The sequence below is a fragment of the Furipterus horrens genome, unplaced genomic scaffold (assembly GCF_987537825.1).
Source record: "Furipterus horrens unplaced genomic scaffold, mFurHor1.1.pri manual_scaffold_13, whole genome shotgun sequence".
Taxonomy (NCBI): domain Eukaryota; kingdom Metazoa; phylum Chordata; class Mammalia; order Chiroptera; family Furipteridae; genus Furipterus; species Furipterus horrens.
The window spans coordinates 33,403,000-33,913,160 of NW_028327183.1; the positions used below are offsets into that span (position 1 = coordinate 33,403,000).

General features: G+C 44.4%; 9 protein-coding genes, 1 long non-coding RNA gene, 2 other non-coding genes and 3 pseudogenes across 17 annotated transcripts; 11 read left to right on the forward strand and 4 right to left on the reverse strand.

Annotated features, from left to right (window-relative positions):
- Positions 1-12,064: 12,064 nt before the first annotated feature.
- On the reverse strand, positions 12,065-121,398 carry CEP89 (centrosomal protein 89). 2 transcript variants are annotated; one of them, XM_090260339.1, is made up of 19 exons: positions 121,278-121,398; positions 117,354-117,460; positions 107,012-107,170; positions 103,742-103,928; positions 96,400-96,502; positions 86,721-86,749; positions 85,933-85,975; positions 83,350-83,568; positions 81,760-81,902; positions 75,481-75,531; positions 75,232-75,315; positions 72,721-72,824; positions 67,157-67,272; positions 65,091-65,271; positions 51,757-51,924; positions 49,246-49,387; positions 44,188-44,277; positions 27,813-27,982; positions 12,065-13,260 (listed from the first exon to the last, which is right to left on the reverse strand). In XM_090260339.1, exons 1-19 carry the CDS (start codon positions 121,314-121,316, stop codon positions 13,020-13,022), a joined length of 2,376 nt encoding a protein of 791 aa, XP_090116465.1. In that variant the 5' UTR covers positions 121,317-121,398; the 3' UTR covers positions 12,065-13,019. The 2 variants fall into 2 exon arrangements, with proteins under 2 accessions (XP_090116465.1, XP_090116466.1); XM_090260340.1 differs by lacking the exon at positions 51,757-51,924.
- LOC149994437 (cytochrome c pseudogene) lies at positions 62,975-63,268 on the forward strand (annotated as a pseudogene).
- Positions 121,399-121,600: 202 nt separating the features above from the next.
- Positions 121,601-125,330, forward strand: FAAP24 (FA core complex associated protein 24). Its single transcript, XM_090258992.1, has 5 exons — positions 121,601-121,672; positions 121,887-122,004; positions 122,122-122,261; positions 122,447-122,599; positions 123,892-125,330. The coding sequence occupies exons 2-5, from the start codon at positions 121,899-121,901 to the stop codon at positions 124,138-124,140; spliced, it is 648 nt and encodes a 215-aa protein (XP_090115118.1). The 5' UTR covers positions 121,601-121,672; positions 121,887-121,898; the 3' UTR covers positions 124,141-125,330.
- Positions 125,088-179,626, reverse strand: RHPN2 (rhophilin Rho GTPase binding protein 2). 2 transcript variants are annotated; one of them, XM_090258991.1, is made up of 15 exons: positions 179,461-179,626; positions 166,905-167,020; positions 152,967-153,095; positions 150,520-150,595; positions 143,385-143,462; positions 142,892-143,016; positions 140,785-140,951; positions 138,720-138,907; positions 138,161-138,317; positions 136,538-136,657; positions 134,997-135,191; positions 132,396-132,472; positions 131,716-131,862; positions 131,027-131,182; positions 125,088-126,434 (listed from the first exon to the last, which is right to left on the reverse strand). In XM_090258991.1, exons 1-15 carry the CDS (start codon positions 179,527-179,529, stop codon positions 126,171-126,173), a joined length of 2,064 nt encoding a protein of 687 aa, XP_090115117.1. In that variant the 5' UTR covers positions 179,530-179,626; the 3' UTR covers positions 125,088-126,170. The 2 variants fall into 2 exon arrangements, with proteins under 2 accessions (XP_090115117.1, XP_090115116.1); XM_090258990.1 differs by lacking the exon at positions 131,027-131,182 and having other exon boundaries at positions 179,461-179,610.
- Positions 143,569-143,706, forward strand: LOC149994440 (small nucleolar RNA SNORA76). Its single transcript, XR_016507950.1, has one exon. It is a non-coding gene; the product is annotated as a small nucleolar RNA SNORA76 (small nucleolar RNA).
- A 5,341-nt stretch (positions 179,627-184,967) lies between the features above and the next one.
- LOC149994441 (large ribosomal subunit protein eL34 pseudogene) lies at positions 184,968-185,509 on the forward strand (annotated as a pseudogene).
- A 7,094-nt stretch (positions 185,510-192,603) lies between these two features.
- On the forward strand, positions 192,604-232,866 carry GPATCH1 (G-patch domain containing 1). Of its 3 annotated transcripts, none has more exons than XM_090260396.1 (20): positions 192,604-192,694; positions 198,784-198,918; positions 202,456-202,541; positions 205,561-205,721; positions 206,277-206,374; positions 206,870-206,928; positions 207,309-207,551; positions 209,431-209,578; positions 212,488-212,567; positions 214,689-214,893; positions 216,606-216,902; positions 217,843-218,021; positions 218,295-218,422; positions 219,672-219,808; positions 220,154-220,320; positions 226,234-226,510; positions 227,838-227,945; positions 229,829-229,926; positions 231,326-231,471; positions 232,587-232,866. In XM_090260396.1, exons 1-20 carry the CDS (start codon positions 192,622-192,624, stop codon positions 232,615-232,617), a joined length of 2,856 nt encoding a protein of 951 aa, XP_090116522.1. In that variant the 5' UTR covers positions 192,604-192,621; the 3' UTR covers positions 232,618-232,866. The 3 variants fall into 3 exon arrangements, with proteins under 3 accessions (XP_090116522.1, XP_090116524.1, XP_090116525.1); XM_090260398.1 differs by having other exon boundaries at positions 226,234-226,450; XM_090260399.1 differs by lacking the exon at positions 216,606-216,902.
- A 937-nt stretch (positions 232,867-233,803) lies between these two features.
- Positions 233,804-273,261, forward strand: WDR88 (WD repeat domain 88). Its single transcript, XM_090259065.1, has 12 exons — positions 233,804-234,183; positions 248,547-248,657; positions 249,779-249,867; positions 250,438-250,501; positions 252,765-252,903; positions 253,234-253,363; positions 257,061-257,248; positions 259,008-259,090; positions 260,581-260,649; positions 269,415-269,507; positions 271,385-271,526; positions 272,996-273,261. Exons 1-12 carry the CDS (start codon positions 233,878-233,880, stop codon positions 273,259-273,261), a joined length of 1,680 nt encoding a protein of 559 aa, XP_090115191.1. The 5' UTR covers positions 233,804-233,877.
- Positions 273,262-273,541: 280 nt separating this feature from the next.
- TRNAT-AGU (transfer RNA threonine (anticodon AGU)) lies at positions 273,542-273,615 on the forward strand. The gene has a single exon. It is a non-coding gene; the product is annotated as a tRNA-Thr (tRNA).
- A 31,555-nt stretch (positions 273,616-305,170) lies between these two features.
- Positions 305,171-320,129, forward strand: LRP3 (LDL receptor related protein 3). 2 transcript variants are annotated; one of them, XM_090259323.1, is made up of 7 exons: positions 305,171-305,707; positions 307,556-307,603; positions 315,403-315,541; positions 316,963-317,177; positions 317,666-318,782; positions 319,082-319,214; positions 319,459-319,730. In XM_090259323.1, exons 1-7 carry the CDS (start codon positions 305,635-305,637, stop codon positions 319,660-319,662), a joined length of 1,929 nt encoding a protein of 642 aa, XP_090115449.1. In that variant the 5' UTR covers positions 305,171-305,634; the 3' UTR covers positions 319,663-319,730. The 2 variants fall into 2 exon arrangements, with proteins under 2 accessions (XP_090115449.1, XP_090115448.1); XM_090259322.1 differs by having other exon boundaries at positions 305,173-305,707; positions 319,478-320,129.
- Positions 320,130-321,082: 953 nt separating this feature from the next.
- SLC7A10 (solute carrier family 7 member 10) lies at positions 321,083-337,118 on the reverse strand. Its single transcript, XM_090259324.1, has 11 exons — positions 336,840-337,118; positions 327,084-327,288; positions 324,800-324,951; positions 324,496-324,621; positions 324,274-324,427; positions 323,395-323,518; positions 323,209-323,312; positions 322,771-322,867; positions 322,405-322,554; positions 321,646-321,823; positions 321,083-321,441 (listed from the first exon to the last, which is right to left on the reverse strand). The coding sequence occupies exons 1-11, from the start codon at positions 336,988-336,990 to the stop codon at positions 321,311-321,313; spliced, it is 1,572 nt and encodes a 523-aa protein (XP_090115450.1). The 5' UTR covers positions 336,991-337,118; the 3' UTR covers positions 321,083-321,310.
- A 33,558-nt stretch (positions 337,119-370,676) lies between these two features.
- Positions 370,677-380,229, forward strand: LOC149994447 (uncharacterized). The gene is made up of 3 exons (XR_016507756.1): positions 370,677-370,741; positions 374,203-374,368; positions 380,097-380,229. It is a non-coding gene; the product is annotated as an uncharacterized LOC149994447 (long non-coding RNA).
- A 13,351-nt stretch (positions 380,230-393,580) lies between these two features.
- Positions 393,581-396,218, reverse strand: CEBPA (CCAAT enhancer binding protein alpha). Its single transcript, XM_090260469.1, has one exon. The coding sequence runs from the start codon at positions 396,073-396,075 to the stop codon at positions 394,999-395,001; it is 1,077 nt and encodes a 358-aa protein (XP_090116595.1). The 5' UTR covers positions 396,076-396,218; the 3' UTR covers positions 393,581-394,998.
- A 46,963-nt stretch (positions 396,219-443,181) lies between these two features.
- On the forward strand, positions 443,182-443,690 carry LOC149994449 (large ribosomal subunit protein eL32 pseudogene; annotated as a pseudogene).
- Positions 443,691-491,649: 47,959 nt separating this feature from the next.
- On the forward strand, positions 491,650-508,346 carry CEBPG (CCAAT enhancer binding protein gamma). The gene is made up of 2 exons (XM_090260508.1): positions 491,650-491,845; positions 504,801-508,346. Exon 2 carries the CDS (start codon positions 504,897-504,899, stop codon positions 505,335-505,337), a length of 441 nt encoding a protein of 146 aa, XP_090116634.1. The 5' UTR covers positions 491,650-491,845; positions 504,801-504,896; the 3' UTR covers positions 505,338-508,346.
- Positions 508,347-510,161: the final 1,815 nt, after the last annotated feature.

The window sequence follows — 510,161 nt, forward strand, 5'->3', positions numbered from 1 at the left end:
CTTGAGACAGACGGCTGCCGCCGCCGCCGCCGCCGCCGCCACCGCCGACGACTTACTTTTTAAAAAGATTTTATTTATTTATTTTTAGAGAGGGGGGAGGGAGGAAGAAAGAGAGGGAGAGAAACATCGATGTGAGGCTGCTCTCTTGCGTGCCTCCTACTGGGGACCTGGCTCACAACCCAGGCATGTGCCCTGACTGGGAATCGAACCAGTGACCCTTTTGTTCACAGGACAGTGCTCAATCCACTGAGCCACACCAGCAGAACTAAAGGCACTTATTTAAGAAAAAGAAAAAGATCAAGTTATTAACATTAAAATGACAACAAACTCACAACTACCAACAACTAAATCTAAAAAACAAAAATAAAAACAAACTAAGCAAACAACCAGAACAGGAACAGAATCATAGGTATGGGGATCATTTGGAAGGTTATCAGCTGGGAGGGTGAAGGAGAAGAAAGGGGAAAGTGGTGCAGGGATTAAGAAGCATAATTGGTAGGAATAAAACAGACAGGGAGGATGTTAATAGTAGAGGAAAGGGAGAAGCCAAAGAATTTATATGCACAATGCATGGACATGAGCTAATGGAGGGATTGCTGGAGGGAAGGAGGAATAGGGCAGAGTGAGAAACACAGGAAAAAAATTGGAACAACTGTAACAAATAATCAATAAAATATACTTAGGGGACTTCCAGCCAAGATGGAGGCATACACAGACACACTGTGTCTCCCTCCATAACTAAGAAGGAATACACTATCTCAAAACTAGAAACAACCAGAAATATCAGAAAGTCAAACTGCATGGAAGTCCAACAAAAATATAAAGAAGAAATACCCAGAAAGCTAGGAGGGGTGGAGCTGCGGCGGAGAGGATACAGTGTGGAGATGGCAGCAGCGGAGGCAGTGGCAGGCCAGTGAAAAGGACAGTTATACATTTAAAAAACTCAGGAAGGATGCCTGGGGAGCGTTCCCAACTCACCAGACCGCACAGCTCATGGTCCCAGCACCAGGGAAAATTAAGCCTCATTGCTTCTTACTGTGAAAAACAGTGGGGGTTGGGGCGGAGGCAGAAACTGCCATTCTCTCACCAGAGTCTGCTTATTTAAAGGGCCCCCATGGTCCTACGGTGTCTCCAGACCCATTCACTCCGGGAACGACAGCCAGGGCAACAGGTAGAGAGGCTTGACAGATATGCTTGAGTATGGCAAACGCATAAGGGAAGGAGTGAAGGCTATGCTAAGTGAAATGAAGGAAAATCTACACAAAACAAATGGTGAAGGAAAGGAAACCGGGGTCCAAATCAATGAATTGGATCATAAGGAAGAAAAAAAAAAACAGTCAACTAGTACAGAACGAGGAAACAAGAATTGAAAAAAATGAGGAGAGGCTTGGGAACCTTTGGGACAACTTTAAACATGCCAACATCCAAATCATGGGAGTTCCAGAAGGAGAAGAGGAAGAGCAAGAAATTGAAAACTTATTTGAAAAAATAATGAAGGAAAACTTCCCAAATTTTGCAAAGCAAATAGATATACAAGTCCAGGAAGCACAGAGAGTCCTGGGAGAGCTGGACCCAGAGGGGACCACACAAAGACACATCATAATTAAAATGCCAAAAGTAAAAGATAAAGAGAGAATCCTAAAAGCAGCAAGAGAAAAGCAGAGACTCATCTAAAAGGGGGTGCCTATAAGACTGTCAGCTGATTTCTCAAAAGAACCTTTGCAGGCAAGAAGGGGCTGGCAAGAAATATTAAAAATGATGTAAAGCAGGACTTTCAACCGAGATTACTCTATCCGGCAAAGCTATCACTTAGAATGGAAGGGCAGATAAAGTGCTTCCTAGACAAGGTAAAGCTAAAGGAGTTCATCATCAGCAAGCCATTATTATATGAAATGTTAAAGGGACTTATTTAAGAAAAAGATCAAAACTATGAATATTAAATTGACAACAAACGCACAACTATCAACAATTGAATCTAAAAAATAAAAACAAAATCCAACTAAGCAAACCAGAATAGGAACATAATCATAGTAGGTACGGGGGGTCATTTGGAGGGTTATCAACTGGGAGGGGGGAGGGGGATAAATGGGGAAATGGCGCAGGGATTAAGAAGCATAATCGGTTGGTACAAAATAGACAGGGGGAAGTTAAGAATAATATAGGAAAGGGTGAAGCCAAAAAGCTTATATGTACAACCCATGGACATGAACTAAAGCGGGGGTGGGATTGTTGGAGGGAAGCAGGGGTACTGGGTTGAGGGGAGCAAAGGGAAAAAAATTGAGACAACTGTAACAACATAATCAAGAAAATATATTTAAAAATAATAAAATATACTTAAAAAAAAATAGCAGAAGTAAATCGAGAAGAAATAACCAGAAGAGGGGGAAAAGTGACTGCCTCTGAGCAGAGGGATTCCAGGGGCAGGGGTTTCCTGCCTGTTCCCACTTCTGCCTGTGGCATTTGTTAGTCACACCCTGCCCAATGCCCTCCTCTCCTGCACTGTACCTGTCTGTGAAGCCCACCCTGGGCAGTTGTTCACCTTCTGGGAACTTTGTTTTTCACCTTATCTGAGGGCAATTTTTCCATTACTGTTAGAGAGAGAGGCAGAAGGGAGGGGGAGGGAGAGAAGGAGAGAAGTAGGGGGAGGAGGTGGGGGAGAGAGAGAGAGAGATAAGCATTGATTGGTTGCTTCTCATACGTACCCCAATTGCGGCCCGAATCTGCAATCTGGGTACGTGCCTTGACCAGGGATTGAACCTGCAACATTTTGGTTCATGGGATGATGCACCAACCAACTGAGCCACACCTGCCAGGGCACCTTCCAGGCACTTTTACGGGAGAGAAGCATGCAGCTGTGATGAGGCAGGTAGGCAGTCCTATGTGTCCCCAATGAAGCACTCCTGTGGTTCTTGCACCTTTCTCCCCTGCACCCGCCCAGCTGATTAGCATCTCAGTGTGGGTGGAGAACACAGAAGAACATGGACTTCACCTTCTGCATCTATGATCTGCAAGTATCCACCCTCCCTCCTGGGAACACAGCCCAGGGGCCCCTGTCCCAGTCACAGGCCTGCCCCAGGGTTCACTCCTCTTCTGGCTTAGCAGAAGTCATGTTCCTGCCCTCCCCCACTATGCTCTTTCATTTTTGTTCATAAACTCGAACCTCCCAGTCTCTCTCACCCTCACCCCAAATCCTCAGTACTGACCCACTTCTCCCCAACACCCAACAGCAGCACTTCAAAATTTGCCTTTGATTTTTAGTCTCATGTCCCACTTACTTTTTCCAGAATTTTTTGGAATTTTTATTATGCAAATTTTGACTAATTCCTTTAATTGTGCAAGATCATCCAATGTCTACATATGTTTAAAAAAAAATAAATGTGAAAGATGGCGGAGGAGTAAGTGGAAGCTACACTAACTTCCTCCCAGAACTAGTCTGGATTTACAACGTAATTTTGGAGAAATCATCTGGAATAACCAACCGAACACCAGCTGGAGAGAAGTCTTATAACCACGGAGAGACAGAAAAGGTCGCTACATCACAACGTGACCGGTAGGGAGTGCAGAGATGCGGAAGGGGCTGGCTGGCGTCACACGGGTAGCAGCTGAAGGGACTGAGAAACAACTCAGCAGCTGGGGATTCCCTCTGAAAAGGGCAGGGTCTAAACCCCCAGCTGAACTTCCCAGCCTACAGCAACAGAGTGGAGAGTAAAATAGTATCAGCTGTGAAAAGCGAAAAGCCACAGGGTTTCCTGCTAGCCGGAGAGAAACAGCTGGAGAAAAAGAGCTCTTAAGTGGATCACATATGAAAATATTCTGCCCCCACTTACCCTGGGCACAAGCAGAGGGAAGACAGAGAGGACAGGAAATGCTTGGGGAGAGTTTGGTGTGGTGGCTTTGAGGGGAGAGCTGGGGAAGCGGCCAGCCAGGCCCCAGTGCTGACTCATCCCCAGTGCTGCAGGCAGACCATTCCCGGCCAAATGGCGTCAGCCTGAGGGGAAGCAAAAGCCCTGCCTACAGGAATTAAGCTGCCACACCCACGGTCCTTAAGCCTGACGGCTAATCACAGATTGAATAGATTAATAACTAAAGGAGTCAGACAAAGGCAGTAGATCCCTGAAAGTCTCCAACAGGCTGCCTAGGCCCAGACTGGTACAGGATCTGACGCCACCAGGGGCAGATCCAGGAAGTGCAGATCATTCTAAGAAGCACCAACAAACAATAGGAGTCACAAAAATGGGGAGACAGAGAAACAACCCCCCATCGAAAGGAAAGGTAGAGTCCCCAGAAAGAGTGCTAAATGAAATAGAGGGGAGCAAACTATCAGATATGGAATTGAAAGCATGGATTATGGAGAAGCTCAATGAGCTCAGTGGAAACTACAAAGAACTCCAGAAAAACTACAGTGAACTCCAGAAGAACTATAAGGAACTTACTGAGAATTATACCAGCATCAAAAAGGACATGGAAGCTATCAATAAGAGCCAGGAGGAAATGAAGAATACGATCTCTGAATTGAAGAACACAGTAGAAGGAATTAAAAACAGTCTAGAGGAAGCAGAAGATAGGATCAGCGAGCTGGAGGACAATGTAGACAAAAACTCACAGACAGTGCAACGAAACGAAAAAAGACTGAACAAGACTGAAGAGGCTCTAAGACAGCTGCAGGACAACATGAAACGTAATAATATCCGTATCATAGGAATTCCAGAAGGAGAAGAAAAAGAGCAAGGAATAGAAAACCTCTTTGAAAAACTAATGACAGAAAACTTCCCTAACATGAAGAGAGAAAGAATCATGCAAGTCCAGGAAGCACAGAGGGTCCCAATGAAGATGAACCCCAACAGGCCCACTTCAAGACACATCATAATTAAAATGCCAACATTCAAAGACAAAGAGAGAATCCTAAAAGCAGCAAGAGAGAAACAACTAATAACATACAAGGGAGCTCCAATAAGGCTATCATCAGATTTCTCAGCAGAAACACTACAAGCCAGAAGGGAATAGCAAAATATATTCCAAGTAATGAAAAACAAAGGCCTACAACCAAGAATACTCTACCCAGCAAGGCTCTCATTCAAAATGGAAGGTGAAATAAGGAGTTTCCAAGACAAAAGAAGGCTAAAAGAATACATCTCCACCAAACCAGCATTGCAAGAGATGCTAAAGGGTCTGCTTTAAGAAGATGAAGAAACAGAGAGAGACAGAGAGGAACACGAGTACAAAGGGGGAAAATGACAATGAATAAGTACTGAAAGAAAGAAGGAACTTCTACCATTTGCAACAACATGATTGGAACTAGAGAGAATTATGCTTAGCGAAATAAGACAGGCAACAAAAGAAAATTACCTTATGCTATCACCTGTTACAGAAAACTAATGAACAACACAAACAAATGAGCAAAATTGGACCAGAGGTATGTAAACAAGGAATAAACTAACAGTAACAAAGGGGGAGATGGGAGGGAGAGAAGTGGTAAGAAGGGGAAGGGTCTAGTCAAAGAACATGTATAAATGACCCATGGACATGGACAACTGGGTGGAGACTGAATGTGGAAGAAGAGGGGGCAGGGTGCAGGGAAGCAAGAGGGGGAAAAAAAGTGAGACAACTGTAATGGAAAAACAAAAAAACAGAAAAATTTTTAGTGGGGGGAAAAATAAAAATATAAAGAATAGAAATGCAAGTTCAGTGAGTATTAGACGGACTAGGATTTCCCTTCACACTGTATATATTTTCTCCCTAGCTGATCCCTCCAGAATTTGGCATTCTAAAGAAGTAAGTAATGACCTAAGTTTCTTTGCATAAAACTAATAAGACCAGTTGTTAATAGAGGTTTTTTTTCTTTTTGTTTGGTTTTTTTTAACTAAGACTTTGAATGGAATGTCATGCCTAAAGGAGACATGCTTGGGCTTTGGTTGTTACGAAAAAGCCCTGAGCAACTGGGACTGACTTTCAAAGGTAATAAAAGTCCACGCGATAAAAGGCCTGGTACCTTGGATGGATGAGCGGTCCATAGCTATCTTTCCAGGGAAGGAATGGAGGTTGTTTTCCTGAAAGATGGCTAGAAGGGACCTTAAGGCACAATGGAAAACTAGGAGGACCTGGAAAAGACAGGTGTTTATAGGCAAGGCTGAATGGCAGGTATGTGGCTCAGCTTCTGTGCCCTGAAGGGCAGACTGAAGGTCACCCTAAATGTTCCTTGCGTAAGTTCCAGCAAAGCAGAACTAAAGATCATAAGTGATCATTTGCTGCTCTTGTGTTTATGCAAATGAACAGGATAAATTAAAAATGAACTTAATGCAGTCCCTTTAATGACAGGGAGGGTAATCTTAGGGAGAAAAATCACGATTCAAGGAAGATCACAATGCCCAGTGGTAGACTATAAAGTAGTGCAGCTAACCATCTTTAAAGTTTCTTTTCATTTAAAATTTGTTTTCATTTGAAAGTTAAACTATGTCTGTGGCATTATCAAAGATGTTTAATTTACAGGCAAGAAGAATGTCAAATGCCTTGCAACTGGATGTCTTTCCGATAAGACAGTCCTACAGATTTAGAGACTTGTATGTGGGTTATGTTACATAAATTAACATGTGTTTTCTGTTTTCAAAGGGCATAAGCCTACGATCTCATTACCAGAGTGATTGTCTGTACGTATAGGCCTCACTTAATCCTGTCTGCATTGCTGCCTCCTAAGACTCAATGGTTTGGCTGAACTAAGTGGCTGGGTATGTGAAGAACAGGGTGGTCTGTGGGCTTCACTTTAAAACTGGTTTCTCTTTTCTATCCTAATGGCTTGGACAGAAAGGGCCCAGAGGCCTGAGAGGGGGGAAACCTAAAATATTTCCCTCAGTCCAAACTAAGTATAATGGGCAAAAGGGTTTTGGACAGGTGAGATGTACCTGGCATACCTTCCTCCAAAGAAGCCCTTCTTTTCCCTAATGTGGGACATTGAAAAATTAATACCTGTCTCTTGTCATCTAGTGGTTACGGATTGAATGATGTCCTTTAACCCTGTTGCCCCCAGAATACAACAAGGATGCCAGCCTGTTAAACCAAGCATGCCGTTGTCCAGAGACAGCCAACCAACCTGGAGTCTGCATGATCCTTCCCCTTGTGGGAAGGCCACCCTCCCCTCCACACCCCCAATCTTATTAGGGATTTCTTGACCCAAGGGTAGGTAGGATGACGACCATGTCCAGCTTGAAGCAGCTAGAGGAGCTCGAGACCTTCGTCCATTGTCCTTTATAAGATTGTAAAGGGTCTTAAGTCTGAGAGGGAGGGATTGTTATTTTTTATTGTTAAAATATTTAACTAATTAATTAATTATTTAAAAAAAAGAAGAAGAATATATGAAAGGGTGAGGCAGGAGAGCTTGTATGTACGACCCATGGGCATGGACTTGGGGAGGGGATTGTTGGGGAAGGGGGGTGCTGGGCGGAGGGGAGCAAATGGGAAAAAATTGGAACTATTGTAACAATATAATCAATAAAATATACTTAAAAAAAATAAATGTGACGTAGTGACCACTGAGCTTGAGGCGGGCCACTCCCATGCCTCCTGAGTAACCAGAAGCTGCATTTCAGTTTGTAATCTATCACCTTAGTTTTCTGTGTAGTTTACCACACACAATCATATTGCTTATTTTTGCATAGTTTGGAACATTACATGATTGGGATCATACTGTATTCTGTTGAGACTTGCTGTGTTGGTACCATTTGAGAATGATTCTGTTGATATGTGCGCTTCATTCTGCATATGCTATCCATCCTCCTGCCTCAATGACCTTTTAGGGGTTTCCATTTTTTGGCTATTATGAACATGCTATTCTGACCATGCTTGTGTACACACACAGGAGCATAAATATAAACATACATACAAACATACAGGAGTGGAACTGCTGGGGCAGTGGCTACTGAGAACTCTCAATCTTGCCAATAATGACATTATTTCCCAAACTTTTTAAGGTGGCCTTGTTGGGTTTCATGTTTCTAACAGGTTTAATGGTGTGGCATTGTGGGGTCCTGTTTTTTCCATGACATGTCTGTCCTTGCCTCTCAATTCGTCAGTGGTGCTTTTCCTTCCTGGAGTTCTTTACATTTCCTGGACTAACAGCTTTCGTCAGCTACTGGTATTGCTCCCTTCTCCATGGCTTGCCCTTCCACTTGGGTGAAGAGCTCTTTATATCAGTGTAGTTAAATGTATTACTCTTTCCCTCCGTGGTTACAGCTTTTTGTGTCTTCTTTAAGAAATCCTTTCCTGACCTAAAGTAATGAATTATCTTCTAGAAGCTTAGTTTTCTGCCCTGGCCAGTGTGTCGGAGTTGGTTGGGCATTGTCCCATGAACTGAAAGATCACTGGTTTGATTCCGGGTCGGGGCACATGCCTGGGGTGCATATGGAAGGCAACCAATCAATGTTTCTCTTTCACATTGATGTTTCTTGCCCTCTCTTTCCCCCACCCTTCCTTCTCTCTAAAAACAAAAACTAAAATAAAATGAAGTATTAGAAGCTTAGTTTTCTTTTTCACATTTAGTTACATAAGCACTGTCCAGGAGAAATATAATTGGGTATGTGCTGCTGAAGCGAGCACTAGAGTAATATCACATGAGCCCCATTGTGCTTACCTTGAAATGGAGACTGCAGCGAAGAAATCCAGAAAAGGCTGTGACTCGGAAGGGCAGCAGTGGAAGGATTAGAAAGGCCATCAAGAGCCAAGATGTGTCACAGAGACCAAGGCTAAGTTCGTCCACACCCTTGTATTCCTAATTATTATGTTTGAAAGTGCAAGTTGGACAGTGAAGGAGGCTGGTAGGAAGTCGGTTCATTTGAGATGTGCTGTTGATGGAGAGCTGTAACGGTGCTCAGGACACCCAGAAAGACAAACATGTAGGTCCCAGAGCAAGTGAGGCCTAAAACATTGCTAGAGGCAAAAATGACAAAACTGAAGCTGTCCTACTTTGGGCACATCCTGAGAAGGCAGGGATCTTGGAAAAGATAAAAATTCTGAAAAAAATAGAGGCAGCAGGGAAAGAGGGAGACCAAGTATGAGCAGGACTGACTCCATAAAAGTCTCCACAGGCGTGAGTCTACAGGGGCTGCAGGCTGCTGGGGACAGTGCCCTAGGGTCACCACTCATCCACAGGGTCGCCAGAATCAGGGCTGACCCTGGCACATCACACACACACACACACACACACACATACACACACACACACAATTTAAACTTTCCTTGTGGCCACATTTTTTAAAAAGTAAAAAAAAAAAGTTGACATTGATTTTAATAATTTATTTAAGCCAATAGATACAAAATGATATCTCAACATATAGTCAACATAAAAATTACTAGTGAGGTATTTTACATTATTTTTTTCAAAGTCTTCAAAATCTGGTGTATATTTTATGCTTATAGCACACTTCTATTTGGTGCTATTTTCATCAGAGGTACATCAACATATAGATTTTATAAAATTTGTAGTAGCAAGTTGGGCACATGAACCCATGGGCTCTAATACACATAACAGTTTTTCTGTAACTACAGAGACCCACTTGCTGTGGAGACTCATGGCCCTGGGTCCCATCCTAGCTGTTTTCTTGAGCACGTGTGGGCTGTAACTGTCTGCCTTTGTCACTGCCACTGTTCTCAACAAACAGTGCAGAGAGAAGCACCTAATGTATGTTTGCTGAATAAATACATCAAAGTCAATAGAATTCAGAATTTTCTCCTCTCTCCGTAGTTAGATGAACTTATGGCTCTAAATAGAATGAAGCTTTTGGGAAAGGGTTGTGTCTCCCATTCTTCCCACAGGCTGAGGGGGCAAAGGAGTCATTTCTTTCCCAATTTTGTTTTCTTTTTTCCCTTTGCCCCCCTCCACCCTGTACCGCCCTTCCCTCCAGCAATCCCACCCCCGTTAGTTCATGTCCATGGGTTGTGATATATGTCCTTTGGCTTCACCCTTTCCTATATTATTCTTAACTTCCCCCTGTCTATTTTGTACCAACCAGTTATGCTTCTTAGTCCCTGTACCATTTCCCCATTTCTCCCCCTTCCCCTCCCAGCTGATAACCCTCCAAATGACCCCCGTACCTATGATTCTGTTCCTATTCTGGTTTGCTTAGTTGGATTGTTTTTATTTTTTAGATTCAGTTGTTGATAGTTGTTAGTTTGTCATTTTAATGTTCATAATTTGATCTTTTTCTTAGGCAAGTCCCTTTGACATTTCATATAATAATGGCTTGGTGATGATGAATTCCTTCACTTTACCTTGTCTGGGAAGCACTTCATCTGCCCTTCCATTCTAAATGATAGCTTTGCTAGATAGAGTGATCCTGGTTGTAGGTCCTTGCTTTTCATAACTTTAAATACTTATGGCCTGCAAAGTTTCTTTTGAGCAATCAGCTGACAGTTTTGTAGGCACCCCTTTGTATGTAACTCTCTTCTTTTCTCTTGTTGCTTTTAAGATTCTTTATCTTGAACTTTTGGCATTTTAATTATGATGTGTCTTGGTGTGGTCATTCTTGGGTCTAGCTTGTTTGGGACTCTGTGCTTCCTGGAATTGTATGTCTATTTCCTTCACCAAATTGGGGAAGTTATTCTTCATTATTTTCTCATATAAGCTTTCAATTTCTTGCTCTTCCTCTTCTCCTGGGACCCCTGTGGTTTGAATGTTGGCATGTTTAAAGTTGTCTCAGAGGTTCCTATGCCTCTCCTGATGGTTTTCAATTCTTGTTTCCTCATTCTGTACTGGTTGGCTGTTTTTTTATGTTCCAAATCATTGATTTGAACCCCAATTTCCTTCCCTTCACCATTGGTTTTGTGTGGATTTTTCTTTGTTTCATTTAGCATAGCATTCACTCTTCCCTTATGTGTTTGCCGTACTTAAGTATATGTCAAGCTTGTGAGCATCTTTATCACCAGTGTTTTGAACTGTGTCTGTTAGGTTGGCTATCTCCTCGTTGCTTAGTTCTCCCACTGGAATCTTGTTCTGTTCCCTGTTTTTGGGCCATACTTCTGTCTCCTCACCTTTTTGCAGGCTCCTGTGTTTTTTAGCCTCTGTCCAAAGGAGTCATTTCTGACCCTTCTGACCCTCTGCTCCGGTGAAATGAAAAACTGAGGACAGACAGCATCTTGCCTGCTCTGCTGCCAAACTCACAGCCATGTTTGTGCCCCAACCCACTCTCTCCATTCAGTCCAGATTTCACCAGGACTGTTTTTTAGTAATGCCAGGGGCAGGATGGCTTGTGTGAGTTCCTGGGTCATGTTTTATAACCGTTTGCCTTGGGTTACCTTGAACCTGATCAGGACCTTTCCACAGCCATGTAAAGCCTCACCGGGACCAAGAAAGAATGGAACTGGGCTGGCTCTGACTGGAAGCCTGCATGATAAACTAGAGCAGGCACCCTTCCCAGCAGCTCAAGGGCTCCCTGGCCAGTCTGGCCTCATGGCCCATCTTTGCTCCTGAGTTCTTGCCTCTGCTTACCTCCCTCTGTCCTCCTCCAGCTGCTGAGCCCCAGTCCATCCTGCAGGGCCCAGGGCGTTCCAGTTCCTCCACCAAACATCCCAACAGTCTGTTCTCTGCCTTGGCTGCCTCATTTGCAGCCTTGCCTGCCTTGCCGTCCTTTGCATCCTGGACTCTGAACTCATCTGTCATCAGTAGGAGGTGGGCAGTGCCCCAGTGCTGCACCCCTGCCTGGCCACGTGGGCCAGGGTTCACTGAACTTGCCAAGGACATTTACAATGTGTAATAAACCTAAAGCAGAAATGCCAAAACGTTCACTTCTCAAGGAATAAAATGTTCTCATAGAAGGCAGGAAAAAGGAACAAAAGTGGTTCTCTAGGTGATGTGATCATTGCCATGTTCCCACAGACCAGCCACCCTCTGAGTACAGGTCTGGAAGGCGAGAGGCTGTGGGGCTGCTGCCACCTCTCAACATGTCTGCAGGTTATTGGGCACTAGGCACACATTCCTGCGAAATAAAGTTATTTGTGAAGTAATCGCCTAGGTAGATGATTGATACATAGTTTTAAATCCTGTTGAGTTTTCTACCCCTGGAAAATGATAACGAAGTACAACTGTTTAACAAGTTTAATAAAATGTAAAAGATCTATGATACTTTATCTCAACTTTATATCCAGCAATCAAAGAGCTCATACATAAATTTTATACATGACCAAGGACCAATGCTAGGGCTCATCTGCTCCCCTGAGACAATGCAGGCCTTAGCTTGGAGGGGTTTTGTAAAATGATGTTTCCAGGATTCTACCCTTCCGTACCACTGTTGAGGGTCCTCTGTAGCCTGATGTCCCCGGGTTCTTCCAGTATGTTGGGACATGTAGCCCCAGTTAGCTGGCATATTCGTCAGGAAGTCCCAGTGAACGGTCCTGAGAAGCTGGGACGGTCCACCTGAGGGAGTGGCAAAGGGTGGAGCAGAACCTGGCATCTTTCTCAGTGGGCAGTGGGCAGGAATCCCCACCTCGGAGCTCAGAGTCAGAGCTCTCAAAGGGGGAGGGGAGCTATGTGACCATAAAAAAATGACCTTCCCAAGAAGATAGAAAAGGTTTAGGGAGAGGGCAGAACAGGTTTTGTACAACTTACTGGTACATGAACACCAGCACCTCATCTTATACTAAACAATAAAATGCCACCCAGAACTAGTATATGGATATCAGCCCTGCTGCTTCCACTGATGGGCTCCTCAGAACAAACTTAACTAATGCACAGGATGAGAGCTTGGTCCCGTCCGGCCATTCCCTCTGGTGCTATACAGAAGCCCAGAGATGGGCCAGTTCATCAGGTCACCTGCTACCTGAGCAATGGGTCTCAATGGCAATGTAGCCAGAAGACATGCACTGGCTGAAATACAGCTCAGTAGCACATTATTAAAATAAAGCAAAATGTGAAAAGGATGGATTAAATTTCTGAGAGTTCATTTCTTGCTTTCCCTGAGGAGAAAGAACACAGCAGTGTCTGGTGCGAGTCCACCCTTCCCTGTCCTGGGAAGGTAGACCTTTCGAGCGGAGCAGCCCTAGCCCAGTGGATCCTGCAGACTCTGGTGAGGGGTGGGAGGAGGCTTCGTGTTGCAGTGGCTGAAGCTGCAGTCATCCAGCACGTCTCCATGACAGATGCCGCCAAGGCAGGGATCCTCAGAAGTCCTGGGGTTGTCCCACATGCCTCTCCTCTCCAGGGTGGCTTGTAGAAGTTCTCGGATTCTTTGGTTTTCCTTGGAGGTAGACTCCCACACAACTTCAAGCTCACCTTCCATTGCTCTAAGAGAAATAAACAAAAGAAAGGAAAAAAAATTAAATAGCACAATTGAAAATACTTATAAAGCCTTATGAATCCTAAAGTAGCAAGAACTCAAATGGAAATGTGCTTAACATCAGAGAACAGACTCCCAGTGCTGAATGAGACACCAAGGTCCCTGGAGATAGACAGGCACAGGCTGCAAGCAACCTCTTGCCTTTCCTCTCTAAGTTTTACCTTTTCCTTTATTTTGGCATCAACGCACATATCCTTTGTTTCTCTATAGAATTTACATGCATAAAAATAAAATAGAATACAATAACTGAAGTGTTGACCTATATAGCACAATGGCCTGGCCAAGGACACACACATGAAAGGGGCCTTCTAGGCTGCTCCTCAGTCCCCTCTACTTGTCCCCACTGTGACCTGGTCAACACTCAGGCACATTTCATAGGCACCCATCCATAGAGCCACCTATGGGCCCAGACATAAAGGATTAGTGAGAGGTAAGGAGGGAGCCGTAGGGGACTGGGGCTCACAGCCAAGCACACAAAGAAGACTGGCTTAGACTGTGCGCCAGGAGGGTGAGAAAAGGACAGAGCAGCAAAGCAGATTTTCCTGAGCAAGGACTGTGTGACAGGCACCATGTGGGGTGCTGAAGAAACAGGGCAGACAAAGGTATCCATGGCCTCACAGGGCTGTGATCCACTGGGGTGACAGACCAGGACACCAGCCCCCCACTTCACAGGATGGTGAGCCCATGGGGGACCGCAGGGGACAGAACAGCAAGCTTCATCCTGGGTGGAGGAGCAGGCCTTGTGAAGGACGGCAAGGCTGGGGAGGCCAGCTCCTTCATTAACACTGCCAGATGGTTATGGGAAATGACAGAAACTGGATTACCAGGTGGACTTAGCCCTATTGTTCAAAGATTTAGGGAGGCCAGGGACATGCCCACTGTTCAGTACTCATTTTTTAAAACGTTTGTTTCTTTTTTATTGATTCTGAAGAGAGGAGAAGGAAGAGAGAAAGAGTGGTAGAGAAACATTGATGCAAAAGAGAAACATCAATCGATTGCCTTGTGTATGTATGAGCCCTGACTGGGCACTGAACCTACAACCCAAGCATGTGCCCTGACTGGGAACTGAACTGGTGACTTTTTGGTTTGCAGGATGATGCCTGACCAACTGAATCACACCTGCCAGGGCCGGTATTCACTTTTCTTGTGAAGTGTTGCCTCCTTCCAAGTCTCATGATATGCCCACTGAGTGTTGGATATCATTTAAGTATACCATGTCCAAAAAAAGAAAAAGGTCCCCAGACTTGTTTTCTAGCACAAAAACACCTAGATGTTCGACAAGTTACAACAATCATGATAAATGTATGGCTAATCTCAAAACAAAGAATAGGAAATTGCTGAGAAAAAAATGAAGACTAAACAGAAACCACAGAGGTAGGTAAACAAAGGGTTAGTGTTGCTTTGAGGACAAGAACCCATGCCAGGAACCCAGCTTTCTGAAGAATGAAGACTAGGTCTTGGGCCCATGAAAACAGGGTGTGACAAAAAAAACCCAAACTCTCTCATATTGATGTTTCACCTCTTCTTCCTAGATATACTCTGAACTATGTGATTCAGAATTAGGGAGAAAAGTGAAGGCACATAGAGTACTCTCACAGAAAGGAAGACTTAGTGGACAATCTGCCATTCTTCAAAAGAAACCTACTCTGTGAGACTAAGAGTCTCCTGTTCTCAAATGCATCCGAAGTTTGAATCTACACTGTATGTTGAGCTCTACGTCTGTTAGGTTGGTTATCTCCTCGTCACTTAGTTCTCCCACTGGAACCTTGATCCATTCCCTCTTTTGGGCCACACTTCTCTGTCTTTTCATCTTGACAGGCTCCTGTGTTTGTTTACCTCTGTGTCTTATGTAGAGCTGTCACACCTGTTACATTGTAAGCGGCGGAGCCTTAGGTATTTGTCAGTAACAGGTGACCCGTTTCACCACCTTGTGGTGCTGTATGTGGGGGAGGGGTCTGAGAGGGAACAATGCCCTGCTTGCCCAGCACTCGCCCCTTTTCCAGGCACCTCTCCCACTTCCGTATGGGACTGGTGCCCCTCTAGCTGTTGCCCCGGCTGTCATTCCCAGAGTGGATGGGTCTGGGGACGTTCTAGGACCATGGGGGCCCTTTAAACAAGCGGACTCTGCTGAGAGACCAGCAGTTTCTTCCTCTGCCTCAACCCCCACTGTTTTTCAATCAGAAGGAATGAGGTCTTATTTCCCCCGGCACTGGAACCATGAGCTGTGCAGTCTGGTCTGGTGCTGGGAGTGCTCCCCAGGTGTCCCTCCCTTGTTTTTAAAACGTGCGACCATGTTTTCCCCCAGCCTGCAGCTGCTGCCTCTGCTGCTGCCACCACACCGTCCTCTCCACCCTGGCTCTGCCCCTCCTACCTGTCTGGATGAGTATTTCTTCTTTATTTCTTTCTTCGTTGGACTTCAATGCAGCTCGATTTTCTGGAACTTCTGGTTGTCTCTATTTTTGAGGTGTGTTCCTTCTTAGTTGTGGAGGGAGACACAGCATGTCTGTCTAGGCCTCCACCTTGGCCGGAAGTCGAGGATTTTGTTTTTTAAATCAACCTGTTACTCTGTGCTTTTTAATCATTGAGTTTAGTCCATTTACATTAAAGTGATTACTGATATATGAGGATTTCCTACAGCCACTTTATCTTGTTTTCTGGTAGTTCAGTGTCTCCACTGTTTCCATCCCTCGTGTTTCCATCTGTTGTTTTAGTTTGAAGAAATTCTTTAATTTTTCCCATTTCCTCCTTTTATGTTATGTTTTCAGTTCTAAGTTTTCCTGTGGTTACCACTGGGCTTATGCAAAAGAAAGTTTCATATATACAGTAGACCTTTTTCCTCTGATTGCATCTTATCTCCATTCATCTGTGCAAGTTCAGTCCTTTCCCCTCTTCCCTTTTATTGTTTTTGTTGTCACAAATTATCCCTTTTAATGCCATGAATTCATTTCAAAATTGCAGTACTATTGTCTTAAAAAATTTTTTTTTACTCCTTCAACTTTTATGTTACATTTAAGTGTTTGATGCCCTATCAATTGTAACAGGGGCTACAATTTCCTGCTTCTGTCTTTCTGTTTGTCATCTTACTCATAGTTTTGTATCTTTTTGTCTTTCAGGTAGAACACCTGTAATGAAGCTCTTGTAGTAAATTCCTTCAGTTTCTGTATGCCTGGAGAAGTTTTTATTTCTCCTTCAAAGCTAAAGGATAACTTTGCTGGATATATTATTTTGGCTAGTGATTTATTTCTTTCAATAATTTGAGCATTTGATTCCACTTTATCTTAGCTTGTATGGTTTCTGCTGAAAACTTCCATGATAATCTAATGAGATGTCTTTAATAGGTTACCATCTTCTTTTTCCTGGCTACATTGAGAATTCTTTCTTTGTTGTCAATTTTTGACAGTTTTAATATAATGTGCTTTGGAGAAGGCCTTTTTGGATTGAGATAATTAGGTGTTCTCTTATCTTCTTGTATTTGAGGATCCAGTTCTTTAATTGACTTAGGAAGATTTTTGTCAATTGTTTGAAGAGGCTCTCTGTTCTGTTCCCCTGCTCTTCTCCTTCTGGTATACCCATTATGCTTATATTGCTCTTTCTAATGGAGTCAGATAGTTCTTGTAGGGTTCTTTTCTTTTCTTTTTTCTCTCCTTCCTTCCTTCCACCCCCCCCCATTCTCTCTTCTTCCACACGATTTATTTCTAGATTTCTATCTTCTCTGTCACTAATTCTTTCTTCCATCTGGTCTGTTCTAATATTTCCTAAGCTTGCTAGTGCATTCTTCATCTCTTTTATTGAGTTTTTCAGTTCTAGAATTTTTTAATAGTCTCAATCATTTTGGTGAAGTCCTCCTTTTGTTGATTTTATTTCTGAGTTCATGAAATTGTCTGAGTTTTCTTGTATCTGAGTTTTTCAGAACTACAACCTTGAATTCTCTGTCACTTAAATCACATATTTCCATGTCTTCAAGTTTATTTTCTAAAGATTATTCATCTTCTTTCTGAATTCTCTTGTTACCTTGGTTATTCATTGTGCTTGATGGATTACTCTTCTGCCTGGGCATTTGTGGAAATAAAAGTTGCTTTTTAAAGAATTTTACACTATTTAGCAGGTTGATGAGTAGAAGTCTTTCTTTTGTTTTCCAGTAGGTAATGCTGAAGCGCAACTTTTTATTTTCTCTTACCTGCACTACTGGGACATCTGGGATCTCTGTGGGGCACTGATCTCTTCGCTGTGGAAAAAAACTGTATTCCCCAGGATGTGGGTGTTCCCTTTATGACCTAGTTGCCTCAATCTTGGGCCACTGTACCCATGGATTGGAAGGGGCAGACAATGGGTTTCCTGCGTGATCCTGGCGTTGTCTTCCTGTTGCCAGAACCTGCTGCCAGGCTGCTTTAAGTTGACCCAAATGCTACTACCAGGCTGTGCCACAATGGGTGGGGAAAAGTTAAGCGAGTTAGCTTGTCTGTGGTTTTGCTCTTCCTCGTGGCTTTAGCTGCAATGAATACAGACCATTTAGGCTGGAAAGTTTTTTTTCAGCCCTTTTGCGATGTGTTGAGTGAAGATTTTGTTACCTGAGGGGCACAGAGGTGTGAGTTGGGTGGATTATCTGTGTTTGAAATCCTTTGTTCAATACTGGTGGGCTTTGGAGTGCTATAATTTCTTTGCACCATTTCTCTGCCCTTGACACCAGGCCCAACCTCAATGTGCACCAGCCCACCCAGGCCCAACTGCTGTTTCTGCCCCTCCGGTTTGGTCTGCCCAGTGCAGGATGCACCCTAGCTGTTCACTGCTTTCATGCTCACTGGGACTGCAGCAAGCCTATGTGTGGCTTCTGTCTCTGTCCTCCTTCCCTTATTGTCTTTGCTGCTTGCTCAGATACTCCCACTTTCAGGTGTCTCTGTGTGATATCTCAGATACATTTGTGTCTTGAACAGGGAATGCTGTGTTGAATTATAGCTGTTCAACTTCAAGGGGAGAGACCTGGACATGCCCTCATCCTGCCATGCTGCTGACATCACCACATGAAAGACCCTTTTGTATTTCTTACAAAAGCATTACTATAATCTATTTTAAAAATTATTAATAAAATTAAAGTGGCTCCAGGTTGGAATTATATTTTTCGCACCAGAGAGAAGCAAATACAAATCTCTAGAGAAAAACATCCTCAGTCCAGACAATCAGGATTTCACAAATTAAATTCAACCATATATGATTTCAGAATTAAAAAAAAAAATTATTGTATATAGAAGAAAATAAGCCACATAGGGCAAGAGTCAACAAAATCAGATTAAAGCTCTCCCAAATTTCACATATTGGAATTGTCATATACAGAACATAAAATAACTATGAACAAAATGATTTTTTTTAAAAAGGGATTAAAAATAAGCAAAGAACAAGAATTTATTTTAAAAAATGACTAGATAGATTTTCAAAAGAATAAAATAGAAGTTCTCAAAGTGAAACATATAGTTGTTGATATAAAAAACCCTGTGGCTGGATTATACTGTAGATTAACATTCCTGAAGAGAGAATTAGTAAACAGAAATACTAAACATAAGTAATTAGTAAGAATGTAGACCAGAAAAACAAGATGAAAAACTTAAAAGGTAAGGCACATGGAGGATGCAATCAGAAGCGTTAATATCCATTTAATCTGAGTTCAAGAAGAAAATTTAGAAAGTAATAGGAAATGACTTATTTTAAGAAATAGTAACTGATAATTTTCTATAGTAATGAAAGACACAAAATCACAGATATATTAACTTATATGAAGTAGATAGTATACAGAAATTCATAGTTAAACACATAATAATGAAATTGCAGAATACAAGAGACAGCGGGGATCTTAAAAAGACAAGAGAAAAGGTGGACCAGCTTTTTTATAAATGGCAAAATATATCATAACCACAAAAATGAAACAGAGAAGACAATGGAATATGCTGAGAAAAAAACCTGTCAAGGTAGAATTCTATACCCAGCAAAAATTATCCTACAAGAATGAGGTCAAAACCCAGTATTTTCAAATAAATAAAAACTAAGAAAGCTTACTCCCAACTGAATCTCAATGGAGAAACTTTATTTTATTTTATTTTTTTAATGTGTTTTATTGATTATAATATTACATTTGTGCCAATTTCCCTTCCCTCTGCTCCCCTCCACCCGGTGGCCCCCCTCCCTCCAGTTGTCCCCCCCTTTTAGATCATGTCCATTAGTTGTGCATACAGTTCTTCTCAACCTCTCTCTGTCTATTCCATTCCCTCCTACCATGATCCTTAATTCCTATATCATCTCCCTCCCTCTCCCCATTCCCCCTCCCTGTTGACCTCCCCCCAATATGTTCCCCGTACCTAAAGTTCTTTTTCCACTCTCGTTGCCTGTTTAGTTTGCCTTTGTTTCAATTCCCTAGCTTCTGTTGTTTCTTGTGATGCAGTTTTCATTTTAGATTTCATTGTCTTGATCCTCCTTTTTCTAAACCAGTCCCTTTAACATCTCATATAACAGTGGTTTGGATCTAATGAACTCTTTCAGTTTTATTTTGTCCTGGAAACACTTTCTCTGTCCTTCTATTCTGAATGACAATTTCGCTGGATAGAGTATTCGTGGTTGTAGGTTTTGGATTTTCATTACTTTGAATATTTCTTGCCAGTCCCTTCTTGCCTGCAGGGTCTCCCTTGAGAAGTCAGCTGATAGTCTAATTGGGACCCCTTTGTACATAATTCTTTTCTTCTCTCTTGCTGCTTTTAAGATTCTCTCTTTATCTTTAATTTTTGACATTTTGATTATAATGTGTCTTGGAGTGGTTCTCCCTGGGTCCAGTTTTTTTGGAACTCTCTGTGCTTCCTGGACCTGTAAGTCTATTTCCTTCCCCAAGTCTGGGAAGTTCTCCTTTATTATATTTTCACTCAATTTTTCAAGTTCTAGTTCATCTTCCTCGCTCTCTGGCAAACCAATGATTCTTATGTTGGGCCTTTTATAGCTGTCCCAGAGGTTTCTGATCCTCTCATCGTTGCTTCCCATTTCCTCTCTCTGCATTGGTTGACTGCTTGTTCCTTCTCCATATTCCAGTTTGTTGAAATGAACTCTGGATTTTTTTTTCCTCACCATCTGTCTCGTATGTGGTTTTGTTCCTTTCGTTATGAGTGTTTTTCGCTTCTTTCTCATCTTTTTCCAGATCTTTTGTGAATTCTGTAAGCCACCTGATAACAATGGCCCAGAACTGAGCCTCTGACAGGTTTCTTATCTGTTCATCTGTCAGGTTTTCCATCTGTTGCCTGGTGAGCTGTGCCACCGGGATTTCTATAGCTGTCTGCCTCATTTTGACAGATGCGTTTTGTTTTCTTGGGCCGGCTGTAGGGGGCAGTGCCTGTGTACTCGTAATGACCCAGCGACCGGCGCCGTTCGGCAACCTTTCTTGCTGTGCCGTGGTGCTTTGTCGTCATAATCCAGCAATCGGTGCCTGTCCGCGACCTATTTCGCAGCCCTGTGGCGCTTTCTTTGGGGGCGGGGGTCCAAGATGGATTCACACAGTTATTCCGCTAGGAGACCGGGATCCGTCCTCCCGCCCCCCTGGGCCTCACTGTTCAAGGTGATGTGGTGGCTGCTTTCCCCAGCGTTGGGGTCGCGAGCTGCCGGGGGTTCGACTGCAGCCGGGATTGTTCTCCCCGTCGCTGTCCCAGGTGTGACCGCAAACAGCGCCGCCCCCTTTCACTCTTACCTGCCCAAAGGGCGCCGCTGGTTTATAACTTCATATGTTGGGCTTCCGTGTAGTTTTATTTTCTGGAATTTCTAGTTATCCTTTGTTTTGAAGTAGTTGTATTCCTCTCTAGTTGTAGAGGGAGACCTAGCGCGTCCGTCTAAGCCTCCATCTTGGCCGGAAGTCTCTCAATGGAGAAACTTTAAAAGAATGTAGTTAAGAAACAAGGAAACTGATCTGAGAAGGTCTGAGATGAAAGAAACAATATGTTAAAAAATAAACTGAAGCATATGAAAATTGAGTTTGTTTCTTTTTAGCAAAAATCAGTTAGAATTTGGGCAGCATCCAATCTAGCAACTAGAAAGGAACTCCAAGGGGCTGTATAAATGGCTTTCATAGATAGAAGAGAGCAGAAACAGGGAAATTAAATGAGGCCAAAATGTGGGTTGGTTATTGCAAGGTTATTTTCCTGATGACAGGGACCTAACAGGTTGATTATGTAACTAGTGCTGATCAGGTGATTCCTGTCTGACTGATTTAAGACTTCATTTCTGGGAGAGCTGAAATTGTAAATTTAGTCTTGGTTTCGTGACAATGGGGTTTAGCATAAGCATCTCCATTTTGGGTCTATCGTCTTGTTTTTAACAATTACCAAGCAAAGAAATTGATAAACTGTAGGTTTACCGACAACAAACAACTACATAAAAACTAATAACATTTAATTTGGGGTGCCTAAAAATAATGACAAAATAGATCTTTCTAGTTCTTGTCACATAGTTCTATCTAGTGACAATACTATAAACTGAGGGGAAATAATTAAAGCATTAGATCTTGCATTTGGGGAGAAGAATGTAGAGATGCTGATTAAATTTTTATTTTTTAATGTTAAATATCCATGGTGAAAATTTAAGGATAACCACTCAAAGTACAGAAATAGACTATATAACTTTTAAACAATTAATGGGCAAAAAATGGAATGCGGAGAAAGGAAAAAATAAAGTTCCATTTTATTAATGCAATTCTAAGCCTCCTGTCTGGCAAGAAACTTGGTACTGGCTGAACTTTTTACAGAGTGACTATTCACGGTGATAAGAACTTTGGTGACTACAGAAACTATGTTGGGGACTTCCGGCCAAGATGGAGGAGTAGACAGACACACTCTATTTCCCTCCACTACTAAGAAGGAATACAACTACCTCAAAACTAGAAACAACCAGAAGACCCAGAAATCAAACTGTATGGAAGTCCAGCAAACAAAGATATAAAAGGAAATCCCCATCCAGACAGATAGGAGGGGCAGAACCAGGGCAGAGAGGACGCAGCACGGTGGCGGCAGCAGCAGCGGCGGCAGCAGTGGCGGGCCAGCAGAAAGGGCAGTCACACGTTTCAAAAAGTCAGGAGGGACACCTGGGGAGCGTTCCCAGCTCCTCACCAGACCTCACAGTCCACCGTCCAAGCACCAGAAAAAATCAAGCCTCATTGCTTCTGACTGTGCAGAGCAGTGGGAGTTGGGGTGGAGGCAAAAACTGCCAGTCTCTCAGCAGAGTCCGCTTGTTTAAAGGGCCCCCACGGTCCTAGAAAGTCTGCAGACCCACCCACTCTGGGAATGATGGCCAGGACAGCAGCTAGAGGGGTTCCAGTCCGGTGGGAAAGTAGGAGAGGTGCCTGGAAAAGGGGCGAGTGCTGGGCAGGTGGCATTGTTCCCTCTCCAACCCCTCCCCCACATACAGCACCACAACGTGGTGAAACAGGTCGCCCTGTACTCATGAATCCCTAAGGCTCCACCCCTTACAATGTAACAGGAGCAACAACTCTACCTGGGACACAGAGGGAAACAAACACAGGAGCCTGTCAGAATGAGGAGTGAGAGAAGTAGGGCCCAAAAGGGGAAACGGATGAAGGTTCCAGTGGGAGAACTAAGCAATGAGGAAATAGCCAACCTAACAGATGAGGAGATAGACAACCTAACAGATGCAGAATTCAAAAAACTGGTGATAAAGATGCTCACAGGCTTGACAGATATGCTTGAGTCCGGCAAACGCATAAGAGAAGAAGTGAAGGCTATGCTAAGTGAAACAAAGGAAAATCCACACAAAACCAATGGTGAAGGGAAGGAAGCCGGGGTTCAAATCAATGATTTGGAACATAAGGAAGAAAAAAATAATAGTCAACCAGTGCAGAATAAGGAAGCGAGAATTGAAAAAAATGAGGAAAACTTCCCAAATTTTTCAAAGGAGATGGACATACAGGTCCAGGAAGCATGAGGGTCCTGGGCGAGCTGGACCCAGAGGGGACCACACCAGTAAATATCATGACTGAGATGCCAAAGGTGAAAGATAAAGAGAGTCCTGGGGGCAGCAAGAGAGAGGCAGAGAGTTGCCTACGGGGGGGTGCTTATAGGGCTATCAGCTGATTTCTCAGAGGGCACTTTGCAGGCAGGAAGGGACTGGCAAATATGATGAAAAGCAACCCGCAACCAAGAATACTCTATCCAGCAAAGCTCTCATTTGGAATGGAAGGGCAGATGAAGTGCTTCCCAGAGAAGGTGAAGCTAAAGGAGTTCATCATCACCAAGCCATTATTATATGAAATGTCGAAGGGACTTACTCAAGAAAAAGAAGATCAAAACTATTAACATTAAAATGACAACAAACTCACAACTATCAACAACTGAATCTAAAAAGTAAAAACAAAATCCAACTAAGCAAACCAGAACAGGAACAGAATCATAGGTATGGGGGTCATTTGGAGGGTTATCAGCTGGGAGTGGGAAGGGGGAGGAATGGGGAAATGGGGCAGGGACTAAGAAGCATAACTGGTTGGTACAAAACAGACAGGGGGATGTTAGTAATAATATAGGAAAGGGTGAAGCCAAAGAACTTACATGCAAGACCCATGGACATGAACTAAGGGGGTGGGATTGCTGGAGGAAAGGTGGGTACTGGGAAGAGGGGAGCAAAGGGGAAAAAAATTACAACTACTGTAACAACATAATCAATAAAATATACTTAAAAAAAAAAAAGAAACCTTGTTGGTAAGAATTCATTTTGCTTGACATTAAGAAACATTTGGCTGATGGAAAACAGAGATAACTGCATTCTGCATGACATCAAATACATGGATCCTACTAAAATTTGAAGAGAATCACACCTGAGCATCATTAGTCTTTTCAGGCATCAGTTTATATTCTAGTTTGTCAAAGACAACACAGCCATTATGAAAAGGTGAACTTAAGTATGAGGGACCACCAAGTTCATCTTCACAAAGCATGTGATATTTGCCAACATTTTTAACTACACTGGCAATAACTCCTATATCACAAGTTTAAAGAATAAAGGTATAACTGATATGGTACCTTATATCCACAGAGAACATAAGCACCTCTAGTCTTATGATTATGATCTTCTGAAAAGGGAGATTATAATGTTCTTGGGAATAAAAACAAATAAGAAATAAAACATTTAATAAAAAATTAATATTGGGTTGGCCTAAAAGTTTCTTTCATTTTTTTTCCCATAAAATAAGGCACATTTTTCATTTTCACCAATAATTTTATTGATCTGTATATTTTGAGTATGTCAGTTATCTCCCGTTATTGGCTTCTTGTGGGTAGAGGCCAGGGGTTCTGCTAAACATCTTCCAATGTATACAACAGCCCCACAGCAAAGAATTATTTGGCCAAAATATCAATAGTATCAACAAACTTTGCAAACCACTTTTGACATACTCAGTCAGTGACAGCACCTTCTCCATACACTGCACAAATTATTTTTTTGCATTTCAGTTGCATATCTTCTTCCATCTTCAAAATTAAAATGGCTAAATAAAAATTCATCAATTTTGACGGTTTTTAAAAGCATGCTGATATGACAGTTGTCACAATACAAACTATCAAAATTGTTTTTGAATGAAGTTAAAGACCACTAAGCACTGGTAGGGCCATTGTATGGAAAAAACTAAACAAACTTTTTGGCCATCCCAATAATATCTTCCAAGAAAACGGAATGAAACAAAAATATCAAACAGATGGAAAAGAAGAAAAAAAAGAGGACTAAACTGATTTAGGAAGTCAATATTCAAGCAATAGAAAATTTTCAAGAAGGGATTAAAGAAAATGAGGAGCTGGGCTGTGGCTGGTGCGACTCAGTACATTGAACGCTGGCCTGTGAACCAAAGGATCACCAGCTTGATTCCCAATCAGGGCACATGCCTGGGTTGTGGGCCAGGTCCGTTGAGGGTGTGTGAGAGGCAACCACACACTGACGTTTCTCTCCCTCACTTTCTCCTTCCCTCCACCTCTCTCTAAAAAATAAAAAATAAATATAATTTTTAAAAGAAAAGAAAAGAAAATGAGGAGCTTGGCTGTAACGTACAGCATGGTGACTATAGTTAACAATACTGTATTTATACAAGAAAGTGGATAAGAGAGTAGATCTTAAATGTTTGCAATACACCGCTAACAGCATGGTAATTATGTGAGGTGAAGGATGTGTTAACTTTATTGTGGTAACCATTTTGGATATATATACATTTATCAAGTCATCACATTGTACACCTTAAACTTATACAATGTTACATGTCTATTGCTGGGGAAAATTTTAAAAAGAAAACAGAAAAGGGAGCAAATAAAAATCAAGACCAATTTTAGATTTCCGTTCAAGATGGGGGCATAGGTACTTCGCCACCTTGTGAAACCATAGAAAGAATTGCAACGAGATCTCAAAAACAAGTAACAACTAGAACCGTCAGAAAATCAGCTATATGGAAGTCCAACAACCAAGGATTTAAAAAAGACACATTCATCCAGATGGGTAGAAGGGACAGAGTTGCAAAGACGGGGTAAAGAGGCAGTGTGGCTTGGACAAGCAGCGGCAGCAGCAGTGGACGGAAGGTCCCACATTCACATGCGGTGGATAAAAATCGGGAGAGATGCCCTGGGAGCCGGTGATCCCAGCCCCAGGACAGACCACATGGCCCAGGGTTCAAACACCAGGAAGATAAACCCCCATTACCTTTGGCTGAAAAAACCAGTGGGGTTGGGGCAGTGGAAGAAACTGCTGGATTTTCACTGCTTAAAGTGCCTGCATGGTCTTAGAACTACACACACCCCAGGGCACCGATCACATATGGAAAGTGGGTGAAGTGACTGGAAATAGGGCAAGTGCTGAGCAAATTGCTAGAAGAAAGGCAGCGGCATTACCCTCTGAGTTCCCCACCACAAACAGAGCCACAAAGTGGTGAAGTGGGTGGCGCCACCCTGGCAATTACCTAAAGCTCTGCTCCGCACAATTTACAGGTGCCTTAGCTCCACAGGCCACACTACTAAGACAGGGAGTAAAAGCAGCTCTACTTAATATACAGAAACAAACACAGGAAGCCTGCGAAATTGAGAAGGCAAAGAAATATGTACCAAATGAAAGAACAGAACAAAACCCCAGAAAAAAAAGCTAAATGAAATGGCGTAGCCAACCTATCAGATGTAGAGTTCAAAACACTAGTAATAAGGATGTTCAGAGAACTCATAGAGTATGGCAAAAAAATAAAGGAAGAAATGAAGGTTACACAAAGTGAAAGAAAGAAAAATATACAGGGAACCAAGAGTAAAGGAAAGGGAGCTGGGATTCAAATCAATGATTTGGAACAAAAGGAAAAAATAAACATTCAACCAGAACAGAAAGAAACAAGAATATAAATACACACACAAACAAACAAAAAAGGAGAGGTGTAGGAACCTCTGGAACAACTTTAAACGTACCAACATCCAAATCATAGAGATGCCAGAAGAAGAAGAGGAAGAGCAAGAAATTGAAAGCTTATATGATAAAAAAATAATGAAAGAAAACTTCCCTAGTTTCGTGAAGGAAATAGACATACAAGTCCAGAAAGCACAGAATCTCAAACAAGTTGGACCCAAAGAGGACCATACCAAGACACATAATTAAAATGCCAAAAGTTAAAGAGGGAATCTTAAAAGCAGCAAGAGAAAAGCAGAGAGTTACCTACAAAAGGGTGCCTATAAGACTTATCAGCTGATTTCTCAAGAGAAACTTTGCAGGCAAGAAGGGGCTGGCAAGAACTATTCGGAGAGATTTAAAGCAAGGTCCTACAACCTAGATTACTCTATCAAGCAAAGCTATCATTTAGAATGGAAGAGCAGGTAAAGGGCTTCCCAGACAAGGTAAAGCTAAAGGAGTTCATCATCACCAAGCCATTATTACATGAAATGTTAAAGAAAGTTATTTAAGAAAAAGATCAAAACCATGAACATTAAAGACAACAAATTCACAACTATCAACTACTGAATCTAAAATCAAAAACTAAAACAAACTAAGCAAACAAGCAGAATAGGAACAGAATCATAGGTATGGAGAGCATTTGGAGGGTTATCAGCTGGGAGGGGGAATGGAGAGAATGGGGGAAATGGTGCAGGGATCAAGAAACATAATTGGTAGGAACAAAATAGACAGGGGGATGTTAAGAAAAGTATAGGATAGGGAGAGGCCAAATAACATATATATGACCCATGGTCACGAACGAAAGTGGGGGCGATTGCTGGAGGCAAGAGGGGTAGTGGGTGGAAGGGGGCCAAGGTTGAAACATTGGGACAACTGTAACAGCATAATTGATAAAATATACTCAAAAAGAAAAAAAGCAAAAAAATCAAGACCAACATTAAATTCAAATAAAACTAAAATGCAAAAACAAAAGTAAGCAATCAAATAAACAAAACAGACCTAGAATGTTTTATTGGAAAATTCTACCAAACATTCAAAAAATAAACACATGATATGGGGCTGGAGCAGCCCTACCTTTTCTGCTGCAGAGCCTCATCCAGGACATCCTGCTTGTTCTGCAGCATTTGGTGGAGGTGCCTCATCTTCTGCTGGTACTGAGCTGTCTTGTTAGCAAAGTCCTCCTGCTGCTCTGCCAGACAGTGACTAATGTCATCCAGCTTCAGTGCAGCCAGCTTCTTGTACCCCTGGTGAGGAGGAGGGACTCTGTGAGTGAGGGGAGGCTGCCTGCAGCCCAGGTTGATGGCTTCCTGGATGCATTCCCTACCCACCTCCTCAGGCTGTCAGGGACCAATAAGTTGAGTAAGTCTGGAAAGGTCTGATCTGGTAGGGCATATCTGGATCATAGAAGTCATATACAGTAGTAAAAAAATTTCAAGTAAAATAAAATCAAATTTCTAATTCATATTGTGCTATAAATTATTGTTATATGCTATAAATAAAATTTAAAGAACTTAGCAAGATTTGTCATACTCTACTGGCAAAGAGATGCCTGAGATAAAAGGCTAATTCATTTATTTTCTTACACTTTTATTGTATAGTATTTAAGGTTATGAATTTCCCTCTGACCAGTTCTAAAACATTTGTTACATAAATTATGACATAGTTTACATAGATTCAATTCTCTTTGGAAATTATAACATTCTGGAGGCCAGTCCAAGATTGCGGAGTAGGAGGACCCTGAGCTCACTCCCTCTGGAGGACACATTAAATTTACACCTACATATAGAGCAATTCCTCCTGTAAGACACTTAAAAGCCAACTGAACAGCTTCTGCACAAAAACAAACAAACAAAAACAAAAAAACAGAGAGAAAGACTTCATACAGAAGGTTGGGGTACTCTGGGAGCTCTCTAGGAGCTGAGGGAATTACCCAGGAATGGAGGGGCATTGCATTTGGATAGTGAGTGGGAGCTGTATCCAGGATATCTGGTTGATCTGCAGCAGCACATATCCAGCCACCCTTCCCAGAACTAGATCCAGCAGAAACAGGTCACGACCACGGCCCACATAGATGGGGCTCCTTCACCTGGAGATGAATCCAGTGGGTGTGGTAGGGTGCTGTAGCATGCACCTACTGGGGCTTCACATGCGTGTGGGACAGCCCCTGCTCAGAGTGTGAAACCAGCAAAATGCTATAGTACCTTTATGCAAGGCTGTTCTGTTCAGAGAAAATGCAAAAATAGTGGGGAGCTCCTACACATACATGTGGGCCTGCCTTTCCCGGAGAAAGTATGGAGACAGTGGAACTCTGCAACACATGAACTCAGGGTAGCCCTGCCCAGATCAGGTTCAGGCAACAAATGACTACAACAACAGGGCACACTGCACACATAGTGGACAGCACAACCCACACCGGACAGCTCTGTCCACAGCAGAAGGGCAAGGAAGCACTCATACACCAGGCTGCCCTGCCAGAACCCACTCCTTCTGGCTACCAGGCACTGCACATGCCTGCCTTGACTACAACTGCCCTCCCAAACACATCTGGCACACAGCTTAGGAGAAAAAGCTATTTCACCTAACTCAAAGGAAAAAAACACAGAAAGTCAAATAAAATGGGGAGATAAAAGAATCTGTCCCAAATGAAAAAAAAAAAAAAGAATTAGAGAAAAACTCTAATGAAATGGAGATAATTCATTTGCCTGACAAAAAATTCAAAGACGTGGTCATAAGGATGCTCAACAAACTTGAAAGGAGAACAGAGAAACTCAGAGAGCATTTCAACAGAGTCAGAAAATGTAATAAAGAATCAATCAGAGATGAAGAATACATTAGAAGAAACTGAAATCAGATTAGTTAGTATGAAAGAATGGATTAGCAACCTGGAAGACAGAATACTGGAAATCACCCAATCAGAAAAGCAAAATGAAAAAAGGATTTAAAAAAATGAGGATAGTATTGGGTATAAGAGACTTCTGGGACAACATTAAATGTTCTAACATCCACATTACAGGGATTCCAGAGGAAGAGGAACTAGAGAAAGGGGCATAAAATATATCTGAATAAGTAATGGCTGAAAACTTTCCTAATCTGGGAAAGGAAACGACATTTAGGTCAAGGAAGCACAGAGTTTGAAACAAGATGAACCCAAAGAGGACCACAGCAAGACATACTTGATTAAAATGGCAAAAGTTAAGGATAAAGAGAAAGTATCAAAAAGAAAACATGTCACATACAAGGGAAACTCCTTAAAGTTAGCTTATTTCTCAGAGGCAACTTTGTAGGCCAGAAGGAAATGGCAGGAAATATTTACAGTGCTAAAACAAAGGAACCAATAGCCTAGAGTACTGTATCTAGCAAGGTTATCATTCACAATTGAAGGAGAGAGAGTTTCCCAGGCAAGCAAAAAAGAAAACTAAAGGATTTACCACCACTAAACAAACTTTACAAGTAATGTTCAAGAGTCGTCTTTTGCAGGAAAGAAAAGACTATAACCGGAAATAAGAAAAGGCCATAACACAGGAAAGAAAAAATCACACTGGTAAAGGCAAATATATAATAAATGCAGTCAATCAACTGCTGAAAAAGCCAATATCAATGTTAAAAGACAATTTTGCAAAATTAACTATAATTACAATAAATAGGGGATACAGAAAAAGAGAAAATATGAAAACATGACATCCAAAGCATAAAGAGGGGAGAGTAAAAATGTAGTGCTTTTTGAATACATTTCGACTTAAACACCTATCAGCTTAAAACAGACTGTTATATATGCAAAATCTTTTAAAAAGACAAAAACAAATGAACAAACAAAACAAAACAGAAACAGACTCAGAAACAGACCAAAGGGATGTTTACCAGGGCAGGCAGGTGTGAGGGAGGGTGTGGAATAGGGTTGAAAAAAGTGAAGGGGAAATTACAGTCGATAACATTGTAATAAGTTTCAACAGTACTAGGCTTAGTGTGGTGATCATATTGCAAGATATATAAATGTTGAATCACTGTATTATACACCTGAAACTAATATAATGTTCTACACTCAAAAATTGAAAATTTAAAATCAAAGTAAAACAATTATGACATTTAATTTATACATCTCTTCTGACCCAAGAATTGGTTTACTGTACAGTTTTTGCATTTCCAGGTGAAAGAATGTATTTTGCTTTCTAATTTTATTTATTAATTTCTGGTTCTCATATTTTTGATCAATAAATGTCTGCCTTATTTCTACTTTATGGTTTTACTGAGCATTTTTTGTACCCAATTTATAATTAATTTTTGTAACAGTTCTGTGTATATATATACATAAATGAACTTTATAGATAGGCTGTTAAATCTTTTATATTCTTGGAAGGAAGATGGTGGAGGAGTAAGTGGAGGCTGTGCTTGCTTGCTCCCCAAACAGTCTGGAGTTTCGGCTAATTGTGGACAAAGCATCTCAGTTACCATCTGGATACTGGTGGGAGTTGAGCCTTGGGGCAGCTGTCGGCAGAGGAGACCTCGGAGCGACCTGTCTGGTGAGGATTGCAGAGGACACCCAGAAGAGAGGGGAGCTTTGGCTGGCTTGGCTTCCGGGTCAGTGGCTGGATGTGCACAGAGATTTTTCAATGCACCTAGGCTTGCTTCCCTTCAGAGGAATCAGGGGTGGAGATTGAGGCTATGCCTGCTGGCAGAGATGAGGCAAGGAGCAACTGTATATTTTGTGTGTGTTTTTAATTTTTTTTTTTTTTTTTTTGCCTTTTGGTGTGATTGGTTTTGTTTTTTTGCTGACCAGGGAGGAAAGGTTAGGGGCGGGGCGAGATTCTTGAGGAGCATAGGTGCAGAAGTGCATCCTGGCCACCCAGCCCTGGCTGCGTATGAGCGGGGGTGCATTTGGCCCGTCCTGAGCTGAGTGCTTGTGGGGACACAGTTGGCCCATCTGCCTGCCAGTCTGCATGCCTGCAGGGGAGCGTGCGGCCCTTCCTCCATGGGCTGCAGCTGAAGGAGGGTGAAGTGAACTAGAGGCGCTTTAGAAAAGTTTCAGGTGCTGGTTTTGGAGAAAGAGCTGGGGGAGCAGTGGACCAGATCACAATGCAAACTCATCCCCAGTGCTATGGGAGAAATCTCTTAAGCAGACTACTCCCCTCCAAGTGGCATCAGCTGGAGGGTGAGCAGTAGCCCCTGCCAGAGAAATTAGTCGGCCCCACCCCCATGGTGCTTAAGCCTGACTGCAGATTACAGAGTGACTAGAGCAAAAAACAACCAAAAGAGATAGACACAGGCAGTAGAACACTTGTAGGCTCGAACAGACTGCCAGATCCAGAGTGGGACCTCAGGGATAGATCCAGAAAGAGAAGAAAGTGGGAAAAAAACCCAGATACTACGGAGACAAGTTCCACTGATACCTTCTATAGGAGTTTTCTGTCTCCTGCCCTCTATACATCCTTATTAACTGATACAGCAACTGAGGGTGGAGGTATCTTTGGGAGTGTGGGATTCTTGCCTGGACTTGTGACTCTGTTTTAGCAGCAGCTGAACAACTATTTACAAGACGAGGTGGATGGAGTGACTCTTAGTCAGCTAACAGGAGGGAAGGACCCACCAAAGAGCAACACAACAACCAAAACCAAAATACCACCAGAGTCCAAATAAAAGGCATAAAGGGCATCTCAAAAGCATGACGTTCAGGAGATTAAGGAGCCTGTACCATTGAATCCCACAGGATTCCTACTACAGAAGGTCACAGCACAAAGGCAGGAAATAAAAGCAGATCAACTTAAGAAGCAGAACAAACAAGAAGAGCCACCTAAAATGGGCAGATGATGAAACAACACCCCATTGAAAGGAAAGAAGGAATTCCCAGAAGGAGGGATAGATGAAATAGAGGCAAGCAAACTATCAGACATGGAATTCAAAATAATGGTAATGAGGAAGCTCAATGAACTCGACAAACTCAGAGAAAACTACAACGAATTCCAGGAGAACTACAAAGAACTCCAGGGAAACTACAAGGAACTTACTGAGAACTACACCAGTATTAAAAAGTACATAGAAACTATTACTAAGAGCCAAGAGGAAATGAAGAATATAATTTCTGAACTGAAGAACACAGTAGAAGGAATAAAAAGCAGGCTAGAGGAACCAGAGGATCAGATCAGTGAGCTAGAGGACAACATAGAAAAAAATTCTCAGACAGTGAAACAAAATGAAAAAAGACTGAAAAAGAATGAAGAGGGTTTAAGAGAGCTGCAGGACAACATTAAATGTAATAATATCCACATCATAGGGATACCAGAGGGAGAAGAAGAGGAGCACGAGATAGAAAACCTGGTTGAAAAAGTACTGACAGAAAACTTCCCAAACATAAGGAGAGAAAAAGTCTCACAACTACAGGAAGCACAGAGAGTCCCAATGAAGATGAACCCAAGGAGGCCCATTCCAAGGCACATCATAATTAAAATGGCAACATTGAAAGACAAAAAAAGAATCATAAAAGAAGCAAAAGAAAAACAGCAAATAACATACAAGGGAGCTCCGATAAGGCTATCAGCTGATTTCTCACAGAAACATTATAAGACAGAAGGGAATGGCAAAAAATATTTCAAGCAATGAAAAACAAAGGCCTGCAACCAAGACTACTTTACCCAGCAAGGCTCTCTTTCAAAATGGAAGGTGAAATAAGGAGTTTCCCAGACAAAGGAAGACTAAAAGAATACATCTCCACCAAACCAGCACTGCAAGATATGCTAAAGGGCCTGCTTTAAGAAGAAGAAAAAAAAGAGAGGGACAGAAACACAGGTACAAAGGGAAAGTCACAATGAATAAATACATATCTATAATAACCCTAAATGTAAATGGATTAAATGCTCCAATCAAAAGACATAGGGTAGAGGAATGGATATGAAAACATGACCCACGTATATGCTGTCTACAAGTGACCCATCCCAAAACAAAAGATCTACAAAGACTGAAAGTGAAGGGATGAAAAAAAGTATTTCAAACCAATGGACAAGAAAAAAAAGCTGGGGTAGCAATACTTTTATCAGACAAAATAGATTTCACAACAACAGCCATAAAAAGGGGCAAAGAAGGACATTTCACAATACTTAAGGGAAAAATCCATCAAGAAGATATAACCCTTGTAAACATATATGCACCCAACACAGGAGCACCCAAATATATAAGGAAAATCTTGGAAGACTACAAGAAGGATATCTACAGCAGCACACTCAAGTAAGGGACTTTAACACCCCATTGTCAACAATGGATAGATCTTCGAAGCAAAGAGACAACAAGGATATTGAGGCATTGAACAACACTCTAGATCAAATAGATGTAGTTGATATATATAAAACTTTTCACCCCAAAGAAACAAAACACACATTCTTTTCAAGTGCACATGGAATATTCTCAAAGACAGACCACATGGTAGGACACAAAACAAGCCTCAAAAAATTCAAGAACATTGAAATTATATCAACCATCTTCTCGTATCACAGTGGTTTAAACCTGGAAATCAACCTCAAAGAAAAAACTCATAGACATTCAAACTCATGGAGAATGAATAACATGCTATTAATAATGAATGGGTTAACAATGACATCAAGGAAGAAATCAAAAAGTTTCTGCTGGTTCGATTCCAAGTCAGGGCACAAGACTAGGTTGCATGTCAGGTCCCCATTTGGGGGTGCAAGTGAGAGGCAACCACACAGTGATGTTTCTCCTCTTCTCTTTCTCCTTTCCCCTCTCTCTAAAAATGAATAAATAAGTAAAAATAAACAAACAAATAAATAATTTTAAAAAGTTTCTGGAAACAAATGATAATGAATATATGACAGCCCCAAACCTATGGGACACAGCGAAAGCAGTCCTGAGAGGAAAGTTCATAGCAATATAAGCCTACCTAAAAGGGATATAAGAATCTCAAGTAAAAAATCTAACCCTACAGCTACAAGAACTAGAGGAACAACAAGAAACAAAGCCCAGAGTGAGTGGAAGGAAGAAAATCATCAAGATCAGAGCAGAATTAAATGACATAGAGACTAAACAAACAATTCCAAAAATCAACAAAACCAGGAGTTGGTTCATGGAAAAGATGAACAACAGGGACAAACCTTTAACCAGGCTCATCAAGAAAGAAAGAGAGAGGACCCAAATAAACAAAATCAGAAACAAAAGAGGAGGAATCACAACTAATACCACAGAAAAACAAAGGTTTGCAGTAAATTACTATGAACAACTGTATAACAAGAAGTTTGACAACCTAGATGAAATGGACAAATTTCTTGAAACATATAATCTTCCAAAACTGAATCAAGAAGAAGCAGAAAGCCTGAATAGACCAATAACAACTAGTGAAATTGAAGCAGTAATCAAAAAACTCCATGCACATAGAAGCCCTGGACCAGATGGCTTCACAGGTAAATTTTACAAAACATTTAGGAAAGAACTAACTCTTATCCTTCTCAAACTGTTCCAAAAAATCCAAGAAGATGGAAGACTCCCAAACTCTTCCTATGAAGCCAGTATTACTCTAATTCCAAAACCCATGTCAAGACACAAAAAGAAAAAACCACAGGCCAATATTGCTGGTGAACATAGATGCTAAAATCCTCAACAAAATATTGGCAAACCAGATCCAGCAACACAGTAAAAAGATCATACACCACAATCAAGTGGGTTTCATCCCAGGGATGCAAGAATGGTTTAATATTTGCAAATCAATAAATGTAATATACCACATAAACAAAATGAAAGACAAAAGTCATTTTGATAAAGTACAACACCCATTTATGATTAAAACACTCAACAAAATTTGCATGAAGGGAGCATATCTCAACATAATAAAGGCCATATACGAGAAACCTAAAGCCAACATCATACTCAATGGGCAAAAACTGAAAGCATTTTCCCTAAGATCAGGAACAAGACAAGGATACCCACTCTCTCCACTCCTCATCAACATAGTCTTGGAAGTTCTAGTCACTGCAGTCAAACAAGAAAGAGAAATAAAAGGTATCCAAATTGGAAAAGAGGAAGTAAAACTGTCATCATTTGCAGATGACATGATAGTGTACACAGACAACTCTATAGATTCCACAAAAAAACTACTCAACCTAATAAGTGAATTTGGCAAAACAGCAGGGTACAAAGTCAATATTCATATTTCGAAAGCATTTCTGTACACCAATAAAATATCAGAGATAGAAACTGGAAAAAATCCCATTTACTATAGCAACAAGAAAAATAAAGTACCTAGGAATAAACTTAACCAAGGAGGTAAAAGACCTGTACTTGGAAAACTACATAGCACTGAAGAAAGAAATTAAGGAAGATACAAATAAATGGAAGCATATATCATGTTCATGGATGGGAAGAATCAAAATCATTAAATGTCCATAATACCCAAAGCAATTTATAGATTCAACGCAATTTCTATTAAAACACCAAAGACGTATTTCACAGACCTAGAACAAATACTTTAAAATTTTATATGGAACCAAAAAAAATACCCTGAATAGCCACAGCAATCCTGAGGAATAAGAACAGAGCAGGAGGAATCACAACACCTGACATCAAACTATACTACAAAGCCACTGTAATCAAAACAATCTGGTACTGGCATAAGAACAGACATATAGATCAATGGAACAGAATAGAGAGCCCAGAAATAAACCCAGGACTAGATGGTCAACTAATATTTGACAAAGGGGGAAGGAGCATAAAATGGAGTGAGAAGACCCTCTTCAACAATAGTGCTGGGAGAACTGGAAAAGGACATGCAAAAAATGAAACTAGACCACCAACTTACACCACACACCAGAATAAACTCAAGATGGATCAGAGACTTAAATGTAAGCCATGACACCATGAAAGTCCTAGAGGAAAACACAGGCAAGAAAATATCAGATATCCTACATAGCAGTATTTTCACCAATATATTTCCTAAGGCAGGGGAAATAAAGGAAAGAATAAACAAATGGGACTACATCAAATGAAAGAGTTTCTGCTCAGCAAAAGAAAACATCAGCAAGATGAAAAGGAAACCAACCACATGGGAAAACATATTTGTCAGTGATACCTCAGACAAGGGATTGATCTCCAAAATATATAAAGAACTTATACATCTCAACACCAAGAAGACAGACAGCCCAATTAAAAAATTGACAAAGGACCTGAACAAATACTTCTCCAAGGAGGATACACAGAGGGTCCATAGACACATGAAAGAATGCTCAATATCACTAGCCATCAGAGAGATGCAAATAAAAACCACAACGAGATACCACTTTACAACTGTCAGAATGGCCATCATCAACAAATCAACAAACAAGTGCTGGCGAGGATGTAGAGAAATGGAAATCCTAGTGCACTGTTGGTGGGAATGCAGACTGGTGCAGCCACTATGGAAAACAGTATGAAATTACCTCAAAAAACTAAAAGTAGAATTGCCTTTTGAACCAGCAATTCCACTGCTAGGATTATACCCGAAAAATCCTGAAACCCAAATTCAAAAGAACTTATGCACTCCTATGTTCATAGCAGTGCTGTTTACAATAGCTAAGTGCTGGAAACAGCTTAAGTGCCCATCTGTAGATGAGTGGATCAAAACACTGTGGTACATTTACACAATGGAATACTATGCAGCAGAGAAGGAACTCCTGCCATTTGTGACAATGTGGATGGAACTAGAGAGAATTATGCTTAGTGAAATAAGCCAAGCAATGAAAGAAAAATACCATATGATATCACGTGATAGAGGAGACTAATGAACAACACAAACAAATAAACAAAATTGAACAAGGAACAGAATAACAGTTATGAGGGGGGCGGGGGGAGGGAGAGAAGGGGGTAAGTAGGAAAAGGGTCTAGTCAAGGAACGTGTATAAATGACTCATGGACATGGACAACGGGGTAGGGAATGACTGTGGGAGAAAGGGTGGGCTGGGTAGGGGGAGAAATGGGGGAAAAATGGGACAAATGTAATTGAAAAACAATATAAATAAAAATAAATAAAAATCTTTTATATTCTTAAATTAGTTTTGTTTAATCTCTTGATCTGTCTTGGACCAAGAGAAGAGGATTAGTATTCCTAACATTATGAAGTTTCTATTTCTCTTTGTATCTCCTGTAGTTTATATTTTATAAATCTGCTGCTGTGTTAATACATAAATGTTCAGAACTACTATATATTATTAACTGCAGCCTTTAGCATTATGAAGTTTCTTCCTTTTTTTCCTTTTTCTTTTTTGTCTCATTTAGTGCTTTTGGCCTGAATTCTATCTTGGCAGTTGTAAAGATTACAACCTTGTTTTCTTTTTATCTGCATAAATCTGGATTATCTCCATTCATCCTTTTATTTTTAAGCTTTGTGAAACACTTTGTCTCTTGGCTCTAGCATGAAATAGTTTTTTTTGCTTTACAACAAAATCTAAAAAAATAAATTCTTTTTATGGGTGGATTAAGCTCATTTATATTTATTTATAGCATATTTGTTTGGTTTCAATTTTATTTTGTTTTATTATTTTATCCATAAACTTTTAAAAGACTTTCCTGTAGCCTTTTCTTGGCTCTTTTTTGCCGTTGTACTTATATTTAGGAATGAATCTCTTGATTTCTGTGGTTGCTTTTATTCCTATGTTCTTATGCCTTTACATTATAAGTCCTTACTCCCCTCACTTTTGATACTATCCACTGATTCCTTATCAAAAGTAACATATTAGCTCATAATCTTTTCTTCACTCTTTTCCTAAATATTTTAAGCCCTTATGACTTGATTTTTCATCATTAAATGATATCCTATGTCTCAGGTTATTACATATGAAGCAATCAGCAAGTTTATTCTATTTTCTGCCTTCCTTCCCCCTTCACTTATCATTTTTTCTTTGGTTGTATTATTTCTACATTGTCAGGGAACATTTACGTTCTATTCCACCAGCCTTATCCCTGTTTTAAGTCTTACTTCACAGTTAAATAAATATATTCTCACTATTAATGCTTTTCCAAAATCTGTCTAATCATTTCTTGATTGGCTAAACTCAGGTTGATTGATCCTTAGGACGAAGTTCTTACATGGTCAAAACTGTATGAAGGGCTACTTGGTTGGATGGAAATATCCTTGGCTCATACTCTTTCCTTGAATATTTACAGATGGCCGTCCACTGTTCTCTGGCATTCAGTGTTGCTATAGAACAGTGTGATGTCAACATGGTTTTTTTTCCCTAAGCCCTTGGTCTTTGTCCAAGTGTCCAAGGTATTCTTTCATTATCTTAAAAGTCATAGATCTTGATTCTAGTCTTCTGGGTCCATCTGGGTTAGTTTGTCCTAAGCACATAATGTGCCCTTTTCATATGTAGAGCAGAATAAGTTCCATCGTTTGGATTCTTCTTTCTGAAAACAGGGATATTGGATCTCTAATATTTTCTACTGAATTCTTTTTATATTCTTATTTTTAAGTTCTTGCCTTTACCTTTTCCTTTCAGTTTTTATTGTTTTTTACATCATATGTTATTATTTACGGTATTACAGTTGTCTCAGTTGTGACCCACTGCCTAGTACTCCCACTCCCTCAGGCAATCTCCACACAGTTGTCCATGTCCATGGGTCATACATATATGTTCTTTGGCTACTCTATTCTCCATGCTGTATTTTATATCCCCATGACTATTCTGTTACTACAGATTAGTACTTCTTAATCCCTTCACCTTTTCACCTCCTTCATTCCTCCCATCTGGCAAACATCATAATGTTCTCTGTAACTATAATTCTGTTCTGCTGGTTTATTTATTTTGATTTTTAGAATCAACTGTTGATAGATATGTATTTACTGTCATTTTAGTTTTCATATTTTTTTATCTTTTTCTTTCTTAAAGAGCCTTTAACATTTTATATAATATTGGTTTTATAGTGATAAACTCCTTTAGCTTTTTCTTGTCTGGGAAGCTCTTTATCTGTCCTTCAGTTCTAAATGATAGCTCTGCTGGATAGAATAATCTTGGTTGTAGGTCCTTGCTTTTCATCATTTTGAATATTTCTTGCCAATCCGTTCTAGTCTAAAAAGTTTCTTTTGGCAGTCTTACGGGAGCTCCCTTATAGGTAACTAACTGCTTTTCTCTTGCTGCTTTTAATATTCTTTCTTTGTCTTCAACCTTTGGCATTTTAATTATGATGGGTCTTAGTTTTGGCCTCTGTGAGTTCATCTTGTTTGGGAGTCTCTGTGCTTCCTGGACTTGTATGTCTATTTCCTTCACCAAGTTAGGGAAGTTTTCTATCAGTATTTTTTCAAATAGGTTTCCGATTTCTTGCTCTTCTTCCAGGACTACCACGATGAGAATGCTGGTAGGCTTGAAGTTGTCTCCGAGGCTCCTTACACTATCCTCATTTTTCTGGATTCTTTTTTCTTTTTGCTGTTCTGATTGCTTGTTTTTGCTTCCTCATATTCCACATCACTGATTTGATTATTGGCTTCACCCACTTTACTCTTGAGTCTCTGTATATTGTTTATTTCAATTAGTGTATCCTTCTTTTCTGGCGGGCTAGATATTTTTTTTGCTGTTGAGACCCTCACTAAATTCCTTTAGCACCCTTATAACCAGTGTTTTGAACTCTGCATCTAGTAGATTGCTTGTCTCCATTTTGTTTAGTTCTTTTTCTGCAGTTTTGTTCTGTTCTTTCATTTGGGCCATGTTTTGTTGTCTCTTTTGGCAGCCTCCCTGTGTTTGTTTCTATGTATTAGGTAGAGCTGCTGTCTCCCAGGCTTTGTATAGTGGCCTAATATAGTAGGTGTCCTGTAGGGTCCAGTGACACTGCCTCCCCTATTACCCAAGCTGGGTATTCAGGGTGCACCCACCATGTGGGCTGTGTACACCCTCCTATTGTAGTTTAGTCTTAATTGCTGTTGGCATGTCCAAGGTCTGCCACCAACTGTGTTCTGTTGGGGTCAAACAGCATAAGCTACAAAGTGATCTGCCAATAGCTACTACTTGTGCTGAACTTGGAGGTGCCTAGGTGTGGTCCCCAAAATTGGCTGCTGCTAGTGCTGGGCCTGGAGCAAGTTACTGATAAGTACAGAGCTTGCTGAAGCCAGATGCTGCTTGCTTGAGAGAATTTAAGAAAATCTGACATGCCATTCATATGGAAAAGCCACTGGAAACAGCTTGAGTTGCCCCAAAGTTGGTTGGGGTAGGGCCTCAGGGAATCACCAGGTCAGAGAAAACAGAGTGAGCCAGGTTGATGGAGTCTCAGATATGGTTTCCACCTGCTGGCTCTCTGGCTCTGTGGGGGAAGGGCTCAGAAAAGAAACAATGGCCTCTATCAGTACTTCTGTCTGGGAGAAAGCTGGCCCCCAGTTCTTGCCCTGATGCTGGACAATTAATTTCCTCCCGTAGGACTCTGATGCCTTTAATTTGCTATCTGCTGCCCCCATGCTGGAACTCAGAGGGAGTGAGTCCAAGTAAGTCTGTGCATGGCCCTTCAAGAGGAACTGCCTGAAACTCCAGCAGTTTCTGTCTTTTACAGCCTCAATCCTCACTGGTTTTTACAGCCAGAGTTATAGAGACTTATCTTCCTGGTACTGGAACTCTGGGCTGGGGGCCTGTTGTGGGTATTACTGAGATATCCCTCCAGATTTTTATCTGCCACACATGGGTGTGGGACCAGCCCATTCCATATCCCCACCTCTCTTACCAGTCTCAATGTGGTTTCTTCTTCAATTCCATAGTTGTAGGACTTCCATTCTGTTCAATATCTGATGGTTCTGAATGATGGTTGTTCCACTTTAGTTGTATTTTTGATGTGGTTGTGTAAGGAGGCGAGCTGTGTTAACTACACCATCATCTTGACTGGAAGTCCACACAATATCGTCTGCCTTTTTCATCACTATCGTTTGTCTCTTTTTGTGCTTTTATGAACATATTCTCCTGGCAATTGAGTCCACATTTCTGAAAAGCTTCCTCTTTTCATTCTATTTCTTTCTCATGTTGTGTCAGTTCCATTTCACATCCTCCTTTGTTTGGTCATATCTTCTTAGGGTACTGTGTTTCTGCTTTGTGGTATTTCTTCCTAGCTTTGACTGCTTTTTTAAGTTTTAGCTACCTACCACCTATCTACCTATCTACCTACTTGCTTGCCTATCAATCCACTTTGGAGTATAAGTTACAGTTTTGATCTCCTTTGTGGCAACATTTTTTGATGCATTTTCATCACATTTAGGAAAGTTATTCTATTTTTCTTTTTCTTAAGGAATTTTTGTATGGAGGGCACTGGATTATTTGGGATGAGATGAGGTTCCATGGAGGGTGGGCGCACTGGTTGGTTGGATCAGGGAAGCCTTCCAAGCTTCACATACCACTTCTCTTGTAGCCTCTTCTATGGCTCTCTGAATCCAGCCTAGGTCAGAAAGGCTTCTACCTGCAGTTCAGAGTTTCGTAGATATCATCATAGTCCTGACTTTCAAGGTGATGTCCTCACTTTTACAAGTCATATGTTGTAGGGGTTTTATGAGATATCACCTCTGTATTTTCTTAAGCCCTTTCCAGGTCTCTTCAATTTCCCAGAGATTCTGCCCTATTTAATCTGGATTCAACTCACAGGTTTCCGCTCTGAGTTGGCATGTGGGCACTTTTTACTATTCCTAGTCAGATGAATTCCCAAGACAAGGCCAACTACTCTGAAGATCAGACCTTCTCTTTTGGAAATAAAAGCCAACCAGAAAAAAAAAAAAGAGACCCATAATTGATCATTATTACTCAAAATACTTCTATGCAGAGTCCTATCAATAATAGTATGATGTATTTCTTCTAGCTGTTCTAATGCAGAGTTAGAATATTGTTTTGCATACTGCTTTTGATACTGTTAAATATTTAAAATTGTAAAATGCATTATTTAATTAATTTCCCAAATAGTTATTAAATTTATTGAATACTATGAGCCTAATGCTCTTCTAGGTGCTTGGAATATCTCAGTGAACAAAAACAGGAAAAAATATCCCCATTCTTTTGGAGCTTATAATCTTGTCAGGGGTGACAGACAATAACCAAAAAACATAATAAATTACATAGTCTGTTAGGTGATATTGTCTTTGGAATAAACAATAAAGCTAGATAATGAGAATCAGGAGTGTCAAAGAATGGATAACCAACAATTTTAAATAGTCAAAGTATGTCTCATTGATAAGGTGACATGTTGATATTATAAAAAATTATAAAATATGAGCAATTTAATTAATAATAAAGCAAACACCATGTAACTATCATCCAAGTTAATACATAGAACATTAACAGAATATTATTAGTATCAGACTTGGAAGTCTCCAAGCATCCCAATCCGTTAGATATAATCATTAAATCTCATTTTTGTTATAATCCTTTTCTCACTTTTCACTTCTAATTTTATAGTCTATGTACACACTAAACAGCTTAATTTTGCCTGTTTTAAACTTCATATAAATGCAATCATATCACAGACACTCATTTGTGTTGAGCTTCTTTCACTCAATATTCATGAAGCATAGGAAAAATAAAATCTATTTGTTGCATTAGGACATGTTAAGTTAAATTTTAATTTTTTAAAAGTGAATAATTCAGGACTAAACCTTATGTTCCCTAAAGTAACACAAGCTCACAACATATATTTACATATATATATAGTTCACCCAATACTATGAGTATTTATATACAGCAGCCAACGTTTCAATTTGCTCTTTTTGGTTTATTAATTTTCCAACATATCAAACAAATGTCATCAATCTATTTAATCACTTATTAGACCTCCTTTTTAATCATTGTCCTGTATACATGCTCTTGAGCCCAGAGGTCCTAGATCTTATTCCCCATGCTTGGAGCTTCATGCCCTCAGAGTCCCTTCCTCTTCAAAACCCACAAGGCTCCTTGCTCTCCACCCAGGCCTCTAGCCTGCTGGTCCTCTCCCTGCCCCTGCCCAAGAGAAATCAGTGTAGCTGAGGATGCATACTGAGAGACCGGAAGTCAGAATGCAGATGATGGGGAGAATGGTCAAGTGTAGGAGTGGCCAGGAGGAGGAGAGTCGGGACAATGAGAATAGCTTTCTTGGGCAGGCGCAGTCAGGATTAAATAAGAGAGGGAGGTCAACGCTGCTTTCTAATTGAACCAACAAATGAACTACACTTAATCGTAAAGCCTAGACATTAACTTAAGGATATAGCCTGGAGGTTTTTCTTCATTCTTTTCTTTACTTTCTTTCTTTCTTTCTTTTGAACATCTTCATTGTATCTTATTGTGCAGATCAAGTGAAGTTTATTTAATGAGTGGAAGGATGCTACTTCTGGAGAGGTAGGTTCTATTTCTGCCAGCAAAACTTGTACTGCTTTTACTCTCTGAATGATTAGCGTTATATACAGGAAAAATGTATCACTTTCTTAAACATGGGAATCTGTATCCAGCAAGCCTCTATTCCCATTTGAAAAAGAAATCTTTAAGATTAAATGACCACTTACCTTGACTTTTTCCTCTAACCTTCCCATGCGAATATTGCCTTTTATAATTTTGTCAAGGACTCCATGTTTTTCACTTTCTAAACATTTGGCCTAAGGAGAAAGGTGAAAAGAAAAATAATGGGCTCTCAGTTTTTACAGAAAATTTGAAAAAATAAAAAGTTCTTCTGCAAAGAATGTTACTACTACTCACAAATGATCACCATTCTGCCACTTGTCTTGGCCCAACCCCTCTTGCCCCCAAACTGGATTTCTGCTCCCTGTGTGAGGGCAGAACTTGGGCCAACAGCTGAGGAGGGGCAAGACCTGGTACAGCATGCTGGGCATCCTTCATGCGCACAAACGGGATTCCCAGAACAAGGGGAGTGGGAGAGGTTGTAAGGGCTTCTAGCACATTTCTCTATTTTTAAGGAATATAGCATTCCTTCAATCATATCCAAGGAATCAGTGCCAACATGCAAATAAACTTTAATTTGATTGATTTGAATAATTACAAAATTAAGGATAACTTAATATGAATGCACAATGCTATTCTCCAAACAAATGTGAGAGGCAGTATTTCCAAGATGGATGTCATTTGAAGCTCAGTTATTTAGATTAATATCTACATGGGGCATAAACTACTATGGAGTATAAGCTGACAATTTCAAATGGTAAAAGAAAATTGTAAAAGTGAGCATCCCTTCAAAAGTAAGCTAGTAGTGGCAATTTGATTATCATAAAGAAAAATAAGACAAAAACAGTTAAATAACTGGCCACAAGTCACATAAAAACCTATCCAAAAGGCAGGATCAGAAATTAAGATGTCAATATCAATAAATTAATATACAAGGGGCAGGGGTGCAAGTCCCATAGCCCAGGGCAATGAGGAGGTAGCCAGTACCACCCCTGAACCCCTACTAGAGGGGCTGGCCTTGGGCCTCCCAAGGAGAAGGACCCTATAGGGCCAAGGGGACAGCAGTGTCTCTGTGTACACAGATCCCTCATGGTGGGTGGGCCAGAGTGGGATGAGAGCAGCTTCCCCTATTTCTGAGGGGTCTGGGCACTCTAAACTCAGGCCTGGCTTTCAAGCCATAATAACACATGTCAGGGCAGAAGGAGAAAACACATTTCAGTAACAGTCATAATTTGTAACTTTTAAGTATTTGAACACAGAGTATGTGTCCTCCATTTATATTTCTTTTATTTATTTATTTACTTTTACTTTTTAATTGTATTTTTTCCCATTACCATTTATCCCCCTTATGCCCCCTATCCCCCACAATCCATTTATATTTCTATCCTGGGCTCACAAAGATGAGGGGTAGACCTAAGAGGGACTGCTTGAGAGTCAGGGAAGATCTTGACTTCATCACAGAAGCCTAGGATGCTCCCTGGCCCACATGGGCCTGCATCCTGTGTGTCCTGTCCTGCAAACAAGTTGGCTTTGTCTTTATAGTGGCAATGACACTTGGCAGCTGGGTCTCCATGACTGTGTGCTAGATGACTGGGTTCATTTGCAGTTTATGTTTTTCAACAAGCTCTCTGTTTGTCTCTTGATCTACCAGTGGGTTAGCCCAGGAGGAAGAGCAGAAGGTGCTCAGTGCTGCTGCAGAGAATGTCAGAGTTGAGCACTTGGATTTTGACAGTGAGTTCTCAGGAGAGGAATTACTGGATCAGGAGGTCTGACTGCTTTTAAGGCTCCTACTATGCTGTCAAATGGCTTCTGAAAGACTTGGGGAAAACTTAGAAATCATCAGTAATGTATAACCAGGCTTACTCTACTCTACCAGTAACTATTATAATTAAAATTTTCTTTCTAACATAATAAAAGCTTAAAGTGGTATCTCAAGACTGGCTAAATTAGAATGTCTTCTGTCACAAGTAAAGATCAACATTTCCCCCCAAGAGGTAGATATTATTTATATTTATTCTTATATAAACAATGGCTATAACCTACGTGCATTTTCCTGGGGAGGAGCTTAATATCCTTCTAGCAAATGGGAATAAGCCAGAGGCAACTCCTGACACTCTCTACACCTCCTTCACCTGGAGAAGGGCGAAGTTACTTCTAAATTTGTCCATTTCTTTCTCTCTAAGAAAGTCCTCAGGTGTTTTTTGTAATGACATCCATTAAACTTCTGAGCCTACACTATCAACATTGCTTAAAAAAACATGTTTAATGCACAGAAGCAATATGAGCTCAATTTAGAGAAATCAAAAAACGCAGATAAATAAAACGATTTAAAATTTATTTTTGCCCTGACCAGCATGGTTGGGTGTTTCCCCGCAAAGAAAAAAAGGTCACCAGTTCAATTCCTGGCCAGGGCACATGTCTCGATTGTAGGTTCAGGCCCCGATCAGGGTGTGTACAAGAGGCAACTTGTTTTCTTTCACATTGATGTTTCTCTCCCTCTCTTTCTCCCTTCCTTTCCCTCTCTCTGAAAATAAATAAAATATTTAATAGTTTTTCTTGTAATTCTACCATGATTAAAAAAAAAAATCTTGTAATTCTACCACTTGAATATCTCACTATAACGTTTTTACAGTAAATCCCATCAGACTTTTCTCAAAGCATATGGCTTGGCATTGCATCTATCTTCTCTCACTGCATATATCAGTTGTAGACATCTTTTAAAATTAATGTGGAGAGACTTTCAGCCAAGATGGAGGCCTAGACTGACACGCTCCATCTTCTTCGACAACTAAGAAGGAATACAACTACCGCAAAACCAGAAATAACCAGAAGTTCCAGAAAATAAATGGAAGTCCAGTGTATGAAGTTATAAAGAAGTGGTGCTCATCCGGATGGGTAGGAGGGGTGAAGCGGGGGCAGAGAGGTCAAGCTGTGCTGGCGGCGGCAGCAGTGGTAACGGCAGCGGGACAGGGGTTAGCACAGACACCCATATTTAGGGGGAAGCGAGATGCATCTGGGGAGCACCCCTGGCTGCAGACCAGACCCGTCACCTTGCGATTCCAAAGCCAGGGAAGGCAGACCTCCATTGCCTTGGACTGTGAGGCCCGGAGAGGTTGGGATGGAGGAGGAGGCTCCCGGTCTCTCAGTAGAGAGTGAATGGCAGGAATCCATGCTGGACACCCACCCCCGTAGAAAACGCCACAGTGTGGTGAGAAGGGTTGCCCAGTTGTGACTAGTGCACGGGGCTCCGCCCCCTACAGCACAGGAGGTGTGACAGCCCTGCCAGGAAGCAAAGGTAAACACAAAACTGTCAGAATCGCACAGATCATGATAGAGAACCCAATGATGCAGCTGACCAGACAGCAAATATCTACTCTAACGAAGCAGCAGATAGGAACTCTTTCTGAAGCACAGTTCAGAGCTTTGGTTATAACAATGCTAACAGACCTAACAGCAGATCTTAAACAAGACAGGGAAGGAATGAAGGCTAGTCCTGCTGAAATGAACAAAAACACATACAAAACTAGTGGTGAGGGAAAGAAACCAGGGATCAAATCAAATCAGAACATAGGGAAAGAACAAACAGTCAACCAGTGCAGAAAGAGGAAACGAAAAGTGAGGAAAATGAGGAGAGCCTCAGAATCCTATCGAATAGCTATAAGCAGGCCAAAATCCGAATCATAGGGTTTCCAGAAGGGGAAGAAGAAGAACTAGATATTGAAAAAAATATGTGAAAAAAATAATGAAGCAGAACTTCCCTAACTTGGGGAAGGAAATAGACTTACAAGTCCAGGAAGCACAGAGAGTTCCAAAAAAAATGGACCCAGGGAGAACCACACCAAGACATGTTCTAATCAAATGTCAAAAATTAAAGATAAAGAGAGAATCTTAAAAGCAGCGAGAAGAAGAGAATTATGTACAAAGGGGTCCCAATAAGACTTTCAGCTGATTTCTCAAAAGAAACTCTGCAGGCAAGAAGGGACTGGCAAGAAATATTCAAAGTAAAGAAAAGGAAAAACCTACAACCACGATTACTCTATCCAGCAAAGCTGTCATTCACAATAGAAGGGCAGAGAAAGTGCTTCCAAGACAAAGTAAAACTGAAGGAGTTCATCAGATCCAAACCACTGTTATATGAAATGTTAAAGGGACTTGTTTAGGAGAAAGAGGATCAAAACTATGAATATTAAAATGAAAACTGTATCACAACAATGAACAACAGAAGCGAGGGAACTGAAACGAAGGCAAACTAAGTAGGCAACGAGAGTGGGAAAAGAATTATAGGTATGGGGAACATATTGGGGGGAGGTCAGTGGGGATGGGGAAGGGGAGAAAGGGAGGGAGATGGTAAAAAAAATAAAAAATAAAATTAATGTGGAGATCATGTCTATGGCATCACTCTTGCTGGCTGGATAGAGCTCCATCATGTAGGACCATCAATAATTTACTCACTGCCCTTCCTTGGGACTAGTGCTGTCTGAAACAACGTGGGATGAATATCATTGCCCTTCAGACTATGTCCTTAGGATGAACTCTACTTCACCTATGATTCTTATGTTTCATCCTCAAATAGGGAATATATTAACTGAGCTTTGCAGAGAGAATATAAAGGTGTGTCTATACAGTCAAACCTCAGTTCTCTAACATCTTGGTTCTCAAGCAATTTTGTTCTTGACCAAGTTGTTCACAGAAAAAACTGTCTTGGTTGTCCAACAAAATTTAGGTTCTCGATTCTCAACCCAACAACTCTTTCATGCTGATGCCTGTAGGAACAATCATGCATCTCTAGGTGACAAATAAAGATTTGGTTTTCAAACAAGTCACTTGAATAGTTTTCTGGAACAAATGAAGTTTGAGAACCAAGGTTCCACTATATGTGTAACAGACAACTGATCACTACTGTTCCTACTTAGTTAAATGGACTAATTCCACTAGCTTTTCTCCTAAAATATCACTTGCCATTATTTAAAAGTTTGGCTTATTCACTTCTTAAAGATATCTCCACCCCCATGGTTGAAAGATAAAATTTTGGAAAATTTGAAAATTTGCTGTCAAAATTTACAAAGATGAGTAAGTTTGTAAAAAAACAAACAACAAAAAAAAACTCTTCTAAATTAGGTTTCATGTTAACTTGCAGTGTAGTCAAAGTAACTGAGGAAACTTACCAAATACATAAGATTGTCACGTTCTTGAGTTACATTCTCTGCCAGGTCAAGAAGATTTGCCAGGTACTGGTGAGCAGACATTTCATTCTCCATAGCTTTCTCCACCTGCTTTGTGAGGACGTCAATTTTTTTCTGAGATCTCCTAGAGTTCCATCAAATGGTGAAATAAAAAACATTAGCCCAAATGGCTAGGGCACAGTGAATATCTGTATTATAAAAACAGCAAGCATGTTAGCATTTAAATGTTATTCTTCAGCAATCTAAATCTTAAGTTTCAACGTGAGAACTGGTAAATGAATTTAATTTTAAGCCAAGCATAATTATTAACTCAAAGTCAAGCCAGTAGAAATCTTAAAGTGCTTTAACACAATTAATAGGCTAAATATATATTATTCTATTACATCATGTTCTAAAAGATACTTTTGAAAAGTAATTCAGTAATCCAAAACTAGACTTTTAGGAAATGGTTAGGAAAGAACATCTAAAAGTTTCAGAGTCTTAGAGTCATCATCATAGGTATCAACAATATGTGAACTATAGACTAGAAAAATGTTAATGGTCTACAGAAAAGCTTTTACTGTATTTATATTTTGATATGCAATAAAGTCAAATATTTTTTCTATTTTATAGCCAATATTAGAAAAAGAAAAGATAACGAGTGTTTCTCAATCTTTTTTTTAACTATTAAAAAAAGTTGAAGGACTTCCAGCCAAGATGGAGGCATAGACCAACACGCTCTGTCTCCCTCCACAACCAAGAAGGACTACAACTACTGCAAAACCGAAAATAATAAGAAGTTCCAGAAAATAAATCTACATGGAAGTCCAACGTATGAAGTCATAAACAAGTGGTGCTCGTCCGGATGGGTAGGAAGGGCAAAACAGTGGCTGAAAAATCAAACTGTGCTGGAGGCAGCAGCTGAAGCAGCAAACAGCGGGACCTGGTAAGCAGACACTCGTATTTGGGGGGAGGAGAGAAGAACCTGGGAGTCGGCCCCGGCTGCGCGCCAGACCTATTGGCTTATGATTCCAACGTCGGGGAGGGCAGACCCCATTGTCTCCGATTGTGGGGACAGAGGATGCTCCCGGTTCCTCAGCGGAGAGTAACAGCAGGAATCCAACTTGGACCCCCACCCCCATGCAAAGCACCACAGTGTGGTGAGAAAGGTCCCCAGGTTGTGATGAGCACATGGGGCTCCGCCCAATATAGCATAGAAGGTGTGATAGTGCCCCGTCCAAGAAGGAAAGATAAACAAAATGGTCAGAATGGCAGAATTAATGATTAAAATACCAATCACACAGCTAACGAAAAAACAAATAAAGGCCTTGACTGATGAACAAATAACGAATCTTTCTGAGGCTCAGTTCAGAGCCATAGTCATAAGGCAGCTTACAGACCTAACAGCGGGGCTGAATCAAGACAGGGAAGGAATGAGGGCTAGTCCCACTGAAATAAACAAAAATACATACAAGACAAGTGGTGAGGAAGGGAAAGCCATGGATCAAATCAACAAATCGGAACATAGGGAGGGAACAAACAGTCAACCAGTACAGAAAGAGGAAACAAAAACTGAGAAATATGAGGAAAGGCTCAGAAACCTCTGGGACAGCTATAAGCAAATGAGCATTCGAATTATAGGATTGCCAGAGGGTGAAGAAGAAGAACTAGAAATTGAAAAATTATGTGAAAAAATAATGAAACAGAACTTCCCTAACTTGGGGAAGGAAATGGACTTACAGGTCCAGGAAGCACAGAGAGTTCCGGATAAGCTGGAGCCAGGGAGGACCACACCAAGACATTATCATCAAAATGTCAAAAATTAAAGATAAAGAGAGAATCTTAAAAGCAGCAAGAGAGAAGAGAAGAATTATGTACAAAGGGGTCCCAATTAGACTATCAGCGGATTTTTCAAAGGAGACTTTACAGGCAAGAAGGGACTGGCAAGAACTATTCAAAGTAATGAAAAGCAAAAACCTACAACCACAATTACTCTATCCAGTGAAGCTGTCATTCAGGATAGAAGGGCAGAGAAAGTGCTTTCAGGACAAAATAAAACTGAAGGAGTTCATCAGATCCAAACCACTGTTATATGAGATGTTAAAGGGACTTGTTTAGAAGGAGGATCAAAGCTATGAACATTAAAATGAAAACTGTATCACAACAACCAACAGCAGAAGCTAGGGAATCAAAACAAAGGCAAACTAAGTAGGCAATGAGAGTGGAAAAAGAACTGTAGGTATGGGGAACATTATGGGGGGAGGTCAGCAGGGAGGGGTAAGAGGGGAAAGGGAGGGAGATGGTACAGGAATTAAGAAGCATAGCAGGAGGGAATGGAGTAGACAGGAAGAGGTTGAGAAGAACTATATGCACAACCAATGGGCATGGACTAAGGGGGGGGGGACAACTGGAGGAAGTGGGTGGTTACAGCGTGGAGGGGAGCAGGGGTAAAAGAAATTGGGACAACTGTAACAGCATAATAAAAAAAAAAAGTTGAAGAAAAAATATAAAAACCTATTTATTTTCTGTGCCTTTTTGAGTTCAGCTTCCAGAACTTTGTTTTTGGTTGTCAGATTGTCCTTCTCTAATAGCAGGCTCTTTTTCTGTACTTGCAGGACTGCCAATCTTTCCAACAACTCTTCCATTTCAGCACTTTCTTTGTCGCCTTCCTTCTGCAACCGGCTGATGGGCAAGAACATCACAGACTTGTATCCAGTACATGGAGGCTACAATGAGGCAACCACGTGCCGGGCAGGTGATAAACAGCCCAGCCCTCCAGCCCTAGTGGGTTTTTTGGAAGGCCTCTGCACAATGTCTCCCCTTCCCAGCCCTTGGAAGACCTGGGATGGAGCTCCTAGAGGACAGGAGAGAGGGCATGGCTGGGCACACACCTCTTTGATAGTAATGATTTAACCTCTCTTTCTGCCCACAATTTTTGCTTATGTCTGTGTATATACACCTATTTATGTCCTATTCCTTCCAGAAAGAATTTAAGACAGCTCAACTTTTTATGTAATTATTTAATTGCTCCACCTCAAATTCTAATGCTATAACAAATTTTATATACTAAAGTAACTGCATGTTTTTATGATAAAAAAACAAAAGAATAAGGAGAGTATACAATTTCAATCTATAATTCTGGCAAATGATACTAAAAAAAGAGTTATTTCTTCATTTGCTGTCGTGGTCAATTTTCTTATAACAACTAGGAAAGAACAGGTGGGGGGCCACGTGCACAGTGGCTGCCAACATTCTGAGAGATGGGGGCTCGCTGCGTACAAGGTGGGTTTACTTCCTGGTTTCCTGGCTGTCTGGAGAACAAACCTCTGGTTGCATATGTTTGGGGGCTGCCTCACTTGTCATACAAGTTCAGTGGCTTCAGCCTTGCTTGGCTCCCCGAACAACCAGTCAGGAATTTTCCAGGTAGTTTCCATTGCTTTCTAGTTTACATGTTTTAGTCAAAGAGTAGAGGACATACCTGGACAAAAAAACACAAAATTGAAGTTTGAGTTAAACTCATCTTTTAATTTATTGTTTTTCTTCTGTCTTCTGTTTTGATTTTAAGATTTTATTTTAAAAGTATTTTTTGCCAAAGTAATACACTTAACAGGAACCAAATGAACCAGTAAAAAAAGTTCACAATGAAAAGCAACAGAGACAATAGGAAATGTTGGGAAAGTATGGGTGGGTGTGCACATCCACCTCAGAAAGCAAGATCTACAAAACGCACTTACTCTATGGCCCAACAATGCCACCTCTAGGTATATATTAAGGGAAACTTGGATGACACATATAAGAAAGTTTACTGTGATACTGCTTAATGAAGCAAACATAATAACATTGATAGGCTAAGTAAAATACAGTATTTCATATTGTCAAATACCACCATGCAACAGTTAAAAAGGATAAATTCAACATCAAAAGTTTGTTTTAAATTTGAGTGCAAAAGTCAAGATACTAAAAGCATGAATTCATTTATATAAACTTAAAACATACCGAAAATACCATGTTATTCATGAAAACATGTAAAAATTAAAAAACAGATTGGAAATATAGTTCCAAATTTATCATAGTTGTTGCTTTCGGAAAGTGGGGGCGGGGAATAAGAACAGTGGTTAAAAGGTGCTTCAGCTATATTTCTAACAATATTTCTTAAACAAAACAAACCAAAAGAGGTAAAAATAATTTATGTGAAAGAAAACAGTTAACAGATACAATTTGGTGGAGAAAATAATTGCTTTGAAAGAAATTTTAATAAAATGGTTCCTAATGTCATACACCTCTAGGGTCTCACTCCCAAGAGGACAGAGGACACTTCTACTGACATTCTTTTCTTTCTTCTTCTTTTTTTAATCCTCATCCATGTTTTTTATTGCTTTTAGAGAGAGAGGAAGGAAGAGAAACATCAATGAGAGACAGAAGCATTGATTGGTTGCCTCCCATATACGTCCGTTCTGGGGATGGTGCCCCAACTAGGGATCTTATGCATCTGGACAGGGAGTGGGGTCACACATGCCTGTGCCTGGACAGGGAACTGAACGTGCAATCTATCTAATATGTCCTAACTAGGAATTGAACAATGATGCTCCAACCAACTGAGCCACACCAGCCATTTCTACTTATCATTTCTGATTTCAGTTCTTCTGATGAGAAACCATGACTTAAAACTTTTAAAAATGGTGAAATATAAAATGCATATCTGAAAGTATATTAAAGATACCCCAGATACTCCCATGTGTCCTGCTCCCATCATAGAGCTCTTCCCTAATCTTCTTTATAGTTTCAGCACCTAACTGTGCATCATTACGGTTTAGTTTAGTTTGGCAGTATTGGGACCAAATACATACATACATACACATACACACACACACATATATATATATATGGAACCAAGACATATAAACAGTGTACTGTAGTCCCTCTCTATATCGCGGTTCACTTATTGCAGCCTCACTGTATCGCGGGATTAAAAAAATATATTTAATTATTTATCGTGGATTTTTTGCTATATCATGGGATTTTGCAGTACTGTATATGTATGTTGTTAAAGTTACATAGGTTTAAGAGTGTAGAATATGTTTAAGAAATAAATAGTGTTTATAAAAGTGTGGAAAAGGTTAATAAAGGAGTGGGAAAGGTTAATAAGGGACTGGGAATGGTTTATAAGTGTGTGGGAATGGTTTATAAAGCCTTAAAATATATATAAGCTAAAATAAATGTAAGGTTCCTACTTCACAGACTTTCACCTATTGTGGCGGGGTCTAGAATGTAATGCCTGTGATAAGTGGGGGAATACTGTATTACAACAAATATTAAAGGGCTTGTTTTAAGAAGAAGAGAAAACAGAGGAAAATAGTTTAATAATAAGATGGCAATAAATACATATCTATCAATAATCACTTTAAAGGTAAATGGCTTAAATGTTCCAATCAAAAGACCTATGGTATCTGAATGAATGGGCAAACAGGACTTGACTTTCAGTCAACATAGCAGGATAGGGAAACAGAGCCTGCCCCCTCACATACCACATCAAAATTACAACTAAAATATAGAACAACCATCACAAAGAACCATCAGAAATCGACTTGAATGGAAGTTGGATGAAAACAGAATTAAAGAAATCACATCCATCCAGACAGGTAGGGGGTGCACAGATACAGAATAGGCTAATCTCACATCCACGTGTGGTGGATAAAAACTTGGGAGGGATATTTGGGAACGAGGAGTCCCAGGCCCACACCAGACCCCCCAGCTCAGAGTTTCAGGGCCAGAAAGAAAAGTCCCTGTAACTTCTGGCTGCAAAAACTGGCAGCAATTGAGTCAATGGAAGAAACTTCCGGAGTCCCAAGCAGTTAGTTCCTCTTAAAGAACCCACACACAAACTTTCTCAGATTCACTCCTTCTGAGCTGCAGCACACAGGTAGCAGCTTAAAAGGCACCAGTGGCATACAGGGAGGAACTGAAGATTCTGGCAGTAAAGCGAGAGCTGGGGGACAGCTTTCTCCCAGACAGAAAGGTGGGCAGAGGCTACTGTCCCTTTCCTGAACCCTCCCCCACAACAGAGCCCCAGATATGGCAGGTGGATGCCATATCTGAGAATTTATCCACATGGATAACACTGCTTGCTCTGCCCTAAAGATTCCCCGAGACTATGTCCCACCCAACTTAGAGACCCATCCAAGTTCTTAACTGACTTTTCCTAAGCCTCTCCTTATTTTTTTCACTGGTGATAAAGATGCTCACAGGTTTGACAGATATGCTTGAGTACAGCAAATGCAAAAGAGAAGAAGTGTAGGCTATGCTAAGTGAAACAAAGGAAAATCCACACAAAACCAATAGTGAAGGGAAGGAAGCCGGGGTTCAAATCAATGATTTGGGACATAAGAAAGAAAAAAACAGTCAACCAGTACAGAATGAGGAAGCAAGAATTGAAAAAAACGAGGAAAACTTCCTAAATTTTGTGAAGGAGATGGACATACAGGTCCAGGAAGCACAGAAGATCCTGGGCGAGCTGGACCCAGGGGGGACCACACCAGGACGCATCATGACTGAGATGTCAAAGGTGAAAGATAAAGGGAGAGTCCTGGGGGCAGCAACAGAGAGGCGGAGAGTTGCCTACAGTAGGGTGCCTATAGGACTATCGGTTGATTTCTCAGAGGACACTTTGCAGGTAGGAAGGGACTGGCAAGAAGTATTCAAGGTGATGAAAGGCAACCTGCAACCAGGATTACTCTATCCAGCAAGGCTATCATTTAGAATGGAAGGGCAGATGAAGTGCTTCCCAGACAAGGTGAAGCTAAAGGAGTTCATCATCACCAAGCCATTATTATATGAAATGTCAAAGGGACTTACTTAAGAAAAAGAAGATCAAAACTATGAACACTAAAATGACAACAAACTCACAACTATCAACAACTGAATCTAAAAAGTAAAAACAAAATCCAACTAAGCAAACCAGAAAAGGAACAGAATCAGGTATGGGGATCATTTGGAGAGTTATCAGCTGGGAGGGAGAAGGGGGAGGAATGGGGGAAAAGGTGCAGGGATTAAGAAGCATAATCAGTTGGTACAAAATAGACAGAGGGATGTTAATAATAATATAGGAAAGGGTGAAGCCAAAGAACTTATATGCACGACCCATGAACATGAACTAAGGGGGGGTGGGAATTGCTGGAGGGAAGAGGGGTCCTGGGCAGAGGGGAGCAAAGGGGGAAAAATTGGGACTACAGTAACAACATAATCAATAAAAATACTAAAAAAAAAAAAAAAAGAGAGAGAGAGAGAGAGAATGGACCAAAAAAATAAACAGAAATGAAAGAGGAAAAATAACAACTGATACCAAAGAAATACAAAGGACTGTAAGAAAATATTACCAAAAACTATATGCCAAGAAATTGGACAACCTGGATGAAATGAATAAATTCCTAGAAACATACACTCTTCCAAAACTAAATCAACAAGAATTAGAGAATTCGAAAAGACAGATTACACCTAATAAAATAGAAACAGTAACCCAAAAACACCCAACAAAGAAATCCCTGGACCAGATGGCTCCACAGATGAATTTTACCAAACATTCCAAGAACTAACACCTTTCCTCAATCTATTGTAAAAAATTCAAGAGGAAGGAAGGCTCCTAAGCTCATCTTACAAGGTCAGCATTATCCTGATTCTAAAACCAGATGAAGACACTACAAAAAAAAAACATAGATGCTAAAATACTCAACAAAATATTAGTAAACCTCATGCAGCAATGTACCAAAGAGTAAATTCACTATGATCAAGAGGGATTTATTCCTGGGGTGCAAGGTGCGTATAACATTCGTAAATCAATAAATGTGATTCACCACGTAAAAAAAATGAAGGATAAAAACCACACAATCATATCAATAGATGCAGAAATAGCATTTGACAAAATCTAGCACCCCATTATGATAGAAACTCTCAGCAAAGTGGGAAGAGAAGGAACATACCCAAACATAATAAAGCCCATATATGACAAATACACTGCTAACATCATACTCAACAGGCAAAAACTACAAGCATTCCCCTTAAGATCAGGAACAAGACAGAGATATCCACTGTCACCTCTTATTCAACATAGTCCTGAAAGTCCTACCCACAGCAATCAGACAAGAAGAAATAAAAGGCATCCAAATTGGAAAGAAAGAAGTGAAACTGTCTTTATTTGCAGATGATATGATACTGTACACAGAGAACCCAAAGATTCCACCAAGAAACCACTAAAGCTGATAAATTCAGCAAAGTAGCAGGATACGAAATTAATATCCAGAAATCAGTTGCATTTTTATATATCAATAACAAACAAAAAGAAAGGGAAATTAAGAAAATGATCCCATTCTCACTTGCTACAAAGTAAATAAAATACCTAGGAATAAACCTAACTAAGGATGTAAAAGACCTGGACTCAGAAAAGTGTAAGACACTGAAGAAATACACTGAAGGAGATACAAATAATTAGATGCATATCTTGTGTTCATGGATAGGAAGAATTAACATGATTAAAATGTCCATATTATCCAAAGCAATCTAGATTCAACACAATTCCTATCAAGATTTCAATGATTTATTTCATAGACTAGAACAAATATTTCAAGAATGTATGTAGAACCACAAAAGGCCCCACATAGCAACAGTGATCCTTAGAAAGAAGAACAAAGTTGGATGAATTATGCTATCTAATATCAAACTGTACTATAAGGCTATAGTAATCAAAACAGTATGGTACTGGCACAGACACATAGATTAATGGAACAGAATAGAGAACCCAGAAATAAATCCACACCTTTAGAGTCAATTAATATTGATAGAGGAAGCAAGCACATACAATGGGTTAAAGACCGTTCATTAAATAAATGGTGCTGGGAAAACTGGACAGATACATGCATAAAAATGAAATTAGACCACCTTCTTATGCCACACACAAAAATAACTTCCAAAATAGATTAAAGACTTAAATGTTAGACCCAAAACCATAAAAATCCTAGAAGAAAACATAGGCAGTAAAATCTCTGACATTGCTCTTAGCAATATTTTTTGTGATATATCTTCTCAAGCAAGGGAAACAAAAGGTAAAATAAACATACAGAACTACAGCAAACTAGAAAGGTTTTGCACAGAGAAGGAAACAATCAACAAAATAAAAAGACAACCCACAGAATGAAAGAACATATTCCCCAATACATCTGATAAGGGGTTAATATCCAAAATTTATAAAGAACTTATAAAATTCAACACCAAAAAACCCCCAAATGTTCCAGTTAAAAAATGGGTAATGGACCTGAATAGACACTTCTCCAAAGAGGATACAGATGGACCAACAGACATATGAAAAGATGCTCGATGTCACTAATCATCAGAGAAATGCAAATTAAAGCCACAATGAGATACCACCTCACACCTGTCAGAATGGCTGTCATCAATAAATCAACAAACAAGTGCTGGTGAGGATGTGGACAAAGGGAAACCCTTTTGCATTGTTGGTGGGAATGCAGACTGGTGTAGTCACCATGGAAAGCAGTATGGAGATACCTCAAAATATTAAAACTGCCTTATGACCCAGTGATTTCACTTCTGGAAATTTATCCAAAGAAACTCGTATCACTAATTTGAAAGCATATAAGCACCCTATGTTCATTGCGGTGTTATTTACAATAGCCAAGATTTGGAAGCAGCACAAGTGTCCATCAGTAGATGAGTGGATAAAACAACTATGGGGCATTTACACAATGGAATACTACTCTGCCTTAAGAAAGAAGAAAATTTTACCCTTTGCGACACTATGAATGGACCTGAAGAACATTATACTAAGTGAAATAAGCCAGTCAGAGAAAGGCAATTACCATATTATTTCACTCATATGTGGAATGTAATGAACAAACTGAACAAGCAAGCAAAACAGAGACAGACTCATAGATGGAGAGCATATGACAGCCAGTGGGGGCAGGGAGGTGAGGGGGTGGAGGGATTGAGCAAAAAGGAAAAAGGACTCATGGAAAACAGTGTAGTGATTGCTGGAGGGAGAGGGGCATAAGGGGACTATATGCTAATGAAAAAAAAATACAATATAGATGAAATTAAAAAGAAAAAACTCAAACCAAAAACCTGTCAACCTGGAATTCTTTATTATTCCTAATGATTTATTTGAAGATTCACTTTCTACATATGGAATTATATCATTTTTGAATATGACACTATCATTTCTTTCTTCCCAAAGCTGGTTAACTTTTCTTTTTCTTGCCATGTGTACTAGTTACCACTTAGTAACCTACATTTTTAATGTTCATAAACATGTCAGAAGTCATCCTTGTACCTTTTCCAGTCTCAACAGAAAAGCCTGTAACATTTTAGCATTAAGTGTAATATTTACTGTAGATTTAAAAAAAGAGAACAATTAAGGAAGTTCACATGACTAATATTTTCTTTAGAATTTTTTATATCTAAATTCATGAATGAAAATGAAAAGTAATTTTTCTTCCTCATACTATACTGGGCTTTTGTATCCAGGTCATACTGACCTCATAAAATGAGTCAGAGAGCATTAACTCTTTTTCTGTTCTTTAGAAGGGTTTATGTAAGCCTACAATTATTTCTTCCTTGAATATTTTTAGAGCTCTGGTAAAAGTAAATAACCCTATAATTTTCCAGAGAAGATTTTTGGATTCAATTTCTTTAACGATTAAAGGAATTATCAGGTTTTTTTTTTTTGTCCTTGGGTCAATTTTGGCAAGTTATATTTTTGACCATTTGATCTCTATTTTCTTTTTTAAAAAAATATTTATTGATTTTAGAGAGAGAGAAGGAAAGGAGAGAAAGAGAAAAAAAAACATGGATTTTTGTTGTTGCATTTATTTATGCATTCAGTGGTTGATTCTTGCATGTGCCCTGACTGGGGATCAAATCCAGGACCTTGGCGAATCAGGACAGTACTCTAACCAACTGAGGAACCCAGTCAGGGCAAAACGCTTTGTCTTCATTTGCATATTTTTTCTATGATTCCCAGTCACTGTTTGGCTGGCTCCCTTTGTGTGGAGTAATACTATCCTTGAAAATTTTAAGGAGGAACGGGGCTTGCTTCAGAGAAGATTGAGGGCTGGTTTATTTCTGGTCACCTTTTCCTGAAGATGCCTGTTGTGGAGTCCCGGCTTACTCTTCATTTGTGGATGATGGGATGGTCTTGTCATTCTTGGTGGACAAGTATTTCATTAGGATGCATCTATGTGTGGGTCTTTTTCATTGACCACAATGGACACCAAGTGGATCCCTTCATAGTTGAGGCCTTTGGAGATCTGGAAATGCCCTTCCATTACATTAACTTCCTTCTTTCCATTTTCTTTAGTCTCTCTTTCTGAGATTCCTGATGATCTGATTGGATCCCCTGTATTGGTCTTCCATCTATTACCTTTTCTCTCTTACTACCAATTATTTATTTCCTTATGTTCTAAGAGAATCCTTAATTTTATCTTTCAGCCCTTCTACTGATTCTTTTTTAAAATTCTGATAAACACTTTAAGTCTTGAACTTTTTAAATAATTGGACTTTTTATTTTTAAAAGTTTTTATTTACTTATTTTTAGAGAGAAGGGAAGGGAGAGAGAAAGAGAGGGAGAGAGACATCAATGTATGGTTGCCTCTCACATGCCCCCAACTGGGGACCTGGCCTGCAACCCAGGCATGTACCCTGACTGGGAATCAAACCAGCAACCTTTTGGTTCGCAGGGCGGCACTCAGTCCACTGAGCCACACCAGCCAGGGATAAATAATTGCACTTTTTAAAAATGGCATTTTATTCTTTTAAATTAGCCTCCGTTCCCTGTATTACCTCAGTTTCCTTTGAGGAGAGTTTCTGTACTTATCTAGGTCTCTCCGCCTCTCTGCCTCTCTCATTGTGATTTTTTTTCATTATACCCAATGATCCTTGTTGTTTGTTCACATTTAGCAATCTGTTCTTATTTTAGGAAAAGGAACTGGCTATTTGGTGTATATTGTGTAAGTAGATTGATTTTCTGCTCACGCTGACCAGGACTCTGTCTGAGATATGTGAATAGTTGGCTTCACATTAGGGTACAGGCCCCTCAAAGCCAGAATAAGGAAGGCTTTCCTTTGTCTCCAAAAGAGTCTGCTAAATTTCTTTAGAGAGGTGGGTCAACACCCTGTTCTCTTCCCATTGACCATCCTGAGTAGGCTCAACTTTCTAGGCAATGATAAAAGCCAAGAGCAATCTGACCTTCAAAGCCAACTGGACAGTTCAGCAGAAAAATGAGCTTCTGCCATTTCCTGTCTCTCAGTTCCTTTCAGCCAGGGTTGGCAACAAGTAAAACAATGAAAACAAAATGGATACACCACTCTATTATTTATTATCTGTTCTGTCTTCAACCAGGATAGGAGAAGCAACGCATATGCCCCATACCTGACAGCTCACCAAGCACAGGTTCAATTTGACACTTTTCTACATAAATACTTATTTTTTCTTCATGGCCTCATCTTTGCCTAAGACACACCCTTTCCCAAACTCTTCCTTAAGACTTCCTCCCAGTGTAGGAGCCAGCCGGACAGCTGTTTTGCTGCTAATGACTCTTTTGCACACAGCAGATCTCTATCATGATATAAGCCTAGGAAGGGATCCCCCTAATTGAGGCAACCAGAGGACCAGTGCACTGAAACCCAAATGGAGCTTCAATTCTGTTTAGCCTCACTCCAAGATGTCCTTGGCTTACCTCATATCTGCACAAGCCCAAACAAAAACCTATGTTTTTGTCTATTTTGCCTACTTTTCTACCAGGCCTTGGTACACTCTACACACACTCCCCTGAATTCACATATTCCATCCCTGATGAATTTATTCTCCTTTCTTAAAATGTTACAAATTCTCTCTCCAATCAGACACTGCTCCTTCCAATATGAGCAAAAACTAAGGTTTCCCAAAGAAGAAGGAATCCTGCCTCAAGACTATAGAAATCCTGAGTTTCCAGCCAGTTGGCTGGCTGCACGGATTTTGGTTTTGCTAGCTTCTACAATCACATGAATCAATCCCTTAAAATTTACCTTCCTCTTTTTCTCTCCAAATATATATCCTTTACATATATATATCCCATTTGTTGTCTCTCTGGAGAACCCTGACTACTGATACACACATAATTTCACCTTGCAAAGATAATTTCTACTAACGTTTTTCCATTCTGCCAAACATTTCTCTATGCAATAATGGTATATATGTAATATATACACAGGCATAGCTCATTTTATTGTGCTTTGCTTTACAGATGCTGCATTTTTTACAAACTGAAGGTAACACTCTCCTCCAGCAAAGATTACTACTTGCTTTTCTGTGACACTCCCTTTACTATGAGACTCACTTTATTGAGGTGATCTGAAACTGAACCTGTAATATCTACAAGGTACGCCTGTCTATATAAAAATTATACATATACAGACACAAATACTTACATATGCACACATAGCATGATCAACTCATCCCAAGTGGCCTAGGACTTTCCCAGTTTTAGCTCTAAAATTGTCACGTCCTGGGAAACGACTCAGTACCAGGCAAACTGGGATGGTTGGTCACCTTAATACATAAGAATTTTTTCTTTTTAAATACAATTGTGATCATTCTTTACCTACTGTTTTGTAACCTAATTTCTTCACTTAACAGGATGTCTGGCTTGCAAACAGGAACCCCTGTTTCACATGTGATGAAATCATGATTAATAATGGGTGATATTGAGAAGGGCAAGACAATTTTTGTTCAGAAGTGTGCCCAGAGCCAAACTGTGCAAAAAGGAGGCAAGCACAAAACTGGGCCAAATCTCCATGGTCTGTTTGGGTGAAAGACAGGTCAGGCATAACAAGAACAAAGGCATCACCTGGGGAGAGGAGACACTGATGGATTACTTGGAGAGCCCCAAGAAGTACATCCCTAGGATAAAAATGATTTTTGCTGGCATTAAGAAGAAGGTGCAAAGGAAGACTTGATAACTTATCTCAAAAAAGCAACTAATGAATAATAGTTGACTTACTTAATACAAACAAAAATATCTTATGACTTTTTTTATGTGTACCATATTGAAATGGTCTCATACACCAGAATTCACATCATGAATGGCTGAATATTTCCTTGGACAGTCCTGATTATATAAGATTGGCTTGTGGTTAAATGGATATGGTCAGCTTTTTGAAGTATGAAAGTAATTTGATTCAGCAAGTGATAGTACTGTTTTCCCCTTCTAAGGATATGATTGTACTTGATATATAATATTCAACTTTTCACAGAGATGGTGAGTCCCATCTAAAACTTGTAGGATACTGGTTTTATATTTAGATGTATATAACGGGTTATGTGAATTTGTTTAAATACTGAGAGCTGAAGATAAGCTGGCAGTGTTCACTTTAGCTTTTTGGTCTTAAGTAGGACAATTTAATTTAAATCTATATCTAATATGTACCTTTTACTTAATGAAAGGCATTTTTGTGTAGTTCACATATAATAGCAAATAAAAATTATTTAGCACTATAGGCTATTTTCCCATGTGAAAAATGATCTTTCGTGACATTACTTATTTAATGACTGTTGTATTCCATTTTATGGTTGTATCCTTTCATTTAACCAGTTCCTTATTACTGGATATCTAGGCTTCCAATTCTATTGCTTTAAATTACCTTTGGTTCTAAAATCAATAAAGGCTAGAAGAGCAGAGAAAAAAATCATACATACATACATACATACATACAAAGTGCAGAGTGTGGCCCTCAGGGACAGCCATATTCTATTTTAACCCTTTGAGTGCCAAAGTCGCTGTGAGTGACGCTGACAAATTTTCCCAAACGTGCCAATGTCATTCCCAGCGACTCTTTTTTCGATGGCTATAAATGTAAATAACAATGGAATAATTCGTATTTTATGTTTTGTTCTCTTTTTATTGCACCTTAGGTTATATATTGATATAACTTTTTCTCATGTTGATCCAAATTTCGAATTTTTACATTTGTATGTAAAAATACTGTATGTAATACTGGCATATTAATTCTGTTATAATTTTAACTTACATTTTAAACAGTCCTTTTAATTTCATTTATCTTTGCAATAATCGTTGAAACTCTATGAAGTGTGCATGATAAGAAAGCTTTTGCTAATGGACATTCATCGCTTCATGGTATAGCGTTAGCATTTTGTTTATAAACTGTTCTGCACTGTTGATATCTCTTAATATATGTCTCTAGCGTGAATGCTGTTTGTGTTCATTTTTTTGGTATGTTATGAAGTTTTCTTTTTTTTCAAAAATTTATGCAATATTTGGCATACTTATTGCTTGTTATCCATGTTGCTATGTGTTTTTTCAAATTATGATCATAGGTTTTATATTACACCATATATTATACATCAAAAGCCATATTGAAGGAAATAATCTATTTTTTCTAAAATAATTGATAAAATAATTTTAATGCAATAATTTTATTGCTAAATTGCGTCAAAGAACACTGCTTACAAAAGAAGAGTGTATTTACTATATGTCGTGAAATTTTCAGCAAATTATTATGAATAACAATGTTTTTATAGACATTTTTCATAAACTCTGCATTTCTCAGCAAAATAGCTTGGCATTTCTCACACGAATTTTAGCAATTACCCATGGCACTCAAAGGGTTAATAAAGTATTTACTATTCTCAGATTCAAACTCCTGTACTCATGCAGCCAAATGATTCAGAAAGAGACTAGAAAAAGACAGAACAAAAAAATTAAAAGAAAAAGCAGAGCAACCTCTCTCCACTCTGCCTATACCAACATGAATTGTGATGCATTAACACTTGAAAAGACAATAAATCCTTACCTCTGTAATTCATTTACAATCGAAGCATGAACTTCCATTGCTATTTTGCCATCCAACTGTGTTTTTAGTTTTTGGCATTTGGTACATAAAACTTCTAATTGCTCTTTACTTTTTGTTAGCTCCTTTTCTTGACTCTGTGTCTTAGTCTCCAGAAGCATTAGTTGTTTAGTTAGTTTAGCAACTGAAAAACAAAAGAAATGAATAAAGACTTGGTACAGGAAACTTAATAATACATGATTATTATTTTTTCAATTTATTTATTTTTAGAGATAGGGGAAGGGGAGGAAGAGAGGGAGAGAAATATCAATGTGAGGGAGAAACATTGGTCAGTTGCCTCTCAAATGTGCCCTGATCAGGGACCAAAGCCCACATGCAACCCAAGCATGTGCCCTGACTAGGAATTGAATCTGTGACCTTTTGCTTCATGGGACAACATCCAACCAGATGAGCCACAGCAGTCAGGGCACTACATGATTACTGATTACTAGGTTAATACTAATGAAAGTAAACTTACAAAAAATGATCTTTTAAAAATCTTTTGGAAATTTAAAAATTAATACAAAGGCCTTGTACTTGGAAATTACTGTCCCTATATTAAGCATTCACTAAATACAACATTTCTTATTGAGGTTCAATATCTTGATATAATTGTTAAATATATAATATTTAATAAGACATGATTACAGTCTTCAAGAAACTTTCTAAAGACTCATGCCTGGGTTGTGGGTTCATTTCCAAGTCAGGCATGTAGGAGAGGCAACTGATCAATGTTTCTTGCATACATGCTTCTCTTCCTCTCTCTTCCTCCTTTCCCCTCTCTCTAAAATCAATAAGCATGTCTTTGGGTGAGGATTAAAAAAAAGAACAAACAAATAAAACATTTAGTTGATCAAAATGAACAGTGGTTTCTGGGAAGTGCAAAAATAACATAGGTGGCTAACTGAATCATACAGGCCAAAAGCTTGGCTCTGTTCCACATGGCCAGAAGAATCATCATCACACCTGTTGAGATCTGCTGTTTGAGAAGAGTAAGCTTAGTAAATATAAAATTAATTTCCCCTGTTATTTCTAATCTTGAAAGCAAAGATAAGAGGCTCAACAAACTCTCCCCTCCCCCACAAATAACACCAGAGAAAGAGCACATACTTGGGAGCAAAGACTAGGGCGTTGAGAAGTCCTGTGGAGGAACTCCTGCCGGACTCTGAGAGATGCTCTCACTTTTATACCTGACCTGGCTACCAGAAACAAGTGCTAGCCTAGTAGCTTCAGCAATACCAGAGGCTGGTAGTTAACTCTTCCTCAGTGTACAAGGGGGAGTGGTTCAATAATCAGATGCAGAAAGGAAAACAAAGGAGGGATTACATCAGCTTATGCAAGATAGCTTGTATTTTGGCCTCTGTCTTACATTATTCTTCACTGGAAAAGAAAAATCAGTAAAGCAAAAGGAAAAAATGCCACTATCTTTTTGTTCATAAATTTTCATTTTAATGAAAGTGGAAGAAATGGCTCTTAATCTGACTCACTTCAAAGTCCTCTGTTATATACTGTGAGGCTCCCAGGGACAGGGAACAACACAAAAGGAGAGGGGGTAATCATGAAAGTATCTGACAGATACAACTTCTGACAGCACCCACAGAGAACAGAGAAACTATGAAGAAACCAACTGGTTCCACTTATCTACTCATTCAACAAATATTCAGGTACAGATCTTTGTGTTGTTTGTAATATTCTCTTCACATAATTCTTCCCCTTTATGTGGTGCTGTTTCCCTTAAAACCAGTTCTGCTGAGTTTGAAGCTATCACCTACAAGTGATGTACAAAATATATAGAATAATTAAAGCAACACTGTGGAGTCTAAGAGAAAGCAATCAATTCTTTATGGATAATAGCTGGATATATTGTAATGTAAACAGCTGCATTTTGGTAAAGAAAAATATAGTCTAAAAATCGTGACTTCCTCTATTTTCAATTTGAAGGGGGGATCCTACTAGAATGGGGTATGAGTGTAAAATGGCACAACAATGACACCACAGCATTTCCATTACTTTCTGGAAAGACAGCTCACCTTCCTGGAGATGCTCCTGGTGGGTGTCCTTGGCTTTTCTTTGCTGAATCTCCAGCTGCTCTATCAACAATCTGTTTTCGTCTAAAACCAATTCCGCCTGAGTCTGAAGCTGATGCCTACAATTGATTTACAAAATTAAACACTGCCATTCAGGTGCTGAATGATTAGAGACACTCTGAGTCTAAAAGAAAGTAATTAATGTTGTAGGGAATGAGTATCTGGACATGTTTTAATGCTAAACATGTTAACACATGAATCCTACCATATGCATTAAATTGGGAGAAAGGACAGTAATGAAGTTTGAATTATGAACTTCTTAGTAACTTTTGAAATGTAATATTTCAAACATATACAAAAGTAGAAAGAACAGAATGATAAACTCCCTTGTATACAACACCCAGCTTGAACAATGATCAAATGGCCAGTCTTGTTTCATTCACATAACGCTCCAATCCTCCAAACCACTGGATTACTTTGAAGCCAATAGAAAATATTTTTAAAGAATTTAGAAAAGTTCCCATTTTAATTTAAAAAAAAAAAGGAAAAAATACCTCACTTATAATCAGTAGCATATTTGCCAAGAAACAAAAGCTTTGTTAAAAGCCTTTGGACAGTTCCTTAAACTGTACTGAGACTCTGCAGCCTAATTTCATTACAAGCAAACCTCTCTTTCAGATGGTGGACAGTAAGTCCCAGGCCAGCCCAACCTTCATGTCTCAAATTCCAATCAGAATGAACTGAAAGGACAGAAAAGATCTAGATAAATTTTACCACCTGATGTACACTGTAAACCAGTAAATTATGTTAATTTTTCCACTTTAAAGTAAAAAATGAGGTGGAGGAAGGAGAAAAAAGATGGAAGGAATCAAGCTAAGAAGGCCTACCAGCTGCCAGGAAGGGAGCTCTCCCTGCCTGGTCAGCTCCAGCCTCCTCATTCCTGCCATACACAGGGCAGCTCCACTTGCCTTTTTTATGTTTTGGACTTCCTTATAAGACTTACTTTCTTCCTCCTTCCCTTCTCCTTTTCTTCCCTTCCTCCCTTTTTTCTTTCTTAAATAAAAGGGATCCTATATTTCTAAAAAAGAGATGAAAACCTCAAATCTAGTATAGCACTCCTTCCCATTTTAAAGGTAAATAAACCAAGACTGAGGTTATCCAGTTGGCCAGGGGAAGTTAGGAAAAAAAGCTGCAGCCCAGAAGTTCACTGAACTTCATTTGAAACTAAAGAGAAAGCTTCTCCTGAAGTGCGAAGTCGGTGTGCCCTAGGATCTGGCGGGATGTAACTGTATCTCACCCCTGTGCAGAAATGGGGAGCAGCAGCTATGAGGTGCAGGGGAAGGCACAACTGCCGAGAGGCTTCAGGAGTGTGATGCTCCAGAGCCCAGGGCCCCCTCCCCCAATTGGAGAACAATCAGTTCCAAGGAAGTGTGAAGCTGATGGGGGCGGGGAGCTCAACAGGCATTGCACAGACCTAAAGCTCCCCCCAACACACCAGACCAGAGCAGGGTACAAATTTCAAGTGCCAGTGAACACAGAAATGGGGTGCGTGGCTCATGGATTTGAGAGCAAGATCTTTCTTTTTATATTTATCTATGTATTTTTATTTTGAGGAAAAGAGAAATGCAAATTTAAATCACAATGAAATACCATCTCAGATGGGTCAGAATGGTTATCATCAATAAATCAACAAACTTCTGGCCAAGATGGAGGCCTAGACAGACACGCTGTGTCTCCCTCCACAACTAAGAAGGAATACAACTACCTCAAAACTAGAGACAACCGGAAGTTCCAGAAAATCGAGCTGCATGAAAGTCCAACAAAGACATAAAAAAGAAATACTCATCCAGACAGGTAGGAGGGGCAGAGCTGGGGCAGAGAGAACGCAGTGTGGTGGCAGCAGTGGCAGCAGTGGTGGCAGGCAGGCAAAAAGCGCAGTCACACATTTTAAAAAGTCACGAGGGACACCTTGGGAGTGTTCCCAGCACCAGACCAGACAGCACAGCTCACCATCTCAGCACCAGGGACAATAAAGCCTCATTGCTTCTGACTGTGAAAACCAGTGGGGGTTGGGGCGGAGGAAAAAACTGCTGGTCTCTCAGCAGAGTCCACTTGTTTAAAGGGCCCCCATGGTCCTAGAATATCCACAGACCCCATCCACTCTGGGAACGACTGCCAGGACAACAGCTAGAGAGGCGCCAGTCCCATATGGAAGTGGGAGAAATGCCTGGAAAAGGGGTGAGTGCTGAGTGAGCAGTATTGTTCCCTCTCAGACCCCTCCCCCACATACAGCGCCACAATGTGGTGAAATAGGTCACCATGTACCGATGAATCCCTAAGGCTCTGCCCCTTATAATGTAACAGGTGCAACAGCTCTACCTAAGACACAGGCAAGCAAACACAGGAGCCTGTCAAGATGAGGAGACAGAGAAGTATGGCCCAAAAGAGGGAACAAATCAAGGTTACAGTAGGAGAATTAAATGAAAAGGAGATAGCCAACCTAACAGACATAGAGTTCAAAACACTGGTGATAAAGATGCTCAAAGGCTTGACAGATATGCTTAAGTATGGCAAACGCATAAGGGAAGAAGTGAAGGCTATGCTAAATGAAACAAAGGAAAATTCACACAAACCCAATGGGGAAGGGAAGGAAACCAGAGTTCAAATCAATGACTTGGAACTTAAAGAAGAAAAAAACAGTCCACCAGTACAGAATGAAGAAATAAGAATTGAAAAAAATGAGGAGAGGCTTAGGAACCTCTGGGACAACTTTAAACATACCAATATTCAAATCATAGGAGTGCCAGAAGGAGAAGAAGAAGAGCAAGAAACTGAAAGCTTATATGAAAAAATAATGAAGGAAAACTCTCCAAATTTGCTGAAGGACATAGACATAGAAGTCCAGGAAGCACAGAAAATCCCAAAGAAGCTAGACTCAAAGAGGACAACACCAAGACACATCATCATTAAAATGCCAAAGGTTCAAGATAGAGAATCTTAAAAGCAGCAAGAGAAAAGCAGTTACCTACAAAGGGGTGCCTATAAGACTATCAGCTGATTTCTCAAAAGAAACTTTGCAGGCAAGAAGAGACTGGCAAGAAGTATTCAAAGTGATGAAAAGCAAGGACCTACAACCAAGACTACTCTATCCAGCAAAGCTATCATTTAGAATGGAAGGGCAGATCAAGTGCTTCCCAGACAGGTAAAGCTAAAGGAGTTCATCATCACTAAGCCATTATCATATGAAATGTTAAAGAGACTTATTTCAGAAAAAGGCTAACACCATGAATATTAAAATGACAACAAACTCACAACTATCAACTGAATCTAAAAAATAAAAACAAAAACAAACTAAGCAAACAACCAGAACAGGAACAGAATCATAGGTGTGGGGATCATTTGTAGGGTTATCAGCTGGGAGGGCAATGGGGAAGAAATGGGGAAATGGTGCAGGGACTAAGAAGCATAATTGGTTAGTACAAAATAGACAGGGGGAAGTTAAGAATAATATAGAAAAGGGTGAAGCCAAAGAACTTATATGCATGATCCATGGACATGAACTAAGTGGGGGTGGGATTGCTGGAGGGAAGTGGGGTACTGGTTAGAGGGGAGCAAAGAGGAAAATATTGGGACTACTGTAACAACATAATCAATAAAATATACTTTAAAAAAATCAACGAACAAGTGCTGGCGAGGATGTGGAGAAAGGGGAACACTTTTGCACAGTTGGTGGGAATGCAAATTGGTGCGGCCACTGTGGAAAGCAGTATGGAGATACCTCAAAACTTTAAAAATGGAATTGCTTTATGACCTAGCGATTCCACTTCTGGGAATTTATCTGAAGAAACCTGAAAATACTAATTCAAAAGAACATAAGCACCCCTATGTTCATTGCAGCATCATTTAAAGTTGCCAAGATATGGAAGCAGCCCAAGTGTCCATCACTATAGGATATTTACACAATGGAATAGTACTTGGCTGTGAAAAAGAAGAAAATTTTACCCTTTGCGACAGCATGGATGGACCTGGAGAACATTATGCTAAGTTAAATAAACCAGAGAAAGACAAATACCATATGATTTCAGTCATATCTGGAGTCTAATGAAGAAACTGAACTAACAAGCAAAATAGAGACAGACTCAGAGCAGGCTGACAGCTCTGGGAGGCAGTAGTTAGGCGGATGGAAGGATTGAGTAAAAAGGAAAAAGGACTCATGAACACAGACATCTAACAGTGTGGTGATTGCAGGGGGGCTGGGGGACATAAGGGGGTAAACAGTAATCGAAAAATAAATGAAAATAAATAGTCGTAAATATTTTTTAAAAAAGAAAGTAAACAGGTTTGATTTACAACTATACACAGGGTTAGAGAAGGTATCTGAGGTTCCAGGTTCTCACAAGGACTCATGGAAGCATGTAAGGCCCAGTCTAACTGACCTGCTTTCCAGGGAGCTACTCGAGGAGAGGTTGAAAGAAGACACAATAGGAAACCTGACAGAAGAAAATCCAAGTTCAACAGAAGCCACAGTGCACCAAGATCCAGTAGCTGCCCAGGCCAGTCCCAACTGACACATATCAGTCATCATAAAATCAGGGAGAACTGACATACCAGTAAGAATGCTTTTGACTCAATGCCAAATTTCTGAATCTCACATATGGAAGTATTTAATTTTTTGCCATAATGTCGACATACTTAAAATATACAAAACGTAACACTACCTACACAAAGTAGAAAAGATATATCTGAGTAGTTTTTGCTTTCTTGGTCTTTCCTGGATACTCCCTTTAGACTTCTGAAGACATTTACTTTCTCAAATTCACTGAACAGGCATTTGCTGCTGCTGTGTGGATGAACACATAGCCCTGCCCTTAAGGAGCGCCCAAATGAGGAGGAGACAAATGTGGGACACAAAGGGTGCCAGTGTGTGGCAGGAATGAGAACACAGTGTGTGTTTAGGGCTAGGTCTGAAACTGAGATGAAAGCAATTACTCTGCCTATAGGAAGAACTGCTGACCAGCGCCATTGGGTGGGTGGGTGGGTGGGGCTGATGTATGAGTAGTAGTGTGGAGGGAGCATTTGGGGGAAGGGAGCAGCATCAGCCACAGGATGGAGGGAGGCAACACTTAGTCAGGGAATGGAAGGCCTGCACAGAACAGACAGGACAGGACAGCGAGGACAGCGCTGAGGGTAGCTGGTTTTGCAGGGCCTAGCCCTGGGCTGCCTGTTCTAAAAGCCCTGGGAGCAATCACAGGGCTCCAAGAAAGAGTGTGGCCCAACAGGTTTGGGGTAGGAAAAGCACCCTAGAAAAATACAACCTCAGGAAATAAAAATGGGGACAGCAAATATAATTTCAGATTTAAAAACCTACTTAGAATTTTTAGATTAATCTTTAAAAAACAAGTTTAGAATAAACTACTAGGGTTTCCTTGTACCTTATAATTTCTTAGAAACTCTCCCTTAAAATATTTTAGTTTAAAAAAGAAAATGTATTTGAAGGTTAAATAAAAGTTTGTTCCTATTATCTTTTTTTTAAATCAATAAAATACCAGAAATACAACACCACTTGCCATTCCTCACTGGTAACAGGACTACTCTTATTTAACTGTTGGTGCAATTCTTTATTTTCTTTCACCACTTCTTGGACTCGCATCCTGAACATTCTCATTTCCTCCTGAAATAAAATTTATATAAGTTGTAACACATATACACACACATACACACACACACACACACATCTATATCTCTTAGTTCTAGTGCTGTTGCTGTGGCTAAAAGCAAATGCTGATAGCTTTTCAGAAAAGTCTCACAGAAACAGCAGACTGAAACTTGGTACCAGCACCAAGTTCCTGCTCTCAAGAGGCTCATAGTCTAGTGAGTCCAGAGAGACAAAGATGATGAGGAGTACAAGGGACAACAAACCTCAGGTTTTCAACATTCAATTCCTAATTTCATAACATTTTTGTACAACTGCCAAATACCTGAAAAGATAAAAATGGCATAAGGAAAGCAGAGATACCTGTAAACACTAATTTTTCCTTTGTTTAAAGACTTTGAAGCAGCCCCTGGCTGGGAAGCTCAGCTGGTTAGAGCATCATCCCCATTCGCCAAGGGTGTGGGCTCGATCCTTAGTTAGAGAACATAAAAATCACCCACTGAATGCGTAAATAAGTAGACAACAAATCAATGTTTCTCCTTCTTGCTCCCTTTCTCTCTCTCTCTCTAAAATCAATAAAAAAGAATTTGGAGGATAAAATGGAGCTATTTAGATTAAAAAAAAAAAAAAAACATCCTGCCCTGGCCGGTGTGGTTCAGTGGATTCAGCGCCAGCCTGTGAACCAAGGGGTCACAGGTTCGGTTCCCAGTCAGGGCACACACCTGGGTTGTGGGCCAGGTCCCCGGTTGGGGGCGTGTGAGACGCAACCACACATCGATGTTTCTCTCCCTCCCTTTCCCTCTCTAAAAATAAATAAATAAATAAAATCTTAATAAATAAATAAATAAAAATAAAGAGCAAAATATCTATTTTAAAAAATCTTTAGAAAAGATTAGTTAGTGTGGGGGCTGGAGTCTCTTAATTTGGCTTCATTGCAATCACAAGAAAGCCTCTCTTAAAGCCATCAGTTGGTACAATTCCATCAGTCATTAGCCCCAACTCAAGGACTGTCAAGGACTGTTGCTTGGTCTATTTTCAACTCCTAAGTCTGTGTTCGTGGCACTTTAAGAAATATAATTACAGTTAACATTCAATGTTATTTAATATAAGACATTGAAGCTGGCCAGCTTCAATGTCTTGTGCTGTACTTCAGTGGGAATCTTAGGTACCAATATTTATCAATATACTTCTAAATTTTCTTTTCCCAGCTAACAGTTATGCTTATACCTGTTTAACTTGAAATAATGCAAAGTAACTTATCTTCCCCACCTTTCTGCTCAGACACACTCCCACTTGCTGGCAGTCCGCTGGCTCTTTTTAAGAACAGCGGTCAGGCAAACTAAAGCCCGCAGGCCAGCTGCCTGTTTTGTAAATAAAGTTTTAATGGAACACGGACATGTCCATTTGTTTACACGGTGTCTGTGGCTGCTTCCATGCCACCACAGCAGAGCTGAGTAGTTGTAAAACAGAGACTGCGTAGTCTGTGAAGCCTCAATTATTTACTAAATGATCCTTTACAGAAAATGTTTCCTGACCCCTATTTTAGAAAAAGCACCAAATTTGTAATTTTCATAATTATGAGGATTGATATTTCATCAGTTAGTATAAGATTTATTCACCCTCTGGAGGAAAATGTTCAAAACTGCATTACATGGGCCATATACATGAGACAGTGTAGTAAGAACAGGCTGGTCTTAAGAGATCCTTCCAGCAGGGGATCCAGAAAAACCAACACTTCTCTCCCTGGATCATTCCAGTTCTAGAGAGCTCTTTGGCCACTTAAGTGGGGAACATAGAGGTATACGGCCTGGAAAGGCATGAACAATCTACAACGTCCACATAGCCTCGGTCTCCTGTGTAATTAAAACGAGCTCCACTGCCAGAAGCCATTCCCGTTAGAGGTAAACAAGGCAAAAATGAATAAAAACCTCACTTCCTCACTGTTTCCAACAGCTCGATAATTGGACTTCCATGGAGTCAGCTCTTCAGTGAATTAAGAAGTCTATGTAAAACACCCCTGGACTACCACCTACCCTGGTTTGCCCAAATGAACCTTCTAACAGCGGTGCTTGCGGCTGCAGAATACCAGGAAGGGAGTGCTTCCCCACTGCTGCCTTCTCTGCACCTAGACCCCAGCCCACGTGGGGCTGCCTGTCTGTGAAACTTCCAGTGCAGCATCACCCTGTCTTTCCATACCTCCCTGCCTACTCCTCCTGCTCCACCAGTCACACCCATCCTGCCTCCCCTCTTCTTTCATTCCCTCCTTCCTACCCTGCTACACTCCTGTCTTCCTTTCTCCTTTCCTTTAACAAACATTAGAGAACCTATCAGATGTTGGGTATACTTACTTCACAATGTTTCTTCAAAGTTTGAAATGGTCTTATTTTTATAGACCTTGTCTCTTCTGAGACATCTGCCAACCTACCTGAAGGGTGGCAATGAGCTCATCCTTCTCTTTCATTCTGTCTTCATAGGCCAGCAACAAGGGTGACAGATACTTTATATCCAACTGAAGATAATGGGGCAAAGAAGGTTAATATATTTCTTACATCTAAACACAAGCAGCAAAACTTTTAAAAGGTGAGAAAATACACTTAATCTGGAATAGATTTGAATAGCTATCCAACTATAGCCCAGAAAATATTAGGCCTGAAATTAAATAACTCTCACTTACCAACCAGGGTGGTATAGGGCCCTTTGATGGGAGGCCTTCAATATTTATGATCTAAGAACAAAACACATTTTGAAGACAAATTAAACTACACTTCTGAAACTTCAAGCCTTAGATGTTCTTAATCTACTGTGTATCAGCAATTTATGCATCTATATATGTAGGTACATATTGAGATAAATTTCTTTTGAATTAAGAATAATTTGCAGATATAATACCTCCTTTCCTTTAATACTTCCTTGTATAATTCCTAAAAAGAAAAACCTTCACTTATTCAACCATGGCACCATCATAAAAATCAAGCAATGTACTATATTCTAATCTACACAATATATTCAGGTTTCACCTATTTTCTTTTAAATGGAGGGAGAAAGAGAGGGAGAGAAACATCAATGTGTGGCTGCCTCTCACACGCCCCCAACTGGGGACCTGGCCCACAACCCAGGCATGTGCCCTGACTGGGAATCAAACCAGCGACCCCTTGGTTCACTGGCTGGCACTCAATCCACTGAGCCACACCAGCCAGGGCTGATTTTAATTTTATTCCTTCCATTAACTTTAGGCTTAGTTCCAAAGGTCTTCTTTTTCTACTTCTTTGAGGTGTAAACTTGGGTTGTTCATTTATTCTTTATTCTTTTTTTAAAAAAGATTTTATTTATTTTTGTTTTTAGAGAGAGGGGAAGGAAGGGAGAAAGAGAAGGAGAGAAACCTCAATATGTGGCTGCCTCTTGTGCGCCCCCAACTGGGGACCTGGCCTGCAACCCAGGCATGTGTCCTAACTGGGAATCAAAGGAGCGACACTTTGATTCACAGGCCAGTGCTCAATCCACTGAGCTGCACCAGCCAGGGCTATTCTTTATTCTTAACATTTTTAGTTATTGCCATAAATTTCCCTTTGGAACTGCTTTTGCTGCATCCCATAAATTTTGGTATGTTGTACTTCCATTTTCATTTGTCTCAAGGTATTTTTTATTTCTCCTTTGATTTCTTCTTTGACCCCTCTAACCATGAACAACATGTTCAGTAGCATGTTGTTCAATCTCCACATATTTGTAAATTCCCTTGTTTTCTTCTTGCAATTGGTTTCTAATTTCAAACATTTTGGTCAAAAAAGATGCTTGATATGATTTCAATCTTCTCAAATTTATTAAGACTTGTTTTGTGACCTAACATGTGGTCTATTCTGGAGAATGCTCCATGTGCACTTGAGAAGACTGCGTATTCTTCTGCTATTGAATAAAAAATTCTGTATTAGGTCCATCTGGTCTAACATTTAGCTTAAGTCCAATATTTCCTTATTGATTTTCTGTCTTGATGATATATCTATTGTTGGAGTATTAAAGGCCCCTACTATTATTGCTGTTTCTCCCTTTAGTTATTAATATTTACTTTATTTAGGTGCCCTGGTGTTGAGTGCATAAATACTTACAACTACTATATTCTCTTGACGAATTGACTCCTTTATCATTATACGATAAACTTCTTTGTCTCTTTTACAGTTTTGACTAAAAGTCTATTTTGTCTGATATAAGCACCGTTACCCCTGCTTTCTTTGGCTTCCATTTGCATTAAATATATTTTTCCATCCCTTCACCTTCCATCCAAGTGTGTCCTTACAGCTGTAGCGAATCTTTTGTAGGCAGCATATAGTTGGGTCTTGTTTTTCTTCCATCCATTTTGCCACTCTGTCTTTTGATTGTGGAATTCAGTCCTTTCATTTAAAGTGATCATTATGTGTGGACTTTTAATTGCCATTTTGTTCATTGTTTTCTAGTTGTTCTGTAGTTCCTTTCTCCCTTTCTTCTTGCTCTCTTCCTTTGTGATTTGATGATTCTCTGTAGTGGTATGCTTTGATTTTTGATTCCTTTCTCTTTGTTTTCTGTGTACATCTACTATAGATTTTTGCTTTGTGACTACCATGAGGCTTGCACAAAACATCTTTTTAACAGTCATTTAAGTTAATAACAACAACGTAACGTTGAGCTTCTAATCAGCTTGCATCTACATGCTCACTATAATTCCCCTTGTTGGGACACTGGTGGGTCTTGGTTAACACTAAACATACAAAGCTCTATATTTTCACCACCACCCAACCTTTTGTTTTTGATATCATAATTTATATCTTTTTATATTGTGCATCCATTAACAAATTATTATAGTTATTTTAAATACTTTTATCTTTATCCTTTTTACTAGAGTTATAAGCGATATACCCACAATCATTACAATATAGATTATTCTGAATTTAACTATATATTTACATTTACCAGTTTTATACTTTCAACAATTTTTGTACTAATTAGTACCTACTCTTTTCAGCCTGAAGAACTCCTTTTAACATTTTTTGTAAGGCTTGTCTGCTGGTGATGAACTCATTCAAGTTTTGATTGTCTGGAAAACACTTTCTCTCTCCTTCGATTCTGAAGGACTTTACCAGGTAGAGTATACTTAGTTGGTATCCTACTCCCTTATGGCCTGAAGTATCTGCTGAAAATCCCTCGTATGTGAAGAGTTTTTTTCTCTTGCTGGTTTTAAGATTCTCTCTTGTTTTGAACTTTTGACAATTTAATGATAACGTGTTTTGATATGGGTCTCTTTAGATGAATCTCATTAGGTGCTATGCACTTCCTGAATCTGGATGTCTCTTTCCCCAGGTTAGGGATGTTTTCAGTCATTGTTTCTTTGATAACCTTTTTGTTCCTCTCTCTCCTCTTCTTCTGAGATATCTATGACAGGTATATTCCTTTGCTTGATGGTATTCGATGAGTCCCTTAAGCTATCTTCACTTTTTTCATTCTTCCTTTTTTGATCTTATGATTGGAGGAATACCAACTGACCTATCAACAAGTCTGCTGGTCCTTTTCCCACTTACTCTAGTGAGCTGAAGAACCCCTATATTGAATTTTTCAGTTTATTGCATTCCTCAGCTTGATGATTTGTTGGGTACTTTTTTTTTTCCTGCTACCTTTCCACCCCTTAGTCACGTAGTAGTGACCTTGTTTTGTTGTTGTTTTTAACTATATTTTATTGACTGTTGTTACAGTAGTTCCAATTTCTTTTCCCTTTGCGCCCCTCTTCCCAGTATCCCACTTCCCTCCAGCAATCCTAAACCCCTTAGTTCATGTCCATGGGTCGTGCATATAAGTTCTTTGGCTTCACCCTTTCCTATATTATTCTTAACTTCCCCCTGTGTATTTTGTACCAACCAATTACGCTTCTTAATCCCTGCACCATTTCCCCATTTCTCCCCCTTCCCTGATAACCCTGCAAATAATCCCCACACCTATGATTCTGTTCCTGTTCTGGTTCTTTTCTTAGTTTGTTTTTATTTTTTTAGATTCAGTTGTTGATAGTTGTGAGTTTGTTGTCATTTTAATGTTCATAGTGTTGATCTTTTTTTTCTTTAATAAGACCCTTTAACATTTTATGTAATAATGGCTTGGTAATGATGAACTCCTTTAGCTTTACCTTGTCTGGGAAGCACTTGATCTGCCCTTCCATTCTAAATGCTGGCTTTGCTGGATAGAGTAATCTTGGTTGTAGGTCCTTGCTTTTCATCACATTGAATACTTCTTGCCAGTCCCTTCTTGCCAGCAAAGTTTCTTTTGAGAAATCAGCTGACAGTCCTATAGGTACCCCTTTGTAGGTAACTCCCTGCTTTTCTCTTGCTGCTTTTAAGATTCTTTCTTTATCTTTAAACTTTGGCAGTTTAATTATGATGTGCCTTGGTGTGGTTCTCTTTGGGTCTAGCTTGTTTGGGACTCTCTGTGCTTCCTGGACCTGTATGTCTATTTCCTTCACCAAATTTGGGGAGTTTTCCTTCATTATTTTTTCACATAAGCTTTTGATTTCTTGCTCTTCCTCTTCTCCTTCTGACATCCCTACGATTCGTATGTCAGCATATTTAAAGTTGTCCCAGAGGTTCCTAAGCCTCTCATTTTTTTCAATTCTTGTTTCATTGTATTGTACTGGTTGACTGTTTTTTTCTTCCTTATATTTCAAATAATTGATTTGAAGCCCAGTGTCCTTCCCTCTACCATTGGTTTTGTGTGGATTTTCCTTCGTTTCATTTAGCATAGCCTTCACTTCTTTCCTTATGCGTTTGCCATACTTAAGCATATCTGTCAAGTCTGTGAGCATCTTTATTACCAGTGTTTTGAACTCTACATCTCTTAGTTTGGTTATCTCCTCATTTGTTAGGTTGGCTATCTCCTCATCGCTTAGTTCTCCCACTGTAACCTTGATCCGTTCCCTCTTTTGGGCCATGCTTCTCTGTCTTCTCATCTTGACAGGTCCCTGTGTTTGTTTGTCTCTGTGTCTTAGGTAGAGCTGTCGCACCTGTTATGTTGTAAGGGGTGGAGCCTTAGGTATTTGTCAGTACAGGGCGACCTGTTTCACCACATTGTGGCGCTGTGTGGGGGGAGAGGTCCGAGAGGGAACAATGCTGCTTGCTCAGCACTTGCCCCTTTTCTAGGCACTTCTCCCACTTCCATATGGGACTGGCGCCTCTCTAGCTATTGCCCCAGCCATGGTTCCCAGAGTGGGTGGGTCTGCGGATGTTCTAGGACCGTGGGGGCCCTTTAAACAAGCGGACTCTGCTGAGAGACTGGTGGTTTCTTCTTCTGCCCCAACCCCCACTGGTTTGCACAGTCAGAGGCAATGAGGCTTTATTGTTCTCAGTGCTGGAACCATGAGCTGTGCGTCTGGTTTGGTGCTAGAAGCGCTCCCCAGGTGTCCCTCCCTACTTTTGAAAACGTGTGACTGCATTTTCTGCCCACTTGCCACTGCCTCCATTGCTGCCGCCACCAAACCGCATTCTTTTTGCCCCAGCTCCGCCCCTCCTACTTGTCTGGATGAGTATTTCTTCTTTACATCTTTGTTTGTTGGACTTCTATACAGCTCAGTTTTCTGGAACTTCTGGCTGTCTCTAGTTTTGACGTAGTTGTATTCCTTCTTAGTTGTGGAGGGAGATGCAGCATGTTTGTCTAGGCCTCCATCTTGTCTGGAAATGTTTGGTATCTCTTTATGTGTTCTGTCTCTGATGAAATTCTCACTTGTTCATGCATTGCTTTCCTTACTTTAATGAGCATATTTATTGATGGTTATTTTGAACTCGCTACAATAAATCACTTTTCTCCTTTTCATTAAGACTGGTTTCTGAAGATTTATTTTGTTCTTTTGTTTGGAACATATTTCTTCATTTTCCTTGATCCTTTGTGTTGGTTTTGCAGCCTCCTCTCCCCGTCTTGACAGAATGGTCTCTTGTAAAAGAGAAATCTCATCAATCAGCCCAGTTGAAGGTCCTGGTCGCCTTTCAAACCTTTGTGATTGTCTTTGTTCTTAGTGGCTCCCATTAGTTGAGGATGTACTAAGACTCACCAGTGTCCTAATGAGGGGGACTGCAGTCAGCACCTAGATGCAGGATGATTGGAAGCCAGGCAGCAGCTAGGAAAGTATGCAATCATACCTCTTTCAGAAAAAAAGTGGGAGGTAGTCATTTTTACCTGCTCCTTTTGTGCTGAGCCTGGGTATACAGTTGCACCCATTTAAAAACTGTTTCTTTGTTTGCTATAAATCTGTGTGAGACTCATAAATGCAAGCCCTATTGACTAGAGTTAGGTGATTTGGGGTCTGTATAAACTAGTCTGCCTTCTCTTGAAAGTTAGTTCACTGATAAATAAAAGTTGTAAACTTGAGGAACAGGACTGAGAATGGAGCAGCTGTATGGACTTCCACTCTTTTAGTTTTACATAAACTTCTGTATTGTCCCAATTATTTTTGTTACCCTCACCCAAGAACACGCTTATTGATTTTAGAAAGAAGGAAAAGGAGGGAAATAGAGGGAGAAAAGCATCGATGTGGGAAGGAAACATCGACTGCTTGCCTCTTGCAGGTACCCCTGACCGGGGACCGAATCCGAAACCCAGGCATGTGCCCTGGCTGGGAACTGAACCTGTGACCTTTTGGTTTACAAGACAATGCTCCAACCAACTTAGCCATACTGTCTAAGACTATCCCAAGTTTTTACAAACAGCCTTTATTGCCTTTGTTATGAGAAAGGAGGGAAGAAAGGAAGGAAGTAAGAGAGGGAGAGAAGAAGGGAGAAAAGAAGGGGAGGAGGTGGAGGGAAGAAGGAAACAGAAAGGTCCCTAGAAATACTGTGCTTTGTCTTTTTATACAAAATTTTGTAATAAATATGAACCCCTCATGTTTGGAAATCAATGAAACAGAAAAGGCTTAAAAAAAATATGAAGATGGATTTTTCTTAATTGGAAACCTTACCTCTTCCTTGGATAAATGCCTGAATTTTGTTTGATATCTGCTCAGTTCTACATTCAAACGATGGACAATCATTTTCAACCCATCATTTTCATCCACTAGTTCTTGAGTTTGTTTTCTTAGAGAAAGTAATTCAGGCGCAGCAACTATTAAAAAAAAAATTATAAGAACTTGTATCAAATTAATTAAGGTTTTATATAAATTGCTAACCATCTGCCCATTTTTTTCCTTTTAAATTCACAGAGGCAGTGAATGACAAATCGTCGGCAGCCGTCCGTCTCGAGAGACGATGGTGTAGCTTCTTAAGAGTCTATCTGCACCGCCGAGAATGGCTGTGCAGTCCGACTCGGGAGTGACATGGTATCTGTCTCCTCCCGTGTTGAATCGACATCTTGTGATGACGCTGAAGCTACAGAGCCTGGGCAGGGTAATATGGAGGGTCTGCTGTTGCCCATGCAGCAGACCCCCCCTCTCTTCGCAGCTGAAGGGTCCAAGGGAAAGACGGAGTCGATACAGCTTGGGTTCAGGTGCGCCGCAGGAGTTGCCGGTGTTGACTACAACGTCAAACCGCCTTAGGGACTCCGGCTCCGGATTTTCTGTCGGGGTTTACTCCCTTAGCCTTTCCCCTGAAGAGGTATGCCGCAAGGCAGCGGAGGTTTTTTGGAGTCAGAGTTTTCCTTCTCTGATGTACCCTGACTGGAAGATCGAACCAGCGACACTTAGCTCGCAGGCCGACGCTCAATCCACTGAGCTAAACCAGCCAGGGCAAAGTGAATGACAAATATATAGGTATAAATCAATAAAAAGTTTCTAAGTTTTTTTTAGCACTAAATAGTCAATACTTTGGAAGTTTGGGGAAGTTTTTACATGTACAATTAATTAAGGTAAAATAACAACTTCAGATTGAATGGGAAATGTCACTGTTTCCAATGATATATAAATATTTGCCTTGTAAATCATACAGAATAAGTGGAAAATGTATGAGAATAACCTTTCCAAATAATAGCAATGTCTATTAGAAGTCTTAATAGAAAACATATCCCACAAATTAATAAAGAATATAAAGTATCTAGAAATAAATGTGCACAAGAAAAGAAATATGAAGGTTCTATAGGAAGAAAATGACATCATCTCCCTTCAGGAAATAATATTAGTCCTATATAAATAGATAAATGTTGAGAGATAACATTAGTAAATATTTACATAATCTTACAGTTAAAAAGGGTATAAGTAATAAAAAATATTTCATATATTTAAATTATCAACAGAAAATATTACATATGTGACAAAGGCTAACATCCTTAATACATTAAAAGTTCCTACAAGCCAAATGAGAAAAAGCCAAGTATCTCAATTTAAAGTGGGAAAATTTAAAAATAAAAATTAAAGCGACCTGCAAAGATATGAAAAAATACTTAAGCTCATCAATAATAAAAGAAATACAGGTTAAAATGTGATTCCTTTTTTTTTTTCCTGCCTATCAAATTAGAAAGAAAAATATAATCCTCGTCATTGGTAAATATGTGGTAAAAGGCATTTTTATATGAAGTTCTGTTTGTTTCTTTAATAAAAGAACTGTGTAGTTGTTCCCACCTTCCTGAGGGGATGCTTTCTCAGCCTCTTTCAGCTGTCCATTTTCTTTTTGTCTTCTCTTAAGTTTTAATTGTAGTTTTTTCATTTCTTGTTTTATTATGTTAAGTTCAAGAGTAAGGGTTTGGTTTCTATTGTTCAGATGTAAATTTTCTTCTTTTAATTCCTCAAACTTTTCTTTGGTTATTTCTATACATTGTTGACGTGTTTTACCAGTTTTATCTGAAAAGGTATAGGGGAAATGTTTTAAAATATTAACTGACATTTACAATTTTACATCAAAACTACACGAGTCCTCATTTGAAAAACCATGTGAGCAACTACTTCCTGTCAGGCCTCATGTGGTCTGATGAGACCACAGTGGATGACAGGAAGAGAGGTAACAGACGGGGAGGCCACCAGGAACCAAAAAGCCTTTTAGGCAGCGATGCGAAAAGGAAGAGGCTCTACTCTCAGATGAGTCTGCCAGGTTAGCAGTAAAGAACGTGACTGAATGAGGCCTAGCCCAGAGGGGCTCTGAGGCAGGCAGCACTACAGTGGGGACAGGTTATATGAGAGAAGGATCAAGGGATAAAACCCCAAGGGGCTCAATAGCTGACTGGGTATGAACAGTGAGGCAAAGGAAAATCCAGGATGAGGACCAAGATCCGTGGTTTGGAAGATATTTAGCCAGACAAGGAACACAAGTGGAGCAAGGGAAGATAGCTCAGATTGGGACACACGCCCAGAGCTCTGAAGGCAGCCTCAGCTGAAGAGACGGGCGCCACCAGCATGTGGGCACTACCTGATGGCACCAGGGAAACAAGAAAACCAGAGATCACAGAGGATTTTAAGAAGAAACAGCAAGAAAGACAGGAAGAAAACAGTGAGTGGTGTCCCATTGTGAGATATGCCCTGAGAGGTCAAAATAGGTGGACAGTACAATGGGCTTCCTGGCCAGGGCATACTTCCGAAGGTGGGAACAGAAGCAGAGCTTCTGTGGACAGAGGGACAGGTGGCTCCAGACAGTAGATTCAATGCACACCCGAGGGGTGACAAGGCCTAGGGAGAGGACTGGTGGATCCAGATAACCTCCCCTGACCCCTGAGACACATATACCTGGTCCTTAGAACATGAAAGGAAAGGCTAAAAAATGAGTAAATCCAGTTACATCGAGAACAAGAGGGGAACCATGAGGGATCCCAGAAAGAAAACAGTTGAGATTAGGTTGAAGATGGAAGCTGCAGCCAGAAATATGTCAGGAAACGTCAGTTACAAAAGGTGGGGATGCCTCGCCATGGCAGGTAGTGGGAACCGAAGTGGCCTAGAAAGCACTGATGAGGTGTCTGGTTAGAGCACCAGATGGGGCTCAAACCTGTGGGCCAGGCAGCTGACAGCAGAGGTGCATGCCCCTTGGCAGGCAGTACATATAGGCACTGAGATCTGAGAGGCAGGGCAGGCCCAAAGGCCCATCACTCATTGGAGACAGGCTGTACAGCTGCAGCCTGGCTGGTTTCCCCATCTGAGTAGCCTGCAGCAAGCAGATACTGCATCCCCAGGCAAACCAACAAGGACTCTCAGGAACCAAGGTGGGCACACCACCAGGAACGTCAAGTGTCTGAGCCAAGAGAAGCGCCAAAGTCAAAAAACAGAGGAGAGAGTGGCTGGCACAAAACCCACAAGACTTTGGAATGAGTATATTTAATATTCTCAGAGAGGATGCCAGTCGATACTTCACAGAATCATGTAAACATTTAAAATAATACATAAATTCAAAGGATGGCTGAGTGACAGAATATATACAATGACAAATGAGCCTGCGGGCTAGAAGTCTGAGCCCTTGCAAACTCCCAGAACATAGCACCAAAAATACTAAGAATGGGTGAAAATCAAGTCAATCTGACATGAAGGATAGACTTAAGTCTTGCTACCCAATATGGTTTTCAGATAGTGATGCGAAGCATTACAGGCAAAAATTACAAAATACACTTTGAAAGCTACTGAAGCCCCACAAATGTTATAGGGGAAACTATCCCAGAAAACATCTCTAGACCTCAAACTCTGCCTCCAGCCCCAGAGTGGAGCCCTTATTTGCATATATGCACCCTACCAGCGTCAAAGCATACCCCACAGGTCCCTCTGCCCACCCCCCCAGGATCTGAGCACATACCACAGGGATATACTTCCACCATCCAATGTTTGAATGTTTGGTTTCTCTCTCTCAAGATTTTATTTATTTATTTTTAGAGAGAGAGGAAGGGAGGAAAAAAGAGAGAGAAACATTCATCAGTTGTCTCTTACACACACCCCAACGGGGGACCAGTTGAAATCTAGCATGTGCCCTGACTGGGAATTGAACCAGAAACCTTTTGCTCTGTGAGACAACACTCAACCAACTGAGCCACGCTGGTCAGGGCTGGACCCTCTCTTTTGAGGCAAAGGCAGAAATTCAACAACTGCTACCTTTTCTCAATTCCAGTAATGGGACAGAAGCAGCAGTTTTTACAGGGGAAAAAAAAGAGAGACCTTTATTTTAGATGAGATTGCTTTGGGTATTCTATAAAACTATAAGCTTTTCAATCATAATGAAAATCAAAAGACAAATACCTGGGGAGGGTGGAGGTTTTCCACATAATGGTGGTTTTTCATCCTGGGTGGGGGGAAAAAATCATGAGCCTAATAAATTGAGAGTCTTGGCATCTTCTGTTCAAACTTTCTGCCTTTTTGCCCATGAGTTCAGACAGTCACTGTGCCCTTCTATGTAGGTCCCATGAGTAACAGGCTATCTGTTCACATTCTGTAGCATGTGATACGGCTGCAAGTGCTGAGCAGAGACGCGCAAAGCCAACTCCAACAGGGTCTTTTCTCCTTGGGATATGCAAGAAGACCCCATAAACTGCAGAGAAGCATGTTTTCAGGGTGCTCATAAAAGAATATAAGATCTTGTTTTTCAACACAAAACTCTGAGGAAAGGGAAACCTTTGAACTTTTGTTAATTTTTCCATTACACATCAATCTGATATTAAGTTTCTAATTTCTGCTGAAAAAAGTAGATGAGGTTACAAATTAATTCTACAGAGAAATTTTTAATTTTTAAACCCCTATAACATCACACAATTCAAAACTTAAGTTAGAACTATTCGATGTTTGCAAATTATTGTCTATTCATCCAACAAATTATGAAAGTGATTTCTAACTTCTCAAATACATTACTTTCAGTTTTAAACTACAGAAAATATGAGTTTCTTCAAGTTTTATAAATATATAAAAAGAAACATTCAATCAGAAAGAATTCTTAAGGGAAGTCTTTTCTCCACAATTCACAAAATTTTTTAAAAATTATGATGGAAATTCAATCTATTGAGTAAAAGCAGTTTTTAAAAAAGTAATCTTACCTTTAAATTCAGAACAGAATGTTCATCATCTGATTTAAAAAAGAAGAGAAAAAAATTTAAAAGCAGATAAAGACATTTGACAACTAAGTACAATCACAGAAACTCACCTTCTACAGATGAGCTATGCAAGGCAGGGAACGGCAACAGGCTTTGCATGGTCACAGGGCAAGCTGGTCCTGGAGGGAGGCAGGGAGCCCAACTCTGAACTGCTCACCTCCGTCTATCCTGCTCATTCTTGAGCACCTTCAGCGGCTCACGGGAGTGCAGAACCAAGGCCAGATTCCTCAGTGACTCTGAGCTCTTTCCAGGCAGGGCTCCTCTCCAACTTTCCAACATATTCCCCACACCTGTGCTCTCTCCACATGGTCCGCCCCGCCATTCCCCAAATGGGCTGGGCTTACCCTGCCTGGAGGTAGCATCGGACTCTCAGAAAAGTAGTTGTTTCTGGAAGCAAACTGCCTCAGTGACACAGATGAAAACAAATCTTGCCCAGCAACTCACTTTCAATTTACAAATACACATTCGTGATTAAGATCCTCCTTGAAATGGGAGACCTTACAACCCAGTTTGCTGGTACTCTTTGTTGCAGTGAAAAGTTGGACTTTCAACTTTTTAGAAATTGGTTGCTTTTAACTTTCCACGATTAATTTGCAGAACAGAAATAACTGGCTGAAAAATACATTAGAAACAAATATACAGAAAAGTAGAAAAAACTTACGAATTCAGAAAAACAGACAAAAATGCTTAAAGATGCATAAGGATTATAAATTACTTCCTGGTTCATTACAATTACCAACACTTGAACAACTAATCAATGAAGAGTTTATTTTTGACCAAAAGGCATCTTAATCCACTATTTTTGACCAACTTGCTTTTTTTCCTTTTCTTTTTAAAATTTATTTTTATTTTACTTTTCCAAATTAAAGTTGACATTCAATATTAACAAAACTGTTTTTGATCAAGTGTCTTGTGGCAGCCTGGACTGGAGCACTGGATGAAATCGTACCCGGTCCCTCCAGCCTAATGACCTCTTTTCCCTGCCACACTCTACAGCTGTCGGTGTCAACTGCTCTCCGGTCCTTGTGCCTCCTCTACTGCCAGCCTTAGCGCCCAGGCAGTTCGCCATCTGCACATTCTCCCCTGCAACTAGAATGTGAGCAAAAAGGCCTGTGGCTCTATCATTTCAGGCACACAGTAGGTGCTGAATGAATTTCTAATGAGCAAATGTTTAATACAAAAATAATTTACATTTTTAATAACTCTTTTAGAGTAGTCTTGATTTAGTATTTTACAATGCTGTTTCAGATCTATTGCTTTCATGTTTAATGGAATCTTCTATGTCCCCCTTAAATTCTTCACAAAATAAAGTTGGGGGAGGAGAGAGGATTAAATGAAGATAAATAGGCTTCTAGTCAAAATGGCAGAGTAGGTAAATGCAGTACTGACATCCTCCCATGACCACTTCAAACTTACAACTAATCTACTGAACAACCACCACTGAAGTCTAGCTCAACAAAAGTTCTGTAACTAAGGATACACAGAAGAAGCCACATGGAGCCTGAAAGGAGGCACAGAGATAAAGAGCTGTCAAATCCCACGCCCATATGAGGAAGTTAAGAATCAGGAGGAATAGCTCAGCTGCAGAGGTCCTCACTAAGGAGCCCTAAACCAGAACCCACAGCCCAGAGTTTTAGTGACAGAAAGAGAGGTCCTCATCACTTCCGGCTGTGAAAATCAGTGGAGATTGTAGCTGAGTGAGATAGAGGGCTTCCAGGGTCCCAAGCATTCCTCCTTTTTTTTAAAATTTTTTAAGTATATTTTATTGATTATGTGGTTACAGTAGTCCCGATTTTTTCCCCTTTGCTCCCCTCTGCCCAATATGACTCTTCCTTCCAGCAATCCCACCCCCCGTAGTTCATGTCCATGGGTTGTGAATATAGGTTCTATATATTGGAATGGCTTCACCCTTTCCAATATTATTCTTAACTTCCCGCTGTCTATTTTGTACCAACAAATTATGCTTCTTAATCCCTGCACCATTTCCCCATTTCTCCCCTGTCCCCTTCCCAGCTGATAACCCTCCAAATGATCCCCACAGCTATGATTCTGTTCCTATTCTGGTCTGCTTAATTGGATTGTTTTTATTTTTTAGATTCAGTTGTTGATAGTTGTGAGATTGGTGTCATTTTTTTTTAATATGATTTATTGATTATGTTGTTACAGTTGTCCCAATCTCCCTTCCCTTTATTCCCCTCCACCCAGTGACACCCCTCCCTCCAGTTGTCCCCCCCAACTTAGTCCATGCCCATTTGTTGTGCACATAGTTCTTCTCAACCTCTTCCTGTCTACTCCATTCCCTCCTACTATGCTTCTTAATTCCTGTACCATCTCCCTCCCTTTCTCCCCTTCCCCCTCCCTACTGACCTCACCCCAATAATGTTCCCCATACCTATAATTCTTTTCCCACTCTTGTTGCCTACTTAGCTTGCCTTTGTTTCGGTTCCCTAGCTTTCTACTAAACAAGTCCCTTTAACATCTCATATAACAGTGGCTTGGATCTAATGAACTCCTTCAGTTTTACTTTGTCCTGGAAGCACTTTCTCTGCCCTTCTATTCTGAATGACAGCTTCACTGGATTGAGTAATCATGGTTGTAGGTTTTTGCTTTTCATTACTTTGAATATTTCTTGCCAGTCCCTTCTTGCCTGCAGAGTTTCTTTTGAGAAATCAGCTGAGAGTCTTATTGGAACCCCTTTGTACGTAATTCTCTTCTCTCTTGCTGCTTTTAAGATTCCTGGACCTGTAAGTCTATTTTCTTCCCCAAGTTAAAGAAGTTCTGCTTCATTATTTTTTCACATAATTTTTCAATTTCTAGTTGTTCTTCTTCACCTTTTGTCAACCCCATGATTCGAATGTTGGCCCGTTTATAGCTATCTGATAAGTTTCTGAGCCTCTCCTCATTTCCCTCACTTTTCATTTCCTCTTTCTGCACTGGTTGACCGTTTGTTCCTTCCCTATGTTCCGATTTGTTGATTTTATCCCTGGTTTTCTTTCCCTCACCACTAGTTTTGTATGTGTTTTTGTTCATTTCAGCAGGACTAGCCTTCATTCCTTCCCCATCTTGTTTAAGATCTGCTGTTAGGTCAGAAAGCATCCTTATAACCAAAGCTCTGAACTAAGCCTCAGAAAGATTATCTCTCTGCTAGTCCATTAGATTAGATATTTGCTGTCTGGTCAGCTGTGTCACCAGGATCTCTATCATGATCTGTGCCATCCTGACAGTTTTGTTTACCTTTGCTTCCTGGGCGGGGCTGTTACATCTCCTATGCTATAGGAGAGTGGACCCTGTGCACCCATCACAACTGGGTGACCCTTCTCACCATGCTGTGGCATTTTCGCTGTCCCGCTGCCATCGCTGCTGCTGCTGCCGACAGCACAGCTTGACCTCTCCACCCCAGCTTCACCCGGACGAGCACCACTTCCCTATAACTTCATACGTTGGACTTCCATTTATTTTCTGGAACTTCTGGTTATTTCTGGTTTTGCGGTAGTTGTACTCCTTCCCAGCTGTGCAGGGAGATGGATCATGCCAGTCTAGGCCTCCATCTTGGCCGGAAGTCTTCTGTGGTGTCATTTTAATGTTCATTATTTTGATCTTCTTTTTCTTAAGTAAGCCCCTTTGACATTTCATATAATAATGGCTTGGGGATGATGAACTCCTTTAGCTTCACCTTGTCTAGGAAGCACTTTATCTGCACTTCCATTCTAAATGGAAAAATGGATAGAGTAATCTTGGCTGTAGGTCCTTGCTTTTCATCACATTGGATACTTCTTGCCAGTCCTTTCTTGCCTGCAAAGTTTCTTTTGAGAAAACAGCTGATAGTCTTATAGGCACCCCTTTGTAGGTAACTCTGCTTTTCTCCTGCTGCTTTTAAGATTCTCTCTTTATCTGGAACCTTTGGCATTTTAATGATGATTTGTCTTGGTGTGGTCCTCCTTGGGTCTAGCTTGTTTGGGACTCTCTGTGCTTCCTGGACTTGTACGTCTATTTCCTTCACCAAATTTGGGAAGTTTTCCTTCATTATTTTTTTCACATAAGCTTTGAATTTCTTGCTCTTCCTCTTCTCCTTCTGGCACCCCTATGATTTGGATGTTGGTATGTTTAAAGTTGTCCCAGAGGTTCCTAAGCCTCTCCTCATTTTTTTCAATTCTTGTTTGCTCATTCTGTACTGGTTGGCTGTCTTTTCTTCCTTATGTTCCAAATCATTGATTTGAACCCCAGTGTCCTTCCCTTCACTATTGGTTTTGTATGGATTTTCCTTCGTTTCATTTAGCATAGCCTTCACTTCTTTCCTTATGCGTTTGCCATACTTAAGCATATCTGTCAAGCCTTTGAGCATCTTTATCACCAGTGTTTTGAACTCTATGTCTGTTAGGTTGGCTATCTCCTCATCATTTAGTTCTCCCACTGGAACCTCGATCCGTTCCCTCTTTTGGGCCATATCTTTCTGTCTCCTCATCTTGACAGGCTCCTGTGTTTGTTTGTCTCTGTGTCTTAGGTAGAGGTGTTGCATCTGTTACATTGTAAGGGGTGGAGCGTTAGGTATTCACCAGTATCGGGTGACTCATTTCACCACATCGTGGTGCTGTATGTGAGGGAGGTGTCTGAGACGCAACAATGCCGCTTGCTCAGCACTCACCTCTTTTCCAGGCACTTCTCCCACATCCATATCAGACTGGTGCCTCTCTAGCTATTGCCCTGGCCATCATTCCCAGAGTGGGTGGGCCTGCTGATGTTCCAGGTCCGTAGTGACCCTTCAAACAAGTGGACTCCACTGAGAGACCAGCAGTCTCCTCCTCCACCTCTTCTGCCCCAACCCCCACTGGTTTGCACAGTCAGAAGCAACGAGGCTTGATTTTCCCTGGCGCTGAGACTGTGAGCTATGCAGTTCGGCATGGTGCTGGGAGCACTCCCCAGGTATCCCTCCTGACTTTTTAAAATGTGTGACTGCACTTTCCGCCAGCCTGCCACTGCCGCTGTGGCCGCCACTGCTGCTGTCGCCACACTGCGTCATCTCCATTTTGGATCCACCCCTCGTACCTGTCTGGATGAATATTCTTCTTTATATCTTTGTTTGTTGGACTTCCATGCAGCTCGATTTTCTGGAACTTCTGGTTGTCTCTAGTTTTGAGGTACTGTAGTTGTATTCCTTCTTAGTTGTGGAGGGAGATGAAGTGTGTCTGTCCAGGCCTCCATTTTGGCCGGAAGTCCCGAGGTGTTACTCTTAAAGGGCCCGCACATGGACTTACTCCTGATAGACTCACTTGCTCTGAGCTTCAGTACTGGGGCAGCAGCTCAAAAGGTGTCAGAGATATAGGGGTATGAACTGAATTGTCTGGCTTTGGGGTGAGGGTCGGAGAGGAAGCTTTCTCCCAGAGAGAAGTAGTGGCAGAAAACACTGTTCCTTTGTTGAGCCCTCTCCCCACAGAGGCAGCAGGTGGGCACCATGTTTGAGTCTCCATCCACCTGACTCACTGTTCACCCTGCTCTGGTGATTCCTTGAGATGCCATCCAACCCACCCAACTTTCAGACCACTGAAGCCACTTCCAGTGGCGTTTCCATATAAAAAGCCTACCTTGGCTCACATTTTGGACTTTGCTGAAATCTCTCAACAGTTCACAAACCCCCCAAAAGCAGCATCTGACCTTGGGGTGGCCTGTTCCTGTTGCTAAGAGCCCCAAGCCTGGCTCTAGTGGCAGCCAGTTTTGGTTCACAGCTTGGCCTCTCCTGGCTACCTCCTAGTCCAGCACAAGTGGCAACCATCTGCAGATTGCTTTGTAATTCATGCCAGGTTTCCCCAGTCATGGCACAAGGAGTGGCCAACCTTGGCCTGCCCCTCCTAGGAGGCCGCAGAGTCAGTGCACCCACTGGAGAGCTTCAGACCACACCGAAGCACCACCCAACCAACTGCACCAGTGACACATTCAAGTGGCAGACTCATCTGGCACCGGAGTCCTGCTGAAGCAAGTCTTGCTCCATGGGATCAGCCCCTGCACAGAAGTTTCTCTGCTGTAGTCTTGGCCAATCCTTGCCGCTGACTGGCCTGGGAGTCAATCCCACCCACTGATGGGCCAACCACAATCAAGGCTCAACTACAACATGAAGGTGCACACAGCCCACACTGCAGGGGGTTGAACACACCTGAAGCACCCAGCTTGAGTAACTAGGAAAGCTGTGCCAGTGGGACCTACAGGAGACCTACTGCAGAAGGCCATTCTACAAAGCCTGGGAGACATTGCAGCTCTACACAGAAACAAACACAGGGAGTCAGCCAAAAGGAGGAGACAAAGAAACATGTTCCAAATGACAGAACAGGACAAAACTCCAGAAAAAGAATTAAACAAAGTGGAGACCCCCCCCCCAAAAAAATCTACCAGATACAGAGTTCAAAACACTAGTTATAAAGATGCTCAAAGAACTTAGGAAAAGAATAAATCTACTCAACAGAGATAAAAACATAAATATGGAGGTAGAAAATATAAAAAAGTACCAGTCAGAAATGAAGAGTACAATAAATGAAATGAAGAATACAGTAAAAGGAATCAATAGGAGATTAGATAAAGCAGAGGATCAAATTAGCAATTTGGAAGGTAAGGTAGCAAAAAACACCCAATCAGAACAACAAAGAGAGAAAAAGAATCCAAAAAATGAGGCTAGTTTAAAGGGCCTCCAGGATAACATCAAGCGTACCAACATTTGCATCATGGGGGTACCAGGAGGAATGGAAAACCTATTTGAATCAACTTGGTGAAGAAAATAGAGACACAAGCCCAGGAAGCACAGAGTCCAGGCCCACTCAAAGACATGTCATAATTAAAATGCCAAAGGTTAAAGACAAGACAGAACCTTAAAACCAGCAAGAGAAAAGCAGTTAAGTTACCTATAATGGGAGTTCCCATAAATCTGTCAGTTGATTTCTCAACAGAAACTTTGCAGATCAGAAGGGACTGGCACAAAATATTCAAACTGATGCAAAGCAAGGACCTACGATCGAGACTACTTTACCCAGTAAAGCTATCATTTATAATCAAGGGACATATAAACATCTTCCCAGACAAGAAAATGTTAAAGGAGTTGATCACCACCAAATCAGTGTTACACGAAATGTTAAAAGGTCTTCTTTAAGAAGAAAAAGGCAAAAAAAAAAAAAAAGAAAAAAAAAGATTAAAAAGATGAACACTAAAATGGCAATAAATGCATATCTATCAATAATTACTTTATTTTTTAAGATCTTATTTATTTACTTTTAGAGAGAGGGGAAAGGAAGGAAAAAGAGAGGGAAAGAAATGTCAGTGTGTGAGAGATACACTGATTGGTTGCTTCACACATGCCCCCCATCTGGGGACCTGGCCTGCAACCCAGGCATGTGCCCCAACCAGGAATCAAAGTGGAGACCTTTTTGATTCACAGGCCTGTGCTCAATCCACTGACCCACACCTGCCAGGTCTCAATAATTACTTTAAATGCAAATGGATTAAATGCTCTAATCAAAAGACAAAGGGTGACTGAGTGGAGAAGAAAAAAAGACCTATACATATACTGTGGACAAGACACTCGCTTCAGATAAAAGACATACACAGACTGAAAGTAAAGGGATGGGAAAAGATATTTATGAAAATGGAAACAAAAGAAGCTGTGGTAACAACACTTATGCCAGACAAAATAAGACTTTAAAACAAAGGCTGTAACAAGAGACAAAGAAGAACCCAGCAATTCCACTTTGGGGTATTTATCCAAGGAAACCTAAAACACTAAATTGAAAAGACAAATTTTTTTAAATGAATAAATAAATAAATAAATATAAAGGCATATACACGCATATGTTCACTGCACCATTATTTACAATAGCCAAGATATGGAGGCAAACTAAGTGTCCATCAATAGATGAATAAATAAAGAAGTGACTTATGTAGACAATGGGAAATAAATTGGCCACAAAAAAGAATGAAAGCTTGCCGTTTGAGACAACATGGATAAACTTAGAGGGTATTGAGCTGAGTAAAATAAGTCAAAGACAAACACCATATGATTTCACTTATATGTGGCATCTAAAGGACAAAATAAACAAATAAAACAGAAACAGACATAGATATAGAGAACATTTTGATGGTTGCCAGAAGGGGGATCACAGGCTGGGTAAAAAAGGAAAAGGGATTCAGAAGCACAAATTGTAGTTACAGAATAGTCATGGGGATGTAAAGGATAGTAAAGGGAATATAGTTAATAATCCTGTAATAACTAAATATGGTGCCATATAAGTATTAGACTTATCAGGGTGATCATTCAGTAAGTTATATAAATGTTTAATCACTGGGTTGTAAACCTGAAATTATTGTACCTCAACTGTAATTGAAAATAAAAATGTACTAAAAAATAAGGAAAATAGAAAAATGCTGACAGCTGAAGAAGGTGGGTGATGGGCATGGCTGTTCCTATTGCTATTCTCTACTATTGTACATGTTTGAAAATTATGATGATAAAAAGTTTTTAAGGGGCAATCCACCTATTTTGCTAAAGAAAATAAATGATCTTTATTTTATCTTTGTCATCAACTTTTCAGAAAAAGAACCTAATGAAAAGTAAACTAAGAATCTGTATCAACTTCTGGCCAAGATGGAGGCATAGGCAGACACGCTCCATCTCCCTACACAACTAAGATAGGAATACAACTACCTCAAAACTGGAGACAACCAGATGTCCCAGAAAATCGAGCTGCATGGAATTCCAACAAAGATATAAAGAAGAAATACTCATCCAGACAGGTGCGACAGCTCTACCTAAGACAGAGAGGCAAACACAGGAGCCGTCAGGCTGAGGATACAGAAAGGTATGGCCCAAAAGAGGGAAGAGATCAATGTTCCAGTTGGAGAACTAAGTGACAAGGAAATAGCCAACCTAACAGATGAGATAATCAACCTGACAGATGTAGAGTTCAAAACACTGGTGTTAAAGATGCTCACAGGCTTGACAGATATGCTTAAGTATGGCAAATGCATAAGGGAAGAAGTGAAGGCTATGCTAAGTGAAAAGAAGGAAAATTCACATGAAACCAATGGTGAAGGGAAGGAAATTGGGGTTCAAATAAATGATTTGGAACATAAGGAAGAAATAAACAGTCAACCAGTACAGAATGAAGAAACAAGAATTGAAAAAAATAAGGAGAGATTTAGAAACCTCTAGGACAACTTTAAATGTGCCAATACTCAAATCATAGTGGTGTCAGAAGGAGAAGAGGAAGAGAAAGAAATTGAAAGCTTATATGAAAAAATAATAAAGGAAAACATCCCAAATTTGGTGAAGAAAATGGACATACAAGTCCAGGAAGCACAGAGTCCCAAACAAGCTCGACCCAAATAGGACCATACCAAGCCACGTCATAATTAAAATGCCAAAGGTTCAAGATCAAGAGAGAATCCTAAAAGCAGCAAGAGAAAAGCAGAGAGTTACCTAGAAAGGGATGCTCAACTTTAGGGTAACTTATCATCAGTGAAAACAAAATTCAGAATATTCCTACTTGTAATAACAGAATCACAGCATGGAGGTACAATGGCTATATATTCCCCTAAGTTAACCAATATTTATTGCCACAAAATGTTTTTAATATTTAAAAAATATTACCTTTTTCTTGTGTGTACTGTGGTATAAGAGGTGAGTCTGGAAACCCATCTTGCTCAGAAATATTTTCCTCATCTTCACTGTCCACTCCGTGAGACAATGGAACCTTTTGTTACAAGAGACAAAGGAAAAAACATATGAACAAATTTCCTCCCAGTAAACTCAAATGGCTTATTCTATACTTTCTCCAGTACCATCTCCTTCTCTGAGACACAAAAGGACTACACCTGGCAGGGCTGGATGAAACTTTGGGCTCCTTCATATTCCACCCACACTGCCCAGGCAGCCTCTACCTCCTTCATGCCAGGGACTAACCCAGAAAAAGGGGCTGCATCTGACCTGCTGTGCAGAGCACCCAATACCACCCACCCTACCCTGGTACCGATACTGTGTTATCATCTCTATGTGGGACAAGAGCTGTCGACTGTGAGAACCTGCAATCACACAACTGTGTGGGGTTGAGATCCATCTTGTTTGTTGGCTTTCTGAGTCCACTGGAAATGCTGTTTCCTCGTGAAGTGGAACTCTCTCCTCCACTGCCTGTGAGCACATACTATGTAGATGTCATGAATGGTGGCAGGACTGCAGAGCTGTCCCTTACAGACCCATCAGCCAGGAATGGGACCCTGTGGTGAGCAGGAGACAGTCTCACTGGCAGGGCTCTGACAAGTGGAGACAGAAGCAACCCATGCTTACAGTAAGCTAACCATGGTGCTCTCTGGTACGCTTCTTTTCTGCTATCCTGATTCTTCACTAAAATCTTACATAATCATCTTGTCTTAGCTGTGCTGTGCTGTGCTGTAGGCAAAGAAAGACCATCCCCAAGGCTGGCAGGGAGGTACTGGCACTGACCATCAAGATGCATTGGAGCATTTCAGAGCCAAGAGCTACGGCTGATGGGCCCATTAGGCTCCTGTACAAGGCTCCAAGGTAACCCAGCTCGGGAGTGGCAGATAGGTCTCCCACTCATCATTTGAAAGAAAAGAAATGACCTCTCAGTTTTCAACTCCTAGGAACCAACTGCCCTGTTCACCCTGTCAAAGATATATTAAGCAACTCATTATTATCAAGGAAATGTGACAAGTGCTAAGGGTTTCAAATGTCATCATAAACATACCCCACTACGGAAAACTGTTGGGCAATGTCTACTAGTACTAAGACTGATAATACAACTACCACTCCTTCGTATATACCCCATTGAAAATATATACACATATCTATGAATGTTCATAGCAGCGCTATTCCTAAGAGCTCCATACTGAAAAGAATCAAATATCCATCATCAGTAAAAGGAATAATTACATGGTATAGTTGTACAATGGGATATTATACAGCAATAGGAAAGAACCAACTACTGCATGAATAACTGAAGACTTTCAAAAATCCCACAGAACACATACTCTGTGATTAAATTCACAGAATTTTCACAACAGACAAAACTAATCTAAGGTTATTTTCTACGATCTAGTCTACTCTTGGAGTTAGAGCAGTGGTTAACTCGGGGGAAGAAGTGACCTCTTCTCAGTCACACAGAGGAACTTCTGGGGTATTAATAATGTCCTTTTTTAAAAAAAAATGGATGGTGACTACCTTGTAAAAATTCACTGAGCTGTACACTTATGGTTTATGTATCTTTCATGTATATTTAACATAGAAAAATAAAACAAAGAACTGTGACAATATTCAAAACAACATTCTAATGTAAAAGTTTTAATTTAAAACATTTTTTAAACTACCAAATACTTCTAACTGTAAAAATAATCGTGGCAACTAAAACAAAACTTGCGGGACTTCTGGCGAAGATGGAGGCCTAGACAGACACGCTGCATCTCCCTCCACAACTAAGAAGGAATACAACTACCTCAAAACTAGACACACCAAGTTACAGAAAACCGAGCTGCATGGAAGTCCAGCAAACAAAGATATAAAGAAGAAATACTCATCCAGATAGGTAGGAGGGGTAGAGCCAGGGCAGAGAGGACACAGTATGGTGGCAGCAGCAGCGGCAGCACTGGCAGGCCAGCAGAAAACGCAGTCACATGTTTTAAAAAGTAGGGAGGGACACCTGGGGAGCACTCCCAGCAAGAAATCAGACCGCACAGCTCATGGTTCCAGCACCGGGGAAAATAAAGCCTCATTGCTTCTGACTGTGCAAACCAGTGGTGGTTGGGGCAGAGGAAGAAACTGCTGGTCTCTCAGTGGAGTCTGCTTGTTTAAAGAGCCCCACAGTCTTAGAACATCCGCACACCCACCGACGCTGGGAACAACGGCCAGGGCAACAGCTAGAGAGGCACCAGTCCCATATGGAAGTGGGAGAAGTGCCTGGAAAAGGGTCAAGTGCTGAGCGAGTGGCATTGTTCCCTCTTAGACCCCTCCCCCACACACAGCTCCACAATGTGGTGAAACAGGCTGCCCTATACTGACGATTACCTAAGGTTCCTCCCCTTACAATGTAACAGGTGCAACGGCTCTACCTAAGACATAGAGGCAAAGAAACACAGGAGCCTGTCAAGATGAGGAGACAGAGAAGTATGGCCCAAAAGAAAGAATGGATCAAGGTTCCAGTGGGAGAACTAAGCGATGAGGAGATAGCCAACCTAACAGACACAGAGTTCAAAATACTGCTGATAAAGATGCTCACAGGCTTGACAGATATGCTTAAGTATGGCAAACACATAAGGGAAGAAGTGAAGGCTATGCTAAATGAAACAAAAGAAAATTCACACAAAACCAAAGGTGAAGGGAAGGACACCTGGGTTCAAATCAATGACCTGGAACACAAGGAAGAAAAAAAAAAAATCAACCAATACAAAATGAGAAAACAAGAATTGAAAAAAATGAGGAGAAGCTTAGGAATCTCTGGGACAACTTTATAAACGTGCCAACATCCGAATCATAGGGGTGCCAGAAGGAAAGAGGAAGAGCAAGAAATTGAAAGCTATGTGAAAAAATAATGAAGAAAAAGTCCCAAAATTTGGTGAAGGAAATAGACATAAAAATCCAGGAAGCACAGAGTCCCAAACAAGGTAGACCCAAAGAGGACCAGATCTAGACACATCATAGTTGCCTATAAGACTATCCAACTCACAACTATCAACAACTGATCTAAAAAATAAAAACAAAATCCAACTAAGCAAACCAGAATAGGAACAGAATCATAGGTAAGGGGATCATTTGGAGGGTTATCAGCTGGGAGGGGGAAAGGGGAGATATGGGGAAATGGTGCAGGGACTAAGAAGCATAATTGGCTGGTACAAAATAGACAGGGGTAAGTTAAGAATAATATAGGAAACGGTGAAGCCAAAGAACTTATATGCACAACCCATGGACATGAACTAAAGGGGGTGGGATAGCTGGAGGGAAGGAGGGTACTGGGTGGAGGGAAGCAAAGGGGAAAAAAATTGGAACTACTGTAACAACATAATCAATACAATAAACTTAGAAAATGTAAAAAAAGAAAAAGAAAAAGATTATCAGCTGATTTCTCGAAAGAAACTTTGCAGGCAAGAAGGGACTGGCAAGAAGTATTCAAGGTGATGAAAAGCAAGGACCTACAACCAAGACTACTCTATCTAGCAAAGCTATCACTTAGAATAAAAAGGGCAGATCAAGTGTTTCCCAGACAAGGTCAAGCTAAAGGAGTTCATCATCACCCAGCCCTTGTTATATGAAATGTTAAAGGGATTTACTTAAGAAAAAGAAGGTCAACACTATGAACATTAAAATGACAACAAACTCACAACTATCAACAACTGAATCTAAAAAATAAAAACAAAAACAAACTAAGCAAACAACCAGAACAGGAACAGAATCATAGCTATGGGGATCATTTGCAGGGTTATCAGCTGGGAAGGGGAAGCAGGAACAATGGGGAAATGGTGCAGGGATTAAGAAGCATAATTTGTTGGTACAAAATAGACAGGGGGAAGTTAAGCTTTTGAGTGCCACGCGTAATTGCTAAAATTCGTGTTAGAAATGCCAGGCTATTTTGCTGAGACATGCAGAGTTTATGAAAAATGTCTACAAAAACATTGTTATTCATAATAATTTGCTGAAAATGTCATGACATATAGTAAATACACTCCTCTTTTGTAAGCAGTGTTCTTTGACGCAATTTAGCAAAAAATTTATTGCATTAAAATTATTTTATTATAACAATTACTTTAGAAAAAATAAATTCTTTCCTTCAATATGGCTTTTGAAGTATAATATATGGCATAATATAAGACCTATGATTATAATTTGAAAAAACACATAGCAGCATGGATAACAAGCAAGAACTATGGCAAATATTACATAAATTTTTGAGAAAAAAAAAAGAAAACTTCATAACATACAAAAAAAATGAACACAAATGGCATTCACACTAGAGACATATATCAATAGATATCAACAATGAAAAACAGTTTATAAACAAAATGCTAACACTGCACCATGAAGCAATAAAAATGTCCATTAGCAAAAGCTTCCTTATCATGCACACTGCATAGAGTTTCAACGATTATTGCAAAGATAAATGAATTGAAAAGGACCGTTTAAAGTGTAAGTAACTCCAGGCATGATGGGCCCTCCTCCTGGTATGAGGCCTCCCATGGGTCCCCCAATGGGGATTCCCCCTGGAAGAGGAACTCCAATGGGCATGCCCCCTCCAGGAATGCGGCCCCCTCCCCCAGGAATGCGAGGGTCCCGTCCCCCGGGATGCACCCACCAAGGCCCTAGACTCATCTTGGCCCTCCTCAGCTCCCTGCTTGTTTCCCGAAAGACTGTACATAGTCCTTTTATTTCCTTGTGGCCCGTGAAACAAATTTATAATAAACTCTTAATAGACTCTTAAAAATAAATTATAACAATTAATATGTCAGTATTTGAAGAAGCGTAAAAATTTGAAATTTGGATCAACATGAGAGAAAGTTATGTCAATATATAACCTGAGGTACAAAAAAAGAGAACAAAACATAAAATACGAATTATTCCATTGTTATTTTCATTTATAGCCATCGAAAAAAGAGTTGCTGGGAGCAGCGCTAGCACTTTTGGGAAAATTTGTCAGCATCACTCATAGCGATGTTGGCACTCAAAGGGTTAAGAATAGTATAGGAAAGGGTGAAGCCAAAGAACTTACATGCAAGGCCCATGGACATGAACGAAGGGGGGTGGGATTGCTGGAGGGAAAGGGGTTACTGGGAAGAGGGGAATAAAGGGAAAAGAAATTGGGGACAATTGTAACAACATAATCAATAAAATATACTTAAAAATAATAAAAATAAGCACAAATTTTAATTCTTAATATGGAAAATTGGTTGTCCTAATCTATCCTGTCTCTGCCACTGGATGGTTGGTTGGTGGACCTTGGGAAAGTTATTTATCCAGTTCTTCACACACTTATCCCCAAGGGTGTGAAGTGAAACGGCACATATAAGCTGCTTAACATATATTAATGCTAAGAAAAGGTCGATGTGTCTCCCCCCACCGCCTCCTGTCTACCAGGCTCTCAGGGGGTAAAAAGAAAGAAAAATCTAATCGTAAGGCTGTGGGAAATTGAAATCCCTTCACAGCTTAGGGGCCCTTTCATTGATACCATCTGCCAGGATGTAAAGTTTATGATGAAACCTTTCAATTGCAATCAGTTGCTAAAACGCCTCTGGTTCCTGGGTTGTATAAGAAAAGACTTGCCTGTTGTACAGAAATTTGGAGACTGGCATGCATATACTGCTGGTGGGAAGGAAAAAGAGAGCAATCGCTCTGGAGATTAATCTGGCAAATATCTAATCGTGTGAACCAGCACATGTACCAAATGTTCAAGGATATAACCTAAATGTTCATCAGTAGTTGAGTAAAGTAATATGGATCCATCTCAAAACTGCAATGTCAAGTACAAAAGCAAAGAGGTGAAATGACTGGTTCAGTATGGTGGCCTTTGTACAATTTTTTAAAAACAGTACTATATTTGTTTACTGACACTTATTTGTAGTAAAAGAATAAAAACACAGACTTCTAGAACGCATCCCAAATCTAAGAGCAGGCAGCCTTCTAAGGTTGGAAAGGGGATGGGAGACAAAGAGAAATTCAACCCTAAGTGTAATTTTATTTCTTTTATTTAAAAAAAAATCTGAAGCAAAAATAGGTAAGATGTCAATACTTGCTCATTCTGGAGAATAAGAACACTAATATGTTATTTTCTGCTTTTCAACTTTCTTTTTTTGGCTGGTTATACGAAATACACACATTCAGCATTAATACAGTGCCAAACAGTTTTCCAAAGTGGTGGTATGAACTTACACTCCCACCAGCATTAAGAGTTCCTTCATGCCTCGCTATAGGTCACTTTCTTCCAAGGGAAATGACAGCAAGTTTCACTTCAAAACATTTGAGTGATAATGACTCTGTTAACCTCAGTCCAAAATACTACCAGGAAGTGTGCAGTCTGAGGGGCAGTGGGACTTCAGAGCCCTGTAGAAGACCCTCCTCTGGGCTCCTGACAGCCATCTGCCTGTTCCAGTGCTCCTTGCTATAAATAAACTTAATTCTGCATATTGAAGTCTGTTAATGTTAGAAAGTGATGGTTAGTTCATGAAATACTCACATATGGATTCCTCAAAATAAACTCCCTAAGACCATTTAAAATGTGACTCAATAGTGGAGAGTTATCAATATGAATATACTTTGATGTTGCCAGTCTATCTATATAGGCACTATGCTTAACATATGCTATAGCGATGGTGCAAAAAGAGAAAGAAAAAACAAATTATGGTGCTGTCCTTTGCCATTAAAGAAATGGCACTATCCAGTTTTCAGAATCCTAGGAAGAGTTTAAACCAGAGCAGCTGGACAGTGGTGGAGAAATGGGCTCCTTCAGCCTCTCTCTACCTCGGTTTCCCATGTGTGACAGAATCATAAATAGAACCTACCTCACCGAGACAGTGGGAGATAAATACATGTACGAGCTTAAAATAGATACTCACTTACGGTAATCACTCAAACAATGTCAGCTAGTATAGAGACAAAGAGAGTGTTCCTTTTGTCAGGCATGAATCTGAAGAAGGGTTGCAACTATGTATACTGATACTGGAAAAGTAACAGAAAAATTAGCTTTTGGGGTCAAGGAAAAGAGCAGGATTACTTAGCATCGGATGAACATCTACACTGAAAATGGAAAAGATGTTTGTCTTTGAAAGGTAAAGGAAAAGTTTTAAATTTTAGCTTAACCAGATAGAAAACAAGAATGGATATGTTAAAAAAAAAAAGCCATCAAAAGTAGAAAAGAGAAAAGTAAGTCCTTACTTGTACACAATTTACTATAAGTTACTGTCAAGGTACAGGCAGAATTCAGGAATGTGACAAACACCTGATTTCTGTGTGGCATGGCATACGCAGCATCACCAAGACCGCCCTCTTCTTTATGAGCACTGACATCCCCCGACCCCTTGTAGCTGGACGACAGGAGCAAGTCAGTGTCCTCTTCCTCCTCATAGTCCAGCATTTCAAAGGATGGCAAAGAAGTTCTTCTTCCTGTCTCACTCTGCCAATTTGGTCTGTATTAGAACATTAAAGAGAAAAATGAGTAACGAAACCAGCCACTTACTTCACATTGGTATATATACATGTATTAAATGCACTGCCTCTGAGCCCCCACCATAAAAGTACTATAACTACATTACAAAATATATAGAAACTAAAGGACTAAGCTATCCACTATCCCATCTCTCTGCACATTCTTAAAATTTCTTTCTAGTTTTTCACCTAGGTTCTTGTAGTTATTATCACTGCATACAAATACAATCTGCCTCTTTGTTAACAAGTTTTTAAAGTCATAATGTTATAAAGATTCAAGTAGTTACACCAGTTAAGTCAGCCATTTCCCTTACTATGCGTTTCCCCTCTCAATTTTCCGTTATAAATAACCCTGTACTGGGCATCTATGTGCGAATAATCTTTTTTGCTTTTAGGATTAGTCCTATAAAGCAAACAGCCAGATGGCAAACTGCTGAGTCAAATGGTATGAACACTTTATTGGTCTACATGCACATCACACAAAAATATTTCACAAATCATTTCTCCAACATGTGACTACACTGGTAATAATTTTCTATAACTTGCCAAAAGAATTTAAACATTACTGTGTAACTTTTCATATCTTACCAAGATTGAATATTTTTCCATATATTTGTGTACAAGCCTTAACTCCTCTAGGGTGAACTGTCTGTTCTGTTCATGTCCTTTATCCATTTATCTACTTTGCTTCTCTTATGTTCATTCCAATCTGAAATTAACTTTCTTATTTAATATTAAAATCCTTCCTTTGTATTTACTACAAATATTTTTCCTATTCTATTAATATTTTTAACATACAGACAGATGATTTTTTAACTTTCTCACTTGTTAACTTAGGAATAAAGAGCAGTTTTGATAAGACAATATAGGATTTCATGGTCTTATTTACATATATTTATACACAAATCAATCCTTTCATTCAATATAAATTTATTTTGGTATATGATTTAGGCAAGGCTCAGAGCTGATTTCCCCCCCCAAAACTGCTAATCAATACACATTGAATCCTTTTGTTCCCCTTTGATGTGTGGGGCTGCCTTTATTAGAGATTTAACATGCCTGCCAACACTAGGTTCACCTCAGGTGTTCATGCATACCTCTCTATCACTGAAGCAGTCCTCCTCTATTTTAACTACTTCAACTATAGGTTTTAAAATATAATGGGGCTCGAGCAAAACAGAAGAAAAAAAACAGAAAGAACTCATGGACAACAGTGTGGTGACTGCGAGAGCAAGGGTGGAGGTGGAAGAGGGTATGGGGGGATAATGGCAAGGAAAAAATTTACAATAAAAAAATATAAATATATATATGGCCTAATACAGCCTACCCCAGGATCAATATTCTTCCTTTTTGAATTTCATCTGATGGTCTTATCTGCTTATTCTTTCCAATTAATTTTAGAGTCATGTCCTCACCTTTAGTTCTTATTCAGCCAAAATATAATTCTTACTAGGAGAAAAAACAAGCTATATTCAAACACCTCAAAATGGAGTCAAGATTAAAACATAAAAACCAAAAATATAAACATATCCTAGAAGAAAATACACGAGCATTTATATAATGCTGTAGCAGGGAAGGTCTTTCCAGATTTGACAATCATGATGGAAACTACAAAGAAAAGAATGATAGATCTTACTAAATAAAAAATACAGAGTAACTGGTAAATAAAAACATAAGCAAAAACAAAATTGAACAAACATGATAGCTAAAGGCAAATCCAGTCATATCCCCTACCGCTACCCCACAAGCCCTTAAAGCCCTTGGTGTCTTCCTGCTTCTAAGGGAGATACCAAATCTCAGAACGGACCACCAAAGGTGTCCCCAAGCCTAGCCCCTGCCCACTCCTCCAACCCCATCTCAAATGGCTCCCCACTGAAGTTTTCTCAGCCACAAGCATCTGCTTGGGTCGCTCACATGTGTCACGCTCCCTTTTCTCTGTCTAGAAAGCCCATCCTAGCCCAGCAATGACCATCTCCCCAGCCCTCCAGCTATTCTCACTTGATCCCTAACAGTACCTGAGTGCGGCCCTCAACGCTCTCTCCCTCAGGAGGAACCTTCCAGACCCCCTAGCCCTGTGTTAGCATTAACCCAGCTAAGCAATAAAGAAAATGACATTATAGAAGAAGAAAAGTTAGAGTACAGATGCCAATAAAGGTCAAATCAATATGAATGTTCATAGGGGAGATAAGAGAAGTGGTGAGTGACAACTCTCACGGTGTAGGTTGTGGCACAGAGACTCCTACTAAGGCCTAAAAGCAGCACTAAATTTACTGGCTCTGTGCTGCCATGAAAACAACCAGTGGGTTCACAAGCCAAAATTTAACAAGATCCACTCTATGGGAAGCCAGGGTGCTTGGTGGTGGCAAATGTAGCTCAGCCCCAGAGTGGAAAAACACTGGGAGCGTGGTGGCACACAGGACCCACTCTACACACTGGTTTTCCCACGGGGAGCTAGGCCTGCATTTCTATAATAGCTAAAAAGCTTGTTTTCTGCTAAAGGACCCCCTCGTCCTGGGCTGAGAACAACAGATGTTCAGCATGTAACCTTGAACCAGTTTCTTAGGGCCTATTCTGGGCCAATTTCTAAGAACAGGATGTGGCTAGACGAGTTATCCTTATCACCCATGCATGTGTAACATTCTTTTCTGTTATATGAAAGTAAAAATCATTTAAGACAATGATTGGCACAATGATTCACAACTTCCTTGGAGGTAATCCACCTAAAGAACCAATAAAAGCCTGTGAAGGTAGGGGCAAACTGTGCTTTCTCCTCTAGAAAGTGGCCAGTTCTGTCCCCTCTTCTCCACAGGATTCTTGCAGTCGCTGTGCATTTATTCCCTCATCCACAATGCCGTGGACTCTGCCAGTCAGAGGTCCGCGACCCACTCTACAGAAAATTCTGATACAATTCAAGAACAATGTCCCGGAGCAGTGTTCCTCTGACATTGGTGATGAAAACCTGACTACTAAGCTCCAGTCCTAATCACATGCATACACATGCACACACACACGAGCTGCTCCTCCTCTGCCCTGAGAGGAAGTAGAGCCAGAGACAAGTCCTTACTGATGCCTCAGCTCTGAGGTGGTGGCATAGGGCTTGATGAAACTATCATTTTCAGCGTAGGTTGTGTCACTCTCAGACTGGGATCTCCGACGTGGCTGAGGAAGAACGATGGTCCGGCCAGTCAACGTTGTTGCTAGAATGACTGCAGCCAGAGCAGATCTGTGGACAAAATCATCTGGGTGAAATGGTGAACTAATGGTTAAATAACACGATACGTGAATTAATCAAGGTCTATCTTCTGCTGTTCTACAATGTTTAGTGCATATCTACCGACTACAGGCCTGCAGTCTGTTTTGTGCCATCAAACAATCTCATTTCATTTTCACATCAACTGTACGAGCAGATGTTATCATTACCTCCATCTTTTATATAAATTAAATGACTTGCCCAAAATGTTTTAGCTAATGGGAGATGGAACCAGGTCTCTAATCCAGGGAGTCCATATTTAAATGGTTTTTCTAATAAAAGATCAGAATGAAAGAAAAGGATATATAAAAATATATCTTTTTGAATAATCTTGCAAATTATTCAAAACCATAATATAAGACAGAATAACAGATTTACCCTCCCACCTGAAAAAGTAAAACAAAACAACAGACTTAACAAATGGCCCAGATTACTGCCAGAGAGAATTTCCAGATCTCAGCAAAGGAAGGAGAAACTGAACAAGGACCAGACAGAGGAGCTGAGTTGTGTACATGGAGCTGAGAGTCCGGGGACACCAAGGCCAACAGATTTTGAAGGACAGAGTACCAGAAAGGAGAAAGCTGAACAGAGAACACTCTGGAACTGCAGAAGGGCCCCCTGAGTGTTCAGCAAAATGCTGCTCAGTGCATGCGTGTGAGGAAGCTACCCGAGACTGGGGAAAGAACCAATCGTAAGGATTAGAGGAGCAGTGCCAGATGCTCACATGTGGCTGAGATCAGTGTCTGTTCCCAACAGTCAGACAGGAAAAATAATTCATGGCACGTTGGGTACAGTACTCCAAAGGTCTTGCCTCAGTAGTGGGGAATAATTAGCCCTAGATTAGCCCTAGGTTGAACATTGGACCAGACCCTGTCTAACAAATCACAAAAGCAAAACACAAAAGATCAAACTGGGTCCAAATAACTTAATTGCATCCCAGCCCAAAATACAAGAAGACTTATAGGAATACAAAAATATCCAGTACTCAACATCAAACTTACAACAATGTCTAGTATGCAAATATGTAGTCAAAGATAACCAGGCATGCAAAGAGACAGAAAAACATGACCCATAATGAAAAGAATCAATGAAAATCCCATCAGAACTGAACACTTATGTTAGAATTAGCAGAGATGGACATAAGACAGTTACTATAACTGTATTCTATATGTTCAAAAGCTAAATAGAGACAAGGAAGATTATAAAAAGGACTTGAACTTCAGGAGATGAAAATTATACTATATAGGACATACTGTAGAAAATATTCATGAAATTAAAGGCAAGTCAATAAAATATAACCAAAATGAAATGCAGAGAAGAAAAAATAATTTTTAAATAGAACACAATGAGATATGAAATTAAAGAACTGCTGTTGCTTTAAGCCACTAAGTTTTGGTGTAATTTGTTACATGGCAATAGAAAACTAATACAAGAGCCTTCAACGGGTGCTGGAACAACTGGATACCCATATGCAAACAAAGGAACTTGAATCCATACCTCCCACACCTCTCACCACACAAGAACTAACTCAAAATGGATATAAATCCTAAAACTATATAACTTCTGGAAGAAAATATTAGGCTAAGATTTCTGAGATATTATATTAAAATCATAATCTGTAAAAGAAAAGCTGACAAGTTGAACTTCATAAAAATCAAGATCTTCTGCTCCTTGAAAGTTACTGTTAAGAGAATAAAAAGATAAGTCACAGATGGGGAGAAAATATTTGCAAAGCACATATTTGATAAAGAACTTGTATGCAGAATTCTCAAAATATAATAACAGGAACACAAGCAACTAGGTTTTAAAAAGTGGGCAAAAGGTTTGAAAAGACACTTTACCAAAGAAGATACAAAAATGGCAAATAAGCATCTGCTCAATATCACTAGTTATTAGAGAAATGCAAGATAAAACCACATTGCGATACCACTACACACCTATTAGAATGTCCAAAATTAGAAACACTGGTTAAGACAGGGAGCATTTGAGAACATGCTCCCCAGCATATGTCATCAGTTTACTCATTTTTGAAAAGTTAAAGAAGAAAAAAAAAAAGACTGGGCCTGACAGAACGGCTTCCACAAAGGGTGGTGAGAAGAAGGGCCATTCTGCCATCAATGAGGAGGTAACAAGAGAGTACATCACCAACATTCACAAGCGCACCCATGGAGTGAGCTTCAAGAAATGTTCCCCTGAGGCATTCAAAGAGATCCAAAAATGTGTCAGGAAGGAGACAGGAACTCCAGATGTGCACATGGATTCCAGGCTCAATAAAGCTGACTGGATCAAAAGAATAAGGACTGTTCCCTACCTTGTCAGTATATGGCTGCCCAGAAAGTGTAATGAAGATAAGGATTCACCAAACAAGCTCTATACATTGTTACCCATGCACCTGTCACCGTGTTCAAAAATTATACGGACAGTTAATGTGAATGAGAACTAATGGCTAACTGTCAAAGTTATAAAACCACACATACACACAAAACTGACTAAACCCAGTGTTGATGAGGTGAGGAAATGGGAACTCATACACTGCATATAAGTTAAATATACATATAGTATATGATGCAGGTATTTCACTCCTAGATATTTACCGAAGGGAAATGAATGCATATGTCCAAACAAAAATATGTACACAAATGTTCAAGCAGCTTTATTTCTAGTAGCTCAAAACTGGGAACAACCCAAATAACCATCAACAAGTGAGTGGATAAAACAAATTGTGGCATATTCATATAATGGAGTATTACTCAGCAATAAAAAGAACAAATGACTGACTTTCACAACAATATGGATTAGTGTCAAAATAATTATACTGGGTAAAAGAGACCAGTTTAATTATTTTGTGTAATTCTGTTTATATAAAATTCTAGAAAATGAAGACTAATCTATATTGACAGAAAGAAGACCATGGTTGCCTGGGAATGGGGGTGAGGGTGGGCTGGGCAGGGGAATGGGAGGTGGAAGAGAGGGGCATGAGGGAACTTGGGAGATGATGGGTATATTTATTATCTTGATTACGGTGATGGTTTCACAGGTGTGAACATATGCCAAAATCGCGACTTTGAATTTAAAATATGTACAGTTTATTGTACAGAAAATCCGGAGCCGGAGTCCCTAAGGCGGTTTGACATTGTAGTCAACACCGGCAACTCCTGCGGCGCACCTGAAGCCAAGCTGTATTGACTTTGTCTTTCCCTTGGACCCTTCAGCTGCGAAGAGAGGGGGGGTCTGCTGCATGGGCAACAGCAGACCCTCCATATCACCCTGCCCAGGCTCTGTAGCTTCAGTTTCACTTGAGAGGACACTCCAGCGTCATCGCAAGATGTCGACTCAACACGGGAGGAGACAGATACCGGTTATAAGCTCATCCGATTGGCGAAGGAAACGAGCGCCAGGGGTCTCCTCTGACGGTGGGAGAGGTCATCGCACCTCACTGGACAGCTACCGTCTCGCCATGGCTCGCCTGCCCCACTGGGTGCGTGGGGATCAGAGAGGCGCCTCTCGAAAAGTGGGCCACAAAACACCCGCACCAGTTAATTCCAAGCAAACAACAAGAAAGAAGCCTCCGGCTCTTCGCCTCGCTAGCTGGAACATCAGGACCATGTGCTCCGGACTTACTGCAGACCTTCCGTGGATCAAGGGTGCCAGGAAAACCGCTGTCATCGATAGGGAACTGGCACGACTAAACATCGACATTGCGGCTCTACAGGAGAGCCGGTTGGCCGACAACGGAACTATCAGAGAAACCAACTACACCTTCTACTGGCAAGGGAAGTCTCCGGACCAACCAAGACAGCACGGTGTTGGGTTCGCTGTGAAGAACACGCTTGTTAACTCCATAGAGCCACCTACAGGAGGCACAGAGAGACTACTTACCCTCCGATTGTCAACAACTTTCGGCCCAGTCAGCATTCTTAGCGCGTATGCCCCAACCCTCTGCGCCACCACCGAAGAGAAAGAACAGTTCTACCATGCACTGGACGAAGCGTTATCCAAGATTCCCAGAAGTAACGCTCTCTATCTCCTTGGAGACTTCAACGCAAGAGTAGGAGCCGACCACATGGCCTGGCCCACCTGCCTTGGAAACTTTGGGAGAGGAAAGATCAATGAGAATGGTTGAGCTCTTGTGTCACCACGGCCTGTGCGTGACAAACACATTCTTCAAGTGCAAAGAGATCCACCAGGTGTCATGGAGGCACCCCCGCTCCCGCCATTGGCACCAGCTTGACCTCGTCATCACCAGAAGAACGGATATTGGCAGCACCCTCCTCACCCGCAGCTACCACAGTGCAGACTGCGACACGGACCATGCCCTCGTGGTAAGCAAGGTGCGCATAATGCCGAAGAGGTTGCACCACTCCAAGATGAAGGGTCGCCCACGCATCAACACCAGTTGTGCCAGCAACCCAGTTAAGACCCAGCAATTCATCAACAAGACGGAAGATGCACTCGGCGAGGGAGTGGCGGCAGATGACATTATCGAATCCAATTGGCCATGTCTCCGCGACGCCATATACAACTCCGCCATTATTGCTTACGGGAAGAAAGAGCGGAAGAACGCTGACTGGTACGAGGCTCACTGGGAAGAAATGGAACCCGTGATCGAGGCTAAGAGGAAGGCCCTACTGGCTTACAAGGTCACGCCCACTCCCAGTACACTTCAAGCTCTACGGGCTGCCAGGAACAAAGTCCAGAAGACCGCCCGCCACTGTGCCAACACCTATTGGCTAAACCTGTGCAGAAGCATTCAGGAAGCCGCCGATATAGGCAACGCACGAGGAATGTATGAGGGTATCAAGAAGGCAACAGGCCCAATCCCCTCCAAGATCGCCCCCCTTAAGTCCAAGACAGGTGAGGTCATCACTGACCAGGAACAGCAAATGCGGCGGTGGACCGAGCACTACCTCGAGCTGTACGCAACAAAGAACACCGTAACAGACACTGCTCTTAAAGCCATCCCAGACCTACCAGTCATGGAGGAGCTAGACACCCCACCTACTGCGGCAGAGCTCGGCAAAGCCATCGACCGCCTTGCTTGCGGGAAAGCACCAGGAAGCGACGGAATCCCTCCAGAAATCCTAAAGAGCGGGAAACCAGTCCTGCTACAGCCGCTCCACCATCTACTCTGTCGCTGCTGGAAGGAGGGTTACATCCCCCAGGATATGAGAGACGCCAACATTATCACCATGTACAAGAACAAAGGAGACCGCAGTGACTGCAACAACTACCGGGGCATCTCTCTCCTCAGCGTCGTCGGCAAAGTATTCGCCCGGGTCGCTCTTGCCCGCCTGCAGACCCTTGCTTCCCGCGTCTACCCAGAGTCCCAGTGTGGCTTCAGAGCTGGCCGATCAACAGTGGACATGATCTTCTCCCTACGCCAGCTGCAGGAGAAGTGTCACGAGCAGCATAAACCACTCTACCTCGCCTTTATTGACCTCACGAAGGCGTTTGATCTGGTCAGTCGAAGCGGACTCTTCAGCTTGCTACGGAAGATTGGCTGTCCACCACATCTGCTTGCTGTGGTCATGTCCTTTCACGACAACATGCACAGCACGGTGTCCTACAACGGCGCAACCTCTGAGGCCTTCCCAGTCAGCAGCGGAGTAAAGCAGGGCTGCGTCCTCGGCCCTACGCTGTTCGGAATCTTCTTCTCCATGCTCCTCCAATACGCCTTTAAGGACTGCAGCGAGGGTGTCTTCATTCACACCAGATCCGATGGCAAGCTCTACAACCTGGCCCGTCTACGAGCCAAGACCAAAGTCAAAGAGGTGCTCATCCGTGAGATGCTCTTCGCCGACGACGCAGCTTTGACATCACACTCCGAAGAGGGACTCCAGCAGCTAGTCACTTGCCTTTCCCACGCATGCAAGGAGTTTGGACTAGCCATCAGCCTGACGAAGACGAATGTTATGGCTCAAGGCACGGGGACTCCCCCATGCATCACCATCGACGGATACACCCTGGAGGTTGTCAACGACTTCACTTACCTCGGGTCCACCATCTCGAGCTCTCTGTCAGTCGACTTGGAGGTCAACCGGAGAATCGCCAGGGCAGCCACAGTTATGGCCAGACTGAACCGGCGAGCGTGGAACAATTCCAGCCTCACTGAGAAAACCAGACTGCGCATCTACCAAGCCTGCGTACTCAGCACTCTCCTCTATGGCAGCGAGACGTGGACCACCTACGCAAGGCACGAAAGGAAACTCAACAGCTTCCACATGAGGTGCCTGCGACGCGTCCTGCATGTCGCCTGGCAGGATAAGGTCCCCAACACCGAGGTGCTGAAGCGAGCCAATATGAGCAGTTTGCATGCAGTTCTTAGCGAGAGACGCCTCAGGTGGCTTGGCCATGTCAAAAGAATGGATGCAGGCCGTATCCCCAAAGACCTCCTCTACGGCGAGCTAGCAGAAGGCCAGAGGATGACAGGGCGCCCAAAACTGCGGTTCAAAGACATCTGCAAAAAGGACATGACACAATGCTCCATCAATCTCAACACATGGGAAGTTCAAGCAGACGACCGCCTAGCCTGGAGGCTCGCGGTCAGGCAAGGTACGTCACGTGCAGAGGCTGCGCGCAACGAGGAGGCGGTCCAGAAAAGATCGAGGCAGAAGCAGTGTCAACAGCAGCAACAACGGCCATCTGCCTTCACCTGTACCAAGTGCGGCAGGGATTGTCACTCCCGAATCGGACTGCACAGCCATTCTCGGCGGTGCAGATAGACTCTCAGGAAGCTACGCCATCGTCTCTCGAGACGGATGGCTGCCGACGACGACAGTTTATTGTCATCCATTATACCTCAAAACTGTTTTTAAAAAGATAAACAACTGTTTAAAGCAAAATAGTAATAATATTTTATGTAGCTTATAACATAGAGAATTAAAATGTATGGCAACAGTAACACAAAGGATAAGAAGAAGGCAATAGAAGTAAATAGCTGTATGATTCTTATACTATTATACTACACATGAAATGGAATAACATCAAAGATTAATTTCAACATTTAAAAAAAATAAAGATCTAGAAGTATGCCAAATTTGCTAAAGCCATGTTGGATATTTTGGGTTTATAAAGATTAGAACCCAGGAAGATATTTTTGTAAAGCATGGAGATGATAGCCATTTTCTAAAGAGTCTATAGCATGCTTGCGTGACATGACATGGGTTTTGTTTTTCTGCTTTATAATGGAGCGTAAAGCTAACTCTCTCACTATTGCTGCTGCTAAATAAACATTTAAGTGCTAATGACACTACTTAATGGTTGTTCACACAAACACTGAAGAGCTAGACAGACCTTCAAGTGCATTGCAGCAATGCCACTGCTTGCCAGCTGTGAAACTTAAGGCAAATGCTGAACACTTGAGCTCAAAGGACCTCATGGGGTCACTGAGAAAATGAAAGGAAAAAATATTTCTAGAGAACTTACTAGAGTCCTTGACACAGAGTAAATACTAATAAATGGCTATTCTTGTTAACAAGATCTTACTAAAGAAAAAAACAAAACATATTTAAGGGTTTTATCTTGTTTTTTAAATCAGGAGACATACAAAATTCTAGCTGCAAAGAACACTAAAAAAGAAGGTACCACCCTTGAATGAAATTTGTTCTCATTAAAAAAAAAAATTTATTGATTATGCTATTAGTGGTCCCAATTTTTTCTGCTTTGTCCTTTCCAGCTGGTACCCTCATTCCCTCCAGCAACCCCCCTCCCCTTAGTTCATGTCCACAGGTCGTGCATATAGTTTTCCAGCTTCTCCATCTCCTATACTGTTTTTAAGATTCTCCTGTCTATTCTGTACCTACCAATTTTTACTTCTTAATCCCCGCACCTTTTCCCCATTCTCTCCCTTCCCCCTCCCAACTGATAACCCTCCATACCTCTGCTTCTGTTCTGCTTGTTTACTTGGTTTTTTGGATTCAATTGTTGATAGGTGTGAATTTATTGCCATTTTAATGTTCATAGTTTTGATCTTCTTTTTCGTAAATGAGTCCCATTAACATTTCAAATAATAATGGCCTAGTTATAATGAGCTCCTCTAGTTTTATCCTGTCTGGGAAGCACTTTATCTGCCCTTCATTCTAAATGATAGCTTTGCTGGATAGAGTAATCTTGGTTGTAGGTCCTTGCTTTTCATCACTTTGAATACTTCTTGCCAGTCCCTTCTTGCCTGCAAAGTATCTTTTAAGAAATCAGCTGACAGTTTCATAGGAATTCCTTTGTAGGTAACTCTGCTTTTCTCTTGCTGCTTTTAAGATTCTCTCTTTATCTTGAACCTTTGGCATTTTAATTATGATGTGTCTTGGTGTGGTCCTCTTTGGGTCCATCTTGTTTGGAATTCTGTGTGCCTCCTGGACCTGTATGCTTATTTCCTTCACTAACTTAGGGAAGCTTTCATTCATTATTTTTTCAAATAAGTTTTCCGTTTCTTGCTCTTCCTCTTCTCCTTCTGGCACCACTATGATTCTGATGTTCGTACGTTTGAAGATGTCCCAGAGGCTCCTTAGCCTATCCTTGTTTTAATTCTTTTTTCTTCTTGCTGTTTTGATTGAATGCTTTTTTCTTATGTTTCAAATCATTGATTTGATTTTTGGCTTCATGCCTTCCATTGTTGGCTCCCTATAGATTTTTCTTTATTTCACTTAATGTAACCTTCATTTCTGCCTAAGTCTTTTTTTATGCTATTGAAGTACCCAGTGAGTTCCTGGAGCATCCTGATAACCAGTGTTTTGAACTCTACATCTGATAGGTTGCTTATCTCCATTTTGTTTAATTCTTTTTCTGAAGTTCTGTTCTTTCATTTGAGCCATATTTCTTTGTCTCCTCATTTTGGCAGCCTCCTTGTGTTTGTATCTGTGTATCAGGTAGAGCTGCTTTGACTCCTTATCTTAGTAGCATATCATATTGTAGAAAAGCACATCTGTAAGTTGTATGGGGCAGAGCCTTAGGTAGTCGCCAGGGTGGGGCAACCCATTTCACCACTCTGTGGCTCTGTGTGGGGGAGAGCTCAGAGAGGGACAATGCTGCTGCCTGGCCTCTGAAGTTTTGTCCAGGAGGAAGCAGTTTCATAGCACTCGCCTTGATGCCACTCACTTCACTTTCTCTTCATATGCCACTGGTGCCCTTCCATCTATTGCCCTAGTGCTGAATCACAGAGGGAGTGGGTCTGCATAAATCTTAAGTTCATCGTGGGCCCTTTAAGAGGAGTCTCCTGTGAGTCCCGCAGTTTTTCCCACTGCCCCAACCCCCACTGGTTTTCACAGCCAGAAGTTATGGGGACTTAACTTCTTGGTGCTGGAACCCTGGGCTGGGTGGTCTGGTCTGGGGCTGGAATTCCTCGCTCCTGATGTATCCCTACCGATTTTTATCCACCTCATATGGATGTGGGACTGCCCCTTCTGCCTCTCCACATCTCTGATCCTCTCCTTTTCTCTGTCCCTCCTACCCATCTGGATGAATGTGGCTTTTTTAAATCCTTGGTTATCGGACTTCCATACAGCTCAATTTTCTGACATTTCTGGGTGATATTTGTTTTGTAGTCTAGTTGTAATTTTTTCTGTAGTTGTGCGAGGAGGCAAGGCATGTTTACCTATGCCTCCATCTTGACCAGAAGTCTTTTCTCATTGTTAATAGTCAAGTCATATATCCAGGCATCTTATGGATAAAAATAGTCTAAAATTTTCCTGTGTCTAAAATCTTGGAGGGTACAGGCAAGGGTCTTAGGTGTAAAAAAAAGTCATCTATCTGATGTGTTAGAAGCACTGGAGGATGGGGGAAATCCCAGGTCCTGGGAAGTGAACCCACTTCTTCCTCCCAACAAAACAGTTCTTTTGAAAGGCAGACTTACATTTAAAGAGAAAATTATGTGTGCAATTCAAATCCCTTTTAACATACTATCAACTGAAATACTTAGGCTTTAGTATTTTGATAAATACAAATTGCATTTCATTACAAAATGTGAGAAGTCCATATCTGAAAGGGACAGACCATTATCTCACAGAGAAATCATATTAAATTATGAAACCATGATAACTATTTTGAAGGACATGGTTCTAACCACCCTACTTGTAATCTTCTTACCAGTTTGAATAGTCCTAGGATCCACCTCTTGGCAGCTGAGTACAAAGGTGACCTCAGTGCCTGCTCATCTGAAACTCACCTTGGTCTCTCTGGAGAGGGGTTGGGGCTGCGGGGAGGAGGTGTTCGGGGCACAGCTGGCTTTGGTGCGATGCTGGCTGCAGGCAGAAGGCCATGGATGATGTGTTTCTGCACAAATAAAACCCAAAAGAGGTCACTGGTATAAGGAATCACCTGGGTCATGCCATCACCCCTCCCTGGGCCAGAGAAGGACACATTTACTGGCCATGCAGGGATCTAGCCCCATCAGAAGGCCCACTCCTCCCCTTGCTATCCCTAATCCCCATCTGGCCAGCCAAGCACACCCACCCAGGGAGCACCATTACAGCTACCCTTACTGGGATCCTCTTACACTTCCCTCCTCAGAGCAGCTTCCCTGACCCCCAGAGACACCTTGTAGCACCTTCAATTGTCTTATAGCACTGCCTCCAATGACCCTACTTACTCACTTGCCAACCCTGTGCAGAACAGAAGCTTCCTGAGAGCAGGCAACCGTCTTGTCTTTATCAACCCTGAGCTCTAGCACTTACACATTGCCCAACATAAGGTTATGGCTTAATAAAAATTTTAGGTAGTTTTGATGATGTAGAATAACAAAAACTAGTTCCTACACACATTGAAAATAGGGGAATCCTTCTTTAGGCAACTGAGAGCCTCTTAGAAGTTTATGAGTTTAGACCAGTCATTTTCTGTGTACCAGCCATTCATTCATTCACATCTACTAGCAGCAAAACACAATGACAGCAATGAAGAAACCTTGTTCTCATCCTCAAAGAGGAAGAGTACAGAGGAAAAATACCCAAATACGTATTATATAACATGAAATGTGCCAAGGGAAAGGTAAAGACAAAGTGCTGAGGTGGCCCAGGAAGGGAAGGGGACCTCTTATGCCCCTTGGAAAAAACCACAGAGGCATTTAGACCAGGTCTTTAAAGATGGCCACTGCTCTCATATTTGGGAAATAAGAAGAAAAGCATTCTAGGAAGAAGGACCAGCATGGACAAAGGAATTAAGTGAGACATTAGTGGGAGTGCTCTGGAAATAACAAGTATCCAGTTTGCTGTAATACAGGAGCATTTGAGAAGGAGAGGCTAGAACAATGGGTTGGGGATAAGAATAGGCATTGTTTCCATTTAAGAGTTTTAATACCAGACTAAAGTGGTCCTGTGGCCTAGTGAGGGGTACCCACTGAAACTGGCCCCTGAAAAGACTAATGAGGCATTGGTAGGCATATGGTATGTAGAGAAGGGCGATACAATCAAGGGGAATTGCCAGAATTTGGGGGATTCTTCAGTAGTAAGAGATATAGACCTTCCAAATGTCTCCTGCAGTCCCCCCACTGCCCCCCAGTTTCAATGCGTGCCCAATCCCAAGAGCAGGCATTTTGAGCACTGTCTGCTGTATCCCTCTCTGTGTAGCACTTACCATCCTGCACTTGTCAAATAATTTGACAATTTAATGTCTGCCTCCTCTCCCATTTCCCACTCCCCTCCCCCACACTGGGGAGATGCTCAAGGGGTGGGGGTGGGGGGGGTTTCCTTCACCTTTGAATCCCTAGGGGCTGGCATCTAGTAGCTCCTCCAAAAAGGTCTCATGAGTTTTGCTTTGTTTTTGTTTTTTTGATAGAGTGTATCTTCCGTAGTATGGTGAACATTCCTCACTGTACCACTATAATCATTTCCTAACTGTGGTCCTCCCGCCTCAGCCTCTAAAACACAGGATGGACCTATCTCAACCCAGCAGGGAAATCCCTCATGAGCAGCCCCACTCTCTTGATCATAGATAAACGGTCTACTGTGTCTGCTAAGATGCTATCTGTTGGTTCCCACCAATGAACCCAGGTTCATTTTGCGCTACTCTTCCCCATCCCTTGTTGTAGTACTTTGTGGTCGAGGACGCGGAAGTAATTCCAGCAGACAGAATGGGATGGATGGAGGGCTGCTGCATGCTCAGGCAAGTCAGCACTGAGCAGAGCAAGCACCTTCCTTTTATTGAAATCTGAGGGTGGCAATTACAGGATACACATCCTATTGCTTAAGGAAAAAACAGAATCCCGGGTTCAAACATTAACTACTTAGGTACAAAACAGAACTGTAACTCCTTAAGGCTAAGTTCCAAACAAGATGATAGGACAAGGGAGTAATGGAGTATTCAGCAAAGTCTCTTTGTCCTCAGGACACCATAGCTCAGTGGCCTGAAACAGCTTGCAGCTAGCATGCAGCTGCCGGCATTAGCAAGTCCAGCTTGCTTAACTGAGTCACAGGACACCTGGACGGGAGGGCGTGAAATGCCCCTACCCAGACTTGATTTCCACCAACAATCCCTATACATATACTCAATGCCGAGAACTCCGAATTGCCTTCCATTGCCCACACAGCAAATAATACATTCTTTTTCAAGCCTTTGTATATGATGCCCCTCCCCCGTGTTCTCTTTCCTTATCCCTCCCACCCCCAAGACCCAGGTCAACTCTCCAGACTGACTTTGCTGCGTCTTCCTTAGCATACGCCTTACCAGTAGTTTTTTGTCTTACCATTTTGTGCCGAATTACTTATAGGTTTGCCTATCCTTTAGACAGTGTGGCCATAGGCTGTCAGTCAATTGTGGGTATCTGACAGAGTAGGAACTCAATAATGCCATGCTGAGTTAGCAAAACTGCAACGCAAAAATATGCTTCAAGTATGTTTTTGCTGCTTCTCAACACCCATCTGTCTAAAATGACTGCTGCAGGTGGGAAGGCTGAGAACAGAAATCCAAGTCAGACATGCTTCCTAAACTCGATTTAAAACAGAGTTCAAGAACGCCCTTATCAAAATACTTTATCTGCCTGTAAAGTATTACATTTATGGAAAACTGGATATCAGTAGGTCTGGAGTTTTGCCAGGCAAATATGGACAACAGAGTCAGCAGCATAGGAGCTGAGGGTGTGTATGGTGAGTGATTATGATAAGACTGTGAAATTAGAAATAAATTCTTACCTTTTGCAACAACATGGATGGAACTGGAGACTATTACGTTACATGAAATAAGCCAGTCGGTGAACGGCAAATACCATATGATCTCACTTATAAGAGAAATCTAATGAACAAAATAAACTAACTAGCAAAATAGAACCAGAGGCACAGAATCGTGGAGCAGACTAAGAGCTGCAAGAGGGGAGGAGGGAGGTGGGGTTGAAAGAAGGTGAAAGGATTAGTCAAAAAACATATACGCATGACCCATGGACATGGACAACCCCGTGGGGATTGACTGTAGGAGTGGGGGCGGGCTGAGTGGAGGGGGACAAAAGGGGGGAAATTTGACATCTGTAAGAGCATAAACAATAAAATATTTAAATTAAAAATTGTAGCATAAAATGTAGCATATATATAAATAACGGAGAGTTTGCTTTAAAAAAAAAAACAGAAATTAGGGCTGGAAACGAGGGCAGTGAGAACACTGGCAAGATCTGTAGATTGGCTGTGGGGGGTGGGGGGGTGTTAACGGACTGTTGGAGTCAGGATACTAAAGGAAGTTAAGTAACAAAAGGAAAAAAAGGGGGGGGGGACAAATAGTGAGGAGCTGCTGCTTCAGTCCAGGTAGCTTCTGGAGGACGGTGAGGGGGCGGCGGCGAGAACAGCTGTCAGATGTATTTGGTGAGTAGAATCTATGAAACTTTCTGACAGAGTATCCGTGGAGGGTGGCTGGGAAGAAGTAAGAAAATGGGCACAAGTGAACTCCCAGACGACGGGAGCGAATGTTGTGGGGAGAAAGGGCGATTCCTGTCTGAGACTGACCCTGGGATAAAGGATTCTTTAGAACACGAAATCTCCGGGCTTTTCGAATGGAAAACCGCTTCCTCCTGTGCCGCCGCTATCTTGCTTCAATCTCAGGCCAAATCCCAAGCCCTCCCCCCTTAACTCCTGGCCCCCATGCCAGGGCGCAGGCCGGGCGAGGATCTACTTACAAACTGGCTCTTGCGGCCTCTCGGAAACCCCAGGAGCATCTTTGTTGTGGGGAGTGGTGACACCGGTTCCGGATCGACGAACAAGTCTCCTCAGAGCCGAAGACAGGTTGCCTAGCCCCAAGCAACGTTTCTATTCAGGGGACTCCTCAACAACCACGTCTGCTACTGGCTCTGCTTTTTCGCCTGCCAATTAGAGCCGAGGATACTGCATACCCGTCGCTCTTGGCAACCAGCAGATTCCCATTCAAATTCCCCCCGGGGCGGAAACTGTACACACCGTCCGTTCTCTTACTGGCCAGAAGAGATGTCGATCTCTAACGCCATAGCCTATCTGACGCCCCTCGCGGCGAAGGGCGGGTAAGACGAAGGACTGGATTGAGGAGCCACGGACTCGGGTAGAGCTGGGGTAACGGGGGCCAGGCAGGTGACGAAAATGAGAGACAGGGCAATTAGGACAGAAGCCTTTTGGTTCTTAGACTTTGGCAAGTAATTCAGTCTTTTGGAGAGCACTGCAGACCGGCCCCTGCCAAGAGGCTCCAACTTCGAGTGGAATGTGGGGCCGTGGGCAGGACATCCTGCTCAAATGCCGTCTTGCATTTCCCTCTCTAGATCCAGGCCACCATGGAAAGGAACCCCGTGGATGACACAGGCCCTGTGCACGTGCCTTTTGGGCACATTGTTGCCAATGAGAAATGGCGTGGATCGCAGCTGGCACAAGGCATGCAAGGTCGGTGGGCTGCCCTCTGCATAAACCCTCTCTCTCCTCACACGGTTTTAGAAAACGTCTACCAGTTGCTGCCTTTTCATCCAAAGTTCACGGAACTTTTCTTGTCTGCATTTTAAGGGAAAATACAACTTCTTTTTGAGGATGGCCTGGCATCGGTAGATTTTTACTTGTCTATCAGATCCTGCATTCTTTATATCAAGGAAGCCGATTTGGTGGCAGGAAATAGCTACCGAAAGAGGCTTGTTCGCATTAGAAATGTAAGTACTGAACTGAAGAAGCCTGTATTGAAAATTGACTTCTAGACCCCCCTCCCTCTTCTGTTTGGAATAATTCTTATAAAACCATTGGCCATTCCAAGTACTCTTGGAGAGATAGCTTTCTTAAACTTGAAAGGAATTTTGTTACAAAATGGTTTACTGTTGTTTTTTATTTTTCTTTGAAGTCTAGTAATCTTCAAGGAATAGTAGTAGTTGAAAAAACGCAGATGAGTGAACAGTACTTCCCAGCCATACAGAAGTTTACTGTGCTGGACCTTGGGATGGTGTTGCTTCCAGTGGCCAACCAGATGGAAGCGTCCTCCCTCATTATCCAGTTAGTAAGTACTGATTTGTCTGCCTCCACAGTGGCCCTGTCTTGAAGACTCTCAACTGACCTTCAAGAATCTTTTAGCTGCTGCCCTTGCTTGCTATGGTTTATTCCTGAGTCCCTCAATCCAATCTAATCATTCTTTGTTAGTTTATAAAACCTTTTTGAGGAATTTAAGTTCAGAAGCTGCCTCTGCGACCAGCTGAGCTTGACATCCATTCTAGGCAACTATATAAGAAAGTGAACAAGTTGGAGACTTGATTTTAGACTGCCAGTCTGTGATGACCTCATCACTCATTATTCTGTATTGACGCCAGTGAAAATGTCAGTAGCAGCTGCTTTGCCTCATCACAGCATTTAAGCATCAGCACTCTGTATGCAAGTTTATGCTGTTGTTTTTAAACCTAGTATAAGATTATTCAACTTGATTGTTCATCAGAATTTTGTAGGGAAACTTTTCAAAATAGTAATGCATGAGTATTACTTAAGACCAATTAAAAATCAGAATGTGGGAGTAGGGCCTAAGCACCAATTTTTGTTATTGTGTTGTTGATTTCATCATTTTATTTTTTAAATTATTTATTTATTTTTAGAGAGAGGGGAAAGGAGAGAGGGAGAGAAATATCACTGTGTGGTTGCCTCTCACTCACGCCCCCAACTGGGGACCTGACATGCAACCTAGTCATGTGCCCTGACTGGGAATTGAACCAGCAACACTTGGTTCACAGGCCGACGCTCAATCCACTGAGGCACAGCAGTCAGGGCTGTATTGTTGATTTTAAATTAGAAATGCAGTCCTGTGTTGTTCACAGTTCCCTCCATGGCTCTCCACATTCTTTTGCCTTATTATTCCTAACTTCCCTTGATGTAAGGCTATTACCTGCCTTTTCTGTTTCTACAACTGAAGAGGGGTTTCTCCTTTGATAGGCAAGCTCTCTCCAGGTCCTGTATCAAGCAGGTCCAATTAAGGTATTAGGTATCATTTACGCTTATACAACTGAAACATTTCTTAGTGGATCATAGGAACATGTTTGAATCCCTCAGTATGTTTTCATTGCTTTTGTCCTAAGCATTCTGGAAACCCAAGTTTTTATGTTAAAATTTTCATCTCTTATTCCTTTGTGTAATCATATGGCTCATCTTTCAATAATTTTGCTGATGAAAAATTATATTCATAGTATATGAAAACATTTGTAGTGGTAAGTCAAGCTGAACCAAATAGAAAAACAAATTTCCACCAAATTTTGAAGAAAACTGCTAGTCCACTAGAGGGTGCTCACATGCTCTTTAATTTCGGTTCAGGTTCAAGAGCAAACCAAAGAGCCCAGAAAGAACCCTTTCCTCAGGAAGAAACAGGTTCTAACATCTGAGCCATCCCTACTTCGAACTGTGCAACAGATCCCAGGAGTTGGAAAGGTTAAAGCTTCCCTTCTGCTTCAGAAGTTCCCAAGTATCCACCAACTAAGTAATGCTTCCATCCAAGAACTGGAGCAGGTCATTGGACAAGCAGTCGCACAGCAAATTCATGAGTTCTTCACACAGTCCAGGTGACAGCTCCTCTAATAGCATCTACTACGTTTTCTCCTTTAGACTACAAACACAGGATCTTGGTTTCTTTTTATATTTAAAAATCAAGAAAAATGATTTTCCATCACACCAGCTTGTGAAAGAGGAGGAGAGGCCTGAGTGAAATCTGCCAGTTGTCCTGCCCTGCTCTCTGGGTGCAGGCATTTAAGTTAGTGGGCCCTGATTCTGCTACCATGAAGAGGGCTAGTGGGGATCTTCCTAAGAGAGTCGCTTGAATTGGGGACTCTCAGATTTGGGAAAAAGCCAGCTTGGGCAGATTTGAACAGGTGACCTTGACCTGCATCTATCATGGAAAGGTCTTATCAAGTTTCAGGTGGTGGATATGATCTTCTAAAGGAAACAAACCTACAATGAAGCACTGTGTACCATAAGCCCCTTGTTCCTGGTGGCAGAGCCACTGTTCTTCAGGTCTGGTCTTAATATACCTGTGCTTTGAGGACTGCTGCCAGTGTAAATAAGTGGTTGTACAGCCCTTGTTCTTCCTCCCCCGCTCACTTCCTTCATGGTAGCTGCACAGTTTGTGTATAATCACTGGGCACATCTGGACACAGAAAGCTGGGAGTGTAGAGTACCCACTTAAAGATAAAAAGCCAATGTGTGTTTTGGGTGGTGGTGGAAAATGTGTTTGTGAATGTAAAGACCAACAATGGGAAGATACACAGGAAAATGGCAGGGGCAGCTAGGTCCAGAAAGAAGAGCTAGAGGCTAGGGATCAAAAGGTATATTTGCCCACACAAAAAACAAATACAATTAAAGATGCCATATGTTCTCAAAGATACTAAGATAACTTGAAAGTCCTGTTTTGTGAAATGTTAGTAATTTTAAAAAATCAAACAATAAAATCATTTTGCATTAAGGTGGAAACAATTTGAAAGGGAAGAATTAAAGTGAAAAAGGAAAAAAGCATTAACTCAAGCAAATGAATGTGTTTATTTAAATATTTATACAAAAATGGCCCTAAGAGGAGTGGACAGAAACCCTTTCCCAAAGGTATTGCTTCCCTTTTGCTATTGCTCACTAGAGAATATTTTAAATTCTTGTTAACTGTCAAAATTAGATCTCAATGCTGGTTTTAAGTTATATAACTTGTACTATGTCAACAGTGACTTATTAGAATCACAGTATCATCCAACTTGTAGCATGAGAAATCAATAAGAATGTCATTTTAAAAACTCAGAGCTTTAAACTTGACTTATTTACATCTTTACCTTATAAAATTCAACCCATTTTAAAGACTCTTAAAATATACAATTATGTACTTTCTACTTTAAACAAAATGAAATATGTTTTGAGTATCAAACAGTATATTATCTACCTTGTAGATAGCATCTTCATTTAATATTTGCCACTGTGTTAGCAACTTTTAAATGACACGTAACTAGAAGAAAAGCTACTCCGAAATTGTTTTGCCTCATAAGTCATGACAAATTTGACACTAGACTGTATCTGGAAATAGCATTCCTATTTTGTAGAAATAATAGTAAAATCTTGTCATTTTAGGTTAATGAATGACCCTTAGAAAGCAGCTCTTTGGAACTTTTTAGCAATGCTAATTCAAGTCCATCATTATAATCCCCTGACCTGCCTTAATTTTGGCTCATCTGGATTCTGGGTTAAGGAATGATCTATTGTATTACCCAAGCCTGGAAACTTACAAATAGGACCAATATAGGTAGCCCCAATTTAACTCTGATAGTAAGCGAAAGTCATAACTGTAGCCGTTAAAAATAGCCATATTTCCATCCCTATTCTATTTACAATACTTTATATAATAAATAACTTGCAGCAATATGCTGTCATTCCTTGAATAAGTTTGTTTCCCACAAATTTCTAGAGGTTTCTTATTACTTTCATTCATAAAGACATCCATTGTAAGGTTATACTGTGAGAAAACAGGACTTGAGAGTAGTTAGAAATTTTCCATTATGGCACAAATATGAAGGCCTAGTGAGGACTGGAAATGTTTTGGGCTTGAATGCTTTTGTTTCCTTGCACTAGTACAAAGAACTGTCATTGTTGAGGAGGCTGAAAGGAGAGGGGAGCTTCTTCTTGACCTGAGGCCTGGCAACCCCAACCGACGGGAGGCACAAGGTGCTGGCAGACTTCTGTCTGTTCTTGTTGGTGCCCCAACTCAAGAAAGAAAGCTTTTTTGAGATTTTCTTGGTTTTATCAGTTCTATCATCATCGTCATCTATGGCTAAGCAGATCATGGAGTAAGTTTTCTGCATTCCCACAGAGTATGTGGCACATTTATTATGCTGCACACAGAAAAAGAAGAGGGGTGTTAGAATCTTTAAGATATCTGATAAATGATTGCAAAGTCTGAGACTTATATTCTGCACTTACAGCATCCTCTTTAAAATTAAGTTGATATAATTCTGAAACTCAGATGACTTAACAGTTACAAAGAATTAAACAAGGACAATTTTTAAGGAATGTACTCAATAGCAGTAATTTAAGCTAAGGAACACTACTCACTTTTTAAGGTTATTATATTAAAATAAGTAATATATACTCATGGTCAACAATGTGAAAATACTTACAGTGAACAGTAGATGTTGCTCCTACCTTGGCTCAAGGCCCTTCTGAGGTGAACATGATTTCTGTTACACTTTTGGAGATAATGTTCATATACAGGTAATGATATGTGCATAAATATATGTCACCATTTGTCTTTCCTTAAAAGGAATACACTGCCCACACTGACTAGTCTGCACCCTGCTTTCTTCACTTAGTGTATCTTGGATTTCAGTCTATGCCATTAGTTATAGCTCAACTTCATTCTCTTTAAAGATAATAGAGAATCCACAATGAGGATACCATTAATTTTCCCCCCTGTTTAAGTGGTACAGTCCTGTGGTGTAAAATACATTCACATGGGGTTCAACCATCACCATCATTCATCTCCAGAACTGTCATCCTCCCCAAATAAAACTGTACCTATTACACCTAACTATTAGCTATTAAAGGATTGTGTAGGACTCAAATAGGAAATCTGAAGAAACTTGGTTTCTAAACACTTCCACATGGGTTCTCACCTGCTTGTAAGATCTGCCTAATGTTGAGGCTGCTTCAGTCACCAAATGTTTATTGAACATCTATGTTCCAGGCAGTGAAAACAGGCCATTTATATAAGCATACAATAGACCTAAGTGGTTGGGTACATTGTTCACAATATAAATCAAGGAAAATGAGTGATGCAGCAATAAAGGAGGATATTCACTATAAAATGTCCCCCTTGAGTGTGGCTCCTTTTGATAAAATTCATCTCCCTTTTCTATAAAACTGCCATTAATCCCATATGCTCTACAGGACACATGTGCTCTCATTAAAAACAATACAATGAACTCCTGGAGAGAGATTTAATACCTACAAACATTTTTCAACCTTCACCTTCCTAAGACTCCGTTATGCAGAATAACCCCTCCCTTACAAACACCCTCAATTCTCTTAACACACTTTGATCAGTGAATGTCAACTCTAGTTCAACATCTGCTGCCTCCCCCAGGCCTGGATCTAAACAGCTGCCCATTACTGGAGGGAGGATATTTACCAAGCTGTCTGGCTTCACTTGACATTCTAACCCTAACTTCAAACCTCTACTGGGCACCGCATTACCTGGCACGCCTACATTTCCCTAGTAACTTTATTCCTTTTCTCCTAGATACTTTCTATCAAGGCCCCCACATGCCCTCCTGATATCCTTGCCTTATACTTAACTGCATCTGTCCCCAAAGACAAGCCCTCTGGTGTACCTGGATCTCACACCCTCTCCTCCAGGTATTCCTTCCTTGCCCTCCTGTCTTCCAGACCTTTCCCATCAGCATACAAGCTTGCTGTGTTACCTACACACACACCACCACCTTTGCAAAGCTTTCCTTTTCCCTATGTCTGTCCCACCCCCAGCTACCACCCTAATGTCTCTGCTCCCTTTCACAGGTCTTCCCTTCCTCCCATTCACTTTTTTCCCTGTCCTCACCCAGCATGCTCCCCACTCACATCTTCCTGGGGCACCTCTCTGGAACTCTCAGGGCTTTATGGAGCAGTGTGAAACCACAACTCTAGTCAACTCTTACACAGGTGAGGAAACTGAGGCCAAGGGAGGGGTATTAACCTGCTGAATGAAGGTCGCACAGCTTGTTAATGGCAGACAAGGCTTGATTCTAGGTCTTTTGATTCTAAGCCTAGGACCCCACTACATCAGCAGATTTCACAATGTGCTCCACAGTCATCCCTAGAGATCCCCACTGTGATCCACAGAGTGAGGGATCAGGGAATCAATTCAGGAAGAGCACTCAGCTTTATTCTCAATATTTGGTTTTGTCTGAAGAAAAGGATCAGTAGTTAAAAATAGTGCTCAAATGTTATGATCTAAAGTCCTCGCTTGGGGAAAAGAATAACCACATTATGGTTATAATAACATCTATTCTGAATGGAAACATATTCCATATCAGGCACTGTTTTCCTCATTTTCCTGAGGCTGAGCTATTCCCTGACTTGCCCAAGATCACAAAATTGATCTGAGTAGAGAATCCTTGCTTTTAACCATCACATCCATTGGCCTCCTCCAAAGAAATGGGCAAGACTGAAAGATAAGCCTTTCAATCTCTGTTCAGGAGCGGGGCCTCCCTCCCTGGCAATGCCATCTACTCCAGCCCTTCAGCCCAGAGCCCAGCCTTTTATTCAACCTCCTTTTGGACAAAGGTCTTTTCTGTTTCTGGTTGGGACCTTGATTACTTGTCCAGCAAGTCTATGGATTCTGCCCCTAAAAGTACCATTTCTTCCGATCCCTTCTCCCAAGGTGCTCCATGAGTCCCTCAACTTCTTTGTCTTCTTTATTTTTTAAATTAATATTAATCACATACCATAAAATTCACCATTTTAATGCAGTTCAGTCATTTTTAGTATATTCACAATTGTGGAACCACCACCACTACCTAATTTCAGAACACTCCCATCCCCCCGAAGAAACTCCATACCCATGAGCAGTCACTCCCAATTCCCCAGTGCTCCAGCCCCAGCCCCTGGCAACCATGAATCTACATTCTGTTTCTATGGACTTGCCTATTCTGGACATTTCTTACCAGTGAAATCACACAACCCATTCACTCTCCAACTCCCTCTGAGTTCTGTTGCAATCTCTCCTTTTGTCCTTTTGCCCAGCAGCCAAATATAATAGACATGGCTCCTCCTCCCTCACCCTTCACCTCAACTTATGCAAAACAGTCGACCACTCTCTCTGGGCAAGATTTTCTTCTTTTGATTAAGAAGCTCCTTTTTACCCAATCTCTCTGGACTTGCCTTCGCAACTTCCTTTGCACCCACTTCTCTTCTAACAGACCTGCAGGTGCTTACAGTGTCTCTGAGTTTAGTCCTCAGCCCTCAGCCCTCAGCCCCTCACAGGTAATTTCATTTAGTCTTTTACAGCCTCAAGTATCATCTCTATGCTGAAGAGTCTCTAAGATAGCTGTGATTTCTTCCTTGAATTGAAGATCTGAACATTCAACTGCCTACTTTACATTTATATTTGGATGTCTAATGGCATATGAAACAGTGAAAGCATCAGCCTTGTTTTCTCTCCTCTACCTCCCTCACCACCACCCCTGTTCACCATTGTTATGAAAAATGATGCAGCTAGTTGTTCAAGCCAAAAAAGTGAGGAATCATCTCTCTTTCTACCATCTTTTTTCTTTTTTTTAACACAAATCACCTACAAATCTCTGTCAACCCTACGTTCAAAATATGTCTCAGGTGCATCCACCTCCAATGACAGCCATCCTAGTGTGTAATTATCACTGGCCTGGATGGCTGCCACAGCCAGCTCACTGCTGCCACTCAGCCAGCCTCCTGGCAGAGACATCCTTCTAAAATAAACATCCTATCATTTCATCCCCCTTCTTAAAAGGTTCACTGACTTCCAAAGTCCCACCATTGCCAATGAGGCCCTGTCTCCCTGCCACCTCATCTCCTGTCGTCATAATTCTCCAGCCAAAAGGCCCTCTTTTTGTTCCTCTATTAGGAGAAGCTATTCCTGCCAAAGGGTCTCTGCATCTCTCAGCCACCCTGCCCAGAATGCTCCTCTTGTACCTCTTCAAATACAGGAGGTTCCTCCTCGTCACTCAAGTCTCTGTGCAAGTCCTGTCTAGAGGAGCCTCTCCCTACCCCTAGTCATTCTATTATGCTACATGTTTTCTTTACAGCATTTATCAAAATGACAACCACTTACTTGCTTATTTGGTGCTAACTTTGTAGGGGCAGGGACCTAATCTGTCTATTTGTAGCTGTAACTCCAATACCAAAGAAGGGCCTGTCACATAGCTTATGCTCAATCGATATTTGTTGAATGAATAAATGAATGTTGTTATAGAGGGAAGCGTCTAAGGTATATTATTAAATGCAGCAAGTGTGGAAGAGTATGGTTGGGGGGGAACAAAGGATATAACTGTGCATATGAACTTGCATAGGTATCACACACTTCCCATGATCTCAGGGTACAGCAAATGCTGTCTCTGACGTGTGGAGAGTGTCTTTCACATGACAATCCCTTCTTTATCATTTGAATTTTTTTTTTTTTTTTACCATGAGTATGTATTACTTTCATCATTTAAAAAGATATAATCAAAAAACAAAGCAACTGGTTATTTTATCTACAGGTTCAAAAATAAAAGTTTTCCAGTCCTCTCTGACCCAAGGCAAGCCCCTTGCGACAATGACAGGCTTAGAAGTTCAGTCATTTGTGACATGTTACAATGCAGGCAGGAAGAAGAAGGCCCAGGAAAGACCTCTGGGGCTAGACTCACACGAACCTCACTTCACTTTCCTATTTACTGCCAAGGGTGTCAGGACTCACCAAGGATGAGGTGGAGTCCAGGAGGCTCACAACCTTCATCTCAATGTCATCTTCACCAAAGCTCTTCAGCAGTTTCATAACCTCGCTCACTGTCAGCCACTTACAATCCACATTTTGAATGGAAACAATATAATCCCCTTCCTTGGCTCCTGCCAGCTACAAAAGTATGATTTAAATAAAGGTCAACATTCTGTTCATTCAATTCCCGGAAACGGTTTTAAAGTTCATTAACGAAATAAATATTTGCATAAATTTGCTTCAAGAAAGCAAGCCTTGGCTGGTGTGACTCAGTGGATTGAGTGCCAGTGTGTGAACCCAAAGGTTGCCAGTTCGATTCCCAATCAGGGCACATGCCTGGGTTGTAGGCCAGGTCCTCCGTTTGGGACTGTGAAAGGCAACTGATCGATGTATATCTCACATGCTGATGTTTCTCTCCCCCTCTTTCTCCCTTCCCTCCTTTCTCTTTAAAAATAAATAAAATCATTTTGAAAAAAGAAAAAAAAGAAAGCAAAAACTAATCTTTTTCTCTTTGGGCATGTAGCATCCATGAGAGGCCTTTTACATGAAGGAACCTGAAATTCATTCCTCCAGATATTTTGTTTGGGCAGCTTTCTTTGTATTTTACCAGTCTGACTACCTGCAAAGATGCCAGTGAGTTTTGCTCCCAGCCTGGAATGGCACACACTTACCGCAGCAGAGGAGTAAGGATCCAGGAAGTGGACTTGAACTGGAGAATTTCCTCTCAGGGTAAACCCCAAGTCACCTTCTTCTACAGTGAAGTGAATGCTTCGAGGAGGTGTCCATCTCTTGTTAGCTGAAAACACAGACAAAGGGCCCTTTGGAATAGGGCATCATTAGTTGTAGGATCTGAAGGTTGAATCAGGCATTTGAAGAAAGCTAAAGGAAATGGAGCCCTGTTGTCCTTACAGATTTCATTCAGCCTTGCTCAGAGACTAATGTAATGACACCATCTGAGATAATACATGCTACAGCAATCATATGAGATCATTAATTGCCATTTTCTCTAAAATAGCCAATATATTTTAAATAAAATTATCTTTTAGCCCTGATCGGTGTAGCTCAAATGGTTGGGCATTGATGTGGTTCAATGGGTTGCATGTTCAGTCCCCTGCTGGGGCACATACAAGAGGCAACCAATCGATGTTTGTCTCTCACATCAGTTTCTCTCCCTCTTTCTCCCTTCCTTTCCCTCTCTCTAAAAATAAGTAAATAAAATCTTTAAATTTTTTTCTTTTAAAAATTATCTTAAAATCTCTAAAAACCTAAAATACCTAAAAATAGCCTTTTACATACTTGTAACATGTAAAATCTGTCCTGTAGGTCATTATGAAAACAGCATTCAACATACCAGTTTCTGGAAGAAGTCTGTTGCTGTCACTTTGGAGAACTCTGGTGGTATAATTTCAGCCTCTTGTTCAGTTTTAGCTAGAAAATAAGATGAAAAGGGAAAGCAAAGACGTTTCTTTAGTTCAAAGTTATCCTTGAAAACTCAGGTCTAAGTCTTCTCTCTGAAGGGAAGAGGAAGCAAATCTTGCCCCCACTTGGTTTAGACAAGTAGTACAGGAGATGGACTACTGGTCAACCCCCTGGCCCAGTGTGACCTGTATCTTCAATTTGTGTCTCTACTATGAGCCATACCCTACTCGGGGGCTGGGATAGAGTAGTGATACATTCCCTGCCTTCAAGTAGCTTATTTATAGTCTAGTGGGTTTCCTTTGGCACTCATAAAACCCTATTAAGGTAATCCATGTTTTAGGAGTGGCTGTTATGGAAGGAAGTACCGTGTCTGTCAGCACAAAGTCCTGGAGGCCATGTGCTTCTTTCATCATTAGTGTGTAATGTGATGATATCACTGAGAGCAGTGGGTTTGCCAAATTGTGTTCACCAATAGCTCAAATCTCCACATATTTGTGGCAGGCCCAACCTACCCTTGCCATGAGGCTAGTTGGCTTCTCACAAAGGATCCCAGAGCAGGCTAAATATACATGAACAATGGTATAAAAAGAAAACTTGAGCCCTGGCTAATATGGCTCAGTTCGAGTCCCAGTCATGGCACATGCCTCGATTGCAGGCCTGGTCCCCAGTTGGGGGTGTGCAGGAGGCAATCCATGGATGTTTCTCCCCTTCTTTTTCCCTCCCCCTCTCTAAAAAGTAAATAAATAAAATCTTTAGAAAATTTGAGGAAGCAAACTGGTACTGCCAAGGTAGAACACACACCCCCTAGTAACAGGATGACCCTATGGCTTCTAACAAACTGCCTGAGACAGCATTGGGCTTGGACAGGCTGTTCATCCACTAAAAGAAGGGTGCCACCACCCCTGGACCTCACCAGCAGCCATACCATCTCACTCCCTCCATGGAGGTTATATCTCTACCTCCTGGCAACAGAGCACATGGTGTGGACAAGTAGGCCAAGGATGTGGCCACAGTGTCCATGAAAGAGACTCCCTGAGCACCATTCCTGATTCCACCAATCAGTCTGGTCAACTGGGGCAAGGACTCTGACCTTCCTAAGCCTTTATTGTCTCATCTCTAAGATAAGGACAATTCCAGTACTTCCCTCAAACAATTGAAAGGAGAGTTGAATGAGATTCTATATACAAATGGTGCTTACTGTTGTGCCTGGCAGACCTCAAATGCTCAACAGCTATCAGCCAATATTACTGCAGACAAGCCCAGGATTCTAGCTTAAGCTAGAATCTAATTCTAAGGAACTGGTCACTGAAAATTGGGGGTGGAACTCCAGAGACTGGAGACAGAGATTTAGGAAGTAGCATGTGAGGGGTATAGTCAAAGGGGGTTCCCTCAATTGGGTAATCCTCTACTCCCTTCCCCTAATTCCTGGAAAGATCCTAGTCATTCCTCACTATAAAGACACTTCTCAGGGAAGTCCCTCCACTCCTGACCTCCAGGGCAGAACTGACTGCCACCTCTCTAAGGGCAGCTAGAGCTGCCCCGTTCACCTCCGTATTCCCAAACCAAGGACAGTATTCAACACCTTGGAGAGCCTTAGAAAAGCCTCGGGTGTACAATCTCACTTACATGTGGAATCTAAACTAGTCCATCTTATAGAAGCAGAGAGCAGAATGCTGGATGCCAGGGGTAGGAGGAGGTGAAAGTGAGAAGGTATTGGTCAAAGGGTACAAAGTTTCAGTTATACAAGATGAGTAAGTTCTAGATATCTAACAATGCCATGTTGTATGCTTAAACTTTGCTATGAGGGGAGAGCTTAACTGTTCTCGCTCATACACACACACACGATGAACTAGGTTTTGAAGAATTTTCCCTGCATCTTCTGGTTTCCACCATGTCAATAAAAGTTTTACTTCTCATTTCATAATAAAAATAATTTTTGTCTTAAAAGAAAAAATATGTTGGTACTAATGAAAGATGAATTAAACAGGAGGGAAAGCAAGCTAGGGGAGGGAATAAGAATGCGCTAGTTTTCAAACCATGGAGCCTGAGTTGTAAAAGAAAGATAGCAAACTGCAGGTTCCCAGAAGGCAGATGGAGTGTGGGTGGGTGTGAAGTGTAGCAAAAATGTCAAGGTAAAAGGCAGTTTCAGAGGTCTCCTGATTAGAGGTGATGGCTGGCACCCCAAAGGAGGCTGAGAGACTTTAGGAAGAGTGGATGTGACTGGGCAAGAAGAAAAGGTAACAAAGAGGGTTGGGAGGGAGGTGGGAATGGACAAGGTGGTAGGACACCCTGACAGCAAGGGAGGAGTATCAAGGGGCAGCAGAGGAGTCCGAAGTCACTAAAGGGTTGATGGGGACAAGACCATAAAGAAGTCCCTGCATTCAGACACAAAGAGATGGGCAAGAGCAGCATTTTGCCCCCCCCGCCCCCCAGTGCCCAGCACATCCAGCTCCTACAGAATGAGCAAATAAAGACTGTGCGCCCCGAACGCCCCAGCCTCCCACACAGAGCCCACTTGGCACCTGGCACTTACGAATAATGTCAGGAGCATCGGTCAAGTTCAGCAGGTCATCGTCCTCCTGGTGCTGAGTGTACTTAAGCCGGGATCGCTGCTGTGCTGCACCTAGCACCTCGTGCAACAGCTTGATGTTGTGGAGATTCTTGCATAAGCTCACCTCCCTTGTGGACTCCTCATGATGCACCATGGCTTTGCGCAGATGGGACTTGCCTGCCAACGGAAAAGCAAGACCATGTGACATGTGTCCTAAACTGCAACACGAGTACCTCAAGGAGAGCCCAAGTGCCCAGGGATCAGGCCAGAAGAGTGGACGTTCTCGTTTCTGAAGAATCCCGCCAGATGGCTTAAGTCCCTCTGAAATGCATATGCAACATACTCACTTACATCCATAAAACATCCATTCAGTGAATATATACTGAATGTTCTAGACAGCAGAGATAAGGCAATGAACAAAAACTAGCTTCTGCATTCATGGAGTTTACATGCCTAGTGTTTGAAGACAGATCATTAACAAGCAAAGCCGTAATGATGGAATGCGTGGCAATCAGCTTAGAGAGAATGTGAACCACAGCAAGTGGATGTGGCAAGAGAAGACTGGGGATGGAAACCTGTTCTTCTACGATGGGTGACCAGGGAAGGCCTTTCTGAAGGTAACTCTTGAACATAGCCCTGCAGGAAGTAAGGGAGTAGCCCTGAGGATATCTGACAGAAGACCATTGCTGAAATAAGAGCCGGCAAGGTGCTGGGGATTAGGCAGAGAAGGGAAGGGAATGGGGGGGGGGGGGGGGCATGTCCAACTTCTCTTGTAGGTGATTTGGGAGCCCATCGGGTATGAGCAGAGGACTGAGGGGATCTAAACCATGTATGTGAATGGACAATGAAGGAACAAAGAGGAAAGCAGGAAGATTAGCTATGAGGCCACTGCAAAAAGCTGAGCAAGTTGTTTAACCTCTCTGGGGAACATGCCATACCTATCTCATAGGATTATGTGAGGTTTCAGCAAGTCAACACTGTATGAGTGTGGCTTGGACCAGGGTGGTAGCGTAAGCAGTGACCCGTCTTCTAGGTAGAATCAATGGGATTTGCTCAAAAATTGTAGGGAGACAGGGCACAGAGTGAGTCCAAGGTTTCTGGCCTGCATACCTGGAAGAATGCAGTTACCATCACTGAGATGGGGAAAGGTGAGTGGGGGGGTCAGGGGAAGGAGGAGTGTAGGTTTGCTCTTCACTCTCAGACTTGGCAGAGACCAAACCAGAACAATTCATTATTGGTTCTCAGGTGTGGCCTGAGAAAATGAAGCCCTGAGTCCTTCCACACTAGATATCCTGAAAGACTGTCAAAGCTCTAGCTCCACTGGGGAGGCCTGGGCCCTCGCAGAACCCGTGAGAACACAACTCTGGAAGCCCAAAGAGATTACAGGACACTGGCCACAATGACTCTGTACCCCAACTCTCCAAGCCCTGCCCTGGGGACATGTCTGAGGTCGTTAGTAAGCAGGACCAGCTGGGCATCAAATTGGGCACAAGGAAGAAGGGAGCAGAAGAGTCGATACACACCCAGCTGTCGGCGCTGGTGATTGTTTTTCAGCGTGGCCAAGGGTGTCAGTCCCTCTGGCATGTGGTCATAAAGCTGGGACAGGCACTTCTCCTGGTGGTCTTCATCCGTACCAGGCTTCACTGCAACAAGAGCCACAGGGTAAGTCCCTTCTCATGGACGTGGCCGAGGACTTTGGAGACAATGCCACAGACCCACTTAGATTTTCTCCTTCAACTACATCTTCAGATTTCTTTATTCTCCAGTTTTACAGGCTCTTGGAATAACAGGTCTCCTTTCAGCCCTTGGACACACTCCAGGCAATCCAGCCCACAATACTTTGCACACTTGGGGCTCATAATTTGGCTTTGAGGCCCCACTCTCAATCCCCTCCAAGTCATCTATTTCCCAGAACCTCCAAGCACAGTCCCATCTCAAACCTGTGGTGGCCTGTGCACCTGCACCCTGCCTGGAGCATGTGCCCTGTAACCTCTCCGACCACTCACTACTACGCTCAACGCTTTCAGCCCCCGCCCCAGAGTTCAGGTAGAGTTCTTGTTCCAGCTGTCCTTTCCCTCCTTGATCCGCTAGAAAAGTTCTCCTCAGAGCTCAGAGGCCAACTCAAATGAAAAACCGTCCATGGCTACACCATGGAGTCCAACTGCAGCCCCACTGGTGTCTCCACAGCAATTTTTGCAGCACTATATTTCCACTGGTTTACCTGACTTGTCCTGCCTAGCAGACTGCATAATAATGCTAGCAGTAGCAGCTAACACTTTCAGAGTCTACCCATATACAAGGCACTATTTAGCTTTGCACATACGTACTCCATTTTCACAACGGCCCTTCATATCCCGTTTTAGAGATGAGAAAACTAAGGCACAGAGCAGCTAAGTAACTTCCCTAAGATTACACAGCTGGTAAATGGCAGACCTGAGATATGAAGCCAGGAAACCTGGCTCCAGAGGTTATACTTTCCATTATGCTGGGGGCTGCCTTGATTAGTATAATTACAACAAAAGTCCCACCTAACCTGAGATCAGAGCCGAGACTGGGATGAGGAGAGTGATATAGTCACCTCCAGCTGAAAACTGAAGGAGGTGCCCGAAACTCAACAATCAAGACATATAATAGTTTAATGCAAGTTCCTAAATATCAAAACCAATGCAAAACATCCATGTCAAAAAAAATATATATATATATATATATATTGCTTTGGGCTCTGAGGTGGCTGAGCACAGCATTGTTACCAATTCCTCTCTTTATGCATTAATTTTGATTCACTTAAAATGTCACATTAAAATTTTATCGTGATTACTGTGTTTTGGGTCATTCCCTTAGATTTTGTGCCTGAGGCAAATGCCTCCTGGTCCTTGCCCTGTTCTAGATCATGAGGCTGTCTGCTCCATCACAGGCAGAATTAACGCTGCCCTTCTTCCTCCCCCAGGGGAAACACAGAACACCTAATCCCACCCTGGCCTATGTGACAGCTGCCTGGCCAACATATACTGCCCCCTCTCTCTGTCCCCAGGCTGTTAGCACGTCCAGGGCAGGCAGACAGCTCCGACTCAGTTCAGCATCTCCTGGAGGCAGGACAACCACAGCCCTGACCAAAGCCCAGAGCCTCCATGCACCCCGAGCCTTACGCTGGTGGTCGATGAGGAGGGTGGCTACAAAGTAGTGGGCCAGAGCTCCGTAGTGGTGGGCCTTCACGCAGACCAAGCTGGCCCAGGAGTAGGGGATGTTCTCCTTCACTGGTGCCTGGCTCATGGCTGCGTGCAGCTGCTGATAGACCTCTCCCACCTGCAACAGAAGGGATGTTGTGAAGGAGGAGCTTGGCTTAGGGGCTCTCACGTACCTGGGCTACAGAAAAAGGGCCCTTTCTCCCATGCAGCAGTCTCTGCCAGAGGCTGCTCCAAAATCTGGGAGCAACTCCAAGAATTCTTCATGCTGTCAGTGTCAGAGTTAACAGGGAGATCAGGCAACTGTCATTATGCTGGTTTTTGGGCTAAGCTGCAGATGGAATCAGTGATCCATATCTGAAACACGAGTACTTGCCAAGAAAAAGCAAGCCAGCACTCTGGCCAGGGGGGGAATGCTGCCCAGGCCATGGGCAAGCTGTGGTGGGCCATCCCCGCTACTTCCAGTGGGCCCGCACCAATGCATCCTGCCACCCTGAAAGTCATGAGAACCAGGAAGGCTTACCTTGGCAGCCTCCTGAGCCACCTTCACCAGCATGAAGAACTCATTCTGGATCCCAGGAAGGCAGATTTTCTCAAACACACTTTCTTGGGCCTGTGCAAGCATCATTTTGACCAGCACGTTGAGCATGGCGGGGCTCATGTCATAACTCGGTGTGTGAGTAAATGTCTCTTTCAGGTAGTTTAAAACCCCTACAATTGGAATTTTTTTGCGTGTTATTTGGGGGCCATATTTATTTCACCATGCTGCTCAGAAATATAGATAATTGACAGAATCAAAAATCCTGGAGCACCTTCAAAAATATGATTCACAATTACCATAAGATCCAGCAATTCCACTCCTAGGTACACACACCAAAAAAACTGAAAGCAGGGACTTAAACTGGTAGTTGTGGACCAACGTCCATGACAGCATTATTCTCAAATAGCCAAAAGGCAGAACAACTTAAATATCCATTGATGGATTAATGGATACACGAAATGTGGTATAAACATGCAATGGAATAGTTTTCAGCCTTAACAAGGAAGAACACTGACACACACTACAATATGGAAGAAGACATTATGCTGAGTGAAATAATCCAATCACAAGGACAAATACTGTATGATTCCACTGAGATGAGATATCTGGAATAGTCTCGAATTCATAGAGACAAAAAGTAGAATGGTGTTTGCCAGCAGTTGGGGAAGGGGAGAGGAAATGGAGAGTTACTGTTTACTAAGAACAGAGTTTCAGTATGGGATGATGGAGAGAGAGTTGCACAACAATGTGAATGTACTTAATGCCAATGATGAGCTCTTAAAAATGGTAAAAATGGCAATTTCGTTATGTATCTTTTACCACAGTATAAAAAAAGATCTGACTCTATTCCAAACATTTACCTCTGTATCAGGAAAAGAAACCAGCCTGTTCCCATCTATTCCTGTCTCTCCTGGGACAAGTGAGAAATTCCAAACATAACCAGGCATTTGAGGAAGGCAAAGAGGAAAGCAGGCAGGTGAACAAGTGAGGGGCTCTCAGCAGGGGAGGCTCACACTTAACACCTAGGTTACTCAGAAAAGTAGGGCTTTCCCCTAGGACCCCAGGAAAGATCAGCTCAGCCCATCCCAATAGAAATTTTCATGCTGTAGCCCTCAGCTGTCTTTTTTTACGCTTTAGAAAATTAACTGTCACAACATAAACAGACATCAACCTGCAGCTAAAATAAAGTCTCCCCCATGAATCCCATCTGACTGGTTCCTCTGGTTTTGCCTCAAAGCGCAGATCACTTTGCAGAAGGGTGGCAACTACCACAAGCTCTTTGCTCCTCTCTGTGTTCCTCCGCTCTCTCCTCAAGCTGCATTCTGTCCATGTCTGTAATCTCAGAGACAGGTCACAAAGTACACCTGCTCACGATTCCTCAGAATGATGAGTCCAGAAAAGGATTTACAGCAAAAGTAATCAATTCCTACATGGAATCTTAGAATACTGGTTCATCCCAAGTATGTGAGACACAGACCCTGCTAGAGGTGAGCAAGGCAGGACCCTTGGGTTCCCATGAGCCCCGTGGGCCCACTCACTGCACCAGGCCTCCGACCCCTGGTGCTAAGTGTCATTTGACAAAGGGCCAAGAAGAGCGACCTTAGGTGGGCGGGCTTTATAGAATCAGCAAAATATAAAGGCATAAATAGTAATAGGCACTAATAAGACACACATAATTATTTTTTAAAGCCTACATTTTTACTACTTGGAAAAATTTATTCTGTTCTTCAATAGTGTTCAAAGGAACACTTCATTTACTGCCATCCTTGGGGCCACTCATTTGCAAAAAATTAATCATTAACCACAGGATTCACTGTGTACATGAGCCATAACCCAGACCCAGACTGTGCCAACAGGGTTTAAACCATTAAGTAATTCTCTTGGTGGGAAATTACACCAGCACTGGGAACTGGCCTGGCCCTTTCAGGCCCGTGAGACCAAGCATGGGGCCTGGGAAGGACCCACCAGACCCACTTCAAACCCACTGGCACCCAGTGCCAAATAACAGGGCTGGGACACTATCCCAGCAGTCCTCTCGGAGACACACCTGCAGCTCTCTGAAATGCATCCACCGCACTCTCCAGCTCAGCTTGCATCTTTCGGTTGCATCGGGTTCCAATCTGTGTGTAGAGGGCTCCAATGTTAAACAGAATGCTGGCCTTTTCCAGTAACAAGTTTTGTTGGCTGACTGGGACCCCAGTGAGGGAGTCATACCTATTGAAAAGAAATGTAATGTGTTGTGAGAATACAGATTACTTGGCTAGTTAATGCCATTTGGGGGTAAAAAATGGACAAAATTTATTTCTTGAATAAAATTCAAAGATGCACATGCAATAAAGCTTTCATTTCCAAAAAGCTGATGGGCCTGATCATACTGAAGATACCCACAACAGCACACAAAAATAAGGATTCACAACCAAGATGTCCTTCAGCAGGTGAATGGATAAGAAAGCTGCGGTATATCCATACAGTGAATATTATTCCGTATTAAAAAGAAAAAAGTTATCGAGCCATGAAAAGACATGCAGGAACCTTAAAAAAATGCATATTACTAAATGAAAGAAGCCAATCTGAAAAGGGTACATACTGTATGATTCCAACTATATGACATTCTAGAAAAGGCAAAATAATGAAGACAGGAAAAGAATCAGTGGTTGCCAGGGTTTCAGAGGAAAGAAAGGGGAAGGACAAATAGGGGGAACACAAAAAAATTTAGGGCAGTGAAACTGCTCTGCATACTGTAATGGTAGATGCTTGTTATACACTTATCCAAATCCATACAGAATGTACAACAGTAACAGTGAACATTAAGGTAGACTACGGACTCTGGGTGATAATGTGCCAATTGTAGTAAATGCATCACGCTGGTAGGGAATGTTGATATTGGGGAGGTTTGGTGTGGGGGAGCAGGGGTTTATGGGAAATCTCTCTACCTTCCCTTTAATTTTGCTGTGAACCTAAAACTGCTCTAAGAAATAATTTTAAAAATATAAGGCTTCTCCTAAATAAAATACAGCAATTACGAACCCCTCATAATTCTTGCTAAAGTCTTAAAGATCCAGGATTTGTTTTAAAGTTCACACATCAACCAACAGGTAGACATGGAGCTACTCCTTAATTCAAGACTGAGGTAAAATCACCTTTAGAACCTTCACCAGAGCAGGCAGCTCACAGCATCTTTACAAAAAGTCATCCGCCTTTCCTTTCAAAAGGCAGGCAGCACATGGGCCTTCTATGGTATAATTTAACTCTGAATATGATCCTTACGATTGGGATTTAGTCTCCTCTCACCCATATTCAGAGAACAGGTACAGCATCTCTATAAAGTATTTAAACAACACTAATCTTTGAAAATACCAATTCTGGCCCTGACTGGGTAGCTCAGTGGATTGGGTGTTGTCCCACAAACCAAAAGGTAGCCAGTTCAATTCCTGATTGGGGCACATGCCTGGGTTGCAGGTTTGATCCCTGGTTGGGGCACATGAGAGGCAACTGATTGCAGTTTATCTCATACATCCATATTTCCCTCCCTCTCTTTCTCCCTTCCTTCCTCTCTATCTAAAAAATAAATAAATAAAATCTTTAAAGAAAGAAAATACCAACTCTGGCTCTGGCCAGGTAGCTCAGTTGGTTAGAGCATTGTCCCAAAATGCCAAGGTTGCATGTTTAATCCTGGGTCAGGACACATACAAAAATCAACCAGTGAATGCATAAATAAGTGGAACAACAATGTCTCCCCCCATCCCCTCTAAAATCAGTAAAGAAAATACCAGCTCTGGAAAGAGCCAAATATTCTGCTTCGTTTTAATTCCATCTCCTTCTGTTTGCAGCCCTTGTCACAGGGACAAAACCTGATTCCTAGCCCCCACCCCATCTGGGACAAGAATCTTGCTTCTTGTTAGTTCTACCTCAGAGCCCCGATGATAAAATGAGCATGAAAAAAATGCCTCTTCTCCTCGGCTGACTTGTTCTGAGAAGCAAAAAGACAAGTAAGGTCTGTTGGAGCCTTCTGCCCTTGGGTCCCCTTCACAAATAAACACTAGTTTATCTACACTTCCTGAACAAAGGGGACAATTAGAAAAGAGGGGCCCCACAGTGCAGAGGAGTCCATGTGACTGAAGTGGGGCAGCACAGCACAGAACCTAGGCACCTACCAGGTAAACAAGATCCCCATCTGCTGGGTGGGCGGGAAGAACCGGCTCTCAACAAAGCCCAACTGGAGGAAATAACTCATCAGCAGTTTAACACCAGCTTCATCCCTGCTGGGTGTTCGACAAGCCTGAAAGGAAAGGAACCACCAAAGGGGTGAGTTGGTGAGGACAGAGCAGATGCGCTGGGAGGTAGAAGGTGCTTGCCCACACTATTTTTGTGGAGCTGGGGTCCTGCTACTGGCATCATGAGCTCTAGGAGGGGTGTAAAGGGATGGGATGAACACAGGAGTCCCAAATTCAGTCCCAGATGTGCCAAGGGCAGGTCTCTTCCCTTCTGTGGTCTTATGTGACAAGTGGAACAGATGATTCTGACAGCCCCTCCAGATCACCTCCAACCATCTGCAGTTCTCTAAGATTTCAAGTGCAATAGTGAGATATTCTGAAGACTAAAGCCCCAGCTGCCATCCTCCCCTCCCTGCTGCTGGCAGAAACGTACTTGTCTCAGATCCGTAAGATCTGCTATTGCCTCTTCATATAGGTAGCTATCTTCACTGTAATGTTCCAGAATAAAATCCTGTAAGAAAAATGGGATAAGATAAAATTGAATAGAGTATCATGCAATACCAAAAGAGGTAAAAGAGTAATGTCTAATGTGCTCCCTTTAAACATACATGTAGAACGTGCTGTCTTTGAGCCCCCATTGCACCTGCGCATGGCCATGGGGATCAGGTTGCAGGGTCAGAGCATGTGCTGCGCATAACTGGGGCCACCTGGCTGAATGCTTCACAACCTACCCCTTTTAACCCTTAGCGACACGGCAGAGAAACAAAACAAAACAAATCCAAAAAGCAAAATAAAAGCAAAAACAGAAAAAATAAATAAGAAAAATATACATGTAGAATACATAGAAACCTATGGAAGATTCCATACTATGGTGATTTTCTGAGTGGTAGGGTTTATTTTCTTAACTGTGTTTATGTATATTTCACACGAGGATAAGTTTACTGATTTGAGAGTGAAAGGAAGGGAGAGAGACAGAAGTATCCTGTACCTGCCCTGGCCAGGGATCAAACCCACAACCTACATACGTGCCCTGACCAGGAACTGAACTCACAACTTTCTGGTGTACAGAGGACGCTCCAACTAACTGAACCACCCGGCCAGCACTATATGTTTTCAAATTTCTCTTTTGTTGCTTTAGTAAAAAGGGAAGCTGAAGGTTTTTTTTAAAAATGTCTTTACAACAGTTAAGTCATCTATACATTAAACAAGTCTATTCGTAGGTACAAAATAGACAGGGGGTATTAAGAATAATACAGGAAAGGGAGAAGCCAAAGAACTTATATGCACGACCCATGGACATGAACTAAGCGGGGTGGGGGGAATTGCTGGAAGGAGGGAGGCAAAAGGGGAAAAAATTGGGACAACTGTTAATAGCATAATCAATAAAATATACTTTAAAAAATAAAAAGGAGAAAGAAAAGAAAAAAGAAGGGCGAAGAGAGAGGTTGTGCAATTATCTTTCCCAAGTGTCTGTGAGGATTCTCTTTAGGTATATACTTTCTATATTAAAGCTCCTCCTACTTTTTGTCCATTCAATGCATATCTACACACACACCCATATACTACTGAAAGAATATATAGCTTTGCTTTGCTTTTTTTTTTTTTAATTGGCAATGCATCAAACATTTTCATGTAGCATAAAATATGAGTATTCTCTAACATGACCTTTAATGGATATATAATCCTCCAATGTAAAATTAACTTCTTTAACAAGTAAATTGAACACCTACTATAGGCCAGCCAGTATGTACCATGATAATCTTCACTCACTCTTATTAGACCTTAATGTCCGTTGTAAATTTTACAATTAAAGATAACACCGTGACACTCATCCCTGCGCGTACCTCTGATTAGATCCTCAGAATAAATCCCAAGGAGATGTCTTGCTGGGCCCAAGGCTATGCAGAAGCTCCTATTTTTTAATTTGGTCCTTTTACCCAACTTTTATTTTTGCTTTATAATGCTGTCACAGATTTTCCTTACAACTTAAAGTGCTGATGTTTGGAATCAGCTCCTCTACTAATAAACCAATGACTTATAAAATGTTACTACTGACATTAATTACAGTGAGGATGGTCTGAAGAACCAAGTTCACTAAGGTTTATCCAATGACATCCCTGAGAGCAGGGCCAAGGGCCACTACCCAGGTTACACTCTACAAAGCAGGATGTTGTTCTGTCAGCCTCTAGTGGACATTAGCAAAAATTTTCCTAAAAGGAGAGAAATTAGTCTTAACTATGGAGTTAAAAGACATACTTTAGGTTAACCCCATAGAAGTCAAAGATGATCTTGATAAAAATTCTAAATGTATTCCTGACTTTGAAACTTAGTAAACTAGGACAGAGTAAATGTATTCATTAGATAAAAATTACCTAGCTGAAACACTTAACCATCAGGGACAAGACAAGAATTTGTATCATCACTGTTATTACTTAGCATAATTCTGAAAGTTCTCTAGCCAACAAATTAAGAAAAATAAGAGATATAAATATTAGAAAGAAACAAAGTAATTTTTTTGCAAAATAAAAGTATACTAACAAAACTTCAGAGCACCAACTAATAATTCAGTAAACTAGCTAAAAAGTTAACATATAAAAATCAATAGTCTTCCTTTCTTATACAGCCAGTAATCAGTTAGAAAATATAATAGGGAAACAATAAATTCCATCATAACAAATATTTCTAGGAATAAAAATAATGTAATTAAGCCAATAACTATTAAACTTTACTGAAGGACATTCATTAACTCATGCTTTCATTTAATTCATAAAATCATTTTAATAAGACAAATGTGGTTCCTGCCACTATAAATGTGTTATTTGTTGACATCACCAATTAAAAGTATATTCATGAATGAAAATGTGTGATATTGTGAAGGTGAAAGTTTGTCTAAATTAGGCTAAGATTCTAATGAAATGTCAATTAAAATCCAAAAGAACTATTTTTGGAAAACTTCACAAAGTATAAAAGTAAAAACGTGGAAGAAAAGCTAAGAACGTTTTGAAAAGCATAATAATAAAGGAGGCTGGCTCTATTTAGTGCTGAAACACGCAGGGATTAAACAGTGAGAAATGGACAATGAAACCAGATATGGGTCTGAAACAGACTGAAGCAGATTCGAGAATCAGGTATGTAACTAAAGCCAGAACCCATGGAAGTGGGAAAGGCTGAAGCATCCAACGGGTCCAGGCAGGGAAGAAGAGGCACACGCAGACGGTGTGACTGATGCGCGTTTAAGGAAAGGACTACGACATGGTGTGGATGGTGTGGGACCTCCAGAGCTGAGGCGTCAAGGGGCACAAGGAGTTTTGGAAACCTGGAGAGGGGACTACCTGAGGTGGGTACTGAACGGCCACCGTCGCCTTCCTTAGGGGAGTGCAAAAGGAAGCCAGCGGAAGGAGCCAGGAATAAATGCCCAACTTCAGGCTCCTCCTCCTCTCTCTTCTCCAGCTGGTGCCCCTCCCGCTTGACCACACCCATTAGGAAACCACAGAGCAGGAGCCTGCAGCTGCCTCCTAGGCACAGAGCAGGACGGAGAATGATGGGATGGTGGGTGTGGGGGGAGGGGAGGGGAACAGACCACAGATGGATTCTAGATACATGGCTCAGGGGAAACTGGCTGCCCGTTTGGTGAAAATAAAAAGTTAAAGCCTTATGCCTCACATTTTACCCCAAAACAAATTCCAGATAGATTAAAGATTTGGCGTTATAATGTTTTAAACAAAGCACTAGGAGAAACAATAGCAAAATACGATATCTTGGTGTAGAGAATGCTTTTCTGAAGATGTCAGCAAGACAACTGTAAAAGGAAGAACTGGTAAGTTTAACAACACAAAACCTATATGGAGGAAATATTTTTTTTTAAAAAAACTGGTTATTGCTTATACAACAAAAGCTAAAGGAAAGGATGTACTAAGAGAAATATTTGCACTATATATAACCAAGGGTTACTGTCCTTCACATGTTAAAAAAAAAACTTTTAAGTAATAAGAGCAACACTATGGTAAGCAGACAAAGGACAGAAACAGTCATTTAGAAAAGGAGAAATGTAAGGGGCATGTACACATACACACGAATGTATTCAGCTCTATTTCTGATCAAAGAAATGCAAACTATAATAAAGTATCACTTTTGCCTGATTTCACAAAAATCAAAAAGATAGTTCTTTAAAAATGAACATGATGAATGATACTGAGTGTAACCAAAGGTTCAGGACGATAAACAGTCACACACTGGAAGGCAGGACTATTTCTGGTGGAAAGTTAGATAATATAATAAGTATCTTTGGCCTACCAAATTCACATCCAGAAACTTATCCAAAGGGAATATTCAGCAAAGTGTGCAAAAATGCTCAATAGAGAGCTGCTGACAATAGCACGTACTTTTGGAAGCTGCCTGTAGAAGGAAATTAATAGCCACCTTGTTTAAGCACAAAGAGACACACAGTGCGCCCCCCTTGAAGGGTCGAGTCTCACAGGCTTGTGAGGCAGGAGGCCCTGATCAGAAGAAGAGCCTGGGGTCCAGAGGTGAAATGCTGACAAGTAACAGAGCTCAGTGGGAGAGGTGGTAGGTTGTGAGGGATCTACACACATCTTAGTATTTTCTGAGCATTTTGGAATACTGTTTTTGATCAGAAAAATAAATAAAGCTCTATTTAAATTTAAAAAAAAAAAGAACCTGAATTCTCTGGAAAGGGAATTTGGATGATGCTTTTTAATGAGGCCATTTTAAAGCTCATTTATTTAAAATAAAACCAAATCACATTGTGAGGCTTCACTGAATATTAAATGTAACACACACATCAGATTTGAAAGACAATTTGAATTGCCTTAATTAAGCCAGGCAAACTACTTCTGCAGCACCTGTCTGTTCCTCTGAAGCACAAAAGTGGAAGGGAGAAAACAGAATGTCCCCAAATGTTCTCATTTTTGTATGACTGACATTTGTAGAGTCCCTTTTAAGCTAAAATGACATGGTTGGAAGCCTCAGCTGAACAGCAGTTGGTCATGCCCACAACACGTGACTTTTTCCACTGGCTTTAATGCAGAATTCAGTGCATGACACATTTGGAGCATTACAGAGGCCCATAAAATTCCCAGTTTCTCCATGAGTTTCCCTTTAAATGCTTACACTAAAATAAAATAAATTTTAAAAAGGCCTACACTCTTGAAGCTCTGGCACCAAGCAACAAATTAAATCTTAAGGAAACTATTCTATGAAAACAACAAGACATTTCCACAGACAGAATGTCTGAGTCTCACAGACCTACAACAAGTATCACATCTAAAAGTTCAAGTAGCCTGTGAAAAGTTGGCATAAAGGTGTGGTTCCTGGATTGTTTTCTACCCACATAATCCAATCTCTGGTGATTTTTGGTCCTTTAAGACCACCAATGTCCTTCTCAAACTCCAGAATAAACCCCAAACTCACAGGGACTGGCACCAAGATTTAAACAAGGCAGCAGGCAAAAAGGCTCTGGGTGAAAGCACTTAGTCAAGCAATTCAGTCTCCACTTCAAAATGGAAGTCAAATGCAGAAGCTTTCGAAGCATTAACTAATTACCTATTTTTTTTTTTTTTGTAAATCCTACCCTAGGATATGTTTATTGCTTTTAGAGAAAGAGGAGGGTGGGAGAGAGAGAAAAAGAACATCAATTTGTTGCCTCCCATACTCACCCTGACTAGGGAGGGAACCTGCTACTTAGGTATGTGCCCTGACCAGGAACTGAACCTGCCACCTTTTGGTGCACAGGACAACACTCTAACCAACTGAGCCACCAGACCAGGGCTAAAAGATTGCTTTTAAAGGGACAAATTCCATAGTGTCTAAAATGCCATAAGATAGTCTTTTCTTTTCTAAACTAAAAATAGTCCAAAATGAGTGAACTAACAGGATTGCTACAAAAAGAAACATAACTCTTTGAAGCATTTTTCACGATGCTGGACTTAATTCCTATATATCATGCCTATGCTTGAAAGCACAGAGATAGGCACTACCTTCCACCCCATCTCCACTTTCTCCTCCTAAATGCAAGTTTGAAGTGACTCATTAAAACTCAGACTGATGGCTTTCGTGTAGTTCAGTTGGCTGGGCATTGTCCTGTTAAGCAAACAGTCACTGGTTTGATTCCCAGTTAGGGCACATGCCTGGGTTGTGGGTTTGGCCCTTAGCGCTATTACTAGAGGCAACTGAGCGATGTTTCTCTGTTGTATCGATGTTTCTCTTTCCCTCTTTCTCCCTCCCTTGCCCTCTCTAAAAAGAAATAAATAAAGTCTTAAAAATACTTAGGACTGATGGAGCTGCTGAGAGGAGGAACAGGAGGGCTTCCCAGACTTGAGGAGGCCTCTCCTGTCCCCAGCCTGCTGGCAAGGCTTTCCTGCTGCCTCCAAGCAGAGCACCTCTCCCATCTCCCACCTGAACCACAGGTTCCCCAGGCAGGGCCTGTGACATCACCAGCATACAGCTCGGTGACAGGCAGAGGTGGGCCTACAAGTATCAGCTGCTTGCCAGAGACACACACACAGTTAAGGGGAAGCCAGATATCATTCACTCTGAAGAGGTGAGCTGTGTGGTATATAATTTATATCTCAGTAAAGCAATTATTAAAAAAAAAAAAAAGAAAGAAAGAAAGAAGGAAAGACAGGAGAAAGGAAGAAAGGTAGAAAGGGAAGGAGGAAGGGAGAGAGGGGAAGCCAGATCCTCAGGAATTAGGTGGGGGAAAATCAACAACCATAAATTCTAGTTATTCAAGTATTTAAGGATAGTGAACTAGCATCTTTGACTTACTCTGAAATACATCAAAAAATAAGATGGATTGGCCCTGGCCAAGTAGCTTGGTTGGTTAGAGCATCAACTTGATACACCAAGGTTGCAGGCTTGATCCCCCATCTCCAACCCCCGCCACGGTCAAGGCACATATAAAAGACAATCGATGAACACAGAGAAAGTGGAACAACAAATCAATGCTTCTGTTTCACTTTCTCTCCGTCTCCTCTCTCCCTAAAATCAATTTTTCTTAAAAAAGATGGATTAATATACAAACACAGGGATGCAGAGATACTAAATACGTGATAAAGTGACTACAGTAAAATGTTCATGGTAGAATCTAGGTAGTGAATATATAGATGTTTGCTGTAAAATTCATTCAATTTCCTTTTCTGTAAGTTGAAAATTTTCATAAAATGTTTAGGAAAGTAAATTTAGCTATTCTTCCAAAAATACAGCCTACATAAATTTAAAATTTTAAGAAAAAAATATATTAAAATAGGATATAATTTTTAAATTCCAAAGCATGTCCACCACAGCCCCTCTTTGACCTGGCCTCCTGGGGTGGGCTGGTGGGGGCTTCCAACTCCTTCCCCAGGCACACGAGGAGCCTTGCAGTGACCAAAGAACACAAGAGGGGTGCACCAGGCTCTCCATGCGGCCTGCTCAGAGGGCTCAGGGACACCCTGCAGAAATCAGTTGATACTTGGCCCATGAAGCCTAAGGCCATTTGTTAAGAGAGACTATATTTCTACATATTTTCCCTCATATGGTGAGTCCAGCTAGCGCTGCTTTGAATTTACCTTGAGAATGACTGAAAAGTCAACATCCTTGGTTTCCTTGAGGCCAAGAGGAATCAGCGGGATTGTAAATGTCTCCCTACAAGAAACACAGCAAGGTTTATGAACATCCCTATAATGACCACTCTGCACCCACAGTACCCCCGTCCCCCACAGGCACCCCAGCTCACACCGCCACCCCTCCTCACACCATCCCCACAAACCAGTTAGTTTTCCATAAACACAACTGGTCACATCCCTATCTCTGTTCTAAAATTGGTCCTAGTCCAGGCCTAACACACAAACCTACTACCATCTCAATCAGCTTATCCCTCCAATCTCAACCCTTCCTTCAGAGACTGTGTTGAAACCCTACAGTGCACCAGGGCCTGCGCCTGGGTCCCATCCCTCCTGCAGCCCTCCAACCCTGGGCTTTCAGTTGCCTCCTCTCTGGGGCGTATCTCTCTAGGTGTCTCATCACCTGCATGAAGAAGGACTTGAGGGCAGAAGCCCCATCTGACAACTAAGTGCTCCCAGCCCCCAAGCCAGGGTCAGGCCCTGGCCTGCTGCTTCCCTTCCATCCCCTCTCACCCCCCCACCCCCGCCACCCCATGACCACTTGGTTATCCCACAGGTTGCCCTGGGAATGTACCCTGAGCTTAATTCTTAGGGGCAGGGCCAAAAGGAAGTGAACCTCCTCAGGCTGCGTTCTGCAAACAGGGATGTACTCCCTGGCCTGTAACAGGAGACCTCAGCCCAGCCGGGGAGAAGGCCAGGAACGCTGAGCAGGTGAGTGGACAATGCATCTGTAAGCTGAAACTGCCGCCTTGGTGAAGAGAAAACAAGAGGGCTGTGCTCAAAGCAGGATCCCAAAGGGGTGCGTGGCTTCCCCAAAGTCAGCAGGGAAGGCTGGACCCCACTGGAAGAACATGAGGATGGGCCCTGCCCCTCTCCTCTGTCCCCAGTGCCCTCCTATCCTCACCTCACACAGGGCTAGAGGCAAGGTCTGCTCTCCCTGTGACTGTCCAGGAGCAGCCAGTATCCTAATCAAGGCTCCCCGGCCAGGGCACCACAGCCCCACTGTGGGGCTAACCTCCAACCTCCCTGTGCTTCCTCATCTATATATGAGGTCACTTCTTTCTTGCCTACCTCACAAAGTGTTTAAAGATCAACTGTGCTAAGGAAGAAGCAATATGCTTTGTAAACAGGAAGGGGGCAGATTCTAATGCAAGGTGGCATTATGGACATGGGCATCTCCCTCCCCTCTTCCCAATGGCAAGGAGATGGACTGGCCACTTTACAGCCACACTGATCACAATGGGGCCTTAATTGCATGTCTCTGTGGGAGGCCTTTACAATGCATAACCCTGAGCTTCAGTACAGTAAGTGGGAACAGGAAACATCCCCCATTTATCACCGTTTGTCCCTAACTGGCCTCCTCGAGGAACTTGGACCTTTTGGGCAAAACACTGGAATTGAATACCAGAGTGTAGGCTCAGAGAAACCTTTCCCTTGTTCTGATTAGGTGTTCACAGATGTCACAGAAGGCAGAACAGAGGTTGCACAGGTTTCACGTGCTCATGCTTTCCTTCTGGCTCTGAGAAACACATCCCTGCCATCCACAGGATTGGGGACAGTCAGGAAAAGCACACGCCAAAGATGACATCAGGTTCTCAAATGTCACCCTTGCATAAATTCAGGGAACCATTTTCTGACTGAGTTTTCCCTGGGGCTCCCCTAGCTTTTGAGAAGTCACTTCCGCACACAGAAAATTAGGCAAACTCTTCTTTAGAGCTTCTTGAATTTATTTCTCCTTAAAGATGGACATTTCCCACCTTGGGGTGGGAGACTCTCTGGGCTTTTCTGAAGGCCACACCTCAATACTTCGCCTCCCACAAACACTTTCTAAGGGACGCTTCTCAATTAGAACATCCATTCCTTAGGTATTTAGTGGGGTGTATTTCTAAAGTGTCTCAGCTGCAGCTTCTCCTTAGGTAGGGAACTTGCATGAGTCTCCTAATCTCTGATATAAAAAGCAGTTTAGACATTTTTGCATTCCATCAACAAAGTAGTCTAGAATCAGGCTCTGTGCATGGTGGTGAGGCTGAGAGGGAAGAAGGCAGGGCAACTTGGGCCCCACCTGGCAGGTCGGATCCCAGAGCTAAGTACAGAAATGCTCCCAGGGCATCTGTATGGCTGAGCCACCCAGCCCATGAGAAAGATGCCGCCTCCTTGCCCGGAGACAGCCACATGGTTCTCCCATAAAATTATGTTCCTTTTAAGTCCAACTCTCCAGGTGTTCCCAACAAATTCGAGGTTCATCCCTGGCACCTTGCTCAACCCCAAACCTAATCATTTCCTCACTTCCCAAAGTTGGGACCACCACACCTTTGTGGCTACCTGTGCACCATCCCTGGCGTGGCATGTTCTGGGCTCAGACAGTACCTGGAAGAAGTGTTACCCCCACTTACTCTGTGCTCTGATAGACTCCCACTGAGATGTTGAGCCTCTCCAGCTCTTCTCTGTGCAGCTGCAGTCTTGAGTTCAGAAAGCTCAGTTCCAGGCGTACCTGTTCACATACCTTGTGGTTTGTGGCTACTCTGTTAAAAGGGAGGGGAGAGAGAAGCACTCTCAGCCAGATATCCCAGCTGCTTGGTGAGCAGAACCCCCCAACCCTCACAGGGAAGCTGAGGGTCCACCTGCAGATGTGACTGCCAGATGTGATCAGATAAGGTGTTTCAGGGATGCCAGGCACCTGCCCCATTCTGAGCCACCCCTACTAGTAAATGGACCTGGAACGGAGCCAATGACACTAAGCTGGCAAGCATAAATCCTGAGACATCTCTGCAAAGAATGAGCCTTGAGAAGAAACTAGAGAACTGTTCCCAATCACACATAAATGACCATGAATTATCCCCTTAAAAGGAAATGGATGAAAAAACAGAGGAAAAGGTAACAATCTCCAGCTCATTCTATGAGGTTAATACCACCCTGACCCAGAACCAGAGCATTAGTCTTTCACCATGAAGTATGATGCTAGCTGTGTTTTCATAAATGCCCTTTATAAAGTTTTGCAAATTCTCTATTATTCCTAACTTTTTTAAATTTAATTTTTATCATAAATCTGAGTTGGACTTTATCAACCATAGGCATACCTTACTTTATTGCTCTTCACTTTACTGCCTTGAGAAGAGAATACAGAACTATTCCAAGCCATCCATAAAGGACCATAAATTAGCCCCTTTAAAGGAAATGCATGAGGGTGCTGGTTGGAGAGGGGCAAAGGGGAAAATTGGGACAACTGTAATAACATAATCAGTAAAATGTATTTAAATGAAAGGTAAACTTTTAAAAAAAGAAAAGGAAATGGATTAGAAATTAGAGGAGGAAGTAAGACTCTTCAACTCATTCTATGAGGCTAATATTACCCTGACAGACCAAAACCCTTCATAAGTAAATATGCAAAAATCCTCAATAAAATAGTAGCAACTTGAAACTAGCAACATATAAAAATGATTATACACTATGACCAAGAGGGATTTATCCAAGAATGCAAGGTTGGCTAACATCTGTAAATCAATTTATGTAGCATACTAGAGACAAAAAAACACATGGTGACCTTAATAGATGCAAAAAAATGTACAGGCATACCTTGAAGATACTGCTGGTTCAGTTCCAGACCACAACAATAAAGAAAGCATCCCAATAAAGTGAGTTGTGATCTTTTTGCTGGTGGAGGGTCTTGCTTTTAATATAGAAAAATGCAACATCTGTGAAGTGCATAAAGTGAAGACCAATAAAGCAAGGTATACCTGTGGTTGATAAAATCCAACTCAGATTTGTGATAAAAATTTTATTTTTTTAAGTATATTTGATTATGTTATTACAGGAGTCCCAATTTTTTTCCTTTTGCTCCACTCTACCTAGTACCCCCCTTCCCTCCAGCAATTCCCCCGCTTAGTTCATGTCCATGGGTCCTGCGTGTTTTTTGGCTTCTCCATTTCCTACACTATTCTTAATATTCCCCCTGTCTATTTTATACCTAACAATTATGCTTTTTAATCCCTGCACCTTTTCCCCCATTCTTCCCCGTGCCCCTCCCAGATGATAACCCTCCAAATGATCCCCATACCTATGATTCTGTTCTTGTTCTGGTTGTTTGCTTAGTTTATTCACTAATTTTTTATAGATTCAGTTGTTGATAGTAGTGAATTTGTTGTTTTGATATTCTTTTTCTTAAATAAGTCCCATTAACACTTCATGTAATAATGGCTTGGTGATGACGAACTCCTTTAGTTTCACCTTGTCTGGGAAGCACTTCATCTGCCCTTCATTCTAAATGACACCTTTGCTGGATAGAGTAATCTTGATGGTAAGTCCTTCCTTTTCATCACTTTGAATACTTCTTGCCAGGCCCTTCTTGCCTACAAAGTTTCTTTAGAGAAATCAGCTGACAGTCTTATGGGAACTCCTTTGTAGGTAACTCTGCTTTTCTCTTGCTGCTTTTAAGATTTTCTCTTTATCTTTCACCTTTGGCATTTTAATGATGATGTGTCTTGGTGCGGTCCTCTTTGGGTCCAACTTGTTTGGGACTCTCTGTGCTTCCTGGACTTGTATGCCTATTTCCTTCACCAACTTAGGGAATTTCCCTTTCATTATTTTTTCAAATAAATTTTTAATTTCGTGCTCTTCCTCTTCTCCTTCTAGAATCCCTAAGATTCGGATGTTGGTATGTTTAAAGTTGGTACGTTTAAAGTTGTCCCAGAGTCTTCTTATACTATCCTCATTTTTTGAATTCTTATTTCTTCTTTCTGTTCTGGTTGAATGTTTATTTCTTCCTTATGTTCCAAATCATTGATTTGAATCTCAGCTTCCTTCCCTTCACTGTTGGTTCCATATAGATGTTCCTATATTTCACTTAGTGTAAACTTCATTTCTTCCTTTATTTTTTTGCCATACTCAATGAGTTCTTTGAGCATCCTACCACCAATATTTTGAACTCTCTATCTGATTGGTTGGCTATCTCTGTTTTGTTTAATACTTTTTCTGGGGTTTTGTTCTGTTCTTTCTTTTGGTCCACATTTCTTTGACTCCTCAATTTGGAAGCCTCCCTGTGTTTGTTTCTGTGTATTAGGTAGAGCTGCTTTGACTCCCTATAAAACACACCTGTAAATTGTGTGGGGCAGAGCCTCAGGTAGAGCTGCTTTGACTCCCTGTCTTAGTAATGTGGCCTATTGTTGAAAAGCGCACCTGTTTGTTGTGTGGGGAGGAGCCTTACGTAATCACCAGGGTGGGGCAACCTGTGTCACTGCTCTGTGGCTCTGTGTGGGGGAGGGTTCAGAAAGGGAGTAGTGCTGCTGCCTGGCTTCTGGGGATTTGCCCCACAGTCACCCCATTTCCAGTCACTTTACCTACTCCCCATATGCAACTGGCACCCTTCCAGCTGTTGCCCTGGTGTTAAATCCCAGAGTGGGTGGGTTTCCATATGTTTTAAGACCGTGCCAGTCCTTTAAGTGGAGTTTCCTAAAAATCTGACAGTCTCTTCTGCCACCCCAACCCCCACTGCTTTTTACAACCAGAAGTTACAGGTTTTTGTCTTCCCAGTGCTGGAACGCTGGGCTGTGCAGTCTGGCCTGGGGCTGGGATCACTCGCTCCCAAGGTATCCATCCTGATTTTTATCCACCATGTGTGGATGTGGGACCGCCCACGATCATTCTGCCACCACTGCTCCCTCTCCACGCCCCACCGCATCTCCTCGCCTCTCTGCCCCATCTGAATGAATTTATCTTTTTTAAATCCTTGGTTGTCAGACTTCCATACAGTTCGATTTTCTGACAGTTCTGGGTGTTACTTGTTTTTAGATTTAGTTGTAATTCTTTTTGCGGTTGGGTGAAGAAGGGAAGTGTGTCTACCTACACCTCCATCTTGACCAGAAGTCTATGATAAAAATTTTTAATAAACTAGGAATAAAAGAGAATTTACAAAACTTTATGAAGGGCATCTATAAAAACCCACAGTTAGCATCATATTTCATGGTGAAAGACTGATACTTTCTCCCTTATGAATAGGAATGAGGCAAAGATGTAGCCTTTTGCCACTGCTAACGAAAACTGTATTGAAATTCAAGCCAGTGCCAATACGAAAAAAATTAGGTGGGCTCTCCCTCTCAGGAGCATGCTCATGTCTTTCTTCTTTCTTCCCTCTAAGGTATGCATCTCCCTAAACTCTAAGGGTCCTGAGAAGACTTGCAACCAGGGGAACAATGGGCAGTGGCAGCTTGTCCCAGGCTAACCCCCTGAACCTGTCTCCAAGGCCCCCTTTTCTCTGACTTCCCAGTGAGCTAGAGAAGCCTGGCCTAGGCTCTCTCCTGTTGTTTCTTCTATCCTAAGCCCTTCGTTGTTTCACTGTCCCCAGCTTTAATAAACTCACTCTGAAAATAAAAATTAAAAAAGAAAAAAGAAATTAAAGTCACCTGGGTTGAAAAGAGTAAAACTACCTTTATTCACAGATGACATAATCTTGTATGTAGAAAAATCTACAGGCATCCAAGAACTAATAAATTTAGCAAGGTCACAGGACACAATATACAAAAATCATTTTATTTCTATATACTAGCAATGAACAATCTTCAAGTGAAATTAAGAAAACAATTTCATTCACAATAGCATCAAAAAGAATAAAATACTTAGGAATAAATTTAAGAAAAGAAGCACAATACTTACATACTGAAAACTTCAAAACATTGCTGAGACATTAAATGTCATGTTTATAAATTGGAAGACTCACTATTGTCAAGATATCAATTCTCTATTGACATTTTTGTATTGAGATGATAAAATTGCAATCAAAACCCAGTAAACTTTTTGGTAAAAATTGACATGCTGATCCGAAAAATTATATCAAAATGCAGAAGACCTAGAATAATGAAATAATTTTGAAAAACAACAAAGTTGGAAGACTTATGCTATCTGATTTTAAAACTTACTATAAAGCCACAGTAATCAATACAATGTGGTACTGGCATAATGAACTGAATAGAATCCAGAAATCGTCGTCGGCAGCCGTCCGTCTCGAGAGACGATGGTGTAGCTTCTTAAGAGTCTATCTGCACCGCCGAGAATGGCTGTGCAGTCCGACTCGGGAGTGACACGGTATCTGTCTCCTCCCGTGTTGAATCGACATCTTGCGATGACGCTGGAGTGTCCTCTCCAGTGAAGCTGAAGCTACAGAGCCTGGGCAGGGTGATATGGAGGGTCTGCTGTTGCCCATGCAGCAGACCCCCCCTCTCTTCGCAGCTGAAGGGTCCAAGGGAAAGACGGAGTCAATACAGCTTGGCTTCAGGCTCTGACTCCAAAAAACCTCCGCTGCCTTGCGGCATACCTCTTCAGGGGAAAAGGCTAAGGGAGTAAACCCCGACAGAAAATCCGGAGCCGGAGTACCTAAGGCGGTTTGACGTTGTAGTCAACACCGGCAATCCAGAAATAAATCCTTACATTTGTGGTCAATTGATTTTGACAAAGGTGGAAAGACAATTCCAGGAGTAAAAGATAGTCTTTCTGACAAATGGAGCTGAAGCGATTGAACATCCCTGGGTATGTCAATGTCCCTAAGACCAACCCCAGGATCAGTGATGCACCACGAGGACTCAGAACATAGTTGTACTCATGACTCTGATTTATTACAGCAAAAGGACACATAGCAAAATCAGCAGAGGGAAAGCTGTGTGGGGAAGGGTGTGCAGGAAACCAGGCACAAGCGGCTAAAAGACTCCGCTCCCAGGGGAGTCACACAGAATGTCTTAATTCCTCCAGCAGGGAGTTATAACAATACATGTAATATACTACCTACTAGGGAAACTCATTAGAAACCTAGCATCCAGGGTTTTTACTAGGGCCTAGTCAGGTAAGCACCTCTGCTTAGCATGTTCTAAAATTCTAGACTTCCTGAAGGAAAGCAGGTGTTCAGCATAAGTCACATTATTTGTATGAAGAGTTTAAGCACAATGAGCCCCTCTTATCAGTTCTGGGGACAGTGAGAACTCTCCTGAAATCTATGTTTCCTGACACCAACCAAAGGTTAATGTTGCAAGCAGGGCTTTCTAAGAATAGGCATTTCAGGCCTGCTATGATAACTTTTCTCCGTAACAGGCAAAATATATACCTCAATCTAAGTCTCTTATCAGACACCAATATTACGTCAAAAACTTCTAGAAGGAAACAGGAGAAAATCTTCATGACCTTGGGTTGGGCAAAGCACTCTTAACTACACACCAAAAGGACAATCCATAGAAAAGAAATTGATAAGTTGGACTCTGTTGAATTTTAAAACTTCTGTGCATCAGAAGACACCATAAAAAAAGAAAGAAAAGCCACAGACTATGAGAAAATATTTGCAAATTATTTATCTGATAAAGAATTTGTATCCAGAATACATAGAGTTCTGTTCATTAAATAATAAACAACTCAATATTTAATGGGCAAAAGGTATGAATAGACAATTTACTAAAGAAGATATATGAAAGGCTAATAAGCATATGAAATGATGCTTGATACCATTAATCAATGAAATGAAAACTGAAAGCATAATGAGACATAAATACACACCCTCTTGATTGAATATAATAAAAAAGACGAATAGCCCTGGCTGGGTAGCTCAGTGGATTGAGGGCTTGCCTGAGAACTGAAAGATCACCAGTTCAATTTCCAGTCAGGGCACATGTCTGGGTTACAGACCAGATCCCCAGGCAGGGGCGTGCAAGAGGCAACCAATCAATATATCTCTTGTACACTGCCCTTTCTTCCTCCCTTGCCCTCTTTCTAAAAGTAAATGAATTTAAAAAAATAATTTTTAAAAGACAAACAATAACAAGTGTCAGTGAGGATGTAGAGAAACTAGAACCCTCATACACTGATGAATTTAAATGGCACAGCCACTTTGAAAACGGTTGGTTAGTTTCTAAAAATGTTAAACATAAACTTACCATCTAACAGTGATTCTGCTCCTATGATCCATATGAGAGAAATGAAAACATATGTCCAAAGAAAGACATGTATGTCAATGTTTATAGCAGCATTATTCATAATGGCCTCAAGCGGTAACAATTCAGATATCCATTACCTGGCAAATAGAGACACAAAATGTGGTCCACCCATATGGATGTGTGAGAGAAACACTGACCAGCTGCCTCTCGCACGCCCCCAACTGGGGACCTGGCCTGCAACCCAGGCATGTGCCCTGACCCAGAATCAAACTGGCAACCCTTCGGTCCAAGGCCAGTGCTCAATCCACTGAGCCACACCAGCCAGGGTTCCATTATGTATTGATATGTCTTCTCTCCCCCTCCTTTCACCAACCAACCAACAAATGTTGCCTCACCTCCTCAGAAAGAGTCATCTGGCCCTGGCTGGAGATATGATGGCATCTGCCCTCTTATTGCCCCCCAAATTTTTCACACATACATGTATGTCTGGGCAAGCCCCCAGCCCCAGCCAGGCAATGAGATGTTGGAAGTTCAGCTTGGTGACTATCATTGGTCTGGGAATTATTTTGGCCATGATCACCAGTAACAAATACATTTTATATCTCAATACAGTACATGTACACACCCCTAAAACAAAATTCTCACAAAACCATCCTTTGCCATACATGTGATGCATGCCAATACAGCCTATGCTACTCTAATAGCTTGTTTTATTAAACACAATGGTGTTTGAAACTCTCCAATTCTGATTCTCTGACACCAAGTGGGTGCCCAACAATTCAACTCATTTTTGATACCAACTCCTGGAGTTAGCACAAGCCCCACAATTATTGGCGTGGTGCCAAAAGACCACCCCACTTAAGGCACCAGTTCCAAGGGCACCTATACTTCTGACCAGCCAGCTATAAACCAAGGGTTCTTAGAGCCTCCTCCTCAGGTTAGATAATTCATTAGAACAGCTCATAGAATACAGGAACACACTTAAATTAAATTTACTGTGATTTGTTTTAACTATACAACTCAGGAACAGTCAGATGGAAGAGATCTGGAGGCCAAGGAGGAGTATGGAGGTCCCATATCCTCTCTGGGCATACCATCCTCCCAGCACCTCCACATGTTCACTGACCTGGAATTCCCCCAACCCCATTGTTTAGTTTTATGGAGGCTTCGTAGGTGGTTAAATCACTGACCATTGGTGACTGAACTCGATCTCCAGCTCCTCTCCCCCTCCTGTAAGGTCCAGGACTAAAAGTTCCAACCCCCTAATTAGGCCTGGACTTTCTGGCAACCAGTTCCCCCTCCTGAAGGCCCCTCCCATTCGGAGTCATCCCATTGGCATATAGAAGGCACTGAGCAGAATCCAGGGCCTTTAGGAGCTCTGTGCTAGGAACCAGGCACAAAGACTGAATATTCATTTTCTTTTTTACCATGACAGCAACCCATTTAATTAATTTCATTACATATCATGGGTCACAACCTGCCACTTGTAAAGCCTGTACTATAGAGATATTACTGAGAATATGACTGATTCACTGGCTGATAATGTCCAGAAGGATGCTTGGAAGAAAATTTTCCCAGCCCTCAGTACCGGGAATGGCTTCTTCTTAGCAACTGGTTTGCTTTTGGCTAATGGGCATAGAATGTGTTCCAGATCACATGCCCTCCTTCACACTGCTTTCCAGGAAGCTCAGCGACAAACTTCGGGTCACATCTAATAAAGTAAATAGGTTTTTGTAGCATGTACTAGCCTTACTTCTGGCTAAATATCTTCTTTATTCTTCTTCCTCTGCCCCCACATTCTCATTCACTCCTGTTTTAATCTTACATGTACAAGTGCGTTAAGGTGCCTCAAATCCACTTTGGAATGAGGCAAGATAAATAATTATAACTCCTGAATGACAAGACCTCTGCCTTGAATTTCTTTGTATTTCTCCTGGAACCTGGCATAGTTTTTCCCACATGGTAGGGACTCAACAAATTTCAGTTGATGGCAGGATAAAGACCACTCTCTAGAAGCTACAGCGGGGATAGGGGAGGGACGCAATGGGTGAGTCCAACTAAAATATAACGAATTTAGACCCTATGACCCCTGTCAAAATACCTAGAGAGCCTCCAAACTGCCATCAATTTTTCCGCCTCTACATATTTATTAGCCACATCTCCTCCCACTCAACTTGGCAACAATTAAGACTTCTTTGTGTGGGTCACTCCGGAAAGGATTGGTGGCCTGGCAGTATTTGGTTTCCACAATGCTGACCTTTGGGCACACCAGCGATTGTCAACTTTTTTCATCTCATGGCACACATAAACTAGTTACTAAAATTCTCCAGCAACCAAAAAATTAAATTTTTTGCCAATCTGACAAAAAGAGGTATAATCTTAATTTACAAAAATAATAATAGTAGTAGTAATTACTACCCTTTTTGCTCCAAATTGGCTTTTTTAAAAAAGCAGGTGTCTATTCTTGTACATAAGGATTTCAGGTACCAAGAATTGACTAATCAGACACAACCTTATAATGCAACGTGACCAATAAGATACAACTCTATTATATGCCCTATATATTTATGGTTCAAGGCAGGGCATTCAAACCAGACAGCTATTATTCTGTTGGCTGTTGCCATTTTTTATTTGACAATTTAAGGGAAAAGAGGTCAGTGCCCCTGACTAAACAGTCAGGTATTGCATATTTTAAAAATTCTTGCGGCACACTGGTTGACAGTCATTGAGGTACACTGATGACTCAGAAATCAACTATAGAGTTAGAGCTGTTTCTACAATAGGTTATGATTTTTCACTGATTCACTGGTGGAAAGGGGCTTTTCAAATAAGGTACACCAACTCAGTACGTAACAGTGCATGTGCTCAGCTCCCCTGTGCACAGGCTGGGGGAAATAGTTTGGGGCAATAGAAAAGAATAAAATCAGCTCAGGTTAGGAATTAAGCCCAGAGCCTTGGTGTCCTCAATACTGATGCCTGCACCTGAGCTGCCCTTCCAGATAAAAATGAATGGCTTCTGTGGGCCTATTAGAAGAACGGGGCTTTTCTCAGCTTTGCCTTGTGTGTACACATACTCTGAGGCCCTGTGGTCTGGGAACTGATGTTACAACCAAGAGGCCTCGAGGCCGACCAGGATGGGACAGCAGGTGTTTCAGCCCTTTCCTGCCCTTGGTCTCCACAGCCTCTCTAAACAGCCAAGAGAAAGCCTGCTCCCTTGGATTTTTCATAAAGAGCATGAGCATACTGCAGAAGTCCAGAATTAGAAGGCACCCCACTTAACTTTGTTTGCGTGATCAACCCACCAAGTGTGAACAGGGGAAGGAAAGACACATTCAATTGTTTCCTGAGGCTACTGACCACATCTACACACGGTTTCCCTCCATTTGAAGCTTCTGAAGTCTTTTCCACCATAAGACGCCCCTATGTGATGAAGGCTTCTCTGTCCCAAGTCCAGAATTTCTTAAATACTCTCATGTTTTATCTTTAAAAATGCGTGTGAATTTTGCATCCTGACCCATATATCTCTGTTTGTTTCAGTGTTATTTTTTCCCAAGTCTTTTAGTAAAATTGTCCCTCCAAGAATAGGCACCAAAGGCTTGCATCAGCTTCAGAGGCCTTATTGGAGCAGCCTGGCTTTAATCCATCTGCCCCCAAACCCTGCTCTGCCCGGGATTCAGGGAGGCTGGAGCAAGTGCTGCCCAGTGCCTTCCTGTGGGCACCAGGCTAAGGCAGCAGATCAGCCAGGCTGATAGGACATCAGCCCTCAGCTCATCTCTTAGTGGAGGAAGGCGGTTCTCAGAGTTGGAACAGGCCTCAAAGGCCGTGGAGAGACCCCGCACCCCCCTGCACAGACACACACCAGCTCTTCTCAGAAATGTCAGTGTGAGCAGTCATTAACCTCAAGTCACTCTCATTACAGCCAAGAGCCACCCCAGGTTACCCTAGGCCCAGAACCTCACGACCCTTTGGTCTAGAGGTCACAAACCAGAGATTTGTGGGACTTGTTCACTTGGCTCTCACAGTGTTATTCCCCCACCCTCATCTCCTTGCCAATATTTTAAAATTCAACTATTAGAGGATTAAAAACAAAAAAGCTCAGATCTCCAACTTCTAAAAAAAAAAAAAAAAAAAAAAATTTTTTTTGAAGGCCTGGCAACCGTGGCTCTGCCCTCCATATAGGGCAAATTGCAGCTGTCCCCTCCAAAGAGCATATGTCCTGCATTTTGACATAGTCACTACCATTCTCTACTGCATCACAGCACCAGTCCCAGCCCTTCAGTCTTTCCATGCCGACCAGGGCCCTATAGGCCTCTGAGTGGCCCACTTCTGCTCCAGTCCAACAGCTACCAGTATGAGAGGGGACCATGAAGCCCAAAGAGGTTAACGATGTACCCTTGTTCAAAAGAAACAGTTAATTAAAACTGAACTATATGGCAACTTGCTTTAAACTTCATAAAGACCATCTCTGTTTCAAAGAAACATCACCACATTCCTACCTCAGCTTTTCTCAAAGAAGGAAAGGGAGCTGGGAAAAGAGAGAGAACATTGTCTTTGCTTAGCCTGAAAAAGTATATTTAAAACTTCTGATATCTTCCTAATCAATCTCTAGGAAGAGCATGAACCCTTGGCTGATACGAATCAAAGAAGACCTTGAAGGGCACAAAACCTGGCTCCTCACAGTGCCTGCCCAGTCTCAAACCCCCCTTACCAGTGCAGGTAAGGACTGGGACCCTTGCATTTCTGGATTCTAGGGGACATTCTCCCAAATGTCTTCCCCGCAACCATATTCCTACTGCTCTACCTTTATCTGGGGGCTGTGACAGGTCATGTGTGAACCTGAAAACAGACAAAAGGACAGATAAGACAGCAGGGCCCAATGTGTAACTGAAATTACCCCTTCCCAACACGAACAGCCACCTAATCGGCACCTAGTATACTCACAGGGCTAGTGTTGGGCTTGGCTATGCCCTATTTGTTTTTGGGAAACCATTGGTGCTGGTTGAGTCAGATTAATAAATACCTTCCAGGTTTCCTTTGACAACATTCTCCAGAGAGGGGCACTTTGAACCTTTAGGTCACTGTGAGAATCATTAACAACACCCCTCTACCCCCACCCCTGCCAGCCAGCCAACTTGACAATGAGCTTGAGCCAAGGGGCCTCAGAAAGGCTGTTTGCTTGTTACTAACAGAGCAAGACAGACAAAACCGCCCTAGTTCTCACCTTAGAAACACCAAACCCGCTGGTCAGAGAGGGCCTCCCTGCCACCCTCTGTCTCTAAGGCCATTGCCACCCTGTGTCAACCTCTATCACATTTCACTTTCATCAACATCCTAGAAACATCTCCTCCTGACATGACTGGATTTGTTGACTTGGGTCCTACCACAAGAAACCAAGCATCATGAAAGCAATCTCATTTGAATTGCTTATGGACTTATCTGTGCATTTCAAACACTGCTTGCCACTTAGTAGGTGCTCAACAAATCCATCTGAGGGGTGAATGAACAGGCAAATCAACTGTAGCCCCTTCTGGGAAGCTAGCAAGTCAGGACTGCCCACTTGTCCCGTTGGCCACAGAGCTTGCTTGTCAAAGTGTCAACCAAAACCTGCAGCCAGAGCATACCAAGGGACCGTGCCTGTGGCCCCCCCAGCACAGCAAGCCACGCCCATGCAGGCACTCCTGAAAACGAGGGCCTCTCCTGACTTGCACTGGCCGTATGTGGTCCACAGTGCTGTGGACCTGACAGTTCCCAGACTTCTCTGGGGACGGGAACACTGAAAGACATTTTAAAAGGTGAAATGGATATGATTGTGGGAGAGGGGGTGGGTTGGGTGGGGGAGAGAAATTGGGGGAAAAGGGGACAACTGTAATTGAAAAACCAAAATAAAAAAATTAAAAAAAAAAAAAAAAAAAAAGGTGAAATGTTACAATATTTTCCCAGTCTCCTCCAGTAATAATCCCCCCTCCACCCTGTTCCAGAAGAAGCTGGAGAAGAAGCTCCCAGATGCTTGGCCACCCCCGGACTAGTGTCCTCTGCTAGTTCACGAGTAACAAAACCAGCACGGGCACAGCACCGTCGCTCCTGACCCATCAATAGGTGTGGGCATTGCTTGTATTCTTCTTCTGGGCCTCTGCAGTATTCCACAATAAAAATGAGTGAAAGTAATGAATGAAAGAACATTCAAACACTGAAAGGAGCAAAGTGAAAAGGAGTGCCACCTTCACCCCCAACCTTGGTCTTGCTCCCAAGAGCCAGCTCTAGCCAGCTTCTTCTTTTATCCCTTTTGGAAACAGTCTGTGCATAAACAAAAGCATACTTATAGATCCTTTAAAATAAACACAAGGCATGCTGTCCTGCACCTTTTGTTTCCCCGTTTAATATCTCAGAGGTCTTTCCTAAGGAGCAAATATAAAATGATTTGGAAATGAGTTTAGCCCATGTTCCTGGTCAGAAACCCCCCTTCTATTTATTGAGTGCTCAGCTGAGTGGCCCCTTTGTGGAGGAGTTGATCCTGCCAATCACATGTATCTGTGACTACCAGAGTATTGCGGTTCCTTTATGAACACCCGGTTTGGTGTATTGCTTTTCCCAACAACCTCTGAGCCATCTGGGTTCCCCAAGGCTGAAGCACTGGGAAGACCCATAGCCGTATCCTGCCAGGTTTCTGGGTTCCAGGTTCCTGCAAGCACTTGACATCTCTTTCCGAGGCTCCTGGAGGCGTCTGTCTCACTTCCCTGGGCAGCAGGCACAGGGCCTGCCTCAACTACCCGGTACAGGAGGCAACATGGGGCTTACAAGAGTTGCCCTAGAGCTCTGAAGGAAGTTCAGAAGAGGAAGCTGGCACATGGTCTTGCATTGCACTGAAGGGTGTGGAAAGGGCTTATAGCTGCCTGTACACAGGTAAGGCTTCACTGAGTTCTATGCTTGATAAGTAACTATTTTACCACCAGAGCATAAAAATGAGTGCTCCGGGAGTGTGGGATTGTATTGGGCCCCTCTCATTAGAGAGATGGACACTGGCAATAGCAATGTCCCCATTCCCTCCTTTCTGACTTCCCTTCCTTTACACATTCAACACACATTTACCACAAGCAGGGATTCCAGACCAGGCACAGTGCTATGCAGTAGAGAAAGTAAGTGAGTCCCACAGAAAGCAGGAAAAAGAAACATGAATACAATAACTGAACATCTCCCAGTGTCCCGTATCCCCAAACACATGGACAGAATAGGTGAAATAGTTGTCTCTAACGTAACCAAGTTCTAGGCAAGAAAGGGCCTGCTCCAGGAGCCAGAAATGAGAAGGAAACCCAAAGCTAAAACTGCGAGTTAGAGGGAAACCTGGGCAGGCCTAGGACTCCTGGAAACTGATGGCAGGCCTCAGGGACAGCTGGGCTCCCAGCTGAGGCCGTGGAGCCAGCAGACACCTACTTCAGAAGGTTTTCTGCTCCAGTTCTCATCCGCACGGTTTTCAGGATCTGCTGGTTCAAGGCAGCCCTCTGATTCTGTAGTTTGCTCCGACCAGTTTGTGCAAGGGGATTGCAACCCTAAGGGACAAGGAGAGATGCCCCATCAGAGGTCAGCCACTCTAAAATTGATGACAATGTTTACTATAACAGAAAATGACTTTAAAACTATATTTTTCTAAAAATAAAAGTAACAACATGGAAAATATGTGAAGTATTGGAAAGTATTTTTTTAAGCCACTTAAAACACAAGTTCAGAACAGCCACTGCAAATTGGTTTCCTTCCTCCCCATGTATTTTATATACACGTTATTTTTCCACATCAGTGGCTGTGTCAGGAGTCCCCAAGGTGAGCTGTAGGTTTAGAGATTCACTAGGACTGACAGGACTCAGCATGTAGTTGCACTCATGCCTAAGATTTGCAACAGGGCCTTAGTAAGGATGCATAGATGGATCACAGAGAAAGAGACAGAGGTGGAGTCTGGAGGAATCACTGTACAGGCTTCCTTGTGCTCTCTCTTTCCCATGAGTGTTCACACAGCACACACTCTTCTCCCAGCAACAGGTATGCAATGTCTCTGCCCAGGTTGGCCCATTTGAGAATCAAAGCCCAGGGGTTTTATTGGGGGCTGATCACAAAGGTACCCGCCTGCCTTGCATGTACCAAAACTCCAAAATTCTAGGTTCCCAAAAGGAAAGCAGGTGTTCATCATAAACCATGTGGTTTTTACCATCAGTCTAGGCACAGTTAGGGGATGGCGGCAACACTGCAAGAGCCATGTTCCCAGCCTGAGGGGTTGGCGGGGGTTTTGGGGCTGCAAGCAGGCCTTCCTAAGGTTAGCAGCCTCAGGCCTGCTATGTTAACCCTTTCCTCCCAGGGCACATAAAAGTTATCATGTTTTTTCACTTCATATTCTATCACAAAAATTTCCTTTATTATGCAATGTTCCTCAAAACAATTTCAATGACTATATAATATTGCCCTGCCTCTTTTATTTGTTTATTTTAGAGAGGGAGAAGGGGGAAATGAATATCATCGATTAGTTGTTCCACTTGTTTATGGATTCACTGGTTGATTCTTGTATCTGCCCTGACAGGGGATCAAACCCGTAACCTTGGTGTATTGGGATGACGCTCTAACCAACTGAATTACCTGCCCAGGGCTGCTCCTTTTTTAGGATTTACTATTTCCTTAGGGTTGGACAGTTAAGATAGTTTCCAAGCATCTGCTATTATATTAAATATTTGATGCATAATTGTAAACATGAAGTTTTATAAACCTCGAGTTTTTTCTCTAAGTTTATTTCTAGGGCAGTGTGATGGGATCTAACATTTTTAAGGGCCCCATGCACCAGAACCCAATTATCCTCCAGGAAAGAAAAGCATTCTCTAGTTCCTGTCCCCTCTACCCCAGCTGTAGGCTACCACTAATCTACTTTGTGTCTGCACATGAGAGGTTGGTCCGGAAAAGTCCAGCCACTGTTAATATAACAAAAACGGTGACTCAGCCCTGCTACAGCCCAGTTTTGGCACCCTGCAACTTCTGGCTTTTCCCAAAACTAAAATCTCGTTTGAAAGGGAAGAGATTTCAGACCGTCGTTGATCAGATTCAAGAAAATATGACAGGGCAGCTGATGGCGATTGGGAGAACTCTGTGAGGTCCCAAGCTGCCTACATTGAAAGGAACTGAGGCGTCATTGTCCTATGTACAATGATTCTTGTATCTTGTATCTTCTTCAATAAATGTTTGTATTTTTTGTTTGTTTGCTTGTTTTTTAAAGGAGCGAGAGCGAGAGGGGTAGTCATTGGAGTAGGGGCTCTCTATTTTTTTTATATTTTATTTATTCATTTTTAGAGAGGGGGGAAGGGAGAGAGGATGAGAGGGAGAGAAACACCAATGTGAGAGAGAAACATCCATTGGTTGCCTCTCGTATGAGCCCTGACCAGGGACCGAACCCGCAATGCAGGTACGTGCCCTGACTGGGGATGAAACCTTTCTACTTAAGGGACGATGCCCAACCAGCTGAGTCACACTGGTCAGGGCAATGTCTGTATTTTTAATATTACGTGGCTGGATACCTTCTGGACAGACCTTGTATTTGCTTATTCTGGACATTTCATATAAATGCAGCCATAAAAAATGCAGTCTTTGTAATGGTCTTCTGTCACTTAGCATACTGCTTTCTAGGTTCATCCATGTAGCTAGTATGTCAATCCTTCATTCCATTTTGTGCCCTAATAGTCCACTGTATGGATACACCACATTTATTTACCCATTCATCAGTCAATGGACATTTGGGAGTGCTTTTACTTTTTGGCTATTGTGAATAGGGTTGCTTATTTGTGTGTAACTTTTCATGTGGATGTATGCTTTCTTTTCTCTTGGCTGTATATCTAGAAGTGGAACTGCTGTGTCATATGGTTAATTCTTTGTTCAACCATTTCAGGAACAGTCACACTATTCTCCAAAGTGGCTGTACTATTTTACATTCCCACCAACAGTACATAAGGGTTATAATTTTTCCATATCCTCACCAATACTTGTTATTGTCCGTCATTTTTATTATAGCCAACATATGGTGTATGGTTATCTCACTGTGGCTTTTATTTGCATTTCCTTGAGAGTTAATGATGTTGAACATCTTTTTGTGTGCTTATTGGCCATTTGTATATATTCTTTGGAGAAATATCAATTCAGATTTTTTGCTCATTTTTAAATTGGATTATCTGTCTCAACTTATTTGTAGAGTTGAGAAGTATTATTTTAAATCTGTGCCAAGTTTTTGTTTTTGTTTTTAAAGATTTTACTTATTTTTAGAGAGAGGAGAAGGGAAGGATAGAGGGAGAGAAACATCGATTCAAGAGAGAAACACTGATGGGTTGCCTCTTGTACATGCCCCAACCAGGGACCAAATCCACAACCCAGGCATGTGCCCTGACTAGGAATCGAACTGGTGACCTTTCAATTTACGAGATGACCAACTGAGCCACACCAGTCAGGGCGTGTGCCACGTTGATATGCTCAAAGAGGTATCCTAGTCTTCCAATCTGCATTTATTATTAGTGAAGGTAAACATTTTTTTCATGTATTATTGATCACTTGAATTTCTTAAAAAATTATCTGTGTTCTTTGTCCATTATTTTCTGGGATATTTGGATTACAGTGTTTTATTCTGAAAAGTTTAAGATCCAAATAAAAGTTTGACTTTAACCTAATGGTATTCTTCCCACCCAGCAGGTGGAACCCCTGTGATCTGAGTGAAGGCTCCATTCCTTTTTGAAGCTTATCTTGAGGTTCTGCCCACTGGCGGGACTGTGGTGACGCACTGGGAGTGGCTGCTGGGCAGTATTAATGAGAAGACTGCCCTCTCTCTCCAGCTGCGTCATTGCCATGGCAGCTCTTCACACACCTAGCCTCCCCCACCTCTGCCCACACCACACCCACAGCCTCCATCTGAAGTGGGGAGAAGTGATTTATCTACAGTCCCAACCTTCTTAGGGATCCCCATAGCAGTAAGTCAGCAATTAATTATGCTTCTCCTTCCACAAAGATTTCTCATTCTCACTTCCCAGCAGGTAGCCACCAACCTGTCCCTTACACAGTCCTCCAATTTCAAAGTACACAGAGATTCAGAATCTGAGTTGGAATGATCTTAAAGTTAACATCTTTCAAATTATTAAAGACCCCTGATTTAAAACTCAGAAAATTGTCTTTTTTCAGATATGATTAAAATATCCTTAATATTAAGCTAATTTAATATTAAAGGGTGAAAATAATTGCCATCCTCTTTCCTTCTCTACTTCCTAAAATTACCGTGAAGGGGTACTGCAACGTGACTCAAAATTACCTGGTTCATTCAAGTAGTGTTCCATGTGACAGAGAAGCTTTAATAACTAATTCCTTTATGTACATTCCCAGAGCTAAGATAAGCAGCCATTCCAGTTCATGGATAAGAACTTTTCTTGCTCCTATACTTTACCCAGCTTCTGGCTGGCCTGGAATTGCTACACCATAACCAGCCCACAGATGTGGGGTCAAGTTTCTAGATGAGACATAGGAATGTTTAGGATTAGATTTGACTGAGTAATTGGACTCAAATGAAATTACTTCTTACTGACAAGTAGGAATGCTGGGCCTGCTGGAGACACCAGAAACGCCCATGGGGTTATTGGGAAACTTCGTGGAGCCCTGAGAAGTGAATCTGAGCAAGACAGTGAGACAGACCCCCCTACCCCCGCTGACATCACCAGAGGCTGGTAGCCATCCACGTCCACTGGCCCCTTCCAGAGGTTCTCTGCTGGTGGGAACCCACAGTCCTTGCCCACTTCTTAGTTCTTAATTGGTTCACAACAGGATGAAGAGCTGCTCCCAAACTGGAGTATGTGCCAGGAACTAGAGCAGCACCTGCTTGGCCTGGGAACCTGGAGTGAGGAGGTGGCAACTGAATTGTCCTGGCCTGCCTCCAGGATCACTGTCTGCAAGCCTTACAGTGAAGTGAGCCTTTCCCTATATGGGGTCTGTTGATTCCCTTAACAGACTAAAGTTTGGGTATTTGCATCAGTTTCAGAACATGGAAGGATGGTCCAACAGCCAACACTCAAGGGCAAGTGAAACTTCAGCTCCATCACTATCTCTGTGGGCATTTCCTATGTGTCAGGCAGCCGACATGGACCGCACATCTTGGATCCCACATTCTGAGGCTTAGGGGTTAAGTGAGCTACTGAGAGGTTAAGTAGAGGCAGTAAGGGTGGGCATGGGACTTTGCCAGGGTCCTTCCTGGCACTCTAAGATGGGCTGGTAGGCAGTATGAGCAGTGGGAATGTGTGGTAATGCTGGGGCAGCTTGCCTGCCGATACCCAGATACCCATCACATGCTCCCTGGCTGAGGGCTGACCAGCACCATTGTACATCCTTTGGGCACAGTGACATGTGTCCTACTCTCCCTCCTCACAGCCCAGAATGGTCAGACATGTAAGTCCATACTCCCACACCTCCTTCCCAAGGGGAAGAATATCTGACTCATGCCGGGCCATTTAGAAGATCAAAGGCCCCTGGCCCTGAGATTGGTTCAGGGTGAGCATCTGACATAGGACAATCAGAACCCTTCAGGCTTCATTTTCCCTTCAGCTGTGAACCCAGCAGGGGGTGAGACTGGGCAGAGGTAGCCACCCTACCATAGCAGGAGAATGTCTCCCCAGAAGTGAAGTCAACCCGGGGGAACAGAGCTAAGAAACTAAATCTTGATGGCAACATTTGAGCTCTAGATCAAGCTAGGGCTGAAGCCATTCCTCTGGACTTCTGAGTTACAGGAGCCAATCCATTCACTTTTTAAATTGAGGTATAATTTACATGTAATAAAGTACATAGATTTTAAGTACATAGTTCATTGAGTTTGGACAAATGTATAAACCTGTGCAACCACTACCCCAATTTAAAAAAAAAGACCATTTCCATCACTGCCAAGTAACCAATAACTCTGGTTTCTATCACCATAAACTTTTGCCTGTTCTAGAACTTCATATAAATGGAATCATACACTATGTATTTTTTTCGCGTCTGGCTTATGTTGCCCAATATTTGAGATTCATCAACATTGTTGCACTTTATCAGTGGTTTGTTCCTTTTTAGTGTGACTAGAATTCTATTCTAGGGATGCTTCACAGTTGTTTATCTGCCTAAGCCATTTTGGATTAGATTTCTCTGACACCTGCAACTTAAAAAGTCCTAACTTAGAATAAGCTCACCTAGAGTGAAAACTCTGTATTTGTCAATATACACCTGCATGCCCTTAGTGTACAGTCAGATTGTTCAGCTGGGAAACAAGTACCGAAGAACAGCACCTAGGAAAAACTGGAGGCACTTGATTTGAAAGAAAGAGGATACTTAACTTACACCTGCAGATTGGCACTGAAAAGGTAAATAGGCCAGGCCACCAGGAAGGCAGACACAGAAGGAATGGATCAGTCTTTCCTTCCAGACTGGGGGGCCTGCTCTGGGCAGTACTTGGCACCTGGGACCCCCACCTCCCATCTGGAAAACCAGTGGGACCCTTCTTACACACAGCCACAGATAAAGCCCATACATGTAGATGTGTTTCCAGCAAATTGAGGACACAGTGTGAACTTGGGTTCTGCAGGTCAGAAGTAAGACTGAGTGAGGGATGGCAGTGCAGGGTCTCCTGGCTAGAGACCCTCACATAGGGCATAGGAGAACAGGTGCTTTTTGCTGATTCTCTAGCGCAGATATTCTGTCTACTTTTCTCACTCCTTCCTTGTTACATAATTCCTCACTCAAACACCAGACTGATAAACAGAACTGTTTGTTTATGAGTTAGCCAGAAGCTGTCAACTAGAAAACACAGAGAGAGTATGCAATACCTTGGAATACACACATGCATCTCATTTAACTCGTCTCTTCACACTAGAGATTCAGGGCAGGTTAGGTAAACAGAACCCAGCTTTTGCACATCCATAAAAACTAAAACATGAATCTGGCACTTGTAAAGAGCCCTCCTGCCCTTCCCAGATCTCCATGAGGGCTGCAAGCTGAGGTTCAGCTGCCTGCTTCCAGCATCTCAACCTATTCACCCACAATATGAATCAACTCTCAGCCATAAACTTTGACTAGAGGCTCCCTTCATTCAGTTCTACAATCTTTATAAACACCTACTATGTGTTGCTCAGTTATTTTTCAACATGCTGAATGAATAACAAAGATTTACAATCACCAACATTTCCATGAATCAAATGTGACCTGCATACTTCATCCAGTAGTCACCAATGGTTAACAGTCCTTATCTAGAAGGTGACTGTGGGGTGGGGTGGGGTGGGGTAGAGGCTGGTATGTGTGTTTCTGTACACTTCTGTAATTATCTTTTGTCCAACAATTCATGTTACTTTTATAATACAAATAATATTGAAGAAAAAGAAACCACTGCTTAAGTGGCTTTCGATCACCTGCCTTTTCTTACAATCCAGTTTGAACCCTGGGACTTTCTGAGGGCACAGTGAGCTCCATGGGTCTGACCAGAAAGGCCAGAAGGACTTCCATCTCTCCCTGTCTCTGGGGCTATGAGCTGGAGACCTCGCTCCCGCTGGCGCTCCTTGCTGCCTGCTGTGGCAGACACTCAGTCCTCTGGCTACACTACACCTGCAGTTTCCCTGCCCTCTGTGACCACCTCCAATGTAGCTTTTGGGTCACGAGACTCTGGTACCTGAGCCAAACGAGGAAGTGGTGATCAGCCTAAAACCAGTGCTTGGTCTCATCAGGTGGTGTCTTGGAATCCATCCAAAGGGCCCCAGGAAGCAAGGAACATTTACAGTGTTACAGCTCATCAGGTTGACTCTCCTCTGAGTCACCATGAACATTCTGTTTCGGACAGGGAACCCCTCCTGGCCAGGATCCCAGGACTTGAGCGGATATTTGTGACACACACCTCCGGGCTGCTGGTGTGCACCAGTGCAGCTAGGCAGACCCTCACCAAGGCCATGGTCAGACTGGGTACCTGCAGTCTGAGCTTTAGGACTTGTCTCTGACCATGGTGGGGTCTGGAGTAGGGAGGAGGGAGCATCACAAACCTTCACATTCCTCTTTCTCCCTCCCCTCTCTACCTGGGAAAGGATTCAAGGCTCTACGGGGATGAGTCCAAATATCTGGAGGGACATCATCACTACCCAGTAAAGCTGGAGCCGATGGGCCCCCATGATCACCCCAGAAGAAGGCTTCCCCACACAAGCGTATAACATGAAATTACACCGCACTAATATGAATGGTGCAGGGAAAGAACTAGGAGAAGCTTCTGAGTTTGAAAAAAAAAAAAAAAAAATCTCCTGCCTTCTGTGCTGGAACCTCCAGGAGGCCCTGAGTAAACAGCGACCATAAACCAGGACACCGTGAACCTTGGGGCCCTGTCCAGCCTGGAGGTTCTGTGAACAAGAAGCAACTTCTCCAGCTCTCGAGTAAAAACAATGGAGCTAAATTCATTTCGGGTCATTAGCGTTCCCAGAGGACACAGAGGCAGAGATAAGGACTGACAATGCTGCACTTTGTGCTGATTCTTTTCTTCCACACAGTGCTAAACCCTTTCATTCAGGCCCTTTCAACAGGCCTGGGGAATGGCTTTCTCCAGTTTTTCTTGGCCAAGAACAGGTTTTCCTTTGGGTTTTGGGACTACAACACCCGGAGAGTCCTGGCAATGGGCCCAGCTCTCAGGATGTAATGTGTTAGAAACTTGCATTACTCTGCATTAACTATAGGCCAGAACACACATTCTTCCAAGACTTTCATTCGGATGAGCATAAACATCTGTTCTGGGAAAAAGAAGCTCCATTCCCACTGATCATTCTTATAAGAAAGTAATTTGTAGTACTAATCTTACCGAGCTGTACATTTATGTAAACATATTAATGTAGAAAAAGAGAAAAAAACAGTGAGAAGCCAGAGAAAAGAGAAACATGGTGATAGACCAAAAAGTGTTCTGTTTTTTGTTTTTAATCCAGAGACCCCCATGCTGTCAGCCCAGGACACCAGGGTGTGTACTAGGGGTTGCCCATGCCACAACTGGGGCCAAGTTGTGTTCGTGTCCTTGGTTTCTGTACAGCCAAGTCATGCACAACCCTACCTGCACAATCCAAGAAGACCCTGATTTATAAGTGGGTCTCCCTCTGCCAACGATTGTCTAATGTATTCAGGGACAGGGCCCAGCCAGCACAGTGGACTTTTATACAATTAGTTTTCATTATATGTACAAGTCACATGAAACAGACCTGAAGCTGTGGGTATGGACTGTGGGCATTCCCCCGCCCCCATTTTTTGCTTTCTGGATTAAAGCAAATAAGCAGATTCTTGTCCAAGCATGGACCCAGCTATTGAACAGAGTACGAAATCCCATGACTGCTTGGCACCCCAGGAAATGAGGCCCACTGGGAACGGGAGCCATACTGAATCAGACTTGAGTATGTCCCAGAACCTATCAACGATCGGGCTAAGAGCTATCCCTCAATAAATGCTTTTGGAATGAATGGAGCAGAAAAGGGAGGGAAGACAGGATAAAGAGTACAGGATGAAAGAGAAGCTTGACTTTAGTAGAAACTAATTTGGTCCTGTAAAGATGTGCAAAATCCCAAAAGTCCAAAGACAGATGGGGGGAGCCTGCTCGGGGGCCAGCTGTATGGTGCTCTGACTGTATCTTCAGCCTGGAGGGTCCTCACTACTCCTGGATGGCTCACCCACCCAACAGTTCAGCAGCTATTTCCAATCCTCGCCTCCACACTCACCTCCTGGGACCCCTCCACAGCTTCTCTTCTACACCTTGATCTTCAACAAACCTACCTCACCCAACTTCATCTGTGGCTTTAAAAAGGCTCTAGATTTCCTCATTCTAAAACAGACCTGACTTTTTCTCTCTTCTCTAACCCCATTGCCCTCCAACAGCTATCATCTCTGCCCTTTTCCGCTTGCAACTGCTGCACAAACTTTTGGCCCCAACTCTCCACTCATTCATTTACTAACAACCCCCAAAGGACTAAACCCTAAATCCTAAAAGACTGTCTTCTGACTTGTCAGCCTCACCTCTCCACTAAAAACTCTCTTCTGCCCTGACCAACGTGGCTCAGTTGGTTGGAGCATTGTCCCATAAACCAAAAGGTTGTTGTTCAATCCCTGGTCAGGGCCCATACCTAGGTTGTGGGTTTGATCACTGGTCAGGACGCATACTGGATTTTTCTTTCTCTTTCTCTCCCCCACCCCACTTCCTCTCTCTCTAAAAGCAATAAATAAAATAAAATAAAATAAAATAAAATAAAATAAAAAGTCCTTGGAAGAGAATAAAATAAATAAATAAAAATAAAAAGAGTCTCTTCTTTCAGCTTCCTTGACACTGCTACCACCCTCCTAGCTTGCCTCCCATCTCTCTGACTGTCCCTTAATTGGAGGTACTATTCCCTCTCTCAGGCCCTTTTTCACAATATTCCACACTGGTGACCCCCCCAAAGCCACATCTCCAACCAGGATGCTCTAGGGCTACCATGTTCCTGGAATGAACTCCCCACTGGGACCACATGGGGGCCTCCATTCCACCTGCCCCCACACCCTCCTCCTGGGTCCTCCACGTCAGTGAGGCACATGACCATCCACTCAGATATCGAAGGAGACATTCTCAATTCCTCTCAGCAGCACCTTGAGACCATATCCTGTCCATTAGTTCTTCCCTTCCTTGCTGGCATTGCTGTTGCTCAGGCCCTCATTTCAACCTCTTCACTGGGATCACTGCCTCCCATCTGAGCTAAGGGTGAAAGCTGGTAGGAAGGATGGTGGTGAGTCTGTGTTTACACAGCACTTTATATAACTGACTAAAAAGTCATCAATAGTCTGTGTATCAGAAGGAAGGGTAGAGACAATGGGGATCACAGGGGACTAAGCCCTATGTTCCTGACTAACTCCTCCCTGTCTGGCTCCACCATTGCCTCTCCCCAAACCCCAACCAATCAACAACTCGGCTGTCAAAGAGATCGTCTGTGACATGAATGTCACATGTCTGGTCCTGCATTAAACACTTTGATGGGTCCCCGGCTCTCTTCCCGTGCATCCAGGAAGCACTTACACCTCCACTCCCCAGAGGAAGCTTCCCTCACAAGCCTTCAGAATTCCACGCCTTTACCCATGCTGTTCCCTCTTCCTGAGGTGCTCTCCCTCCCCTTCTTCACCCTTTTCTACCTTTTGTTCAAAGAACATTTGTTTTAGGTCAAACTAGCTTCTACCACAGCTCAGTAAGGATTCAGCGCCAGCAGCTCTTACTATCCTCATACAAAGAACATTCTTTGGACTGGTATGATGTAGCACAATGGTCGTTACAAGGTCTCTTTTTCAAGAGATGTTTCTCTTTGTAAACCAGTGATTCATCTTATTTTGCACCCATTATTCTCTTATCCACCACCATAGAAACTGCATCTAAAAACATCCAGCTCTTCATCCGTTCATGGCTCCCGTGTACATTTCCCCCTGGAAAACCTATTCTGGAAGGCTTGGGACCATAACCCTCACAGGCATTCTCCATCTCTTCTGCCCTTCCCTGGGTCATTTCCCCCAGATGGTGCCGTAGGTCCAGATCTCCACCTGTTCAGAGAAACAATTCGGGGAGGATTTGGAGTCCCAGAAAGAGGAAGCAACTTGCTGAAGGCGACAGAGCAATTTTGTGGGGGTGGCAGTCAGGCTCTGAGGCCCTAGGACCAAGATCTAGTGATTCCCAGGCCCTGCCTCCTTCTGCAATTCCATGGCCTGTGATCCTCTGTCCCAAATGCCACACATAATTAGAAGTTATAATCCTATAATTCCATAATGACATCTTTGAACTTAAATATACCTTAAAACTACTCTCTTTTTTTAATGCTAAAAGCAATTCACTTAAAAAAAATGTTTTCCACTCTGTCCTCACCTGTTTCCAGATTCCCCTCCAGTTCTGACCACCCTCTGGGGCCACTGCTCCCTCAGGAGAGAGCAAAAGCCTCAGGAGGAAAAAGAAGGAAGATGCCAAGTCCATTTATCACTGGTTCATTAGGCTTTTAACAATTAAGAATTGATTGTTCTGTGGAAACAGTTTCACTTCCCTATTTATAATTACAAACTCTACCTTCGGTCATATATCTTATTTAAAAACAAAAAACAATTACAATCTCTCAACCCACTCAGTCAAACCTGGCCAAGCCACAAAGGCTATTTTTAGATTGGCGGGGACCCGCAGGGAGGAAGGGTGGAAGGTGTCACTGCGATTCCAGGCTCAAAAAGCATCTTTGTAGCCCAGGCCTGGCCACCTGTGGGCCTCCGAGTGGCCCCCCCGCCCCAGCTTCCCGCCCGCTCCGCGGGCTGGGGTTGTTTCTTGAGGGATTGGGCTGCAGACTGTTATCTCCAAGGGCGGGAGGCCAGTGTGAGTACCGAGGGCCCCCTGGACATGCCAAGTTCCCGCGAAGCCCGCACTCGCCCCGGGTTTTTCCACCAATCAAAAAAAAAAAAATCATACGTTTGCCGCGCTCACGCCTTCTGGGGCGACTTGGGGTAGAGGAGGGGGCGACGCTCGAGGTCACCGCCCACCAGCAGCTCTCTCCTGCCCTCTACAAAAATCAAAGAAACGGATACTGGAAGCATTCGAGAGGCAAAAGAAGACCGACAACCCGCCTGGGGTGGTCCTTCTAGCTCCAGCCGTGGCCCCGCCAAACGCTCGGATCCAAATGCGCCTCGAAGACTAGGAACGAGTCACTTCCCCAGGTGCACTTTCCGGGCCCCCTCCTCCGCCCGCACCTGCGTGGGGCCGCCCCAAGCGACCCTCCCTCCCCGCTCTTCCCAGCCCCGGAAGCCACCTGCTCTCCGAAGCGAGGTATGCGGCCGCCCACCCCACGCCCCGTCCCGCTCCGGCCTGGTCGACCCTGGCCGCATGCCCCCGCAACCCCCCCCCCCAACAGCCGCGGGGAAAAGGTCTGCAGCCTGAAGTTTGCAGCCAGCAGCTCGCCGCCTGTCCGAAACCACCAACCTTTCTAAAGTAGTCGTCGTTCTTCTCCTCCAGCGGCTGGGGGGCCGCGGGCAGCAGAGCGTCAGTCATGCTGGCGGTTCGGACACTGAGAGCCAAGTGAGGTTCGGCAGCAGTTGCGGCCGCAGAGGGCGCCGCGCCGCCGCTCCTCCAGCCCCGCCCCGACTCAGGCCACTAGCCCTGGAGACCCGCCCGGCCCGCTGAGACCACGCCCCCTATTCCGCCCCGGCTCCTGATTGGCAGGACGGAACCACCTCCTCAGGCCCGCGGCTGGCAGCGCTGAGAGCTGGGACTCTTAGGCACGTCGCTCTGTCTCTCCAAGCTTAGGAGACCTAACCTGGGCATCGCGGCTCTCTCAGCCTTGTGGTTCAGGGGCGGGTCAGGGTGTCTGCGGCTGCGGCTAGGCCCAGGCTGGGAACCGGCCCCTAATCTGGAGATCTGGGCACAAATGCAGGGAGTACGGTAAAGTGGCGTCTCCTCCCCGGAGGAGCGCAGGCTCCAAAGGACAGTGGTCAGACCCAACGCCACGTCGAGGGTACAGCTGGAGTGCTGGGCACTGGCATGAGCGGTCTGGAGCAGCTTGCAGACGGAAGAGACCCCAGGGCCCAGTCCGGGACGTTGACGGAGAGTTGGCTGCACCACCGAGGGTCTTGGCCGGGTGACTCAGACCGGTTGGCGCAGCGGTCAACTCCCTTGCCCCCCATCCTCGTTGCAGAGACTGGCAGATCCGCCAGGAGATGCAGCCGGCTCTGGGAGACGGGGTCTGCCCACGAAGGGGTCCCCAGAAAGGGTTTTGTGCTCGAGAGACTTGGCAGATGTCCTTGAGTACATTTCTTAACCATCACTTCAAACCTCAGTTTTCTCAACTACAAAATAGGGCCGGGGTCGCCCTCTCTGGCTGATCGCAAGTGTGACAACTAAAACGCGTGTTAAAGCTCTTGGGTGAAGGGATGACCCTGGCTTAGCCAAAGGGTGACCCGGGGATCGGGTCTCACCCCACCCCCACCCCGTCCCCGCTAACCGATAGACTCGGAACAGATACCTGACCCAACAGGTCCCACAACCTTCGGCCTGAGCCGGAAGCTCCCTGCCACGGAGGGGCCATGCCACTCCTGGATGCCGTCCTGCAGTCACAAAACCCTTGCCCCAACCAAGGGACACCTTACTGCGGTTGCCGCTGCGTTTGGCGGTTGCGGTAAATACCACAGGTAGAACAAAACAATCTACTTTCTAAACAAGCCAAACGTTTACATATCTTAAAAAAAAAATAAAATAAAGTGGGGAGGGGAGAAAGGATGGGGGTAATGGGGTTATCTGTAGTAGTGTAAACAATAAAAGTAAAGAAACAAATAAAATTTAAAAAGGAGGTGCATTAGGAGTTGTTTCAAAGTTTTAAAATAAATAATAACAACAGCCAAGAACTAACAAGTAAATGTTAAAAAAAAAAAAATCCATCTGTCACTGCCAACTCCAAGAGGTTGCACAAGAAAAGGCATTTCTGGAAAGGACTGTCTTTATTCTAAGAAACAACCTGGAGAATTTTAATCAGCTCGGCGATGGGACAGGTGTATGGGGAAACTAGCAGATACAAAAACTTTCCTTCTCTCTTAGGGTCAGAAGTGATGAGTATCAAGTTATTTCATCAAGTCAGTCATCCTATGATTGACCCATTGCCCTGTAAATGTACTACCCCCAGGCTGGGAGTTAAAGTCAGTTGTTTCCATTTTGGGGATCCCAGGGTGGTGGGTCAATCTATTATATTTGTAATACTACTCCTGTTCCCCTGGCTGGTTTGGCTCAGTGGATTGAGCGTCGGCCTGCGAGCTAAGTGTCGCTGGTTCGATCTTCCAGTCAGGGCACATCAGAGAAGGAAAACTCTGACTCCAAAAAACCTCTGCTGCCTTGCGGCATACCTCTTCAGGGGAAAGGCTAAGGGAGTAAACCCCGACAGAAAATCCGGAGCCGGAGTCCCTAAGGCGGTTTGACGTTGTAGTCAACACCGGCAACTCCTGCGGTGCACCTGAAGCCAAGCTGTATTGACTCCGTCTTTCCCTTGGACCCTTTAGCTGTGAAGAGAGGGGGTGTCTGCTGCATGGGCAACAGCAGACCCTCCATATCACCCTGCCCAGGCTCTGTAGCTTCAGCTTCACTGGAGAGGAAACTCCAGCGTCATCATCAACATGGGAGGAGACAGATACCGTGTCACTCCCGAGTTGGACTGCACAGCCATTCTCGGCGGTGCAGATAGACTCTTAAGCTACACCATCGTCTCTCGAGACGGACGGCTGCCGATGACGACGACGACTACTCCTGTTACTACTGCTGCTACTAATAATCAACTTGTCAGTAGGAATTCTACTATGGCCAGAATGCTTACAGATGTAATGTTTCATTCTCACGACCCTTCTGCAAGTTAAGTGGAAAAGTAATCTGAATTTGAGAAGACTAAGACTCAGAGAGTGAAGTGGCCAATGGCGCACTCCTCTGTGACTGAGATCAATTTTAAATCAGGACTATTGATTCCAGTAATTTCCTATCACCTTCAGATTTTTGTCATCTACCACCTTGAAGCTCCAATCACCTTTACAAGTTGTCTCATATATGTATGTGTAACATGTACTATTATTGATTTAATAGTCTTTAAGTTTGTTCCCTTTATTTCAACAAACTTTATGTTTTTATTTTATTGATTCTAGAGATAGAGGAAAGGGAGGGAGGGACGAAGAGACAGACAGAGAGAGAAAGAAACATTGATTTGTTTTCCACCTATTTGTGCCCTGACTGGGATCAAACCTGCGATCTTGGCGTATCAGGAAAACACTCTAAACAACTGAGCTATCCAGTTAGAGCACAGACTATTTTAAAAGACAACTATGACATAACCATAAGCAGAAAACAAGCAGCACTCTGCAATATAGGAGGTATACATAAAAGTTAATACAGGCCCTGACTGGTGTGGCTCAGTGGATTGCGTGCCGGTCTGCAAACCAAAGGTTGCTAGTTCGAATCCCAGTTAGGGCACATGCCTGGGTTGAGGGCCAGGTCTCCAGTTGGGAGCGTGTGAGAGGTAATGGGTCAATGTTTCTCTCCCTGTCTTTCTTCCTCCCTTCCCCTCTCTCTAAAAATAAATAAGATGTTTTAAAAATAAAAAGGGTAGGGTAGTGTAGGGTAGGGTGGGGTGGGGTAGAGGAAGGTCATTTGGACTAATCCCACTTCTTTTATGGAAGCCATGAGGTCTCTGTTTGTATCTGTTTGTATGTTCATTGTGACTACATACATGTACGTATGTGTGTGTTGTATATGTGTGGTATTTCCTACCTCTATGTGTTATTGCTAATTTGTAAAAGAACTCTATTTATTTGGCTTAAAAACAAACAAGTGCTTATTTAAATTAAGGACTGCTTATTCTAAAATTCTCAGAAATAGAGAAACTAAGCCAAATGTTTCTCATATTCATATGACTTAGAAAAAATACTCAAAATTAAAGCTAATTTCAACTTCCAGCAAAGATGGAGGTGTAGGTAGACATGCTTCGCCATCCTCCACAACAATAAGAAAAAATACAACTACCTCAAAACTAAAAACAACCAGAACTACCAGAGAATTTAACTGCATGGAAGTCCAACAAACAAAGATATAAAGAAGCAATATCATCCAGACAGGTGCAACAGCCCTACCTAAGACACAGGCAAACACAGGAGGCGTTCAAATTGAGGAGGCAGAGGATTATGGCCCAAAAGAGGGAGCAGATCAAGGGTCTAGTGGGAGAACTAAACAACAAGGAGAGAGCTAATCTAACAGATGTAGAGTTCAAAACACTGGTGATAACGATGCTCACAGACTTGGCAGACAAGATTAAGCACAACAAACACATAAGGGGAGAAATGAAGTCTGTGCTAAATGAAATGAAGGAAAATCCACACAAAACCAATGATGAAGGGGAGGAAGCTGGGGTTCAAATAAACTATTTGGAACATAAGGAAGAAATAAACAGCCAGTAGAGAATGAAGAAACAATTTTAAAAAGTGAGGAGAGGCTTAGGAACCTCTGGGACAACTTTAAATGTGCCAACATCTGAATCATAGGGGTGCCAGATGGAGAAGAGGAAGAGCAAGAAATTGAAAACTTATGTTAAGAAAATAATGGAGAAAAACTTACCTAATTTGGTGAAGAAAATAGACACAGAGTCCCAAACAAGCTAGACCCAAAGAGGACCACACCAAGATACATCATCATTAAAATGCCAAAAGTTCAAGATAAAGAGGGAATCTTAAAAGCAGCGAGAGAAAAGCAGAGAGTTACCTACAAAGGGGTACCTATAAGACTTATCAGCTGATTTCTCAAAAGAAACTTTGCAGGCAAGAAGGAACTGGCAAGAAGTATTCAAAGTGATGAATAGTAAGGACCTACAATCAAGATTACTCTATCCAGCAAAACTATCATTTAGAATGGAAGGAGGGATAAAGTACTTCCCAGACAAAGTAAAGCTAAAGGAATTCATCATCACCAAGCCATTATTATATGAAATGTTAAGGGGGCTTATTTAAGAAAAAAAGAAGAAGATCTAAACTATGAACATTAAAATGACAACAAATTCAGAACTATCAACAACAGAATCTAAAAAAATAAAATAAATAAAAAACTAAGCAAAGAACCAGAATAGGAACAGAATCATAGGTATGAGGATCATTTGGAGGGTTATCAGCTGGGAGGGGGAAGGGGGAGAAATGGGAGGGTGGTATGTGAAGGGATTAAGAAGCATAATTGGTTGGTACAAAATAGGCAGGGGGCTGTTAAGAACAGTATAGGAAAGGGTGAAGCCAAAGAACTCACATGCACAAGCCATGGGCATGAACTAAGGGGGTGGGATTTGGGGAGGGGTTGTGGGTACTGCATGGAGAAGGGCAAAGGCAAAAAAATTGGAACAACTGTAACAGCATAATAATGTATACTTAAAAAAAAAAAAAAACTCAGAAAGTAGGATTATGGTCTGCTTCAATTATTAACCTTTGTTTTTTTTTTTTGTTTCCATACAAATGCCTATTATTAAATACCTGATTGCTTGTTTACACAATATAGGCCTAACTGGGAGCCTAATCTGCATCACTGCCTCCTGAAATGAGACACAGCTGGTTAACTAAACTAACCTATTCTCTCTTTTTTAATTTTTTTTTTATTTTATTTTGAGAGTACCTTTATTAAATCTAGGGACAGTGAAACAAGGAAAGGCTTAGGAAAAAAGAAGCAAGAGGAGAGAACCATGGCCAGGCTGCTGTTGGCTCACTGAAAAGTCAGAGAAAGAGGGCCTTGGAGACAGGTTCAGGGGCTTTGCTGCATGCAATTCCCCTGGTTGCAAGTCTCATGGGGGCCTCCATATATTTTTTTTAATGTCTCAGAGAAGAGCACAGGCACACTCCAAGGAGTATGCCCAAACTGACCTGCTCTTGAAACTGAGATTGTTTACGTTTTTCCTTGTTTTTCTCCAGGGACAGTGTCTACGGACACTCAGAATGGTTCAGTGTTTGACACCAATGGAGGCTGTTCTACAATATAGCCTCTAACAAAAGAAGGCTGTCCCAAACCTCTGGTAATAGCATAGTTTACCGTTATACCAAGAAGGTTGGGAAAGCACTGAAATCTGCTAGTGATGTGTGCCTAAACCGACACTGTGGAGTTCCTACCATGAGACCTAAAGTTCAAATGAGGTTGTCTAAAATGAAAGAACAACTCTGGCTGAGTAGCTCAGTTGGTTAGAGCAACCTCCTGATATGCCAAGGCTGTGGGTTCAATCCCTGGTCAGGGCACGTACAAAGAGCAACCAATGAATGCATAATAAGTATGTGAAACAAAAAAACTGATGTTTCTTTCTCTTCCCTTCCTCTCTAAATCAGTGAATACAGATAAATAAAATGAAAATACATTTCAGCTGATCCTATGGTGGATCCATGTACGTGCTAACTGTGTCTGTGGTAGGACCAAGCATGCTTTCCTTATTGAAGAGCAGAAAATCATTGTGAAAGTGTTGAAGGCACAAGCATAATCAGAAAGCTAAATTAAAAAGAAAAGCTGTTTTGAATAATATAAACAAAACAAAAATGCACAAACAAAAAGACAAACTGATTTAACGAGATATAGAACAATGCATCAACCTGGTCTCTGACATGTGAAAATTCTCATATGTAGTTTTGAAGGTGGGACTGGGGGAAGCAGTCTGCCACCCCAAAATATGCCTCTTTGTTACAGAACCCCTGGGCAGCTCCAATTGAAAACAAACCTACAGGCTCTTTAGTTAGGGGCCCGATTGCCCACCGCCAAAATTATAACTCTCCATACCAGAGTTTAGTGAAAAGAAAAAGAATTGTTTATTTAACAGTTATATAGATTTAGTTATTTGTGGGTTTCTGTTGTTAAGTCTTATGTTCTTTAAAACACCCATAAACACGTAACCTTGCCTCCCCCCTACCAAACCAGGCTAGCTTTAGAAAAGTTAGAGAAACCGTTTCCCTGCTTTCCAAACACAGTTCAGCTTTACCAGCAGCTGCCAGTCACTATTCTGATTGGGGAGGTCCTTTCTGTGCTGTGGTGCCCTCCAGCTCTCAATGCAGAACCGCCTGGAATCTCAGCCTCCTTGCAAACTGCCTTCTTCCTGCAAATCGCATGGATCTCCTCTCCTCAAAACCGCATGGCGAGAGCCTCTTAAAGCAGCCTGGAGACCCCTTCTCCAAGCCACATGGAGAAGGCCCCTTCACCAAGCCACGTGGAGGGAGCACACAAGAGAGCGAGAGAGCGAGTGAGAGAGAGAGAGAGCTAAAATGTCCGCAGCTGCTTATAGATCCCTGACTGCGTCCTCTGACTCAGTAGGCGTTGCAAACAGTTCTGACCATTCACAGAAACCCACGCAGGTTCTGTGTGCTTTATCCATACCATCCCCTGGTTCAAAACTCCTCCCATCTACCTGAGGCTTTGGATTCATTAAAGCCATTTTGCATAAGAAAGATACTAGCCACCAGCTTCAGGCATGTGGAGGCATTCTAAAAGCTGCTTACTTCTCCCCATCCCCCAGCGGCAAACTCTGGGGATTTTTGGACTCCCCCGTTTCTGTAACATCTTTGGGATATTGGTTATTTTAGGCTGGCTAATTTTAAGAAAGAGCAGACATGGGAGAAGCTCAGAAATACGAGTAGGAGTCACCCTTTGTAAAAAGACATTTACATTTGTAGGGATTTTCCTCAGTGTACTACTGAAAGAAACAAGGACGTAGTGACTCCCAAACCAGTAGAAAGTCATTAGTAACAAAGGGCAAATGTAATTAAAGGGTCTTAAGGGCAAATGTAATTAGAGGATCTCTGAGAAGGGAGTTGACAGTATTAGCATATTTACAAATCACAATAGGGGCATTTAGATGATCAGTTAGATTGTAACTCCAGAGTAACCAGTAATGGAGAAACAGGGAAGAAGGAAAGCGGTGGAGGGGCTAATCGACTTAGGGTGGGGAAACTAATCAATTTCACTTTAGGGTGCCAATTTCACTCTAGGGTGGGGCACTTTACTATAAAACCAGATTTCTTTGTCTACTTTGCTTGCACATTCTTCTGGCTGAGGGTGCTCCTGACTCTGCAGACTCGCGAATAAATGCCTCGCTTTGCTGCTCAAGTCCTGTGTCCCGATTTTTATTGTGAGCATTTCTCACACTACTATTCTGCCTTCACTATCAATAGAGAAGCCATGAGCTTAAATCTGCTAATAATCTTACCCTTGCTTCCTGTTCTCTTTCTGGTAAGTTCCCATAACCAACTCCACCCCAAACTCCTTTTGTCTTTAGCTGAAGGTGGTATTTAAGGTGAATGGCTTCTGCCATTTTGGTGAGTTACTCCATTACTCTGGGTCTCTCCCATGTATCCAGGAAGTATAGATTTTATTAAATCTTAATTTGTTTTCCTCCTGCTAATCTGTCTCATGTTAATTTTATTAGATCAGCCAGAAGAACTTCAAAGGGTAGAGGAAAAATTTTCCTCCCTGACACCATTGACTGTAGAATGGATAAATTGTGGCATACTAACATAATAGAGTTTACAAAATGAAAGTAAATTCTATTACAAGCAACAAGTATGTTGTGAGCAAAATATTTTGTGCACAAAAATATTGTTGAGCAAAAGAAACCAGATAAAATGATAAAATACTGTGTGGTTCTATAAAAACAAAAAAGATTTTATTTATTTTTGGAGAGATGGGAAATGAGGAAGAGCGGGAGAGAAACAGTGATGTGTGAAAGCTATATCAACCAGTTGCCTCTCACATGCCCCCAACTGGGGACCTGGCCCACAACCCAGGCATGTGCCCTGACAGGGAATTGAACCTCCAAACTTTTGGTTCCCAGGTTGGCACTTAAGCCACTTAGCCACACCAGCCAAAGGTAGAAGGGGTTTCTAAATATGTCATGAGTCACCATCTCACAGCCAGTACTCATGTGTGGACCATAAGGAAGAAATTCATGTTCTTATCTGCAGTTTCCTGATAAGATTCTGAGATTTGTGCCTTCTTGCATATCTGAATAAGAAAGGAAGGGTACGTGGTGTTCCAGTTGTGAAAATGTCAGAATGTCCATACCTATAAATAATTTTTTTGTAAGATTTTGTTTGAGCCAAACTGATGACAATTGCTGAGAAGCAAGCTCTCAAATGCTCCAGAGAATGAGTTTTGCAGGTCCTTTTATCTTTTTGGAACTAAGGAGGTTGGGTTCCAAGAGCCAGGATCCCAAGAAACAGAAAATGGAATCTGCCAATCTCTTAAGAGTTGGATGTAGGAATTGTTTTATTGTTGCTTTCACTACGTTCTTTTTAAATGTTTTATTAAATTTACCAGGGTAACATTGGTTTATAAAGTTATATAGGTTTCAGGTGTACAATTCTATAATACATCATCTGTATATTGTATTGTGTGTTCACCATCCCAAGTCACATCTCCTTCTGATGGGGGACTCAAATGTTGGAAAATTTTAGTTTCAAGTAAAAGCTAATAAGCTTAATAACCAATGAATGTAAAAAGCTATTATTTTAGGAACTGGAGGTATGACCCACCTTGATTCCAGGAAACCTAAGCAGTTCTACCTTTGTGCCTCAGGAGGACTGCAAGCAATCAAGATGGTATCTGAGCCATTGTACTCCAGGGTGAGGTGACCACCACCTACAGCACAAGGGCCCCCACCCAGGACACAGATGAATGAATGCTGAAGCTTTTATCCTATTAACCTTTTCCCTGAATTCCAAACCCCTTACCTACACTTTTCTTCTTATAAAAGGGGGCCATTTATAATGGAATTTAAGACAGTCTGTTAGGATACAAAGCGCCCATAAAGATTCAATCCTTTCTCTGCTTATTGGGTCTGGTAGATGACAGGCAGCATGGACACAGCTTTTCTGGTTTCACTTCTGCCACCATTTAGCTCCCTTCACCCTCTTCTACCTCCCCCTCATCTCCTGTGCGTTCACTATATTCTTCTGGTCAAGCTGTCATGGAGGCTAGATTCAAGAGGAGGACATAGATGCCACTTTTTTTTTTTGGAGTTTCAGTGGGCTTTTATTGAGATATATTAACAAAAAACAAGATTTTATCATAGTCATCTTTCCTGAACTTTATAAACTCAGCAGAGACCCTGGTCCATATGTGCACATATAACATAACACATTCTGATAAAAACAAAAAGCCCCACTGGAACACTTACCAATGAACAGAAAGCCAATTTTCCCTTTCCCAGAAAGTTTTCAGAATTTTGAGTTCCCAGTGTTCACTTCTCAGTGGAACTGGTCCCTTGTAGCTAGGGACAATGAAATTCTACCTCATTTTTATTGAACAAAATTTTTTTTCAGGTTTTAGTTTTCTTTCAGAAAAGAGAATAGTGACTTAGTTTTCTCCAGGCAACCCTCCCCACAACATTGATTAAAATATGGTAGTCTGTATCTTAATAACACAGCCCTGTTCAGTATTATCTACTGATAGACTCCACTTCTTACTATTAGAGAGAGGGGAAGGGAGGGAGAGAAACACCATTGTGTGGTTGCCTCTCACACACCCTTAACTGGGGACTTGGCCTCACAACCCAGGCATGCGCTCTTGTAACAACCCATGGGCTGCCTCGATTGAAACAAAACCCACGAGCTCTTCAGTTATGAGGGGCCTAATTGCTTGCTGCCAGAAGCATAAGTCAAAGCCAGAGTTTGGTGAAAAGAAAAAGAATTGTTTATTTAAAGGTTATAAAGATTTAGATTATTGGTGGATTTCTGCCATCAAGACTTATTTTCTTTAAAACACCACAAACACATAGTTCTGTGCCCCCTGCCAAACCAGGCTAGTTTTAGAAAAGTCAGAGATACAGTTTTCCCATTTCCCAGACACAGTGCAGTTTTACTGGCAGCTCCCAATCATTTGAGCCTGACTGGGGAGGTTTTGCCTGTGTTGCGGTGCCCTCCAGCCCTTAATGCAGAACGGCATGGAGTTCCCAGCGTCCTTGTAAACTGCATGGATCTCTCCTCTCTATAAATTGTGTGGTTCTCCTCTCCAAAATGGCTGCCACCTTATTTTTAAATCCCTGGCTGCGGCCTGAGACATATGGGTGTGGTAACCAGTTCTGACCATTCACAGAACCTTGCACAGGCCCTGTATGATCTTTCCTCACCATTCCATGGTCAACCCCCCCCCCACCCTGTGCCCCCAATCTCCTTGGTGCCTTGGAAGAACAAAACCATTTGCATAACTAAGACACTAGCTACCAGCAATAGATATGCAAAGGCATCTTGAAAGCTGTCCCCGTCCTCCATCCCCCAACAGCAGGCTCTGGGGATTTGTGGGGGACCTACTCTGAATCGATGACCCTTTGGTTTGCAGGCCAGCACTCAATCCACTGAGCTACACCAGCAAGGGCAAGACTATTTCTTGATGGTGTAAGGGACAAAGAAGCCAGTGACTCCCAAACAAGTAGGAGATAATTAACAGATGAATCATGGAAAAGGGGCGAGGAAATGACATTCCACAACTCTTCACACATATCTATGAGATGAAAAGGAGGAAGATTGTCATCACTAAACACAGAGAAATGGGAAGATGTAGCTAGATAACTTTGCAAATAAGTTGGAGATAGACCTATAACTAGATTACCTTTAGTTAATCATATCTTTAGTTAAGTAGTTATGCCCTGGCTGGTTTGGCTCAGTGGATTGAGCGTCGGCCTGCGAGCTAAGTGTCGCTGGTTCGATCTTCCAGTCAGGGCACATCAGAGAAGGAAAACTCTGACTCCAAAAAACCTCCGCTGCCTTGCGGCATACCTCTTCAGGGGAAAGGCTAAGGGAGTAAACCCCGACAGAAAACCCGGAGCCGGAGTCCCTAAGGCGGTTTGACGTTGTAGTCAACACCGGCAACTCCTGCGGCGCACCTGAAGCCAAGCTGTATTGACTCGTCTTTCCCTTGGACCCTTCAGCTGCGAAGAGAGGGGGGGTCTGCTGCATGGGCAACAGCAGACCCTCCATATCACCCTGCCCAGGCTCTGTAGCTTCAGCTTCACTGGAGAGGACACTCCAGCGTCATCGCAAGATGTCGATTCAACACGGGAGGAGACAGATACCGTGTCACTCCCGAGTCGGACTGCACAACCATTCTCGGCGGTGCAGATAGACTCTTAAGAAGCTACACCATCGTCTCTCAAGACGGACGGCTGCCGACGACGAGTTAAGTAGTTCATCACGTTAGGGAGGGGGAGCTAACCACATTAGTATAAAACCAGTTTACTTTGTCTACTTCAGGTGCACATGCCCCTGGCTGGCTGTGCATCCAACTCTGCAGACTCGTGAATAAACATCTTGCTTTGCTGCTGAAGTCCTGTGTCCCGGTGTTTTATTGTGAGCATTTCTCACAATGGGAGACTTGTCAAACAATTTTGAGGCTGTGTCTTAAAACCTGTATTGTTTTTAACTTTTGTTTTTTAAAGTCATGTAACCATGACTTATTTTATTTGTTCATTCTTGTTTTCAAAATTATTTGAGTGCTTACTAACTGCTAATCACTATCCTAAGCTCTGAGGATACTGCAAAGAAAACAAACACACAAAACTTGATCCAAATCTATGTTCTTGTGGAGCTTACATTACAGCAGAGAAAGACAATAGATATAATAAAGTAAATCCAATTATATAGTGTGTTAAAGAGAATAAGTGTCGTGGGAAAAATATGAAGTAGGGTAAGGGGGATGGGAAATGTAGCAGAGATTGTTTTTAAAATAGGGTTAGAGAAGGCTTCACTGAGAAAGTAACCTGGGGGACGCATATTCAAGCAGAATATGCTGCCTGTGGGAACAGTGACTACAAAGGCCTTGAGGTCAGATGTGCCTGGAGTGCTCAAGAACAGCGCCACTTCCAGTAATGCCGATTCAGAAAGTCGGGGGTAGGAGAGGTGGGATAGACATTTTAACAACGTTCTAGTGATTGACTCACATAGCTTTCTGACCCTCGTTTTGAAAATTTAGGCTTCCAGACCTGGTTTTCAGTTCAGCCTCACCCCTTACTAGCTGGGCTTCATTTTTCTCTTCTGTAAAAAGTTTTGAGGTGGGATAACAGCACCCCATTTGACGTTTGTTTCCTTGGGTTCAGTAAGGGAGCTCTCAGCACCCCCCGCCCACCTCCCAACAACCTTTTGTTTGTCTGCTTGCTTTTTCTTTCCTTTTTCTCGTTTTTCTTTCTCTTTTCAGGTGTTTCCTTTTTCTTCCCCAACCTCTCTCCTTACCCCTTTCTCTTTCTCCTATTCTTTTATTCTCTTGTTTATTTTTCTGTTTGATCAATTGTTGTCCGGAGCTACCTTAACCATGATCATGGAGATTTCCGCGTCTGTGAATCTCTCCAGAGGTCTGGAATGGGACCCACTTAAGCGACCCTAAGAGTGAGTGAGTGAGTAAGTGTGTGCGTGCGCGTGCTGGAAGCACAGGTGATTTCCCGGCAGGTGGCGGGTGGGACGGCGTGGGATCTGTGTTTGCTGGCGAGCCCGCCCGGTGGCCGGACCGTTGCGTGATTTCCAACTCCTCTCAGCAGCCTCGCAGGCTTAGGTTTGAAGAGCATGAAGAGCGGAAGGCTTTTGGTCTGTCGAGGCCGCCGTAGCGAGGGGGCGGAGCCCGGAAGGCAGCAGAATGGCGGCGTTGGATAGTGACAGCGACGAGGACTTGGTCAGCTATGGGACAGGCTTGGAGCCGCTGGAAGAAGGTGTGGACCTTTAGAAAACAGATTGGGGGCCCAGGATTCGAGGCGAAACGCATAACCCTGTGCCGGGCCTTGGCTGGCCCCGGGGCCAAGACTCCTCACTCCGGGCGCTGGGAACAGAGATGATAGACGCGTGCGCGGAGCTTTCGGGATGCTCACGTTCTGAAGGGACAGATGAGAGACCAGGGGGGAATGGGAAATAGGAAAATGACGAAACAAGCTCGTGTGAGAGCGTTCTTTGGGGCTATCAGGCAATGTCTTCACTAGGAGAGGACGTTTGAGCTCAGACTTAAAACGAAGGAACCAACTGTACGGAGATCTGGAGAGAAGAGCTTTTCAGGCAGAGAACAAGTGCCAAGGTTCCGAAGTCGGAGCCAGTTTGGCACATTGAGGGACAGGCAGGAGTGGTGTCGGTAGAGCAGAGAGTTTGGGTTTCTATACGAAGTGTGGGAGAGTCATTGGGGGATTTACACAAGTGAGAGATGTATATTTTAAAGATTAATCTATAGGTTTTTCAGAATAGGCGTCGGGCAAGAGTGAAGAAGGGAGATCAGCAAAAAGAGGTCGGGAGATGCTAATGGCTTGGACTGGAGTGTTAGCAGTGGCGGTGGTGAGCAGTGGCCTGGGTCGAGCCCTGCTTTGAAAGCAGAGCTGACTAGATTGACTGGTGGAATGTAGTGGAGGGCAACATGAAGCAAGGTTCTCTACCATGTTTCGGGTCTGATCTATTTAATGATTTGATTTGTTCAGCAAAATATGTACTGAATACTCAGTAAGGACTGATGGCAGTGCTGCCTGTGGGAATGACAAAGGAAGCATGGTGGGCTAAGAGTTACTTGCAGACCCCCTTTGGAGAGATCTTTTCCTACCCCGACCACATCCTGCCAGGTGGTTGTATTTTTGACATTTCCACTGATGACCCTTTTATTCCCTAAGAAGAGTTCTAAACATTAGAAACTTCAGCTGGATACTGGCCCTGCTTATATCCTCTGCTTACAAAAGACAGGATAACACTAGTCTCCTGAAAACCTTTTATGCGTTTGAAGACAACCTTTGAATTTCTTTTAACACATCTCTGTATCACTCTTAACATCTTCAGTTCTCTGATACATTCATTTTAAAGTCCTCCACCCTGATCTGTTAAATCCTTTCTCCAAGTATGGGACCAGAATGTGGGTAGAGCAGGGCTCGCACTAGTGTGTCCTTCATTCTACACTGTATTTCTTTAATGCAGCCTAAGATTACATTAGCTTTACTGACACATACATCACTCCATGATCTCCAATGATTTGTTGACAAAGATCCTTTGTCGACCTGTTTAGAAACGTCCAAGCCTGTAGAGCATTTTTAAGAGTTTGAGTTTGTTTGAGCCAAACAGAAGATTTGCCTGGAAGCAACATCTCAACAGACTAAGAAAAATGCTCCCCAAAATGACAGTTTAAAGTGTTTTTAAAAACATGCATCTTGAATTGAGCAGGGGACCTAAGGAAGATTAAATGAAAGTGGGAGAAAGCAAGGGGGGATTGGATTACAGGGTAGCTAACAAATTTTGTGCTCCCTTGAGGATGGTTACACCTCTGACGGGTCTGTAAAAGAGGATTACTTTGGCTTTGCAAAGGTGTATTAACCTAGATGCATCAGAACAATGGATAGGGCTTGTTTAAGGCAAAGATAAATCTTTTTAAAAGATTTTATTTACTCATTACTTTTAGAGAGAGGAAAAGGGAGGGAGGAAGAGAAACATCGATCGGTTGTTTGGTTGTCTTCTCGCATGACCCCAACTGGGGACCTGGCTGGCTCTGCAGGCATGTGCCCTGATGGGGAATCAAAACCCTAACCTTTCTGTCTGTGGGATAACGCCCAACCCACTGAACTACACCAGTCAGGGTGGCAAAGATAAATCTTTTTCTAAAAATGTTATGTGCCTGTGGTGTGACTGCCTACCATGATCTGTCTGTTAGGAATTTTATGATCAGCTCTCTCTGTGAGGTCACTGGGTTTGTCAGATTTATTGCAGAACTTCTTTTTCACCTGCCAGACAAAAACACGAGGTTCACAAGAGCAAAGCTATGTGATGGTAGGAAATGACCTATACAAGCTAACAGGGAAACTCGAGAAGGCAGCCTGGGATCCTTTGACAACTGGTTAGATTGGGCTATGCTGAAAAAGGACAAGGGTTAAACATACATGGGTGGTGCTTATTACAACCATGTTAGGCAGCTCTTCACATCCATTCTATATTTCTGGTCTCACAGTTGTTTCCTTGTGAGTGACATATTGTATTGTATGTAAGGCATCAACTACTTAACCTATATTTTTCTAATTCTTCCTGTTTTGATGTTGCACAAAATCTGAAATGAAGCCTAATGGTCTAACCTTTCTTTGAAAGTGGAAGGGACATTTAATTTGTAGATATTTTTTTCCTCACCTAAAATCATCCTTTAACTTCTCACTTAGAAATTTTTGAGGATTGATTCATTGTTTCCTAAGCACTTTGAAGTTTAAATGCACTCGAGTACATTTTACATTATAACATACTAGACCAATAATAATTTTTACTTCCTACTTTGAAGTTTTAGTGACAGGTTAGACAAATGTTGTTAGAGGAAGGACTCCGATCCTTAAAATTGCCGGCCCTGATAGAAAGGCGTGTTGGCTGCACTGTCACACATAGACCCATAGACACATGTGCCCTCTGGCCTGGAAGGAGGGGGCCACCAGTACTTACCTACTCTTTCCTTAGACACTTTCACTTGGCTCTAGATTCTCATAGAGAATGCATGCATATTAATATTAGGACATTTTTTCTCCTCTTTGAAGCTGTGACTCTCCCACGTAGAACTACCTGTGGCTCCCATCACCCACAAGACCATGTTCAAGGCCCTCTGTGCGATCTTCCCTTCTGATTTCATCTGTCATTCCTTCCCTGCCCTGTAGTCAGATTAGACTGCTTTCTCCAAATATCTGACATTACCCTTTTAGGCCTCTTGTGTTCCTATCTGCAGCTATCAAATTCTGCTCCTGACTAGGAGACTGATATTGTGGTCCTTACACATTGTCAGAGGAGTTCCTATACGTGCAGGTCTCCTCTGCGGGACTCTGGGCACCTTGGGAGCAGGGACGGAGTTGTGTTTAGTTTTCCCTTCCCAGGGTCTAGAACAGGGCTGCTTCTATGGGAAGGTGCTCAGTAAACTTGGTTAAGGATGAGTGAAGCATATAGTATGGGTGGCATCCCTGGCTTGGAGGCAGAGTTGAGATCTGGTTTCAGCTTTGTGCTTATTAGTTGTGGCCCTCCAGGCAGTTACTTAAAGCATCCTTATCAGAGAATGATAAATGAGATAATGTGTGTGACAAGAAGGAATTAGTTGTTATTAGTAGAAATAATTATAATAGGCCCTGGCTAAAATGCCCCCTTCCCCCTGGAGTTTTCCATGCTGTGGTTAGAGGTGGCGCCTCCTCAGGAACCCTGTGGTTGGCCCTTATCATCTGCTGCCACAGTAGTTGTCTGCAGAACTTATCTCCCTTTCCAGATCAGAAGCACCTGGAGAACAGAGCAAGAACAGCACCTAGCACTGGCAGGACCTGCCCTCTCTGACCTTAACCCGGTGGCTCTCAGTTGGGGGTGATTTTGCCCCCTAGGGGGCATTTGGCAATATCTGGAGACATTTTTGGTTGTCATGCTGGGGGAGGGGGAGTTGCCACTGTCATCTAGTGTTACAGGCCAGGGATGCTGCTAAACATCCTACAGTGCACAAGACTGTTCCTCACAACAAAGAAATATCTAGTACAATTGTCAATGGGTGCTAAGGTTGAGAAACTGCCTTAGCCAAGAATCATACCAGGTGCACATACCGCAATGAAGTGTGTGTACTGCATTTCTAAGAAATGGTGAAAATCTTGGATTGTGGGTCCTAAATTGTAATTCAGTTCTTTAGCGTGAACTGAAATTGTAGCTGATATTACCTCAGCTTTGCTAAGACCAGGCCCTGTTCTTAGCTCTCTGCATATGGTATTTAATCCTCAGTACTGCTCTACAAGGTGGGCTCTGTTCTAATTTTGTAGTTTTGGTGCTTAAGCCTTATGGAGATCAAGTAACTTGCCCAACTTCACAGAACTAGCAAGTAATAGGGTAAGGGTATTTGATTTCAGATCTCCTGGTCTTCAGAACCTGAGCTCTTGACTACTATACTGTGAATAATACTCCAAAAATGACCTTAGAGACCTCATAAGCTACAAGATTTTTTTTTTAATGTAATAATTTAAGACAATGAGACTGGAATGTCTTTACTTTTTGTTCCATCTTCCAGAAGTAGTAACTGGTTTAATTATTGAAGTAACAGGTACACATGCACTTTAGGACACATCTTGCCTATTGTACTGAATAATAATAATAACAGCTAGCACTTTAAAAGTATTTATTGTATGTCCCTCTTCTTGCTAAGCACTTCACAAACATTCCTACTTAATTTGCATAACAGTTCTATAAAACAGTTATTACCATTAGTATCATCCCCATTTTACAGATTAGGAAATTGGGGCACAGAGACATTAAGATGACTAAAGTCCCAGTGGAGTTGGCTTTAAAATCGAGAATGCTGTGACTCTACCCTGTGCCTTTAACTATGGTACAACTTGCTTTCCATATTGAATGTTTGAAAGTAACTTGATGGTTACTTTTTATTTTAAATGGATTCAGAATTTTGAATTGGAGTTAATAAAATACATAGCACCTGAAACTTTAAACCTAAGGAATTTTTAAGACTAGGCTAAAATGTATTAAGTTCCTTTCTGCTTGTATAATGTAGCAACCGAGCCCCTATCAGCAAAATAGGAAAAGAAGTTTAAAGAAGAGTAACTATAGAATCAGAAGATTCCCAGAAATAAGGAAACTCTTAAGATTTGGGGAAAGTGAGCAGTACCAAAGGGAAAATTCTGGAGTCGGGGCTGCTATGAAGTTTTAAAAGAGATACAGAAGTGTTTCTTCTGTTGTGAACTTCTGCATGCCATGGACCAGCCCAGCAATTTCACTCCTTCACTGTCAACAGATTCCACTTCCATTTTATTGATTTGAATCCTCTTTGACCAATATAATTCAGTTTTCATAATGGAATTTAGTGGGAAAAGCAGGCCGTTTAAAAATCATTTTGTTTTTTAATTTTTTGAAATTGTTGCTCTATTACAGTCATTCCAATCCTCCCCACCCCTTGCTCTCCCCTGCCCCGCCCACTCCCTGCTCCCACAGTCAGTCACCACCCTATTGTCCATGGGCCATTTATACATGTTCCTTGACTAGACCCTTCCTCTTCTTTCTCCCCTTCACCCACTTCCCCTCTGGTCGCTGTCAGTCTGTCCCTTGTTTCCATGCCTCTGGTTCTATTTTGCTTGTTTGTTCATTAGGTTCCTCTTATAGGTGAGATCATATGGTATTTGTCTTTTGCCACCTGGCTTATTTCACTTAACATAATAGTCTCCAGATTCATCCATGCTGTTGTTAAAGGTAGGCTTGCTTGCTTTCTGCTGCGCAGTACTCCGTTGTGTAAACGTACCAGTTTTTTAATCCACTCATCTGCTGATGGGCACTGAGGCTGTTTCCAGCACTTAGCTGTTGTGAACAGCGCTGCTATGAACCTAGGGGCTCATAGGTTCTTTTGAATTGATGTTTTAGGGTTCTTTGGATATAATCCCTGCAGTGGGATCACTGGTTCAAAAGGCAGTTCCTTTTTTAGTTTTTTGAGGAAATTCCATACTATTTTCCACAGTGGCTGCACCAGTCTGCATTCCCAATAACAGTGCACTAGGGTTCCCTTTTCTCCACATCCTTGCCAGCGCAGACCATTTTTTACTAAAGCATTTCTCATATAAATAAGGGATATCTATAATTGTTTTAGAACTTTAAAGAAGCTTGGTAAAATTTATTGCTTCCTAAGCTATATAAGCTAGTAAAGCCTAGGAATAGCAACTTAATTAAAAATTATTGTATTTGAAGTTACAGGAAGTGAACAATTTATTACATTTAAGAAATGACATTTTCCTTAATTTTTTTCTGATCCACCATCCCCTTCTCTCTTTCTCATTCAAAATATATTTTTTAGGTGAAAGACCAAAGAAACCAATTCCTCTTCAGGATCAGACTGTCAGAGATGAAAAAGGAAGGTATAAACGGTTTCATGGAGCCTTTAGTGGAGGGTTCTCTGCTGGGTACTTCAACACTGTTGGCTCAAAAGAAGGTATGATTTTCCTATTTATAACTATTATGTTGCTAAAGCAAGTGATTGAAATATCACAACATTCTCACCTTCCCACCTTTATTTTTAAAAAAATCTTCTTGTAACATTTTAGTACTGTACATACATTGTATACTTTTGTGTTCTCTGAACATTTAGATTGTTTCCAGAGTCAGTGTATGTGTTGTTCATTGATTGCTATCTGAAGGTGAAAGATGTTTTTTTTCACTTAAAAAACAACAACCTATAACTGAATGATTAAATGATGATAATGACTTCTGTTTTATATTGCATCTTGCCATGCACAGAATACTCTCACACACATTCACTCAGGTAATTATTGTCTCACATGAGTCAGTAACTAAGGAGGACAGGTGTTACAGCTGCTTTGTAGTTGAAGCCACTGAGGATCAGAGCTGCTTTCCCCTGATATGGGACCAAGCTTTCACTTGTCAATACATGCTCTTGACCTGGAGAAAAATCCGTTAACTTTTTCACGTGGTGCAATATAATATGTTCTGCATTGATTAAAGTAATATATGTTTTTTAATGTTTTAACATAGAAACTGAAAGAAAATGGCTTAAATATCTCAGATATGAATAGAAGATGAACTGATTAACTCATGTAGGAATTATTCAGAATAAGATAGGACAGATTTTTGATATATATTTAAAAATAACTTGTAATATAGTCAATAATACTGTAATAACTATGTATGGTATCAGATGGGTACCAGACTTATGGGGGTATTACTTCATAAATTATATAAATGTCTATCCACTGTGCTGCACACCTGAAACTAATATAATGTTGTATGTCAACTGTAACTGGAAAATAAATTAATTTAAAAATAACTTGTACACAACAGTGGTATAAAAAGAAAAAAAGAAAAGTAGTACAAGAAAGAGAGAAAATAGTTGGGGTAAATAAGATGGTTAAAGTTCAATATCCAGAATGTGTAAAGATCAATTCAGGCCCTGAGCAGTGTGGCTCAGTTGGTTGGGTGTCATCCTGCACGGAGAGGGGTCCCAGGTTCGATTTGTGGTCAGGGCACATGCCTGGGTGGCGGGTTCAGTCCCTCATTGGGATGCGTACAGGAAGCAACCTATCAATGTTTCTCTCTTGCATTGATATTTCTCTCCCTCTTTTTCCCTCCCTTCCTCTCTCTCTAAAAATAAATAAAATCTTTAAAAAATAAAATAAAAGATCAGTTCAGTGGCCTGGCTGGGTTAAAACTTTGTCCCAATACACCAAAGTTGCTGATTAAAGCTTTGTCCCCGTACACCAAGGTTGCTGGTTCAATCCCCAGGCAGGGCACATACAAGAATCAACCAATGAATACATAAATAAGCAGAACAATAAATCAATGTTTCTCTCTCTCCCTTTATAAAGAAAAGAAAAAAAGGAACCAATGAATGCATAAATAAGTGGAATAACAAATCAATGTTTCTGTTTCTCTGCCTCTCCCCATTTCTCTTTTTCTCTAAAAATTCAATTAAAAAAAAAAAAAAAAGAAGAAGAAGAAGATCATGCCCTGGCTGGTGCGGCTCAGTGGATTGAGTGCTGGCCTGTGCATCAAAGGGTCACCGGTTCGATTCCCAGTCAGGACACCTGCCTGGGTTGTAGGCCAGGTTCCCAGCTGGTGGTGCTCAAGAGGCAACCACACATTGATGTTTCTCTCCCTCTCTTCCTCCCTCCCTTTCCCTCTCTTTAAAAATAAGTAAATAAAATCTTAAAAGAAAAGAAAAGATCAGTTCAGTGAGCAAACTATTTGAACAATTTACTCCAAATGAGATAGAAATACTGTATGGAATATTTAGCCTTATTAATAATATAGCAAATTAAGATAACTCGTCGTCGGCAGCCGTCCGTCTCGAGAGACGATGGTGTAGCTTCTTAAGTGTCTATCTGCACCGCCGAGAATGGTTGTGCAGTCCGACTCGGGAGTGACACGGTATCTGTCTCCTCCCGTGTTGAATCAACATCTTGCACTGTTAAAATAGTACACTTATTAAAATGTTTAAAATGACAGTAGGATCTGTGAAGAAAGAAGTTTATTACTATATTGCTGATTATTATAATTATGGCTGTGCTGTATGTTATAATTAAAAAGTAAGACCAGCTCATATGAGTAATCATGAAGATTGTGCCATGTTAATATACTGTAATATCTCTTTACCATTAGGAGTGACAGATTCAAGGACTATGCAGAAATAGGGCAAAGGCTATAGAAATCCAAAGTAGAGGAAGGTGCTGGGCCCAAGGTATTGCCCAAGCAGATCCTCACTCTCCTAGGGCATCAATCTCCCAGGTTGGCCCAGAAACCTGCTTTACCCATCTGCCAAGAATAAATCAGCCCCATACTCCTCAGCAAGACTTGTAGGATATCAGAAATGGGGAACAAGGGTGTTAGTTGTAGTACTCAGGTGTTTGATGGATTTGAGGGTCTGGTATGGCCATTGCCTGCCCTTAGACCAGCCAGGTTGAGTCCTTGGGCCAGGGCATTCTGAATGCTGTTTGCGTTGCTTCTGTAAATCTCTTTAGCCATCTTTTCTTGATTGACTAATGCACCTTGACATCTTTAATTCTTTCTTTCTTTCTTTCTTTCTTTCTTTCTTTCTTTCTTTCTTTCTTTCTTTCTTTCTTTCTTTCTTTCTCTCTCTCTCTCTCTCTCTCTCTCTCTCTCTCTCTCTCTCTCTCTCTCTCTCTCTCTCTCTTTCCTTCCTTCCTTCCTTCCTTCCTTCCTTCCTTCCTTCCTTCCTTCCTTCCTTCCTTCTCACCACTTGAGGATTTGATTTTATTGATTTTAGAAAGGGTAGGAGGGAGAGAGAGAGAGAGAAACAGTGATGTGAGAAAGAAACACTTATTGGTTGTCTCCCATATGTGCCTGACTGGAGGTCAAACCCACAGCCCATGTGTGTGCCCTGACCGAGGATCAAACTTGCAATCTTTTGGTGGACGAGACGATGCTCCAACAAACTGAGCCAACCAACCAGGGCTGTTGTTTCTCTTTTATTTGTTTTAATTTAAAATTAAAAATTTTTTATTGAACTTACTGAGGTGACATTGGTTAATAAAATTATACAGGTTTCAGGTGTACAGTTCTATAATTCGTCATCTGTATATTGTATTGTGTGTTCACCAGACACATTGTTTCTTTGATATGTCAATTTGTTAGTGTATGTTGCTGTTCTGCTGGTCTCAGAGTGGTCCTGCCTTTTAAGATGACCTTGCATCTTTCTGCTCAGATCTACCTGTGTTCCTTTCACAGGTTAACTTTCGATGTATAATTGATTTCACTTGGTTCCAGATTTTTATGGGGAAACCTCACTGTATCCACTAAGTTTTGACAATAGGGGATGGATATGGAGATTAATAAGTTTATGTGGAATAATTACAGCTATATGAGCAGTGGGATGGAAAGGAGCTAGGAGTTTGTGGTTATTGGGGCTTTCAAGTCCATACATGTTACTTAATTATTTAGTTATAAACCAAAATGCTACTTAGGATTGTAATGTTCTAAACTCTTTTCTTTCAAGGATGGACACCCGCTTCCTTTGTGTCTTCACGACAGAACAGAGCTGACAAATCTGTTCTTGGCCCTGAAGATTTTATGGATGAAGAGGTGGGTGTGCAGAACTTTACTTGCCAGTTAGCTTGTAGTTGGTTGTTGTAGCACCTTGTCCTTCCCCAGAAACTTCAACATATGATTTCCTCTTTGTATGTAAGGCTTTATCTTTTAAGTATTTGGACTATAGTACCCTGTACATCAATGGATTCTCATTCATCCACGTAGCATCTTATACTGGGCATAGTTTCTAAAGTCAAAAGTGTAGGCTAGAGTCATGTACTGGCATTTTTTGGAGATGTTACTTGTGGGTTTTGTTCCAGACCACTGCAATAAAATAATATGGGAATAAAGCATGTCATGTGAATATTTTGTTTTCCCAGTACTTATAAAAGTTAGGTTTACCAGTCAGGGCATATGACTGGGTTGCGGGCCAAGTCCCCAGTTGGGGGCGTGCGAGAGGCAACCATGTAGTGATGTTTCTCACCCTCTCTTCCTTCCTCCCTTCCCCTCTCTCTAAAAATGAATAAATAAATTTTATTTTATTTTATTTTTTTAAGGTTTTGTCCTGCGAGCCAAGTGTCGCTGGTTCAATTCCCTGTCAGGGCACATGACTAGGTTGCACGTCAGATCCCCAGTTGGGGGCGCAAGTGAGAGGCAACCGCACAGTGATGTTTCTCTCCCTCTCTTTCTCCTTTCCCCTCTCTCTAAAAATAAATAAATAAACAAACAAATAAATGAATAAATTATTTAAAAAGTTATGGTCATTACTATAGTCTATTAAGTATGCAATAACATTATTTCTTTTAAAAAAGTACATACTGTAATTTAAAAAATACTTTGTTTCTAAAAAATGTTAACCATTATCCGAGGCTGTTGGAAAAATGGCACCGGTAGACTTGCTCAATGTAGGGTAGCCACAAACCTTCAATTTTTAGAAAAATGAAATATTTGCAAGGGACAGTAAGGCAATGTGCAATAAAGTAAGGTATGCCTGTACAGGCACATTTACTTGAAAAAGCCCCAGCTGCCTCAAAAGTGAGGTATTCACTGAGCCAAGTCTGCAGCTTTCACAGTAGTTCATACACACTGCACTTTAAGGAACAGTGTGTGACTCGAGAAAGGAGTGAAAGGAAGCCTTGTGCAGGGATCTGGGCACATTGTTAAAGCAGCAATGACAGAAAACTTCCTAGGGGTGAATGGAGGCCAATGAGGGGGGTTCTAAAGTGGTCCTGCCGGCCTGCAGGGTGTGCTCCATTTTGTTTAAAATTAAACTCTTCTTAACTTAAAACCATGGATCCATTTGTAGTAAAGATGAAATAAAATAGTTATATCAGAACGCTTTAGGCTGCAGGTAAGAGGCAAGGGGTAATCCCCTTCCTATGTGACTAGCATAATCCATAAGGAAACATCTCCTGTAACAAGCGGCCCCAGATTTCCTTCTCAGTTATCTTCTGCATGTCAGCTTGTCCTTACACTAGGTCTCCTGGTTGCAGGGCGCTGCACGAGTCCCCAGGGACCCTCGATGACCTCATCATTCAGTGGAAGGAAGATTTTCTTCTTGGTATCTTTTCTTTAGATCAAGGAAACTGAATTTTCCCTCCCTACCATCTGCCTGGACATGCTCCTTCTTTTTATAATTTTTAAAATTATTTATTTTTAGAGGAGAAGGGAGGGAGGAAGGGTGAAACATCGATGTATGAGAGAGACATCGATCAGTTGCCTCTCACATGCCCACAGCCCAGGCAGGTGTCCTGACTGGGGAATTGAACCAGCGACATTTCAGTTTACAGGCTGGCACTCAGTCCACTGAGCCACACCAGCCAGGGCTACATACTCATTCTTAAAGCAAAGGAAATGGGATCAAAATGACTGGCATAGATAAGACATGAACTCCCGTTCCCTGCCCCTGCCCCACCCCAGCCCACACACACCAGGCACACCACTCTTGTGGTGCACGGTGGTGCAGAGGAAGGTGGGAGCCTGGACAATCTCAGGACTCTGTGAGGAAAGAGGAAGGGGCAATGGCTGTTGGACAGAGAGCCAACAGTAAATGCAAAGGCACTTAACTCAGGGCCTGGCACATAGGCACTCACGAAGGCTTGTTGGCTATGACTCAGATTTGCCCACTTCACACTGACGTATGAAATATTGCCTGAGAAGAATGAGGTCCTTCCTGTTTTCCTAGCTTGATAGTGCCCCTTGTGGCTCCACTGAGTAGCCACTACAGTATTCCCTCACTTATCGCGGGTATTACGTTCTAGAACCCACCCACCCCACCCCACCCGCGATAGGTGAAAATCCGCGAAGTAGGAAAGTTACATTTATTTTAGTATTTTTACATATTTTAAGGCTTTATAAACCCTTCCCACACACTTATAAACCGTTCCCAGTCCCTTATTAACCTTTCCCACTTCCTTATTAACCTTTTCCACACTTTTATAAACACTACTTATGTTCTTAAACATATTCTACACTCTTAAACTTACGTATACAGGACTGCAAAATCCGGTGATATAGTGAAAAATCCGCGATAAATAGTTAAATATAATATTTTTAAAAATCCCGTGATACAGTGAGGCCGCGATAAGTGAACTGTGATATAGAGAGGGACTACTGTATAATGCTCCTGTCCTTGGCCACGGGCCTTAACTCACGTGAGGGTTCTTTAGTAAGTGTGTAAAGTCAGCCGCTCCTCTGATCCCAAACTCAGTTTTGTAGTTTTAACTTTTTTTTTTTTTTTTTTTTTTAAAGAATGAAAGCTGCAGTTCTGTCTGGTGTGGCTCAGTAGATTGAGTGCTAGCCTGTGAACCAAAAGGTCACTGGTTCGATTCCTAGTCAGGGCACATACCTGGGTTGCAGGCCAGGTCCCCAGTTGGGGGTGTGCGAGAGACAACTGATCAATGTATCTCTCGCACAATGATGTTTCTTGCCCTCTTTTTCTCCATCCCTTCCCCTCTTTTTAAAAGTAAATAAATAAAATCTTTAAAAAAAAGAATTAAAGCTGCATGATGTATCATGTTTAATGACTTTACAGATAATGTAAGTAATTCTGTTTGAATTTTTTCTTTTTAAGGATCTTAGTGAATTTGGGATAGCACCTAAAGCGATTGTTACCACAGATGATTTTGCTTCCAAAACCAAAGATAGAATAAGAGAAAAGGCCAGGCAGTTAGCAGCTGCTACTGCCCCTATTCCTGGAGCCGCTCTGCTTGATGACCTCATAACACCAGCAAAGTGAGAAGAATTTAATTTTGAGTTTTCTGATCTTGAAATCACTGCTTTGCATACGTATGATGATCTTACTAAGGGAAAGATCCGTTGCAAGTGGGTCAAGCCGTCTTAGCCTCACTTGAGTGCAAAGGGGGGTTTTGCCCAAAGGGTCTTGCACTGTTGTTGCATGGAGTGCTCTAGATCTCCAGCCTCATTCTACTCTCTTGATCTGCATACCTCCTTGTTCTGCTCCTGGACATGTGGCCTGATGTGGCAGCCTCAGACCATCGTGGTTTCCCAGGCCATGTCTTGACAAGGACCATCTTGAGTCCCTATGTGCCCATTCTAAAGGCCCAGGAGAAGAGGCATCTGATCGACTTCCCCACGCCAGACATGCATCCCAAGTCCAGTCATCCAGTGCGTGTCCAGAGGGCCGGGCCATGCAGTTCTCACATGGATGGGGGAAAGGGCTCAGGCATGACAAGTATATGAGCTGGGCAGGAACTCAAAGGCTGCTTACTTCTTACTGTTCTCTAGTGTTATAAAAATAAATTCATTTTCAATGCCATGATATCCTAGGTTATCTGTTGGTTTTGAATTGCTAAGAAAAATGGGATGGAAGGAAGGACAAGGAATTGGTCCTCGAGTAAAGAGAAGACCACGCCGACAAAAACCAGGTATGTATATTGTCATTAACCCTAACCCTAATACTTTTTAATGGCTACATGTTTCTAGAAATAAAATTGCTAGGTAGTGTGCATGTATTTTAAGTCTTTTGTGTGTAACATGAAATAGCTTTCTGGAAGAATTCTATCTACATTTCCATAAGGAGTCTATGAAACTGTTTCCTACTTATGCCAAAACTGTCACAATTTACATGATTATTTTATATTTATTTCTTGCCCTTCTCCCAAGCCAGACTGAACTCTTGGAGGCAGCAATAATTTGTGGAGGTTCTTCCTGGAGCAGGAACAGTAGTGGTTACTCAGCACATTGTTACCAGAGTGAGGGTGTGGCAGACACTGGAGGGAAACAATTCCTCAGTGATCAGTCTCCCACCCTAAAGCTGTAGCAACTTTTACAAGCACAGGGTATACCTCTGAAGAGTGTCAGCAAGTCGGGTCTCTGTATTTTCAGTTGCTCATGACAGATGCATTTCAAATCTCTTACAGATCCTGGAGTAAAAATCTATGGCTGTGCGTTACCTCCTGGAGGCTCTGAAGGATCTGAGGTACTGTATGGGATGACTGACCTTCAGTGTGTACAGTAGCATTTGTTACTTGATGAATGTGAAATTTTATGATTTGAAACAATTTTTAAAATTAACCATACCCCATTATAGTGAAATACCCATACCCTAAAATTATCCTCATAATGTCAAATACTGTATTCAGCAATATTGTAGCACCATAGATGTCTCAGCTGTTTAGATTCTTAAAATAGAATTGTTTCTATTAGTATCATTTGTTCAGGGACTTGATTTAGTGATTTGTAATCATGGAAAGTTTGGTGATTGTTCTGTTTGGAATTAACCACTGCATTTGAAAATAGTATTTTATAGGCTTGCTTTGCGTCAGGCAGTGACTCACCTTTATTCCCCTTTCTAAATAGGGTGAAGATGATGACTACCTGCCAGAAAATGTGACCTTTGCACCCAAAGATGTCATGCCTGTGGACTTCACACCTAAAGATAATGTGCATGGACTGGCTTACAAGGGCCTGGATCCCCACCAAGCGTTGTTTGGAACTTCGGGAGAACCTTTTAATCTTTTCAGTGGAAGACTGGAGGGGACCAGCAATCTTCTGGGAGATATTGAAGTGAACAAAGGAAGAAAACTGGGAATTTCAGGCCAGGTACAACTGTTTCTGTTTTATAAACATAGAACCATTGATAAATGAGAATACTTTCCTTATATTGGCCCCGTAGTAGGCACTTATTATTGATCGACTACACGAAGACTTTGAAGCAGCTATATTTTCCTTAGGATCTTTTCTGAGGACATGGAATAATGTCCTCACTTTCTTGATTTTAAAATATTTACTCCTGAATATTTACTCCTGGCCCTGGCTGGTTTGGCTCAGTGGATTGAGCATCGGCCTGCGAGCTAAGTGTCGCTGGTTCGATCTTCCAGTCAGGGCACATCAGAGAAGGAAAACTCTGACTCCAAAAAACCTCCGCTGCCTTGCGGCATACCTCTTCAGGGGAAAGGCTAAGGGAGTAAACCCCGACAGAAAATCCGGAGCCGGAGTCCCTAAGGCGGTTTGACGTTGTAGTCAACACCGGCAACTCCTGCGGCGCACCTGAAGCCAAGCTGTATCGCCTCCGTCTTTCCCTTGGACCCTTCAGCTGCGAAGAGAGGGGGGGTCTGCTGCATGGGCAACAGCAGACCCTCCATATCACCCTGCCCAGGCTCTGTAGCTTCAGCTTCACTGGAGAGGACACTCCAGCGCCATCGCAAGATGTCGATTCAACACGGGAGGAGACAGATACCGTGTCACTCCCGAGTCGGACTGCACAGCCATTCTCGGCGGTGCAGACAGACTCTTAAGAAGCTACACCATCGTCTCTCGAGACGGACGGCTGCCGACGACGACTCCTGAATCCAATCCTGTGACCTACGTTCTTGGTGGAGTTTGTGTGTTCCCAGGAGTGAGGACTGCTTTTTCACACTCTTGTGGGGCTGAGTGGAAAACCACACTTACCACTTTGGTTTAGTTAATAGTTGAATTTCGGCACTCTCCCTCCCTTGAGCACGCCCGTGCCTTTCTTCCCTCTCAGGCTCGCATCTCCTAAACTCTTAGGGTCTGGTCCCCTCAAGACTTGCAGCCAGGTAGCAATGGGCAGCGGCCACACTCTTCCCGGGGTAACCCCCTGAATCTGTCTGCAAGGCCCCTTTTCCCTGACTTCCCAGTGAGCCAAAGCAGCCCCACCTAGGCTCTCCTGTTGCTTCTTCTATCCTGAGTCCTTCTTTATTTCACTCCCCCCAGCTTTAATAAAACATGCGCTCAAAAAAAAGAAAGTTGAATTTCAATCTGCCTCTCCAAGCTGAGATCCAAGTGTGACTGCCTCTTGGACTTATTTCTTGTACTGCTAGCCCTAAGTTGTTGGAAGTGTAGGTGTAAGTTTTCCTTGGGAGACTTGCTTTGTATCTTTGAGGAGGTGCAGAGCTTTTCCTGATTGCCTGTCCTCTCAAATTGATTCAGGGATTCTTTCCCAAATTGTACTTAGAAAACGTCATTATTACGTTTTCATTCTAAATTATATTTAGAAAATGCCATTATTGTTTTCATAAATTCTTTTAACAAAAAGGGATGTTTTTTGAAGATTATTTCCCATGAAGATTAGGAGTTCTTACAGCAGCTAGAAGAGTAGTGGTGCATACAAGAGCCTGGTCACCAGCTCTGACCCCAGGCCATATTGAACAGTAGATGAATATTCTTCCTTCCTCCTTTCGGAGGCCCCGTTTCTTCTCCTGCACTGCTGCTTGCATGTGTTCTTTATTCTTCTGCCCATACTAGAACCAGACCCATAGCTGCTCCTGGGCATGGCCTTCACTTCTGGTGACCAAAGGACCTGGGTTGGTGTGGTAATCTGGGTCTCTCATTTGTTTCTCCCTTGTTGATCTTACAGTGCTAATGTGGCCTATTCAATTACATCCTTAAAGTAGCTTTATCCTTCAATGCAGACATACCCTAAAACCTGTAATTGCTGTTTGAAACCTTGTTTTTGAAGGCTTTTGGTGTTGGTGCCCTGGAAGAGGAAGATGACGATATCTATGCCACAGAAACTCTATCCAAGTATGACACCATTTTGAAGGATGAGGAGCCTGGAGATGGACTGTATGGATGGACAGCACCCAAGCAATATCAAAGTCAGAAAGGTGATTCCATAGACCAGTAACTGATGGTAGAACCAGTGTCAGGTTGTCAGGAAGAAGGGACTGCAGGATTGATACTGCAGTGTCCGCCTCCATGGAGTAGGGGCTGGTCAAACATGCAGAGAGGGAAACAAAGTAGGAAGAAGAGACGCCCAATGTGAGAAGTAAGGTAGATGAGGGATTTGGAATGGGTCAAAGCCAAACCCAGTTATTAAGACAGGGCCAAGGAGGGGAGGAAGAAGAGGTCTGGAATCAGGGAAGGAGCAAGTGTGTGGATGGGGGCTCATGTTGCAGGTCAGAGCTGGCCTTGGGTCAGAGGGAAGCACTCCCAGCTTGAGGAGCTAGGCAGGTGGTTAGAGTAGGCCGACTCAGGTGGTAGGTCCGAAGGCCAGGCATGGTGACGAGGTGGCAGGAATACTGAGAGCCCATAGCAAGATGGAGCTTGGAAGCCAGTCTGTCTTCTACTTGTATCCCTGGCTCTTAGGGGGACCTTATTGGGCAAGATGAATTTCAAGTCAGAATCTATAGTGAGGAGACTGTGTGGCATAGGTATTAGTAGCATGTGATTTGGAGTCAGTCAGATTTGGATCTGGATCGCTGCTTTCTCCTGCCCAGCTGTGTGGTCTTGGGAAAGATTTGTAACCTCTCTGGGCATCATTTGTAAAGAGTGGTCTGGGAGTTATTGTGAGGATTAAATGGCATAACTTTGTGTTTGGTACCTGCCTCAAAGACTGAATAAATGGCACCTACTGTTCTTTGGTTACAATAATAACAACCACGTAAATAAAGTAAGGAGGCGAGAGCTGACTTAAAACAATCTTTTCAGACATTTTTAGCTGTAGTCAGATAAAATTTGGTCTAACTCTTAAAGAATACATCTAAAACCTACATGTTGAAATAATCTATAAGCATCACTCCCCAAAGTGATGCCTATTTTACATTTCTAGAAGAGAAAAGGCAGGTGCAAAACAGTTTTTAAGAGGTAGCGTGCTTAACAGTTGTGAACACAAACTCTGAAGACAGACTGCCTGGGTTTCAGTCCTAGCTCTCCCTATTTATCAGCTAGGACCTGGATGAGCCACTTAATCTCTCTGGGCCTCGGCATCCTGGTCTGGACAATGGGCATGACAATGGCATGACTATCCCATGGAGGGCTGAATGTACATAAAGGGCTCAGAACTTCCCTGGCACACGGCAAGCACTCTGTAAGTGTGAGCCGCCTGTTGTCATTGCCACAAAAAGGACTGAGGGCTTTACAAAAGACGCTGGAAGGGTGTGCACCCAAATGTTAGTTGGTGTTACCTCTGGGTGATAAGACAGACTACTTTTATTATCTCCCTTTCCCTTAACTTTATGTTTTTTGCTTTACCTTTATATTTTCAAAAATTTCTACTAAGACTATCATTTTATAACTTAAAAGAAGTTATATAATATACTTGTATATTAATGTTATGACATTAATATATAGATGATATAAAATGTGCTAATTATTAATTAATCATATCAATACAACACAATGCTATATTACTAATATTAACATCAATTATATAATAATTGCTAATCTTTAATAAGTATACATACTTAAATCTGCCCTCTAAGCCAGATCTTTGGCTTTCCCTTTATCTAACATTTCTGCTCAGCTGATTGATCCCCACCCCTTCCCGCATCAAGCCTGGGCAGGCGTCTGTTCCTGAGCTCCCCAGCTTCCCCTTATGCCCTCTCTGCTGTTGCCCCCTCTCCAACAGCTGCCTCTTCTCTCGCACCCCTAGGACCATAACATCTATAGTTTTGACCTTATGGTTTTTCACTTAGTGAATCTATAGTTAGCCGGTTATAATGGTTGATTTTTGAATTGTTCTTTTTTTCCCCCTTGATCCACAGGGCTATAATTAATATCCTTATGGCTCTTCATGTACTTTTGCTGTGTATTTCTTCAGAATAAACTCATGGAAGTAAAATGTCAGGGTTTTAAAAGAATACAAAATAGCAAGAATGTGAAATTTAATCCCAAATTATCATACAGAATCTTAGGAACTTCCAGAAGCTGGTATAAAAGTTCAAAAGGAGTTGAAGGGCCAGTGAGTTTGTGGGGAAGGATAGCCCCCCGGCTGTGCAGCTCTCTACATGGCACAAAGCCTGGGCCCCACCTGCACTGTGGGCAGCTGGGGCCGCTTGAGGACTAAACGTCAGCTTGCGTCAGTGTTCGTTGGTGGTTATGGGGAGGCGGCTTTTGGCTACAGAAAATGCAGCTCGTGCATATGGAGTTTTGACGGAATCTATGCACAGAAAATACTTGATAATCAAAGAGCCTTTGTCAATGAGGTTGTCTCTGCGACCAGTGGACCCTGGCTTCAAGTCAGAGGGCTTTGGCCATTTTGTTTCCTGAATTAGTGATCTTTATCTCTTGTAGAATTTCATTTGAGAAAAAGACAAAAGTACCTTTTAATTTGTACTAAGATTAGATTACCGGCTGACCTGGTTGTATTGCCTTTTGTACCTTATTTGGATGGTTGCTAAGGAAATTGGGAGATAGTCTCCCCAAGGTTCTTCACATCGTTTTAGAAATGACCCTCTTGCAATATGATTTTTACTTTTATTCATACTTGTTCTCTTGATAGTTTTTCTTGAGATCTTTTACTCCACAGATAGTATTTTTGGAGCCTCTTAGCTGAGGACCTCACGTACCTTTTCTGTCTTGGTGGGCCATGGCCGTGGTCCTGGGCAGCCTAATCAGGTGTGGGTGGTGTGGGCCCGGCTGCCAGAGTCAACCGAGCTCTTTCCTGCTTAGTGCTATCTCTGTGTGATACCACGTGTGACATGTAGTATTTGTGTTCTTAGAGATTAAAAAACTGACGTCTTTTGTATTGTTTTTATCTACACCTCAGAAACTAACCAATGACATCATTTTGTAGAATCAGAGAAAGATCTTCGATACATTGGCAAAATATTGGATGGATTTTCCTTGGCTTCTAAACCTTTATCTTCTAAGAAAGTAAGAATTTTTTTTTTTTTTTTTACTGATTTAGTACATGTACTTGAAATATTTGCTATGTAGATCTGAGTTATCATATTAGCAACTGGAGGAAGTAAATTCTGTTTCCAAAAAGCACCAGCCTGGTTAGTAGTGACTGTTGAGGAAAACACTGTTATTAGAAATGTCAGTCAGTAGCCACATTGTATTCAAACAGCTGATTGCTGATCTTTTAAATTGCAACTCCAAGTGAGTGATTATTTCCATTAAAAAAGAATTACATTAGAAACTGGTGGGAGAATGAAGATGATAAAATTCTAGGGACAATGTAACTTAAGGAAAAGTAGAAAACTTTCAAAAAGCCGTAATGACCCACAGCCTTAACTCTTCAGTGCTATGATGCGTATTAACTAATGTGGGCTCCTTGCCTGGGCAAGCAGAAGGGAGAGAAGCCACATACATGCAGGTCAAGTCTCGGGAGAACTCCGTGCACTTTTCAGATAGTCCTTTTATGAGATTTTGTTACAGCTTGGGCCAGGTGGTGCTCTTTAACACCCCTCAGAGTCACCTGTTCCTAGGTAGCCATCACATGTTAGTTGTGAGTGCTGATAGCTCTGGAGGGGCACCTGGTCAATTGCCTTGTTAGCATCCTGTTTTTAGGTTGCCCTGCACTGTGTAATGGGCTTTTTGTTTTTTATTCAGCAAGCACTTGTTGAGCACCTCTGGCTTGGCCTGTGGTTTTCCAGCCAGGAGCAGCCCAGCCTGAGGAACTACATTCAGTATTACAGTGGCTCTGACTGGTCCATTGGTCAAAATTAATGTGTTGTAGCAGTGAGTCGAATATATCTAAAGCAGTGTTGGGTGCATAGTAAGCTGCTGTTATCAGAAATGTCAACTGTGTCAAAGGAGAATGTGAGTTTTTACGTTTATGAAAGGGGAGCATAAAAATGATTGAGAAGTACTCATTTGACTCAGGATAAATAAGACGAAGTCCTGACCCCAAGTGGCTCCTATTACACCCCCACCTCTAAAATGCTTTGAATCTGATAGATGATATGAAAAGGCTTTGTGGGTACACACCCCTTTTCTGCCATGCTCCTCTGGATTTTTGTGTCTTGGTATCATGAGAGTGTTTGCTGGCTGCCTGGGGCGTCTGTTTTTCAGAGAAGGTGATCAGGCTAAGATGATAAAAAAATGTGATTTCCTACAGTGGTGATACCATTCTTTTATGGATTGTCATCTTGCCAGGTGCCACCTCTACCCCAACCCTGGGAACCACCTGGGAACCTTACAACCTCTTGGGAAGCTTGGGAAACTCTAACTGTTGCCAAGTTTGTGGGGTGGGACGCAGGCATCATTACTCTTAAAAGCCTCAGGTGAGCCCAGTGTGCAGCTGGGGCTGAGAACTACTGCCGGAGAGCGTTTGGTGCTTCACCGGGTACAGAGCTCAGAGTTTCAGGCAGCTGAAGAATCTAGAAAACAGCTTAAATAGGACTGTCCATAAATACACATTTGTTAAACAAAGTGCAAGAGAGACCACTTAGTAATTTAAAAATACCTAATACTCTCTTTTAACGTACTTGTTCTGCCATCATTAATACCCAAGTTTCCCAAGTAGTATATTTCAATTTCAGTTCAGTCAGCTTTTAAAAATACCTCAGATAAAGAAAAAAAAAAACAAGGCCTGAACTTCCAATTTGGGACTGAAACATAACCAGAAAAAAAAAAAATTGAATTTAAAACTAACTTATTTAAAATTATTCTTTTTTTCTACACCTTGAATCATACTTTTCTAAAATTTCTGATTTACAGTGGGCTAGTCCTGTGCATGGGCCTGTACATTGTGCTGTTGTCATCGTTCTTACTGTATAAAACATGCACATGAGCATCTCTGTGTAGAAGTGGGCAGGGGGGATAGTAAAAATGTCTGCTTATTAGAATAGTGTGGTTCTAGTGACCCTCCAGATCCAGAATGGATGTTGGTGGGGCACCTGGACAGTCTGTTCCCAGTGTAGCCTAATATCAGCCTGGGAAAGGCTGGTGTTAATGATACTCAGAGGTAACGGGTTTTCTTTGTTAAGTCAAATATGATCATCTTGCAGCATGTATTTTCGGAGTTTTATGTGTTTTTTTTTCTTTAAGATTTATCCACCACCTGAATTGCCAAGAGACTACCGACCAGTGCATTATTTCAGACCTGTGGTAGCTGCAACCTCAGACAACTCCCACTTACTTCAAGTATTATCAGAGTCAGCTGGGAAGCCAATGCATGACCCAGGAACACACAGTAGGCACCACCTGAATGCCTCCAAGGGGGGAGAGTTGCTAGGAGAAACACCTATTCAAGGTAGGTATCATGGAGAAGATTAAACTCACTAAATTTATAATAATCTGAGTGATCAAAATCAAACTGGAAAGATGTTTTTGCATTGAAATTTTTTCCATGATTTTGTATTCCCAAACAGTGGGGATAAAATTGTTTATTGTGAATGGCACACGTAAGTAAACATCCTTTACTTCTTAAGACTTGTTGTTTCCCACTGTCAGTTGAGTTGTGTTGTTGAAATTACAACCCTTGTCTTAAGCTCAGCAGTTTTCAGATTTTAATAATTGTTTAGGAATTTGGTGAAGACCGGGGACATGTGTACCTTCACTTTCTCTGCACACCCTGGGAACGTAGGATATTTTTCTCAGGGGAACTGAGAAAAATACTTTTCCTGAAAGCCTGAAAGGAATGAGTGCTTGTGAAAGTACGGACAGATGTGGAGAATCCCCCATAGGCTGGAGCAGACACATGATGAGAGATGAACTTGTACTTGCTGTCTGGGACCCTAACAGGGATCTCAGATATAATAGACCCAAACAGAACTCTTAGTTCCCACTTCCTTCCCCAAACTTGCTTTTCCTCAGTCTTCCCCTTCTCAGTGAATGGCACCACAAATGACCCACTGCTCAGAAAACAATGAGGGAATCCTAAGTTTTAGCTCCTCTCTTCCCTCCCTCCCCTGATCCTACCCAGTTATCAGTAAGTCCTCTTATTTATACCTCTAGTAGGCTCAGGGATTCCATCTACCTCTCTGCATTTCCGAGGCTTCCCCTGTGGTCTGGATGCCCGTCTGCTCTCACCTGGACTATTGCAGTAGCCTCCTGATTGTTCTCCTGTTTGCCCTCTGCGGTCCATTCCCCTCAGCAGCAGCTAGGTGAACCAAATTATGTCACTATCCCCCTTAAATGCTCCAGTACTTCTTATGAGAAATCCAGACGCCCCACAAGTCTATAGATCCAACCCTGCCTGCCTTCAAGGCACATCTTCTACCACTTTCCCTTAACCCGCTGTTGTCTGACCCTCAGGATCCTTCTTTATGTTTGCTGTTTCCTCTGCCACTGTTCTTCCCTTATATTTTGGCTCCTTCTTTTTTTCTTATAAGTTATTACTTCAAATATTATCTCTTTAGAGGAACCTTCCAGGCCTCCCCTGCCCACCATATAAGCTAGTTACCTCTCCCTGCTCCCCCTTGTCACCCTCAGTCACAGCACTATTTTTCCCACAGCGCTCCTCTTATAATAATCCTTTGGTGTTGATTTTTTGCTTCTTTAATGTCCTTCGCCCTTATTAGTGAGAGCAGCACTTGTCTGCATCGTCCCCTCTGGCCCCAGGCCTGTGTCTGGGATGGAGAGGGTGCTGAGTGAGTGTTTGAGACGTGAGTGCATGCGTGTGATGGGTAGCTGTGCTCTGGACCAGACCTTGTGCTGGGCAGGACTGTGCACGTGGTGGCCACTGGAGACTGGGCGTCGAGATGTCAGGTTCCTCATTCTGCAGCCACTCGCTGGCCTGATAAATTCCCAAGTACTAACCTCCATTTTTACCAGCTGTAAAATAGGAGTCTCATTATTTTATTACCGCCTAGTTTACAGGGATAATATGAATACAGATGAAACACTAAATGTAAAATACTGCAATTACATACATGTGTGGTATTGAAAATGTATGTAGAGAGAAATGTAAATATATTTTTCTCGTAATACTTTTCATCTCTTCCTGTTATGGTTTTTATTTAGGTTCAGCTGCTTCAGTGTTAGAATTTCTGTCCCAAAAAGATAAAGAGAGAATCAAAGAAATGAAGCAGGCAACTGACCTTAAAGCAGCCCAACTCAGGGCCCGGAGCCTGGCACTGAGTGCCCCAGGCAGCAGGTCCCGGCCGCCCTCTCCTGACGTCGGACACTGTTCTGGGCATGTGGCATCGAGCAGTGGGACAGCCACCACAAAAGCCAGCAGCTTCAAACCTTTTGCCAAAGAGCCAGAAAAACAAAAACGATACGAAAAGTTTTTAGTAAATATGAAACGGGGTCAGAAAGGTGAGTGCTAGGCCTGGGTCCCCCACGTCTCAGCCATGGGCAGGGTTCTTGCTATTCTGACTCTGGTCCCAGATTTAAAGTTGAAGTATCCTGCTCTGCCAGTGTCTGCTTTGTCCTGCTGTAAACAGGGCAAAGATTTCAGGCCCTGGTTCTTGACCTTAGAAAGCAAGAACGACTAGCTTGTGTTTCTGTATATCTCAGGTCGCAAAGATAGCTGTTTAGTTAGGGAACATGTCGGGTGGTGGCTGGTGCTGAATTACAGGCCATTTACTGTTTGCTAATGCTTGACCTCTGCAAGTGATGCATTTCCCGCTGAGAGAACAAGGTTATCTCCCACTTCATCTTACAGTCCTAACCATCCAGCCCTAAATCGTAGTTTAAAATATGACTTACAGAGTGAGTTGGCTATTGAACCACTGCATGGGGGAAAAATTGCTCTGTGATCTATGAAGTAAATAAATATGGCAAGACTGGGGAGAGGGCTGGCTGTTGTATGCAGTAGTGCTTGTGAGAGGTAGCAAATTAGAGGGGTTGGTTTCCCAGAGCAGATCTTTGTGTACTTCAACTCTCAGCTAAGAATCCAGACCCCTACGGTTTATTTATTAAATTAAAAAAAAAAAAAAAAGGTAGAGAAAGGAGTGTTTTTCTGCCAGAACTTAGGAATGTACTTGGGATGAACTTATCATTGTGTGGGAGTGGTAACAATTTCCTTGTTTCGAAGATTTAATCTGGCATTTGTTCCCATATGTTTTTCTCTGATATATGCAGTGGAATTCAAAAGAAGCATCATTGTGAGGGAGTGAGCAGTACCTCCCCACCAGGATGAGGATTTGTCTCCTCTAGTGAAATCTATAGGAATACAATGGTGCCACCAGATGTTCTTCTTTAAGCCTTGTGTTTTTTCTAAGAGTGAAGTGGTTTCTTGTTCTGTGTACCGTAGATGCTCTGGAACATTGTCTGGATCCCAGTATGACAGAGTGGGAGCGAGGCCGCGAACGGGAGGAGTTCTCTCGGGCAGCCCTGCTGTATGCGTCTTCCCATTCGACCTTGTCCTCCAGGTTCACTCATGCAAAAGACGAAGATGACTCAGATCAAGTGGAAGTTCCTCGGGACCAAGAGGTCTGTCGCCATCACGCCCCTACCTGGTGCATTTTAAAATTAAAACACTGCATAGCCAAATATTTTAAACCCCTCTGTGAAAAGATCATAATATGCATGGCATTGTAGAATTAGAAGTTGTTTTTAAGCTTTTAGCTTCCAATGAACTTTAGCAAAAATGTAGCATAAGCGGGTTTTATAATTTTGAAAGATTGTTTGAAAACTCTTAAATGGAAGAGCAATCAGGCCAATTGTGTGACCATGTGATGAAACAGAGTGGATGTCTTTTCCCAGAATGATGTCAGTGACAAGCAGTCGGCTGTGAAGATGAAGATGTTTGGGAAGCTCACCCGAGACACATTTGAATGGCACCCCGACAAGCTTCTGTGTAAGAGGTTTAATGTCCCTGACCCTTATCCAGAGTAAGTTGGATAAATCTGCCCTTCCATCAGTACTGATTATATTAAAGCTATATTAAAGCTAATTTTCTTCTTATGTACTCATATAAATTCCCTTTTTCTAGATGAACTTACTTGTGAATACTTAAGTTGCAAATTGTGCAGATATAACTTTTATTAATTTGTTACTAAAAACTGAACAAACATCCAGATAGCAAACTTATTCCATATTGAAGATATGAAACTTAAATATGTATGTCAAGCTATAGAAACTTAATGCTTCTCTATTTGCCACCTTTTCAATGATCCACACACAGTTTACATTTAAAATGTTACTTATTCTTTATAAAAGTTTAGTACCTTCTTATTTGATTATAAACGTTACAAGAAAGCATATACAGTTTAATCAGAGACTTTGTCAGGAGATTTAGGTATGCAGTGGATCCTTGAAGAATGCGGTTGTTAGGGGTTCTGACCCCCTGTGTAGTCAGAAGTCCATGTATAACATTTTTCTTTTATCCTTACCTGAGGACATTTTTTTTTTTTTTCCTTTAGAGAGAAAGGAAGGGAGGGAAAGAAAGAGAGAGCGGGAGGGAGAGAAACATTGATGTGAGAAACATCGATTGGTTGCCTTCTTGTGTGTGCCCCAACCAGGGATTGAACTTATGGCTGGGATATGTGCCCTGACCGGGAATTGAACTTATCACCACTCGGTTTATGGGATGATGCTCCAACCAACTGTGCCACATTGACCAGCACCACGTATAACTTTTGACTCCCCCAAAACTTAACTACTGTTAACCAGAAGCCTAATGGATCACATAAACAGTCAACAGATTATTTTGTATGGTATATGAATTACATACTGTATTCTTATAATAAAGTAGGGTAGAGAAAATAAAATGTTAAGGAAATCATAAGGAAAATACATTTCTGTATTTATTGACAAAAATCTGCATATAAGTGGACCTGCACAGTTCAAACCCATGGGGGTCAGGGTCAACTATTTGCAGTGGAACTTTTCCTTAATGTAAATCCATCTTCAAAGTTAAATTCTAGCTTACTATAATCAAGAAAGAACTAATGGGTTCTAAAGTCACCTATTATAAATTCTTAAACTGCTTTGACAAGTGAAAACATCTCAGGGGATCTTTTTAGCCATGTAGAAGTGCTACTGGTGAAAAACATGAGATGGAAAGCTTTATAGGAATTAGATTTTCTTCTCACAGTTGTTATTAAAATTATATTCATATTTTTTCTTTTCAACCCCCAGTTCAACTTTAGTTGGCTTACCAAGAGTGAAACGTGACAAATACTCAGTCTTCAACTTTCTGACACTCCCAGAGACAGCTTCCTTACCTACAACTCAAGCACCAAGTGAAAAAGTCCCACAGCATCAAGGTCCCAGCAGTGAGTAGGGCTTCTTCAGGTCCATACGCTGAGCATGGTCCCAACCCATAGTCTGTTGGGAGACAGAAATAAAGGGTCCTTTAATCCCAAGGGTACACATAGTGCAAACTCTCCTTTCACTCAGAGAATTGCTCATGTGGATACCTTGGCTCATGTTGTAATGGTTCAGAGGTATCCTGTTTGGGGTTGGTACTCTGCCTCAGCACCCGCCACATCCCCAGCTCTTTGCACAGTGCCTGGCCTATAGTAGGTTCACTGATGTTCTTGAATGAATTAAAGAGCTGTAATGTGGAGCTTGTTTTTCACTTGCTAATTCTGATGTCATGTCTATGTCCTACTTTTCAGAATCAAGAAAACCATCCAGATGGGATACGGCTAAACAAGAAAAGAAGGACGATTCCATTAGTGAATTCTTAAGTTTGACTAGATCAAAAGTTGGTCCACTTAAACAAGAGCCTAGTCCGTTAGTAAATAAAGAGGAAGAGCATGTGAAGGAATCACTCTCAGATAAGGTATTTGGGCTTCCTGGTTCTCTTTGCCAGGCTCGCTGTGGCCTTTACCTTTCTCTATGGTGAGAAGGGGTCAGCACACTTTTTCTGTGAAGGGCCAGATATTAAATATTAAAGGCTTTGTTGGCCATAGTCTCTGTGGCAGCTATTCAGCCCTGCTGTTGAGTGTGAAAGGACCCACAGACAATATGAAAACAATTGAGTACATCTATGTTTCAATAAAACATTTACAAAAACAGGCAGTGAGTTGCATTTGGCCCCTGGGCTGTAGTTTGCCAACACTTGCTCTACAGTCCAAAAATTTGAGTCTTAGCTTAAATCATTTGAGGAGAGGTTATAAACTTCTCTGTTTTTGTATTGGAAAATATAATTTTCCAAATAACAAGTATTCTCCTTTGTGGAGAATATAGAGAAAACATTCATTGGGTTTTCTTTTAAATCACTACTTTAATAGTTAAAGGTTGGAAATAAAAAGTTTTTTTTCTAATAACTTCATTAAAAATTTAAAATTTTACTTTTGAAATTAACCTTCATTAAAATGGACTTTTTGGGTGGGCTGGGTTGGGGGGAGCAATGGGGGAAAAAATGGGACAACTGTAACTGAAAAACAACTTTTAAAAAATGGACTTTTTAAATGTGCAGTTCAATGAGTTTTTTACACATATATAGGTTTGTGTAATCACTGCCGCAATCAGGATACATAATGGTACCATCATCACAGAAAACTTCCTCATCCTGTTTCTTTGTAGTCATATCCTCCTTCACCTCAGATCCGTCAACCACTGATCTCTTCTCTGTCTCTGTAGTTTTGCTCTTTCCAGAATGTTGCATAAATGGAATTAGACAATATACATATGGAGCCTTTTGAGACTGGCTTCTTTAATTCGGCGTCATACCTTTGAGATTTGTCAGTGTTTTGCATGTAGCAATAATAGTTCTTTCCTTTTCATTGCTGAATACAATTTTGTTGTATGGGTGTACCACAGTTTGTGGGTTTGTTCACGCTTTAATGACACAAAGTTGTTTCCAGCTTTTGGCTATCATAAATAACGCTGCTGTGAAGATTTTTATGTGGACAAAAGATTTTATTTCTCTGGGGCAAATATCTAGTAAAGGGAATGCTGGGTAATATATACTTAGAGATTTAACTTTATAGGAAACTGCCAGACTGTATTCCGAAGTGGTTTTTGCTTCAGGTATTTTGAAACTCTCTTGTTAATTACATACTCATTTAGGTTTATTATATCTTTTTGGTGAATTGACTCTTTAATCATTATGTAATATCACTCTTTATCCCTGATATTTTGCATATTATTATTTTTTCATCATTTTAACCTCATTCATTACCTTTAAGGTGGGTTTTTTAAAAATAGATTTTCTTTATTTTTAGAGAGAGGGGAAGGGAAGGAGAAAGAGAGGGAGAGAAACATCAATGTGAGAGAAAAACATCAATTGGTTGCCTCACACACAGACCCCAATTGAGATCTGAACCCACAACCCAGGCATGTGCCCTGACTGGGAATTGAACTGGTAAACTTTCACTTTGTGGAATGATGCCCAACCAGTTGAGTGACACTGGTCAAGGCACTTTATTATTTTATTTTTATTTTTAAAGTGTATTTTATTGATTATGTTGTTATAGTAGTCCCAAGCCGAAGGCACCTCTTAGGCTTAAGACCTGGGTTTTGGGAATTCAGGTATAATTTTAGCAAGCCCCCAATAAATCTGCTGCCCCGAGTAACTTTTGATGCCAGTAACTGCCTGTGCCTTGCAGTTATCCTGTTTAACAAAGATATCTTTTTTTCTACTGACAAGATTTTAGCAACTTCCCTGTTTCCAAATCCTTATTCCCTATCTGGTTTGGCTCAGTGGATTGAGCGTCGGCCTGCGAGCTAAGTGTCGCTGGTTCGATCTTCCAGTCAGGGCACATCAGAGAAGGAAAACTCTGACTCCAAAAAACCTCCGCTGCCTTGCGGCATACCTCTTCAGGGGAAAGGCTAAGGGAGTAAACCCCGACAGAAAATCCGGAGCCGGAGTCCCTAAGGCGGTTTGACGTTGTAGTCAACACCGGCAACTCCTGCGGCGCACCTGAAGCCAAGCTGTATTGACTCCGTCTTTCCCTTGGACCCTTCAGCTGCGAAGAGAGGGGGGGTCTGCTGCATGGGCAACAGCAGACCCTCCATATCACCCTGCCCAGGCTCTGTAGCTTCAGCTTCACTGGAGAGGACACTCCAGCGTCATCGCAAGATGTCGATTCAACACGGGAGGAGACAGATACCGTGTCACTCCCGAGTCGGACTGCACAACCATTCTCGGCGGTGCAGATAGACTCTTAAGAAGCTACACCATCGTCTCTCGAGACGGACGGCTGCCGACGACGAGTAGTCCCAATTTCTTTTCCCTTAGCTCCCCTCTTCCCAGTATCCCCCTCCCTACAGCAATCCCACCCCACTTAGTTCATGTCCATGGGTTGTGCATGTAAGTTTTTGGCTTCACCCTTTCCTATATTATTCTTAACTTATCCCTGTCTATTTTGTACCAACCAATTATGCTTCTTAGTCCCTGCACTATTTCCCCATTTCTCCCTCTTCCCCCTCCCAGCTGATAACCCTACAAATGATCCCCATACCTATGATTCTGTTCCTATTCTGGTTGTTTGCTTAGTTGGGTTTTGTTTTTATTTTTTAGATTCAGTTGGTGGTAGTTGTGAGTGTGTTGTCATTTTAATGTTCATAGTGTTGATCTTCTTAAATGAGTCCCTTTAACATTTCATATAATAATGGCTTGGTAATGATGAGCCCTGGCTGGTTTAGCTCAGTGGATTGAGCGTCGGCCTGCGAGCTAAGTGTCGCTGGTTCGATCTTCCAGTCAGGGTACATCAGAGAAGGAAAACTCTGACTCCCAAAAACCTCCGCTGCCTTGCGGCATACCTCTTCAGGGGAAAGGCTAAGGGAGTAAACCCCGACAGAAAATCCGGAGCCGGAGTCCCTAAGGCGGTTTGACGTTGTAGTCAACACCGGCAACTCCTGCGGCGCACCTGAACCCAAGCTGTATCGACTCCGTCTTTCCCTTGGACCCTTCAGCTGCGAAGAGAGGGGGGGTCTGCTGCATGGGCAACAGCAGACCCTCCATATTACCCTGCCCAGGCTCTGTAGCTTCAGCGTCATCGCAGGATGTCGATTCAACACGGGAGGAGACAGATACCATGTCACTCCCGAGTCGGACTGCACAGCCATTCTCGGCGATGCAGATAGACTCTTAAGAAGCTACACCATCGTCTCTCGAGACGGACGGCTGCCGACGACGGTAATGATGAACTCCTTTAGCTTTACTTTGTCTGGGAAGCACTTTATTTGCCCTTCCATTCTAAATGATGGCTTCGCTGGATAGAGTAATCTAGATTGGGTCTAGCTTGTTTGGGACTCTCTGTACTTCCTGGACTTGTATGCCTATTTCCTTCGCCAGATTTGGGACGTTTTCCTTCATTATTTTTTCACATAAGCTTTTTACTTCTTGTTCTTCTTCTTCTCCTTCTGGTACCCTTATGATTTGGATGTTGACATGTTTAAAGTTGTCCCAGAGGTTCCTAAGCCTCTTCTCATTTTTTTCAGTTCTTGTTTCCTCATTTTGTACTGGTTGACTTTTTTTCTTCCTTATGTTCCAAATCCTTGATTTGAACCCCGGTTTCCTTCTTTTCACCATTGGTTTTTTTGTGGATTTTCCTTTGTTTCATTTAGCATACATAGCCTTCACTTCTTCCTTTATGTGTTTGCCACACTTAAGCATATCTGTCAAGTCTGAGCATCTTTATCACCAGTGTTTTGAACTCTTCATCTCTTAGGTTGCCTATCTCTCGTTTGTTAGTTTGGCTATCTCCTCATCACTTAGTTCCCCCACTGGAACCCCCTTTTAGGCCATACTTCTCTGTCTCCTCATTTTGACAGGCTTCTGTGTTTGTTTGCCTCTGTGTCTTAGGTAGAGCTGTCACACCTGTTATGTTGTAAGGGGTGGAGCCTCGGGTATTTGTCAGTACTGGTGACCTGTTTCACCATGTTACGACGCTGTGTGGTGGGGAGGGGTCTGAGAAGGAACAATGCCACTTGCTCAGCACTCGCCACTTTTCCAGGCACTTCTCCCACTTTCATATGGGCTTGGCGGCTCTCTAGCTGTTGCCCTGGCCATGGTTCCCAGAGTGGGTAGGTCTGCGGATGTTTTAGGACCGTGGGGTCCCTCTAAACAAGTGGACTCTGCTGAGAGACCAGCAGCTTCCACCTCCGCCCCAACCCCCACAGCCTGCATAGTTAGAAGCAATGAGGCTTTATTGTGTCCAGTGCTGGAACCGTGAGCCGCACAGTTCGGTCTGGTGGTGGGAGTGTTCCCCAGGTGTCCCTCTTGACTTTTTAAAATGTTTGACTCTGCTTTCTGCCGGTCCGCTGCTGCTGCTGCTGTTGCTTCCACCGCTGTTGCCACCACCACACCGCATCCTTTTCGCCCTGGCTCCGCCCCTCCTCCCTGTCTGCATGAGTATTTCTTCTTTATGTCTTTGTTTGTTGGACTTCCATACAGCTCGGTTTTCTGGAACTTCTGGTTGTCTCTAGTTTTGAGGTAGTTGTATTCTCTCTTAGTTGTGGAGGGAGACGAAACTTGTCTGTCTAGGCCTCCATCTTGGCCGGAAGTCCACTTTATTATTTTTAGTAAGTATTTAGGAGCTTTGAAATATAAATACCCTGTTTCTCATCAAACTATTTTTTTTTCTCTATTTTATCCAAAGGGATAAATGTGGTACTAAGAATGTCGTATAATTTTAATGCTCAAATAATACTAATTTGGCTAGTTGGAACCTCTTCAGGTTGACTTTTGTATCCTTTTGAAATATCCTTCTTACTCTCTGAGCATGGCCTTGCTTTCTGGCTCAGTAAGATTTTCTGGGCTTCTCTTCTCATTTCTTAGTTCCAGCTCTAGAATCAGTCCTTTCTCCAACCTGCCCTGGTTATTTTTAGTGGAGAATGGTATACTTTTCCTCTTTTAATTTTTTCTATGAAAAGAGTTTACTTTAAAACCACAAATGCTACTGTCTTGTACCAGTTTTCTTCATGTGGGTATTTGTAATTTTGCTCCTTGTAGGTGGTGTGGTGTGGGGGAGGGACCACTGACTGAGAGTGAGGAGAGCTGGGTAGTAGAGTCCAGATCCCCTCCTTGGGCCTCTCCTCTCTGACTTGGGTTGTCCAGTGGTAAAATGAAAGGACTGAAGTGGATTGTGATTTGGGCCCATCCTGGGGCTCTCGTATTATTAGATTGCCCAGTGTCCGTCTGGTGATAAGCTGTTGGAGGGTGGGAGCTGAATCTTCTTCATACCTTGATTTTTTCTTGTTGGGTTGAGTGTGTACAAAGTTACTGGCTCTTTATTTGGTTAACATGAATGTCCATATCAGGCTTCTTTTAGGAAGAGTGATGTGTAGTTGCAAGGAGAAGTTCTGTGGCTATTTTATCAATGTGTCCTGGCTACCTTCCCATTGTATGGAGGGCCCCGTTTTCTGTTCAGCATTTTTGTGAGTAGACTGTCTTCAGCACCTTTAATATTGGATCTTTGAAGGCTCAGATAGACTCTTGAAAATAGGATAGAGACACTGTGCTATTTCCTACTGCATTTTTTCTCTGCAGTTCTGATCAATGCCCTGTCTCCACGGGAGATTTTAGCTGCTTCTACCATTCAACACATTCTGCAGTTGCTGAATCAGAAATACTACAAAAATAAAGCTGTGTGTGTGATAATTGTTTAGTTGGGCAGTATGTGGATACGGAGACCCATGTACATGAATATAAACATCAATATATATGAGTGTGTGTGTTCTAGAACATTTGGCTACTTTCATCCTTGCTTCTTCATTCTTGACTCTTATTTCGCTGTTAACACAGCTGGTAAACAAAGGTGTGGATTCACAAACTGAAGGAGAAGATAGCCGCCCATCCATGGACTTATTCAAGGCCATTTTTGCCAGCTCCTCTGAAGAAAAGTCCTCATCCTCTGAGGATGAGCAGGGCGACAGTGAGGATGATCAGGAGGATACTGGGGAGGCCGACTTCCAAAGTTTCCGGGAGGCTGGCATGGCAGAAGCATCGTCTGCGGCACACGGTACATCAGTATTTCAGACTTGGGGATCTCAAGAAAAAAATGATGATGTCTCTAGAGCAGGTACTGCTTTATTTAGTATGTAATTTTAAACCAGGATAATTAGTATTCAAGTAGTATTTTAATCTTTTACATTTTTTGTTGGGGTAGACCAGAGTTTTGTTTTATCTATCTAGTATAAATCTCTGGTATAGTTTTAGGATAGCTGTGTTTGATAATGTTGGTTTTCCTACTTATCCTAGTTGAGAGGAATTTAAAAATATTAAAATTTTTATATAAAAATAGCTTTTTTTCCCTAAACCTGGTTGATAATGAAATGCTAGGATTACTGGATATTTAGTAAGAATACAGGGGCTTTTCCAGCTTCCTCTCTGCAGGGCACATTGTATGCTCTGGATCAATTATCATTTGGTAGATGGGGTCTGTCCTCATTACTGAGTCTAACACTTGGGTAGTAGTTTGCCCTGCTTCTTCCATTTACCCCAGCTGGAATTTTGCCACAGGACAGAAGGCCGTCTTGCACTTGCAAGGGTAGAAGACTTTTCAGATGCTTGGGTGGGTGGACAAAATTTCCCATCTCAGTCTTAGAGTGCTCTGCCTGTCCCATCAGTCTGTGGTGGACTTGGGTATTATTTTTGAGGGCCTTTAACCAAAAAGTTACATAGTGGTATAAAATACTATTTGTTCTTAAAGTGATTGCAAATGTCAGCCTCTTTTTTATTTCTGTGGGAAAAAACCCAACATTTTATTACAAAGTCATATATACTTAAAGTTTAAAAGTATAAAATTATAGAACGTTTAAGTCCCTTGGAATCCTACTTCCCAGAGGTAACCATCATGAACACTTTTGCTGCTTATTTTTCTAGACTTTTTCTATTTTTAGCTCTTCTATCTGAAAATACAGCCATCTGTTCTTAAAGAATGAGATTATTAATGTGAACATGATAATTTATTTATGTTCAGGTTTTTCTTCTCTTTGATAATTCATTTTGAGTGAAATTAAGCTTTCTGAGCTGGGACATAGTCTTACGTCCTTGTTTGTAAATTTTATTTTTCTCAGATGGCTCTTCTTTGAGAACATTTTCCAACCCCTCAGGTTGTAGCAGGTGATCGGGAGTGTGTGCTGTACATCCACCCTGTGTTATAGACCTGGTGCATTTGATTGCAGGTGCCCTTGTGTGACCGACTTCCCAGCTCTAATGCCCATGAGGTCGGAGGCCAGGTCCATGTGTTCGCAGCACCTGTGTCCTCAGCACCTGGTGTGAGCTGAGCTGGTGAAGCAAAGTGGTGAAGGAAAGCACTCATTATCTGGTGGCAACAGACATTCGTTAAAGACTCAAATACATTAATCTTTGGCACATATGAAAATAATACCCTGGTTTTTTTCCAGCTAGTGAGCCAGCCCCCCAGAAGCCTGCACCTTCCTTCATGATACAGAAGATGCAGATTGATGAAAGAGGAGAGTTCGGCCCGCGGCTGCCTCCCGTCTTCTGTCCCAGTGAGTTGAGAGCTCCTTGGTTCACCTGTTTGCACTGGCACCAGAGTGTCCCCTGGGAAATGATAAGTCTGTGCTATATCCACCCATCTAATCCAACGTGAGGCCAACCAAGCATATACATTTATTTCGGATTTATCTGTTTCAGCCACATTTTGAAACCTATTAATTGCTCTACCTAGTGCCTTAATGATAATTGTTGCTTTACAGCCTCAGAGACCTTTAAGCTTTTTATTTTCGCTTTCTTTTTAAACTTTATTTATTTATTTTTAGAGGGAGGGGAAGAAAGGGAGAAAGAGAGGGAGAGAAATATCCATGTGCCAGAGACACATTGATGGGTTGTCTCCTACACACCCCCAACTGGGGACCTGGCCCTCAACGCAGGCATGTGCTGGGGATTGAACTGGTGATCTTTCAGTTTGCAGGCCAGTGCTCAGTCCACTGAGCCACAGCAGTCAGGGCAGTGCCATGTTTTTAAAGAGTTATTATTTTTTAAAGTTATTTATTTTAATTTATTTTTTATTGTATTTTTTCCCATTACCATTTATCCCTCTTATACCCTCTCCCACCTCCACCCACCCCCCGACCGCCACAGTCGCCAAACTGTTGTCCATGTCCGTGAGTCAGTGCCGTCTTACATTGATGTCTCGTGTTAAAATGTTTAGACTGGTTTATCATTTCTTTAAAAGTTGGGTGAACAAACCTCTGATAATGTGGCTCAGGTATATGAATAATAAATAATTGTTATCTACTTAATAGTTTCCTATAGTGCTCACATATATAAATATTGTTTTAGTTAATTAACCTAACCTTCAAAGAGATGATAAGAAACAGAGAGGAGTAAAGTGTGAAGTTTTGAAAAATTGCAGTGAATGTATTTTTTATTTGCTTTAGATGTTCAAATCTTTAGCTTAAAATTAGTGTGTTAGCACTTGAAAGCTAAGGTATGCCCATTTCCCAGACCATCCTTGATATACTTGGAATAGTAAATAACTTAATTTGGTCTGTTGGTTATTGAGAAAAAAACTAGCATTTAAAGAAAGGCTTCGGGAGGTCAGTTTTTGAAATATCTGACCAAACAATAGGAATAGAAAAATGCAGACACCTGTTAACTGGGTTTAGAGAATATCCACACTTCTGAAACACCTTGGAACTTTTCTTCAGGTGGAAAAGGTGATTTAATGATATAGAACTTTGCTTCTACTATTGTGATTTTTTTGCTGGTTTGGGTACCAGGAAATTAATGACCTATGAAAACATTTTGTTCAGAATTTAGAGGTGGAGAATTTAGGTGCCTACTACTTATCATCTTAATGATTACATATATCATGTTGCTCTGATGTTATTTATTTATATATTTTTTAGTGTTTCCACTTACAAGCAAATTCATATTGTAAAGAGAGAATGAGGTGAGAGGAGCTGACATTTATGTGCCAGATTCCAGGCTATGGGATTCGTGTTCATGGTTCCATCTAATCCTCTCCATGTCCCTAAGAGATAGGGATTCTTCTTATCCCTGTTTTATGAAAGGGGAAACTGAGGCTTGAAGAGGTTAAGCAAGTTGCCAAAGACCACAGAACTGGCAAGAGAGCTGAGGTTCAGACTCTGAGCTTACTTGAGTATGTTAAATTACAAGAGGCTTGTGGGCACTCTAGTCTGACTTTATCTGGCAAGGTACTGGTTGAATCACAGGTCTTATGTTGACATTTCTGGCAGTTTCTAAATCCAGAGCTAACAAGTGATATGCTAATCTGTTTGTGTATCAGTGAGGCAGGGCAGGAGTTCAGCCTTAATGTTAAACATGCCGTCTAAGGCAAATTCCTAAGTCAATGACTTAACCTTTATTTCCCCTTGTAGTTCACGGGTTTATTGCATTTGTGTTTCAGATGCTCGTCAGAAACTTGAGGCTCCTCTAAGAGAGAAACATAAAAAAAACAAAGAAAAACACAAGACCAAGAAAGAGCACAGACGGAAGAAGGAGAAGGTAAGTAATTTCTGGTGTCCTGGGATTAGTGTGTGGGGTCTCTCACTCCTGCTTCTGTCATCCTGACGAGCTGCCAGGTGTCACATGTGAAGCCTGTTGAATAGAGTACCTCGTGGCCAAGAAGAGGGCACATGGGTTTTTGACACCTTGGCAGAAGTATGGACTAGACATTGAAATGTAAACCCTCGATTTTCAGAAACTTTGTTTTTCTTTCGGAGAGAATATTGTAAGTTTAGTTGTACTTAATTTTGAAGCATTAAAAAGTAGGGGAAAGGACATTTAAGTATCTTATAGTAATGGTTGAGTATTAAGTAATGTAACAGTGTTAGTTGATTACTTATTCAATATTAAATAAAGGTATTATTTTGAACATTTCTCAACTATTTTGTCATTGTTACATAGAGATGTTGGTCCATAGCTTAACATCTGAAGTAAAGAAAACTTGAGTGAGTGGTGTGTGTGTTTGCTGTTGACATCCCTTATCTCATCATTCATGTCTTCTTTTCAGTTAGGCATAGGCTTTAAAAAAAAAAAGATTTTATTTATTTATTTTTAGAAAGAAGGGAAGGGAGGGAGAAAGAAAGGGAGAGAAACATCAGTGTGTGGTTGCCTCTTGCACACCCCCAACTGGAGACCTGGCCTGAAACCCACGCATGTGCCCTGACTGGGAATTAAACCGGTGATCTTTTAGTTTTCAGGCTGGCACTTAATCCACTGAGCCACACCAGCCAGGGCAGGCATAGGCTTTTAATTTGGTCAATATTAGTGTTGGGTACCCAAAGTGGTCTGGGCAGTAGTAGAATTGATTAGAATAGCTCCTTTATTTGCTATCAGAAGGAAGGATTCCTGAGCATAGAAGACCAGGGAAGTTCTCTTGTAGTGAATGGAAAAAAATTGGTGCTAACACATTCAAAAACCAGATTCATTTGTTTTTTACTAGTGTATCTGCTGTTCTCTGATTTTCTACCAGTTTCTTCTTTGTGCATTTCCAGGGTGTTTTCCATCCTGATGTGTAGTTTATCACATATGCCTAACAAAATGGACCAGTCAGGTTTACAGGAAGTGGCAGTGGTCACCTTGGATAAGATGGGAGCTAAGTATCAAGACAGTATTCTGCCTACATCTGCTTGGTTCTGCTGTGCCTGTTTGCAGAGGATCAATTCTACGAGCGGGTGCATGGTGAAGAGAGGGCACAGCTGTGTGTTCCTGGTCTGTCCCACTACACTAAAGCTCACTCCAGATGAGGTTCTGTTCTTGTTTTTGAATGACTCCAGCGATCAGATGCCTCCTCAGGCTGTCCTTGTACTGAATTAGGCGGGAAAACACCTGTGTGAGTATGTGCTTGTGCAGGTGCCAGCAACTTTCTTTCTTTCTTTTCTTGTCTTTTTTTTTTTTAAAGAAAAAGAAACACCGGAAGCACAAACAGAAAGGCAAACAAAAGAATAAAAAATCAGAGAAAAGTAGTAGTTCTGAGACTACTGACAGCAGTGACAGCCAGAGTGAAGAAGGTACCGGAGATATGTCACCCCAGGAACTGCTGAGACGGTAGGCAGTGGGGGGCAGTGGTTTTCAGAAATCTTTCAAAGGCTCAGTAACATCTTGATGTGTTTGCTTAAAGGCAAATATTATAAATGATAAACTTGCATATTAAATAGACTTTTTTCAAAGTTAATTTTTAATTATATAAGTAATAGGTCAATATATTATCATTGTGAAAATTCATACCTTATGGATAAAACTTAAAGTGACCCTTGACCAGTTCCCCAAACGTCTCCTCTTTCCACAGTAACCTCTGCTGTCAGTTTCATATTTAACTTTCAAGAATTTTGCACAACCACATAGAGGTAACATATATACACACACATTTTGTTACACATTTTTAATATAAATCGTACAATTTTATGTAGCACAAATAGGGTATGAACATTTACAATGAATAAATACTGCCAACTATTTCCCAAAGTGGCTATATCAGTTTAAATTTTGAGAGCACTTTATTATTATATCAAATGTAAATGGTACCAAAATGTTTTCCAGTATGATGGGTGAAGAATGTCACCTCATTTTAATTTGCATTTCCTGGATTAATGAGATTGAGTGTCCTTTCCTATGTGTCTCAGCCTCTGCCATGTGAATAGCTTGCTCATATCCCTTGTACAGTGTTCTGTTTTCTGTTAGATTGTCTTATCAGTTTTTAGGTACCATTTGACTGATTTTTAGGAATTAAGAAATAATAATTCTGGGTATTAATCCTCTGTGCTTTAGCATATTACCTATCATGTGATTTTAACTATCTTTGTTGTACAGAAGCTTTAATTTTTGGTACACTCAGTTTTACTAATTTTCTCTGTTGATGTGTTTTACATTTTTGTTATTTAAAGGCCTTGCCTCACCCAAGATTTTATATATGTATATAAACTATTCTCATGCTTTTTCATTTTTGGTTTTGTTTGTTTGCAAACAGAATAGGATAAGCTTCTAACTTCTCTTTCTCCAAATGGAGAACCAGTTATGTTAGGCAGGGTGAGCCAGGAAGCTGGCAGCAACTACAAAGAACCCTGCATCCCAGTGCCGTAGCACAGTGAAGCTTCATAAAACTGAGCTGTCTGGTTTTTCAGTTCATGTCTAACTTTTCTTCTTTCTTTTATTTCCTTTCCCAGGCTAAAACGTCTTCCACTAAGGAGGCAGTAATAGAATTCTGCCCTGGCCTGTCCCCAAACCAGATCTCCTCCATGATGGAAGCCCGTTGATTGCTCATTTAATATATTGTACAGATTGTATTTATATGTAAATTCGTGCTGTTAAATAACTTTTTAAACCTTGACATTTCAAAGGCTGCCTTGGAAGGTAGCAGAACTCGTTTCAATTTTTAACTTAAGTTAGTGTAAAGGAAAAAAATTCAGACTGTACAATTTAATTAAAACGGAATTTTTAAATTTCCTTCTTGATTTTTTATTTCCTGAAACTTAAAAAGGAAATGGAAAGTGAAGACTTCTCTCTGGTTTTGTTATGAAGAAAGCCAAATCCAGTTAAGGACAGGTGACTTACCTAACTAAGGATTGTACAAAAGGGAGGCTGTCCTTGCTGATCCACTCCTGCAGTTTATCCTCCCGGCTGGGTTCCTCCCTATGGCGGTTGACTTGGCAGCCAGGAGTCCAGGGGACTGCACACTGCCTCCTGACAGGTGGCCTCAGCCTCTCAGAGTGCATGTCATCAGTGCATCTGAGGCGCCAAGACTAAAGCGGGAGAGGATGCGCCACCCCCGGCTCTCTGCTCGGAGGCTGCCTCATCTGCACTGATGAGACCTTTGACAAAAGTAAATTACAGGTTTTTACACTATCAAAGTACCATCACAGAAAGATTAGAGCAATTTTAAGAAGAGAAAGAAAGAAGAAAAGCACTTCTACCCCCATCCCCAGTCTTTTTCTAGTGAGGGGACTGCTACCCGAGCAGCCCTGACGTTTTGTTCTGCTGTTGTTTTCATTGGCATTATGACAGATGTTTTCCTCCTGCTCTTGCATATTGTGTGTGCCCGCCTCTTACAGCTGCATCCTAATTCACCCGGGGCCTGTTCCCTAACTTACGGACTATCCCTCCGTTGCTGACATCAGGTACGTTGGCCCAGAGCCCCTACAGAGGGAGAGGACACAGGGAGATTGTCCTGGGAGAGGGAGTCGGGAAGACGCAAAGCAAGGTCGCGAAGATGGCGGCCGCTGGTTTCACACGCGTGGTGTAGTTCCTTCTGTGCTCATAACTGGAAGCGCATTTTTCTGGGGGTAACTAGGTTATGCGATGAAAGGAGGCAGCAAGATTGCTGGGCCTCTGGGGGTAGGGCGGGGGGCGTGTCAGACCCTAGGGCGGGGCGCGGGGCGTGGGCTGTGGGCCGTGGGCACGCGGCGCCACCGTTTGCAGCCAGGCCCGGGTCATGGCCACTGGCAGGTGGGGCTAGAGATGGCCTCCCAGCCTCCGTGTCCCCCCGGCTCCCCAAAATGCCCGGACAAGGGTGGGAAGACAGCGCCCCAGGAATGTAGCATGCTGCCACCATTGGTCCCAGATGCTGAGGGCCCACTCCCGCCCAGTAGGCTGCCTTTGGCGGCCCTGCTCAGGCCCTTTGGCCACTTCAAGCTGTCAATGTTGGAGGCTCAGCGGGACCAGATGCTGGCCGCCCTCAACCCCCTGGCCCTGGACCAGGAACTGCCCAAGAAGCACCGGATACCTGAAAAGAAAGTCTGGGGCGACCAGGAGCCCCTCTCCAAGGTCAGAACTGCCCTGGGAGAGGGGGCAGTGGCTTGTTCCCCACACATGGGGAGGGCAAGAGCCAGCGAGAGGACCGTGACAGACCTGCCTGGCTGCTCTAGGACCTACCTCAGACCCTGCAGTCTGGCTGAGCCTCTTAAATGTTGGTATGGTGAGACTCTCAAGTGCATACCGGAGGGTCAGGACTGAGCTGCTTCCTCTTTTATTTTTTAAAAAGACTTTATTTACTTATTTTTAGAGAGAGAGGAAGGGAGGGAGAAAGAGAGGGAGAGAAACATCAATGGGTTGCCTCTTATATGCATCCGGACCAGGGATGAACCCCAGAACCTTGGCATGTGCCCTGACCAGACATCCGACCAGAGACCTTTCTCTGGGGGATGGCACCCAACCAACTGAGCCACACCTGTCAGGAAAGAGCTGAGGTTCTTTTTTTTTTTTTTTTTTTTTTTTTTGAGTTCTATGAAGTTTGTTTGTTTGTTTTTTTGTATATTTAATTGATTATGTCGTTACAATAGTTGCAGTTTTTTTTCCCCTTTGCTCCCCTCTGCCCAGTACCCCCCTTCCCCCAGCTGTCCCACCTCCCTTAGTTCATGTCAGTGGGTCATACATACAAGTTCTTTGGCTTCACCCTTGTCTATATTCTTTTTTTAAATTAATTTTTTTATAACAATAAAAAATAACAATTCCCCCCTCTCAGACTTAAGACTCTTTATACTCTTATAAAGGACGATGGGCAAAAGTCTCATGCTCCTCTAGCTGCTTGAAGCTGGACATGGTCGTCATCCTACCTACACTTGGGTCCAGAAATCCCTAATAAGAGTGGGGGTGTGAAGGGGAGGGTGGCCTTCCCACATGGGGAAGGATATTGCAGACTCCAGGTCAGTTGGCTGTCCCCGGTCCACGGCATGCTTGGTTTAACAGGCTGGCATCCTTATTGTATTCTGGGGGCAACAGATTTGGCAACAGGGTTAAAAGGTATCATTCAATCCATAACCACTCAATGACAAAAGGCAGGGATTAGTTCTTCAATGTCCCATATTATGGGGAAAGAAAAAAAAAAAAAAGGCTCTTTGGAGGAAGGTGTGTGCAAGGCATGTCACACCTGTCCAAAACCCTTTCGCCCACTATAGTTAGCTTGGGCTGAGGGAAATAGTTTAGGTTTCCCCCCTCTCAGACCACTGGGCCCTTTCTGTCCAAGCCTTTAGGATAGAAAAGAGAAACCAGTTTTAAAGTGAAGTCCACAGACCACCATGCTTCACCAACCCAAGGGCTGAGATTCTTAAATGTCCTCATGGTGAGTCTCCCAAGTATTGTACATACCCTCAGGGTCGGTGAAGAAGCCATCCCCATCCATTAAACAGAGGAGCAGAGCAAAAGAAAACTTAGAATAACAATAATAAAAATATAGAAACCTAACAACACTACTTTGTATTCTCAGTGATATTTGAGAGACATTACATTGATAAAGATTGGCAGCTGGAGAGAGGAAATAATCTGAGCAAATTCTTGAGGATGAAAAGGGATGTCCAAACCAAAATCCGCCGTGAATGCTTTAACATCGGAGGGGAGAACTGAAACAGAAAGTAAGAAAACAAGCTCATGAGCACCGGCCTGTGAACCAAAGGGTCACTGGTTCGATTCCCGGTCAGGGCACATGCCTGGGTTGCAGGCCAGGCCCCCTTTTGGGGACTTGCAAGAGGCAACCAATCGATGTTTCTCTCCCTCTCTTTCTCACTTTACCCCATCTCTAAAAATAAATAAGTGAAATATTTTTAAAATATGTAAAGGAACAATAATTATGAGAGAAAAGATAAGAGGCATACAGGAAAGATCAAGAGAGCCAATACTGTCTATAGATGAGAGAGGTGTGGGTGAGGGAGAGGAAGGAGGAAAGAAACAGAAGGAAATAGTGAAGAAAATCTTCCTGGGCTGAAGACAGACTGGAGTGCTTTCATGGAAAGATGGTCAAGTTCAGTGAAAGAGTGGAAAGAAATACAAGCTACCACTGGTGAATGCCTGCACTCATTTCAAGGATGGGAGCAAGGCTGTCCTGCACACACAGGGAAAAGCCTAGGATCACACTGAGATCTACCTAGGCTTCTCTAGCTGTCCTCAGAGCAGAGTCCATAACCGGGATTGTCCACTGGCTGACTGTCCCCTTCCCCCACCCCTGCACTGCGGTCTCCACGGGAAGTCTGTTTGAAGAGAGCACAAACGGGTACCAGTGCTTTGCTGTGCTTTGAGTTGTGCTATTTATTTTGATTTTTAAAGTAAAATTAAAGGGGAACACAAGGTTTGTATTTTATTTGTATTTTCAACAGAACATCCCCAAAATTCAAATTCAATAGATACGTTTTTTTTAAAACAATTAAAAATCTCCTTAGTATGCTTGCCCTCCAACTATCCCATTTCCCTCTACAAATGTTTCTAGTTTCTTTTGTATCCTTACAGATATTTTTTAAAATTAAAAACAGTTAAAAATTATTTATTTTTAATTTTATTATATTTCTGCATCCATTTATCCCCCCTTAGATGTTTTAGGCATTTACCAGCACATACATGTATACTCCCCCCTTTTTGCATAAATTGAGGCATTCATTAGACCCCTTTGCACCTTAACACATTTTTTTAATTAGTATATTTTAGAGATCTGTCCACACCAATGAAGAAATAGCTTTCTTGTTCTTTTTCACGGATAGTATCCCATTGGCTAGCTGTCCCCCAATCTAGTTAACCTGTGGATGCACATTCAGGTGGCTTATGATTATTTTTGGCCTAAGTGTTTTTATAATCCATTTGATCGACAGAAGTTGAAACTTTCTATAAAATTCTGAGAGGGAAGTTTGTGATCTAAGAATTGTCTACCTGGTCAAACTGCTGATTTCTGATAAAGGCAACAGAAAGACATTTTCTTCAAAGCTGCCAAGACTCAGAAAGGATGCCACTCTCTAAGGAAAAAGTTACTCCAGTGAGCACTAAGACACACAGCAAAAATCAGAATTTAAAAACTCAAGTAAGAGAAAGTGACTTAAACAGGGAGCAGTGACTGAAAACAATACTTTGTAGTTCAATGTGATTGTGTAGCTCAATAAAAATGTCACATGTCACAACTAAAAAAATAATAATTGGCTCACCTCCTTCCCCCACCCCTCCTCCGCTTCCAGGCAATTTCGAATCTGGCTAATCTCCCTGTTGTCTTTTGCTCTGACTCCAACTCTAAGCAACTGCTAATTTACTTTCTGTAGAATTGCCTCTTTTGGACTTTTCATAGAAATAGGATCTAACAATATGTAGTCTTTTGTGACTAGCTTGTATTTAGTTTAATGTTTTTAAGGTTCATCATGTACATGTTATTAGTACTTCATTCCTTTAAAAAGTATACATATATACATATATATTTAGTTTATTTATTTATTTTTAGAGAGAGGGAAGGGAGGGAGAAAGAAAGGGAGAGAAACATCAGCCATCAGTTGCCTCTTGCTGGCACCCCAACTGGCCTGCAACCCATGCAGGTACCATGACTGGGAATCAAACTGGTGACCTTTTGCTTTGTGGGATGTAGCTCAACCAACTGAGCCAGGCCAGTCAGGGCTGCATATATATATATATATATGCTTTAAGTGAACTTTATTTTTTAGAGTACTTTAAGGTCTACAGCAAGATTGAGCAGAAGATACAGAGGTTTTCCATAAACCCCTCTCACATGCATGGCTTTCCCATTATCAACATGCCCCACTGAATGAAATATTTGGAACAATTGATGTGCCTACAATGACACCCAAAGTCCATAGCTTACACTATAGTTCACTCTTGGTGGTGTACGTTCTGTGGGTTCATACAAAGGATAAAGACATGTATTGGGTTGGCCAAAAAGTCCGTGTAGTATTTTCTGTAAAATAAAAGACATTTTTCATTTTCACCAATAACTATTGATCTGGATATTTTGAGTATGTCAGCTATCTCCCATATGGTATACAGCACTGATTGTTCTCAATTAATGTCTCGATTTAATCACTATCAACTTCAACTGGTCTACCTTACCGTAGAGCATTGTCCAGCAAGAAGTCTCCAGCACAAAATTTCGCAAACCACTTGTGATATGTTGTTTCAGTCACAGTACCTCCTCCATACACTGCAAAAATCTTTTTTTTTTTTTGCGTTTCACTTGTGTTTTTACCTTTCTTGAAATAATAAAGCATAATATGCCCAAAATGTTGCATATTTTCTTCCATCTTCAATATTAAAATGGCTACACAAAAATTCACCACTTTTGATAAATTAAAAAAAGCACACTGGTAAGACAGCTGTCACAATACAATCTAACAAAATTGTTTTGAATGATGTTAAAGACGACTAAGTGCTACTAGAGCCGTCTTACAGAAAAAAACCAACGAAGTTTTTGACCAATCATTAAGATATCATAGAGAATAGCTGCCCTGCCCTAAAATTTCACTGGGTTCACCTGTTCATCCCTCCAACCTTCCCAACTTCTGGCAACCACTGAGCATTTTACTGTCTCCATAGTTTTGCCTTTTCAGAGATTTTAAGATTTTATTTATTTATTTTTAGAGAGAGGGGAAGGGAGGGAGAGAGGGAAAGAAACATTGATGTGTGAGAGAAACATCAATTGGTTGCCTCTCATGCGCCCCCAAATAAGGACCTGGCCCTCAACCCAGGCATGTGCCCTGACTGGGAATTGAACTGATGACCTTTTGGTTTGCAGGCCTTGATCCACTGAGCCACACCAGCCAGGGCCAGAATGTCATATATTTGGACACATACAGCATGTGGTCTTTTTAGACTGGCTTCTTTTGCTTAGTATGCATTTAAATTTCCTGTATGTCTTTTCATGGCTTGATAGTTCATTTCTTTTTAGTACTAAATAATATTCTATTATCTGGATGTGCCATAGTTTATCCATTCACCTACTGAAGGACATCTTCAGGTTGTTCAAGGTTGTTTTCAAGTTTTGGCAATTATGGATAAAGCTGTTATAAACACTCACGTGCAGTTTTTGTGTGGACATAAAATTTTAAACTTCTTTGGATAAATACCAAGGAATGTGATTGTTGAACTGTATGTTAAGAATATGTTTAGTTTTGCAAGAAACTGTGAAACTGCCTTCCAATGTAGCTGTACTATTTTGCATTCCCACAGGCAATGAATGAGAATTTCTATTGTTCCACCTCCTTGTCAGTATTTGGTGTTGTCAGTGTTCTGGATTTTGGCCATTTCAGAGATTATTATTGTTTTAATTAGCAAATTGCTGATGAAATATCATGTGAAATATCTTTTCACATGCTTATTTGCTATCTATATATTTTTTGTAAAGTATCTATTAAAGTCATTGGCCCATTTTTAAATTATATTGTTTATTTTCTTATTTTTAAGCTTTGGAAATTCTTTGTATACAGTTGTCTCTTGGTAGCCTTGGGAGATTGGTTCCAGGACCCAACCCATCCCCAAATTTTTGAATGCTAAAGTCCTTATGTATTGGGTTTGCCAAAAAGTGCATTTGCTTTTTTCCATAAGATGGCTCTAGTAGCACTTAGTTCTCTTTAACTTCATTCAAAACAATTTTTTTAGATTGTATTATGGCAGTTGTCATATCAGCGTGCATTTAAAAAAACATCAAAATCGGTGAATTTTGTGTAGTCATTTTAATATTGAATATGGAAGAAAATATGTGACATTTTCAGCATATTATGCTCTATTATTTCAAGAAGGGTAAAAATGCAACTGAGACACACACAAAAAATTTTTGTAGTGTATGGAGTAGGTGCTGTGACTGATTGAATGTGTCAAAAGTGGGTTGCAAAGTTTCGTGCTGGAGATTTCTTGCTGGACAATGCTCCATGGTTGGGTAGACTAGTTGAAGTTGATAGTTATCAAATTGAGACATCAACTGAGAACAATCAATGTTATACTACACAGGAGAAAGCTGACATACTCAAAATATCCAAATCAATAAAGTTATTGGTGAAAATGAAAAATGTGTCTTATTTTAGGGAAAAAACTGAACAGAATTTTTGGCCAACCCAATAAAATGGTGTAGTATTTGCGTATAACCTAAGCAATCCTCTTATATACTTTAAATCATCTCTATACTACAATAATACCTAATACAATGTAAATGCTATGCCAATAGTTTTACAGTATTGTTTAGGTAATAATGACAAGAACACAAGTCTGTACATGTTTTTTGTACAGACTCAAACATCACGTCAGCAACGATGTAACTTCTTTCCCTCTTTTTCTTTTCTTCTTCTTCTCCTCCTCCTCTTCCTTCTTCTTCTTGATATTTTTGATCCCTGTTTGTTGAATCAGTAGATGGGAAACCCAAGGATATAAAGGGCCAACTCTATTTTGGATAACACTCATTGAACAGAGGTGTCTTTTGAAAATACTTTCAGTCTGTGGCTTGGCTTCCCATTCTCTTGACATGGCCTTTTATTTATTTACTTTTATTTTCAAAGTATGTTTATTAAAGCTGGGGACGGTGAAAAAAGGAAGGGCTTAGAATAAAAGAAGCAACAGAAGGCTCTGGCTGAGTAGCTCAGTTGGTTAGAGCATTGTTATCATATGCCAGGGTCTTAGGTTTGATCCCAGTCAGCGCACATGCAGGAATCAACCAATGAGTGCATAAGTAGGTGGAACAACATATCAGTATTTCTTTCACTCTAAAATTAATTTTAAAAATATGTTTAAAAAAAGAAAAGAAAAAGAGGAAGAAGAAACAGGACTGAGCCCTTAGATTTAGGAAGTGGTGGGGTCCTTTGGAGTTTAGGAGAGGCATGCCTGTGAGGGGCAAAAGACGGGGAACACAAAGGTGTGGGCATGCTCCTGGGAGGTGCAGCACACTGACATGATCTTTCACAGAGCAGAAGTTTTAAATTTTCATTAAGTTTGGCTTATCAATTATATTTTTAAGAATTTTGTCTTTGGTGTTATATCTAAAAAGCCATTGCAGACTTCCAGCCAAGATGGAGGTCTTGACAGACATTCTGCATCTCCCTCCACAACTAAGAAGGAATACAACTACCTCAAAACTAGAGACAACCAGAAGTTCCAGAAAACTGAGCTGCACGGAAGTCCAGCAAACAAAGATATAAGGAAGAAATGCTGATCCAGACAGGTAGGAGTGACGGAGCCGGGACAGAGAGGATGCAGTGCAGTGGTGGCAGCAGAGGTGGCAGCAGCAGGCTGGCAGAAAAAGCAGTCACACATTTTAAAAAGTAGGAGGGACACTTGGGGAGCGCTAGCAGCACCAGACCAGACCGTATAGCTCGCAGTTGCAGCACTAGGGGAAATTAAGACTCATTACTTCTGACTGTGCAAACCAGTGGGGGTTGGGGCAGGGAAGAAACTGCTGGTCTCTCGGTAGAGTCTGCTTGTTTAAAGGGCCCACACAGTCCTAGAACATCTGCAGACCCACCCGCTCTGGGAATGACAGCTGAGACAACAGCTAGAGAGGCTCCAGTCCCATACGGAAGTGGGAGAAGTGCCTGGAAAAGGGGCGAGTGCTGAACAAGTGGCATTGTTCCCTCTCAGACCCCGCCACTACATACAGTGCCACAACGTGGTGAAACGGGTTGCCCATACTGACAAATACCTAAGGCTTTGCACCTTACAATGTAATAGATGCAACAGCTCTACCTAAGGCACAGAGGCAAACAAACAGGAGCCTGTCAAGGTGAGGAGACAAAGAAGTATGGCTCAAAAGAAGGAATGGATCAAGGTTTCAGTGGGGGAACTAAGTGACGAGGAGATAGGCAACCTAACAAATGAGGAGATAGCCAACCTAACCGACGTAGAGTTCAAAACATTGGTGATAAAGATGCTCACAGACTTGACAGATATGCTTAAGTACGGCAAACATATAAGAGAAGAAGTGAAGTCTATGCTAAATGAAATGAAGGAAAGCCCACACAAAACCAGTGGTGAAGAGAAGAAAACCGGGGTTCAAATCACTGATTTGAAACATAAGGAAGAAAAAAAGTCAACCAGTACAGAATGAGGAAACAAGAATTTAAAAAATGGGGAGAGGCTTACAAACCTCTGGGATAACTTTAAACAGGCCAACATCTGAATCATAGGGGTGCCAGAAGGAGAAGAGGAAGGCAAGAAATCGAAAGCCTATGTGACAAAATAATGAGGGAAAACTTCCCAAATTTGGCAAAGGAAATAAGACATACAAGTCCAGGAAGCACAGAGTCCCAAAGAAGCTTGACCTAAAAAGTACCACACCAAGACACATCATCATTAAAATGCCAAAGGTTCAAGATAAAGAGAGAATCTTAAAAGCAACAAGAGAAAAGCAGAGAGTTTCCTACAAAGACTCTCAGCTGATTTCTCAAAAGAAACTTTGCAGGCAAGAAGGAACTGGTGAGAAGTATTCAATGTGATGAAAAGCAAGGGCCTACAACCAAGATTATTCTATCCAGCAAAGTTATCTGTTGGAATGGAAGGGCAGATAAAGTGCTTTTCAGACAAGGTAAAGCTAAAGGAGTTCATCATCACCAAGCCATTTTTATATGAAATGTTAAAGGAACTCACTTAAGAAAAAGAAGATTAAAACTATGAACTTTAAAATGACAACAAACTCACAGCTATCAACAACTAAATCTAAAAAATAAAAACAAAATCCAACTAAGCACACCAGAATAGCAGGAGAACCATAGGTGTGGGGATCATTTGGAATGTTATCAGGGGGGAGGGAGAGAAATGGGGAAATGTTCAGGGATTAAGAAGCATAACTGGTTGGTACAAAATAGGGGGAAGTTAAGAATAATATAGGAAAGAGTGAAACCAAAGAATTTATATGCACGATTCATGGACATGAACTAAGGAGGGGGGGTAGGATTGCTGGAGGGAAGGTGGGTACTGGGTGGAGGGGAGCAAAGTCAAAAAAAACTGGAACTACGGTAACAACATAATCAATAACATATACTTAAAAAATAAATAAAAATAAAAAGCCATTGCACCCTGAGCAGTGTGGCCACTGGGTGGACAGGTTCTATTCCCAATCAGGCCACATTGCCTGCTTTGCAGGTCCTGTCCCCCTTCAGGGAGTGTATTAGAGGCGATTGGTCAATGTTTCTCTCTAACATTGATTTTTTTTCTCCATTTATTTCTCCTTCCCTTCACTTCTCTCTAAAATTAAATGCAATCTTTAAAAAAATCATTGCTATACCCAGCCAAGATTGTCCAGATTTTCTCCTATATTAGTCTCTAGAAATTTTATAAATTTACATATAAGTGTATGATCCATCTTGAGTTAATTTTTGTGAAGGGTTTAAGGTCTGTGTCTAGATTTATTTATTTTTGCACATGGATGCCCAAATTATTTCATCCAGCACCATTTGTTGAAAGACTGTCATTTCTCCATTGCATTGACTTTTCTCCTTGGTAAATAACAGTTGATTTTACTTATGTGTGTCTATTTCTGGTCTCTTTATTTCATCTATTGATCTATTTGTCTATTCTTCCACCCATACCACACTGTCTTTATTTCTGTTGCTTTACAGTATGTCCTGAAGTAGGGTAGTGTCAGTACTTTAACTTTGTTCTCCTTCAATAGCTGTTTTGGATACTTTGCCTCTCCAAATTTTAGAATCAGTTGTCGATATCCACAAAATCACTTGATGAAATTTTGTTTGGGATTGCATAGAATCCATAGATCAAGTTGGGAAGAACTGGTATCTTGACAATATTGAGCTTTTCTATCCATGAACATGGAATATCTCTCCATTTATTGTATTTAGCTCTTTTTTTTTTCAGCCGAGTTTTGTAGTTTTCTTTATGTAGATCTTATACATATTTTGTTAGATATTTAATTTTTTGGTGCTAATGTAAATGATACTGTGTTTTAAACTTAAAATTTCACCTGTTCATTGTTAGTATACAGGAAAGCGATTAACCTTCCTATTTTTAAAAAATATTTTATTTATTTATTTTTAGAGAGAGGGGTAGAGAGAGAGAAACATCGATATGCGCCCCCAACTGGGGACCTGGTTCGCAACCCAGGCATGTGCCCTGACTGGGAATCAAACTTGCGACCTTTTGGTTCATAGGCCAGCACTCAATCCACTGAGCCACACCACCAGTCAGGGCTGAAGGTTTTTTAAATTGTATTTTTTTTTCATTACCATTTATCTCCCTTATTCCCCACCCCTAATCACTACACTGTTGTCCATGTTTATGAGTCCTTTCTCCTTTTTGCTTAATGAAGTTTTTCTTGTAGCTATTTATTTGTCAAGTTGAGAAGTTTCCCTCTATTCCTAGTTTGCTGAGCTTTTTTTTTTTTTTTAAATAATAAATGGGTGCTGGATTTTGTCCAATGCTTTTTTTGCACCTATTGCTGTGATCACATGATTTTCTTTTTTAGCCTATTGATGTGCTGGATTACATTAATTTATTTTTAAATATTGAACCAATCTTGCATACCTGAGATAAATCCCACTTGGACATGATGTATAATTCTTTCTATACATTGTTGAATACTATTTGCTAATATTTGATGAGAAATTTTGCATTTATTCATGAGAGATACTGGTCTGTAGTTTTCTTATTTTTGTAATGTCATTGTCTGGTTTTGGTATTTGGGTAATGCTAGATAGCCTCACATAATGAATTAGGAGTACTCCTTTTGCTTCGGTCCTCTGAAAGAGAGTATAGAAAACTGGTGTAATTTCTTTCTTAAATATTTGATAGAATTTACTAATGAACCTATCTGGGCCTGGTGCTTTCTCTTGTGAAAGATTATTAATTAGTGATTCAGTTTCTTTAATAGATAAGAGCCTATTCAAATGATTCATTTCTTCTCCTGTGAGTTTTGGCAAATTGTATCTTTCAAAAAATTATTCTATTTCATTTTCAAATTTGAATTTAGTAAATTGCATTTCAGGCTCTCAGATTTGTGGGAATAGATTTGTTTATAGTATTCCTTGATTATCTTTTTAATGTCCATCAGATCTGTAATGATGTCTCCTTTTTTCTATTAGTAATTTCTGTCCTCTCTCATTTTTTCTTATTTATCCTGGCTAGAGGCTCATCAGTTTTATTGATCTTTTAAAAGATCAGCTTTTGGGTTAATTGATTTTCTCTACCGATTTCCTGTTTTCAATTTTATTGATTTGTGTTCTAATCCTTATTTCTTTTCTTATTCTTACTTTGAATTTAATTTTTCTTTTTTCTATTCTAAGGTGGAAATTTAGTTATTAATTTTAGATCTTCTTAATATATGTACTCAATGATATAAATTCCCCTCTAAACACTCTTTACTACATTTCACAAATTTTGATAAGTTGTGTTTATATTTTTGTTTATTTTAAAATATTAAAAAATTTTTCCTGAGATTTATTTTTTGAACCATCTGTAATTTATAAATGTGTTTAGTCTCTATGTATTTTGGCATTCCAGACATCTTTCTGTGTAATTACATTGTGTTCTGAGAACAGACAGTATATGATTTATCTTCTTTTATATTTGTTAAGGTGTGTTTTATGGCCTAGAATATAGTCTATCTTGAGAAGAATGTGTATTTGCTGTTGGTGGATGAAGTAGTATGCAGATGTCCATTATATCCAGTTGATTAATGATGTTGTTGAGTTCCACTATGTCCTTACTACATGCTGCTGGATCTGTTCATTTCTCATGGAGGGATACTGAAGTCTCTAACTATGATTGTGTCATCATCTATTTTTCTTTGCTACTTTATTAGTTTTTGCCTCATACAGGTGCTCTTGGAGAATTGGATTGACCCTCTTGTCTTTATGTAATACCCCTTTTCATTCCTGGTAAATTTTCTTGCTGTGAAGTTTGCTTTGTCTGAAACTAATATAACTCCTCTTTCTTTTTTTCCTTTCCTTCCTCCCTCCCTTCTTTCCTTTTATCCTCACCTGAGCACATGCTTACTGATTTTACAGCGAGGGGAATGGAGGGAGCGGGAGGAGAAACATCCATCGCCTCTCATATGCACCCCAACTGGGGACTGAACAGGTAATCTAGGCATGTGCCCTGAGTGGGAGTTAAACCCATGACCTTTCAGTTTATGGGACAGCACTCCAACAGAGCCACACTGGCCAGGGCTACTCTTGAGTTCTTTTGATTAGAGTTAGTCTGATATATTTCTCTCCATCCTTTTGCTTTTAATTTATATGTTTTTATATCTTAAGTGGGTTTCTTGTAGACAACATGCTGTTAGCTCTTGTTTTTTTTATCCATTCTGACAATCTGAATCTTTTGATTTGTGGCTTGAGACTGTTCAAAGTGATTTTTGATAGTTGGATTAATATCTACCATATTTGTTACTGTTTCCTATTTGTTGCCCTTGTTTTTTTCTCTTCTTATTTTTGCTTCCATTTTTATTCTGTCTTTTGTGGTCTTAATAGAGCTTTCTTTGTGATTCCATTTTCTCTCCATTCTTAGCATATCAAATGTAGTGTTTGTTTTTTTTTTCTTTTAATTCTTATAGTGGTTGACCATGAGTTTGCAATATATTTATGGTTAATCCAAACCCACTTTCAAATAACACTATACCACTTCCTGGATAGTGTGAGTACCTTACTGTTAAGTTTTAAGAGTTTTTATATATTCTGCACACAAGTTTCCTTATCTGATGTATGATTTGCAAAAATTTCTTTATATTCTGTGAATTTTTTCACTTTTTAAAAATTTTATTTTTCACTTTTTTAAAGAAAGATTTTATTTATTTATTTTTAAAGAGAGGAGAAGGAAGAGAGAAAGAGAGGGAGACATCAATGTGTGGTTGCCTCTTGTGCACCCCCAGCTGGGGACCTGGCCTGCAACCCAGGCATGTGCCCTGCCTTGGAATTGAACCAGTGACCTTTTGGTTTGCAGGCTGGCGCTCAATCTACTAAGTCACACCAGCCAGGGCCTATTTTTCACTTTCTTGATGTTGTGTTTGGGAACACAAAAATTTTTAATTTTGGTAACATCCAGTTTATCGTTGTTGCTACTGCTGTTTGTGCTTTTGGTATCATAGCTAAGAAACCATTGCCTAATCCAAGTTCATGAAGATTTATATCTATGTTTTCTTCTAAGAGTCTTGTAGTTTTAGCTCTCATATTTAGGTCTTTGATACATTTTGAATTAATTTTGTATATAGTGTGAGGTAAGAGTCCAACGTTATTCTTTTGTATGTAGCTATCCATTTGTCCCAGCACCATTTGTTGAAAAGATTATTCTTTTTCCATCTTTAATTATCTAGTCACCCTTGTCAAAAATCAATTGACCAGAAATACGAGAGCTTATTTTTGGAAACTCAATTCTATTTCATCAATCTTTATGTCTATCCTATGCCAGTCCTACACTGTCTTGATTATTGTAACTTTGATTGTAGTAAGTTTTGAAATTGGGACTTGTGAGTCCTCCACCATTGCTTTTTTTTCAAGATTGTTTAGGCTATTCTACTTCTTTAGAATCTGCATGTAAATTTTAGGATTGCCTTGTCAATTTCAACTGGAATTTTGAGGAGATAGTGTTGAATCTGTAGATCACTTTGGAAATTATTTTCTTCTTTTCTTTCTTCAAAGAATTAAAAAAAAAAAAAACCCTCACCAGGAGATATGTTTATTTTTTTATTTTATTTTTAAAGTTTTATTTATTTATTTTTAGAGCGAGGAGGAGGAAGGGAGAAAGAGAAGGAGAGAAACATTGACATATGAGAGAAACATCGATCAGTTGCCTCTCACACACACCCCAATTAGGGACCAGGCCCGAAATTCAGTCATGTGCCCTGCCCAGAATTGAACTGGTGACCTTTTGCTTTGCAGTATTATGCTCAACCAACTGAGCCACATCGGCCAGGGCTTGTAGATTATTTTCATCTTAATGCTAGTAAGTCTGCTAATCCATGAACATACGATGGTTTCCCATTTATTTAGGTTTTTAAATATTTCTTTGAACAATGTTTTGCAATTTTCAGAGTATAAGTTTTACATTTTTTTGTTAAAGTTATTCCTATTTTGATGCTTTTATACATGATTTTTTCTTAAAATTTCCTGGATTGTTCATTGCAAAAGTATAGCAACACAATTGATATTTTAAAATACTGATCTTGCGCCCTGGCTGGTGTGGCTCAGTGGATTGAATGCCGGCCTGTGAACTGAAAGGTTCGATTCCCAGTCAGGGCACATGCCTGAATTGTGGGCCAGGTCCCCAGCTGGGGGTATGCGAGAGGCAACCTATTGATGTATCTGTCACACATTGATGTTCCTTTCTTTCTCTTTCTCCCTCCCTCCCCCCTCTCTAAAAATAAATAGATAAAATCTTTTAAAAAATAAAATATTTATCCTGTATTCTGCATCCTGCTGAACTTGTTCAGTCTGTCTTTTTTTCAGATCCCATTTAAAGTTCTGACTGGACACCAGCACATTGTGAGTTCTTGTCACTTCTGTGTGGATGACACAAAGCTCCTCAGTGGCTCCTATGACTACACTGTGAAGCTGTGGGTAGGTGGCCCCATGTTAGGTGGAACCAAAACATCCTGTAATCTTATGTCACCTCTTGCGGAGAGTCCCCAGTACTGAGTTTCCAGGCTTTCAAGGATCACAGAGGGTTGGACAGGCCTTTCTGAGCAAAGTATAAGAAGAGGAAGCAAAGTGAGGGCTCCCACTGGTGTCAGGCCACTGGAGAGAGATGAGGTTAGTGTAGCTGCTGTTAGACTGCTGACTTGGAAACAGTGGGAGCAGGGGGTGAAGACCACTGGATTGGGAGCTCCTTGCCTTTCGTTGGAGGGTCCCGGTTGTGTCTAGGGCTTACCTGAAGTGTCTGGGTTGTATCATCCCTTTGGGTCTCCTTCTCACTTGGAAAATTGAGTTCTATCCACAGACATGATATGACCATGCCTGGCTGGTCACAGAAGAGAGACAGAAAAGTGGCCAGACCTGGGACCTACTTATGAGGGGCAGTTGGGAGAGGCAGGCCTGAGGTCAGCATCCCAAGGTGCAGGAAGCAGGAGCACAAGGAAAAAGGATGTGATGGTCAGACAAGGTTGCAGAGAGTTGGTCACCAAGGACTACTCCGAAGCCTTCTGGGCACAGCCAGCAGATCCTGGCATGCTTGTCAGTCAGGAGCAAGGCTGGTGGACAGCAGTGTTCCTCAGGGGCTGGGCCACAACTGACCGTGTGGCTGGAGCTGTGCTCAGGACAGTCAGTTCTGAGTTTTGTCTTTTCCTCTGGCTTCAGGGGTAGGAGAGGGACAGGGTGGAATGAGTCAAGGCTGGTTCCCAGGTTCCGGTTCAGGGAACCAGGTGGCAGATAGCTTCTCACCTTCCAGATGACCCTGGAGGAGCATTTCCTATGTCATTGGTGGGTGTCAAGGCCAGGCAGACTAGGCAGGAGGATTTGGGAACTGTCCAAGTGGGTCAGGCCCCACATTTGGGTCCCACTAGCTGTGGGACCCTGGGTGTTATCCCTTCACCCTTTTGAGCTGGACGAGAGTCACAGGGCTGTGTGGTTCTCATACTTTGCAGTAGCAGACAAGCTCAGGGCTGCGGTGGAGTTCAGCTCCCAACTTCAGTCAATGCCTCAGTGACCTCTCGCTCTCTGTCCCTCTCTCCTGTTGATTTGAGGATGCTGTGGATGGATCTATTGTTCGGGATTTTGAGCACGGGCCCAAAGCTCCTGTTTTAGAGTGCAGTGTCACGGCTGACAGCAGAAGGTGACCTTTCCTTCCTTTACACTGGCCAGGAAAAGTGAGAGTGAAGAGGCAGCACACTGGGGACAGCTGAGTAAAAACAATATGGGAATTTAACTTACGTAGGGGACAAAGATTGCCATGGAAACATGCAATATAACAAGACAAAGGTACATGCTTATTAGTTTACTAAATGTACAATAAAACATTTCAGAATGATATGAGCTGTCTATTAAAGTATTTTTCTGTTAAGTGATTGATTCTTGTGAGATGTAGATATTGCATTAGAAGAAGATGGTCAGTTATAGAGCAGAAGAGGTGAGACCTTTAATGCCCCAACCATAAAAGAACAGATTGGACGGCTGAGGGAGGAGGAAGAGGACGGTGCTGGAGTGATTCTGCATTAAGTTCTCTCTGTTTTCAGTGAGAACCCACCACTCTCAGGGCGGGGGCGGATGGAGTCATGGAGCATCTTTAGAGAGATTCTGCTATTATTTGCAATCTTGGCCCTAAATTATCAAAATTTTCTATGGGGAAACCATATACATAACTGTCTCTGTTATAAAGACCCTATGCTTGTCATTTCATTTCCAGAGTTATTGCAGCAGCCTATGATAAGACACTGAGGACTTGGGACCTTGAGACAGGCCAGCTGCTGGTGAGTTAGCTCTGTCCCAGTGGAGATATCATGGCACAGGGTCTTGACTGGGCCTTAAGGAGCCTTGGGCTGGGCTGGGGTGGAGTGAGAAGCCAGTGTTCTAGGAAAAGAGAATTTTCTCAGGGACCCAAGATGCTGGAGGGCAGGCATCGGGGAAGGAAAGCTTACTGGAGCAGGCAAAAGGAGAGCTCTGCTTGAGGGATGGATACACGGAAGGATGGGGGTGGAGGTGGGGTAAGGGGTCATAGCACTTCAGGGTGAGCGAAAGAGACCCTCCCCTGTGAGGTGTCTCGATTTGATGAGGCCACGGGAAAAGACCACCTGGCCAAAGCATAAGGGTTCTGGGCTCTTCCCAGTCTGCTCTCTACCTTGGAGGGAGCACCACACATCCACCCAAACTGCTCTGAGAGCCGCCCCCCACCTCCACCCCCACCCCCACCCCAGTCTGCTGCCAGGCGCCAAGGCAGTCCCCACCCTGCTCAGGAATCTCTGCAGGATCTCCTGTCCCATCCCTTCCCCCAGCAGCTCCTTATTGCCTCTCCTCTCCCTTCCTCCTCTTTTCTCTCCTTAAAAACAATCTTTCTCTTAGCACAAAGATTTATAGCCATTGTAAAATTTTTTTAGAAAGAAAAGTCAACATTATAAATACAAAAACCTTAAAACCCCCAGAGATTATAGTTAACCTTTTGCTCTCTCTTTTCCTATGTTTACATGTTTACATATGAACACAGAAGTATGTTCTGTTAATAGCACAGTATCATTTACATACACATCAGCATCATCTTTTTTAATGTGTGTGTGGATTCTGTGGGACAAATAAGTCATTTCACCATTCCCTGTGATAGGACATTAAGGCTGTTTTCACTTTATCATAAACAATGATGCAATGAGGAAAGTTTGCATATAATTTTTATACATATGCACCAATGCTTTTTGGATATATAGCTGGATTTTATTGCTAATTTCATATAGAAACATGATACTTTTTAAAATCGCCCTTCAGAAATCTGTGTCAACTCAGACCCTAGGCACTGGAGGAGAACCCACTCACACATGCCAGATATCATAATTTAAAAAATTAACCAATTTTGTAGGTTAAAAATAAGACTAGTATTGATCTTTAAGTGTTTCCCCAACTGTTTATTTCTTCTCCTGTAAATTTCCTGTTCTTGTTGCCAGTTTTTCTACTTGGGATGCTTTCTTTCTTTCCTTTGAACTTCTTTTCAGCACTTTGATTTATTTTTGTTGCACAAGCCATCCCTGCCACTTGCCAACTATCGGGCTGAATTAATTATCTACTGCTGCTTGATAAGTTACTTCAAAACTTAGCAGCTTCAGACAGCATGCATTTATTATCTCACACAGTTTCTGACAGTCAGAAATCTAGGAGCAGCTTAGCTGGGGGGCTGTGAGGTCACAGTTGAGATGTCACCCAGGGCTACAGTCATCTGAAGCCTCAACTGGGGCTGAGGATCCCCTTCCAGATGGTGTCCTCACCTGGCTTTTAGCAGGAGGCCTTAGGTCCTCTCCACGTGGGTCTGTCCATAGAGTACTTGAGTGTCTTCAGGACATGGCAGTTGACTCCCACAGAGCAAGTGATCCAAGAGAGAGCAAGGAGGAAGCTGTGGTTTGTTTTATGACTTTCACATCTACCATATTATGTTTATTAGAAGCAAGTCGTGAAGTCCAGCTCACATTCAAGAAATTAGGTTCCACCCATGAGTGGGAGGACTGGCAAATAATTTGTGGGCATATTTTAAAACTGTCAGAGTGGTGGTACTATAATTTATAACAGACAGATACTCCTTTTTGTAGAATGTTGAGCAGTTCATTGTCCCCTTATTGTGGTTTGGTGCCAGCCTTCCCCAGGGGACTATGAGCTGCTTGAGGGATGGGGGCTGCACTCTCTTGTCTATGGGGCCAGGCAATACCACTTGTTTACCAAAATGAACAGGAATAAAGTTGGCCATTACTGGAACCTTGCTGCCAGTTCTGCTGGGTGCTCTCCTTATCCTTGTTCATTTATCCTGGACACACATTGATTACTTACATTTATTAATTGAATAGATTAATTAAAACCAAACCAACTTAAAAGTTCAGTTGCTTATTTGCACGAGCCCACTGCAAGTCCTCCAAGGCCACATGTGGTCAGTGGCTAGGATATTGGACAGCGCATAGATGGAACATTTTCATCATTACAGAAAGCTCTACTGAGCAGCTGGGCTAGAGAGAAAACAACCTTTTGATTGTTGTCCTATTTCAGTGGAAGATCAGTCATGAAAGTATCATAACCTCCTGTAAGTTTTCTCCTGATGGTAAATATGTGGTCTCAGGCTTGGATGTGGATCACGGAATCTGTATAACAGACGCAAAAAATGCCACGACTGTGTCATACATCAGGGGTGAGTTTGCATGGCTAGGAGCCGTGAGGTATCCTGCCCTCCTGTCATGGCCCCTGGAATGCTGTAGGGCATTGCCAATTCAAGGGTGAATCCCCATCGGACTGGGAGCTCTGTTGGGACAGGGAGCAGATCAACCATGTCCCTTGTTCAAAGCCTAATACACGTGGTAGGCGCTCAGGAACATGTGAGTGAATAGACCCTAGTGAAAACCAGAATTGTGCTTCTGGAATATTGTCACTGTCTGGGGAGTAGTGTGAGCCCCTGGGCTGCATGCAGCATGTAGCTTTGCATGTGAAATGTGTATAACAAGACCCTTTCCCTGTGCCTCAGATCATCACAAAAGACTGGTCACAGCCTGCTGCTTTGACCTTGATAGCCAGAAGGTGGCTTCCGTCTCACTGGACAGGAACATCAAGATCTGGGATGTTACATCCCAGGCTACACTGCTCACCATCACCAAGTGAGGAGGGGTACCAGGAGGCTGGGTAGTGTCCTGCAGCAGAGAGATTGGTTGGGGTCCCCATCCATGTCCCCCTGGATTTGGCTTGCACACCTTCAGCCTGTGAGCCACCATCCATGCTGAGCATCTCCAACTTGGACGTGGGTGTTATGAGGAGGCCGGATAGGGAGAAAGGGAAGAAGGAGGGCAGACTGGGGCAACTACCAATTGTGGCCTGTCAACTGGGACAAGCCTCAGGTGCGCGTGTTTCAATGTGAGCCAACATAATCTCAACTGATTTTGAAGCTTGCAAGGAGAAAACATAAATATTTTATCATATTTATATGTTTGTAAACATAATTTAGAAAACTCAGGATGAAATGGAAAGTCTACTTTTACTTACTATGTTCTGTCTTCCTTTCTGACGGTCCAAGTTTTCTTCTTTTACTGCTTATTTTTTCTGTTCAGAAAAACTTCCCTTAGCCATTCTTTTAGGGTAGGCCTGAGGGCCATAAATTCTCTTAGTTTTCCTTTTCTGAAAATGTCTTGATTTCCCCTTCATTCCTAAGGATATTTTTACTGGATCTAGAAATCTGTGTTGACAGGTTGTTTTTCTTCTAGCATTTGAAAACCATCAGGCCACTCGCTCTGGCCTCCTTGGTTTCTGATGAGAAATCCACTGTCATTCAAATTGTTTTTCACTTACAGGTGAGGTTTCATTTCTCTCTTGCTGCTTTCAAGATTTCTTTCTTTGTCTTCAGTTTTTAGAAGTTTAATTATGATGTGTCTGGGTATATATTTCTTTGAATTTTCCTCTTTGGAATTATATAGATTTTGAATTTATAGGTTTATGTCTTTTGCAAAATTTCAGATGTAATTTGATTACTTTTCGGGCCCGCTCTCTTTCGCCTGTCCTTCTGGAACTCTGAGGAAACAAATCTTAGATATTTTGTTATAATTCCACAGGTTTTTTCCGTCAGTTGATTTTTTGGATAAATTAATTTATGTTGTCTGACTTCATAGTCACTAACACTTTCTTCTATCCTCCCCACTGAGCTTATAAATTTTTGGTTACTGTATTTTTCAGTTCTGAAATTTCCACTTGATCATTCTTTATCTCTGTTTTTTTCTTTTTTGCTGAGGATTTCTACCTTTTTGTTTGTTTCAAGCATGATTATGATTGTTCATCAAAGCATTAAAAATATTTTTAAACAAAGACAATTTATTAAAATCATAGTTGTTATATAACACATCTCAGCAAATTTAATATTTTACTTAGTTATTTTTAGAAAGAGGGGAAGAGAGGGACAGAAGCATTGATGTATGGTTGCCTCTTGCACACCCCCCAACTGGGGACCTGGGACCTGGCCCACAACCCAGGCATGTGCCCTGACTGGGAATCAAACCAGCAACCTTTTGGTTTGCAGGCTGGTGCTCAATCCACTGAGCCACACAAGCCAGGGCCATCAAAGCATTCTTATGATGGCTACTTAAAAATCCTTGTCAGATTATTCTAATAACCTGTGTCATCTCAGTGTTGGCTCCTGTTGATTATCTTTCTCATTTATATTGAGATTTTCCTGGCTCTCAGTATGATGAGTGATTTTTAGTTGTATCCCAGTCATTTTGGGTATTACTACATTATGAGAGTCTGTCTTACTTAAATCTTCTCTTTTAGCAGGCCACCTCATTACAGCCTGGCAAGGGTGGCAGTCTAGGCTCCCCCTTGGCTTTTGCTGACAGGGGTGGGGATGGGACTGCAGTTTCCCCCAAGATATCTGGCTAGAGTAGGGTGGGTGCTGTATAAAGGTGCTTTGTTTTGTTAGGCTCTCCCTTTGGCTAGGGAGATCGACTTTATATATATATTTCATTCCCCATAGTGGGTTTTTTTAAAAAAAATTGTTTACAAGCTTTTCCAGTACCCAGTCCAGGACATATGAAGCAAAAAGAAAACCCTAGGGACCCACAGCATGCCATCCTTGCGTCCCAAGAGCCCTACCTAGTCTGCCTTCTTCTCTCCATCTTTCATAGTCTCCTGTTTGCATTACAAATGCCCAAGGTTGTTAACTGCACTTAACAGGAGGAACAGAGGAAGCACATCTACTCCGTCTTATCCAGATGTTGCACGTGCAACACAGTGCTTTCCCCAAAATTTGTATTTTAAAAATGGTCTTTTATAAGAGGTGGAATTTATTTGAAATTAGAACCCCATCCTGGAAAATAGACATAGCCTTGGTTTCAACCCCAATGACAGTGTCTGGATGCTGGAATGGTTCTTAGCCATTTCAAAAGGCACAGGGATTTAGGAAGTTTAACCCTGACATCCTTGGAAGTTGGCTTTTCCCCTTTGATCTTGCTCAGTTTGTGCATTTCAAAGAGCTGAAACAGAGTCCAAAACTTTGACCCATGCTCTAGAAGACAGTTTTGTCCAACCTTTTCCTCAGGTAAAATGATTCATCTTATGAATCAGACTACTCAGAGATGCTCATTTATGTTTATAGGTTTGCTTGAAAACTCTTTATAACAGGAGATGAGAATCGTGAAAAAATACTTTGAAGATCAGAGGCAAACAAAAAAGCAGCAAAACGCTGACAGATTTTTTCTTTTCCAAAACAAGAAGACATTTAAAAATTGAGAATGGATAATCCAGAACTTTATGAACTAAACGCACAACATTAAAATATACTTTAATGACACTGAAGACAGATGAAGAGAGAGGGAGAGAAAGAGAGAGAGAAAGATTGGGGTGAAGAGAAGTAGGTGAGAGAGGGATGGGGGAGGAGGGCAGGGAGAAGTAGCCAAGCCCCATGTCTAAGAGAGAAAAGAGGTGGAGGGTGAGCAGGAGAGGCCCATTCTGTGTCATTCTGCCCAAACCTAAAAGGTGTCACCACCCCTGACAGTTTTCCCAGCTGTTCTTTATCCTCAAGCAGCTCTGAATAGTCAGTGGTTCTCAATCAGGGGAACTTCTGTACCTCAGTGGACATTCGTCCATGTCGACAGACGTTTCTGGTTGTCACAACTAGGTGTTAGGGCTACTGGCATCTCGTAGGTAGAGCCCAAGGTTGCTGCCAAACATATTACAGTATTCCCTCACTTATCGTGGGTATTAAGTTCCAGACCACCCCCCACCCCCGCGATAGATGAAAATCTGCAAAGTAGGAACCTTACATTTATTTTAGTATTTATATACATTTTAAAGCTTTATAAGCCCTTCCCACACACTTATAAACAGTTCCCAGTCCCTTATTAACCTTTCCCACTCACTGATTAACCTTTTCCACACTTTTATAAACACTACTTATGTTCTTAAACATATTCTACACTCTTAAACCTACATAACTTTAACAACATACATATACAGTACTGCAAAATCCTGCGATATAGCAAAAAGTCTGCGATAAATAATTAAATATAATATTTTTAAAAATCCTGCGATACAGTGAGGCCGTGATGAGTGAACCGCAATATAGAGAGGGACTACTGTACAATGTACAAAAGAGCCCTCTACCACAAAGCGTCACTCACTACAAAATGTCAATATTGCCATGATTGCGAAATCCTGGAATAGTGTGACATAGTTCAAGCAATTACTATCTGAACCATGGTAAGCAGCGACTGAGGAGCTCTAGTGCCCTCCCCTTCACCCGCCCTTTAGGGGTGTCCTCAGACTTTCCAGGAGCGCAGAGCTAGCGTGTGCCCCCTTCCGTCTGTGTTTCAGGGCACACACCAACGCAATCTCAAACTGCTGTTTTACCTTCAGTGGCCATTTTCTGTGTACAAGCTCCTGGGATAAAACCTTAAAAATATGGAATGTCCATACAGGGGAGTTTCGAAACCGTGGAGCCTGTGTGACTCTGATGCAGGGCCATGAAGGTTCTGTGAGTTCCTGCCACTTTGCCAGAGACAGTGAGTAATAAACACAGAGAAAGGTTCTGCCCCTACAGGAGTGCTGGGGCAGAGCTCCTCATGTTTCATTCACAGGGACTTCCCTTAGCACAGAGAGAGGATTTGCAGTATTACTCACAACGAGGGTGGGTTTATTTTCCACAAGAACAAAAAAGTCAAGAGGGAGATTCATAAGCACAAGTTTGTAAGTGAAAGAAACCCAGATCAATGTGGTTTAGGCAACAGAAGAAATTCATTAACTCCCATAATGGGCAAGCCCAGAAGCAGGTCTTGCTTCAGGAGTGGCTGGGCCCTGACACTGAGACGACACTCTTGGGGAGCCAACTCCTCTGCTCTGGCCCTCAGATCAGCTTCTTTCTTGTACTGGTATTTCTCCCCAAGGAGGCAAATGGCCTCGGGTGGTTCAGGTCAACAGCAGTTCTGGCTGCTGGCAGTCCTGGAGAAAGAAGCTCCTTCTGATGGTGCCAGCACAAGTCCCATGGAAGACTCCCATTGACTCAGCCTGGGTCACATGCCTGTCTCTGAACCATTCACTGGCAAGTCATGAAGTGTACTGATTGGCCAGGTCTGAGTGACTTGCCCACCTCAGAATTATAAGTTAGGGTCAGTACTGTGAACCAGAGGGACTGATAATTGGTGAAGGAAATTGGGAGGCTATTTCCAGATGAAGGGGCATGGATGTGAGCAGAGGCAACGACAGAAAGTGGCCGTGGCAGCTGACCCCAGTGGGGGAAGTGACTGCTTCTGATACTCAGGAGCCAAAGGTCACACTTATCCATCCTCATGGAGTGTGTGTGTGTGGGAGGTGGGGGCACCCAGCCAGTACACACACAATCAGGGTCTGACCTGAGAAATGCAAGGGTTTTTCTGAATAACTTTCCCTCTTCAGAAGCAGCCTCTGTGTAAGTTACACCCTGCTATGAGGCACCCCACCAGTTTCTGTCCTTGGCTTTATTGGGTTCAAAAGTGCACACTCTCAGTGGTTGCTATGTGTGAATTCTGTATTTATTAATTTGTCTACTAGCTGAAATTTATTTGCAACCCTAAAGTCAATACTCGTGGACATAGGAGGAGCAGCAAAAAGTTTGTGTTAGCCTGTGCACACATTTTCAACTCAAGTTGAACAAGGTGACTTGCCGCCTTCTTGTTTCATCTCTCTTGTCATTAAGTGTACCTTTTGTGGTCTATTTAGTGCCACATTTTGCAGTTTGAGCTTTTAGTTGGTGATTTTGCAGTCCAAAATGGCATCCTAGCGTAGCGTTGAAGTGCTATCCAGTGTTCCTAAGTGCAAGAAGGCTGTGATGTGCATTACGGGGGAAACACATGTTAAAGAAGCTTTATTCAGTCATGAGTTATAAGACTGATGGCCATGAATTCAATGTTAATGAATAAATAATATATATAAAATAAGGTATCTTTTAAAAGAAATGGACATAAAGCAAAGTTATGTATTGATTGGTTAAGGAAATGTTGTGACCAGAGGCTCACAGAGACCTAACCCTGTATTTTCCTTAGGAGAAAGGGTTCAGTATTTGCTAATTCAGCATTTGCAATGACTTGACAGAATATTACTACTGTTAATAATGAGAATTGACTGTCCCTGGGGGTGGTTGAACCACCAGGAAGGCGTTAGAGTGTTCTCCGAGTGAGCTGCGAAGCAGCTCACTAATGCAGCCTCAGCCTACTTTGACATCTCCACAGGAGGAAGCAGGTGGCTGAGGAGGACGACCCCTCGAGACTCTTTCATTTTGTGTTACAGCATCTCTTCTCGTCTCTGGAGGGTTCGACAAGACTGTGGCTATTTGGGATGTAGGAGAAGGCTACCAGAAGCTCTCCTTGAAGGTACTGATGCCAGCGTCAGATAGATTATCTGAGTTTCATTCTTTAGTCATTGTACACTGGGTGCTGAATGCTGGGGAGACAGCAGAACTAGATGTCCCCTATGGAGCTGACCCCTCTGTGGGGAAGGACAAACAAATCATCAATAGTGATGAGTGAAATGGAAAAACCACAACAGGGACTGTGGGGTCTAATCCACAGTGGATGGGAAAGGAGGGCCTCATGGAGAAGGTGACCTCTGAGCTGAGAAACAGATGGCAGAAAAGGACTGGATGAATGAGCAGCTTGGGGGAGGGGGATATTCCAGGGAGATGGAACAGCAACTGCAAACACTCAGAGGTGGGAAAGTGTCTAGGACCAGCAGAAACCACTGCACAGAAGGCTGAATGCCACAATGAGGCACGCACAGAAAGCTGTGGGGCTCCAAAATGGACAGTGTCAACTGAGTGCTTTTGGCTGCAAGTTAGAGGAGACTCCACTCAGCGTAGCTCTATAGTGAGGAGGTGGACTAGCCAAAAGAGCCAGAATCCAGAGGTCAGGCAGTCCCAGGACTGGCTCTTCCAGTGCCTCTGTTCCAGGTGCCCCCACCTCAGGATTTCTGCATGCTCCCTGATCCTGTGATTTCATGGCCACCTTTGGCTGGGAACGCTTGCATCCATGAGTCCTGGTCTCTCTGTTCCCTGTGACCCAAATGTGGATGACTCTCATTGCTCACCACAACATTCAGGCTCCCAGGGCTGGTCTATCTGAGCTCTCTTCTCTGAGCGTTTGAAGAGGCAAAGAGCAAATAAACATCTTAAAACTGAATGTTCAACCTCCCTGTGTTTTACATTGAGTCCCTTTGTTCCCCTATTAGTTTGTTCTCCTTACTTTTCTCTTCCTCTCTCCCCTCTCTCTACTCTTCCACTCTCAAATTCCCATCTTTTTGTTATGCATAGCGGTTAATCTTCTCCCTGGTTTCCTGTCCTCCTACCAAACCCTGTTGCCTCACTGTCCACCTCTTTCCATAACGGAAGGGCCAAAGAACTACAAGGATTCTGGAATAAGTATCTGACCCAGCAGTGTTATCTATTTTCTCTGAGCTCCTTTTTATCTGAGGAAAACAATCCCCCATTTGCTTAAGGAGCAGTGAATATAGGTTTGCAGTCACTTGAAACCAAAAGCCCCCTCACCAACTGGACCTCTAAGTAGTTAGTGTTTCTCAGAACAAAGAAAGCAAGCAAAAACCTGCAAGAGGTGCTCTGGTACCAGCTGGGAACACAATAATTCTTTTCCCATCCTGCTGTTTAAAACCACACACAATGCCATGACATGTGCATGTATCACAAGCCTTTACACTCTGTAGTCCACCTAAATGTCCTTGGTGAAACAAGAGAAGCACAATTAGTTAGTCTTAAATGTAAGCAACATTGGGCTCGTCACTTTTCTGTCGTTTTGTTTTTCTTACAAAAGTTTTTCCTCTGGGTCCTTGTTAAAATTCTATTTTTCTTCAGGGCCATAATGATTGGGTGATGGACGTTGCCATTAGCAACAACAAGAAATGGATCCTGTCTGCTTCAAAGGTAAATGTGGCCAATGTTTGAGTGACTTAAAATCTCGTATTGCCTTTGTGAGAATTGGTGATAACAGAAGTGCTATTGTCAAATAAAATTCTTGGGCAGGCTCAGTCTGAGGGCCACATCTGGCCAGGCCATCCTCATTCAGGGAGCTGTCTGTCCATGGAAGGCAGGTCCCTCTGTCTGCTCATGTGGAGAGTTGCCAGGTATTTCTGTGTCTGAACCATGAACATTTGAGTTTTACTGGAGCAAGGGTCTGGCCAGTGATAAAGCCAACAAGGGGCCTTAGAGAGAAAGGCATCAGTCCCAGATGGGTCTTCCCTCCTTACCTCACTACAGCCTGGGATTCCCATTCCAAAGGCACATAATGGCTAGCCCAGGACATCCTGAGAGCTGTCCTCCAGGTGTGAGCACCAGAGAAATGAGGAATCACCTTGTTCCCCACCTTTATTAGAGCCATGTCATTCTCTAGGCCGGGAGTTTCTAGGTCTATGAGACTGTGGGCAAGACTCTGCCTTCCATGACCAACTTGTTAGGGAGCCAACCTGGGATACCGCCACGTCTGACGAGAAAACCATAGTAAATAATACATAATAAAAATTCTATGCTTATATGTTTTTATTTTAATATAAAAAGTGAAAAATGATTATGTCAATTATATCTCAGTGAAGCTGGAAAAGAAGTAAAAATATGAAACAAATATGAAAAATGACAGTTCATTTGTTTTATTCTGCATTTTTTAACTTTTTTGTTACATAAATGCTATTATTTAAACAAAACAGCAATAGGACTAGTTAACAGCAGCAATTTGTAGTAATTTAATAGTAGGGCTAATTAAACAAATATGTTTAAGAACAATATAAAATATTTTATAATGCTTCTTTCTGTTCTTTGATACAGCAATTTATTTAGACTTGAAAAAGGTCTTTCTTGTATATTTAAATTTTGTAGGCTGTATCATTGTATATTCTTTTTTTATTTCTATTTTTAAAGATTTTATTTATTTATTTTTAGAGATAGGGGAAGGGAGGGAGAAAGAGAGGGAGAGGAACATCTGATGTGCTAGAGATACATCGATTGGTTGCTTCTCACATGCCCCCAACTGGGGACCTGGCCTGCAACCCAGGCATGTGCCCTGACTGGGAATCAAACCAGCGACCTTTTGCTTCACAGGCTGGTGCTCAATCCACTGAGCCACACCAGCCAGGGCTCTTTTCATTTTCTTGTGCCTTCTTGAACTTCTTTTATCAAAGTCTTATATTTTTCAGTATGTAAAGTTTTCACTTCCCTAAAGTTATTCCTAAGTATTTTATTGTTTTGATGCTATTGTGAATGGGATTGTTTTCTGTATCCCTTTTTCATTATTAGAGTATAAAAACAACTGTTAAAAGAAATCCAAAATGTGTTTATTGGGATGGTTTGCACTCATCTTGATTTGAGGTGCTTTTAGTGCTGCTTCCTTCTGAGGGAGCATCCTCTGTAACCTTTGCTTTTCCTTCTGTAGGCTGACAGAGGACAGTGGAGCAGCCAGCACACAAAACTGCCATCTGTGCATGGCTAAAGACGCTGGTGATCTTATAACATTTCACACCCATGAAGTAGAAATTGCAGCTTTGTACCAGGCACCTCTTCTTGTGTTTCCTCTTCTCTTCTGGAGAGGTTATGAAGGAGATCCTTAGTGAGAGGCATGTTGTCCTGGGCAACTTGTCACTGCTGGAAAAGCCACAAATGATTTCTGTCTGTTGTTTTTGTATCCTGCGACTTTACTGATTTTGTTGATTACTTTTAACAGTTTTCTTTCTTTCTTTCTTTCTTTCTTTCTTTCTTTCTTTCTTTCTTTCTTTCTTTCTTTCTTTCTTCCTTCCTTCCTCCTTCCTTCCTTCCTTCCTCCTTCCTTCCTTCCTTCCTTCCTTCCTTCCTTCCTTCCTTCCTTCCTTCTTCCTTCCTTCCTTCCTTCCTTTCTTCTTTCTTTCTTTCTTTCTTTCTTTCTTTCTTTCTTTCTTTCTTTCTTTCTTTCTTTCTGTGTGGCATCTTTAGAATTTCCTAAATGTAAGATTATATCATCTGTAAACAATGACAACTTTATTTCTTTCCTTCCAATTCAGATGCCTTTTATCTCTTTTTCTTGTCTGATTGCTCTGACTAGAACTTCCAGTACTATGTTAAATAGGAGGGCTTGCTTAAGGCAAAGATAAACCTTTAAGTAAGAAAGTTATAGGCCCGGAGAATGACTATCCACCATGACCTACCCAGTTAGGAATTTGTGAGCAGATCACCCTGTGAAGTTACTTTCAGTCACTTGAGCTTGTCAGATTTATTACAGAGCCCCTTTTTGTTCACAGACTAAAAACTTCTCTTATCAAAGACCCAACATCACAGTTAAGCAAATCACACTCCTTTTTAGGAGTGTTGTGTACATGTTATGCAGGGCACTTAACAGGTAAGATCTTTTCGTTTACTTTGATAAGAAAGTAATAGACTGAGTGGAATTTGCCAGAGTTTACATTTGCATTGTCTGCTGAATATGTAAATGTCTAGTTTGTATTTGGATAAGATGTCAACATGCTTTTGTTTTATGTTCTCTGCAGTTTCATTAAAATCTTCACAGAAATCAAGAAGATGATTTGAAACTTCAACTTTTAAATCAAAGTACCTAAGAGCTAGGAGGAACATTTTTTTGTGGTTGTTGTTGCCATCACTGGACAAATCACTTGATATATTATAGAAAGTATCATTATTAGTAAAATCTGACAGCTCTACACTGCAAGGGACCAACACATACTCTTATGTAACCAAACTTTCTCCTTTTGTTCTCCCACAGGACATTTAGCTGGAACTGCTGAATCAGAAAATGTAACATTACTTAGCGTACTGGTTTTTTATTGCTGCTATAATAAATCATCACAAACTTTACCACTCAAGCAATGTAAATTTAATATCTTACAGTTCTGTAAAATAAAAGTATGGCAAGGTCTCATGGGATTGAAATCAAAGTATCAATAAGACTGTCTTCCCTTCTGAAGGGGACAGTCCGTTTTCTTGCCCTTTCCAGCCTCTCGAAACCACCCATATGTCTTGGCACGTGGCCCCGTCTTCTGTTTTCAAAGCCAGCAACCTTGGAGCTCTCTGTGCCCTTCTTCCATGGTCACATATTCTTCTGACTGAATGTTCTACTTTGCAGGATCATTGTGATTATGTTGGACTCACCTGGATAATTCAGAATAATCTCCCCACTCTAAATTAGCCAACTTCCTTATTTTGCAGCCTTAATTCCCCTTTGTCATGTAACCTAACACATTCACAGGTTCTGTGGTCTAGGATGTGTACTTCTCTGGGGAAAGGCATTGCTCTGCTGAACAGTCAATTTCAGAAGACTGATTCGATAACAGATGTTCATTTCACAGTATTCCCTCATCAGTTCAGGGGGATCATTATTTTCTAGGGAGCACTGGTGTCTTTCTTTTCAAAAGAATAGATTTTATTTTTTTAAAGCTTTAGATTTACAGAAAAGTTGAGCAAAGAGTAAAGAGAATTCTCATGTACACTGTCCTCTTGACAGTTTTCACTCTTAATAATATCTTGCATTAAGTGTGGTATATTTGTTACAATTGATGAACCAATATGGATACATTATTAAGTGAAGCCCATAATTTGTTTTACTCTTTATGATATAGGGGTTTTGCCAAATGCATGTCATGTATCCACCATTACATATAACATATAATATAGGATAGTTTCACTGCCCTAAAATCTCCCTGTGCTCCCTGGCAATTATGAATAAAGCTTTTACTAACATTTATGTACAGATTTTTGTGTGGACATAAGTTTTCAACTCCTTTGGGTAAATACCAAGGAGTGTGTTTAATGAATTATATGGTAGAAGTACATTTGGCTTTGTAAAAAGCTGCCAAACTGCCTTCTAAATTGGCTGTTACCATTTTGCATTCCCACCAGCAATGAATGAGAGTTCCTGTGATTCCACACCCTCACCAGCACTAGGTGTTGTTGGTGTTCTAGATTTTGACATTCTAATAGGTGCATAGTGCTGTCTTGTCTTAATTGGAACATCACTGATGACATATGATGTGGAACCTGGCTGGTTTGGCTCAGTGGATTGAGCGTCGGCCTGTGAGCTAAGTGTCGCTGGTTCGATCTTCCAGTCAGGGCACATCAGAGAAGGAAAACTCTGACTCCAAAAAACCTCTGCTGCCTTGCGGCATACCTCTTCAGGGGAAAGGCTAAGGGAGTAAACCCCGACAGAAAATCCGGAGCCGGAGTCCCTAAGGCGGTTTGACGTTGTAGTCAATACCGGCAACTCCTGCGGCGCACCTGAAGCCAAGCTGTATTGACTCGTCTTTCCCTTGGATCCTTCAGCTGCGAAGAGAGGGGGGGGTCTGCTGCATGGGCAACAGCAGACCCTCCATATCACCCTGCCCAGGCTCTGTAGCTTCAGCTTCACTGGAGAGGACACTCCAGCGTCATCGCAAGATGTCAATTCAACACAGGAGGAGACAGATACCGTGTCACTCCCGAGCTGGACTGCACAGCCATTCTCGGCGGTGCAGATAGACTCTTAAGAAGCTACACCATCGTCTTTCGAGACGGACGGCTGCCGACGATGTTTTCTTTGTTGAGGCATCTGTTAAGATCTTTGGCCCATTTTTAAAAACTGGGTTGTTTGTTTTCTTATTGTTGAATTTTAAGAGCTCTTTGTATATTTTGGATAAGAGTCCTTGATCAGATGTCTCCTTTGCAAATATTATCTCCAACCCATGACTTCTCTTTTTATTCTCTTGTGTCTTTCACAGAGCAGAACAATTTAGTTTTAATGAAGTTTAGCTTTCATGTATCATGTCTTTGGCGTTATATCTAAAAAGTCATCATGAAACCCCAGGTCATCTAGAATTTTAACTTTTCTAGTTTTGCATGTTACATTTAGGTTTGTGATAGATTTTGAGTTAATTTTTGTGGTGGGTATAAGGTCTGCATCTAGATTCAGTTTCTTTTTTATTTTTGCATGTGGATGTCTAAATGCTGCACCATCATTTCTTGAAAAGACTATCATTTTCTGTTGTATATTCTTTGTTCCTTTGTCAAAGACCAGTTGGCTATATTGAAGTGAACCTATTTCTGGACTCTCTCCTCTGTTGCATTGATCTGTCTATTCTCTTGCCAATATCACACTGTCTTGATTACTGTAGCTTTATAGTAAACCTTGACGTTAGGTAATATCAGTCCTCTATCTTTGTTCCTCTCCTTTATTATTGTGTTGGCTATTCTGGATAATTGCCTCTCTGTATAAACTTTAGAATCAGTTTGTCAATATCCACAAAATAACTTGTTGGAATTTTGATTGGTATTGCAATAAATCTATAGGTCAAATTGGAAAGAATTGGTATCTTCATAATATTTAGTTTTTCTATCCATAAATCTTTCCATTTATGTAATTCTTTGATTTTGTTCATCAGAGTTTCCCTTATATAGATCTTGTACATATTTTGTTAGATTATACCTAAGTATTTCATTTTTGGGGGTGCTAATGTAAATTTTATTGTGTTTTCAACTTAAAATTCTATTTGTTTATTGCTGGTATACAGGAAAATGATTAATTTTGTATATTAACCTTGTATCCTGCAACCAACCCTACTATGATCACTTATCAAACCCAAGAGTTTTTTTCACCACTTATGAAATTTTTATTGGCATATAAGAATTACAAGGGTCCCTGTTGCATTATATACATCCCACTGGGTAAGAATCATTGAGCAATCTACATTCATTCTAATTGGGTAATTTTTTTCTCAAATTATGATTTAATTCCCAACACTTGATATTAACTCTGACAAAAGGAAACAATAGCAATTCCTTAAAGTAGGCTGTAACTGGAAAACGTGTTTTGTTTTTTATATTAAAATTCTAAGATATTGAAAAGTACACACTCCTAAAGACTGAGTGACAGCCTTCTTAAACAGCTATCTGTTCTGGAAATACTCTTTGGTTCATTTTTGTTTTCTGTCTCTAGGCAAAAGGAAATCTGTTAATGCAGGCTTCAAAGGTTATTATTTTCTGGAACTTGTAAACAAATATCCTTACCAAGAGAAACCATTTGACTTTTAAACTCAAGAGTTTTTTTAACTGATTCTTTCAGATTTTCTGCATAGGCCTTTATGCCATCTTTGAACAAAGACAGCTTTATGTCTTCTTTTCCAATCTTACATGCTTTCTTTTCTTGTCTTATTGCATCACCTAGGACCACTGATCTACTTTTTTTTTTTTAAATTAAAGATTTTATTTATTTATTTTTAGAGGGAGGAGAAGGGAGAGAAACAGAAAGGAGAGAAACCTCGATATGCGAGAGAAACATCAATAGGTTGCCTCTTGCATGCCCCCAACTGGAGACCTGGCCTGCAACCCAGGCATATACCCTGACTGGGAATCGAACCAGAAACCTTTCAGTTTGCAGGCAGGTGCTCAGTCCACTTAGTCACACCAGCTACGGCTAATCTACTTTTGTTTCTATAAATTTGCTTATTCTAGACATTTCATATAACTGTAATCATACCATATGTGGTTTTATGGCTAGCTTATTTCACTTAGTATATATTTTTTTGAAGTTCATTCCTATTGTAACATGTATCTGTACTTCATTTCTTTTTGCTGCTGAATAATATTTCATTGTATGTATATACCAGATTTTAGTTATCTATTCATCAGTTGATGGAAATGAGATTATTTCCACTCTTTTGGCTATTGTGACTACTACTGCTATGAAGATTCATGAACAAGTACAAACTCTTTGTTTGAATACCTGTTTTTTATTCTTTTGGGTATATACCCAGGAGTGAAAATGCTGGGTCATATGGTGACTATATTTATTTACTCTATTTGAGGAACTGCCAGAATATTTTTCAAAATGTTGAACACTTACTTTCTCACCAGCAGCATAGGAAGGTTACAATTTCTCCACATGCTCACCAATTTTATTATGTTTTTGATTGTAGTAATACTAATAATTATGAAGTGGTATTTTGTAGTTTTGATTTGCATTTTCCTGATGAACAATAATGCTTACTAGCCACTTACATATCTTCAGTTTCCTGATGCATATTCTTTGAGGTATAAACGTTTTAAATTTTAATGAAGTCCGGTTTATCTATTTTATGTTCTATTGCTTGTATTTTGGTGTCAGATCTAAGAAATCACTACCTAGTCCAGTGTTACACAGATTTATCCCTATGTTTACTTCTAGTTTTTCTAGTTTTATAGTTTTAGGTCTTGGTACCCTGGTCAAAAATAATTGATCAGAAATGTGAGTTTATTTCTGGACTCCCAATTCTAGTCCATGGACCTATGCTTCTATCCTTGTGCCTGAATCACCCTGTCTTGATAACTATAGCTTTGTAGTAAGTTTTGAAATAGGGAAGTTTGAGTCCTCCAAAGTGTTCTTCTTGTTCAACATTGTTTTGGGTATTCTAGGTCTCTTGAATTTTCATATGGATTTTTAAAGTGAACTTCTGCAAAGGAGTCAGCTGGGATTTTTATAGAGATGGTGTTGAATGTATAGGTCATTTTGGGGGGGGGGTATTGTCATTTTACCAATATTAAATTTTCTGATTCAATGAACATGAGATGTCTTTCAATTCATTGATATCTTCTTTAGTTTCAACAATATTATTTAGATTTTGGTCTGTGAGTTTTACACTTCTTTTGTTACATTTATTCCTAAGCACTTTATTCCTTTTGATGCTAAATGGAATTGTTTATTTAATCAGTTTTCAAGATTGTTCATTACAAGTATATAAAAATAGAATTGACTTTTGTGTATTGATTTTATATCCAACAATTCTACTGAGCTTGTTTATTAGTTCAAATAGCTTTTAGTGGATTCCTTAGGGTTTTCTATATATAAGATCATGTAATCTTCAAATAGAGATTGTTTTACAATCCGAGTGCCTTATATCTCTTTTTTCCACATTAGTATCTTTGTGGAAAAAAACCTGAATAATTTAGAACTTGCATGTCTCATCCCAGACTCACTTATCATATGTGCTTTTCACATCCCCTTTTCCACCAAACCTAATCCCTAATTATTTTCTGCATATTGTACAGGATGCTTTGTTCTGGTTATTTATCCCCCAATCTAGTTTTTTGTGTGTATTGTATAGCCTCCTTTTCTGGTAACATTTGGGTCATGCTGGTATTGGTCTTGTAATGATTCTCATTTTTATTATCCTAACTCTTACAAAATATGATCTCGATATTCACAATGTTAAAAATTCTATCAGCATTATCTTGAAACAAAGCACAACATTTAATCCAGAGATAGAATCAGAAGCAAACTCTTAAAACTTAGAAGTACAATGCAGTTAAGTTGAATAGTTAAGTTGCATCACTGGGAGTGAATCACAATAATGTAATGGATAATCTATTATTGTGAACTACAAATTGTGGAAAATAGTGATTGACCTATAGAAGGTGGATCATCAGTGCATATCCATTTGGCATTAAAAATATTTCACTTTCAGCTATTTTTGGGCCCATCGCTGAAAAATGGGACTTTATGCACCTTGAAAGTGATTTGCTGGGACATGGGACTTGCCTAGCAAAAGCTGGAAATGTGCTGGAGAAACTGAGACAGTTGGTTGCCCTAACTCTGCTCCTCTGCAGGTCAACGTTCTCCACATGTAGCCTGATGTGATGCAGCTCCCTGGGTCTGCCCAGCCTAACGAGCTCACTTTGTGACTACTGGTTTGCTGTTTAACTTGTTCTAGGATAAGACCATGAGACTATGGAATATTGAAGAAATTGACAAAATTCCTTTGGTAATCGAGTGCAAAAAGGCCCTGGGCTTAAAGGTGAAACAGGTTGGTACTGGGTACAATTAAGCCCAACGAAGGCTTTCATTAGTTACCACTACAGATTATTCTTTGAACAAACATTTATTGAGCAACTGGGGGTAAAAACGTGAACAAACAGATTGAAATCCTTGCCCCGAGGGAACTTAAATTTTAAAAGGGGGCGGGGGACAAAGAAATAAGAAAAATGTTTAGTGAGTCACATGGTGATAAGTAATTTGGAGAAAAGTAATATAGGGAAGGGAAATGAGAGTGCTGGAGATTGCTCTATTTCAAAGGGTAGACAGGACAGGTTACATTGAGAAGGTGACATTTGTTCAAAGACTTGAAGGTGGTGAGGGAGTGAGATGTGCAGATGTTTAGGGGAAGAACTTCCCAGCAGGAGGAACAGCCAGTGTGGAGACCCGGAGGCGGGAGTGAGCCTGATGTATCTGAGAAGTGGAGTGAGTGAGGGGGACTGAAAAATGAGTCCTGAGGGAGCACTGGGCACAGTCCTGGACACTGCATGAACCTCCTACACTCTAGCAGCAGACCCTCTGGCCAGGCCCCCAGTGCCTCATTTCCCGTGGAAGGGGCTCAGCTCCCTGTTTCTCTAGTGAAAGATCATGGTGGTAGAGGGGACACATCTTCTGCTTCCCCAGGTGCAGCCAGGGCTGGCCACAGAGGTTCTCCCTGGGCAGTGGAAACCTGTCCCTTCTAGGACCACAGAGAAGACACCTGACTGCCACCTTAAGAGGCTGAGGAGTCTATGCTGGGCCCTCTTGAGTCTTCCTCCCCTTAGAATCCCATTTAGGCTTGTCTCCTCTCAGGAGGTCTGACTGGAACCCACTGCTTATGGGAACGACTAACTTGGGAACAGCATTGTGGGGCAGGAAAGTGAGGGCTGGGACTACATGGACCTCGTCTTTGTGGCCAGCTGGTTCTCATGGCCTTTATGGCCATGTTGACCCTCAGGCTTGGAAGCTGACTAACTATAGAGCAATGCTTGTCTATGTCCTCCACTTGCCAGCGGGACCTGCCTCCTCTGAGCCCTGTCATTCTGGAGTTAGGACATGAGAAATTATACTGTAGAATAAAGATGGTTTAAATTTTTTTTTTTTAAAGGGCTGTATTTTCTCAGAAGCTGGATTTCTCAGAGGGCCTGCTGCATGCAGGGTTTGCCCCACCCCTCCTGCAGGCCTTAGTGTCCTGAAATAGGAAATGGTGGCAAAGTACAGGGGGTTGGGATGCCAGAGAAGGGGCATGCCACCTTGCAGGCTTGTCTCAGGGGACTGTGTTGTGGTGAGAACACCTGAGAGACCTCTGCCCATGGCCTGAGAACCCACCCTATGGTGTTTCTCACTTGTTTGTGGGAAGCTGACGCAGTGAATGAGCTGTGCTGCGGCATCCACTGTTGTCTGTGTGCTTTGGCCAGAAACAGGCTCCAAGATAGAGGAGGATGCTCAGCACCTTCATCATCTAGTAAAAATTCCTGCTTTTTCAGAAATCTTGCTTATTTGCTTCTCATGGTTCTATAAAAATCAGGTGTCCCCAGGATGTTCTGTTCTGCACAGAACAGAGAATGGGGTTAGACTCCTCTACCCAGTCCTCTCCACTGCCAAATGGTCTGCCACTCCTGCCCCCAGGATCCTCATGGCAGGGGACATGCGCTGGCAGTATCTGCATAACTTTGGGGTGGGGGGGAAGAGAGGGAGAAGCCTGTGCTCATTCTCTCTGAGTGGCCTACAATTTCCACCCTTGTATGGAGAGAGACCTCAGAGAGGAGAGGAAGCTCTCACCTTGACCTAACCCAAGATGGTCGGATCAGGCGGGAGAATTCTAACTGCATGCCTTGATCCCCTCTGACTAGCATTTCCTTTCTGCTCTTTTTAAATATTTCATGTCAGTGCAAAGAATGTGACAGGCCTTTCTCCATCTATGAAAGTGACGTCTTTTCTGAAACAGTCACCAAATGTGTGTTCTGCCGGATGGATGCAAAAGGCTTGTCAGCAGAGACTTCATCATCACCAGAAAAAGACTCACCAGCAAGTGGGTGCAGCCTGGGCAAAGATGACTGATGGCCTTTGAGTGACTTGAGCACAGGCCACCTGTCATGTAGTTTTCAGGGCTCTGCAGGGACCTTTCTCTGGGGCCCTTCCCTGGCTGGGTGGGCCTGCCAAAGTGAGGCAGGGGCCAAACCCTTGCTGGGCTCCCACCACCATGCTACCTCCTCAGCTCCACAGCACCCTTATTTTTTTTTCTTTTTCTACAGCACTCTTATTGAACAGGAATGGATGCTTTGTTTTTAGTTTTTAGACAGAATAAACTTAGATCCTTTTGAAAATGAGTGTGTATGTGAATTACAGAAGCATTTTTGTTGTTTATAAGCTTTATGTCTTGTTCATCCAAACACATCTGGATTCCCATTCTAGTCTCTGGAGTTGCCCTGTAAGGCAGTCCTCTGGGGAAGGGCTTGTGGAGGAGACTGTGGGTGCCTCCCTGTCTAATGCTCCCAGATGTCCACTGCCCAGAGCAGAGGAAGGTCTGGTTAGGCGGGCAGGTGGTGGGCATTTTCATCACAGAATGTTTCATTCTCTTCACCCCAGACATTTCAATTTCCAGCATGCCTCTTCCATAGCATATGTACAACATAATTACTTCAGAAGTGAAGGTTTCAGTTGACAAACATGGAAGGCTCCCTTTTCCATTTGGTATTGCTCACATGATTTCCACCAAATACCATTGGTCTGTTTTAAAAACTTAAATGCAGGACTGCTTTATTTAGTGTCAATTGACTGGCATCCAATAATTCTGCCCAGGAGCACCATAACCTAGTAGTCATTCTTTGGGCGAGTCCTGTGCTTTGTGATGACCTCCTCAGTCACAACCCTGGTGACTGCTCAGACTCGAGCTGGCTGGTCAATTGTCCATTTATCGAATGATGTAGGAACCTGTCAAAACTCTAACTCGCACTCTCTCAGCCATTCAGCTCTCCTTCGAAGAAAAGTCCTGTTGCTAGTGGCCTCCGTTTTCCGACAGAGATGTATTATTCCCTTTGCCGTAGAGCATGAGTAGACTATGTACACCAACACTGCCCTCATTGTTGGGCACATAGGCTGATTCCCGTTTGTTTGCTATGACAAATAATACCGGAGTGAATCTTCTTGTGTATGTATTTTTGCAGACATTTACATTCCTAGGGTGGTGACTCTCCCACCCGAGTAATTGCTGGATGAATGGATTAGCAGGGTATCGTTTTGTTGTCACTCAACGACCCTCTAAAGGGTTGGGACAAAGTGGCTAGTATGTCTGAGTGAGGAGACCCGGACCGGGCAAGTGAGAAGCCTGAGCGGGTAGGGCCTTGCCGGGCAGCAGAATCCTCTCCAAGAATGGTGTTGGTGCTCCAAGGCCAGTAGCCCGGGTTCCTTGAAGCTCTCGATTCCTGTGTCCCGGACTCTTTCCCTCTCACTATCCTCGGAGAAGGGGCCCAATTGAAGCTATGGGTCTGCTTTCGACAGGCTGGCAGATGAGCCTCCAGGATGACCGGGCCGGCGATACCAATTATCAGAGTGTGGCCGAAGTGGGCCGCCGAGGAGGGCGCCAGTGCAATGGATCCGATGCGTGGTCACCATGGGACCACCTCAGGGTGTGCGCCCTGACCCATCCCCTGGGTAGCCAGCAGCCCGGCCGCGCTAGCCCGGGGGGTGGAATCTCCGGAGCGGGAGGGGACTGGGCCTCGCCAGACAACCTGGTGGACTTCCCTGCGCCAGCTCTGGAGGACTGAAGGCCCGGACTTTGGGCTAACATCCTCCAAAGAAGGACGGTACCCTGGCTCCACGGTCCAACGTGGACACTAAAGAGACCGGGAGGAAAAAACTGCCCGGGTTCTGCGCACCGCGCGCCGCGGGAGCTTCGGACTTCGGAGTTTCACTGCTCCACAGCTGCCTGTATGAGCAAGGGTCCAGATTACGCATGCGCTTGTCCCCGGCAAAACTTGTGCGCATGCGTGAGACTCATGGAGTAAATAGTGATGAGACACTGATTCCCGCGGTACTAGCGCGGGCGGCGCCGTGGCTTAGTTGGTTAAAGCGCCTGTCTAGTAAACAGGAGATCCTGGGTTCGAATCCCAGCGGTGCCTCAACCGAGCGTCTCGGTTCACTTTTTGCTGATTTCTAGTTTTGCTCAGCGCCTCTATGTTCCTCCTCCACATTTTGGGGGTGTGAAGGTGACACTGAAGAGTCATTTTACTGAGCCCGTCCCTGCGATAGGATGCGCTCTAAGCCCTCCCTAGAGTTCGCCCCTGCGGTCTCCGAGAGCTGTGGCACACCCTCCACGCGGAAAACTGAGCAGAGCGGACACACCCCTGGGGCGTCGTGAGACTCCCCGGTTGCCGCGGCGTGAGGGACCATGGAAACACACCCGCCGCGGCGTCTATGGCCAGGGATGCGGGAGGGCGAGAGCAGAGCCTATGATCCCCGCGGCTCCGTTGGGGAGGGTGAGCTCCGTTTTCCTCAGCCGATTTCTCCCGGCATCCGCCGAGTGCACACCGCCCCTTGAGCCTCTCACAGCTCTGCTGACGTTCTCCTGTCTCAGCCCCGCAGTCGCTGCCACCATTTAACAGCTTAAAGACTGGGGCTTAGTGAGGTTAAGTGGGGCCCAAAGTCAGGATCGCCAGGGGGAGCTGAGGATTGAATCCGGCCAGCGTGCCCCCTAAACTGATCAAAGTGAAAACTGCAGGGAGGGAACGGATCAAGCAGTACTCTGAGGCTGGAGCCCGCTTCTCCAGGTGGCCGGTATGAACGAGCCCTAAGGCCTGGGCTGGGTAAAAATACACGGAGGAGGTGCCTGACCCAGAGCAATTGCATCCAAGTCTCTGGGGGAGAGCGGTGAGGCATTGGAATTTTTAAAAAATGTTACCCAGGAATTCTCATGTGAAACTCAACAAAATTCATGTCAGTCGCAACAGGACAGTTTCAGTGGGCTGCAGAAATTGCAGTTATGGCATCAGCCTGTGTTCCCAATAGTCAAATTCACCTGCCCCAGAAGCAGCTCTTCTCTTTGTTTCACCCATGAGTCTGGGTTTATCTATTTTTAAAATTTTGTTTCGGGGTCAATTTTTTTCCCTTTATAGCTTGTTTTTAATTGACATTGCAAAGAAACACTTGTTGCAGTTCTGATAGGATTAGCAGACATGAGTTAATTGGGAACAGAGCTTGAGCCAGGGGAGTTATATTTCTGGCATCTCTTTACATCTAGCCTGAGGTATGCGGTTGGCCCAAAAGTTTGGTTTCTCCCTAGCGCTTAGTTGTCTTTACCTTCATTTGAAACAACTTTGTTAGCTCGTATTGTGACAGCTGCCATATGAGAATGCATTAAAAAATCTTATCAAAGTTGGTGACTTTTTGTGTAGCCATTTTAATGTTGAAGATGGAAGAAAGTGTGCAACATTTTCAGCATATGCTCGATTATTTCAAGGAAGGTAAAAACACAACTGAAACGCAAAAAAAAAAAAAAAAAAAAAAGAAAGAAAAGAAAAAAAAAGGGATTGTGCAGTGTATGGAGATGGTGCTGTGACTAATCAAATGTGTCAAAAGTTTCCTGCTTGAGATTTCTCTATGAGCGATGCTCTAAGGTCCGGTAGACCAGTGGAAGTTGAGAGTGATCAAATTGAGACATTAATTGAGAACAATCAATGTTCTACCATGGGGAGATAACCGACATGCTTAAAATATCCAAATCAATAGTTATTGGTGAAAATGAAAAATGTATCTTTTATTTTAGAGAAAAAACTAAATGGACTTCTTGAGCATTTGCCTCAGAAAGTCAAGGGAAGAGGTTTAATTTTGTTCAAAAAAAAATTTTTTTTAGTTTTCAGAGTATAAGTTTTGCACATGTTTTGTTAAATTTATCCCTAAGCATTTTCTTCTGTTTGATGTTATTGTAAATGGAATTGTTTTCTTAATCGAATTTTAAGATTGTTCATTGCAAATATATAGAAATACAACTGATTTTTGTATTTTAATTTTAAATCCTGCAACCTTGCTGAACTCATTTATTAGTTCTAATAGGTTTTTAGTGAATTCCTTAGATCTTCTATTTTCCATATATAAATTTTGTGTTCTGTGAATAATTTTACTTTTTTTTTTTTCATTCTGAATGTCTCATTTCACTTTTGTGCCTAATTGCTTTGGCTAGAATTTCCAGTACAATGTTAAATGTAAGTGGTGAGAACACACAATTTTCTCTTTTTCCTGATCTTAGGGGCATCCAGTCTTTCATACTTTATACTTGATGAAATATGTTAGCTGTGGATTTTTCATACACCCGTTTTATCAGGTTGAAGAGGTTCCCTTTGATTCCTAATTTGCTGAGTGTGTCGAAATTTGTCAAATGCTTTTTTTTGCTTAAGATAATTATGTGGTTTCTGGAGTACACACTCCTTCATACCCTGCCAGTACTGGAACCTGCCTAAGTCAGGGACAGTTTTGTAAAATGCCATCTTTTTGTTATTTTAATCCATATTTTTCTTGCTTACAAAGTGGAGATGGGGATCCTTCTAAATGCTTCTTGGCTATTTATATTGCTTCTGTGAGTTGCCTGTTCATATCCTTTGCTCAGTGTTTCAGTTGTATGGTTTGTTTTTCTTACTGATTTGTAGGTGGAATTTATATTAGATAAGAATCCTTTGCCTTTTACAGATATAATCAATATTATCTCTCAGTCTGTCATTTGCCTTTTGACTTTGTTACAGAGTCTTTTATCTTTTCATTTACTTATATCATTTTTTAAGTCCTCTGGTCAATTTACAGTGTTCTTAATCTAGGTCTTGCATGTTTCTTGCTGAGTTTATTTCTAGATATGGGTGAATGGGACAATATTCCTATTAATTTTTAATTCCTATGCTCCTGGTATGTAGGAATGCCCTCAATGTCTGGACATGGCTCTTTAAAGCACCCTTTTGCCTGACTATTTCATTGCTGCCAGTAGTTTGTTAGATTTGGGGTGAGGGGAAGATTCAGGGGTGTGCAAATTGGGTTATTGAATGATAAATTTAATCATCAAGAATTTTTAAATTGTAATTTTTCCATTACCATTTAGTCCCCTTATACTTCCCCTCCCCTCTGCAATCACTGCACTGTTGTCCATGTCCATGAGTCCTTTATCCTTTTTGCTCCATCCCTCCAGCCCCTAACTTCCCCGCACCCTTAGCCGTCATCCTGCTCTCTATCTATAAGTCTATAAGTCTGTCTTTATTTGCTTGTTAGTTCAGTTTGTTCATTACATTCCACATATGAGTGAAATCATATGGTATTTGTCTTTCTCTGACTGGCTTATTTCACTTAGCATAATGTTCTCCAGGTCCATTCATACTGTCACAAAGGGTAAAATTTTCTTTCTTTCTTCCTTCCTTTTTCTTTCTTTCTTTCTCTCTCTCTCTCTCTCTCTCTCTCTCTCTCTCTCTCTCTCTCTCTCTCTCTCTCTCTCTCTTCCTTCCTTCCTGCCTTCCTTCCTTCCTTCCTTCCTCCTTCCTGCCTTCCTGCCTTCCTGCCTTCCTTCTTTCCTTCCTGCCTGCTTTCTTTCTTTCTTTCTTTCTTTCTTTCTTTCTTTCTTTCTTTCTTTCTTTCTTTCTTTCTTTCTTTCTTTCTTTCTTTCTGGCTGAGTAGTATTCCATTGTGTAAATGTCCCATAGTTGTATTATCCACTCCTCTATTGATGGACATTTCGGCTATTTCCATACCTTGGCAATTGTAAATAACACTGCAATGAACATAGAGTGCTTATATTCTTTTGAATTAGTGTTTTGGGTTTCTTTGGATATATTCCCAGAAGTGGAATCACTGGTTCAAAAGGCAGATCTATTTTTAATTTTTTGAGGTATCTCCATCTGCTTTCCACAGTGACTGCACCAATCTGCATTCCCACCAACAATGAAAAAGGGTTCTCCGTTCTCCACATCCTCACCAGCACTAGTTTTATTGATGATACCCATTCTGACAGGTGTGAGATGGTATCTCATTGTGGTTTTAATTTGCATTTCTCTGATGATTAGTGACATTGAGAATCTTTTTATATGTCTCTTGGGCCTCTGCATGTCCTCTTTGGAGAAGTGTCTATTCAGGTCCTTTGCCCATTTTTTAATTAGGTGTTTTTTTGGTGTTGAGTTTTGTAAGTTTTTCATAAATTTTGCATATTAGCCCCTTATCAGATGTATCAGTGAATATGTTCTCCCATTCTGTGGGTTGTCTTTTTATTTTGTTGATGTTTTCCTTTGCTGTGCAAAACCGTTTTAGTTTGATGTAGTCCCTTTATTTATTTTTCCCTTTGTTTCCCTTGCTTGGGGAGATATATCTGATAAAATATTGCTATGAGCAATGTCCGATATTTTGCTGCCTATGTTTTCTTCTAGGATTTTTATGCTTTTGGGTCTAACATTTAAATCTTTTATTTATTTTGAATTTATTCTTGTGTGTGGTGTAAGAAGATGTTCTAATCTCATTTTTTCTGCATGTATCTGTCCAATTTTCCCAACACTATTTATTGAATAAACTTTAGCCCATTGTATGTGTTTGCTTCCTCTGTCAAATATTGACTATAAAGGTGTGGGTTTGTTTCTGGTCTCTCTATTCTGTTCCATTGAGTAATGTGTCTGTTTTTATGCCAGTAACATACTGTTTTGATTATTGCGGTCTTATGGTATAGTTTCATATTAGGTAGCGTGATTGTTCCAACTTTATTCTTTTTTCTCAGGATTGCTATTGCTATATGGGGTCTTTTGTGGATACATATAAATTTTTGAAATATTTGTTCTAGTTCTGTGAAACATGTCATTGGAATCTTGATAGGAATTGTGTTGAATCTATAGATTGTTTTGGGTAGTATGGACATTTTAGTCATGTTAATTCTTCCTATCCATGAACACAGTACATGCTTCCACTTATTTGTATCTTCTTTAATTTATTTTTTCAGTGTTTCACAGTTTTCTGAGTACAGGTCTTTTACATCCTTGGTTAGGCTTATTCCTAGGAATTTTATTTTTTAAAGAATATTTTATTGATTATGATGTTACAGTAGTCCCAATCTTTTCCCCTTTGCTCCCCTCTGCCCAGTATACCCTCTTCCCTCCAGCAATCCTAGTTCATGTCCATGGATCATGCACATAAGTTCTTTGGCTTCACCCTTTCTTATATTATTCTTAACATTCCCCTGTCTATTTTGTACCACCAATTATGCTTCTTAATCCCTGCACCATTTCCCCATTTCTCCCCCGTCCCCATCCCAGCTAAGAACCCTCCAAATGATCCCCATACCTATGCTTCTGTTTCTATTCTGGGTTGCTTAGTGGGATTTTGTTTTAATTTTTTAGATTCAGTTGTTGATAGTTGTGAGTTTGTTGTCATTTTAGTGTTCAAAGTTTTGATCTTCTTTTTGTTAAATAAGTCTCTTTAACATTTCATATATTAAGGGCTTGGTGATGATGAACTCCTTCAGCTTTACCTTGTCTGGGAAGCACTTGATCTGCCCTTCCATCCTAAATGATAGCTTTGCTGAATAGAGTAATCTTGGTTGTAGGTTGTTGCTTTTCATCACTTTGAATACTTCTTGCCAGTTCCTTCTTGCCTACAAAGTTTCTTTTGAGAAATCAGCTGATAGTCTTATAGGAACCCCTTTATAGGTAACTCTCTTCTTTTCTCTTGCTGCTTTTAAGATTCTCTCTTTATCTTGAACCTTTGGCATTTTAATGATGATGTGTCTTGGTGTGGTCCTCTTTGGATCTAGCTTGTTTGGGACTCTCTGTGCTTCCTGGACTTGTATGTCTATTTTCTTCATCAAATTTGGGACGTTTTCCTTCATTATTTTTTCACATAAATTTTCAATTTCTTGCTCTTCCTCTTCTCCTTCTGGCACTCCTATGATTCAGATATTGGCATGTTTAAAGTTGTCTCAGAGGTTCCTAAACCTCTCCTCATTTTTTTCAATTCTTGTTTCTTCATTCTGTACTGGTTGTCTGTTTATTACTTCCTTATGTTCCAAATCAGTGATTTGAACCATGGTTTCCTTCCCTTCACCATTGGTTTTGTGTGGATTTTCCTTCACTTCACTTAGCATAGCCTTCACTTCTTCCCTTCTGCGTTTGCCATACTCAAGCCTATCAGCCAAGTCTGTGAGCATCTTTATCACCAGTGTTTTGAACTCTGCATCTGTTAGATTGGCTCTCTCCTCATCGCTTAGTTCTCCCACTGGAACCTTGATTCAGTCCCTCTCTGTCTTCTCAACTTTACAGTCTCCTATGTTTGCCTCTGTGTCTTAGGTAGAGCTGTAGCACCTGTTACATTATAAGGGGTGGAGCCTAAGGTATTTGTCAATATGGAGTGACCTATTTCCCCATGTTGTGGCATTGTATGTGGGGGAGGGGTCTGAGAGGGAACAATGCCTCTTGCTCAGCATTTGCCCTTTTTCCAGGCACTTCTCCCACTTCTGTATGGGACTGATGCCTCTCTAGCTGTTGCCCTGGCTGTGGCTCCCAGAAAGGGTGGGTCTGCAGATGTTCTAGGACTGTGGGGGCCCTCTAAACAAATGGACTCTGCTAAAGACTGGCAGTTTCTTCCTCTGCCCCAACTCCCACTGGTTTGCACACTCAGAAGCAATGAGGCTTTATTTTTTCTGGCACTGGAACTCTGAGCTGTGCAGTATGGTCTGGGTCTGGCAGCAGTCCCCAGGTGTCCCTCCCTCCTTTTTTAAAAATGTGTGACTGTGCTCTACACCAACTAGCCGTAGCCACTGTTGCCACCGCCACTGCTGCCACACTGTGTTTTCTCTGCCCTGGCTTTGCCCTTTCTACCTATCTGGATAAGTATTTCTTCTCTATATCTTTGTTTGTTGGACTTCCATGCAGCTCAATTTTCTGGAACTGGTTGTCTCCAGTTTTGAGGTAGTTGTATTCCTTCTTAGTTGTGGAGGGAGACACAGTGTATCTACCTACACCTCCATTTTGGCTGGAAGTTCCTGGAAATGACCTCATTTTATCAGAATTGGAATTCAGGTCATCAGTGATCCCACTCTTCTGTATTTCTCCAAGAGAAATGAAGACAATATGCACAAGAACACTTGTATGTAAAATGTTCACAGATGCTCTAAATATAATAGCCAAAACTGGGGCTGAGCCAGCTGTCTGTACTGGACATAGATAAACTGTGGCATGTCCAAGCAATGGACTTCTACACAGCAACAGAAATGAATGGACTTCTGATGTTTATGCCAACATAGATAAAATTGTACATTGTACAGTATAGAGGTTATGATTCCATTTATATGAAACTTGAGAAATTGCTGTTTAATCTATAGAGAGCAGGTTAGTAGTTGTCTGTGGTGGAGGAACTGACTGAGAAGGGTCACAAAAGAACTTTTTGGGGTGATGGAAATGCTCTTTATATTGGTAAGGGTGTGGGTATGTATTTTTTCAAAAAATCATTTAATTGTACACTTAAGATCTAGACACTCCACTGCATGAAAGTTAATCTCATTTTAAATATTAAAACAATCCAAGTTATGTGACTGCAATCTAGATCTTCACACCAGTCTGCCCACCCTCTCAGTTCCACACAGATTTAACTTTCTTTCCCATTGTCTGTGCCTTCACAGCAGGGCCAGGCCTCGATTTGGGGGCTGTGTCATCACCCCCTATTTCTACCTCCTGTTCAATTCCAGCCAAAGGGTTTCCAGATAAAGTTTCATCTGGGCTAGGTGAGCAGAGATGTATATACTCTATTAGCTGATCCCTGGTAAGGATTTCACATCTGATGATCCTCTGGAGAGGTGGCCTCAGCCTCAGAGAAGAACTCTCTGACAGCCTCCCAAGAAGAGCTCTGCTGTGCTGCCACGAAAGGGCAGGAGTGAGGTCTCCACTGTGCGGGGTTCTCAGCTGGAGGAGAAAATAATCAGTCATTGATTTCCCACACCCCTGCTCAATTTTTTGGTTTATTTTATAACTTAAACTGTAGTGCTAAACAAGTGATATTTATAAGATTAACATGTTGTGTATGGATGGCGAGAATTTTCATCATTTGATCACGTAATTTTAAACAAATAAGGTTATTTAGACATTCAGTAGTAATTTTTCATTTGCTTTTTTTTATTAATTAAGGATAGTAGTAGCTTAATTGTTAATTTTATGAAGTCATTTCATTAATGTTAGCCATATAACCATATTTAAATCTTAAACTTTTCATCTGTGATGACTCATAACTTCAATTTCAACAGTTCAATATTTATGCGTTGTCCCATTCATTGTGGATGTAATATTTTATCCCTGACTTCCTCAGGTTACCCCGCATCCTTGCCTAATTATATGAGAGTGTTTATCCACGTGGTCTTAGCTCAGCCATCTGCAAGGAACTATATCTGTATCGCCTTGTCTTCAAAGTCAACTCTCAGCTACTTTCCATCAACATAAGCAAAGATAATGAAAAGGCCGAGGGGGACTCACTCTCTGCCTGAGTCTATACTATGCACTCACAATTCTGTTACGGGCTGTGGTTAGTTTCTTCTCTTGATGTGCCTTGAGAAGCTCGTTTCCTTGAGTCCTAGTGAATTGTGAACTTGGCGTCTTGCGAGTGGAATCACTCAAATCCTTATTTTAGGAAATATTCAGCTGAATACCCCATATAATGGCATCGCATAGGAAAGACAGTGCTTTGTGTGAAGAAGAAATTTTATTAGGTCTGTGTGCTGATGATCTGTCGGATGTGCCATTTGAGTACAATGAGGAGAGCGACGAGAGTGAATGTGATTCCGATTTTGTAGTGAAGGTAAAAAAGAGAAAATCCACTCCTCTTGTGATAAGTGACAGTGATTTGAATAATAGTGCAAATGAGGACAACACTGCATCTGCTACATGGAAAGAAGAAGAAAAAAAAAGGATTTGGAGAGAGATTTAGAGCAATTTTTAGGCCAGCCTGGAGTAAAACGAGTACCAGAAAATTCTACCAGTATCCTTGACATAGTCTCGCTCTTTGTTGGGGAGGATTTTTTCAAAATGATATGCGTTCAATCCAATCTTTACTACAATCAAAACAAACATAAATACAAAGAATCCCTAGAAACAGGGAAGTGGTCAGACATAACTCTTGCTGAAATGAAAAAATTCTTTGCCATTTTGATTCTAATGGGTCAAGTGAGGAAAGATACACTGAAGGAGTATTGGAGCACTGATCCTTTTATTGCAACCAACATATTTAGGGAATTGCTGACCAGAAACCGATTTGAGCAGATATGGAAAGTGTGACACTTCAGTGATAATGAGGAAATTTTGGAGACGACGGACAGGCTATATAAAATAAGACCCGTTCTAGAATACTTCGTAGGAAAATTTCAAAATGTATATAAACCCAAGCAGGAGTTATCACTTGATGAAGCAATGATCCCATGGAGAGGAAGATTGAAAATCAAGACCTATAGTCCAGTGGAAATTGTAAAATATGGGTTACTAGTTTGTATGGTTTGTGAGAGTGATTCTGGCTACATAAGTAATTTAGAAATATATTCAGCCGAAGGTAAAAAATCAGAACAAACCATCCTTTCTCTTCTGAAGCCTCATCTCAATGTTTGGCATCATGTATATCAGGATAACTATTACAACAGCATGAAAATAGCAGAATTACTCTTGGGTAATAAAGTAAGAGTTTGTGGGACCATATGGCCAAATAGAGGGCTCCCTGCCACATTGAAGGGTGAAGTGAAAACTTTGAAAAGGGGACAGTGCACATTCTCTTGTAAAGGTGAAGTGTTACCAGTGGTGTGGAAAGACAAAAGGAAGCTGAGGATAATTAGTACTATTCATAGTGCTAGAATGGAAAACTCAAAGCTAAGAGATAGGGTCGCAGGACTGGTCATCAAAAAACCTATCTGCATCTTGAAATACAATGAGTGCATGGAAGGCATAGACAGGGCAGATATGTATTTATCGTGTTACACCATACTGAGAAAGACAATGAAATTGTCGAAGAAAGTAGTGCTGTGGCTTATCAACTGTGCTCTATTTAATGCTTTTAGAGTATATAAAATACTAAATGAATCAAGTAGCATTCGATTCAAAGGCTTTCTGCTCCAGATGGCCAAAGAGTGGGCAGCGAGTAGAAAGGAGCCAGATGCGTCATCCTCGGACGTCATCATCGGCAGCCGTCCGTCTCGAGAGACGATGGCGTAGCTTCTTGAGAGTCTATCTGCACCGCCGAGAATGGCTGTGCAGTCCGACTCGGGAGTGACAATCCCTGCCGCACTTGTTGCAGGTGAAGGCAGATGGCTGTTGTTGCTGCTGTTGACGCTGCTTCCGCCTCGATCTTTTCTGGACCGCTTCCTCGTTGCGCGCAGCCTCCGCGCCTGACGTACCTTGCCTGACCGCGAGCCTCCAGGCTAGGCGGTCGTCTGCTTGAACTTCCCATGTGTTGAGATTGATGGAGCATTGTGTCATGTCCTTTTTGCAGATGTCTTTGAACCGCAGTTTTGGGCGCCCTGTCATCCTCTGGCCTTCTGCTAGCTCACCGTAGAGGAGGTCTTTGGGAATACGGCCTGCATCCATTCTTTTGACATGGCCGAGCCACCTGAGGCGTCTCTCACTAAGAGCTGCATGCAAACTGCTCATGTTGGCTCGCTTCAGCACCTCGGTGTTGGGGACCTTATCCTGCCAGGCGACATGCAGGACGCGTCGCAGGCACCTCATGTGGAAGCTGTTGAGTTTCCTTTCGTGCCTTGCGTAGGTGGTCCACGTCTCGCTGCCATAGAGGAGAGTGCTGAGTACGCAGGCTTGGTAGATGCGCAGTCTGGTTTTCTCAGTGAGGCTGGAATTGTTCCACGCTCGCCAGTTCAGTTTGGCCATAACTGTGGCTGCCCTGGCGATTCTCCGGTTGACCTCCAAGTCGACTGACAGAGAGCTCGAGATGGTGGACCCGAGGTAAGTGAAGTCGTTGACAACCTCCAGGGTGTATCCGTCGATGGTGATGCATGGGGGAGTCCCCGTGCCTTGAGCCATAACGTTCGTCTTCGTCAGGCTGATGGCTAGTCCGAACTCCTTGCATGCGTGGGAAAGGCAAGTGACTAGCTGCTGGAGTCCCTCTTTGGAGTGTGATGTCAAGGCTGCGTCGTCGGCGAAGAGCATCTCATGGATGAGCACCTCTTTGACTTTGGTCTTGGCTCGTAGACGGGCCAGGTTGTAGAGCTTGCCATCGGATCTGGTGTGAATGAAGACACCCTCGCTGCAGTCCTTAAAGGCGTGTTGGAGGAGCATGGAGAAGAAGATTCCGAACAGCGTAGGTGCGAGGACGCAGCCCTGCTTTACTCCGCTGCTGACTGGGAAGGCCTCAGAGGTTGCGCCGTTGTAGGACACCGTGCTGTGCATGTTGTCGTGAAAGGACATGACCACAGCAAGCAGATGTGGTGGACAGCCAATCTTCCGTAGCAAGCTGAAGAAGATAAGCTGACTGAGAGGGCTCCTTCAAAAGATCACTCACATCGTCTCTCAAGAGAGCTTAGTAAGCACCATCTCGTTCCTATCACGGGGGTGGGAAAGAAGAAATACCACACCAGAAGATGCAGAATGTGTGCTTCCAGAAAAATTAGGAAAGAGACAAGATACGTGTGCTCTACTTGCGGTGTTCCATTCCACAAAGGAAAATGTTTCATGGACTATCACACGAAGAAGAGGTACTAACGTTATTTGTGAGTATTACTTTTAAAGTTTCATTTAAAAAATTTCATTTTTGAGTAAGTTATAGCATTTTAACTAAACCTATGCATGTTTGAAGAGTGAGGTTTAAAAACCTGCTGGAACAGAGGATTAAAAGGCATTTAAATACCCCGATACGCAACGTGTTAACTATTTATTTAATAGGCTAACTAATGTAGAAACAGAAAACATTTCACACCACATTTTAATTCTTAAAATTAGATTATACTTTAACACAAAAACTCATTCAAATTTAACTTAAATTCATCGAACATAGAGTGTCTACTTGGTGTAGGATGACTTACTATGTGCTCTGGGGGCTGTAAACATGAGATTAGAAGGTCTGGGGGTGCAAATTCAGGCTGATGGGGCGATAAGATGTGGAGCAAAGGTCAGGTATATGAATTAGTTCAGACTGGTTTCCAGCCTTCATGTTTGGATCTATGCCCCTGAGATACGCTATCATTTCCCTCTGAACCAAGATTGGCTCCTTAGAAGGCTGTTGTGATCAGTTATTTAAAAAATAACTGCTACTAGCTGTGCTGACTCTGCTACATATGGCAGGCTACCTGGCATACTTGTATGTACTTGACTGAGTTGCAAAGGAGCCTCGAAAGCCTGCTTTAAGGAGGGTTCTGGAGGCATGTCTGCTGGTGAATGCCTCAGCAGGACTTTGGTGGGCCAGCCCTAAGGGCACACAGCCAAGGGTGGCCTCAGGGGTGGGGTCAGATTGCCATGCAAATGACTTTTGGTAAATCCATACCTCTGAGGATAAAGCTCTGGAGATGGGCTGATAAGATTCATCAGGTGGGACTCATATCCCTGATTTCACTCTTCCAGTGTATCCCAGAGCTCTTTTTCATGCATGGTAATAAAGTAATTTTGTTTGAGTCACCATAACTTACAGTACAGAAATATAATTATAAATCCATTTCATCAAACAAATATTTCTAGACCACATTTCTAAATTTATAAAATATCAGTGTTGAGTTGAGAATTATTCTAGATCACAGCATTTGAAAATGAGTTTGGAGGTAGACAAATGAAGAGACCTGCAATTATGATTATTATAGTGTTCATTCCTTACCTTCTAAAATGAAAAAATTTATAATTAACAGGTTGCAATCTTAGCTACATAAACATGTACAATTTATCCCAATAATTTTGAGATAATGCTGGATTTTGTGCCCAGCCACAACCATATGGCACATACACGTTTATTGTTGCATCTTTTAATCTATACTTTGTGTAACAATTTTCACATAATAATATAATTCTTTAAAACTACTTCCACAACCAACACATGCCACATGATGGAACACAACATGCAAGTGCAGGGACCAGTCCTTGACAAAGAGGCCAATGGATTCTGGCAGATAAGGTGGATGTAAACAAAGCGTGTATACTGACTGAGCTGCGTTTCCTGGGATTGTCATCAGGGCCTTTGGCAGACAGCCCAATCAAAGGAGAGGGTATCAGGGTACATGAAGGGTAGGAGGGCAGGCTCTGTGCTGAATTATCAAACAATTCAGCAATTCCACTGGAAGTACTGAAGCCCTGATAGGACAGGAGGTGACTTCTCGGGTGGGAACAGGTGACCTGCAGCTCTGTGGCTGGCGCATGGGCCTGCATGCTCCTTAGAACTCCTTACGACTGAAGGAAAAGAGACCTTCACTGGCTCCTGCCACTGGGAAGTCCAGAGGGGGCCCTGGCTTCTGAGTGGGGTGGCTGCAGGGTCTCTGGCAATGCTTTAAGGACCCACTTGTTCTCCATGTCTTGGTTCTGCTTCTTTCGGGGTTGTTTCCATTTCAGGCAGGAGAGGAGTTGACTGCCAGTGGCCCCAGACTGATATCCCACTGCCTCACATGCTTAGGGTAGAGTTTCTTGTTGCTCTGAAGTCTTGGGCAACAGGAAATCGGTTGGTTTGTGAGCCAGAGCTGGGTCTCAGGCCTTTCCTGGATGTGATCTCTGAGACCAGGGGAAGGATATAAAATGCACAATAATTGGCTCAGGTCTGGGTCACAGGCAGGTCCCTGGGCCTGGGGTGGTGGGGGTGTGGTGGCTGATCAGCTCCACTCAACATCTGGGCTGAGCAGAAGGCAGTGAGGGCCCAAAGACAACTAGAAATGCTGTTACCAGGAGCAAGGGAGGGAGGGATGGGTGGGCAAAGCCCACAGTGTCCTCTTGTGGTCCTGGTGACACATCAACGTGTGCTCCTGAATGACTTGGGAGACCTTCTGAGGGGACCCTTGAAAAATTCCTTCATTGCTGAGCAGAAAAACAAAACAAAACAAAAGAAAAAACACAGAAAGAAAGATACATGCAATGGGATAGTGTTATGCTTAAAAACAAAAACAAAAACAAACCAAGACTTCCCTGACTGGTGTGGCTCAGTTGGTTGGGCATTGTCCCATAAAATATCCCTTGTAATTAACCTCTTAGTAGTTAACCCCTGCACAGATTCCAGCCTCTGGAAAGCACTGATCTACTGGCCCTTCCTAAAGTTTTGCCTGTTAGAGTGTGTCATATAAATGGAGTCATACAGTATGGAGCCTTGTGAGTCTGGTTTCTTTCATCCATCTTGAGATTCATCCACATGTAGTTTATTCCTTGTTTTCTGCTGAGCAGTATTCCATTGTTTGGATGTACCAGAGTTTATCTTGTTGAAGGAGAGTTGGGTTATTTCTAGTGTGAACCCTGAAAAAAAGACACCTACTAAGAACGACCCCTTGTGGCTAACTGGGTTCAAATAAAAAAAGCAGCGCCTGGCAGCCATTTCTGCACAGGGTCCTGTCACACAGGCTGCACTTCCTGGAGAGGCCTCTGCCCTAAACTGCCTGCCTGCACTGTGTTGCTGCCATCTGAGCCAGCCCTTATACAAGTTTCCCAGAATCCTATTTCAACCAATAGGATTGAGGCTTTCGCCATCCAATAAGAGCTGCACAGCTCCAATCAACCAGAGTGGCTCTATTCTGACCTATCAAGGCAGTACCTTTTGGACCAATCAAACTGTGAGGATTTGGTGATCGCATTTGGATGAGGATGGACCAATCAAGAACCAGGGGTGGAGACTTCTGTCCATATAAGCCAGCTCCCCAGTGGCTTTAGGCGCCTACTTTTCCTTTCCATGGAAGACTGAAGACTGGTCTCCCTAGCTGAGCACAAAGCAGACTGGCACGGAGCAGGACAGACAGTCGAGGAGCAGAGCTGTCTAGCTGCCTAACGGGAGAGGGGCCTGGCCCCAGGGTGGTTCTACAGCCGTGCTGTATCACAATTGAGCTATTTTGCACTGAATAAAGTTTCATTCTTCACCACACCCCAAACTGGGGATTCTTGTTGGTGTTGAATTGGTGCCAATGACCATTGATTAACACTAGCTTTTTTGCCATTGTGAATAAAGTTGCTATAAATATTCAAATACAGATTTGTGTGGACATAGTTTTCATTTCTCTAAAGCAATGATATTCAATTCACGTGCCACAAGAAATTTAAAAATATGTAATACCTGACTTATTTAGTCAAAGGCACTGACTTCTTTTCTCTTTGATTGTCAAATGAAAAAATGACAATAGCCAATACAACAATAGCCATCTGGTGTAAATGAATCAAAAGTATACCTATTTTTTTGTCATATTGGTAAAAAATATATTTTGTTTGTGTCATAGAATTTTAGTAATTAGATTATGTGTGCCATGAGGTTGCAAATCGCTGCTCTAGGGCAAATACCGATGAGTTGGATTTTTGGGTTCCAGGAGAAATGTATGTTGACCTTTATAAGAAACTGCACACTTGTTTCCACAATGCCTATGCCATTTAAAAAAATGTATTTCTATTTTTTTTAAAGATTTTATTTTTAGAAATAAGGGAAGGGAGAATAAAAGTGGGGGAGAGAAGCACTGATGTGCGAGAGAAACATCCGTTGGCTGCCTCTCGCATGCCCCCAGCTGGGGACCTGGCCCACAACCCAGGTATGTGCTCTGACCAAGAATCCCACTAGGCCACGCTGGTCAGGGCACCTATAACATTTTGCATTCCCACCAGCAATGTATGAGAATTCAGGCTGCTCTGCTTCTTCACCAGCCCTTGATACCTTCAGTGTTGTTACTTCAACCATCCTATTAAGTGTGTAGTGGTTTCTATTTGTGGTTTAAAATTTTTTAAAATTTTGAACTAATTTCAGGTTTATTGCATAAATAGCTCTGAGTGTTCCCGTGTACTACTCTTTACTCAGCACCCCTAATATGTGATCATGGTACGTTTATCAAGAGAAATGAACATTGGTGCCATACTATTAACTAAACTACAGACTTTATTCAGATTTTCCTAATTTTTCACTAGTGTCCATTTTTGATTCCAGGATCCAGTCTGGGATCCCACATTGCATGTAGTCTTTATGTCTCCTTGGTCTCCTCAGTAGGTGGCACTTCCTTGGTCTTTGTGACTTTGTCTTTTATGACTTTGATGCTTTTGAAGAGTGGTCAGGCATTTTGTGGTATGTCCTTCAATTTAGATTTTTTCTGATGTTTTCTCATAATTAACCAGATTGTGATTATAAATGTTTTTGGGAGAATATCATGCAGGATTTTGAAAAGAACTGTATTATTTCCTGACTCTGCAAGATCATCTGTGTATTCTCTGTCACAGCCCTAGAATCACTCTTCCCCAGGGGTCCTGGTTCCTTATATTAGAGAACAGTATTTAGAAATGAAGTTCTGGATACTGGGTATGCTCATGGCTACTGGGATATCACTGCTTCTAGGCCCTCTCAGCAGACAGAGTTGGGAAATTTTAGGTATGTAGTCTAAACATGTTCATACACATATCTATATTTCTGTCCATGTACATGCTTTAAAAAATGAGATCATACTGATATTTCTGACTCCAGTCCAGCACCATAGTATTCATTCTAGCATTCCTCCTTGTCTTTTCTTTCTCAGCCAGTGAAAACCCCATCTCTCTCATTATTTCCAATACATTTACTTATTTGTTCAACTCTATATCTGGGCATGGGTGCTGCCACACTGCCTGCTGGAACATCAGTTTTGACCCATGCAGTTGGCTCTTATCCACAGTGGGCATCACCACCTTTTCTAACCACCAGGGGACTTTGTGCGACAGGGAGAGACCTTCCGGGGGTGGTCCACAGAACCCACAGCAGCAAAGCTGGGCATCAGCTCTGTCCGCACTGGCAGTCCCAAGGACCAGCCACCAAACTCCTCACCCCCATTCCCTGCCCCCATTTCCCACCCCTGCCCTCCCTGCTCTGGAACCAGGGCTTCAGAGAGGTGGTGACTGGCTGATCTTGGCCATGTGCCTGTCCATGCTTGCAGGGAGCAGAATAGAGTGTTGATTAATAGACCTCTGCATGTCTCACAATGGTAAGGGGCAAAGCATCCCCAAAAGGAAACTGAGGCATAGGACCTTTATACAAGTTGTTTCCTCTGCTCCAAACCTTTGCCCGAACAGCTCCTTGTTATTTACTTCTCAGCTTGAAGGCCATCTGTGCAGGCTTTGGCTATCCTGGTGCATCCCTCTGCCAGGCCACCTGAGATCCCTCCATCCTGATCCCAAGTTTTATTTTCTCTACTGCACTTACTTCACTTTGGGGTGTTGTGCTCCCTTACTTACCTGCATGTTTAGAGTTGTCTCTCCCTTAGTCTTTGTATTAGTCGGATACAGCTGCCATAACAGAATGCCACACATGAGGCCTAAACAACGGAAATGCATTCTCTCACAGCTCTGGAGGCTGGAAGTCCTAGATCAAAGGGTAGCAGGTTTGATTTCTTGAGACTTCTCCCCTTGGTTTGCAGATGGCTGCCTTCTCGTTATGTTCTCAGGTGGCATTTTCTCTGTGTGCTCACACATCTCTGTTTAAATTTCCTCTTCCTATAAAGGTACCAGTCAGATTGGATTAGGGCCCATCCTAGTGGCTTCAGTCTAACCTAATTACCTCTTTAGAGACTCTGTCTCCAAATAGGTGTTGGAGGTTAGGATACAATTTATCCCACAATAGTCCCCAAGAAGGGTTCTGGTCCTCTCCTCCACTACTGTATTACTAAACCTCAAATGTTGCCAGGTGGGTAATCAAGGTTCAAATATATTTGGAGAATAAAAGAAAGAAGACAGGAGAGAGAAAGGAGTGAGGAAGGAAGGAAGGGAGGAAGGGTTAATGAATGTGGGAGCACTGTGGAGTCAAGATCTGACACGCGTGCCCAGCTTGGTGATGGTGCTGTTCCCAGCAGGCTGAGTGAGGATGAAAATGAGCCTGTAATTACAAGGGGATGATCGCAAGACTAGGGTCCACTGGTGGCTCCAGGGGAGAGGAATTAGACAAAAGTTTATGAACACATTTTGGACATGGTATTAGTTATCTACTCCTGCAACACCAAATTACCAAAAAGCTTAGTGGCTTATAAACCACTATTATTATCTCATGTTTTCTGTGGGTCAGGACTTTGCTTAACTGGATGTCTCCGGTGCAAAGTGACTCATGAGGTTGCAATCAAGGGGCTGCAGTCTCACCAGAAGGTCCACTGTGGGACAGTCCTTTTCCAAGTCCGTGCAGTGACTATAGGTAGGATTAGGTTCACCATAGGGGTGGCTGGCGGCCTCTCTCAGTCCTTGCCATATGGGCCTGTTCACAGGACAACTCACAGCATGTCTTCCTGAGGGAATAAGTGCATGAGTGAGGGAAGCCCAAGGTGGAAGTCATGATTTTTTGTAAAATTATCTTGGAAGTGACATCCATTGCTTTTGCTATTCACAGAAGAATGCCATGAGGTCCAGCCACATTCAAGGGGAGGAGAGTACACAAGAGCATGACTGGGATCACTGGGGACTCTGGAGGACCACAAACAGCCTGTTGCCATGCTAAGGGGAAAAGCCCAGCTGTTTACTCAGAACCCATCACATGTGTCAGCATTACCTGCAATAACAGAACTCTCAGATAGTCTGAATGTTCCTCAGTATGGAATGCATATGTAAGTGGTAGCATTCTGTATACACTGGAATAGTAGAAAAAGTTAATAGAAATTGTGTTAGTTTGTGTCCTTTGAAAGGCAGACACTAAAGATGGGGTTAGATCTGTAAGATATTTACTGGGGGAAATGTCTGAACGAGAGAGGGAGGGGCTAGCCTGCAGGCCTGTTGCAGACATGAGCTCATAAAGGAGGAGTGGGTAGGAAGAGGTTCACAGGGCAGTGCAATTTCAAGAAATAATTGGGCAGGTTGCCTGGGCATCCTTGAGTCAATGTTGCTCATTAGAGGAGGCCTATATCTCGCAGTGGCAGACTGGCCTTCGTCCCTGGGCCACACTCAGTCACGGGCCGGGAGCAGCACATGGGGAGCATGGCCTGCGAGCCATGCATTTCCAGGCTGCCAGGTGACTAAACTAGATCTCCACTTACCCATGTGAGTAACTCTTGAAGACACAATGTTGGGTGAAAAAAGCAGCTGTCAAAGGATAGAAGCAATATGATACCACTTAAGTAAAAGTTTAAAACATACAAAACAATATGTTACATTGATCATAGGCACACAGTATGCAGTGAAAGAAGTATAAAAACGAAGGAGGAAGCATGCACACTGGACCCAGGCTAGGACAGACAGCGAAGGAGTCCCTGGTGGTGATGCCAGGTGGCATTCCTGTCCTACAGGCTGTGACTGATGGAAGGAGAAGTTAGAGACACAGGGAAACACCGGTGTGTCCGTAGGCAGCCTGAGCCATGCTGCCGTCTGCTTCAATTCCAGCCAGTAAATGCCTGCTGACCACCTGCTACTACTACGTAGGTGTGAGCAGAGCTGCCCTGGGTGCTGGGGATGGAAAGGGCATGTTAGTGCCTTGGGGAAGGAGCTCATGGCCTCAGGCCATGGACAGCCATGAAAATGAGCCTGTAGCTTACAGATGGGAGGATGATGTGCACAGCCCCAGAAGCCTGTTCAAGGAACAGAAGGAGCAGTGAGGAGAGAGGAAGTTTCATCTCCTTCTGGGAGGGCAGACAGAGAGGGTAGCTGACCTGGGATCTGAAAACTCGACAGGAGTTTTCTTGGAGGGGGCAGTTGGATAATGGCTGGTATTAACTGAGTGCTTACTCTGTGCCAAGGACTGCTGTAAGTGCCTTACAGGTATTAATGCTTTTTGTTCTTATCATGACCTAGTGAAGTAGGTACTGTTGTATCCCTGTTTACAAATGAGAATGCCAAGGCTCAAAGAAGTGAAGTGAGTTGGGGAGCTGGGTTTAATCCTCGGTAAGTCAACTCTAGAGTCCGTGCTTTATCACGCTGGCCTTCCGGCCTGTGGGATGCTTGGGGTGACTTCCAGCATGACCCAGATGGTCTGGATCAAGGCTGACACATCCTGCAGGAAATCCCACTGAATTCTTCTCTCTTCAGTTCTCCTCTAGTGTTTCTCATACAATTGCGGAGAAATTCTGTTTTGATGCCAGTGTGCCTTGGATCCTCTAGACTATTTCTTAAATCTTTCTGGTGGCAATTAACAAAGATAGAGGAGGGAGGAGGGAGAAGAGAGGAGAGAGAGAGAGAGAGAGAGAGAGAGAGAGAGAGAGAGAGAGAGAGAGAGAGAGAGAAGGAATGCAGGCAACAAAATGTACAGTGTTTTGTTTTGTTTATGTTTATATATGTAGGATTACTTAATGATGGCTAGAGATCTCGATTTACATCCAAGGTAATGATATAAAATTTCCTTTTGATGTAGGACTACTTAAATAAAACAAAAATGAGTTGATTTAAGTACAATCATTAAGTCTATATTATAAAGGTTCACTGTCCATGATGGTGGGGGAGGGGCCCTGGTGAATGGGTAGCTCTGAGTTACCCCCCCCCCCCCTTATACCCTAGGCAGCATCACTAGCAGCCACCTCAGCAGCAGCTTTTATCTGCCACACATGCTCCTTGGGATGTGAGGGCTTGTCTCAATGGCTTTCCCAGATCTGCATGTGTTTGTCTGGACTCGGGCTAATCTCAGCCTTTAACTTTTATTCCTCTGGAAGGAACAAGGTTAAGGAATAAACCTTACTGTTAAGCCACCTCAGGCTTCTGACGAGCTTTGCTGCATTAATAATTTAGTGAGGTGGACTGATTTGGATGGATTTTTAGCCCCAGATCAATACACAAATGATTGTTGTTTCAGGGCACTTCTGAGTGCCTGGAAGGCTGAGGGGAGTTTTGTTTTTGTATTTTTTAGATTTTATTTATTTATTTTTAGAGAGAGGGGAAGGAAGGGAGAAAGAGAGGGAGAGAAACATTGATCGGTTGCCTCTTGCACGCCCCCAACCAGGGTCCTGTGCCCTGACTCGGAATCCAACCTGAGACCTTTTGGTTTGCAGAACGACGTGCAACCCACCTGAGCCACACTAGTCAGGGCTCAAGGGGAGCTTTTTGACTGAACTGCACTTATCATCCAAAACTACTGTGGAGAGGGTTATGTAAACCAAGGGGGTGACCTAGTGGTAACATTTTTATTGCAATAAAAGCCTTTTTTTTTTTGAATGGTGCTTTTATGACATACTTACTATCACTGTTCTAGGCCTATAATTTTAAAATTACTGCTGGATACTGAAGGTGAAATGATTTTACTGCCACTGTAAGAAACAGCAACAGCTTGGAGAGAACCTATGGCTAGATGTCCATCATCACCATGGATGTGCCTGCAGATGTGGCAGGGTTGGATCAGAGAGTGGTGGTGGGAGGCGGGGTGGAAGGTGGGGGATGGTGCCTGGGCCTCTCACAGGGTGGAGCAGGTGCTGAGCATCAAGCCTTGACTCCCCTCCCCCAATGGACAGGGCTCTAGAAAGGCAGAGACACTAGGAAGCTACTTAAACCCAAAGCAGCAACCCAGACTGACTGCCTCATCCCTCAGAGTTCAGGTAATATTGTGACAAACCTGAATTTTACCAGTTTGTTTATAGTGTATTTTTATTGTGGTAAGATGTACATAACACAAAATTTACCATTTTTATCACTTTTTTTTTGAGATTTTATTTATTTTTAGAGAGAGGGTGAGGGAGGGAGAAAGGGAGAGAAACATCAATGTATGATGTTTCTCGCACACCCCCAACCAGGGACTGGCCCACATCCCAGGCATATGTTCTGATCAGGAACTGAACTGCTGACCTTTTGGTTCACAGGCCAGCGATCAGCCCACTGAGCCACACCAGCCAGGGCCCATTTTAACCATTTTTAAGTGTGTGGTTCAGTGTCATTAAGTACATTCACATTGTTGTGCAACCATCACCACCATCTGCAGAACTCTTTGTTCCCCAGCTGAAACTCTGTACCATTAAACACTAACTCCCCAATTGCCCCTCCTTTCAGCACCTGGCAACCACCCTTTTAATTTCCATCTCTTTGAATTTGAGTACCCTAGGTACTGCATATAAATGGGATCATACAGTATTTGTCCTTTTGTGACTGGTTTATTTCACTTAGAATGATGTTCTCAAAGTTCATCCACGTTATAGCATGTGTCAGAATGTCCTTCCTTTTTAAGACTGAATAATATTCCATCATATGGATATACCACATTTGTTTATTGATTTATCTGTCAATGCACTTGGACTGCTTCCACCTTTTGGTTATTGTGAATAATGCTGCTGTGAGAATGAGCGTACAAGTATTTCCTAAAGTTCCTGCTTTCAATTCTTTTGGGTGTATACCCAAAAGTGGAATTGTTGAGTCATATGGCATGTTTAGCTTTTTGAGAAGCTGCCAAACTATTTTCCATAGCAGCTGCACCATTTTACATTCCTACCAGCAATGTGCAAGGGTTCTAACTTTTCCACATTCTTTCTAACACATTCCTTTCCTTTTCTCTTTTTCTTTCTCTTTCTTTCTTTCTTTCTTTCTTTCTTTCTTTCTTTCTTTCTTTCTTTCTTTCTTTCTTTCTTTCTTTCTTTCATAGCCATCCTAATGGATATAAAGTGGTATCTCATTGTGGTTTTGATATCTTTAGTATTTTAATGCAAATAAATCTTAATTCCCTTTCTCTAAAGCTATTTTTCTCTTCTTACCTCTTCTCCTGTCCTTCCACCATCTTATTTCAAAGTTGTACAATATTAGGTGCCATTCAGAAATGCCATAGTCACAGGTTTTCATGTTTGTTTCTACCTAAATGGCCGATGTTTTAAAACATCATTGAGAACATGACCTTTAATGTATATGAGAGAACAGCCTTTTAGAAGACATTGTCTTCTGAGGCTCATCTGTTAGGGCCCAGAAGAAATCTTATAAAGCATCCAAAGGACAGGCTCTGCACAGGGAGAAACTGGCTCCCAGATGCAGACAGAGCCAGCCCCTCATTGCTAGCTCAAATGAGTAGCTGGCCTCGGGTGCTTGGGCCCTGGGGGTCAGTCAGTAACCCATATGCTGGAGGGGCTGCTCATAGCTCCCCAAATGTACTCTGGCTCTGCCTCTTGACTGTTGTCCTGGAAGAACAGAGGAAGAGTAGAAATTAGCTACAGAAAGAGTGGAAACATCCTGAGGAAAGAAGGAGGTGGGTGGAGATGGGGGCTTGGTAAGCAGGGCTAGTCCCACAGGATCAGGAGCTCAGGTAAAAATCTCTGAAGTCTGTTCTGGAGCATTTGCTGATTCACTTTGCATATTAAAAGTATGGGAGGCAGGTGACCATGTAGGAAGTTTCTGCAGAGGTCCAAGAGAGAGGAGATGGTGCTGGGACCAGGGAGGTGGCCATGGTGATGGAAAGGAGTGTGCAGATTTGAGATGCATGTAGGGACTAACTAATCAGGATTTAGTGATGGACAGTGTGGGCAGATTGGAGTAGAGGCTATTGACTCAATAAGTGATTTGGCTACAAACTGACCTGGGTACAGCAGGGAAGGTGCAGACAGTGAGAGGTGTCTGGTCTACAGTTCAGTGGGACAATGAAGGATTTGCCTTCCAGGGAGGCACCTGCTCTAAACCTGAACCAGGTGGTTGTAGGACCTTGTTTCAGTTTTACTTAAAGGCACTTGTGGCCTTTGACCCTCAAATAAATTCTAACAATCTGAAATCAAGTAAGACAATTACCATCTGACTCAGCATCCTTATGTAGTGTTCAGCAACCAGCTGGATAAGAAAGGGCATAAGTGTGCATCTATGAGTAGGCCAGTGATGGAGGAGGTAGGGGAAACTCTAGTGGCAGTGGCTTCCTCTGTGTCCTACGGCAGCCTCAGGGGATGCGGCCGGTGAGTGGGCAATGGCAGCAACCCCACTGTTCTGGACAAGGATTTATGTGGTACACCTCTTTGCCCCTTGCATCTTCCTTCTGCTTGTCCTCTTCTCATTCCTGAAAGAGATTGCAGAAGGAAGGCCTCAATGACCCACAGTCTCTCTCTCATGGGACACACATGAGTGACAGCATCTTTGCTTCTTAACTAGGAAGGCCAGCTGCCCACCAGGAAGACCCTGATCCCCACCTGGGCCCCTCTGCCCTGTTTATCCCTCATCTGTCCCAACCAGTCCATACATTCTCACGGTCTATTACTTGCATCACCCTCTTTCACTATAAATTATCCTCTAATTGGAAGATTATGGGTTGGGCGGGACAGAAACCGCTTTGATATAGCTCATGCCGATTCAGGATGTTTGTTTAAAAATTGCAGAGAGATAGAGGTGACTGAAGCCAGGGTCTCAAATTCTGTAACAGAGGCGGGGCTGCCAGGAACCATTAAGTGGTGAAATGGGCCAGGGCTACCTAGGGAACTCCTAGCAAAACCCCTGCTTGCCGAAGCAGCCTCTAGAGGGCACTAGACCACCATGGGACTAAACCAGAAATGGGGTATCAGTTCAAGCCTCAAATTTGTGCCAAGCCAACCAGGCAGGAGGACCAACAGACCCACAGAAGCACTACCAGCAGCAAAATTAATTACGTTAAAAAAATCAAAATAAATGCAAAAAATTCATGATCAACAAATGATGAGACATTTAAATAAAGATAAGTAGTTGTTTTATGACCCCACACTGTTGTACAATGGGGACAGCTGTTTCTAATGAGCCCAAGGTTCCCAGGTAGGTTGGTGGACCCCTGCAGTGTGGCTTTATGAGGGTTGTCAATGAGGTGTGAACAGACTGGTCAACTTAGAGCTTTAATATAATCATGTTTTATGATTGTAGAGCTTTTTTTTTTTTTTTTCAGATTTAATGTGTTTTATTGATTAAAATATTACATTTGTGCCAATTTCCCTTCCCTCTGCTCCCCTCCACCCGGTGGCCCCCCTCCCTCCAGTTGTCCCCTCCTTTTAGATTATGTCCATTAGTTGTGCATACAGTTCCTCCCAACTTCTCTCCGTCTATTCCATTCCCTCCTACCTTGATCCCCAATTCCTATATCATCTCCCTCCCTTTCCCCATTCCCCCTCCCTGTTGACCTCCCCCCAATATGCTTCCCGTACCCACAGTTCCTTTTCCACTCTCGTTGTCTGTTTAGTTTGCCTTTGTTTCATCTCCTTAGCTTCTGTTTTTTAAGCCAGTCCCTTTAACATCTCATATAACAGTGGTTTGGATCTAATGAACTCTTTCAGTTTTATTTTGTCCTGGAAACACTTTCTCTGTCCTTCTATTCTGAATGACAATTTCACTGGATAGAGTATTCGCGGTTGTAGGTTTTGGATTTTCATTACTTTGAATATTTCTTGCCAGTCCCTTCTTGCCTGTAGGGTTTCCCTTGAGAAGTCTGCTGATAGTCTAATTGGGACCCCTTTGTACATAATTCTTTTCTTCTCTCTTGCTGCTTTTAAGATTCTCTCTTTATCTTTAATTTTTGACATTTTGATTATAATGTGTCTTGGAGTGGTTCTCCCTGGGTCCAGTCTCTTGGGAACTCTCCTTGCTTCCTGGACCTGCAAGTCTATTCCCTTCCCCAATTCTGGGAAGTTCTCCTTTATTATATTTTCACTCAATTTTTCAAGTTCTAGTTCATCTTCCTCATTCTCTGGCAAACCAATGATTCTTATGTTGGGCCTTTTATAGCTGTCCCAGAGGTTTCTGATCCTCTCATTGCTGCTTCCCATTTCCTCTCGCTGCATTGGTTGACTGCTTGTTCCTTCTCCATATTCCAGTTTGTTGAAATGAACTCTGGATTTCTTTTCCTCACTGTCTGTCTCGTATGCGGTTTTGTTCCTTTCGTTATGAAAGTTTTTCGCTTCTTTCTTATCTTTTTCCTGCTCTTTTGTGAATTCTGTAAGCCACCTGATAACAATGGCCCAGAACTGAGCCTCTGACAGGTTTCTTATCTGTTCATCTGTCAGGTTCTCTATCTGCTGCCTGGTGAGCTGTGTCACCGGTATTTCTATAGTTGTCTGCCACATTTTGACAGATGCGTTTTGTTTTCTTGGGCCGGCTGTCGGGGGCAGTGCCTGTGTACTCGTAATGACCCAGCGACCGGCGCCGTTTGGCGTCACAAGTCAGCGCCCGGCGCCTGTCTGCGACCTATTTCGCAGCCCTGTGGTGCTTTCTTTCTTTGGGGGCGGGGGTCCAAAATGGATTCACACAGTTATTCAGCTAGGAGACCGGGATCCGTCCTCCCGCCCCCCTGGGCCTCACTGTTTAAGGTGATGCGGTGGCCGCTCTCCCCAGCGCTGGGGTCGCGCACTGCCATGGGCTTGACTGCCTCCGGGATTTTTCGCCGCCCCTCCGCTCCGCAAACAGCTTTGCCCTCTTTAACTCTTACCTGCCCGAATGGCACCGCTGGTTTATAACTTCATATGTTGGGCTTCCATGTAGTTTTATTTTCTGGAATTTCTAGTTATCCTTTGTTTTGAAGTAGTTGTATTCCTCTCTAGTTGTAGAGGGAGACTTAGCGTGTCCGTCTAAGCCTCCATCTTGGCCGGAAGTCCTGATTGTAGAGCTTTTATTAACCTTTTCTATTTGGTTCAAAATATGGGAACATGTTTTGATGAGTATATATATAGGGGCTCAGTGGATTGAGTGTCGGCCTGAGAGCTAAGTGTCGCTGGTTCGATCTTCCAGTCAGGGCACATCAGAGAAGGAAAACTCTGACTCCAAAAAACCTCCGCTGCCTTGCAGCATACCTCTTCAGGGGAAAGGCTAAGGGAGTAAACCCCAACAGAAAATCCGGAGCCGGAGTCCCTAAGGCGGTTTGACATTGTAGTCAACACCGGCAACTCCTGCGGCGCACCTGAAGCCAAGCTGTATTGACTCCGTCTTTCCCCTTGGATCCTTCAGCTGCGAAGAGAGGGAGGGGTCTGCTGCATGGGCAACAGCTGGCCCTCCATATCACCCTGCCCAGGCTTTGTAGCTTCACTGGAGAGGACACTCCAGCGTCATCGCAAGATGTCGACTCAACACGGGAGGAGACAGATACCGGTTATAAGCTCATCCGATTGGCGAAGGAAACGAGCGCCAGAGGTCTCCTCTGACGGTGGGAGAGGTCATCGCACCTCACTGGACAGCTACCGCCCGCCTCAAGCTGGGCAGCCCCCAGCCAATTAGGTGCCGTCTCGCCATGGCTCGCCTGCCCCACTGGGTGCGTGGGGATCAGAGAGGCGTCTCTTGAAAAGTGGGCCACAAAACACTCGCACCAGGCAATTCCAAGCAAAAAACAAGAAAGAAGCCTCCAGCTCTTCGCCTCGCTAGCTGGAACATCAGGACCATGTGTCCCGGACTTACTGCAGACCTTCCGTGGATCAATGATGCCAGGAAAACCGCCGTCATCGACAGGGAACTGGCACGACTAAACATTGACATTGCGGCTCTACAGGAGACCAGTTTGGCCGACAACGGAACTATCAGAGAAACCAACTACACCTTCTACTGGCAAGGGAAGTCTCCGGACCAATCAAGACAGCACGGTGTTGGGTTCGCTGTGAAGAACACGCTTGTTAACTCCATAGAGCCACCCACAGGAGGCACAGAGAGATTACTTACCCTCCGATTGTCAACAACTTTCGGCCCAGTCAGCATTCTTAGCGCATACGCCCCAACCCTCTGCGCCACCACCGAAGAGAAAGAACAGTTCTACCATGCACTGGACGAAGCGTTATCCAAGATCCCCAGAAGTAACGCTCTTTATCTCCTTGGAGACTTCAACGCAAGAGTAGGAGCCGACCACATGGCCTGGCCCACCTGCCTCGGAAACTTTGGGAGAGGAAAGATCAATGAGAATGGTCAGTGACTGCTTGAGCTTTCGTGTTACCACGGCCTGTGCGTGACAAACACATTCTTCAAGTGCAAAGAGATCCACCAGGTGTCATGGAGGCACCCCCGCTCCCGCCACTGGCACCAGCTTGACCTCGTCATCACCAGAAGAACGGATATTGGCAGCACCCTCCTCACCCGCAGCTACCACAGTGCAGACTGCGACACAGACCATGCCCTCGTGGTAAGCAAGGTGCGCATAACGTCGAAGAGGTTGCACCACTCCAAGATGAAGGGTCGCCCACGCATCAACACCAGTTGTGCCAGCAACCCAGTTAAGACCCAGCAATTCATCAACAGGATGGAAGATGCACTCGGCGAGGGAATGGCGGCAGATAACATTATCGAATCCAATTGGTCACGTCTCCGCGACGCCATATACAACTCCGCCATTATTGCTTACGGGAAGAAAGAGCGGAAGAACGCTGACTGGTACAAGGCTCACTGGGAAGAAATGGAACCCGTGATCGAGGCTAAGAGGAAGGCCCTACTGGCTTACAAGGCCACGCCCACTCCCAGTACACTTCAAGCTCTACGGGCTGCCAGGAACAAAGTCCAGAAGACCGCCCGCCACTGTGCCAACACCTATTGGCTAAACCTGTGCAGAAGCATCCAGGAAGCCGCCAATATAGGCAACGCACGAGGAATGTATGAGGGTATCAAGAAGGCAACAGGCCCAATCCCCTCCAAGATCGCCCCCCTTATGTCCAAGACAGGTGAGGTCATCACTGACCAGGAACAGCAAATGCAGCGGTGGACCGAGCACTACCTAGAGCTGTACGCAACGAGGAACACCGTAACAGACACTGCTCTTAACGCCATCCCAGACCTACCAGTCATGGAGGAGCTAGACACCCCACCTACTGCGGCAGAGCTCGGCAAAGCCATCGACCGCCTCGCTTGTGGGAAAGCACCAGGAAGCGACGGAATCCCTCCAGAAATCCTAAAGAGCGGGAAACCAGTCCTGCTACAGCCGCTCCACCATCTACTCTGTCTCTGATGGAAGGAGGGTTACATCCCCCAGGATATGAGAGACGCCAACATTATCACCATGTACAAGAACAAAGGAGACCGCAGCGACTGCAACAACTATCGGGGCATCTCTCTCCTCAGCGTCGTCGGCAAAGTATTCGCCCGGGTCACTCTTGCCCGCCTGCAGACCCTTGCTTCCCGCGTCTACCCAGAGTCCCAGTGTGGCTTCAGAGCTGGCCGATCAACAGTGGACATGATCTTCTCCCTACGCCAGCTGCAGGAGAAGTGTCACGAGCAGCATAAACCACTCTACCTCGCCTTTATCGACCTCACGAAGGCGTTTGATCTGGTCAGTCGAAGCGGACTCTTCAGCTTGCTACGGAAGATTGGCTGTCCACCACATCTGCTTGCTGTGGTCATGTCCTTTCACGACAACATGCACAGCACGGTGTCCTACAACGGCGCAACCTCTGAGGCCTTCCCAGTCAGCAGCGGAGTAAAGCAGGGCTGCGTCCTCGCACCTACGCTGTTCGGAATCTTCTTCTCCATGCTCCTCCAACACGCCTTTAAGGACTGCAGCGAGGGTGTCTTCATTCACACCAGATCCGATGGCAAGCTCTACAACCTGGCCCGTCTACGAGCCAAGACCAAAGTCAAAGAGGTGCTCATCCATGAGATGCTCTTCGCCGACGACGCAGCCTTGACATCACACTCCAAAGAGGGACTCCAGCAGCTAGTCACTTGCCTTTCCCACGCATGCAAGGAGTTCGGACTAGCCATCAGCCTGACGAAGACGAACGTTATGGCTCAAGGCACGGGGACTCCCCCATGCATCACCATCGACGGATACACCCTGGAGGTTGTCAACGACTTCACTTACCTCGGGTCCACCATCTCGAGCTCTCTGTCAGTCGACTTGGAGGTCAACCGGAGAATCGCCAGGGCAGCCACAGTTATGGCCAAACTGAACTGGCGAGCGTGGAACAATTCCAGCCTCACTGAGAAAACCAGACTGCGCATCTACCAAGCCTGCGTACTCAGCACTCTCCTCTATGGCAGCGAGACGTGGACCACCTACGCAAGGCACGAAAGGAAACTCAACAGCTTCCACATGAGGTGCCTGCGACGCGTCCTGCATGTCGCCTGGCAGGATAAGGTCCCCAACACCGAGGTGCTGAAGCGAGCCAACATGAGCAGTTTGCATGCAGCTCTTAGTGAGAGACACCTCAGGTGGCTCGGCCATGTCAAAAGAATGGATGCAGGCCGTATTCCCAAAGACCTCCTCTACGGTGAGCTAGCAGAAGGCCAGAGGATGACAGGGCGCCCAAAACTGCGGTTCAAAGACATCTGCAAAAAGGACATGACACAATGCTCCATCAATCTCAACACATGGGAAGTTCAAGCAGACGACCGCCTAGCCTGGAGGCTCGCGGTCAGGCAAGGTACGTCAGGCGCGGAGGCTGCGCGCAACGAGGAGGCGGTCCAGAAAAGATCGAGGCAGAAGCAGCGTCAACAGCAGCAACAACAGCCATCTGCCTTCACCTGCAACAAGTGCGGCAGGGATTGTCACTCCCGAGTCGGACTGCACAGCCATTCTCGGCGGTGCAGATAGACTCTCAAGAAGCTACGCCATCGTCTCTCGAGACGGACGGCTGCCGCCGCCGCCGCCGACGATATAGGGGCTCACATTTTTCCTTTTGCCTCAGGCTCTTATAGGACCCTCCTGGCACTGGCCTCAAACCTGGACTCCTTATGTAACCCATTATGTATATTGAAGTGGAAAGAAAGCTACAGTGCTCCTACTTCAGTCAAACATTTTGCCATGCATAAATGCCCATTACATGGGCAGTGAGAAGTCTGAGGAAATTCTGAAGCCAAATTACAGCAGGCTAGTGCTCTTTACCTTGAGTTGTTTATCTTGTTATTTGATTTTTAAATCTTTAATGCATTTCCCAAGAAGTCTGCTTTGGAAAAAATCACCAAAGGAATTACAAGAGAACAAGAACAACCAGAAACACTAAAAGGTGTTTTTCCCCCCCAAAGTTTTTAAATTAAATTCCAGTTGGTCTGCACAGTGAAAGTGAGTTAGTTACTGTCTACAACTTTTACTAACATAACACCTACCTTCTTTCAACAGGCTGTGATCAAAGGTGGGGGTGGGGGTGTAGAGGGATCCTGAGCCTCAGCTGGGGATGGAGCCAGCCATACCAAGCCTCTGAGCCAGGGAACCTTTGGGGACCTCTGATTTCATTTCAGTCTCAAGGAAGGAAGGCTGACCCTGCTTGACCTTAAATGGCCCCCTCAACCCTCCTTTATGTCTCTCCATCTTTCTGCCTCTTCTGAGCTCAACCCCTCTGTTGACTGCTTTCTCAGATAGCGGCCGTAATCCTGAAAAGCAGGCCTCCTCTTCACTTCCCAGTGCCAGCCGGGATGACTGGGTGAGCTGAGGCGATATTGGTGGCACAGGCCTTGCTGTGCAGAGGGAGTCATGTCAGGGATATGACATGGTTCCTTGGGCTATGGCAAACCAGGGGGTCAGGTCGGAGGGGCAGGTCTCCCCGCAGCCCTGCGTAGCCCCGTTCTCTAGCTGCCACCTTCTATCACCCCTCCCTCCCCTATGCTTCCCTGCACAGCCGGGATCCGGGGAGGGACATGACCTTCCCTACCAGCAGGAGGCCAGGAGGGCACTGACCGGGGCCCTGGGCTTTGGGCCCACCTTGAACGTCCCGCCCAAAGGCCAGAGGGCGCGGACTGGACGGAGCCGCGGGAGCGGAGCTGTCCAGCACCCGAGGCGAGGCGCGCGCCCCCGGCCACCTCCTCCCGCCCTGCCAGCGCCACTGCGGCTCGGCGGGCGCGTCACGTGGCTGGCGCGGCGCGGTCTCCAAGCTCCCGGCGGGCGAGGGGCCGGGCGGGAGGACCCACAGACCCTCCGACCCACCACCGGAGGCACCAGCCGGACAGGCTGGGCTCAGCGCAGGGCAGCCCGGGGGCACAGCGTGGGGCATGGGCGCTCCGGGGGCCCCCGGGCACAGGCCGGCAGCGGCAGGGCACCCGGGGCGCGGGGGCAGCGGCGGGCGCGGGTCCACCCTGGCAGCCGCCGCTGAGCCCCCGCGGGGCCCGTGACGCCGTGGCCGATGTGGCCCCGCGCGCTGCGGGCCTGCACCGCTGCCTCACAAAGACGCCGCCCGAGCCGCCACCCACACCCGGCCCGCAGCCACTACGGGAGTCGGAGCCCGAGCCCGAGCCGTAGTGGAACCCGGGGGGCAGGAGAGGCGCCCGCGGGCGGCCGGTCCCGGCATGGAGCAGCGGGCGGCCGTGGGGCCGGAGGGGGCGCCGGGCGCCCGGGCGCAGCTGGCCGTCGTCTGCTTGGGTGAGTGGGCCGCGCAGGCCCGGCGGAGTCCAGGCCCCTGCCTCGCAGCCCCGCGCGAGCCCTGACGGGCCCCGCCCCGCCCTCCTGTCCGCTGCCCGGGCTTCCGGAGCCCGCACTGGGAGAGCTCCTGGCCTGCTGGGGTCGTAGGCCTGAAGGGGCGACTCCGGCCGCGGAGCCCCGGCTCTCGCCCAGCTCGGAATAGCGGATCCAGCGCGAGCTAACCATGCGCAGGGCGACCCGGGTGTGCCGGCGGCTGGGTGGGCAGAGAGCGACTTTTCTACGGCCCGGCTGTGCTTAGCCTGGCGGCGGGGAAGGTCGGGGCCTCCGAGCTGTGGACAAAGGCGAGGCCGGCTGCCTCCTGAAGAAGTCTCCGTTTTCCGCTTGGAGCAGGGGTTGGGGCGAGTGCTGGTTGCAGGCTGGACTCTGGATGCCAGGCGGGAGGCAACTTCGAGAACGCTCTCGTCTTCCTTTTTTTTGTGTTCTCAGACCCAAGGGCTAGCCTGTTCAGCTCAGAGGGGTGTGTGTGGGGAGGGCCAAGGGACCTGTCCAGGCCAGGCACCTGGGCAGGGGGACTTCTCTACCCAGGAGTTTTTCTGTTCACCTCGCCAGGGCCCTGCGTGGGGGAAGAAGGAAAGAGTTGAATCCTCAGTGCACACGGTTCCTTTATTTACCATGATAAAGGAGGGAGTGTCTTTACTGGACACTGTGGCTTTATTGAGGAAGAAGGCACTATAACTCCATAGGTTTGCTGAAGCCACTGAAATGACAAAGTAAAAAAAGAAACCTGAAGGTTTTAAGCTGCATGGTCCCCTGTGCCCCTAAGAATCAGGGAGCTCAGAGTCTAGGGGGAAGGCACCTGCCTCTGTTGTGTGATCTGGTCTCAGTAAGGGCTGTGACCCCCAAAGTGCTTACTCCCCAATCTGTTGGTGGTCATATACTCTGGACTCTAAGATGGTGGGTGGGCTTCGCGGTGAGCAGGTCCGGGGGACAGGCCTTTTGGCTTCCCAAGGTCCTCCCTGCCCAGATGTGGCCCAGAGCCTGGGCCCAGAGCAGGGGCAGTTGTCCCTACTTCTTCAGCAGTTGGGGCTGACCCCTCCAGTGATGCTCTCTGTCTTCCTTGGCTCAGTTGATGTTGGGGGGGCACCCTGAACCCCCAGGAAGTTCAGTTTGCCCATATTCTCCTCCTGGTTCCCCTGCAGTGAAGCAGTACGTGAAAGCAAAGGACAAACCCCAGGAGGTGGGTATTTGGGGGTGGGTGGCAGGAGAGATCTTTGCTTCCCTTCTCAAGGTTAGCATGGCACCATGAGGATGCCTTTGAACTCTAGAGGCCATGCACCCCTATAACACGGGTTAATCAGAACTGCTTGCCTCCCTCCCTGGCTGCCAGTGAATGAAGTGGCTGGCAAGGCCCCTCAGAGGGAGGCAGCCCTTCAAGGTGGCAGGACCCCCTTGACAGGCAGCACCTCCACCCAGGCTGAGCCAGGGCCTCTCTCTGATGGGTGGTGCAGGCCTGAACTTCTCAAGCCGGACAGGAGACAGAAACACACCCCCTCCCAAGTGAGTTAGAATTCCCAGGTGTGGGGAGCCGGGCTTGCACATGGTTCTTTTGGCTATAGGTATGCAGGTGGGCTCAGAAACCTGGGGTCCCAGCAGGTCTGGGCTGAGAGCAGGAGTCTCTGTGGCAGCGCTCTGGGCTTTGCCCTGTGAGAGGTAGAGAACTAGCTTAGAGTTCGGGCTCTGTGGTCTCGTGCCCCTGAAAGGGCTGCTGTTGGCCCAGGTCAGGTGCCTGGGTCCCAAAAGTGCGCCCCCTACCCCCTGCCCACTGGATCCTCTTTATGTTTCCCACAGTGAACATCGTTCTCACTGGCCGGCTCAGCAGTGCAGTTCCTGCTTTAGGTGAGTAATATGCTTCTCTCCCTCCTCTTCTTTCCCCTGCCTCTGGTTTAGTGACCTCTGAAAACAGGCCTTCGGGTTCCTGCTTCTACCCCTGAGGTGCATTTGTTCTGCATCCCAAAGGAGCTGTTTGGCCTTGGGCAAGCTTAAACTTCCCTGAATATCAGTTTCCTCTTCTATAAATGGGTGCAATAATAGGACCTACTTCAAAGCCTGTTATTATGGTTGAATGAGCGAATGAGGCAAGGTGCTTGGCGTGGTGTTCACACATGGTGGCTTCATACCACCAGCAAGCGCTCATGGGTCTGGTACAATGGACAGATTGTACTTCCTATAGGCTGTGGGGTTCCCCAAGGGCCATGAGGTGCCCACCTGTTTTTTTTTTAAGTATATTTTATTGATTATGTTGTTACAGTAGTTCCAATTTTTCCCCTTTGCTCCCCTCTGCCCAGTATTCCTCTTCCCTTCAGCCATCCCACCCCGCTTAGTTCATGTCCATGGGTGGTGCATGTAAGTTCTTTGGCCTCACCCTTTCCTATATTATTCTTAGCTTCCCCCTGTCTATTTTGTACCAACCGATTATGCTTCTTAATCCCTGCACCATTTCCCCATTTCTCCCTCTCCTCCCTCCCAGCTGATAATCCTCCAAATGATCCTCACACCTATGATTCTGTTCCTATTCTGGTTTGCTTAGTTGGATTTTGTTTTTATTTTTTAGATTCAGTTGTTGATGGTTGTGAGCTTATTGTCATTTTAGTGTTTATAGTTTTGATCTTCTTTTTCTTAAGTAAGTCCCTTTGACATTTCTTATAACAATGGCTTGCTGATGATGAACTCCTTTAGCTTTACCTTGTCTGGGAAGCACTTCATCTGCCCTTCCATTCTAAATGATAGCTTTGCTGGATAGAGTAGTCCTGCTTGCAAGTTACCTTTCATCACATTGAATACTGCTTGCCAGTCCCTTCTTGCCTGCAAAGTGTCCTCTGAGAAATCAGCTGGTAGTCCTATAGGCACCCCCCTGTTGGCAACTCTCTGCCTCTCTCTTGCTGCCCCCAGGACTCTCTGTTTATCTTTCACCTTTGGCATCTCAATCATCATGCATCCTGGTGTGGTCCCCTCTGCGTCCAGCTCGTCCGGGACCCTCCGTGCTTCCTGGACCTGTATGTCCATCTCCTTTGCAAAATTTGGGAAGTTTTCCTCATTTTTTTCAATTCTTGCTTCCTCTTTCTGCACTGGTTGACTGTTTTTTTCTTCCTTATGTTCCAAATCATTGATCTGAACCCTGGTTTCCTTCCCTTCACTATTGGTTTTGTGTAGATTTTTTTCTTTTCACTTAGCATAGCCTTCACGTCTTCTCTAATGTGTTTGCCGTACTCAAGCATATCTCTCAAGTCTGTGAGCATCTTTATCACCAGTGTTTTGAATTCTGCGTCTATTAGGTTGTCTATCTCCTCATCTGTTAGGTTGGCTATCTCCTCATAGCTTAGTTCTCCCACTGGAACCTTGATCTGTTTCTCCTTTCGGGCCATACTTCTCTGTCTCCTCATTCTGACAGGCTCTTGTGTTTGTTTGCCTCTGCGTCCCAGGTAGAGCTGTCACTCCTGTTATGTTGTAAGGAGCGGAGCCTTAGGGATTCATGAGTACAGGAATACCCGTTTCACCACCTTGTGGTGCTGTATGTGGGGGAGGGGTCTGAGAGGGAACAATGCTGCTTGCCTAGCACTCACCTCTTTTCCAGGCACTTCTCCCATTTCTGCACCAGACTAGCACCCCTCTAGCTGCTGCCCTGGCCGTCGTTCCCAGAGTGGGTGGGTCTGCGGATGTTCTAGGACCATGGGGGCTCTTTAAACAAGTGGATTCTGCTGAGAGACCATCAGTTTCTGCTTCCACCCCAACCCCCACTGGTCTGCGCAGTCAGAAGCAATGAGGCTTGATTTTCCCCAGTGCTGGGACCATGAGCTTCGAGGTCTGGTGAGGAGCTGGGAACGCTCCCCAGGTGTCCCGCCTGACTTTTTAAACCATTTGACTGCACTTCCCGCTGGCCTGCCACTGCCGCCTCCACACTGCATCCTCTCTGCCCCGGCTCCACCCCTCCTACCTGTATGGATGACTATTTCTTCTTTATATCTTTATTTGCTGGACTTCCATGCAGCTTGATTTTCTGGAACTTCTGGTTGCTTCTAGTTTTGAGGTAGTTGTATTCCTTCTTAGTTGTGGAGGGAGACACAGAGTGTCTGCTATGTCTCCATCTTGGCCGGAAGTCTGCCCACCTGTTTTTAAATTACATCTGGGATTTAATATATAAAGGTGTCACTGAATGATGACATGGAGAGGCCAATGCTGTTGACAGAAGTTGTTACTTATGTGTCTTGAGAAGAAGGAACATTGGCCACACCACGCCAGGCCACAGGTTTGATCAGGTCTGATGCAGGGAAGGCTTGGGCCAGAGCACCAGTTGGAGTTTTTGTGGGAAAGTCAAGACAGGACAAGAGAAAGAGTTTAGAATTGGCTAGGCTGAGTAATCCTGCCCTAGGACAGCCTAGGGCTGGGGGAACTGCTGGCTTGGTGTGTGAATTAGATGAGAAGGTGGGTGGGAGCTCAGCCTTCAATCAGCTAGACTGGGAAAAGGCAGGTCCTAGACAAACTGACATGCAGGAGAGAGGGGTAAACACTTTGACCAAGAGTTTGGCCCTGTGATTGGTGGATGCCAAACAGACAAACAAAATCTGAGAAAACACAAGGTGATGGGCCTCTTGCCTGTCAGACTGGGTGTGTCCATCCACGGGCCATCTCTGTGCTCATCTAGGGCAGCAAAGACTGTCAGGAACGGGGAGGGTGGACCAGGCCATCAGGGCATTTCCTCTTTGCTGAGGGAGCTGCCAGGGGTTGGCAAATGCATAAGTCCAGGCCCTCTTTGCCTTTGGTGCCACCAGGAGACATCTAAGAATGGTCTCAGGAAACTGGGAGAATGTGTGGTCCCAGTCTAGGAGGCACCACTGATTTGTTTGCTGTTTGCTGTACTGCATGGAAGGGCAGGAAGTGCCTGGGGCTTCCAGTTCTGCTCAGGGCCCAGCTTGTAGCAGAAACTCACTGAGGCCAGCTCAAAGAGTGGCATGTCAGCTAGCCCAGGTCCCACAGAAGCTGCTCTCATGGGCCTGTGTCTCAGACACCACTTCTCAGTGTCCCTCCTGACTCTCCTTGCACACCAATGCCAGCTCCCAGCAGCCTGGCCTCCTCTGGTGACTCTGCCAGTCTAGGGACCTGCCTTGCTCAGCACTAAGCCAGCCCCAGCCCTGCCTGGCGCCCTGGACCCAATAGCTAACTGCTAGCCTCCCCATATGAGTTCCAGGAGAAGACTGGTTGTGAGGGAGTGGAAGGGGGTGGCAGGTCTTACCAGTGTGGGCCCCAGGCCAGCCCTCTTGCTGGTGTGCTGGGTGGGCATGTCTGCCACATGCATGTGCCCTGCATTTAGAAGAGTGGTGCTTCAGGGATGAGGTTAACTCACAGGGCCAGGGCGAGAGAGACAGCCATCCAGCCGACTACATTTGGTTTTTCTTAGCTATCAAGACCTTAGGCTCCAGAACGGTCCTCATTGCCCAGGGGCCACTGTTCACATCATGGTGCTTGTGCAGTGTCCCAGTGTCTTGAACTGTGCACAGTCCCTATGGTCATAGGTGGCGATCTGGGCCCTGGCTCTTCTGGATTCCATCCCTGATCCCTCTAGCATTGCTAAGAGACAGCTTCTGGCTGCCAGAGGCACCCCTTCTAACCCCCGACCCAAGGCTCCATGACTCTGCATTTTCAGGGTTTTCCCTGTGACTTCTACTGTGAGGATCCCGGATCACCACCATTCATGTGCGCCTTCCCAGCCCTCAGTGGGCTCAGACACTTCCAAGGGCCTGGGTGGGCTGCCCTGGGGACCTCAGCCCCTGTGCTGTCTCAGGTTGTCAGGTCCTGACTGGTACCTCTGGCACTTTGGACTCTGGGCTCCGCCATGTGGCTGCTGTGATCTGGGGGTGGCCTGGGTTGGGTCTTCACGGTGTTCTCCACTTACTGGGCACTTCCCTATGCTCCTGTGGTGGAGGTCCCAGCTCCCTGTCATCTTTGCCACCAGGCAGGTTGTCTGGAGTATTGATCGCCTCTAGAAACCAGATCTGCAAATTGTGCTTCATCAGGCTCAGGCCCTCTCAAAAGTATTTGATGACTCTTGGGACCAGGAAAGAAAGATGCTCATCCGTCTAAAAACGCGCATTCATACCTTGCCCACTTGAGCAGGCCACTTTGCCACGAGCGCCGGTGGGATTTTCTGCTCAAGTGAGTATAGGTCACCTGCAGTTAAAGCTCAGATAGGCCTGAGTACCTCCCAAACACCCTCAGGACTCTATTCTGCATCAGTATGTCCCCAAATACACAGTCCTTCCAGCTCCACTCACCAGTGGCCCATCATCACACACCCTGTCACAACCCTCACCTCCCACTCACCCCATCACCTGAATGTCTGCCTGGAGATTGCTACTTTCCTCAGGTTTCTGAACCACCCGCAGAGAAGCAGCTCCACCTTACTGATGGACAAGCAGGCGCCCCAGGACTGGATTCACAAGCCCCCTTCTCCTGCCTATGCCTGGATCCTGGGCAGTGTGTTGGGTGCGGGAGGCCTGGGGCTGGTCGTCTGAGCTGGTGGCACCCTCCAGGCCCATCGCTAATTGGCCTCTGGTCAAGAGGCCCCGACCAGAGCGCCCAGCTCTGCACTGACCCTAGCCTCCTTGCTGCTCCACACCCACTCTGCGTGGGCTGGGCTGACAGCTGCAGGAACCTGGTGCCTGCGGCCCCCTTGGAGTAGAGCAAACAGTAACTGAGTGACTGCTGCCCTGGCTGTGGGAATTTCTAGGGCAGCCCTGGACAGCCCTCAGCTCAGGGGGAAATGTTGTCAGGAGCTTTGTTGAGAGGCACAGCTGGGCTGGCAGCCGTCCAATCATCTGCTCCTGATGGGCTGGTGGCCTGAGAGACAGGCCTCCTGACCCCTGGAAGAGGGCTAGACATAAGTCCTGGAGGGAGGGGTATTCTGGCCAGAGGGAGAAAGACATGCGGGCCTGGCTTTCCTGGCCAGTGTGGGTGAGAATTCTGGCCTCTGTGACTGTCCCGTCTGGGCAAGGCTTCCAGGCCAGGGCAGGTACTGACTGGGCCCTGCTCTGCCCCAGGCCCTGTCCTGGAAGCTGCGGATACAGTGGTTCCCATCAGAGGTGGATTAAGGTCTGTTGAGGCCCTGGGCGCAGAAGAAAATATTGGGCCCCTCAAAAAAAAGAGAGACAGGGAAAATAAAAATATATGTTAACCATATTTTTAAATAAATAAAAAATTGCACATATGAAACCAAACTTGGTGTCATTAGAAAAAAGTATTAAGTTGGGGTTTTGCGGGGCCTTTCAGAAGTTGCGGCCCAGGGTGCGTGCCCGGTGTGCCTGCTGTTAAATCCGCCTCTGGCCCAGCCTGGCTGACCGGAGCCTCCTGCCCCAGTGGCCAGGCGCTTCAGTTTAACGTGCTTCTGAGATGTGCAGTGGGGGGAGGATGCGCCCTAGCAGCCTGGGCCCTCCCTGCCTGTGAGCCTCCCCCAGCACCTTCCAGAGAAGAAGTTCTCTTCTGGTCTGTGTAGCCCCTCCCTCCAAGGGCACCCCCAGGCCAACAGCCAGAGTCCCTGCGAGGTCCACAAGGCTGGTGGCCTCACCTATCTGAAGGAGCGGCCAGGCTACTCTGTTTAGTCTTTCCTCTCGTGGCCTGCGACCAGAGCACATCGCTCCCATTTTATGGGTGAGAAACCTGGCTTCCCAAGCCATGGGCAAGTGCCAGGGGCAGAGGCCTGGCTGGTGCCCCTGGGACCTGGGACTCTTGGGGTTCTGATGGTGGACCAAGCGTGGTCAGCCTTTGTTTAGGGTCAAGGGGTGGTGTTTCTCTTCTGGTCCTTTGAAGTTCTTGTGAGCTGTTGAATGGGGGTTTTTGACTCCCTGGTGGTCACAGTATTGGACCTGGACCCCCACAGTCATGGCAGCCCCTGCTGAAGGGGTTTCGTGCCTCTAAATGCAAAGCAGGTACTTGGATTGACCAGTTCACTCATTGACCCATATTTATTGAGCACCTACCATGTGTCAGGCCCTGTGTGAGATCCTGGAGACAGACAGTGTTGAGCCAGAGCCAGCACAGCTCCAAGGGAAATTGTTGCTATAGTGGGTGCTGGGGAGGAAAGAGAAGAGGGGTGGCATTGGAGCCCCAGGGGGTACAGCATGGGGAGGGTCCCCTTGAGAAGGGGCACTGGGCTGAAGGCCATAGGAGTGGATGGGCTAAGGTGTGGGGGAGAGCATTCTGCTAGGGGCTGCAAGACAAAGCCTCCCTCCTGTGGGTGGTATCACAGCAGGCGTGAGCAGAGAGCTGCGTTATCGAGGGAGATGAGGCAGAACAGGTGAGGGGCTGGTGCCTCTGGGATGAAATCTGTCCTAAGAGTATGAGAGGTGGCTGGAGGGCTTTGTGCAGTGTGTTGTTTGGGGTCCCAAAAGAAATGTCTTCTTGAGAGCTGGCAGAGAGACCTCTGCTTCTGGGGCAATCATGGAAGGCACGAGGCAGCCGCAGAGTGAGGAGGTGATGCTGCTGGACTTAGGTCATCATTTGTCTCCCTGAGCCTCAGGGTCTCTGTCTGTGCAATGGGCCCTGCCTTCAGCAGAGGCTGCTGGGAGGATTTGATGAAGCAGAGTGGTAAAGGGTTGAAGAGCAGTTAGGTGTGGGAGCAGCCAGGTGCAAGGGCTTGTGTGGTCCTGGGAAGGCCAGGGCACACCAGGGAAGGCTTTGCACCTTTAGCCAGGAAGTAGAGGGCATGTATAATGAGGTGGGTACAGTGAGCCTGTGGAACTGGGCGTGGTGGCCCCTCATGCTGGCAGGTGTGACACTCTGCGCACCAGTGACACTTCGTAAATTCATTGGGGCAGGCCCGGCAGTGAAAACTGAGCCCATCGAAGGAACAGGGTGGACTCGGATTGCCACTTACTGGCTGTGTGGCCATGAGCTGGTCATTTCTCCTCTCTGAGCCTCAGTTTCCTCATTTGGTTACATGCTCTGCCTCCAGTGGCTTCCCACTTATGCTCGGGATAAAACCCAAATTCTGTATGAAGTATAATCAGACCCAGCCTGCATTTCCAGCCCCATCTAGACCTTGGCCCCTCTCTTCAGTCCTGTTTTATTTACCTTCACTCCACTCAGGGGATCTGCAAAAAGCCTGATCTCCCATGCCTCTGCTCTCCCCCCACGCCCCGCCCCTCCCCTGCAGCCTTCGAGTCCCACAAAGCAGGGTGTTTGCCTGTCTCACTCAGCATGCCTAGCACTGTGTTTGGCACACAGTAGATACTCAAATCTGTGTGAGCAAAACTCCTCCCTTCTCTGGTTGAGGCTTGTATTTGTCAAGCCCTGGGGAGGGCAGGCAGACCTAAGGTGCAGAATTCTTAACTGAACTGAGGCCCCAAGGCCAAGAGGCTGCACCTCGGAGGTGCTGAGGGGAGTTGTTGGTGGACTTTCTCCCAGCCTGCCAGGGACCTAGGCTCTGGTGCACAGGATGAGGCTGTGGGTGCCCCTCTGCCATGCACACCACTTCTCTGAAGTCTCAAGTAGTGGCCTTGCCCTTGGCCATGCCCACTCTTGGCTGGTCGCTATCCCATCTTGGAAAGGCCTGTGCTGAAGCCATGGGAGGCTCAAGTGCCTATTTGCCAGCTCCCCCAACTTCCTCCACAAAGGTGAGGCCAGCACTCTGCTTCCTCTCTTGACAGCTGCCTGCAGCGGGAAACTAGAGCAGCACACGGAACGGCGGGGTGTCATCTATAGCCCGGCCTGGCCCCTCAACTATCCTCCAGGCACCAATTGCAGCTGGTACATCCAGGGCGACCGTGGAGACATGATCACCATCAGGTATGGGTGTCCCAGGGGGTGTCCAAGGGAATCTGTATGGGTCTGCATGCGCTGTGTGTGCGCGCACATGTGTGATGCCGCATGTGCACAAGTGCATGTGTGGGCAGGCATGAAGTGCACGTGTAAGTGCACATGTGTGAGCACACTTGTGTCCTTGTGTATGTCTGTGAGCGCACATCTGAGCAGGTATAAAGAACAAGTGTGAATGTGTGTAAGCACATGTCTGAGCAAGTTCAGAGGGCCCATATGAGCAGGTATGTGAGTGCATGTGTGGACTTCAGGTGTGAGTATGTATGAGCTGTAAGCATATGAGCGCCTGTGAGCATGTGTGAGCAGGTGGATGTGCCAGTTCCCAGGCCTCTGTGGCCTCTCTGGGTGGCTACATGGAGTCCTGAGCCTCTCTCAGGGGCTGTGGGAGCTGTCGGTCACCTCAGGCTTGCCAGGGAGGGGAGCCTTGGGGGTGGTGGGGGTGGTCTAGTTCTCTCTAAGTGACAGCGGTGTCTTCTCTGTCCTGCAGGGTAGCTTGAGGATATGCTGGCACAGGTCCCAGACCAGGGTTTCCCCAGGGTCCTCAGGGCAGTCTCAGCAGGAAAGGGGACCAGGCAGGAGCCCAGATGCTCCAGTTGCAGGGAGGTGCAGAGGGAAACGGAGTGAGGTGACCAGATGGTGAAACTGAGGCTGGAACCCTGGCCTGGGTGGCCACAGTGACACTTGGCTAGGGAGTCACTCCCCTAAATGCCAATGCCCAAAAGGCCCCAGTTTTACTCCATAGCTCCCAAGCATGGGGTGTGACAGGCAGGATCAGGGTCTTGTGTTTGTCTGCTTCCCTGTGGTCACAGGGCCGTGGCTGTTTGATACCCTTTCTTCAAGGGCTTCGTCCTCCACCAGTCTCCAAGTCCTGTGACCTGCTCTTCCCACAGCCTGGGCCGGGGGTTCAGGGCTAGTGTATTTCTCCCAGGTGACAAGCTGTCACCCAGCCACAGGCTAGGCCAGCCCCATGGGCATGCCTCTACCCTACAGTGCACAGGTCTGTGACTTTGTGCAGGGTCAGTTCCAGCAGACTCAGTGCAGGTGGGTCTGGACCCTTGGGTCTCCGCACTTGGGAGAGGGTCAGGGGAGGGAATTGCCCATGATGGGGCTCCTGACGGGGCCTCCACTTTGGCTTTGTGGTAGGCATGCTGTGTGTGTGTTGGCTAGGCCCTCCCAGGGCTGCAGGGGATGATGTGAAGGATGGTGTTCAGAGTTGTCCTGAGCCTTCTTGGAGCTGCCCTCAGACCCCTGGACATCTGGGAGTAGAGGAGAGGAGGGGTGGGCTGGGCTGGCCATCCTTGTCCTAAGATCAGGCCTGCTTGTTCCCTGTGGGTCCCTGGCCACGTGGGCCCTCCCAGACCCATGTCTATGGTCCCTCTCCATCCCTGCAGCTTCCGCAACTTTGATGTGGAAGAGTCCCACCAGTGCTCCCTGGACTGGCTCATGCTGGGCCCAGCAACCCCACCTCGCCAGGAGGCCTTCCGGCTCTGCGGCTCTGCCATCCCACCGGCCTTCATCTCCACCCGGGACCACGTCTGGATCTTCTTCCACTCTGATGCCTCCAGCTCTGGCCAGGCCCAGGGCTTCCGTCTCTCATACATCCGAGGTGACACCAGTAGCAGGGCATCGCGGGGCACACACAGCATTTGGTGCGCCACTTGGGCACCTGGGGCTGGAGCAGAACTCTCCACCTGCCTGCTCCCCGCCAGGTCTCCCCCAGGAACCCCGTCAGGCTGAGCACAGTGGCGGGACTGGGGCTGGACATGTTGCTGCCTCAGGGTATCTTGGAGCCCCTGGAGGTCACCGACCCCATATCACAGACTTGGCTGGAGTGGGGGCTCACCCCTCACCCTCAGCTCACCATTTACCCTCATGTCAGAGACTTAGCTCACCCTGACATTCCAGAGGTCTTTGTCCCTTGGGCGGCCACAGAGAGGCCAGTACTCTTCTCCATGTCTCCTTCCTCTTCTGAGGCTCTGCAGAGGCCCGGCTGGGATGAGGGAACCACCCTGCCCGCTCCAGGCCTCAGACTGCGTTGTTGGAGGGAGCTCAGCACTCCCCTGACTCTCTTCCCCTGCTCTCTTTTCCCCACAGGGAAGCTGGGCCAGGCGTCCTGCCAGGCAGATGAGTTCCACTGTGACAACGGCAAGTGCCTGCCGGGGCCGTGGCAGTGCAACACCGTGGATGAGTGTGGCGATGGCTCCGATGAGGGCAACTGCTCAGCACCTGCCTCGGAGCCACCCGGCAGCCTGTGTCCCGGGGGCACCTTCCCCTGCAGCGGGGCGCGCTCCACGCGCTGCCTGCCTGTAGAGCGGCGCTGTGATGGCACGCAGGACTGCGGCGATGGCTCTGATGAGGCTGGCTGCCCTGACCTGGCGTGCGGCCGGCGGCTGGGCAGCTTCTACGGCTCCTTCGCCTCCCCAGACCTGTTCGGTGCAGCCCGAGGGCCCTCAGACCTTCACTGCACATGGCTGGTGGACACGCAAGACCCACGACGTGTGCTGCTGCAGCTGGAGTTGCGGCTGGGCTATGACGACTACGTGCAGGTGTACGAGGGCCTGGGTGAGCGTGGGGACCGCCTGCTGCAGACGCTGTCCTATCGCAGCAACCACCGGCCTGTGAGTCTTGAGGCCGCCCAGGGCCGCCTCACCGTGGCCTACCATGCTCGCGCCCGCAGCGCTGGTCATGGCTTCAATGCCACCTACCAGGTGAAGGGCTACTGCCTCCCGTGGGAGCAGCCATGTGGGAGCAGCGTTGAGGGTGACATGGGTGACACAGGCGAGCAGGGCTGCTTCTCGGAGCCACAGCGCTGCGACGGCTGGTGGCACTGTGCCAGCGGCCGAGATGAGCAGGGCTGCCCTGCCTGCCCGCCGGACCAGTACCCCTGCGAGGGCGGCAGTGGCCTGTGCTACACGTCTGCTGACCGCTGCAACAACCAGAAGAGCTGCCCCGATGGCGCCGATGAGAAGAACTGTTTCTCCTGCCAGCCTGGCACCTTCCACTGTGGCACCAACCTGTGCATCTTTGAGACGTGGCGCTGTGATGGCCAGGAGGACTGCCAGGACGGCAGCGATGAGCACGGCTGCCTGGCGGCCGTGCCCCGAAAGGTCATCACTGCTGCCCTCATCGGCAGCCTGGTCTGTGGCCTGCTGCTCGTCATTGCCTTGGGCTGTGCCTTCAAGCTCTACTCCCTGCGCACGCAGGAGTACAGGTGGGTGGGCCTTGCTGCTGCCCACGGTGCCTGGGGTCGCAGGTCAGGAGCCTTGGCTTCTTCATTTCCCTGGGAGAGGCTCTGGGCTCACTGTTCCTACAGCTGTGGGTTTGTAGGTTGGGGCTCAGGCTATCCACATGGGACTTCTCTCATGCATCCAGGGTCCAGGCATCTCAGGATGTCCAGACTGGCATGGCTCCCTGTCCTGCTCTCAGCCCCAGCACAGGGCCCCGTGGGAGGCGGGAAGTGTGGGATGCAGGCCAGCCCTGCTATGCTGTCCTTCTGCCCATTGCTTTCAGGGCCTTCGAGACCCAGATGACACGGCTGGAGGCTGAGTTCGTGCGGCGGGAGGCACCCCCGTCCTATGGGCAGCTCATCGCACAGGGCCTCATTCCGCCCGTGGAAGACTTTCCTGTCTACAGTGCATCCCAGGTGAGCTCCAGAGGGCATGAGACCCTACAGGTCCCTGGCTCCCGGCCGGACCTTAGAGGATGCTGAGACAGGAAGCCAGAGGGGTAGGCTGGACTGAGAGCTGCCAGGTTGCTGCAGGGATAGAGGGAGGCAGAAGGTGAGGCCTGGGGAGGGTGACAAGGGGGCTGTGGCCAGACGCAGGGGACAAGTTGGTGTCTTGGGGTCTCGGGTTTCTTGGGGGTCGTGCTGACCTCTGCCCCCTCAGCCGCTGCCCCACCCTCCAGGCCTCCGTGCTTCAGAACCTTCGCACAGCCATGCGGCGACAGATGCGCCGGCACGCCTCCCGCCGAGGACCCTCCCGCCGCCGTCTGGGTCATCTGTGGAATCGGCTCTTCCACCGGCCTCGGGCACCGCGCGGACAGATCCCGCTGCTGACTGCTGCACGCACCTCACAAACAGTGCTGGGTGACGGGCTCCTCCAGTCCGCACCAGGGGCTGCCCTGGACCCCCCGGCACCCCTTACGGACACAGGCAGCCCTGGGGCAGCTGGAGATGAGTCCTCCAATGCCCCCAGCCATGCACCAGAGGTGGGACCTTCTGTGCTGCCCCCCTTGGGCCTGCAGGACCCAGAGTACAGGCCAGTGGACAAGGACAGAAAGGCCTGCAGGGACCCTCTGGTGGACAGCCCAGCTCCTGTGGACACACTTCAGGAGCCCCGTTCAGCCCAGGACCCTCACCCCCCAGCCCCCACTGCCAGCAGCACCCTAGGCCCCCACCCACCAGAGCCACTGGGAGTCTGCAGGAGCCCCCCAACCGCCTGCTCCCCAATGTTGGAGGCCAGTGATGATGAGGCCCTGCTGGTCTGCTGACCCACCGAACGTGCTGGTGACCTGCCACAGCCCCGCTTTGTAACCAGGGAATATACAGTCGTTTCTACCCGGCCTCCGAGTCCTTCTTTCTTGCAGCGTGGCCCACCCAGAAGCCCAGCCAACCTGCTGCATCAGTATCCCCCACCCCTGTTGGGCAAGGCAGGTGGGGTTGTCAGGGCTTCAGCAGAGGAGCCCTTCTTTGGGGCCCCAATTCTGCACAGGCACTTGGGGTCTCACTTCCACCTCCCCCTCTGCATTCTGGGAATCCATTTCCAAAGAAGCAGGAGGGCCGGGGCAAAGCTCTCCGGGGCGTCTCGTGGCTTCTCACATCATTTGCCCTGGGGGTGCCAGAGCTGTGCCTAAACTGAACATGCCGTGGGCACGTGGGATCTAGTCCACGGTAGGCACTCTTTTGGCACTGAGCTTCCTCTATCCTCCCAGCTAGGCTAGGAGGCTACTTACTGCCCTGTCCTCATGCTTGTGGCATCAGCAGGGGCCTGGCCAGGCTCATGACCTTTGCCCTTTGCCTTCTAGCTGAGAGGATCAATCTCCTGGGCACTAGGGCACTAAAAAGGTGGGAACTGGGTAGAGGAAACCCATGCGTCTCTTGCGGGCCCTGAGGCCCTGGGAGATGCTACTTGATACTTTCTCAAGGGACAGAGGCAGAGGTTCACACCAACAGCGGCCAAATCCATGCCGTCCTGTCGTAGGGCCTCATTTCCTTGCCTGCAAACTAGGGTGAGGCCGTGGGTTCTAAAGACCTGCCACTCGTGCCATGTGGATTTATGGGAAGAAAGGCAGTTATGGAGGGAATCCCTCAACTCTCCTGGGGGGCTGAGTCTTGGCCTGGCCTTGCTGGGTCTGGGGAGGGGCACAGCAGCCACTTCCTGATCCTCGACGTCCCTCTGGGCAGTTCCAGAGAGGGAGTGACTGGCTCAAGTGGCAGAGCCCCGTGCAGAGGGCCTCAGACCAGAGCCTGCGGCACCTCCCCTGCCAGCTCCACAAGTCCCGAGGCAAGTGCACCATCAGCTCTGTTTTATTCACAGACCTTTTCAGGAAAAGCGAGCAGGGCATTGCTGGCCAGGAACCCAGTCTGCATCTCAGGGCTTCCTTTACACGGGCCTCTTAAGGGGGGGATTTCGCTCTCTCTTTTAATTTTTTCCCAAAGGAAACAACTTTTTCTTGCAAAACACCTGCTCAATAAACAACATGTAAACAGAAATAGCTGCTTCAGGCTCCACAAGTGTCTCATTGTGTCTTCAAGGACTTGTCCAAGGAGGGTAGTGGGGAGGGCTGGCAGGGGCCATTATCTTCCTCCTCAGGGGCGCCCTGGGGGTAGACCACGAAACACAGCTTCTGGCCCCAGTGTGTCATTGATTCTGAGGACAGACAGACAGACAGATGGACCTTGGGTCTGACCTCATGGGATAGGGGTCCTCAGGGAGCTACTCCCTTTGCAGTGGGTCCCGGACACTTGGGCCACATTGTGGGGAGACATTTGGTGGTGGTTAGGACCTGTGTTGCAAGCCCCCACAAGGGACCCATCTCCAGCCCCGGCACCTGGGGGAGGCTGCCCGGCTCACCCGTGAGTCTGTGCACACACTTTGGTTTGCTTCTCCAGAACACTCCCAGGAAGAAAATGGGCACCCCGGTGAGGATGATGATGACGCCAACCCCACACACCATGGGCTCTGAGATAAAGCTGAAGACCAGCAGGAAGGCCCAGAAGACCAAGTACGTGGCGGGGACAAGGAGGTTCACCTGCGGGGAGTGGGCAGAGTACCAACGGTTTAGGAGCCCCCGCTCCTCTGCCCACCACCCTGGGCACCCTGACACTTTCCCCCTTTCCTGGGAGCTGAGGCCTGAGAGATTGGCCCCCTTCTGGGTGCTGGAAGTCCATTCACTCGTGGCTGGCCAGTTGGCCAAATAGTTGAGGATTTGTCAAAATGTCAGCAGGTCTGAGCTCCACACAGTGACTGGATGTGGACTTGCAGCTTGCACTCGGCTGAAGATCAGTCTTGGTCACATTTCAGGCACTGAACAGTTCACCAGCCCAAGGATTTAGATACAAACAGGAGGACTTTTAGCTCAATTTAGTCTTTTGTTTTGGTGTGGGCTCATGGAATCTTATGCAACCACGAGCGAGTGTCTTAGCCTTATCTTCCTGTCTGTACACCGGGAGTACTCAAAGCACCCACTCTGTGGGGTTGTTACAAGGACTGACCAGGTCAGTGCACACAGAGTCCTAAGCAGGGCCTAGCATTGGTAAAAGCTGGGATCGCCATTGCCGTCACCACCTGCCACTGATGCCCAAAGTGGGCACGTCCTCCCCCAGGCCTCACCTTGATGGGCCTGTGGAGCGCCGGCCGCCTCCAGCGCAGCACGAGCAGGCCCAGGATGGTGACGCCGTAGCAGAGGTAGTTGATGAAGGACACGTAGTTGATGAGCGTGTACGTGTCTCCCACAAGCAGGATAACCGCCGTGGCCCCGTACTGGGAGAGGACCGAGCTGAGGGCTCCTCTCCCACCTGCCTCCCGTCACCCCGGCAGGCTGTCCTGGGCCTTCAGGCTCAGGCCAGGAGGCTGGTGATCCCTGGCCCTCCCCACTCCCTCCATGGGCTGTCCAGGGCCAGGGCTCCTCTGTGCCACCACCCACATTGCTGAGTGGCTGGGGCTTCCTGCCCTGCCAGCCTGGGTCCCTCAACTTACGCAGACGAGGAGGGCAGGGATAGGGGTGCAGTGTCTGACGTGAATCATGGCCAGCAGGCTGGGCAGGTGCCCTTCTCGGGCTCCGGAGAAGCACAGCCTGGGGGACAGAGATGGTGGGGGCTGTGAGCCTGGCCTTGGGCCTCCTTGCTGGCCACGTCATGGACCTCAAGCCCTAGACCTAATGTCCCTCTTGAGTTGTCACCTCTGACTCCCTGCTCCATGCCCCAATAGCCCCAATAGGCAGTTTTTCCCCTTTTTAGCCTGCCTCCCTTTTGGTTCTTGTTCCTCAGGGTCGGGATCAGATATCTGCTACTGGGGAGTTCATTGACCTAGCTTCAGGAGGGGCCCACTTGGCAGGATTTCTCTGCTCCAGCACTGCTCGCATGCCAGGGTGCCTACCTTGCCTCACCTGGACCACCCTCTTCCCAGTCCAGTCACCTGGAGGAGGTGAACAGGTAGCCATTGATCCCTCCGAAAGTGGAAAGTGCCACAGAGACGGGCATGACCCACGAAAAGTAGCCCAGCAGCTTCTCCCCGAAGGTCTGAGTGAGCACAGGAGAGAGGCAGTACATGAGTCTGGGTGGGAGCAGGACAGGGCAGGGGACCAAGTGGGGCCCCACTCACCACGGCCACCGCGTTAGAGGCCAGCAGCTCCTGGGGGGACATGGCAGTGAAGTAGGAGATGTTGGTGAAGGTGTACACAAAAGTCACCAGCGGGATGGAGATGAAGATGGCTCGAGGTAGGTTCCTGGGGGCAGAGGTCATATGTATCAGGGTTGGCTCTCTGGGGTGGGGCCCAGGGGAGAGGAGGCGGGCCAGGGGGCCCAGCAGCAGGAGCAGCTCTGTCTCCATGTCCTGCGCCTGTTGGGAGCTTTCAGGGCAGGGAAGGGGGCACCACTGCTGTCTGTCTTGCCCCCACTCCCATCTCCTAACCCCAGGTTGGGCACAGGCTGGCGGGAGAAAGGGCAGTGGGAGAGGGGCCATCACATACCCTAAGAGGCAGGCTTAATGTCTGCACATAAAGAGAAAATTGCATACAGCCAACATCAGCCTCGGAAATCCCAGCGCTGCCCTGGGAACTCTGTCCACAGACCTACAGTGCCCCTGGGACTCCTTGTCAGCCCAGCCGCAGCTGGAACGGCTCACTGTGGGGTCCCTGGCTGTGCATCAGATGGAGCCACTGGCTTCATTTGTAGGGACCATGTTGTTTGCACATGTATAATTTTTGGCTAAATGCAAATAGCTGGATCCATTTATAGTGGAACAATGATACTCAGTGTTTCTGAGGCCCAGCAAGGGGCTGTGACCGGCCCACAGCCATACAGGGCCAGGCTGGAACACAAGCATCCTGGCTGTCTTTCCAGAGCCTCTCCTGTGGGGCAGTGGTGTGGTCAGGCAGATGACCAGACCGAGTCACAGGTGACAGCAGTCTGTTTAGGGAGGCTGCCTCTCCCATTGCCCGGCTGCACCCCATCCCGGGGCCCAACCTAGGGCACTACTCACTTCCGAGGGTCAACTAGCTCCTCGGTGACATAGTTGAGGAAGTTCCAGCCGCTGAAGGCAAAGGAGCCCTGCAGGAAGGCCAGGGCCAGGTGACCCACAGAGGGCGTCATCCAAAAGTCAAAGGCATTGCTGGGCCTCAGCTCCTCAAAGTGTCCTGGGGGTCCAGAGGTCAAGGATCAGTGTCATCTCCCCAGCCCTGGGCACAGCCCACCCTGGCCCTACCTTGGAAGATCTGGACAAAGCCCATGCCAATGATGAGCGACAGGGCCAGCAGTTTCCCGCCGGTGAAGATGTCCTGGATGCGCGTGGCCCAGCGCACACTGGAGCTGTTCACCCATGTCAGAAGCACTGGGGAGGAAAGGTGAAAGGGTGGGTGGGCTGTGGCCAACCTGAGCTGCAGCAGCCAGACGGCAAGAAGCTCCACCCTGGGGCCGACCTCTCTGGGGCTGGCAGCTGGAGTGGCTCTCCAGCCCTCCCACATGGGATAGGCAGCAGGGACCCAGCCCAGCCCCAGGTGGCTACTCACGCAGGCAGGCCATGGAGAGCACGCGGGAGGCCGCGGCTGGGGGGATACAGTTGGGGAACACAGGCTGCAGTACATAGTTGGAGAAGGTCATGGAGATGACGGCCAGGCTGGTGGGGTACATGATAAGGACTGCGCTCCAGAGCAGCAGGAAGCTGAAATGAGGGAGGGCCCGAGTGGCACAGGCATCCCATCCATTGCCTTCCTGGCAGAGCAGGCCCAGGGGTGTGGAGCGGGGCTGCCCACGGGGTCCTGGAACCCAAGGGCTGGTGCGAGGGCTGGAGGCTGGCTTTGGTCCAGGGAGGCAGGTTTCAGCAGACTGCATTCAGCACAGTCCAACAGCTATGCGCTGCCCTTGGGCAGGTGTTGAGAACCAACTGGGGAGCCAACCACTTTCCTAATGGTCACACAGCCCCTGGGCTCAGGCTGTTTTCTGGACTGGGCTGGGGCATCAGGGGAAGGCTGTCCTGGGATCTGCAGTCTCGGTTCCAGCTGCAGCTCTCAGCAGAGCCCTGTGGCTGCAGATGGCTGACTCTGAGCTCTGGTCCCCTGAGAGACCACACCTTACAGAGCCCTGGCTGGGGGCAGTGAGTAATTTATATTCCTTCTTCCCCAATTTCACTTCTTCAGGGTGCCCATGTAGGAGTGGAGGCTTTGCTAAAGGCTGTGAGGCCCTACCTGTCTGAAAGGCTCTGCCTGGACCCAGGGGAGGGCCTGTCCATGGGGATGGTCCTAGCCCCTAGTCCAGCTCTTTAGGGTGAGGATCACCTCCTCTAGGGACATCATTGACCTCTGGGGCACCAAGTTTGATATCTTCCTTTTGGTTCTCACCCTTGCTCTGTAGCTCTGCTTCCTACCCCTTGCTCTGCAACCTCTCTCCAACCCCTTGGTTTCTGGGACAACCTAACTCCATGACCCTCTGCCCTGCTGGGTGCTGCTCAGTGCAAAACCTTGATGCTGGATACCTCCAGGCTGAGTCAGGAGGTAGGGTCTTGGGTCCTTGTCTCCTTCCCACATTGTCTAGGATTCTTTCCAGGTGCACAACACAGTTCTGCTTTCTCAGACCCCAGGCCCCTCTGAGGACCCTATCCCCGGAGGAGAGCACCCAGGGTGTGCATGCCCTGCCAGGGACGCATCCACGGTTGCCTTGTTGAAGTCCCCTGATCCAAACTCTGTATACTTCAGCCTAGACTTTTTCTCTGAGCTCCAGACCCCACCCCATCCCTGACTAAGACCTGACTGAGCATTTCCCCAGATGTCCTACAGACCCCACCAATGTAACAAGCCCCACCCAAAAATCTCCCCCTCGCCATCCCAGGAGCCTGTCCAGTGGGAAAGCAAATGTTGCTTCTGCTATACCTGCCTCTCCCTCATGCCACCCTGGCTACCATGTGCTCCTGAACCAGGCTGCTAAATGATTCTGGAAACTTCCTGTACCTTTGTTGAGGCCCTCAGCATGGCTCAGCTGGACAACTATAATAGCTTTGATCTCCCTCCAGCCCCAGGCCACCCCATCCCCACCAAGCCCTGTTGCCTACCATGGATCTGACAAGCTGGCCCAGGCCCCAACTCCTCACTGCTCAGCCGAGAAAATGCCGCTCTTCCTCCAAACTTTGGCAAAAACGTGGTTTTTCTGGAGAGCCTTCCTTAGGTGGCTGGCACCCCATTCTCTTGCTTGCTGGGCCACTGCCTCTCGAACACACCCTCAAAGCTGGGATCCTCTAGGTTTTAATCACGTTTGAGGGGTGGTTTCCCTACTGTACCATGAGCAAGGTGAAGACAGGGATGCATATTTCTACCACAGCATCCCTGGCTCTCAGCACATAGTAGGTGCTCAGCTAATGTTCACTGGTGAATAAAGGAGTATTAGGAGCTATTCAAAGGGTGCTGATAGGAATGCCATGTCCTCCCCACCCCCACACATGGACTTACTAAAATCAAGGCCATCCTTGCCTGGATGCCAGCAATTACCTAGTCATTTCCCATCATAAGGGCCCTCCCATTCAGAAGCACTGGGTGGGGAATGGGGCTTAGAGACAGCTTTATTTGAAAGGAAACAGAGAGGTCAAAAGGCCACCTGGAGTGTCCAGCTTGAGTGGGGTAGGCATTGGTCCCGCCCACCCTGGCCTTGGAAAGTGGCCCCACAGCCCCACCCCCTTCCCTCCATCCACTCCCATGACCTTCCTGTGATGTGAGGAGTAGAAGAGGAAACCCAGGTCTAGACCCAACTGGCTATCCATTCTGGAGAGGCTCACCTCGCACTAAATTGCTGGTGCCCCACACTCACCCAGCCAGGCCCCCGAAGATCTCGGTGACATAGGCATAGTCCCCGCCAGACTTAGGGATGGCGACTCCCAGCTCCGCGTAGCACAGGGAGCCCAGGGCGGTGACGCCCCCGCCCAGGACCCAGACGAAGAGGGCCAGACCCACCGAGCCAGAGTGCTCCAGGACCCCCTTGGGAGAGATGAAGATGCCGGAGCCTATGATGTTCCCTGCAGGGGAGATAGAGCAGCGTCAGCCTTCTCTGTGGGTCTCCAGATGCTGCAGTGAGGAAGAGAGCCCACCCAGGCTGCTCCCTGGAGGAGGAGCGGGGGTGGCCTGGAGGCATGTGGATGACACTGGGCTCCCCAAACCCTGTGACCCCAGTCTGGACTCTTCCCTCCTTAGTCCCTGTCAGGGGAGTGGCACCCTGTCCATTCAGCCAGGCCCCCCTGCCAGAGACGGGTCCTATCCTGAGTTCTCCTGCCCGCTGGCCCCCACCCCCGCTCACTCCCATGAAGTGGGGCAAGCACAGGCAAGGAGTCTCAGCCCGGTGAGTGACAGCAGAATGGTGACCACTCCTGTGCATTCTCACAGGGCCCAGGCTCAACCCCTTGCCCCCAGCTTCTCAGCCTCCAGCCACCTGTTCTACTTCCAACCGGCTGGCCAGAGCTGGCCTCCTTAAGCAAGACCTTGACCATGACACTTTCCTACTGGTTGAAGTCCAGACTTGTAGAGGGGCTCAGGAAGTGTACTTCCTCTATGAAGCTCTCCTTGACTGTGCTGGTTTGGGCTCTTCCTTTCACTTCACAGCACTGTGGTTCCCCAGACCCTGCCCTGTACTTTATTTCTTTATCTTCCACCTTCCCTTTCCCTGTAAAAGGGGCCCCTCTGCCTGCTTCCTCTCTGACCTAGGACTCAGGCTGCAAACACGGAATCTGAGGAGACCTTGTTTCCTGGCACCATGAAAATGTTTCAGGTCTTGGGCATGGGCCAGTGGGGGCACGTTTTCAGGGCTGGGGGTTGGTCAGCGGCCACGATGGTCAGCAGCAAGGAATGGAGAGGGCAATGGAGTGGGACGCTTGGCCTGGCCTGGGGTCTGGACATGGACTGCCTGTCCCCTTGGGATAGCCCACTGGTTGCAAACTGAGGTCACTGCCCTAATCCCAGGAACCTAATGGGAAATCCCAGCTGGGGCTCAGGAGACCTGGGGACCACTCCTGCCTCTGGTCACCTTTCAAGTCCAGTCAGCACAATGGGATTATTACGAGGATTCAGTGAGATACTGTCAGAGAAGCCTTCAGGTGCATCCAGATGTACTCTGCATCTTAGTTTGCATGATTCTGTGTATTGTCTGCAACCTCACCTGCTTCCTCAGAACATAAGAGGCACTCAATACATGTCTGTTGAATAAAGGGTCTAATGACCAACATGGCACCAATGCCCTGATGTGAAGCACTCATTTCCTCATCTATGAAATGGGGACAGCACCTTCCACTCAGACCTCCTGGAGGGGGACTCTAAAGGGGAGCAGAGGAGTGGCTGGCTTCCAAGGCTCGGGTGCGAGTACAATCTGCTTTGGACATGGAAAGTCTGCCTTGCCCTGGGCCTGACTCTGAGTCCTGCTGACTCTGAGTCCTGGGCATTGGAGGAGGGGCGCAGTGCTCCCTTGACCGGTGTCTGAAAGTGGAACAGTGGGAAATGCTCAGGGGCCAAGCCAGGGTCTGCAGAGCAGGTTCCCGGGATAAGTAAGACCCTGAATGCCCACTTGGCCCTAAGCTCCTGCCTGTTAGGATAAAGAGGGGGAGGTATTCTGGGTTAGTGGGGTGTCATCATATACGCATGAATCAGATCATGTCACTGGTGATTTGCACTAGGGCCTGCTAGGACATTGTCCCAGAATCCACAGCTACATGAATAAAAAGGCAACATTACAGGAACCTGGGGCTCAGTCCCTCAACAACGTTGCCCCCACCTGCCAGGGCCCTGTGGGGGAGTGCACATCCATCAGGCAGAACCCGCCTGTCCCACCTGCCAGCCCCACAGGCGGGTCTGGAAGAGGACACAGCTGTGGTGGCCAATCTGCATGCATTCCTTGTCCACGGTGCTACCCTCTACCCCCACCCCTGGCCGACACAGATTTCCAGTCTGGACAGCCACGATGCCCCACTTGGTTTTCCAGTCACATCCCAGGAGCCCTAAATAAGTCCAGATAAGGATGAAAGAATTCCTGCCCCTAGCACCCGGAGGTCAGTTGTGCCCTCGGCCTGCTTCCAGCAGGGAGAGGGGCAACCTCCCTCACCTGCCACAGGGGCCCAGGGTCTGGGTGGGCTGTTGGGTTTCTAAAAGGCCTTTGAGTTCATTCTACCCGGCAGCATAGTCTGTGTTCTCGGGACCTGGTGGAGTGGGATTTGCCAAAAGCCAGTGAGGTTGGAAGCCAGCGGGGGCTGGGTGGCCTTGGAAGGAGCTGGGTGCATTCGGGCTGGGGGCATCCAGAGCCCCAAGCCATCCACCCTGTGGGGACCCCATCATTCTACATCATGCAGCCTGGCAGAGCCTCATGGGTATAGCCCTCAGGGAAGCCACACCTGGCACCTTGTCCTCAAGGCTGGGGTCTCAAAGGGACATATTGCTAGTCTGTACCCAGGAGCTGGAGACTTGAATGCTGGGATCTGGGGGAGTGGGCTGGGGGTGAGGGATCACTGCTGTTTTGGACACATGACCTCAGGCTACAGGGCAGGACTACTGCACTCCCCATGTGGTTCAAAGGAATACATGTCCCAGCGAATGGGTCACATCCTTGGAAACCTCTCCTTCTGGGCCTGTGCTAGAAGGTGGCAGATAACCCTGTGGGGGTCCGTGGGCTGCACCTGACACCACGTGGGCTGCCTGGGACTCTGCAGGGAGTAACAAGGGCTGTGGGCTTGTATGAACGGCAGAGGGCAAGGAGCGGAGGGAGGACGATGAGGACAGGGGTGGGGGCTCCAGCACTGGGATGATTCCAGGAGGTATGGGGAAGGGACCATGGAGCTGTAAGGAGGTGCTGCGGGGGTGTCTGCCCAGCTCTCGGTGGCAGGGGGCGGGCGCCTCCTTCTTAGTCCTCATATTCAGGCCCCGCAGTCAGCTCTGCCTGATTCAGGAAGCAGCAGTGGGTAAGCCCAGCCCTAGGGGATCCTGCTCTGGAGGAAGGGAGGAGGGACAGGAACCAGGGAACACAGGCCAGGCCAGGACACAATGCTGAGTGCCTGCTGAGGTGTCTGACTAATGGCAGGCTGGAGAAACATGGTATCCGAGGCCTCCATGCTCCCATCCACCCAATGGGACCGCTGCTCTGTGGTGCCTGCAGGTCCTCAGTGGGGATGGAGCTCCTGGGCAGGTGGGCAAGGATATGAGGAGGCCCCCTCCCCTCTCCTCTCACCCCTCTCCCCTCAGCCTGAGCTGGGTGGTTTTTTTTTATCACATTAAGATGTTTGGCCTGATGGGGCTTACCCAGCTCCGTGGAGGAATGAAGAAAGGGCCATTGTTCCCCCAGCCACCGCTGCGGTGTGCGCTGACCTATTTCTGGGAGGCAGCGGGAGACCATGGAGGTCACAGGGGTGGACCATGGAGGTCGTGGTGGTGGAGGAGCCAGCTGCCCTTGGTGTGTGTGGGGGGAATGCAGTCTGACTTGGGGAGGGGGCAGGGAGGTCCTGTCAGGCTGCCTGCACCACCCTCGGCCCTAGAAACACTTTAGGAGTCGGCTGTGTAGCCTCAGGCCAGTGCTGCCCTTCTGGGCCTCAGTTTCCCCTTTTTCCAGGTAGGGTCACTGGGCTAGGGTGCAGCAGATGACTGGTCCAGCCCTGACTTTGGCAGAGGCCTTGCTAGGCAGGATGCATGTGTCTTGTACATCTGCATGGGGCCCAAGGAAACACAGTCTGCTCAGGGCCCCCTCTGCACCCCCCACTGCATAGGTCTCTCCCCAGCTCACTGGCCTCCCAGAAACAACACGACCCCCAGGAAGCCCTCTTGACTCCTCACCTTGGCCCCTATCACCTAGACCCTGCCCCATTGCCATGGTATCCGGGGGATGCCCAGGATGTGATTCCTTTATTTGCCACCCCCAGGGTAGAGTCTGTGCCGGCCAGCTGAGATGAGCTCACAGGGCTAGGTCACCTTACACCCACCTTGCCTATCCCTGACTCAGAGGGTATGGTTGTACTGCTCCACTGGGCCTGACCAGGGGCTGGCCATGGCCAGGCCTTCTTCCTTTGCTCATGTTCCTTAGGACGTTATCCAAGAGACCTCTGGTTTCCAAATTCTCTGGAGGATACAGAAGCTCCAAAGAGCTCTAAATTCCCATCAGTAGGTCCTAAGGCCCCCAGGGCATGGGCAATGGCACTTACTAGTTGAGAACTCCCAGATCTGGGTTCAAATCCCAGATCCCTCGAGATGGGGGCTGTGGACATGGTACTGCATCTCTCTGAGCCTTCTTATCTGTAAAATGGGGAGATGAGGCAGTAATGCAGGCATGCTCCCACACTGCCTGACACATCAGAGGCCCCAGGAAGTGCCTATGGATTCTAGCTTTATCATCTCCCTTAGAGACATCTCAGGCCACTCTATCTGGCCTTTGAAGACCTGACTCTCACGGGACCTTAACATTTTGGGATCAGAAGCCAGGGCCCTAATTTGGGGGCCTTGCAATCACCCTGTGCCTCTAAGCACATGAATGTTCTTACAGTGAGCATGGGTCAGGCACCCCTTCAAGGGACAAAAATGCCTGCTGAGGTCTTGGCAGAAATCTAGGGAGGTGAGTAGGACATTTCCAGGACATGCCTGGAATTGCCAATTGGCTGGCACACATGTCTGGCCTAACCCACTTTCCTTTTGAGGGGGCTGAGAGAGGTGTGGAGCTCTCTGCCTGGCTCACTCAGCCCAGCTGGGCCTCGTCTAGTGAGCCTTGCCCGTGCCTTGTCTCCAGGCTGAGTCTCGCCAGGTCCTTGATGAGTTCCGTGCTGCTGCATCCAGTGGCCAGGCCCCAGGCCGCATTGTACTTGCCTCATCAACAGCATCTGGCACTGGGAAGCCTCCTGGTCCTCCTCCCACCTTGCAGGCTGCTTCTTCTCAAACTCCTCTGCTGGTTCCTTTTCATTTCTCCTAACTCCTAGACTGCAGGTGCCCCAGGCTTATTCTCAGGGCCTCTCCCCTTTTCTTTCAACACTCACTCCCTTGGAGACCTCATCTAGTAACCCCAGTCTCTGCTGGCAACTCCAAAAATTTATATCCCTAGCATGGACCTCCCTGCTAAACTAAGCCTGCAAATCCAACTGATTACCCAACAAATAGGCATCTCTTATTTCATGTGTTCAAAACGGGATTCCTGACTTTCAGCCTTCTTTTCCCCAAAACTTGCTCCTCTCACAGTCTTCCTGGATCAATACATGGCAAACCGTGTTCCCAGCTGCTCGGACCTAACCCTGGTGTCACTCTTGCCTCCTCTCTGTCTTCCACGTGTCCTCACACATCCTTCATTATCATAAATCCTTTGGCTCTATCTGCCAAATGCACCCAGAACTGAACCTCCCCTTAGTACCTCCACTGCTGCCACTCTGCTCTGAGCCGCTGTCATCTCTTTTTTCGTTCTTTAACCTTGATCTGAGGATATGTTTATTGATTTGAGAGAGAGAGAGAGAGAGATCAGTGTGAGAGAGAAAGATTGCATTGATTGGTTGCCTCCTGTATGCACCCCAACTGGGGATCAAGCCTGCAACCTTTTGGTGTATGGGACGATGCTGTAGCCAACTGAGCTACCTATCCAGGTGACTCAAGTACCCTCCTGACCAGACTTCCTCCTTCTGCCCCTGCTGCCCACAGCCTTTGCTCCAATAGTGAGCCCCATGCCATCCATCGCAACTCCTCCCTTCCCCTCCCCTTCTCTTCCATCCCATCTCATATCATTGCTCCTGCTCAAAGCCCATCCGGGGCTCCCACTGCACAGAGAGAAGGCAAAGTCCTTCCTGGAGCCTGCAAGGCCCACATGATTGGACCGCTGACCCATCTGTTATCTATAATTCCCCCTCCTGCCTTAATTTTCTCACTTAGCACACTTATCAGCACCTTGTTGGCTGAACCTTCTTGTTTGTACTTTGACCTCCATGCTGGAATGTCTGCTCCAGCAGGATAGGGATATTGTCTGTGTTGCTCCCTGTTGTGTCTCCAGCACCTACAACAGTGCCCGACACTGGTCAGTATTGGCAGCCGTCCGTCTCGAGAGACGATGGTGTAGCTTCTCAAGAGTCTATCTGCACCGCCGAGAATGGCTGTGCAGTCCGACTCGGGAGTGACGCGGTATCTGTCTCCTCCCTTGTTGAATCGACATCTTGCGATGACGCTGGAGTGTCCTCTCCAGTGAAGCTGAAGCTACAGAGCCTGGGCAGGGTGATATGGAGGGTCTGCTGTTGCCCATGCAGCAGACCCCCCCCTCTCTTCGCAGCTGAAGGGTCCAAGGGAAAGACGAGTCAATACAGCTTGGCTTCACGTGCGCCGCAGGAGTTGCCGGTGTTGACTACAACGTCAAACCGCCTTAGGGACTCCAGCTCCGGATTTTCTGTTGGGGTTTACTCCCTTAGCCTTTCCCCTGAAGAGGTATGCCGCAAGGCAGCGGAGGTCTTTTGGAGTCAGAGTTTTCCTTCTCTGATGTGCCCTGACTGGAAGATCGAACCAGCGACACTTAGCTCGCAGGCCGACGCTCAATCCACTGAGCCAAACCAGCCAGGGTTACACTGGTCAGTACCTAACTGTTAAATGAATGAACAAGTGCATCCAGCACTGGCAGGCCCTGCCCTTGTAGCCAGAACTGCCTTGGCCCCAGTGGCTTCCCAGAGCACAAAAGGGTATTTCACCCTGGGCTGGTTGCAGCCTCAGGTCCTCAGTTGCCTCTATCAATTGGGGTTGTGGTGAGGAACAGAGAAGCTCCTGTGTGATTTTATGCCTCCTCGGGGTCTTCCTCTGAGTAGTCCAGCCACCTCCAATCCCAAGGACCACAGAGAGGGCCCTGGACAAGGCTGGAAGGGCAGGGATTGGTTCTTAAGGAGATGTGGTTCATGAAGCAGACCCAAGTCCCTGACCATACTTAAGCCTGAAACACAAAGACCTGGATGGGCTGGATACTTGAGTCAAAGGGAGAAAGGGAAGACAAATCAGCTTGATCAGCAGACCCAGGGGTGACTCCCGCTCTGCTAGACCTAGGCACCTCCCTTTCTTGGGTGGAAGGGTGTGGCTTGAGAGGGAGCTGGCTGAGGTTCCCGAGTCAGGATGACATCCTGTACGTACAGCCCTGGGTGGGGTGTGGGAGTTGGGGGAGACACCTGTCCATCTGTTTGTTCATCCATCCATAGTGGAGTGTAAAGCTCAGTAAATCCTGGTTGGATGAGCTCCTAGCTCAGTCTTAACCTTCCCCCATTAAGGACTATGAATCTGGCCCCAATTTTACCCAGCACCAGAGCAGTATGAAGACAGGCAATGCATCAAAAGATGAACCTAAATCTGCTCCCAAATCCTAAGTCCATCACCTGCAGTGGAGTCATTCAACCTCCAGCCTCAGTTTCTACATCTGTAAAATGGCTATACAAATTCCTTTTTTTTTTTTTGCAAGGCAGGCATGAGAATCAAATGAGATAAGGGGAGAACATGTTTTCATATGTGGTAAGCGGTGTTTTCTGAATAGATATTGGATGCGGCAGTGTCTCACACAGCCCTGCCCCAGCTGGCTATTTCCTCCAGGCTGGCTGGTTGCCCTTCTGTAGTGTTCCCAGGGGTCAGCAGGTGCTGTCCAAAACACATTTTAAGTGGAGTCACATTCCAGCTCAAAGCCCCTGCATTTCGTTCCATTTGTAAAAGCCCCACTCCTCAGCTTGGGACAGGGCAATGGGCACTAGGGAAGAGGATTTTAGGCTCTTTTGGGAACACATATCTGGAAGTCTTAGAGATAAGTTCAGTAGCTGGTAACATACAAGAAAGATTATGGGGTAAAATATAAAGTTCTCAAGACTTTTAAAGTTGGAATATGATATTTACATGTTTTGACTTCGACCAGGTTCCCCAGGGCAGGAAGGTGGGGTAATATGTGGGACATAGGCCCCCCAGAACAGTGAATGGGAGTTAGTTGGTGGGTGCCTTCAGGGCATCAGATGGGGAAGGCAGTGCAGACCCTGATCCAGTCTACACTTGCCTTCTCCCTCATCTCCTATCACCTTCTGGCCAGGCTGATACTCCCCTGGTCAGTCCCCTGCCCAGCCCAGCCTCTTGTCTGCTGTTACCCTTCAAAGCTCCCCAAGCACAGCTGCTGAACTACCACTGAGTGTCCTGAACTGGGGTCAGGTCATCTGTGTTCTGTTTCTGAGTCTGGCACCCTTGGGCAAGTCACCCTTGAGGAGGCAGAGTAGGAATACAACTCAAGGACACTGGACTTGCTGAGGTGGCCCAGGAAGAGCACTGTAGCTTGCTCTAGAAATGCCTCTGGACCCAAGCCTCTTCCCCTTCCTGGGGGCACAGTGTCTGGAGAGAGTGTGGACTGGGACAAAGCTCTAACTGGTACCTTGGCCAGATCCCTGGAACCAGCCCTTCCTGCCAACTGACAGTCAAGCGGGGCGCCCTAGGCCAAGAAAGTCTCAGGGCCAGGTCAGTGCTCCTGGAAGATGCCATTCCAGGGCAATGGGGAGGCTGAGAGCTACCCACACAGGCACTGTGTTTTGGGGCAATTCTCTGTGTGAGTGTAGGGTCTAGCCAAGAGCCAGGCCTAGGGGTCTGGGGATGGGTGGGCAGTGGATGCACCAGCAGCTGCCATTGGCTGTGGGGGTGATAGATTGAGAACAATCAAGGGCCTGTCATTTATCCCTCCAGCCATGACCCCTGGGACACAGGAAGGTTTCTGAGGCACCAGGTGTAAACATAGGCTGGGTTAGCTAGTTCCTGAGAAGTCAGTGTTCATGACTTGGGACAGAGAGAGGGAAATCCTACCACTGTTGTCACTGTCCCCTGAGCCCTCTGTCTACCTACCTAGAAGTCCACATATGAAGGCAGAACACATGGACCCATTCCCAGGTGAGGAAGCTGGGCCACAGCCAGAGGATGAGAGTGCCCATTGGGATCCCAGCTCAGGGAGCAGCTGGCTTTTCTGTAGGCTTGGTCTTCCCCACCCCAACACTGGCCTCCTCAAGTCACTGGCTCTTACGCTCCCTCCCCCAGGGTCCTGCCACCAAACTGCAATATACTCTGAACCTATTTCCCCACTAGTCTGGCTCTATCTGTTTGTCCAGTCTACCCACAGTCCCTCCTGCTTTTGAAGACCATATCACTCACTCAGCATGGCACTTGGACCCTGACCTACAGCCCAGAACTTGAGGCCTTAGCCTGGTGAGCCAACCCAGCCCCCACACTTGTAAGACTCCTGCACTTGATGCAGGACCACAGTCCTCTCCATTTAATGGATGAAAAAACTGAGGGTAATTGCCTTGCCAAAGCCTCAGAGTGAAGTAAAGGCAGGAGGATTCCAGCGGCGGATGGAACTCGCACCTCCCTCAGACACAAAAATTCGGGGTACCTGGGGAGGTGGGAACAGGAAGTCCTGCGGCTCGCTGAGGGATAGGCGACACTGCAGGTGCTTGGGCAATACACTCACCTACAGGGCCGCTGTCACAGGTGGTTAGGAGCGCCAGGAGAGGGGTACCCCTGTTTCCAAGTGGCTGTGTGCCTCAAGCCTTCGGCCCTGCGTAATAGGCACCCGCCCGCCAGGGGCCCCGCTCACCGATGATGATGGTGCAGGCGCTCAACAGCCCGATCTCCTTCTTGAGCGTCACCCGCTCCGAGGCACCGGGGCCGGGGCCTGGGCCGGGGGAAGGCGAGGGCGCAGGACCCGGGTTCCCGCGCCCACTAGGCTGCTGCGTGTGGCCGGCCATTTCGCTGTCCAGCCTCGTCCCTGCTCCCTGCGCTGTCCTGTCTATCCGACCGGCCGCCAGTCCGTCCGGTCCGTCCGTCTGTGGGTAAGCTCACCAACCTTGCAGCCCTCGCAGCCCGGACAGCGCTCACAGGCGGGCGCATGCGCTGGCGCGGGGCCCGGGCCTCGGGCCCGGGGCGGCTAGGGCCAAGGAGGGGCGGAAGGAGGGCCCGCCGGCAGCCCCCTCCCCCACCTTCCTTAAAGGAAACAACCCCCGTGGCCCCTCTCCTCAGTCCTGGTCTGCGAGGGATGGAGAGAACTTGGAGCAAACCTAGGAAGAACTTCCTAGTTGAGAGACGGAAGGGACTCTCCTGCTGCCCGAGTTACATCCACTTGTGGGGGGTGGGGTGGGGTAGGGGAGCAGGGCTCAAAGGCCAGACGACCCTGCCCTCAAGGAGACTGAGGAGCCTGGCAAAATAAGAGTTGCTTGTGTATTGGGACCTACTGTGTTCCCGCGCTTCCATACTCCTTAAATTATGGCACGAGGGTGAGCTTGTGTGTGACTGGGAGGTGGGGTGGAGATTGGGTGGAAGCTGAAGCCCAGAGAGGTAGGAGCAAGTGGCGGGCCGAGACGCCAACTCTTTCTGATCCCTCCTTGGCTTCCAGACGGTGATGGCGGGGTGCAAGATACAGCCCTAGAAGGGCTGGAGACTGCGTCCAGGAACCCCTCTGAGGGGTCAGGAGACCCTAAGCACTCAAGTCTGGAGAGACAAGGGTCAGGGGGAGACTCTGGAGCCCCCAACCCTCATCCAGAGAGGACCTATTACCTAGTGGGAGTCCTGGAAGGGGTTTACCCAGCCACCCACCCTCTCCGCCCCGCCACCCGACGGGCTCCACGCAGCGTCTGGCAGGTTCCATTTGCAGACGTCTGGCCATAGTTTGGAGTCGGAAATCAGTGGCCTAGAACTCTGGTCTTTGGCAAGGCCCCGCCGCGCGGTTCAGCCTGGCTTAAGGAGACGAGGCCATTTAAACGGCAGCGGAAAGGGGCTGTGACCCCTGAGGTCGCAGAAGGAGGCCGGGCTTGCGGGATCCGAGGGGATTTCCTCCTCCCGAAAGCCGTCCGGATTGTGCGTCCAGGTCCGCGTAGCAGACACATGGGAGGCCGCGTCGGGGGCCACCGGGACTGCGGGCGGGGCGAGCCTGGCACGGTGCGGCCGGCGGCGGAACAGCCTTTGTCTTTTTCTGGCGGCCGCCGCGACGCTCTGTCTCCTGCATGTGGATGAGGCCGCACCAGGCTCCCCATCCTTCCCTCTCCCGCGGCCTCTCGGCTTGCTGCGGGGGAGGGGGTGTGTGGGAGGGGGCGGCCTCGCCGGGGGTCCGACGGCTGACAGGGGGTGGGGCGGGGGTTGGAGTCCAGTCCTGAGCTGTGCGCTGAGCCTCCAGGGTCTAGCGTGGTGGTGCAAGGGTTTGTCCGATGAACAGGGTCTTTCAGAGTTGTGTTTGTGTGTGTGTGTGTTGTGTGTTGGGGGGTGGGGTCGGGAGCGAAATCGACACACTGGGTGGACGAGTGTGTGTTGGGGGGTGGGGTAGGGAGCAGAATCGACACACTGGGTGGACGTGCTGGGGGAACAGGCAGGAGAGGCCACCCGGAGAAGCTTCAGCTTCGCGGCCCTGTCGGAGTCGGCATTCTTGGCGCCCTCCGCCTCCAGCCCCAGAGACGGGCTGTGCGGCCGGCTCCCTTAAAGGAGCCTCGAGCAACGGGTGGGGTCTGGGTGGGAGGAGGCAGCAGAGCTCTGGAGACTTCTGATCTTCGCGGGTAATCTCTACTTGCTGGTTTGACTCTCCACATCCAGTTAGCCTCTCAACGCTAAGGCCCAGCCAGGGCTAGTGCACCCTGGAGTTGGCTGAGTCTCACTAGCCAGGAGCCTTTGGTTTTCGAGGGTGAGCCCCTCGTTGGCACCTGAAATGTGGAGGATCGGTTTGAGAAGGGCTGACTGGAGCCCACTGCACAGGAAGGAATTTCTGTGTCGTTGTCTAGGCCCACAGTTCAGGAAGTCATTTTAGTGGAATTGAACTAGAACCTGCAAACCCCAATGAGAAGAAAAGGTTGGTAAAATTGTTTTACCATGAAGTTGATCAGTACAATTCCCTGCATTAAAGAGAAAAACAAGGAAAACCATGGGGTCTTCTCGATAGATTCAGAAAACAGCCATCCACAATTTAAACAAACAAACAAAAACTCTTAACAAATTAGAAACACGAGAGAACCTTCTCCATCTGATAAAGGTATCTATCAAATCCCACCAAGAAACAAACAAACAAAAAATCCTGCAGCTGAAATCATTCTTAATTGTGAAATGTTGGGCTGCTTTTTCACTGAGACTGGAAATGAGAAAGAATGTTAGCATTCTTCAATTATCTATACCCCTGTGCTGGAGGGCCAGGAGGGTGAAGTAAGGCAAGAAAAGGAAGCAAAAAGGCACACTTTTTAATGACCAAATTCCAGAACATTGACAATGCCAAATGCTAGTGAGGATGTATAGCAACAGGAGCTCTTCGTCATTGTTGGTGGGAACGCAAAATGGGACAGCTACCTTGGAAGACAGTTTGGCAGCTTCTTAAAAAATAAAATAATTCTTACTGTAGAATCCAGGATTCATGCTCCTTAGTATTTATCCAAAGGAGATGAAAACTTATGTCCTCAGAAAACCTGCACATGGATGTTCACAGCAGCCTTATTCATAATTGCCAAAACCTGTAAGTAACCAAGAGGTCCTTCAGTAGGTGAACGGATAAATACACTGCGGTACATGCACTCAACGGGATAATACTTAGTGCTAGAGAAGAAATGAGCCATCACATCATGAAATGACATGGAGAAAAGTTAAATGCATGTTACTAAGTCAAAAAAAGCCAGCCTGAAAAGCAGTAAAAAGATATAAGGACAGGAAAGGAAGATGTATAACTGCCATTTACATATGGCATGACTGGGTAGAAAACCCCAAAACATAAGTAAACTTAAGGTTAATTAGTTAATTTAGCATTGGATACAGGTTCAGTATAAAAAAACTAATTGTATTTCTATATACCAGCAACAATTAGAAAATAAAATTTATATTACAGCATAAAAATCAATACCTAAAAAATAAATCTAGTAAATTATGTGTATAATTTCTACACAGAACACCTAAAACATTACAGAGAAATTGTAAATTAATTGAGGGATTGCCTCTATTCATGGATTGGAATTTAAGATGTTGCTTTTCTCTAAGTTGAACTATAGAATTGATCTGTAGATCCAATGCACTCACAGTCAAAGTCCCAAAGGGTTTTGTTGCAGTTTGCTTGGATTTTTAAAAAAAATAAAACTTGACAAACCGAGTCTAAAATGTAGATGAAGAAGAACAAAGTTGGAGGATTTATACCATAGTTAGGGAGACAGTTTAGTATCAGTGCAAGGATAAACAAATTGACCAGCAGAACAAAACAAAAATGCAGAAACAGATTCATCCATTTGTCTATGGATTCCTGGATTATTACCTCAAAGTTGACATTGCAGGGCAGTGGAGAAAGGACAGACTTTTCAATAAATGGTGCTGGATCAATTGAGTATCCATATTGAAAAAACAAAAAGGCTCATCTTTGCCTTACACCATACCCTGACACCAATTCCATGGACATGAATGCAAAAGGTAAATGTGTGTTGAAAGGTAAAACCACCAAGTTGCTAGAAGAAACTTAGGGGAGAGAATAGGTTTATTTTCTTAAACAGGAAACAAAGAACACTATCAGTAAAAAAGTGATAACTTGGACTCCATTAAAATTAGAAACTTCTGTTAATCAAAAACCAAGATTAAGAGAGGAAAATGTAAGTCACATGTGAGAATTCAAGTTATTTCAATACGTATATCTGATAAAGGACTTGTAGCTAAAAAATATGAAAACTCCTACAAATCAGTAGGAAAAAGACTTCAAACCGGTGCTTCACAAAAAAGAGTGTACAAAGGGCTGGTGAACTTCTGAACAGATGTTCAATCTGATTAGTCATCAGAAAAATGCAAATTAAAATCAGAATGAGGTACCACTGCACATTCACCCAGAACACCTAAAATGAAACACCAGTGCTTTGTGCAATTTTTTGTATGTAGGTTACATTCACTGCAACAAGAACAGGACATTAAACACATCCTGGGCATGGTCCCTGGGTGGGACAGGATCTGTGCTGGGGGTCTCCAGGCCTGCTCTTTCTCTACCAGTTCCTCATTGGTATTGAAACCGCTCAGTGCTCCCACACCAGTTCTGGCTTCAGTCCCTTTTGTTCTTCTTACCCACAATTCCAGCCTAGGTATCCACTCAGGTAGCTTCAGTTTCTCTGTGATTTTCATCATCCTGACCCCAAAACCACTCCCTGTCCAAGTCTCAAGCATTTCTTTGTTGATAGCTCTTGGGGACCCCTCCCTGCTTCTGTATAATGGCATTCTTGGTCTTGGACATTGTCACTGACCTTTCTTGCTTCCTTCTCTCTCCTCCCTCTGCACCCTGACTGGACAGCCTCTACTCATGTCCAGTCCTAACACTTCGTGGGCAGGAGTACAAACCAAGGCTCCACATACCGTAGGCCTAAATATTTAGACATTGTGAATGAAACTCTACCATGAACCAGCCTTCATTCACACCCTGGCCCTGCACCACGCTGCCTGGAGCATGCTCTCCCCAGGTCAGTCCTAATGGCCACTATCAACTGAGGGAGGTGTTGACCAAGAATAAATAGATCAGAAGGCTTTGGTTAGAAATAAATTCTTCAGGGGGTAATCATAGTGTTGCATATAGGACACGTATATAGTTTATTTCCAGGCATAATTGGAGAGTTTAAAAGTTTAAGTACCCAGGCTAGTTTGAATTAAAAATAGAATCATTTCCTCTGCCTCAGCCTACTTGATTTTAGTATTTAGCAGCTTGACTGCAGAGACTCCATTTTGTTTCTTTACTCTTTTCCTCACAGGGTAGAGTGGAAGCTGGTACAGTGTCAAAGACTCCTGGGACTGAGCACATACTTGGGGTGGGGGACCTTTTGCCCCTACCTAACTTTTCCAACCTGGGATTTCTGGGCCAGTCTAACCCCCTCTTCAGATGTCGTTGTGGAACAGAAAGGAGAGGAAGCACAGTTATGGGGAAACTGGGCTATCTGGACATTCTCTTGGTGACTTAGGGCAGCCAACAGTAAACAAAAGCATCATTTTCCCCCTTGCTTTCCCTGGGTGGAAGCTGTGAAGCCCCCCTATCCCCCTACTCTGTCTTTCTCTCCTCTCAGCCCAGCATCTTTCAGCTGATGTGTGTGTGTGTGTGGGGGGGGGGCGTCCCTGTATTACTCTTGTTTCCCTCCCACAATGCACCTGGCAGCCGATCGATGTTCAGTTAGTTATCAAGCTTCAAAATATTCTGAGACTAAAAAAAAGCAAGACTTTGTTGCTGGTGACATTTTGGCTGTCCCTGGGGATCCATGGCAGGGATCACCTCGCCTAGGCCTAAGGGCCCAGTCTGCACATTCAGTGCTTCCAGAATGATTGAATGAAGGGTGTGTTGCCACCAGAGTCCTCATCTACCCCTCCACTTCCAGAGCTCCGACTGCCCCACTTTCGGCCTTTACCCCTTCGTACCACACACTCCACCCAATACTCTCCACTACCCACCCTTTCCTCCAGGCTGACAGCAGCTTCTGTGCCACCGCAGGACTGCTCCGAAGTGCAGCTCTAATCCCTCTGCCCCACCTGAACTGTCTGTGCTTAATACAGCCACGGAGGTGATGTTTCAGTAGGAAGACCATTTAATTTATAGTCTAAACTGGGATACTTTTGAAAATGAAAGAGGGTGCAATTAATAATTATACCAGGATAATAGATATAAAACAGAATGTCCAAGCAAACTGGGATGTGTGGCCACTATCCTTAAAGATACTCTCCTCAGTTCTGCATGCTCAGGTGTCGGTCCCCATCTTGCCTTGACCATGCTGTCTCCCTGGCCCACTCACACCTTTGTGCTCACTTGTTCCTTGTGAATAAACCTAGTCATCACCTCCTCCAGGAAGCCATCCTGGTCCCCATGCTGGATGATGTGCCCCTTCTGTGCCCATATTGTCACCTCTCCTTGCTGCTTCTTTTTCCACTGGGCTGGTGCTCCTTTAAGACAGGGACCTGGCCTTCCTCTCAGTACATAGTAGGTTATCAATGAATATTCCCAGGTGTCTGACATGGAAATCATGAGATGCAGGCTCTAGTTCTCACCAATGTGGCTCAGTTTGTTGTAGCATCGTTCCGTACACCAACGGGTTGCAGGTTTGATTCCTGGTCAGGGCATATACGGGAGGCAGCCGATCAATGTTTCTCTCTCACATCAATGGTTCTATCTCTCAAATCAATAAAACAGTCCTCGGGTGAAGATTTAAAAAAAAAGAGAGAGATGCAAGTTTTAATCCCAGCTCTGTAATGGACTTGTAAACTGTGAGGTGTGGGGAATGGGGGCAGCATACAGTCCCTCAGAGCCAACAGCTATTGTGGGGGGCAGCTTGCCCAAGCTGTAGGATTTGGGGGCCCATTAGTTAGAAGAGAGAAATGGGGGGAGAGGACTCATGTCTTCCTACATCACCCCATGTCCTCCCCTGAGGCTCCTATAGGCACAGCCCTGTGCAGACCCCTACTGGTGATGGTTGGGGCTGTGGTAACAGGAACATGAGAAAGTGGGGCTTGGGTCTCTGCTCTGAAACTAGATTCTCTTTTCCTTCCTGGTTGTCTGAGCCCCAAATTCTGCTGTGCCAGCTTCCTGAACCAGGGCACACTCCAGCCCCAAGTTTCACGCAAGGACACCTGACATTCCATAAACTGTCACCAGAGGGCAGCCTCTTATTCCCTGGGATGGACCGTGGTAGCCTACCTCTCTGGGACATCAAGGAATCCAGGCCTCTCCTGCACTGTGTCCTAGGGGGTTGGGGAGGGCAGGCCAGGCTTCCTGGGACCAGGACTCAGCCTGTCTGAGACCGTCAGAATAAGGTGGGAGCCAGGAAAGTCCTTCCCAAGGGCTGCCCAGGCATCCTCTGGCAGCTGCCTGAGGGGGAGGCTTGCCTCCTGGCTTGAGAGGTGCAGGGGAGGTCCCGGGGACCATGGCTGCTGGTCTGGGTCAGGAAACTCATAGTGAAACCAGAGAGATCACGTAGTGAAATTCATTCTGCGCAGCACACCTGCCTCAGTGCAGGGCTGGGGAGGGACTAGGAGGCGACAGAGCCTCCTGCGGTGGCGGTGGCATGGGGAGGGCCCAGAGCTTTATCTGATGGGCCCCAGCCTTTCTCACAGCTGAGTGGAGCCGCCCTGGCAGGCCTACCATGACTTGGTGGGCAGGGGCTCTGCAGGCCCCGTGGCCCAGCTTCCCCACCTGTCCAACAGACAGGGAGGCAGTAAGCCTGGGAAAGGCGTGGGTGGTAGAGTGGGCGCCCATGGAGGGAAGCAGGTAGCATGGGTCTGGGCACTGAGGCAGGTCCCTCCAAGGCTTCAAACCCCAGCATCAAAACTAGTGACAAAAATTTGGGGCAATCTAAGTGTGTACTTCTAACAAACCAGCACTTTTTATGTGAAAACAAGACTGCAAATCACCAGATACTCTTTGCACCTGAAACACACAGGCTCCCGGGACATGGCAGGAGGCTATTCCATGGGTGTGGACGGTCCTCTGGGTGCCGCCCCTGCCCCCAGCTAGAGCTCCCTCCAGTGGGGCACTCTGTGCTGACTGATGCCAGAGCCAGTGAGGAAAATGGGGGATCTGTCTTCCCTGGATTGTGGGGAGTGAACCCTCTGGAGAAACGGAGGTCCACTTCTCCAGGGACCCTGTCCAGAGGGGGCCTGCAGGGTCTTGGGTGTCCTCAGAAGGGTCTGAGGAGGGGTGGTATCAGTGCCAGAAGGGCCCCTGGCCACCATACTGCGACCACCTTTCTGAGTGGGCTGGACTGAAATCTCCACTAAAGGAGGGGGTTTTGAATCTGGCCCTGCCACCTCTGTCTTGATAGGAGTCACCAGCAGTGCCAGGAGCCTCATGCCCACACTGCACCTCTGCCAAGGGCCTTCCGGACCAACTACCACAAAACCAGGAATAACCAGAAGTTCCAGAAAACAAATGGAAGTCCATTGTATGAAGTTATAAAGAAGTGGTGCTTGTCCAGACAGATAGGAGGGGCGAAGCTGGGGTGGAGATGTCAAGCTGTGCTGGTGGCAGCAGCAGTGGCGATGGCAACAGAACAACAGTAATCACACACACCCGTATTTAAGGGGAGGCGAGGAGCACCTGTGGAGCACCCCCAGCTGCAGACCAGATCTGTCATCTTGCGATTCCAACGCCGGGGAGGGCAGACCCCCATTTCCTTAGACTGTGAGGCCCTGAGAGGGTGGGGATGGAGGAGGAGGCTTCCCATCTCTCAGCGGAGAGTGAATGGCAGGAATCCATTTTGGACCCCTACCCACACAGAAAATGCTATAGCATGGTGAGAAGGGTCACCCAGTTCTGATGAGTGCACAGGGCTCTGCCCCCTAAAGTGTAGGAGGTGTGACAGCCCCGCCTAGGAAGCAAAGGCAAACACAAAACTGTCAGGATGGTACAGATCATGATAGAGATCCTGGTGACGCAGCTGACCAGACAGCAAATATCTACTCTAACAAAGCAACAGATAGGAAATATTTCTGAGGCACAGTTCAGAGCTTTGGTTATAAAAATGCTTACAGACCTAACAGCAAATATAAAACGACACGGGGAAGGAATGAAGGCTAGTCCTGCTGAAATGAACAAAAATGCATACAGAACTAGTGGTGAGGGAAAGAAAACCAGGGATCAAATCAACAAATCAGAACACAGGGAAGGAACAAACAATCAATCAGTGCAGAAACAGGAAACGAGAAGTGAGGAAAATGAGGAGAGGCTCAGAAACCTCTGGGACAGCTATAAGCAGGCCAACATACGAATCATAGGGTTGCCAGAAGGTAAAGAAGAACTAGAAATGGAAAAATTATGTGAAAAAATAATGAAGCAGAACTTCCCTACCTTGGGGAAGGAAATAGACTTACAGTTCCAGGAAGCACAGAAAGTTCCAAAAAAACTGGACCCAGGGAGAACCACACCAAGACACATTATAAGCAAAATGTCAAAAATTAAGGTTAAAGAGTGAATCTTAAAAGCAGCAAGTGAGAAGAAGAGAATTACATACAAAGGGGTCCCAATAAGACTATCAGTTGATTTCTCAAAAGAAACTCTGCAGGCAAGAAGGGACTGGCAAGAAATATTCAAAGTAATGAAAAGCAAAAACCTACAGCCATGATTACTCTATCCAGTGAAGCTGTCATTCAGGATAGAAGGGCAGAGAAAGTGCTTCCAGGACAAAGTAAAACTGAAGGAGTTCATCAGATCCAAACCACTGTTATATGAAATGTTAAAGGGACTTGTTTAGGAGAAAGAAGATCAAAACTGAACATTAAAATGAAAACTATATCACACCAACCAACAACAGAAGCGAGGGAACTGAAACGAAGGCAAACTAAGTAGGCAACGAGAGTGGGAAAAGAATTATAGGTATGAGGAACATATTGGGGGAGGTCAGCAGGGAGGGGGAAGGGGGAAAGGGAGGGAGATGGTACAGAAATTAAGAAGCATAGTGGGAGGGAGTGGAATAGATGGAAGATGTTGAGAAGAACTGTATGCACAACCAATGGGCATGGACTAAGGGTGGGGGGACAACTGGAGGGGGGGGTCACTGGGTGGAGGGGAACAAAGGGAAAAGAAATTGGGACAACTGTAACAGCATAATCAATAAAGCGTATTAAAAAAAGAATCTTATTATGCCTTCCTGCCATTCCAAAATAAAATTCATAAATATTTTAACCTGCCATCATAATTTAAAAAATCAATATCATGCCCTAACTTTAAAAAGGGAGAAATAAAAGGAAAGTAACTTATAACTCCATTATATGCATTTGATGAGAAAGGTGTGGATAGGACCTGCAGAGAACCCAGGTGCTGCTTCTGTAGACTTGGAGGCTATGATGGCTACAGATGCAGATGGGGTCGGAGCGTCCTTCTAGGCTCAGATGCCTGCTGGAGCCACTGTGCCATCTTAGGGACATGACTTTCCCATTTTCCAACTGAAACAAGGTTCCATTCAGTCCTAGATTTTTATGCTTGTTTCATCGCTAGGAAATTCTGTATTTAGAAACTGTAAAACAGAAGTGGGTTCCAGACTCTGATCATAACCAGCAGGGGTTTCACCTCTGCCAGGACCCTCTGCCTTGGCGCTATTGACATGGTGTCATGCACGCTGGGATGTCTGGCAGCATCCCGGTCTCCACGCGCTTGATACCAGCGGCACCTTCACGCCGGGTGGTGATAATCATAAATATTTCCAGACATTGCCAAAGTTCCCTTTAGGGGCAAAATCTCCTCATTTGGGAACTACCACCTGTCCAATGTGCGGTGGAATATTAAGACACTGTGTGGGACATAGGACAATTTAAGGCAGTGCAGGATGCCCCCATCACCTCCCAGGCCCCCACCAACAATGCCTATAGCATCCCCATTACAACACCCGACATTTCCCTTTGATCCCTAAAACACCACAAGGGAGAAGCATAGCCACTGCTGAGGGCCTCTCACCTACCTGGTTCTCTAATCTGGGGGTGGGGGCAGCCACGCCAAGAGGCCCCTTCCCCTTCCCTGCATACCCTGTAAGAACTGCCATCCTGATTTCTTTCTTGGGCCCAATCCCTGCCTCCTCCCTGGCCCATGCGGGGACATCTGGCCTGTTCCTGCCATGGTCCCATGGCCTCCATGCTCCAGCCCTGCCTATTTCAACCCCCTGGTTTCTACCTAATTCCTGCCTCTCTCTTCCAGCTTGTCCTTCCTCAGTGTCTTGTCCTCTGGGTTACCCTGGAATTCCATCTGAGTCCTTTGTCTGAAGAAGCTTTCTCAGCCTTGATGTCTTCTCCAGGGAGCCTTCCCTGATGGGCCCTCCCCTGCCCTTCCCCAGCACGCATGGCAGCACCTGCCCCTCCCACTTCTCCCATCTGCCCTCTGACTCACCCCTAGTAGTGTCAGAATCTGGCTCCAAGAAGGTGGCCTGGCGAAATCATGATTTAGTTCAATTTAGTGTTCACTTACTGAGAACTCCAGTGCACCCCACAAACCAAAGGGGGTGCGTGCATATTCAGGAGAACAGTGGGTTACAGCACTGGAAGGGAGTGGCTTGGGAGGGATCCAGCATCTTGGCTCGCTGCCCAGACCATCGCTCCTTCTTGTAAATGAATATGGGAAGGGTGGGGACTTTGGGTGGACACTGGAGTTTCTCCATCCACGAGTGCCCACCTGGGAAGATCTGCACCAATCCAGTGGAGCTGGGGCTAAGGGAGCACCTGAGGAGGCAGAGGGACACCTTAATTCCCACATGGAGGACCTTTTAGATGGCCCAGCCTCGAGCCCAGCCCCTGGCATCCACCCTGTGGAACCTCAACTTTCAGCTCCTAAGGTGTCCCTGGAGCATGGAGCACTGGGCATGCCAGCAGCTGAAAGCGCCCTGGGGCTGATCTTCACCTCTCTCTTCATCCACCCCAAAGCCTGCCCACTCCTGACCAATGTTTATTAAGCAGGTGAGGGCTGTGGGCTGCAGCCGCGCAACCTGGCCACTCCTCAGTCCTTGGCTGATATTTCTTCCTGTCCTGTGGGTGCCCTGGTTTCTGAGACACCTCCTTTGTGCAGTGCAGGGACTGGAGGGCTGTGAGAGGGAGTGCACTGGTGGCTGAGGTCACCTCCAAGCTGGCAGGGCTGGGTACACAGCAAGAGGGAGGCCTGGGTCCTGGGAGGACATGGGAGGTAAAGATCCGGGTACTCTGCAGCCTGGAAAGTGAAGCATCAGCAGCTCCTGTCTCCGTTGGCTCCCGCCAGGCCTCAGTGCCCCATCTGGGAAATGGGGAAAGTGACCTTTGTCCCCCTCTCCTGGTGACTACTGGAGGAGAAGGACAGTGGCATACCTGAAATTGGTCCCTTCGGGCCCACTGGGTCTGGGGTCCCAGGCCCTGGGCACCACCCTGCACTGCTGGTCACATGTGCCCCATGCCTCCGGGGTAGGGCCTGGGCATCCTGCCGACCGGGCCTTTCCCCCAGTTCCTCAGGCTCCTCTCAGTGAGGCAAGCAGCCCGGCCCTGGCTCAGCCGAGGCTGCTCTTGGCCAATGTGGACATGCTTGCTCCCGGGCCTGGCCTGGCTCCCAGGTCCCTTTCCCTGCCTGGTGTCAAGGGTCATCACCCTTCCTGGTGCGGGCCTTGCCCACAGGCTGGTTCTTCGTAGGCTTATGGTCAGGATGGCGACCTCCTGGGTTCTTCCTGTTTCTTGACTTTGGCTTTGTGCCTCTGCCTGGGGTTTGTTTATACCAGCAGCATTGGTCTGTAAGGCCCAGCAGTGGAGTCAGAGGTGTCAGTATGCAAATCCCTTCAGGCCTCTGTCCCCAGAGGACACCAGCTGGTGGGTACACCTGGGGATGGGGAGCGGCTGAAGGGCAGGAGTGGCCCTGGTGGGACGCCAAAGACCCTCAGCCTAGAGGGTCCAAGGATGTCCCCACAGCCCTGTGGTGTTCTGTCTCTGTGTGTGGGAAGGATGAGAGAGTGAGCACATGGGGTGAGCCCCAGAGTCTGTGTGGGAAATGGGGAGCACGTGAGTGGGTGGAGGCCTCAGGCCAAGGCACATTTGGGCCCTGACACCTCTTCTGGGGAGGAGTTTGGGAAATGGGGGAAATGGTGCACCAGGAATGCTGGCCGCTAGGTGTCACCAAGAACTCACAAGACAGATGAAGAGCCCAGGTGATGGGCTGGAGCCCCTGGTGCCCCCAGGCATGCACATTCCCTTGGGCAGGGGGTGCTTCCTGGTTTGTCAAGGTGTCTGGGTATTCACGAGCTGTGTTGAGCCAGTGGGGTGGTATTGCCCTGTCCAGGAGGAGATATTCTCCATAGAGGCCATGGTGTCCCCAGCTCCTACCCACGCAGACCCTGACTGAGGACAGAGCTAGTGAGTGGTAGGGAAGCACACCCCCTCTCAGTCACCCTGCCCCTCCCCTGGACCAGGTACCCTGCTGCAGGGGTCTCCTCTCTGCCAGCACCTCCAGGTGAGCATTTTGACCTGCACCTTGGGCTCCACACACTGAGTTGCATGCCACAGAACACTGGAGTCACCAAATAAATGAACCAGGGAATTTGTTATGGAGACTCTGTCACACAGGAAATAAATCATGGAGGGTCTGGGAGGGCCACTGGGATGGCTGCTTTTGGGAGTCCTCAGGAAGGCCTTTGTGAGCAGGTGAAAAGGAGGATCAATCACGTGAACACCAAAGGGAAGAGCCGTCAGGGCAGCTAGAGGAGTATTGTGCAGAGGCCCTGTGGCAGGAACAAGCCAAAGCTGTTGTTAGTGAAACACCGAGGCCTCTGTGGATGGAGTACAGTGATGGAGACTGGATGGTGGGAGGAAACTGGTCACAGGGGCATCGGGCCACATTGCTTTCTTCCCTACATGGCACTCAATGTAGAGGGTTTCTCAGGGGCTATCCCCTTTGCAGGGCCGTGGAAACTTCCTGCTGGGATGTGGCTGAAGGGCATTACCTATCTGGGGCTAGTTGTGGCTGGTAAGGATTGGATGGCACTGCTTATGGGGGATCCCACAGGACCCCGCCCCCACACCCCTGTGGGCTCAGAAACAGGTAAAACCCAACAGAGCCTTTCTTCAAGGGCAGAGGGCTCCCTGAGATGAGGCAGGACTGACCTGTCTCAGCTCCCAGGCTCCTAGATAGGGTCTCCTCGGCTGGCAGAAAGGTTGAAGAGGGGTAGGGCAGAAGGGAAGGGTGACAGAGGTCCCATACTGAGTCGCTCTGCTGCTCAACACCCTGCAGTGTGTCTCTGCACCCTCCGGAGTAAATCCAAAGACTGTACCATGGCACTGACCTTACATACAGCCCCGTAACCTTGCTTACCCCACCTCTGTACCCACTTGGCTCCAGCCACACTGCTTTGTAAGCTGGCATGCTCCTGCCTTAAGGCCTCTGTACTTGCTGTTCCCTCTGATGGCATGCTCTTCCCAGACATCCTCAGGCTCATTTCCTTGCCTCAGGACTGCTCAAATGTCACCTTCTCAGGAAGCTTTCCTTGACTATTGCATTGCAAATCACACTCTCTACTTTGTTACTTTCTCTTCACTCTGTCCTGCTTTTCTCCAAGATCACCACTTGAGATTCTGTGCATTTTACTCATTTACTTTCATTGCTGTCTCCCCCACTAGCCACACTAGACCATAAGCTGAATGATCTGTTTTATTCACTGATGTCAGATGAATAGATAAATGAATGAATGGGGACAAGGGACAAGTGGGACGGGGCTGTCCTTGTCTCTCCTGACCTTGTCTGGCTACCGCAGGACCATTTTTGGTCTTAGCATCCATTCCTCTGGAGCAGAACCAAAGGCCTGAACAAGATGCTGTCTGCCCCAGACCTCTCCTGGTGTTGTCATGCTCTGCTTGATCTGCTTTGGGTCTTGCCACACCCCCTGGAGGGAATTACAGGAAGTTGGTCCCCATGGGGAGCTTCCTGGGGCCAATCTAAGCTGGCAGATCTATTGGGACAACCTATGGGGCCAGGCTGGGGCCAGGGTTGCAGACCCACCGGCCACAGCATATCTGGCCCTGCTTTGTGTCTTTGTGAACCATGTTTTAATCCAGTAGATCACATTTAATGGCCTTAGGCAAATACTGCATGGTGTGGAATGAGGGCACTGTGGAGCATCCCACACATTACACGGGGACACAGAGGGCATGAGGGAGGATACGGGAAACCACATGGCGGGGAGGGAGGAGCCATAACTGTTCTGCCCCCTCTCAGGTGGGGGAAAGTCAGTGGGCTCTTGGGTAGAGCAGCCTTGTTATCAGGGTCTCTCTATGTCAAGGCTTGACTGGTGAGGCCTTGGGGAGTCTCTCATATACAGGCCTTTGATAGGAAGACATAAAGTCTGACCTCACCAAAGGGCTGAGCTGCAGGGTACCCCTAAGACTGCCCAGCTCTGAGGTGGACCTTATCTTCCATCACTGCCTCTTCCAACTTCCAAGAGGCCTTTACATCAGAACCCCACTTAGAGTAACATTGACACCTGGTAGGAGATGATGGGGTCAAAGCCTAATGGATCGCTTTAAAGGATTTGACTGAAACCACCCATAGACAGACGCCTAGAACTGAAAGGTCAAAATCTAGCCTAGAGATATAAAAATATTTTTGGAGAAATGTCTTCAAAAGCCTAATACTTAAAGGCAACACTCTTTTGAAGAGGAAGGTGGGGAGCTGGGAGCGTCACTTTTGGGAGACTTTGGAGGGACCTAAAGGAAACCTAGGGGTTCCTTGGAGAATGGTTTGCAAAAACAATAAATATCAATCTACTGCTCACTGCAAGGTGGAACCTCATTGTAGTGAAAGGGGTCCCTTTTCCTGACAATGGCTCATAGAGCCAGTCTGCAGTACCTGATGTTCCCAGCAGGGGTCACTGTTAGGAGGAGGCCCCTGCCAGGCCCTAGTGGCATCAAGGAGAGCTCGGGATCCCAGTGGGCCATGTGGCTCTGCCTCAGTTCCAGTGACCTCGAGCCTAGGTCTGCTCTGAGCCAGGGGCCACCACATGCCCTCCCAGTGGACAGAGCTGCCCTCTGGTCACACGGCCAGCTTGGCCAGAGCTGATCAGAAGCCCTAAACTCTAGGAGAGCTGCCAGGGCTGGGGCCATAGGGACTGGTAAGGGTTTCTGGCTAAGCCAAGTTCAAGCCATTCCAAAGGACAGCTGGAGTGTCTCTCCAGTCAGCGCCTGGAAGGGGGCCAGTGTAGCCTCCAGCTCAGGCCAAACACATGTAAGTACACACAAATACACACAATGCACCCACATGTGCACAGTTCACACATGTACTCTCAGTACACATAAACATGCACAAACACATGTACCAGCAAGGACATGAATGTACACACATGCAAACACACATGTGTGCATAGGCACACACAGACACTCCCCACTCTCTCTCCTCAGGCAGCCTCAAGTATGGATAAAGAAACACCTTTGGGTCCAGTCTTTCTGGAGTTTGCTCAGTTGGGGGAGGTGGTCCCTTCTTCACACTCCCAGTCATGGCAGCTCCTCTCTGCACTAGCCTTGACCCAGCCTGGACTGGTTGGTATCTGTGTGCGAGAGGAGTAAGGGCCACCTCTGGAGTGCTCTGGGCAGAGGCTACATCTTTCTAGAGTAGGAGAGAGTTGGCTTTGTGCCTGCATCCCACAGAAGGGAGCTAGGCATAGGGTCCTGGTGTGGGGGATAGTCTGACCCCAGGGTGCTGTGGTCACTGTTGTGTTGGAATAAACCAGGCTCATTCCCTAGAGCAGGTGAGGCTGGGGAAGCCTTTGAAGCTCAGTGCAATCACATGTCCCCTCCCCTAGAGAGTCAGTTCAGACCTTAGTCTGCAGTCCTTTCCAAGAGGAGGTTGGGCTTATTGACTCTTCAGTTCCCAACTCCCCTGAGCCTTGTCATCTCAACCTGTGAGTTCTTGGGGGCTGAAGCACATGGCCTCCCTGTCCCTGTTGTCCCCTCTGGCCATACAGGCCCAGGCATGCTGGACCGTTAGCCTTAGGGCGATAACTGAAATTACTTGTGGTATGACAATCAGTCCCCTGTCTGTTGAGGGACCTGGGACATGAGATTGGCTCTGTAGCCCCCAGCCTGCTCTGGGGTAGGCTCTTCTCAGTCCAGTGTGCTGACCAGGAGCCCATGCCTACAGCCCTTGGCAGGGACAGAGGTCTGTCACCTCCCCCACCAGATCAATACCTCCAAGGCTGCTATCAGCAAATCTTTGACCTCTGACTCAGCCACACACTGTGACCCCTGAACTTATGGGTCTTTCCACCAATCCTTGTCCTGGTCTCTGGGGTGGATGAGGTGTGACCCTCTGGCTCCAGCACAGCCTGTGAGGGGAAGGGAACATGAAGCCCTCGGGCGCCATGGCCCAGCCTCCTCCCTCCAGTCCACTCTCAGAGCTGTGGTCAGCAGCCGCCAGGGGCAGGTGGGAGACTAGCTCTGTGAGGGGCCCTGCCAGGCAGGGGAAAAGGCTGGGGCCTGGAGCTGAATATGTCAAGCAGTCCAGGGCTGTGAGTAAAGGATTAGGAGACTTCTTTCTGGGCCCCAGGGGCCTTGGGAGGTTCAGCCATCAGGGAAGGGACTCTGGGCTTCCTAGCTCCTGTCTGAGGCCCACAGAGACATCACCTTCCACTCCGCTGCAAAGGGCTGTGACGGGGGCCTGAGACCTTTGACTCCCATGCTCAGCATGGTCCTGGCTGAGAAGGGCCCCCAGGACCTGGAGGGGTACAGCTGGGGATAGTGTGAATCCCACATTGACCCCAGAGCCAGGGCACCAGCTCATAAGCCTTTGGGAGATAGAGGCTTCCATCCTGTGGGCCCCTCCCTATAGCCATCCCTCTGACCAATCTGTGACCCAGCAGCCTGGACTTGAGAGTGAGGAAGGGACAGCTCAGAGGCCTCCAGTATACTCCCTGGGCCCCAACCCTTCTGGCTCAGCCAGAGAGTCACTGTTCTGGCCATTCCGTCCTGCCGGCCTAGCCTGCTCCAGCTTGGGGTTGGCACGTGCTGGAGGTCTAGCCTATTGTCCCCTTAAAGTCCTCTTTGGACTCTGGGAACCTTGTCTCTTGAACCCCCCTGAGATGCAATTTAGGGAGTCCTGGGCTCACAGGTGGATACCACTGTCCTGAGACTCTGCCCCAAGTGTGTTGGGCCAGGACAGAAGGACCTGTCAGTCACTCTCTATGTGATCCTTACCTGGAGTATCTGCACACTGGCTTCTGTTACTAAGAGGAGACCGCTCTCTGTCATAGGGGTCTTAAGGCCATGGTCCAGAAACCTTGTGTCCTGGTCTGCCTGGATCTGCAGTAGAAAGAGTAGCAGTGGCTCAGAAGGGAGGGAGGGGGAGGGGAGCAAAAGTGGGAGACAACAGAGGAGCAGGATGGACAAGGGCTGCCAACTAAGACAGCAGAGCAGGTGAGGAGTGCTTGGAGGTGGGCGGAGCACATTGCAGATGAGGAAACTGAGGCTCAGAGGAGCGGGTAAGAGGAGCAGCCAGGAAGTGGGCTCAAGTGAACCTGACTCCAGCATCGAGGAATCCTCATTTTCCCCAATTCCATCAGCCTCCGCCTAGACATCCCGCAGGTGCTGGCCCCTGGGGAGTCCCAGCCACTGCAGGGGCCCTTTGAGCCCTGCCTGTCTGTGTCCCTGAGGCATTCTCAGGAGCCAGGGAGACAGGCCAGGTCAGGGGTAGAAGATGGGTTGGGCTGACCCCAGGCCAGTGGATGTGTGGACAGCAAGCCCTGAGGTAGTGGGTGGGGAGGAAGGAGCATCCAGAAAGCCCCTCCATGGCACTCTGAGGCCTACTTCCCACAAGTGACATCAGCCACGTGCTGGGCCACCTCTCTGCCCCCTGCGCAGTCCTCTGGGCTTTCCAGGAGCCTCAGTTTCTTCTCTGCTTGGGATCTGTGCCAGTCAGTTGGGAGCAGCCTGTCTCAATCCAGCCTTGGGGACGTGGAATAGAGGTAGTGGGAACAACAACAGTAGTAGTCACGTGGTATGTGGGGGTGACCCCTCTTCACCTGTCTTGGGCTAAGTCTGTTTCCTGGTTGCCTGATCCAGGCCCAGGGAACTGAGCCTCAGAGAGCTGAGTGACTCACATGGTTACCCCAGGAGATGGAGCTGGACTAGAACCCAAGGTTGGGAGTCATAGGCCTCTGAGTGGAAAATCCCGCTGTAAGAGCTGAGGTGGGTCTGGGCCATGTGTGCATCTGGGCCATGCTCTCTTCTCACCCAGTGCCCAAGGCCTTGCCTGGCCAGTGGAGAGGCAAATGTGGCCTGGGCTTGCTGGGCCTCTGGGACTTTGGGCAACATCTGGAGGGAAGGAGACAGATGGGTTGCAGATAGCTCCACAGCCCCAGTCCCTGATGTGGGCCTGCTCTGCCCTGTGCCCTCCATGACAGCTGGGGAATTGGCTCTTTCTAGTTCTAATGATCACTCCTGGGGCCCTCTGGTGCTCCCTGTGGACTCCCAGGCTCCCCACAAGACACCTCACCACCTGGCCCAGATGTCAGGCCCATGCTCTGACACATGTACACAGACCCATACATCACACAGAGACATATACACACACCATACAGACTCACAACACTGACACAGATACACACACCATACACACAGACATATTCACACACATAAACACACACACAACACATAGACACACACCTGACACTGTCATAGCCTCCAGACACCACACATGCACACATCACATATACAGACCCACATAAAACACTGCTACGCTCCACAGGCCCACACACCATATACTGACACACAGGCCATACCGATACGGCCCGCAGTCACAATACACCACACACCGACACAGCCCACAGACATGCACAGACCATGCTCTGGCCCTGCCCACACACATCCAGTCCCACTGCGCACAAAGATCCACTGAGCCAGTCAAGTCGCCCTGCCTGGGGCCACACCACTCTTCCTTCATCCCAGAGCCTCCTCAGCCTCTGCTCGGCAGAGGCTGGAGCTCAGGGAGGGCAGGATGTCCTGGGCTGAATATCTGATGGGAGGGATTCATAGGGGAAATAGGGGCTTCAAGCGGATGTCTTGCGGGGTCAGGGTCAGGGGCTTAGGGTACACTTTGGGGTGGACAGCTAGGTACTGAGGCCTCGAGTTGAGGGATGTGTCTGCACCCCCTTCATCTGTCACTTCCTTGGGACTTCCTTGAGGGTCCTTTTGCCTCCTCCAAGGCCAACTACCTCTCTCCACCCCCTGGAGTAAGGGTGGGTGCATAAGAGGTCCTGGTCATTGATGCTTCAAAACGCCTTCATGGTTAACCTGGGTTGGCTTCTGGGGCTCCCTTCTTTGGAATACAGGAGTTCAGATGGAGGTCCCTATATCTTGTGCCTAGAATTAGAGGTCTGGCTCATAGGGGTGCCACTGGCCTGGCCCAAAACCCACCATCTGCTCCAGGGTAAGGAGAAGACCTTTCCCAAACCCTGTGAGCTGGTTGAGACAGGTCCCGCCTTGGAGGGCAGAGCCCAGGGGACCTCTGACCCACTGTGTCTGCCTGACATTCCATGGCTGGAGCCAGATGCATTTGCTGCCAAGTGTCCAAGGCCCCCGCAAATGCTTCACAGGCCATCTGTGAATGAGTTGGGAGGGGTAGGGGCACTTAAGGTAAGCGGAGACCCTGGTGTGGGGGATTCCCAAGAAGAGATGGTTTTCCCTAGTTCTGTGAGGCTCTTCCCAGATGTCAAGTACAGTGGCATCAAAGCTGTTGTCCCTTCTCCGGTTGGGGCCCAGAATGGCAGCAATAGGTTGGCAAAAGGTGGAGCAGGTACTGGGTTCTAGCTCATGGAGTATTTCCTGGGGTGTTCTCCCTGTGATCCTGGGCAGAGCAGGGGAGTCACTGCTCACTGGCATCACTGCCTAGTGAGGGTCACCACTGTGAGTGCCAGTCATGCCTATTAGGCTTTGCTGCCAGCAGGGGTCAGCGGTGGTAGCAACAGCAGCCGCTGGGACTTTGGAGTAAGAAGATGGACGCACAGAGATAGCAAAAGACTTCAGGATTCCTGAGAAGGACCCTCTGCCCACTCTAGGGCCTGGGGGTGCTGAGGGTGAGGGGCCCCTTCTCTCAGAAAGCCCCCAGTGCTGGAGTGTGGCTGGACCCTAACCCTCCTCCTGGTCAGCTGTAGGCCACAGTCCCTTAGCCCCAGGCTCTGGTTCTTCTGGAAGATGGCAGGCCAGCCCATTTGGAAAGGAGTTATGTTCACAGTCAGGATAAGCTGAAAAGAGAAAGTGGTCTCCAGTGCCAGGTGGGTGCCTGCTTGTCATTCTTCCTGTGCGTGTTGGTGGCCATTCCTGGGAAGGGCCTTAGTCACCCGCCAGTGGCTGCTGGGAACTCTGTGCCTGGCCCTCCAACTGGACCCCCACCCCACCCTTGAGGCTGACTCAAAGATCCACACTCCTGGGCACTTATTAGGAACCAAACTGTTCTAAAAGCGTCTGCTTGTTATTCCAGTGAATTTTCCCAGGGCCTCTGTCAGGCAGACCCATGTTACAGATGAGGAAGTGAAGGCCAAGAGATCTGGTCAGGGTCCCATAGCCAATAACTAATAGTGCCAGGACTTGAACTTGGGACTTTATGAGCCTAGGGTCTAATTGTACAGAGAGTGAGACCTAACCCTCCAAGGCCTGGCCCAGAGGGCAGCTGAGACCAAGTGGGCCTGGCAGGGTGGGGGGCAGTCAGTACAGACAAGACCTGCAGTCAGGGTCTGGTATTGTTTACCCTCAGCGTCCTCTGGGTTTCCAAAATCATTCACCTTCCAAGCATCTATTGAATACTACTTTGCTCTACACTGCCAGGCCCTGGGAACAGAGGTGAGCCAGATAGGCTCATCCCTGCCCTTGGAGAGCTGACATTCTGTGAGGAGACAATGGTCAACCAATAAACAAATAAGGAAATGGAGTAAGTTAATTTCAGCTTTTGATAAAGACCCTGAAGGGCACAAATCAGAGTGGTGATAATGGTGAGAATGTCTGTGAGGAGCTTTAGCCAAGGGACCCAGGGAAGGGCCCCCTGATATTTGAGCCAAGACTTGAATGAGCCAACAAAATGAATATAAGGTGGGAGGAGTGTCCCAGGCAAAGGGAACAGCAAGTGCAAAGGCTCTGGGACAGGAGCAGGTTTGTAGTGTTTGAGGAACAGACAGGAGCCAAGGAGCAGTGGTACTAAGATGCAGGCCCCACCTACCACAAGGATGACCTGAGTCTGGTCCCCAGATCAGAGTGGGCTCTATGTTGCCAACTCCAGCTCCAATCAGGGAAGCTGTGCTGGACCTCACAGTGCAAGGAGAATTCCTGCTTTCAAAGGTCCATATGTGGAGATCTAAGACTTTCCCCTACACCCAGGGGACAGACTGTGGATAACAGGAAGTGATGATAGCTTGACTCCACCATGGTAAATGGCTGATCCATTACCCTCTCGCTCCAGACAGACTCACAGGACCCCTTTTCTCAGGCCCTGAGACTGGAGGACTCAGTGCATCTTCAATGTGAGGACTAATGCCTTAGCTCTGGAAATGTCTTAGCCATTATATCTTGAATTAATCTGGTCTTCACCTTCTGGAATTCCCATTATATGCAAGTTGGATCATCTTAGAGCTTTTCATTCTACCTGCTAAGAGCCCCTGTCTCTCATATTTTCCTAATTTCTGTATTTGTGCTGCATTTCATGAAATTTCCTCAGGTGTGTTTTTCAGCTTTTTTTTAATTTCCTTTGAAATCTGTTTTTTCTTAATTTTCAGGTAATAATTTTTATTATCTCTTCTGCTCCTTCTTCTATCTTCTTCTGAATTTTAAATATACTTATCATGTAGTCTTTTTCAAATTATTCTAATATTCCTAGATCTAAGATCTCCTGCTGATGTAGTGGTTTGCTTTGAGAGGGTGGTTATTAACAATTTCTTCATACTGAGAGTTCATCTTTACCAGGGATTTTTTTTTCCCCTGTAATAATTGTCCTGGGCTGTGGAAGTGTTCATATAAGGCAAGTGCAAGTAAGTATCTTTCACAGTTTTATAATACTTTTCATGTTAATTTCTAGATTTGGGGTTCTAGAATCCCCAGATTGCATAAGAGTGAATCCCACATCTACTCATGGCTCAAGATAGAGTTTTGGCTTCTCAAAGGTGACTTGTTTTTCCGACCCCAGGAAGATAGAAAGCGTCACTGCACTTTCTTGGGTCAGCTTTACAAGCTGCCTTTGTGTGCGCAGTCCTTTCAGCTCAGGCTTCAGGTACCAAGGTCAGTTCCAAATCACCGCCTCAGGGAGTCGAGGACGCCTCTCTGGTTCTGTCTTAATTCTGAAACCTTCTCCAGTCTCTTTGGCCGGTGACCCTAACTGAGTACCTCCATGGCCCTAGATGATTGATTCATGCCCCGCAGCACATCTCTGACTTTACCTTAAATAAAACCTCCCAGCTTTACCATCTCCCTTCAAGTCCCAGGGGCTCCCCTTTCTTGCTCCAGATTCTGTGACTCAGTTATGCTCAAAACCCCAGAGGGGTTCCTCAGACAAACATGCCCTCCAGCTCCCAAGAATCCCAGATTCTGACCAGTTACAGTCTCTTTGGTCCATGACCTTCTAGCACAAAACCATAAAATAGGCCAGTCGAGCCCTGGCACTTTCTAGCCATGGAAACGAGGACCTTCTGGTGTATGTATCTAGATCAGTGGCTTTGATCTGAGTCAGTTTTGTCCTGCCAGAGGATATTTGGCCACATCTGGAGATATTTGTGTGTGTGACTGGTGGTGGTGGTGAAATGTCACTGGCATTTAGTGGATGGAGGCCAGGGATGCTGCTAAATATTCTATGATGCACAGAACAGCCCCCAACCACACAGAATTAATGATGTGGCCTAAAATCTCAACAGTGCTGCTGTTGAGGAACTCTGATTGCTGCTTTCTCCCTTTCTCAAAGTGGGTCCTGACTGCCCAGGGGCTGAGACCTATTTCTGTGATGGGGTAGAGGGACAGAGGAGCCCTAGGATCTCCCACAGGCTGAGGGTGCACTTGGAGGAAGGGTGAGTCTCATTGGATAAGAAGAACACCAGACGCCTCCACAGCTCCCAGCTCCCACCCAGAGCCTGACTGAGCTGTGAGCTAGGATGCGTCACACATCTGCCCTACCTGCCTGTGGGGCCTCCTGCACAGCTCCCTCCCTTGTGCAGGCCACACGTGCCAGCAGCACGAGCTTGTGTGATGTGGGGAGCAGGCGTGTGGTCGTTGGAGCAGGCCAGACCCTCCTGGGGGTGGTGAGGACATATCTCTGGTGCCATCTTTCCTGTTCTGATAAATAACTGATCTGTGGTTGAGGCAAGAAGGTCACCTCTGCCCAGGGAAGCTCAGGAACAAACCACTTGTGACCGGTGGGAAGAGCCGGGGTGGGGCAGCGGGAAGTCTGCCTTCCCTGGCCACCAGGCTGCTGGGGGCAGATTTCAGAAAAGGGAAGTGCTGCACTGGGGCAGCGTTTCCTGTGGTAGAGGCAGTCGGGGCATCAGGACGGGCATGGCAAATCAGAGGGCGGTGCTCTAAACCAGGAGGGGGCGAGTTGAGCCTCCCCTGGTCAGAAGGCTAGGGCCAAGGGGACCCTTGCTAGGCACAATCCGCTGCTGTCCTTCATGGGTCAGATCTGAGGCATGGAGGGACTTACTAAAATGCCCATGAGACCGTATGTCCCCTGGTAGGGACCCTCCACATGAAGTCCACCAGGGCCTGGTGGTTCGTTCCTCACTGTTCAGTACTTCCAGATGCTGCCGGTCCTGTACCTGCTCATGCAGTTCCCTCTTCAAGATACCTGCTCCTCCTACCTTCCTCCAGGCACGGAGGAAAGGCCCGCTGCCCCTTCTTTCCTTGGGGAAGCCCTCAGTCCGGGGCCTGGTCACTCAGGGAACCTCCTTTCTCCCTGTGTGAGCCTGCCAAGCTCCAGATGCCCCTCAAGCAGGCAGCTTCCTCCTCCCTTCTGTCTTCTATTACAGATGACACTAGAGCAGGGGCTTAGGAGCTAGGAAGTGGCTTGGCCTGCACAGGTCCTGGAGCCCAGCTTCGCTCCTCCGGGCATCACAGATCAGGAGCCAAGCTCGAACCTCGGAGGAGTGCCCAGGCTGGGAGGGGAACAAAAAGGGTCTATGGCTCCCTGCTCCCTGGTGCCCGCCACCTCCTTCTGTATTGAGTCCTGCCTATTCCACCTTGATTGTCCAGCCTCACTTCAGCCTTACCAGACCCCATCAAGACACAAAGAAACCCTGGGGGTCTACCCTGTCCCTTTTGCCGTGGCTGAGCCCTACTTCTGGTCAGGGCTCCCTGGGTGGGTGTGTGACTGTGGAGCTGCTGCTCCCACCTCTCCGGTCTCAGCTAGAGCCTGTGCCTGGCAGAGGTTGAATCAGCAAGACCAGTACCTTGCTTTGACCCTCTGTGTTCAGGCCACATGGGCAGTGCCCATGAAGGGCCAGGTCACTCCTCTCTCCTCGCCCCCACTCTCTCATTCTCTACCTGTGCCCTCCTGTTTCACTCTCTTCACCTTGGGCCACCTCTTTTCTCTTTCTGTCTCTCACTCAGTCTCTTCTATTTCTTTTCCCTCCATACTGCAGGCCCCCAGTCCTCTGTATGTATTTATACATCTGTTAGTCTGTCTCCCTGTTTCTCTCCGAATTTTTCTCTCTCCTTATCATTCCCATCACCCCACCCTGACCCTGGCTCCTCTCTGTCTGTCTCTATCTCCCTGTCTGCATGCTCCATCTCCCTCCCAGCCCCCAGCTCACCCCTGTCCCTGATTGTCTTCAGTCCCTGCTGTCCAGAGCCCCCTCTGCCCTTGCCTGTAGCCTTGGCAGAACCTGCTGGGCATTTCTTAGTTGCCCACGGGCCTTCATCCTGTTATCAGTTGTAAATGAATCAGATTAGGAAACGGGGGAGTGGGGGTGTTATCGCCTGTTGCACACGGGGCTCTCAGCTAATCTCTGGTGGCCCTGGGTTCGAGAGGAAATGCAGTTGCGACACTGAGCCCTTCTTACCGTCACTGTCATGCCCATGGCCAGGCAGCAGGGCCCTTGGGCTTGAGGTAGAACAGGGGAGAGGGAGAGGGCAGAGGCCAAGGCCCCAGATGCTCCCAGGTATGCACACACCCATACAGGCATGCTCACACACGTGTGCACACACAAGCACACGCACACCCGGGGAGCCTCCTGGGCCTTTGCACCCCTCCAGCATCGCCAAACCTTGTACATCATCCTTCCATTGCCTTCACTTACCCACCCCCATGCCCTGGCCATGTCTCTCCTGATTGGATAGGTTCTCAGGCCTTGTCCCAGGCGCCCTGCAATTGAGTGGCCCGTCAGCAGACCAAGTGGCCCTGTTACATGGCTGCATGACTGGCCACTTTCATAACCAAGCCCTCCCACAATTTTCAAGATCAGTGGTCCAGTCTCACCATCATCATTGTGGCCTTCAGGTCTGTATGTCCAGCTCCTGCCCCACATCTGCCCTCACCTCCCACTGTCCTTCAGCTTCCTTTGCACCTGCCACCTTCACTCCATTCCCCCTCCTTGGTGGCCCAGTGTTGCGCATGCTGTTCCCTCTGCCTGGAAGACTTCCCTCCACCAACTGCCTGGCTGATTCCCACACATCCCAGCTCACTCGGCTTTCCTGTCATTTCCTCAGAGCATTGAGGGCCCCCTGCAGGTCCCTGGTCTCAGGGGCTCTGGCCTCCTCTGCTGTGCCCTCACGCATGGGTTCCCCTGTCCCCAGGGGCTACACTTCTCCGGGAGTGATTTCTTGTTTAGAGCCCACCTCCCACCAGACTGTGGGCGTGTGGAGATGCGGACTGAGTCCTCTACCATCTGTCCGGTAGCTGGCCTGGGACCTGCTCACACTGGACAGGGGTTGAATGAACAGAGGCATAAACACACCCAGTAACACTGACCCCTGAGAACACACTGAGAAACACACCAACACAGGCACTGCATGGAAATCCCTACCTAGACAGACACTCAGGCTCACAGAGTCTGAAAACCTAAGCGTACAAAGAGAAGCAGGAAGACTGAGACCCTCACACATGCCCACCGTGTCCTATGGGCTCACTGCATCTTGTTAGTTGGTGGGTGCGCAAGTGACATGGCTTGTGTGCGCCCCAACCTGGACCCTCAGGTGGGGTCCCCTATCTGTGCGGGCTTCCTGCATCCTGTTGCCTCGGCCTTGGCTTCAGGGGCCCCTTCCCAGGTCACAGGCTCCCCAGGCAGGATTCTTTGGGTCCTGGACGTGGCCTAGCAGTATTAGTACTTATAATAAGTAGATTTCAGGCCCAGTACATAGTGTCACAGCCAGTATATGCTGGCACCTCGGGTTGACACATTTTAAAGAAAAGTTACCATTTAGGGAAAGGATTGGATTAGCACACACAAAGCTGAAGCTTGGTCTTTTTCTCAGCAATGTTTTACTTTCAGAATCACCACTGAAGTTAATCCAGGTCAGGGTTTCTGTCCCGGGCTCAAGGAGGTTCCAGCTGGAAATAGGCAGCTGTGGCGGTGGACCTAGGAGAGAGAGGGCAGGCCTCGGAGAGGGCGGGCTGTCGGCAGGCAGGACCCAGACGCAGCGGCACAGGGGGTCCTCACCTGGCTTCATCTGGGAGCAGGGGTGGGTGGGGCGCCTGGCCAGAGGACCCCGAGGAGGCGGTGGGGTGTGCGTGCGTGCGTGCGTGTGCGTGTGTGTGTGTGTGTGTGTGTGTGTGAGTACAGGCCTGTGTGCCCTGCCTCGAGGAATGGGGCTGCGAGGCTCCCAGGCAGCGTGTATTGCAAAGTACCTACAGGCAGCTTCTCTCTTTCTAAGTTGGCTTTCACCACCATCACTACCCAGCTGAGAAAACAGTGGGGGCTCCTTGGGGTTCTGTTCATCACTGGGGGCCCCCATATAAGTCCTAGCTTGGTGAGAGTCTGCTTTTCTGCTGTCAGCAGCCCCTGAACAAGGGAGAACTAGAGCCATGTACCGTATGCGCCAGGCATGGGGGAGACACGGGGGGATGCCTCTCACATCTCCCCTGGGCCCTTTTTTTCAGATCACAGGGCATTTCTCTGGTTACCAGCAGTCTGGCCCTCCACCAGCCAGACAGTCTTCCCCAAGAAGGGTGTTCTTGAATTCTCCTTCCGAGGCAGCCCTAGCAGCAGCAGCTTCTAGGTCCCTCTGTCCCGATTTCCAGTTTCCTTTATCAGGCCCGGGCCTCGCTTTGCCCCGACCGCACTTTGCAACCACATTGGCAGGACCCATGTGCTTGGGGCAAATGCCGGAGGGTTTCCACAGCACCCAGGTCTCTGTGCACCATTTTCTTGTCCCCCAGGGGCTGGTGGCTGGCCTGGCGTCTCTCGGATGGAAATACTGAAGACTCCTTGGCTAATCTGAGAAACGTGAGAACAGGGCTGGGAAAATCGGCCGTTTTTGTGGTTTGGGGGTTTGAAGCAAGTTTCACAACTGATCTCCCAAGAACACGGTCCAGTCAGATGCGCTCCCCGCCCGGGGGCCCAGCTCCCTGCTGGTAGTGGTGCTGACCCACTGCCTGGCTGGGTCACTGAGGGGGGCGAGGCCGAGGCAGGGGGCTTCACTGCCTGCCCTCCTGTGCTCCCTGCTTTGCTTCTTTGGGGCATGAACACAAAGAACTGAGAAGATGGAGCCATTTGGGGGATTCTTGTGGTTTCCACTTTATCCTTCAGTGTGGGGAGAGGTGTCCACTTGACACCCCACACTGCCATCTTAGAACTCTTCCTCAGATGCCTCTGGGGCAGCTGTACCCTGAAGCCTTCATTTGTGGGGACATAAAGTCTGAGAAATTCTTTTGTTGCCATAATCTGGGGCTGGGGCTGACCAGCGGGAGGTTCTGGAAGGGCCGCTCTGGGGGTTCAGGGAGAGAAGGAGGACCTCAGGAAGGCACATCCAGCCTACCCTGGATCCCTTTAACTTCTCTGCCACCTTTTCTGCAGATAGCACCCAGCTGGGGAGGGGAAGGGGTCCTCAGGCCCAGCCTTGTCCCCAAGTGCCCTGGTTTCCCAGACTGTCCTTCCACTCTGGGAAGTCCCAAGCTGCCTCAGGCCAATCAGGGGCAGAACTGAAATTGGTGACATCTGCCTCTCTGGCCCCTTGGCTCCCCGCTTCCCGCCCACTCTTCCTGCAGGAGCCTCTAAATCCCGCGGAACATATGCCTTCATACTCCCCATCCCAGCCCAGGACCTTGAGTGAGCCAGGCACTCTCCATTTCTGGTGGTTGGTGTGTGATTCTGCACCCTATCGTCCTTCTGCTCAGGGCCACAGGGACCTAAGGCCCCTGGACATTTCTCAGACACTCCATCTCCCAGTGGAGGGGAAACTAAAGCACCAGGCAGGGACATTCCTGCCTGAGCACATGGTGTGAGGCAGTGGTGGGCAGGGGACAGAGTCCCGGGGTCCAGGACAAGTGAGGGTGGGGCTGGGGCCTTCCACATCCTGTAGGGCAGCTGGGACAACACAGCTGGGCTGGGAGTCACCAGACTCGCAGCCAGGGAGAAGACCACTCACGTGCTTGCTCAGGGGCGTGCCCGGGTGGTCACTCAGACATGGCGGGGCCGAGGAGAGGCAGGCCAGCCCTGTGGAGAGTGCTGCACTGGAACACTCACAGGCCAGACCCTGGATGTGTGCAGAGCCGTGGAGCCCTCTCAGTGAGAACCAGATAAGCCTGGAGAGCTAAACACATCCAGGCAGAAAGATCGCCAGGATCTGAGAAACACGCAGAGTTCACCCTCTGAGTCAGCATAGCTGGGCAATTGAGGCTGACAGCGTTGGGGATCAGGCAGAGATACTCAGATGGGGCTGCTTGGCCCAGGGAGGCTGGGGTCTCCTGGGTGCATGGGCTGGGTGCTTGTGTCCCCCTTCCCTTTCCCTATCCATATACCCCCTCCCAGCTTCCTGTTTCTGTTTTGGGGCCACAGGAACTTCCTCTTCTCATCACGGTTCAAAATGGCTTGCTGGTCTCAGCAGGAAGCCTAGTGAGGGGCTAGTCATCCCAGCCCAAGGGCCACCCACAGATGCACCCTGGGTGTGGCTAGGCTCACTGAGGTGTGGACTGTGGTCCTTCCCACTGTTGGAAGCTCCTGCTGGAGCTCCTGACAAGGCTTCCCCAGCCTTGGGGAAGCCTCTGCTGTGAGCACCGTTCAAGGCCCAAGTGGGCTGGATCCTGCTGGAGTGACCTTGGGCAGCCACTCTGTCCTTTTCCTGTCTCAGACAGAGGACCCAGAGGGTCTCTTGCCACCCCCCATTCTTTCTGCTTCCTCTCAGGTGCACTGGCCCTTGACACAGGCCTTCACGGGCAGCACCACTTTGGTTCATGGTACACTCACTTGCACATGCGCACACACTGGCAATGGGGCCCTGGCCTAGGGAGTGCCTGTGTGTGCATTCTTTGGTGTGTGTGTGTGTGGGGGGGGGGGCCGTGTGGGCTGTGTGCCTGTGTGTGTGAATGGGCGGGTCTGTCTGGGTGAACCATCTCTCTTCTCCCAAACACATCCCGCACCCCTGTACCTGAGCAGAACTTCTCCCCCAAATGAAGCTGAACCATGTCGTGCAAGTACCTGAGCTCTTTCTCAGGGGTACAGCATGGGGATTGGGCTTCCCTCAGCCCAGTGACTCCTCGGGAGACATGGTCATGCACAGGACCCATGGCATGGGAGGCAGCCCTGAGGTAGGCTGCCAGGGAGGGTGCACAGGGCAGCCTCCACTGCTACCTTGGGACCACCTTGATCCACTGGGATGTAAGGCCCATAAAAGGGGTACCCTGGGCCTGGAGAGGGGCATGGAAGCGAATGTGGGCAGAGCTGCTGAGAGGCTGATCTCATGCCTACCTCCCACCTTATCCAGCTGTCTCTGGGTGGAGCTGAGGATCCAAATGCTTCCTCCCAGGGCCTGGGGCCAGGGGTTGAGGTCAGAACCCCACCGAAGCTCTGTCCAGCATTTCCCAAGCACTCGCTCTGGGCCAGGCATCTACTGCTGGAGGACCACTTGTTGTTGTCACTTGCAGATGAGCAGCCTGAGGTCATGTGATGCCAGGACCCCGAGCCGGTGGCCGCACTGCAGGGACTCATGCCAAACTCTGGGCTTGGCTGTCTCCCTCCCTGGGGATGGCCCCATAGGAAGATGACATGGGAAAGTCAAGACCTCAGGCCATCTAGTCCCACCACTCAGCACCTGACTCCTGCTTCCCATCAGCACTGAGAGGAGGCAGTAGAACAAACCCTCACAGATTGTTTATACTGAAGTGGAGACCATAATTAAATCTGTGCAAATCAGGCCTATATCGGCCTGTATCTTGAGCACCCTCTGAAGGGAAAACATCCTGAAGCATCTAATGAAGAAAAGTTGGACAGGTTTTCAGGCTTTTACAAACCCTGAAAAATAGGCCTTTGTTGCCAGCCCTCCTTCTGTGGCAGCGCGCACGGTCCTGGGGCTCCAAGGCTTTCCCGGGCCAGGGGCAGGAACACGCGGCCCAGCCCTGGTAGCCCTCACCCTGCTGGGCTGAACCCCCAGGTCCCCATCCAACATGTGGCTCATGCAGTTCTATGGGCAACATGGGCTGTGCGCAGGGCCCCAGGAACAAGGTCTTGAGGATGCCCCTGTCTCAGTCCTTGATGCCACACCTTACCCTGCCTGATCTGCCCTTGTCTCACCTTGTCTCAGGTGGGGTTGGGGTGGGGCTGGCAACGAGAGGCCACCTATGATTGCCTGAGGCCTCCCATTTTCTGGCTCTACACCACCCTCACTATGGCTAGGCCTGCTACCCCCCTCAGCCTCTGCATCTTTGCTGTAAATGTGTTCCCTCCACCTAAAATGCTTTTCCCTGATCCTTTCCCCCTAGCATATTTCTGCTTATATTTTAAGCCTCAGTTTGCATATCATTCCCCCTGGGAAGCTGCTGTGTACTCCAGGCCAGGTTTCCTGTCCCTCCTCGGTATCCCCTCAGCTAAATGGTCTCCATTGCCCCAGGTGTGTGTCTCTGGAGGGCAGGTCTTGGGTGCCTGGCTCAGAAGAAGTGCTCAGTTCCTTCATACTGAAGTACAGGAAGAGCGACAGGCTGTGAACACTGATGAATCCTCACTGCCACTCACTGAGGCAAGTGCTGTCCACCCACCTCATTGCACAAACAGGCAAACTGAGCACCGGCAGCAGAGAGTCTTGCCCACAGCCAGCTGTATGGCGCGTAGAGAGTCTAGGGCAGTGATCAGCCAACCTCTTCTGTAAAGAGCCAGATGGGAAATACTTTAGGCTCCATGGGCCATTCAGTCCTGTTGCAACTATTCAAATGCCGTTCGGGACAAAAGCAGCTGTAGACGATGCATAAACCGGTACGGCTGTGTTCCATCAAAGCTTTATTTACAGGCTTCACATTATTTTCATGTGTCACTAAATATGATTCTCCTGATTTTTTCTCTAACCTTTAAAAAAGGTAAAAGTCATTTCTACCTCACAGGCTGTATAAAACCCCGTGACAAGCCTGACTCGGTGTGGGGTTCGTGGGCGACTGATCCCTGGTCCAGGGTGAAAACCAAGTAGCTTTCCCTACCCTGGTCAGCACTCCCTGGGGCCCCCAGCTCAAACACGGGGTGTGCTCAACAAATGGAAGAAGCAAACATGATTGAGCTAACGAACTTATCTAACCAACTAACCAGTTAACTAGGCCCTTATCTCTTGGGTTCAGAGTTGCCCCCTTCCCATCTCTGGGCTTCTTTAGACCTGACTGACCCCTTGTTCGCTGACCTATCTCCTTGAACTATTGACCAACCCCCACTGCTCTGACCTCTGGCCAGGCCTCCTGTCGATAGGTACTCATTACTGCGCGGCCTGAGAGCAGAGTGCAGTGTGCCTGTGTGTGGTGGGGAGAGGGCTTCAGGACAGAAGGTGTCTGGCTGCACCTTAGGGTTGGGGAAGAATCGTCCAGGCAGACAGAGGACACATTCCAGGCAGCAGAATACCCTAGACAAAGTGTACAGCTAAGAGCTGGCAAAGTGCAGGACCACCGCACATCCAGGAGAGTAGATACACAAGTTTCTCTCTGTATAGGGTTGGGAAGCAGCCACGGCAGAGCCAAATCCCTTCAGGAGCAGAGAGCGTGGGTCCAAACTCGGCCCTAGCCCTCACCCACTTGCGGGGCCTTCTCCTACAGTGTGAGTGAATCAGGAGGTCCCAGCTCGCCCCCTGTAGGCCTGCTCTACACCTAATACATGGCCATTCCTCCTTCAGAGTCATGCATTTGGATTCAGCAATGCCCTGTCTCAGTCACTCATTCACTCAACAAACATGGGTGAACCACCACCTACCTGCCAGACAGGTCCCTTCAGGTTTCAGATAATAAAGAAATGGTCTTCACTTTATGGAACTGACAATCCAGCAGGAAAGACTGATGATGGATGAACAAACAACGCCAAGAGTGGGGCCCCTTCTAGGAGCACAAGGAACTGGGAGAGCCGCACTGCAGGACAATGACTGGCAGCTGCTTCAGGCTGGCCTTCTTGGGGAGGGGGCAGTAGAGCCCAAATCTGAATAAGGAAGAAAATCAGCCAAGCAAAGACTCAGAGGGAACTACTGTGCCCAGTCCTGGAGCAGGAGCAAGTTACTTGAGGGACAGTCCCAAAAGATGGGCAAAGTGATGAGCGTGGTAGCAGAGAAGGGGGCCAGGTCATGCGGGACCTTGCAGGACACTGTGGGCAACAGATATAAGGGCCTGGAATGTGATCAGACTGATGCTTGTAGAGATACTTTGCTGTTGCTGCCATTGTGTGAGGAGCTGAGGGTGGGGACTGCAGGACAAGATGCCTGTCCCCAAACGTGCTGGGAGGGTGATATGCAGACAGGAGTCCTGCCAGGGAGCCAAGGGCTGGGTCCCCTGTGGAGCAGGCACAGAAGGCTGGGCAAGATGTGGGCGGTGGGCAGGCCCCGAGACTGCTGCTCTTGGCCTGACTCTGGCATTGGCTTGGCATTCGGCTGCGGGGGAGCCGTGTGTGGGCATGTCCCCGGGCAGCTGGCCTGCCTCCCATGAGACAGAAGCCGCAGGTAGGCCGGCTCGCCCAGGCCCAGCTGTCAGTGCTGTGGTGGTGAAGTGGGTTAAAAGGTGGCCGGGACCTCCCTGCCCCTGGAGCAGCACAGGGAACAGAGAGCTCCTTCACCCTTGCGAGGCCTTTCTTTGCTCATCTAACCAACTATACTGCAGTCCCACTGTGTGCCAGACCCAGCCAGACCTAGGGTCTGTCTAGCGAGGCATCTGCATCTGGTCTGGGATCAATCCTGGGATGGGTGCCCCTCTCAACAGCAGGCTTGTGGGCAACTCCAGCCCTGGCCCAGTCCTGGCTGAGTGATGTCAGATGCTTTTTTTCCTCCTCCTAGTTCCCATTTCCCAGTGGTGCCAGGACATCTGGCCCCAAAGACAGACCGTTGTGTGAGGTTCAGGTACTCAGTTCTGGTCTCAAACTTCCTGGGGGTGCCAGGAGTATGCTCCTGTGTGCCATGTGGCTGGTGTCTGCAAGGGAGGGCACCAAATAATGTGAAGGCCATGGGCAGGCAGCAGGGGTCTGTGGCTGGTGGGTCTGTGTCTGTGTGCATGTGTGGGGAACGGCTCCTGCAGGCTGCACTTGGTGGTGGCTCCCAGGAGCAGAAAATCCTGTGTGTTTATGTGTGACTGAGTGTATGTGTGTGTGTGCATGCATGTGCACTGTGACGATGCCTGTGCACTTATGTGTCTTTGTGTGTGCATGCACACATATCTGAGACCATGAGTGTGTGCACCCACATCGCATCTGTGTGTGAACGTATGACTATGAGTGTGTGAAGAGTGTCTGCGTGAGTGCACCTGTGTGCATATCTGTGTGTGTGTGTGGCCTGCGCTCCTGGCAAATAGTGTGGCCTAAGTCGACTCTGTGGCCTGTTTTCCTGCTGCCCCGCCCTACTTCTCAGTGAGTGTTGACTCAGGGAGGGACGGGCAGCCTTCGTTCAGGATTTCCTGGTCGGGCAGAAGTGGTGCCTTGAAAAGGGAACAATTATGTCCTAAAGTGGACACTGAAGGGTCTGGGCTGTGCAGTGTTCCATGGTGCCCAAGGCCAGGAGGCCACGTGCTGCCCACCAAGGCTGGGTGTCCAGAGGCAGCTGCAGAAAGGCTTTGCCCCTGAGAGAGGCCATAAGATGTGCCCGGAAGCCTTTCCCAAATGCTCTGCCCACCAGGGCCACATAGGCTGGGGCTCTGGGCCTGGCTGCCCTCTTACAACCATGGAGGGGGGATTGGCACAGTGGAGAGAAAGGGGAGATTTCAATGTCGCCAAGCACTGGCTGTCCCCAGGTCTCCCTCCAGGCTGGGTCAGGATATCTAGTCCCCCACCCCTGAAGTTTTATTCCTCCACCAGCCCACTCCCTAAAGCCTGAACTGAATCTAAAAGTGGGTGACAAGTCCCAGGAGAGCTCCACCATGTGAGGGGCCTGTCTGAAGTGTTGAGTCTGTCAGGGGGTCCAGGAGTATTGGCCCCACCTGGTGCTCCTGAAAAATTCAGAGTCCTGGGTTGCGCAGGCCTGATGAGTCAGCACTGGGCTTCAGCAAGGTCCCCTCCTGGAGCTGCTGCCACTTTCTGAGAGGCAAGGGGTGACCAAGCCTCCTCCCTCCTCACCCTCAGAACCCTGGGAGGCCTGTGTGGTGCCTGGGTTATGCTGAGGGCAAGGCTGCCCCAGGGCCAAGAGGCTGCGGGGGCGGGGCTGACTCTGGGGAGGGTGGGCAGCCAGCCTTGCCCCCGCTGGGCTCTGCTTTCTCCAGCCTGGGCGGTGAGGGCCTAATCTGCAGGACAAAGTGGGGATTTGCAGTCCAAAGGCTGCTAATAGGGCTTTAGCTCCTCTGTCAGCGCCTCTCCCTGGAGAGGGAAGAAACTCTCCCCAGGGCACAGGAGCCGCCTGTCCTGGCTTGTTCAGGGAAGTGGTGGGGACACAGCCAATGACAGGAACTCAGCTGTTTCTGAGCAGGGTCAGCACGAACAACAGCCCTCAAGGGGTTCTCCGGGGAACCTCCAGTCCAGGACCCTGTGAGCTCAGGCCTAGAGTGTGCGGCAAAGACACTGCCCCTACCCCTGTGTCCTGCCACCAAATCTGCCTCCTGCCAGAAAAACAGGTTGCAGCCCTTACATCCATTATGACTCTTTTCCTTCTGAACAAGGACTCTTCCACCCTGTCTCCATCCTGCTTTGTGTGATGCCCCAAAAGCCGGGCTGTGGGAGATGAACAGAGCCTTGAACCCCACTTTTGCCAACTTCGGTTCCCCAAGGCCCTGGCGTGGACCTGCCCTGCATTGGGCAGGGGATGGGGGAGGTGTCAGAGTCCCTGGGAGCTGCAGAGAGCCAATGCCTTTTGAAGCTGAGCGGAGGGGAGCACCCCAGGGCCCCCCTGTGCAGGTGCCAGAAGGGGGTGGTGCTAGGCTCTGGTCTCAAGCCCACAGCACACTGAGCAGCCACGAGCTAGGCGGGCCGTTAATAATTAACCTGAGGACTGGGCCTTGACCTCGTGGGCCTCTGAATAAACAGGCCTTTCTGGCCAAGCGTCCTTAGCCTGCTGGGGCCCGCTGGGCCCCTCATGGCCTCTCAGCCCCTTGACCTCTTTTGGCCTCGTGGTCCAGGTCTCCCTCCCCCTCCTTAGCTGGAGCAGTGACCAGTGGCCTGGGCCTCTCTGACCCCCACCCTGGATCAGCCTGCCACCTACTCCTGTCCTGACACCTATTCTCACCCCAACCCCCCACCTCATAGCCTTTGAGGTGAGCATCACTTCTTAGGCCGGGATTCGATGATGGAGTGTCTCAGCCCCAGCCTCAGCCTTGCCAGGGCTTGTTGACTCAGAAGTCCCCAGCATAGCTTCAAGCTTTAATGCTGAACTTCTGTGTCTGGAGCCCAGTTTGATGTGATTCTTGTGCATACTGCCGTTTGGAACCTGAATCCCAGGTCTGACCGAAGGGTGAAACTCTCAGGGGCAGGCAACGTGCAGCTTGGGCTGCACTGAGTGCCCCTGTGTAAACAGTCAGGATTGTCTGTCAAAAGTTTCATGTTCAAGCTCTAGCTCTGCCTGAACAGGCTTTGTGACCCTGAGCCAGTGCCCCGACTCTCTGGGCCTCAGTTTGCCTATCTATACAATAAGGAATAGCACAGAAGTTCTTGGGCTTGCCAGCTCCAGGATTCTAGACCTCATTCCAGCTTGGAGTGAGACAAGGACAAGAACTGCATATGTCCCACGCTGTCCCCAGTAATCACTCAAGGACAGAGTCATCTGGGTGGGCCCCCGTGTTCCTGGCTACCCAGCATCCACACTTCCTTCCTCTAGGGAAGCCCTGATGTTCTTTAGGGAACCAGTCTTTCCCTTCTCAGACCACATGGTTTGAGCAAGGCTGCCCCAGCCCAGTGCTCCAGAGGGGGTCACGTGCCTTGGGCCTGGCCAATGGGTGTCAGCCCTGAGAGTTTTGCTGGAAATACTGGGGAAAATTGTTTTCTTTTCCCTAGGGGGCAAAGCAGAAGAATGTGAGCCGAGAGGCTATTTTGCTGAGCCTGTGGAAGGTGGAGGAGTCGAATGGGAAGTAGAGCTCAGAGATAGACGTGGATTTCCACAACTGAGGTTCAGCTGTGCCTGAAGCTGGCTCCAGCCTGGGCTTTTCCACTGCAAGTGTTAGTAAGTTCCTTTTCTGCTCAAACCAGTGTGGACTGGGTTTCTTCTTTGATTCACCATCTCACACCTGACCCAGACCATGCAGGAAGATGTCCCAAATGCACAACAGTCACAGCTGTACACACTGCTAAGCACCTACACAGAAAATGTTGAAGAAGAAAGGGCCAGTGAGGAAGCCTGGCTGCAGTGAGAGGCCAAGGGAAGGCTGCGCCAACCAGGTAGTGACAGGCAGAGAGCTCGATGCCTCGGCCTTTGGAAGCCATTGGGGGTTCTGGATGAGGGGATGGTGGGTGAGGCTGACGGGCTGGAGCTCACCGACAATGAGATGAAGGTGAATGTGTGTGCATGCGTATCCTCATGCAGGCGTGCACGTCCACACTTTGAGCCTTGCATGCAACAAACATCCTGTGGCCTACTCTGTGAGCCCTTTGAGTCCCTGTCCACTGCACAGGCCTGGAGCTGGCTCTGTATGGGAGTGGGCCAGAGGCCTCTGGTCAGTTGGTCCCCCTCTACTGGGGACTACGTGGATCCTGGGAGTCCAAGGACCACCAGGGTGTGGCTGCCTCCTCTGTTCCACCATAGGTGGGAGGGATATCTGGGCATCTGGAGGAGCAGAACTCAGCCCCAGTAGGTCTCTCCAGGGCCCCCAAGGAAGGTGACCTCATGGGCCTCGTGGGGCTGGGCTCAGGGAGAGGCCTTATCCTGGGCCCAGGCTGTCTTTATGACTCTGGTCAGTGGAGAGTCCTAGAGGCAGAGAGCCTCAGACACATGGTTCACATAACACATGCATGCAGACATGCATGCACAGGGTAGACAGATCACACGAATGACACCCTCACAGACAACCATCTTGTGTGGGCCCTGGGGTGGTGCAAGTGGGGGGCTTCTGTGTGGGCAGTGAGCAGGGGCAATAAACACGGAGCCCCCGCCTCCATCCTGTATGACTCCTAGGCCGAGGCCTGGAAAAGTCTCTTTACCGACAGTGGGACCAGCTGGATGGGAGTCCTCCCCGAGCGAGTCCTCTCATGTGTCTGCTCTGTTCCTTTCCTTTACCTGCCTTGGCCTTGGCCTTGGCCTGTTTCAGCCCCTTTCTCTTTTCTGACACCTGGGTCCCTCCTCTCTCTATTACTCTCGTTTTCTGTTTCCCAGGAGAGGGGCCAAGCCAAGAGTTCAGGCTCAGAACCCTTGGTTGCTCAGTCACTCGGCAGAACTCTCGTCTTAACACTGCTCCCTGCCCTGCTTCCTCTCTCTGGCCAAAGCCATCTTGCCCTTTGCTCTGGAACTGCTAGCACCCTAGAGGGGCCGCTGGCCTTGCTTCCTCCCCCAGCTCTGCAGCCCCTGCTCCTCCCCTTAGGCCAGCCAGCTGGGCTGTGGGGAGGCCACAGGGCCAGGACACTTGTCCTGGCCCCAGGCAGGACTCTTGCTCTGGTCACAGAGTCACACTGGCCAGGCCCGGCCCTACTCTGTCTCCTGAAATCCCTAGAGACCTGGGCAAGGCTCCTCCACTGGGTAGCTTTGACTCCTATCTATCTCCAGGTTGGGAAACTGACACCAGTTTGGGGCAGAAGTCCACTCTGAGGGGCCTCTGTTGGGGGGCTCCAAGCAGAACTGTGGTCCAACCAGCAATGAAGTGGGAAGCAGGACCCTGCACCCTATAATCCCCCTCAATGGGGCCTCGAAGAAGAGCTTGCCCTGGAATGAGGAATAAGAAAGAAGAACCATTTCACAGCTGTGGATCTCATCAGGGTGGGGAGCAGACACAGGGCTCTTCAATGGGGTGGGGTGTGAGGTAGGGCTACAGGTGGGGAAGAGTGCCTTCCAGTCTGGGCAGTCACTGTCCTGGGGGCTATTATTATGCTTACTGCTGCCCTCCAGGCCAGAGCCTACCGGTGCTTACCTCCAGGAAGCCTGCCTGGCTGGACTAGAAGTGGGAGGAACCCAAAGCAGTGGCCTTGTCCTCATCAAGCACCTAGACTAGGACTTGTCCCATCATACTCATGAGTCTGGAAGTTACAGGGACAGGGCTGGTCCATCCACTCTTGGAAGACCCCATCTACGACCCGGCCTGCCTGGGCCTCGGGGTTGGGCTAGTCAGTGGGAGCCTGGGCTGCATTGGATATTCCCCAATATTACATTTCAGAATCCAGGACAGGGCCCCAACTTCTGATCCCTGATGGGCTGGCGTTCAAGCAAGGTTTCTCACTGGGTCCAGGGCTGCCAGTTTCTATGGCAGACAAGCCTGGGCAGTGTCAGGAGTTACCAGGAGCTGGAGGAAGATCAGGCGGGGACAGCAGTCAGTGTCTACAGTGTATCTGGCTACCTTGGTTTGCGTCTGGCTGAGTGCTTGGTGGGTGCTTTTCGCTCTTGGAGTCTCAGCTGATATCCAGAGTGGGACCCTCCTCCCAGGGTTGTAAGGTAACGTGCATAAGTGCCCAGCCTGCTGCCCTTAATCAGTGTAGCTGGTAGCCCTGCTCAGGCCAAGAGGCCTGGAGGCCTGGAGGATCCAGGTCATTTCTGCAGACCTGGGCAAGACCTGCCACTGGGCAAAGGGAAGTGTCTTGACTAAGTCTCCCCATTCTTGGGCCCCGGTGTCCTCAAGGCATAAATGTTCACTTATGCACGTGCTTGCACGCATGTGTTTGCATGCGTGCACGCGCACACACACACACACACACACACACACATCTGACTTCACTCCCCAGGACCCAGCCACCTGCTGGAAAACCAAGAGCTGCCTTTTCAAAATAATGATTAAGAATCAGCATTGACTATTCAAATCGAAACTCCCCAAACCCTCTGTGGGGTACCCAGCTCCTCTGGAGCCTGTGGGTAAAAAGCTCTTACCATAGTGGAAAAAGCAGTCTGCTGGAACCGAAATCTTCCCCAATTTAGCTGAGTCATTTTCTTGTGGTTAAAGAAGTCCAGGTCACCTCTGGCCCTTCCCCTGATGGGCCAACTTGGGGGACCCCAACCTATATTCCTCTCACCCCTCCCAACTGCACGGTCCTCCCAGCAGAGCCCTGACAGTAAGACTCTCTCCCACCCCCAGCTTCTAGAGGCTGACCCCTGCTTGCAGGCGGGAGCCCAGAACCCTGGAAGATTGGAACCAGGGGCACGTCACAGAGTGAGCTGTGGGTTACAGCGGAGAAGTGGACAGACCCACAGCCTGGGCAGTTCTAGGGTGCTACAGTCTGGGCGCCCACAGGCCCTTGTTGTGCAGCCCTTGCTGCAGCTGGGGATGGGGACTGTGACTGTGCTGCGTCTGAGGGGCCTGCATCTGTCGGCCGAGATGTCTGGCCCAAGAGCGGCAGGCTCCTGCTCAGCCTTGGCTCCCAGTTCAATGGAAGCTGTTTCTGGTTGATGCTCCCATCTGCCCCTCCCTTGAAGACCCTTAGAAAGCTTCCAGAGGCCATCCTCTGGGAAGATGGAAGGCTGATGTGGGTCACCTGAGCGCTGTGTGGAGAGCCTTGTATGCACCAAGCTGCAGCAGTGCTGGGCAGGGAGGGTGGCTGGCTCTGTGGGCTGTGGGTCCTCCAGGTGTGTCTGCGCCATGTGCCAGAAAGCAGGGATCTCCTGGGATGGCCTTCACAAGAACCCTGGGCTTCTAGCCCAGATACTCTCTGGGAATCAGCAGGAGCCACGAGGCTGCCCAGCTGTCTGCTCTTGGGCTTCGCTCAGTGGTCATGCTCTGCCCGGTACTTTGCATCCTGCTTGAGAAATGGGGGTGCTGATACCCATGGCCCCAGGATAGTTGGGAAACTACAGGAATGGCAGAGTCAGAGGGAGACAGGAGGCCAAGACCCTAGGTATATGGGGTAATCGAAAGCCTTGATGCATTTGGGGGCTCAGAGCCCAAATCAGACCCTTGTGGGGTCCAAGGGCACATCCCAGCTAGGCGACCAAGGTCATCCCATAGAGCTTCCCTTAGCAGAATGTCAGGGTGCAGAGCAACCAGCCAAACAGTACCTGCATCCCAGAAGCTGTGGGGAGGGACCTGGGCTGGGTGAGACTGAGTCAAGGAGTGCTGCTGGGCCCCTATGAAGGGTCAGGCACTGCAGCGGATGCCAGGGAGCCCACCTCCCTAGAGGGCCCCTTGGCCCTTCTCAGTGCCCAGCGGGTGCCCCCTGGACCGGCCCTGGGAGCTCTGTCACCCAGAGTTATCCCACACCCACTTGGACTGGGTCCTCCCAAGGCTCTGACAGCCAGTGTTTGGGAAATTAGGTGAGGGGGGCCTGGAATGAGGGTGAGGAAGGGAACTATTTATGTCTAAAAGTCATCTTGAGATTTTCAACATATTTTTTATTTTTCAAAACAAAAGCTCTATACGTTGGGGGGGCATGTAGGGGGGGGTGAACCTAGCTTTGTGGGAAATGAGTCAGATAGCCATAAAATGTGTTTTTCTGAACCGAGGGGATTATTTTACATTTTGTGGCATGAAAACACTGAGAGGAGCCTCCGCCTGGTCTCTAGGGGGCTCCCTGCTCGCCAGCCCGGTCTCCGGCAGCCTGTCTCCTGCATCCCTAAGCTGGGGCTCTCACCATCCCAGAGGAGAGGAGAGCCCTGGCTGCTTCCCGAGAGCTCCCTTCTCGCTTCTCTGTGCCCAGGCCTCTCCCCTCTTCCCTGCTGACCTCACCTCCCATTCTTTCAGGCAAGAGTGAGGCTGTGAAGGGCAGTGGCATCGTGGTGGGTCCCGGCTTCCCCATTTACAGTCTGCAAATCTGGGTCAAGTCCAGTGGGCCTCAGGGAGCTTCCTATCCCTCATCTGATGGACAGGCCAGTGGAGGGGCCACCCCTCATCCTCCCCTCCCCCCACACAACAGGTGACAAGATGTAAGGAGAAACTTAGGAAAGCGTCTGTATGTCTTTGGTGCTCAGTAAAGGGGTTTCTTCCCTCACTGTCAAGCAGCATCCTTGAGTGTGGATGAGTGAGAGGCACAAGGGACAGCCTTTTCCTTTGGAGGCCCTTCCCAAGGTCAGATGGGAGCGGTCCTCCCCTTCCTCCCTGGGGCCATCATCCTTCCTGGGAGCAGCTTGCTACCAGCTCTGATCCCAGGGAACAGGAAGCACAGTCCCTATCCCAGTGACTGGGGACCTCAGGAGCGCTAGCATTGTGGAGTTCCAGAGGCCCACAGAGAACAGGACCTGGTGGCTTTGAGGCCTCAGGAGATGAGAGACCCCTAACTCTTCATCTCCGTCCATGCGGGGGCTCAGCCCAGAGCTTCCCAGAAGTCTGTGCATTGCTGGGTGTCTCCCCTGCCCTCCGCCTCCATGGGCTAGAGTCGCAGACCCCATGGCGAGGCTAGTGCCTATGGGGAGAGGGCTGTAGTGGCCCAAGGTGGGGCAGAAGCCAGGAATGAATGTGGGATGCAGATCATGTTAGCTGGTTCTGGAAACTCACCACCTTTCTCTGCTGCAGTCATGCACTCACTTTTTCTTTGGAGGTAATGGCAAAGGATTCACCCTGTGTCCTCCTCCCTCCCCGTGGGTTTTAGTTCTTCCTGGGACAAAGGGCAGGAACAGGGTTACCAGTTGCTTTGCCTGGCTCAGCATCATTTTCTCTCATTTCAGCCACAACACCTGGATTTTTCTGGAAGCACTTCTCCTCTCCCACTCTCAGTCCATGCAGTGTGAATGAGGCTCCCTCCCTTCCCCTCAGCATGTTTGTGGGTATGGGGGATGGGGACATGACTCAGGGTCAGTCAATTAGTATCTTCTATCCTCCTGGACACAGTGGCTGGTTCACCGATGAGCCTATGGTCCAACAGAATCTAACTCGAGGACTTCTGATGAAACTCTTCAAAAACTGAAGCTCTGTTCTGGCTTGCTGGGTATCTGTTTGGAGGCCTCATGTTACTGGAAACCCCTAACAGTAGACTGCAGCCAGCACAAAGGATGGCAAACCTAGAGATGCAGTGATAGAGGACTCTTGACAACATAGTCTGGCTGCTGGATCCAGCCACACCTGAAGACACATCCCATTATCTTTGTTTTCCTCACTGCATTTGGCTGTATGTGTGGGTCACCGGCACAGAGGCAGGTATTTTGGTGAGCTATGCCAATGTTATATGCTCTTTCCTGTTTGGGCCACTCAAAATAGGATTCTACAAGAATTTGTAAGCCAGTTACCACGAGCTGAGGCCTAGCCAGGAGTGAGGGCCCAGTCAGGGCGACCAGCGCACAGAAGCCTGGGTGTGTGGGTGACTCCCACAGAGAGGCCCCTCAGGGGTGAATTTGGGAGCCAGCTTCATGAGAAGTAGCTTATGACTGTCCAATTATTAAATTTAGAAAAAGAAACAGCAGGATGTTCTTTTACCTTCACGTTTCCTTCTGTCCAATGGGCACTTCTGCTTGCTGAGGGCACTAAAATTGGTGGTGAAATCGTTTGTTTTGCTAGATGTCAGCATTTCTTCTTCTTTTTTAAATTAATTTTTTAACATGTTTACTTTATTTTATTTTTATTTTTATTTTACTTATCTGTTTTTAGAAAGAGGGGTAAGGAGAAAGAGAGGGAGAGAAAAATCAATGTGTGGTTGCCTCTCACACAACCCCAGCTGGGGACCTGGCGTGCAACCTAATCATGTGTCTTGACTGGGAATCGAACCAGCGACACTTGGTTCACAGGCCGATGCTCAATCCATTGAGCCATAGCAGCCAGGGTGATGTTGGTGTTTCTAAAGCTGGAAGGAGCACTGCACAGGGCAGTTCTGCAGAGCGAGCTCATTACTGTGTCTGGCACTCAATGAAATTTGGTGACTGAAGGAAAAGACTTGGTTGTGTGACTCCCTGCTCAAAATCCTCCAATGGCTTTCCGTGGCAGTTATAATATGTAAAATCTACATTTCTTCCTTTGCCTTACGGGTAGGGTGACTGCATTGTTTATTGAACAAGCAGAGACACTTTTTGTGAGTCAAAAGGGATGCAAGGAACAATTACTCTGAACCAGCGGGAGTGAACCAGAACTGTTCCAAGCAAAGTGGGATGCATGGCTACGTGACCCCATGGCCTCCAGGGAGCTGGTCTCTGCCCCACTCTCTGGCCTTGTTTTCTGTGCCTGCCCCTCATCGGGCCACACTGGCCTTCCATTGGAACTTTGCTCTGTCTGTTTTTTCACCTGGAGAAGTCCATTTTTTTTTAAGATCTTATTTATTTACTTTTAGAGAGAGGGGAAGAAAGGGAAAAAGAGAGAGAAACATCAATGTGTGGTTGCCTCTTGTGTGCCCCCAACTGGGGACCTGGCCCACAACCCAGGCATGTGCCCTGACTGGGAATCAAACCAGCGACTCTTTGGTTTACAGGCCGGCACTCAATCCACTGAGCCACACCAGCAGGGGCTGGAGAAGTCCTTTGAGAGTATGGATCTTTCTTGTTACTTTGGTTTCCACTGGACAATGCCTCATCAGGGCCTTCCCTGACCTCCCAGGCCCACCCAGGTACTTCTGCCACCAGGTCCAGTTTCCTTTTCCTCCTTCCTTGCACTCAGCTCTGTGTCCCAAGTCCCCAACATGGAAGCAGGTGGGGAGTGAGCCCACAAGGTTTGGGAACACAGTCCTCAAGCATCTGTCACCTCTCAGTAAATACTTGTGTTCCCAGCTCTCATCTCCCATGTGAAAGTGAAGGGAGGCAAACTTCAGCCTCAGAGGGAGGTGGGGAAGTGAAAGTCAGAGGAGGGGGAGGAAACAGGGTGGGTAGCAGGCAAGCCAAGTTGGGATTCTTCCCGGCCCTGATGACACACAACACTGGGCCCACCAAGTCCACCCAGAAATCAGATGCACGTTGACCTCAGTCACTCGGACACTTCTTTTAGGAAGTATGGGGAACCTGAATGTAAATGTGGATTGGAAAGCAGCTCCCCCAGGGGAGCACCCCCAGCAGACACAGGCACAAATTGTGTGGGCAGACAGAAGACACCAGATATGTTTATAATTTTCCTAATTGCCTCTGCCCTTTCTGATACTGGGGCTCTATAAAGTTGTCACAGCCATGGTTGTCATTCGGCTCTGGCTCGCTGTGCATGCACGCGGGTGTTTGTTTACAGGACGCAGCCGGCAGCAAGCCTTCATGTGGGCTCTGACCCACCCCTTTGGCTGCCATGAGGGGCTGGCCCCCCTCCAGGATTCCCAGACAGATTTGCTTCTCCAGATTCTTTAAAGCAAAAAAAAACCTGAGTATTGGTGATCACTCAGAGTCTTGGCAGAAAACCAAACTCAGCCCGAATGGTTCCAGTGCAGGGACGTTAACAAAGGGACTGCTTGTTGGGTGTGACCAGGGTTGAGGGAATCAAGACAGGATGTTGAGGCCCTGACAGCCGCGATTGCCACCCCTGTAGGCTCCAGGGCCGAAGCAAGGCATCCGCGCTGTTGGAGCCCAGTGAGAACTAGATCCATGGAGGGCAGAGGACAAGCCACCTGAGAGCGGTTGTAATCTTAGGGACAAGCAGATGGGGCACCGGAGCAGGCAGAGACAGAGATGAAACGGTCCAACCCTTGTCTTCTTCACTCCTCTGATCTCCTGCTGGTACCTGCCATTATCCAAACCCAACTGGAAGCCAGATGTGTGGTGGGCCCTCAGTATGGTCCACACAGGCCAGGTCTCAGTGCAGAGAGTACAAGCCAAGTGGATCTGACTGCAAACAAAGAATAACCAGTGTGCCTGGGTAAGGCATTCTGGGCCAACTCTATGGCCAAGGTTGGTGGAAACCCTTCTTCTCTTACCCCCAAAGGTCTCTTGAGTCTGTCCACCTCTGTGCCACCAAGGTGTTGCTCACCACAATGCATTCTCCACTCTTCAGTGCTCTCCACGGCTCCTGTTGCTCTTAGCACATTGACCAAAGTCTGAATCACTGCGAATATGACAGTGTGACCCAGCTGACCTCTGGCCTCACCTCTTGTCCTCCACCTGCCGCTCTGCTCCACACTCTGTGGTCACACTGGAGAGTTTTCAGAACCCAGAACATTGTGATTCTTTCCACCGCTGAGTTTTGTATATGCTGTTCCCTCTGCCTGGATTCTCTTGGCCTGACCCTCAATTATTTATATATCCCACCAGTTCTTCAGATATCAGCTTAAAAACCACATCCTTAAGAGCAGCTTCTCTGAGCCCACAAAGCGGGCAAAGTCTCATTCTCATCACCCCTGAATTTCTTTACTTCACAATATGTGTCACAACTATAATTAACTAACCAATTGAGTAACTCTCTGTTTATTGTCTGTCTCCCTAGAGAGATAGTGACTACCACAAGATCCTGCTCTGTCTGCCTGGCTTGCTGGTCTGCCCAGCACAGTGCCTACACATAGTAGGTATCCCACAAATACTTGCTGAGTGACTGAAGAAAGAACTTCCAGCTCCGGTAACAGTAGGCTAGAGTATTTGGGCCTATCCTTGCACTGAAAACAATGAAAAAAGCTGAATAAATTAAATATATATATAGCACTAAAGAGATGGCAGTATGAAAGAAAATTGCCAGGCCAAAATTGAAGGGCAGAACATTCAGACAGGTAAGCAAGAGTAGAAGCCACTTTTTACCTGGGGCATTTCCTGATCTCCAAAAATTGGAATTTTATTTTCAAATTTTTGACAGCCTCATGGAATGAGACAGAAATCCCAGGACTCACACAGGTGAGGCCATATAGTAAGACACACCACATTGATGTGGAACTCTAAAGGGCTACACTCTCAGGATAAAGGTGAACCAGAAGTAAACCAGCTCTCACATAACCTTGCAATCTACTTCTCATCTCCTGGGTGGGCTAGGGAACCTCCAGCCTTAAGGTTGATTAGGGTGAACCTGGACTAGTTGTGTTCCCCTATGTTTAGCAGGAGAAAAAATATGCTCCCTAGTGAGAGGTACCTTAGTCCTCAACCTAAAATTTTTCTTTCAAACAATTGTTCTAAAACAATGACCAGCACATAGTCAAATATGATCAGACACACAAGAAAATAAGACACTGTGAGTCAAAACTAGGATAATAAACAGGAAACAGAAATAGACCATTAAGAATTAAAATCGTTGACTAGAAAAGAACTGTGCACGTGATGTTTTGAGGAAATAAGATATGCTTAAAGATAACTTAGGGAATGGGAATCTATAAAAAAATGACACTGTAAATCTGAAAAAAGGATCAGGTTGAATCTCTAGAAATAAAAACTATAATAACCAAAATCAAGACTCAATGGACAGGTTTAACTGCAGAGTAAACACAACTGGGAAGAAAATTAGGAAAGCCAAAAAGAAGTCAGAAGAAATTATTACAATGTAGCACATAGAGACAAAAAGAAAATATGGAAGAGATGATATAAAAAAAAGAGGAGAGAAAGTCTAACATATGTTCACATTGTCCCTGAGGGAGAGGGGAGAGGAAATGGGCAGAAGCAATGTTTTAAAGATTAATATGTAAAGATTTACTGAAACTGATGAATGAATGACCAAAGGCACACACTGAACCATTTAATGGTGAGTTGTCCTTTGGTGATAATAGCTCCATGTTTCAGACAACCTGGAGCTCAAAAAATACTGATGGATGATTCTGGACCCAGTATACTATTGGCCAAGGGCCATGATGTCATACAGTATCAAGGTCAATGTAGCAAAGGACACGAAGAAAAGGTGGAAAATACCCTTGCCTCCTTAGGAACTATTTGGGCAGTCAGCCCTGAGAGGACCACAGCTGCATTTTCCTGTTCCTTCTTCTCTCCCACAGGCCTTACTGACCTGTCACTGGGAGAGCAGAATGCCCTACTCCAGGGTCCCTCCATAGACAACTGGGGTGCAGTGGTATGGGTGGGTGGAGTGAGAAAGTTAGCTGCTCCACCCTGATGCAATTCTAATCGGACATCCTCCTCCTACATATGGTGCCCCTTCTCTCCTCTGCCTCTGGTCTTTGCATTACTGGGCTCTGGTCTGGGCTTTCAGGAGTGCTTAGTAGAGACTTACTGACTGCCTGGCTGCTATGGTCTCTTTATGGCTGGGGTGGAGGATCTGAAAGAAGAGGCGATGCTAGAGTATCCCTTTGTGCTAATTGATAAAGGCTTGATGATGCCAACATCACCTTAGGGTCCTCCAACCCCAGGCCTCAACATGGGCCAAGGAGCTCTAACATCTCTCATTGTCTAGCCCACCAACATCACCTACAACCTGGATGGCGAGGATCTAGAAACTGGATTCCAGAGACAGTAAGGGAATCATCCAACCCTTAGTTCTGCAGCCTTCTGGCTCTCAACTCTGAGCTCTCTTGGGAAGGTGGGTTGTTTGTTTCTGACTCACACTCCCCTGCTGGCTGCCAGGTGACCTGGTCCTGGTCCTCCTTAGTGTGACTTGTCCTGGGATCAGGTTCTGTGGTTGTTCTGTTCTGGAGGGACACCCATTCATCATCTTGCCTCTGGGAATCCTGGCACACCTTTCTGACATGCTCAAACAGAGAGGCTGCCAAACCTGTGCCTGGTCACACAGCAGGTGTGTGGTGAGGTGAAGATGTACATGGTCCCATGCCCCCAGTGGGTGGAGATGCAGGCCCAGCCCTGTGTAATCAATATCAAGCCTGGGCACTGTGAGCAGCTCCATAGCAGAGCTTCATGGAGGCCCTGGGCCCACCTGCGCCCTCCAGCATGGGCCAGGTTTTCCCAGCCCCGACAGCAGGCCCTCCAAACTACTGTGCTGCATGGGTCCCAGTCCCAATGTCTTGTCTCATGGGAAAAACAGGAAGGGATGGCCAACTGCACTTGACCTCCCAGCCCATGATGAGTAAAGATAGGAGAGCATGTGGACTCCCAAACCTGACTCTGCAATGTCTCTGACATGGCATTCCAATTTCTAAAATTCTCAAAGATGTTCCAAACAACATGCAGTTGATTTAATTTAAAAAAATTAAAAACTAAAGTAAATTAAGTTTAAGAATGTTGGGTGGAGGCGGGGGAGGGGGAGGGTGTCATGGAATAAAGCCAATAATGAGAGTTTTTGGAAAACATGAGTATTTTACTCTCCTGTGTGGATTTGGGGGTGGAGAGGGCTCAGCTCTTTCACTGGACACAGGGGGTAGGGACCCAGGTGCTGATCCTGCCCCCACCCTGGTCATTGCTGGCCCTGGTGGACTGGGCGCCGTGGTGAGCAGCGGGGCTGCTGGGGAGCCTGGGTGCAGTGCAGGGAGGAGAGGACGCAGGCGGGCTGCTCTCCTTTCTCGGGTGGCTCACACACACCCCGGGCAGCGCTGTCCTACATAATTATGTAAAGTGCACATCACTCAAGATGCTCATCTCGCCTCTGACACATTTCGGGCTGAGAGCCATCGTCCCCACCTCCCCTGGTTCAGGGGCCCAGCCCATGACTCACATGCCTCCACCTCTCCCCAGTGAGATTGCTCCTCAAATAGAGGTCGTCGGGCCTTGGTGAACCGGGGAATTGTTCTCATGAGGACCTTTTGCCCCTCTTGGGCCTGAAATCTCTTCCAGCTTCAGGCTCAGAATCAGCCCCAAGTTCATACGCTCATGGCACAAGTTCATACACTCATGTCATGCTCCTGCACCTGCGCCTGCGCCCACATGGCGCCACTCTCCCCTTGGGGTCGCCCACAGCCCAGACCTGTTCTCTCTCCTTTCTGCCGCCCTGCACCAGCCTGGCTGGCTCCGCTGGGCAGGGGCCAGTGATTTAAGGCCTCCTGGCCCCTCTCAATACCTGCTGCCCTCCCTTAACAAGTGGCATCCAACTGTTTCCTGTGCTTGATCAGTGAGGTGGTTGGGGGTGGGGGGTGAGGTTTGTCCAAGAGCTGCCTTCCTTCCTTGCCTGAGGGGTTTGGTCATGAACTCAAGTAACTCTTGAGGTGGCATTCCTGGCAGCAAAGGAAAAAGCAGGGTAGGTTTCTGGAGCAATTTCCTATTGGTGATCCTAGGTCTGGGAAAGCTTGGCCAAGGCCTCCTCCCACCTGCCTCTGTGGTCCCTTCTTACCCCTCCAGACCCCCAGGAGCTTCCCTGATTTGGGCGTCCAGTCAGGCCTCCCCACAGGGTGGAGGGCAGTCTCCCTCCTTACTTCCTGGGCTCGAACTACGTCAGGCAAATGGGAACCAGCTGTTTGGCCAAGTACTGAGATGACCCAGTGGGGGACTGAGAGAGGAGGGGGGCAGGAGGTGTCTCCCTGACACACATAGCATATCATTTTACTCCCCTGCCACCAGCAAGGGGAGGGCAGGGCCATCCTACATGCTGATGTTCCAGCTTCCCAAATAGAAAGGAGTTATTGGGAAGGCCCAGGGTCAAGAAAGAGCGGGGGGGTCTCAGGATTTGGGGAGGCTGTTGTACCAGTGAGAACGCTTGTTCTCATCGAACAGGCGTCGTCACCTAGGATTTTGCACTTGCGTCAAGAAACTTTTACTGCAACAAGCACATGGGGCACCGTTGCTAGCTCTGCTTAGAGCAGTGGAGAAGGTCTGACCTTAGTCTCAGCCTTCAAGGTCACTGGCAAGAGGACTCCACACCCAGGAGGAGCTCATTAAGTGCTTTCTGTAGTAAATGAAAGGTATCCTGGAAAAAAATTCTAAGCAACATTAAAATAACTTCTGTAACTTGATTACTTTGGGTACTAGATTTTGCCCTAAATAATTCACATGACTGTCTCCTTCCAGGGGAGTTTGCAGGGACCAAGGTGTGTCCGCCCCTTCCCACTCTGCCCCCTGCCCTAACACAGAGCAATGGCGATCTCACTAGCCTGAGCCAAGTGTCTCACAAGCATTACTTGTTCATCTCTCACAACAGCCTAATGATGTGGACTAGTTTTGCATACCTTTTGCACAAAAGGAAATGGAAGCTCAGACAAATGAAGGGACTTGGTGAGGGCCACAGAATTAGTAAGAGGCACAGCTGGTACCAGCGCTACACAGCCTGCAGGAGGTGAGCCACCCTGATCATGGCGAGGGAAAAAGAGGGAACTTCTGTTTACCACCTGTGAGCAAATTGCCCCCTTGCAGAACCCAGCTCAGTGCACATCTCAAGCATGTCCCATGCCAGGGCATCTGGGCTCGATGTGTCTGCTCAGCAACGACTGCTGGCCTACTATGTGCCTGGAATCTGCAGGGGAGCAGCAGGGGCCTTTAGCTCAGGCTCACTGTTACCGGCCCCAGGCAAGTGGCACCTGCATTGCTGTATTAGATGTAGTCTTAAGCACTGCAGCCACCAGTGACTTCAAATTGTTCTAGGACAAGTCCTTCGTCCTGTGGACTCCTGGGTTAAAGCCAATTAACATGCTGCCAGGTAGGGCTTATTCCCTATAAATCAGTGGGATTGTGGTCACAGGAATTTTTAATATCAGATTAAAATCAAATTAGTGGGAAAATTTAGAACAAATTGCCTTCAAGTACAGTGAATGAGTCTATTTTTAAAACATTACTGCACCAGGCAAAATAGTGAAGCAAACACATTTCCTAACAGCGCAGAGACACCGTGTTGGGAGCGATTTGTCATGCTTAGTCACTGTAATTGCTCTAGCAAAACTGAGGAATCAAATAAAACGTGTTTGCAAATTGTAAATCATCAAGGCCACTGCCGATGGGCCCTAACCTGATGCTGAAGGTCACAGTGGCTCCCTCTGGGGCAGGTGCCCCATCCCTGACACGCCCTCACCCCCATTCATAAACAGGGGCTGTGCTGTCATGTCCAACTGGGACCACTGCCCAAAGCTTGAGGGAAAGGCTGCCATAATCAGCCAGGTTCCTTCACCAGTGAGAGCCATAAAGGCTAGTGGCTGCTTGGGAAGGAGGGGCTTTCTCTCTAGTGAAAGATTGGCTGCCACTTGCCAAAGAGCAGAAATATCTTCAGATCTAGAGGGCTTTGGACGGGCCATGATGGTTCCACTTAAGACCTTTCTGGGTCACTGGGTGACATGTCCTGATCCTAGGCCACCACATTTGGCCTCTGGCATTCCCACTCATGCGTCATAGTCCCTCAATCAAGGCTTTGTCAGGCAACCTGGAGAGACACAAAGGCCTGAGAGATTTTTACCACAGAAACACGAAATCCCAGCTGTCTGCTCCAGCAGCCTTGGGGTGCACTGTGCTGCCTCTCCCTCACGCTCTCCCTTCCCCTCAAATCCCGCCTCCTTCCTGTACACTCTCCCTGAGAGCATGACCATCTCATGGGGCCTCGCTAGACCCCAGTTCTGGAAGTTAAAATAAATAAATAAATAACACAGAGGATTATCTAGCACCAGAATGGTTACCTTTCTTAGGATTCTTGCATTAAAAAATAGAATCCATAGACGCCATGACTTATGTAGAAGAAGCCTTATTTCATGTGCCCTTGTGTTGCCTTCCACAACGGTGACCCTGGTGAAGATGTTTTTTAAAGAAGAGAGAGAGGAGCTGCAGGGCGATCCATGCATTCACACACGTGTTGAAGACCTGCCGTGGGCCAGATGCTGAACATCCGCTGGGGCCAAATTCAACAGGAGGCCAAGACAAGCAGAAGCCCGGGAGAGTTTATGTGATTCGGCTCCAGGGGCTCATGGTGACCTTGGGGAGAGCAGTTTCCAGAAGGCCGAGGGTGAGGGTGAAGAGTGGGGACAAGGAGGCAGGGAAGACTAAAGGTCAGAAAATGGCTCTCTGGTTATGAAAGAACCACAAAGGATGTTTTTAAAACAAGCCAATTCCCGTCCCAGCTTGTTGAATATGAGAAAACTGTATTTTTAAGTCCATCTCGGGTGGACCTCCAGACCACGGTCTGAAAAATGGAGCTATGAAAGAGTCTGGCTTCCCAGCTCTGCCTAGAACAGCAGAGGGCTCTTTTCCTATGGTCCTCACCAAGCCCCTTTTGGGCCCCTCAAGGCAGCTAGGCAGTGTGGGCCCCTGTGCCCTGCTCGCCTAGCGATCTTACTGGCTTCTGAGAGCTCATCTGGTCTTGCTGCAAGTGCCTACTACTCCGTCATCTAACGGGAGTCCCTGGGTGCAGGCCCCATGGGATCCTCAAGCCCATCTGCTCTTCTCAGGTATGGCTTGGGTACAGCAAATGAAGAGAAAGGCATCTGTGGACGCTCTCACCCAGGGAGGCCTGTTCCTAGTGGGTGGGGCAAGAAGGCTAGAAAAATAATAAATAAAAACAAAACTAAAGGGAAGCAAAGCTCTTGGGTGCCAGAATGGAGCTGGCCAAGGCTGTGGCTGCCTGAGTAATGGGTTCCACATTTGTTTGGCTCTGTCTGCAGCAACCAGGATCCAGGATGCACAGAGGGCTTTACAGGGGCTGGAGGGGAAAGCCCAGCTGAGGCCAGACCTAGGCAGACCCTTGTCATGACCCCATCCCCCCAGGCAGGTCACAAGGCAGCGAGCTCATGTCCTAGCACTCCTGCCTCCTCCCTGCCCCCACCCGAGGCTCCTGGGTTCCTGCCGGCCTGCACAGATTGTTCGTGTTATTAATGCCGATTTCCCAGAGATTCCATCTGGCTTTTTAATTGCTCTGGGATGGGGCTAAGATGCTTTGATAGTGAATTGGTATCTTTCCTATGTCTCTGCTTACGTCAAATGCTCCATCCACAGAGAGGGGTATGGAGGAGGGAGAGAAATGGGGGCGTCAAGAGATGAGAGATAGTGCAAGTCTTTTACAGAGACAAGGAAGATCTTTGAAAGGTGCTGGTGGTTTAGTTTAACTTAAATAAAAGAAACTAAGAAAAAAATCCTACCTCTACCCACCAGCATAAAAAAGGACCAGATGGGATATCCCCTCTGTCCAGGCAAGGACACTACCCCATGTCTGCAGAAGGCTGGAGGGTGCCTGGAAGGAGGCCTCCTGGCTGAGCAGGGGCAGGGTTTCTGCCCCCTCTTGGCCTGCACCAGGGGTGACTGCCCTCATCCTCTCACTGCTGCCCCATCTCCTCCCATGAAAGCAGCTGCTCATGGGGGAGGCCTGGCAGGTTCCTGCCTGGAAAGGAGGGGGCGGGAAGCCTGGGAGGGGCAGACGCTCCTCACCAGTCCCAGTGGCTCATCACAGGTGTCAGGGCCCAGCCCCACACTCACAGATTCCCAGGAGATCCAGAAGATAAGGGTGACATTCGTGACAATGCTAAACCATCAGGAGGCATCTGGCAGCAAAGGAGTGCCTCCCTCTCTTCCTTCTGCCCTTGCTCCTCCCCTGGAGGCTTGTTCCCCTGAGCAGTAATCTCAGGGACACCAGGCTGTGGCAGCCTACCAAGGGGGTGAGGTGCCTGCTCACTCTCATGGGAGGGTGCAAGGCAGAGGCTTCCAGGCCTGTTGGGTTGGGTCCATGGCTGCAATGGGTCAAAGCTGCTGCCTCCAGGAAGCCTTCCCTGGTGGCCTCTCTTCACACTTAGAGTTTCCTCTTATTATATTTTTTACTCTTCAAACACATCTGGATCTCACAAGGCTATGAGATCCCCAAGAATTGGACTAGAGTCTCCTTGTTTCCAGCTGAATGCCCCATCTGGGGCACGGGCCCTGGCATACTGTAGGCATCCAATAAATACTTGGGGTGAGTGTGGTGCCGGGCTCTTGGAGTAGTTCTTCATAAAGGCTGAAGTTAGGAGGGGAACTGTGGGGGGCCCTGCAGGAAGCAGTGGGTGGTGAAGAGTGGCTCTCCCCAGGGGCCTCTCTGGCTGGCACAGAGCATGAGTTGGGCAGGTTCACCCCCTGCTGCCCCTTCCCCCTGGCAGGCTGCTGTATCTATTGGGGGTCACATAGGGGGCCTCCCAACCCCATCTCTTTCCTAGGGCTGGCTGTGGTTGGGTCCATCTTGTCCCCAACAAAGCCTGTCCTGGACCTCAGGATCTGCAGTGGGAGGGGTGCCCTTTCACGAGCTGACAGCTTTGAAAGAGGAAATCCCTGGAGATGGGACAGTGGGAGGGGAGGGATGGGACTGAGGGCAGGAGAGGTGCCCCTCCCCAACTCATCCTGGTATCTGTTCTGGGGGCAAAGGGGGAAGCCAAAGCTTGGCCCCCTCAAACAAGAAAAACTGGAATTAGCACTGAACTCAGAGAGGGTTTGCTGGGGCCTAGCAAGCTGTGGCGTGCCCCAGGCCTCTAGGCAGGCAGTGGGGCTCTGCCTCCTTGGTTCCCAGGCAGCAGGGCAGGCTGCCGCCTCCTCACTGGGCTCGTGGCTTTTCCTCTGCCAAGGGCGGCCATGGGTGAGGAGGCGGCAAGACACAAGACAGAAAGGGGGAGCGGGAAGGGGGCAGCTCACCCCCATTAACCTCACAGTCAGGTAAAGCTAACGCTTTCAGAGTTGAAGAAGAATGTGTAATTTCTTGAAACTGTCCCAGCCCACATTGGCATATACTATAAGCTGCTCAAGTGAGTGCTCTCAGGGTGAAAACAGACGGTAAAAAGAGTTTTGCCTTTTGCCCTCAGAAAGAGTAAACTCTGAAAGCCCTTCCAGCCTCCTGAGTTACTTCCTCCCAGGCCTTGTGCTTTGGGGCATGAAGGTATATACCCTCCTAAACCCTCCCTTGGTGGGTTATTACTGCTGCTAGGAGGCTGCTGGGGCACCTGCCCTCACAGGGCAGCTGTCCAAGGGGGGCTTGCTGCAGGATGGATACAGTGGGCAGTATGGGTGTTGGGGCTGGCTTGTTGCCGGGTGTGGAGAAGGGTCAGACACCCACTACAGGCCTGCTGTGGCCCCCCTTTCTGGGTGGGCTGGGGTAGGGAATGACAGTGGGGGGATGCTCTGTCTTCAGGCTGCCTTTCAGGGCCCTGCTGGGGTTCTGCTGCAGCCACATGGCCGAGAGCAAGGAGAAGGGGTTGAGGGTTCTGTAGCTTGAGGCCTCTCTCTGCCTTTCCAGGAGCAAATGCAGGTGTGAGGCCAGAGCTGGAGCTGTGAGCGTCTCAAAATGAGTGTGGACAAGGGGCCCCCGGAGCCTGGACAAGGCCTGCCCAAGTCCCAAAGAGGCTGTGTCAACTTCAGGCAGGGCCAAGCCCCTCTTCTCCCAAAGGGCCACTGAGAGGCCACAGCAAGGTCCCATAACCCCCTTCCTCCAAAAGTCTCCAGCCAGGAGACTCTCTTCAGGCTTTGGCATTCTCAGCTTGGAGCCTTGTCCTCCTTCTGTCATTTATTTGCCTTGGTTGGGAGAAGTCACCCCTTTAATGTAAAGAGGGGCTCAGGATGGGTGGAGAGTGAATAAAAGTCAGGATCTCAGCCAGAAAATATGCTGAGATTATTTACAAATGTGATCTGGCCCACAGAAAACCATGGAAGTAGGTTTGTTTGTTTGTTTTTGGTTTTAAAAAGACACCAACATTTACTTTGATACATTTATATTATAGATATAATACGAAAAACATCTAGCATGAAACTCTATGTTCTCTCCAAAAGAAGAGAACCAGGCCGTCGTTCCCTGCTCCCAAGCCCAGCGAGCTGTGTGTGCTGGCTGGAGGCGCCTCCCTTCCAGACCGGGAGCCAGGGCCTCTGCGGGGGACAAGCCTGTGGGCAGCATGGGGCGGGAGGAGACCGAGGCCCACAGCCACCCTCAGGGAAAGCTGAGGGGAAAGGGGAAGCCCGTCTTGCCTCTTTGGTTCCCCTGGGAGCAAAAGCAATCCCGAACCCAAAAGGAAAGAGAGCCGCAGACCCTCCCTGCAGCTGCTGACGAAGAGTCTCATTTTGGCAAGTATCTGAGCAAAACCAAAACAAAACAAAAACCAAAGAAAATGGTGGTTTAGCATAGACATGCACATTCACATTGCACAAGGCACCACTGGGACACAGAGAGGCCGGATACAAATGTTGATATCGGCTGATAAAGCAAAATATTTGGAAAGCTTCTCATAATTTGGGTCCCTCTGGGATGGACTGACTGTGCTTCATGTTTGTATGGCAATGCTGGTGACATACAGTACAGGCATGGCTGATGGTCCCAGTGTCCTTTCACCCCTCCTCCAACCCCCAGACCGGAACTCTAGGTTCCCCGCTTCCACCAGGCCACCCCTCTCATGAACATATGTCCTTATAGCTAATGCACACCTAGCTTTCTGGTATGATTGGGGGTGAGGTCTCTCACTGGTGACCCCGATATCTAGGAGTTCTGCCTCAAAAGTGCAGCCTGTTGTAGGCTGGGAGGTTACAGGCAAGGAATAGGGACTCTTCACCTTCATGGGTCCTAGAGGAACCTAGGGGAGCAACTGGAGGTTCAAAGCCCCAGATCCTTGTGTTTCCTCCCCTACAAGGACAAGGAGCTGAGGAGCACCTGGGAACTGGCTCCTTGGATCTCTGCTCCCTGAACTTCCCTCCTGCAGGGGGCCTGCACCCCTCCTTCTCTCATGGAGGCCTGCTGCAGCCTTGGGAAGGAGGCAGGAACCCTCCAAATAAAATGACAAGGCACATATTAGCTCCCCCTACTTGATAGGAATCAGAGAGGTGAGTTTGCATTTCCAAGGCACAAGGTTATTCTTTAATACTAGAGTTGCCAGGCTCCTGGCTTGGCCCACGATGTTTCTCCCCTTTTACAGAGAGAAACTACTGCCTGACCCCTCATCTTAGACGCACCGTGTCCCGCGCAAAAGAAAGCAAGAGTCACGCGCGGCAGGCCAGGCTTTCAGGCGGCATCTGAATCTCCTAGTCCTGGCATGCGAGGTTCTGGTAGTCTTGAGATCCGGAGACCCGAAAGCACTCCCTAGGTCCCAGGCAGGAGCCGGGCCAGAGCGGTCCCGCCGCCGCGCGCCTCATGAACAGTTACCCATGGCCTTGACCAGGGAGCTCTCTGGCAGCTGGCGGAAGATGCCCCGTAGCGTGTCCAATTCGCGGCTCAGTTGTTCCACCCGCTTGCGCAGGCGGTCATTGTCACTGGTCAGCTCCAGCACCTTCTGCTGCGTCTCCACGTTGCGCTGCTTGGCCTTGTCCCGGCTCTTGCGCACCGCGATGTTGTTGCGTTCGCGCCGCACCCTGTACTCGTTGCTATTCTTGTCCACCGACTTCTTGGTTTTGCCAGATCCGCCGCCGCCCCCGCGGAGGTCGGAGTGCGCAGCGGTCAGCCCCTTGAGCGCTACTCCGGAACCGGGCAGGCCAGCGGCCCCAAGCGCGGGCGCTGGATGCGGGCTGGGCACAGGCGTGGGTGGCGGCGTGGGGTGGCCGGGCTGCAGGTGCATGGTGGTCTGGCCGCAGTGCGCGATCTGAAACTGCAGGTGCGGGGCAGCCAGGTGCGCGGGCGGCGGGTGCTGGTGCGGGTGCGGGTGCGGCGGCGGCGGCGGCGGTGGCTGGTAGGGGAAGAGGCCGGCCAGCGACAGCTGTTTTGCCTCGTCCTCCTCGCGCGGCTCCTGCTTGATCACTAGCGGCCGCAGCGCTGGCGCCCCGACGCGCTCGTACAGGGGTTCCAGCCTGCCGTCCAGGTAGCCGGCTGCCGAGCAGCCGTAGCTGGGAGGGGGACCGTGTGCCCCCCCGGGCATAACAACGCCGCCGGGACCCACTGGGGCTCCCGGATAGTCAAAGTCGCCGCCGCCGCCGCCTCCCGAGGGGGCCGCGGCTGCCTTGGCCTTGTCCTGCTGCCGGCTGTGCTGGAACAGGTCGGCCAGGAACTCGTCGTTAAAGGCTGCCGGGTCGATGTAGGCACTGATGTCGATGGAGGTCTCGTGTTCGCAGATGCCGCCCAGCGGCTCCGGGGCGGCAGGTGGGGCGGGGGGCTGCGTAGGGCCCGCGCCCCGGGGAAAGCCGAAGGTGGCGCTGCTGGGCGCGTGCTGGGGGCTCTGAAGGTGGCTGCTCATCGGGGGCCGCGGCTCCGCCTCGTAGAAGTCGGCCGACTCCATGGAGGAGCTAGAGTCCTCCCGGCATGGCGAGCCTCGGCGGCCTCCTGGCTGCGCGCGGCGCCGCTGCTGCCGCCGCCTACCGGGAGACCCTACTAGCTTGCGCCCGAGCAGCTCCGGGTCGCGAATGGCGAGACCCGCGCGGGCCCTGCATTTATACCGGGATTAGCTGTCGCCCTCTAGTGTCCTACCATCGGCGACGGCGAGTGGCGCCTTCTGGGTCTTAGGGCCTGCCTTCAGCAGAAGACGAGTGGAGCCGGAGAGAAGAGCTGTAGGGAGAACCCGTGACGCAACGCCCACTGGCCCCTGCGCAGGGAGCAGAACAGTGACCCGCCCACGGTGCCCCACCCTCGGCCGAGTTGTCGCCCCCACAAACACGTGGTCGGTGGCGGTCCCCATTCTCTAGCCCTCGCCAGATACCCACTTCCAGTCAACGGCCGGGGAGACCTGGAGCACCCAGACGCCACGCAGAGGGTTGATGGAGGGCAAGTCTCATCTCCGAGCTACTGTGTGGCCGGCTCGCTTTAAAACCTAGAGTCAGTCCTGTCCGGGATCGGGGTTTCTGGAGGGTGGCGACGTGGAGAAAGAGCCGGGGGTTAGGGGTGAGGCAGAGAACAGTTTTGGAGGTGTGGCTCAGGGCACACCGCAGCATCGAGAGGCCTGGGGACTGGTGACTTTGTGTCTTTATCTGTGATCTCTAGGCGACCCCACGGATTCCATGCAGAAGTACCTTTCCCTAGCTCCGCGTCGCACAGTGCTTTGGAGTTCCACGAACTTCGCAGCGCCAGGCGCTAGGACCCCACGGGGAGCGGAGGGAAGGGGAGGCGGCCTCGGCCAGGGAGCTTGGTGGACTTCTCCGGTCTGACCGCCTGGACTGGAAAACCTTTTCTTTTTAATTATTTCTCCTAGCCGGAGCATAAAGGTTCCTAAGCATGCGGGGCTTGGCGCGGCTATCCCGCGCGGGACCGCCAGATTTTTCCTGTGCTACGGGCGGAGCTGGATTCCAGGGCTGGAGTACAGGAGCGCAAGGGTGCGCACTGAAGGAGTATGCGAACCTGCCTCCGGAACCCCGATTCGAAGCGGGCTAGCTGTCAACGCGGTTGGAATCCACTGCCTTCTCTGCTCCCCCTCAGGTGGCCCCTAGGCGGGAGCAGCGGTGTCCAGGGAGCCCCGTCTTGGAGTCTCGGAGGCCCAGGGTCTGAGCACTTACTGAGAGAACCCTGCTGGTTGGTTCTCAGGTTGCTGGGTTCCCCGAGGTCCTGGTGGAATAGGGCAGCGGAGCCCAGTACCCCTCCCACCCCCCCACCCCACTCCCCGAGCGCTGCGCCGAACTCATTGCTGCCTGGAAATGGGTTTATGGTTGCAGGTCTCCCCCAGCCACGTGAAGTCTCGCACATTCTGTATGGGGATTGCGGGGACAGCGGGGCTCGCAGAGGACCTCATGGACCCGAAAGTTGCCCTTGCCACTACCCTCCTCCCCCACCGCCCTTACGAGTTCTTGCTCCGAAGTCCAATACTGCCTGGGTGTTGGTTGGAGGTGTGCCTGCCTTAGAAGCGCTGGTCTGCGCTGGTCTAGACCCTCTCCCAGACAGCAGCCTTCCAAGGCTTGGCAAGGCTCCACAAGGCACCCAGGAGCCTTCAAGGCCAGTGCAAAAACACGGGCCGGGCTTCCACTGTGGTCACAGTAAAGAAGCAGTTTCAACTGTGGAATGCACCCTGTGCTTTAATCAAGTTCCTATTCAACATACTTCCAATGATTAATGACCTAACTGCTTCATTTTTCAGTCCCGACCTCAGACACAAAATATTTTTAGCTTGAATTTTTGGATTGGGAGTAAAAGTAGATACATTAAATAAATAACCTATGTGAGTTGAGGAGCTGCTGTCTTGGCCAGATGTGGGACCGATTTATACACCAGCACCTGTGGAGCCTGCAGGGAAACTTGGAGTGGGCTTTTCAGTTTTTCTGCAGTACTAAGAATAATGGCAGTCCCAGTGGAGGAGCAAAGAAAAAGCTACTGAAAAGTGTCCTGTGCATAGTGTCTACACCTGGTTTCCTGCCAGGGCTGCAGCTGGAGTGTCTCCTCTTAGCATGGGAGGAAATCTCAGAGACTCCCGGGGCTGGAGGAGCATTGGAATCAGGCCTTGTCGATAGGGTGTATGAGGGTGAAAGAGGCACCTGAGGGGGCCCACACCCAGCGCCACAGTTCCTTCCACAACAGAACTGGAATTTTCCCCACAGAGCCAGCTTTGTGCCAGGTGTTTAGTGCCCAGAGATGGGTAAGAAGTCACCTCTGCCCTCTTGGAGCTCTGGGCACAGTTGGAGAGACAGGTCACACTGTCCGTTGGGAGACAAGGGCCTCTTCACAGAGGAGGTGACATTGAAAGAGCAATAGGGCTGAGGGACTTTGTTCATTAATTCATCAGAGGTCTGACAGGAGACACAAATGGGGATGAATGATCGATGTGCTGTGTGATAATGGGACGTCCTGCCCTGGCTAATATGAGCCCCTGGAGGGGGTGTCAACAAATTTTGTTTGGGGAGGTGCTATGGGCTAAATTGTATTCCCTCCTCTAATTCATTTGTTGAAGCCCTAACCCCCAAAGTGGCTGTAATCTGGAGATGGTTTTTTTTTTTTGGAAGTAATTAAGAGTAAACAAGGTCATAAGGGTAGGGTCCTAATCTGATAGGATTGGTGGTCTTGTAAGGAGAAGGGCAGTAGATCTCTCTCTTCCCCTCCCTTCTTCCCTCTGCCTCTTTCTGGCTAGAGCTCATACACTGGCACCATGTGAGGACCCAGGGATGGCAGCATCTGCAAGCCAGAGCAGAGGGCACTCTCCAAAACCAGCCGTCCTGGCTTCCTAATCTCAGACTTCCCGCCTCCAGAACTGTGAGAAAACTAACATTGTTATTTAAGCTACCCAATTTGTGTTATTTTGTTATGGGAGCCTAAGCTAAGACAGGAAGTCAGAGAAGGCTTCATGCAAGAGTGGATCTTTGAGCTGTGCTTTGAAGGATGAGCAGGAATTTTCTAGAAAGATAGGTGGACAGAATGGCAGGTGCAAAGGTGGAGAGGCTATGATTTCACAGCATGTTCTGGTAACAAAGGACAAGACGTTTGTTGGGCCGGAGTGCAGGGATTGCCAGGGAGGGGCCTAGATAAGGCTGTATCTGAAGATGGGGCTGGGTTTATGGCCAAGGCCAGTCCAGGTGAAGGAGAGAGCCTATCTCACAGGCTTTTGCCACCAGCTTTTAGCAGGGTGGCACTGTGATCCACCCCTTGGACTATCCCCCTACTAGAAGATTCCTTAGGTGGGGGTAGGTTCCTAGCACAGGACTCCAACTCTGCCCATACCTCCTGAAAATCACTCCCCGCTCCCATCACCTCTTGGACTAAGTGTGTGCACCTTGCCAAGCACCTGGTAACACGGCGCATGTGGAGTCAGGCAGCTGCCTCTGGGTTGTTTGAGCAGGAAATCCCTTGGGCTGGTAGACTCCTTACCCCAAGGGAAGGGAAGAACCAGAGGAGGTCATGAGAGGGGACTTCTAATGTGGGGTCCAGCTCAGGGGCCCTAGTCCCTGAGTCTAAGGGTGATACTGGGGTCTGCTGGGCAGGGTTTCAGTGCCCTGGCCAGTCCTGTCCTCATTTAGTGTAGGCAGGGGAACAGCTAGCTATACCATTGCTTCTGGCCTTGTCTGGAGCCCCCTGGTCCTGCTTCTGCTGGACGACATGTCAGTAGCAATTCCAAACCTATATTCCCAGTTCATCCCTCCTCTCAGCTCACCACAGACGCCCTGGTTCCAGCCACCATGCCCGCTCACCTGGACCATCGCAGCAGCCTCTTAACTAGTCTCCCTGTTTCTCTCCCTGGCTTCCTTTCCCCCAAACATTCTCCACAAAGCAGCCAGAGTTCCCATTAAACATGCACTGGGATCATTTCACTCACCTACTGCAATGTCCTGTGACCTTCTCTTGCATGTGGAAGGCGACATGTGATGTCTCAACCTGGCCACAAGGCCTGCATAATTTGGCCCTTCCTCTTCTTATTCCTCAGACTCTTCTTGGCTCCCAGCTATGCTCTTCACCAAGATGAGTGTCTCCCAGCCTTAGGGTGCTTCACTTTGCTCTGCTGGCTCCCTGGAACGTTCTTCCAATACACTGGCATGACTCTTTCTTCCTGTCATTTGAGTCTCTCCTTCTCTAAGAGATTCCTCTCAGGTATGAGTTGCATACTAGTCACCCCTCCCCCACTACTCCTTAGGCCATTGCGTGTTTTATTTTTCTCACAGCACTCTCTGGAAAAGGGTCTTGTTTACTTATTTTACTTGCTCCCCCACCAGAATACCAGCTTCACAAAGATAGGATCTTGTCTCTCCTGTTCTGCCTACTTCCAGAGCTAGAACAGGTCTTTGGCATATGGTAGAGTCTCAAATATTTGTTGAATGGACTGGAATGGATTTTATTCAAGAAAATTGCTACCCAGCCTTCCTCCCAGAACTCTCAGCTTGTTTCCAAGCCTAGGAGGGCTGCTCAAGGGTGGCCCAAAGGATGCTGGGGAAGACTGGTCCCCCTAGGTCAGGGCTCCTTAGGACAGACCCACCTGGAGCCTCATGAACCTAGGGCCTGGAGAGTCTACGCAGTGCCTTTGGGCTAACTTGGAAGAATCTCCCCCAGGCAGATGCAGGACCCTGGGGCTTGGCTGAGCAGAAAGTGCCTCTGTCAGGAGGAAAAAGGGCGCCTTTCTCTGGAGAGATGCAGCCCAGCTGGGACACAAAACTTGGCAAGTGGAGGCCTCCTGAATTGGGCTCGTTTGTGTGGTGAGAACTTCTGGTTTGTGTAGTGAGAACTTCTTAGCTTGAGAGGGCAGCCCTGAAACCCCTCCTCCACCTTGGCTCCAAGGCACCCCTATGTGCAGGGCACTGCTGGGAGGGTGCCCAGGAGAGCAAGACTCAGTGCTTGGATGTGAGGTGAGCATATCCACCTGGGAGAACCGGCCTGCCTCCCACAGGCTCATGTGGGAGGCAGCAGCTGCCCCAGCATGCAGAACTGACAACCCTACTGTTCAAGAGATGGGGTGGGGCTCCTCAGAGCCCACTTCAGTGCCCCCACTATTTTGATCCATTCCTTCTCTTCACTGATTCCAAGGATTTATGCCTCAAGGTGCATCTTAAAAAACAACCAACAAACAAATAAAACTGAAAAAAGGTGAGAAACCTTTTGAAAGTCAAAACAAGAGTCTTTAGGTACTGGCTCATAAAGGCCTCAATTCTAGCCCTCTTTCCTTGTGATTGTACTCAGCTCCCCGAGTCTAATACCTACCACTCTGTGTGCAAAATGTCCCCTGAATGCAGACATTGAAGTGACAGGAGAAACCAGCTGCCCACAGTGGGCTTCCTGATGTTTCCAGAGGCCTTCTCCTTGCCAGCCCCTTAGATTATTCAGGCCCGGCTACAGTCTATGGTGGTGGACCATCAGCTTACAGAGTTAAAAAACGGAATTGCTAAACTTCTAGACTTCCGGGATAAAGCCATAATGGGAAAAAAAGCAACTTACGGAACAGCATGTAGCTCCCACTTTTGCGGGAGACAGTTATTTAAATATATATTGTGGATGCATAGAAAAGTTAGGAGAATATAAATCGAACTGTGAACAGTGGTGCTGCCCTGGTAGGAAGGCAGAAAACTTGTACTTTAAAATGTATGCACTCGTGTATATTGGACTTTTAAACAGATGAGTATGTATTTATTACTTTTATAGCTTTATAAACAGTAAAAATATTTTAAATTGCCTTTAATTTATAGTTTTACAATTTTTATAGTTTTATAAACTATAAATTGTTTAAAGTCACTTTAATGTACTCTACAAATATATAATGTCATAATGGAGTCTACAGATTTGTAAATAACCTTAAAATGCTTTTTAATGACTATATTTTCTGTATAAAAATATCTGGAAACATAGTCTAAGAATGAATTGTTTTCTGATTTGTGAATGTGCTCAGACGAGAAATATACTTAGTTATACACACTAAATCACATTTAGATCTCTATATAACAAGTCATCTTTATTTTAAATGAGAAAAGTTCATTTATTTATATATAAAGAACTTCTATAAATCAATATGAAAAAGAATCACAATCCAAAAGCAAATAAAAGTTTATTTTTTAAAAATAGTAAATGCAAATGATTTTAAGCATGTTTAAAAATGCTAGTTCTTCCAATAAAAGATATACATATTAAAACTAAACTAATCCAACAGGTCAAGATGAAAACATTTGATAACATGCTGTCCTGATGAATGGGTAGAGCAAACAGATAGGGTTATATATTGCTACAACCTCTTTGGAGAACATTTTAGCAATAACTGTCTAATTTGAAAATGTTATTTGCCTTTCACCAGAAATTCCATTATAGAAATTCAAGCCTATAAACTCTCATATGTACAGGAAGAAGTCCATACATGGGTATTGACCAAAACATTGTTTATAATTGCAAAAGACTGGAAACAACTGAATGCCTATTTATTAATAGAAGACTCATTAAAATAGCCATGGGATAGTTGGTTAATAATCCTCTGTGTCTCTTAAAAATGAGGAGGAAAATCTTTATGAACACATATGGAAAGAGTTTTGGTATATATATATAAAACATGCATGCATACATGTGTATATGAAAATACACATACACATATAGACAGTGAGGAAAATGTGTAAAGTATGCTTCCGTTTGTGTACAAAGGAGGGTGGGGGTCTAATACATGCTTATCTCTGCCTAGAACATCTCAGGAAGGCCACATAAACAGGGAAACTAGAAAATGACTTGCAAATGGGTCAGAACTTTCTTTTATACATTAATATATATTTAAAGATTAAACAATAATTAAATAAGAAATTGGCATTGCTCCAAAAATTCTTAAACATATGATTACAGAATATACCCTGAAAACATTAGCCTTAGGATGGTGAGAATGGAGTTTAGTTTAGCTTTTACAGCATTGAACAGAACTAAATGATCGTAAAAGCCCAAAAGGTACTTTATTTTCATTGCTGACCCCAAGAAAATCTATAAACCAGTCAGTTACAGTAAAATTCTTCTACAACATGAGCCCATTTCCCTCAAATACGGAATTGATTTTCCTGTCCGTATCAATTTAGCAGTCCAGGGACTTCAGGAAGGGCAGGGTTATCCCCTTTCACATCCCTCCCGTTGGTTCTGTCGCTACCATTTTCAGTCAAAATTCCAAAGGTCACTTGGAAAGCATATAACCCACTAAGCTGTCAGACACTCCCTTTGGCTAGATAACCCACCATGGCCCAGACCCCCACGCAGAGTACTGAGAACCAGGGCAGCGCTGTTATAAATCCTTGTCTCCTTGGCCAGCAATTGGAAGTGACACTGAACAAATTGAGAATTTCAACAAGTATATCTTTAGAGTCCAATTTTTATTACAATTGATTAGAAAATCTCGCCTACATTCCACATGCAGTCATTTAATCATCACCAAGGTGCAATCACACAGTTAAACGACAACAAGCATGAGTCATGCTCCTATAAAACTGTCTGCTTACAGAGTTCGGCTTTGCTCTGGATGAGGGAAACTTGAAGTTAGGCCGCATAGAAAGGGGTTGGTCTGGCCTTTTCCTGGGAGAAATTATTATGAGAAAAGCAGGTCACACAGGATCTGCCCAGTGGCTCATTGGCGTGGAATGTGCATGTTGATTGAAGTCTTTGGTTGCCCAGCACCAGTTGAAAACCCTCATGATGTCCAGGGATGTCCCACCAGACACGCTCTCTCACAGCCTCCCTCACAGCTGGGATGAGGCCTGGGTGAGGGATGTGAAGGATGTGACAACACACTCACCAGTGACAGCCTTCAGGGCCTGGGGGAGAGCGGCGAAGGAGCAGGTGCCGCTGGACTCCACTCGGGGGTGGGCAGCTGAGGGACGGCCAGTGTCAGGGGTGCTGTGGGCATTGTATGTGGCCACACAGCCTCCACGTGGATCCTCTGGCCCTCCTGGAAATGTTGCCAACTTCTTAACACCCTCTTGAACTTTATTCTCTTTAGTTAGAGCAGATTTTGTTGGGTATGCCTAGCTGGGATAGGCCTCTGACTTGGATGGGAATTGGCCAAGATCAAAGTCACAGATGACTCCTGCCTTCTCCCTGCAGCTATGGCCTTGGTCCTGATTCCTTGCTCTCTTTGTCTCATGGCTGATTAAGACAAAAAACAGGCTGCAGAGTGAGCCACTCATTTGAATGTCATTTATGCACAGTGATTTTGATGTGATTTAACCTCTCTTGCTCAGTTTCCTGACCTGTAAAATGGGATAATAAAGTCATCTTCTCCACAGAGAGTTGTGAGGATTAAATAAAACAACCCGTTAATAGTACTTAGATAAATCTTGAGGATTTGTTCCCACAATAAGGAAACAAAATAAGACTAATTTGGGGAGTTAAAAATTTTCTTATATATGGGATAAAAATAAAAATTCCTTTAACAATAAGATCAGCCTTTTTTTTTTCTGGCCACAGACTTCTTTAGCATCAATTCACAAAAATCTAATGATATATTTAACTACAAACTCTAGACAAAAATCTTAACATCAGCTACCTGAAGGTACTGTAGAAGAACAAGACAGCAGGCAGATGCTGGAGGGAAGTTGACATTTGGAAGAAAAGGACATCGCACAGTGAATTTCTTTCTTTTTAAGTAGCATTTGGCCTGAAGGCAGGCCCCAGTCTGTGCATGTAGGGCAGCCGAAATTCTGGCAGAGAAACCTGGCAATATTATTGGCTTTGTGAACTGGAGGACAAAGGTCAGGACAACCACAGTCACTGGAAAGTAGGAAGGAGAATCCAAGTGTGCATAAACTCTGTCCAAATCTCTGGTTAACCTGTAAAACTGCACATGCATGGGACAAATACCAAGCAGTCAACTAAGGCTAAAAGGATTGAACTTAAATTTCAGGTGCCACCCACCACAGGGGAGATGATATTTAGTGTGAGTTCAGTCAGGTTATCAATTTTCTTCAGAGAAACCTAACAGAATCCAGAGAGTCTACAATGTATCATTCATAATTGTCCAGTATACATCAAAATTTCATGACTTAAAAAACAAAACAAAACCAAAAACCAAAAAACAAGAAAATGTTACCCGTTCTGAGAAAAAAAGACAGCCAGTGGAGACCAATTCCAAGATGATTCAGTGTTGAAATAGCTGACAAAAATTTTAAAGTCTTGTAACTATTCCCAAGGATATAAAGAAAATATGTTGTCATAAATAAAATAATAGAAAATATCAAGAGAATTGAAATTATAAAAAAGAATGAAACAGAAATTCTAAAATAGAAAAGTCAATGTTAGAAATGAAAAATTCAATAACAGAAATTTAAAAAATTTGCTAGCTGGCCTTAATTGCAGAGGAGAGACAAGAGAAGAAAGATTTAGTGACATTAAATGTAGATCAATAGAAATTTTCTAATTTGACGAACATACACATTTTAAAAGAGACTGAAAAAATGAGCAGTGCCTCAAGGACCTGTGAGACAATATCAAAGTGTTTAACACACATATAATTGAAGTCCTAGAAGGAGAGGAGAGAAAAGAAATGAAACAGAAATGTTTGAAGAAATGGATTAAGTTGATAAAGGTGAATTCAAAAAAGCTCAGGGAACTCTCAAGCAAGATTTTAAAAACAACAACAACATACCTCTGGACATTATAGTCAAATTGCTGAAAGCTAAATAAAAATAAAATCTTGAAAGTAATCAGAGAAAATAACATAATCTACAGGAAACAAAGATTCAAATGACCTGAGACTTCTGTCAGAAACACGAAAGCCCAGAAACAGTAGAACAACTGGGAGAAAGGTACTGGGAGAAAAACACCCAAACTGGCAATCCAGAATTCTGTATCAAATGTACACATCCTTCAAGAATAAAGGTGAAAAAAAAAAAAAAAGGGGGGCGTTGTTAGATTAAAGAAAAGCTAAGAGAATTTGTCAGCAGTAGACTTTCGCTATGAGAAATGCTAAATAAAGTTCTTCGGACCGAAGGAAAATGAAACCAGATGGAAACTCAGATCTATAGGATGGAGTGAAAATCATTTAATAATAAATTATTTTTGTCCTCTTAATTTCTTCAAATAAAAATGTTTAAAGAAGAAAATTATAACATGGTATTATGGAGTTTATAATATATAGCATAAAGACAGGCAATATAAATGAATCTATATAGTTTAGTTGCATGCTTTCTATATTTTTATGTAAAGTGGTGCAATACAAACTCTTAGCAGTATGAAAAATCAAGGATGTATATTGTAATCCTGGGACAAAAACAAAAAATAAGGCAAAGAGATATAGCTACAAAACCAATATAAAAGTTAAAATTGAATTATAAAACATCCATTTAATTAAAAGGAAGATAAAGAAACAGAAAAATAAAAGAAAAACAAAAAACAAGTAGTAAAATTATAGGCTTAACTCTAACTATATAAATAATTATATTAAATAAAAAGGACTATTGTTCTAATTAAAGGCAGATGTTGTCAGAATGGGTAAAAATGCAAAGCCCAATTATATACTGTCGATATAAGCAATGTATTTTAAATATAAAGACTCAAATAGGTTGAAAATCAATGGATGAGAAAAGGGATATCATGTAAACCTAAAGCATAAGAAGGCTAAAGTGACTATAAAAATATCAATAAAATAGTAATCAAGGCAAAGAGTAAAACCAGAAAAGGGGATGTTTCATAATGATAAAAAAGATAATACATTATGAAGATATAATAATCATAAATGTGCATGTACCTAATAATAGAACCTCAAAATACATAAAGTCGAAACTGATAGAACAAAAAGGTGTGAATTGGAGGCTGACAGTATGAGATTTCTTTTTATTTTAATTTTATATACTTCTTATAGTTTACATTTCCATCCAATGCCTGTTCTAGCATCATCATCATCATATCAACAAAGACTGGAAAGGATGTTTGAGCCAAGACCTTCAAAGGTGAATCAGAGTTTCCAGAGAGATGAGAAAGGAAGACATTCCAGATAAAGGTCACATGTGCTGGTACAGAGAGGCTTTAAAGTGCCTGGTGTGTTTTGGGACTGTAGGTTTTTGGTATGCTTGAAATATAGGGTTGGGTTGGTACTACTGAGGAGGGACAGGCGATAAACAGCAGGTGAGTAGAAGCCAGGCTTAGAAGAGCCTTGTAAGTTTGCTAAGAAATTTTAACTTTATTATGATGGACATGAATAGTTATTAAAGTGTTTTTCAGAAGGAAGAGATAAGATCATGTTTAAGCTTCAGAGAGATGATTCTGAGTTCAAGCTGGAGAATGGTTTAGAGACCAGAAGGATTGCTGGAAGATGCTTCAGTAATGCAGATTAGAAATGCTGGAGGCCTGAACTGAAAGAGAAGAACAGAGATGGAGAAGGAAGCATGGTTTTAAACGGTTCCATAGGAAGCAATATAGTGAGGATTTGGCAATTCTGGATCCAGATGATGACACAACTGACATCTATTAACTCCTGAAGCTGAGTGTTACGAAACCACTTGGTGAATGCTACTTTATTATCATTTCCCATAAAATAATAGCAGCACAATACTACCCACCATTTTAAAAGTTCATTTTATTTAATGCAATCCCTATCTGGCTTCTTTGTAGAAATTGACATCCTGAACCTAAAATTTGTGGGAAACTCAAGGAACCCAGAATAGCCAAAACGATCATCCAAAGAACCACATTTGGAGGACTTATACTTTTCTGATTTCAAAACTTACTGCAAATGAAAAGTAATCAAGACAGTGTGATACTGGTATAGACATACAGATCAACAGAAAAAAACAGAGCCCAGAAATTAACCCTTATATCTACAATAAATAGATTTTTTTGATAAGGGTGCCAAGACTATTCAGCGGGGGAATGAATAGTTTCTTCAACAAATGGTGCTGGGACAAGTGGACATCTAGATGCAAAAGAATGAGGTTGGACCCCTGTCTCACACCACACACACATATTACCTCCATATGAACCAAAGACTTAAATGTGAAGCCCCAAACCATAAAACTTCTACAAGAAAAAATAAGCAGTAAACTCTTTGACATATTGTTTTAGTTGTGTCTCCTCAGGCAAAGGCAACAAAAGCAAGAAAATAAAGAAACAGGGCTATGCCAAACTAAAAGCTTTTGAACAGTGAAGGAAACCATCAACAAAATGAAGAGGCAACCTACTGAATGGGAGAATTTTTTGCAAATGTTATATCTGAAAGGGGTTAGTATCCAAAATATATAAAGAACTCATATAACTCAACATCAAAAAATCAAATAATCCAGTTTTTTTAAAGATTTCATATATAAGTGAAATTAGATGGTATTTTTTTTGTCTGATTTTTTTTTTTACTTAACATGATATCCCTGGGATGTAAGCACAAGGAATATGGTTAATATCTTAATCATTTTGTATGGTGGCAGATGATTACAAGCTTTATTCTGGTGACCACATAATAAGGTATATATACACTGAAACTAATATAATATTGTATGTAAACTATACTTTAATAAAAAAAATAAAAGTTAAAAGAAAACAACCCAATTAAAAATGAGCAGAGGACATGAAAAGACATTTTTCCAAAGAAGACATATAACAGACAAGTGAAAAGATGCTCAACATCACTAAGCACCAGGGAAATGCAAATCAAAACCACAATGAAATACCACTTCCCACCTGTCACAATGTCTATTATTAAAAGATAACAAGTGCCCTGACTGGTGTGGCATGTTTTCAAGATTCATCTGTATAATGTGAATCTATGAGAGACAGAAAGTAGATTAATGTAGATTAATGGTTGACTAGGACTAGGGGGATTGGAGGATGGGGGGAAGCTAAAGGGTGCATGGCATTTTTTGAGAGTGAAGATAATGTTTTAAAGTTGATTGTAATGATGGTTGTATAACTCCATGAATATATTAAAAATCATTAAATTGTCCACTTTAAATGGGTGAATTGTCTGGTATAGAAATTATATCTCAATAAAGCAGTTACCAATAAAACTACAAACAAAAAAAAAGTTCATTTAATTTTTAATTTTTAAAATTACACAGCTAATATATGTATATTTTGCTTTCAAGAAATCCAAAATATAGCAGGTGTAGAGGGAAAAAAATTTTAATTACCATCTTATTCTAAACTTCTAATTCTACTGCAGTCCTGAGAGGAAGTCACTTATCAGTTTGAGGCAAATCTTTCTTCACATTTTTCTTTGTATTTGCATATATTTATGAACATAAACAAGATGCAGATACATAATTTAGTTCTGTAATTTAAAAAATAAGACAGCTTGTGTATTGCTCTTTTGCTTGCTTTTTTACTGAACATTGTGTTTTGAAAATTCTTTCATACCATTATATATAAATCTTCTTCTAAAAAATACTGCATAGTATTCACATAGTAATGCATCAGTAAAGATGTGTGTGGGCTGGATACCTAATAGCAGAACTGTTGGCCCAAGGGGTATGGAGTTTAAAATTGGACAGATACTGCAAATTGTCCTTTAAAAGGCTATACAATTGCACACACCCACCAAAACTGAATGCATAGTCCCTTCCTACACCCGTGCAGTAGACATCATTAGTACTTTTAAATCTTATTTGTTTGATATCTCATTGTTTTAACTTCTATTTTCCTGATTACTTATAAGGTTAGTGCATTTGAAATACCCTCATGTTTTCACCCTGAGTTATTTTTCTTACAATACCTGGTATATATATTATATAATATGCCCTGGCTGGTTTGGCTCAGTGGATTGAGCGTCGGCCTGCGAGCTAAGTGTCGCTGGTTCGATCTTCCAGGCAGGGCACATCAGAGAAGGAAAACTCTGACTCCAAAAAACCTCCGCTGCCTTGCGGCATACCTCTTCAGGGGAAAGGCTAAGGGAGTAAATCCCGACAGAAAATCCGGAGCCGGAGTCCCTAAGGCGGTTCGACGTTGTAGTCAACAACTGGCAACTCCTGCGGCGCACCTGAAACCAAGCTGTATTGACTCCGTCTTTCCCTTGGACCCTTCAGCTGCGAAGAGAGGGGGGGTCTGCTGCATGGGCAACAGCAGACCCTCCATATCACCCTGCCCAGGCTCTGCAGCTTCAGCTTCACTGGAGAGGACACTCCAGCGTCATCGCAAGATGTCGATTCAACACGGGAGGAGACAGATACCGTGTCACTCCCGAGTCGGACTGCACAGCCATTCTCGGCGGTGCAGATAGACTCTTAAGAAGCTACACCATTGTCTCTCGAGACGGACGGCTGCCGATATTATATAATATTATATCATATCTTTTAAAAAACTTACATCCTTTTAGTTTAGCCTTTGATTTTGTTTTGTCCATATCTCTTGTAAATAGCAAGTAGCTAGGTTTTCTTGGTGTAGTACCAATAGATTAACCTGACGTGAGAGCTAGAAAAAAGGAAACTTACAAAATTTAACAATGAGTTGGTTAACAACAAATCACTAAGACTAATATTGTTTAAAAGTCTGTCAATTATCTTTGTTTAGTATATTGCCATGTTTCATTGTAGAATTAAAGTTTTTTTTTTTTTTTTTTTTTTGGTTTTTCAATTACAGTTGTCCCCTTTTCCCCCAATTTCTCTCCCCCACCCAACCCACCCCCTCTCCCGCAATCATATCCCTCCCCGTTGTCCATGTCCATGAGTCTTTTATACAGGCTCTTTAATTAAACCCTTCCCTTACTTATCCCCCTTCTCTCTCTCTCCCCTCCCCCCTATTGACTGCTATTCTGCTCTTTGTTCTATTTAGTTCCTTTGAATTAAAGTTTTAATGTTTGTTTATATAGTACATTTTTAGTTTTATTATAAAGATTTCCACTTGGTCATTATGATTTTTTAAAATATGTTCACAAATTCTTTGATCTTTCTCTCCCAAAAAAATGGATCTGAATTCTCCTCCCCTGAAATATGAGCTAGCCTTAGTGACTCACCTCTAACAAACAGAATAAAGTGATGCTGTGTGACTTCCAGCTTCTGCTTGGCTCTTTCTGTTAGGATGCTTCCCTTGGAACCCAGCCACCATGTTGTGAGGAAGCCCTGTCCGCACGTTGAGGACAGGAGGCCCCCAGTCAACAGCCAACTCCAACCACCAGACATGTGAGTGAGCCAGTTTTTGAGCCTTCCCACCCAGGCCCCAAACACCCAGAGCAAAAACAGACCATCTCCACTGTATTCTGTCCCAATTCCTCCTCCATAGGATCCACGAGGAAGATAAATGGCTGTTTCATGCCACTAATTTTGTGGTAATTAATTATGCAGTTATAGTAACTAGCATATTCATTGATAAAGACAGTTTTAAAGGTGTTTCTCAACACTTTCCTGTTGGGATGGAAAAGAGACTACAGCCTTACTCAGATATTTTGTTATGTTTTTCTAGTAATTCACTCTTCCACTTTTCTCAATGAGGTATGTTTAGAACAATTTATATCATCTTCTTTTGGGTCTTCTATTTCTAAATGGAGTTAACCTTTTTTCTCCCTTTAAAAAATCTTTTACTTTCTTTGAGTTAATAGGGTTCTTGTAGTTTTTATTTTTTTCTTTTCTTTTCTTTTTTTTTGTTGTTGTTACATTCTTATCACTCTGGGAATTAAAATATGTAAAATTTATGCACCATCTATTCTTCTAGGATTATGCTTATCTTATTCAGCACTCATTTTTTTTCTATCAATATCCAGAGGTAATTCATATTTATTTCAGTAGTCACTCTATTGAACAAGATGAAGAACTTATTGGGTTTTCATTTCCCTCCTCCTTCTCTTCTTCACCATTTCTCATGTTTACTTAATTTGAACTTCAGTTTCAGACTAACTTAAAAAAATAGCCAGCAATTATCTACACTTAATTGTAAGTGTACCCTTTGCCCCTGTTTCTTTGCTTGTAATATATATCTTTGTCATGGATTCATTTTCTGACTTGCTGGAATTCATGTTCTAGTAAATTTTTCAGGGGTGTCTGTAGTATAAACTTGATGAGTCTTTGGATGACTGAAAATATCTTCATCTTATGCTTTCCATTTGCATGCTAATTTAACTTGGTATTTATTTCTGGGTTCAAAAATTAAATTTCTTTCAGAACTATATGTTGTTCCATCATCTTCTAGCTTCCAGTGTTGCCCATGGGAGAGATCCAGTGCTAATGGGATTGCCATTCCGTTGTGGGTGATCTGGTTCTCTCTCTCTGAAGACTTTCTGAAGATATTCTGAAATTTCATAAGATGGATTTTTTCCCATCACTCTTCTTAACAATCTAAGGGCCACTTTCTTTCTCCCACTTTGTAAATGTTTTTCTCTCAACCTCTCTCTCCTCCTGCTTCCCTTCCTGCCTCTTAACTTTCGCAGCACCCCCAGTTCTACTCCTCCTGAACAGGACTCCTCTCATCTACAGGCATCCTAAATCTGCACCCATCTTCTGCATGGTCCCCTCTGCTGTGACAAGGGAGGTGACCCTTCTCCTGCCCCAGGTCAAGCCCTTTTCTCATGCTCTTGGACCCACTCCTTGACCTTCTCAGGGCCCTGCCTTATCAGTATTCCTCCGTGCTCTGGTATCCCCTAATTAAGAAAACAAAACACCTCTCTCTCAACTCCACACCCATTCCACCCACCTCCCTATTTCTCAATTCTTTATTCACAGTTAAGTTTCTTGACAGATTTGCTCCCATATGCCATCTCCACTTCCTCACCTTTTCTTAATTTCTAACTCAATCCAATCTACTCCTCACACCCCAGGCACGTTACTGAAACTGCTCTTGGTAAGGTGCCCTCTGGGTTCCCAGATTCAGTAGCCAGCCCTCAGTCCTCACTTCACTTCCCTTCTGAGCAGCACTTCCTGCTCTCTCCTTGTTCAAATACTTTCTTTTCTTGGTTTCAACCTGCTGCTTCTCAGCCTCCCTTATCGCCTCCTCCCCTCTCAGGGTCAGGCCTCTACCACCTTTTCTCTTTACACTGCTTTCCTGGGGATCACTTTCTCCTCTGACTTTAAATACCATCTATTTGCTGTTAGTTCCAAATCCATGTCTCCAGCCTGGACACCACGTCTGAGCTTCATCCTCTAATATCTCACCTCCTCTGGTTGATTCACAGGTATCTCAGAGCTGACCAGTCTAAGATTGAATCTTGTTTTCCCTCTGAACTCCCCTCCCAACCTGCTTCCTTCCAGTGAGCAAGCCGGAATCCTGGGAGTGAACCTCTTCGCTGTCACTGCTCCGTGTCTAATCTCTTAACATAATCTATTGCTGTAATAACCCTTCATTATGACTCAAGTGCATCTATCAACTTTTCCTTATGCCCGTGCCAGTACCTGGGTCTAAACCACTACTGCTCTTCGCGTGGACCACATTTATTCATGATATCATGTTAAGAGGCTGAAGCAAAGACACTTTAGTCTCACTCCATTTTGAAGGGCAATGGCCAGTAGAGGAGGAGATGAACGATGGGGCAAGGGACCCAGTGAGACAGCAAATTGGATGCATTCTCCTATGACATGACAAAGGATATTTAGTTTTCTGACTCAGGACTGAAGGGCGGCTGAGAGATCTATAACGGGAAAGCACAACATACATGGCAGATGATAGATTAAAATCCACTATACATAAAACCCTCGAATAGGGAAAAAAACACAAACAATGCAGTAAAAAATGGAAAAAGGATTTAATAGGCTTTTCACAGGAAGAGAAATCCAAAGAGCCAAGAAACATGTGAAGAAACTGAGGTATCTTTCTCCTTTTTAAAAACTCATTAGAGCCCTGGCCAGGTGACTCAGTTGGTTGGAGCAGAGTCCCACGCACCAAAAGGCTGCAGGTTTGATCCACAGTCAGGACACATACCTAGGTTGTGGGTTCGATCCCCAGTTGGGGTGCATGTGGAAGGAAACCAGTCAGTGTTTCTCTCTCATTCATATCAATGGTTCTCTCTCTCTCTCTCTCTTTCTCTCTCTCCCCCCCTCTCTACCTCTTTTCCTTTTTCTCTAAAATCAATAAACATATCCTTGAATGAGGGTTTAAAAAGCAACTCATTTAGACTGACAAAAATGAAAGACTGGTAAGAATACATGGAACGAGACACTCTTATACCTTGGTAGAAATATAAATTGCAGCAAAGCTTTGGGGGAATAATTGACAATGTCTATTAAAATTAAAGCACAAGTTCCCCTTGACCCAGAAATGAGACTATGGAGAATCTATCTTATAGATATAAAATTACCAGCCCATCAGTATATATTTACCCTAGTGTGGCATTTTTGCAGTGTTTGCAATAGCAAAAGTCAGATGAGAGATTAGGAAAAGATTATAAGAGAATGAGAAATTATTCATGATATCATGTTAAGTAAAGCAGGAGGATTCCAAATTCTACCAATATTACTACCATAACTCTGTAAGCATGAACTGAGTGTAAGGACAAGGGCTACTGAGGACCATGGATGTATACACATTGATAGAAAGAGCTGATGGAACTGTGGGGAATTTTTGCCATTATTTTAACATTGTCTTGCCAATAATGTAATTTTTTAAAAAGCATAACTAGTGAGTCCTAGAAGGGGTGATTGTTTGTGGGTCGGAGGTTAATTCAGCCTGAAGGCCATTTAAAGGTTTTCGGACTACTCTTTGGAAAACCAGGAGTCGTGGGTGGGTTCAGGGCTTGATCCACTGTAGAGCAGTGAGTGGGGTGGTCTTGGGGCTTGGGAGTGCTGGTGATGGATGTGGAGTAGGGGGGTGAAGGAGGAGACTAGAGATGAGTCTCCTAAGTGAGGAAGTTGCTGCTACACTATAGATAAGGCTGGGCTAAGGATTAGGGCTGAGGCAGCTGAGAGTGAAGGGAGGAAACAGATTCAGAGCAGTTCAGAAGAAACGACCCATTGGGGAAGTGAAGAGGGGGAGAAGCAAAGGTGATTTAAGGTGATTTGAGAGGGCAGGTGGGGCAGCATGGCAGCCACTCACCTGGGCAGGGAAAGCAGTGGTGGTCAGGGGGACTTTTTAAAGAGCTGAGGCAGGAAGAGTATGACTTTGAGTTCAGACATGCTGAATCTGAGTGTTGAGGGTTTTCTGAATCAGTTGGGAGTAGGGAAATGTTTGTGTTGAATGACAAAGCTAAAAAACAAAATTAAAGAAGCCATTGACAGAACATTCTTCTGTTATTTGATTGATCTGTAGAAAGACTGAACTTTCCCTCCAATAAGACAAACTACTTTCAGACGAGGGGGTTCTAAAAATAGCACTTCCTCACTTTCTGGTAAAACTATTCCTCATTTTGTATAGCTTTATCTTAATATTTTTCTCTAATATTGAACTCAGGATCTCCTTTTAAGTTTGCAATATTGCTAGTATATCTTCCCTACTTAGCATATCCCTTTTCTTCAAAAAAAAAAAAAAAAATTCCCTCACCACTTTTCTCATCATATATTTGTAACCAGTGTGTACAGATGACCCAAACTACCCCTTGGAGCTTTAGTCTTTGCTATGGACCAATTCCTCCATTCTTTTAATAACTTTGGTTCCTCTTTGTTCTCTGCCAACTTTTCTCTACATACTTGTGGTAGAAAGTAGCCCTGGCTAAGCACAGTTTTCTGGGTGTGGTTCTACTGTACTTCCCTCATCTGGGCAGCCATGGCTCTCGCTGGCTCTTTCGGGTTCTCTGACACTAGCTGGTCTGTGACCCTCTCCTGCAGTGACTTTGACTAGTTTCAGTACTCTCGGCCTCAGGTTATAGCTTTCCATTTTCCATATCAGGTGTGAGTGTTACCACATCCAAGCTCACCCTATTAGGATGACTATAATAACTGTAAAAAGGAAAATAACAAGTGTTGTTGAGGATGTGGAGAAATTATAACACTCAGACATTGCTGATGAGAGTGTAAAATGGTGCAGCATCTGTGAAAACAGTACAGTGGTTCCTCAAAAACTTAAAAAAAGAATTACCATACTACAGCAATCCCACTTTTGTGTACATAACTGAAACAATGGGAAGCAGGGTTTCAAAGGGATATTTTCACACGCATGTTCACAGCAGCATTGCTCACAATAGCCCAAAGGTAGAAGTAACCCAAGTGTCCATTGATGGAAAGCTGGATAAACACAATGTGGTCTGAGTATGCAGTGGAATACTTCAGCCTTAAAAGGGAAGGAAATTCTGCCACATGCTATAACTTGAATGAACTTTGAGGACATTATACTAAGTGCAGTAAGTCAGTCAACAAAAAGATAAGTGACGTACGATTCCATTTATACCTTCGTATAGAAATGTCAAATTATCGAGACAATATAGAATGAAGATTACCAGGGGCTGGGAGGAAGAGGAGTGAGGATTTGTTTAATGGGTATGCAGTTTCAGTTTTGCAAGATGAAAAGAATTCTGGAGAATGGTTGTGCAACAGTGTGATTGTATTTAACACTACTGAACTGAATAAAAGAGGTTAATTCCATGTTATGTATAATTTACCGCAATCAAAAGATTTTTGAAAAATTAAAAAAAGAAAAGAGGGAATTAGGATCCAAATCTAGGTCATCAAATGACAGTGCCTACTCTTACCAGTAGGCTATGCTAGTCTTGCAAATAATGGGACCCATGTGCCTTAGAAGGCAGATTGGATTATCGGTCACCTACTTCTGCCAGAGCATGTCCCTTGGTGGCCTCGTTCCCAGAGGCGGATTAAGGTCTGTTGAGGCCCTGGTCGCAGAAGAAGATATTGGGTCCCTTAAAAAAAAGAGAGAACCAGGGAAAATAAAAATACATGTTAACCATATTTTTAATAAATAAAAACATTATGTACTATTAATGTTTTATTTCCAATAAAATTTGAATATATGTATAATATAATTAATATAGTCATAATAACAATCACAAAGTTTTGAACTAATAGTTGAACATATATAAAAGTATAATTATAATTAATGATAGTATATGTATAATAGGAGTAACAATCAGAAATTTGAACAAAAAAATTATAGAATTTTACCTAAAATTAAAATTACAAATGTGAAAATGTGTAAAGTTGGGGTTTTGTGGGGCCCTTTAGAAGTTGGGGCCCAGGGCACGCACCTGGTGTGCCCACCATTAAATCCGCCTCTGCTCATCCCCCACCTCAAGCAGCTTATCAATGGATTCTTTATATGTATACTCAGAGCACATCCACTACCCCACCCCATTCACCCTGCCCAGAGGTGTTTTGGTAAACCCATTTCTCTTGCTCCGTTTGTCCTCTCATGATTGGTGTCCCAGCAGCCAGCCAACTGAGCCACACTCAATTAGATTTAACAGAAGTAGCACACCCTCTAACATATGTTAAAGTAGGAGTCTTGTGAATAGCTAAGATGCAGCCCTGGTACCACCCCACCCCACGGAATTCACTCATCTTTATTTGTGTGCTGGTTTGGCTCCCTTATGCCAGTATGAGTTTCTTCGAGGTTTTCATCCCCTATTGGGAAGACCCTTATTCCATGCCTGTGTTCACAAAGCTTTGCTGCATAGTCCAAGAGTTTTGCATTTTCTTTTACCTTATATGTTCCTTGAAGTAGAACCTTGTCTTATACACAATATTGCCACCATGTTATGCACATGTTTGACATTTAAAAGGAACAACTTACATAAATCTTTAAACTTCACTAATGTAGAAAAAAGAGTTTAACAAACATCCATATAGTCATCACTCTGCATCAACATTTTGTTATTCTTGTTACCTAATAGAGATTTAATAAATCTGAAATGAGATAATAGCATTAAATGAATATAGTCCAAAAGTTGAGAATTTTAAATTAGACATAAGGAAGAATTTCTTAGGAGAATTTCTTGGTAAGAACATGAAGTTTCTTAGTAGATATCATTGTGACATACACTATTTCTGCATAGCTAGGCCAGATTTTGCTTTTCTGAGATTACTCATATCTAATTCTGCCTAATAATAATCTAGAGATGGGCAAAATTACCTCTTAATGTATTTCCCCATCATGTAAATCCAGACTGCATCAGGCTCTTTGTTTAAAGGCAACAGAAATTGAGTCTGGTTAACTTAAATCAAATAATCGGTTGAAAGGATTGGGAGAAGTTCACAGAATCCAAGGAAAAAGAGAAGAGCCTTGGAAAGGACAGAAATCTGGGCAACTCCAGAGTTCCAGAGAGCAGGAACTAATTGAAAATTTATTTAGGGTGCTGCTGCTGTTAAGATGAATCAGCTTCAACCATTCTCCACCCTTGTCACTCCTGTCAACATTCAAATTCCCAAGAGACAACATCAGTTGCTGTTGCCTGGGTCATGTGCCCACAGTTGTGCTCAGCCAATCACTATGACTCGGATTCAGCTAGGCCAGAATGGTTCCCCAAAGAAGAATCTTGTACTATTATCAAAAGAATAAACAAGGATAAAAAGGTGAACAGAGGCCATAAAGACCCACTAGCCCTTCTCCTTGGCAACACCTCCCAGCTTAGCATCTTGTGAACTTAAATTTGTCTTATGTAGCTGAAGATATGGCTTTAATTTTTTAATCCCTAAAATACTATCACCTTCATATTCAGCTGTGTGGCCTCTCTGCCTACCCAGACCTTTTGAAGACTGAACAGCATCCAGAAGGGTATGAATCAACCCAATCCATTCTACTCCAGTTCAGTTTACTTCACTTTATGTAATTGATAAATGTTTGGACTCCATATACAAGTACATTTCTTTTAGCAAGCCAAGTTATATTTTCTTATTAACTTATTTATAATATCAAAGTTTGTTATCTTCATGTTTAACCATTCTTTAGTAAGTGGTGATCACGACAATGGATGTCTCTTATGAGTGATGAGAGGCTCTGTTCAAAGACCATTCCAGAGAATCCAAGATGGCAGTAGAGTAGGTAGAAGCTACACTCACCTCCTCCCAGGACCACATTGGAATTACAATTAAATTATAGAACAATTATCCTGAATAACCAGCTGAAAACTAGCTGAAGAGAAGTCTTATAATCAAGGATTTACAGAAGAAACCACATCGTGCTGGTAGGAAGGATGGTGACGAGACAAGGGCTGGCCCCACTCTCAGGTACAGCAGCTGAGGTTCTGGAGCAATAGCTCAGCTATGGGGCATTCTCCCTGAGAAGCATGGGGTCTCAACTCCAAGCTGGGCTCCCCATTCTGGAGTACCAGAGTCAAGAAGAGGCATCTACATAACAACTGGCTGTGAAAACCAGTGGGAATTCTGTCCATCAGGGAGAGACAGGAGTCTACTTGAGACACAGGTACTCTTAAAGGGCCAACACACAAAATTTCACTCATAGCCACTCACACTGGACTCTTGCAGAGTAAGGATGAATAAAACTAGAGTTGCATGAAGAGAGTCTGGGGTTTGTGACTCTGGAAAGAAAGCTGAAGGGACAGCTGCCAGGATCCTTATGCTAAGTCATTCTCTCATACTGCAGATGCCATCTTTCTTGGGTGGAATACTCAGTCTGTCATCAGCTTGGGAAAAAGCAACAGCCCCATCCTTACAGCTATGAGCCCCATCCTGTGGAGCTTACTTTCTGCTGAAGAATAAGCTGCCTGGCTGGGGTGTAGAGGTCTGGGCAGACTCAGGGGGTGTCAGTGATTGAGTTGTACGGCTTTGGGGTGAGAGCCATTCCCCCCACTTCCTTGTGAACCTAACTGGCATTTCTCCCTCACAGGAGATACCCTAGAACTATCCTCTGGGCTTCTGGCAGACCCACCCTCTAGACTCTGGTGATCCCACCTGCCCAACTCCTAGTGGCTCTTCCCTACCATGGTCAGGGAAAAATATGGGACAGACTGAGCTTTGTGGCTCTGGGGCATGAGCCATACCCCCCAGCTTCTTGGAAGCCTAACTAGCACCTCTCCTCTCAACTCCTAGTAGCCCCACCCTGCTGAACTCCATCCCTGGCTGAATCTGGGATAAACTCAGTTGTGTGGCTCCAGGACAAGGGCCATTTTCCTTCATAAGCCCAATTGCAGCAGGGTCCTGCCTTCACATTCTGCTGGCCTCACCCTGATGACTTCCTGAGATCCCACCCCACCACAAGGTGTGTGAATACTTACTGGGTGGCAGCTAGACTTGGTATACCAGGGGATGTTTGCTGAGTGGCATCAGACCCACCACTGGCACCAAATTTGAACCTGTATCAATGTGGTGAACACCACCTGCCCTTACCTGGTGACCCACTGACAAAGGTTCTTTCAGTGACTGAGCCTAACAGTCAGCTGGCAGGCAGAGACAGGCAGAGGTGGATCTTGGGGTGCCTTGGGCCATTTGCTGACCTGCCCATTGATTCAGTGTTGGTAAAAGCCCGCCCTGGTATGCAGCTTGGTTCTTCCCATGCTCAGCAGAGGCAGCCACAAATTGTGGACTTCTTTTAGCTCCAAACAGGTTGCCTGAAACCAGTTACAGGCAGCGTCTGACATTGGTGTGCACCAGAGTTCCTCTCCTGAGGTCCAGAACCAGCGTACCCAGTATCCAGCTTCAGATAATATCAGAGCAGGATCCAATAAGCTTCATGAGCAGGATATCCCAAAGGAGATCTCAGTAGGCACCAGACACTGCTGAGGCAAATTTTTCTTTGTGTGGTGCGCAGCTGTATAGCAACTTTCATGCTGTGGTCAGGGTTGATCCTCACAGCCAGCCAGCCTAAGGCTTGATCCCATGCATGAATGGGCCAATTACAGCCCTGGCTGGTATGGCTCAGTGGATTGAATGTCGGCCTGTGGACCAAAGGGTCACTAGACCAATTCCCAGTCAGGGCACATGCGTGGGTTGTGGGCCAGGTCCCCAGTTGTGGGTACATGAGAGGCAACCTCACATTGATCTTTCTCTCCCTCTAATTTTCCTTCCCTTCCCTTCTCTCTAAAAGTAAATACATAAAATCTTTTTTTAAAGACTCAATTACAATAGGAGGCCCCACATAACCTACAAGGGACATTCCTGGAACACCCAGTTCAGGTGATCAAGGAGATTGCACCAGGGTACCCCCATAGGACACATACTACATAAGGCCACCACATGAAGACTGGGCTGGAAATAAACCCAAAGAGGCAGCCCAAATGGGAAAACAAGGAAAGATGCCCAAAATGAAAGAACAGGAGAAATCTCTAGAAAAGGAGCAAATAAAATGGAGACAAGCAATTTATCAGATATAAAGTTCAAAGTAATGGTTATAAGGATGATTAACAACATGAAAAAAGATATAGAAACTATAAAAAGTACCAATCATAAATACAATATCTGAAATAAATAATACACTGGAGGGAATAAACAGTAGGTTGGATGAATCAGAGGATCAAATCAGCAGTTTGGAAGACAAGGTTAAAAAAAAAATACCCAATCAGAGCAGTAAAAAGAAAAAATAATTTTAGAGTCCAAAGATGGCAGTGGAGTAGGTAGCAGTGTTGTCTGCGTGCTCCCATTGCGGAAAGGCTTGGAGTACAAACAGGGAGACGAGTGAGTGAGTGCGAATTTCAGATAGTGCCAGCAGGGAAGGGAGTGTGGGAGCAGAGTGGAAAAGGGCAGGAGGCTTGCCCACGATCTCAAGAGGAGTTGCTGGGCCCCCCAGCCTGGCGCTGCTGCTGCACCGCACCTCAAAGGGGCAGCTGCAGACTGGCTCATTGGCCAGGACCTGCTTGGAAACAGCCACTTGCCATAGGTGCTGGGACCAGTGGAGTCCCAGAGGGAGACAATAGGAAGGTTTCCTTGAAACAGTGGGAGATGTGGGAGGACAGCAAGCGGGCTTGGACTGTGGGAAGCTGTATGAACTGAGTCTAGGTGGGGACCCCCTGGGCTGGCAAATCTGGTCGGGCAACCCTGCGCCCTGGGCTCATGCATCACAGCACCACTAAACAAAAAGGAACAGAACTAAGCCGGTGAGAGGGGCCCATACAGGAGAGCTGTGGCGGAAATGCAGACTCAGTGGGGACCCAAGGCAGGCAGGCAGTGTGCACAGGCAAACAGTGAGATTCTGCCAGCCAGGGACGGACACAGCCAGGTGCTGTGGCTTGGAGCACAGAGACTTCTTGGGAGGAGGAGCGAAGACAGGACCCAAGCCTGGGCTGGGACTAGGGACATGCACACTGGCTTGCCAGCAGAACAACGTTGCTAGAGAAGCCTGAGGATTGCTGGAGGGTGCCACAGGATAAGTGGGGAGAGACCCAGCTCAGTGCAGCTCACAGCAGATAGTTATAACAGGCCCCTCAGGTAGAGAAAAGCAGCCATAGAAACCAGCCAGAGCTCCTCACAGCCAGCCAACCAGGAAAAAATTTGAAACACATGGAATTTTGACCAGGTGTGGATCCAGAAACAGAAGACTGAGCACAAAGGTTGAACAGAGTAAAACTCTTTCTTTTTTTTCCTTCTTCCCCCTTTTCCCCCCTTTTGTTTTCTTCCCTTTTTTCTCTTCCCTTTTTTTCCTCTTCCTTTTTATTTTATTTTCTCTTCATTTTTTAAAAAACTCTTTCTTTAAAAAATAATTTATTTTATTTGTTTGTTTTAATTTATTTCTTTTTTAGAGAGAGGGGAAAGGAGAAAGAGAGGGAGAGAAACATCACTGTGTGGTTGCCTCTCACTTGCGCCCCCAGCTGAGGACCTGACTTGCAACCTAGTTATGTGCCCTGACTGGGAATCGAACCATCGACACTTGGCTCACAGGCCGACATTCAATCCACTGAGCAACAGCAAAAAAGTCTTTCTTTAATCTGTTTCCTACCTTTTCTCCCTCCTGACCTTCTTCTTTAATTTTTGTTTGTTTGTTTGTTTGTTTTGTTCAGCCTCCCTTTTACACTAAACATATAGCATATAACTGCTATTTAAACCTAATACTATACACTTCTACTTGTTCATTTTATTCTGCATTCTTCCTTCTCTTTTTTAACATACAATGTAAATATTACTTACTGTCTCACATAGCCTTGACCCTACTTGCTACTACTATTATTCTATCATTTTCCCTCTCAAAAATCATCTTTCTCTCACTTAAAACAACTCTTATATGTTTCTCCTATAGTATAATAGTTTTAACCTCTATACATTTATATTAAAACTGGCTCATTTGCTGCCAATAGTGGGATTGTGGGTGGGGGATATTTTGGAGGGTGTGGTTTCTTGCCTGGGCTGTATTTTTATGTTTTAACAGTATCTCCACTAAAGAACTCAAGACAAGGTGGGCAGAGTGCCCCTCAATCAACTAGCCAGAGGGAAGAATCCACCAAAGAGTAACTGAAATACAACCAGACAGCATAAACAAAAGGCATAAAGGGCATCCCCAGAGCCTCAGGCTCAGGGGCTCAGGAGGTCAAAGAGACTGCACCACTGAATCCTCCAGGTCTCCTGTAAAGAATGTCATACCACAAAGGTGGGAAATCAAAGCAGACAAACCTAATAAACAAAACGAGAAGAATCCAGCATGGAAAAACAAAGAAACAACCTCCCAAGGAAAGGAAAAGAGGAATTTCCAGAAAGAGAGATAGATGGAATAGACATAAGCCAACTATCAGACATGGAATTCAAAAGAATGGTGATAAAGAAGCTCTATGTACTTGACAATCTCAAAGAAAACTACGACAAACTCCAGGGAAATTAAAGGAGCTCCAAGGAAACTACAAAGAATTTCCAGGAAGCTACAAGGAACTTAGAGAAAACTACACCAGCATAAAAAAGGACATAAAAACTATTAATAAGAACCAGGAAGAAATGAAGAATACAATTTCTGAACTGAAGAACACAGTAGAATCAATCAAAAGCAGGCTAAATGAAGCAGAGGATCGCATCAGTGAGTTAGAGGACAATGTAGAAAAAAATTCCCAGACAATACAAAAAAATGAAAAAAGATTTAAAAAGAATGAAGAGGGTTTAAGAGAACTGCAGTACAACATGAGTCTAAACAACGTTAGAATCATAGGGATACAAGAAGGAGAAGAGGAGGAGCAAGGGATAGAAAAACTGATGGGAAAAGTAATGACAGAAAATTTTCCTAACCTGATGAGAGAAAAAGAGAAAAAGTCACGCAAGTCCAGGAAGCATAGAGGGTCCCAATGAAGATGAACTCAAAAAGGCCCACTCCAAGGGACATCATAATTAAAATGGCAACATTCAGAGACAAAGAGAATCCTAAAAGCAGCAAGAGAAAAACAGCAAATAACATACAAGGGAGCTCTGATAAGGCTATCAACCGATTTCTGAACAAAAACACTACAAGCCGGAAGGGAATGATCAAAAATATTTCAAGCAATGAAAAACAAAGGCCTACAACCAAGAATACTCTACCCAGCAAGGCTCTCATTCAAAATAGAAGGTGAAATAAGGAGTTTCTCAGACAAAGGAAGACTAAAAGAATACATCTCCACCAAACCAGCATTGCAAGAGATGCTAAAGGGAATGCTTTAAGAAAAAGAAGAAAAAAAGAGAGGGAGAGGAACACAGGTACAAAGGGAAATGAATAAATATCTGTCAATAATAACCTTAAATGTAAATAGGTTAAATGCTCAAATTAAAAGACATAGGGTAGTGGAATGGATACAAAAACATGACCCATATATATGCTGTCTACAAGAAACACACCTCAGGAACACTCCTTACAGGAACTGAAAGTGAAGGGATGGAAAAAAGTTTTCTAAGCAAATGGACACGAAAAATAAAAGCTGGAGTAGCAATACTTATATCAGACAAAACGAATTTCACAACAAGGGCCATAAAAAGAGACAAAGAAGGACATTTCATAATACTTAAGGGAACAATCCATCAAGAAGATGTAACCCTGGTAAATATATATGCACCCAACATAGGGGCACCCAAATATATAAGGAAAATACTAGAAGACTACAAGAAGATATCAACAGCAACACACTCATAGTAGAGGACTTTAACACTCCATTATCAATAATAGACAGATCTTCGAAGCAAAGAAACAACAAGGATATTGAGGCATTGAACAACACACTAAACCAAATGGACTTAACTGATATATATAGAACTTTTCACCCCAAAGAAGCAAAATATATATTCTTCTTAAGTGCAAATGGGACATTTTCAAAGATAGACCACATGATAGGACACAAAACAAGCCTCAACAAATTCAAGAAAATTGAAATTATATCAAGCATCTTTTCAGACCACAATGCCTTGAAACTAGAAATCAACCTCAAGGAATAAAACCAAAGACATCCAAACTCATAGAGAATGAATAACATGATATTAAATAGTGAATGGGCTAACAATGACATCAAGGAAGAAATCAAGAAGTTTCTGGAAACTAATGATAATGAACACAAAACAGCCCAAAACCTATGGGCAAAAGCAGTACTGAGAGGAAAGTTCATTGCAATACAGGCCTACCTGAAAAGGATAGAAGAATCTTAAATAAAAATCTAACCCTACAGCTACAAGAACTATAACAACAACAACAAACAAAGCCCAGGGCGAGTAGAAGAAAGGAAATCAAGATCAGAGCAGAATTAAATGACATAGAGACTAAACAAACAATTCAAAAGATCAACAAGATTAGGAGCTGGTTCTTTGAAAAAAGAAACAAAACCGACAAGCCTTTAGCTAGGCTCATCAAAAAAAAAAAAAAAAAAAAAAAAAAGGGAGAGGACCCAAATAAACAAAATCAGAAACGAAAGAGGAGAAATCATGACTGATATTGCAGAAATATAAAGGACTGTAAGAAATTACTATAAACAATTGTATGGCAAGAAATTTGACAACCTAGATGAAATGGACAAATTTCTAGAAACATATAATCTCCCAAAACTGAATCAAGAAGAAGCAGAAAGCCTGAACAGACCAATAACAAAGAATGAAATTGAAACAGTAATAAAAAATCTCCTGGCACACAAAAGCCCTGGACTGGATGGCTTCATGGGCGAATTTTACAAAACATTTTGGAAAGAACTAACTCCTACCCTTCTCAAACTATTCCGAAAAATCCAAGAAAAGAAAAATATCCCAAACTCTTTCTATGAAACCAGTATTACCCTAATTCCAAAACCAGGTCAAGATACAACAAAGAAAGATAACTACAGGCCAATATCACTGATAAACATAGATGCTAAAATCCTCAACAAAATATTGGCAAACAGGACCCAGCAACATATTAAAAAGATCATACACCATGATCAAGTGGGATTCATCCCTGGGATGCAAGGATGGTTTAATATTCACAAATCAATAAGTATAATACACCACCTAAACAAAATGAGAGACCAAAACCACATGAAATATCAATAGATGCAGAAAAAGCATTTGATAAAATACAACACCCATTTATGATGAAAACACTCAGCAAAATGGGAATAGAGGGAACATACCTCAACATAATTAAGGCTATATACGAGAAACCCGAAGCCAACATCGTACTCAATGGACAAAAACTGAAAGCATTCCCCCTGAGGTCAGGAACAAGACAACGATGTTCATGATCTCCACTCTTATTCAACATAGTATTGTGAATTCTAGTCACAGCAACCAGACAAGAAAAAGAAATACAAGGCATCCAAATTGGGAAAGGGGAAGTAAAAGGGTCATTATTTGCAGATGACATGATAGTATACACAGAAAACCCTATAGACTCCACTAAAAAGCTACTCGACATAATAAGCGAATTTGGAAAAATAGCAGGGTACAAAGTAAATATACAGAAATCGAAGGCATTTCTGTACACCTACAATAAAATATCAGAGATAGAAACTAAAAAAAAAAAAAAAAATCCCATTTACTATAGCAACAAGAAAAATAAAGTACCTAGGAATAAACTGAACCAAGGAGATAAAAGACCTGTACTCAGAAAACTATGTAATACTGAAGAAAGAAATTAAGGAAGATACAAATAAATGGAAGCAAATACCATGTTCATGGATGGGAAGAATCAACATCTTTAAAATGTCCATATTACCCAAAGCAATTTGCAGATTCAATGCAATCCCTATTAAAATACCAGTGACATATTTCACAAACCTAGAACAAATACTTCAAAAATTTATATGGAACCAAAAAAGACCCCAAATAGCCAAAGCAATCTTGAGACAGAAGAACACAGCAGGAAGAATTACAATACGAGACATCAAACTACACTACAAAGCCACTGTGATCAAAACAGTCTGATACTGGCATAAGAACAGACATATAGATCAATGGAACAGAATAGAGAGCCCAGAAATAAACCAAGACTATATGGTCAACTAATATTTGACAAAGGGGGAAGGAGCATAAAATGGAGTGAGAAGAGCTTCTTCAACAAATGGTGCTGGGAGAACTGGACAGGGACATGCAAAAAAAATGAAACTATACCACCAACTTACACCACACACCAGAATAAACTCAAGATGGATCAAAGACTTAAGTTTAAGCTGTGACACCATAAAAGTCCTAGAGGGAAACATAGGCAGAAAATTTTCAGATATTTCACGTAGCAATATTTTCACTGATATATCTCCTAAGGCAAGGGAAATAAAGGAAAAAATAAACAACTGGGACTACATCAAACTAAAGAGTTTCTGTTCAGCAAAAGAAAACATCAGCAAGATGAAAAGGAAACCAACCATATGGGAAAACATATTTGCCAATGATACCTCAGACAAGGGATTGATCTCCAAAATATATAAAGAACTTACACATCTCAACACCAAGAAGACAGACAGACCAATTAAAAAATGGGCAAAAGACCTGAACAAACACTTCTCCAAGGAAGATACACAGAAGGTCCATAGACACATGAAAGAATGCTCAATATCACTAACCATCAGAGAGATGCAAATAAAAACCACAATGAGATACCACTTCACACTGGTCAGAATGGCCATCATCAGCAAATCAATAAACAACAAGTGCTGGCGAGGATGTGGAGAAAAGGGAACCCTACTGCACTGTTGGTTGGAATGCAGACTGGTGCAGCCACTGTGGAAAACAGTATGGAATTACCTCAAAAAACTAAAAATGGAACTGCCTTTTGAACCAGCAATTTCACTGCTAAGATTATACCTGAAAAGTCCCCAAACCCAAATTCAAAAGAACGTATGCACCCCTATGTTCATAGCAGTGCTGTTTACAATAGCTAAGTGCTGGAAACAGCCTGAGTGCACATCTGTAGATGAGTGGGTTAAAAAACTGTGGTACATTTACACAATGGAGTACTATGCAGCAGAAAGAAAGAAGGAACTCTTGCCATTTGCGACAACATGGATGGAACTAGAGAGAATTATGCGTAGTGAAATAAGCCAGGTAAGTAAAAGTAAAATACCATGTGATATCAGCTAATACAGGAGACTAAGGAATAACACAAACAAATAAACTAAATTTAACAAGGAACAGAATAACAGTTATCATGGGGGAGGGGAGAGGGAGAGAAGGGGGATAAGTAAGGGAAGGGATTAGTCAAAGAACATGTATAAATGGCTCATGGACATGGACAATGGGGGTGGATATGACTGTGGGAGAAGGGGTGCGCTGGATGGGGGGGCAATGGGGGAAAATGGGACAACTGTAATTGAAAAACAATAATAAAATAAAAATATAATTTTAAAAATAAGGACATTTAAGGGAATTTTAGGGCAACATGAAACATAACAACATCTGCATCATAGGGGCACCAGAAAGAGAAGACAGAGAACAAAGTATCAAGAACCTATTTGAAGAAATTATGACCAAAAACTTCCCTAAACTGTGGATGGAAAAAAAAAAGTCCAAGAGTGAAGAGAGCCCCAAATAAGATGAATTAAAAGAGGCCCACACCAAGACACATCATAATTAAAATGGCAAAAGTTAAAGACAAAGAGAGAATCTTAAAAGGAACAAGAGAAAAGCAGTTACCTACAAGGGAGCTCCCATAAGATTATCAGCTTATTTCCCAACAGAAACATTTCACGCCAGAAGGGATTGATATGAAATATTCAAAGTGATGAAAAGCAAGGACCTGGCAACCAAGCGTATTTTAACCATGAAGGCTAGCATTTAAAATTGAAGGAGAAATACAGAGCTTCTTGGACAAGAAAACACTAAAGGAGTTTGTTACTACCAAACTAGTATTACAAGAAACATCAAAGGTCCTTCTTGAAGAATAGAAGGAGAAGGAAAAAGAGGAGGAGGAGGAGAAGAAAGAAGAAGAGGAAGAAGGAGGAGGAAGAGGAGGAGGAGGAGAAAGAGGAGGAGAAATTGAAGATGAAGATGATGACAGAGGAACATAGTTAAAAGAATAAAATGGCAATAAATAAATATCTATCAATAATTACTTTAAATGTAAATAGATTAAGTATTCCAATAAAAAGACACAAGGTAGCTGAATGGATAAGAAAACAAGACCCACATATATGCTGTCTAAAAAGACCCACCTCAAAACAAAAGTTACACACAGCAATTCCACTTCTAAGAATTTATCTGAAGAAACTCAAAACACTAATTTGAAATAATACAGTACCCATCAGTAGATGAGTGGATCAAAAAGCTGTGGTACCTTTACACAATGGAATACTACTCAGCTGTATAAAAGAAGAGAATCTTACCCTTTGTGACCTGTAGCACTTTATGCTAAGTAAAATAAGCCAGTCAGAGAAAAACAATTACCATATGATTTCACTCATGTGTGGAACCCAATGAACAAAATAAACTAACAAAAAAACAAAAATAGGAACAGACTTGTTAGCAACAGAGAATAAACTGACAGCTGTCAGAGGGGAGGGGGTTGCAGGGCTGGGTGAAAAGGGTGAAGGGATTAAGCAAAAATGAAAACAACACTCATGGACACACACAACAGTATTGTGATTACCAGAGGGAAAGGGGTGTGGGGAGGAGGAAGAGAGTTTGGGGGAATAAATGGTGATGGAAGGACACTTGACTTGGAATGGTGAACATGCAATACAATATACAGATGTATTATATAATTTTATACTTTAAACCCATATGATCATATTAACTAATGTCACCGCAATAAATTCAATTTAAAAGGAAAAAAAGGACCATCCATGTGAGATTCTAACATAAATACTTAGCAAGACAAAGTTCTACTGTAAAGTGAAACATTCTTCTCACTTTTTCCAAGAAAACTGTTGGTTTGATAGTCATGCATATTTATTGTTTCTTTTTAAATTTTATTTTATTATATATTATTGTTTATGATATTAAAGCTGTTCCGATTTTCCCCCTTCCCCCTCCACCTACCCTTCCTCCCCAACCCTCAGGCAATCCCCACACTGTAGTCCATGTCCTTGGGTCATGCATATATGTTCTTTGGCTGCTTTATTCCTTATGCTGCACTTTACATCCCCATGACTATTCTGTAACTACTTAATTCCTTCAACTTTTTCACTCATTCCCCAACTCTCCTTTCATCTGGCAACCATCAAAATATTCTCTGTATCTATGAGTCTGTTTCTGTTTTGCTTGTTTATTTTGTTTTTTAGATTCAATTGTTGATAGATAGGTATTTATTGCCATTTTAATTATCTTCATTTTCTTATCCCTAAAGAAGACTCTTTAACATTTCATGTAGTACTGGTGATGAACTCCAATACTTTTTCTTGTCTGGGAAGCTTTTTATCTGTCCTCTTATTCTAAATGATAGCTTTGCTGGGTAGAGTAATCTTAGTTATAAGTCCTTGCTTTTCATCACTTTGAATATTTCTTGCCAATCCCTTCTAGCCTGCAGTTTCTTTTGAGAAATAAGGTGACAGTCTTATGGGTGCTAATTTGTAGGTAACTAAATGCTTTTCTCTGGTTTCCTTTAAGATTTTCTCTTTGTATTTAACATTTGGCATTTTAATTATATTGTGTCTTGGTGTGGGCCACTTTGGGTTCATCTTGTTGAGACTCTGTGCTTCCTGGTCTTGTATGTCTATTTCCTTTACCAAGTTAGGGAGGTTTTCAAGTTATTATTGTTTTCAAATAGATTTTCAATTTCTTGCTCTCTCTCTTCTCCTTCCAGCACCCGCATGATGTGAATGTTGGTATGAGGCTGAGCTGCCTCCAATGCCCCAGTTCAGTTGGAAACTACTCTGTCCAGCACAGGTTTCATAACCATGGCAGAACAAATTTATCCAGGACACTGTATTTTGTCTGGGGGAAGAAGGAGGCGGCTGTTCCCTCTAGTGGAGAAAGCACAAGACCTCTGTTCCTCAGGCTTTTTATTGAGAAGGGTATGCATGGGAGACACAAGGTCAAAATTCATAAATCATCAATAGCTTTTAGGCTCCTGGATCGCAGTTGACAGTTACAGATATAGATATCAATATAGACGGCACAGTGACCAGTCTGTCAGGGTCTATTAAACATCTTGACGCCACACTGGCGTTAGGTGCAAGGTTTCGTACATTCCTTGCTAGAGATTGTTTATAGTTAACTAAGAGATAAGAAAAGTAGAGCAAACTCCAAAGCATAATAAGCATTCTTTAAATCCAATTCCCCTGGAAAACCTCTGAGTGGCCTTCGGTTCTGTCTTCCTCACAGCCTTCCAGTGTTCTGTTGAGACTTAGAGGCTTCCTGAGGGGTGGGGGCAGCCTGCCTCACGGCTGGGGCTACAATTCCCGAAACCACAAGGAGTGGTTCCCCACATTGGTATGCTTGAAGTTGTTCCAGAGGCTGCTTATACTATCCTCATTTGAAAATTTTTTTTCTTTTTGCTGTTCTAATTGGTTGTTTTTTGCTTCCTTATATTCCACATTGCTGCTTATCCCCTCAAATGTTGATCTCTCGTAATTTGTTCTTTATTTCAGTTAGTGTATTCTTTGTCCCTGACTGGATCTTTTTTATGTTCCTGAGGTTCTCACTAAGTTCATTCATTGTGCATCCTTTTAACCAGTGTTTTCAACTCTGCAGCAAGTAGATGCTTGTCTCCATTTTGTTAAGTTCTTTTTCTGGAGTTTCGATCTATTCTTTCATTTGGACCATGTTTCTTTGTCTCCTCATCTGGGCAGCCTCCCTGTGTTTGTTTCTGTGTATTAGGTAGAAATGCTACATCTCCCAGGCTTGGTAGCGTGGCCATGTCTGGTAGAGTCCAGTGGCACAGCTTCCCCTATTACCCAAGCTGGGTGCTCAAGATGCATCTGCCATGTGGGCTATGTACAGCCTCTTGTTGTAGTTGAGCCTTGATTGTTGTTGGCATGCCCAAGGTTAGCCACTGCCTGTGTTCTGGCTCAGGTCGCACAGCATAAGCTACAAAACAATCTGCAGATGGCTGCTACTTGCACTGGGCTTGGCGGTGCCAAGGCAAGGCCACACTGTGAACCAAGGCTGGGTGCTGCTAATGCTGGGCCTGGGGCATCTTAGCCAGAGGTACAGGGTCACTGAAGCCAGATGCTGCTTGTTTGAGACTATTTAGGAAAATCTGAAGCATAGGCCAAGATAAGCCATTTGTGTGTAAAAGCCACTGGAAACAGCTTGGGTGGGCCCATAAGTAGGGTAAGGCTGGGCCACAGGTATCACCAGGGTGGGACAAACAATGTGAGCCAGGTTGATGTAGTCTCAGATATGGCACTCACCTGCTGGCCTTGTGGCTTTGTCAGGGGAAGTCTCAGAAGAAACAATGGCCTCTGCCACAACTCCTGTCTGGGAGAAAGCTGTCCCCTAGCTCTCTCCCTGATGTCAAACAATTCCGTTCCTCCCTGCATGTCTTTGATGCCGTTTAATCTGCTGCCTCCATGCTGGAGCTCAGAAATAGTGAGTTCAAGTAAGTCTGTGGATGGGCCCCTTAAGAGGAACTGCCTAGACTTCAGCAGTTTCTGTCTCCCACAGCCTCAATCTTTGCTGGTTTTTAGAGCCAGAAGTTATGGAGATTTATTCCCTCGCACTGGATCCCTAGGTTGGGGGGCCTGGTGTGGGGCTGGGACCCCCCTACTCCTGAGATACCCCTCCTGATTTTTTCTGACACACTGGGTATGGAACCAGCCTGTTCCATGTCTCTACTCCTTCTACCAGTCTTGATGTGGTTTCTTCTATAATTCTGTAGTTGTAGGACTAACATTCAGCTCAATTGTTGATGGCTCTGAATGGTGATTGTTCAATAGTTTAGTTGTAATTTTGACGTAGTTGTGCAGGGAGGTAAGCTGTGTTTACCTACACTGATATCTTGACCAGAAGTTCCCTTTATGCATTTTTAAAAAGAATACTTATAAATAGATATTTTAGGAAAAGACTGTAGAGGAAACTGAATTAATAGAATAACTATAAAAAATTTTCATTTCCTTTTCCATGTCATTGCTACATTTGATTTGAGTCCTTCAGTTTTCAGAACTTTTATGGACTTGATTAAATACACAGTTTCAATTATGTTAGGAATACATTTATTCTCTCAATTTGGGATTGTCCCAAAGAAGAGTTTAAGTAGTTGGTAGAATCTATTCTTCAGAATCTTATTCTATTGTTTCTTCTCTTTTTTCTGCTTTTCTCCTTTGTTATATAAGTATTCACTTTCAAAGTTTTTTCAAACCTTCTGGTTGAAAAAGTTTTTAGGGAACAGTTGCTGTTTTCTCCTGGCTTTAGGCAAGATATGTAAACTCACTCTGATTCTTCATTACTTTATTCAATACTTACCATGCTCAATATTTCCAGAATGGCCTAGAATTTACCCACCATACAAAGGCAAATACACTGAAATGCATAGCATTATGGTGTTTATTTCATAAAAGGTAAAAAATACTATGATATTGGAGAGAAAAATGGATTTTGAGGGGATGCAGTGAAGAGTTCTTTATTCACGTGAGAATTTCTAGACAAGTGCATAAATTTCATTAATTCATTATTCTATTCTTTACGACAATTTTCCTGAGCTACTTTTTCTATTGTGTCACACACACCTTGCCTGATAGCACTTGGCTTTTTTGGCAGCTGAACGCATCTAGGAACACAGGCCTGGCCACTCTAGACCTGTTCTATAAAAATAGAACGTGAGGCACATATGTAATCTAAAATGTTTTGATAGCTACATTTAAAAAGTAAAAAGAAGCAATTAAAGTTAATTAATTTTTTAACCAAGTATATAAAAATATTTCAACATGTAATCATATAAAGATTTGTCGGCAGCCGTCCGTCTCGAGAGACGATGGTGTAGCTTCTTAAGAGTCTATCTGCACCGCCGAGAATGGCTGTGCAGTCCGACTCGGGAGTGACACGGTATCTGTCTCCTCCCGTGTTGAATCGACATCTTGCGATGACGCTGGAGTGTCCTCTCCAGTGAAGCTGAAGCTACAGAGCCTGGGCAGGGTGATATGGAGGGTCTGCTGTTGCCCATGCAGCAGACCCCCCCTCTCTTCGCAGCTGAAGGGTCCAAGGGAAAGACGGAGTCAATACAGCTTGGCTTCAGGTGCGCCGCAGGAGTTGCCGGTGTTGACTACAACGTCAAACCGCCTTAGGGACTCCGGCTCCGGATTTTCTGTCGGGGTTTACTCCCTTAGCCTTTCCCCTGAAGAGGTATGCCGCAAGGCAGCGGAGGTTTTTTGGAGTCAGAGTTTTCCTTCTCTGATATAAAGATTATTACTAAGCTATTTTACAGTTTTTCCCTCTCAGTTTTATTGAGATATAATTGACAAACAACATTGTATAAATTTTAGATGTCGGCAGCCGTCCATCTCGAGAGACGATGGTGTAGCTTCTTAAGAGTCTATCTGCACCGCCGAGAATGGTTGTGCAGTCCGACTCGGGAGTGACACGGTATCTGTCTCCTCCCGTGTTGAATCGACATCTTGCGATGACGCTGGAGTGTCCTCTCCAGTGAAGCTGAAGCTACAGAGCCTGGGCAGGGTGATATGGAGGGTCTGCTGTTGCCCATGCAGCAGACCCCCCTTCTCTTCGCAGCTGAAGGGTCCAAGGGAAAGACGGAGTCAATACAGCTTGGCTTCAGGTGCGCCGCAGGAGTTGCTGGTGTTGACTACAACGTCAAACCGCCTTAGGGACTCCGGCTCCGGATTTTCTGTCGGGGTTTACTCCCTCAGCCTTTCCCCTGAAGAGGTATGCCGCAAGGCAGCGGAGGTTTTTTGGAGTCAGAGTTTTCCTTCTCTGATGTGCCCTGACTGGAAGATCGAACCAGCGACACTTAGCTCGCAGGCCGACGCTCAATCCACTGTATATATTGCCAAATTTTTCAGTCTTTTGTGCAAAGTATTCAAAATCTGGTGTACATTTTACATTTAGAACACACCTTAATTTGGACACTAAATTTTTATTGGAACTGATTTATCTATATTTAAATTTCATAAAACTGACAGTTGTAAAGTAGATTCACATACTATTTCAAAGTTTTCCAATTGATGAATCAAGTATTATTTTTTTAATTTAAATATAAATTTGTTACAATGAAATAAATTGAAAAATTCAGTTCCTTGGTTGCACTAGCCACATTTCAAGTGCTAGGTTTTTGGACAGAGCAGAACTAGACCCTTTTACTCAAAGCATGGTCCAGAGATCAGCATCAGTGGCATAACGTGGGACCTTGTTAGACATGCAGATTCTAAAACACACTCTAGACTTCTGAATCTAGTTTCCCAGGGTTCAAATGCACATTAAAGCTAAAAAGGAGGCTCCAGACTAGTGGTCAGTAAAGTTTTTCCATAATGGGCCATGTGGTAAATATTTAGGCTTTGCGGACCACAGACAACTTCAACTGCATATTCTTCTTTGATTATTTTTTCACAAACCCTTAAAAATAATCCTTAGGTCATGGGCCACACAAACACAGACTGCAGGCCACATTTGGCAAAAACAGGCTGTAGGCAACATTTGACCTACAGGCCATAGTTTGCTAATCCCTGTCTAGACTGTAACTTCTAAAAGAGCAAAAGAATCTGCAGCCCTTTTTGGTCAACCAGTTACCTGGTATATTCTCATTATAACAAACAGATGTGATGAAAAAGATACCATAAATTTTACAGGGAAATCTTGCCATTACTATCCAAATGTAAAACATGTACCCTCTGACTCACACATTGCACTTCTAGACATCTATTCTACAGAGACATACAATTTCGCACACACACACACACACACACACACAGAACATGACAATTATATATGTCCAAGGATATTAATTCCAGCATTGTTTCTAAAAGCAAAATATTAAAAATATAAATGTCCATCAATAAATATTCTAATAAATTATGATATCTTCTTTACCACAAACACTATAAAGTTGTTAAAAGAAATTACACACACACACACATACACATATAATGACATGAAAGTATGTCCAGGATATATTGCTAATTGAAAATAAACAAGTTTCAGAACAGCATGTTTTCATTTTAAAAGTTGAAAACACACATATGCAAACATGTATACATGTAACCCAAATTATCCATAGGGAATAAAAATTGGGATAAAGATGCAGAAAGGACAGTGAACTTTCACTTTTTACTCTATACATTTCTATATTACATTAATATTTCAATAGGCATGTACAATTTCTGTAATAAAATAATAAAAGATGGCTTTAATTTGTGGGTATATGACTGATATCTTACTTTACACTTCTTTCTGTTCTCTCCATTTATAGTAAGCCTACTAAGCATATAGTCAAAAAATTAATTACATCAGTCATTTCTATTTTGGTAACATGGGTTAGAACTCCACGGAGGGGAGACATAGTCAAGATGAGCCCAATATTCTGCAGTTCTTTTTCTCCTTGAAAAAATTTTCTGATTCCAAATAGTAGTAGGTGAGGTGCCAAACACAAAGCAGTATCTAGGAAGCTGGGAAACCAAGAAGAACTTTTGGGAAAATTTAGACTTTCAGTTAAAATCCTGAAAGGTCTATACTCAAAAAAGGGTAAACTGGAAATATTCTCCCCTCTCAAAAAACTGAACACAAGCTTAGATTCTTTTCAATCTCAAACTAGATTAAGGCAATTAGCTCTTAGTATATGTGCTGCTGAAGCAAGCACAAAGGTAATTAACTCTTAATTTTGCCTGCCAGGAAGCAAAACTAAGTCTTTTTGGAAGGAAGATAATATACGACAGAGTTCCAAATTATCTACATAATTTGTCACACATAGTAACTTGTATTCCATCTAAACTCATCAGAATGTCAAAAGACAGTATGCAATAACCAAAACCAAGATAAAATAGACAATAGATAGAAAAATAGATAGCAATAAATAAAATTTTAAAAAGACAAAATAGATAGTGGATAGAAAATAGTAGAAGCAGACCCTGAAGTCATCAATATACTGTGATTATCAGAAATAGATTTTAAAACAACTGATTATGGCCTAGCTAAAACAATAAGGCAAGAAAGAAAATTAAAGGCATAATTATAACTTCTGGTCAAGATGGTGGAATAGGTAAACATGGCTTGCCTCCTCAAACAACCACATCAAAATTACAACTAAACTATAGAACAACCATCACTCAGAATGGTCAGAAATTGAGCTGAATGGAAGTCAGGCAACTATGGAATTAATGAAACCACATCCATTGGACTGGTAGGAGAGGCAGAGACACAGAATGGGCTGGTCCCACATCCACGAGTAGTGGATAAAAAGTCAGGAGAGCCCTGGCTGGTGTGGTCACTGGCTCAATTCCCAGTCCAGGCACATACCTGGGTTGCGGGCCAAGTCCTTGGTTGAGGGCAGGAAAGAGGCAATCACACATTGATGTTTCTCCCTTTCTTTCTCCCTCCCTTCCCCTGTCTCTAAAAATAAATAAATAAAATCATTTTAAAAAATTGAGAGGGATATATTGGGTGTGAGGAGTCCCAGCACCACACCAGGCTCCCCAAACTATGATTCAAGTGCCAGGAAGATAAGTCCCTATAACTTCTAGCTGCAAAAACCAGGAACTGCTGGTGTCCAAAACAGTTCCTCCCAAAGAACTCACACATGGACTCACCTACTCAAACGCACACCCTCTGAGCTCCAGCACAGAGGTAGCAGCTTGAAAGGCACCAGTGGCATACAAGGAGGAACTGAAGTGTCTGGCTTCAAGTTGACAGTGGGAGGACAGCTTTGTCTCAGACAGAAAGGTGGGCAGAGGCCATTGTCCCTTTTTGAACACTCCCTGCAAAGAGCCACAGAGCCAGCAGGCAAGTGCCATATCTGAGACTCCATCAACCTGGCTCACTTTATGTGCCTCATGATGAGATTCCCTGACACCCAAGTTACAGGCCCACCCAAGCTATTAACAGTGACTTTTCCATATGAATGGCTGGTCCTGGTTCATGCTTCACAACTTTCTAAATCCTCTCAAATAAGCAACAACTGGCCTCAGTGAGCCCCCTTCCACCATTCCTCTTGCTAAGTGGCCCCAGGCCCAGTGCTAGCAGCAGCCAGCCTAGATTCACAGCTTGGCTTTGCCTGGAAATCTCCAAGCCCAGCATAAGTAGCAGCCATCTCAGATTGCTTAATAGCTCATGCAGGGTGGCCCTGGGCAAAACACAGGTGGGGGCTGACCTTGGCCTGCACCACCTGGGAAACCCAGAGGCTGTGCATCCAGTGAATAGCTATAGACCACATTGGAGCATCACCACGCTGCCCCAGCACAGCTGATTCTTGATGGAGGGTCAGGTTTGTTGTCAGAGGTCACAGCCAGTCCTTGCAACCGACTGGCCTGGATAAATCCCTCCCATTGACCTGCCAATAGCAATCAAAGCTCAACTACAAGAGGAGGGTATACTCAGCCCACATGAAGGGTACACCTCAAGTACCCAGTTTGGGTGATAGGGGAGGCTGTGCCACTGGGCCCTACAGGATACCTACTACATTAGGCCACATTACCAAGACATGGAGTCAAAGGAGCGCTACCTAAAACATAGAAACGAACATAGAAAGACTGCCCAAATGAAGAGACAAAGAAACATAACCTAATTGAAAGAATAGATCAAAACTCCATAAAAAGAACTAAACAAAATGGAGGTAAGCAATTGATCAGTTAGAGTTCAAACCACTAGTTATAAGGATGCTCAAGGAACTTAGTGAGGACCTCAATAGCATAAAAAAAGATCCAATCAGAAATAAAGGATACACTAATTGAAATAAAGAACAATTTACAGGGAAACAACAGTTGAGTGGATGAAGCCGAGAATCAGATCAATAATGTGGAACATAAGAAAGCAAAAAACAACCAATCAGAACAACAAGAAGAAAAAAGAATCCAGAAAAATGAGGATAGTGTAAGCAGTCTCTGGGACAATTGCAAGTGTTCCATTTTTGCATCATAGGGGTGCCAGAAGGAGAAGAGAAAGAGCAAGTAATTGGAAATCTCTTTGAAAAAGTAATGAAAGAAAACTTTTCTAATTTGGTAAAGGAAATAGTCATGCAAGTCTAGGAAGCACAGAGAGTCCCAAACAAGATGGATGCAAAGATGCCCACTCCAAGACACATCATAATTAAAATGCTAAAGCTTAAAGATAAAAAGATAGTCCTAAAAGCAGCAAGAAAAATGCCCTTACCTACAGGGAAGTTCCCATAAGACTGTCATCTGATTTCTCAAATGAAACTTTGCAGGCTAGAAGGGACTGGCAAGAAATGTTCAAAGTCATGAAAAGCAGGGACCTATAGCCAAGAATGCTTTACCCAGCAAAGTTATCATTTATTTTTTAAGGTATTTGTTTCTGTGTATTAGGCGGAGAGGACTTGACTGTGTTTTGGTAATAGGGACTAATGTAGTAGGTGTCCTGTAGGGGCCAGTGGCATAGTCTACCCTATCACCCAAGCTGGGTACTCGAGGTGCACCCTTCATTTGGGCTGAGTACACCCTCCTCTTGTAGTTGAGCTTTGGTTGCTGTTGGCAGGTCAATGGGAGCGATTTACCCAGGTGAGTCAGTTGCAAGGACTGGCTGTGACCACTGACCACCAACCTCTGTGCTCCATATGGGATCAGCTGTGCAGGGGCAGGGTGCTCTGACATGGTCTGTAGCTGTCCACTGGGTGTGCTGGCCCTGGAATTTCCTGGGTGGTGCAGGCCAAGGTGAGCCCCCACCTGTGTTTTACCTGGGGCACCCTGCCTGTTCTATAAAGCAATCTGAGATGGCTGCTACTTGTGCTGGGCTTGGAGATTCCCAGGCAAAGCCAAGCTGTGAACCTAAGCTAGCTGCTGGTAGTGTAGGGCCTAGAGCTCGCTGAGGCCAGCTGTTGCTTGTTTGATAGGTTAGGAAGTTGTGAAGCATGAACCAAGACCAGCCATTCATATGAAAAAGCAGCTTGGGTGGGCCTGTAAATTGGGTGCGGCAGAGTCTCTGGGGAATCCAAGGCGGGTCAAACAGATATAACCAGGTTGAAGGAGTCTCAGACCTGGCACCATCTTGCTGGCTCTGTGTGGGGAGGGTTTAAAAAAGAGACAATGGTCTGTGCTGGCCTTGATGTCAGACACTTCAGTTTCTCCCTGTATACCACTGGTGCTTTTCAGGCTGCTACTCCTGTACTGGAGCCCAGAGGGAGTAAGTCTTAGTAGATGAGTCCGTGTGTGAGTTCTTTAAGATGAACTGCTTGGGGCTCCAGCAGTTTTTTCCATGGACTCAATCCCCGCTGGTTTTTGCAGCCAGAAGTTGTTAGGACTTATGTTCCTGGCACTGGAACCCTGGACTTGCGGGCCTGCTATGGGGCTGGGACTCCTTGCTCCTAAGACATCCTTCCAAAATTTTTATCCAGTTTTTATCCACCACACATGGGTGGGAGACCAGCCCATTCTGCATCTGCGGCCCTCCTACCTGTGTCAATGGATGTGGTTTCTTTAATTCTGTAGTTGTCAGACTTTCATTCAGCTCAATTTCTGACAGTTCTGACTGAAGGTTATTTTGTATTTTAGTTGTCATTTTGATGTGGTTGTGTAAAGAGGTGAGCCATGTCTGCCTATGCCACCATCTTGACTGGATCCAGTCCAAAGCTATCATTTAAAATCAAAGAGCACATAAAAGAGCTCCCAGACAAGAAAAAATTAAAGGAGTTCATCATTACTAAACCATTATTATATGAAATTTTAAGGGATTTATTTAAGAAAAAAATCAAAACTATGAAAAATAAAATTGCAATAAATATATATTCATCAACAATTGAATCTAAAAAACAAACTGAGCAAACAAGGACAGAGGCAGAATCATGGATACAGAGAGCGTTTTGACAGTTGCCAGATGGGAGGGGCATTTGAAGAAATGGGTGAAGAGGTGAGGGGATTAAGAGGTACAACTAGGTGGTTACAGAATAGCCATGGGGATGTAAAGTCGTCGGCAGCTGTCCATCTCGAGAGACGATGGTGTAGCTTCTCAAGAGTCTATCTGCACTGCCGAGAATGGCTGTGCAGTCCGACTCGGGAGTGACACGGTATCTGTCTCCTCCCGTGTTGAATCGACATCTTGCGATGACGCTGGAGTGTCCTCTCCAGTGAAGCTGAAGCTACAGAGCCTGGGCGGGGTGATATGGAGGGTCTGCTGTTGCCCATGCAGCAGACCCCCCCTCTCTTCGCAGCTGAAGGGTCCAAGGGAAAGACGAGTCAATACAGCTTGGCTTCAGGTGCACCGCAGGAGTTGCCGGTGATGACTACAACGTCAAACCGCCTTAGGGACTCCGGCTCCGGATTTTCTGTCGGGGTTTACTCCCCTAGCCTTTCCCCTGAAGAGGTATGCCGCAAGGCAGCGGAGGTTTTTTGGAGTCAGAGTTTTCCTTCTCTGATGTGCCCTGACTGGAAGATCGAACCAGCGACACTTAGCTTGCAGGCCGACGCTCAATCCACTGAGCCAAACTAGCCAGGGGGAGGATGTAAAGTACAGCATAGGAAATGGAATAGCCAAAGAACTTATACGCATGACCCATGGACATGAACAGTGGTGTGGGAATTGCCTGAGGGAGTGGGGGGTGCTAGGTGGAGGGGGACAAAGAGGGAAATGTTGGGATAACTATAATGGCATAATTGATAATATATAATTAAAAAATAAAAAATTTCCCTGGCTGGTGTGGCTCAGTGAATTGAGTGCCAGCCTGCCAACCAAAGGGTCACCAGTTCGATTCCAAGTCAGGGCACATGCCTGGGTTGAGGGCTGGGTCTCTATTTGGGGGCATGCAAGAGGCAACTACATATTGATGTTTCTCTCTCTCTCTTTCTCCCTCCCTCCCCCTCCCTCTAAAAATAAATGAATAAAATCTTTTAAAAAATAAAATAAATAATTAAGAAGGCATAATTATAAGAAATAAAACATGAAAGTTTTATTATTCATAGACAATATGATGGTGTATGTTTGAAATCCAAGAGAATCTGCAAACTTAGAATTTACATGTGAATTTAAAGAAAATTCAATTTTTTTCTTTCTGTATGCCAGCAACAAATACATTAAAAAGTCACATATAATAGCATAGAAAACAAGTCAAACAATAAAGCTTTTAGAGAAGAATACAAAATAATATCTTTATGACCTCAAAGTAAGCACAGGTAAGAAAAAGCAGTAACTATAAGAGAATATAATTGAGAAATTTGACTATATTAAAACTTGAAACTTCTGTCCATGTAAACAGTATCAGGAAAGTGATAACATACAAAGTGGGCAAAGATATGTGCAATATGTAAAGCTAACAGACTCTACAGAGACTGTACGGAGATCTCCTCCAATAAGAGAAGTTCAGACACCTCAGTAGAAAAGTGGGTAAAATACTTGAAAAGACAGTAATAAAAATGATATCTAAATATTGACTAAACATATGAAAAAATGCTCGATTTCATTAGCCTTTGTGAAAATACATTAGAACCATAATGAAATATACTACATATTCACCAGGATGGCTAAAATAAAAAAGGGGGGAAATATTAAGCGTTAGTCAAGATGTGAAGCAACCAGTACTTTCATTCACTGCTAGTGGAATTATAAATTATGGCAACCACTTTGGAAAAATCGTTTGGCAATACCAACTATAGCTGAACATATATATTTGTTCTACTTTTAGCTCAGAAATGCATATGTGTTCATATATATATATGTGTGTGTGTGTGTGTGTGTATACTAAAATATTCCCTAGCAGCACTATTTGTAAAAGCTCCAAGCTTAAAATTACCAAATGCCAATTAATCATTGAATTGATAAATAGATGAAATACTATATAGCGATAAGAATAAATTATCTATAACCAAACAATATGGACAAATTTCACAAAAATAATGTTGCACAAAAAAAGTCAGATATGGCCTTTCTTCGGCGCTGCCTACGGAGGTGGCAGCCATCTCTTAGTCGGCACCATGGCTGCCCTCAGACCCCTCGTGAAACCCAAGATTGTCAAGAAGAGGACCAAGAAGTTCATCCGGCACCAGTCAGACCGATATGTCAAAATTAAGCGCAACTGGCGGAAACCCAGAGGTATTGACAATAGGGTGCGTAGAAGATTCAAGGGCCAGATCTTGATGCCCAACATTGGTTATGGGAGCAACAAGAAAACAAAGCACATGCTGCCCAGTGGCTTTCGAAAGTTCCTGGTCCACAACGTCAAGGAGCTTGAAGTGCTGCTGATGTGCAACAAATCTTACTGCGCTGAGATTGCTCACAATGTCTCCTCAAAGAACCACAAAGCCATTGTGGAGAGAGCGGCCCAGCTAGCCATCAGAGTCACCAATCCCAATGCCAGGCTGCGCAGCGAAGAAAACGAATAGACAGACTGTGTACACATTGTATTTGTGTTAATAAAACCATAAAATTCTGCAAAAAAAAAAAAAAAAAAAAAAGTCAGATATGAAAGAGGACATATGAGGGAGGCTCCAAAAAACCACGTAATTTATTTATTAAAAATTGTGTATTTATTCTTATATGTTTAAACTTCAAACCCCTTCAAAGTACTTTCCATTTGATGCAATACACCTGTCAAGACGTTTTTCCACTGCTCAAAACAGCTTTTGAATTCATAGATTTTTTTTTACCTTTTAGTGCTTCTGCTATTTTTTGTTTCCCCACGTCCATATCAGCAAAATGTTTCCCTTTGAGGACTTTTTTCATCTGGGGGAAGAAAAAGTCACTTGGGGTGAGATTGGGTAAATAGGGTGGGTGGAGCATGAGGTCATGCTCTTGTTGTGCAAAAACTGCTAAAGCCCTAGCTGGTGTGGCTCAGTGGATTGAGTGCTAGCCTGTAAACCAAAGGACCACTGGTTCAATTCCCAGTCAGGGCACATGCCTGGGTAGCAGGCCAGGTCCCCAGTTGGGGGCACATGAGAGGCAACCTCACATTGGTGCTTTTCTCCATCTCTTTCTCCCTCCCTTCCCCTCTCTAAAAGTAAATAAATAACATCTTTTAAAAAAACACTGCAGATCACTCAGTGCGATATGGGCAGGTGTGCTCATAAATCACCCATCATGAAATGAGCACAGGTATTGAAAGAGTCTTCAAAAAAATTCACTGAAGCCAAACCCAGCCTCTCACAACAATGCCAACTGGTACACTGATACAGATGGGTTCCTAGAACATCCACCTAGCGGTGGAAGCCTGTACTACAAGGGGCCTGCCTTTCAGAAGATAATTTCAGGGGGGTTTTGCATCCCCCCTCATATATAGTTGGTAGCTTCTAACATGGGCCTCAATCCTGTTGCCTTCCAGTATTCATTCTCTTGTTTAAAATCCTCCCCTTGAGTATGGACGACACCTAGTGATTCACTTATAATGACTGACAAAAGTGAGAAAATGTAAATTCTGAGATTAAGTTGAAAAATTCTCTGGCTTCCATCTTGGGCCCTCTCGCTCTCTCGTTCTCTCCCTCTCACTCTCCCCGCCCCCTCATTTTCTCACTGTGAGAAAAACCTGTTGCCATATTGTGAGCTGCCCAATGGAGAAGCTCATGTGGTAAGGAACTAAGGAAGACCCCAGTCTAATAACCTATAAGGATTTGAGTCCTGTCAACAATCTGCCACCTGGACATCTGAGCCTTCAGATGAGGCCACAGTCATAGCAGACACTCTGACTGCAAATTCATGAGAGATCTTGAGCCAGAGCTGCTCAACTAAGCCATGTGTGGATTCCTGACTAACAGAAACTATAAAATAATCAATGTTTGTTGTTTTAAAATGTGAAATTTTGGGTTGATTTGTTATGCAAAAACAGATAACTAATATGCCATCTGATTCCATTTGCTAGGCAAATACAAATATAGACAAAACTAGTCAGGATAGTAGTTTCCCATAATAAGGGTTAATAACTAGAAGGGAGAATGAGTAGGGTTTCTTGAATGTTGATTAAATTTTATTTATTGATTTGGGTGCTGGATACATGGGTGTGTTCGGTTTGTAAAAATTTACCAAGATGTACACTTAAGATATGTACACTTTTCAGTATATATTTGTGATGGTTAATTTTATGTGTCAACTTGACTGAGCCACAGGGTGCCCAGATATTTGGTTAAACATGATTTCTGAGTGTGTATGTGTTTCTGAATGTGATTAACATTTCAATTAATAGACAAAGTAAAACAGATTGGCCTCCCTAATGTGGGTAGACCTCATCCAGTATATTGATAGACTGGATAGAATAAAAGCCTGAGTAAGAAAGAAATCCTTCTCTTTGCCTGATTCTCTTCAGATTGGGACATCAGTCTTCTGCCTTCATACTGAGACTTGGACTAGAACTATATCGTTGACTCTCCTGGGTCTGGGCTTCTCAACATCTATAACAGAGTGAGACAATTCCTTATGATAAAGTTCTCTCTTTCTCTCATGTCCAGTGGTATTTTTCTCTGTAGATTTCCTGTCTTATTGTATTCAATATATTATACTTTAGTAATACATTTATTAAACTAATTAATACAAAAATAAGTGAATGGAAAATTTCATCAGCGACAAAGATTCATTAAAAAAAATAATAAAATGGAGTCCTGGCTGGTGTGGCTCATTTGGTTGAAGAGTCATCCTGCAACTGAAAGGTTGCAGGTTGATTCCTGGTCAGGGCACATGCCTAGGTTGTGGGTTCCATCCCCGTGCGGGTGCATACAAGAAGCAACCAATCGATGTTTCCCTCTCACGCCAATGTTTCTCTCTCCCCTCTTCTTCCCTCTCTAAACACAATGAAAAAATGTCCCCAGGTGGGGATAAAAAAGATAGTAAATAAATAATATGGAAATTCTAATCTGCAGTTAGGAGCACAATAGACGGGACTGACAGTAGAATGACACTGAAGAGAGGTCAGTAAACTGGAAGACAGGTGGGTTTAATGCAGAATGGAGACACAAGAGGGTTAATGAACTAGAAGATAGGTGTAGGTTAGGGTAAACATGCAAAATACAGAAAATAATGTAAAAGACAGGTTAAAAAAGCTTAACATCATATAATTTGGATCCAGAACAAGAAGAAAGGGAGCATGAATCCCAGGTTGGAAGTAAACAAAAAAGCCACACCCCAGCCCTGACTGGTATGGCTCAGATGGTTGGGCATTGTCCCACAAAGCAAAAGGTCACTGGTTGGATTCTGGGTCAGGGCACATGCCTGGGTTGTGGTGCGGTTCCCGGTTAGTTCCCGGTTAGAGGTGCATGCAAGAAGAAACCAATCGATGTTTCTCTCTCACATTGATGTTTCTCTCCCTCTCTCTAAAAATAAATCAATAAAATTTTAAAATTAAAAGAAAAAGGAAAGCCACACCTCAGCACATCATAGTCAAGATTATAAAACTTTAAAACAAAGAGAAATTTTAAAAGTAGCTAGAGAAAAAAACAAAACATTATCTTCTAAAGGAAAAAGAAAATTGACAGATGAGTTTTTGTTAGAAAGGGTGGAAGCCGGAAGAAAATGAAATAGTTTTAATATACTAAAAGAAAATTGCCAACCTGAAATTCCACAGCTAGTAAAAATCTGCTTCAGAAATGCATGTGAAATAAAGAAGTGGTTGACAGACAATAACAGAGAATCAGTTACTGTACCCCACTCTAGAAGAAATACTAAAAGAAATTCTTTAAGCATATGAAAATTCCAGAGTTAAAGGTGAAAATTCAGGAAGGGTTAAAGAGTGGCAGAAAGAGGAAATGTGTTGTATAAATCTAAGTGAATACTGGCTGCATAAGACAAAAGTAATTATGACTTACCAGTTTTATATATGTACAGGATCAAAATATATGATAATATTACAAAAGGTGAAGGGGGATTTTACCAGAGCAGACCCTGAAACAAAGGTTTGAGTTCAAACAACTTATTTGGTAAATTAACCTAGGTAGTGTGAGCATGGGACTGGGAAAGTGAGGTAGGGAAAGAAGAGATACAATGAAGCGTAATTCAGCAAATCATCACTATGGGTAATTGGGGCTTAATCCTACTTATAAACTCTGAGATGAAAGAATATGCACCTCAGAGTTAATCCTACCTCAGGCGCAAAGAAGCTGAGAGATTTACCCACCAATCCTGGTCAGCAATTAATTGATTGACAACTACTACAAGGAGGTTTTAGCTTCCCAGTACTTCCAGCCTGTCTGGCACTCGTCACCCAAAGATGCCCTCAGTCCAAGTTGAGTCACAGATGCTGGGAGCTGTCAGCTGAGCCAATGTGCATGAGAATGTTAAGTGCCAAGAGGGTTTAGGTAGGAAGCATCTACTTCAGGAAAAACTGGAGTTTCAAAATTCAAAATTTATTTTTAATCACCTAGAAAGAAATAAATGCACTAATTTTTAAAGAGTCCAGTAAATAGAAGACTCACACTGTAATCTACAGATTTTAAAAAGTAAAATAATATGTATTTCACAGGTTAGGAGAGGGGAGACTGGATTATTAAAAGAAGGTAAAAAAAATTTTAAATGAACATAGAAGAATGAAATGAATGGAAAACAAATACTAAAATGGTAGATTTTAATCTTTTTTTTAATTTTTTTATTTTGGTTTTTCAATTACAGTTGTCCCCTTTTCCCCCAATTTCTCTCCCCCACCCAACCCACCCCTTCTCCCACAATCATATCCCTCCCCGTTGTCCATGTCCATGAGTCTTTCATACAGGCTCTTTAATTAAACCCTTCCCTTACTTATCCCCCTTCTCTCCCTCTCCCCTCCCCCCTATTGACTGCTATTCTGCTCTTTGTTCTATTTAGATTTTAATCTCGATGTGTCACAAGTTACATAAATATAAAAGGATTCCATTAAAAGACAAAGATATCAGATTGAATAATAAAATACAATCCAACTAAATGCTGCTCACAAGAGTCATGCTTTCAATATAAAGATATATTAATATCAGACAAAATAGAAGTTAAAGTAGGAAGTGTTATAAGGTTAAAGAGGGATAATGATAAGCTAGTCAATCACCAAGAATATAGGCCAATTTAAATTTGTATGCACCTACTAGCATAGCCTCAATATCTATAAAGCAAATGGACAGAACTAAAAAGAAAACAGACAAATTCTCATTTGTAGAGAGAAATTTTTGGCACATCTCTCTCAGTAACTGATAAGACACACAGAAACAATAAGGATATATATATGATGCAAACAACAAGATTAACAACCTTAACCTAATTAAATATAAAATATTGCTTCCAACATCTGAAGAATAGGCATTATTTTCAAGATTATTGTACATTCTACCCTGGCTGGTTTGGCTCAGTGGATTGAGCGTCGGCCTGCAAGCTAAGTGTCGCTGGTTCGATCTTCCAGTCAGGGCACATCAGAGAAGGAAAACTCTGACTCCAAAAAACCTCCGCTGCCTTGCGGCATACCTCTTCAGGGGAAAGGCTAAGGGAGTAAACCCCGACAGAAAATCCGGAGCCGGAGTTCCTAAGGCGGTTTGACGTTGTAGTCAACACCGGCAACTCCTGCGGCGCACCTGAAGCCAAGCTGTATTGACTCCGTCTTTCCCTTGGATCCTTCAGCTGCAAAGAGAGGGGGGGTCTGCTGCATGGGCAACAGCAGACCCTCCATATCACCCTGCCCAGGCTCTGTAGCTTCAGCTTCACTGGAGAGGACACTCCAGCATCATCACAAGATGTCGATTCAACACGGGAGGAGACAGATACCGTGTCACTCCTGAGTCGGACTGCACAGCCATTCTCGGCGGTGCAGATAGACTCTTAAGAAGCTACACCATCGTCTCTCGAGACGGACGGCTGCCGACGACGATTGTACATTCACCAAAATTGGCCATATCTTAGTCCATAATGCAAGAATGAACAAATTTTAAAGAACTGAAATCATACAAAATTTGTTTTCTTATAAAATTAAGCTAAAAATCAATAATAAGAAATAACCAAAAAAATATGTTGGAAATTAAGAAACACTTTAAAAAAATCTAATGAGTCAGAAGTAATCACAAAAAAATTGGAAAATATTTTAAGCTGAATGATAATACACATATGATATAATGAAATTATTGAATGCAGATAAACTGCTTTCTATAGTCTTAAATGTTTATAGTTTAAAAAGGAGGCTGAAATCAGTGATATAAGTATTTATTTCAAGTTCAAGAAAAAGAACAGTAAGTAAAGAAAATAGGAGAGAAATAATAAAGATTAGAAAAGAAATCAATGAAATTAAGAACAAATGTATACTTAAAAAAAACAAAGACAAAAATTAGTTCTTTGAAAAGAACTTTGAAATCTATAAACTCTTGTCCTGTCAGATCAAGAAAAGAGAGAAAAATAACAAATTACCAGCATGCAACTGACAAAGAGAATATCACAGCTGATCTTCAGATAGTAAAAAGATAAGATAAACACTGAATTTTTTTATGCCAATAAATTTGGAAATTTAAATAAAATTTTAAAAATGCCACAACCAACCAAAAGTAAAAAAGGAGAAAATTTTAAAGTCTACTTAATTAATTGAATCCATGATTAAAATCTTCCCACAAAGAAAAAAAAATTTCCAAGTCTAAATGGCTTTGCTGGTGAATTTTACTAGTTTTACGAGGACCAAATAACCTTGATTCTAAAAGTGACAAGGATATTGTAAGAAAAGTGTAAGCCAGACTTTCCCATAAATTTAAATGTAAAAATCCTAAACAAAATATTATTAAACTAAATCAAGTAATATAGAAAAGAAATAATATATAATGACCAAGGAGTAAAAAGGTGATTTAACCAATTGATATGATTTCACACAATCACAAAAATAAAGGAGAAAATTATGATTATATGAAAAGATGCAGAAGAATCATATAATGAGATCCAACACATATTTGTTATAAAAATTCTTAGCAAACTATAAATAAAAGGAAACTTCCCTTTGTAGGGTATCTAAAAATACCTACAGAAATTGATAATGAGAAAAATATATTGACTATCATCACTTCTATTTGACTTTGTACTAGAAAGTCTAGATAATGCAATAAGGCAAGAGAAGAAAACAAGGTATAAGGACTGAAAAGAACAAATAAAACTATTGTTATTTACAAAGAACATGATTGTATACATAGGAAACCCAAAGAATCACAGACAAACTGAAATGTGCAACAAAGGATTTAGAATATTTCGTAAATTTAGTTGTTAAAGCAGAGCACGTTTTGAAAGAAGTTCTGTTATGGGTAAAATTCTATCAAACAGCATCACATGCTACAGAGAAGTCGTTGGTGAAAGGAAGAGTCAATCAATGGGGCAAACTTCATTGTCTAACTGCCACAGCCGCCCCGAACTTCAGCAACTACCATCCCGATCAGTCAGCAGCCATTAACACCGAGGCAAGACCCTCCACCACCAGAACAATTATGATGAAGGAGATGGGGTCACACTTATCTGTGTTCCTATGGAAACTATTTAAATATTTTTTTTAGATGGATTTTTACTCAATTTTAAAACACTACTAAGGAGTACACCTCAGCGGCCGAGCAAGCATTTGGAGCTTGTACATTGGCAAAATGGGCCAGAAGCTTAGTGTTGTGACCTGTCTTAAAAATAAAGTACTTTAAAAATTAAAAAAGAAAAGTGATTATGACTTGTTGAAGGCTCAGGTGATGGTTATCATTTTTAGCACTACAGTAGTTTTAAGTTAAGGCATATACATTATCTCTTTAGACATAATGCTACTGCACACATAATAGACTATGGTATAGTATAAACATAACTATAATATGCACTGGGAAACAAAACAATTCATGTGACTCATTTTACTTTAATATTCACTTTACTGAGGCAGTTCGGAACCAAACCCACAGTATTTCCAAGGTAAGCCTGTACTTAATTTATGATAAAGCTGACAACTGCCGAGCAGTAAGGGAAGAATGGCTTTTTCAATAAATGGTGCTAGATCAACTGGATATCTTCATGAGGAAAAAATGAATGTTGACCATGACCTCAGATCATACAGAAGAATGAATTCCTGTCATACCAGTATTCTAAATGTAAATGTTAGAACAGCAATGCTTCTGGGGGAAAAATATGTGGTAAGCAAAGCTTTCTTAAGTAGATCAGAAAACATAAAGAAGAAGACTGACAAATTGGATTATATTAAAATTAAGAACTTCTCTGCTCATCAATTGACACTGTTAAAAGACTAATAAGGCAAGCCACAGAATGGGAGAATATATATGCTGACATGTGTCTGACAAGGGGCTTATATACACAATATATAAAGAACTCTTACAAATCAAAAAAGATGTCCAATAGAAAAAAAGGATCTCCAAATGGTCAATAAACATAGAAAAAGTTTCTTTATTTCATTAAATATCAGGGAAATGCAAATGAATAGAACAATAAAATATCACGGCACCTGTTCCCAATGAGAATGGCTAAAATTATAATAACTGACAATACCACATGTTGGTGAAGATGCAGAGTGAAATGTGTATCAGTTTACTTGGGCTGCCATAACCAGGTACCACAGACTAGGCAGCTTAAACAACAGGAATTTGTTTCCTCACTGTTCTGGAGGTTAGAAGTCCAAGGTCAAGGTGTTGGTAGGGTTGGTGTCGTCGTAGGGCCCCCTGCTTGGCTTGTGGATGGCTTTCTCCTCCCTGTGTCCTCACATGGTCTTCCCTGTGTTTGTGTCTGTGTCCTAATTTCCTTTCCTTATAAGGACAGTCATAATGTATTACAGGCCACTCTAATGACCTTATTTAATCAGCTCTTTAAAGACCCTATTTCCAAATACAGTCACATTCTGAAGTACTGAGGGTTAGGACCTTAACATATGAATTTTAGGAGGATACAATTTATTCCACAACCTGGAGCTACTGGACCTCTCCTACACTGGGAGTGTAAATTGATACAACTGCTTTGGCAACATCTATGAAAGCTGAAGAGACACATCCTGTGACTTACAGAGGATTCCATGTCTAGGAGTATATGTAACAGAAATGCAGACATGTGCACATCAAAAGACATGTAAAGAATATTCATGGAGGTATTTATAATTACCCCAGACTGGAAATGACCCAAATATCCACAATGGATAGATGAATAGATAAATTCTGGTATATTCATACAATATAATTCTATAAAATAATAAAAACAAACTATCTGTTGCTACTCCCAACATAGATGAATCTCATAAACATGATGCTGAGTAAAAGGAGACAGATGTAAAACATTCCATACATTCTATAGAATTACATTTACATCAAATTCAAAAATAGGCAAACTATTCCATGGTGTCCAAGCAGGAAGTAAAATAGTGACTGAGGGTTAAGAACCATGAGGGAGCTTCTGCTCCTTGATCTGGGGGCTCGCCTTGCGCAATTTTATTGAGTTGTGCACTTAGAATTTGTGCAATTTTTCTCAGTATATCAGTCCATTAGAAAAAGTAAGGCACCTTAACCCAGCCTGGTGCTAGTCTGCAACTGATTTTAGAAAAAACCACCTGTGAAACGACAATTGTAATGTTCCTATTCTCAGTCCATGCCAAGTCGGAGACCCTGAGGTCAAATCAGGGTTATTACCGCCAAGCTGCTGACAGCATTTGTCATTCACCTTCTCAGCAACAGTTTTGAAAATTTCTCCCAGAAGACTGTACTTTTCATGGCCAAAGGAACATTACATCTACTATTTTTTGAAAGAGGAGCTTAGGAAAAGGACTATTTTTTCTGTTGGAATTGAGAAAAAGGGATGCAGGACAGAAAATAACTTGCATAAATGAGATAAGAAAAGAGCCCAACAAATGCACCCGGACAGTGTCTTGCTCCCAGAGAAATCTAAAACTCATTTTGAGCACAGATCCCTCTTGAGGATGGAGTTTCCTTATTCCCAACTCATTAGTTAGCTGCATCTGGGCATTAGGTGTTCTGAAGCCAGCGGAGTATGTAGTTACCATTCCCAAACCCCTCTCTTTCCGGATACCATGGAGATGGGTAATCAAAGAGTGGGTTCTCCTCCTCTTCCTTATCCCAAGGGGCAGAGCTGAGCACTAAGAGCCGCAGCTTTGGATTTCTTTAGTTTGATGTCACAGGAAAAACAGTTACCCTTGGATCTCTTAAGATTCGGCATCTGTGTACCTCATGTGATCCTGAGGGAATTCTGCATCAAAACCAGGATTTTTTCCACTACAATCTCAGTTTTATGGATACCCCAGTAATTGCAGGTGAGGATTTCCTCCCACACTGGTGCCTCTTTGGCCCAATGCCATGACTCTTTGCTCTTTCAGGCTAATGAGAGCAAAATCCTGGCAGCTCTCAAGGGAGCGTTTGGAAATAGGTGTGGTGGTTACTAAACCCATGTATGAGAGAACACATTTTATTCCCAGGTGTATCCCACTCACTCTTGTTTGGACATGTTTTGAATCGATAGGGCCCTTTTAAAAAATAATTCACCAAGTACGTAATTTGGATGGGTTTTACTTAAATTTAAAAGTAAAAAAAATCTTCCTCAAGAACAAATTTCTTGTTAAGAGAGTGGAACTTACCTTTTTCCTTAGTGTGTCTGGCTGCTTCTCTGAACACATATCCTATATAATCCTTGAAAAGAAGGGTGGGGAGGAGGGGAGGAGACCATTCCCAAAAGAATGACTGTGATTATGCCTACAATAACATGTCCTAAAAAAAATGAACTTGGCAGTTTTCAGAGTAATGAGACACCTGCAGAAAGCCATTCCTGATCATTCTGTTCTCAGGGCACATTTCGAGGCTTTGATTTTCTTGACTGGACCCTACAAGTCTTTGCTCCCACGTGGTCTTCTCACTGAGGCCCACGCTGAGCATTCTATTTCAATGTACTCAGTCCCATACCCAGTCCTCCTTAGGCTCCTCTGCTTTCCCCCTCAATATTTAGCTCCTTTTAACACAGCGTTCAGTTTCTCTCTGTTTGCTGTCTCTTGTTGGCCATCTGTTAAAATGTGACCCCAGGAAGACAGGGATCTTCCTCTGGTTTGTTTCCTGATGCATAATAAATACCTAGGATCGTGCCTTGCACATAGTGAGCACTCAATAAACACTTGTTGACATTTGAAAATTCAGTTTCATAATTAACAAGTGCCAAGCCTTTGAATCTTCTTGCATCAAGTCAAACTAAAAACTTTGATTAAAAAGTCTTTGCTTTGAGCCCAAAGAATATTGAAACGTATTTTCTAGATACAGGGTAAAGTTGCACTATTATTTTTCGTAATACCATTTAAAACATATTATTAATAAATGTTAATGTTTCAATATCAAGGTTCAAAAATCTGGAAATTTTATCTTATTTTATTTTATGCTTTTTAAAGATTTTATTTATTTATTTTTAGAGAGAGAGGAAGGGAAAGAGAAGGAGAGGGAGAGAAACATCAATCAGCTGCCACTCACAGGTGGTTGGGACCACAACCCAGGCATGTGCCCTGACTGGGAATCGAACCAGCGACCTTAAGCTTTGTGGAACAATGCTCAACCAATAGAGCCATGTTAGTCATGGCATAAAAAAATCTGGAAATTTAAAAAATTGTGTATGTAATACATACATACTCTATGATATAAAGCAAATTTGGAGTTAACCAAAGATTCTTTAAAGACAAACTTAAAGGACACAAAACATTTGTCTTTAATCATGACATGAAGTGTCTGTTTGAGGAACATCATATGGAATGTCCATGTCCAATTATAATTGTTAAGACTTTGTTTGTATGCCAGATGCTTTTCCTGCATTGCTTCTAATTTTCCAAACATCCCTTTAAGGTAGGTATTATTATCCAATCTATAGATGAGGAAACTGAGGCCCAGGAAGGAGAAATAACTGCCCAAGGTCATGCAGATCTCAGATGAGATGGAGGGTTTGCTCAACTCCAGGATTTGTCTCCAAACACTGTGCTCGTTCTCCAGAAAATAATGCAATGCAACTTCATGTGATATTCACATATGTCATTTGTTTCATATTCTTAGTCAACACATGTTTTGAGTAATTGTTTTGTTCATAGCACTGTGCCAGCTTCCTTGGAGATCACTGCAAGAAGCTTGCCATCTCTTTGGGAGGTACTCAAATTGCGCAGGCAGACTATGTGATAGGACAAATGAGTGGAATCCATGTAAGGCTGTGGGAGTTCTGAAAGGGAGAAGCCCTCACGGGCCAGGCTCCTGGAGCCTGATAGCAGGTGCACCTTTGCGTTCTCAGCCAGGCAGTTGCCCTGAATGGGGTTGGCTGCTCAGCTTCTATCTTCCACAGTGGCACCTCAGTCTTCGTGAGAACCGACCTTTCCCCCACCATATGGTCTCAGCACAGGGCTAACTCCAAATCATTGCCTCCCACGGCCCCTTCCCACCCTTTGTGGCTGCTAAGGAGACAAATCCTTCCTTTTTTGGATGCCGATAGGATGGGAGTAGGTATGGGACCCACACTCAGCTGATCTCAGGCCCATGGTCAGGATGTTGGGTCTTGAGTGAATGACACAAAGATGGTCTACCATCTGCTGGCAGCAACGACCATGGTGAGCAGAAGTTAAAACTGAAGCAGCTACATCTTGATTGGGCTGCTCCTGGGATGAGGCAATGACCCAGGTCCCAGTGAGTCTGGAGGAGTTTTCCAGAAACCCCTCTGTAGTTGACACAATCCTAAATTTATTGTCTAGTCTTTACTGGAAAAGTATCTCTTTCCCTTTTCTCTTTATCTTGAATTTAACATTGATGGATCTAGTCATGAAAAATCATCCTAGGGATGATCATCGTTGAGTCAGAAGGTAAAGTCTGCTGTTGGGAAGCTGTTGTTTGTCTACTCTGATGCTGTCCCCACAGGCCAAAGAGCATCTGCTTCTTTACTTACTAAAGCTGAGAATCTTCATCCCTCTGAAGTTACCTTGAGCTTGATAACCACTCAAGGAGCCAACAGACGTCTCTGGGTTGAGCAGGGGTCTGGCTGAGGCACCAAGATGTGATGCCAAGGCTCTGGTTGTCCTGCTGGTTTTGCTCTGTGGGATGACACAGGGAGAGGCTTTCCTGTATTTTGCCTCAGAGCAAAAGATCTTATCTGTGAAATCACAGCACCCTGCCTGGTCCTGAAACCATGACAGAATTAAGCCTGGGATGACCCATTTACTGGAGGAGTGCTCTGCCGCTCCGCACTGCTGGTTACCTGCCACAGAGTGCTGTGCTCGTGCACAGTCTATTTTCAGAGCACATCCGCCGCTTTAAATTCTCTGCACCCACAGTTAGTGTGCAACTCTCTCTTAAATTAATCAAAGCTAATCATTTCAGTTCTCTTTTTTCAACCCGGAGTTTTTTAGTTTAAGTTGTCGTGGGAAAATAACTCATAATAAATCCATTTAAGAATAGGGAAGTAGGGCAATTACTGACATTTTAAGAATTATTGAAACATCTTAAAGTTTGTGATTTGTGTTCTAAAGGACATAAATAACTTTTCTTCTTCTTATTTTTTTTTTTTTTCCTTTTTGGAAGGGCTTCAATTAATCTCAAGGATGGGCATTGGGCACACAGACTGTTCAAGTCTAATTAATTATCTGGTTTTGCCCACAACAGTCACACCTTCAAATCACTGAGGTTGTAGCTAATCATCCGAAATTCTCCCACACTGAAACAATCGCACACGCCCCTTTGGGCCACGGGAGATATATGTACAGAGTGAATTACAAGAAGGGAAGGTGCACACCCAGAGGGAAATCAAGTTTTGTTTGTTTGTTGGTGACTCATCAATGTAGTCATGCATTAAATATTCAATATCTGATTGAAAACATTTAAAAATCTTGACACAAAAATTCATGAGTAGGTTTAACCAACCACATAGTATTTTTGTATCATAAATTAGATTAGAAATTCCAGAGCTGGGAAAAGCAATGGTGGAAAGAGCCCAGGGATGGTGTGGCACGGAAGTCCATGGGTGAACAAACCTGATGAGGCTGTCGTGGGGGTTCCTTTCAGTTCACGATCAGCAGGAAGCTGAAGGCCAGTCAGCGTCTGCCCCGAGAGAGATCCGCCCATGCTGAGTGACATTCGCCTGAATTGTTTACTACATGAGAGTGTGCATCCACAAGTGAGCACTGTTTATGACTCATATTTCTATTCTTTGTCATACTTACATTTAATTTTTTAAAAAACCACTGTACTTTTCCATGCATTGATAAACTTCAAAAAATAAGATAAGAAAAAAATCTTTACCTTGAAGCCTATCTTGGAAAAGCTACTGAGGTTACCTGCAGCAAGGCAAAAGATAAAATGTGGCAGCCGCACTTTAATCATTGCTGAGAGCCAAAACCCTTTCTATTTACCCTATACAAGAACATATATCCTAGGTTTTAAAAAAATACTGGAGGCCTTATCAGAGTCACGTTGAGCAGTGGTATGTAGGTCTGGAGAACAAATACAAAAAGAAGTGTTAAAACAGGCCGTGACCTGCCACATGCCCATCAGATGCATCTTTTCTTTGGCACAGAAGCTTGGAATTTACTGCTCCAGGAAAAAAAAAAAAAACTGCTTGTCAGCCCAAACCCTGGACACCGATACTCAGTGATCATCTTCATGTGTGTCTCAAACGGTTTCTGAAAGGCAAGAGAACCTGCTCTGTGAGGCTCAGGTACTGTCATCAATGGTGCACCTTCCAGCTGTTTCCTGTATGTAAAGACCAGTTGTAATCAAGAGAAACTAGCTGCCCTGGTGGCTGCCCCATGCGAGGTAAGAGAGGAGGCAGCTAAAGTAAGGCCTCTCTAGTGAAGTTTTCATTTTAATTATTGTACTTTTCAATTCCAGAATTTCTGTGTGTTGCTGTTTAAGTAATTTTATCTCTTTATTGATGTTCTCTGTTCGATGCAACATTCTTATCATACTTTAGTTACTTAAGCATGATTTTCTTTAGTTCATTGAACATATTTATAATCACTGTTCTGAAGTTTTTGTCTGCTATTTCACCATATGGGTCCCTTCAATTTCATGTCTTATAAAATATTTATCTCTTTGACCTGTCAAAGAATAAGAGGTATATCAAAGGATCCCATTAAAAATGCAGCTTTGTACATTTTTCCCTTGTATTTCTAACCTTTACCTTTATAAAGTTTGGTGCTGTTATTTGGTGCATAAAGGTTTCTTTTTTGTAGTATGGTATTATTACATATTGACAGCTATAAATTAATATTTATAAAATATGAGTTATAAATAATAATGATATAACAAATATTAGAGTATATACCCATCAAATTTCAGAAAAAAAACGTTATCATTAATATTTTTTACTTTTCATTTTGAAAATGATTTGAAGGATTTATATACAAGATATAAAGATTTATTATTATGTTACCATAAAATGTTGGTGTGGTATTAGCACAAGGATAGACAAACAGACAAATGGAACAGAACAGAGTCTAGAAATAAATCCATAAATACACTTAACTTATGATAAAAGTGACAAATGAAGAACAGCAGATTTGATTTGTAGAAGCTCATTATATTAATAGTAGCCCTGTGTTTGTTATATATGTTATAAATATTTTCTCCAGTTTGTCATTTATCCTTTAACCCTTTAGCTTAAAGTTTTTCCTTTTTCGGTCATGTAGAGGTTTTTTTGTTTGTTTGTTTGTTTGTTTTTTAATTTTTAGGTAGCCAAGTCTGTTGAGATTCTCTTTTTGGAATTTTAGGTTTCATTAGTTATTTAAAAGGAACTTCCCTGTCAGACCATGGCAGCAGCTGGAATGCCCACCCAGACTTTTGATGTATACAGATGAACCATGTGCAAATTAACTTGGACCTAGCCTCTCTCATAGGAAATAAAAATGGACTTCGCTCGTTCTCAGAAGAAAGTTGATGGACATAGCACCACATATTGACCGGCCTGGTGGGGGAAAAGCAGAGAGATGTAAATAACCTGCTGAATGTATTAATAGGTAAACTCGCCCTAATTGAGATGTGTGTTTGGAAAGATGTGGAGACGGTGCCTGATGCAGCACAGGTAGGTGATTTCTACGGGCCCACATAGATGACACAGAATCTCCACTCTCTCTTCCTTCCTCCTTACCCCTTTTTCCTTCCCCCTACTCCCTTCCCCCTTCCCTCTTCCCTTTTCTCCCTTCCCTTGCTCCTATGGGCCCTCAAGTTGGCCTGGGAGTTTCCTCTTCCATCCAACACCCTTCCGCCTCTTCCCTCTCTTCCCTCAATAAACCTGGTATAAAATCCTAGACTGTTCTCTGCGTGATTCCTCAGAGCAAAGGCAGCTGGAGTTGGCGCTGAAACCCAAGAGGGGCTCTGAGAGTGGTCATCAGCAGCTTGCAGCCAGGGGAGCGGTGGGCAGCGGCAGCACGTCCCAGGCTTACCCCCTGAGCCTCTCTGTCAGACCCCTCTTGCCCCCTCCTCTACCACTCTGCTCGAGAGATCTGCGCATCTAACGACCTCCATCTTCAGACCCTTTACTGTGGCCTGCCCTCCATCCACACTGAACACCAACTAGTCGAGTTTCATCTCATATCTCATTGGGTGAGTCTCTCATCACGTTGACCATCTCATTTCTGAGCCTACTGTGGCTCTGCTCGAAAATCCTAGGCCTAGGTCTGTCTTCCTTGGGGCCTTGTGCCTCATTGAACTTCCACCGGCAGTTGGGGACACCCACTTCGTGGACAGTTAGTTTGAGGCGTTTGTGCATCGGAGCCTTCACACTCAGTTGAACTTCCAGAGGCAGCTGGGGACGCCCTCCCCCTGAACAGTTCACTCAGGGCCTTTGTACCGCATAGAATCAGCAGCTTTAGTGGGGACACCCCTAAACCCTCCTGATTCATTTTGTATCAGGCTCACCCTCTGGGTCATTACTCTCAGCGCCATGGGAGCACATCAATCCCTACCTCCGAAGGACTCTCCTTTGGGTTGTCTCTGTCAGAACCTCCGGACCCATCAAATTGGGTCCCAGGTAAAGCTGAAAAAGCTAATTTCTCTCTCCACTGTTACCTGGCCTCAATATCCTCTTGATAACAAATGCCACTGGCTGGAACATGAAACCTTTGACCCTCAAATTCTTACTGATCTCGACAACTACCTCAGGTGTACCAGCAAATGGTCTGAAGTTCCATGCGCAGAGGCCTTTTTGACTCTGTGCAGCAGACCGTCCCTTTGCTCCTCCTACTCCCCACTCCAACTTATTCTCCTCCAACTGACCTCTGCCTGCAGTTCCTCTGTGTCAATGAGCTCCACTGACTCCTCTCCATCCTCATCTTTTACAGAAACAGACCCCTCAGACCTTGGACAGCCTTATCCCCCACCCCATACCCCTTCCCTGTCAACAGCTCCCCCTCAGCAAACACTTCCCTCATTCCCCTCCCTTCCTGACTGGCTGGCCAAATATAAGCCATTGCCACCCCTGGACTCCACCGCTCTCATTTTGCCTCCCCACACTCGTTCTTGCGCTGCCCTTGAGCCATCGTTCTCCCCGCCATCCTTGGGCCTCTACTCTCTTAGCGAAGTAGCAGGAGCTAAGGGCATTGTCTGGGTGCATGTTTCCTTTTCCCTCATGGATTTAGCCCAAATTGAGCACTGTAAGTCTAGGGTCTTATACTGCAGATCCTACCCACTTTTCAAGGAATTCCAATATATAACTCAGACATATTCGTTAACATATCAAGATGCCTATGTCACCCTAACCTCCACCACCCCAGAGGAAAAAGGTTGTATTCTGTCCACTGCTTCTATATCTGCAGACACCCTACATGTCCAGGATCCTGATAGGAATCCAGCAGGACCCACTGCAGTTCCAACTGTGGACCCTCACTGGAACTATCAGTCAGGGTCCCCTGATTTGGCTAAGATGTCTCATTTTCTCACATGCCTAATTGAAGGCATGCGTAGGGCTGCCCTTAAGGCCGTCAATTATGACAAAATCCTAGAAATTACACAGGAGGCCTCTAAGAACCCAGCCTCATTCGTGAGTAAGAAATAAGAAGGAAAAACAAGCATATGGTTAAATCTGAAGGAGGAAAAGGTATTTAGAAAGTCTGTGAATGTTGCAGAAGGTCTGTGGAAAGTTGTAAAGAAAAATGGAAAGTGAACAAGAGAGAGTATAAGGCATGGAAATGAAGAAGGTTTGTGATAGAAGTTTTGTTAGATGGTTTTAGCAATGGAAAGTAGAGGGCACAGAGATGCAATTTTAGTGAGTATTAGGACAAGAATTTTCCTTCCTGATTTTTCTTTGCATGAAACTAATAAGACTCCTGGGACCTAAGGCCCTCACTAATCTGTTGGCACCCACCCTGCATAACACCTGACCTCTTAGCACCCTCAGCAAGATCACTTGTCAATGCTTGGTTTGCCAGAAGGACACAGCTCAAGGGCGAGTTAGACCTCCACCATTCCCCTACTCACCAGGCCAAGGGACAAACTCCAGGACAAGATTGGCAAATTGACTTCACTTACATGCCACCAGTTAAGAAGGTCAAGTATCTACTAGTGCTAGTGGATACCTTTTCTGGTTGGGTGGAAGCTTTTCCCACTACATCAGAAGAAGCAAATGAGGTTGTTTGCATTTTACTAAGAGAAATTATTCCTAGGGTTGGACTGCCTCAATCCCTACAATCTGATAACAGCCCAGCCTTTGTTTCTAAAATTACTTCACAGGTCAGTACAACTTTGGGCATTACCTGGAAACTACATGTTCCCTACTGGGCTCAGTTCTCAGGGAAGGTAGAACGCATGGATGGGCTTCTTAAAAGCCACTTTTTTTTATGAGTTGTTTTTGCTTTTTGTTTTTAAGATTTTATTTATTTATTTTCAGAGAGAGGGGAAGGAAGGGACAAAGAGAGGGAGAGAAACTTTTCATGTGTGGTTGCCTCTCACACACCTCCAAGTGGGACCCAGCCTGTGGCTCTCCTCCACATTCACGCAGCCCATCATCAACCCCACTTACATAGCCAACCAATATCTGAAAAACCTCTTGACTTATGTTTCTAGGTCCTTATCTATTACAGGACCAGTCTTCACTGGGGTCTCCATCCCCCAAGGCCAGCATGTACCCACTTGTGTTTCTTGTACTCAACATTCAAGATCTTCTAGCCTGGTAGGTCACCTGCCAGCTCCCCTGTGCAACATCACGATCAATATAACACGCCAGGAGCAACACAAGAATCACCCAGCCTCTTGTCTGAACCTGGCGTCAAAATTTACATACTCTCTCCGGTTCACCACCCCTCCCCTACTAAGACCCACTGGGACTTCCAACCATACCTCTTGTTTTGGAAACCCCTCTCCCCTGCTATTCCCCTTTGGCACCTCCAATCCTGGCTCCCCCTGTGAGTGCCAACTCTCGCCAGTGTTCTAATCTTACTCTTAACCTACAAGGTCCTTTTATAGCAAATTCCTCAGTACCTGACCCCATCCTGGGAATGACCTGGGCAGAGACTATCTCAGTCTGGGAAAAAGAAACCCAGACAATACCTTTAGGAGGTACCTGGTACATCTACGGGGTACTCAGTACAGGCACATCTCTGACAACTCTCAGACTTGCCTACCGCCTTCACTTTCAGGTATGCCTTCGACATTCTGGTGTTTTCTTTCTGTGGGATCACAGACCTACCTCTGTCTACCTACCAATTGGACAGGGACCTGCACAATCACCTTTCTAGCCCCTCCCCTACAGGTGATGCCACCCAACTCAGAGATTCCTATTCCCCTTTCTATGGCAATAAGAGCAAAGCGAGCTCTAGTACTAATCCCCACCCTGGCAGCCTTTGGCATTACTACTGGAGTCACAACGGGATTGGCAAGGCTGGGAACTTTCCTCAAATATCATCAGAAGCTATCCCTAAAGCTTGAACAAAGCCTAGAGGATACAGCACAGCAATTTCCAAACTTCAGTATCAGGTAAACTCCTGAGATGGAGTTGTCCTTCAGAATAGAAGGGTTTAAGATCTCCTTAATGCCCATAAAGGGAGTACCTGTGTTTTTTGGGGGTGAAGATTGCCATTTTTATATTAACCAATCTGGAATAGTACAAGGCATAGTTAAAAGGCTAACAGATCGAGCTGCCTGATTAAGGGATAAGATAAGCAGCTCATCAGATTCATGGTTTGACTTAACTGTCCCTCTGAAGTCCATTCTTCTAACTCTCTTTACACCTTTGCTAACACTATTTTTAGCTCTCATTCTAGGGCCTTGCCTTCTGCAACTCCTTGTCAGCTTCATCAAAAGAACCATCAATACAGCTATGGTGCAGACAGCCCACACCCTCATGCTCCTGTCTACTCCTCGGTACCAACCCCTGCCAGCATAAGAAACAACAGAGATATAGACACAGAGGGAAATGTACACTCTAACTATGCCCCTATGTTAGCAGGAAGTAGCCAGAATGACTGTGATGCTCTTTTCCCTTAAAACCCTCCCTCCGTGATCCTGGACCTCAGCATCATTCTTTTTATTACAAACAAAAGACTGGAAATATCAGAAAATGGTGGCAGCTGGACTGCCCTCCTGGACTTTTGATGCATACAAATGAACCATATGCAAATTAACTTGGACCTAGCCTCTCCTGTAAGAAATAAAAATGGACTTTGCTCGTTCCCAGAAGAAATGGTGATGGACATAGCACCACATATTGACTGGCCTGGTGGAGAAAAGCAGGGAGATGTAAATAACCTGCTGAATGTGTTAATAGGTAAGGTCTCACCCTAACTGTAATGTATGTTTAGAAAGGTGTGGAGACAGCACCTACTGTAGCACAGGCAAGCGATTCCTACAGACCTGGGTGGGTGACCTGGAATCTCCATTCTCCTTTTCTTTCTCTTTCCTCCTTCCCTTTTCTTCCTTTTCCCTTCCCCTTGCTCTTATGGGACCTGAAGTTGGTCTGGGAGCTTTCTCTTCCCTCAATTAACCTGGCGTAAAATCCTAGGCTGTTACCTGGCTGGTTTCTCAGAGTAAGGCTACCTGATATTCCCCAATTCAAGTTTATAATAAATATTTCCTCTAATGATTTTAAAAGGTTTTTAATACTTAGATCCATCATTCATCCAGATCTTATATTCATGAATACTGTGTGATAGGCACCTAACAAACAGCAAGTCACATTTATTAACTGATCTTTTCTTTCCCATGTAATTTAAAGGGCCACATTTTTTGTTTTTTGTTTTTAATTTTAAATTCCCACATATAACTATCTCTGCTTTGGGGCTTTCTATTCTGTTCCACTGCTCTATTTGTCTAATCTTGGGCCAATATCACACAGTTTTAATAGCTATAACTTAATAGTATATTTTGATTTCTGGAAGAAAAGTATCTTTTCATTATTTTTTCTTAAGCCTGTGTTAAATTTGGAAGGTAATCTTTAAGGTATTCTGGGTCTAGATGTAAAGGTTTTGAGATGCATAGGCTGAGGCCAGGTAGAGCTCTATAATAGATCAGATTTAAAGAAATGTCTTTTGTGCTAGGCTCCCTAGAAACAACCACAAAAAACACAGTGGACAGAATTATAGTCTCCAGCTTCTACTGGGCCCCATGCTTCTCTGAAGTTTTACTTTCCCAGAGTCATTTCTCTTCTCTAATCCTCTTAGCTTCAATTTCACACTTAAACAACTCTGTAAACCACCATCTCTCCATTGACTTTTCAAGGATGAACTTCCCTTCTATTTTACAGAGAAAACCAAATCATAATATGGAAACTTCTTAAGTTTCTAGTGGCAAAGCTACAAACTGGCACCTTTCCTCTTTCCATCTTGTTAAAAAGGGAGAAGAGTTTTCCCAAGTTCTGTTAAGTGGAATCTGATTGCATCACCTTAGAGAATAGTTCCCTTTTTGTCCTGTGTTTGAACATGACTATCAATCTGACCTTAACACACACACACACAAACATACACACACGTCCCGCATACCCTTTTACTCCAGATTGCCCTGAAGATATTTTATACTATCTCCACTTGTTCAAAGCCACTTCTAGAAAAAACTGCCTACACTCATCATTTCTTCTCCTCCCACTCATTTCTCAGTGTACAACAAAAGTCACCTGTCACTTCCTTATGGTTAAATCTTTACTAATATTCTTGCCTCTAGTCTTGTTCTCCTTCAATGTGTCTCACTGTAGCAGCCAGAATAATCCTTTTAAAATGCATATTTGGATACATTATTTTCCTCATTAAGAAGCTTTCGTGATTCGGGGAGGAGGAGGGTGGGTGGAGGTGGAAGAAGGTATAGGAGGGATACATGGTGATGGAAAAAAGATAATAAAAATAAAAAATAAAAAAGAAGCTTTCACAATATTTTACTGATCTCAAGATAAGATCCAAATTCTGTGACAAGGTTTCCATCTTCAGTCTCCTCAATCTCCTCAGCCCTGTCCAACCCTAAACTCGGCTCACACCCTGCTGCTCACTGTTCCTGACTTCCTCACTGCCCTCACCCAGTTTTTCTTTTTGCACCTTAGCATGGCTAACTTGTACTTTAGTACTCCAGCAAGAAAATGGAAAGCCTTTTTTGACCACCAGTCCGAAGACAAACGGGGCACCCTACTTCGTGTTTCCCTGGCACTGGCACTTAGCCATATTATATGCAGCCAATATTATATTCTATTTCTCTCTGTCTCCAGCTAGACGAAAACTCTCGAGAGCAGGAATTATGTCTTAATTACCATCTAACCCCAGCATTAAGCAAAGTACCTAGCATATAGCACAGTCTATAGATGTGGAAATGAATGAATAAATAGCTCCTCTACTAAGTTTAGAGCTCAGCATCAACTGTGACTTTTGTAACTAAAGAAGGCCCTTTGTTTATCTGTGGTAAAAAAACCAAACAAACATAAAATGTATCATCTTAACCATTTTTAAGTATAAGTTCAGTAGTATTAAGTATATTTACATTGCCATAAAGCAGATCTCTGAAACTATGTCTTGCAGAACTAGAACTCTATACTCATTAAACAACAGTTCTTTTCTCCCTACCCCCAGTTTCTGGTAACCACCATTCAACTTCCTATATTTATGAATATGACTACTTTAGATACCTCATATAATGGAATTACACAGTATTTGTCCTTTTGACTGCTTATTTAACTTAGCATAATATTCTCAAGGTTCACATACACAGCATGTTATAGAATTTCTTCCTTTTTAAAGGCTGCATACTATTCCATTATATGTATATACTACATTTTGTTTATCCATTTACTAATGATGGACATTTGGGTTGCTTCCACCCATTGGTGACTTTTTCATGATTTTCTATAGTATTTCAATTCTCGTTTTTCACAAGCTTTTGATTCTACAACATTCAAATATAGTATTCCAGATAATATATGCAAACATATGCTTTCTAGAGATCTGGAAGTTTTTTATTAAATATAAGCTTTTGTTGTTGTTAAGAAGTTATTTACACTTTTTTCTAAAAAATTATTGTCATTAAAAAGTGTGCATTTTAATATGTATTTTACAGTATAAATCCTCATTAAGAAAGAAACACATATAAGATTTGGTACAAATTTATTTTATACAGAAGAATGAATTTAATAAGAATGATCTTTATAAGGTCAGTTTTTAAAATTAGAAGTATAGTATTCTATATAATATATATTATGTATTTCTTTCAAAGCTAAGTATGTGTTTCTTTCAGAAAGAAGGAAGAACACAAGTAATTGATTTTGTTTTGTTCTGTTGATCTAAGAATGTCCAAGTAAGAGTTTATTTGAGCCAAACAGACATGTCAGTAAACAAGATCTCAAATACTCTGGAGGATCACAGTTTTTTTAAGAAATTTTTTTCTCAACATTTTATATTTATTTATTTTTAGAGAGAGGCAAGGAGGAAGAGAAAAATATCCATTGACTGCCTTTTGCATGCCCCCAGTCAGGGACCTGGCCTGAAACCCAGTTATGTGCCCTGACTAGGAATTGAACAGGTGACCATATGGTTTGTAGGAAAAGGCCCAACCCACTAAAAGCCAAACCAGTCAGGGCTGAAGGATGACAGTTTTGCAATTCTTTTTATACATTTGAAATTAAGGAGGGAACATAAGGAAGATTACAGGAAGGTGAGAGATGGGGAAAACTCTCTATGATTGGGTTACAGGAGAGTTAACAAGATCACGTGCTCCCTTGAGGATGGTTAGCCTCCAAGAGGTTGGAAAAAGAAGATACTGTGGCATTTCAAAGATGTGTTAATGTAGGTACTCAAGAACAATGGACAGGCTTTGTTTAATGAAGATAAACCTTTTATTAAAGAAGGTATAGGCCTGGGGCATGACTATCCATCATGACCTGCCCAGTTAGGAATTTGTGATCAGATCACCTTGTGAGGTTACTTTCAGGCACTGATTTATTATTACACAGCCCCTTTTTCTTCCACAATTCAAACAACAGACATCCCAAAGGAGAAAATTTTTAATTAACACCTGAGATCAGGTGGACTGAATAGAGTTCTGTGCACTAATGATCAAACCATAGTGCAGTACATACAAATAGTCACTGTTTCTCAAGGGATAAGAAGACAGAAGATAAAAAGGTGGCAAAAAATCCAATAATAGTCCCAGTCATAACCTGGTTACTTTTTCTTTTTTGTAGGTTCAATTATTTTAAAGTACATTTTATTGATTATGTTGTTACAGTATCACAATTTTTCCCCCGTTTCTCCCCTCTGCCCAGTACCCCATTTCCCTTCAGCAATCCCACCCCCCCTTAGTTCTTGTCCATGGGTCGTGCATATAAGTTCTTTGGCTTCACCCTTTCCTATATTATTCTTAACTTCTCTATGTCTATTTTGTACCAACAAATTATGCTTCTTAGTCCCTGCACCATTTCTCCATTTCTCCCTCTTCCCCCTCCCAGCTGATAGCCCTCCAAATGCTCCCCGTACCTATGATTCTGTTCCTATTCTGGTTTGCTTAGTTGGGTTTTGTTTTTATTTTTTAGATTCAGTTGCTGATAGTTGTGATTTAATTGTCATTTTAATGTTCATAATTTTGATCTTCTTTTTCTTAAGTAAGTCACTTTGACATTTCATATAATAGTTTGTTGATGATGAGTTCCTTAAGCTTTACCTTGTCTGGGAAGTACTTTATCTGCCCTTTCATTCTAAAGAATAGCTTTGCTGGATAGAATAATCTTGGTTGTAAGTCCTTGCTTGTCATCACCTTGAATACTTCTTGCCAGTCGCTTCTCGACTGCAAAGTTCCTTTTAAGAAATCAGTTGATAGTCTTATAGGCACCCCTTTGTAGGAAACTCTCTGTTTTTCTCTTGCTGCTTTTAAGATTCTCTCTTTATCTTTAAACTTTTGCATTTTAATTATGATGTGTCTTGGTGTGGTTCTCTTTGGGTCTAGCTTGTTTGGGACTCTCTGTGCTTCCTGGACTTGTATGTCTACTTCACCAAATTTGGGGAGTTTTCCTTCATTATTTTCTCACATAAGTTTTCAATTTCTTGCTCTTCCTCTTCTCCTTCTGGCACCCCTATGATTCGGATGTTAGCATCTTTAAAGTTTTCCCAAAGGTTCCTAAGCCTCTCTTCTTTTTCAATTCTTGTTTCCTCATTCTGTATTGGTTGACAGTTTTTTTCTTCCTTATGTTCCAAATCATTGATTTGAACCCCAGTTTCCTTCCCTTCACCACTGGTTTTGTGTGGATTTTCCTTCGTTTCATTTAGCATATCCTTCACTTCTTACTTTATGCATTTGCCACACTTAAGCGTCTCTGTCAAGTCTGTGAGCATCTTTATCACCAGTTTTTTGAACTCTTCATCTGTTAGGTTGGCTATCTCCTCATTGCTTAGTTCTCCCACTGGAACCTTGATCTGTTCCCCCTTTTAGGCCATACTTTTCTGTCTCCTCAACTTGACAGGCTCCTGTGTTTATTTACCTTTGTGTCTTAGGTAGAGCTGTCGCACCTGTTACATTGTAAGGGGCGGTGCCTTAGGTATTCGTCAGTAGAGGGTGATCAATTTCACCAAATTGTGGCGCTATATGTGGGGGAGGGGTCTGAGAGGGAACAATGCTGCTTGCTCAGCACTTGCCCCTTATCCAGGCACTTCTCCTGCTTTCCTATGGGACTGGCACCCCTCTAGCCGTCATTCCCAGAGTGGGTAGGTCTGCGGATGTTCTAGGACCATGGGGCCCTTTAAACAAGCAGACTCTGCTGAGAGACCAGCAGTTTCTTCCTCTGCCCCAAACCCTACTGGTATTCACAGTCAGAACCAATGAGGCTTTATTTTCCCTGGCGCTGGGACCACGAGCCGTGCGGTCTGTTCTGGTGCTGGGAGCACTCCCCAGGTGTCACTCCTGACTTTTTAAAGCATGTGACTGCACTTTCTGCTGGCCTGCTGCTGCTGCCGCTGCTGGCACCACCACACTGTATCCTCTCCACCCCTCCCACTTGTCTGGATGAGTATTTCTTCTTTATATCTTTGTTTGCTGGACTTCCATGCAGCTCGATTTTCTGGAACTTCTGGTTGTCTCTAGTTTTGAGGTAGCTGTATTCCTTCTTAGTTGTGGAGGGAGATGCAGCTTGTTTGTCTAGGCCTCCATATTGGCCGAAAGTCCCAATTATTTCTTTAAGTATATTTTATTGATTATGCTGTTACCACTGTCCCAATTTTTTTCCCTTGCCCCCCTCTGCCTAGTACCACCTTCCTTCCAGCAATCCCCCCACCATAGTTCGTGCCCATGAGTCATGCATGTAAGTTCTCTGGCTTCACCTTTTTTATACTATTCTTAACATCCCCCCATCTATTTTGTTCCTACCAATTATTCTTCTTGATCCCTGCACCATTTCCCATTTCTCCCCTTCCCACCTCCCAGCTGATAACCCTCCAAATGATCCCCATACCTATGATACTGTTCTTGTTCTGGTTGTTTGCTTAGCTTGTGTTGGTTTTTATTTTTTTAGATTCAGTTGTTGATAGTTATGACTTTGTTGTCATTTTAATGTTCATAGTTTTGATCTTTGCTTTTTCTTAAATAACTCCCTTTAACATTTCATATAATAATGGCTTGGTGATGATGAACTCCTTTAACTTTACTTTGTCTGGAAAATACTTTATCTGCCCTTCCATTCTAAATGATAGCTTTGCTGGACAGAATAATCTTGATTGTAGGTCCTTGCTTTTCATCACTTTGATATTTCTTGCCAGTCCCTTCTTGCCTGCAAAGTTTCTTTTGAGAAATCAGCTGATAGCCTTATTGGAACTCCTTTGTAGATAACACTGATTTTCTCTTGCTGCTTTTAAGATTCTCTTTTTCTCTTTAACCTTTGGCATTTTAATTCTGATGTGCCTTGGTGTGGCCCTCTGGGTCCAACTTGTTTGGGATTCTCTGTGCTTCCCGGACTTGTATGTCTATTTCCTTCACCAAATTAAGGTAGGTTTCTTACGTTATTTTTTCAAGTAAGTTTTCAATTTCTTGCTCTTCCTCTTTTTCTGGCAACCCTATGATTAGGTTTTGGTACATTTAAAGTTGTCCCAGAGGTTCCTAAGTCTCTCCTTGTTTTTCTCAAATCTTGTATCTTCTTTCTGTTCTGGGTGAATGTTTATTTCTTCTTTTCATTCCAAATCATTGATTTGAATCCTGGCCTCCTTCCCATCACTGTTGATTCCTTGTATATTTTTCTTTAGTTCACTTTGTATAATCTTCACTTCCTCCTTATTTTGTGGCTATGCTCAATCATTTCTGAGCATCCTGATCATTAGTGTTTTGAACTCTACATATGATAGGTTGGTTATCTCCATCTCGTTTAGTTCTTTTTCTGGGGTTTTGATGAGGGAGTCAAATGTTGGAAAACTTTAGTTTCAGGTAACAGCTAATAAGCTTAGTAATCAATGTATGTAAAAAGCTGTTGTTTCAGGAACTGGAGGTATGACCCACCTTGACTCCAGGAAACCATAAGCAGTTCCACCCTTGTGCCTCAGGAGGACTGTAAGGTATTTGAGTCATTGTACTCCAGGGTGAGATGACCACCGCTCAGGACAAAAAGACCACCACCCAGTGTACAAGGACCAACACACAGGGTACAATTGAAAGAATGCTGCAACTTTTATCCGATTAACACCTTCCCTGAATTCCAAATCCCTTACCTAAACTTTTCTTCTCCTTATAGAAAGGGTCTGTTTATAATGGAATTTAAGACATTCTGCTACGGTACAAACCTGCCACCTTCTCAGATCGCCAACGATCTGAATAAAGCGCACATAAAGATTCAATCTGTCTCTGCTTATTGGGTCTGGTAGATGACAAGCAGCACAAACACTGGCTTTTCTGGTTTAAGTTTTGTTCTGTTCTTTCATTTTGTTAGAAACAAGGACATAGTGACTCCCAAACCAGTAAAAAGTCATTAATAACAAAGGGCAAATGTAATTAGAGGATCTCTGAGAAGGGAGCTGACAGCACTGGCATATCTACAAACCACAGAAGGGGCATTTAGATAACCGTGTTAGATTGTAACTCCGGAGTAACCAGTAATGGAGAAACGGGGAAGGAGGAGAGGGGAGGGGGAGCTAGTTGCGTTAGGGCAGGGAAGCTAATCGCTCTCACTTTAGGGTGGAGAAGATAATCACTTTAGGGTGGCAATTTCAGGGTGGGGAAGCTAAGACTATAAAACCAGTTTCCTTTGTCTACTTGGCGTGCACATTCTCCTGGCTGTGAGGGTGCGCCCGGCTCTGCAGACTCGTGAATAAAGGCCTCGTTTTACTGCTCAAGTCCTGTGTCCCAGTTTTTATTGTGAGCGTTTTCACAATTTGGGCCATACTTCTTTGCCTCCTCAATTTGGTAGGCTCCCTGTGTTTGTTTCTGTGTGTTGGGTAGAGCTGCCTTGACTCCATGTCTTGGTAGTATGGCCTAATGTAGTGGGTGTCCTCTAATGTCCAGTGGCACAGCCTCCCCTATCACCCAAGCTGGGTACTCGAAGTGCACCCTTCGTGTGGGCTGAGTGCACCCTCCTCTTGTAGTTGAGCTTTGTTGGCAGGTCAATGGGAGGGATTTACTCAGGCCAGTCAGCTTTAAGGATTGGCTGTGACCACATACCACCAACCTCCACCTTCTGTGGAGGATCACCTGTGCAGCGGCAGGATGGTGGTGCTCTGATATGGTCTGTAGCTGTCCACTGGGTGTGCTGGCCCTGGGATTTCCAGATGGTGCAGGCCAAGGTCAGTTCCCACATGTGTTTCACCTGGGGCACCCTGCCTGAGCTGTAAAGCAATCTGACATGGCTGCTACTTGCGCTGCACTTGGAGATTCCCAAGTGAAACCAAGCTGTGAATCTAAGCTAGCTGCTGATAGTGCTGGGCCTGAGGTTTCCTGAGGCCAGCTGTTACTTGTTTAATTAGATTGAGGAAGTTGTGAAGCATGAACCAAGACCAGCCATTCATATGGAAAAGAAGCTTGGGTAGGCCTGTAAATTCGGTGGGGTGGAGTCTCTGGAAATCTCCAAGGCCAGTCAGAGTTAGCTAGGTTGATGGAGCCTCAGACATGGCACCAGTCTGCCAGCTCTGTGTGGAAAGGGCCCAGATCAGAGACAATGGCCTCTGCTCACCTTGATGCCAGATGCTTCAGTTTCTCCCTGTTTGCCACTGGTGCCTTTCAAGCTGCTACTCTGGTGCTGGAGCTCAGAGGGCATGAGTCCATGTGTGGGTTCTTTAAGATGAACTGCTTGGGGCTCCAGCTGTTTCTTCCACAGACTCAATCCCCACTGGTTTTTGCAGCCAAAGGTTTTGGGGACTTATGTTCCTGGCACTGGAACCCTGGGCTGTGGGGCTGGGACTCCTCCCCACTGAGGTATTTCTCCTGAATTTTTATCCACCACATGTGGGTGAGAGCCAGCCTGTTCAATGTCTGTGGCCCTCCTACCCATCTCGATGGATGTGGTTTCTTTAAGTCTGTAGTTGTCAGACTCCCGTTCAACTCAATTTCCGATGGTTCTGGCTGAAGGTTGTTTTATATTTTAGTTGTAATTTTGATGTGATTGTGCAAAGTTGCAAGCCATGTCTGTTTATGCTGCCATATGGGTGGATCTCCATAATCCTGTTACTTTTAAGGCAATAACCTATGTTAGGCATATTTTTTTCTGTTGATTTTGAGAATTACATCACCATTGGTTGAGGGTCATTCAGATGGACATTTACACAAATTCCTTCTCTTTCCCTGCTATTGTAAACACAATATAACACTCTTTCTTGCATCTTTGCATGAACGTATGATGATCTTCTTAATTGCTGGGCCAAAGGGTATGCACACTTGTAGGGTTTTTATGGAAAATTGCCGACTAATCTTTCATAAAGGTTTTTACCAAACTACTCTCCCACTGACCATATATGAAGCACCAATTTCCTTACCTGCTCACTAACACCATTTATTATTCTTTTTTTGATGATTTATAATCATAGATAGAATACGGTATCTCATTGATTTGTTTCTTTAATAATAAGATCTTGTTTTTTCATTTCTCAGAACATTAGTATTTCTTTGTGAAATGCTTGTTCATGTCTCTTGACCTTTTTAATATTGTGCTCTTCATCTTTTGGTTTTTTATTTTTAAGAGTTTCTTGTATGATAAGGATATTCATACTTTGTTACATGCTGCAAATATTTTTCCAGTTTGTTACTAATTTTATTTATGGCATATTTGTTTATCCAAAAACTTCAAATATTTACGTGGTCACCTCTAGCAATTGTTTTATTTTGTCTTTTTTTATTTGGAAGTCAAGCTTAAGTAACCTCTGTGTGGCAGGTTCCTATCCCATAGGGGAGCGAATTGCTAACCTCTATGAGAGCCTTGGGGTAGGAGCTGGGTGCTAATCAGGGAAATTTTTCTTACTATCTTGTGTGCATGGAGAATCTTACCTCCTGCAGACCATGATGACCAGTGGTATCTGATGGTACAGGTGGGTGAGGGACATGTACCTGTCTCTTCTGCATAATAGTTGCTTCCATGCCAGCTTCCCAGCAGAAGCTGATCTGACCATGCAACAATGATTAAAATTAGGAAATTAATGTTGTCACAATACTGTTAACATGTCTAATGACCCAAATTGAGGCCCTGGCTGGTGTGGCTCAGTGGACTGAGTGCTGGCCTGCAAACCAAAGGGCTGCTGGTTTGATTCCCAGTCAGGGCACGTGCCTGGGTTGCAGGCCAGGTACCCAGTTGGGGGCGTGCAAGACACAACCACACATTGATATTTCTCCCTCCCTCTTTCTCCCTCCCCTCCCCTCTATCTAAAAATAAATAAATAAAATCTTTAAAAATAATAATAAAAAGAAAGACCCAAATTGATTTTCTCCAGTTATCCCACTAGCGTCTTTTTTCAGGTCCAGAATCCAATATAACATCCTGAGTTGCCTTTAGTTGTCATGTCTCCTTAGTCTCCTTTAATCTGGAAAAATTTCTGAGCATTGCTTGTCTTTTATGATCTAATATTTTTGAAGAGTACTGGCCAGTTATTCCATAGAATGTTACTCAGTTTGTGTTTATCTGATATTTTCTCATGAGTCAGATGAGGTTGTGCATTTGGTAAGACTGCCACAGGAGTAACATGCCTTTCTCAGTGCATTCCTTATAACAGGGCCATGGTGTTGATGTTTCTTATTCAGCTGACGTTAACTTTGAGTGCTTGGTTAAGGTGGTACCTTCCAGTTTCTCCACTGTATTAAAGCTATTATTGTTTCCATTGTCATTAGTAAGTATCTTGTGAGGAGATATTATACTTTGAGGATAGGTAAATATTCCATTTCTCATTACACTTTCACCCATTGATTTTAACATTGATTGATGATTCATGCCTGCACCAGTCACTATTGCAGTGTTGTCTAAAGGTGATTGGCTATTTCAACCATTCTCTCTATGTTTATTAATTGGAATTTGCTGTAAAAAAGAGTTGTTTTTTTCTCTGTCATTTATTTATTAATTAATTTTTTATGTCAGTATGAACTCATAGATATTTATTTTATTCTATAAATTATCACTCATTACTATTATTTATTTTGTTACTGAAATTGTCCCAGATCTAGTCATTGGGAACTTCTTCAGATTAACTCCTGTGTTAACTCCCCCTTTTCACTTAATGAGCATTTCTTTACTTCTTGGCACCATAAGACGTATAAGATTCTTGTCTTTCCCTGCCCAGCAATGAAATCAACCACTTCTCTAATGAGCCCTAGGTCCTCTCATTGATGAGAGATATTTAGAAGTGATGATATGGTCTCTAGGTGGAATCACTGCTACTGGCATATCACTGCATGTAGGTCCCCCAGTGGACAAAGCCACATATATGTATTCTGTCACACACCTACACACACATCCATATTTGTTTCTATATCAATCTGTGTATATATTACAATCACTAATTCATTCCAATAACCTCTGATTCTAATCCAACACCACAGGGTTCTTTCCTTATTTGTAACTTCTTTCTCCAACAATGAGGAACTTGCTCTCATTATCTAAATGTATTTACTTATTTGCTTAGTCTTGGCATATATATAAAATAATTTCAGAATTGCTACATACCCCTTTGAAAAACTTAGTAACTAGTGCATATTACTTGTGTACAGTTCTTGTATTTAGCCTTATCCAATCAAAACACTATTTTCTAAGGTTACTCAATTAGTTCCTTTCTTTGCTACAGTGTGATTATGTTGTTCATTTGTAGTGAAGTTATGTCCACTGGTTACTGCTTATTGGTATTTCACTTTGGGTTTCTCCCACATCCCAGTTGGTGTTAACTATTTGTTTCTGAGGTACATGAACCCTTATTATGGTTCTCAGAGTCAGAGCTATACCAAAAAGTATACTCACAGAGGTATCTCTCTTCCCCTCACCCCTTCTATCCCCTTCCCACTCCCCATTCTTCTTACCCAGTTCCCATCCACCCCTGTAGGTAACCACTCTCATTAGTTTCTGATTTATTTTTTCTGTATTTCTTCTGCATGAAGGATTCCTTGTCCAATCTTGATGGTAAATGGACAAGTGTAATGGCAAAGGCCTTAAAAGGACATGGTGGTTAAGGGTAGAGATTTCTAAAGGAAGAAGGTGTGGGTCACCCCAATAGGTTACCCCTGTACTTAGACCTAAAGAGGTGCTAGCTGATGGTGAGGGGGATCTGGAATGGGTAGTAGGGGTGGCAGGTGATGAGTATCAGTGTAGCCTTGAGGCCAGCTGAAGCAGTAGGAGTTTTAGTTCATCCACTAGCTATCTTCTGGCAAATTTCTTCAGAAAAGAAGACCATCCAAAATCTTAGAGAAGCTATTCACAGATGGGATCAACTTGTTATAAGTAATAAGTGGATTCAAGCAGTGCGAGAGGTGGAAGGTGGTGGATGTTATGTTTCCCATTCAGGAAGGAGACCCCCATTCCCCCAGCTGTGTTTTCTAAAGCCTCATAAGTACATGACACAGCAGTATGTGTATAAAACAGAAACTTACCTTTCTATGAGATTAGAACAGAGTATAACAGACAAAAAAAAAAAAAAAAATTGGAAAAAGCACCACAATGTATACCTTAATGTCACATGCATATCACAGAGAGGAAAGAGTAAGGTCAGCAAGAACTTGAATAGTCAGCAAAGGCTGAAGGCTGAGACTTGACTCGGGGCTCGAGGCTGTGAAAAGGAAAGGCTCCCCCCCCAGATGACACACCAGAATTGGTGGGCCTTTGTAGCTTTCCTCAGTCCTTCTCTACCTCCTTCCCCCATTTCTCTCTGACCCAGATACAGTCTGCTCTCATATGCTGTTCTGGCTTCTGCACCTTTGGCTTCATCCTGCAGTTTAGCTAGGATAAAGCTGGACTTTTAAAAAAGGAAATTCACTGTTTGGATTCTCAAGTTTTCCCAGGCCTTCCTACCTGTGGCTACAGCGAGTCTTTTTAACAGTAATAGAACAAATCTCCAATCTTCATTCCCAAGTGTTTCTTAGCTAGCTCCTGGGCTGCCACCAAAATGTACTGCACATTAATAGCTCCTATCTTCAAAGTCTCTGAAGGAGAGTCCCTTAGCACAGCCTCTGCTTCAGCTTTTCCTTTTCAAAGTTGCTGCCTGAATGGCAAGGTGCCCGGTTCCTGGTGTTTACAGAAACACAAATCCTAGAGACATCAACGCAATTCTGCCTTCACTCCAGTTCCCACCACGCCGAAGACACAGGGCTTTCACAGAGGTGGGGGAAAGTGTCACTGTCTTCGTAAGGACTAGAGCACTTGTCCCTCCAAATCCCAGCTTTTCCCCCAGAAACCTCTGCAAAGAAAAAGAAAACAAATCCCACCTTGCTCTTCCGGTCAAAACCCCAACATTTATGCAAATGATGCTGGTGGCTTCACCCACCAAGTTAAAGCAATTCTGAATCCCAGTTTAAGTTCACATAGAAACTGAATGTTACTAGAGAAACCTTTTAAAAAAAGAAACAATGGCAAAGGCCTAGAAAATTCCTGACTCTAACTCAAGGAATTGTCACCTACAAGCCCACCCAGTCTGGGGAAGCTTCCTTGGCCTCCTTCTCAACTGTGGGGCACAGTCCCCTACTCCCCCAGCCCCAGACTTGGGACAGTGCCTGGCACAGAGTGGGGATTCAATAAACATGTAATGATTGAGACAGATGAAAATGGCTGCAGGAATAAGTAAATGAGACAACCACATTCCTGTCTGGGGAGCTTCTCATCGCCTCTCCTCAGTCCTGCAGTGCCCAGTGACTGACCTGGCACATGGACTTCCATGTGAGGATTAGGTTCCTCACTGGCCCAAAGATGGCTCCCTGGGCTTCCATGTCATCTCACAAACCCAGAGTGGTTTCTCTCCACCTCTTCTTCTCTTTGCACCACCCTCCTCCCCTCCTGGAGGAGCCCCTGTAGTCCTGCTCCCTACCCCCGGGCTCCATTTCTCTGCATGTCTTGGTTTTGTCTGGTAGAGACACAGTCACCACAGTGGTCAAGGCAGGAAGTGAGGCTCAAGGCTCTTCTGCTGAGTTCACATTTATCTATTTGGCTGATATCTGGGCTTACTGTGATTTGTTAAAGTTTGAATGTGTTCTGTTCTCAGTTAATGTTAACACTGTAATGTACCTACAATGCTTTTTTCTAAATGGACTTTATTTTTTAGAACAGTTTTAGATTTGCAAAATATAGTAAAGATAGTACTGAGGTTTCCCATTTACCGGGCCCCCAGTGTCCCCTATTATTAACATTTTATATTCACATACTATATTTGTTAATGAGTCCATGTTGATATATTATCAAATAAATTAAAGCTGATACTTTGTTGGCATTTCCTTAGTTTTCTGTTCCAACCACATCACATTTAGTTGTCATGTCTCGTTACGATTCTTCAGACTGTCACACTTCCTCTGACTTTGCCTATTTTTGATGACGGTGGTTTTGGGGAGGACTGGTCAGGTCTTGTGTAGAATGTCGCTCTATTGGGATGTAGTGTTTTTTTCAGGGTTAGACTGTGGTTATGAGTTCTTGAGAGGAAGAGCAAAGAGGTTAAGTGCCATTTTTATCTCATTACATCAATATGGTTTGTGACTATTGATGTTGATCTTGAACACCTGGCTGTAGGAGTGTTTGTCAGGTTTCTCCACCATGAAATTCCTGTTTAATTCTCCTTTTCATGATCTGCTCTTCAGAAGCAAGTCAATATGCGCAGCCCACACTTAGTGAGGAGTTCTGCTCCCCTACCTGAGGGTGGGGTATCTACATAAATTATTTTGAATTCTTCTGCATGGGAAATTTTGCCTCTTCTCTGACATTTACTTACTCAATTATTTATTTATATCACTATGGACTCACTGATATTTATTTGCTACTTTGGGTTATAATCCAATACTGCATTATTTATTTTGCCACTGGAATTGGCATTGGGACTCTTTGGACACTGGGAGCTCTTATATTTGGCTACTGTGACCCTTTCACATATTATTATAGACTGAATGTTTGTGTCTGTCCCCCCATGCCCACATTCATATATTAAAGCCTTAATCACAAATATTATGCTATTTTTAAAAAGGGCTTTTGGCAGGTAGTTAAGGTTAGGTGAGTTCATGAGGCCCTCTTTTGATGGGATCAGTGCCCTTATAAGAAGAGACACCAGAGAGCTTGCACACAAAGAGGCCATGTGAGCATGCAGTGAGGTGGTGGCTGCCTACAAACCAAGAGAAGAGGCCTGAGAATAAAATCTACCTTGCTTGCACTTGATCTGGGACTTGCCAGCATCTAGAACTATTATACAAGAAATTTCTGTTGTCAAACTCAAACAGTCTATGAATTTTGTTAAGGCAGCCTGAGCTAAGACACAGATCCCATTGTTTTGCTTGAGCATACTTGCTTTCTGGCACTGCAAAATGCTCCAGGCTCATCTTGTGTATTTCCTGCCTCGATCCTAGAATCAGCCATTCCCTAAGGAGCCCGGTTCCTTTTATCGAAGAATGGTATTAAAAACCAAGAACTGGGTCCTAGGTAGCCAATTCTTTGTGCATGAACAAATTATTTTGTGCTCCTTATGTGCCAGATACTATGTTAGCTTCTTCTCATGCCAGTTTACTTAATCCTCATAACAACTCTATGAGGTCAACTCTCTGTACAGGAACAGAGGTTTAGTTAGGTTATATGCTAACCAACATCACTCTGTTCTGTCCCCCTTGCTCATCATGTTGCCATGATGGAGACTGGTGTCACATACATCACAAATAAACAAAAGAAACAAAAGAAGAAAAATAACCCATAATCATTCTGTAATGGGTAATCAGTGCTTATTCAGTGGAGAGAAGATATAAGAATAAGACCTTCCTGGGCCCACAAAAGATACAGATTATCTCTCCTGATGTGCACAGATGCCACATCCCTCTTATGTACACAGATGACATGTACCTATCCTTATATGCACAGACTTTAGGGCATTAATCTCAGAAGTACAGATGCATACAGCTCTCCTCATGAGTGCAGACGGACTGTACCTATCTTCATGTGCCCACACTGCACACATCTATCTTTGTGTGTACAGATGTAATGCACAATACTATTACTATTCTTAAGTGCACTGATGACATGTCTTAATTCATGGGATCACAAAATTTGATGTGTGCGAAAGTGTTTCATAATGGACATTCACAGTATTTGCTAACTGTTCAAGTTTAAACTATGTCAGATTTTTCTCTTTAGTGCATAGTACCTTCTTAGGAAATTTGGGGACATCCTAAGACAACCATTTAGCATTGTAGCTATTATGATTCCAATAGTACTTTCAAAGATAAAACTGGAGGTTTAAATATTCCCCTCAAGGATGGAGATCATATCACATGGGAAAGAACAAATCAGAAGAGTGACTGAGGCTCCATCAGAGTGACTACAGTGTGATCTGACATTTAAAATGGATATTTCTGGAGACTGCCTCTGCCATCCATCCATTGCTGCCATGTTAGTACATCATGACATGCTCCTGGCCATTCAATAGTTCCAGGTATGAGCACCTAACCCAGCTGGGCTAATTCCAGAGTCTTTGCCTAAGGACTATATAATAGCAACTAAAAAGAGAGTTGGTCTTCCTTTAGTGACCAAAGCTATGAACATTGAGGCTGTCAGAGGCAATGTGATGACAATGTGTGTGCAGTCAGAAAGAATAACAAAACCAATACACACACACACACACACACACACACACAGACATGAAGGTACTTGAGCATTTGAGTTCTTGGTTCTGATATAGCCTGGGTATTTTGTGAAGAGTGCCCTAAGATTTTTGACCAGCTCCTTCTTTATGCAAAGTCTAGTCAGGGATGGTTTTCAGTTTATTCCAATGCAGAATGACTAACAATCACTGTCATATTATGTATTGCTAATATACCACAATAAATATCTACTGACTCAAACATGACAGATATCTCATTTATCAAAATACTATAGATATGTTTCATATCTGTGAAAGGTGGTTAATTTGATATATTAATTTTTCTGAAATCCATGCTAAATACTTAAGTGTTATTATAAGTACTTAAGATACACGGAAGATAGTTAGATTTGCAGGATAAACTTCTGTTGATCTGGCTTTCAAACAAGAGATTTAAAATTACAGAATGTTTCCTCCATTCTATGGAAATAAATAAAATGATAAGATGTGGTAACTAAGGAAACTATTCTAACATCTTTTGGGATACAGTACAGGATCCTTAGGAACACCTTCAATATTATGTACATTTCAGTGCCTGAATCAAAGCAATATTAAGAACAGCTTGACCTTGTTTTGAAGTGCATATCAGTTTACTGTAATTTTATGGATATAATTTGTTTATAATTCACATATGAGCAACATGGTAATAATAGCTAATACTTTTAAATTCCTACCATGTAGTGGGAAGATACTCTTGTAGGGCCTAACATTAATTCCTTCAGTCCTCACAGTAATCCTATTGGGTAGATACTGTTGTTATCCCCATTTACAGATGACAGAAAAGTCAAGTAATTTGCTTTAGGTCACACAACCAGTAAGAGGTGAAACTGTGAACATAACAGGCTGACACTAGAGTCCATATCTTTTAGGTAACTAAGATTGTTAATCATAGTAGCTCTCAGGTAACTGGCATATTCAATTAATAGGACATTTTACTTCTCAAGTCCTTTGGATGGGATTTTATTGTACTACCTGTTTACAAAGTCTTTGGATTTGTAAAATACGTACAATATTGGGTATCAGCAAGGCAGAAATCTATGTAGGAAAATTTTGTTATGATGGCTTGGGTCCCTGTGACTTGCAAGAAAGCACCATGGTGTATGTATCCCTCCTCATCCCAGAAACAGAGCTTCCATCAGGCTTTCCTCATGTCCCTATGGTGAAAGCAAGCCTTTCAGAGGCTTCCCATCTCTCTTGCAGTAAAATGAGATACTATCTTGGGCCACAGGCCCTGCCTATATCATCACTCTCCACTGGGACACTGTGCTCCCGCCACTCTGACCTTAAATTTCTCCAATCACGAAGACCTTCAGGTAAGACTTTCCCTCTGACTGGTACATCCACTTCACTGTGTCACCTAACCAAATCGTATTCATCTTTTAGGCTTTCCCTAAGCCACAGACCAGGTTTGATTTCCTTACTAAAATTTCTCACAGCATCCTGTACTTCTCTTTTATAGTATGGTAACAGAAAAATTGTGCAATTACTGAATGTCTGTCTCACTGGCTCTAACTGTACACTCCATGTGGGCAGGGGGCTGTGTTTATCTTGTTTGTTGCTAAGTCCCCACAGCTTAGCACATAGTTGGCACCAAAAAAATAATATTTGTAAACTGAGTAAAAGAAAGAATTACCAGCTGAAATGCAAATAAACCCTCTAGTCTCCTTGGCATTGACTAGATCCGCTGAGTGTGGAAGAAGGCCTGCCCAGGCAGACACAGAGAGAAATGTTAGGCCAGCTTTGCAGAGTGGTTAGCAAACCAAAGGAGAAATGAATATACCTACGCAATTTTTTTCCTGTGCAATCTTTAAGTGATTAGGAAATGGTCAGGGTAAAATTATGATTCTGTGAATAACAAAATATAGCCCAACTGTTGGAGCATAGACACCTCTTTGCTCCAAAGCCCAAGATAGTTCCTCAGGTGTATAGTTGGGCTTGATATCTGAACCATTTACAGAGGGGAATAGGCCATTTGTTTGTCAGTCCCTAGTGCTGCTTTCTTTGCTTCTTGGTCTGCCCTCCTATTTCCCTGGGAGATAGGGGACATATCCTCCTGGTGGCCCTTGCAATACATGACTGCCACTTGCTCAGGTAGCTTAACTGCTTCCAACAGGTTTAGGATTTCTGGTGCATGTTTAACAGGGGAATTCTTAGCAGTAAGGAGCCCTCTTTCTTTCCACGTGGCAGTGTGAGCGTGCAGAACAAGGAAAGCATGTCTGGAGTCTGTATAGATGCTAACTGTTTTTCCTTGTCCTAGGACGAGAGCTTGGGTAAGGACTATAATTTCAGCCTTTTGGACTGAGGTCAAGGGTGGAAGGGGTTGTGCCTTGATGGTGTTATATAAACTAACTACTGCATATCCTGCCTTTTGTACAAAGCTGCTCCCATCAGTGAACCATTCTTCATCAGGGTTTTCTAAGGATTGGTCTAGCAAGTTAGCCCTGCTGGATTGAGTTAAGATTAATAATCTCTGAGCAGAAATGGGCCAAATTTGGGGATGATTCTGTAGGCATTAAGGAGCCTGGATTTAAGGTATTACAGGTTTTTCCAGTTACTTCAGAATTGTCCAGAAGAAGCATCTGATACTTGGTCAGTCTATTTCCTGCTAGCCAGAGGTGCCCTTTCATTTCTAATACTGCTTGTACCTGATTGGAGTTAAGACCTCTAACTTCTGTCCAAGAGCTAATTTAGCATCTTCCTTGGTTAGCATGGCTGTGGCTGCAACAGCTCTTAGACACAGAGGCTACCTGGTTGCTATAATGTCCAGTTTTTTAGAGAAATATGCAACCAGTTGAGGTTCTTGCCTTAGTTATTGGCCTAAGATCCCTAAGGCTATTCCTTGCTTCTCTGCAATGTATAGAGAGAAAGGCTTGTTTCAGTTGGGGATGTCTAAGGCCAGGGCCCAGACTAGGGCCTGCTTGATTTTATTAAAAGTCTGTTCACGTTCCTTTTCTCATGTAATGGGTTTAGTGTCTGGCCTCTTAGTAGCTTCATACAAAGGTTTGGGCATTAGCCCAAAGTTGAGGATCCAAACCCTACAGAATCCTGCCATTCCTAAAAAGGAGTGAAGCTGCTGTTTAGTAGCAGGTGGAGTTAACTCAGTAATGGCTTTAATTCTCTCCTATGATAATTGCCTAGACCCAGGAGTCAAAATATACCCTAAATAATTTACTTTTTGTTTGGTAATCTGAGCCTTCTTCTTTGATACCCGATATCCTCTTTCAGCTAGGAAATTCAGGGTCTGAACGGTATTTCTTTCGATTGGAAGCCTACTTGGAGGGGCTGAAGATTAGAATATCATCTGCATACTATAAAAAGGCTCCTCCCTGTAACTGTAGCTCTCTAAGATCCTTTTCTACTACTCTAGCAAAGAGGTGGGGACTGTCCCTGAACCCTTGCGGCAATATAGTCCAAGTGTATTGTTGATGCATCATCATCTTTGGATCAGTCCACTCAAAAGCAAACAAATACTGAGAGTCAGGATGCAAAGGGATGCAAAAGAAGGCATCTTTCAAATCTAACACTGAATACCACTGAGCATTGTCAGGTACCTGTGAGAGCAAGGTATAAGGGATAACTACTATTGGATGTAAAGGGACTACAGGTTCATTGACTAACCTTAGATTCTGGACTAGCCTATACTCTCTGGTGGGTTTTATCACCAGTAAGATGGGAATGTTGCAAGTAGATTGACAAGGAACTATGAGCCCGTGTTGTATATAAATTTAATTATGATAGGCTGTAACCCTTCCAAAGCCTCTCGCTTAATAGGATGCTGCTTCCTGTGAGAATAATCTGACCAGGGCTTTAATTGGATTTTAACCAGTAATGCAGTCATTGCTTTTCCCGGAATCTTTGACTCCCAAACTAGAAGGTTTATTGTGTCCAGAGCCAAACTTGGGATCTCCTGCTGGTTTCAGCACCTACTGATTATCAGGACCTTGCTTAGCTCAAGTGACTCTTCAGGGAACAAGATGGTGGTTCCCACTAGGGCTAAACAGTCCTGGCCTAACAGAGGGATGGGGCACTTAGGAACAATCAAAAAGGAGCATTTGAAATTTGACTCTCAAATTGACAAGTGATAGGGAGTGTATAGAAATAGGCCTTAAGGTTTCCTTGGACTCCCATTATCTTAGCTGATTTGGAGGAAAGAGGTCCAAGTAAGAGTTAAGGACAGGTGAGTTAAGGCCCCAGTATCAACAAGAAAGTTGATTTTCTCAGCTACCACATTCAGTTACCTGGGGCAGTCTACCTTCCAGTGCCAGGGGCTGGAATTGATATTCTTGCATAGAGGACAGGGTCCTGGAGGTGCTCGAGTACAGTTCTTTGCCCAGTGTCTGGGGTGTTTGCACGTATACCAGGCCTGATCCTTTTGCCCCTCGTTCTTTTGAGGCCTTCCCGAGCTCCCCTGATGGGGCTGGTTTCTGCCAATAGCATTACTAAAGGCTAGTAAGGAGCTCAGCTTGCTTCTCCCTTCTTTCTTTCCATGTTTTCTTTCCTTCAAATTCCTATTGTAAAACACCAAAAAGGCTGTATCCATGAGCTGGTCTAACTAGTCTATTTCTAAAGAGAGCTCAGTTCTCCTCCCTGCCATCGGTGACTTCCCCAATCTTTCCATAATTACGGGTTTTTTGTTTTTTTTTTTCCATAGGTATGCAGAGTGTTTTTTAAAGTATATTTTATTGATTATATTGTTACAGTAGTCCCAATTTTTTCCCTTTGCTCCCCTCTGCCCAGTACCCCCCTTCTCTCCAGCAATCCCACCCCGCCCTTAGTTCTTGTCCATGGGTCGTGCATATAAGTTCTTTGGCTTCACCCTTTCCTATATTACTCTTAACCCTCCCCTGTCTACTTTGTACCAACCAATTATGCTTCTTAATCCCTGCACCATTTCCCCATTTCTTCCCCTTCCCCCTCCTAGCTGATAACCCTCCAAATGATCCTCATACCTATGATTCTGTTGCTGTTCTTGTTTGCTTAGTTGGATCTTGTTTTTATATTTTAGATTCAGTTGTTGATAGTTGTGAATTAATTGTCATTTTAATGTTCACAATTTTGATCTTCTTTTTCTTAAGTAAGTCACTTTGACATTTCATATAATAATAGTTTGGTGATGATGAACTCCTTTAGCTTTACCTTGTCTGGGAAGCACTTGATCTGCCCTACCATTCTAAATGATAGCTCTGCTGGATAGAGTAATCTTGGTTGTAACTTCTTGCTTTTTATCGCCTTGAGTATTTCTTGCCAGTCGCTTCTCGACTGCAAAGTTTCTTTTGAGAAGTCAGCTAACAATCTTATAGGCACCCCTTTTTAGGTGAGTCTCTGCTTTTAAGATTCTCTCTTTATCTTTAACCTTTGGCATTTTAATTATGATGTGTCTTGGTGTGGTTCTCTTTGGGTCTAGCTTGTTTGGGACTCTCTGTGCTTCCTGGACTTCACCAAATTTGGGAAGTTTTCCTTCATTATTTTTCACATAAGCTTTCAATTTCTTGCTCTTCCTCTTCTCCTTCTGGCACCCCTATGATTCGGATGTTGGCACATTTAAAGTTGTCCCAGAGGTTCCTATGCCTCTCTTCATTTTTTTCAATTCTTGTTTCCTCATTCTGTAGTGGTTGACTGTTTTCTTCTTCCTTATGTTACAAGTCATTGATTTGAACCCTGGTTTCCTTCCCTTCACAGTTGGTTTTGTGTGGATTTTCTTTCGTTTCTTTTAGCATAGCCTTCACTTCTTCCCTTATGTGTTTGCCATACTTAAGTATATCTGTTCAGCCTGTGAGCATCTTTATCACCGGTGTTTTGAACTCTATGTCCTTTAGGTTGACTATCTCCTCAACTGTTAGGTTGGCTATCTCCTCATCTGCTAGGTTGGCTATCTCCTTGTCACTTAGTTCTCCCACTGGAACCTTGACCTGTTCCATCTTTGGGGCCATACTTCTCTGTCTCCTCATCTTGACAGGCTCCTGTGTTTGTTCGCCTCTGTGTCTTAGGTAGAGCTGTTGCTCCTTTTATGTTGTAAGGGGCAGAGCCTTAGGTATGCATCAGTATGCATCACCATGTTGCGGTGCTATATGTGGGGGAGGGGTCTGAGTGGGAACAATGTCGCTTGCCCATTACTCGCCCCATTTCCAGGCACTTTTCACACTTCCGTATGGGACTGGCGCCTCTCTAGCTATTGCCCTGGCTGTTGTTCTCAGAATGGGTGGTCTTCGGACATTCTAGAACTGTGGGGACCCTTTAAGCAAGTGGACTCTGCTGAGAGACCGGCAGTTTCTTCTCCCCCACCCCCAACCCCCTGGTTTGCACAGCAGAAGTATGAGGCTTTATTTTCCCTGGCACTGGGACTGTTAGCTGTGTGGTCTGGTCCAGTGCTGGAAGCACTCCCCAGGTGTGCCTCCCAACTTTTTAAAATGTGTGATTCTGCTTTCCACCAGCTTGCCACTGCTGCTGCCACCAAGCCACATCCTCTCTGCCCCAGCTCTCCCCTCCTACCTGTCTGGATGAATATTTCTTCTTTATATCTTTGTTTGCTGGACTTCCATGCAGCTCGATTTTCTGGAACTTATGGTTGTCTCTAGTTTTGAGGTAGTTGTATTCCTCCTTAGTTGTGGAGGGAGATGCAGCATGTTTGTCTAGGCCTCCATATTGGCCAGAAGTCCTGTTATGGGTTTCTTTTTTTCTTTTTTCTTTTTAGAGAGAGGGGAAAGGAGAAAGAGAGGGAGAGAAACATCACTGTGTGGTTGCCTCTCACTCATGCCCCCAACTGGGGACCTGATATGCAACCTAGTTATGTGCCCTGACTGGGAATCGAACCAGTGACACTTGGCTCACAGGCAGTTATGGGTTTCTTGATGCAGTTTCTCATTCCTGTCAGTAGGCAATCTATCACTGCATCTCTTCTTTGGATTCCCACCTGAGTATTGTATTCCCAGGGCTTGGGTGGCAGGCTGTTTAGTGCCAGGATTCTGGGTATGCACTGGTCTGCATGTTTACAGGCCTCCTCCCAGATCTGCTATTTCTCATTTGGGGAATAGCAGGTGGTCAGAATTATGTACAAATCCCTCCATGACATACTAAAGGCTAAAGGAAGAGACTGGAAATTACTAGTGAAACGCAAAGGGTCTTCTGAAAAACTCCCTGGCCTATCTTTACATTGTTGTAAATCGGTTATAGAGAAGGGCACTTGTACCCTTAGGGCACCTCTGGCGCCTGCTATCTCCCTCAAGGGTAGGAAGGTAGGCATGGTAGGGAGATATGAAGCCCTAGTCCTAGTATATCCTGCTGGACTGGATTTTTCCTCCGGGGGTGGCTTTGGGTAGTCTGTAGCATAAGGTGGTGGAGAGTTTGATCCCTCTGAGGTAGGGGCAGAGGTTCCTGAACTCTGGGGTCCCCTTAATCTCTGAGACAGGTAGGGAACTAGGGAGGGTATCTTCTAATTGATTAACACTTGGGCCCATAAGTTCTGTCATGGTGCGGCCAGAGCAAAATGAAGGATCTTGGTACAGAGCCATAGAGGCCTGCACAGAAAGAATTTTGGACCATCTGCCTTCCCTCTGGCAGAATAGATCTAACTGTAATATGGTATTAAAATTCTTGTTCCTGTTCTAGGCCATATCTCTCCATCCCTTATTTTGTACTGGGGCCAAGCAGTGTTACAAAAGGAAATGAATTTCTTCTTTAAAAAATTTTTAGAGTCAATTTTATCCCAATTGCTAAGAATGCAAACCAATGGTGATTTGGAAGGGATAGAAGTTGTTGTTCCCATCTCGACTGCAGTGATTCTAAAGAGAAGAAGAAGAAAAAAAAACACCCACAAAGATACTCCCTTGTAATCTACAGGTGTCCCTCTTTCCTTGCCTCAGGAGTTTTCCTAATGGGTCATAGGGCGCCCCCCAGGGATCCCACCAACCTACCAGGTGTCTCTGGTGAAAGAAATCCTAGTGAGTGTTGGCCAACAGAAATCTGAGACTTGAGAGGATCACCACAGTCTAGTTTTGTTTCTTTTCCTATGTTCAGTTCAGAGGTTTTGAGTTCCCTGGACATTATTTGCATAATTCATGGTCCTCGTGAGTGTCCAGGCTGCAAAGAACTGTAGGGAGGGAACAATTCCAGCATCCTCGAGCAATTGCCTATAATCCTGAAGACCTCAGGCCCACTGCTCTACCCAGGTAGCCTGAGTACATTTCCGTTCCTGTATTCTCCATCTATGGAGACCCTCATCTTCCTGTAAACCTTAAGGTCTGGGTCAAAGGAGGTGTCTTACTAGCAAAATAGTTTCTGGCCCTTTAAACCACCAAGAGGGGCACCAAGAGGACCTTATTATAAAATGACTCTTTTCCAAATCACAAAGAAAACACTCCAGTATTCTATCTAAACTTTCCAGAGCTCTAAGAAATTGTACCTGAGCCTGAAATTTCCCCAGAAGGGACCTCAAGAGATGTCTAAAGGTCTCCCTCTTCATATTGGAGGTGGATCTCATAGCGGGATGACGGGCTGAGAGGGGAAGTTAAAATAACCCTATAGAGGCAAATAAACCACTTTAGAATGTCAAATTAAACTAATTGGGTAAGAGTGGCTCCACATGGCCATTTCTGGTGACAAATGACCAGTAGGCACCTGTTAAGTGGCTCTGGCTAATGTTGCTGTTTGCAATGATAGCATACATGCACCAAAGATGGGAGTGGCTTGTTCCTGCAACTATACTTAGCGATGGAACTATTAGTGACCCCAAAATAGATATTCTGGGTACAAATACAGCAGAAACCCTTCCTACACAAAAGGAAAGCAGGGTACAGGTGCAGATATAAAGGCCAAAAGTCAGCCAGGGAGGAGAAGCGTAAAAGACTATTTGTGGGCCTGATGAGGAGACTGCAAAAGGAAGCCATAGCACAGGTGAGGTGGTGACTGATATCCTGGACGGAAGGTCAAACTGTGTCTATGAGGGAGCAGTTGCAGGGTGGGGCAATGTCTTGTGATTTTCACAGTGTGCCTGACTGATGTGTGGACATTTTCTTGCACCTGGCAGGGGCTAAGGTAACCCCGTTCCGCACGCAGGTTATCCTATCATAGGTGTTTCAAGCAGAGAGCACCGTTGTGGCTTTTAACTGCCCAACCCATACCTGCAATTTAGTGGCTGACCTTCTGTTTGGAAACATCAGATTCACCAAAACGGAATAGATGGCAATGGAAAGGGGACATCCCTGGGCACCAGGGCAGCAATGGGGGCTTACCTCTCAGGTGTCTTCTCCTGGCAATGGCTCACAAAAAGTGTTGCAGGTGGGCACAGGTAACCAGGTTCTTGGTGATCGCAGACAAAGAACTGAACTGGACACACAGAGAGTTTATAGCAAAAAGAGGGAGAGCAGATTTATTAAGCGATAGTACACTCCACAGAACATGGGAGCAGGCCAATTCTGAGCAGATTGACTTCAGGGGCTAGAGGGATTCTATTCTTATATGACAGGTAGTTCCTGTCTAGTTTTGATGGGCTTTTATTGCACATGTACAAATGGTTATGTAACTTTTAAGCTACTGCGCATGCGGTTGATTGGCCACTGGGGAAGGAGGTCCCACAATGCTAATTTATTATAACGAAGCAGGGGTCATGTAGTATCTTCTGCATAGGTGCAGTCATGATTCACCATGATTCAGTGATTTTCCAGAAAGCACGGAAAACCAGTCTTAGAACAGGGTCCCTGTCCAGTATCCATGTCCTTTGTCTTACCCCTGGGGCGCTTCTGGAGTTCCCTCCCTCACAACTTTAATAGTGCTAAAATCTTGATCAAAGCAATTTCAACTCAGAACACTGAGGGCCAAAATGAAAGCAGCATACTGGTTTTGATGATGTGTCATTCTGCCAAGTGTGCTTTTACTGTTATCGATGTTCACCTTTAGTTACAGTCCTATTTTTATTTATATTTTTGCAAATGTTTTGTCCTCTCCTGATTCCTCGAAACAGTCTTATGTCGAGAGCTGGTCCCCATAGCCTTGGCGATGAAGAAATGTTTCCTCTTTCAAAGACTGTTTTTTGGACGATAAGAATTGCTAAAGAGGAAGCAATCAAACCTATCCTGAATGGCTGTCCTCCACCCAGCACCCGGCTTCCTGGTTTTAAGATGCTTTCAGATCCTCCTGCGACTTGACTTCGATAAAACTGGATTGCCATTCGTTTTTTGAGATCATGTCTCTCAATCTATTCTCCTGGAAGATACCACACTGAAACCGATCGTGGAACGTTAATTCGTTTCTTTAACAATGAACCACTGTCTGCAGTGTTACCAATGCGACATCAACTCTAATCCTACGTTGGGACAATTGTGCTTTATTCATTTTCAACAAGTGTGCGTTGAGGTCCAGGACTTCTCTCCAGGCTCCATCTGAGTCCGCAGTCAGGAGGCGGCCAGGTGCCCCACGTCCCGGGACGCAATACTGGTGGGTCGTTCTGGGAAACTGTCCCTGCGAGGGGGAGCCCCGAGGACGCTATGGAACCGAAACAGAACTTGGTGATTCAATCAATCACCTCAGGACACCGTGCTTTCCAGAGACAATCCTGCCTTCACAAAACTATGGTTTTCCAACTCCCACAGAACCCTTCTCACGACTGGGGCCCAGGGCTTCTGGCAGCTGCCCAGTGCTAACTGCCGAGGGGCAGCCGAAACCACCCCGAGCGACCCTCTTCTCCCACCACTCCAGCCAGTCCCGCGGCGCCTTGGTGGACGCCTCCGCCAAGTGCCGGCCTCCTGTAGCCAAGCCACCCGTGATTGGCTAGCCGTCCTGCCTATTGCAAGGGGTGGGCACTTCGCCCACAGGTCGACGCTCCCATTGGCCTTGCGGCAGCGGCAGCACGCGCGGTCCGGGCAAGGAAAGGAAGCTGGTGGCTGAGGAACGGGCGGAGGCTGTGGGTTTCGTAACCCTCGCTCCTCCTCGCGCAAACTGCGAGGACTGGGTCGGGTTGGGCCGCTCAGTGCAGGGCCGCTCGGAGTGGAGGCCGCCTGGGGGCGGGCGGGCTGGAGGTGCAGGTAAGGAGGCCGCGGACGGACGGGCGGGTGGGCGGGCTAGAGGAGGAGAAGGCCGCGGTGGAGCCGGCCGTTCGCGTGCACCCGGTCCCCGGCGCAGGCCCAGCCGGAGGAGACCCGGCGCCGCCCGCAGAGGCCGGCTGGCCGGGAAGGTCCCTCGCAGCCGCAGCCGGCGTCGCGGGCGGCGGCCCCGCGCGGCGTCTGATGCAACCTGCCGGCAACACCCGGCGGGGCCGCTGAGCTCATCCCTGGCTGCCGCCCAGCGCCCCGGCGCCACCCGTCGACCCCCGTGCTCCTCCGGGCGCCCCTCATTGCTGGCCCCGGACAGGATGGAAGCCGAGCTGCGCCTCCTCCAAAACCCAGCCCTCTGTGAAACGTGCAGTTGTGACAAGCCCGGCTCATATTGGCCCCTGGGGATGAAGGGTGTTCCCAGGAAAGCAGGAGGTGGACCGTATCTTGTTTTAGTGCCTCATAGGGTATTTCCTGTCCCTCTAAAAGTGCTCAGTATGGGGTCGTTGAGAATTCTGTTCAGAAGTCAGTAGAGAGGTAAAGTAGGAAAAGCAGATGATACTGAAGTACGTGACTTTAGAGAAATACTATTATGTCACTTAGGAAGCTCTAGTTGAGTACCCTGCAGGTTACATAGGTGAGATGAGGGTGCGGCAACCACGAGTTGAATAGAAAAGAGGACACGAAGCGCGTCCTTAGCATGGTAGGGGGAACACAGTGGGAAAGCAGCTAGCAGAGGTACCTGAGATGGGGAGGATGGAAGTGCAGGTTTGAGGGGAAGGATGATCTGTTTTTCTAAGTAAGCGTGCGTGTTTCTCTTCAGGAGGCCGAAGTGTTTGGTTTTTCTCTTGTCTGAGGTTTATGCTTCATCTGGCATCTTAAAATGTGTCAGTTTCAGGAAGCTTTTAACACTAGGGGTTGCACAAAAATTGGTAGTTCTGTGTCTGAGCCTACATGCACTTACTTGAATTCTTATTTGAAGAGCCTGTTCTTAATTTAAATAGGATATGCGACTACCAAAGAAGTTTTTGAAGTAAAATACTATAAGGGCCTGCTTTCCTAAGTAATTCTGCATCCAAGTTTTTGATATTTAAAAGTTAAAACCTGGTCAGCTATTCCCAGTTGAGTGGTATTTCAGATAAGCTATTCTTAAAGCTGATGCTGTTTCTGGAAGAACTTACTGTAAACAGTAATTACAGGATGCTAGTGAGCGGAAGAAGTTTTCAGTGTCTTCATGGACACATTGGCTGATTCAGTCATTTTTAATACCTGCCTAAAAAAGCATGGAGACAAAACTTCATCCTCACCCCCCACCCCCACCCCCCGAATATCCTTTAAATTTACAAGAGCATGAGCAAAGTTATCTGATTACTGAGAGGCTCTTTCTTCCCTAGGGATTTTAACAGCACATGGCGAGTGCTTGATAAAGACAAATAGGATCTCATGGGGGCTGAATTTGGACGTATGGTGTAAGATTGCCTCATCTGATCACAGTAATGATAAAGGCAGGTATTAGGTTTTGGGGGTCATTGGAGGTTAGAGAAGGCCTGCAGCCAAATGGTGAACAAGATGGTTTATTGAGTATGCAACACGGCAGGCTGGGGCCAGGGCAGACACCAGCTGCGAGGGTCAGGGAGGAGTGAGTTTTTAAGAAGTTCTGAGACTTGGAATATGTAAACAGTACAGGATAGGCTAAGTTGCCCCCTGGTACAGCCAGCATGTTGGTGGTTGAACAGTTGCCATCTGCTGATAGTCGCCTGAGGCTAGGACTGCTAGGGGCAGGGGGAGGTGAGCTGCCTCTTGGGGGGCATCAACCTCACATTCCAGATTTTTTTTTTTTTTTTTTTTAGTGTAAAAGGATTTATTTGGCCAGCTGAGACCCTAAGGTGTTGGCTGCAAACAAATATAAGGCAGGTTTTTTTTAAAGGGGGTAAGGGAGGAGGGAGTTGAAGGGCCTTTCTGCAGATGGTTCAGATAGGGGAGTGGGAGGTGATTCTGAGAACAGAGAGGTAGCTAAATTCCTATTTACAGATAAGGATACCTTTGAAGGACGTAGGCAGTCACTGGTGCCAGGGACAGCAGATTTATTGAGGGCTAGGCAGTCCCTGACACCAGCAGTTACTGTGGGGCTTGCTAAAACCAGGCCTGGATTCCCAGAACCCAGGTCTTATGTCTAAGGTTCTTGTCTTTGTTTTATTGATTTTGGGGAGTTGGGCCAAAGATCAATTTTTCTGAAACTGCTTCAAAACTGAAATTTAGGACAGAGCTGTCGCTGTATTTCTTCTTGAGATACTGGTTGATACAGCAAGGTACAGAGTAGGAGCATGTCACAGACAGCTTGATTGGTGGCAGCCGGCACTGTTCTGTCGACAAAACTTACTAGAAGGCATAGGAGACAGGGACCTACTAAGAGAAAAAACCAAGTTGTTATTATTGGGGTTATTAAGGGTATTAATTAGCATGGTTTGGAGGGGAGAGGAAAAATAGGAGAAGGCGGCCCTGAGCTGGGAGGGGTCACTGGCAGTATTTATTTTTGCACATTTTATGCTGTTAGTATTTTCTTTTAAAACTAAATTTTCTACAACCTGCCCACTAGTGTTGATATAAAAACAGAGTGCTTATTCCACCTGCCTCAGCAGCTAAGGAGGAGAGGCAGGCAATCTCTGTAAAAATACCAGCTGGGGGTGGGCTTGTACATATTGTCCTGCCCTAGAATGGGGAGAGAAGCAATCAGCTGTTTCTGCAACCAGTAATGAGTCTGAGTAGGCAGTTAATTACCCTGTTGTTCCAGGACCTAGTAGTTCCTAGGTCTAGAAGTTAACAGTGTTTCAGACATTTATTTCCTTGTTTGACAAAGCTTTCCATGTATTTTAAAATGTATTAAGCGTGGTTACTCTAAATTTTTCTTTTTTTTTTTTTAAGAAGAAAAAAATAAATCCTTGAGATATTTCCAGGGTCCTTTGAAATACCCCAAAGCCATAAGGAAAAGTCTTTAAAATTTTTAACCCTGGAAATCTGGTCAACCAAGGAATACATATTATGAAATTGTTACAGAGAGAAAGGGGGTTCTTTCACATGGCGCCTGGGTGTAAAACCCAACTTGTGTTGAGGAAAACAGGTCTTGATTTAAAAAACTCCAAACTGGGGAGGGCTGTGAGCACTCCTGCTCAGAACCCTATTCTCCCATGGGACCCAGCATTTCCCTTGCTCCCCAAAAGGCTATAAACCAAAAACATGCCCCGAAGTTCCCCATCCCTTATCTGTCAGCTGTCCCCTTCAGGATCTGGGGTGCGATGTCATCAGCCTCTGTATAACAGTCCAGCAAAACATGTGCCGTGTTACATTGGATCATGCATTGACCTCTCTTTCCTCCTTGCAAACCATGTGGTTCTCTCTCTAAAATGGCTGCCGCCTTAATTTTAAATCCCTGACCGTGGCCTGTGAGGCAGTGGGTATGGTAACCAGTTTTGACCATTCACAGAACCTTGTGCAGGGCCCCATAGGCTCTTTCTCTACCATTCCATGGTCGAACCCCTCCCATCTTTATGGGGCCTTGGAAGAACCAAAGTCATTTGCATAATTAGGACACTAGCTGCCAGCCACAGATATGCAAAAGCATTTTGAAAGCTGCCCCCTTCCTCCATCCCCCAACCGCAGGCTCTGGGGATTTTGGGGACTCCGCTCAGTAACAAAATGGTATTCGACTATTTAAAGTGATAATAAAAGGTATGTGGCATTAATATAGGCTGACAAAACTTCAGTTCTTTGCATTGAGAGACATGAATTTTTTTTTTGAAAGTTAAGTATTTGAGTAACATACCATGACACATAATAATTATACTAAACAGAATCAAGTGGCTGATGAGGGAAGAGAGTGGGAGTGGTGGGTGGGCAGAGTCAGGAGGAAAATGCCATTTGAGTGCTGAGGGGAGGGAAGGAGTACCTGGACTTCAAGCTTGTCTAGAATACCTGAGCAAAAACTTGTTCTTTTGAGGAGCATGGAATGAGGGGAGTAGTGACGGTTATGAGACTATGCCGCCAACCCCAACAATCAAGATTGAGGAATTAGTAAATGGCCTGGCATATTAATAAGAAAAGATATTGGTTTACCTGCTACTATTGGAGTTACCTGAGGCTTTGTCCTGGAGATAGACCTGAATGCCCGTGTGGTTTCTGGGCAGCTTCAGTCCTCCACTGCAAGTTCCAGAAGCTCTGGGAGGTCAAAGTCAGGGTCTGTTCTGGGTGGGTAACTGATATTTCTGTGCCTCGAGGGGCTTGGAGACAGTTGAATTTCCAGTGGTCTTCTAGTTTTTTACACAGTGGGCACAGTCCTGGGATGAGGGGTGGGGAGCTCTGGGATTTGGGCACTGTTAAGCCCAATGTCCAGGCTTGCCACACTTGAAGCAGTCCCCTGGAGGGTAGAGCTGGAGTTGAGTCTGTGAACAGAGAAGTTGCTAAATTCCTGTCTGCAGATAAGGATACCTTTGAAGGACATAGGCAGTCACTGGCACCAGAGGCAGCAGCTTTATTGGGGGTTAGACAGTTCCTGACTTTTGCCTTTTGAGGGGTTAGGTTTGCAGGACTCTTCAGAGCAGAAGCCAGGAATTGGAAAGCCTGAGTTCATGATTGGCACGTTCTTCATCTTGATTGTTGAAGACCTTGAAGGCCTGATTAACTAATTCAACCTGACTGGTTTGAGGGCCTGCCTCTTAAGTTTTTGGAGTTTGCAGCATATGTTGGAAGCTTACTGGGAAATAAAATGTATATGGAGAAGAAGGGTGCTCTCTGGGGAGTCAGGGTTTAGGTTAGTGAAATGCTGGAGTGCTTCCCTTAGCCTGGCTAGAAAGGCGGAGCCCGATTCCCTGCTGTTGGGCCAGTGGGGCCATGGTTAGAGTTCTGCCTGTTTAGGATGTTGCCATGCCTCTGGGCTGCCAACCAAGTGCGTTTCCTTTACTCAGCAGACAGACAGAGAGAGAGAATGTCTTAGAGATCCCACCCAGTTAGGTCATAAGAAACAGGGAGATATTGGAATTCTTTGATGAAGCGAGTAGGGTCAGAGGAATACGAACCGGGGAGAGGCTGGAGAGGGAGAGGGGGACACATACCCTTATGGGTCCCTGGGGTCCCACAACCTCCCAGAGGGGAAGGAAGGATAGATGGCAGTCAAGCTGAAGCTGAAAGGGGAGGGAGTGTGAAGAGGCTTTAACTAGGAGATAGTCTAGTGCAGCAGGGGGCTTATCAGAGGTGCAGCTACTCCTGCTGGGCCAGGCAGAGGCAGAGGAGCACAGGGAGGGACCCCTGTGTAGCTGAGTTAGGGGAGGTAGAGAAATCGTATCCCCCTTAGGTAGAGGGGCAGTTGCGGGCCGTTCGGGGTCTGCCAGAGCATGCAGAGGAGGGGGACAGAGGGGACAGAGGGGATGGAGAAGAGGCAGTCCTCCACAGGATCTGAAAGGGTCTCGTGAGTCAGAGGGGAAACAACTGAATCAGTAGGATCAGAACAGCTGGGTTTGGGGAGGGGCGAGTGAAGGAGGATGATTTGGTCAGTGGAACAGGATTTGCAAAGGGAGGGAAGGGCACTGCTGCAACTCAAAGGCCTGAATGTATGGAACTTAAAACTCTGTTTGCTGAGGCAGCGAAGTTAATTGCCTAGGTCAGTTAAGATTGAAGGATCCAAGGTCCCATTAAAGGGCCATATGGACTGATTATCTCAGTTAGGGATCAGTATCCCAGAGGGCCAGTTCCCATGATTAAAGGGAGGAGGATAAGGAGAATTCCCGAGAGCCCAGCAGCTTAACTGTGAGGGTCCAGGACCCGGAGACAGGACAAGTGCATCCCTGTTGCCCGATCAAGGGGCACTGAGGGGTGTTCTGAACGCTCCCTAAATGGAAAAGAGAGAAGGGCATCGCTTTGTCTCACTCCCTTTGAATGGAGTAGGTAGTCTCTGCCTAGTGCTAGGACTGCTGAGGGACACCCTGGACGGCTGAGAACAGCAAGGAGACACCCAGGAAAAGGGAAGACTTCTTACCCAAATTTAGCTGGTGTGGATGGAAAAGCCAGGCAGAGGAAGGTTGGTCCTCAGTGGTTTCTCATCTTTGACTGGGTCCGCGAAAGTCTGGGTCTGAGGAAGGCAGCTGTGGTCCTGAGTGGCAGGATTAGGGGGTTAGCCTAGGTGTGCTGCTGCAGCCCACTGCTCCCCTGGCTGCAAGCCCCTGGGTGCTGAGACTAGCCCTCCCAGGTTTCGGCACCAAAATGTTAGGTTTCAAGGGTTGGCAGAGGTAGAAAAGGCAGCAGCCAAATGCTGAACGAGATGGTTTATTGAGTATACAACACGGCAGGCTGGGGCCAGGACAGACACCAGCAGCGAGGGTGAGGGAGGAGTGAGTTTTTAAGAAGTTCTGAGACTTGCAATATGTAAGCAGTACAGGGTAGGCTAAGTTGGCCCCTGGTATAGCCAGCCGGTTGGCGGTTGGACAGTTTCCGTCTGCTGATAGTCGCCTGAGGCTAGGACTGCTAGGGGCAGGGGGAGGTGAGCTGCCTCATGGCGGGCTTTTGGAATAGCGGGCCTCAACCTCAGAGCAGGTAGCCACAATTCCAGGTCTATTGCGCATTCTTGAGAGGTGATGCCTTCATGGGTTCTTGTATTGGTATCTTATAGTAGTAGGTAAGGTTCATTGGTCTACTACCTTTTATGCTTCCCTGCCCTATCAGTAAAAAAAAAAACTGAGCATGATCTCCTAATAGATGTATATTTATAAATAATGTATATGTACTATTTACTGTGCATGATGTAAATCAAACCAAAAGTGGATTTTAAAATGACACTTAAAAAAGACAGATGAACATACATTTCCTTCTTATATTTATGTACCTCCTGAAGGTATATACCCTTCTGCATAGACCCCTGTTTGGAGCCAGGAAGGAAGCATTGCAACTAAATAGAAGTAGCTGCTCATTTGGGTGTATATTGACTTTGCTTACCTTGACTTCACTTTTAGTACAGAGTTTTCAGGCCCTGGCAACACATGCCTAAGAACTTGAGGTTATTAATTGGAAAACAATGGGGCTAAACAGAAAATAAAAGTTTTTAACTGAAATAAAGCAAAAACCAGACAAGAATGATGTTCACTGGGGACTTCAGACAGCAAACAGAACTGTATTTTTATTTTCCTATACACCTTTAAGAAGGACACTGAACTTTAGGTAGTAAGACCATGATGTTTTAGTAATACTCTTGATTGAATTGCAGTTGTTTTGAACAGATTTTAATGCTAGAGTGTCTCATTTTTATGTAAGACATTAAAAAATGTTTTCTTTCAGCCTTTTGAGCCTGTATGTAACAAATATTTCTTGAGCACCACCACTGTCTATGCGTGGCCCAGCACCAGGTGCTGGCCATGTGGAGATGAATACAGAGACCTGCCTCTAGATCTCTAGACTAGACTACAGGGAGACACACTGTAGGCTGGCATTGACAGAGAAACTCAGATAATGAATTGACCAGAAGCACAAATTAAAGAGAAAGCACGGGCCATTTAGAGAACTGATGGTAGCTTGGTATTGTTCAGTGTGAAGTATAAGGGAACAGGGGCTAGAGGGAGAGTTAATACCTTAGATTTGATCCAATTTGTGGGAGCTACAGAAGAATTTTCAACAGGAGGGTGTGACACTCAGATTTGAGTGTTAGATTGCTCTAGAGACAGTGGTTGGAGGGAACACTGCTAAACCAGATGAGACTAGTGCCCCTAAGAGATGGTGGCAGCCTGAGGTAACTGTGGCACTGGGATGGAGAGGTATGGTGGATATAGTCTTTTTCTGGGGTTGGGGTAGAATTGTCACATATCAATGATCGAACAGATTTGGAGCAAGGGAAATTTGAGTGAAAAATTTATTTTGGAGGACCAAGGGAGGAATATCTGGTTGTACATAAGTGGGGGGGAAAGTGACAAGAACGTTAGGGAAATTCTTTACAGGTTTATTTTCTTAAATGAAAAGTTTTGATTTTTGTTTTACTCATTCTAACACCGAGTTTTCAGTGTGTTACTAATTGGAATGAACATTACTTGAATTAAGAAATCTGAATTTAAAAAATGTTACCTACTCAGTCTGTTTTTTTAAAGGTCCAGTGTTATCTGCAGTAGTGGCTTTCCAACTTCAGTGTCATCAGAATGATTTGGAGGTCCTGTTAGAACAAGACTGCTCAGCCCTATTCCTAAAGCTCCTGATGTCTGGATCTGGTGCAGCTATGATGATGTCACTGGTCCAAGGACCACACTTGAGCACTGCTGCTTTTCAGTTTTTCTACTGCTTCCTGCTTGAATGATTCACATGCAAGGAAACAAGGCCCCACCCTGCTTCCTGTAGACTGAACTTTGGAATAGTATTTGTCCACATAGGAGCCAGACTTTCATTTAGGGTTGACTATCCAGCTTTGAAATAAACTTTTTTTTTTCCCCCATTTTAAGTACTCGTATGTTTGTGGAAGGAACAAAAAACAAATGACAGTGTAAGCTATAAAATGTGTAACTTTTAGAGGCAGTTATTTGCTGAATATAAAAACAAAATTTATAATCTGTTTGGAGTTAAGTTGTTATGACCATTTTGCTCTTTGACTCCCTTTACTTGGTTAATTTTCCTTAATGAATATGTCTTCCTCTTTATTTGTTTACTTATTAATCCTCACCAAAGGATTTTTTTTTTAAATTATCAATTTTAGAGAGGAAGGGGGAGAGAAAGGAACATCGATATGACAGAGAAACATCGATTGGCTGCCTTCTGTATGCACCCTGACTGGGAATCGAACCTGCAGTCTTTTGGTGTATGGATGATGCTCCAACCAGCTGAGCCAACCTGCTGGGGTGGATATCTCTTCACTTTAAAAACTACTTTCTTGGCTTTTCTTTGGTTGAAGTGCTGGTTTTTTGGGTTTTTTTTTAAACATTTTTGGAGTTCTTTTTATTATCCCCAATTTTCCCTTTCTTACAGATTTACCAGTTTGATATTACCTTTTGTTTTTCAAGCCAAAGGGCTCACTTTCAAAACCTCACCTACTATAGTCAGCCTAGTACCTTGCTTGGCAAGATGAATCAGACTGAGGTAGAAGTGCCTTTGCCTGTCTTTGAGTACAAAAACGGGCGTGAGCATCACTGAATTTGGAACCTTTAATAAGAGTTTAGTGACTGCAGTTCACGGTATACTGTCAGCTGGAAGGCATTTTACCATTCTACATTTCCCATTGTTGCTGAGTTGACTGGAGAGATTAGCTTTAAAGACTAAAAGTGTTAAATATTATATGAAAAATAAAAAAATAAGATGATTAATGATTTTTGAGCTAATCCCAGTAGAGGTGTTAAATGAGTTATTAAAAATTGAGTAAAGCACCAATGTTCACTTTATACCAAATAGATAATTATCTGGGGAAATTGTATCCATTACTGAAGATAGACTTGGAACAACTATCCCACGTGCTTTGGAAGGCAGCTTTCTATCTTGCCTTCGTACTGGAGTGAAACAGATGACCCACTAGCTCAAGGCCACCTGTGTGGCTTTAAAAACAGTTTGAAAGTAATGATACAAAAATTTTTTGCTTGTCAAATAATCTTTAATTGAAATAGTTCCCTTTGTAGTTACTTTATTGATTTGAGAGAGAGAGAGAAGCAGCAATTTGTTGTTCCACTTATTGATGCATTCATTGCTTGTTTCTTGCATATACCAGGGATTGAACCTCCAATTTTGGCATATTGGGACGATGCTCTAACCAATTGAGCTACTTGGTCAGGGCCTTCCTTTGTAGTTAACTAGTTGAACATTCCATTGCATCACTGTTGATGTCATCCATGATGTCATAAGGGTGGCAGCCAGCAACATTGCAGCCCACAAATTGTGGTCCCCAGGATCTCTTTAATGGTTCTAGAGAGTTCTCTAGCTGAAGATGAGCTCTGTATCTGTTGGGCAGTGTTGACAAGCTCATCAAAAGTGATACTTCCACTGTGTTTAATGGTTTTTGTTTCTTTCTGTTTCTTGGTGGTTCTTTGAGGGCTTTTGATGATCTGGGTAGAGGCAGAAGGCACTGCCTCAATCTGGGCCTGTGTGTTCTGAATGATCACTTCCACTGTAATCCTCAGATCTTTCCAATCACCGGTTGCTATGAAGATGCCATCACCAACCTTTCTTGGAGACTGATCTTGGGGGCCAGTACAGATGTGGCACCAACTTCCTCCCCTGGTGAAACTCAAGTATACGACTGATTTTGTTGGGGTTGAACTTTGGAGGCATTGGGGAGGTGGCTGGTGTTGGGTTAATCCAGATTCAAGATGACCAAAGAAAGTTGCACTTAGGCCTCCTCCAAGCCAAAAACCAAAGGGAATATGGACTTTTTAAAAGCAAAGATTTTAAAAAGCAGACATATAGATGGTGTTTATATAGAAATGCCTGACTAAACGTTTGGGTGAAGCTATTGGTGTTTACTAACTGAGCTTTTTCTTTTCTTTCTTTCTCTTTCCTCTTTCTTTGTTTCTTTTTTTAAAAGATTTTATTTATTTATTTAGAGAGGGAAAGAGAGGGAAAGAAACACTGATGTGTGAGAGATACATCAATAGGCTGCCCTTGCATGCCCCCCACTGGGGGCCTGGCCTGTAACCCAGGCATGTGCTCTGACTGGGAATTGAACTGGTGACCTTTTGGTTCACAGGTTGGCACTCAATCCACTGAGCCACACCAGCCAGGGCTACTAACTGAGCTTTTCTGAAATATAGTCATTTGGGGCATTTCATATATTCTGGCTCCAGGTTTTTACACTATGTAGTTTTAGCAGTTTTGTGAAAAGAGAATGTTACTGAGCAAAGATGGCTCCTTCACGTGGCGCCTTGGTGTAAGACCCAACAATTAGTGTTGAGAAAAACAGGTCTTGATTTACAATATTCCAACCTCAGGGGGCAGGGGCTGGGAACACTCCTGCTCTGAGACCTGTTCTCCCACGAGACCCAGCACTTCCCTTGCTCCCCAAAAGGCTATAAAGCCAAAAACATGCCCAAAAGTTCCCCATCCCTTATCTGTCAGCTGTCCCCTTCAGGATCTGGGGTATGATGCTATCACCCTTCGTATAACAGTCCAGGAAAACATGTGCCATGTTGCACTGGATCATGGTGAAGTCCAGGAAAGGCACAAGTCCTAAGAGAGTCCTCTTTGCATGTCCCGAGTTCCAAGAGTCCAGGTCTGCAAGGCGAAGTCCTTGGTGGCCTCCGAGTCAGCTGGAGCTGGCACGATCAAAGCAGCGGTGTGCCTGCTGTCCTACTAGCCTAGGCCACATGGTCGTCTCCCATGGTGGACCTGCTCTCCTACAAAGCTGCCTAGTTGCCACATCATCGCTCTCTTCCTACACACCAGACCTCATGGCGGGCTGGTGCGGTGCCTCTGCAGTCTTTTCAAACTGCGTGGCCCAGCGTGCCAAATGGCTGCTGCCTTTCGTTCTGCCTCGCTCCTTTCTTCCTTTCCTGGCTCCCCTCACAAAACGGTTGCCACCTTATTTTTAAAACCTTGACACAGTCATTGTGGTGACCAGTCCTGGCCACTCACAGAATCTCATGCAGGCTTCTTAAACTTTTTCATCACCATTCTGTGGTCAAGGCCCCTCCCATCTCCCTGGCACTGTGGATTGCCATAGCCATTTGGATAACTTAAGACACTAGCTACCAGCTATAGATATGCAAAGGCACCTCTCAGGAAAGTGACTGTGCTCCACTGAGTCCCATCCCCGCAATTCTGAGGCTTCTGTCCACTCTCTTACAAGAACAGGATAGTTTTATGGTTCATAACACTGCTTTCTAAATTTTTAAGAATGCTCTGACCTCTTGGTGGACACGGTTCACTCAGCAAGTTTGTTTTGAAGTGGCTTTATGATGATAGGATAGGTTTGCTTTTTGACATAACTTGAGGCAGTTGTAGTGACCTGGTTGAATTTATAGTAATCCAAATATGACTAGTTTTTGGAACTGTGACTTCATTTCTACAGGCAGCACTGCAGTTGCTGCAGAGTGGACATGTGCTCCGAGCTCCTTCAGCAGTGACGTGGGTGCAGGCACTGCCGCTGCTCGCCTCTGTCTAGCCTGAGTCCCATTACTTGTACTTCCTGGATGCATCTTTAGAGCTTTTGTTTCTTTCTTTGTGGTTTTAGTTTTGACTATGTTTGGATGTGTTTTTTAATTATGTAAAGAAGAAAACAACACAATTAGAAGCATGGTGGAATGAGGAAGCTAATTGGGTTTCTCAGAGCTCCTAAATCTATGATCCAAGAAACTAACTTAGGAAATCTCTGTAACATTTGAAGTTATTCAAAAAATAAAAACAAGCCAACAAACACCTTTTCAAAATATCCCATAAAATATCCTCTAGGAGAAAAGTCAGGGCCTTGATGACTCACTCTGCATATTGGAATAAGGAACATGTAGTGATCATAGTCCAGTATTCCTGGTGACTATTGGAGTCGGGGCATTCTGCCACAGCATTCTGTTTGACTTCAACCAACAACTGAAACGTTTTCCTCCTTTCGTTGTAGGTGTCTCTTCTATCCTAATTGATCTCAGTTATTTTCTGATTAAACCAAACGTCTCAAATTTCTTTCTGGCAGGTTGCCAAGTAATATTAGTTCACGTTTGCCACCTAATTAGCGGTATTCTTGTGTCGTCCCCCCTCCCCCCCATTTTTAAAAACAATCACAGATGGGCAGTGCCCTCAGGGATTCAGGTGGGCTGAATTTGGCCTTAGGATGCTTCTGTACTAACTTACCTTTCTCAATTAAATGGTTTAGACTTCTAAAACATGGAACAGTTGGCAGTTGCTGTAGACTTTTCTCAGCATAATCAAATAATGTTGGCCTGCTGTTACACACATGCAAGTTTAATCTCATTTGATCTTGTCATTTCAAATATTTTAATGCAGTTTATTCCTTAACTAGGTACATGTGAAGATTTCTTGGCAGTGGAGAGTGGAAACCATTGATCACCTTGCCCTCGTTTCTGCCTGTTCTGTGTTGGCAAGTGAGAGTGCCCAAATGAGCAAGATATCGCAGCAGAACAGTACTCCAGGAGTGAACGGAATAAGTGTTATTCATACTCCGGCTCATGCCAGCGGCTTGCAGCAGGTTCCTCAGCTGGTGCCCGCTGGCCCTGGGGGTGGAGGTAAGGCTGTACCTCCAAGCAAGCAAAGCAAAAAGAGTTCACCCATGGATCGCAACAGTGATGAGTATCGTCAGCGCAGAGAGAGGAACAACATGGCTGTGAAAAAGAGCCGGTTGAAAAGCAAGCAGAAAGCACAGGATACACTGCAGAGAGTGAATCAGCTCAAGGAAGAGAATGAACGGTTGGAAGCAAAAATTAAACTGCTGACTAAGGAATTAAGTGTACTGAAAGATTTGTTCCTTGAGCATGCACACAATCTTGCAGACAACGTGCAACCCAGTAGCACTGAAAATATGACAAATTCTGGTAATTGAGGACAGTGGACTGCACCCCTTCCAAACTCCACAACTTGTGGCTTGAACATTAAAGGGGTGATGACCTACACCACCATATCAATGACTGAACATTGTCTTTTTCCATTTTTCAAAGACCCATTGAAGGTTGTTTTCTAGGGTCAGCACTGAAGAGTTGATTAGCTAAAAATGTTAGCCGTGTAACTCAGATTTCTGGTTTTAAATAATACTGGGACAAAGAAACAAATTTTTAAGGTATATGGTAAAAAGTTCCACACCTGGATGTTCTTAATAAATCCTGACTTCTCAAGAAATGGTTCCTCAAAAGAAATGAGGAACTGACAAGTCATACAGAAGTGTCCTGGTTAATTGGATTAAGAAAAGTTGGATGTTGTCTGTGTTAATCTATTTGTGATTTTATTCTAAATTATGTATTAAAAATCCTTAGGACTGTAGAAGCCAATCACTTGTAATTTGGAGTGATTTTATGTACAGCATAAACCTTGGTTTAGCATAATTAGTACTGTTTTCCCCAACAAGTACAAGTTTTTGAGTAGCGATGTCACGTTAAGTAAAGAAAACCCATTGCATTTTAAAGGCAGTTTGTAGCTATTTGGCTTAAAAACATAAATAACACTTAGGAAGCAAAAAGGTTTTCAAAAAATAGAAGTAAAGCATATTAGAATTATGCCTTTAGGATACCTTTGGGTCATTGAATTGGCATCTTTTGTGTCCTGAAAAGAAACACCCCAACAACTCAGTAGTTTAGAGAACCTGTGTACCAAAATTTTAGTGTCTGCAGATGCTAATAAAGTAAGCATTTTTAAAATACCATTTTGACAGCCAAATTAGTAAATAAAATGGTCTTAATAGTTTGATCGTATAAGCTACTGATTAGGATTTGGAATATTAATTCAGCAGGTAGTTTCTCCTGTGTTCCTATATCTGCCATGAGGCCATGAGTTTTAAAAACAAAATGTTCTTACGAAGGATTATTTGGTGTTTGAACTTAACCAAGTGATTATTAGAAAAATGCATCATCAATTCCCAAAATAATAGTCTAAGAAAACTTGAAAGTGTAAGGTTTAACCTCTAATTTATTTCACTTAAACACATCTTTATATTTTTGTGATATTTCTTTTTCTAGTTAGTGGGCTGTTCTTCCAGACTTTTTGTACCACTGTTTCTGTTTAATTATGTGTATGCTTTTATATCCCATAAATTATTTTAGAAAGAAAATGTTGATAAAACTCAGGATATTGACGTTTTTATTGAGACTAAAAAAATGGCAATCACTCAAATCAGGAATCTCTACTCTGATTTATATCAATGTTTGATAGTTTTGATTGCCCTTGTTGACACTTTTTTTTTTTTTAAGCAGCAGAAAGCTAACTAAAATTTGCTGGCTCTGTGGCGTCTTGTCTGTCTGTCTCTTTTTTTTTTGGTGCCTGGGCTGGTGACAAGACTGAGTTTCATCTGATAAAAAGTTTGTGTTACTGGGTATCGCATTTGAACTTGGTTATTTCCCGCCACATTGCTGTTTCATACTAGCACCTGGAACAATGTAGTCAGCATGTAAGTCATGATGTACTTTTGGGCTGGTGGAAGAGTGCTGTCTGTGCTCTTTTCTTGGGTAGAAGACATACAGTGAACTAAAGCTCAGTGAAGCCATTATTAAGGCCACCGTCCTGCCATGAGCCTGCCATGAGCCTTTTCTGCAAGTGACAGGAGCCCAGTGTTGTTCCATGAGAGCCACTGTCCTAGGACGGTTAACTCCCTGTAGATCCACGAGACAGGATAGGTGTTTCTCTTAGGGTCCAGCACCAGTTTACTTTGGTTGGAGTGTTGATCTGCTGGTAATAGGTGTTTTTAATAACTAGGAGATACCCACAGGTCCTACTGAACCTTCAATAGCTGATCAATGTTATATAATTAACCTAATTCGAGATGCAGTTGGGTTATTTGAATCTTCTAAGCACCTGTAATAGGTGTTACAGACATTTTAATCTCTTACTAAAAAACTACTAGAAGTTGATGTCTCCATGGAATTAATGGTTATCAGTTATATGAATTGACTTAGCTATCTTAGAAAAGAAGCTTTAGGGAAATCAGGAATGTATACTCAATATTTCAAATCAGAACATGAAATGGTAAATTTAGAAAAATGGGTTCAAGCTTTCTTGGTACCTATGCAAATTAAAACTTTAGCACAAGCAGTTCTTTATGCATAGGACAGAAATGTTAACCATTGTCTTGACTATCTTACCAAAGTGTTTGGGAATGAAAGTTTTTAGTTTGAATTATCAGTATAAAATTGAGGGAAATCCAGCATGGGGAAAGGGTAAGTTTAGAGCTTTGAGAACTGTAAAAATTACTTTTGTAACTTTTGTTCTGTAGGTTACTTATGAACCATTAGGATTTGGTCTGCCTTTGCTGGCAGGTCCAGTTGTTTAGGAATTAGGCTTTAGTATATCAATTTCTAGCTGTATCCGAGTCTCCCAGGATGGGAGACTTTCTGACTGGTCTTGGCTGCACGTGGTGAGAGATCAAGAACAGCTCTTCTGGTGTCTGGCCCCTTTCTGTTTTGGGGGTGTGAACTCAGATACTTTGAATATTCTTACGAAGAAGTAGTAAGATTTTAATAAATTATGACCAGACTATGGTCACAGACCAGTCATGGGTGTGAAATTCTCAGATTTACATAAAAAAGTAGAAGTTATGTACAATTTAATATTTGATAATAAAGGAAATTGTAGCAGTTTATGATATTTCATAATCCCCTTTAGAGGACTTGAAACTATGTACCTGAACGACTCAGAGTGCTTTTTGATGCCTTAGAAATAGGAAATTTTTTTCTGTTTGACAAAAGCTAGGAAGGAGAAAGTCCATTCTACAGCTGTTAGACCTGCCTCTCAGGAAAACGTACTTGTTTTTGTTCCTGGCTTTCCTCAGTTTGTGAGATTACTCTATTTTTTTAAATATAATTTTATTTCTTTCAATGAACTTGAAATAAAAAAACTTTGGAATACAGACTATTTCATTGTGGGTTCTTTATGTTAGATATTAAGGAAGTGTCCCAATGTTGATGCCCTGCTGCCTCCTATTCCCAGCTGGGGATAAGGGTAAGGTGGGACTGGGAGGGACAGATGGGGGCATTTTGTCCAAATCTAGATTTCTCTTAATGGATAGGAAAATAGTTTTCTGTGAATATATAATTCCTCTTTAGTTATATTCTATCAACTGGTCTAATCTAAAAATGTATATTAGAATAGAGAAAGCAGTACCTAGTGTTCCCACTTAGTATCTCAGTGGGCGGTTTCCATTTACAGAGTGGTCAGAAATTTGTTCATAAGATAGGATTGTCTAAGTGAGGCCTTTCCCCTAACAATACAATTTATGGTATGTATATAGTCTTCATTTACACGATGTCATCGACTGTCTATGGAAATGAACTCATAAATATTGAGTCCAAGAAGCTAGTTTGAGTGTTTCAAAGGAAGATGCCATTTAGATACTTTTCTTCTATGATCCTTCAGTTACTTATGTCTTAGAAAATGTCTACTTAATTGCATCTTATAATTATTTCTATGTGTAGTACGTTCCATTTCATTTTTACAAATTAGTTGTAATTTAGAATCCAGTATCTTGTCTGGGGGAATTTTATAGGCATGATTTGTGATGGTGCCAGCTTTTTCAATAAAAGCACTTTCAGACCTACTGCTCTTTCACTGCCTGTGAGTGTCTGAAGAGTTCATATGCATTTTATATACTCAAAGGAGATCACAACCCTGAATATTTTATGTCAACGTGCCCACACTTCTAACAGAGCTCTTCTTGGTGTGAAAGAGCTATCCATAGAATTTGGGGTTGTAGAGCTGGGCTTGAGAATGGAGTTGTTAGTGAGGCAGTCACACATTAAAACATTCCTCAGCCCAGACACCCAAGTCCTGCCACTCCCTTTGATGCAGTCCTTAGAGCCAGATGCCCTTCCACATCACCACCATCAGTTCTCTTTTCTAAATGTCTCGCACCTGTCTGCCTCCCTTCTCCTCCGCACCTTCTGCAGAGCCATCCTCTCTGCCAGAACTTGGTCTCCCTAGACCATCGCATACTTTCCAGACCTTTGGTTCCCCGTGGTGCACAGGGTGAGGCCCAGCTTCCTAGTGGTGTGGCCCCACTTGATCTTGCTGACTTCATTTCTTTCCATACTCTGTGTCATATCACTGCTGGCCTGCTGGGCTTTCCCAGGCTCATCACTAAAGGGCCGCCTCAGGACAGCTTTCCTTATGTCCTGGGTTGCCTCGTCTCTCTTTTCACTTTAAACCTTTCCTAGCTCAGTCCCTTGGCTTTTAGACAAAGTGAACCCTGTTACCTTCCTTCATGGCCCCTCAGTGTTTCAGATGATATATTTGTACTTGTTTAAGGTGCAACCTTTTGAGATCCCCGGCTCTGAGGCCAGGAAGCATGTTTTTATCACACCCTGGCACACAGGAGATACTCAGTTATTTCTTGAGTGGATATGTTGTCCCAGGGTTTCGGAAAGGGATGTAGCGCTGTACAGCTTTCTGGAAGGGAATTAATGTATTTCTGAAGTTGTACAAATTTCTGCAGTAGTTGGAGGAGACTTAGGAATTGGCTACCTCCTTTGGAATGTTGGGTAGAGCAGGTGGCTACCACTGGCCATCTGAGACCAGCACCTTTATGAAAAACCCTTCAACTCACCCATCTGGGCTAAACCAGTCATATCAAAGCACCGACTTACTGAGATTTCTCCTTGTTCTTTTTGTCCACTTGCTTGATAATCAGAGAAAACATTTATATGAAGTGAGCAGTTTTGGTATAAAA

Excerpts from the sequence above, each read along its gene's own strand:
- RHPN2 (XM_090258991.1), bottom strand. The coding sequence starts at position 179,529 with ATGACTGACGCTCTGCTGCCCGCGGCCCCCCAGCCGCTGGAGGAGAAG. Across the intron at positions 135,192-136,537 it reads TCACCAGCGCCGACAGCTGG|GCAAGTCCCATCTGCGCAAA; the intron begins GTGTGTATCGAC and ends TTCCGTTGGCAG. Across the intron at positions 126,435-131,026 it reads TGGACTCCACCTCATCCTTG|CATAATAAATGTGCCACATA; the intron begins GTGAGTCCTGAC and ends TTCTGTGTGCAG.
- CEBPA (XM_090260469.1), bottom strand. The coding sequence starts at position 396,075 with ATGGAGTCGGCCGACTTCTACGAGGCGGAGCCGCGGCCCCCGATGAGC.
- CEBPG (XM_090260508.1), top strand. The coding sequence starts at position 504,897 with ATGAGCAAGATATCGCAGCAGAACAGTACTCCAGGAGTGAACGGAATA.
- SLC7A10 (XM_090259324.1), bottom strand. The coding sequence starts at position 336,990 with ATGGCCGGCCACACGCAGCAGCCTAGTGGGCGCGGGAACCCGGGTCCT. Across the intron at positions 324,952-327,083 it reads ATCTTCGGGGGCCTGGCTGG|CTTCCTGCTGCTCTGGAGCG; the intron begins GTGAGTGTGGGG and ends CCCTCATTTCAG. Across the intron at positions 321,442-321,645 it reads GTGTGTGCACAGACTCACGG|AATCAATGACACACTGGGGC; the intron begins GTGAGCCGGGCA and ends GTCTGTCCTCAG.
- GPATCH1 (XM_090260396.1), top strand. The coding sequence starts at position 192,622 with ATGGCGGCGTTGGATAGTGACAGCGACGAGGACTTGGTCAGCTATGGG. Across the intron at positions 216,903-217,842 it reads TATGAAACGGGGTCAGAAAG|ATGCTCTGGAACATTGTCTG; the intron begins GTGAGTGCTAGG and ends TGTGTACCGTAG. Across the intron at positions 219,809-220,153 it reads ACAGCATCAAGGTCCCAGCA|AATCAAGAAAACCATCCAGA; the intron begins GTGAGTAGGGCT and ends CCTACTTTTCAG.
- LRP3 (XM_090259322.1), top strand. The coding sequence starts at position 305,635 with ATGGAGCAGCGGGCGGCCGTGGGGCCGGAGGGGGCGCCGGGCGCCCGG. Across the intron at positions 305,708-307,555 it reads GCTGGCCGTCGTCTGCTTGG|TGAACATCGTTCTCACTGGC; the intron begins GTGAGTGGGCCG and ends TGTTTCCCACAG. Across the intron at positions 318,783-319,081 it reads CTGCGCACGCAGGAGTACAG|GGCCTTCGAGACCCAGATGA; the intron begins GTGGGTGGGCCT and ends CATTGCTTTCAG.
- WDR88 (XM_090259065.1), top strand. The coding sequence starts at position 233,878 with ATGGCCTCCCAGCCTCCGTGTCCCCCCGGCTCCCCAAAATGCCCGGAC. Across the intron at positions 234,184-248,546 it reads ACCAGGAGCCCCTCTCCAAG|ATCCCATTTAAAGTTCTGAC; the intron begins GTCAGAACTGCC and ends TCTTTTTTTCAG. Across the intron at positions 269,508-271,384 it reads TGGGCTTAAAGGTGAAACAG|TGCAAAGAATGTGACAGGCC; the intron begins GTTGGTACTGGG and ends ATTTCATGTCAG.
- CEP89 (XM_090260339.1), bottom strand. The coding sequence starts at position 121,316 with ATGCTCCTGGGGTTTCCGAGAGGCCGCAAGAGCCAGTTT. Across the intron at positions 103,929-107,011 it reads ACCTCAGAGCTGAGGCATCA|ACCAAATTGGCAGAGTGAGA; the intron begins GTAAGGACTTGT and ends GTTCTAATACAG. Across the intron at positions 67,273-72,720 it reads CCTGTTACCAGTGAGGAATG|GCATCAGCTTCAGACTCAGG; the intron begins GCAAGTGGTGTT and ends AATCAATTGTAG.
- FAAP24 (XM_090258992.1), top strand. The coding sequence starts at position 121,899 with ATGGAAAGGAACCCCGTGGATGACACAGGCCCTGTGCACGTGCCTTTT. Across the intron at positions 122,005-122,121 it reads GCTGGCACAAGGCATGCAAG|GGAAAATACAACTTCTTTTT; the intron begins GTCGGTGGGCTG and ends CTGCATTTTAAG. Across the intron at positions 122,600-123,891 it reads CCTCCCTCATTATCCAGTTA|GTTCAAGAGCAAACCAAAGA; the intron begins GTAAGTACTGAT and ends ATTTCGGTTCAG.